The 576,716-nt window shown below is 45.6% G+C and overlaps 6 protein-coding genes across 21 annotated transcripts; 2 read left to right on the plus strand and 4 right to left on the minus strand.

Moving 5' to 3' along the window:
* Nucleotides 1-663: 663 nt before the first annotated feature.
* On the minus strand, nucleotides 664-40,005 carry BOK (BCL2 family apoptosis regulator BOK). 3 transcript variants are annotated; one of them, XM_084638363.1, is made up of 6 exons: nucleotides 39,726-40,005; nucleotides 38,986-39,053; nucleotides 38,195-38,579; nucleotides 28,504-28,632; nucleotides 14,269-14,432; nucleotides 664-1,792 (listed from the first exon to the last, which is right to left on the minus strand). In XM_084638363.1, the coding sequence occupies exons 3-6, from the start codon at nucleotides 38,415-38,417 to the stop codon at nucleotides 1,772-1,774; spliced, it is 537 nt and encodes a 178-aa protein (XP_084494489.1). In that variant the 5' UTR covers nucleotides 38,418-38,579; nucleotides 38,986-39,053; nucleotides 39,726-40,005; the 3' UTR covers nucleotides 664-1,771. The 3 variants fall into 3 exon arrangements, with proteins under 3 accessions (XP_084494489.1, XP_084494487.1, XP_084494488.1); XM_084638361.1 differs by having other exon boundaries at nucleotides 664-1,796; XM_084638362.1 differs by lacking the exon at nucleotides 38,986-39,053 and having other exon boundaries at nucleotides 664-1,796.
* A 52,295-nt stretch (nucleotides 40,006-92,300) lies between these two features.
* Nucleotides 92,301-122,013, plus strand: STK25 (serine/threonine kinase 25). 3 transcript variants are annotated; one of them, XM_084639630.1, is made up of 12 exons: nucleotides 92,301-92,470; nucleotides 93,106-93,230; nucleotides 103,273-103,503; nucleotides 105,389-105,445; nucleotides 108,099-108,207; nucleotides 109,302-109,459; nucleotides 109,761-109,946; nucleotides 110,198-110,343; nucleotides 112,140-112,251; nucleotides 112,852-112,923; nucleotides 116,368-116,504; nucleotides 119,993-122,013. In XM_084639630.1, exons 2-12 carry the CDS (start codon nucleotides 93,201-93,203, stop codon nucleotides 120,030-120,032), a joined length of 1,278 nt encoding a protein of 425 aa, XP_084495756.1. In that variant the 5' UTR covers nucleotides 92,301-92,470; nucleotides 93,106-93,200; the 3' UTR covers nucleotides 120,033-122,013. The 3 variants fall into 3 exon arrangements, with proteins under 3 accessions (XP_084495756.1, XP_084495758.1, XP_084495757.1); XM_084639632.1 differs by having other exon boundaries at nucleotides 93,150-93,230; XM_084639631.1 differs by having other exon boundaries at nucleotides 92,315-92,374.
* Nucleotides 122,014-128,750: 6,737 nt separating this feature from the next.
* Nucleotides 128,751-340,392, minus strand: FARP2 (FERM, ARH/RhoGEF and pleckstrin domain protein 2). 2 transcript variants are annotated; one of them, XM_084638831.1, is made up of 28 exons: nucleotides 340,149-340,392; nucleotides 333,316-333,543; nucleotides 271,952-272,056; nucleotides 269,694-269,736; nucleotides 263,905-263,983; nucleotides 251,706-251,803; nucleotides 249,795-249,909; nucleotides 237,302-237,449; nucleotides 224,251-224,346; nucleotides 203,416-203,579; nucleotides 203,132-203,200; nucleotides 202,030-202,087; nucleotides 201,150-201,405; nucleotides 176,262-176,440; nucleotides 166,507-166,596; nucleotides 157,924-158,057; nucleotides 156,683-156,764; nucleotides 151,682-151,919; nucleotides 146,730-146,860; nucleotides 145,842-145,910; nucleotides 145,324-145,446; nucleotides 143,827-143,847; nucleotides 143,465-143,547; nucleotides 140,363-140,481; nucleotides 138,233-138,396; nucleotides 135,192-135,299; nucleotides 134,154-134,305; nucleotides 128,751-130,894 (listed from the first exon to the last, which is right to left on the minus strand). In XM_084638831.1, exons 2-28 carry the CDS (start codon nucleotides 333,517-333,519, stop codon nucleotides 130,804-130,806), a joined length of 3,219 nt encoding a protein of 1,072 aa, XP_084494957.1. In that variant the 5' UTR covers nucleotides 333,520-333,543; nucleotides 340,149-340,392; the 3' UTR covers nucleotides 128,751-130,803. The 2 variants fall into 2 exon arrangements, with proteins under 2 accessions (XP_084494957.1, XP_084494958.1); XM_084638832.1 differs by lacking the exons at nucleotides 143,827-143,847; nucleotides 340,149-340,392 and adding an exon at nucleotides 339,933-340,082 and having other exon boundaries at nucleotides 128,752-130,894; nucleotides 145,324-145,413.
* Nucleotides 340,393-391,068: 50,676 nt separating this feature from the next.
* SEPTIN2 (septin 2) lies at nucleotides 391,069-446,118 on the minus strand. 9 transcript variants are annotated; one of them, XR_014712888.1, is made up of 14 exons: nucleotides 445,954-446,116; nucleotides 440,684-440,713; nucleotides 438,684-438,804; nucleotides 434,535-434,621; nucleotides 432,172-432,295; nucleotides 427,723-427,857; nucleotides 427,264-427,381; nucleotides 423,717-423,818; nucleotides 423,198-423,343; nucleotides 419,938-420,024; nucleotides 408,328-408,385; nucleotides 402,989-403,101; nucleotides 399,944-400,523; nucleotides 398,779-399,372 (listed from the first exon to the last, which is right to left on the minus strand). XR_014712888.1 is itself a non-coding variant. In XM_084638372.1 (13 exons), the coding sequence occupies exons 2-12, from the start codon at nucleotides 440,690-440,692 to the stop codon at nucleotides 402,997-402,999; spliced, it is 1,041 nt and encodes a 346-aa protein (XP_084494498.1). In that variant the 5' UTR covers nucleotides 440,693-440,713; nucleotides 445,954-446,118; the 3' UTR covers nucleotides 391,069-394,960; nucleotides 402,989-402,996. The 9 variants fall into 9 exon arrangements, 8 of the variants coding, with proteins under 8 accessions (XP_084494498.1, XP_084494494.1, XP_084494497.1 ...); XM_084638372.1 differs by lacking the exons at nucleotides 398,779-399,372; nucleotides 399,944-400,523 and adding an exon at nucleotides 391,069-394,960 and having other exon boundaries at nucleotides 434,535-434,570; nucleotides 445,954-446,118; XM_084638368.1 differs by lacking the exons at nucleotides 398,779-399,372; nucleotides 399,944-400,523 and adding an exon at nucleotides 391,069-394,960 and having other exon boundaries at nucleotides 445,954-446,115.
* A 116-nt stretch (nucleotides 446,119-446,234) lies between these two features.
* On the plus strand, nucleotides 446,235-537,658 carry HDLBP (high density lipoprotein binding protein). Of its 3 annotated transcripts, none has more exons than XM_084638364.1 (28): nucleotides 446,235-446,369; nucleotides 492,228-492,291; nucleotides 493,575-493,687; nucleotides 494,840-494,994; nucleotides 495,804-496,019; nucleotides 497,765-497,971; nucleotides 498,547-498,762; nucleotides 499,592-499,798; nucleotides 500,096-500,203; nucleotides 500,880-500,984; nucleotides 501,543-501,621; nucleotides 502,405-502,544; nucleotides 502,888-502,992; nucleotides 503,427-503,540; nucleotides 505,398-505,484; nucleotides 505,654-505,785; nucleotides 506,844-507,062; nucleotides 508,173-508,394; nucleotides 508,707-508,925; nucleotides 511,507-511,645; nucleotides 512,812-512,966; nucleotides 514,230-514,334; nucleotides 524,619-524,753; nucleotides 526,095-526,238; nucleotides 526,518-526,703; nucleotides 529,363-529,479; nucleotides 530,056-530,184; nucleotides 535,222-537,658. In XM_084638364.1, the coding sequence occupies exons 3-28, from the start codon at nucleotides 493,612-493,614 to the stop codon at nucleotides 535,306-535,308; spliced, it is 3,804 nt and encodes a 1,267-aa protein (XP_084494490.1). In that variant the 5' UTR covers nucleotides 446,235-446,369; nucleotides 492,228-492,291; nucleotides 493,575-493,611; the 3' UTR covers nucleotides 535,309-537,658. The 3 variants fall into 3 exon arrangements, with proteins under 3 accessions (XP_084494490.1, XP_084494491.1, XP_084494492.1); XM_084638365.1 differs by lacking the exon at nucleotides 446,235-446,369 and adding an exon at nucleotides 481,636-481,765; XM_084638366.1 differs by lacking the exon at nucleotides 446,235-446,369 and adding an exon at nucleotides 482,861-482,925.
* An 882-nt stretch (nucleotides 537,659-538,540) lies between these two features.
* On the minus strand, nucleotides 538,541-567,869 carry ANO7 (anoctamin 7). Its single transcript, XM_084638367.1, has 23 exons — nucleotides 567,599-567,869; nucleotides 566,892-566,967; nucleotides 566,108-566,280; nucleotides 564,829-564,936; nucleotides 564,292-564,428; nucleotides 561,636-561,693; nucleotides 557,320-557,430; nucleotides 556,800-556,965; nucleotides 553,894-553,984; nucleotides 553,074-553,170; nucleotides 549,516-549,659; nucleotides 549,292-549,429; nucleotides 548,971-549,069; nucleotides 548,768-548,870; nucleotides 547,331-547,442; nucleotides 544,890-544,944; nucleotides 543,820-543,917; nucleotides 542,996-543,147; nucleotides 541,563-541,768; nucleotides 540,689-540,831; nucleotides 539,813-539,903; nucleotides 539,335-539,454; nucleotides 538,541-538,814 (listed from the first exon to the last, which is right to left on the minus strand). The coding sequence occupies exons 1-23, from the start codon at nucleotides 567,710-567,712 to the stop codon at nucleotides 538,620-538,622; spliced, it is 2,787 nt and encodes a 928-aa protein (XP_084494493.1). The 5' UTR covers nucleotides 567,713-567,869; the 3' UTR covers nucleotides 538,541-538,619.
* Nucleotides 567,870-576,716: the final 8,847 nt, after the last annotated feature.

Genomic DNA, 576,716 nt, shown 5'->3' on the forward strand with positions numbered 1-576,716 from the left:
AAACCCTTTCCAGTGTAAACAAGGCTTATGCAGATTCAGTAGAAGGGGTGTGATGTGGGTTACTGTTTTTTTTTGTTTGTTTTTTTATTAATTATTATTAATGTGGAGGCAGCCAGAAGAAGGCTGTTTGCTTTCGTCAAGCCCAAAGCTCCATGAGCTTTCACACCTTCAGAAGGGAAAATGCTGTTTTTCCCCATATAAATATAGGGTAAAGATATCCACCTCCCCAATATTCATGCATGTTCCTACTCCAGAGAAACTGGTTTTCTGAGTAGGTCTAACCTTAGGAGCAAGGCAGCTGGCAGGATCTTGACCCAGGACTAATCTGTTGTCAGTGCAGCTCAGCTGAGGCTACTCAGCCATTATGCCTTTGGAGACAGAGATATTTTTTAAGATGTGTTAACTAATGTGAGTTGAACCAGGCAAGCTGTAGTTTTAACAGGTTAGCTGGCTGTGGGTAAACCACAGAGGGGAGCTCAGCATTTACTTCACCCAGCTAATGTATTAATATCCCAGTGCAGACAAGGCAAATTGTAGTTTTAACATGTTAAATACCCTTTTTCACCAGCAGTGACCTGACCTGTGTGTATGTCTCTCTCTCTCTACACCACTTTAGACTGTTCTTGTATTTGTTTAAAAAACACCACATTAGTTCACAGAAGCCAAACTCCATCTATTTTTATTATCTACCACAAGAGAAAATTGCAAGTCAGAATTTATAATTTGCTAAAGGAGAAACATTTGTCACACTCAATACAGTTTTTCCCACTCACATCATGCTGCTCACTTGTGACTTTTCTCCACATTCCCCCCACCCCACATTGTACTTACATGCTCTTGTTCTTTGGCTCCATCTGAATCTCCTTCTATAATGCTCAGACAAAGCTGTCATGTGAGAAGTGATGCTTTGCTCCCATCATTTTGTTCACCTGTGTAAATCACACTGATTGATTTCTAAACAGTCTCTGCCCCTGCTGTCCCCTTTACAATTACTTGTTACAATACAGTAAGTTGGTCAGTTAAAGCATGCTGTATCCCCCAGATTGAGTTGTTCTGGTAGTCCTTACACGCCCAAAGTCACAACTGGTTTGTAAATTACTTTAGCAGGGGCATCAGCTGAAGAGGGCAGCTCAGTCAATAATCCACCACTTCACAGCCTACAAAGGTATCCCCTCAACCACAATGTACCATGCACAAGGGCACAACGGTCAGGCTTGGGTACAAAGTTGAAGACTGCATTAGCCACTGATATACTGAGAAGAGCCTAACAAAGGGGACTTAAAGGGACAATCCATTTTTCAAGTGAGGGGCACATTTTTCCCTCTGATACCATCTCCATGTCCCCCTGGTACAGAAGTGCAACTGTGTGACATGACCAGAAAATAAATACATGTATGAATATCCATATCACACACTAGTAAGAGATTAGCCCATCAGTCTGCCCTGGGAAAAACAAGGGCTTCAAAGGATTACTCTGGATCCTCCTGTCACAGAGAAAAGGATGTTTACAGTTGGATAGCTGCTCCCTGCTGAAGGGAGAGGAGAGAAATGTTTCTGTTGATCCCAGCCTCTCTTCTCTTCCTCTTCTTCAGCATCAGACAGGTCTATGGTTATTGTTGCTTCTGGGTGTGGGAGGAGCTGGGGCTTGGGGCCACATTTGGTGACTGGAATCATCTCTCTGGTAACAGCACAAAGAAGATGGCCTTCAGGAAGTGACCAAAGCTACAAATGGCAGCCACAAGCCAATGGGAGCGAAGGCTGGGATCAGTATTCACCACACATTTTGTGATGTCTGCCTAAGGAGAAGGAAACAGATCATCAGAACACACAGAACCACACTCTCCCCTACCACCTCCAATGGCACATCCTGGCCTCGAAGACTGTCTCACACCATGCCTCCTGCTGGGTGAAGCTGGGACTGGCCCACCGCTGCCCCCAGCCAGCAATATTACACCATTTCCCCTGTGGTGCCTCCTTGCAGCAACGAGTGCTATGAGCACCATCTCTGGCATTGCCACCCCCTGTAAGCTGTTAAATGATGCCTGAAGGCACTAGCGAGCTCTGAAAGATTTATTCATATTATTCTGCACCATCTTCATTCACACTGTCTTCCAACTGGGTTGCTGAACATTCAGCTCATGTGACAGCAAAATAAACTCTCTCCCCTTTCAAAAAGGATACCCTGTTCACCTACCTTCCTGCCTCCTTAGTAACAACCAGATTCTGCCCAAAGATCGGGCTGTTTAATTTCAGCTCAGATTGCTTTTACTTTTTCTCTTGCCTTAACGTTTTATTTGGATCTCAGTTGGCCAAATCAACCCCCCCGGCTTAAGCTTTATTTGTTGACGTGTGCATTAGCACAGATGCCTCCTAGACATGTGGGCTGACCTCAAAACCAGCTGCCCAGAGTGATCCTTAAGTAGTTAGGGGAATGTAAGCTAGCCTGAAAGGGAGAGGGCAGGAGGAGGAACCAACCTAACAGCAAATTCGTGTTAGAAGGGATATCTTCCGGCACTGAAAAGGTGAGGGTGGAAAACCTTTAGAGGGCAGGAATGAACAGGACTGAGTTGCACAGAAAACTGCATCTTTGGAGAAAAAACCCAACTGTAGATTGTCCCAGCAATGCAAAATAGCTGGCTTTGTGAACTGAGTCAGAAGATCTGGATTCTCTTTCTGCTTCTGCCACAGATTTCCTGGTGACCTTTAGCAAATTAACATGTCCCAAGTGGTTGCAGACATGGCCACAGATTTTGGGATGCCCAATTTATGCCCAAGTCCAGTATTTTCTCATAATGCTACAGTCTTAGTCTTTGGGGGCTTCAGATGCTCAACACCTTTGAAAATGAGCCCCTATGTGCATCTCAACTTGGTCACCTAAAGCTAGTGGGAAGTTTGGGCCTTATTCTGTGCCTCTAGTTCCCCATCTGTAAAATGAGGCTAATGCTGACAGAGCTCATGGAAGTATTGTGAGTTTTAATTTATTACTGTTTGAAGAGCTGTCTGAGCCTCTTAGATGGAAGGCAGTGTAGAAAAGTAAAGTATTATGTTATAACCACACTCCTACCTTGCCCAGTAGCCTGGCCTCCCAGGTTTAGGATTACCTCAGTTTTTCATACGCCCTTCAGTCCATTCCTAGAGCATCCCAATTCTCTAACAGGGAGCTCTGGTGAGCAGGGGTTGATGTAGGGCTTGCACCGATTGAAGGCACTGCTTGTTGAGGCAGTGACATCAGTGGGAGCAGAGTTGACCCCTTCATGGGGAACTGTGATACGAACTATCCCAAACAATGTAAAGGTATATGCAAACCCCTACATTAATGTCATCTGTGCCTGATGTCATAAGAGTTAGGAAAATCAGAGCTAGTGTGCCAACAGTAACCTTGGTGCAGCATTGTGAGAAATCTACATTCCAAGATGGGGCTAATAGGCCATGCAAAGTGAGGTCTTACACTCAACATGATGGCATTTCTTTGTTTGTCTGGCTGTAAAGAGAGAGCTTTTGAATGCCCCATCTCATCAACTTCAAAATTGCATGGAATGGTCTTGGTATCAATGGGCAGAAGTCTATTGATTTTGGTGAAATTGAAGAACCAGGAAGGGGAAAGGGGGGGGGACACTTAGCGCTCCTGACATCTGATTAGCAGAGCACAACATCAGCCACCTATGTAACTGCTTAGAGATCTAAGAACCAGTTGATGGGAGCCATTAACACCTTCCAGTATAGCAATACCTACCCCCATCTCAGCTCTGTCCATCCCAATTGAATTTAAAATGGTGACACCATGAATGACTTCTCTCTGACAGAAAGAAAATAAATAAAAATGGGGCAGGGGGTGAGGAACACCAAGAGGCCTTGGAATGGGAGGAAGGAGGGAATAAGAGGGTATGGGGGTGTGAAGGTTTCAGTTGGTCCTCCGAGCCCCTAGGAGGCGATGGAGAGCTATGGTCCCACTGGCAGGCCTTAGTCACACCTTTTGGGTGCTGGGGAATTAGCGGGGAAGGTGTGCCAGCCGGAGTCTGCAGCGCGCCCCTCAGGCAGGGGAGCGCCGGTATGAGTCTGCAGCGCGCCCCTCAGGCAGGGGAGCGCCGGTATGAGTCTGCAGCGCGCCCCTCAGGCAGGGGAGCGCCAGTATGGGTTTGTGGCGCACAGTTCTGCTACCCAAGGCAGGTTGGCCGGGGTAGGGGAACGCAGGCCCACTCAACTCCACTGCGTTCCAGCCCAGGGCCCTGACAGTGGCGGGAGATGAAGGTCCCGCCAATGGGTCAGCGGGGGGCCATCCGTGCCCGCTGACCAAACACATCCACCCCACGGTGCAGTTCTGCCCCTGGGCTACTTCCTACCCTGTCTCTCAAGTGGGTCTCTCCGGTCCCTCCAGCTCGTCCGGGTATTCCGCTGCTGGCAGCTCCAGCTCCCACTCTGTGTCGGACTCACACTGGCCCGGGCTACAACCGGGCCCTTCCAGGTCCTCCGGGTACTCAGCGGCTGACAGTCCTGGTCGCCACAGGCCTTCCTCCCGGTCAGGTTCCTCCTGGCCCAGGGCCTCCCCTGTGTCGGCAGCAGGATCGCAAGGGAGCAGCCAGCAACCTGTGTCTGTCTCCCTCCTTGGTGCTCTCCTCACTGGGCAAAGGGCCCCGCCCTTTGTACTTCCTGTCCCACCCCTCCCCTTCCGGGGATTGGCGTAAGCTTGGTCTGGCCCTGCCCACTCAGGCTGAGAGGGTGGCTCTTTACCCTCTGGTTCAGAGGGAAGTCACCCTTACTCCCTATGTACCCTACCCTTCAAATCCAGCTCCCGATCTTCGGAGCTGGCATCCTCACCCTCTCAGAGGCGGGATAGGAAATCTGCATTGGCGTTGTCTGGTCCCGCCTGATGGTGAATCGTGAAGGCATAGGGCTGCAGAGCTAGATACCACCGCATTAGCCTGGCATTATTGTCCTTCATCTTATTAAGCCACTTCAGGGGTGCGTGGTCCGTAACCAGTATAAAGGGGGCCCCGAGGATGTAGTAGCGGAGAGCATCGACTGCACACTTAACGGCTAGGGCCTCTTTCTCCACAACGGAGTAGTTCCATTCTCTGGGGAACAGCTTCCAACTGAGGTAAACAATAGGGTGTTCCTCCCCATCCACCTCCTGTGAGAGGACTGCCCCAAGCCCTACACCTGAGGCATCAGTCTGAACGATAAAGTCACGATGAAAGTCAGGGCTGAAGAGTACTGGATCGCTACACAGCCGTTCTTTGATAGTTCAAAAGGCCGTCTCGCACTCGTTGGACCAATGCACCCGGCGGGGATTGTCCTTGGTCAGGAGCTCCGTTAGCGGGGCCCTAATGCTTGCGAATGTTTGGGGTACAAACCGCCAGTAATAACCAGCTAAGCCCAAGAATTGACGCACCTGCCTCTTCATGGTCGGCGCCGGACATTCCTGGAGTGCTTGGACTTTCCCGATGAGGGGGCGGACCTGTCCCTGGCCCAAGGTGTACCCCAGGTAAGTGGTTTCCTCCCGCCCGATTCGGCATTTTTTTGGATTGGCCATAAGCCCAGCTGTGCTTGGTTAAGATGCTCCTCCCAGTTATTGCCATAGATGACCACATCGTCCAGGTAGGCCACAGCGTACTTCGTGTGTGGTTGCAACACCCGGTCCATCAAACGCTGGAAGGTTGCTGGGGCCCCATGTAGGCCGAAAGGCATCCGGGTGAAATGGTATAACCCTGAAGGGGTGGCAAATGCGGTCTTCTCCTTGGACCTGAGATCCAAGGGGATCTGCCAGTACCCCTTGGTGAGATCTAAAGTGGTGATATAACAGGCCTCCCCGAGCCGGTCGAGGAGTTCATCGACGCGGGGCATTGGATAGGCATCAAATTTTGAAATAGCGTTTACCCTCCAGAAGTCAATGCAAAACCGCTGGCTCCCATCTGGCTTTTTTACGAGGATGACGGGGCTCCGCCACTCACTCTGGGAGCGCTCAATAACACCCAGATCCAACATCGCCTGGACTTCCTCCTCTACGGCCTCCCGCATTCGCCTAGGCAATGTGATCTCGGACCACCACCCCGGGTTCCATCTGGATCACATGGTAGGTGAGCGTAGTCCACCCGGGTTTCATGGTGAATGTCTTGGGGAATGCCCTTACTAAGCAGAGTGCCTGTTCTTGCTGCTCGACTGTGAGTGTCTCTACTAGCTGGGGCTCACCATTATCCAACTCCTCAGGCGGTTGGGGCCCCAGGTCCGGTTCAGGGGGATATGGGGCAACTAGGAGCCCTTCCCGGTCCTGCCAGGGTTTTAGGAGATTTACGTGATAAATCTGCTTTTCCTTACGGTAACCAGGTTGCCGAATTTTGTAGGTGACAGGCCCTACCTGGCAGAAGACCTCATACGGACCCGGCCAGAGGGCAAAAAGTTTTGATTCCTCCGAGGGAAGCAGGAGGAGTACTCGGTCCCCTGGCCCAAATGATCGAGCCTGGGCGCCCCGATTGTAGTGCTGCTCCTGGGCTCTTTGGGCTGTGTTTAAGTTCTCCCTGGCGAGCTCGCCCGCCCGCACCAGCTGCCCCTGCAGTTGTAAGCCGTATTGCAAGAGACCCTGTGTTGCAGACGGGTTGTGTTCCCAAGTCTCCTTCAAGAGGTCCAACACCCCGCGGGGTCGCCGCCCATAGAGGAGCTCAAACGGGGAGAACTTCGTGGATGCCTGGGGGACTTCTCAAATTGCCAGTAGTAAAGAAGGGAGCAGCTGGTCCCACTGGCAGAGGTCCTGGGTGGGGAAATGCCGCAACATTTCCTTCAGGGTCCGGTTAAACTGTTCGACCAATCCGTCAGTCTGGGGATGGTAGACCGAGGTCTGCAATTTGTTAATCCCCAATAGGGCACATACCTGACGGAACAGCTTAGATGTGAAATTGGTCCCTTGATCAGTGAGTATCTCCCGTGGGAGGCCCACCCTTGCAAAGATCTTCACGAGCTCCGCAGCGATAGTGCGGGCTGTGATACTTCTTAAGGGGACGGCCTCGCGGAAGTGGGTGGCGTAGTCCATCAGGACGAGGATGTATTGATGGCCCGCCTTATTTTTTGGAAAAGGCCCGACCAGGTCCATTGCTACCTGCTCAAATGGTACACCTACGACTGGTAAAGGGACCAGGGGGGCCTTCCGTACCCCTGCCGGAGCTGCATGTTGGCAGTCCGGGCACGACACACAGTAATCCTTCACCTCACGGTGGACACCGGGCCAGAAGACCCTGGCCAGGACCCTGGCCACAGTTTTTTCCTGCCCTAAATGGCCGGCAGCCGGGATGTCATGTGCAAGCTTCAGGACAGCCCGACGATGAATGCGGGGGACCACGAGTTGGGTCCGGACCTCTTGAGCCTGGGGGTCTCGGTCAAGGCGGTAGAGCCTCTCGTGGTTGAGTTCAAACCTGGGCCATTGGGTGGTGCGCCGCACCTCCATGACCTCACCACCTGGGCCAGCTGCTCATAGGCAAACCGGAGCGTAGGGTCCTCCCTTTGATCCCAGCTAAAGTCCACCAGGTCAGGAGGGGGACCAGCCATTTCCAGACCATCCTGTCTGGGGGTGAGACCTGGGTCAGCTCAGGGTCGGAGCTCGAGTCAGGTCCTGTCTTCCTCTCAGGCGGGGCTCCCTCGAACGTCTCTTTGGTGGGTAGGGATTGGAGCACCTCAGCGAAGTCTGGCCAGTCACGGCCCAGGATCACTGGATAGGCGAGGGATGACGCCACCACCACATTCATTAACTGAGTTGCTCCGTTCACCGTGATGGGGACCCGAACCGTGGGGTATGATTTTACTTCTCCGTGAATGCACTGAATCCGTACTTCCCCAATGGTCCGCTTGGTGTCCGAGAAGAGCGCCTGGCGGACAAGGGTCTGCCCACAGCTCGAATCAACTAGACCCACCACGGGGACCCCGGCGACTTCCATGGGAGCTGTCAGTTTGACCACGGAGGGCAGACGGGTCCGTCGCTCCCCGGTGCACACCAGGCCAAAGTTGCAGTCCATCGCAGGACAGCCCCGTTGCAGATGACCGTACTCGCCACATCGGAAACAAGGTCCTACCTCTGGGCGCGCCGGCCGCATGGGGGCACCAGTGGGGCTGCAGAGTTGGCTGGGGCCCAGTGGTCGGGTTAACGTCCAGGGCCAGAGAGTGGTGTGGACTCGGGACGTCGGGAAAACTCGGTCCTGCCGCCATCTGGTCGTTGGGTACGGTGGGGTGCGTTGGTTTGGGAGGTGGGCCCCCTCTTTTCAAGTTTCTGTGCATTGGGTCCAGGGTTTGGGGGGCGGGCGGCCGGTCCTATCGGGGCCTCTGCCTTGAGAAAGTCCTCCATAAGCGCGACGGCCGTGCTCAGACTTTGTGGCCGGTGCCGCAACACCCAAGCCCTCCCCTGGGGCGGGAGGATGTGCACGAATTGTTCGAGGATGACCTGTTCCGTCACCTCAGCTGCTGTTCGACGCTCAGGTTGGAGCCATCAGGTATCTGCGTCCTTCAGTTCCTGGGCCACGGCCCGGCGCCCGGTGGGTAGACCTTTTCCTGAAACCCAACTGAAACCTGTATGAGTCTGTAGCACGCCCCTCAGGCAGGGGAGCGCTGGCACGAGTCTGTAGCGCGCCCCTCAGGCAGGGGAGCGCTGGTAGGGAAGCGCCGGTATGAGTCTGTAGCGTGCCCCGCAGGCAGGGGAGCACTGGTAGGGAAGCACCGGTATGAGTCTGCAGCACGCCCCTCAGGCAGGGGAGCGCCGGTATGAGTCTGCAGCGCGCCCCTCAGGCAGGGGAGCGCCGGTATGGGTTTGTGGCGCACAGTTCTGCTACCCAAGGCAGGTTGGCCGGGGTAGGGGAACGCAGGCCCACTCAACTCCACTGCGTTCCAGCCCAGGGCTCTGACGGTGGCGGGAGGCGAAGGTCCTGCCGCTGGGTCAGCGGGGGGCCATCCGCGCCCGCTGACCAAACACATCCACCCCACGGAGCAGTTCTGTCCCTGGGCTACTTCCTACCCTGTCTCTCAAGCGGGTCTCTCTGGTCCCTCCAGCTCGTCCGGGTATTCCGCTGCTGGCAGCTCCAGCTCCCACTCTGTGTCGGACTCACACTGGCCCGGGCTACAGCCAGGCCCCTCCAGGTCCTCTGGGTACTCAGCGGCTGGCAGTCCTGGTCGCCACAGGCCTTCCTCCCGGTCAGGTTGCTCCTGGCCCAGGGCCTCCCCGGGGTCGGCAGCAGGATCGCGAGGGAGCAGCCAGCAGCCTGTGTCTCCCTCCCTCCCTGGTGCTCTCCTCACTGGGCAAAGGGCCCCGCCCTTTGTACTTCCTGTCCCACCCCTCCCCTTCCGGGGATTGGCGTAAGCTTGGTCTGGCCCCGCCCACTCAGGCTGAGAGGGTGGCTCTTTACCCTCTGGTTCGGAGGGAAGTCACCCTGACTCCCTACAGGGGGGAATACAGAACACCTGGCACAGGGGGAAAGCAGGGGGACACACACAGAGCCCCTGCAATGGGGACTGGGAGGGAAGTAGGGTGTCCTTGGTGTGTGCAATGAACAATGAAGTGTGTGCCCCCCACCTCCGTTGTTATATAATCCTTCTGGATGCAGCAATGCTATCTGTGTGTATCTATGGCTCTTCAACAAGGTGACATTTACACATCTGTCAGGAGCAGAAAGATCGTTGCAATTAATCTGAATTATTTAGATTACTAAGGGCCTGAATCTGCCACTCTAAGGCAACTGGAGAGATAAGGTGGATGAGGCAATGTCGTTTATCAGACCTACCTTGTCTCTCTAACATCCTGGGGCCAACACTACACTGCATACTCTAAGTACATATCAACTGAGGGCCCATTTCTGCCAGGGTTACTCTTGGAGTAAGTTACCAATCAGCACAACTAACTGAGAATACCATCTAGTCTACAAATCAGTGCATTGGTGGAAACATCATTGGTCTGTATCTCCAGTCAATGGATGGAACCATTGCCTCACTCACAGACCCCCTTGTTAATAACTCTTCCCATCAGGGACCCCTACATGTCTGAGGCCTGCTTGGCCTGAAAGAACTTGCTTTCCCAGTCCAAAGCACTGGAAAGCCAAACGTTTCAAAGTTGGAAGGTGCCTGCTTTTTTCCAAACATTATTTGGTTAACAGCACTTCAGCCAAGTGTTAAATTAACCAACGTTTACCTGATAAAGCATCGGAAATGAGAGTTTCAAAGCTGTTAATGAAATCATTATTTCAGTAGCGCTGGGCTCCGATAAGCCATTGTGACAGCACTTTGCTGGCTTACTGCTATTCAGCAAACATTGTTTAGCAACTTGCTCTTCTTTACTGCTCAGAGCTCTGGTATGAAACTCCAGAAAAACCTGAGAGTCTCTGGATTAAGATTAGAAGTGTGAGCAACAAGGGTGATGTCGTGGTGGGAGTCTGCTATAGACCACCAGACCAGGGGTATGAGGTGGACGAGCCTTTCTTCTGGCAATTAACGGAAGTTACTAGATCGCAGGCCCTGGTTCTCATGGGAGACTTCAATCACCCTGATATCTGCTGGGAAACCAATACAGTGGTGCACAGGCAATCCAGGAAGTTTTTGGAAAGTGTAGGGGACAATTTCCTGGTGCACGTGCTGGAGGAACCAACTAGGGGCAGAGATCTTCTTGACAAACCGGGAAGAATTAGTAGGGGAAGCAAAAGTGGATGGGAACCTGGGAGGCAGTGACCATGAGATGATCGAGTTCAGGATCCTGACACAAGGAAGAAAGGAGAGCAGCAGAATACGAACCCTGGACTTCAGAAAAGCAGAGTTTGACTCCCTCAGGGAACTGATGGACAGGATCCCCTGGGAGAATAACATGAGGGGGAAAGGAGTCCAGGAAAGCTTGTTGTATTTTAAAGAATCCTTACTGAGGTTACAGGGACAAACCATCCCGATGTGTAGAAAGAATAGTAAATATGGCAGGCGACCAGCTTGGCTTAACAGTGAAATCCTTGCTGATCTTAAACACAAAAAAGAAGCTGACAAGAAGTGGAAGATTGGACAAATGACCAGGGAAGAGTATAAAAATATTGCTCAGACATGCAGGAGTGAAATCAGGAAGGCCAAATCACACCTAGAGTTGCAGCTAGCAAGAGATGTTAAGAATAACAAGAAGGGTTTCTTCAGGTATGTTAGCAACAAGAAGAAAGTAAGGAAAGTGTGGGCCCCTTACTGAATGATGGAGGCAACCTAGTGACGGAGGACGTGGAAAAAGCTAATGTACTCAATGCTTTTTTTGCCTCTGTCTTCACAAACAAGATCAGCTCCCAGACTACTGCCCTGGGCAGCACAGCATGGGGAGGAGGTGACCAGCCCTCTGTGGAAAAAGAAGTGGTTCGGGACTATTTAGAAAAGCTGGACGAGCAGAAGTCCATGGAGACGGATGTGCTGCATCTGAGAGTGCTATAGGAGTTGGCGGATGTGATTGCAGAGCCATTGGCCATTATGTTTGAAAACTCATGCCAATCGGGGGAGGTCCCGGGTGAATGGAAAAAGGCTAATGTAGTGCCCATCTTTTAAAAAGGGAAGGAGGAGGATCCTGGGAACTACTGGCCAGTCAGCCTCACCTCAGTCCCTGGAAAAATCATGGAGCAGGTCCTCAAGGAATCAATTCTGAAGCACTTAGAGGAGAGGAAAGTGATCAGGAACAGTCAGCATGGATTCACCAAGGACAAGTCATGCCTGACTAATCTAACTGCCTTCTATGACGAGATAACTGGCTCTGTGGATGAGGGGAAAGCAGTGGATGTATTATTCCTTGACTTTAGCAAAGATTTGACACGGTCTCCCACAGTATTCTTGCCAGCAAGTTAAAGAAGTATGGGCTGGATGAATGGACTATAAGGTGGATAGAAAGCTGGCTAGATCGTGGGCTCAACGGGTAGTGATCAATGGCTCCATGTGTAGCTGGCAGCCGGTATCAAGCGGAGTGCCCCAAGGGTCGGTCCTGGGGCCGGTTTTGTTCAATATCTTCATTAATGATCTGGAGGATGGTGTGGATTGCACCCTCAGCAAGTTTGCAGATGACACTAAACTGGGAAGAGAGGTAAATGATTAGGGGACTGGAACACATGAGTTATGAGGAGAGGCTGAGGGAACTGGGATTGTTTAGACTGTGGAAGAGAAGAATGAGGGGGGATTTGATAGCTGCTTTCAACTATCTGAAAGGGGGTTCCAAAGAGGATGGATCTAGACTGTTCTCACTGGTAGCAGATGACAGAACAAGGAGTAATGGCCTCAAGTTGCAGTGGGGGAGGTTTAGGTTGGATATTAGGAAAAACTTTTTCACTAGAAGGGTGGTGAAGCACTGGAATGTGTTAGCTAGGGAGGTGGTGGAATCTCCTTCCTTTGAGGGTTTTTAAGATCAGGTTTGACAAAGCCCTGGAGGGATGATTTAGTTGGGGATTGGTCCTGCTTTGAGCAGGGGGTTGGACTAGATGACCTCCTGAGGTCCCTTCCAACCCTGATATTCTATGATTCTACTGTTACTAGTTTGTAGCAACTGGAATTTGTTATATTCCGTGGGGATTTTCATTGTGAAGAGACTCCTGCTGGAGGTGATTCCTGAGGCTGTGAACTCTTCCCATGTGGGATGACACCCTAAAGGGTTAATTACTGTTTTCCCCCAATGAAGGGGGAGCGTGGGAGCTGGCTGCCTGCTGCAGTCTTTCAGTCGAGGTCTCCATACGGGCTTTCCTGTACCAGCACAGAGTACAGTGGCCCCCCTTGGCAGCCCCATCCCTGGTGTGTGCGTGTGAAACAGGAGGCGGGTGCACAGGGGAAACTTGGATTCAGTGCCAAGACAAATGAAGGGCAGGGCAAGGCAGGCAGCAGATTAATGGCCCTCCTGGAACAGCCATTTCGTTTTGGCCAGTTTGTGAGCAGGGCTGGGACGTCGCCCACAGAAATGCCCAGGTCAAGGTGAAGAACACTCAGGGAAACAAGTGCAGCCTCAAAGAGAGGATTGGCAGCAGTCCACTGCTCAGAAGAAACCATTTTTGCACTTCGAAAGGGAAGTGTCACCTTCCTCCAGCCCAGGGTCAGCTACTCGCTGACAAGCGCATGTCAGAGACAGCCTGCAACCCGGAGTGCAGGCAGCAGTTACAATATATTGGTTTGGTGTGTCAGACTTGTAGCTCCTAGTTTTTAAAATAAGGGACCAGCAGCTAGTATAAATCAGCCTAGCTTCATCAAATTCAATGGAACTCCACTAATTGCACCATCCGGGGCTCTGACCCCTCATGTAGGGCTGCTAGGCTCAGGGAATTGAAAAGAAGCAGGGGTCTGTTCACATCGACTGCAGGTAGCTGGCACTGGTCTGACAACAGAGTTCCTATTCCACGGGAATTCCAACATTTCACAATTTGGTTTTGTTCTGATTCAGAATGAAACAAGTCAAAATTTCCCTCAGAATGGGGAACAAATGATCTCTCTGACAATGCTTTCCATCTGTAGGTCTCAAAGGCAGGAGAGTCCCCATTGTCCTCATCAGACAGGTGGGAAAACTGAGGCACAGCAGCAAACTGAGTTGTTCAAGGCCACAGAGCAGCTCAGTAGCAGAGCCAGGAACAGAACCCAGGTCTCCAGACTGCCATTCCAGGGCCCTATCAATGTTTATCACTAATAAGCACCACAAAGTGTGTACACAGTGGCATTTGCCTAATGAACCAGTCCACAGGTACACCAGGGAGAGTTACACATTTAGTTATACATGTAGCACCACAAAGCTGGGTCTGGGCTGGGGCATGAAGTGAGAGGTTTTTAATAGCTACATAAACAAGTTATGTTTACTTTCTAAACCTTCTCTTTTGGAACCGTGCAGGCAGCTTACAGATTAAATAATTTTCCTAGAAACTGAACGAAGGGGCCAGTAGCAGTTGTTCATGTTACAAGACTCCTGCAGTTTGCATGCTCTCACGACCACTAGCAGGTGGCACCAGAGAGGCTCAGGACTGGAAGAGAAAAGGTACTTGCAGGCAGGATGCAGTTAGGCTATCAGAGTGGCGCAGGAAGTAGAGGATTAGAATAGCCGGAGTTGTTTCAAGACAGGACTGAGATGTAGGAACAAAGCTGTGCTGAGGCCAGTACTGGTGTAAACAAGACTACTGGAGGTCAGAACTGAAGTAGGTTGGCAGAGCAGTGGCAGGGAAGCTTGCAAAAACCTAGCTATAGCTTAAGGGATCACTCTTGGTTTCACTAACACTAGGAACATCCTCATAATCATTCACAATTTAAAGCAAGCATGAGAAATTCAACACCTCTTACCCAGCCTCCTCTCCTCTTCAGCCACGTCACCAAGGTCTTGCGGACAAACTCTCCCAGGCAGTCCACAATGGCATGCACCATTGCTGGCTGGGCCTGTCTGACACAGTCCACAGCCAGCCCAGCAGCCACAGCATAGAGAGACACGACCTTGCCCCATGTTACACCTGCACGAAGATGGGATAACAGTCATTTTCACGCACATGTGAAGTTGGGAGTTGGGGCTGGCAAAAGGCATGCTGTTTAGAAGCCGAGATGAGTTTCTCTCTATGTTTGTGCAGCTTTCCTAGTTCAGGTGCAGTAGCACCTCTGCATCTTCCTGCGCTGGGGAGTGTAGACTACACTAAGGTGAATTGGGTGCAGCGACTGGGGAAGTGGTGCCCCACCTTCACTCTTGAAGCAGGGGGACTTTAACACATATCCATCCCTAGATGTGCTTTGATCTCACATCAGCCACAGTTCTACAGTTAAATGGCTACCAGCACACTTGACCCCTGTGCAGCAGAGTGCAGAAAGCTGACCAGACAGATCACCAAAGCAGTGACTGGTGCATTGTGGGACAGAAGTAGGAGGTGTAGCTATACCAGTGGGGCTATTACGCCATTGATTCTCACCCATACCCACACTGCACCAGTGGAGCCCGACATGAGAGGACCACATGGTGGTTAGTCATGCTCAATGAACGTCCTAGCCAAACAGCAGTGTGATCCTCTGTGCCCTGCTGGGAGCATGTGTGTGATGTTTCTGTTCTACTAGAAGGGTGGTGAAGCACTGGAATGGGTTACCTAAGGAGGTGGTAGAATCTCCATCCTTAGAGGTTTTTAAGGCCCAGCTTGACAAAGCCCTGGCTGGGATGATTTAGTTGGGGATTGGTCCTGCTTTGAGCCGGGGATTGGACTAGATGACCTCCTGAGGTCTCTTCCAATCCTAATATTCTATGATTCTCTGAAGTGTGTTACAGCACCCTAAGAGGCCCAGACCCTGGCTAGTACTCCACACCTCTCCAGTGCGGACTCAGCTTTACTGTTACATCACTAGACCAAGCCGCACAGTCAGGCAGTTGCAGCACAATGACAACTTGGCACACTGCAGAGGGAGGACTTCTTCACAGTGATTTATGGCCCAATATTCATCTGAAAGGGAGGCAAGGATGCAGGGCCTAGAGCATGTGCCAGAAGGCATGGATATCCTACGCACAATACCACATACTGGAAATTAAATGAACCCCCCCAAAGGTTTTGGTGCCATGCCTAGATCTAGTTCGAATGGCACTGTACGGCCCTAGGAACTGGCATGTGTGTGTTGGGGGAGTGGAATGTTGGTCAGTTATCTAATCTCCCTGACAGCAGAGCTTCCTGCAAGCTGACCTGCCAGAAGCAAGTGCCCCCTGGAAGTCATCCCAGCAGCATTCATCTTCCTGTTCTGTTAGCGCTACTGATAAGCACTCCACAACCATGAGCTCAGCACTGGGCACAGTCCAACCCAGTGTGCCTCCCATGTGCTTTGCCACTGGGCGGCAATGGACAGTTCCTCAATGCTGAAGAGCTACGGCCAGAGATCCCCTGCAGTGCTATTAAGGTGAACTATGACCCAGAAACTTGACCCTCTCCCAGCCATGCAAGAGAAGCAGCACAGCACAATAGCGTTGTCTCTCTAAACCTCAGAGCTGAATGAGAGGAACATTTTCCAATTACTCTAGTATTTTAGATAGCAATTGTTAACAAATAGGCGGTGAGACATTTTACAGTTCTAGAGTTCTGTGTAGCCTGATCAAGGCCTCTCCCAGCTGCAAGAAGAACCCATGTGAAGCACTGGTAGTGCAAAGCCATGCAGAGAAGCTGTTGCCTGAAGATGGTCTGAAGGAAAACACAGCCATACAAGAGAGGAGAGGAATTATCTTATTCAACATATTTCAGGAGTGAAAAGGAGACGAGCCAGGGACAAGAAATTGGATGTGCTCAGGGAAATGTCATTTCATAAGAAAGCAAATTATGAAACACACGTTGGCTGGTGCAGCATTTCTGCTGCAGAGAGGTCCACCTCTTGCCTTCAGAGTACTTCCAAAGCCATCAGCACCTGAGACGCTGGAGAGCAAGAGACAGATTCAGGAGTCTCTCTTGCTTTTTACATTGGAGCTCCTCTTCTCTCCTCTCCATTTACTCCACTCCATTGCACAGCACATGTGAATTTCAACAGAGGATAATTCTACTCAGTGACCAAAAGGGACCTACAAATGGATTCTGCAGAGTTGCCTTTCTTTAGTGAAATCTGATTAAAACAAACGGCTCTTTAAACTTCAAATGTAGGTAGACGGCGTGGAATTGGTTAAAATGAGTGAAACAAAAATCATCTATGCATGCTTCATCTGATAACAAGAGGCTGCTTGTTCCAGTCATGTCTTGTAGGAGGTCAAAAACCACAAAGTGCTCTTGAATAGAAGTCCTTGTGATAATAACCTAGCTGCAATTCAGAGTCCCCTTGCATTCCTCCTTCCCTCACCAATCCTGCATGTTTGGGAGCAGAAGGAAATATCAGTAATCCAAATTAATAGCCAATTCGATTGCATTTTTGTTCTCATCAGATTAGCCCAGGAGAGCCCCTGCTGCATGGCCCTCACTTGTGTATTTCAGCATCCCTGTGGTATTCTCAGTCAACATTTGGCTATTGTTCTCATCTGTGTTATTTGTCACCATGACAGCCACAAGGGTGAGCCAGGAAGAGGCTACAAAGACCACAGGAAAGGAAGAGCCATAGACAGTGGGTGCACGTAGGTGTTTATACCATTGAAGGAAATGCTACTCTTTTCAATACACTCTCTAGCCATCTAATGAGCCCTTCAGAATTCTTCAGTATCCCCCCCATTCATGACATCTTGGGTCAGAACCTCAGCTAGTGTATGCATAGTGTTGGCATAACTCCACTATACTGATTTCCGCACTGGGATCTGGCCCTTTTTGGTTCTGTGGGTAGTCACCCACAATTATGGGAACAAATTTACTGGTGCAGTTCCAAGCCTTTACTGATACCGACTCAGATTCTGCTTTCATTTACACCCACGTACATCTGCAGTAAATCCAGTGGCTGCAAGGGGTTTACCTGGGAGTAACTGAGATGAGAATTTAGGCCACCCCTAGAGGAAGATGCCTGTGGTTATGGTTAGTTTTATTTTAAACTATATCTTGTCAAGTCTTTCCCTCGATTTTAATAAGCTTCAGATCAGTGCCCATAAAAAGGGGATGACTTGACAGATCTAGAGCCAAATTTCTTATTTGTCCACAGACTAAATACGGAACAAAGCAGTGGCTGTACCAGCTTCCCTCCCTATGAACCTGCTGTGAAGGTGCGGTGAGGGGCTGGTATCTGTGGAAAGACAGTTTAGTCTCCAAATCTGTTCACTACTTGGGCGCTCTGCTACAATTGCAAGCAAGGTGGCCAGTCAGTACCAGCTGCAATGGGGTCTGTGATGTGGACTCTTATCCACGAGGACACGGACAGAGCCCAAACCCATTTCCATAGGCTGCAGAAGGATAACAACCTGTTGACTGGTCCAGAGGTTAGACCAGTGACTAATTTGAAAGTCTCTGCAGTCACACTAGCAGCCCCTTACTGGGAATAGCTGTACATGTTGTCTGAATCTTTAAGCCTCCTTTTCCCTGTTATTGAAAAGCTATCCATCACTGATGGATTTGCTGGGAGGAGAATTCCCCTGTTCCGGAAAAGCAGAGCTATTACTTAAAGGCGCACTCCAAAGCCATGCTGAATTCATCGTACAGCATGTCTGCACAACATAGCGTGCCCAGGCTACTGACATGTTACAGCCCAGCCCCCACCATCAACACACACACAGATGTATGTTCCACCAGCCAGGCCATGGGGACCTTGGGCCCTGCACACAGCCCTCCCAGAACACTGGACATCTGTACCAACAGGTGCCACAGAACAGCCACTCCCACCGTGGCCTGTGTCCTTGTTCCCTCGTCGTCCATCTGCAGTCTGAGGCTGACACTACAGACTTGTCATTGTGCCATCTCCTTGCCTTGCACCCCAGCCTTCTACCTGGCTCCTCTATTTGGCAGGATGCAGTGTTGGACTGCCAGATAAACAGGAAGGCTGGGGGCCTAGTCTCAGGTGAGAAAGAACTAAACCATCTAACTTTATACACGGGTCCTGGGGACCCAGTGCCTTCCCAGCTGAGGGACATTCATCACAGAAACCTACCTTTATAAATAGGTTTTCCCTGCCCTGAGGAATTCTCTGCTTCTTAGTTTGCTGAAGATATCCCAGACTGCAGCATGTTCTCACATCAAATACTAGTTTCAGATTATTTGTTTTGAATACCAACCTTTCATATCTGTGGTGTCAGAGGGATGTGTTCTGGGACAGCACCAGAAAAGCAGGAAGAGGCTGAGAATTTTTGCAGGCAGGGGGGAAAGAGTTGTTACAAAGGCACGTGAAAGTGTATTTGTGCTGAGTGCCTCCCCCATGCCTCCAACAGACAACCTGCAATGTAGGTTCAGCCCCTCACTCAGTTTGCCCCTGTCATGGTGAAGGCACAGCCAGGCCACATGGCACCTGTTCAGCCATCACTATATGCAATAGCAATGCTGGTGGTACAAATAGCTACAATACTTGCGCTGTGTACACCTTACTGATTCCAGTTAAGAATTCCTGCCGAAAGTGGGATGGGGGCTGACAGGGTTTGGCACCTTACCCCAACTGGCAAACCCTAAGCCATTCCAAGGATTAAGGACTAGATTGTGCCCACAGCAGCAAGGTGGGATATGGAGAAGTTCACTGCCCCAGCATGAGCTCCCAGGCAGCCCCATGCTGCAGAAGGGCACAATTACTCCAGGATTTCTAGTGTGGCAGAGGTCACAGAAGTACCTATTCCTGACTTTCACAGGATCCACTATCCAGTTCCCCTGCCATGGAACCACCTTTGCTGGCAGTTTGGAGGCACTGAGGGCAATACACTACCAGCTCCTCCCTTCTCACTATGCTACAGCCACTGTGACCTCATCAGGACCTGTCACACGTTTCTGAGTACAAGAGCTGGGTTTGCATCTGAGCACTGGTCAGGAGCAGAGAAGGTTCCAGTTCTGTCTCTGCTGCCTGCACACCCACACTGAGCCAGACACACTCTGGCCCCACGTCCTACAGAATGTTTGCAGCACCCATCCATGTTGAGGGGGGGTAACCATGCTGCTCATCTACAAGTCATGGAGCAGGTCCTCAAAGAATCAATCCTGAAGCACTTGCATGAGAGGAAAGTGATCAGGAACAGCCAGCATGGATTCACCAAGGGAAGGTCATGCCTGACTAATCTAATTGCCTTTTATGATGAGATTACTGGTTCTGTGGATGAAGGGAAAGCAGTGGATGTATTGTTTCTTGACTTTAGCAAAGCTTTTGACACGGTCTCCCACAGTATTCTTGTCAGCAAGTTAAGGAAGTATGGGCTGGATGAATGCACTATAAGGTGGGTAGAAAGCCGGCTAGATTGTCGGGCTCAACGGGTAGTGATCAATGGCTCCATGTCTAGTTGGCAGCCGGTATCAAGTGGAGTGCCCCAAGGGTCGGTCCTGGGGCCGGTTTTGTTCAATATCTTCATAAATGGTGTGGATTGCACTCTCAGCAAATTTGCGGATGATACTAAACTGGGAGGAGTGGTAGATACGCTGGAGGGGAGGGATAGGATACAGAAGGACCTAGACAAATTGGAGGATTGGGCCAAAAGAAATCTGATGCGGTTCAATAAGGATAAGTGCAGGGTTCTGCACTTAGGATGGAAGAATCCAATGCACCGCTACAGACTAGGGACCGAATGGCTAGGCAGCAGTTCTGCGGAAAAGGACCGAGGGGTGACAGTGGACGAGAAGCTGGATATGAGTCAGCAGTGTGCCCTTGTTGCCAAGAAGGCCAATGGCATTTTGGGATGTATAAGTAGGGGCATAGCGAGCAGATCGAGGGACGTGATCGTTCCCCTCTATTCGACATTGGTGAGGCCTCATCTGGAGTACTGTGTCCAGTTTTGGGCCCCACACTACAAGAAGGATGTGGATAAATTGGAGAGAGTCCAGCGAAGGGCAACAAAAATGATTAGGGGTCTAGAACACATGACTTATGAGGAGAGGCTGAGGGAGCTGGGATTGTTTAGCCTGCAGAAGAGAAGAATGAGGGGGGATTTGATAGCTGCTTTCAACTACCTGAAAGGGGGTTCCAAAGAGGATGGCTCTAGACTGTTCTCAATGGTAGCAGATGACAGAACGAGGAGTAATGGTCTCAAGTTGCAGTGGGGGAGGTTTAGATTGGATATTAGGAAAAACTTTTTCACTAAGAGGGTGGTGAAACACTGGAATGCGTTACCTAGGGAGGTGGTAGAATCTCCTTCCTTAGAGGTTTTTAAGGTCAGGCTTGACAAAGCCCTGGCTGGGATGATTTAACTGGGAATTGGTCCTGCTTCGAGCAGGGGGTTGGACTAGATGACCTTCAGGGGTCCCTTCCAACCCTGATATTCTATGATTCTATGATTCTAAGTGCAATCAAACAGATCGTCAGTAACCTCCAACTGCGGGAAACACAGGCAAGTTCAATTGTATCTTCAGCATGCCTTGGAGCTGAAGTCACAAGTGAATGGAAAACCTGTCCAGAAAGGAGAGCACTAGACCAAGGTGAGACTTGCACACATCTGCCCTTGGGAGTGGAACTAGAACTCCAAAAGGACACAGAAGACGTGAAAAGCTGCCTGGAATTAGTTTGTTTTGTTTTTTTAAGTAGCAGACTTGCAGCCAGTTGTGGAGCTGTAGGTATGTAAATACTGGCTAGCCAAGGGAAAATGAACTAATGAGAAAGGGTTGCTTTTGAGAGTTCTCCCGCTGCATACCATCTTCCCTGCTGCTGGAGAGAACTCGGGAGGCCATGTGACAACGGGGATCTGGTCAGTGTCGGAGCTCACTTCGCAGTGTTTCCTTTGCCTATTTAAATAAACCTCCTCACTTTAGTATCAAAGCAGGACTCCCAATTCAGATCTAAAAGCAATGTTTATCATAAGCCACATTTCAACAGCTGGGGGAATATGTACGGACACACCACAGTCCTCTCTGGTATTGCAGATAGAGGGAGATCAGTAAATAAATACACAAGGGAGTCTGATTGGAGGCTCAGTTTCATATGGCCTAAAACAAGAGACAGCAGAGAGAGAACCACTTCTTACTGCATTCCCACTAGAAGGGGTGAGCATTTACCCAACTGGCAGTTTGGGGGGCAACCTGAAGTCATACAGACTCTACAGGACAAGGGAATGGGACACATAGGCCCAAAGATTCCTAACCAAAACCCCACTGGAAACAAAGTGTCACAGAACAAGAATGACTCCCCTTTAGAGAGTAAAAGTTCTGTGTTCTAGGGGCCAGCAGCCCTACCTACCACACCAGTAGCGACCATCAAGTGTTTCAGTTAGGGGGAAAAAAACAGGTTTTTTAAATTTTTCCTTTCAGTTTCCCACGGAAAAAACCTTCCTTTTGGGATGTGTTTTGCTGGAAAATGTTGAAGGTAAACTAAAGATAACCCAGGTCCTGATGCAAAGCTCCCTGAAATCAAAGGAAAGTCTCCTACTGACTCCAAAAGGGCTTTGGGTCAAGCCCCAGATTCAGAGCTGAAGATATTGCAGAGCTGGATTAGGGCCACTGTAGCACCAGAGTGTGTTTGTGGGGGAGCACTAGCCCTGAGCCATAGTTTATACTGCTGTATCTGCATCTGTGGATATGGGTTACTTTAGCTAATTACCTACCCAAGGTGAGGGCTCACACCTACTTTAATCTGTGAGAATTCAGCCCCCAAAATAACTACAGTCAAGAGGTTATCAAAAGAAGGGGGCCCCCCTGGTGCACAACAGAGACTACACAGTGCTCTTTCTGTACTAATTACTTTTATTAACCAACCAGTGTCAATACACACCCTGCAATCTGGTAAAGAAAAGAAACAATACACAACGTCTAGCATTTGCATTACTCACACCAGTCCTGGCGGAGGAACCCAAAGTGTCAGTCATCATCCTCACCATGCGCCCCACCACTAAGATCAGCATGCTGGTTTCCCCCCAAGGCATGCAGGCCAGGACATAGCTTAAATCATGTGTTACGCTGACACCCACCAGGGTTCAGACATATTTATGAAGGTTTTAACCCTTTTTCCTTATTTGAGTTCCACACCCTGCTGCTTTTGGGATGTCCAATTCTTCATGGTTAGTTTCTCTTATACTAATTAACATGTATATTACCTTATCACCATAGTAACAGGAGGTTACCTTAAGGAAGTCTCTCACATTTTACCCCGACTGCCAGTGGTCATCTTGTGGTATCTACTGATCTCCTGTAGACATTATTGTCCAAACTCAGCAGTTCTTTCCAAAACCTCAGCACATCACAAATACAGAAACAAGCTCAGTAAGTTCTCTGTATAAGTCTGAAAGTTTGTCTCTCTCACCAATAGAAGTTGATCCAAGAAAAAAGGGTATTATCTCACCTGTCTTGTCTCTCTAATATTGATGATAGGCATTTTATTTATATTATACAAGCTTTGTTTTAGGGGCTGGGGCGGGGTGGGGGGGTTCGGTGCTGCACTAGGGGTTGAGGAAGAAATTGTAAGAATGGAGAAGGGAGGAGAAGGGGTAAAGAAAGAAAATCTGCCCAGCAGGAAGGTACAGAGAGTGGGCACCTGAGCATGTCTGTAGTCCCAGACCTGGACTGTTTTCTTAATAAACTGAACGCTAAGTAGCAGAGTTTGTATCTCAGTCTGTTTCCAGCACTGAGCCGTCAGTGATTGGCTCTGACAACTCAGACAGTATTTGAGATCTGTCTTCTTTTGAGAATCAAGGCCTCTTTCCTCTGCATTCCAAAAAATGGAATGTCTGGCGGCCACAGGCTTAATGCTTAATTTTGCTGGATTCAGCAAGTCTTGCAACTGTAGCTTGGATCCAGGAATGTTAGAACTAGCAGAATCTGCTCCTTCCCCCCAGCCAGAAATCTGTGTGAGTAGCAGAGGAGCACATAACTCACTCAACAAATATGGCTTCTTTTTCTGCTCATAGGCTGTCATCTTTGCGGCACTTAAGGCAAGGGTGGGGTAGAACCCTGGAGCACCTTCCTGAGCTGCCAGTGGCACTGGAAGCAGCCAGGGTAAAGGCGAGCCCAACGGTGGGCAGCTCCCCTGTGTAGCTGGCGCTTAATCGTGGGGGGTGCCTGGTAGCGCGGTGTGGCTGCACAAGTGCACAGCTTGGGGAAACCCTGGTGATGTGCCTTGTGGCTGCTCCCCAGGTGACTGGGCCTAGGTTTCATAGTTGGAGATTCCAGTATTGCCAGCCCCTGTTAAAAAATCATGATTAATTTCCCCCCACCCCCAAAAATCATGGAATTGTCTTAAAAAAGTCATGATAAAAACCTTCAATTTGGGGGCTTTTTTATTTGTCTTCAGGGTTTTGAGCCTTTGGGGCACAGCTGGGGCACATTTTCAAGCTTCTAGAAACTCATTTAAAAAGCTATCCAAGGTTCTCACCTAGTCACTGACTCCAGGAGCTGGGACCCAATATCACGAGATTCACAATAAGTCACAAGCGTTGGCAACGCTGGGACCCACAGCAATGACTCTCTCCTCTGTCACAGTCACACATATAGTTGTGTGCATGAAGTCCTAGCTACCAAAGGTGCAGTCAAGTTCTCTTCTGGCTTGTTTAATTTCCTGTGGGTCAGAGCTCTGGAACAGGAAAACTGAGACCCCCATTCCCCTGCTGTAGTAACTAGTGCCAAGCTAATAAAATAACCACTTCCCCTGCAAACACTTGAACGTGCATGCTCAACATAGTTTTCTGTGAGCCTCAGTGCAAGCAAACCTCAGCTGCCAAATGAGCACAAAGAGGCATGAGCACAGCCTGGGTGAATTTATTCTGCAGTCCACACCAATACTCAAACATTTTGTCATAGTTGCCCAGCTCCATAGTTGCCCAGCTCCACTAGTTTCCAAGCCAGCCGTGCTCCACCTCACTGTGCACAGGAAGTCTCTTCATTCCAAGCACACTGTGTAGTCTTAGGTTTCTGAGGCTAGCACTGCAATCCACCTCATCCATTTTTTTAAATCCCTGAGCAAAGGAGTAAATCTCTTGGTGAACAGTACAAGAGCTCTGCAGGTTATTCTGGATTCACCCTGATGGAATCTCTGGGAAAGAGATTCCCCTTTCTTATTTATTGCTGGTATTGTTTCGTGGGAGAAATCAGTCTGTGCACTGTATCAAGGTGTGCTTCAGATACAAAGTGCAGGTTCTCACACAGTGACTGTGGCCCCACTGGGATCTCCACTCAGCTGTGCATGTTTGGGGGTGAAGATTTCTGGAGTAGTGGAGGAAGCTTATTTGAGGGCATATTAGAAACCTGGGATCTTTACTTTTCCCCTTCCAAGGTTCCCCACAGCAGCACCAGCTCAAAGCCACTACTCAAGCATGAAGAAAGGAGCCTGGGGAGCAGAACCATCCACTCCAGCTCACACCTAGGTGCCCCCCATGCAAGTGTTTCACACAGTTCTGCTGATGGTTAATTGCATGCCAGCCCTGCTTTGTTTCAGTCTCCCCTGTTTTCATACACTGCTAGTATTTCCACCAGCCTCTTAGTTATTGCTAGGCTGCTCACAAAATGTGCAGGGCATTGCAGACCTCTCATGGTTATGCCAGGACTGTCTGGAAAGAGAGTAGACAGAAGGCTTTGTCAAGTCCATCTCCACACCAGCCAGGTATCACCAAAGCAGAACTGGGGTGGAGGAGGGGTGTTTTCAGTGGGGACAAAGGCTGCCTTGAAGGAGCACAGCACAGATTGTGCATACATTTCCGTCAACACCACATGGGCCGAGTCATTAACTAACTTGTATCTGACAAATCAAAAGTCTCCAGACACCGACTCATTCAGGAACAAGTCTAATGAAATGACAGAGCACCATGGAGTGTCTTAGGCTCCCATGTGGTGGAACAGTTCTGGCTGCTCCAAAAAGCAGAGGAAGCTAGATGGAAGCAGACTCCCTTGCAAGGAGGAAGTGCCGGCTATAGCTGGAAAAAGAGAAGCCAGGAGAAGGGGAGACACATGCAGTGGGTCAGTTCTGGGTCCTAACATGAGGAGCAAGGGCTGGAATGAGGGAGACTCCCTTGTAATGAGGCTTCTCCAGATGCCAGCAGTGGGGAGAGAAACCTGGAATCAGAGTAACTCCCTGGGGTGATGAGGCAATACGGGCTCCTCCCGGAAGGAGAGTGAGAGGCCCTAAGAACATAAGAACATAAGAATGGCCATACTGGGTCAGACCAAAGGTCCATCCAGCCCAGTATCCCGTCTACCGAAAATGGCCAATGCCAGGTGCCCCAGAGGGAGTGAACTTAACAGGTAATGATCAAGTGATCTCTCTCCTGCCATCCATCTCCACCCTCTGACAATCAGAGGCTAGGGACACCATTTCTTACCCATCCTGGCTAATAGCCATTAATGGACTTAACCGCCATGAATTTATCCAGTTCTCTTAAAGACCCTGTTATAGTCCTAGCCTTCAGCCTTCACAATCTCCTCAGGCAAGGAGTTCCAGAGGTTGACTGTGCACTGAGTGAAGAACTTCCTTTTATTTGTTTTAAACCTGCTGCCTATTAATTTCATTTGGTGGCCCCTAGTTCTTATATTATGGAAACAACTAAATAACTTTTCCTTATTCACTTTCTCCACACCACTCATGATTTTATATACCTCTATCATATCCCCCCTTAGTCTCCTCTTTTCCAAGCTGAAAAATCCTTTCCTCTTTAATCTCTCCTCATATGGGATCCATTCCAAACCCCTAATCATTTTAGTTACCCTTTTTTGAACCTTTTCTAATGCCAGTATATCTTTTTTGAGATGCGGGGACCACATCTGCACGCAGTATTCAAGATGTGGGCGTACCATGGATTTATATAAGGGCAATAAAATAGTCTCCGTCTTATTCTCTATCCTGTTCTAAATGATTCCTAACATCCCGTTTGCTTTTTTGACTGCTGCTGCACACTGCGTGGACGTCTTCAGGGAACTATCCACAATGACTCCAAAATCTTTTTCCTGATTAGTTGTCACTAAATTAGCCCCATCATATTGTATGTATAGTTGGGGTTATTTTTTCCAATGTGCATTACTTTACATTTATCCACATTAAATTTCATTTGCCATTTTGTTGCCCAGTCACTTAGTTTTGTGAGATCTTTTTGAAGTTCTTCACAGTCTGCTTTGGTCTTAACTATCTTGAGCAGTTTAGTATATCTGCAAACTTTGCCACCTCATTGTTTACCCCTTTCTCCAGATCATTTATGAATAAGTTGAATAGGATTGGTCCTAGGACTGACCCTTGGGGATCACCACTAGTTACCATTCTGAAAATTTACCATTTATTCCTACCTTTTGTTCCCTGTCTTTTAACCAGTTCTCAATCCATGAAAGGATCTTCCCTCTTATCCCATGACAACTTAATTTACGTAAGAGCCTTTGGTGAGGGACCTTGTCAAAGGCTTTCTGGAAATCTAAGTACACTATGTCCACTGGATCCCCCTTGTCCTCATGTTTGTTGACCCCCTCAAAGAACTGTAATAGATTAGTAAGACATGATCTCCCTTTACAGAAGCCATGTTGACTTTTGCGCAACAATTTATGTCTATGTGTCTGACAATTTTATTCTTTACTATTGTTTCAACTAATTTGCCTGGTACTGATGTTAGACTTACCGGTCTGTAATTGCCAGAATCACCTTTAGAGCCCATCTTAAATATTGGCATTACATTAGCTATCTTCCTGTCATTGGGTACAGTAGCTGATTTAAAGGACAGATTACAAACCATAGTTAATAGTCCTGCAATTTCACATTTGAGTTCTTTCAGAACTCTTGGGTGAATGTCATCTGGTCCCGGTGACTTGTTACTGTTAAGTTTCTCAATTAATTCCAAAACCTCCTCTAGTGACACTTCAATCTGTGACAATTCCTCAGATTTGTCACCTACAAAAGATGGCTCATGTTTGGGAATCTCCCTAACATCCTCAGCCGTGAAGACTGAAGCAAATAATTCATTTAGTTTCTCTGAGATGATTTTATCATCTTTAAGTGCTCCTTTTGTATCTCGATCGTCCAGGGGCCCCACTGGTTGTTTAGCAGGCTTCCTGCTTCTGATGTACTTAAAAACATTTTGTTATTACCTTTTGAGTTTTTGGCTAGCTGTTCTTCAAACTCCTTTTTGGCTTTTCTTATTACATTTTTACATTTAATTTGGCAGTGTTTATGCTCCTTTCTATTTACCTCACTAGGATATGACTTCCACTTTTTAAAAGATGCCTTTTTATCTCTCACTGCTTCTTTTACATGGTTGTTAAGCCACAGTGGCTCTTTTTTAGTTCTTTTACTGTGTTTTTTAATTTGGAGTATACATTTAAGTTGAGCCTCTATTATGGTGTCTTTGAAAAGTGTCCATGAAGCTTGCAGGGATTTCACTCTAGTCACTGTACCTTTTAATTTCTGTTTAACTAACCTCCTCATTTTTGCATAGTTCCCTGTTCTGAAATTAAATGCCACAGTGTTGGGCTGTTGAGGTGCTCTTCCCACCACAGGAATGTTAAATGTTATTATATTATGGTCACTATTTCCAAGCGGTCCTGTTATAGTTACGTCTTGGACCAGATCCTGCGCTCCACTCAGGACTAAATCAAGAGTTGCCTCTCCCCTTGTGGGTTCCTGTACCAGCTGCTCCAAGAAGCAGTCATTTAAAGTATCGAGAAATTTTGTCTCTGCATTTCGTCCTGAGGTGACATGTACCCAGTCAATATGGGGATAAGTGAAATCCGCCACTATTATTGAGTTCTTTATTTTGATAGCCTCTCTAATCTCCCTTAGTATTTCATCGTCACTATCACTGTCCTGGTCAGGTGGTTGATAATAGATCCCTGCTACTATATTCCTGGAATGAGAAAGCCCTTCCAGAATGAGAGAGTCCTCCCAGATAATGGGGCATTTCCCAGCCAGTGGTATGATAGGTAGAGACAGTCCAGAGGAGTTCTTTTCTAAATGAGTAGTGCAGTGTGTGCTACAAAAGAGCCCAGCTCCAGGCAGATATGCAACACAGCCCCCACCCTCTGGTCTAGCCCTGCACTCAAAGCCAGCACCATCCCTGCTCCTCCCCCTGCCAGCCCAGACAGACATCTGTACCTGCCGTGAAGATCTGGGCAGCTACTGCCAAGAAGGCATCAGTCACCACGGTCTCAGAATGCAGTGAGATGTTCAGCTGGCGGGCGATATTCCGGTAAACATTTGGTCGGATGTATTCCAGCTCATCCCCTGGAAACAAGGACTTGGAGTCAGCACATGCCAGCGCAGCCACACTGCATTCCGCTCATCCCCTTGAGGGAGACGACATCAACCCGGCCACCATGCCTCCAGAGAGGATATTCCTCCCCTTCAGCCCCCATTCTGCAGATGGGAACACCGAGTCAGGGCGCAGGGGTGAAAGAGGAAATCCATCCCCGCACTGGTACTGAGGTCAGGCCAGGGACCAGGGGGCGGCTGGTTGCATGCACACACATTTCTGGGGCCGCTTGGCCATTAGCACTGGTAGTACCTGTGAGCATATTGCCCCAGCCAGCCCCACTTCCTCCTGACCTCCACAAGCCTCTGCTGCCTCCTGCGCAGCAAAAGCTCCTGTAGGGGAGCACAACCAGAGGTGCCAGTGCTGCATGTGGCAGAGAGCTCCCCCCGCCCTATGCTGCTGGCATTCATGGGGGAAAGGCTCACCTCTGCTTCCCAGCTCCTTTGCAGAATTGCAGCCCAAGGGGTGTTCTCAAGGCCACAGAGGGAGCCAGTGTTGGGGTGGGATTTGAACTCAGGAACTCTATCCTAATCCTCTACTAAGCCACTGGAGCCCACCCTCCTTTTCTCTTGCCCTGGCAGATCTCATCACAGTGACTGTGGTTTCGTCTCATGGCAGGAGAAGGATCAACAGAAGCAAAAATATCTTGTTTTTTTATACTTGAGGTGCAAGTGCCTCCCTTTATTTTAGCTCTCCTGGGGCACACCCTGTTCTACACAACAAGAAAAGCCTTGGGAGGAAAGGGCCTTACTAGCCCTGGAAGCTGATGAAAACTGAGGCCTGGGGCTGTGAAACATTCAACGGGCAGAGCAAAGAGTGTCAGTTCAGCTATTTTACACTAACATGGGCAGAGAGGAAGATCTGGAGACCTGGGTGTTCTTCAGAGGGCTACATGGTTTGCCATCTGCCTGGCTGACTCTTAAACTTCAGAACACTCAGGCCTCCAGGTAGTTCTCCAGGATGGGAGCCTGAGGCATGTATCGGCATGAAGACCACCAAGAGAAAAGGAAGTCCTGTCTCCACCACAAATGTCAATGAACTATGTTGCAGGACCCTCGCAGAACATAAATGGTCCCCAAGCTGGTTTCTGTCATGTCTACACTGCAAGTGAAGGTCTCACTATAGCACAGGGGGTTATATCTGTGCTACCTTTAATCTAGCTAGCCTGGGTAACAACAGCAGTGCAGATGTGGTGGCACAGGCTTCAGCATGGGCTTAACAACCAGTGTACAAGTCCACTGGGGACCATATGTACTCTGGTTGCTAGCCCATGCTGCCATGTCTTCACTGCTACTGGTACCTATGCTAGGGCTCACTCAGGTGTGCCCACCCATGCTACAGTCGCATCTTCACTCGCAGCGTGGACATACCTTGGTAGTCTAGGTGGGAGTTACTCAACTTCCAGCATTGTGCAAAAAACTTTTGGGGTGGGTTGTGTGCACATGGCATGGGACAAACACTTAAAACATGTTCAGGTCCCATTTACACCACAAGGCAGAACCACGTCTCAGCTGTTTGTGACCAGATCCTCCTGTACATCTGGTTCTGTAGCATAGATGGGATCGAAAAGGCAGGATTTCCCCTGACCAAATTAAAGACTCTGGAAGCGTCATTATTAGCTACTAAACCTTACCCCATTTATACAACCTCTGACATCAGTTTTTAAATATTTAAGCAGGCAACCCCACAGCTTCACAGTATTCCATAAAGTGTTTCAACTCTTCTGAGGGTTCAATTGTTCCATGCAATCTGATTAACAAAGGAAACCCAGCAATGCATGGCTGAGGCTGATAAGAGGGAATGTTACATACGATATGGGAGAACTGTTCCTCCATCTCAGGGTTACACAGCCTTACCTCCGAACATGAGGAACAGAGGGATAGCCTCACCCTGAGCTAGCTGAAATATCTGTATGGTGGAGGAGGGGAATAGGATAAGCACTTGGCAGAGCACTATTATTCTTCATTATTGGTTTTATTACAGGAGGGCCCGTGGTGCTAGGTGCTGTACATGCACATAGCAAGAATCCCCGTCCTGAGGAGCTAAATAAATAGACCAGGAAAACAAAGGTACAGAGCGGGGAAGCAATTCCCCCAAGGTCACACAGCAAGTCAGGGGCAGAGCTGGGGACATTACCCTGGTCTTCTTACTCCCAAGCCAGCTCCTACCCACAAGGTCATGCTGCTTCTGAGAGCACATTACACTGGCGGCAGCCTTCTCTCTCCATGCTCAGCTGGGATCATGTGTAATGAATGTTGTGATCTCAGCAATCAGCTTGTCATCATTTCTCCCCCCTCCCCCCACAGCTGTGAAAGAGCACGAAGAGGAGAAATGGCAGCTTCGTCACATAGACCTGGACGGGCCCCTTCTGTGGCCTTGGCTCTATTAAGTGTGGGACCAGTTCAACGAAAGCTATTTTAAACTAGTGCCAGACAGTGTGGACACTCATCATCTGATTTAAATGTGATTTATATCACTTACTGAAGTAAGCAAAACCGATATAAACCAGGTTTAAATCAGATGATAAGTTTCCACACTGTTTTAACCAAATCACCACTTACGCTAGTTTAGTTGAACAGGTGCAACTTTGAATGACCTTGGCATGCCTAAGCTTTGTCTATATTTAGTCTCCGCTGCCATTCTTATTAAATAAATATAGATCCTGCCCCTGTACTAGACTGCCTAGGACCAGTGCCCAGGATAATGGAACTAGACCAAGAATGCCACGAAGTTCCCCTAAGTCATTGAACTGCTACCAGATGGATTGTGGCTTTCAACCTCTCCTGCTTTGCCCCTGTTCTCTGAGATTCTCAAAGTGCTTTATGGCATGGCCTAGAAAAGCCTTACTACAGTCCTACAGGGTAGGTATTATAGCCTTTTCACAGCTGGGTAAACCGAGGCAGGGAGGATAAGTGACTGACAGAGTCACAGAGGAAGCCATTGGCAAAGCTGGGTAAAGGACACAGAAGTCCCATCTCACTTTCCTCTGCTCTAACTTTTGAGTGGGGATTGATTTGAATTGGCAACCAAGAGATGAAAGATTTCGTATCCCCCATTACCAACTGCTGGGCTATCCTATCCCCCTTCAGCACAGATTTGTCAACGTTAGTAAGCAGGAGAAGTTGTTCCCCATGAAGTAAGGTTTCCTTAAAATGGCTATTTTCAAAGAAACACTGCCAAGGTCTAACATTTCACCCTGCTTGTCACGTCTCCTCTACTCCTAGGCAAAGGTGGCAACTGCTCCTTAGCTAGTTAAGTGTAACAAGAACTCAGTGAAAACACATTGTCTCCAGTCATAGCATTAGACACTGAAAGCTGCATATCTTGGTGCCTGAGATTTCTATTTAGTGGGGATTGTCTTGAACGCCCTCTCCCCTACCTGCCTCCAGGATGAGAGTACTTTCATGTCATAGGATACCCTGAGGAAACCTGACTTAGATTTGTCTCAGCCGCATGAACATCAAATCAGGAATAATTATTCGCTTCACTGGGCTTATTCCCAACACACATGGGCCTAACAGAGATTAGAATCTAGCCTTTATCCTTTTAAGATAAAAAAGTTTCCTGAATACAAGAGCGTATTTCACCCGAACTGCAAAGTCCATGCTAGCATTAGGCCAGGTTTACACAGCTAAATTTGTCAGCATAGCTACGTCAGTTGGGGTGTGAAAAAAAAAACCCTAGCTGACATATCTATGCCAACAAAACCCCCCCGTGTAGATGCAGCTGTGCCGAGAGAAGAGCGCTTCTTTCAGCTTAAAGAAAAGGAGTACTTGTGGCACCTTAGAGACTAACCAATTTATTTGAGCATGAGCTTTCGTGAGCTACAGCTCACTTCATCGGATGCTGTAGCTCACGAAAGCTCATGCTCAAATAAATTGGTTAGTCTCTAAGGTGCCACAAGTACTCCTTTTCTTTTTGCGAAGACAGACTAACATGGCTGTTACTCTGAAGTCTTTCAGCTTAGCTGATGTTGGGGGAGGTGGTGTTACCATGTTGCCAGAGCTCCTTCTGTTGGCATAGGCATGTACTGGCTTAGCTATGCCAACATAGGCTCTGTAGTGTAGAATTGGCCTTAGAGAGTGAGCGTACACCACTAATGTCACATGCCAGCAGGATGCAGTGGTGTCCAAACATTTCCCAGGTGCATGGAGCCCATGGGAGGTGTCAAGCCAACTTCAGCAACCCTTTCCCTGGCAGTGCAGCCAACAGCTGCCTCAAGGACACACAACCCCATTGTGGAGCAGAGGCGAGACTATGGATGTGTTATCTGCCCACCCTGTACTTAACAATGCTCACAGGGGGGGGGGGCAGGGGGGTGGAAATATCTGCCTCCGCCTGCCCTCACCCACAATACAGATCCCAGGACCCACAAAGCACCCTCTGTAGGGCCCAGAGAAGGACTGTGTGCTGTGGAGAGGCTGACCACAATCTGCCACAAGGTAAGGTCAGATCCACACATGGAAGGACCCTCTGTCTGTGGATCTAGGAATCTGATTGGGCTCTGAGTTACAAAACTGGTGCTGGGAATTGAGGACCTAAAGTTCCTCTTCTCTTGCTGAAGATCTACATCCCCCCTCTCATTCCAGGCTGGAGGCAATTCCCAACAAGTAAGGGCTTGTCTATGTGGGGAAACTGACCAGAATAGCTTATCCAGAATAGCTTCCGGTATGGACACTCTTATTCTGGAATAAAAATTACTTTATTCTGGAACAATTGGGAAGCACACTCATTCCAAAATTCTGTATTCTGGAATAGACTGTCCACTTGAGCAGCTGTTCTGGTCATTTGCCCCTGGGTCTGAAGTAAACATCAGCAGATCGAGGGACATGATCGTTCTCCTCTATTCGACACTGGTGAGGCCTCATCTGGAGTACTGTGTCCAGTTTTGGGCCCCACACTACAAGAAGGATGTGGAAAAATTGGAAAGAGTCCAGCGGACGGCAACAAAAATGATTAGGGGACTGGAACACGTGACTTATGAGGAGAGGCTGAGGGAACTGGGGATGTTTAGTCTACGGAAGAGAAGAATGAGGGGGGATTTGATAGTTGTTTTCAATTACCTGAAAGGGGGTTCCAAAGAGAATGGCTCTAGACTGTTCTCAGTGGTAGCAGATGACAGAACAAGGAGTAATGGTCTCAAGTTGCAGTGGGGGAGATTTAGGTTGGATATTAGGAAAAACTTTTTCACTAGGAGGGTGGTGAAACACTGGAATGCGTTACCTAGGGAGGTGGTGGAATCTCCTTCCTTAGAAGTTTTTAAGGTCAGGTTTGACAAATCCCTGGCTGGGATGATTTAATTGGGGATCGGTCCTGCTTTGAGCAGTGGGTTGGACTAGATGACCTCCTGAGGTCCCTTCCAACCCGGATATTCTATGATTCTATGATCATCCAGCAGGCTTGAGAAGAAAACTGTGAGAAAGCAGATGGGCACATCTACACAGCACTGAATACTGATGGAAGCCACAACAGATTGCAGAGGGGGAACCAGTAGGACAGAGAGAACTCTAAGGGATAAATTTTTCATTTTATGGCCTGTGCTGGTCCCCAAAAATCTTCCCTTTGCCAAGGAAGAACAGACACACCAACTAATGGTTGGCCAGCAGAACACAGGGGATTTACAGTGCATGGGGAGCTCAGAGTACTGCGCTGATTCTAGTTAAGCTCAGGAAGGCCAGTTTCTCAGCTGGTGTCAACTGAGGCGCGGCCAGGTGGCTCTGCATGCTGCCCTGTCCACAGGTGCCACCCCCGTAGCTCCCATTGGCCGCAGTTCCCGGCCAATGGGAGCTGTGGAGCTGGCACTTGGGGTGGGGACAGTGTGCAACTGATGCAATGCCACTGACATCAATGGCACCATGGTAGTTTACAGCAACTGGGGACCTTGCCCCCAAGGGCGGCCGAGGATTCACTGACAGTACTCCAGCGTGAGCACTGCTGGTCTTCCCTTCATCAACTAATGCCTGCGAGTCTGCTCGCACCAGGAGCCAGGCGGACATGCAGCTGGTGGTGGCAAGGCTGATACAATGATTGTGGTAGTTCCAGACATAGATGGACGGCTGGTTTGTAGGAGTTTTTTATAATAAAGCTGCACACTTATTTTTACTGTTTGTAACCAGTTAGTCCTATTAGCAGCCACAGTGTCTCACTGCTCTGTGCCACTGTTCCTCAGCTGTGAGCTCTGTAAGAGCATCAGTACAGAATTCCCTTTATCCACTGTATGTCCATGCCCACTCGCTGGCTCACCATGCTCACTTGCCAGCTTACCTTACCATCCATATGCATAAGCAAAAGAACTAGGAATGCTTTGTTCCTTCACATACACAGAGTGCTCACAGCAACTGTCACTGGGCAAGAACTGGTTTAGCTGGCTGTACCAGTTGATGCAGCAGTTTGGGGCTCAGGTTCCGGGCACATGCCTGGGAAACAGCAGTGGTTTAACACCTTTTGCTGCAGTTGACTATTTACGACAGGAAAAGGGAAGGAAGAGCAAAAGGCCATGTGGGCAGCAATGTTTCTGAACAAGTGATCAGGAAATGACCATATAGCTTAATATGAAGGATGATTTTCCCCTTGTATCCCCTATATGTGGTTCCATTCCAAGCAGGTTTGCTTAGAGAAGCCAAGTTCTTAGGACTATCAGCCAAATCCTTCCATCTGAATATAAGCACAGTGACAGAGTCAGGACAGTCGTCAAGGAGACGCCTTCAAATTCACTCTGCCATCTGCTCGCCCTCCAAAACACTTCTGCCACCCACATTTGACCCCACCTGAGCAGATGGGGGAGAAAGAGAGAAGACCAAAAAGGTGAAAGGGAATGGAAGGAAAAGGAAAGAAAAGACACAGATGGCAAAAGAGAGGAAAAACCAAAACAGGAGAGAAGAATATGTCTGAGGGAGAGAGAAACTTAGAGGGAAAAAATAAATGAAACAATAGAAAAGGATGAAAAATTCATCTGAGGGGAAAACCGCAGCCTCTAAAACAAAGACCAAAGAAAAGAGTCACCAGGATACAGAAAGGGGAAGGAGAAGTCAGAAGGGACAAGAGGGAGAGAAGCTGGGAGAGATACTGGACTAGATCCTCAGCACATGTAAATCAGCAAAGCACACTGCAAGCAGACAGATAGTGAAGTCAATGGAAGTAGACCAGCAGAGGGTCAGGTCCACAGGATTTATTTTACAGGAAGTTTGCTTCAGGCAGCATTTTGAATCCCTAGTTTAATGGTAGTGTTCTGGCCAAAAGTGAGCTGAAGATCATTTGGACAGGGAGGGCTACTAGACACTAAAGTACTCTCCAAACCATGGTGACAGGAGGAGACTAGGAGAGAACTGACTGACTTTAAGACAACAAAGGCTAAATATTAATAGGATGGGCAAAAAGTCATGCAGCATGGCCAGCTGTCGGTACCCCCAGCATGCCTGTACATCTAGTACAAGCTGATATAGGGCAGGATGCCACTGGTTGGCCCAATGAACCATGCTCCCCTTCTTATCACTCCTCTCTGCAAGAGAACATTCTGGCAATTAGGCCATGTCTACATTTACCAGAGACCCACGCTGCTGTGATCGATGCAGCAGGGGTTGATTTAGTGGGTCTGGTGAAGACCCACTAACTCGATGGCAGAGCGCTCTCTGTTGACTCCGTTATTCCACCGGAATGAAAAGAGTAAAGGAAGTAGGGTTGCCAAATTTCTACTCGCACAAAACTGAACACCTTTGCCCCACCCCTGTCCTGCCCCTCCTCTGAGGCCCCGCCCCCACTCACTTCATTCCCCCTCCCTTTGTTGCTCGCTCTCCCCACCCTCGTTTTCACGGGGCTGGAGCAGGGGGTTGGGATGCAGGAGGGTGTGAGGGCTCCAGCTGGGGGTGCAGGCTCTGGGGTGGAGCTGGGGATAAGAGGTTTGGAGTGCAGGACGGTGTTCTGGGCTGGGATCGAGAGGTTCGGAGGGCAGGAGGGGGATCAGGGCTGGGACGGGGGGTTGGGGTGTGGAAGGGGGTGTGAGGGCTGCGGCTGGTGATGCAGACTCTGGGGTGGGACTGGGAATGAAGGGTTTGGGCTGCGGGAGGGGGCTCTGGGCTGGGGCAGGGGGCTGGGGTGTGGGAGGGGGCTCCATCTCCAGCTGGGGATATGGGCTATGGGGTGGGGCTGGGTATGATGGGTTTGGGGTTCAGGAGGATGCTCTGGGCTGGGATTGACGGGTTAGGAGAGTGGAGGGGATCAGGGCTGGCACAGGGAGTTGGGGCATGGAAGGGGGTTGGGGTAGAGGCTCAGACAGCTCCCGGAAGCAGCGGCATGTCTCCTCTCTGGCTCTTAGGCAGAGGCGCAGCCAGGTGGCTCTGCATGCTGCCCTGTCTACAGGCACCACCCCCGTAGCTCCCATTGGCCACAGTTCCTGGCCAATGGGAGCTGTGGAGCTGGCACTTGGGGTGGGGACAGTGTGCAAAGCCCCCTGGCTGCCGACCAGACTTTTAACAGCCCAGTCAGTGGTGCTGACCGGAGCAGCCATGGTCCCTTTTCGACTGGTCATTCCACTTGAAAACTGGACACCTGGAAACCCTAAAGGGAAGTTGACAGGATAGTGTCTCCCGTCGACGCAGCGCGGTGTAGATAGGGTTGCCAGCTACATTCCCTGTAAGCTGTGCGGTCACATGGCCACACAGCAGCCTATTAAGTTCTGCGCAGGCACTCAGGGAACCCACCCTACCAGGACCTGCTGCAGCTGGGGGAGGGGTGCCCCTCCCCTGGCCCCAACCTAGCCCTGCCCCCAACCTCCGCGGGGAGAGAGAGCTGGGGGAAGTCCTTACTCCCCGCCGAAGCCATGGGGCAGCCTGCACCCCAAACACCTCATCCCTGGCCCCACCTGAGAGCCTCCACCCACAACCAGAGCCCTCACACCCCTGCACCCCAACCCTCTGCCCCAGCCCTGATCCTCCTCCCACACTCTGAACCCCTCGGCCCCACTGTCATCACATTAATTATGTTATGTGCACCAATATGGAGGTGATGTGTCACCTCCATATTGGTGTACATAACAAAATTCATTCCTCACATATGTGGGAAAAGTAGAGGGAACACTGGTTGCCAGGCATCCGGTTTTTGACCAGTACCACTGACCGGGCCATAAAAGTCTGGATGGCGGGCGCAGCAAGGCTAAGGCAGGCTCCCTGCCTGCCCTGGCTCTGCACAGCTCCCCGGAAGCAGCCGGCATGTCCCTGTGGACTCTAGGCACAGGGGTGAACAGGGAAGTTCCATGCACTGTCCCCACTCCCCGTGCCAGCTCCACAGCTCCCACTGGCTGGGAACCATGACCAATGGAAGCTGCGGGGGTGGCCACACCTGGCCACACCTCCAGCTAAGGGGCAGAACATGGCAGCCGCTTCCAGGAGCAGCACAGAGCCAGGGCAGGCAGGGAGTCCCAGCTGGAGTCCCAGGGAGTCCCAAGGAGTCCCTGCCTTTCACCCGTTCCTGGTCTAGTCAGAAGTGCCCTGAAGGGACCCACACAGGTCCCCTGATCGCAGCCACAGCATGGATGCTTACCTAGTCGCAGAAGCACGCTGGACACCTCAGCCAGTCTGCCGCCGGGCATGGGTGCACTGTGCTCTGGTTTGCTCCAGCCAATGCCAGCCCGAAGCAGCCGGGAATGTATGTAGTCTCTGCAGAGCACCTTGGCCTGGGATACCAGCTCCTTGTCAGTGGGAGACCGATCAAAAACCTCCATCACCTCCGCAGCAAAGACTGAGGAACGGCGTAGCACCTCCATCCCTGACAGCTGAATTCACCGACTCAAGGTGTGCCTATCTGAAGTCTGCCCTGAAGCCTTTGACAGGAATCTGTAGCTATCGTTTAAGGGAAATAATACACTGGGCTCGTGATTCGTCACAGTTTCCAGCAAGGTTCTTGAATTAACCTTCATTAGCTTTACCTGGTGGATAAGAGCATATGGAAATCCATCAGCTCACCCGGAAAGAAAAAGGAACATAGGGCCAAATCCCCCAGCAATCTAAATCATAGTGCCATGGAAGTCATTGCTGCTACACTGATCTACACCAGCTGAAGATCAGGTCCATTGAATCTTACAGCGAATAGGCCAAATCTTGCAGTTCTTAGGTGCCCACCGAGAGCAGTGTGGGAGTTTTGCATGGGTATGAACGGCAAGATTTGCACTAAGATATTTTCTCTTTTTCTCCTTTAAGATTCAGCAGTTCTGAAATTAAATTTCAAAGAGACTAAATAGTTAGAATCTGGAAACAATTTTCAGAATATGTAGACAAGACCAGCTTGCTTCAATTAAATAATCTAGGAAATCAAACCAGAGTCAGCTACAGTACCTCAAGCAGAAGCAGAGACACAAGAATTCCAGCACATCAGAATGTGGATGTTGAAGGAAGGACGTCACCTATACACATAAATACTGTGCTATAATAGTGTTTCAATTTTCAAATCTCCCACCATAAGGATCTCCCTTATCCTCAGAGACAAAAGGTTCGTGTTTACTGCAATCCTAAATTAGTTTTTGTTCCTGTGACTTCTTTAAACGATACACTCTACTGGCTTTTTCTCCCAACCCTTTCAACTGCAATTGTCTCAGCAAAGTGGAAAAGCAGACGTGCCAATACCTACAGTAATGACAGGTTTCAGAGTAGCAGCCGTGTTAGTCTGTATCTGCAAAAAGAAAAGGAGGACTTGTGGCACCTTAGAGACTAACACATTTATTTGAGCATAAGCTTTTGTGAGCTACAGCTTCATCAGATGAAGTGAGCTGTAGCTCACGAAAGCTTATGCTCAAATAAATTTGTTAGTCTCTAAGGTGCCACAAGTCCTCCTTTTCTTTTTACCTACAGTAAGAGACTTAAAATTCATTTAGAAGAACCTGAATGAAAGCTTTGGGTCTGACTTCAATGGAGCTGCAGGTGAGCAACACCCCTAAAAAAAAATCAGACCAAAGTTTTAGTCAGGTGCCTATAGATGGGTTTGAGACCCTCATTTTAGGAACCCATATTTGAAAGTTTTTACCATAAAGAAAACAATGCCAAATTCTTAAAAACTTCCCAGCAAAGGACATATTTACCTCTCATGTTGCATTTCCTTCCTTTCAGTGATCTTTTGTCGGTTTCAGCTGCTTCTAATATTTCTTTGGAAGAACTGGTTCAAACAATCTGTTTTAGGATTTGTAAAGATTATAATGATTCTCCGCTCCCATCCTCCGCTGGAGCTAGAGTGCAGCTGCTTGCTCAGTTCTTTATTCTCTCCCCATCTCTGCCAGCCTCCACATCCCGTCTGCACTCTAGTAGGATCCTACCACTTGTTCTGCTGCTTTTGAGAGCTGGGGGCAGACAGAGAAAGGAAAGCCTCTTGCTTTAGCCTTGTAAGGAAGATGAAATAACCAGGGGCGGGGTTATGCAAGCCGGCTAGCAAGAATCTCCCCTCCCATTTTTTCCTCAGTTAAGGAAGCTCTAGGCAGTTGTACTGCTAGGTTAAGAGGGACTTTTTTAAACAGGTGGCTGAGCTCCAGGGAGAGCATGCTCTGATGTACCACTGAGAACACTCCCAAGGAGAAGTATTATTCCCTGATTAAAGTGTATTCCTTGGACCGCTTTTGCAGAATCTGTGATAGTTATTTGCCCATAGAACCCAAAGTGCCAAATCATGGAATGCAGCACCTGGAGTGGGTGGCTGTGATGCTAGATTTTGAACAGGTTGTAAAGTTGAACTATAAGCAACACAGGTGCTCAACAACACTGAGGTGAAACAACAGACCAGATCAGTTGTAATTCCCAAAAGGTTATTAGTAGAGCTGGTCAAGAAATTCAAAAGTGTCCAAACCAGGTCTGTGTCTCAAACAATCCCTGAGCCCAGCCAGTCTCACTGCAAATTCAGTTTTGCTTAGTGGGAGGGAGGAAGAAACCCATGGAATTTCTTGACTAGCTCTTCACCAAAAGAGATTTATATCTCGATAATATCTAGTCCAAGACGTAACGTATTCCAGGATTCTGTGATCACAGAACCTGCCATCTGCCCACCATTTGTTGCAGAATGTGGTCCAGAATATAAGGCGTTTTTTAAAGTCATGTTTCTAGCCTTCATGGCATCAGTATAACTGAGGCAGTGTTGCCTTCTTGAATCTGCAGATAGCTTGAAACAGTAGTCCCAGTTTAAATTGTCCCCATTAACTCAATGGTGCTCTGAAACAAAGGTGAAGGTTTAGCATCGATATTATTTAGCTGATCATTCAACCAGAATGCCAGCTAATATAATTACTACACATTGCCTTCCACTTCCCTCAGATGCCAAAAGCCCCCCCCATAGCTGTCCTCTATCCATCTGTCCAAGCTTCTCACGCCCTCTTCAGTTTCTGCAATGCCATTGTGAGTTAAATACAACAGTCTGTGGCTCATCGAAAAGTGACGGTGTCAGAGCTGTGTAAAGTAATTGGAATTTCATATCAAGACGGAGACAGCTAATCTGAGTCTATTGAAGCAGCACCATAATTTCTAGTCTGCCACACAAGAACAGAGCACACCAATTCAGGGTCCTTGCAGTGGAATTTAAGACTAGTTTGCCACAGGATACACAGGGCCTTGAAATAGATAAACATAGCTAGATATAGGCCTAGTCCACACCAGAAAAAGTTTGCTGGTCATAATATAAAGTCAACCCACCTAGCATAGATGCATTTTATACTGGCAGAAAGTACTTTTCTCATTATAAACTCCGCCAGTTCGGTGAGCGAAATAAGCACTCTTACACCGGCATAAAAGTGTACACAAGTCCTCTGCTGCGATTGAAGTAACTGACATTGCTCTGTTGGCAAAAGTCCTAATGGACACCTGGCCTCAGCTTACAAGAGAAGATAACAATTCAAGTTGAAAATAGGTTCCTAATACACTTTACTGAGCTTGGCTATTTCAAGGGTGAAACACCACACTAGTGATGACACTTCACATACCACGTAAGTCCCTACACTGGTACAAAGGGTTGGGCCGAGGACACGTTACAAGTTTAAAATCCAACTTTCCTATCTTTAGACAATGTGTCTTGCAGCCTTAATAGTTAAAAGTCACTATTTACATTTTTGAATAAGATTTTTCATTCAGCAATGGAAGTCTCATTTAAGCTCATTGTAGCCATTATTGTAAGTCACAGAAATACCCTGACTTCTCTTTGATATTAGCCTGTTGTTCCCATTTTTACATACACAAACTTATAGAGCAATTCCAACAGAAACAATGCCCTTGCTGTGGAATGTATACTGGGTCAGGGAGAACGCAACAATAAAAGCCAGTTTTTACTGGGGGAAGTCAGGGTTCTAAGGTTCAGCTTTTGGAGCATGAGACTGGCATTGTGAACATTGCCGTTAGGCCAAGGACTGGTTCAGTCCTCTGCCTGCTACAGTTGTACATTTAGAGGACTGACAGTTGTTTGGCCAAACATTAATATTTTAGTTGGCCGAACATTAATATTTTAGTTTGATTGAGACCCCCATTAAACTAATTAACTTAGCTCCTTAGCTCCTCTGAGTTTGTTGGTTACCTAGGCATGTGTTTGTAAACATGCTCTCATTCTTGCAACTGCCTCCTCCTGCCTGATTCATTGAGTAATACTTCAGTCCAGTGTTTGTGAAATCATCACCCATCATTATGGAAGCAATTATGATGTCACAGACTCTGGACAGATACCACTAAGTTAATGGACTGGAGGAGGAGAGGAGGCAGCTCGCTTCACCTACAAGTATTTTGTTAATTGTTTGTGACAAGAAGACACGGTAAATGAAAGTGATGGTTTAATAGGGCTTTGGCAAAATATTCAGGTTTTCTGAACTTTTGCTTTCATTCTTCAAGGGCCTGATCAAAAGCCCACACAGAATTCTTATTTATTCTTTGTATTGCGATAGCACCTAGCACCCCAGTCATGGTCCCAGGACCCCATTGTGCTGCACTGTATAAATGCAGGACAAAGAGACTGTTCCTGCCCCCAAACAACTTACATCTAAAGTAAGGGCTCCTGCAGACTTCAGTGGTCTTCATGTTTTAGGGCTTGCTCATGCCCTAAACTGCAGCAAGTTTAGATCCCAAATTACTGCTATACGGAAATATTTGTAGCTACCCACTTCAGTCATATATAGTATAGACTGCCCTTTAGAACTACAGCTGGCATGGACTCACACAGGGTAACAAATTTTCCCTGTAGGAGAAAATTGCAATGCATGCCACTTCAGTAGACAGACACACACCTTTCACCATAGAAAGGGTGATGGAGGAGAAGAGATTGAAGACAGTACCACTGGATACATCCTGCAGAACAGAAATACATACAAGTCTGTGGCAAATTATAGCATGTTATTAGTGCTAATGCCAGGAGCCATAGAGTTATCAGTTCCGTTTATTCAAAGAACAGGTACAGCAATGGATAATTCCCACACTTCCCCACCATTGTATCTGCACCTTAATCTGGAGGGGCCTCTTGGGGAAGAGAGGATAATTTTCCATCTTTATTCAGGACCCAATCCATCAAGGTGCTGAGTCCATTCCCCAAGGTGCCGTGTATCATCAGCTTCCATAATTAATATTAACAACAAGGGGGAAGGAACACAAGCCAAAATAGGGAGAGAACAAGTTAAAAAATAGTTAGATAAGTTGGATGTAGTCAAGTCAGCAAGGTCTGATGAAATTCATCCTACTACATACTACTTATGAAACTAGCTGAAGCAATTTCTGAACCATGAGCAATAATCTTTGAGAATACGTGGAGGATGGGTGAGGACCCAGAGGACTGGAGAAGAGCAAAAATAGTACCTATCTTTAAAAAGAATAACAAAGAGGACCTGGGGAATTATAGACCAGTCAGCCTAACTTCAATACCTGGAAAGACACTGGAACAAATTATTAAACAATCAATTTGTAAGCACCTGGAAGATAATAGGGTGATAAGGAATAGCCAGCACGGATTTGTCAAGAACAAGTCATGCCAAGCCAACCTAATTTCCTTCTTTAAAAGGATTACTGGCCTAGTGGATGGGGGGGAGTAGTAGATGCGATATCTTGATTTTAGTAAGGCTTGACAGTTTCACAGACCCGAAGAAGAGCTTGAAAGCTTGTCTCTCTCACAGCTTCTTCAGCTCTCTCACAGCAACAGAAGTCAATCCAATAAAAAATATTACCTCACCCACCTTGTCTCTCTAATATCCTGGGACCAACATGGCTACAACATTGCACATAGTTTCACATAACATTCTCATGAGCAAAACAGGGAAATGCGGTCTAGATTAAATTAATATAAGGTGGGTGCACAGCTGGTTGAAAGACCACACTCAAAGAGTAGTTATTGATGGGTTTGCTGTCAAACTGGGAGGGCATATCTAGTAGGGTCCCATGGGGTCTCTCCTGGGTCCAGTACTATAAAGTATTTTCATTAATGACTTGGAGAATGGAGTGAAGATTGTCATCTGCAAAGTTTATACGTACACCAAGCTGGGAGGGGGTGGAAACACTTTGGACAGTATTAGAATTTAGGACGACCTTGACAAGTTAGAGAATTGGTCTGAAATAAATGAGATTACATTGAATAGAGACAAGTACTAAGTACTTCACTGGGGAAGGGAAAAAATCAAATGCCCAATTACAAAATGGGGGTAGTAAAAGATTTGGGGGTTATAGTGGATCACAAATTGAATATGAATCAACAATGTGATGTAGTTGAGAAAGGCCAATGTCATTCTGAGGTGTACTGTTAGGATTGTCATAGGTAAGACATGGGAGATAACTCTCCTGCTCTATTTGACACTAGTGAAGCCTCAGCTGGAGTACAGTGTCTAATTCTGGGCACCACATTTTAGGAGAGATGTAGATAAATTGGAGAGAGTCCAGAGGACAGCAACAAAAAATGATCAAAGGTTTAGAAAACCCAACTTGTGAGGAAAAGTTAAAAAAAATGAGCATAGAATCACAGAAATGTAGGACTGGAAGGGACCTTGATAGGTCATCTAGTCCAGGCCACTGCACAGAGGTAGGACTAAGTATTATCTAGATCAGGGGTTCCCAAACTTGGTTCATGGTTTGTTCAGGGTAAGCCCCTGGCAGGCCGCAAGATGCTTTGTTTACCTGAGCATCCGCAGGTACGGCTGCTCGCAGCTCCCACTGGCCGTGGTTTGCCGTTCCCACCAATAGGAGCTGCAGGAAGCGGTAGCCTGGCCCGTGTCACTTCCCGCAGATCCCATTGGCCAGGAATGGCAAACCGCAGCCTGCCATACCTGCAGACACTCAGCTAAACAAAGCATCTCGCAGCCTGCCAGGAGCTTTCCCTGAAGAAGCCATGAACCAAGCTTTGGAACCCCTGATCTAGACCATCCCTGACAGGGGTTTGTCTAACCTGTTCTTAAAACACCTCCAGTGATGGAGATTCCACAGATTCACTAGATAACTTGTGTCAGTGCTTGACTACCCTTACAATTAGGAAGCTTTTCCTAATCATAGAATATCAGAGTTGGAAGGGACCTCTGGAGGTCATCTAGTCCAACACCCTGCCCAGAGCAGGACCAATCCCCAACTAAATCATCCCAGCCAGGGCTTTATCAAGCCTGACCTTAAAAACTTCTAAGGAAGGGGATTCCACCACCTCCCTAGGTAACGCATTCCAGTCTTTCACCACCCTCCTAGTGAAAATTTTTTCCTAATATCCAACCTAAATCTCCCCCACTGCAACTTGAAACCATTACTCCTTGTCCTGTCATCTGCTATCACTGAGAATAGTCTAGATCCAACCTCTTTGGATCCACCTTTCAGGTAGTTGAAAGCAGCTATCAAATCCCCCCTCATTCTTCTCTTCCGTAGACTAAACAATCCCAGTTCCCTCAGCCTCTCCTCGTAAGTCATGTGTTCCAGACCCCTAATCATTTTTGTTGGCCTTTGTTGGACTCTCTCCAATTTCTCCACATCCTTCTTGTAGTGTGGGGCCAAAATTGGACACAGTACTCCAGATGAGGCCTCACCAATGTTGAATAGAGGGGAACGATCATGTCCCTCGATCTGCTGGCAATGCCCCTACTTATACACCCCAAAATGCCATTGGCCTTCTTGGCAACAAGGGCACACTGTTGACTCATATCCAGCTTCTTGTCCACTGTCACCCCTAGGTTCTTCTCTGCAGAACTGCTGCCTAGCCATTTGGACCCTAGTCTGTAGCGGTGCATGGGATTCTTCCGTCCTAAGTGCAGGACTCTGCACTTGTCCTTGTTGAACCTCATCAGATTTCTTTTGGCCCAATCCTCCAATTTGTCTAGGTTCCTCTGTATCCTATCCCTACCCTCCAGCGTATCTACCTCTCTTCCCAGTTTAGTGTCATCTGCAAACTTGCTGAGGATGCAATCCACACCATCCTCCAGATCATTAATGAAGATATTGAACAAAACCGGCTCCAGGACCGACCCTTGGGGCACTCCACTTGATACCGGCTGCCAGCTACACATGGAGCCATTGATCACTACCCGTTGAGCCCGACAATCTAGCCAACTTTCTATCCACCTGAGAGTCCATTCATCCAGCCCATACTTCTTTAACTTGCTGGCAAGAATACTGTGGGAGACAGTGTCAAAAGCTTTGCTAAAGTCAAGGAACAACATGTCCACTGCTTTCCCCTCATCCACAGAGCCAGTTATCTCGTCATAGAAGGCAAATAGATTAGTCAGGCTTGACTTGCCCTTGGTGAATCCATGCTGACTGTTCCTGATCACTTTCCTCTCCTCTAAGTGCTTCATAATTGATTCCTTGAGGACCTGTTCTATGATTTTTCCAGGGACTGAGGTGAGGCTGACTGGTCTGTAGTTCCCAGGATCCTCCTTCTTCCCTTTTTAAAAGATGGGCACTACATTAGCCTTTTTCCAGTCGTCCGGGACTTCCCCCGATCACTATGACTTTTCAAAGATAATGGCCAGTGGCTCTGCAATCACATCCGCCAACTCCTTTAGCACTCTCGGATGCAGCGCATCCGGTCCCATGGACTTGTGCTCATCCAGCTTTTCTAAAAATCCCAAACCACTTCTTTCTCCACAGAGGGCTGGTCACCTCCTCCCCATGCTGTGCTGCCCAGTGCACAGGAGCTGGGAGCTGACCTTGTTCGTGAAGACAGAGGCAAAAAAAGCATTGAGTACATTAGCTTTTTCCACATCCTCTGTCACTGCGTTGCCTCCCTCATTCAGTAAGGAGCCCACTCTTTCCTTGACTTTCTTCTTGTTACTAACATACCTGAAGAAACCCTTCTTGTTACTCTTAACATCTCTTGCTAGCTGCAACTCCAGGTGTGATTTGGCCTTCCTGATTTCACTCCTGCATGCCCGAGCAATATTTTTATACTCTTTCCTGGTCATTTGTCCAATCTTCCACTTCTTGTAAGCTTCTTTTTTGTGTTTAAGATCAGCAAGGATTTCACTGTTAAGCCAAGCTGGTCACCTGCCATATTTATGAGGATGGCGTAGACTGCACCCTCAGCAAGTTTGCAGGTGAATACAGAGGGACCTAGACAAATTGGAGGATTGGGCCAAAAGAAATCTGATGAGGTTCAACAAAGACAAGTGCAGACTCCTGCACTTAGGACGGAAGAATGCCATGCACTGCTACAGACTAGGGACCGAATGGCTAGGCAGCAGTTCTGCAGAAAAGGACCTAGGGGTTAAAGTGGACAAGAAGCTGGATATGAGTCAACAGTGTTGTTTCCTTTCCTTGTTGCCAAGAAGGCCAATGTCATTTTGGGATGTATAAGTAGGGGCACTGCCAGCAGATCGAGGGACGTGATTGTTCCCCTCTATTCGATATTGGTGAGGCCTCATCTGGAGTACTGTGTCCAGTTTTGGGCCCCACACTACAAGAAGGATGCGAAAAATTGGAAAACGTCCAGCGGAGGGCAACAAAAATTATTAGGGGACTGGAACACATGACTTATGAGGAGAGGCTGAGGGAACTGGGATTGTTTAGTCTGCGGAAGAGAAGAATGAGGGGGGATTTGATAGCTGCTTTCAGCTACCTGAAAGGGGGTTCCAAAGAGGATGGATCTAGGCTGTTCTTGGTGGTAGCAGATGACAGAATGAGAAGTAATGGTCTCAAATTGCAGTGGGGGAGGTTTAGGTTGGATATTAGGAAAAACTTTTTCACTAGGAGGGTGGTGAAGCATTGGAATGCGTTACCTAGGGAGGTGGTGGAATCTCCTTCCTTTGAGGTTTTTAAGGTCAGGCCTCTCAAATCATGGAATCATAGAATAGAATATCAGGGTTGGAAGCGACCTCAGGAGGTCATCTAGTTCAACCCTCTGCTCAAAGCAGGGCCAATCCCCAACTAAATCATACCAGTCATGACAAAGCCCTGGCTGGGATGATTTAGTTGGGGATTGGTCCTGCTTTGAGCAGGGGATTGGACTAGATGACCTCCTGAGTTCCCTTCCAACCCTGATATTCTACGATTCTATGATTGATTCTATGACTGTTACTTATCACCTTATTTCCTTCCAGGTGCTTACAGGTTTATTGTTTATTTGCTCCATTATCTTTCCAGGTACAGAAGTTAAGCTGATTGGTCTCTAATTCCCTGGGTTGTCTTTATTCCTCTTTTTATAGATAGGTACTATATTTGCTCTTTTTCAGTCCTCTCAGATCTCTCCCTTCCCCAAAAAGTTCTCAAAGATAATTGCTAATGGCTCAGAGATCTCTTCAGCCAGTTCCTTAAGCATGCTAGGATGTATTTCATCCAGCCCTGCCGACCTGAAGACATCTAACTTGTCTAAGTAATTCTTAATTTGCTCTTTTCCTATTTTAGCCTCAGCTGCTACCCCATTTACGTTTTTGGTGAAAACTGAAACAAAAGAGTCTTTTAACATACTTTGGCCAATGCTGCATTTTCTTTTATTGTCTTTCTCTCCTCACTGCGTAATGGGCCTAACCTGTTCTAGGTCTTCTTCTTGCTTTTCATATATTTGTAAAATGTTTTCTTGTTACCCTGTATGTCAGGTTTGGTCTTGAGAAAAGACAATCGAGGGGGGACCTGATACGTCTTGAAGTATGTGAAGGATTCTTATAAAGGGGACAGTAATCAATTGTTCTCCATGTCCACTGAACGTAGGAAAAGAAGTAATGAGCTTAATCTGCAGCAAGAGATTTAGGCCTGTGTCCCCACCCCCACCAGATCCTGCCCTGGACAGGTGGAGGGTCCACAGCTCCCCACAGCTGCCCGGCAGCTCTTACCATGGCCCAGCTGCAGCTCTTCGGCCCTCGAGGCCCCACCCCAAGGCCGGAAGCTGGAGCTGGGTCAGGGTAAGAGCCATGCAGCCAGATGTGGGGAGCCACGGACCCTCCACCTGCCCTGGGCAGGGGATTGGGGGAGCAGGAACACAGACCAGAGGCTGCTCTCGTGCCCCACCCCACACTGGGCAAGTGGAGGGGCCCGAGTTCCCTGACCTGGCTCCAGCTTCTGGTTTGGCCAGGGTGTGGGGCCTCAGGGGGAAAAGGAGAAGGAGGGGTGGGGCCATGGAGTGGGCAGACCCTCATGGCCCCTTCACTTTTAGGAAGAATCCGTTGCCCCTCGCTTGAACAGAGTAGGTTACTTGGTCCTGCCTCAGCTCACATGGCTGGCCTTGAACTCTTGAGGTCTCTTGAGCCCTATTATTCTATGGTTCTCCCAGTGAAATCCTGAATTCCTACCTCCCTGCTTGCCACTGAGGGCAAATAGGTTTGAATAAATGGGCAAATGTTCACTAGGAAGTGGACTGAGAGCACTTGCTCATTTTCCATAGGCCACTGACTAGCTGTCAGGTGGTAGTCATATTTTGTCACCACCGACCTCTAGACAGGGTCACATTCAAAACACAGGTAAACATGAAAAGGTTCTTATCAGCATAATGAACATAATTTGATAAACAGTCTTTAGGCTAACAGTAATTTAGTTGAGAGAGTGATTGACTGCATTTCTTTTTAAACATTTCCTGTAATTTGTTTTAAACACATATTTTACAGAGTAATGAAACATCCTACAAACCAGGCAGAGAGAAGAGATCTTCCTTTTCAAATATTTTTACTTTCCATAAATAATATACTGTGACAGTCTGTTCAGTTGAAACAGGCCTGCTCTAGCCATTTGAAATGCATAAAGAAAACATTTATATAGTAATGATACCTCAGAAAAGAAAAGGAGAACCAGGAATGGAAGAAATGGCTCCTGGAATGGTTACCATCCACACAGAGATAGAGCCATTGCGTTTTGCCTTTGTTCTCTTCTCGTGGTTGGTCCACCGAAGAGCTTTATGAATCTGTTCCTGCTTCCATCCAAGGGACTCAAGGATAAGCTATTCTGAATAATTCCATGTGTAGATGCTTATTCCAGAATAAGAGTACCTCTTTCTGGTTTAGTTTAAATCCACCTTCAAAGTGGATTTAAATTAAGCCAGAAGAAGGCACTCTTATTCTGGAATAAGCATCCCCATATGAAGTTATTCAGGAATGGCTATACTAAAATAATTCCATGTGTAGACAAGCCCTCAGTCCTTTAGCTCAAGTAGTATGCTTTTAGCCTGTAGGTCCCAGCTTCTAACACTGCTGTTGGCTCATGTGAGGTTGGTTATACCATCCAATATTTTAATAATTTGGAGCCAGATACTGCTACCCTGACTCAGTATTACCTTACCTTACTGAATATTACCTTACTTCTGATATTGTTTCATGGATTTCAGCGGAACTATTCACAGCAGAAAGTTCTACTCAGCTTGAGTAAGACTAGAAGAATGTGGCCCTTGTGACAATGGAGTCTTATTTTTTGCCTAAGAACACGGATGTTATAATTTGGGGTTTCTTCAGTGGTTCAATTAAGGAAGCAAGAAAGTTCACTAATGCAATGGGATCCACAGTTTATTTTCTTGTCAGAGCAGCAGCTGTACACACATCACAATGATGTATTTAGCTTTCCACAAATTCAACACTTCTAAAATAATCCTCTATCAGTTAAGATAGAAAAGAGCTCAGAAAGGAAGCTGTAGTAACTTTTATTGCCTTACCTGTGCAACGTTTGAATCCAGATACAGCAGAGAGAGGCAGAGCAAAGAGGACATTTCTTCCTGGCCAGACCAAGAAGCCAAAGCTTGATGAAATAAACATAAACAAGAGTAAGATTAGACCACATTTGCTGGGATTGCTCTTAAATTCAACATCTCCCCTAATCTTGGGTCTATGAACCCTCCAGCCAAGGTTTCCCTAACTGGAAAAAGAGAAGAAAATGCTGAGCAGTGGCTGGTCTGTGCGAGTCTGATGTTTGGGGTGAAGTGTTACAAACCCCCTCCCTACCCCAGAAAGGGACAGAGAGCTTTAAAGTGTTTTAATAAAAATGCTGTTAGCAGTCTCCCCACCAGACAGTGTTGGAGTTATGCCAGCATTCAACCCTGGTAAGGTCAAGAGTGGTCCTGAAACCTTCTGCAATGGGAAGTCAAGCTAAATAGGTCCCATCACAGGGTTACCTGCCTTTCTGGCATTAATTGTGAACTTGTGTCTGTCCCCCTTCTGAGCCACAGTCCCCTTCTGGTTTGGTCTAGCATGCCAGCCAAACCGTCAAGTCCCCTCCTTCCCGGGTAAACAGAGTCCACTGAGAAATCCAGACAAACAAAGACCCCAACCAGCCATTCTTTGCCTTGTGGGCCATGGTCCTGTCCCTAGGGTTCATGTGACCTTCAGACTTAACAGGTTGCAGGATCCAAGCTAGATGGCTCTCAGCTGGCTCCTGGCTGCTCTGGTCCAAACCTCTGCCAGTCTTAGGAGCAGCCTTACTCATATGCACTGGGGACTGGGTGAAGAGGGTCTTCCTCCCTCTGCTGGAAGCTCTGCCCATTGGCCCCAAAAGGAAGCAAATGCTCACCCTAAGCAAGGTGCAAACTGATGTACTCAGGGTCGCTTCCACCACCCACTTCTGCAGCCTGCCTAAGCCTCCTCAGCCCCAGCACAGGGACATTCCCACAGCCCCTTATGCCTACCCTTTAATGGGCCTACCCAAACCAGCCTTATCCCCCACTGCCATAGACTTGCCTCTCCCAGAGCTCCTGCTCTGTCTCCCACTTCAGTGCAGACCCATAGCCTAAGCCTTCCCAGGCTGTCTAGCACACCCCATCCCCCTTATAGGCTCTAACAGAAGGATCATTACCGTCACTGCAGGTCTTATCCCTTCCCAGTCTTCTGCTCACTGAGGAACAGGAAGCTCTTTTGTTTCCCTTTCCCAGCATACATGGCTTCCCAACCTCCAACCCTCCTGCTACCATCAGACTGATTCCAGCCCTGGCTCTCATGCCAGCCATTCAGTATCTTCCCAGAAGCTGCAAACCAAAGCCAAAGATGCAAGAGAACTGGCAGTGGCAACAGGAGATCCGACAATTCAAGCAAGTAAGCTAGGAAAACACCAGCAGTGTTCAAGCTAGACACTGTATGTCAGCTTTAAACTGCCATGGGGTGCATGAAACCCTGTCTCAGCTTGACCCCACTGGACAGTGAGAGAGGAAGGAGTCAGTGTTGTGGAAACTTACTGCCTTGCTGTATTTTCCTTACTTCTGGGTAATTCTGGATAAAGGAGCATTCATGCAACAGCCACTGATTTACAGATAGAGGAACAGTCCATGTGATTGAGCCTCACGTGCAGTGAACTCTAGCAGCTGCTATGGATTCTGACTAGGCCTCTCAGACACCTGAAGTGATCTAGTAGTTCCTCAGGAGCACTTCCCCATTGCAGACGTCTGCGAGGGCAGAAGGATACCTCAAACAGAGCTATTGTTCCGCATGAGAGCATGTTCAGATTGATTGGGAAATTCCAATAGGTATTTTTGCAGAAACGAAACTGTTATTGCAAGAGGCACAGTTGTGTATTTGGATTTAATTGGAGAACTGGGAATGCCTCTCCTGACCTATAGGAGAGGAATCCATCCCACACAGAGCACCAGCACAAGGCCTAGGCACTGCTGAAATGCCAAAAATAAAGCTTTAGTGGGACTTCAGCACAAGGCCTGGTCTAGGTGCCAACTTGCACATCCCCAGATTACTGGACATTCCAAATTGCCAGGAACAGCATGGGTCCATCCCCACCAGCGTGACCGCACACATACACGCAAAGTCACAGGGGCGGTGTAGGTATTCTCCAAAATGGCCTCCTGGACACGTGCAAGGATGCCACCAGGAACAGGCTGGCACTAGAGTTACCACCTGGTTGGTATTTGACTGGCCTGACTGGGTTTTTTGTGGGTTTGCCAGTTGCCAGAAAAATAATTTAATCTGCTGTTTTCCTTGCTTGGGTATAAAAATTTGCATTATTATCATAATACCCTGGGATATCTAATGTTAAAAGTTTCTGTGTCCAGCTAAAGATGCTGCAGAGTTCCCACTTTCACAGTTTAAGCAAAACCGTTGAAAATACAGCAGCTGTCTGCCCACCAACATGTAAGCACACCGCACGTGTGAGAGAGGGTTTGAGTCATGTGAGAGTGAGGAGACCTGTGATGTTACCAATCGTATCTATAGGTGTTCTCTCTCTAAATACACTAAGTGACTGTTGAGGGGGGTGTTGCGGAATTGCCTTGTGGTTGGGGATTCAGGTTGCGGCAGGCTTGTCTTTTGTGGGGCAGGGTTGCCAGTTTTTTTGCTTTTTAAAGGTGGTAACCCTACCTGGCACGTTCTTCAAAATGGGTCCCTCACACGTGCTAGGTCACAACAGCGGGGTGGTTTTCAAAATAGCGTCCCCAGCCCAGGAGCACTGGAACCTCAATGGGGTTGGGGACCCACAAGGCTCTGCCTCCCCCTGTGGCCCTGTCCCCTCCATGGCCCCACCCCCTGCTCCTCCTCTTCTGGGTGGGGACACAGGCCAGGGGCTGCTCATGGGCAGGTGGAGGGTCCGGGGCTCCCCACAGCGGCCCAGGCTCCCTGGATGGCTCTTACCACAGCCCAGCTTCCGGCCTGGCCAAGGGGCGGGATCTCAGGGGGAAGAGGAGGAGCAGGGGTGGGGCCAGGGAGAAGGGCTGGCTCTGCAGGTAAGGGTTGCACTTTGCAACAGGGGAGTTTATCACTTTATCAGCTCCCACGCCATGAAGTGCAGCCGCTGCCTGCACCATTCCATGCCTGCCCAAGACTTGTAGTTGAGGGGGAGAGCAACGCAGCCCCCTACCCCCCAAACTATGCCCATGTTAAAAAGTAGGGGAGCAATGGACTCCTGGCCCTCCCAGTTCTGGTGCCTCTGCCCTGATACCAGACAAAACTGCATCCAGTTTTGTCTCAGCACTAGACAGGGGCAAACCATTTAAAAACAGGACTGTCGATCTTAAAACTGGATGAAAGGCTGACCTAGACTGCTCTTCTTCAGAGCTGATTTTACCCCAGGTTGCCTTGCTGTCAATTAAAGATACACTGCAGAAACCAGAGGCCATTGCAATCACTATGCCCCTTCACATAAGGAATAAAAAAGCAGCATCTTAAAAAAACCTGATTAGTCTTGTGATGAGTCACAAAGATTCATTATCATTGTAAAGATGGGCTTGTGACTAAACCAGTGGACTGGAACTGGAGATCTGGGTTTGATTCCTGCTTCTTCCAAATTTACAGTCTGGCCCTGGGCAAGTCACTTAGCCATGCTATGCCTCAGCTGTATAACTCGGATAGAAGTTCCGACCCTTTAGCACCTATTTAGAATAAATTCATTACCTGAGAGGTGCTCAGATACTATGGTGATGCAGCCATATAAACAGAGGAGTTAACTAATAATATTTGCTGCCGGCCAGCAAAGAAAAACATACTTGTTTATTGATAATAGCAGAATACAGATGGTTTAGCCAGGTTCAGGTTTGTTGGAAGGATGGGAAGATAAAATTACCATAATTTCAATAAGACAAAAAGGTTCAACGCCCACATCAAAACCCTATTGAAAGTGTGGTGTACGCTCACGCTATTGTTCCAAGCCCTGTCGAGGAATAACTTGCTGTGCTCTGCCTGACATTAGGAGACAACATGGAAGCTTCCTCTTTGGAGACAGAGTCAATTGTGTTAGATAAACTATTACATGGTGATTCTCAGAGAGATCACACAGCACACAGAGCTTTGACCAGGAAACACCTCGGGTGAATAGCTCAGAACTCAAATAGACACATGAAAGCAGTTTCCTTTGTAAAATGGACACACAGTTATGTCAAGCAAGCTATAAAATAAAAACAGGACTATCCCCTTTAATGTATATATGAAAGCATTGTGTATCAGATTCAGATAGACAGGCTGGTAAGAACGTGTTTTTATTCCAGTTGAAGTCCCACAGCTTCGTCTTGGTCAGGAGTGCTGAGATTCTAATTCTCTCTAGGTTCTTATGCCATCCTCATCACTAGTATTTGAGGCCTGGTCTATACTAAAAAGTTAGGTCAACACAGGTACATTGCTCAGGGGTGTGAAAAATCCACACCCCGGAGTGGCATAATGAAGCCAACCTAACCCTCAGTGTAGACAGCGCTAGGTTGACAGAAGAATTGACAGAATAATTCTTCATCTACCTACCCTCTCAGGGAGGTGGATTTCCTACACAGGCAAGAGAACCCCTCCCATCAGTGTAGGTAGTGTCTATGTTGATGCGCTACAGCTGTGGCTGTAGTGTTTCAAGTAAAGACAAGCCCTGAGCGCCTTCCACTAGGGCATTAAGTAATGTGACTGACATCAGCCATCTGTTTGTTCGCTCATCCTCTCCCCAGGCAGAAAAGTATGTGCTGTGGAATGTCTTGTTTTGGATTCTTAAAATATATACACATTGCTACATATCTATTAGAGAAGGCAGGTCAAAGCAATGCTCCTTTCAGTTGGAGCAGAAAATGGGGAGGTTTGGGATGGTCCTTAGTTCCTGGGGATGTTAATGCTACAGTCTTGGACTGCCTCAGGAAAGCTCTGGATCCTGCACAGATGAGATGTACCCTTATTGCAGAAAGTTCCATGGGGCCAGAGGAGCAAAGTTGCCAACAACAGTCTTCATCCCAGAGCTTTAATTGATCTCTTAGGTTCCCTGGGCCGGGACCCTGGAGGCTGCAGTGTGGGATGGTATGTTAGCTGCCTTGCACATGAACACGTGGCTAGCCCCATTCAGGTCGATTGTCCTAGCTCCCAGCAGAAGGTGCCTTTGTGCACAAATATTTGAGCCGATACAGCTGTAGGGAAAGGCTTCCGCTGACATCAATAGGCTTCTGATCAGGTCCATCACTGAACAAGTAGCAGTCTCTAGCCTTTCCCCTCAGTAGGAAAGAGATTATGATATTGTGACAATATGGGGAGGTGAGAGCAGAGAAGCTCCTCCAACATACTGCTAAAAGCCATATGAAGAGTAAATTCAGTTCGTCTGCTCTTGGCTCTCTCTCCTTTCTATCCGCACAGCCAAGACTCCTAAGGTATATCTGTGACTGGTTCCAGAAGATGGTACCACATGGACATGGACAAAGTCAGTGATTTGATATTTTAGTTCATTTGGAGAATTAAATGACAAAGCAGCAAGACACTCCCTCTAGTAATCCTCTGCCCTCTTCCTGCAGCCCCTGAAAAAGGCCTCAGGAGGCTGCACTCCTATTAAACATTCTCCTCCCATGCATAAACTGACCTTATACCTGCCTAATTTGAAGGCTACTTAGATGAGCTTTTCCAGCTGAGATCAGGCTGAAGCTAACCTCTCCATTTGCCTTGCTTTTTTCTTCACTGGATAATTCTTACTAATTTGGCATCATTTTACCATTGAGTCCAGTGACTAGCTCCATCTGTGAATCCAATAGGTAACTGTGCCCTGGAGGGTAATTGCCATTGGTTCCAGCCTTCGTTTTGACCTTGGTTTCAGTAAACAGTTACACTTTTAATTGTCTGAAATATGTAGATCCTTTATCTCCCTGAGTAGCTCCACCCTTGGATTATGTGAGTGATTAGAATGGATTCCACCCTTGAACCTTTTTATCAGTAACGGGCTGTCCTCACTACAAGTGCACCTGTGTTTGTGTAAACTCTTTGGTATTCTCTCATCCAACTGCGCTATAGCCAAGATGGCTGAGCTGTGGCTGCCCAGCAGCTTGTCTCACAACACATCCACATGGCAAGACATAATAGTTTCATCTTTAAATTGCCAGAGAGCAGCATGTGCAGAGAGTGACAGGCCCAACCCTACCCATATCCACCTCAGAGGCAGATCTTCCCTTCATAAGGTGGTGGGTGAAGTTGTTCTCTTCTTTTAAGCTTCCTCCCCACGCAACATTCTTCCCTTCTTTCTGCTCCTGTTCCACAAAGTTAGTGATCTCACCATCTACCAGCCTCTCCCAAGCCTGCCTTTTGTTCTCATTCACCTTGACTGCAGAGTTCCTGCTTCTCACCTCAGCCCCCTGCAGTCAGTCCAAAGAGCTTCTTTTGCACTACTCTGCCTATGTAACCCCTCTTCAAATGTCTTTAGTGACTTCAAGCCTTTTGCATCAAACTCATGTTTCTCATCTTCATAGCCCTGCACTTCCCCTCTCTGCATCCTCTCCCATTTCCTGCCCTCCTCCTAAACACCCACTGTATGTCCTCCTCTCATATGTGCACTTTCCATGCCACCCCTTATCCTTGACCTCAATCCAGCAAATCACTTCAGTCCCAGTGAAGTCATGCTGTGCTTATCACATAGCTGAGGAAGTTTGAATCTGGATCAGAAGTTAGCAGTTTACACCAACCTCCAGAATGAGCCAAACCAAAAACCTTGGATCCTAAGAGCTCCTGAATACTGGGGGAGTTCAGATCTGTGGCTCAAGTCATCTGTTTCTAAGGAGACTGAGCACTCAGTGAATAACCTCTGAACTAGTGAGACTCAGACTGAGGCTTGAGAGCTGCAAGTGGCTCTTTAATCTCCTGCAGCTCTTTACAGCACATGATATTAAAACACTGTGTGATTTAACTATTAACTGATCTAAGTTATTGACCACTCAGGATGCTTATCCTATGTTATTAACCATATTCCTTTGTTATTTCATTGTTTAAAATAATAATACTTGGTCAGCCATTTTGCTGTGAGAATTATAGATATAAAAACTAATTTTTCCCATCATACTGTGTAAATATGAATCTATAGCTCTATAGTAAATGAACCAATGAATTCACGTGACTATGCCTCGTGGGTAATGCTAATGGCTAATTTGGCTCCTGAACCACTGAGGTCTGAGTATCAAAGTTCAGAACACTTTTTCCTTTGAAACCTCTTCTCTCTCCATTAAGTGTATGACTCAGCTTCCTGACGTGGGGGCAGTGAGATGAGAGGAAGGGATGTGACTGTTTATGCCTTTGTTCACCCCATCTGTGGGTCAGTGTAGCCACAAAGATGTCAGTCAAGTCACTCCTGTACAAGGACGATCAAAATCAGCACCACTGCAGGAAAGTTTGACATACATGGAGGACCTAACTGGGCAACCCAACTCACATGAGCGAGCACTTACTCCCACAAGTCGTCCCCAGTTGTCCAACACCAAGTCACACTTGGGAGTTTGTACTCATGCCAGGAATTCTATTGAAATCAACATGGCTCAGGCTGGGCATCTGGGGCCGATGCTACAGGAGAGAAAATCCTGGACAGTATCAATGCTGAAGGAGAACTCTGGGTGAAAGGACAGCTGTATACACCAAGGCATCCTATCACAGCTCTTCTGTGCTCTGAAGGGGATGCCCCTGGAATATTATGTTCAGTTCCAGTCAACCCATTACCACAACAAGAGAGAAACTGGATGAGCTAGAGAACAAAAGCCAGAGTGGCTGACTCAACCTTTCCTCCTCTCTGCGTGAGTAAGGGTATGTCTACACCTTAGTCCTAGCCCAGGCTCATACATGTGTTTGGCCCAAACAGCCCAACCATCCACACACAAAACCCTCATGCAGGGCTGGTCTTACCATGATGCAAACTGAGGCGGCCACCTCAGGTGCCAGACTGGGAGGGACGGAGGGCACTAGGACCAAGAGTGTAGAAAATTGTGTCTGCTGCTGGTGCATATGTATTCTCTCTGCTCTAGATGCACAGAGATGTTGGAGTGATTTAGTTGGGGATTGGTCCTGCTTTGAGCAGGGGGTTGGACTAGATGACCTCCTGAGTTCCCTTCCTACCCTGATGTTCTATGATTCTATGAGTGATGTGCTGGAGGAAGGAGGGCACAAGAGACATAACAGGCAGGCAGAAGAAAAGGTGAGAGGGAATAACAGAAAGCAGCAGGAGCTGCAGGGAGAGAGAGGAAGAGGAGCCTCTTATGTATCTCTCTAGCACCTCCAGGAGCCTGGGCTGATTAACACCAGCTTCTCAGAGGGCTTCCTGTTTCCTGCTGCTTCCCTGAACCCACTTGAGGAGAACAGGCAGTCAACTGAAGTAGTAGGAGCCAGTTAGGCCTTAAGACGCTGATATCTTCCCTTACTCAGGCCCTGCTACCAGCCTGCTTATTTGTCCCCTTCAATTGAGCGTTGAGAGCCACTATAGCTGGCACAGAACAGCAGACATGAGTGAAAGAAGAAAACGCTCCTCTGGGGCAGTATTCAGAAAAAGAAAGCAAGCAAAGGAAGTTTTTCTCTCTAAGCAGGAAGGAGCTCTCCTGAGATACATAGACACAAATGTTCACGGTGAGCCTTCTGGCCCCAGTGAGGATGTGAGTGGTGAGGAGATGCCTGATCTTCCAGTTAGTCAGAGTGCAGGTGACCTGGCAGCTACTGCAGCATCCATATCTCCATCTCAAATGGATGTAACCATGCACATTCCTGAAGAAAAGTGTAGATCAGAGAAGAGTGTGGTGGAGGCGCAAGAAACAGCTGCTGTTGAGTTTAGTTCCTTAAGTCTAGATGATGCAGGACTGTGGACCCACTTGAGCAGTAGCCTGAGGGACTTCCTTGTACTGCCTGGGCCACAGCAAGTGAAAAACTTCATGTTCCTCAAAGACAATGAAAATAGAATCATAGAATCATAGAATATCAGGGTTGGAAGGGACCCCAGAAGGTCATCTAGTCCAACCCCCCGCTCGAAGCAGGACCAATTCCCAGTTAAATCATCCCAGCCAGGGCTTTGTCAAGCCTGACCTTAAAAACCTCTAAGGAAGGAGATTCTACCACCTCCCTAGGTAACGCATTCCAGTGTTTCACCACCCTCTTAGTGAAAAAGTTTTTCCTAATATCCAATCTAAACCTCCCCCACTGCAACTTGAGACCATTACTCCTCGTTCTGTCATCTGCTACCATTGAGAACAGTCTAGAGCCATCCTCTTTGGAACCCCCTTTCAGGTAGTTGAAAGCAGCTATCAAATCCCCCCTCATTCTTGTCTTCTGCAGGCTAAACAATCCCAGCTCCCTCAGCCTCTCCTCGTAACTCATGTGTTCCAGTCCCCTAATCATTTTTGTTGCCCTTCGCTGGACTCTCTCCAATTTATCCACATCCTTCTTGAAGTGTGGGGCCCAAAACTGGACACAGTACTCCAGATGAGGCCTCACCAATGTCGAATAGAGGGGAACGATCATGTCCCTCGATCTGCTCGCTATGCCCCTACTTATACATCCCAAAATGCCATTGGCCTTTTTGGCAACAAGGGCACACTGCTGACTCATATCCAGCTTCTCGTCCACTGTCACCCCTAGGTCCTTTTCCGCAGAACTGCTGCCTAGCCATTCGGTCCCTAGTCTGTAGCTGTGCATTGGGTTCTTCCGTCCTAAGTGCAGGACCCTGCACTTATCCTTATTGAACCTCATCAGATTTCTTTTGGCCCAATCCTCCAATTTGTCTAGGTCCTTCTGTATCCTATCCCTTCCCTCCAGCGTATCTACCACTCCTCCCAGTTTAGTATCATCCGCAAATTTGCTGAGAGTGCAATCCACACCATCCTCCAGATCATTTATGAAGATATTGAACAAAACCGGCCCCAGGACCGACCCTTGGGGCACTCCACTTGACACCGGCTGCCAACTAGACATGGAGCCATTGATCACTAACTAAGTTTCCATCCAACACATTACTGGCGTGAAATCCCCAATGGTGACAAAGTGGAGAGGCCATGGCTTATGTACTCAAAAACCCAGAATGCTGCATACTGTTTTTGTTGCAAACTCTTCCAGTCTAATGTTCCAGCTACATTGGGTTCTATAGGAATAAAGGATTGGAAAAATCTGGCTAGAAAACTGGCATGCCATGACAAGGCAGCAAATCACTAGAGAGCATTCCATAGGTGGAAAGACCTTGAAATGAGACTCAGATTAAAGGCCACCATAGATGATCAGCATCAAGAGAAGATTTCATCAGAGTCTCTTTACTGGCAAAATGTTCTGAAAAGGCTCATTGCCATTGTGAGAATACTTGCTACCCAAAACCTAGCACTGCGTGGCACTTCAGATCAGCTGTATGTGCCAAACAATGGAAACTTCCTGAACATTGTGGAGCTGATGGCTGAGTTTGATGCTGTACTCCAGGAGCATCTAAGACGAGTCACCACCCAAGAAACGTACACACACCACTACCTTGGAAAAACAATTCAAAATGAGATCATACAGTTACTGCAACAAAAGCCAAACAGAAGACTATGGCAGATCTGAAGTCATCAAGATATTACTCTGTTATTCTGGACTGCATACCTGACATCAGCCATACGGAACAAATGACTTTAATGGTGTGTTTTGTAACAACAGAACCTAGTGAAAATTTCTCTGCAATGGTGACTGTCAGAGAGCATTTTCTAGAATTCATTGACATTGATGATACTACAGGAGCTGGTATGACAAATGTGCTTCTTAAAAAGCTGGAAGATACGGGAATTGCGATAGCTGACATGAGAGGTCAGGGCTACGATAATGGTGCCAACATGAGAAGGAAGAACAGAGGAGTGCAGACATGGATCCAAGAGTTAAACCCTGAAGCTTTTTGATCCCATGCAGTTCTCATTCATCGAACTTGGTGGTCAGTGATGCAGCATCAGCTTCTAGTGAGGCTGCTGAATTTTTTAATGTAATTCAAAACATCTATGTATTTTTCTCTGCATCAACTCATCGATGGCAAATTTTGAAGCAACATCTGGAAACATCCTTTCTGACACTGAAACCACTGAGTGCCACACAATGGGAAACTCGAGTGGAGGCGATAAAGCCTATCAAACACCAAATTGGGAAGATAGATGTTGCCATAGTTGCCATTATGGAGGATAATGCTATGACAGGAACTGTTTGTGGGAGAACAGTGGCAGAGGGAAATGGAATCACCAGAAACAGATGTAAGCAGTGTCAGGATGAGCTCCACCCTGACATCTGGTGGTGAGTTGTGGCTAGTTGTGGAAAAGAACTTCAGGGGCTGATCTCAATTGCATAGGCACACCCACCCCGCCTAGCATGAGCCTATAGCTGCCCAAATGGTCACTTTGGCTGCTGTGGGATCTCCAGTTTCTCTGTTATTGGGGCAGGAAGAATAAATTGTTATTATCCTGATTGTGTGAATCAAGGACAGTGGAACTGTACTTGGCCTTTTGTTATGAAGGAGGGACTCGCCATCAACTAAGTAGCACTCGCTAAGCAAGGGACATGGGTTCCACGACTTAGTGAATAGAGAGAGGCTGAGGACAGGTATTAATATCTGGTGGTATGGGCCCCCTGGTGAGGGCTTTACATGCTAATTGCACTTCCTCCTCTCTCCACTGTGGAATATCAGAGCTAATTTTGATTCCCTTGGGAGTCTAGTTGCAGACTGCTGAGCTGAATTCACTTTGGGCCAATGGTGCACCAGCACTGAGGCTCCCCTACTACAAGCTGAAATCACAAAAGAGCTGAAATCACTGAGTGTTGTGTTAAGTAGTGCGGGAGCCTGGAGATATATTGTGGAGAAGTTTGTGGGTAGGCTGGCAGAGCAGAGCGGCTCTTGGAGCACAGCGGTTCACGGGACGGCTGGAGTAGTTCATGGGGGCAGCTGGCAGAGCGGAGCAATTCGTGGGACAGCTGGTGGAGCGGAGCGGAATGGAGCCCCATGGAGAGGTTGGGGCAATCGGCTTTGGACCACATAAGGTGCCCCTTAAACCCCTCCCCTCCATCTCCACCCAGGTTGGGAGGGGAAACTCTGCAGATAAACTTTCGAACTCTGGTGCTGCACTGACCAGGGACAGAGACTTTTGGGACTTTGGGTGACTTTGGGTTGCTGGGCTCAAGAACCCAAGGGAAATGTCACGCCCCAATTTGCTTGGGGTGGGTTTTTTTTTTTGCTCAGGGGTTGTGTTATGAATCCTGTTGGTGGTGTTTCCCCACCATAATGCCACATTGTTTCTCTCTGTTATTAAAAGGCTTTTGCTACACTCAGACTCTATGCTTGCGAGAGGGGAAGTATTGCCTCTTGGAGGCGCCCAGCGGTGGTGGTATATATTTGTCCCAGGTCACTGGGTGGTGGCTCGAGCCGGTTTTGCATTGTGTTATTGGAATGAAACCCCTAGATACTGAACCCGGCCCTTGTTGCTGCCAACTCTGACGGACAGAAGGGTTACACATACATAACTTCAAATTTCTGTGTGGCTTAGTGTTGTGGCATGACATACCGTTTGACATAAATGATGTAAGCAAGAGACTCCAAGGTGTTGACCTTGATATATCTGGAGCAATGGAAAAACTGGACAAAGCAAAGTCATACCTACAGTCTTACCGGTCAGATGAGGGATTTCAAAACGTTCCGAAGAGTGCACAGAACTTGGCAGAGGAACTTCACACTTAAGCTATTTTCCCATCCATTCAAGAATACAAGAGTCACCAAAGAAGAAGACATTTTGATTACGAGGCACGGGATAATCCCATAAGAGATCCCAAACAACAATTCAAAGTTGAATTCTTTAACCAGGTGCTAGATTGTGCAATACAGTCACTTGAAGAACGTTTTGTGCAGCTCAGGGAACACAGCAGTATATTTGGGATGTTGTATGATATTCCAAAACTCCTCGCTATACCTGAAGAAGACCTACACCAGCAATGCAGCGCACTAGAGACAGTGTTGACACATGACGACATGTGCAATAATACCATGAGAGGAGCAGAACAGGAAAAAGGCAGAAATGAGACCTTTCAAAGTTTTGGCCCAAGTGAGGGGATATGGGGGCATCATTTGAGCTCCCCGCCTCAGGTGCCAAAATGTTGTGGGCCGGCCCTGCCCTCATGCATGTGCTTATGTGTGTTTTGAACCCCAAGATTGCTTGCATAGCTGGGGATAGGCGTTAGAGCCCAAGCTGTGCTTTAGCTCATGCTGGAACTCTCACCCTTTGCAGCGAGGAGGTAGGTCAGATCGCTCAGGTGCTAACAGGCCTTCATTGCCTTCCTGCAATCTCCTCTTTCCCCCTGCACCCAGGACAGAAGTTTTCCCTCAATTAACAGAATTGGCTGGAGAAGAATCCTAGCATGTCTCAGCACACAGAACCATGGGCTATGGCCCCAGACATACAGCCACATGCTGAAACAGTGAGAATAGCACAATGCTCTGCAGTGGGGCCACTCACACTCAGGCAAGGCTAACCCAAGTGTCAATCATCTGGTTTAACTGTCCAGTGTTGACACAATGTAAGGGGGAAGGGAGCATAGACATTTGAAGGATTACATAAACACCCAAGAGGGGGAGGAATTTAGTGTGGCACACTGGGACTATGGGATTAAAGCCTGAGACTAGCAGGGTGAATGTCAGGGAAAGCTCCAGAGAGTGAAGGGTGGGGGCGCTGTGGAATAGTTTCCCACAGGAAGTGATGGAAACCCCATCATTAAGGACTTTTCTTTTATACTGGTCAACACTCTGCAGAAAGTCTATTGGAGGGAGCAAGCCTGCATTGGTAGGGAGACTGAGTGGATGACCTCACTGGTCTTCTCCATCTCCAGATTCCACGATTCATATGAGGTAATCTAGTGAATCCTGCTCAGCTGGGGATCTGATTAGACACAGCTATGTATCCATACACAGCGCCCTGCTTTTGACATTGCCACACATTCCCTCTAGGAAGAGTTTCCTGGTGCAGGGCACTGCTGCTGATCCTGTTACATAACACTATCGCTTTCTAACAGACTGGCTGGAAAAGAGCTCCGGGACAGCATTAGCCATACACACTCCTGCCCTAGTACAACACAGCACAAAGCCTACACAACTCCCAGGCATTCAGCATGGGCTGCTTTGGCCCCTTCTGCCACAGTTTCCCAGTCGGGAATAGGCACCTGAAAGCAACTTGGCGAAGCTAGTGCACCTCATCCAGAGCAAATTGTAACATGGTGGGACCGCAGCTCATGAAAGAGCTTTCAGCTTAAGACTCCAGCACTGCTGGTCCAAGTTCAGGCTGGGAAATACGGAGCTCACAAGACAGCCAAGTACATGCTGTGTGAGCTCAGCAGTAGCAAAAGAGGACCAGTGGAGGTGCAGATATCATACTGACAGCCTAGATGCTTTGCCAGTGGGTGAGCGAGATGAAGGTCTGTTTGCTGTATTTTCAAAGAGAGAGAAACAGCCTCAGGAGAGTTACCCATTCCCCCCACCAAAGAGGGAGTGATGAGCCCAGGCAGCAGCAGCCACGGTGAGATTTGCAGTGACACACAGTCATCCCCAGCGGGACTGAGCGAGAGAGTTTTCCAACTTTTCCCAGCCTGCTGCTCTCTTGTGGCTGTCTGGGCAGCTGTGTTCCTCCCATAGCCTCCTGGAGTGAAGAGACAGGTAAAAGTGTTACTGACAGCAGGTCCTGAGCAGCCTTGACTCAAGTGATTACGTATTTTATCTAGCTGGGTCGATTTTACACCCAAGCACTTCCCTGAAACTCTAGGACACATTTAAAAGGTCATTGCTCATTTGTGCCTTGCTGCACATTTTAGTTAGGCCTTGATCTGGGATTGACTGCAAAGCAGCTGCTGGGGTGGGTACATTATGGTGCTGGCCACAGGGACTCAAGCAGATGGCTGGCACCTTTATTTTGGTAGGGTATTTGTCAGGGCATAACAGATGAATGAGCATAATGCACACCAGTGAGTGGGCTGTGCAGGAATGGCACAGACATGGAAGGGAGGGAGGGAAGCAGACCTCATTGCCCCACATTAGCTGAGATTCCAGACACAGGGCAGCTGACGGTAGCTCCTTCTTCCAAAGGAGCAGTGATGTCTGCAGAGGCTGGGGGAGGATCAGTTTCTAACACCCATTCCCATCTGCACAAGGAGGATGATTTCAGGCTGAGGCGAGCCAGTGCTTGCCAGAAGAAAGGAGTGTTTTTGTGCTGCTGGTTTAGTGGCCTTGACCCAACTTCCAGTAAGAGAATGGAGCTGGTAGGTTGTTACCCATGACCCCATGGCTCCCAAACTAGGAGCACAGCAGCATGTGGCCTAGGATCTAGGTGAGCTGGGTTCAGTTGCCTTGAGCAAGTCATAGTAGAACAAGGAGAAATGGTCTCAAGTTGCAGTGGGGGAGGTCTAGGTTGGATATTGGGAAACACTATTTCACTAGGAGGGTGGTGAAGCACTGGAATGGGTTACCTAGGGAGGTGGTGGAATCTCCATCCTTAGAGGTTTTTAAGGCCCTGTGGTGTTAAAGAGGTTTCCACTTTGAAAATAAAGTCCTGTTGAAGCTTGTTAGTGCTGGTGCCCTTATCTCAGATGGCAACTCTAGCCATGGCTGCCCTGAGACAGAGGGTGGCATGGGGGCGATGGTGCTGGTAGAGTGCAGCACTCTTGTCCCTCACATAGAAAGAGACTCGAGTAAGAGGATTTGATCTGCATAAGAGGCTTTTGTTCCATTCTGCTATTTCACCACCAAGGCACAGCGAACCAGGTTGTACAGCCAGGCTCGGGGGAGGAATGGTTCAGAAAGCACTGCGGTGTGGTAATGAAGCCCTAAATAGCTCCAGCTGACATAAGAGGCTTTGAAGTCTTCAGAGGGAAATCTCTATTTTTCATGCCCTTTTGCCCATTGATATTAACGTGCACTAAACGTGCAAATAGCCCATCTTTCAGAGCTCCCACGAACCCAGGGCTAAGTTAGAGTTCACAGGCTGCTTATGACCATTCCCTGTAAGATTCTGCTTCTCACTGCTGTCCCAGGACTCCATGGCCCTGACTACACTGGGAAAATTCAGCAAGTGTTTCCCAATGGCGAACGGGGGAAGTCCTGGATGACTGGAAAAAGGCTAATGTAGTGCCAATCTTTAAAAAAGGGAAGAAGGAGGATCCTGGGAACTACAGGCCAGTCAGCCTCACCTCAGTCCCTGGAAAAATCATGGAGCAGGTCCTCAAAGAATCAATCCTGAAGCACTTGCATGAGAGGAAAGTGATCAGGAACAGCCAGCATGGATTCACCAAGGGAAGGTCATGCCTGACTAATCTAATCGCCTTTTATGATGAGATTACTGGTTCTGTGGATGAAGGGAAAGCAGTGGATGTATTGTTTCTTGACTTTAGCAAAGCTTTTGACACGGTCTCCCATAGTATTCTTGTCACCAAGTTAAGGAAGTATGGGCTGGATGAATGCACTATAAGGTGGGTAGAAAGCTGGCTAGATTGTCGGGCTCAACGGGTAGTGATCAATGGCTCCATGTCTAGTTGGCAGCCGGTATCAAGTGGAGTGCCCCAAGGGTCGGTCCTGGGGCCGGTTTTGTTCCATATCTTCATAAATGATCTGGAGGATGGTGTGGATTGCACTCTCAGCAAATTTGCGGATGATACTAAACTGGGAGGAGTGGTAGATATGCTGGAGGGGAGGGATAGGATACAGAAGGACCTAGACAAATTGGAGGATTGGGCCAAAAGAAATCTGATGAGGTTCAATAAGGATAAGTGCAGGGTCCTGCACTTAGGACGGAAGAACCCAATGCACAGCTACAGACTAGGGACCGAATGGCTAGGCAGCAGTTCTGCGGAAAAGGACCTAGGGGTGACAGTGGACGAGAAGCTGGATATGAGTCAGCAGTGTGCCTTGTTGCCAAGAAGGCCAATGGCATTTTGGGATGTATAAGTAGGGGCATAGCGAACAGATCGAGGGACGTGATCGTTCCCCTCTATTCGATATTGGTGAGGCCTCATCTGGAGTACTGTGTCCAGTTTTGGGCCCCACACTTCAAGAAGGATGTGGATAAATTAGAGAGAGTCCAGCGAAGGGCAACAAAAATGATTAGGGGACTGGAACACACGAGTTATGAGGAGAGGCTGAGGGAGCTGGGATTGTTTAGTCTGCAGAAGAGAAGAATGAGGGGGGATTTGATAGCTGCTTTTAACTACCTGAAAAGGGGTTCCAAAGAGGATGGATCTAGACTGTTCTCAGTGGTAGCTGATAACAGAACGAGGAGTAATAGTCTCAAGTTGCAGTGGGGGAGGTTTAGGTTGGATATTAGGAAAAACTTTTTCACTAGTAGGGTGGAATGTGTTACCTAAGGAGGTGGTGGAATCTCCTTCTTTAGAGGTTTTCAAGATCAAGCTTGACAAAGCCCTGGCTGGGATGATTTAGTTGGGGATTGGTCCTGCTTTGAGCAGGGGGTTGGACTAGATGACCTTCTGGGGTCCCTTCCAACCCTGATATTCTATGATTCTAATGTTGCTACCATGGGCTGAGCTGCTTCTAAAGCCCTAGGGCAGGTGGGCTACCCACATTTTAAGCACTGTGTAGATTAGACCTAGTCTCAACAGGGTTGGGAGACAGCACATAGAACACCAGCTGCCTGTCCATCTGCACTAGGGTGTCTGATGTTGCCAACGCAGGTGGAGCTGAGCCAAAATGGGAACAGCTGGAAGCAGTGAAGTTTTGGTTTAGACAGAGGGCTAAGTTGGCAAGGGGAAACTGAGGCAACAGCCACATTAACAGTGGCCTACCTAGTTGGTGCAGTACAGACACCAACAGGACAGCACCTACAGCATGTACTGGCACTGCTAGAGAGATCAAGCTGTTACAGCTTTCTTTTTTAGTCATTTTAAGCTCACAGACCAAGGTTTGCTGTTGGAAATAATGTTGCAATCCAAGCACTAGTTGCAGCTGGGAGGTGAGGAGGAGATTTGAGTTGAGTGGGAGCCCCTGATTCAGCCACAATTCATTGTAGGGCTGTCCACACAGCAGCTGTCCAAGCTGCCACTTCAACAAGTGTCCAACAGGTTCTTGCCCCTACACCCAGTCAGCCATGCTGCCTGGGGGAAGGGGATACAAGGCCTACATCTTCCCCATACCAATATCAGCCTTGCACAGTCACATGTGTGCTCCTCAGGAGCAGTGTAGCTTTGTGCAGGGGCACAGAGAAGACACCTTGTGCTCTTGACCCAACTCGTGCACCGAGGCAGGGCCAGCCACAAGCTGATGTTCTTTTGTAGTTGCTTTACAGTCAGTTAAATTAGCAGTCACTTCAAATCACTTCCTCTCACCCAGCTTCTTGTTGCATTATGGGGTGCCTACAGCTTCCCCTAAGGGATCAGGACCCCTTGGTGCTAGGCAGTAGACACATGGAGAGAAAGAGAATTCTTTGGGCCAGGGACTTAAAGTCCCATCAAGGATTAACTTTTTCTATTAATGTTAACTGGTTGGGAAGCAGCAGAAATGTGCCGTGTCGCTGATTAAACGGACAGACTGGTGACTCCAGGGAACCCCCTGCCCTCTGGGGCTGAGCTCTGGGCTGTGGCCAGGAGTGCTGGAAGTCCACACAGGAGTGATGGGGCTGTTTTACCTTGTACAGAGCTCAGATGCAGACCTGCAGGGCTATCTGTACAGGAGACAAGTGCACCCACGTGAGCAATTTCCTAATATATGTAGGTGCAGTTTTCTCACACAGGGAAATTCCGATCCAGCCATATCACCATTTTCTTTTGCTGTTGCTTCTGTCTGTGGTACTTGCATGGCACCTGGTAGCGCAGGATCTATGTGCCTCCATTGTTATCATGCTTATCCTCACCACACACCCGAGGCAGGCAGTGTTGTTCTGCCCCCACTCCCACCGTACAGGTGGGGCCCAATGTCACATAGGAAATCTAGTGGAACAGGGAACGAAACCCACATCTGAATCACAGGCTAGAGCCCCAGTCACTAGATCAGCATTCCCACTTCTCACCATGGAGGAGCAGGTAGGACTGGGGAGATGACTGGCATGTACATTCCACTCTGAAAGCAAGAACATTCTGCTCTGCACCACGTGCTGCTGAAAGGCTAACTTGGCATTCCTGCTAGAGCACTCAATGGGTAGTTACCTGGATCTCTCAGAACTAGGGACAGCAGATGTGCACAATGAAATGTGCACAGGAAAGGGAGTCAGAATATAACAAGGTAGCCCAAATTTGGAAGAGGAGGCAGCAAGTGGAATAAGAGTCCCCAACAGCCCCGGGGGACCTATGATATCTTGTTGCCACCTTCAGGTTACAGAAGGCAACCATAATTTACATCTGCATCCAAGCAACTCTCTTCTTTACAGAGCACTGTTCATCCAGGAGGAGCACCTGACAAATTCTACGTCAGCTTGTGGAACTCATTGCCACAGCTCAGCACAGTTCAACAAAAGGACAGGACTATTTATAATCCTGGATATTCTAAAATGGATTAAAAATAGCCAGGAGTCTTGGAAGGGATCTAAACCCTCCTGCCTCAGAGCTGAAAGCAGCTACTGATGGGATTTCCTTGGAAGCAGTTTCACTAGACAGAGAAGGGAAATTAAGCTCCAAGGATTTGTTTTTAAGGCTTTTTCTTCAGGGCTTGTTTTGGCCAGAGTACAATCTACAAACCGAAGGCAAATTAAAGTGCTCCCTATGTTTCAATAATTCCCAGAAGATTTCCCTGCTTTAACTAGCCTGAAGCTGTGAGGATAGCCTTCCTTTAGGTTTTCCCTTGATTCAGCTTCCCCTTCCTTTTAACCTCCACCCCTAAGCAGCCATGAAACAGGCAGGGACCTGTTAACCCTTTACAGACTGCAACATCTTTACCTTTAATAGGCAGGCTATTCCATAACTGCACACTGCAAGGTTTCTTATTTCTTTCTCTGAATCATCTGGTTTTGGCCACTCTTGGCAATAGGAAACTGGACTCTGATCCCTGCTGTGATCCACTCTGGCAGTTCCTATATAAATGAATCCCCATGTTAAATGCAAAGTCCCCATATTAAATTCAAAAATAGCTGTATTAATGTAACAAAAACACATAGGCATGATGAGATATAAAGGGTTTTTTTGGTATGGCTACATTGCTCGCTGGTAAACCCATAGACTAACGTTTGAAGGGACCATTGTGACCATCTAGTCTGACCTCCTGCACATCGCAGGCCACAGAACCTTGTCCACCCACTCCTATAACAGACCCCTAACCTCTGGCTGAGTTATTGAAGTCCTCAAATCATGGCTTAAAGACTTCAAGTTACTGAGAATCCACCATTTGCACTAGTTTAAACCTGCAAGTGACCTGGGCCCCAGGCTGCAGAGGAAGGTGAAAAAGCCCCAGGGGCTCTGCCAATCTGACCTGGGGAGAAATTCCTTCCTGACCCCAAACATGGCGATCAGTTAGACCCTGAGCATGTGGGCAAGACTACCTGGGAAAGAATTCAAGGTAGTAACTCAGAGCTCTCCCCATCTAGTGTCCTGTCACCAGCCACTGGAGATATTTGCTGCTAGCAGTTGCAGGTCGGCAACATGCCCTTGTAGACAGTCCCATCTTACCATCCCCTCCATAAACTTATCAGGCTCAGCCTTGAAGCCAGTTAGGTTTTTTGCCCTCACTACTCCCCTTGGAAGGCTGTTCCAGAACTTCACTCCCCTGATGGTTAGAAACCTTCCTCTAATTTCAAGTCTAAACTTCTTGATGGCCAGTTTATAGCCATTTGTACTTGTGTCCACATTGACACTTAATTTAAAATAACCCCTTTCCCTCCCTGGTGTTTATCCCTCTGATGTGTTTATAGAGAGGAATCTTATCTCCCCTCAGCCTTCATTTGGTTAGGCTAAACAAGTCAAGCTCAAAAGAATACAGAAGCCCTGAGACTTATGCAGGCCACCTCTGACTCATTCCAATAAAACCTTTCCACCACTGCATCATGGATTCAGCATGTGCCACATATTTTACAGAAAAAAATTAAGACCTGCTTTAAATCAGCAGTTCTCAAACTGTGTTCCAGGGACCCCAAGGGGCCTTAGAGACTGCACGTGGCATCTGCAAAATGTCAACCATCAAGCTAAGGATAGACAGACTCCACAGTAAGAAGCAGGTACACCAGGGGTTCTCAAACTGGGAGTTGGGACCCCTCAGGGGATCACAAGGTTATTACATGGGGGTCACGAGCTGCCAGTATCCACCCCAAACCCCACTTTGCATCCAGCATTTATAATGGTGTTAAATATATTTAAAAGTGTTTTTAATTTATAAGTGTGTGGGGGGGGGGACCCTCGGAGCCTTGCTATTTGAAAAGGGTCACCAGTACAAAAGTTTGAGAATCACTGAGGTACACCCATTTGCAAGTGCTCTTCTACTCTTTTTCTTAAAGCATTACTAACAGTACATGTTTATATGAAGTACACATAAACTTCTTAATAAAGTTTGTCTATGATTAACAATTAACATTGCTTTTGCAAAGGGGACCAACAACAACAAAAAGTTTGAGAACCTCTGCCCTTGAGGCTAGTTCCCAGGCACCACCCTCCTGGGCAACAGCCCATTTCTTAAGGGTCAGGTAGGGAATAAAAGGTTTGAGGTCTGAGACTTGCTGTATTTAGTTTTATACCAGTGCTAATGCTAACAGGCCAAAGGAAGCAGGGACAGTGTCACAGTCTGCACCAGCAGGGCTGGAGACAAACCCTCCAGAGTAATAAGCAGCAGCTAATCACCTTGGAATGCAGCTAGTCCCGTTGGTGTTAGATGCTGTGCTTTAAGTATTTCATAGAGCTTATTTCCCCAGTCTCCACTCCACTCAGGCAGGAGAAGAGCCACTGGCATTACCCCATGTGGGAAGGGGTGGAGAGGAAGAAGCCCTGGCTCCTGGCCTGACTGGGAAATGAAAGAATTTGCTGCCCCTTCTTTTCATTGGGACTGAGGCTGCAGGAGGCTGCAGTTGCAGGAGACTCAGAGAGGATATGCTATGGGTGGAAAGAAGGAAGGGTATTTTGTGATCATAGATAAGTTCTGCTTAGCAATGTTCTGGGGGTAATAAAGATCCACTTCATGGAGGGATGATATTTTATTATAGAGCTAGGGAACAGAGAAATTTAGCAGTGGATACCCCAGGGTAGATTAATCGCTCCCCTAGCACAGCTACCTGTCTCCACGAGTGAGCAGTACTGGAAGAAGGTACCAGGAAACCCAGCAGGCCGGATTTGCAAGGGCTCAGCACCCAGGATTAGGGCCAGGTTCTCAAAAAGGCTCAACATCCTAAAGGCTAAGCTCTCTGGAAAACCCATCCCCAACTGGCATTACTGAGCCCTTCTGAAAATTCTGACCTAATGGACAATTTTGGAATAACCTGCTCAGAGGGGAGTCTCCTCCTAGCCTCTGGCTCCCAAACACAGCCCCCTGCTCACGCCCACACAAGAGCACATAATGCTAGCAGAGAAGTTATACAGTAAGTGCTAGTTGAATGCCCTCTTGTGGAGGTTCTTTAGAATGACATCCAATTTTATCCGATGAAGTGAGCTGTAGCTCACAAAAGCTTATGCTCAAATAAATTGGTTAGTCTTTAAGGTGCCACAAGTACTCCTTTTCTTTTTGCGAATACAGACTAACACGGCTGCTACTCTGAAACCCAATTTTATAAGAGTGGTAGAGCTAACATATACATTTGTAACACAGATAAATAAGTCCATTTTGTGAGGGATCTGGCAGTCAGGGGAGGCCCCTGGTAGTCAGGGGAAGCCCCTAGTGCTGCTGGAGACTTTCCAGGCTCCAAAAACAGAATGGGTCTTGACAGCCCAGTCAGAGTGACTAACTCAAGCAAAAGCCAATGAAACAACCCTAACTATAATAAGATTAAGGTTTATGGCCCTGATCCTGCAGACACTTTACACATGAGTAGCTCTAGGCATATGAGTAGTTCCACTGAGTTCAGTGGAGACACCCAAGTGTGTAAAGGAACTCATGTGCATCAGGGTGTGCAGGCTGAGGGCAATAAATGCCAACAAGCCCTTAGAGAAAAAGGGTATTCTAAACTCTTGCATTAGGTACCTAGACCAGCTAAAGGATTTTCTTTAGTGCCATCTTTGTAGTATCTAAGTACATCCCAGGTAAGTCAGCTCAGCAAGGTCCCTAGCAGACCCCTAAGCTCTGTCAAAGAGGAGGGACCAGCACCATGACCTAAGAGTCTGCATAGATCTAGTCTCCACTGGAAGTGTGTTTCACAGCCAGATACCCTCAGCTATGGCTGCTTTGTCCCTAGTTCTCACATGCTTCATCCAGCACTTAGCAATCTGCATTATCCCAGAGGAGCCCAGCTGTCTTGGGGAGGCAGTCAGGGATGGAGATGTGGTTACTGACATCAGCACCAAGGCCTTGAGCAAGTAATAAGTGTGATATGCTCATGGCAGCCTGTCCCATTGAAGTGGGCTATCGCAGGCTGCAAGAGAGAGAGCCTCAGCCCCACATCCACATTCAGCCTCACCCAGCCACAGTCAGAGACATTAACCCAGTTTGTATGGATCAATGCAGTCAGATCCTCATCAAAGGGGAAAGGGCAGAGTTTCCTACAGAGCTGTAGGAAGAAGGGATATATTGCTATTTATGCTGCTTGATCATCTAGGCTTAGTAGCAAGTCAAACAGGAGCTGGGGGCATCTCACCACTCACTGAATGAGGAAGGGGAAGGACAGCATCCTGGCCATGTTTTCAAGGTCTCCCTCTCTCTTCTTCCCAGCATCACTTTGGTCTGGCCTAGGTTGAGTTTTATACATTACTACAGAGGACCTCAAAGTGTGGGGCAAACCCCCGGGGGGGGGGGGAAGGGAGGACCATCTGTGGGGGCATGGCAGAGCCCAGGCCAACACCCACAGAGGCAGGGAGAAAGCACCACCCAGCCCCTCCCACCACCAGCCATGTCTCCTGCTCCTGGCCCTCATCCCCAGCCTCAGCACAGCTCCATTCCTGGCCCAGGGCCAAGACTAGGGGCAAGGTTGGGAGCACAGCCACACCTGGCCATAGCACCGGCTGCCGACTCTCACCTCCCACCACAGGCCAGTTGGGGCTCTACTCCCACCCCCAGTCTCAGCCCCTGGCTGTGGCCCCACTCCCAGCCCCACACCTATCTCCAGCTGCAGCCCCAGACTCCTTACCCTGTCCGTTCCCACCCTTGCCTAGCTCAGCTCCATGGGGATCAGGAGGCACAGACAGGGGCAAGGGGGGGGGCACCACCCTCAAAAGTTTGGGGACTGCTGCATTACTACCTTAAAGCACATTAGGAAACCTCTAGTGCACACCCGCAGGATCTACAGACCAATTAATTCACAACACATTAGAAAGTTTTAGCAATCATATCCCTTGTGATGGGGCAAGGCCAGATAGCTATAGAAAAGTAGTGGGAGATAGATATATTAGCTCCAGGCTAAACAAATCCCTGGTACCAGGTTAAGTGAAATGGAAGCTGCTCCAGGTCAATTAAGACACCTGGGGCCAATTAAGAACTTTCCAGAAGGCAGGGAGAAGGCTAGGTTGATTGGGACACCTGAAGCCAATCAGGGGCTGGCTGAAACTAGTTAAAAGCCTCCCAGCCAGTCAGGTGGGGGTGTGTGTGTCAGGAGCTGTGGAAGGAAGTTGTGCTGTTGGAGAGGCTGAGTAGTACACACCATATCAGGCTCAAGGAAGGAGGCCCTGAGGTAAGGGTGAAGTGGAGCTTGAGGAAGTGAGGGCTGCTGTGGGGGAAGTAGCCCAGGGAATTCTACGTGTCATGTTTCTAAAAGGTCAGCTACCATAGCTGATACTATTAGGGTCCCTGGGCTGGAGCAGAGGGTGGGCCCAGGCTCCCCCCCACCTTTGCCCCCCTGATTAATCACTGAGACTGGGAGGCAACAGAGATTGTGCAAGGAAGGATAACTTCTCCTCACCTCCCTTGCTGGCTTATGATGGAAAATGGCTCAGTAGACTGTGACCCTTTTTCCCTAGAGAAAGAAAGGTTACATGGAGGGTCACAGTGAGCCTCTGAGGCTAGCGAAATCCGCCAGGAAATGCGGGACCCACGGAGGCAAGGACAGAACTTTGTCATACCCTATAATCTGCATTACTGCTCTGTGCATTTAAGGACTTGGCTATGCATAACAATTTCCAGTGTTTACCTAATAAACACTAGTATTTATTGTGTATTGTGGTGTTTATCAGTATTTAGTGGCTAAAACCAAAAACACTACTTATAAGTCACATCATTCAGACCACCATAGCACCTCCTGGCATCAGATCATGGCATTGCAGGGGACTTCGCCTCTAGTGCCCCACTGGCCACTTCCTAGGTATACAATGACCTGTCTCTGACCCACTCTCCCATGGCCTGGGACTCCAGCCTGGTCATATAGAAGTTCAATCTCCTTGTGGGCCAACAAAAGAGCCAATTGTAAATCCAAATAAGCGTCTATGATCATTCAGGCTACATTGATCTCCTCTGCTTCTTAGCCCTTGCTGGAAGGCAGTAGTATAGGAGAAGCTCTGCAACTTCCCCCAACTGCCTCCAGGATCTCCCTACAGGCCCTGACTCAGTCCCCTCTATATCCTAACCTACTCCCCCATAGATTTCTTCCCAATTACCTTCCTCCAGCTTTTCCCACACAGCCTGCTCAAGTAGCCCTCTCACTAATTTCCCCTCCCCCCACAGCTGGGATCACTCATTATAATTCAGTCACTATCCCACTCAGCTGGTGGTCACAGGCAAGGCTGAGCCAGCTTGCCTTAAAGGGCCACTTGCCTTTGACATAGCAGGATCTCAGTCACTGGTGCTCAGTTGTCTGCTCTGCTCACATGTAGTTTAGGATAAACTATGTTCAGCTCTGCAGGTTTGACCCCAGTATCTGGACCAACACTGTGCTGAGCACAGTGTCCTTATCTACATGTGCAGCTAAACCAATTTTGGCCATGGCTCAGCTGCAGGGGCTGCTGACATCCATGGTGGGCAACAGGGAATGTTTGTAATGGGGATAAGCCCTAACACTCCGTCTCCAAGGGTCTGTCTTCACAGCAGTTAGCTTGGGTTTTTACTGAGGTGGTGCCCCTAGCCCCTCTCCCATCCACTCACAAAGCTCTTGCATCCCAGTTGGTTGGTGCTTTCTACCTGGGGCTAGCTGGCCTGCCTGGGGCTATAGGCTAAAGCCCAAGTGCTGTATTTTCAGAGACAGCTCAGATATTAAGTCCACTGCATGACCGACACTAGTATGAAGTCCAGGGCTCTTGCAACGTCTCTTGTTACTACACGTCGTGGGTGATAGGGGTGTGTGTGTAATGGTATATCCGAGTGGGCTCTGCTGCTGCTGCATCCTAGTTTGGCATCCTCTTTATGTGGGCCCAGATTTTGGTTCACTCCTAGATGCAGGAGAGCTTTTCATGCAGCAGGAACTCCAAACCATCTGTTAGGTTACTAGGTAGAACAAACTTCCTATGTGCCCCCCAGTGCCTCACTAGTCCCCTCCTGTCAAGGTTCCTCCCCCACTCTGAACTCTATGGTACAGATGTGGGGACCTGCATGAAAAAGCCTCCTAAGCTTATCTTTACCAGCTTAGGTCAAAACTTCCCCAAGGTACAAAATATTCCCCCCGTTGTCCTTGGACTGGCCGCTACCACCACCAAACTAATACTGGTTACTGGGGAAGAGCTGTTTGGACGCGTCCTTCCCCCCAAAATACTTCCCAAAACCTTGCACCCCCCCCTTTCCTGGGAAATGTTGGAATAAAAGCCTCACCAATTTGCATAGGTGACCACAGACCCAAACCCTTGGATCTGAGAACAATGAAAAGGCATTCAGTTTTCTTACAAGAAGACTTTTAATAAAAATAGAAGTAAATAGAAATAAAGAAATCCCCCCTGTAAAATCAGGATGGTAGATATCTTACAGGGTAATTAGATTCAAAAACATAGAGAACCCCTCTAGGCAAAACCTTAAGTTACAAAAAAGATACAGACAGAAATAGTTATTCTATTCAGCACAATTCTTTTCTCAGCCATTTAAAGAAATCATAATCTAACACATACCTAGCTAGATTACTTACTAAAAGTTCTAAGACTCCATTCCTGTTCTGTCCCTGGCAAGAGCAGCATACAGACAGACTCAGACCCTTTGTTTCTCTCCCTCCTCCCAGCTTTTGAAAGTATCTTGTCTCCTCATTGGTCATTTTGGTCAGCTGCCAGCGAGGTTACCTTTAGCTTCTTAACCCTTTATAGGTGAGAGGAGCTTTCCCCGGCCAGGAGGGATTTCAAAGGGGTTTACCCTTCCCTTTATATTTATGACACGCCCCCCAAATCTCAGCTAGGGTGAAACACTGGCTGGGATTTCTTCCTGGAGCTCTAGGAAAACGGAGTTAATAAGACACATGCATCTCTAAATATACTACCAAGTACATAAAGACTAACAATATTTTCCACATCTCAAGGACGATTGTAACCAGTTGATTCTGGGAAACTTTCACGGGAGAGTGCATCAGCCACTTTGTTAGAAGCTCCTGAGATGTGTTGGATGTCGAAATCAAAATCTTGGAAAGCTAAACTCCACCGAAGAAGTTTTTTGTTAGTTTCCTTGACGGTGTGAAGCCACTTCAGTGCAGCATGGTCGGTTTGCAGGTGGAAACGCCGTCCCCAAACATATGGGCGTAGCTTTTCCAGAGCATAGACAATGGCGTAACATTCTTTTTCAGTGACTGACCAGTTGCTTTCCCTCTCAGACAGTTTTTTGCTGAGAAACACTACAGGGTGGAATTCTTGATCAGGTCCTTTCTGCATTAAAACTGCTCCCACACCACGCTCGGCTGCATCTGTGGTTACTAGGAACGGTTTGTCAAAGTCTGGGGCCCTTAGTACAGGGTCAGACATGAGTGTTGCTTTAAGCTTGTTAAAGGCCTTCTGACACTTTCCGGTCCACTGAACAGCATTTGGCTGTTTCTTTTTGGTTAGGTCTGTCAGTGGGGCAGCGATTTGGCTGTAGTGCGGTACCAATCGTCTGTAATAACCGGCCAAGCCTAAGAAGGATTGAACCTGTTTCTTTGACTTTGGGACAGGCCACTTTTGGATAGCATCCACTTTGGCCTGTAGGGGGCTGATAGTTCCTTGACCCACCTGGTGTCCAAGGTAAGTCACTCTGTTTAGGCCTATTTGACACTTCTTAGCCTTAACAGTTAGTCCTGCCTCCCTTATGCGCTCAAGGACTTTTTGTAGATGTTCCAGGTGGTCTGCCCAGGAATCCGAAAATATGGCCACGTTGTCAAGGTAGGCGACTGCATATTCTCCTAATCCCGCTAGGAGACCATCTACAAGTCTTTGGAAAGTGGTGGGTGCATTTCGCAGCCCGAAAGGGAGTACATTAAATTCATACAGCCCGAGATGTGTGATGAAGGCTGACCTTTCCTTGGCAGATTCATCTAGCGGTACCTGCCAGTACCCCTTGGTTAAGTCCAAGGTAGAGATGAACTGGGCCCGTCCCAGTTTCTCTAATAGTTCATCTGTGCGTGGCATTGGATAGTTGTCTGGGCGAGTTACAGCATTTAGCTTACGGTAGTCCACGCAAAAACGTATTTCCCCATCTGGTTTGGGAACTAGAACCACTGGAGATGCCCATGCACTTTCAGAGGGGCGGATTACACCCATCTGTAACATATCCTGGATCTCCCGTTCTATAGCAGTTTTAGCTTGAGGAGACACCCGGTAAGGTTGGACCCTAATTGGGTGAGCATTACCTGTGTCAATGGAGTGGTATGCCCGTTCAGTCAGTCCTGGGGTGGCTGAGAACGTTGGCGCGTAGCTAGTGCACAGCTCCTGGATCTGCTGTCGCTGCATATGCCCAAGGGTCATGGAGAGGTTCACCTCTTCCACACCACCACCACATTTCCCTTCGTAGTAGACAACTTCAGGCCACTCAGCGTCGTCTCCTCCCTGGGCTGTAAACTGACAAACCTTTAATTCTCTGGAATAAAAGGGCTTTAGAGAATTAATATGGTACACCTTAGGCTTTCGGTTGGAGGTGGGGAATGCTATGAGATAATTAACAGCTCCCAGGCGCTCCTGGACCATGAATGGCCCTTCCCACGATGCTTCCATTTTATGGGCCTGGAGCGCCTTTAAGACCATGACCTGGTCCCCTACTTTGAAGGAACGCTCTCTGGCATGTTTATCATACCAGGCTTTTTGCTCTTTTTGAGCATCCTGTAAGTTTTCTTTAGCAAGGGCTAAAGAGGTTCGGAGGGTGTTTTGTAGGTTGGTTACAAAGTCCAGAATGTTAGTACCTGGAGAAGGTGTAAATCCCTCCCATTGCTGCTTCTCCAACTGCAATGGCCCCTTAACCTCACGGCCATATACAAGTTCAAATGCGGAAAACCCTAAACTGGGATGTGGTACAGCTCTGTAGGCAAAGAGCAACTGCTGCAACACTAGGTCCCAATCATTGGAGTGCGCATTTACGAATTTACGTATCATGGCCTCCAAAGTTCCATTAAACTTCTCCACCATGCCATTTGTTTGATGGTGGTAAGGAGTGGCAACCAAGTGATTTACCCCATGAGCTTCCCAAAGGTTTTTCATAGTTCCTGCCAGGAAATTAGTCCCTGCATCTGTGAGGATGTCAGAGGGCCAACCTACCCTGGCAAAAATGTCTGCTAGTGCCTGGCACACACTTTTAGCCCTGGTGTTGCTTAGAGCTACTGCTTCCGGCCATCGGATAGCAAAATCCATGAAAGTCAGTATGTACTGCTTTCCTCTGGGTGTCTTTTTTGGAAAAGGACCCAGAATATCCACAGCTACTCGCTGAAATGGAACTTCAATGATCGGGAGTGGTTGTAGAGGGGCTTTGACCTGGTCTTGGGGTTTTCCCACTCTTTGGCACACCTCACAAGACTGGACATAGGTAGAAACATCCTTGCCCATTCCCTCCCAGTGGAATGACCCCCCCCAAACGGTCTTTGGTCCTGTTCACCCCAGCATGGCCACTAGGGTGATCATGGGCTAAGCTCAAGAGCTTGGCCCGGTATTTAGTTGGAACTACCAACTGTCTCTGAGGATGCCAGTCTTCCTGGTGTCCCCCAGAAAGAGTTTCCTTGTATAAAAGTCCTCTTTCTACAACAAACCTGGATTGATTAGAAAAGCTGAGAGGCGGTGGGTTGCTCCGTGCCGCCGTCCAAGCTCTCTGGAGGCTTTCATCTGCTTCCTGTTCAGTCTGGAACTGTTCCCTTGATGCTGGAGACATCAGTTCCTCATTGGATTGGGGACATAGGCTTGGTCCCTCTGGAAGCAATATAGGGGATGGAGCTGTTTCTGTTGGCTGTGAACCGCTCTCCGCTGGTGCACTATGTTGGGATTCAGGCTCCGGCTGAGCCTCTTGTGTAGGGTTATCGGCTGCTGCCAGTTCAGGTTCAGTGGGGCCCTCTGGTGTTGAGGTTGCAAGCACTGGATTCAGTGCTGACACGGGGTCTGGTGTTGGTTGTTCGGCTGGTTCCGGTTCTGGGACTGGTTCCGTCTGGGTCTCTGGGACTGGATCCACTACTGCTGTTGCAGACATTGGCCTGGGGTCCGGGTCCATCACCTCTGACCGGGTCCTGATAGAAGTTTCCGGAACAGAGCTAGGCCTCACGGCTTGTTTAGCCTGGCTGCGGGTGACCGTTCCCACCCTCTTGGCCTGCTTCACATATTGGCCAAGTCGTCCCCCAACAGCATGGGGATGGGATAATCATCATAGACTGCAAAAGTCCACATTCCTGACCAGCCCTTATACTGGACAGGCAACTTGGCTGTAGGCAAATCGAAAGAGTTGGACTTGAAGGGTTGAATCGTCACTTTGATCTCTGGGTTGATTAAATTGGGGTCCACTAAGGAAGCATGGATAGCTGACACTTGTGCTCCAGTGTCCCTCCACGCGGTGACCTTCTTCCCGCCCACACTCACAGTTTCCCTCCGCTCCAAGGGTATCTGGGAGGTATCTGGGCCTGTGGACCTCTGGTGTGATTCCGGTGCAATGAACTGTAATCTGTTGGGGTTCTTGGGGCAGTTGGCCTTTACATGCCCCAGCTCGTTACACTTAAAACATCGTCCAGCTGACGGGTCACTGGGGCAAGGAGGGTTGCTGGAGAACGGGGTGGTGGGACGATAAGGGGTCTGGAGGGTTCTTTGGGAGGTAGGTGGGGCTTTGGGCGGCCCCCGGTAATAGGGTGTGGTCTGGGGTGGTCCCTTCTGGTCTCCGCTCCAACTCCGACCAGTTTTCTTCTTCTCTGCCACCTCCACCCATCTGGCTCCAATCTCTCCTGCCTCAATTACAGTTTTGGGTTTCCCATCTAGGATGTATCTTTCTATTTCCTCAGGAACACCCTCTAAGAATTGTTCCATTTGCATTAGGAAGGGCAAATTTACTGGAGATTCAACACTTGCTCCTGATATCCAGGCATCCCAATGTTTCACAATGTGGTAGGCATGTCGGGTAAATTACATGTCTGGTTTCCACCTTAGGGCTCTGAACCTTCAACGAGACTGCTCGGGTGTTATCCCCATTCTGACTCTCGCCTTGGATTTAAACAGTTCATACTTGTTCATGTGTTCTTTAGGCATTTCAGCTGCCACCTCAGCTAAGGGTCCACTGAGCTGCAGCCTCAGCTCTACCATGTATTGGTCAGTAGAGATGTTGTACCCAAGGCAGGCCCTTTCGAAGTTTTCTAGGAAGGCCTCAGGATCATCGCCTGCCTTGTAGGTGGGGAACTTTCTGGGATGGGAAGTGGTACTTGGAGAAGGATTACTAGGGTTTGTTGGGATATTCTGCTGAGCCTTTATCTTCATCTCCTCCACATACTTCCTCTCTTTTTCCTTCTCCTCCAGTTCTTTGTCCCTCGCTTCCATAGCTCTCCTGTGAGCAGCCGCTTGGTGTTGTTCTGCTTCTCTCGCTGCCTCCCTTTCTTGTTCCTTCTTCAGCCGCATGAGTTCTATCTGTCTTTCATGTTCCCTTTGTCTTTCCTCAGCCTGAAATTTGGATAATTCGAGCTGTAGTTGAGCCGCGGATTTTGCCATTCTAACCTCTCTGTTTTTAACTAACTTTACACCCGAGGTTTAGAAATAAACAAACAAAACTTGGCTGTAAAATTTTGCTGTGCTGGAATAGAATACCTATTCTCTGATAGTGATGGTCAGCCTACAGAAAAAGACAATTCCCTTGTCTCTGCTCTGGGCCCAAATTAAAGCAAAAAACCTCCAACTACTTGGAAACCTGCTTACCCAGCCCAAAGAAAAAGCAAATGGGTAGAACACACACCCCCTATTTACTTTTAGGAAGAAAAGAAAAAAAAACTCTGGGTTGGAAGACTGTGAATTTCCCTGCAGGAGTTAAGTACCCTGCCTCCAGGCAAAGAAAACCTGCAATTCACAAAGATAATCCCCTTTTGTCTCTGCTTGGCCACAGTTTCAGCTTTCCGTTTCAGCTGCTTTCTGGACTTCCTTTCCAAAGGGGAAAAAAAAATTTCCTTTTTAAAATCTGTATTTCTAGTTCAAAAAATCTCAACTGGATCTCAAAATGATTTCAGGTTAATCCCACCACTGTGCCACCATGTCAAGGTTCCTCCCCCACTCTGAACTCTATGGTACAGATGTGGGGACCTGCATGAAAAAACCTCCTAAGCTTATCTTTACCAGCTTAGGTCAAAACTTTCCCAAGGTACAAAATATTCCCCCCGTTGTCCTTGGACTGGCCGCTACCACCACCAAACTAATACTGGTTACTGGGGAAGAGCTGTTTGGACGCGTCCTTCCCCCCAAAATACTTCCCAAAACCTTGCACCCCTCTTCCTGGACAAGGTTTGGTAAAAAGCCTCACCAATTTGCCTAGGTGACTACAGACCCAGACCCTTGGATCTTAAGAACAATGAACAATCCTCCCAACACTTGCACCCCCACTTTCCTGGGAAAGGTTGGAATAAAAGCCTCACCAATTTGCATAGGTGACCACAGACCCAAACCCTTGGATCTGAGAACAATGAAAAGGCATTCAGTTTTCTTACAAGAAGACTTTTAATAAAAATAGAAGTAAATAGAAATAAAGAAATCCCCCCTGTAAAATCAGGATGGTAGATATCTTACAGGGTAATTAGATTCAAAAACATAGAGAACCCCTCTAGGCAAAACCTTAAGTTACAAAAAAGATACAGACAGAAATAGTTATTGTATTCAGCACAATTCTTTTCTCAGCCATTTAAAGAAATCATAATCTAACACATACCTAGCTAGATTACTTACTAAAAGTTCTAAGACTCCATTCCTGTTCTGTCCCTGGCAAGAGCAGCATACAGACAGACTCAGACCCTTTGTTTCTCTCCCTCCTCCCAGCTTTTGAAAGTATCTTGTCTCCTCATTGGTCATTTTGGTCAGCTGCCAGCGAGGTTACCTTTAGCTTCTTAACCCTTTATAGGTGAGAGGAGCTTTCCCCGGCCAGGAGGGATTTCAAAGGGGTTTACCCTTCCCTTTATATTTATGACACCTCCAATCTTTAATTTGCCTCTGAGTCACAAGGTGATGAAAAAGGGTCTCTGGCATAGGTGGATGGTTTTCTAGCACACGCCTGAAACTGTCATTCTCTTCTACTCAGGGACCTCCAACAAGTTCCCATCTTCCAATACGACCACAACCTGAAATACTGTTAAAAGCATCATTAGTAAGACTGCCTGTCCTATCCCCCACCCCTTCAAGTCCACAAAAGCCCATTAAAACTCAGTCAGTCAATCAATATAAAGGACTTGCCATTGTCTTGATGGGGAAGAACCCTGGAAAGCTGCAGTTCCAGAGCCAAGAGTCAGGAATCAGGGCCTGCAGCCCAGCCAGTCTCCGGCCAATCTATGGAGCAAAGTGGCCTATAGCAGGCTGCCTGATTGGCTCCACAGCCTGAACTGTGGGAAGAGTCAGCAGACCAGCTGAGTGTTTGACCATGGCTGGGATAGCTCCTGTGCATTCCCTGCCTTGCCTCATTTCTGGTAACCTGGCTCCCATTCTTGGCCTCTGACTCTTGGCTCTGTCACCTAACCTCTGACTCCAACTCTGATTCCTGCTCTGACCACTAGGCATGACCTGCCAAGTCACAATCACATGAGTCGGAAAAGGACAGGGAGAGAGGAGAATGCAGGCCAAGGTGATAATAGCTTCAGCTTTTACCTTGCTGTGAACTTTTATTCTCTCCTCCTCCCTCCCCACCTCCCAGGACAGAAAAGGAATGGGCTGTTTCATTACTTTTCAGAGCCATCTACCCCATGGGAGGTGAGGCATGCACCTAGGAGGGCACTGATGGTCATCCATGTGGTCCAGAATCTCCAGAGGAAAAGAAACAAGGCCAGGGACCATCTGGTGCAGGAGATGCAGAAGGACTTGTCCAGAGGGTGGGATCAGGTCCTGGGACTGCAAAAGAAGATGTTGGAATAAAACCAGAGAAACCAGGCTGTAGCATGGGCCATGTGGGAGACCTAGAAAATGATTGCCATGGACTACATTGACCACAACCAGGCAATAAAGGAGCAGGACCACTATCTCCAGAAGGAACTATTCAAGCAGCTGCTTTGAATGTATGGCCAGCAGAACATGACATCTAGCCCCTGCCATGATCCAACCTGTTCAATAACCTCCTCTCTACAATACCACATCCTGCAGCCAATAGACAATTCCAGGTGGGGAATAAGCCACTCAATGCAATTCACAAATGGACATGCATGTGGGGTATATGTACCCAATACACTGCATCCCTGGGGGAAGGAAAACAGGTGTGCTGATGCTGTGCAATTCCATTCCAGGGGATGCTACACTGACTAGCTTTATGTTGTGTTTTCTCTGCAATTACTTTCTTCAGTTTGTGGCAAATGGATTGTCTGTATTGCTGACTTTTCTTACATTATTTTGCTGTTCTGTCCCTCTGTCTGTAAGTACATGGGGAAACGAGAGAATTTCAAAGCAAAGATTTTAATAGTCTGAGGTTAATAATACATAAGTGAAAGCGGCAAAGAGTCCTGTGGCACCTTATAGACTAACAGACGTATTGGAGCATAAGCTTTCGTGGGTGAACACCCACTTCGTCAGATGCATGTAGTGGAAATTTCCAGACGCAGGTATAAATATGCAAGCAAGAATCAGGCTAGGGATAACTTGGTTAGTTCAATCAGGGAGGATGAGGCCCTCTTCTAGCAGTTGAGGTGTGAGCACCAAGGGAGGAGAAACTGCTTTTGTAGCTGGCAAGCCATTCACAGTCTTTGTTTAATCCTGAGCTGATGGTGTCGAATTTGCAAATGAACTGAAGCTCAGCAGTTTCTCTCTGAAGTCTGGTCCTGAAGTTTTTTTGCTGCAGGACAGCTACCTTTAAATCTGCTGTTGTGTGTCCAGGGAGGTTGAAGTGTTCTCCTACAGGTTTTTGTATATTGCCATTCCTAATATCTGATTTGTGTCCATTTATCCTTTTATGTAGGGACTGTCCAGCTTGGCCGATGTACATAGCAGAGGGGCATTGCTGGCACGTGATGGCGTATATTACATTGGTGGACGTGCAGGTGAGTGAACCGGGGATGGTGTGGCTGATCTGGTTAGGTCCTGTGATGATGTCGCTGGTGTAGATATGTGGGAAGAGTTGGCATCGAGGTTTGTTGCATGGATTGGTTCCTGAGTTAGAGTTACTATGGTGCGGTGTGTCATTGCTGGTGAGAATATGCTTCAGGTTGGCAGGTTCTCTGTGGGCGAGGACTGGCCTGCCTCCCAAGGCCTGTGAAAGTGAGGGATCGTTGTCCAGGATGGGTTGTAGATCACTCACTGATGCATTGGAGAGGTTTTAGCTGAGGACTATGTGCTGGCCAGTGGAGTTCTGTTGGTTTCTTTCTTGGGCTTGTCTCACAGCAGGAGGCTTCTGGATACACATCTGGCTCTGTTGATCTGTTTCCATATTTCCTTGTGCAGGTATCATAGTTTTGAGAATGCTTGGTGAAGATCTTGTAGGTGTTGGTCTCTGTCTGAGGGGTTGGAGCAAATGTGGTTGTATCTCAGCGCTTGGCTGTAGACAATGGATTGTGTGGTGTGTCCGAGATGGAAGCTGGAGGCATGAAGGTAGGCACAGCAGTCGGTGGGTTTTCAGTATAGGGTGGTGTTAATGTGACCATCACTTATTTGCACCCTGGTGTCTAGGAAGTGGACCTCCCATGTAGATTGGTCCAGGCTGAGGCTGATGGTGGGATGGAAGCTGTTGAAATTGTGGTGGAATTCTTCCAGGGTTTCCTTTCTATGGGTCCAGATGATGTCATCAATGTAGCGTAGGTAGAGAAGGGGCGTGAGTGGATGAGAGGTGAGGAAGTGTTATTCCAGGTCAGCCATAAAAATGTTGGCATATTGTGGGGCCATGCGGGTGCCCATAGCAGTACCACTGGTCTGGAGGTATATATTGTCACCAAATTTGAAATAATTATGCATGAGGATAAAGTCACAGAGCTCAGCAACCAGTTGTGCTGTGGCATCATCAGGGATACTGTTCCTGACAGCTTGTATTCCATCTGTGTGTGGGATGTTTGTGTAGAGAAGCCTACTTTTGCCATCTCCGACTGAAAGAATACTTTCAAGATAACACTGAACAGCACACTGGTACACAGATACCCTCCCACCAACAGCAAAAGAAAAAGAACTCCACATGGACGACTCCTGAGGGTCAAAACGACAGTCTGGACCTACACATAGAATGCTTCCGCCGATGTGGACAGGCAGAAATTATGGAAAAACAACATCACTTGCCTCATAACCTAAGTCGCGCAGAACGCAATGTCATCCACAGCCTCAGAAACAACCCTGACATTATAATCAAAGAGGCTGATAAAGGAGGTGCGGTTGTCGTCATGAACAGGTCTGACTACCAAAAGGAAGCTGCCAAAAAACTCTCCAATACCAAATTCTACAGGCCACTTTCCTCAGATCTCACTGAGGAATACACTAAGAAACTACACCATATACTCAGGACACTCCCTACACTAACACAGGAACAAATCAACATACCCTTAGAGCTCCGACCAGGGCTATTCTATCTACTACCCAAGATCCACAAACTTGGAAATCCTGGATGCCGCATCATCTTGGGCGTTGGCACTCTCACTGAAGGACTGTCCGGATATGTGGACTCTCTACTCAGACCCTATGCTACCAGCACTCCCAGCTATCTCTGTGACAACACTGATTCCTGATTTTCTGATTCCAGAAAACTGCAATGCACTTCCAGAAAACACCATCCTAGCCACCATGGATGTAGAGGCTCTCTACACAAACATCCCACACACAGATGGAATACAAGCTGTCAGGAACAGTATCCCTGATGATGCCACAGCACAACTGGTTGCTGAGCTCTGTGACTTTATCCTCATGCACAATTATTTCAAATTTGGTGACAATATATACCTCCAGACCAGTGGTACTGCTATGGGCACCCGCATGGCCCCACAATATGCCAACATTTTAACCTGGTGGCTGAACTTTGACTTAGTTATGGGTGAGGACAATTTCACATTTGGAGACAATGTATACCTTCAAATCAGTGGCACTGCATGGCCCCACAGTATGCCAACATTTTTATGGCTGACTTAGAACAACACTTCCTCAGCTCTCGTCCCCTAATGCCCCTACTCCTACTTGTGCTATATTTGTTAGGATATAGATATTCAGGCCTGTCTGTAAAGGCCTATACTCTAAGAATTTAGGTGTATTCTTATCACTTGGCTAGTGATAGAGGTATAAAAGAAAGAATCAAAATCACTGTCTGCTGGTGTAAGGGCCTTCTCTTACTGTGACAGTCTGAGGCCCTGTTCTTAGGCTAAGGCCTTTGGCTAAGCAGCAGAGGCAGCCATAAGCTGGGAAGCAAACAGTCACATCCTCACATTCCAAACTAGTCACATTGAAATAAGGTGCTATTGGGCTGTTAGGAATACAATCCTGTCCTGATAGTGCCTATCACCTCCAGAGAAAGGGAAGTGCCTAGAAAATGTAAAAGGAAACTTAGTTTGATAGCATCCTGTCTGGCAAGAACTCACTTATCAATAGCTGGGATGGGAAATCCTCACTTCTGTGTTGTCTTGTCATTGTAGTTCCCACTTTGCGGTTGTTTGTCTGTATAATCTCTGTCTGGTTCTGTGATTGTTCCTGTCTGCTGTATAATTAATTTTGCTGGGTGTAAACTAATTGAGGTGGTGGGATATAATTGGTTACATAATCATGTTACAATATGTTAGGATTGGTTAGTTAAATTTCAGGAAAATGATTGGTTAAGGTATAGCTAAGCAGAACTCAAGTTTTACTATATAATCTGTAGTCAATGAGGAAGTGAGTGGGTGGGGATGGGCATGGGGGAGATGGGAACAGGGAATGGGGGTAAGAAAATTGGAATCATGTTTGGCTAAGGGCAGGAATGGGAACAGGGACACAGGTGTAAGGCTTTGTGGTGTCAGAGCTGGGAAGGAGGATACTAAGGAAGGAAACTGGAATCATGCTTGCTGGAAGTTCACCCCAATAAACATCGAATTGTTTGCACCTTTGGACTTCGGGTATTGTTGCTCTCTGTTCATGCGAGAAGGACCAGGGAAGTAAGTGGGTGAAGGAATAAGCCCCCTAACAATATGGATGACATCTTCATCATCTGGACCCATGGAAAAGAAGCCCTTGAGGAATTCCACCATGATTTCAACAATTTCCATCCCACCATCAACCTCAGTCTGGACCAGTCCACACAAGAAATCCACTTCCTGGACACTACAGTGCTAATAAGCGATGGTCACATAAACACCACCCTATACCGGAAACCTACTGACCGCTATTCTTACCTACATGCCTCCAGCTTTCATCCAGACCACACCACACAGTCCATTGTCTACAGCCAAGCTCTACGATACAGCTGCATTTGCTCCAACCCCTCAGACAGAGACAAACACCTACAAGATCTCTGTCAAGCTTTCTTACAACTACAATACCCACCTGCTGAAGTGAAGAAACAGATTGACAGAGCCAGAAGAGTACCCAGAAGTCACCTACTACAGAACAGGCCTAACAAAGAAAATAACAGAACGCCACTAGCCGTCACCTTCAGCCCCCAACTAAAACCTCTCCAACGCATTATCAAGGATCTACAACCTATCCTGAAGGACAACCCCATCACTCTCTCAAATCTTGGGAGACAGGCCAGTCCTTGCCTACAGACAGCCACCCAACCTGAAGCAAATACTCACCAGCAACTACATACCACACAACAGAACCACTAACCCAGGAACCATCCTTGCAACAAAGCCCGTTGCCAACTGCACCCACATCTATTCAGGGGACACCATCACAGGGCCTAATAACATCAGCCACACTATCAGAGGCTCGTTCACCTGCACATCCACCAATGTGATATATGCCATCATGTGCAAGCAATGCCCCTCTGCCATGTACATTAGTCAAACTGGACAGTCTCTACGTGAAAGAATAAATGGACACATCAGATGTCAAGAATTATAACATTCATAAACCAGTCAGAGAACACTTCAATCTCTGGTCATGCGATTATAGACATGAAAGTTGCAATACTACAACAAAAAAACTTCAAATCCAGACTCCAGTGAGAAACTGCTGAATTGGAATTAATTTGCAAATTGGATACAATTAACTTAGGTTACCTTGCATAATGATTCAGCCACTCCCAGTATCTAATCAAGCCTATTTCCCCTTGTTTTTTCCTACCCCCTCCCCCTCCTCAGACGTTCTTGTTAAACCCTGGATTTGTGCTGGAAATGGCCCAACTTGATTATCATACACATTGTAAGGAGAGTGATCACTTTAGATAAGCTATTACCAGCAGGAGAGTGGGGTGGGGGAAGGTATTTTTTCATGCTTTGGGTGTATAAAAAGATCTTCTACACTTTCCACAGTATGCATCCGATGAAGTGAGCTGTAGCTCACGAAAGCTTATGCTCAAATAAATTGGTTAGTCTTGAAGGTGCCACAGGTACTCCTTTTCTTTTTGCGAATACAGACTAACTCAGCTGTTACTCTGAAACCTTAAAAAGTCAAGCTCTCTACCCCTAGGGAGTATAAGGGAGTGTGTGAAATGATATGGGGACCTAACAAAGGCCAGTGTGTGCAAATAAGCAGCATGGGTGTAAGCAATTGTTGAAGGTGCCAGATTTGACTTTTTAATAAGGCAAAGGACAGCAGTGAGTCTCTTCCATGGGAGAGATGGTGTTAACAGGAAGAGCAGCAGGTTGGGTAACATTCCCTCATGTTCTAACTGCATAGCTGTTCTTCCCAAACACATTCTTGTTTTGGGTCAATAGGCTTCCATGCTCCTCTCCTCCACAGTTTTCCTCTACACCTACTTTTTATTGCCTTTGATGACCACTAACTGTCCTCTTTCTAACCTCAGTCCAATTGTCCCTTTGGGACCTGTATTAATTTTTAGCCAGGAGGGGGAAAACATGAGGACAGGTAGATGGGATGTGGGGAGCAGGAAAGCTGAGAGGCCCACAGAAGATGCTAAACCAGAGGGTAGTGAACACAATTTTTCTTTCTACCTTGGATGGGATTTGTACTGAGGGACTTTGCTTTGTCCAGTACGCTTTTAGCGTAAGGAAAAGGTGCCTTGGTGTGAGGGGTTCTCCCCTCCTCCCCATAAGGGCCCTACAGAGGGTGTCAGGGGCAGGCGGAACCCCAGGGCCAGGGAATCAGGGGCGTGTGTTCACGCACCTCTCGGAAAGGGGTTTGGCCCATCAGAGCTTTGGATCTGGCCCGCGGGCTTGCCACCCCCATGGTGCCCAGGCCCCGCGCTGCTGATGGAAGCGGCCGGCACCACGTCCCTGTGGCCCCTGGGGGAGGGGGGTTAGAGAGCTCCGTGCACTGCCCTTGCCTCCAGGCACCGCCCCCCACAGCTCCCATTGGCCGGGAACGCAGGGGAGGGCAGCACACAGAGGGGCCACAGGGACGTGCTGCTGGCTGCTTCCAGGAGTGGTGCAGCACGGGGCCAAGGCAGGTCGGGAGCCTGTCTTAGCCCCGCTGCATACTGCTGCCACCCTGGTGCCCACACTCTGCACCCTAACCCCCACCACACCCCAACCTTCTGCCCTGAGCCCCCTGCTGTACCCTGCACCCCCTCCCGCACGCCACACCCCCTGACCTCCGCCCCTTCCTGCACAGCACACCCCCTCCCACATCCTGCACTCCCTCCTTCACCCCAGCCCCCTGCTCCAACCCTACATTCATGGCCCTGCATGCAATTTCCCCACTCAGATGTGGCCCTCGAGCCAAAACGTTTGCCTACGCCTGCTGTTAAACCAGCAAAGGTGTGAGAGCATTACTCAAGTCTGGGAAACAAGGCAGGCAGGCCGGCCGGCCTCCCCCCTGCTGGGGGCTGTAGTCCTCGCTTCCCCCAGAGGCCGTCGCACTCTCGCAGAGCAGGAGGGCTAACGAACTACAAGTCCCAGAAGCCTCCATTCTCTCCCGTCCCTCGCCCATCGCTCCCTTTTGCCTGCCGGGTATTATAGGCTGTAGCCTGACTCCGCCCTGGCGGGCGGCCGAGAGAGAACTGCACGTCCCAGGAGGCTGTGCGGCGTGCCTGCCCTTTCGGTGTTGTTGCGTCTCCCCCCGCCGCTGCTGCTGAGTTCGGTGTCCCGGGCAGGGTAGCTCCCATAGAAACCGGCTGCGCGCGGGACGAGAGCTCGCCATGGAGTCCCTGTGGGGGGGGTTCTGAGCGCGGGGCCTCGGGCCGCTGTCAGGTGGGGCTGTCGGCAGCCTGGGCTGGGGCAGCCCCGCCTGGCCGCAGGGAGCTGGGCACGGGCAAGGCGGGGCGGGCAGGCTGGGCACTGGAGGGGAGGGGCGTGAGGGGAGGGGCATCAGGGGAGGGTATGAGCGGGAGGGGGCAGGCTGGGCCAAGGGGTGTCGAGGCAGGCTGTGAGGGGAAGGGGGCACGCTGGGCCCTGGGGAGGGGTGTCAGGGCAGACTGTGAGGGGGAGGGGGCACGCTGGGCCCTGGGGAGGGGTGTCAGGGCAGGCTGGCCTGAGGGGACGGGTCAGGGCAGGCTGGGGAGATGGGTCCAGGCTATTAGGGGAAGGGGGGAAGGCTTGGCACTAGGGAGAGGGGGCCAGTGCAGGACTCTTGCAGAGCAGCATCGGAAGTGGAGGTGGTAGGGGGCGTTAAGGACATTGGCACTGTTCCTTCCTGTTTAAACCAAGTTTCTCATGTCTTTGAAACATCCAGGGCTGTTTTGCTGATAAGAGAAGGGGTTGGTGCTTTTGGGAATGGGTTGGGAAGATCACCCTGAAGTAGTAGATAAAGGAGGAGGTAGCATTTTGGGGAGCAAGCTAGACTCCAGGAGTTCTGAGTATAGCTGCTGTATTCTTGCCCATCACAGCTGTTTGGTGGCTGAAATAGCGCTGCTCCATCCCTGTGCTACAGGACCCCAGACACCCGGTTTTACAGAAGTGGATGTCTTAGCATCCTTGTGCCATGGCTCATCTGAGGGATTTTGCTAACGAGGTAGGTGATAAGAATTTGTTTGTGAAACATTATAAAAATCCTTAAAGCAAAATCTTTTAAGAACTGTACCGTTATTTACCAAACTGGGAATGTCCTGAGTGTGTTCTCAGCTGTGCTCTTCTTATCTAAGTGATTGCTGTCATGCTCCCTGATGATATCAGACTTTGACACTGCAAGAACATGGAGGCAGGAAGCATGAGACTGGCATAGATACAGTACCTCCCTAAATATAACTGTGTCCTCCTTAGGGAAGTAGCGAGTATTTTTCTCTCGCAGCATTTGAGGGGAAGCAGAATAAGAAATGGGACAGACCCACAAAGTCTGAGTTATAGAATGACTGCCTCCTAGTATAATAGACTATATGTACATCAGTAACATCCACAGTGGGCATCCTGTACTAAGTAGATGGAGCCTGTAACTTTGGAGATGGATGAGAGGCTGTTCTGTTTGACACTAAATTATACATACAAAATGATGGGTTCTAAATTAGCTGTCACCACTTAAAAAGATCTTGGAGTCATGGATAGTTCTCTGAAAACATTCAGTCAATGTACAGTGGCAGTCAAAAAAGCTAACCATATTAGGAACCATTAGGAAAGGGATTGATAATAAGACAAAGTATCATAATGCTACTATATAAATCTATGGTATGCCCACACCTTAAATACTGCATGCAGTTCTAGTAATCAAAAAACATATTAGAATTGGAAAAGGTACAGAGAGAGGCAACAAGAATGATTAAGGGTATGGAACAGCTTCCATATGAGGAGAGATTAAGAAGACTGGGACTGTTCAGCTTAGAAAAGAGATGACTAAGGGGGGATATGAGAGCGGTCTATAAAATAATGAATGATGTGGAGAAAGTTAATAAGGAAGTGTTATTTGCCCCCTTCACATAACACAAGAACCAGGAGTCATCCAATGAAATTAATATTTTAAAACAAACAAAAGGAAGTACTTCTTCACACAACACACTGTCAGCCTGTGGAACTCATTGCCAGGGGATATTGTAAAGGTCAAAAGTATAATTTGGTTAAAAAAATAATTAGATACAATCATGGAGGATGCATCTATCAGTGGGTTTTAGCCAAGATGGTGAGGGACACAACGCCATGATCTGGGTGTTCCTAAGCCTCTAACTGTCAGTATCTGGGAGTGGACAACGGGATGGATTACTTGAAATTGCCCTATTCTATTAATTCCCTCTGAAGGCACCTGGCACTGGCTACTGTTAGAGATAGGATAATGGGTTAGATAGATCGTTTTCTGATCCAGTTTGGCCATTCTCATGTGAAATGTGTCTTATATGTAAGCATGCAGCAGATGAATTGATGAGGCTGTTAGATGCAGGCGCTGTGAAGGTGAAGGCTCCTGCATCAATGTGTAGGGACAGGTAGGAAGCTTGCACTAGATGAAGGGGTAGTGGACTAAGGCTGAAGGAAGTTAATCAGAAGCAAGAAGAGTAATTTTGACTTGGATCACAAATAGCAAGAGAAACTGGTGGGGTTGTTTGGCTGGATTTAGTTGCTGCAAGATTGTATCTGTGAATACTGGATCCAAAGTTGCCAGTATAAATTATGCCTAATCTTTTCATTATTATAGTCTGCATCAGGGTTTCTCAGCCTTTTCCATACCATGACCCCATGTTCCAACAGAATCGTAGAAGTGTAGGACTGGAAAGGACCTTAATAGATCATCAAGTCCAGTCCCTTGCACTCAAGGCAGGACTATTGAATAACTAAACCATTACTGGTAGGTGTGTGTCTAACCTGTTCTTTAAAACCTCCAATGATAGAGATGCTATAATCTCTGTAGGCAATTTGTTCCAATGCTTAACAAATTAAAGAGTGTTCGGGACTCCCCTTCCACCTAGTCATCAAGAAAGCAACCCCCAGAGCTGCTCATAACCCCAGACTGTGAACCAATGCTCTACATAAGTAGGGGTCTGTAGAGGGTCAGCAAGAATTTGTTAAGTAAAGAATGTCCACCCATGTTCAGAGATTGGCTTGTTGATGTCAAGAGCTGACTGAAGACTAAGGATAGACTTGAGAGAGGCAGGGTGTTCCAGCAAATAGGGCACTGGGTTGGGACTCAGGTTCTATTCCCTGGTCTGTCTCGGACCTTCTATGTGATGCTGAGCAATTCAACTCCCATCTCTGTGCCTCTGTCCCCTTCTGTCCATTGTCTGTCCTGTCTACTTAGATTGTAATATCTTCAAGGGAGGGCACTCACTGAGTTTGTACAGGACCCCCACAATGGGCCCCATTCTCTGGTGGGGCCTCCAGGCCCTGTTGTAATGCAAGTAATAACTTGTGGCTGAAGCTCAGATCTGGGTTTACTCCCACTTCTGCTGCAGGCTTCCTATGTGACCTTGTAAAAGTCTTAAGAGATTGTGCCTCAGTAATACGTCACTATCTGATAGCTGTTATGAGAACTAGTGTCTGGAAAGCACTCGGATAGAAGGTTATAAAAATGCAAAGTATTTTTATAATAGGAATTGCCCTATTTAGCTGGACTGTAAAAATCAGTGAGACCCTCCCTCTGTGAATCAGCAGACAATGGAAAAACTGCACTAAAATGATACTGACAAGTGGCTTTTAAACATCTCCACATACAATACCTCTGGTCTGCTGCAAAAGCACTGATTTCCATTCGAGAATTGAAAGGTTAATATGTTACACAAGGTATTGCTGCACTCCCTTAAACTTGATTCCCTCCTCCAGCTGTGGCATAGAGAAACCCTGAATATTTGCCCTCGTGGTTAGAGAGTACCTGAGCCCAAGGACTGTACACAATTAAAATACACTGGTGTTAATCGCTGGGGAGCCTGGAGTTCTGCAACCACTCGCCCTCGTGCTGTAGGGTGTGGCATCAGCAGTGTTTATTTTCTAAATTGTTGTGGCATAGATGAGGAAGTCTTAACTCCTGGCTTAAATCTGTGATTCCCATTGTTTGCTAAATGGGAAGAGGGCCCAGGATAGAAACGTGGAAAGGGTAGAGATGCTGTGCCCCCCAATTCTTGTATATGCGTCTGCCCCAGATTGAGAACTCTGACTTCTCTCATTGTATATAAGCACCTTTGGGTTCCTTCACATCAGCCTGGAGCATGACTCCAGCAGGTGATGCTGTAGGCAGATCTGTTTAGAGGGCCAGTTGAACTGCAGCAAAGCAGGGCTTTGCCTGGTATTGAGGCTCTTGGTTGGATATGAAAAGTTTTGGTTTCTGTGTCTGCCAAATATGCTCATCTGTACTTAGAGCCTGTTCAAAGCGGGGACTTTCCCTTCTCCAGCCCACTCCCAGAGCTTAAAGGTGTCACATCTACAACTTTTCACCTCAGCAGCAAGACCCAATAGAGCTGCCAAGCCTGGGTTTCTCACAGTGAAAAGCTTGGGATTGCGGCCAAGTTGGCTCTTAAAATGCCGCTTTTCTTAATTCCTGACGTCTGCAGTGTTTTGCTTTGTTTAAAACATAGCTACTTCAGTCACGATGGAAAGTTCCCCCACAGCTGTCACAATAGAGTGCCTTTCTCCCCCACCCCTCAACTGGCACGATAAATTGTTCTTTGCCCTGAGCTGCCTTGATATAATTGTCCTCCTCTCCCTTGAGATCAGAGTGGAATGTTCTCTCCTATTTCAAGCAGTCAGGATGAAATGTTCTTTCTCTCCCCTTCCCCCCAACAGAGTCTCATAGAGCATTGTCTCCCTCCATCCCAGATTTCAACGTGGTTGGCAGCTGTGGGATGGATGCTAAGGAATTTATATTTGAGCTGTCTTTGCTCACTTCGATTGTGTTGCCTTGTGGTGAAGGATTCCAGGTGGGCTCTTGTAATGCACCATAGTTAAGTTAGCCTGACCTGTGTTTGGCTGCTGTCTTTGTGAAGCATGGGACAGTTCATTTCTTAGCATTGAGAACAGCATATAGACCGGTTGGCATTCAAATTGGTAATGCTGAGATTTTTCTCCACTCCGTCTCTCAGCACTGTGTGAGCACGTGCATGAAGCTTGCCTGCAAGCCAACTAGAGCATCTGTGCAAAGGCTCAGCAAGTTGTAATGTGGCATTTCAAATTGAGTTTTTCTCTCTCACTATTACTTGTTGCTGGTCATGAACCAGGATCCCATTGTGTTAGGTGCTGTACAGATATGGAACAGTATTACACAGGGGACATCTGAAGAGATATTTCATTAACCTGGTGTAATCTCGCTGAGTTTCACTTATGTTACTGTGCCACAGGCTGGACAGAATTCTGTTGTAGGCAATCTGAGCATGGACCCTTACTGTTCCTGTCATATATTGTGAGGTAGCAGTAGCTGCAAATCAGTAGAGCTTTCCTACTGGGTAGTATTAGCTTATATCGGAATTGATATGTCTGGACTATCAGTACTTGAGTTATGTTTGTGACGTTGCACTTCATAATGTTTTATGGAAATATGCTTATGAAGGTAAATATGATGTAACTGGAATATGCCGTATGCAAAAGGTCTCTAGTAAGGTATCATTACAAAGCTTATAATCTACTGAGTGTGTTCATCCTATTTGTATATATGTATCATTCTTGTATCTGAAGCTAGAAATAAAAAGTATAACTTTGAGGTACTATTGTAATTATGCAAAGTGTGGGCCACTGATGATGGTTTAGAATCTTCATGGCTTCCATTGACTAGTACAATTGATTGTAAATGGCTCTGTTTACTTGCAAGCCTTTCTGTGTTTGTGTAAGCCAACCCAGGAAGAATGGTGGAATCATCTTCAACGTGGTGCTTTTCCATTTAGAAGGAGGGGTGGGAATCTGTTAGAGGGCTTATTCCTTCACCCACTTACTTCCCTGGTCCTTCTCACATGAACAGAGAGCAACAATACCCGAAGTGCAAAGGTGCAAACAATTCGATGTTTATTGGGGTGAACTTCCAGCAAGCATGATTCCAGTTTCCTTCCTTAGTATCCTCCTTCTCAGCTCTGACACCACAGAGCCTTACACCTGTGTCCCTGTTCCCATTCCTACCCTTAGCCAAACATGATTCCAACTTCCTTACTCCCATTCCCTGTTCCCATCTCACACACCCACACCCCGTCACTTCCTCATTGACAGATTATATAGTAAAACTTGAGTTCTGCTTAGCTATACCTTAACCAATCATTTTCCTGAAATTTAACTAACCAATCCTAACATATTGTAACATGATTATGTAACCAATTATATCCCACCACCTCAATTAGTTTACACCCAGCAAAATTAATTATACAGCAGACAGGAACAATCACAGAACCAGACAGAGATTATACAGACAAACAACCGCAAAGTGGGAACTACAATGACAAGACAACACAGAAGTGAGGATTTCCCATCCCAGCTATTGATAAGTGAGTTCTTGCCAGACAGGATGCTATCAAACTAAGTTTCCTTTTACATTTTCTAGGCACTTCCCTTTCTCTGGAGGTGATAGGCACTATCAGGACAGGATTGTATTCCTAACAGCCCAATAGCACCTTATTTCAATGTGACTAGTTTGGAATGTGAGGATGTGACTGTTTGCTTCCCAGCTTATGGCTGCCTCTGCTGCTTAGCCAAAGGCCTTAGCCTAAGAACAGGGCCTCAGACTGTCACAGTAAGAGAAGGCCCTTACACCAGCAGACAGTGATTTTGATTCTTTCTTTTATACCTCTATCACTAGCCAAGTGATAAGAATACACCTAAATTCTTAGAGTATAGGCCTTTACAGACAGGCCTGCATATCTATATCCTAACAGAATCCAGAGAGATAAAAGATTCCCACCTTGTGCCAAAGCTATAAAAGGGGGTAGACGAGAACAAAGGATGGTCCCAGTCAGAGAGAACCCCTGTTTTTCACCTGAGATGTCTGCTGGAACTAACCAGGACTGTATCAGGGGAAAGGATTGGGCCCAGACTAGGAAGAGGTCTAGTCTGTGAAAGAAGCTTGTTGGAACATCTCTGAGGGTGAGATTTACCCGTATTCAGTTTCTTAATGTATTAGGCTTAGACTTGTGTGTTTTTGCTTTATTTTGCTTGGTGACTTACTTTATTCTCCAAAAAAAAAAAGTAAGGACTTGTGGCACCTTAGAGACTAACAAATTTATTTGAGCATAAGCTTTCGTGAGCTACAGCTCACTTCATCGGATGCATCCGATGAAGTGAGCTGTAGCTCACGAAAGCTTATGCTCAAATAAATTTGTTAGTCTCTAAGGTACCACAAATCCTCCTTTTCTTTTTGCGGATACAGACTAACACAGCTGCTACTCTGAAACCTGTCATTACTTTATTCTGTCTGTCATTACTTGAAACCTCTTAAATCCTACTTTTTTATACTTAAACAAAAGTGATTTTATCTCTCTGTGTTATAGAGGGCAAACAATTTATGAGTTTACCCTGTATGCGCTTTATACAGAGTAAAATAGATTTTATTTGGAGTTTGGATCCCATTGGGAACTGGGTGTCTGGGTGCTGGAGATAGGTGACCTGCTGAGCAGTTTTTGGTTAAAGTCTGCAGCTTTGGGGGCGTGGATCAGACCTGGGTCTGTGATGCAGTAGGCAAGCACATCTGGCTCAACAAGGCAGGGTTCTGAAGTCCCAAGCTGGCAGGGAAAACTAGCTCAGAGAGGTAATTCCAGCAAATCAGATGACAGTCCCAAGGGGATCTCTGTGACCGAACCCGTCACAATGTTATTCCTGTTTCTGTTCTGTATAGGTAGGGAGAAGGCATGAGTGACCTGTTCCTGCATTCAGTCTGCATGCCAAACTCTCCTGGTCTCCAGTGGGAGGTCAGTGTCCAGAGTAACTGCTGGATTTGTCCTTTGAATTTTCACTCATTGGCAGAGTAACTCACTAGGTCACGGCTTTGCTGCAGCTGAGGGACTTGTACTGACCTGTTCAGAAATACATGTGAGAAACTTTTCATCAGCTCCTGGTGGTCTCATTTGGTCGTCCTCTCCTCAAACAAAGAAGGCTTGAGGCAGGCATGTGCCACTCCCAGACCTGGGCAAAGGGTAGTCTGCTACAAGTATGAGTGGTTCTTGGGTCTGCACTAAAGCAGCTGGGAACTTTGGAGTTTCCCATTCTAGGTGCTGACTTTTGTGTAACTTGATGGGACACAATTCCTGCCTTTAGGAATTGTGCAGTCTCCCACACCTTTGGCCAATACAGCAATACTCTAAACTGTGTTATGTTTGTTACAGAAGCTTAGCCCCCTGCTGCCCACTTCAGTCTCTGTAGTGCTCATGAAACTCAAGACAAAACCAGAACTAAATATCGCCCGCCTGTTTTGTTAACAATGAGACTGGGATCTGGATCAGATCACTGAGCCCACAACATACCCTTGTCAGTCCCCAAACAACATTCTGCAATGGTTGCTCCAGTGTCACTTCATTAATGACTATTATTCATATGCATAAGGGCCAACCAAGAATGGGACCCATTGTCCTAGGCAGTAAACAACCAGTAGTAGATGGTCCCTGCCCTGATGAGCTAACAGCCAGCCAGACACAGGATGGGGATGGGGTAGAAAACACCGGCAGAGTGAGCAATGTGAGGGCAGCCAACTGCATATTAACTGCATGTCTTCCCCCTCCCACCCCCCCGCCTGTTTCAATCAGACTTGATGAACAGGAAGGTATTGGTCCTGGCTCTACATCAAACTCCCCAGTCCCCGTTCCCCCCTCCCCCTCCCCGTCCCTTTTATAGTGTTCTTTCTTTCAAGATGCAGTGTTCAATATGGATGTTGCCCTCTCCCTCCATGAATGCTGATCACTCTTCAGACAGGAGGGCCTGGGAGTGTCTGCACAGGGGGCCATGTGGATAGTACTTCCCTTTCTGAGCCAAGTATCCTTAATAGTGTGCTCCATCCCTACTGGTGCAAGGGTAAGCTGAATCCTGCAGGTGCAGTGGGTTGCAGACAGCACATCTGACCATTCATCAAGACTGTGGCCATGCTGTCCTATCACCCATGTTCTCTAGCTTAGATCATCTTCCTTGCTTGTATCTCTAGTTCGTTTCACCTCTACTGTTCAGTGCTGCACTTCTTCACCCCCCCCGACTCCATTTCCAACATATATTTGTTGAAAGTGCAGCACTGTTTGGGTGTTGCCATGGTTGCATGAGGATGTTTGGTATCTTAGATTAAAAAGCACATTAAAATCCTGTTCAGCTAGCTGAGTTTGCTGACTGCCCTTGTCTATTGCCCTGTGTGGAGATGTAATATTGTTGGGAAGGGTTGTTTATCTGCTGTGCCCGGTCCAAAGGCTTCTTAATATGCCCAATTGGTTTAATTATTAAACATCAACTGAGGCACTCATTGAGGACCAGCTGCAAGAACCCGGTGAGGAAATGGGAAAATGCAGCTGTCCTGACCTCAGATAAAATCTCAGTTGAATTCAAAGTTTAGCTAGGGAGTGGTCCCTCACTGAGGTGTTTGTAGGTTAGTATGTATCATGTGCTTGTTCTGAGAAGCCATGGGTGTGAAAACCCATACATCGTAATTGCTTGGTTATTTCCCACAAGTCACGCAGGATTTTCCAGAACCTAGACTTGCCTTTAAGAAAGCCCTTCTGATCACAAAGAGCCTTTTACCACTACAAAGCAATGCAATACCTCTGAGTCTGCAGTTGGGCCGAATGAAATGGCATCAAAGAGTGATGCAGACTTCCCAGCCACCCACATTCATAGTAATGAAGTATTAACTCTGAGGCCTAATTATGACCATGTAAATGCCAATATTACTCGGTGGGTCATCACATTAGAAGCATCCCAGTTAATGTGCTTATTTAGTGAGGCTGAATGTGCTTGTCACATCTGGACATGCCATTCATTTGAAAGGCTTGTCCAGAAGAAATACTCAGCAGCAGATCAGCTACTTTTTTGATGTATTCAGGTTTCTGGGATCCTTGCTGCTTTCCTTCAGAATGGAGTGGCGCTTACCTTGCCAACAGCAAAAGAATGGTGCACTCCACTGGGGTGGTGTAATCAGTAAGTCTGAGCAGCTGCCCTTGTGTTATTGTGAAATGTGATAGTAAAATGAAGGGGCAAAAGGGAGAGAAAACATCCCCCTCTTAATCTCCCTGCAAAAAACACTGCAGACTTGGGGTGGGAGGATATCCCACTGGATTTCTATTTGCCCTGGTCTTGGGATACCATTTGGCTCAGTTACAACATGCTCACTAAGCTGTAGGAACAGAAGGCTGGATCTGACACTCCAGAGTCTACATTTCTATACGCATACAGCAAACAATCTTTCATTGTTATTAAACACTTCTAGTCTAGTACTGCTTAGAGGTCAGTCAGGTCAGGGCCCCATTGTCCTAGGCACTGTACAGAGATCCTTTGCAATACACAGTCCCTCGCCCGAAGAGCTGACAGTTTTTTCAGAGACCCCTTTCTATGCACTTGGAGGGCTAAGGTAGCGGTCCCCAAACTTTTAGGGTCGCGTCCCCCCCTTGTCCATGCCCACCCAGGGACTGGGAGAGGGGGTGCTGCTTGTTGGGGGAGGGAGGGATCTGGACGGGGTAAGGGGGCAAGGCTGGGGCCACAGTGTGGGGCGCGGCCAAGACTGGGGGTGTGGCTGGGAGCAGAACCGGGGCTGGACCACAGTGAGGGCCAGCAGCTGGGGCCGCGGTCGGGTGTAGAGCTGCAGATGGGCTGCAGTCAGGGGCCGCGGATGGGGGTGGGGCAGGGGCAGAGAGGGGCTGGCTGGCGCTCCCTACCTGCCCCTGGGGCTGGCTGGGTCCCGTTACACCCCTCAGAACATTCCCCATGCCCCCTAGGGGGCATGCCCCACAGTTTTGGAACCACTGGTCTAAGATCGTTTTTCGTTTCTCCCAGGCATGGGGTGGTACCATGGTAAGTCTGTGTGCGGGAAGACCTCTTGTCATATATCTGGAGGTCTATTATGGACCTTGAGGATGCCTTATAAGATGAGCTCTCTCATAGAAGGGTAGTGGGGGTCAGTGTGGTGACAATAACCCTGTTTTAGAATAGAGAACCCTGTGGGTGGCTTATGGTTTGACCCTTTCACCTTGTCTCTGCCTTTCGGTTAGCACTCCAGGGTGGACCCAGAAGAACTGTTCACCAAGCTGGAGAGGATTGGTAAAGGCTCGTTCGGTGAGGTGTACAAAGGAATCGACAACCGCACCAAGGAGGTGGTTGCCATCAAGATCATTGACCTGGAGGAGGCGGAGGATGAAATTGAGGACATCCAACAGGAGATCACTGTGCTCAGTCAGTGTGACAGTCCCTACATAACCCGCTACTATGGGTCCTATCTGAAGGTAGTCAAAGCTTCTACAGGGGAGAGCCTCCCTCGTACTCTAGCTCAAATCTGTGGGTGGGGATGGTATCCTAGAACAGCAGGAAGCAGGCTGGGGTTTGTGACTAATAGCTGCAGGATGGATGTCCAGCAGGGGTGGGCTCCACTGTCAGCAAAGAACATCATATCTGCGGGAAGGGTGTAATGGCAATTTCCATTGTGTTTACCTGCCCTATTGTGGATCTTGGCTGTTGCAGAACACACTGTAATGATCTTCATATATACAATTCACCCAAAGAAGTGGGGGCTCTGCTAGAACGAGAGTGCTCCATCAAAGAGACAGGCCCCCAAACAGATTTCCTATAAAGGAGGTAGCTCCCACCCACCTTCACCTAGAGGATTCTCTTTCTGGCTTTAGAGTCCTCAGTGATGTTGCCTTTGCATCTCTGGGGACCCAAACTTTGTCTCCAAAAAGGAGAATCGCCACTTCCAATACAGCTTTGGAAGATATGTTGCCTGTACCCATAAACTGCTGTCTGGCTTTTCTCTCTGGTTTTCCCCTGGCATTGTGTATCCGTGTTTAGCAAGCAGAAGGTCTGAGACTTTGATTTGACAGTTCTGTGATAGTCTATGCTCCATCTTTTTTCCATCCGCATTCCCTTCCTTCTGGGAGTTGCTCCTTCAACAGGCACTTTCAGGAATGCTATGAGTTGTGCAGAACCGCCGAGGAAGGGAGCCAGGTTATTCTCAGGGTTTGGGGCCCTAACTTGGGTTTCTTGTAGAGGCTACCATGGCAGTTGCAGAAAGCACTACTTCTAGTAGAGCCCAGTCTGCCTCCACTCTTCTCTGCATGAATTCCCTGCATGGCAGTGTGAAGTGGCAGCCCAGCCCTTGTCTCAGCACACCTGCCAGTTACCTTGGCTTGTCTGAACAAAGGCTGTCAATCTCACTGAACCCTGCAAGTGGGATTGGGTGCTCAAATGGTTTGAGGCTGCCAGACTCATTCAGCTTCTCACTTAAACCAGTCTGTAATACTGTAAGGGATGAACAGCAAGGTATTGCTTTTACTGTTGACGTATATGACGGTAACATTTAGGAACCCCAGTCAAGGATCAGGGCCCTGTTGTGCTAGACACTGTACAGACATGACAGAGAAAACACTCCCTACCCCAGAGAGCTCCCACTCTAGGGGTTGCACAGAATACAACAGGTCAGTGAAACACAGGGTGCATGAGAACGGGGAGATTGAGGGAACAATGAAATAGACCAAGTGTAACACTTAGAAACAATGTTGGGTTGAGTAGGAGACTAGGTCTGCTGGGGGAACGATAATGGGGTCAGGAGCTTTTTATCTCAGCTGCCACTAGTGACTGGAAGTCACCACTATCTGGTGGCTGTTTGGAGACGTATCTAAGATGAGTTGATAGTCTAGTGAAAAAATGTGGATGCTGCTCAACCACCATCCCTGTTGGCAGCCTCTACTGAGGCCAAGGACTGAAAAACTACCCTCCCTTCCTTAGGGAGGTTGTTTCTAGGATCAGCTGGAGATACATTGATAGAGGCACATGGGGAAGATTGCATGGCTGCTGCCTGTCTCCAAGGTGCCAGACTGAGCACTAAATTCACTTAGAAAAAAATAAAGGTTGGAAGGGAAGTATGTGATGGGATTCCTCCCAGGGTCTAATTTCCGTGCAGCAGTACTGTGTCAATGAGGGATGAATGGAAGCTTGCCTGACTTGGTCCTAATCTGGCTGTGGAGGTTGAGTGCCTGTTTGGTCTATTGAGTGAAGAGCTGTGCACAAGTTTCATGGCTGGTGGGGTAGGGCCCGATTGAGGTTTGATTTTTGTTTTAATCTTAACACACTGCCCAGTGCTCACCCAAACATGTTTTCCTGCCTCTCTTGCAGAGTACCAAGCTGTGGATAATCATGGAGTACTTGGGTGGAGGCTCAGCACTGGATTTGGTAAGCAGCTTGGTCAGTCCTAATCTATTAACACATGGACACATGTGGCCCACAACCAGAGGCTGGAACCTTAGTTTGTGAAACAACCATAAAGTTGGTTTTTATTAGCCCTACTAAGTCTTATTCAGAGCCATTTGCCTAAGGAGTAGAAAATGCAGAGCAGGCATGCTGGCTACAAAGCCTGTTTTATGCCAGGATGGAGAAATCATTTGCTCTATGACCCTCTGGGAAGTCTGTACCCACCTATCTAAGCACCATTGTACAACACACCGTGCTGCTCTATTTCTGAGATAACCTGTCACCTACAATCAGTGTTGGCTTGTCCTGTTAGAATGACACTATATCCATGCTACACCAGATGCTAAAGCAGGGGTGGGCAAACTTTTTGGCCAGAAGGCCACATCGGGATGCGAAACTGTATGGAGGGCTGGGTAGGGAAGGCTGTGCCCTCCAGATAGCCTGGCCCCCACCCCCTATTTGTCCCCTCCCACTTCCCGCCCCCTGACTGCCCCCCTCAGAACCCCTGACCCATCCAACCCCCCCGCTCCGTGTCCCCTGACTGCCCCTTCCCAGCACCCTCTGCCCCAAACTGCTCCCCCTCCCCGACCCCACCACCTATCCAACCCCCCTGCTCCCTGTCTCCTGACAGGCCCCCCAGGACTCCCACTCCCTAACCAACCCTCCCTGTCCCTAGACTGCCCTGTCCCATATCCACACCCCTGCCCCCTGACCGGCCCCCAGGACTCCCACACCTTATCCAACCCCCGCCCCGTTCCCCATCCCCTGACCGCCCCCCCTCCCCAAACCTCCGCCCCATCCAACCGCCCCCTGCTCCCTGTCCCCTGACTGCCTCCCGGGACTCCCTACCCCTTATACAAACCACACTGCCGCCGTCACCCCCTTACCATGCTGCTCAGAGCAGCAGGAGCTGCCCGGAAGGAACCAGCCTTGCTGCCTGCATGACGAGCTGAGGCTGAGGGGGGGGGGGGGGACAGTGAGGGATGGGGGACAGTAGGGGAGGGCCGGGGGCTAGCCTCCCCGGCCAGGAGCTCAAGGGCCGGGCAGGACGGTCCCACGGGCCAGATGTGGCTGTTGGGCCATAGTTTGCCCCCTTCTGCGCTAAAGAATAGAGATGCAGAACACATGTGGGTCTCAACTTTGCTGTGTGACACCCCTGCACCTCCATTGATCTAATGCATGTATAAGTGGGACAATGGAAGGACTGGGATAACTCATTTTTCTTGCACATGTTGGTAACTCCTTTAGTGTGTCCTAACTAAAATGGGATGATTCAAACACTCCACAGGCAGTCCTCAGTCACACTTAACAGATGTTTGTATACCAGCTGTGATACACAATTGATTAAATAGAATGAATCTAAACTTTGGGGTGTTCCTGCCCTGCCTATCTGTGAAGAGTGGGTGGGGTGATGGAATTCCAGTGTCAAATCTTGTTCTTCTATATAAAAAGGCATGCCTGACCTATAGCGCCCCTATCTGGGCAAGTGTGGCTCAACCATACTCTGCCTTAGTTTCCTTTCTTGAACTCCTTAAAAACTCCATACAGGAATTCCATTAATACCCTGGTTTATTATCATAAACTGTGCCAATCAAAATAAAGTTCTCACAGACCCAATATCATCCTTCTCAGCCCTACCTAGGTGGAATCTTGTTCCCTGAAGTCTGCTCTCTGACTGTCTCTTCCAGAGCTTTTCAGGCTTCTCTCCTTACCTGCCTGGGTTGAGAGAGGGCAGTGGATAGCCCTGAAGTATTAAGACTCTACTGCAGCTTCCAGGAGCCTTCTAAGTCTTTGCATCTTCACTCTGTCTTCCCCCTAGCACATCCTGTTTGCCTCTTTATAAAAACCAGTTGCCTTCTCTTAAGCCCAATTGGGCAGCAGCAATTCAGACAGAGGTGTACTGGACCCTGCTCCCTCTTAAAGGGGACAGTCACACCGTGACACTCACCTTAGCAGAGAATTCTTTGAGTTCTCAGCCTTTCCAGTGCAATAACTGATGCCCTGAGCCTGCAATAAGAACAATGCTGTTGGACCCCACTGACTTCAGGGGGGCATTTGCACAGAGTTCATTGCAGGGTCAGGGCCTCAGTTACTACATTGGAAAGGCTGAGAACTCAGCTAGGGTGGGATTTTGTCATCCTACTTTGTCTCAGAAGCACCTCTCTTGCTGTTGAACCAGCTGAAATGCTGTGCACTTGCACGCATGCACCCAGAGACTTGGACAGATTGGATCTTTATATTTCTGTGTGTGTAATGTATTCCCAGCCTAAAGCAGATGAGTGTGGCAAACCTTGATTTTGATTCTTATATTTAATGGTGGGGGTATAAAACACAGAAGTAGACTTCCTGATTGGCATGTCTGCCAGTAGGTGTCTGACACTGCTATGGAGGAGATTTTGTGTTACAAACGGAGGTCAGGAAATGTGGAACCTGCTAGGAATCACTCTAGTGGTGTGTGAATATCTGTCATAAAAGTTGTGTAGGAAATTTCAGATCATCTCCCCTCCCTCCTCCAACTTATTTTTCCCTCTGTCATTCTCTCACCTCTTCACTTCTATTTAATGCCTATGTTCCTTCCTTTTTTCCCTCCAAACACTCTCATTCATTCCTCTCCCCACTTTTCTTCCATGTTTAGCTAAAGCCAGGACCCTTGGAAGAGACCTACATTGCCACTATCCTGCGAGAAATCCTCAAGGGCTTAGATTACCTGCACTCTGAGAGGAAGATTCACAGGGACATCAAAGGTCAGGCTTGGAGAACACAGCCTCTTTGTTCTTGAGTGATGATCCCACCAGCCCTTAGACAAACGTACAGAAGCAAACTGAGGGTACAACCAGAATTGCTTTGTAATCCACTACGTTTACTATCAGTACTTTGTTCCTGAGATCATAAACCTCATATTCTTGCAGATGAGGATGAGTTTCTGCCTATGTCTAGGACTTGGGGTGGGGTGGAGGGTCAGCAGCACCAGTCTGGCACCTGTGATTTGGGTGAGGACATGGAACAAGGGGAGATAGCAGAATTGCTCAACTGCCTGCTGACTGTTGTTGGTTAGAGTTGGAGCTTCTGTTTCTGTATGTAAGACCCTGAGTAGTCTGAGTGCTGATCATTATGGACACGACTTGTGTGTGGCTCTATTGTTGTGGCTGGAAACTTTTTCGGTATGTGTGACTGGAGCTGCCCCACCGAGAGCTCTGAAGCCTGCATGAGAAGAGCACAACTATGCTAGAAACAGAAGGGCTGCTGCCATTATTGCCTCCTGCTTCTCATCTTACAGCATCCAAGTATACTAGATGCCATGCGGTACTGAGACAAAGTTCCTGCCCCCAAAAGCTTAGCTGGACTACTTTCCTTCCATTGCATCATGCTTGAGATCAAACAGTCGTGGGGGCATGGGGCAGGAGGGATATGGTGACCTCAATAAGAGTATCTGACTGGGCAGAGAGGGTGAGAGCATTGAATATTCAAAGAACATAGTGGCTAGTGACTTGGGGCCCAACTTGAGATGGGCCTAATATTCAACCAGTGCTGAGCACTCACCCACTGAAAATCAGGCCCTTTCAGGGTGTTTCAAGATGGGTCTCCAGTGACTCTTCATGAGGCCCTGTGCTGTAGGGCCTCCTTCAGCCTCCAGGAATTCCTTCAAAACTAGTCATGGAGCTGCCAGATAAATGTTCCCCTTCTTCCCCTAAATGCATGAACCTGCTTCGAGTTGCTTGAGATACTGAATCTGGAAATCAAAGCTGGGAGTTCTGTCTCAAAAACCTGAGCCACTAGATTCCTTGTTGGTTACAGGAGTTTCAGGAACCATTTGACTTACTCTTGTTTGTGTGAACAGCTGCCAATGTGCTGCTATCGGAACAAGGGGATGTGAAACTGGCTGACTTTGGTGTGGCTGGACAGCTGACGGACACCCAGATCAAAAGAAATACATTTGTTGGGACTCCCTTCTGGATGGCCCCAGAGGTCATCAAACAGTCTGCCTATGACTTTAAGGTGAGTTGGTGGGGTAGATGAAGGGCTCTTACACTTTATTGCTGCATTACTTAGGTAATACTACATGCTTATGTTAACACTAGGATGAACATAAAGATTGGAGCCTTGTCTCAAGAGAGAGGTCTCATCATATGAGGGATTGGGGTCTGTTGGGGAAGCCTGTGACTAAATGCCCCATAGACCTCAGGTGAGGCTGGTCCCTTCAGTGAAGTGAATGTTGCATGCACCTTCTGCTAGCCGCCAAGTGCATAGCATAGCACTTCTCGCTCCTCTGACGTCACTCTTCTCACTCCTCTCTCAGGCAGATATCTGGTCCCTTGGAATCACAGCCATTGAACTCGCAAAGGGAGAGCCCCCGAATTCTGACCTGCATCCTATGCGGGTGCTCTTTCTGATCCCCAAAAACAACCCTCCAACACTGGAGGGACATCACAGCAAGCCCTTCAAAGAATTTGTGGAAGCCTGTCTCAACAAGGACCCTAGATTTGTAAGTATAATTTCCTTCCTCTTGCTGCAGATAGAATGGAATGTCTGGGACATAGAACTCCAGAGTCCAAAGGTGCCTAGAAATCCTCAGCAGAAGGACATGTTAGTGCTACAGTCTTGGAGAGAAATTAGCAGCAGGTTGCAAAATGAAAAAGCAGGCATGGCAGAAAGCTTTTGGGTGTTAGTCATGGCTCTTGCAGATCTTGGCTACTGTAATGTTTAGCATACTCTCTGTTTCCTGATTTGCCACAGAGGCCAACTGCTAAAGAGTTGCTAAAGCACAAGTTCATCACACGCTATACCAAGAAAACCTCATTCCTCATGGAGCTGATTGACCGATTCAAGCGCTGGAAGTCAGAGGGCCATGGAGAGGACTCCAGCTCTGGTGATTCTGACATGTGCGTATGCCACCTGCCCTGGTGCTCGCCTCAATACCCTGCTGTGGCCTATCCTCCCAAATCCTATTCACTACCACTTCAGAGCACAGAGACCCAATGAAGTGGGGAAGGGAGAGGGAGGATCCCTGAGCCAGGTTGGTGTGACTGTTCCCCATCTTCTTCGTGGTAGTGAGCATCTGATAGACTTTCAAGCCCTGGTTAGGGGAGCAACATATAGATATGTGAGTATATAGTATTGCAGTTCTCTTTGCATTTGGACCTCCTCATATGCTACTGTGGAGCCTTTGCTCAGTTTTGGATCAATGTAGGTGAGGAGCTAAAAGTATTGGCTGGAGAAAAGAAATGTTTTATGAGCTAAGTACTATAGGGCTTGGATCCAGGTCCCAAAATGTGTAAGGCTAGTAGGTTAACCCACTGTGCCACCTAGCCCATAGAGCACTCCTACTCTTTTACCTTCTTTATCTCTAACAGGCATTCAGCTAAACACATTACCTAACTTCAGAAGAGCCTTCATGGAGGATAGGTCCATCAGTGGTTGATGGGCAGGGATGGTGTCCCTAGCCTCTGTTTGCTAGAAGCTGGGAATGGGTGACAGGGCATGGATCACTTGGTGATTACCTTTTCTGCCCGTTCCCTCTGGGGCACCTGGCATTGGCGACTGTCGGAAGAAAGGATATTGGGTTAGATGGACCTTTTGGTCTGACCCAGTATGGCCGTTCTTATGTTCAGAGCATGTAGCTCTGAGACCATATTGCAGTAGCTCAGGGGTGGCCAACCTGTGGCTCCGGAGCCACGTTCAGCTCTTCAGAAGTTAATATGCGGCTCCTTGTATAGGTTCCGACTCCAGGGGTGGAGCTACAGGCACCAACTTTCTAATGTGCTGGGGGGTGCTCACTGCTCAACTCCTGACTCTGCCACAGGCCCTGCTCCCACTCCACCCCTTCCCCTCCCCTCAGCCTGCAGTGCCTTCGCTCCTCCCACTTAGAGCCTCCTGCATGCCACAAAACAGCTGATTGGGAGGTGCAGGCAGGGATGGGGAGGTGCTGATCGGCGGGGCTGCTGGTGGGTGGGAGGTGCTGGGAGCAGGGGGTGGGTGAAGGAGCTGATGGGGGGCTGCTGACGTATTACTGTAGCTCTCTGGCAATGTACGTTGGTAAATTCTGGCTCCTTCTCAGGCTGAGGTTGGCCACCCCTGCAGTAGCTGGATGGTCCTGCTACCTGTAGCTAAACTGATATAAGGAGGTTAAAATGCTTAACAGTGACAAGTGGATTTTTGTTTTTTGGGATGGGCAATTTCAGACCCTTTAAAGGGGCCTGACTCTTCTGAATTGGGTGATTAGAACTTAATGAAAATCAAACCCTATTAGTGCCTCAAATTGGGCATCTAGAATTGCTAGTTACTCCTGAATCTTTACTATAGGTCTCTGACAGACCAGATTTATGTCTTTGGTTCATGCAGGGATCTGGGAACTAGAAGAACTAAAATGGTAGTGAGCCTGGCTCTATGCAATGAGCAGTATGGACCAGAGAGTCTGATAATCTGAAGGTGTTTCAGTTTGGATCAAATCAGATTTTCTAGACTGACTTGAATTAAATTTCCCCAGTGCACCTAGAGTGGCAGCTGTTGTTCTGCCCCCTTGCAAAATGCCCAGAGCCCTGGGGTGAAAGGTAACTATGGCTGGCTGTAGTGCATCATCTGGGAGCATAAGGGCTCAGAAATGGAAGGGTTCATGTCCTCTGTGTGTGTGGTACATCGTGCAGGCTGTGTGTCGAACTCCTTCTCCTTCTGTTTCTAGTGATGGAGACGCAGAAGATGGAGACCAGGGTCCAATCTGGACGTTCCCACCAACTATTCGCCCCAGTTCCCTTAAACTGCACAAAGGAATAGCTCTCCATGGCTCCCAGAAGGTCAGTCTGCTGACCTTGTCATCAAAAAACAGGGTGATCAGGAAATGGGTTGAGCCTAGGAGCAGGGACAGCCACCTTTTCGGTGCACTTGTATGACATTCTTTGTTCTTAATTTTCTAATGTTGCCCCCAGCCTGGCACCTGAGCATGGTGTGGGCAGTATTATAGGGGTGCATATTCCATGCCCCCAGGATGCTGACAATTAAGGCTCATTCTCTGAGGATGGGTTGGGGAGCCCCCCTAAGGATGCCGGTAATGCTGCTGTAACAGCTACTAGAATGTGGAACAGTTTGGTGCTCACAAGTGCCTAGTGCATCACCTCTGCTGACACTGTAGCACCTCTTGTCCTGTCTCTCTCTCTGAGTAAATGGATGCTACTGATGATGGAGACTCCCCAGTAGGAGTCAGCACTAGCCTTTCTAGCCAACCAGTCTCATTCCTCCAGTTGTAAAGGAGAATAGCTAATGTTGATCTCTGGGAGGAGATGTGTTTCAGACACAAAGGAAATGGCAGATTGAAGCACCTTTGTGGGCTGGGATGCACCCTTCCATGGGTATGTCTGCTGCATGTATTCATCATCTCTCCGTGTTTTGCTTTCCAGTCTGCTGAGCCCATCAAGCGGCAGCCCCGATCACAGTGTCTCTCCACGCTTGTCCACCCAGTCTTTGGGGAGGTGAGAAGGCCGTTTTCTTTGTTTGCGATGCCTGCAGGTAAAGGGGAAGCAGCTGGGTAGTTGTTTGGGAGACATGTAAATGGGAGGGATCCTTGAGGGTGAAGAAGAGCAGGGCGCCTGGCGGGGCCAGGGGGTAGTGAAACATCTCTTAGTTTAGAAAAGCCAACTCTGTATGTACTGCTTAAAAGAGCTGTCCCTAATATACCTGTCCTGCCTAAACCTACCCTGGGCAGGAGTACAGTGCTGCCTACAGTTTCTTGCCCTTCTTTTTTCAGCTCTTCCCTCTTCTACGTGAGCCTCATGAGCCCAGGTTACAGAATGTCTGTCCTTCTCTGCATCATCCTCTCTGATTGCCTGGTAGCCTGGCCTTCCTCAAGTCCCTCTCCCAATACAGATTCCCTCACATGCCTAGTGCTAGGAGAATGCCTGATTTCAGCAGTCCCCTCACCTGTGTGAGGTTAAGACATGTCCTGCTTGGGCAGAGCAGGAATCAGGGTTTGCCAACACTGGGCAACTTTATTTATTTGTTACTCTGTTTAAATCCCCTGCCTAATGCCATCTGCACCCACTTTGTCTTCCCCTGTTACATGCTGCTGCCCACAGCAGGTCACCAAAACTGCATTTTTCCAGTGAGAGAAGTTAGATCTAGAACTGGCCTTCTGTGAGTTCTAGACCTTCCTTCCATCTGTCCCACATTTTATCCTGGTTCTTTAATAGCTGGGCCTGGCTGTGATTCGCAGAGGAATTGCTAAGGAATTAGCCATATGCAAGCGATGGAGTGGGGGGAGGTGCAGAGAACCTGAAGTAACTATAAAACATAAACTTGTCCTAATTGCTGCAATGTTGGTGCCTTTTAGAGCTTCTATTATGTGATTAACAGTATGCACGTAACTGGTGGGGGACAGGAGAGTCAAGGTCCTGTCTACATATCTCCTGTGCTTCTGTGGCCCTCATAATATCTTAGCACTGTGAAATCCCAGTGAGAGTCACACCCCTCAGCAAGTGCTTTCAGATTCAGGTGTCCGAAGGCAGGCATCTGAGAGAAAGTAACCTGATTTTCAGAGGTGCTGAGCATCAGCAATTCCCACTGGCTTCTGTAGGAGTGGATTCTTCAGGCACCCACACTTGAAAATAATATCCCCAAAGCCTCTAGGCCAGTGTCAAGTAGACTTGCCTCAAAAAGAAACCTGCCTGTCACAGCTTCCATCCCTATGTGACTGGGATAAAGCCTCAGGCCAGGGGCACTGGTAAGTGTGTGTGAATAGATTGTGCACATTTTCAAAACTAGTTTTATTTTTTACCCTGGTGGAAAAGCCCTCTAGAACCTAACAGGGATGAGCCAGTGTGATTCTGCAGACCTATAAAATTTAATGACCTACAGCCTTTCGAGGGTTTTTTTTTAACTAGCTTATAGGAAGTCCGCTATTAAATTTCATAGGTTTGCAGAATCACATTGGCTTCAACCCTGTTAAGTTCCAGAAGGCTCTTCCATTTGGCTTGCATTTTATAGGGTAACTTTTAGAACACACTTACAAAATGCACAAAATATTTAAAGCACTTTCCCTTCCTTACCTTGAAAAACCAAACCAGCTCTCATCACAGACCACTGAACAAAGTGGGTGATGTAATATCTTTATTGGACCAACTTCTGTTGGTGAAAGAAACAAGCTTTTGAGCTACACAGAGCTCTATATAGGTCTGACTGAACAGTTGGTCATTAGATGTTAGTGGCTTGTGGGTTTCTACCACTTGAGCTTAGCAAAGGAAAGGCCTCATATCCCACTGTCCTTCCCCTGAGACTCTGCACTTGAGTTCTTTCATCAAGTGGAGGTGAAAGTAGATCCTTAAGTGAGATTGTGAATGACTTTTCAGTCCAGCAGTTCTCAGTGCTGCTTGTCTGTCGTTCCCCAACCTTGGTTGCTGCACATAAATAAATAGTGAAGTACGTGGGTGGCTGTGACAGCTGAGGCTTTTTTTTGTGTGTGAAATGGCAGTTCACTCATTGAGGGAAGGCAGATGTGTATCTTGTTAAATGAAGTTAGTTTTCGTCCAGCAGGGGGACTGTGAGTATAGGGATGGTCCCAGCCTCAGATTAGCATTAAGATTTGCCTTGTCCTGGTTTCTGTCTTTGTGAGAGGGAACGTGAACTCAAAGAATTAGGTTGCTCCTACGATTACATGCAAGGAACTATGAGGACAAGTTAAAGCCACTTAATCAGCATAGTCGAGATGAAGGTAAAGAAGGTTTTTAACTGACCTAGATGGTGGTTAGTTGGCATAGATATTGCAGTGTCAAGAGGAGCTTCTTCTTTCAGCTTTGCTTTTTGTTTAGTGGAATATACTATAGGAAAGGCACAGAGTTCAAGCTGATCGTGCAGGGTACTCTTGCAGGCTGGACTTGAAGAAAGTTACCCAAATGAGGGGGGAAAGAGGCTATAGCAGACAAGCTATTCATGGCCTGGAAAATTTGTTATGTCATAAGCAGCGAATAGGTTGTCCAGTTCTGTCTTGATATAGCAATGGTGCTTGGCTTAGAGTTTCCTAATGCTGAATGTTCTGCTCTTTGTGTACTTTAAATAAATGACTGCACCATGCAACTTGCATGAGCTCATGAAAGATGGAACAAAGAGTTCTCATGTAAGATAAAATTCCCCCCTAAGCAGAGGCTAGGACAAGGCCTGTGCTCCACTCTTGAGCATTTAAATGGCACACAGGCCTTATGTCAATGTTCTGCATGGGGGAATCTCTCTCTTTCGGGATTATGTTAGATTGAGGGACCGGCTAGCACAAGGTCTGAGACTTGTCAGCAATCCACCTTCCAACTAGGTAATTAGTTCAAAACAAACCCAGGTTGTTATGGGGAGTGTTCTGTTGTGTCAATCCAGTATCTGTTCTTCACAAAATCCATCACCACACTTGGCACCGCTCTGAGTAGCCTCTGTAGAGATCAGTGAGTGAGTGAGCATGGATGATGAACTAAAGGTTCATCTGCTCTAAAGGTAGCCACACTGAGGCAGGTTGGCAGTGTGATGTAGAGAAGCTTGCATTGCTATGTGGTTCCTGGTCTTTGGACCTCAGGGCTGTCAGTCCAGTGCAGTATACAGCACACTTACTTTGTGTGGGGGAAAACTTGGCAAGGTGTTTTGCTTTGTTAAAGGCTTGGCTGTGACTGTCTCGCTATGTGAGGTGGGAAGCTAAGTAGCACGTGGAGGAATATGTTCAGAAAGTGTGTGAAAACTCGCTCTGCTTGGTCTGCCCTTATTCCTATGCAGAGAGGAGAAAACCCTGAGGTGTAAGGCTTGTAGGAACCTACATGTTAGTTGCCTGGGTCCCCCAACAAAACCACACTGAAAAGGAAGACTCCTTAATATTCATTCTAAGATGATCTGCTTGGTGAATGCTTTCAGATGTCACAGGCTGTTAACACAGTGTTTCTGGCTTGCAGCTCAAAGACAAGCACAAGCAGACTGGAGGGAATGTGGGAGCTATGGAGGAGCTGGAGAATGCCTTTAGCTTGGCTGAGGAATCCTGCCCAGGCATCTCTGACAAACTGATAGCACACATGGTGGAACGCGTACAGAGGTAAAAAAAAACTCTGACATGTGGGAAGGGGATTAGGGGCATGCATTGAAAATTCAGTGGCTTGGATGTGTTATGGTAACATCACAGGACTGGTATGGATTTGTCATTCAGTAGCCCAAACATCCAAGAAGCATGTGTGTTGACTGAAGGAAACCTTGAGGTGTCTAAGACACTACTTTGACTCATTCTCCATTATGATGTGTGGTAATGCTGAACATAGCTGTGTAGAGCATATGACTGGTGTCCTGAGCATCAAGTGATACTGCCACTAGCCACTTTCAGCTCTGATGCATGATGTGTCATGGGTTGTTACTAGCCCAGCTAGTGCGACTGTGTACCATATCATTCATTTATACTTCAGAGCATTCACCACATCCTCTCAAAATCGGTTTTCAAGAACTGTTGGAGCTCAAACACATGTGAGCCATGAAAGCTAACTGCAGCTTGCTTGGACTAACCAGTGGAGCTATGGATGCAGTGTGGTTGTAGTCATGTTGGTCTGAAGAGATTAGAGTTGAACTATGTCAGTTTCAGAGGAATGAAGGGAAGGGGATGCACCTTGTCTTGGATTTACATACACCATGGCAGCTGAAGGGGAATAAGACAAAACAAACAGTAACAAACAGTGGAAATGGAACATCTTCTGTATGTATTTGGATGTTCTGTTGTATTTGCAAGGATTTAAAACTGCATGTAGTATTTCATCTGTATTGCTGAGTATTTTTATCCTTTGATCTGCTTATACACAAAGAAATGTTTAATAACGCATCATTTCTTAAAACTCTGCTAGATTTTAAGCAGAACTCCTTAAGCAGATGAGGTGTAACTTCTTCATGTCATTTTGAAGCTATGATACTTTGGAGGCTCTGCTGTTGGCAAAAAACTGAGTGCTGATTTTGCTTCCATTAATATTCTGAGCCAAGAAACTAACCCCCTGCATCCTCCCAAATATGGACCCAACATATGCTTGGTTTCTTTGACTCTTTAGGTAAAGAATAACTATGGGGTTGTCTTCCTTCTTTTGATAGTCCTATAAACCTTTGAATGTATTCTTTGAAAAGTAAGCCTAGACAAAGTTTTTCTCCCTCCTGTTAGGGTGTAGATGCCATGCTGTCCCCCCACCCCAGGCTTGTTAGTTTTGTTTACCTCATATATAAATGTACTATCATTGCATCTGTCAGGCTGATCAGACAATTGAACACCCATTCCTTTGTCTAGGGCAAACTGGGCTTATGCATTGCTTGCAAAACACATTTGAAGAACATAATTCTAGCACATATTTATAACTTTGTACACAAGTCTAGTGAGTATGTCAGGCCTGACAGGAGTTGCTGACAGAATAATGAACCACCAGAGTGCCTGTGTGTCTCAACAGAAATGTAAAAGGAACTAAATAACAAGAATAGTTTTAAATATGACATGTTGCCTTTTTTGCTTTTGCCATTTCCTTTAATATATAGACATGGTTCTTTTCTGTGTTTTTTATTTGGGGATCTTAATATCAGTTTTTGAGGGCTGAGAAAGTAAAAGCTTAAGCTGTCGCTCGTGATCACACTGCTAGTTCCCTGTTTTTGCTGGCAGACTGAAATTGAAACTCAGTAATTCTAATTTAGAGAGAGAGAGAACCCTTGATGTCCTTTGCTGCTAAATCCTTTAAAGTTTATAAGTAAAGGTGAAGCAAAAAAGTTGAAGTATAGGGTTTCAGGTTCTTAAAACCTATTATTATATTGGGCAATATTGATAACTAACCTGACCTGCATAACACAAGCCACAAGCTTTAACACAAGCTTTCTTGTCAGCAAGTTAAGGAAGTATGGGCTGGATGAATGCACTACAAGGTGGGTAGAAAGCTGGCTAGATTGTCGGGCTCAACGGGTAGTGATCAATGGCTCCATATCTAGTTGGCAGCCGGTATCAAGTGGAGTGCCCCAGGGGTCGGTCCTGGGGCCGGTTTTGTTCAATATCTTCATAAATGATCTGGAGGATGGTGTGGATTGCACTCTCAGCAAATTTGCGGATGATACTAAACTGGGAGGAGCGGTAGATACGCTGGAGGGGAGGGATAGGATACAGAAAGACCTAGACAAATTGGAGGATTGGGCCAAAAGAAATCTGATGAGGTTCAATAAGGATAAGTGCAGGGTCCTGCACTTAGGACGGAAGAACCCAATGCACAGCTACAGACTAGGGACCGAATGGCTAGGCAGCAGTTCTGCGGAAAAGGACCTAGGGGTGACAGTGGACGAGAAGCTGGATATGAGTCAGCAGTGTGCCCTTGTTGCCAAGAAGGCCAATGGCATTTTGGGATGTATAAGTAGGGGCATTGCCAGCAGATCGAGGGACGTGATCGTTCCCCTCTATTCGACATTGGTGAGGCCTCATCTGGAGTACTGTGTCCAGTTTTGGGCCCCACACTTCAAGAAGGATGTGGATAAATTGGAGAGAGTCCAGCGAAGGGCAACAAAAATGATTAGGGGACTGGAACACATGACTTATGAGGAGAGGCTGAGGGAGCTGGGATTGTTTAGCCTGCAGAAGAGAAGAATGAGGGGGGATTTGATAGCTGCTTTCAACTACCTGAAAGGGGGTTCCAAAGAGGATGGCTCTAGACTGTTCTCAATGGTAGCAGATGACAGAACGAGGAGTAATGGTCTCAAGTTGCAGTGGGGGAGGTTTAGATTGGATATTAGGAAAAACTTTTTCACTAAGAGGGTGGTGAAACACTGGAATGCGTTACCTAGGGAGGTGGTAGAATCTCCTTCCTTAGAGGTTTTTAAGGTCAGGCTTGACAAAGCCCTGGCTGGGATGATTTAACTGGGAATTGGTCCTGCTTCGAGCAGGGGGTTGGACTAGATGACCTTCTGGGGTCCCTTCCAACCCTGATATTCTATGATTCTAAGCCATAGAATTTCACCCAGTGATGCCTGTAGCAAGCCCATTATACACCTGAGTCAGAGAATATCTTTTACAAAGCCACAATTTTTTCAGTCTATCTTAACTGCCAGACAAGCCAATGGGCTGCAGTACTACTATCTAGGATGAAGTCAAAGGCATTCTTTCTAGCAGCTGCCTAGGTGTGGTGGGATTGGGCTGTATATGAATCCAGAAATGTCATCACCTTTGAATACTGATTAATTTTCTAGAGTTCCTTCCTGGAGCTAAGTTGACACTCCCATCCCACTTAAGCATTACCCTTGCAGTTGGGTAATGTTCTGAGTTGCTTGCTTACTCAAACCACATGGCAGAAAATGCCCTCCTGTACTGTTATCTAATCATCACCTTTTTCAAGGGCTTTGCTTTTATTTTTTGCCTAGCTAGACAACTGCCATTGCTTTGCTAGTCTATCAAATGAAACTCAGGAGTATGCAGTGTGTCTCGTCCATCATAGTCTCTGGTGGGTGTGGGGGGTTGTAACCTCTTAATGTGTCATTCAAATGGGTGAGTACAGCCAATATCACCTATCTGTCCTTTTCCTGCCTTCTCCCCAGGTTTTCACATAGCCGGAACCACCTGACTTCAGCCCGCTGACCAGTACAGTCATTGCTGTTCTTTAATGGGGAGGGAGGATTTTCCCAACATCATAAGAACTACATCTCTAATCCAGACCACCATCATCTGCTGTTGGATGTAACATTGTGACTCCAGGACATTTCAGAGCCTTCATCTATACATGTTTCCATGACAACCAAGGGTGGGGGTCACAATGCAAGTACAATTTAGACATTTTGCAGAGCCCAAGGAGGGGTGGTCTAATTGTTTTTACACTGTTCTTAATGGAGTTTTTAATTGTTCTCTCTGTGGACGTATCCTTTTTATTTGATTCTGAGCTTGTTAAAAGGTAAAATCCTGGCTGGTGGAGCAAGAGGGAAGTTCTCCTGTACTCATATGTTTCAAAAGGGAAGTATGTTGGGTTCAGCCTTCTCCTCTCCCCCAAGGAAGTGTAGGTAAATGGTAATCCACAAGGAGTGCAGATGGCTCCAGGCTTTCCATACACTACAGCATTCTAGTGGAGTCAGAGCAGCACTCTAGCCCCACAAGGGTTTTTTTCAACTCCTTCAGACACTAGTGGAACAAAGGCTTTAACTAGTAGCAGTGAAAGTAAGTTTGCTGCTGTCCCTCTACTTTTCATTCAAGAGCAGCTGCGTTGTTTTGTCACTTTTACAGGATGGGTTTGCTGACTGCTCTGCCAGCGGTTCTGGGGATATCACTCTTTAACTTGCTTTACTTAAGCTACACCAGAGCAAAGTTTGCCTCACTTCCATAGAGCAGAAGGGACAAGGCAGCTGCATTTGGTTTAAAACTCTCTCAAATGGGGGTTAGGAGTTGCTTATGCTCCCTTCAGAGCCTCCTGCTGCTTCTCACGTGGCCAGCAGACATACCAGGTGCATTGGCTTGTGGCAGACTAAGCGCCATGACTCTCCTAAGGTGAGACAGACTAAACACTAAGATTAAAGTACATTAGAAGAGGGACCTTTGACATGCAAAGATGTTTAAAAGGTTAGTCTGAAATTCTTTACAATGATTCTCAATTGAAGAAAATTCAGCTTTTACTTTACCTATTAAAGGGCTGGTATCATTGCTCCTCGGTGGCTATATCCCAAATGCTGTGATTTGGATACCAAAGTCAATTTCTCCCCCTCTTTACTCTCATGAACCATTTCTTAAAACTCTGCTCTAAATGACTTGAAGCCCACAGTCTCAGCCAGAAGTACAGTCCAGATAATAAGCTGCATCTCTCATTGCTTTGAAATGTTGATAGATACTTTGGTCATTCAGGGTATTCCCATGGAGCAACTTCAACTAGTTTTGCTTTCTTGACAATGCTAGTTTAGCCAGGAATTTCAGTTCTCCATTTTATTTCATAGATTTGTATACAAGATACTCCAAGGATCTGGAAGGAAACCAGGCTTGTAAAGAGACAGGGTTGAAATTTTGAAAGCTGGGTACCTAAAGCTAAGCAGCTAAATCTATATTCACATAAGTGATGTGACTTCAGGTAGCTCCTACAGCTTCCCTAGAAGCCAGTGGGAGCTGCAGATGCTCAGCACCTCTAAAAAATTAGACCACTTAACAGGTAAATGTGGATTATGCTTCCTACCTGCTCCTCTGATGTATAAATACAGGCTCAATGTGTTAATGCTGCTTGTCTTGTAGAAAATAGCTGCTGTTGTCATCTCTTGCATAGAGCTCAGTTGTGGAGCAGAGTTTATTTTGTGTACAGAGGTAGCCATGGAGCCTGTATTTATGCACAATGACAAGTAAAGGGAACCCTCAACAAAGAGAGAGTCTCCTGCTGCTTTTAACTTTATGCTGTTCATGATGGTAGCATACTGTATTAATAAGGTACCTTGTATTATTCTTCACATGCACTGCAGTGTCATGAGTAAAGATGATTTTTAAGGAAACAATCCCCATAAATTCCTGCAATATTCAAAGCAACAGTGGTCTTAGTTTTTAAGAGAGCATTGAAAGGGATCTGCCACTTTCAATAAAGTAACAAATTAAAGTAGTGGTTATTGTAGCTTTCAATTACACAGAATGCAAAGCCTTGAAAGCTTCAGCAAACATCACAGACCTTTCATAAACCAAATGGACTTCTGCTGATGTATGAGTGTACCCTCCCTGCCCTCAGCACCGCTGAGCCAGAGCGGAGTTGAAAATTACAGGTCAAGCTCTCTCATGTGCCACCTTTTTAGGGAAGGAAATACTTGCTCTATTCCCTTGAAGTTGCTTCAGTGGTCTTTACATTGCAGGAATGTTGGCTCACAGCTGCAATGTAACATAAGATGACTTCAGCAGTGAAAAATGATGGTTTATGAGGGTGACTGTGTGGCAGAGAAAGCTGCCTGACCCTGATGTCTACCCTGCTTCTAAAGCAGCTGCCAGCTTAAGATCTTTCCCCATTCCTGCTCTAAAGATGCAACTCTTCTACCCAAACCCAGGAATGGCAATTCTGCATAAAAATGTAGTGGAAGAACATTTACTCTGTTCTCCTGTAGCGCACCACCGCCACGAGAATCTGCTGCACAAGCAGAATATAGCTGTACGGGGAGGAGGGATAGCATAAAACAGCTACAGCGAACCAGAAGGAAATGAGACAAAACAACAACTGATGCTAGAGCATCAAGGAGGCTATTCATCTGCTAGCCTATGCACTTTGGTGGGGTGGCCTGTCACCCAACAGGAAATTGGGAATCCCTGTAGTTGAGTGACTTGGGGGAAAAATACAGTCCTGGGATGAGAGATCAGGCCTCTGATGTAAAGTGAAAGTTCTATTGGATCTGGGGCACCTCAAGTATCCTTGCTTGGGGAGAAATATAATACAATGAAAGCTTTTTGCCATAGCTCTTTATACAGCAAAACAACAGTGCTAAGAACAAAAAGAAAAGGAGTACTTGTGGCACCTCAGAGACCAACCAATTTATTTGAGCATAAGCTTTCGTGAGCTACAGCTCACTTACTCACTGTAGTGCTCCAAAGAAACACTGAGCTGCTTGGAAGCATTCACTACAGTTTCTGCTGAATGTTTTCAGAGCTGCAGTTTTTAGGCTTAAGCCCCATATTGTAAACTACTATAGGATAGCTCTGCCTACACGGTTTTACTTAAGGGAGAAATGGTTGAGAGAGAACTATTTGCTCAAAGTCACACTCATGGTCATAGTTTCTGGCAAGTCAAAAATATCCATACTGGAACATGCAAACAATTATAGCTGGTTGGGATCAGGCTTCACACTGCTGCTGTGGTAGTGGATTAAGCGCTAAGTATTTCCTAATCTAGTCACAGTTTACTGAATTCTGAGCAAGAGAAAAGCAGAATCTGGTTCTCAGCTAGGGGACAGTGATTGGGTCAGTCCAACAACCAGTTTAAAAAACAGATGCAAAACCTTTTATTTAACTGGAAATAAAATAGGACAGCATGTTTAGTCCAATAACATCAACACCTTTGAATACTGTTACATTGTCTAGCATACTGGCTAGAGGAGAGGCTCGGTATGGGAGGTGACAATGAGATGAAGGTAGTTTCTGTGAAATAGGGTAGCCACTCTTTCTAAACTAGGCTTACAGCCAGCTAAAGTAGGAGGGTTGAAAGTGCACTCTCTCTCTCTGACACTTCCTCTACCTTGGATCCTGTTTGAAATCTTAGATGTTCACAGCTAAATGATGGGGTGTTTTTGCCTCACACAGCTGCATGTGGCACACTGAGAGTAGTTGTCCTCTTGGAGCTGAAGGTGGGGTGGCGCTGCACAAACAAACACATGCCTACAAGGTGGGCACCTGGTAATCCAGCATGTGCTGAAAAAACTTCAGCAGACATGCTGTTGCACTGGTCTGACCAACATGAAACAAACAGGAGACACACATGAAATTATCCAGAATGCTAGGAGGTGAAGAACATTTAAATCAGCTAAGGAAATTAACATCCTGCAAAATGAGGCTACAGAAGTAGGTATTCTTTCAAAGGGCAGCTAAAGAAATAGTTTCATTCTAACGCACAAGCAAATACAATAGGGACTAACAAATCAGGACTGAGTGTGTCGTGGTTTTCTGAACTGAAGCAGTTATACTATTCAGTTTTGAAGCGTTTATAGTGGAACAAGAGGACATTTGTGTTAAGCAGTCACTCAATCCAGTAAATGTTAGTAACATGTTTAAGAAGCTACAGGATTATAGCTCATGCTAATACCAGCTTGGATGTTTGCCAATAGATGAGAGCCAGACAGCATCCTGGTAGATAAGTACTTACTCCTTGAAGAAATCTTCCAGTGTACTCCTGTTCTCACTCTCACCATTACAGAGGGACTGCCCCTGCTCTGTGTAGAAGTATATAGAACACATTCTTTTCCTCACTCTCTTTCGAACTCTTCTGATGGGCTGTCACTGTTCTTCCATTGGCTTTTATGCCTGTTGCCTTCCTTTGCATAGCCGCCTCCTTATCAAGCAATCTAGGACAAAATTTCACCTCTGAAAGTTACAAAGGGCTGTGCCTGTCTACCTTCCCCCCGCCGTGTTTTGCTCTCATTAATGTAAGTTCTGTTTTGCAGTCCACATGCCTGGCCTTTAATTGCATACACACCGTTTATGATCTGTGCTTCCTCCAAGGAACAAATTCTGCTATCATTTTTTCCTTATTCACTTTAATGGCTTCTGCATTTTTCTTCCAGTGATGGGAGAACATTTCATCCACTTTCTGATCGCTTGGTACCAGGGTGGTGCTCCATGAGATCAGCAAGCCTCCAGTTCTAGGGAAGGCTGTGCCTCTCCAGCAGCCGAGACTAGAGCCTTTGCAGACTGCATGCGTGCAGGGCAGAAGTCAGCAAATATCAACTCTCAAAACCCTCCTGCCATAGATAAGGCTAGTCCAATGATTAGGCAGCTACCCTGGAAATCAGGAAGCAGATTCAACTCACTGCCCTGCCAGACTCCGTGTGTGACCTTGGCCGAGTCACTTAACCTCTCTGGCTCTCAGTTCCTTGTGTGTAAAATGGGCACAAGAGCACTGCTCTGCCAAACACAAGTGCTCTGAGCGTAAATACATTAGAGACTGTGAGACACTGAGATACTGTGGTAATGGGGACCATATAAGTAGCCAAGATCAATAAAGAATCCTTTAGGGTGTCATTTTTCTATGTAGAAAATTCATCAGACTTCCCCATTAGGTATTTAATTGATAACTTTTCCAGAGCTGGTGAAAGCTACTACCTACTGTTGAACTTAAGCGCTGTGCCCCACAATATGGGAGATATAAAAGCAAACGTGTGTCAAGTCTCCCTGAAAGGAGAACTGTACATGAAAACCCAGGAGGTTACACGAACTAATAACCCACATGTTGCTCTCATCTGGTTGGCTGGTCTGGCCTGCAATGGTTACTTTGATCTCCATTAAAAGCAGGCTTCCCACCTCACGACCTGAATGCCACCAGCAATGACTTTTTCCCCTTTATAATGAACTAGAACCATAACTTTTACACAACAGGCTCTTGGCATAGAAACTCACATCCTTGTAGAACCCCTGTACTCTCCAAAATACTAGCGTAGCTGTTGCCACCCACATCCCAGTCCCTGAGAGATCACATTTTTTGTAACTGACAACCAGGATAGGGGTGGAAAGTGGCTGATTCCAAATATTTTTTTAGGGCTGTCAAGCGATTAAAAAATTAATCGCGATTAATTGCTCTGTTAAAACCATTTTCAAATATATTGATTTCAATTACAACACAGAATACAAAGTGTACAGTGCTCAGTTTATATTTATTTTTATTACAAATATTTCCATTGTTAAAAACAAAATAGTATTTTTCAATTCTCCTAATACAAGTACTGTAGTGCACTCTCTGTGTCATGAAAGTTGAACTTACAAATGTAGAATTATGTACAAAAAAATAACTGCATTAAAAAAATAAAACAATGTAAAACTTTAGAGCCTACAAGTCCACTCAGTCCTACTTCTTGTTCAGTCAATTGCTCAGACTAACAAGTCTGTTTAGATTTGAAGGAGATAATGTTGCCCGCTTCTTGTTTACAGTGTCACCTGAAAGTGAGAACAGGTGTTTGCATGGCACTGTTGTAGCCAGTGTCACAAGATATTTACGTGCCAGATATGGTAAAGATTCACATGTCTCTTCATGCCCACCACTCCAGAGGTCGTGCGTTCATGCTGATGACAGGTTCTGCTCGATAATGATCTAAAGCAGCACGGACTGACGCATGTTCATTTTCATCATCTGAGTCAGATGCCACCAGCAGATGGCTGATTTTCTTTTTTGGTGGTTCAGGTTCTGTAGTTTCCACATCGGACTGATGCTCTTTTAAGACTTCTGAAAACATGCTCCACACCTCGTCCCTCTCAGATTTTGGAAGGCACTTGGGTCGAGTGCTGTAGCTACTTTTAGAAATCTCACATTGGTACCTTCTTGCGTTTTGTCAAATGGGCAGTTAACGTGTTCTTAAAATGAGTAACGTGCTGGGTCATCATCCGAGACTGCCACAACACGAAATATATGGTAGAATGCAGGTAAAACAGAGTAGCAGACATACAATTCTCCCCCAAAGAGTGCAGTCTTTAATGCATTATTTTTTTAACGAGCATCATCAGCATGAAAGCATGTCCTCTGGTATGGTGGCCAAAGCATGAAGCAGCAGATGAATGTTTAGCATACCTGGCACATAAATACCTAGCAATGACGGCTAAAACAGTACCATGCAAACACCTGTTCTCATTTTCAGGTGACATTGTAAATAAGAAGTAAGCAGCAGCATCTCCCGTAAATGTAAACAAACTTGTTTATCTTCATGATTGGATGAAGAAGAAGTAGGACTAAGTGGACATGTAGGCTCAAAATTTTACATTGTTTGGAGTGCAGTAATGTAACTCCCCCCAAAAAATCTACATTTGTAAGTTGCACTTTCACCATAAAGAGATTGCACTACAGTACTTGTATGAGGTGAATTGAAAAATGCTATTTCTTTTATCATTTTTACAATGCAAATATCAAAATAACAATATAAAGTAAGCACTATACACTTTGTATTCTGTGTTGTAAATTGAAATAAAATATTTGAAAACATAGAAAAACATCTAAAATATTTAATAAATTTCAATTGGTATTCTGTTGTTTAACACTGTGATTAAAACTGTGATTAATCGCAATTAAGTTTTTAATCACGATTAATTTTTTTTTAGTTAAATCGCATGAGTTAACTGATTAATCAACAGTCCTAGTTTTTTTCAAGAGCTTTTTCAAACAGTATCAGGTGAAAATCAATAATGCAATACTTGTCAATGCACATAACTTACTCTTCCAACCCTAATATTCTATGATTCTTCAGGGCTTTCCTCTTTTAATATACAAGGTAGATGGTAGTGCACTGGGTTGCTTAAGGCTAGAAAACTTTGAAGAGACTAAATCAGATATGGGCAACTTTCAGGTAGTAGAGGGCTAAAGAATCCTCTAACACACTTTTGTGGGCCAGGCGGTGTGATGCGGGGGTGGGACGCACCAGGGTGAACTAGAGAGCAAGCCCATCCTGTACTCATTCTGCAGCAGCAGCTCCTGTCTGCTGAGAACTGGACCCAACCCCCTGCTCTGATCTGTTGGCTTTCACCACAGCATCATGTGACAAATGTGTCTGTGCACACTCAGGGCCTTCGCCCCAGGATGTGCCACCCCTTCCTCTTCCTGGCTCTGGTGCTGCCAGATCAACTACCCCAAGCTGGGCTGTGGTGGGCCAAATAAAATGATCCACTGGGTCTAGTATGGCCTCTGGGCCACAGTTGCCAATCTTTGTACTAAATCAATGAGGCACTAAAAGGCCCAGTCAGCATGTATGCAATATATGATGTCACTGAGTCTTTTTGCTTGCAGAGTGGCAAACTCTGGTTCTTGAGAAAGCAAATCACTGCCAGTCATTGTACAGAGGTGTTGTGCAAGCTCTTTCTATACAGCTCTGCCAATGTAACATAATCCTCCCTGCTATTCCAGGTCTCTGTCTCTTCAGAGCAGGTGATCAGTAATACCAGATGATGTGAGAAAATGTCCACTTGGGGCAAGGCTGAGAAAGGCATCTAACTTACCAGTAACAGGGTTTTCAGACACATTGCCTCTGCACATCTACAGAAGTTGCATGCCACACTCACAAGCCATGGAATCATTTAAAGAAGTAAAAGCAATAGCAGATAATCAGGGCTATACAAAAAACAATTTTCAGAGTAACAGCCGTGTTAGTCTGTATTCGCAAAAAGAAAAGGAGTACTTGTGGCACCTTAGAGACTAACCAATTTATTTGAGCATGGTTTAAACCATTGCTGTAAAAGGCCCTTTGCTCCTAACAGTCTCTTTGCTCCTCTCTGTCTTAAAGTTTAAGCAAAAGACTATAGAGGAGAGTCAGTGTGGACATACTCAGAAAACTCCAATTACTGATAGGTAATCCTCTTTTCTCCTTCATGAAAATTGCTCTGCAGATCCCCACTGCAGGAGATTAACAAGCAGTTGAAATCCCAAGGAGGAAGGCTGGGGACTTCTCATTTAAAAAGAGAAGCTCCACTCTAAACTGGTTTCACTCATTCCTTTCAAACAGACCCTGGATGTTCATACCGTGCATTACTATTCTTGGGAAGAAGAGGCGAGCAGAGCATCATCCAGGAAAACAGATGAAGACATGAGAAGCTCAACCACCTGTTACAGAGTCCAAAGCCTCTTCCCTTAAGCTGCAGAGCTAAGGAAAAAGAGGGTTTAATCAGCTCTGAAGAGGAGAAAAATCACACATGTAATTCTTTGAAGATGCCATCACACAGGCTTCCTACTCTGGGTCCACGGAGATCACTGCAAAGCTCATGAATAATGTATTTCGCCTAGAACAGATGACTGTCCCACCAGTGTCTCTTTCTAAAGGACCTAACTACCCAGCTTGCATGCAGATGTCACATACCTTCCCAAGATAGGAAAGCTTTAGAGTGAACACAGGCACACTGATAGAGCTTAACACTGAGCAGCTGTTTATTTCCAACACCATGACATTTACACTCAGCTAGGTTACAGCTGAAATGGCTAAGAAACACACATTTATACATCTACATTTTAGTTAAAGACACTAATACATTTTAAAAAGTACATCTAACTTACAATGGACAACAGTTATTATGATGCACTGATCCAGTCCCTGCTTCTTTATGGGAGAAGGTGCCAAGTCAAGAAATCTTCTACCTAGAATCCTCTATCTGGGATCCTAGTCCTTTCCCATCCAGCATATATAAGACTTCGAACCAACACAACTCAGGAGTCTCTCTCTCTCAAGGGAAACAGTTGTACATGCAAGCCCCTGCACCTCCCATGTTCCACAGGTGTCTGCTTTCCTCTTGTTTCTGCCATCCTCGCAACACACAGCACTTTCTTATCAATCTCTAACACCTTATTGTTTCTTCCCTGACACAAATATTTTTCCACCTGAAATATAAATCAGCCCCTTTAAGCCATGTTACCTATCAACAGCATTTATTACTTTTAGCTTATAACAACTTTACCAGTCTTCATATCAGGGGCATCCATAATTTGCCCAACCAAGTGCTGCATTGCACAGCAGCCAAAGGAAACAGCAAATCTGCAGGAAGTGGGGCAGATTGAAACTATTTTTATCTTGAATATGGTGGCACAACCCACAGAGAGCAGGTGCCAGGGTATAATGCTCAACCTTGATGCAAGTGACTGTCACACTGTGTTAAAACTGAAGATGGATGGCACCTCCAGAGAGATAAGGGCTGGGATTTTCAAACACACCTAAGTAGCATAGGAACACAAGTATCAGTGACTTTCAATGGGGCTTATACTCCTACATCACTTAGGAACCTTTGAAAATACCACTCAAGAGCAGCAACAATATTGCATTGGAGGATGTTTTGGTTAGTACTTTGGCCATCCCTGCCTTAAATAATGCGTCACTAGCGGAGGGTGATTAAAGGGTTTGTAAGAGGAGCCCTCCCCTCCATGAGGGATGCAGAGGACTCTGGAGGTATAATAACTATGTCTGGTAGGCCCCTCTCAGCATGCAGCAGAGCAGGCTCTGAGCTCTAAGGAAACCGTGTGTGTTCTCTCATACAGGTCTCCTGCTCCAAGCTGTAAAATGTGACACCTATAAAACTAAAAGCTTCATGTTCTCCCCATTTCCCCACACCCCTACAAAAAAGTGAAGTTGTTGCCATGGCAATTTGCTGAAGAGCTCCATAATTCTACAGCAGCTGTATTTTCTGTTTGAAATTAAAGTGAATTCAGGCCTTCCGGCTGGGTACATCTGCAGATCCTCAGTTAGTCCAAGAAGTTTGTGGCCAGCAGGTTGAAGCTATAGCAGCTGACAGTCCAGAGGTTTAGCAACACTAAGGGTCAGAAGGGAACTCCTGGGAGCCAGAAAGCCTGATATCTGCAGTTATGGACCAAGAAACACAATTGACACACCCAATCATAATGAACATGGTCATCTGTCTCCATCAGGACATGCCATTGTATACCATACAGAACCCATAACTGGAACCTAATTCTCGGACACAGCAAACCATGGGATTCCCACAGAGTGGGAATTTTGCAGCCATTGTTAAGGTTCATTACCTCTCCAGTTAGCTTTGACTGTAGCAGACTTTACATCTTCTAGTCCAGTCTAACCTGATGTGACCCCAGTTCATCACTCCCCTTGTTCATCTAACTTCCACACCAGGTGGAAACAAGCATCTCATGTTACTGCTTTATCAACCCCTCACTCCTGGTTCCATCCCCCTCACTACAGATGTCGACAGCAGAGACCCAGCTCTGCCCCCTTCAGTTTGTGTGAATATCCTTTTCATCCATGGGAATCAACAGGCTTGATCTCCCTGGAGAATCTGTGGCTCTCTTAATCACTTCCATCCACCTGGCAAGAGAGAAAAACAGAACATTTATAACATTCAAGGCCACGTCCTTTGCTTAAAAAACATTTCTGGGTATGTCTTCACTTTGAGCTGGGGTGGGAGGGAGAGATTCCCAGCTTGAGGAGACCTGAGCTAGCATGTTGAATAGAGGGCATAGCCATGGTAGCATGAGTAGGGGAGGCACTACCCAACCCAAGTACATGCCCATCAGTTGCTAGATATGTACTCAGGTCAGCTAGCCCTTCCCATTGCTCCCCTGCCATGACTACATTCTATTTTTAGTGAGCTACCTCAATCAGAGCTAGTGCTGGATGTCTCCTCAAGCTGGGAATCACCCCCCGAATCAAAGTGCAGACACATACCCTTTAAAAACACTAAAGCTTGCAAACCCCTGTGAGGTAGGCAGTCTGAACACCACTTTACTGCCGAGGGGAAAAAGGGGTACAAAGAGAGGTGAAGGGACCTGATCAGCATCACACAGTGTATGTAATGTCCTTACATTAATGAACAAACTGAGAGTAACATGTTAAAATGGCTCAGAATCAGAACACTATTTGACAGGATCAAAGTAGCCAAAGTGACAATTATGTCTTGTATATAATACACAGTACCATATACACATGATCAGTTATGTTGCTTTCAGAATAGTCTGTTTTTAACCTTCTTTTGGAAAGTTAAAGTCCCACACAGGATGCTAACTAGCCTGTTGCAACCTAGAAAAATAAATTAAAAAGAGGGAGGTCAAGTAGTTGTGGACTTGAAGCAGGTATTACTTGGCTTGTCAACTGCATTGCATTAGAGGGAGTGTAATTCTCTTCAGGAGTCAGCAGTCTCCAGGAGTGAGGAAGTTTTATGTTTTCTTCCTTCAACATGGCAATTACCTTGATTATCAGACTCTTTCCCCAGTAGTTACATGGGAGGACAACCTGCAAACAGTCAGGTGATTTCTCATCACTAACACCATGGAAGTTTATTTTGAACCACTCCCTATTTCAATCAAACAGCCAACTTTATATTCAAGGTATGGAGTGCAGCTGGCACCAAATAATTTGCAGACATATTTGGCCCTTTGGATAATCATTCACAGACTTACACAAAGAGTTCCTAGAACAGTGGCTCTCAAACTTTCATACTGGTGACCCCTTTCACACAGTAAGCCTTTGAATGTGACCCCCTTTATAAATTAAAAACACTATTTTTATATTGAACATTATTATAAATGCTGGAGGTGAAGTGGGGTTTGGGAATGGAGGCTGACAGCTTGCGACCCCCCATGTAATAACCTCGCAAGCCCCTGAGGGGTCACGACCCCCAGTTTGAGAACCCCTGCCCTAGATCTAATTTAATTGCCTTTCTCCAGTTGAGACATTTCACTGACTCATGTTCTTAGGTAAATATCTAACACTTTCAAGCCCCTAAAATCTATTCTAAGTGTTTTAGGACCATGAAAAGGATTAATATCTTCCATGAACAAGTTACTAAACTAAACCAGATCTTTTGTTAGATCAGAAGAAACCTGGGAGGATACCTCTGGAGATAACCAACATTGGAATGGAGGCCACAAGGCAATACCTAAAATATCCACTAGAGATTGTATTAGAAAAACTCAGTATGAAAATTATACAGAAATTGTCTCTCTCCTGTTCCGTGGAGTAAACTGTACTGGGCTTGCACCCCACCTGAAGAGAAGACTGAACCCACCGTGGGTGATGGTGCCCAAGGGCAGTCCTGTTTGGGGAAGTTAGCACCATATACCTGGTTTTGTAGTCAGGCTCACTGGATTCTCCTGTATTTTTATTAGGAAAGCTCTCTTCATTTAAGAGGTTATCCTTGGCCACTGAGAACTATTTGAGACTGTTCTTCTTTACAGTATGGAAAGAAACTCTTATAAAATGGGTAAAAAATGTCCCACTCTCGCTATCATTCTGGAAATCAATACTTAGGAATCCTGTTACTGGGAGAAACATGGCAATAATGAGAAAAACTCTAAATCAATTATATGTGGCTTGGAGATTTTTCTTAAACTCACTTTCTGAAAAAGTCAAAAAGATAGGGACTCAGGGTTGGAACTATTCCATAACACTGTGACCCATACAATTTGGAACTTGCTGGCAAGAGTTTGATGCTCTCAAGTAGGGATGGGAAGACTTCTCTTTCCTTACAGGAGGCAGAAGGGAATATAGGGAGAACACAAAATAATATTGGCCCAAGAGATTTCCTGGTTTCTAGAAGTAACTCAGTTTTCTGGTTCAATTGACTGGTGTATAAGATTGCACGTAGTTCTCTTGCATACAGTATAATTTAAAAATGTAAGTTCTGAGTATGAATGTATTACAGTATAAACAACATTCAAAAAAATGTCACAGGACAAGACAGTTGCAAAGACAGCAATAGAATGCAGAACTCCTAACTCCCAGCCTTGTGTTCTAGCCTGTATACCATGCCCCCTCTCTCTTTGAAAAACAAAAAGATTTCTGCTGTACCTAAATAATAACCTCTCTCAATGAACTGTATGTCAAAGGCTGCCTGGGCCCAGTGTGGATATACTATGGGACATGGTGAGCAAGGTGATGGGTGCCCACACAGGGGGTATATACCTCCACACAAGCTACGTTACCCAGATTCATTGGGATTTCTAGTATGTCATAGTGGAGAAGGAAGTTGGATCTCCAACTAGGCAGAACCACCAGCCATAGGCGCCGACTCTGTGGGTGCTCCAGGACCCACCAGCAGCCAAGCTCCCATCCCTCCCAGCATTTCTTGCCTGCTGGTGGCCCGCCAATCAACTCCTCCCCCTCCTGCCTGCTGTGGATCAGCTGTTCCACGGCATGCAGTAGGTTCTGGGAGGGAGGGGGAGGAGCGAGGACGGGGCACGCTCGGGGGTGGAATTGGGCAGGAAGGGGCGGGAGTGGAGGCGGAGTGGGGGCGGGAAGAGGCAGGAGAGGGAGCTGGGGGAAAAGGGTGAAGGGGGGGTGGGCCCTGGGCACCCCCGGGGAAACTTGGAAGCTGGCACCTGTGCCACCAGCTATTCCCCTCGGAAGGGTGTAAAGGTCTGAAGCAGTGACCACAGAGGAGCTTTGCAGCCATCAGGGATGGTGAGGGAAAGGATTCTCTCTTTCTAGGAATGCAGTGGATCCCCATGGGGGTATGTGGATTGTGCAGAGCAACAACGATTGGAATCTAAAATCTCAATTCTGGACTACCCACTTGTGGTTAAAGCAAATATAGACTCTGAGATGGATGGAGGAAGCATAAAGTTACCTCTCAAAGGTATACTTGCTCTCGGCCCTGAAGAAATATACATGGGACTTGAACTGCAACTTGAAGACATAATCCTTCTGAATGCCATCTGCCTCCACTGGGGTGCTGACTGTGTAGCCAAGTAGTGGGAGACTGGCCAACGGATAATCATCCTGGAACATAGCCAAACAGTGCAGTTCTTGGTGAAAGCCAGCCTTTACCAGTCAGCACATGGACAGCAATCGCAGAACACATGTTTGATCTTTCATATTGTACAGTCAAGAATGGCTTTACTTTCTCTAAGCAGGAGGTGAGAAGAGAAGCTGCCTTTCCATCTATTTTGAGACCCGTATGTTGTAAATCATGATGAAACTTTCCCCAAGCTTGCTTAATTATTTTAATAAAATTACATGCCTCTATTCCCCTGCCACTCACTGTCTCCTGGATTTCCCCCACTGTCTCTCTCAAATCCAGAGGACTATTCCCACACCAAAACAAAGATTTTGTTCCCAATAACACTGTTTCCTTAAGGCAAGAAGCCCATATGAAATGAAAGAGGTTTATTGGGCTAATGAGCACTGAAGGTGCAGGTAGCATTGTGGAAACATTCACTACAGAAACATGCAGAAACCTCTCCACTGTCACAGGAATTCCTGAGGCCTATTTCAAATTGTTAGTTGTGCTGAACTTTAAAAGGAGTCAGGAGATTGGACTGGCATCTAAACACAAAGGAAAAAGAAAGGTGTAGGTGAAAGGTTCATTAATCAATTTGACCTCTCCTTTAGTCACTACTTCAAGAGACTCCCACCCGTCACACTTCCAAGTTCAGTGCCACTTACAAAACAGGATATCCTGATTAACGCTGCGAGAGAAAGGTCCGTAGCCTTATGTAGCCTGACTCCATTAATTGCTGCTTGCTATTTTTCTTGCTACATGCCTTTGGAGTTAGGCAATTCAGTACAGATGATAGATGGTTGCAAAATGCACCTAGAGGACAGTAAAGAGCTATACCTGTGTCTTCTGTCCAGTATCTCACCCCTTTCCACTACTATAGCATACCTGGTGAGTTTTGTAGAAGAACAAACAGAAGTTGGTGAAGACAACCCAGAGCTTTTGCCAGCCATTACTATTTTTGAATTTCCTCAGCAGGTACCCTGAAAGCTGATTCTAGCAATGAAGAAAAAGAAAACCAATATGAGATCACAGATCACTCTCCCCATGAACAAGATAAATGCTGCTGTTGGCACTATTCCATATCCTGACTGACGTTCCCCATTGTGGCTGCTTCTAGATAATGCAGAACAATTAACAGAGAGTCCTGTTCCTATGCTTTGAGAGGCTTCTGAGATGTTTCAGTTACTGATGGAATGCCTTAGCGCATTTTTGTATTGTCAATTTGACATCTACACAAAATGGTCTCCTTTCACATTGCAAAACAGTTAAATATGCATGGCATTTTCATCTCAACAGAAAATGGTTCAACTTGATTATGTGATTATTTACCAGTTGTTACTGTATGGGTTTTTAATTTTATTATACCAATGATTTACCATCCATAGCACCTCATTAAGAAGAGAATGATCTTGAGCTTCCCAAAAATCTAGCCCTACCATTGTCGTCATCTGCATCCTGTCTTCCTGAAACATGCTAAGAACTAATTGGCAACATCCACCAAGACCCTGCATTCAGTTTATTTGTGTGAGATCAAAAATAAAACATGAGAAGAAACAAGAAAAAGAGGATTCTTGATTGACACTGGAGTTCTGGACTAGGATATGACTACATAAAGCTGAGCTAGGAGTGGACAGCATGTTGCAAGGAAGCATTATTTAAGTTAATATACTAGTATACTGGAACCTGAGTAATAGAATAGTGGTACAATGAGAAGAGAAATAGATATGGCTAAAACTACAGGAAGAAATGACAGCATAGTAGTTTTATATCTAATGAAAAAGAAAAAAGAAAGCCCAAAGTTTAGGTTGGTGTAGCATAAACTGAAAGGATAACAGGGCTATTTTTGGAAGGTGAGGCAAAGATATCAATGGACTTCCACACCAATCACCAATCATTACAACTTCCATTCTGCATGCGTCAGGCATTCTCACACTTGCACAATGTTTAGGGTGCAGGTGAGAAGGGAAGAAGGTGAGAGGAACTAAAATTTTTTTCTGCTTTGGACTCAACTCAGTGTTTTAGAGGTGTTTTTACCTGAATCATGCATAAGTAATCAGACAGGGATAGGCTCTGGTTCCGATACCAGCAAACATGGGTGATTGTGTTGGGCCGACGGGTCTGGCCCAGCAAATAGCGAGGAGGAAGCTCTGGAGAAACAGCAAGAGAGCAGAAAACTGAGCAGAGAAAGAGAGAGAGAGAGAAAGTAGAGCTTTAGAAGAAGAAAAAGTGATGTAAGAAAAGCATCTGTTAAATAACAAAGGAATGTGAAAAAGTCATTGTATTAGAATCTGAAATACAGAGCAAAGCAAAATGGTGCTGGGAGAACTCATACTGCAATCCTAGAGTCAGTGATATAAAGCTCACAGCACTTCAGCTATAACAGTGATCTGGTGAAAAGAAAAGGAGTACTTGTGGCACCTTAGACACTAACCAATTTATTTGAGCATAAGCTTTCGTGAGCTACAGCTCACTTCATCAGATGCATACTGTGGAAAGTGTAGAAGATCTTTTTATACACACAAAGCGTGAAAAAATACCTTCCCCCACCCCACTCTCCTGCTGGTAATAGCTTATCTAAAGTGATCACTCTCCTTACAATGTGTATGATAATCAAGTTGGGCCATTTCCAGCACAAATCCAGGTTTCCCCCCCCCACACACACACACATACACAAACCCACTCTCCTGCTGGTAATAGCTTATCTAAAGTGACCACGCTTCTTACAATGTGTATGATAATCAAGGTGGGCCATTTCCAGCACAAATTGTTAAACCCTGGATTTGTGCTGGAAATGGCCCACCTTGATTATCATACACATTGTAAGGAGAGTGGTCACTTTAGATAAGCTATTACCAGAAGGAGAGTGGGTTTGTGTGTGTGTGGGGGGGGGGGGGGATGAGAAAACCTGGATTTGTGCTGGAAATGGCCCAACTTGATTATCATACACATTGTAAGGAGAGTGATCACTTTAGATAAGCTATTACCTGCAGGAGAGTGGGGTGGGGGGAGGTATTTTTCATGCTTTGTGTGTATAAAAAGATCTTCTACACTTTCCACAGTGTGCATCCAATGAAGTGAGCTGTAGCTCACGAAAGCTTATGCTCAAATAAATTGGTTAGTGTCTAAGGTGCCACAAGTACTCCTTTTCTTTTTGCGAATACAGACTAACACGGCTGTTACTCTGAAACCAGTGATCTGGTGGCACTCATAAATTTGCCAAAGGAACCAAGGCCAGCTTCCTTCAAATGGGATCCAGTTTGACTGCTGGCAAGATGACAGACAAAGGGTCTCCATGCCCATGTAAAAGGTTTATAAAACTTCCAGCAATGAGCTTATTAGTTTGCTATGTAAACCATGAAAATCTAGGTGCTCCGGTTTAATGCCCAGCTGCACTTCCTTCCATTAAACCTGAATGCTTTGAGAATAGAACTCTCAGGAAGATAGGAAGGTGGAAATATGCAAAGGTAACATTCTTGAAGAACTGCAGTTACTAAAGTAACCATGTTTTCTCCTTCAAGGCAACTACTACATATTCCTACTTGTGGGAATCTAGCAAGCAGTACAATCCTCCTGGAAGGTAGGCAGGGGAGGTCTAACTAAACAAGGATTGCAGAACTGCCTCCCAAAGGAAGCCTCACGTTAAAAATTCTGTCCTAGAAGTTTCCTAGTTTTCCTTTTACATTTTTTTTCTTCAAAACACTCTCTTGAATAAGAACACTGTGGTGGGGGTAGCAACATGTGTATATATACATATATACACACACAGACACACATGCATGTTCAAACATTTATTAACCTTTCACTCACTCACTCTCTGATGACCACAGAAATGATTGATAGCAACAGAAACATATACTGGAGGAAGATCAGGTGGTGAATGAGCTGAGACAGACATTGAGATGTGAGAGCTGTGTCCTATAGGGTACCTCAACGGCCACACTGTGGTCAGTCATGGAGACACTGGTGTTGCGATACCAGCACACGTGCATTGTAGTGTTGGCACGGTGGTGGCTCTGCCTGTCCAGGGAGCTACGAGAAGACTTTATGTCATCTTCAGATTCCTGCTCTAGAGAGACCTCATCAGAGGATCCTGGGGAAGGAGAATTCAGCGGCAGTTTTAAGAAAACTGTGATACACAGCCTGTGGCAGAACCTGGGATTCCTCGGAATGTCTGCAACTTTTTCTTGAATCTACCCAACACTAACAGACATCAGCATGAATTTGTTACACAGCTCCTGAAAGTCACACTGAACTGATCATTCTGGCTGTCACAATCCAACTGTGTTTGGGGGATCTGACTCACAGAAATCAAAAATGCAGCTTGTATTAAAACGCTGAGCATGTGTTTTACAATATCACATCCAGAGAAGAATCTGACTTGGAAAGAGCCCCTTCTCACTGTGCAACAGAGAAAATTCACTGAAAAAAGGAATGTCACATGCTTCATCACAGACCATGGTAAAAACAGCCTCTTGTAGACTGACAAGAATGTGTCAGGAACTTCTTGTCCATCACAGATACCAGGTTCTATGGACGGGAAAAAGCACTGTGTGATTAAACAGAGGAATATTCTCCAAAATAAGAGATAGTTAAGGCAGGGGCGGGCAAACTTTTTGGCCTGAGGGCCGCATTGGGTTTCTGAAATCGTATGGAGGGCCGGTTAGGGGAGGCTGTGCCTCCCAAACCAGCCAGGCATGGCCCGGCCCCCGCCCCCATCTGACCCCCCCTGCTTCTTGCCTCCTGATGGCCCCCCCAGGACTCCTGCCCCATCCAACCCCCACTGTTTCCTGACAGCCCCCTGGGAACCTCTGCCCCATCCGTCCCCCCTGCTCTCGGTCCCTTGACCGCCCCCAGACCTCCCACCCCTAACTGCCCCCCACAACCCCATCGAACCCCCCCTCCTTCCTGACTGCCCGCTGGGATCCCTGCCCCATCCAACCACCTTCTCCCTGACCACCCCTGGACTCCTTGCCCCTAACTGCCCCCCACCACCCCATTCAACCCCCTCCCCTCCTTCCTGACTGCCCCCCCAGGACCCCTGCCCCATCCACCCCCTGCTCCCTAACCCCTGACCGCCCCCCGCTGCCCCATCCAAACCCTCCCCTCCTTCCTGACTGCCCCCCCCGGGACTCCTGCCCCTCCCAGCCGCCGTTCCCCGCACTCTGACCGCCCCAACCCCTATCCACGCCCCTGACCACCCCCCAAACTCCCCTGCTCTCTAGCCAAACCCCCCCCCCCGCTCCCTGCCCCCTTACTACATTGCCTGGAGCACTGGCGCGGCTGCACCAGGACAGGCAGCGGTGCTGCGCAGCACAGAGCACCATAGAATCATAGAATATCAGGGTTAGAAGGGACCTCAGGAGGTCATCTAGTCCAACCCTCTGCTCAAAGCAGGACCAACACCAACTAAATCATCCCAGCCAGGGCTTTGTCAAGCCTGACTGTAAAAACTTCTAAGGAAGGAGATTCCACCACCTCTCTAGGTAATGCATTCCAGTGTTTTACCACCCTCCTAGTGAAAAAGTTTTTCCTAACATCCAACCTAAATCTCCCCCACTGCACTTGAGACCATTACTCCTTGTTCTGTCATCTGCTACCACTAAGAACAGTCTAGAGCCATCCTCTTTGGAAACCCCTTTCAGGTAGTTGAAAGGTCAGATCAGGCTGGGCTCTGCAGCTGCGCTGCCCAGAGAACTGCACTGCACAGTGGCGTGGCTGCGGGGGAGGAGGGACAGCCTCCTGTGCCAGGAGCTCAGGGGCCTGGCAGGACAGTCCTGCAGGCCGGATGTGGCCCTCGGGCCGTAGTTTGCCCACCTCTGGCTTAAGTGGATTATGGATCATGCATAACATATTATTGTTTTGCAGCACAAACTTCTATCTGCTGAGTCTCAAAATACCAGAAACTCATTCTAGCTAAGGGAGTCTACTATAAGGAAAAAGAGGAAAGAGCACTCCATTAGTATATACCACTTATCTTCCAAATTCTCAGACAGGAAGGATGCAGGGATCACAGCACCACTGGCATCATATTAATAACAAAGCAAAATGCTACTTACTGTTAGAACGATTATACATGGAGCTTTCCAAAAACGTGTCATATTTCTCACTAGATTTTTTGGCCATTTCAATTGCCATGTTAAGGTCTTCCATCCACTTCCCCATCTCCTGACGGGTACTGCAAAATAAAGAGTGCTGCTGGCTAAGCATCCTGATTTTGGACTGGGATTTAGTGCCAGATTTTTGAATGAAGATAAACTTTGATATCCCAGCATTCTGAGCTACCAAAATATGATGTTTGTTCACAGTTTATCATATAGCAACAGAAGCAGCTTTCCTGACAGGGATTTACGTTCCACAACTTCATGTGTGCAAAGTCATAGAAAATTTCACTCCTCCCCATCTGAAATCCATCGGGGCTTGTTACGAAAGTATAGAGAACAGTTGCAATGCTCACTGGCCCATCCTGTGCAATGGTAACTTAGTTAAGTTGATCTCCCCCGAACCTAATTCCCTCCAGACCTGAGCTATGACACTACTCTCAAGGGAGCTGATGTACCTACATTTTTAAAACAGAAGCCCTTTTAAAAAAAACAACATTTTCCAACCTATATCACACAGAATAGGAGACATTGGTGGTAACTATCATAGAATATCAGAGTTGGAAGGGACCTCAGGAGGTCATCTAGTCCAACCCCCTGCTCAAAGCAGGACCAATCCCCAACTAAATATAAGGAAAAGCTAGTAACCTCAGATAATTATGTATGGTAACTGCTGGCAAAAGCTGACTTTTTAGTTGGTGACCACTTACTAAGTGATTCCTTATGAAGCCTTCTGATGGGGATCTGGCCTTTTAAATGCAGAAAATCAAGTTTAGGGCTCACCAAACATCTAATTACAAATAATCCTGGTAAATATATTGCAGCATGCCATTAAAATGTAAGACACAGAATGGGAGGGTGGAGTAGGGAGAAGTTAAGAGTTTATGATTACCAAGCAGTTGAAGACACAAGTTTAAAAATCATACACAATCTATACTGAAAAGGTAAGAGAATGAATAGACAGCAGTGTCAACTGACAGTGGACCTGTAAGACTCAACTGCTGTATAATTTTAACAGCATGTTCTAGGGTTGTGTGCCCACACAAATCTTGAGATGAAATTATAAGGAATATCATCATTCTTTATATGGGCTTTATGACTAATCTACTTTTTGAGATAAGAAATATTTTCAGACTGAAGACCATATTAAAGGAAGGTATCTTAAACTGGGTAGGTAGAATGACACTGAAAATGATAATACTGAAGCATTTGAAGGATGGCACTCCTTTTAAAAAGTATATCTATTTTAGCTTTCATCTTCAGAGTAAAATAGAGAATGCAGGATGCTGAAGATTTATTCCAGAGCATATGGAAACCATTTATAGATTATATGGATGACACTGTGATTACTGGGTAAGAACTTCATAGGTCATATTTATATATGAATAGTGGCTACAGAGTAATTTTTTCCTTTTAGTATCAAGACAAAGCATTTGCTCTTTTTTAAGTTTTAGAAAAATCCTGTCAAACATTTCCAAGTTATGACAGGATGAAAAAAATTATATATTCTTCTGATTTTAAGCATATTTCTAAGCTTTTTTTGGCTCACAATTGACTAAAAAATGGCTGAACTTCAAAACTGACATTTTTAGGTAAGCTAGCACTCGAAAAGGGTTAGTTTAGTCCTTCTGCTAATATGCAAAATATAAAATAAGTGACTGGTAAGCCATTAAAAACTTGATTTCACAAATGTTTGGCAATAGCTTTTGCTAACATTAGGAGCTATGAAACTAGCTGAATAAAAAAAACTACAAAGAATATGTAACCTTTAGATTAAGGGCTCCAATTCTGCCTCACCCGTGCATGCATAACTTCAACTGAATCCCATGGGAATTTTAGATGCACAAGAACAACTAGGGTCTGTTTCTAGGAGACTGTAGAAATGCTAAATTAAATTTTACATCTGGAGTATAGAGAGATTACATCTTGAGTATAAAGAAAAACAATAAACCGGAGTGAGAGTAAACCAATAAACCAATCCAGATTTAAAAGAGTCTTTTTAACAACAAATATTACAAATTTTGTAGTGAAATACAATGAAATACAACCTTACTGTAACATTGAGGTAACAAATTTATAATGCTCCAAATCTGGAAATGGAAAAGTTTAGGTTCTCACTAATTTAGCCAAGCTCTTTGTACATCCTGTCCTTTCTACAGCATATATTTATCACCTTAGTGTAAAGTTTTGCCTTGCAAAATTGACATACAAACATATCAATCCCAACTGCAAAGCTCAGACTGAATTAACTGGAGACTTCCCTCAGTAATGACTGAATAAAGACTGCAAGATTTATCTGATAGGTCATGAAAATATTCTGTTTTCTAATCACTTACAAAAAAAGAAAATTACAGAGAACTGAATATTGTGCAGAAGAAAAGTTTACTTTTGTAAATCAGTTCTCTGGCTTATGTACCAGTCCTTCTAGATCACGTCTTTTACTATCTGCCTGAATGCTGTAATATGAGGGAAGGGTCTTGATTTATTGTTGTGTTGTCCAGCAGGGAGAGCGATAGCTGCTAACACTCAATTTTCTAAAAGAGGAAAGAGCTAAGTTGAAAAGAACTTTGTTTACTTTACAAGCCATCCTTGAACTCATCTCATTTCCTGGCTTGTGCAATGCCCAGGAATTCTGCACTTCTTAATCCCATTTTCATTTTCTACATTTTAACTGGGGTTAGGGTTTTCTTGGCTCTCTAAAATATGTTCATGTTTAGATTGCCAAATAGCATTACTTGTATCTTTCCCCCTTTTCCTGTTTTAAATCAATTGGTTAAAGGCTTTCACTGCAAGCTCAGCCAGCTCATCAGGAAACAATGCACTAGCAATGTCACTTCTGCTGCTGTCCCTTTAAGAACTCATGGTTTGGTTAGATCAAATACTCCTTTCTGTGACATGACATTAATAAAAGGTATGTAAATACTGAATGTTTTATATCTATTGTCAAAACCATGCTTTCCTGAGGGCCCATGAAGCACTCCCCTGGCCCCTGCAATCAGCAGCCAAATGTTTAATCCAAGGGTTCTTACCTGCTTGTGGCTGGGAAGAAGAACTACATACCTTGCTGCCACTACTATGGTTTTCTGAGCTGAATAGATTGTGAAGCAGTGTGGGACAGACCATTCATTCTCACTCTCTTCCACCTAACATGAAGAAAAATGGTTTCTCTCATCACTCACTGTGCAATGGTATGTACCCAAGTTGTTCTCTCTGGTTGGATAGGAACTAATTCACAACACCATGACTTCAGAGTTGCAACAAGTATGGAAGTCAGCTACTTCAGAAGCACCCAAAGTCTATTTTGGTTCTACACAGGAATCTATGTGTTATAATTCTAGTGCAACATCTGAAGGCTGTGTAAATGCCATAGCCAATGGGGTCGGAAAGGAGCAACTCCAACCAGGGTACATCTTATTACTCACCGGAGGATCCAGCACTATTAACTGTAAGTCAAACAGACAAAGAATAGCTCCATTAGAAGAAGAGGTAGAAGAACTGATATGGCTAGTTGTGAAAAACAACAGCACAGATCAGCATTCCCAGATCAGTCTCAAACAGTCATGCAAAAGTTAAGAGTTAAACAAGATTTCTCTTCAGATTGCTTTGCTAGTGAGGTGAAAAGAATGAACCCTTCATCCGCTGGTTTCACTCACAGACTAAAGCATGAAAAAGGTCCAGTCCACATAGAATCATAGAAGATTAGGGTTGGAAGAGACCTCAGGAGGTCATCTAGTCCAATCCGCTGCTCAAAGCAGGACCAACATCAACTAAATCACCCCAGCCAAGTCTTTGTCAAGCCGGACCTTAAAAACCTCTAAGGATGGAGGTTCCACCACCTCCCTAGGTAACCCATTCCAGTGCTTCACCACCCTCCTAGTGAAATACTGTTTCCTAATATCCAACCTAGACCTCCTCCACTGCAACTTGAGACCATTGCTTCTTGTTCTGTCATCTGCCACCACTGAGAACATCCTCCTAGCTCCATCCTCTTTGGAACCCCCCTCCAGGTAGTTGAAGGCTGCTATCAAATCCTCTCTCACTCTTCTCTTCTGCAGACTAAATAACCCCAGTTCCAGCAGCATCTCCTCATAAGTCATGTGCTCAGATCCCTAATAATTTTCGTTGCCCTCAGCCGGACTCTCTCCAATTTGTCCACATCCCTTCTGTAGTGGGGGGTGACCAAAATTGGACACAATACTCCAGGTGTGGCCTCACCAGTGCCAAATAGAGGGGAATAATTACTTCCCTCGATCTGCTGGCAACACTCCTTCTAATACAGCCCAATATGCTGTTGGCCTTCTTGGCAATGAAGGTACACTGCTGACTCTCTTCCAGCTTCTCGTCCACTGTAATCCCCAGGTCCTTTTCTCCAGAACTGCTGCTTAGCGAGTCGGTCCCCAGCCTATAGCAGTGCATGTGATTCTTCCTTCCTAAATGCAGGACTCTGCACTTGTCCTTGTTGAACCTCATCAGATTTCTTTTGGCCCAATCCTCCAATTTGTCTAGGTCACTCTGGACCCTATCCCTAACCTCCAGCGTATCTACCTCTCCCCCAGCTTACTGTCATCTGTGAACTTGCTGAGGGTGCCATTAATCCCATCATCCAGATCACTGATAAAGATGTTGAACAAAACTGGCCCCAGGACCGACCCCTGGGGCACTCCGCTTGATACCGGCTGCCAACTAGACATCGAGCCATTGATCACCCATTGATCACTACTCATACATCTCCATGGTCTTTGAGAACCCTGGCAGCGAGGCTGTTTTCAACAGCCTGGAAGCGCCTCACTCCCGACCAGCACATGAGACTTTAGTTCAGCATAACTGCATGAAGTGAATGTACCAAGAGGCCTCAGTGCACAGTGGCTTATTTATTTATTTAACCAATGCTGTGGTGCCCTTTGAAAGAAATTACTTACCAGCATGCCATGCAGAGGGAGGTATCCATGAATTTTGAACTGATTGGTACCCGTGACTCCTTTGCTTGTGTACAGCAGCATATCTGAGAACTGACAGAGGAAGGAGGAATATAACCTGTATGCCTAAAAAGATATTACCAGGTACTTTTTTCATACAGATGTTTCATTTAAGTTCACCATTGTTTGTAATACCTTTTAAAAGCATGAAAATAAAGTTTCTTTCTCTACTAATTTTGTCCATTTCCATTAAAAAATTTGCTTTGTTTCTCTAATGGAGCTTGATATTAACATGGCTTTTTAAATGTACTTAAATTAAATAAATGGGTGTAAATAAACAGTCAGAAAATGGACTGGATTACTGTTGTCCTCCATATACCATGAGAAGAGAATCAGTGAACTTTTGGTTAGCATGTTGAGCTCCATCACCTCTGTACTGGGACTCAATCCCTGAAAAACAGCTTGGTTTGTGGCTATGCCTTGAGGACACTTGATGTGTAGACAGCAAAGGAAGCACTCACCAGAAAGAACATCCTCTGCTGTAAACCTTTTTTAGTGAGCTTGTACAAGCAACCCTCCCGGATAAATTCCTGTGGGGAAAAAGAAAGTTACATCAAGCTTTGCCTTTCTCCAAGTGCACAGAGTTTTGAGGTCTCTTCCTTTTTCCAACTTTCTCCTTGTTGCCAACACCATTTGGAGTAAGTGATAAAAGGCTGGACTTCAGCATACTGGCTACTGAACTAATGCCCCATTAACCTTATAGAACACTAAACTGTCCATTAGTTCTCTGATGTGCCACACTACTAATATGTAAAAAGAAAAGGAGTACTTGTGGCACCTTAGAGACTAACAAATTTATTTGAGCATAAGCTTTCGTGAGCTACAGCTCACTTAATCGGATGCATTCAGAAGAATAATATACCTAGAATCTAAAAAATCCTCCCAAAGTCACGGATACTCAGGGTTAATGCTAACACTGTGGTCCCTACTCTGTTGATGTTCCTCTCATCAATGCTATATTCTCCATATTCTCTCAGGCCACTCTAAAGCAGAGGTAAATCAGAGACTGAACCAGTAGAGACCTAGCAGTGTGGTCATTGTTTGGTGACGTAATGTATTGCCTCTTATCCAAGGGCCAATCATAACAGCTCACCGAGTACCTGTTGTACTCAGAGTATTGCAATGGAATATCAACCTAAGTTGAACTATTTTTGTTTTTGTTCCTTACAGTACCATTACAGGGGGAAAATGTGACCTGATATACAGGCACATATCCTGTGAGAACCCTTACAGGCTTTAAGATAAACACATAGTTAAAGTCTGTGGCAGGTAAATAAGTAGGTCATATAAACGTTGTTCCTAAGTAATCAAATAAAGGCTTTAGAAGTTAAGCAAAGAAAGTTACCTACTCTGTCAGGTGCTATGAGGTTATCAATGCCAATCAAGTCATGTTGTAGCTCTGTCAGCTTCTGGAAATTCTCCAGGTGGATCAAGCTGTTTTGGAGCTGAGTTGTCATCTCTGTAACCTCCTTCAGTGCATCTGCAGGAAAAGCAACACCAACACAGATCAGGGCTCCGCAGACAAAGCCAGAGGTCCTAGCCATCAATCTACCATCAGTTATTTTGTAACACTCAGTTAAAAGGGCTCAAATTTATGTATGCATTTATTTTTAATCACATGGAGAATATCATGCAACTTCATGGTAATTACATGTTTCTGGAGATTACCAGGTAATTACAATTTGTAAATCCAAAAGTAATTACCATGTAACCAATACGTTACTTTGAAAGTTAGAAAATATTACACTATATGGTATGGCAACTTCTTTGCTACATTTATATATTTAACCAAGCAAGAGTTTCTGAATGAGTATTACATCTTGTCCTCCACAGTAGGAAGCAAGGACTCATTTTCCAACTTGGCTTAAAAATATTAAAGACTGTCAAAAGTGAAAAGGAAAAAAGCTTTGGGCAATGGCAGAGGAGAAAAGGATTTTTCTATTCAAATAGAACGGTATTCATTAAAGCTATCTTTTTCTTTCTGCTACTAACAGCTGTTAATATAATCTCCTATTCTGGGATGGTGCTTTTGAAGATGATGTTGCTTTAATACAGGGACAATGGTACCAGAGTATGGCATGAGACTGATAAAGCCCCAAACTAAAGCAATTTTAAAACACAAGTGAACACATGCTTTGACCTTAAACATTTTCCTTTCAGTTTTGTACTTTTCCATTTAGCATTTTCTATTAATTTTAAATGGTATTGAATTTACTAGACTGTATTAATTTCACAACTTGAATTTACAGCATTTTAAGCCAAAACATCTTTCTTTGTGGACTAATATTATCACTGTTAAATGACTGTAGAACAAGTAGAATGAGCAAACCATACTTTTTGTAGGTCCAACAAAAAAAAATTTTACACACACGCGTGCACGCTCTTTCTCACACTTTAATTTATTTTCTCTTCAATAGCAAATTTGCTAATCATTTTGTCTGTCCTGGGAAAGGACAGAGTTCAGTCTCCAGAGCTGTCAATCACATGCAATAATATCAGAAGTACTTTTTTCCCCCTCTCCCTTCCCTCTTCTAACTTGTCAAACTCAACATTGACTAACCAATACTTTCAGTTTACTTGTGTGAAAGGGGCATTTGAAAGCTATATATTTACTCAAAAGAGGGAAGAATTACCAGACATGCTATCAAAGAGAATAAATTAGCTGGTAATTTCTGTGTTTCAGGAAGGCACTTCTGGTAATCCTTTTGTGCCTGGAAAGTGACTGGGGTCAGTGTGTGAAACACATATTACCTAACAATATATTTATAATTAAGGGAAATTTAATTCAGGTGTGTTATCTTAATTTTCAATCACAGCATGCAGGCTCTTTCTCCCAAAAATGTCTTCAATGGAGACCATAAGGTCTGATTAGCAGTGTCCGGTAACCAGATATTGATTCCACAGTTTTCTTCTATTTATGCTAACCTCCTAAAACGTACATTATGTCTAACGGTCATATAATGCTCTTTGTCATACATGATTCTGTGATGCACACCAGGCTCCATTTATCAATGGGAATTTGAGGTCTTTTCCCTGCATTTTGAATAGCATTTGAGGAATAGTGCTGGTGACTAGCCAAGTTTCTTAGTTCAGTGTAGACAGCTCTCCAGACATTAAGCATGTGTCATTTTTTGTTTTTTTTGTGTGATGGCAAAAAGATGAAAAAAACAGTAAAACTCTGTGGACCTTTAGCCATGAAGCCAGATGGAAAAACACAGCACCTCCTGTCCCAGTGGAAGATAGGCAGTGTTTGTAGTTCAGATGCCCTCCTGGCAGGGGTAAAAGAAATAAGGAAACCCATTTTTATAGGCAAAGTGGCAAGATACTTCTTGGAATAGTTAAAATGACTTTTCATTCAATAAAGAAAAAACTAGGTTGGGAGACTTCAGTAATTTGGATGGCCTCAGAAATCCCATTATATATGGTTGCAGCACCAGTTTTCCGTTATTTGAGTGTCACATCATCCAGTGCAGATACTGCACTTTCAGGAAACTAGTGAACACTCCCAACTCCAGGCCAATGAGTTTGAATGGGAGAATTTGTGGGATGCTGTAATCCTCATGTCCCAGGTTCCACACACCATGTCTGTATCTTATTCACAACCTTGCATACTTCATGGAGATGAATTTCTGCCTTGCCATCATTAAAAAGAACACCAGTCTGATTCAAATATCCCTTGGCTTTGAGAACGAGCCTTTCATAATTTAGCTGTCAAACTTTGTACTGTGGTGAAACACTGATTTTTGAGACAGAAAGTTACATCAGAGAGGTATTAGAACTGGGTATCAGATGACCATGTCTACCAGAATCAAAGTCTACAAGCTTTCACAAGATGATTGATCGTTTCCTTTCCTTCAGGAACTTGGGGGTTGGACTGAAGACAATTCTTCACATGCAGAAAAAGTGGTGAATCCTATTACAATTCTGGCAGCTGCTCAACTGCATCCTGAACATGCTGCTGATGGGGATATAGCTATCTGCTCTCACTGATATCACTGTCTTGGGTTGGTAGATGAACAGTAGGCCAGGGAGGAGTGAGCTGGATGCCCTTTATACCAGCTTCTTTTCTGCTTGTGGTCCCTTTTGCTGATCTGCCGTGCTGCAATCAGCTGCTTCTGATGGGCAGCTCACCTGTGCTGGGCTGAAACAAAGGTACTTCAGACATGGTGTTGCAATGTACCCTGTAGTGGGAAGGTGAGCTTCTCAGAGAGAGTGGCCAAAAGCAGGGAACTGCCTGGAAACATGAGCTCAGTGGCCTGGGAGAAGGTTGCTTCTAATCACACCAGAAATAAGAATGAGCCACTCTGAAAAAGGGTTGCTTGAGTGCTATGCCAACAGGGCACCATTCAGAGAAAAGACACTCTCACCTCCACCAGCAGTAGCTGAACAAAGAGATTCCCTGCTCTTTAGGTGCTCAAATGGCACCTGTCAGTAGTATACAGGGAGATGGTGCAACTACTGGAGGAACCAACCAGGAGCCGTTCTCCTCTTGACCTGCTGCTTACGAACAGGGAAGAATTGGAAATAGAAGTGGGCGGCTACCTGGGCAGCAATGACCATGAGTTGGTTGAATTCAGGATCCACACAAAAGAAAGAAAGGAGATTAGCAAAATAGGGACCCTGAACTTCAGAAAAGCATAGCAAATATAGCTTTTTTTTTTTTTGGCCCCAGATCCCTAAATGGCCCCCTCAAGGATTGAACTCACAACCCTAGATTTAGCAGGCCAATGCTCAAACCACTGAGCTATCCCTCCCCATAAGTGTCCAGAGTGACCTAGACAAATTGGAGGATTGGGCCAAAAGAAATCTGATGAGGTTCAACGAAGACAGGTGCAGAGTCCTGCACTTAGGACGGAAGAATCCCTTGCACGGCTACAGGCTGGGGACCAACTGGCTAAGAAGCAGTTCTGCAGAAAAGGACGTGGGGATTATAGTGGATGAGAAGCTGGATATGAGTCAGCAGTGTGCTCTTGTTGCAAAGAAGGCTAACGGCATATTGGGCTGCATCAATAGGAGCATTGCCAGCAGACTGAGGGAAGTGATTATTTCCCTCTATTCGGCACTGGTGAGGCCACAACTGGAGTATTGCATCCAGTTTTGGGCCCCCCAGTACAGAAAGGATGTGGACAATTTGGAGAGAGTCCAGCGGAGAGCAATGAAAATGATCAGGGGGCTGGGGTACATGACTTATGAGAAGAGGCTGAGGGAACTGGGCTTGTTTAGTCTGCAGAAGAGAAGAGTGAGGGGGGATTTGATAGCAGCCTTCAACTACCTGAAGTGGGGTTTCAAAGAGGATGGAGCGTGGCTGTTCTCAGTGGTGGCAGATGACAGAACAAGAAGCAATGGTCTCAAGTTGCAGTGGAGGAGGTCTAGATTGGATATTAGGAAACAGTATTTCACTAGGAGGGTGGTGAAGCTCTGGAATGGGTTACCTAGGGAGGTCGTGGAATCTCCATCCTTGGAGGTTTTTAAGGCCCGGATTGACAAAACCCTGTCTGGGATGATTTAGTTGGTGTCGGTCCTGCTTTGAGCAGGAGGTTGGACTAGATGACCTCCTGAGGTCTCTTCCAACCCTAATCTTCTATGATTCTGTCTGTCTGTAACACAGAAGGGAAGCCAAATAAAAGTGCAAAAGGAGCTAGCACATCTGAGAACATGGTAGCCTCTGCAAGGGAAACTCACTGCTAGGCACTTGTCTGAGTGGTGCTGGTCACACTCAAACACTGGACAGGTAATCTAGAGTTCTTCAGTGGAAGCAGAAATATCGAAGAGGGAGGATGGACCAGATTGCCTGTTATTGACAGTTCTGAAGAATGTCTCCTAAGCTAAAGGGCAGAACCCAGACGGAACAATTACAAGACATATCTTCATAAGAAAAATACATATTTAGTCTGAGATTTTCAAGGCCATCTAAGGGATTAAATTTAATAGAAGATGTATCTAAATCTCATAGACTGCTTTGCAAATCTCAGTCAAGAGAGCTAGATACCTATACAGCTCCCATCTCCATAGCTATGTGAGCAACTGTCACATCCATAAAAATAGAAACACTCTCTTCCATCTCAGCCTGCAGGAGAAACAGGATAGCTTCTAGGTGTCAAGCTTGCTTGTGCATCCACATGACAGAGAGAAAGAGATGGTGAGTTCTGTGTATAATGAAATTTTTGAGGTAAGCTAGGTCAAGGAAAGGAGTTTCGCATTTAGTTCTGAGCTGCAATACTTCTGGATTCACTAAGAGATGCTGAAATACAAAGGATATAAAGGAGAGAACAGAATTCAGACTAGCTCACTGCTCACTCACTCCTGCAGTCGGCATAGTCCTGGTGTTCTACTGTGTAATGCTTGCAAAGTCTCCCCAGGATCAGCTTGTAGTGTATCAGCCTCTGGATGGGCTTGAGCAGGAAAGTGTTGAGTGGCAGATAGCAAACCTTCTGCAATTCAAACTCCTTATAAACCATTTCCAGTTTCTTTAAGCGCTTAGTTGCTTTCTCCAGTTCTGTCAGGACCTCATCATGTTTCTGCAAGTAGCTGGTAAACTCCTGTTGGATCACAAGAGACACAGGAATGACTAGAAACTTGGGAAAAACCCTTAACATGGTCTAGATTTGACCAATGGACACCAAGAAACACTAGCATCCCCTTGTCCCTCATCTTCAGTTTTATTTACAATACTGAAACATGAACAATATAAACAAAAACTGCATATGCCCTGACTGTTGGTAAAAATAAACATTCGCAATACTGTACCATATATCGTAATTGCTCTATTAAAAATCTCTAATAAATATATTCATATATGGCTAGCTGGCTTTTGTTCTCTGGACAGGGTCATTACTTATATTTTATAGGTGGTGTTGGTAGCACTGCCTATTATTAAGGTTGCCTGACACTTCCCACTACAAGACCCTGTTTTCAGTTGCTTTTAACTTTCCCAAACTTTAACTGTTTGGGCTGAAATTTTTCCTGCTGGAAGTCTGCCTCAGGCTGAATTTTTTTTTCTGGAAAATTTCAATCAAAACAGTTTAGCTATTTCTGATTCCCAGACAGAGTGGAGGAGAAAGGCACCTGACTCGAATGCAAAGGGGACAAGAGCCGGACTGGAGGGAGGGAAAGGAGTATATTGGTACAAGAAGACAGGTGAGACTGGTAGTGGTTGGGCAAGGAGATTGAGAGCGGGAGCTGGGGAACAGGATGAAGGGGAGGCTGGGAGACATTGTGGGAGAGACCAGGAGTGGGTAGGAGAACCAGGGAGGAAACCTGAAGCCAATATGGGGGAGGAACTCTGAGATTGGACAAGGAGCTGGGAAGCGAAGGTGAAACTAAGACTGGCTGTATAAAGGGACTGGGACTTGACAAAGCCCTGGCTGGGATGATTTAATTGGGGATCGGTCCTGCTTTGAGCAGGGGATTGGACTAGATGACCTCCTGAGGTCCCTTCCAACCCTGATATTCTATGATTCTATGACTTGAAACCAGATGGAGGTGGGGTGAGGGAAATGGGTATTGGGGGGCCAAGGAGACAGATCAAACAAGAAGCTGGGGAAGAACTGGGATAAGGAGACAGGAAGATGATGGGGGAGACTAAGATTGGACAAGGAGCCGAAGGAGGGATACTGGGACTGGGAACCAACCAATGGTGGTGATGGGGAGACATGGACATGACTGGAGGGCAGAGGTTGAGTGGGGAAGAGTGGAAAGAGATCAGATGAGGAGTTGGGAGGGGAGAACTGGCACTGCCTGGGCAAGGAAACTGGGACTGGGAGTTGGGGTGGGGGTGAGATTGGGACTCTGACAGTGAGCCCAAAAGGGAGAGACGTGGTGGGCAAGACAACTAGGTCCGTGATGAGAAGCCTAAGGTGAGGAAATTGGGATAAGGAACCAGGGGTGTGGAAGAGATCAGACCAAGGACAGGTTGGAGAGGTTGGGGCAGAAGGGGACCAGAAAGGACAGAGAACACTCCCCTCCCGAACTTGAAATAGAACCCAAGATTCCTGAATCTCAGCCTATACAATTTGCCTCCCTTGTGTATATTCATTATGATAAAGTCTTTAATTATCTGTTCACATACTGTTTTTTCCACAGGACACCTGCCTCATTTGGTGCACAGGCTGGGCCTGATCTGGGGATGCATTAGCACTGTATGGCCAAGGAGGCTGTTGTCTGTAGGATCCTTGCTTCATTTGTTGCAGAATTTGTATGGTATGTAGCAATGAGGCGTGGGATTGTAGGGGGAAAAAGGAGGGTCTCATGGCTAGGGCATTTGAATGCTGCCTTGGAGATTCTATCCCTGCCTCTGACACAGAGTTCCAATGTGATGCTGGGCAAGTCACTTAAACCAAACTTTTGATAGGTGATCACTGATGGCATGTTCTTCATTTTCTGGGTGTCTGACTTGAGACCCTGGGATGTGGGTTACAGAAGTGCTAACCACTCAGCTGCAACTGAAGTCAATGGGAGCAGTGCTTTGAACATATAGCATATAGTTTGTCTTTCTCGCAGAGGGTAGAATCAACTTCGTCTGTACGAAGTGCAAGTTGGTCTCCATATTGGAAGAGAAGGTTAAAGAACTAAAGACCCAAGTATCAACCCCGCGTTGCATCAGAGAAAATGAAGATTTTCTTGACAGAAGTCAGCATTTGGTACTGCAGGCACAGCATGCTGAAGAATCAGAGAGGGCAGTGCAGAACGTGGAAGAAAATTGGTGGCATGTGACCTCCAAAAGAAGAAAGAGGAGAACCCATGTACCCCCAACGCAGATGGAGGCTCTCTGCTCAGGTACTATGGCGGAGAATGGTTTGGAAGAGTCATCTGAGGGAAGAGATCAGAAGGAGACCCCATTGACCAGAAGGCATGGGATGCATTGTCCTAGAGATGGGGGTTCCATGACCACCACTCCCAAGAGGAGGAGAAGGGTGGTGGTGGTGGTCACGAAGTCCCTCCTAAGAGGGATGGAGTCATCCATCTGCCTCCTGTCCAGACCAGGAGACTTGAGTAGTGTGCTGCTTGTCTGGAGCTAGAATTCAGGATGTGACTGAGTGTCTGCCGAGACTGTTCAAGCCCTCAGACCACTACCCCTTCCTACTTCTCCACATGGGCACCAATGATACTGCCAAGAATGACCTTGAGCGGGTCACTGCAGACTATGTGGCTCTGGGAAGAAGGATAAAGGAGTCTGAGGCGCAAGTTGTGTTCTTGTCCATCCTCCCTGTTGAAGGAAAAGGCCCAGGTAGGGACTATGGAATTGTGGAGGTAAATGCGTGGTTACACAGGTGGTGTCAGAGAGAGGGCTTTGGATTCTTCAACCATGGGATGTTGTTCCAGGAAGGAGGATAGCTAGGAAGAGATGGGATGCACCTAACTAAAAGGGGGAAGAGCCTTCAACTACCTGAAGTGGGGTTCCAAAGAGAATGGAGCTAGGCTGTTCTTAGTGGTGGCAGATGACAGAACAGGAAGCAATGGTCTCAAGTTGCAGTGGGGGAGGTCTAGGTTGGATATTAGGAAACACTATTTCACTAGGAGGGTGCTGAAGCACTGGAATTGGTTACTTAGGGAGGTGGTGGAATCTCCATCCTTAGAGGTTTTTAAGGCCCGGCCTGACAAAGCCCTGGCTGGGATGATTTAGTTGGGGTTGGTCCTCCTTTGAGCAAGGGGTTGGACTAGATGGCCTCCTGAGGTCTCTTCCAACCTTAATTTTCTATGATTCTATATAAAGTGATATATGATGCCAATTATGCTGAAAAATTAGGTCCAAGGTATTTCAAATGGGACATTCCAAAATTAAGAGATATTTTTCATATTTATTTCTCTGTGACTCAGTTCCCAATTTCTAAAATGCATCTCACCTCCATCTCACAGGATGGCCTGGGGCCATATATTAAACAACAAGGATAAAAGGAAATACTGAATAATTGTTCATTAAGAGAGCCATCCTGTGCCCTGAATGAGGCAGGCATCCTGTGGAAAAAACAGTATGTGATCAGATAATTAATGACTATCATAATGCATATAACACAAGGGGGCTGAATTAGGGTTGCAGAGGCAGCCTTAATTCTGGTGTTTCCTAATTTTTGAGTATATGCCATACAAAACAGTAACATGAATCTGGAAAGAAAAAATTAAAAAGTTACAATACAGTTGCTATTGCTGCTTAGTAGTAGTTACAATTTACAATCTACGAAGAGTTTACATAATATTTAACAATCAAAGAGAAAGGAGCTAGTACTGGCAATGTGGACATGTGTAAAGGTTGCAAGCAAATGAAAAACCAGTTTAAGCAGAGTAAGCTTTGGGACTGACTGCAAGCCCGAGAGAGACTAGAACTCAGAGGGGTGGAGACAGGGTCGAGGATTCAGGAGTATGGAAGAGACTGGCAAAAGGATTTGTGCCCATTATAGTAAAGACTCCTCTCCAGAACCTGGAATGGAACCCAAAGTTAAGGTAGTTTAAAGACAGCGGGACTGACACCCCCCCCCCACACACACACCACAAAAATCAAACAAAACCAGATGTCCACTGAGACAGAGGATAAAAAATTCTGTAGAAATTAGTTACTATGGTAGAGACTGGTTGCATCAAAACCATGGTATTTTTAACCATCTCTTACAGTTCATGTTATAAAAACAAACTAAAGATAGATCAAAAAGGCAGATATGGATAACTCCAATGACTGAAGAACCCAGTATACTGTTACTTTTCCACAGTATATTGTGGATAAGAAAAATGAAAAGAACATGACTGAGGGACATCAAAATACCCCAATATGAAAACAGCAATTGCATCTATGGAATGACCAGAACAGGCAGAGGTGTCCTGGGAATTTTCTTTCTTAGGACTTGTCTACATGGGGAAATTGACCAGTATAGCTATAGTGGAATAATTATTTTGCTACAACTATGCTGGTATAACTGTGTGTGAACACTATTCCCAAATAAAAATTATTTCATTCCAGAATAATTACTCCAGAGTTTAAAAAAAAAAGAGCAGAGTTATACTGGCATCACTATGGTGGAATAATTGTTCCTTTATATCTATGCTATTTAATCTCCTCATGCAGACAAATGCTTAGTCTTCTAAGCAGCCAGCTCTTATCTGGTCTTAGATGTAGGTGGAATAAAATACAATGGCAGTGTTAGTTGCTGCAAATAGTCTCCTGTTAAATTTGGTTTTAAAGTAATTTACAAACCATAATCAATTAATTTACACATCACTGAGTTGGGTGAAAATGCTACAACTGGAACTACTACCCTGTCAATAAGTGATGCTGAACTTAAAATCTCAGAATGTCAAGAGTCAATTCTTCTACCTTCAGCATGCACATGTTCCTCAGCATGACATCTCCAATCCGTTGACAATCTCCTTTCACATAAGCGTTGGATCGTCCTTCCCTGAAATAAACACAAACAATGGAATGAGAAACTGTACTAAGATGAGGGCCCTGGATACACAATTTTTTGAGTGTACTAAAGATGACTTTTGGATAACAAAAGGAGACAAGACTAGTATTCTGCCTTGCCATCCATCTCCCCATGCTTCCTACTTCAGTTGAAATAATGGGGAACAGCAAATATGGCGGCCACAAAAAAGGACAACCAACCACAACCACACCTACCCCACAATCACATGAGGAAAGGATCAGAAATTAACTCCATGATGAGGTTAGTATAACTGTTCAGAGATTTGTAAAAATAGTCTTGACAGGGTACATCTGAGTTTGAGTTATTTTTGTTAGTTTTTGTACACTGTATTTGTTCACTTCTGCTCTTTCAGAACTAGGCTGCTGTAACCGAATACAATTATTTGGCTTATGCCCTCTATGGCATAATCTTCACAAGCTGAGGCACAACCACCAAGTCATGAAATCCATGGTCTACAAAGGGAAAATTTGGTTTGCTACTATAAAGAGGTAGAAAAATCACTAAATCAATTAAATTCCATGAACAGAACGTAGCACATTGGACCTATGATGGCTAGTTGGATTCCAGTATGCTATGTCTCGGGCTACAGAAAATAACACAAAGGTCATTGGTCCTGGAATCCCTTCTCTAAAATCAGAAAAGCTGTTCTGTGAGAAATAATAGCTTTGCTTATGCATTTTTTATTCATAGAAACATTTGTTTTCCAGTTACTTTAACCAGACAAAGTAAAATACCCCAAAAAACATGTACTATTATCCTTTTGACCTTGTGTTTCTTCTCTTTGCTAGGGCCAGGAAAATGGGGTCAAAATTTTGAAACAGGGAGCAATAGGTTCTGCTACAAAAAACTCAAATCTGTGCGTGCTGAGTACATAACTATACACAAAAAGTGTGGTCAGGCATGCCATTATATAATTTACATGTACAAATCTGAGGGATTGTGGGGACAATGCATGAAACTGTGGCCTTTTAAGAGTATTCCAGCTGTAGTTTTTTCCCTGCCATAATTTATATTTTTAAAAACACCTCTTCATTTATTCCTTTTACACAGTTTCAGAAGTGCCAAATTGTACAGATTTGAAGGATCATCTACAGCCTTTGCCTGAGCATACGGCTCTATTAATTCTTACCAGAGTGCTAGCCTTTGCTCCATTTCTTTCAGGAAACTTCGGTGAAACTCATAGATTGGATCTATGTTAGAGAAGAGCAGTGTCATCAGACCTTCAGGCATGGCGTTCTCCTTGATGACTGCACTGCGGAACCACTGCAGGAGAAAATATAAATAACGATCATTTGTCAAATGTTATTAACAGACAATCTGAATTTTAGCTCCTGAAGATACGAGGAGAGACAGAGCAGGAGGGAAGGGGAAACATCGAGGGAAGAGATCATCTAAAGAATATAAAGAAAGATGCAATTTCTCTCCTCGTCAAGCTTCAAAAACTTGAAGCAAGTCATTTGGCCCCAGCCATAGGCATATTCCATGTTCCAGTGGCAAGATGCAGATAGACCATTCTACAACCATAGTAAATTATGTGATTCTGGAACTTTCATAGAATCATAGAATATCAGGGTTGGAAGGGACCTCAAGAGGTCATCTAGTCCAACCCCCTGCTCAAAGCAGGACCAATCCCCAATTAAATCATCCCAGCCAGGGCTTTGTCAAGCCTGACCTTAAAAACTTCTAAGGAAGGAGATTCTACCACCTCCCTAGGTAACTTTCCCACAACCAGTGTTGTATAACTGCTTTTATTTCAGCACTAATGTAATGGTTCTTTTGTAAAGCTTGTAACAGTAAACTGAATTATTCAGCAGTTGGAGACATTTTGCTTTGTATTATATATTTTTTCTTAATATCTTTAGTTCTCAGTGTTTTCACAGGGAGGAAGGGAACATACCTTATGTCTTTGAGGAGCCAGGTATTTCAGTTATCTTATGTACAGTTTAGAATTTCTCAGGTGAAAGAAGAGGAAGTTACTCACATTGTGCAGTAATGATGGTTCTTTGAGATATGTCCCCCCTATGGGTGCTTCACTATAGGTGTGCATGCATCCCCACACTGCCGATCAGAGAATTTCAATAGCAGTCCGTCCCATCCACACATGTGCATTGCCTCACCCACCATGAGGCCAGCTAACATGCGCAGGCATTTCCCTCTCAGTACCTTCGCTACCACAGTGTTTATTAGCGAAACTCCAAAGTAGAGGGTAGGATGTGGAGCACCCATGGAGACAAACATCTCAAAGAACCATCGTTACTGCACAAAGTGAGTAACTTCTTCTTTGTCTTCGGGTAGTGTCCCTATGGATGCTCCACTGTAGGTGACTCCCAAACAGTTACCTTGTGCAGTAACTGAGTTTCTTCGAGATGTGTGTCCCTGTGGGTGCTCCACTTCAGATATCGATGTGTCTTGGCACCATCAACCGGAGACTTATGGTAGCAGTGTCCTCACAGTTTGTGCGTGCGCAGTAGGCATCATGTGGTGCCGTTGGTGCTGCGTCTAGCATGCTCACAACCCAAGCCCTCCATTTCCTTCTCTATTACAGAGTCCTAGCGACGAACTCCAAAGTAGAGGTGAGGAGGGTGGGTAATGGAGCACCCACGGGGACACACATTTTGAAGAACCTCAGTTACTGCACAAGGTGAGTAACCCTCTCTTCTTCTTTGAGTGCTGTGGGTGCTCCAATTCAGGTGACTGTAAAGCAGTGCCCCTCGGAAGGCAGGAGGAACTTCAGGTTCATTTGAGTCGTAGAGGTAAGTATGCTTAGGCCAGCTATGGCATCAGCCCTGGAATCTTGTGTGATTGCATAGGGCTCAGTGAATGTGTGGACAGAGGTCCAAGTGGCCACCCTACAAATCTCTAGTATTGGAACATTGTTTAGGAACGCTATAGAGGTTGAAACTGATCCTGTGGAATGCACTCTGATGTGGGTAGAAGAGTCCGCATTCCGAATATGACAGCAAATGTTGAATGCATGTAGAGATTCATTTAGACTAGTGAGTGGATATTGCACAGCCTTTCAAACACTTGGTAGTAGAAATGAAAAAAGTCTAGGAGATTTCTGGAAAGGTTTGGTCCTTTCCAGGTAAAACGCTAATGGCCCCCTGATGTCCAATGTATGCAAGACAGTCTCTGCTGGAGTCTCATGAGGCTTGGGATAGAACGTAGGAAGATGGATTGGTTGGTTCATATGAAAGGATGATGTTACCTTTGGTAGAAAATTTGGGTGCGGACGTAGCATGACCTTGTCTTTGAAGAATATTGTGTAAGGAGGATCGGCCATGAGAACCCCTATCTCACTCATCCTTCTGGCAGAAGCAATAGTGACCAAGTGTAGGAGGGAACAGGTGGCTCAAATGGTGTTCTGGTGAGTCCTTTCAATACCAGACTGAGGTCCCAGGCCGGAGTAGGTTGGCAAACCTCTGGGTAAATGTTCTGGAGACCCCTGAGGAAGCGTTTACGATGGGGTGAGCGAAGACTGAGGTCCCATCAATCTTATGATGGAATGCTCTAATGGCCGCAAGGTGGACTTCCATTGAGCTTGTTGCTAAACCCGAGCATTTCAGCTCCAGCAGGTACTCCAGCACTAATGGTAGCAGTGTTGTGGAGGCCGGTATGTGTTTTTCTTGACACCAGGAGGAGAATCTCTTCCATTTTGAAGGTAAGTATTACACGTGGTCGCTTTCCTGCTGTTTAGTAATACATGTTTGACTTGTTCCGAGCAGGCTAGTTCGCCATAATGGAACCATGCAGGAACCACATTTGTAGATGGAGTTTCTCCAGATTTGGGTGAAGAGTGCAACCGTTGTTCTGAGTCAGTGGGTCCATTTGGCAAGGGAGAGCTTGAGGGGCACATATCGCCATGTGCGCCATATCCCTACCATGCTTGCCTGGACTACACCAGGACTCTGAAGATGACCTTGGCCTTGTCTAGGCATATCTTGTGTACCACACATGATATTAGGGGAATCGGTGGGAACATGTACATGAGTTGTACATCCCATTTGATGAGGAAGGCGTCCCCCAGTGACTGTGGTCCCATTCCTGCTCTCGAGCAGAACATTGCACATTTGTGGTTTGTTGGCGATGCGAACAGGTCAATGAGGGGAATGCCCCACTGGCAGAATATGGATAGCAGGACTCCTTCGTTCATTTCCCATTTGTGGTCTCAAGAGAAGTATCTGCTGAGCGTGTCTACCTTCGTGCAGTGATGAGCTGCCAAAATCTTAACAACGGGTTCCCTCCTCACCCCATGAGGGGGTCGTTGCCCACCCCCACCCCCGAGGATCCCTGTCCCATCCACCCCCTTTCCCTGTCCCCTGACTGCCCCCAGAACCGGGCAGGAGGGTCTCGTGGGCCACCGTAGTGGGTGCCCACCCCTCCCCCAAGAGCCAGAGGCACCTGCCGGGGGGCAAGGTGTGGAGTCCCAGCGGCGTTTACCTGGGGCAGCTCCTAGGAAGCATCCGACAGGTCCCTCTGGCTCCTAGGGGCAGGGAAGCATATCTTGGGGGGAGCAGGGGGAGCGGCTGCTCCCCGACTGATCATATCAAAAGTGGCGTCTTAGGCGCTGACTCCCTGGGTGGTCCGGGGCTGGAGCACCCACGGGGAAAATTGGTGGGTGCAGAGCACCCACTGGCAGCTCCCCACCCCAAGCCTGGCCCCAGCTCACCTCACCTCTGCTCCGCCTCCTCCCCTGAACACACCGCCCCGCTCTGCTTCTCCATGCCCCTCTCCCCCGGCTTCCCGCAAATCAGCTGTTCTAAAAGGGCTTCTAAATTTAACGACCGGTTCTAGCGAACCGGTGCGAATCAGCTCCAGCTCACCACTGCCTTCGTGTTCTGACAGCCAGGAAGGTAGGATGTTGAAATGTTGTTATGTTATGTTGTGGTGTATGCACCAGTTCCACAGTTTCATGGTTTCGGTGCATAATGAATGAGATTGATGACCCCCTTGGCAACTGATGTAAAACATGCAGGCAATGTTGTCAGTCATTATGCGAATTGATTCGTTGTTTATGTGAGGCAGGAAGTGTCTGCTGGCACTGCGGACCATGCATAGCTCTAGTATTTTGATGTGTAGCTGAGACTCTGCAAAAGACCATTTGCCTGGAACCATGTGCTGATGCATGTGGGTGCCCCAGCCTATCAGCGAAGCATCCGTCATGATTACTATTGATGTGGGTTCCTGTTGGAACAGGATGTCCATGCATACATTTGCTGGTCTTGTCCACTAGTGTAAAGAGTCCAGGATACGGGGTGGTACTGTAAGTCGTTTGTGCAGTCTGTGCTTGCTGGGTATGTATACGGAGTTTGTCAGGGTTCCCCCCCACTCTGAAAGACCCCCCCTAAGCTAATATTCTACCATCTTAGGTTAAAACTTCCCCAAGGCACAAATTCCTTTCCTTGTCCTTGGATGGTATTGTTGCCACCACCAAATAATTTACACAAAAATTCAGGGCAGGGTCACTTGGAATCCCTATCCTCGCAAAATATCCCCCCAAGCCCTCTCACTCCCTTTCCTGGGGAGGCTTGAGAATAATATACAACCAATTGCCTGAGTAATGTGAGCACAGACCAGACCCTTTTCTTCAGGACACTAAAAATCAATCAGATTCTTAAAAGAAGAACTCTATTATAAAGAAAAAAGTAAAAGAATCACACCTGCAAAATCATAATGGAAGGGAACTTTACAGGGTAAGAAAAAGATTTAAAACACAGAGGATTCCCCTCTAGGCTCAGCTTCACAGTTACAAAAACAGGAATAAAACTACCTCTGTACATAGGAAAAATTCACAAGCTAAAACAAAAGATAACCTGATGCATTTCCTTGCCTTACTTACAATTTCTGTGATTTTAGATGGATTATTCCAGGTATATTTTCAGGATATGCTGTACCTGCTTGGCTTCTCTCTCCGTCCAGAGAGGGAACAACAAAGAGAACAAACAAACAAATCCTTCCCCCCCAGACTTGAAAGTATCTTCTTTCCTCATTGGTCCTTCTGGTTAGATGCCAACTAGGTTATTTGAACTGTTTAACCCCTTACAGGTAAGGCAATTCAGTACAGCTGCCAAGGAGGGATTTTATGCTACTCTTTCCTCTATATTTATGACAGAGTGTAACCAGCCCTGTAGGCAGGGCATATGTAGTCCTGCATGTTGTACCTCAAACACTGAGGCTGCCATGTGTCCTAGCAGTTGCAGGACAGTACGAACTGCTATTTGGGGGCTGACTCTTACCTCTGAGATAAGGTTTGTCAGAGTTGCAAATCTGTTCAGGGGCAGGGATGCCTTGGCTTCTATGGCATTGAGATGCACCCCAATGAAGTCCAATTGCTGAACAGGAATTAGATTGAATTTTCTTTCATTTATCTGTAGCCCTAGATCCCTGAAGAGTGCTACTGTCGTCTGGACTGTGCCCAGTGCTTCTTGTTGAGTTGGGCCTTTGAGAAGGCAATCATCCAGGTAAGGAAAGATCATAATTCCCTGTTTGTGTAGATGTGCCGCTACTACCGCTAGGGTTTTGGAGAAAACTCTTGGTGCAGTAGATAAGCCGAATGGTAGTACTATGTACTGGAAATGTTTGTGTCCTACTGAGAATCACAGAAATTTCCTGTGAGCAGGGTGTATGGCAATATTAAAATACGTATCTTGGAAGTCGAAGGCTGAAAATAAGTCTCCCTTTTGCAGTGCTGGAAGTATCGTGCCAATGTGATCATCTTGAACTTTTGAATGCGTACAAACTTGTTGAGCTTCCTGAGATCCAAGATAGGTCTCCTTGCCCCATTCTTATTCTGGGTCAAGGAGTACTGGGAGTAGAATCCCTTCCCCCATACTGTTAAGGTACTCATTCCACGGCACCTAGTTGTAGAAAATGATTGACTTCTTGCCAGAACAGGTGCTTGTGAGAAGGTTCCCTAAAGATGGTCGGGAGGTAAATGAGATGGTATAGCCAATCCTACGATCTCTAAAACACCCATTGGTCCATGGTTATTAATGCCCAGATGTGGTAGAATGGGTAAAGCTGGTGACCAAAGCATGGGGACAGATCTGGTATAAGCACTGCCTGGTGAGGGAGGTCATCCACACCCTCAACCAAAACTTCAAAATTGTTGTTTGAGTGGAACTGTTTGAGAAGTCAGTGGTTGAGATTGAGGTGTTCTCCGTCCCTGCAAACATAGGCATTGTCTTTGATTCTTGAATTGCCTCTGTTGCTGTCGGTTGAAAGAGGAATCCTTGTTCCATTTATAAGGCTGGCATCATCTTCTCTTCGCAGGCGGAGTGTAGATCCCCAAATTGCAAAGAGTGGCTCGAGAATCTTTCACTGAGTGGAGCACCTCGTCCATCTTGGCCAAAAATAGTTTCTCTCGGTCGAAAGGTAGGTCCTTGACCTTGGATTGGAGTCCTTTAGGTATGCCAGAGGATTGTAGCCAGGATACCCGGTGCATAACTACAACCGTGGCCATGGTTCTGGCTGCCCTGGCCATGATGTCCAAAGACACTTGGAGGGCTGTTTTAGCTATGAGTTGACCCTCATTTACAATGGCCTGAAATTGTGATTGTTCCTGCTTGGGGAGCTCCACTGAGAACAAGCTAAGTTTCCCATAATTATCATAATTTTATTTAGCCAGCAAGGCCAAATAGTTGGCGATTTGGAACTGTAATGTCGCTGAGGAGTAAATTTTTCGCCCGAAGATGTTGAGCCTTTTGTGGTTCTTTATCTTATGGGGTCGATCTAAACTGTTGTTGTTTGCCACACTGATTAGCGGCATCAACTACCAAGGAGTTGGGAGGTAGGAGCAAGAAGAGCAAGTCCACCCACATATCACTTTCTATCTGCCCTTTTGCATGTCGGAGAAATTGCGGCCAGTGTCTGCCAGACTGTTTCTGCGGGTTCCAAAATTGCTCTGCCCATCAATGATGCAATTTTGGAAGTAGATGAAGGTTGTAACATTTGTACCAACTTATGCTGGTTTGTCTGCACTTCCTCCAATGGGATGTCCTGGCTTTGGTCGACTTGCTTAAACTGTTCCTGAAACTGTTTGAAGTCATCTGCCAAGGTAGGCGGTGGTGGCATGATTACCTCATCCAGGCAGGAGGAAGAATTGTGAGCAGGAGATGTCGCTTCCTGATCAGTGCCTGTTTCTGTGTTAACCCCAACATCCTGATCCTCACTTGGCTGTGGGGTGGGAGACTTGGGATTAGACCTCAGCTTGCCTCTATGCGCCATGGATGGCCTGGAGTGGGGGCCCCAGTAAGTTGCCCAGGGTTCCCAATGTGTCCATTGCATTGGGAAGGCCATCAGTGGATACATCCACTGCAGTCCGTATCACGGTTGAACCGAATGGTTTTAAGAGTATTTGGGCCCCATCTGGCTCCAGGATGGTCAGTGGTCTTTCGGTGATGAGTGGTGCAGTGAGAAAGTGAATGGTTCCTGCACATCATCATCATCTTCACTGGACAAGTGTACTGCGTCATGAGCAGTATGGCGATCTCCTCTATAACTTACAGGAGAGCCCTCAGTACCGAATAGTGGGGACGGCGGTGCCTACGAGACAGTTAAGTCACTCTGTTGCAGTAGATTCTGTGATGATTCTGATATCGGTACCGTCAGGGCACTCTTATCGATGATGACACCGGTGCCATCAGTTGTTGTGTTGGTTTAGTTGGCACGGTCAGTGCCAACTTGGTTTTCTCAACCAGTGCCGACTGCGATGTTGGTGCTGTGGGGAGGAGGTGTGGGGGGCATGGTGCCTGAGGAGATGCTTGGTACCGAGTCTCTTATGGGTGAATTCGGTGCTGTGGAGGAGACACCTCGCTGTCTGTGCCTTGACTCTGTCTCCTTCGCTCGGGACTCGGTGGTGCCTGGAGCATCGTAGGTGCTCACTTGAGCATGTGTCAGTAGTGACCTGGCAGGAGACCACCTATGTTTCTGCGGTGCTCTCTGCATAGACGCCTGCACCCTCTTCCTCAGTCTTTTAGAAGGAGGTACGTCTCCTGTCCCTGCAGGGGGATGGGCGGGGGTGCCCGGAGAGGAGGTCTGTTGGTCTGTCTCTGGTTGGAGATTTCTCCATCAGTATCATTTTCAAGCAGAGATTTCAGTCACGCACGGTTCTCACTTTCTGATTACTGCAGAGGGTGCACTTTTGCAGGATATGCGCCTCCTGAAGACTTCAGACACACACACAGTGTCTGTCCAAAACAGGCACTGCTTCGCGGCAAGAGCCACATTGCTTAAAGCCTGGGGAGTCAGGCATCTTAACGGTTAACTGACTTCGGTGTGGGGAAACTATGGGGAGGGTAAGCTGGGAATATAAACGTTTTTTTTTGTTTTACTAAAACTATCACTAACTCTAATTACAACTATTAGAAAGACTAACTACTTAAACTGCTATTTTTAAAAGTTTGGCGAGAGTGATGAACAGTGCCCCTGAGCTCAGTCTTCAGCAGAGGATGGCTGAGAAGGAACTGGATGGCTCAGGTCATGCGCGCGCTAGACACGGCACCAATGGCACAGCAAGATGCCTACTGCGCACATGCGACCCACACGGACACTGCTACCATAAATCTCCAATGGACGGTGCCAGGATGCACCGACACCTGAAGTGGAGCACCCACAGGGACAGCACTCAAAGAAGAATTTCTATTTTTTCAAGTTAATGGTTAAAAACCTGGTCCAAGGAACAAGAACATTAAAGAAAGTTTAACACTCTTACTACTGTAATAACTTCTAGGTCTTTCACATATGTCCGTTCAGTAGCAAGAATCTCCTTTGCTATGAAATACACCTTGTCTGTTGGACATTGCTGAAAGAAAAGAAAACTACCAATTAGAATTAAACAAACATACATATATTACATTTCTTATGTTTAATCATGAACTCACTTTCAACCAGTTACTGTATCTCTCTGGGGAGAATTCAAGCAATGTTACTTTGGCAAAACTGTTACCTCCTGCTCCGAAAATGGAATGTTTCATTTCCAGAGTACTGGTAGCCAGATCAGTGTTGGATTTCTCAAACAAACAAATTTGTTGTAAAGTATTTTTTATTTGAGTCTAAAAGAAACCTCTAAACTAAATTAGATAACAATACCACTTACACTTAGATAGCGCTTTTCATTCCAAAATCTCAAAGCACTTTACAAAAGTGGGAAAGGTATTTTTTCAGCTTTGACAGATTTTAAACGATTCTGTAATAAATTTAAGTACGACTTGTGTTTCTAATACAACAGCATCAGTGTTTTGTCAGCTTCCGAATCACTCTGCTTTCATTTACTCAAAGGTGACACTAATTAGCAAAGCTCTTGACTCCTACTGATGTAAAGAAATTCTCAAATTCTTGTAATTTCTAATACCCTTACTCCAGTTCAGGAGTGCTTTCCTCCAGGAGTCATCCCATTAAACTTCAATGGGATCACTTGCGGAATAAGAAACTAGTCAACGTGAATAAGGCATCAGAATCTGGTCCTTTGGTAGCTTTACTTTAGACACCTATAATCATCTTGCATAATTTTACCTGACATTAACCTAAAGAGTCTTATTTTATCAATTTTCTATTCCCGTCAAAAAACAGTAAAACCTCAGTAGGGCTCCCTCTCATAAACAGTCTTTCCACAATACACCATAGTTTCTCTAACCTCTCTGAACAACAGAGATCTCATAGTTCCTTTAACTTTCTGACTCCCTTCTGTTGTACTTTTTTTCATTTCTAAAAATATTCTATTTATAAACAGGTTGAACAATACATCACATTTCAAATGTGGCCTTACTAATTCCTTATACATTGCTAGAATAATTTCTGCTAAGAGAAACAAGATGCCATTTTGTACAATCCAGTCATCTTCATTATTCCGCTCTTTAAATTACAAGTAAATATTGTGCTAGAGGTGTTCACATCTACTCATCACTGCCATAGTTACTGTGAGTGCTCAGTATATCACAGAACACAATTAGGGCTCTAAGTTTATAGGAGTAAATTTTAGGAAAAGTCATAGATTTGTCAAAGCAGGAAAAGTCAAAGTGACTATTGTGAGCTGAGATCCACTTAGGGACATGCAAACTATGCACAGGGTGCTCCTAGGAATGGTCGTGTGATGTCAGCAATGCATTCAGCGTAGGTGACAAAGGCAGTGACAAAAGGAGTACCAGATGGAACAGCCTGCCTTTGACCTCTGCACCAATGGTACTGCTGTGCTGTGAGCTTCTGCACAGCAGGTCCCTCGAGCCTGGCTGACCAGACAGCTCTGCTCCGCTTCTCTCAACGCTGGTCTCCCAGCAGCTGCCACTTACCTCATCTACAGGCTGCTGCAAGTCCCATCTTGGCCACCTACCTACCTACGGGAGGTTCTTTGGGCCTCCAGGCTCCTTTCTCTCTTTTCAGAGTAACAGCCGTGTTAGTCTGTATTCGCAAAAAGAAAAGGAGTACTTGTGGCACCTTAGAGACTAACCAATTTATTTGAGCATAAGCTTTCGTGAACTACAGCTCACTTCATGCATACTGTGGAAAATACAGAAGATGTTTTTATACACACAAACCATGAAAAAATGGGTGTTTATCACTACAAAAGGTTTTCTCTCCCCCCACCCCACCCTCCTGCTGGTAATAGCTTATGTAAAATGATCACTCTCCTTACAATGTGTATGATAATCAAGGTGGGCCATTTCCAGCACAAATACAGGTTTTCTCCCACCCCCTTTTGTGCTGGAAATGGCCCACCTTGATGATCATACACATTGTAAGGAAAATGATCACTTTAGATAAGCTATTACCAACAAGAGAGTGGGTTTGTGGGGGGTTGGGGTGGGGAGAAAACCTGGATTTGTACTGGAAATGGCCCACCTTGATTATCATACACATTGTAAGGAGAGTGATCACTTTACACAAGCTATTACCAGCAGGAGAGTGGGGTGGAGGGAGAGAAAACCTTTTGTAGTGATAAACATCCATTTTTTCATGGTTTGTGTGTATAAAAACATCTTCTGTATTTTCCACAGTATGCATCCGATGAAGTGAGCTGTAGCTCACGAAAGCTTATGTTCAAATAAATTGGTTAGTCTCTAAGGTGCCACAAGTACTCCTTTTCTTTTTTCTCTCCTTTGCAATTCTCCCCACCCCCCTCCACCCCCAGCCATACAAGGAGGGTTTTCAAGCCTGCTGTGGTCTCAATGGAAAGACAGAAGAACCTGGGGTAAGTGAGTAAGAAAGGAAAACTGAGCATGTGTGGGGAAGAGGGTGGTTTGGAAAGGAGAAGTGAAGGAAGAATAGAGATGGAGATGTCAGGGAAGGAGGAAAGATGTAGGGGGGTAGTGCAGGTGCCTTCCAAAATTATTATATGCCAGCACTAATTTGGAGGATGATAAATGAATGCAAGGAAGAGACATACTTGGAGAGCAACAACATTGTTAATACTGAAAGATATATTGTTCAGATGAGAAGGGGCAGGACAGGATAAGTAACTTATATGTAAAGGAAGGAAGCAGTGAAATAAGGAGATTGGTGAGACCACTCTGGATGAGGTAGAATTATTTTATTTTGAGATTAAATGCAATAAAGGAAATAAGTTGACAGAGGAGCTTGCTATAAGATGCTTCATCAGAAGGAGCAATAGAAAAGTCAGCAAAAATTAAAAAGCTTTGCAAAAGGAACATAATGGTATTAATGAGAGATTTCAATTATTTGAACACAAACTGGGACCCAAGAAGTGGAAGAAATAAATCAAACAGGCTTTTAGACAGGGTTATATATATATAAGAGATGCTATTTTTTTTAGGCTCTGCTTTGTGCTTAATCATACAGGGCAGGTAGAGAGGCCACTATCTGTCGAAGAGGTCAGTCAGTTGATTGATGCATGTACATACCACTCATAGGCTGGCCTATATATCACTATCTTTACCTGAGCAGCAGCCAAATCAGAATCCAACTGAGGAGGAAAGAAGTTCAGAGAGAGGAAAAAACAACATGCTAAATTTTTTCAGGGAGGAAATGGATGGGGAAGGAGATTGGGGATTCTGTCCCAGAAAATATTTTAAAAGTGAATAATCTTTGGAAGCACCTTATTAGCATGATAAATGTGACACTCATTCCCTTCTTTCCTTTTGTCTTAGGGCTTGTCTACACTACCAAATTAAGTCGACTTGATCTGATTTGACCTCAAGCCTCCGAATTAATTAAGTCAATTGGGCATGGTCACAACATGCTCATTGTCTCGATTGAGTGTGTCACTAGCAGTGCCTGCATCAGTGCACAAAGCAGTGCATCATGGGTAGCTATCCCAAAGTGTAATTTGCCACAGTGTGCTTTGGGAAGTTTGTGCAATGCCTCATGGGACCAAAACATTGTCGCAGGGGAGAATGGGAATATTGCATCAGTATCCCATAATGCACTGTCCTCCCTCCCTCGAATCAATGGCAAACAATCCAGTGGTTTTCGCATCTTAAAATTGCCGTGTGTATGCCATAACCCCAGAAGAATGGAACCTGCTCAGTTGTGCACTTTTGCTGTGAGCATCTCAAACACCTCGCGTCTTCTCCTGCATTATTTCCAGAGGCGAAGTAGGGTCTGCTGTGTGGAACATAGCAATGCCCTACAAGCAGCCCTGCTGCAAGCCATTGAAAAAAAAACAATTCACAGTTGCTGCTGGCAGTCACAGTGCAGCTGCACTCTGTTGAGCACTGTTTCTGGTCCTATGAAACAAGCACTGATTGGGGGGACCACATCGTTTTGCAGGTATGGGATGACAAACAGTGGCTGCAGAACTTTTGAATGCAGAAAGCCACCTTCCAGGAACTTTGTGAAGAGCTTTCCCCTGCCCTGCAGTTCAGCAACACAAAAATGAGAGCTCCTCTAACAGTGGAGAAGCAAGTGGTGATCGCTATTTGGAAGCTTGCAACACCAGACAGTTACCGGTCAGTGGGGAATCAATTTGGGGTAGGTAAATCAACTGTGTGAGCTGCTGTGCTCCAAATGTGCAGGGCCATTAATCAACTTCTGCTATGAAGGGTAGTGTGTCTGGGAAATGTGCAGGACATAGTGGATGGTTTTGCTGCAATGGGGTTCCTTAATTGCGTTGGGGCGATAGGTGACATGCATATCCCCATCTTGGCACCAGACCACTTTGCCAAAGAGTACATAAACCAAAAGGGATACTTCTCAATGGTGTTACAAGTGCTGGTAGATCACAGGGGGCGTTTCACCAGCATCAACGTAGGATGGTTGGGAAAGATTCATGACACGTGCATCTTTAGGAACTCAGGTCTGTTCAAAAAGCTGCAATCCGGGACTTTCTTTCCAGACCACAAACTGAACATTGATGATGTTGAGATGCCTATAGTTATCCTGGGGGACCCAGCCTATCCCTTGCTCCCATGGTTCATGAAGCCATACACTGGCTGTCTGGACAACAGTAAGGAACAGTTCACTATAGGCTCAGCAAGTGCAGAATGGTGGTTGAATGTGCCTTTGGTCATTTAAAAGGGCACTGAAGAAGTTTACTAACAATGTTGGATCTTAGTGAAGAGAACATCCCCATGGTTATAGCTGCCTGCTGTGTGCTCCATAGTATCTGTGGGGAGAAAAAGGGGGAAATTTTCCACAGGGGTGCGCAGTTGAGACAGATCGCAAGGCAGCCATTTTTAAGCAGCCAGACACCAAGTCGATAAGAAAAGCCCAGGTGCTATGTATCCGCAAGGCTTTGAAAGCCGTTTCAACAATGAGTCACAGTAATGTGAGCTTCTTGTCTACATTGTGCTTTCCCAAAGCTTCACTTGCCTTTTAAAGCCACCACCCCCACCCAAGCCTACAGCTTCCACTCAATAAAGAACATTTATTTCTCAAATCCATTTACTTTATTTAACAAACATAAGTAAAGAGGGAGAACAGAAAAAAAAGTTAGCCTTGGGGAAAGGGGTTGTAAAGTTGGAACGGGAGAAACATTTTCAGCTGTGTAACACAGCACTGCATTCTAGTCAACATCAAAGCTCTGTGAATGGGCACCTTCTGTTCCTTGTACCCACCCCCTGCGTTAAGTGAAAGGGATAATGGACTTTTCTCCCATGCCTCGTGGAACGCTTTGGGGAGGGTGATTCTGCACCAGGCGATGTTGACTGGCTGGCTGTCCACCAGGGTCTGCAGAGGGACTCTACCCTCCTGCTTCTGTTCCTGCAGTTCAAACAGATGCCTCAACATGTCTGATTGGTCCCTCATAATGTGAAGCATCTCATCTTGTGCCACACACTCATGCTCATGGGAAGCTTTTCTGCTCTCCATGTCCATGTCTAACTTCTCAGACAGTGAAATCCTCCAAGCTCTCAGCTCTGGGTCAGCTGTCCCAGAGGCGTTCGTTATCTCGGTGAACATGTCCTCCTGTGTTCTCTTTCTCCTCCTTCTAATCAGCTAAAGTCTGCTTTCAGGTGTTGATGACATGCTTAAGGATGCATTTCCAGCTGTCAGTCATGGGAAAAAAGAAAGGGACCATTTTACATGCATAAAATGTTTCCATAGCAAGGCCGTTTTCATAATCCCCCCCCCCCCCATTACACTAGGTGCAAGCCATAACAATCAGAATCTGTAACCATTCACTGCACCGTTTTGCTGTTCCAGCCATGGGGAGTAGCTCCCACCCCCAGGTCATGGGTGACCGCACTTTTAATGAAGTTTATGGAAGGCTCATGACAGGAACAGAGGTAGCTAGTCAAACAATTGCCCCTCCCCATAGCACCATGGGAAGCTGTTTATGAAGGGGCGGGGGGAAGGGTTGTGGGGGGAGAGAGACATTTTCACTCCCGAATTGCAGAATCTCACATGTGGGGCCCCAGTCCCCTATCAGCCACTTAAAAAACTTGCTGACCCATGCCGACCACAGTAAAGGCACATTAGTGGCCACGTGGTTTGGCAATCCGGAATGGGGTGGTGGGGGGTTGGTCTACATGCTCTTTTCCAGTAAAATCACTTTTAATGAGAAATTCCCCTGTTTCCTCTGGGTGACCCTATGTGATATCAGTCTCCTGAGGGTAACAGAGGTGGAAAGGAAGATGATGTTGCAAGTGTCCTGGAATAGACCTGGTCCTTATGTTGCTATGCTGTGTACTGCAATGATGCCAGCAGAATTAATTCAGGGGTTGCATGGGAAAGTGTCCTACCCCTGCAAAAAAATAAGACTTCCCTGCCCAAAAATGTTATGCAAAGAACTGTAGAGTACCTCCATGAAAGTTTCCGAGAGATATCAATGGAGGATTCCCAGACTATCCCAGTCCACATAAACAGTCTTTTCCGGGGACCACCCTCTGCATAGCGGGAGCGGCCTCTTGTAAGCAGAAAACCAAAGCAGCTTACTTTTTCTTCACAGTAAACATGCAATACCACCGAATGTGTGTGCCTGCTAAAGTTTAATTGGACTTTGATTATAACTGTGAACTCACCAGAGGTGCCTTCCCCGGCATCACAGTTGGTCACTGTGATATCCTGCGACCCACAGGGCTCCAGGGTTAAAAATATTTCATGGCTCTTAGGGAGAATGGATCCACCACGTGCCTGCTCCCATTCTCCTCCTCCTCCTCTTCCTCATCCACCATATTGTCCTCCCTGTCGTTCCTAGACACTCACATCTGTGAGGTGTCCACGTTGCTTGTGGGGGTACTGGTAGTGTCACCCCCGAGAATCTCATGCAGCTCATTATAGAACCGGCATGTGTGGGGTTCAGCACCAGAACAACTGTTCGCCTCCCGTGCCTTCTGGTACACTTGGCGAAGTTCTTTTATTTTCACAAGTCATTGCTATGTGTCCCTTGTCTAGCCCTTCTCTTCCATTCCATGAGCTATTTCTGCACAGATGTCAGCATTTCTTCTGCTGGATCGGAGCTCTGCCTGCACAGACTCTTCTCCCCACACAGCGATGAGATCCACCACCTCCTGTGCAGACCAGGCTGGAGCATGTTTGGGCGTGTAGTCACTATGATCACCTGTGCTCAAGCTGGCATGCTCCCAATGCTGATCAAACAGGAAATGGGAAATCAAAAATTTCCAGGGCTTTAGCAGAGGAGGGGCTGTTTCCTGTGTATCTGGCTGCAGTGCAGAAGAGTTGAGACTGATCTCCAGAGCAGTCACAGATGAGCACTCGCATTACACAACACTGTGTCTGCACTACCTCACTGTCAACCCATGAAAATTGAATTAAGTGCTATGCCTCTTGCAGAAGTGGATTACAGAAGTGGATATTAGAGGTGACTTAGGTCTGCATAAAGGACCCGGTAGTGTAGACACATACATTAACAGGGCTACATAAGGCGGCTTCCTACGACCTAACTCTATAGTATAGACCAGGCCTTAGATTTACAACGTCCACTCAGACCCACATTTCCTCCTGTAAACCAGGTAATTAAGGCTCTGACTATTGTTGTTGCCCTCCCTCATGCATGGACTGGCTCTCCTCATTATTGACAAGATCAAAGTTATTCAACTTTCTTCTGTCTCCTCTAACTCTATCATTATTTGTATTGTAGTAGCTCCAAACGTCGTGCTAGGTGCTGTATGAACATAAAACAAAAAGATGGTCTCTGCCCTGAAGAACTTAGAATCTGAGTTCTCTTCCTCAAATGTTCCTCATACACAATCCTCCACCTTTCTTCTCTCCCCTCCATCTTATAAGGGGCAGCTGTAGTAAGTGCCTGGCATTAGTTCTGAATATCTCATTCTGCTCATATCTGCTCCATTCTTTGTAACCTAATAGGTAGAGAGGGGTGCACCCATCCTAGATGGAACAAGGGCATATGGTGTGGAACCAGCATGCAGAGAACTCACACAGTGCCTGCAGCAGCAATGGCAGGATGATGATGATGTGTGGCTTCCTGGCCACCACAAACATTTCCAAGCTAAAATCTGGCGGGGGGGGGGGGGGGGAAGGGGGGAGTTGCTCCACTTTAGCATCTTTTTGAATTTATTTTCTAACCTTTACACGTCTCTGAATGCTCCCTTTGAAGAGCCTTTAACATTTCATTATTCTTTTAAAAATAAATATTTATAAGAAGGAAAAAGGTATTTATTACTCTAGATAGTGTACCAACCCTCACCTGATGCCCTTTACACTGCAGAGCAGGCATGGTAATGACATCTTTTAAATTGTCTGTCAGGTGCCAACTACAGCGCTATTTCTATTTTCCCTCTCAAATTCTATTGTTCTTTCCCCACCACTGAGCCTCTTTCCCTTTCCTGAAACCCAGTGCAAGTGCCAAAAAAGAGTTAACACTGCAGTTCTGCAAGCACATGGTGCCACATGAAAGCAATGAGAAACTAAGGGCTACTGAACATTTTCAGACTCAGGACAAGAGTTTTGTAATTTAGAGAAATGCTGGAGAAGACTTACCTGTACTTGTGCAATGATTTAATTTTAGTAAATGGAACTATGATTTTAAAATACAAGACAATTCTTAGCATATAAAAACTTAAGTGACACATTCATGCCCTGATATTTCTATAAAATTACAGCAGCACCTATCAGCACCAACACATTTATATTAGTATTCCCATTGTAAGTCTCCATCTTCCAGGTATTCATAAATAGCCTGTAAAAATTTACCATGAAACTTAAGATGAGTTTCATTTTAAGAAATTATTTTCAAGAGGAAACTGAAGCTTTAGAACTCTCAGAAGTTGACCATACTAAAATCAATTAGCAACAAAAATTCACCCCAAGGCTTAAAAACTTTTATAAATGAGTTTCAATACAAAGGGAATTGCTAAGATATTACACTTTTGAAAAATGAGGTACATGTGACAGAAATGGAAAAAGACTGAGTGCCACTATAATACACATACACACACACGTCACGATTGTTTTATTATTTCCTTTTATATATGATATGCCTGTCATAGAACTGAGCGCAGGTCAATATTTAAAAAAAGACATATAACAAAGTAATTATTAGCTGATACAGTGTCAAAAACAGTTCACTCACCAACCCTCAAAAATAACTGAAAGCTCCGCACTCTAACCTCACCTTCTGATAAAGCCTAAGTAGTTTTTGCTGTGTGCCCTGTAGGTGAACAGATTTTAGCTCTGTGGCGTTGTCCACCCTGGGAAATTAAATCGGATTAGAACAAATTTTTAACTAACATGACGTTAAACTTTCAGTGTAGACAAGGACATTCCAATCAGTTGACAATGTTAAATACAACAACACTGTGCATAGACAAGGATTATGCTGTGCTTAACAACACACACACGACTCCAATAACAGCAACGAGGAGGACTATCCTGTCATGAGGTTCTAATGCATGAGACTCTGGGATCCAAGGGTCAACATACTCCCACTGAATTTTCGATGTAGGAGCTTGCAAACACTAACACTAAGTTCGTATTAGCACAAAGAATATCGTTAATAGTAATGAAGAATATACAGAGAATTGCATCGGAATCCATGCTAAATTAGTACACGCTCCTCACTCATTGCTTAGGTTCTCTGTAGTGCCATTGCCTTACCTTGCGTTTTACTTCCTCTTCCTCTTCTACCCGGGCATTGCCAGCATCACTCAGGACAGGACTCAGAAGAGGAGATGAACCCTGGCCAGCTGGGTTCAAATTCACCTGAAATGTGGGGTTCAAGCTCTGTGGACTCTTCAATGTGAAGGAAGAGAGCTGGGGGTGATCCATTGAGAGGCCTAGAATTGAAGAAGGAAGGGAAGATGGATTGGGAAATGAGAAAACATATGTTATGACAATGCTTCATCTAAAAAAGCCCACTTGCCTACCAGCAACGTAGACATTATTAGCCAAAAACTGTAATTTTATATTACTTCAAAAATGCCAAAGAAATTAGCACACGAACATTTTCAAGCAGATTGAAATCTCTTGAAATAATTGAGTAATCTATACAATTGAGCTATTAGCTGGCAGATATAGTTTGAGTTATTGAACAGAAACTGGATAGGGACTAATAAAATGGCTCAATTCCCCCTTATTGTGTTAAATAGTGATCACTGTGGATTACTTTTACAGAAGAGTACATTTTTCTTTTTTAAAATTAGAATTCTCTTTAGCCCCAGAGAGAAGCGAGGACACATTATTGTAGTTGTATTCCTTCAGAAAACAATCAAATGTCTAGAAAGCAGGGAGCAAAGGGAGGTGGGGAAGGAAGGAATGGAAAAATCTTTCATGCATTCAGAATTTGTGGAAAATCTGATCTCAATATCTGTGTTTGTGGAAGTGGGAAATATGTTGCTAGACATACAGGGACCACATACTATATTTCCCTTTTGGTTCTCTAAATCTACAAAAGTTGTTCAATATTTGAGCTAAATGTTTTACTGGCTTCAACAAATGAAACGGATCTTGTAACTTTGCAGCATACAGAATTTTTAGCTACGTAGAAGAAAATCTTGCAGCATTCATCAGTAATTCAAAGGGTATGGATGGTACAAGGAGCAAATAACTAGACAAAGATGCTTTGCTCTAGATGATTTATTTTGTGGGGGCAAAAAATAAAGACAGGGACATGTGTTATTCAAATTATCATGACCACAATTTTTCAGACAAAGTAAAATGTTGTTTTCCTAAACCCTCCCCCTGATAAGGAGTGAAACTCTGTAGAACTAGACCTTTGAACCAGTACTAAGAACTCATCATAGAATCATAGGCCTGGAAGGGACCTCGAGAGGTCCTCTAGCCCAGTGCCCTGCACTCATGGCAGGACTAAGTATTATCTAGACCATTCCTGACAGGTGTTGGTCTAACCTGCTCTTAAAAATCTCCAATTATGGAGATTCCACAACCTCCCTGGGAAATTTATTTCAGTGCTTAACCACCCTGACAGTTAGGAAGTTTTTCCAACCTAACCCTCCATTGCTGCAATTTAAGCCCATTGCTTCTTGTCCTTTCCTCAGAGGTTAAGAACAACAATTCTGCTCCCTCCTCCTTGTAACAACCTTTTATGTACTTGAAAACTGTTATCATGTCCCCTCTGAGTCTTCTCTTTTCCAGATTAAACAAACCCAATATTTTCAATCTTCCCTCATAGGTCATGTTTTCTAGACCTTTATAATCATTTTTGTTTCTCTTCTCTGGACTTTCTCCAATTTGTCCACATCTTTCCTGAAATGCGGCACCCAGAACTGGACACAATACTCCAGTTAAAGATGTAATGCTTTCCACCCTCAAAATGCTCTACAAACACTAACCTATGCTTGCAACACCCCACTGTGGTATGTAGGTATTATTATTTTTGTTTGGGATGGAACAAATGGGAACAGATGTGAAACAGGGGCTAAGTAACTTGCCCAAGGCCACTTAGCAAATAAGTGACAGTTAAGGATTAGAACGCAGGAGGTCCTTTCTCCGATACCTGTGTTCCGTCCATTAGACCAAACTGCCTCAGAGCTACTACTGGAAGAATGGGCTATACAGCGAGTGCTCATTCCTCCGAAGACACAGCTCAATCGCTTTTCTGAAACTTGCTATAATTTACACAATATTCTCTACATAATAATCCATCTTTCCCATTATAAACCCCTATTTTCAAGGGATTACATGTTGTCAGTATAAAACAGATTCCAGGTTGACACCAGGTAATGCTCCTCTCCACACTAGTACTCCCACTTTAAAATCCACTTTGTGTAACCTCAGCACATACTGTGACCTTTCTTATTTCAATACTAGCTTTTCAGACAGATTCTCTTCCTGTAGTCAGATTACTACAATCAATTAAAAAAACCCCTACACTATATGCATTGCAAAAAATATCAGTCCACAGGAACAGAACTGTAAATGAGACACCCAATATCTTTTAACAAAAAATAAAAAGCAGAGATTAACTGATTGAAGGAGAGCCAGTTATAAGCTTTTTGATACACTTTTGGCAAGAGATGGTTGCTGTTTGACTCAGGAAGCAAAACCACTTAATTGCGTGGCTGCAGCATGACAATGATGAGGAAGCAAATGCATATTTTCACACTGACAAATGCAGGAAGCTAAACGCCATTGCACTCGGTCACCTGGAAGAGATTCAGATTATCAAGGCTATAAAGTTAACTATTAACACGCTTCAGCAAAATCATTATCAAGTGCCTATTGTTTCTGCCCCTGTGTATTTTCTCATTTCAATTGCTTTTAGTCTACCAGACCTACAACACAGGAAAGTAACAATAGGTAACATTTGTTTTTACATATGAAAATACTGCAGGGAAAGTAGTTTACTGGAAGTTTGCCTTTATATGTGAATGAAGGAAGTTAAAATGAGATGGAAAATAATTACCCTTTTTAACATTAAAAAAGTGCAGCAAAAGTGCCATAGAAATCATAAAGACTTCCTATGTACTCAGAAATTAGCACCAGGCTGCAACTGTTCCAACACTTCCTGATGGAAGCAATAATATTCAGAGACAAGGGGAGAACAAGGTATAATTTCCTGCAGCCTATTTCAAATGAGTTGTTCCAGTATTGACTCACGTTACCAGCTCAAAATTTGGGGAGAAACCCAGGAAATTAATCTAAATAGACATTTGTTCTTCTTTATCTGATTTCAAATACTATTTTTCTTGACGTTAAATTAAGATTATGAAATTCAAGGCATATTCAACTAATTAAGTCTGAAAATATATACATTCAAAAATATAGATACCAGGTGTTTTCTTTCAAGTAAGATTTTTAGAAAAGGGATAAACTAGGTCTAAATGCAATATATTTCTTAGGCTGTAAGCTCTTCTAGGCAGGGACCATTCTCCCCTGTGTCCTTATGCATTGGGGGTGTAGGGCAACAGTGTCTATCATGTTTGTGTCACTGGGATACAATGACTTATTCATGGAAGATGTTACAACAATTGCAGTTTTATAATATGTAGGATTATGCTACTGGAAAATTCTTTAAAGGGACAATAGCAACCTATTTAGGACCCCAATCTTCTCTTTTCTAGAAAGGATTGTAAAATCTCACACAACACCCTAATTTTTTAGGAACTTTTTTTATTTGAAATGTGACTTTAAGAGTTTGATACAAATGCACATACCACCTGTTACAGTCAGCAAAATGGGTTAAAATACATTACAAATGCAGATTTCAATTTCATTTCTCTCAGAAACCTATTACAAATTTAATATGAACTTTTACTAGAGCAGCAGTGAGGAAATCCTCTGGCAAGTCATGGAGTGGCTCTGTAGCCTCTTCTGGTGGAGAGAAGATAATGGAAGGATCCAAGTAGTAGTTCAGGAAGTGCCCATCATTTTCAGCAGCTGTTTAAGGTAGAATCCTGATAAATATTTATAAGTAGGTGGCAATAAGATCAAAATGTTTGTTTGGTTTCTGTTCTGGGCAGATGATGGATATGAAGGATTCCCACCCTAAAAAGGAGGCATCAGTATCAATGGATATTACAAGAGAATTACTTTACTTAAGAAAGGCAGATTTTGGTATCTAGTTGACAGAGCCTCTTTAATCTTCTTCATCAAGCCAGAACACAGGACAGTAAGAATGAGCAATTACTCACTGCAGTTTTTCTCTTAATATAAAGCAGGAATGGGGGATGCATTATGAAACTGGGATGCACATACAAGCATGCAAAAAACTCTCAATTTGCTCTTGCTCTAGATATAATGAATAAAATTATGCTCTCACATCCTGCGCAATCACACTGAAATCAATAAACTTTGCATGTATGTTTGACACAACAAGCTGTATGCTCTAAACCAAGAACTCAGTACCTTTAAAAATACTGCTACTTTAAAAATAGTGATACGTGTTTCAAACAAAGACGTATATGAATTGTCCTAAAGGGCTAGTATAGGTGTGTGTATATAAAATTATAGATATGGGTGGGAAATTTAAAGCCCTCAATATTGCCTGAACCTTACCGTTGTTTTCAATGGATGCAAAATTAGTCCGATGTGGATTGCTTTTGAAAATTTCTATCCTATAGCTGCTGTACAAATATTAGTAAAATGTTAATTATTGCATTGGTGTTTGCTCATAAGATCGCCTTTCACAAGGCCATAAGGAAGAGCGATGGCCTTTATCTAAGAAGCTAACATCCCAGACCAATATATAATCATAAAATCAAAACTTGTTCACCTACAGTTTTTTTAAATATATCCAAACATGCCAAAGATTTTGTTTGGACACAGCCATTACTGAAATACCTTAAACACGTTCTACATGTGGACTGGGAATCCATTTTCTAATAGTTGATTACCTTCATTGAAGAGGGATGTGAGCAGCCAAACTGAAGTTCGTGGGAAAAAAATACAGTTTAGGACTGTATACAACATTGGTCATTAGCAGGATTTGGTTGTTTGGGGTCTGCTCATTTAAAAAATACTTTGCTTTTAACTCAGTTGCTCTAATTACTATATCCAACCTTTAATGTTTTCTTCAAGGACACAGTTGATTCATAACCCTTTTCAACATAATTATCTTCTTAAAATGTATGTTTTTTCCCCATTAAAATGTGTTTAAAGTACTTTTCTGTTCTCTAAAATCCAGACTAGTTTGTTGAAGAATAAGGAGCTTATTAGCCACAGGGCTCCTCGTTAGCTTGGCCAAGTAGTGTGCTCAGAGTATCAGTAGTTATTACTTCCCTGAACTACTAGGAATTTATCCCCCTGTCCAGTTGAAACTTGGGAAGTGAGGGTAGGGAGGAGGATAGGAGGCAAAGATCTGGAAAGTTGTTACATGACATGAAGAACCACGTGCTCATTCAACCAGTAGTGCCAGGAAAAAAAGGGTGGGAGGCACGCCAGAGGGGCATGGTTCTAAGTCTGAGGAATCCATTTTGAAGCACTTGGAGGAGACGAAGGTGATCAGGAACAGTCAATGTGGATTCACCAAGGGCAAGTCATGCCTGACCAACCTGATTGTCTTCTATGATGAGATAACTGGCTCTATGGATATGGGGAAAGCAGTGATGTGATATATCTTGATTTTAGCACAGTATTCCAGCCAGCAAGTTAAAAAAGTATGGACTGGATGAATGGACTATAAGGTGGATAGGAAACTGGCTAGATTGTCAAGCTCAATGGGTAGTGATCAACGGCTAGATGTCTAATTGGCAGCCGGTATCAAGTGGAGTACCCCAGGGGTCAGTCCTGGGGCCGGTTTTGTTCAACATCTTTATCAATGATCTGGATGATGGGACTAATTGCACCCTCAGCAAGTTCACAGATGACACTAAACTGGGGGGAGAAGTAGATATGCTGGAGGGTAGGGATAGGGTCCAAAGTGACCTAGACGAATTGGAGGATTGGGCCAAAAGAAATCTGATGAGGTTCAACGAGGACAAACGCAGAGTCCTGCACTTGGGAAGGAAGAATCCCATGAACCGCTACAGGCTGAGGACTGACTGGCTGAGCAGCAGTTCTGGAGAAAAGGACCTGGAGATTACAGTGGACGAGAAGCTGGAGGAGAGTCAGCAGTGTGCCCTCATTGCCAACAAGGCATATTGGGCTGTATGACTAGAAGCATTGCCCGCAGATCGAGGGGCGTGATTATTTCCCTCTATTCGGCACTGGTGAGGCCACACCTGCAGTATTGCATCCTGTTTTGGTCCCCCACTACATAAGGGATGTGGACAAATTGGAGAGAGTCCAGCGGAAGGCAACAAAAATGATTAGGGGGCTGCGGCACATGACTTACGAGGAGAGGCTGAGGGAACTGGGGTTATTTAGTCTGCAGAAGAGAAGAGTGGGGTGGGATTTGATAGCCTTCAACTACCTGAACGGGGGTTCCAAAGAGGATGGAGCTTGGCTGCTCTCAGTGGTGGAAGATGACAGAACAAGGAGCAATGGTCTCAAGTTGCAGTGGGGGAGGTCTAGGTTGGATATTAGGAAACACTATTTCACTAGGAGGGTGGTAAAACTCTGGAATGGGTTACCTAGGGAGGTGGTGGAATCTCCATCCTTAGGTTTTTAAGGTCCGGCTTGACAAAGCCTTGGCTGGGATGATTCAGTTGGTGTTGGTCCTGCTTTGAGCAGGGAATTGGACTAGATGACCTCCTGAGGTCTCTTCCAACCCTAATATTCTATGATTCTTCGAGGCACAAATTTGTTAAATCAGCACAAAACTGCATCTGGCTCAGCATTAGGGACAACAGCACGAGACCACATCAGAGAGATATCACTATTGTAATGGTCAGGTTTAAAGACTAAAGTGAAACTGACAACGATGCACGACAGCCACTTTCTATACTCCCCAGTTTGTCTTCCTCTAGTGCTATCAACTAGATTGCCACCTTCATTTTTACTGTACTATCCATATTTCATAGTTTGAACTGGAAAACAATCAGGAGATAATACCTCTTAAAATCCCTTGAATTTAGAGCCAAGGACTGTGTTTATTGAGATGTAATAAATTGTTAAAAAACATTCACATACATAGTAAGCCACATAAAATTAATGTTATAGCTATGAAATAAACAAAATAAATCAAATTCACAGTATTTAGGAAGGAAAATATTATGTATGTCTTCCAATGCCTATACAATAGCGTGGAAAAGGAAGATGAACAGAAAGTATTTGAAAATACATACAATACATAAAAGGCTGTTTAAAGTGTGGTTCTTCTCTTAAAAGTGACTGCAAAAATAGCACCCTCAACAGATATGTTTTCTGTGTGCATTCAGAGCCATTCGTCACATTAGTGACAAAAATATATTTATATTCTTTTTTCCCTCTGGTCAGCTATGTAAAGCTTTTACAGCTTTAGGGGGGTGAGCTCAGTTCTATTTCTTTTCACACATCAGAGTTAAGAAAGTTCTAAAAAGAAAAGGAGTACTTGTGGCACCTTAGAGACTAACCAATTTATTTGAGCATGAGCTTTCGTGACCTACAGCTCACTTCATCGGATGCATACCGTGGAAACTGCAGTAGACGTTATATACACACAGAGACCATGAAACAATACCCCCTCCCACCTCACTGTCCTGCTGGTAATAGCTTATCTAAAGTGATCATCAAGTTGGGCCATTTCCAGCACAAATCTAGGTTTTCTCACCCTCCGCCCCTCCCCCCCCCCACACAAACTCACTCTCCTGCTGGTAATAGCCCATCCAAAGTGACCACTCTCTTCACAATGTGTATGATAATCAAGGTGGGCCATTTCCTGCACAAATCCAGGTTCTCTCACCCCCTCACCCCCCTCCAAAAACCACACACACAAACTCAATCTCCTGCTGGTAATAGCTTATCCAAAGTGACCACTCTCCCTACAATGTGCACCATTTCCAGCATAAATCCAGGTTCTCTCACCCCTCCACCCCCATACACACATAAACTCACTCTCCTGCTGGTAATAGCTCATCCAAAGTGACCACTCTCCCTACAATGTGCATGGTAATCAAGGTGGGTCATTTCCAGCACAGATCCAGGCTTTCTCACCCCCCGCCCCCCGGGAACACACACACATAAACTCACTCTCCTGCTGGCAATAGCTCATCCAAACTAACCACTCTCCAAGTTTAAATCCAAGTTTAACCAGAACGTCTCGGGTGGGGGGGGGCAGGAAAAAGCAAGGGGAAATAGGCTACCTTGCATAATGACTTAGCCACTCCCAGTCTCTATTTAAGCCTAAATTAATAGTATCCAATTTGCAAATGAATTCCAATTCAGCAGTTTCTCGCTGGAGTCTGGATTTGAAGTTTTTTTGTTGTAAGATAGTGACCTTCATGTCGGTGATTGCGTGACCAGAGAGATTGAAGTGTTCTCCGACTGGTTTATGAATAATTCTTGACATCTGATTTGTGTCCATTTATTCTTTTACGTAGAGACTGTCCAGTTTGACCAATGTAAATGGCAGAGGGGCATTGCTGGCACATGATGGCATATATCACATTGGTGGATGTGCAGGTGAACAAGCCTCTGATAGTGTGGCTGATGTTATTAGGCCCTGTGATGGTGTCCCCTGAATAGATATGTGGGCACAGTTGGCAACGGGTTAAACTTGGATTTAAACTTGGAGAGTGGTCAGTTTGGATGAGCTATTGCCAGCAGGAGAGTGAGTTTATGTGTGTGTGTGTGTGTGTGCCCCCAGGGAGGGGGGGTGAGAAAGCCTGGATCTGTGCTGGAAATGACCCACCTTGATTACCATGCACATTGTAGGGAGAGTGGTCACTTTGGATAAGCTATTACCAGCAGGAGATTGAGTTTGTGTGTGTGGTTTTTGGAGGGGGGTGAGGGGGTGAGAGAACCTGGATTTGTGCAGGAAATGGCCCACCTTGATTATTACACACATTGTGAAGAGAGTGGTCACTTTGGATGGGCTATTACCAGCAGGAGAGTGAGTGTGTGTGTGTGTGGGGGGGGGGGGGGGGGCGGAGGGTGAGAAAACCTGGATTTGTGCTGGAAATGGCCCAACCTGATGATCACTTTAGATAAGCTATTACCAGCAGGACAGTGGGGTGAGAGGGGGTATTGTTTCATGGTCTCTGTGTGTATATAATGTCTACTGCAGTTTCCACGGTATGCATCCAATGAAGTGAGCTGTAGCTCACGAAAGCTCATGCTCAAATAAATTGGTTAGTCTCTAAGGTGCCACAAGTACTCCTTTTCTTTTTGCAAAGACAGACTAACACGGCTGTTACTCTGAAACCTGTCATTATGCAAGGCACTGCATTTAGCCGTATGGAGTGGAAATCTATCAACTGCATGAAAAAACTTGTACAGATACAGACAGACATCATCTTCCTTTCCAAATGCAAACAGATGGACATCGTACCAAAAGGACTGAAGGTAAAAAATCCATTACAATCTACATACCACACAGACTATGCTGACAGCTTTTGCCACACGCTCTCAAAGAAACTGCGGAATCACCTGATCAACATCCTCCACAGCAAACAGGGAAAGATTAAGAATGAGCTCTCAAAAATGGATACTCTCATAAAAAACCAACCTTCCACACAAAGTTCCTCGTGGCTGGATTTTACTAAAACTAGACAAGCAATTTACAATGCACACTTTGCTTCTCTACAAAAGAAAAAGGACACTAAACTTTCTAAACTACTACATGCTACAAGGGGCCACAGCAATGGTTCCCTCAACCCACCCACCAATATTGTTAATCTATCCAACTATACTCTCAGCCCAGCAGAAGCAGCTGTCCTATCTCGGGGCCTCTCCTTCTGCCCCTCCACCCCCACGAACATGATACAGTTCTGTGGTGACCTAGAATCCCATTTTCGACGTCTCCGACTCAAGGAATATTTCCAAAATACCTCTGAACAACATACTAATCCACAGAGGCCTCCCTACCAACACTACAAAAAGAAGGATTCTAGGTGGACTCCTCCTGAAGGTCGAAACAGCAAACTGGACTTCTACATAGAGTGCTTCCGCCGACGTGCATGGGCTGAAATTGTGGAAAAGCAGCATCATTTGCCCCATAACCTCAGCCGTGTGGAACACAATGCCATCCACAGCCTCAGAAACAACTCTGACATCATAATCAAAAAGGCTGAAAAAGGAGGTGCTGTTGTCATCATGAATAGGTCGGAATATGAACAAGAGGCTGCTTGGCAGCTCTCCAACACCACTTTCTACAAGCCATTACCCTATGATCCCACTGAGAGTTACCAAAAGCAACTACAGCATTTGCTCAAGAAACTTCCTGAAAAAGCACAAGATCAAATCCGCACAGACACACCCCTGGAACCCCAACCTGGGATATTCTATCTACTACCCAAGATCCATAAACCTGGAAATCCTGGGCACCCCATCATCTCAGGCATTGGCACCCTGACAGCAGGATTGTCTGGCTATGTAGACTGCCTCCTCAGGCCCTACGCTACCAGCACTCCCAGCTACCTTCGAGACACCACTGACTTCCTGAGGAAACTTCAATCCATCGGCGATCTTCCTGATAACACCATCCTGGCCACTATGGATGTAGAAGCCCTCTACACCAACATTCCACACAAAGATGGACTACAAGCCGTCAAGAACACTATCCCCGATAATGTCACGGCTAACCTGGTGGCTGAACTTTGTGACTTTGTCCTTACCCATAACTATTTTACATTTGGGGACAATGTATACCTTCAGATCAGCGGCACTGCTATGGGTACCCGCATGGCCCCACAGTATGCCAACATTTTTATGGCTGATTTAGAACAACGCTTCCTCAGCTCTCGTCCCCTAAAGCCCCTACTCTACTTGCGCTACACTGATGACATCATCATCTGGACCCATGGAAAAGAAGCCCTTGAGGAATTCCACCATGATTTCAACAATTTCCATCCCACCATCAACCTCAGCCTGGTCCAGTCCACACAAGAGATCCACTTCCTGGACACTACAGTGCTAATAAACAATGGTCACATAAACACCACCCTATACCGGCAACCTACTGACCGCTATTCCTACCTACACCTTCCTGACCACACCACACGATCCATCGTCTACAGCCAAGCTCTGCGATACAACCGCATTTGCTCCAACCCCTCAGACAGAGACAAACACCTACAAGATCTCTATCAAGCTTTCTTACAACTACAATACCCACCTGCGGAAGTGAAGAAACAGATTGATAGAGCCAGAAGAGTTCCCAGAAGTCACCTACTACAGGACAGGCCTAACAAAGAAAATAACAGAAAGCCACTAGCCGTCACCTTCAGCCCCCAACTAAAACCCCTCCAACGAATTATTAAGGATCTACAACCTATCCTGAAGGATGACCCAACACTCTCACAAATCTTGGGAGACAGGCCAGTCCTTGCCTACAGACAGCCCCCCAACCTGAAGCAAATACTCACCAACAACCACATACCACACAACAGAACCACTAGCCCAGGAACCTATCCTTGCAACAAAGCCCGTTGCCAACTGTGCCCACATATCTATTCAGGGGACACCATCACAGGGCCTAATAACATCAGCCACACTATCAGAGGCTCGTTCACATGCACATCCACCAATGTGATATATGCCATCATGTGCCAGCAATGCCCCTCTGCCATTTACATTGGTCAAACTGGACAATCTCTACGTAAAAGAATAAATGGACACAAATCAGATGTCAAGAATTATAACATTCATAAACCAGTCGGAGAACACTTCAATCTCTCTGGTCACGCAATCACCGACATGAAGGTCACTATCTTACAACAAAAAAACTTCAAATCCAGACTCCAGCGAGAAACTGCTGAATTGGAATTCATTTGCAAATTGGATACTATTAATTTAGGCTTAAATAGAGACTGGGAGTGGCTAAGTCATTATGCAAGGTAGCCTATTTCCCCTTGCTTTTTCCTGACCCCCCCTCCCCCCCGAGACGTTCTGGTTAAACTTGGATTTAAACTTGGAGAGTGGTCAGTTTGGATGAGCTATTGCCAGCAGGAGAGTGAGTTTATGTGTGTGTGTGTTCCCCCGGGGGGGGAGGGGGAAAGCCTGGATCTGTGCTGGAAATGACCCACCTTGATTACCATGCACATTGTAGGGAGAGTGGTCACTTTGGATGAGCTATTACCAGCAGGAGAGTGAGTTTAAGTGTGTATGGGGGTAGGGGGTGAGAAAACCTGGATTTATGCTGGAAATGGCCCACCTTGATTATCATGCACATTGTGAAGAGAGTGGTCACTTTGGATGGGCTATTACCAGCAGGAGAGTGAGTTTGTGTGTCGGGGGGCGGAGGGTGAGAAAACCTGGATTTGTGCTGGAAATGGCCCAACTTGATGATCACTTTAGATAAGCTATTACCAGCAGGACAGTGGGGTGGGAGGGGGTATTGTTTCATGGTCTCTGTGTGTATATAATGTCTACTGCAGTTTCCACGGTATGCATCACGAAAGCTCATGCTCAAATAAATTGGTTAGTCTCTAAGGTGCCACAAGTACTCCTTTTCTTTTTGCAAAGACAGACTAACACGGCTGTTACTCTGAAAGAAATTTCTAGTTACTAGGGCCACATTCTGCCCTTGGTTACAAATGTGTATCCCCATTAAAAAGAATGAGGTTGTGCAGATCTGAGGGTAGAACCTGGGCTACAGAATTATTAAATCTGGCCTACAAATGATGCACAAGCCAAAAAGAACACAGCTTGGCTTCCAGAACTGCAAACTCAGGCTAGGATCTGACAGTTAAAAGTCTTTTGACATGCAAGCAGAGCTCATTTCATTCAGAGTCAGTGAGCCACAATGTAGCTGGAAAGCCTATGATGCCATTTTACAGTTATTTTTCAGAGTAGTTCTCCACTCAAAGATCCCAAACTAAAATTACAAAAATCACAAATAAATACATTTTAAAACCATATATCTGAATGTGGTTCTTGACACAGATATAAAAATAAATAATTTGGGATGTGTAGATTACATTCTGAAAACATTCTACACTTGAAGCGATTACTAACACCTAAAGTAATGTAATGAATGCAGTGAATTCAGGTTCTTTAATTGCTGAGGTGTTAATGAGGTCATTAGTTGCTGCAGAGGAAGCAACACAATTTGTTTTGGCAGACAATATACTCTTTCAATTTACCATTAAAAGGCAGTGCCCCACTGTGTCTAAGCCAGTGTTTCTCAACCCTTTTGACACCAGGGAATGGCTTGCTGCCTTCCTAAACTGTGTCAGGGAGATCTCAGGGACAGGCGCTGGTCCATGAATCAGTCATTGAGAAACACTGGTCTAAACAACCAGAGGACATATCTTGCACTATGCTTTCCCTTTAGGTATTCGTTGCTTATTTTTGCCGCTTTTCATTCCATTAATTGCATTTTTAATATTATTTTACATGTGAATTTCTTTTAAGTAATATAGCGTGTGGAATAAAGTTTCACTTTGCACTATTAGGACACGATCCAAACACCACTGAAAGACTCCCACTGACTTCAGATGGGCTTTGGACCAATCCTTGAATATCTGAATAGTAAAGTATTATTTGAATAGTGACACCACTGTGCTAAGAGCACATTTTAATGCACATTACACATCATCATGTAAGAACATAAGAACAGCCATACTGGGTCAGACCAAAGGTCCATCTAGCCCAGTATCCTGTATTCCAACAGTGGCCAATGCCAGGTACTCCAGAATGAACAAAACAGGTAATAAAGTGATCCATCTCCCGTCGCCCATTCCCAGCTTCTGGCAAACAGAGGCTAGGGACACCATCCCTGCCCATCCTGGCTAACAACCATTGATGGACCTATCCTCCATGAATTTATCTAGTTCTTTTTTGAGCCCTGTTATAGTCTTGGCCTTCCCAACATCTCTGGCAAAGAGTTCCACAGGCTGACTGTGCGCTGTGTGAAAAAATACTTCCTTTTGTTTGTTTTAAACCTGATGCCCATTAATTTCATTTGGTGGTACCTACTTCATGTGTTAGGAGGAGGAGGAAATGACACTTCCTTATTTACTTTCTCCAGGCCAGTCATTATTTTATAGACTTCTATCATATCCTCCCTGAGTCGTCTCTTTTCCAAGCTGAAAAATCCTAGTCGCTCCTCATACGGCAGCAATTCCATACCCCTAATAATTTTTTGTTACCCTTTTCTGAACCTTTTCCAAGTCCAATATATCTTTTTTGAGATGGGGCGACCACATCTGCACACAGTATTCAAGATGTGGGCATATCATGGATTTATATAGAGGCAATATGATATTTTCTATCTTATTATCTATCCCTTTCTTAATGATTCCCAACATTCTGTTTGCTTTTTTGACTGCCCCTGCACATTGAGTGGATGTTTTCAGAGAACTATCCACAATGACTACAAGATCTCTTTCTTGAGCGGTAACAGCTAATTTAGACAGCATCATTTTATATATATAGTTGGGTTTATGTTTTCTAATGTGTATTACTTTGCATTTATTAACACTGAATTTCATCTGCCATTTTGTTGCCCAGTTACCCAGTTTTGAGAGATCCCTTTGTTGCTCTTCGCAATCTTCCTGGGACTTAACTATCTTGAGTAGTTTTGTATCATCTGCAAATTTTGCCACCTCACTGTTTACCCCTTTTTCCAGATCATTTATGAATATGTTAAATAGGACTTGGCCCTGTACAGACCCCTTGGGTACATCACTATTTACCTCTGTCCATTCTGAAAACTGACCATTTATTCCTACCCTTTGTATCCTATCTTTTAACCAGTTACCAATCCATAAGAGAACCTTCCGTCTTATCCCATGACTGCTTACTTCACTTAATAGCCTTTGGTGAGGGACCTTGTCAAAGGCTTTCTGAAAATCTAAATATACTATATCCACTTGATCGCCCTTGTCCACATGCTTGTTGACAACCTCAAAGAATTCTAGTAGATTGGTGAGGCATGATTTCCCTTTACAAAAACCATGTTAACTATTCCCCAACAAATTATGTTCACCTGTGTGTCTGACTATTTTGTTCTTTACTATAGTTTCAACCAGTTTTTGTCACCTAAAAAGAATGGTTCAGGTTTGGGAATCTCACTCACATCCTCAACAGTGAAGACCAATGCAAAGAATTCATTTAGTTTCGCTGCAATGGCCTTATCATCCTTGAGTACTCCTTTAGCATCTTGATCATCCAGTGGCCCCACTGGTTGTTTAGCAGGCTTCCTGATTCTGACGTACTTAAAAAGTAATAGCAAAATTTTTTGAGTCTTTGCTTAGCTGTTCTTCAAATTCTTTTTGGGCCTTCCTAATTATATTTTTATACTTCATTTGCCAGAGTTTATGCTTCTTTCTATTTTCCTCATTAAGATTTAACTTTCACTTTTTAAAGGATGCCTTTTTGCTTCTCACTGCTTCTTTTACTTTGTTGTTTAGCCATGGTGGCTCTTTCTTGGTTCTCTTATTATGTTTTTTAATTTGCAGTATACATTTAAGTTGAGCTTCTATTATGGTGTCTTTAAAAAGTTTCCATGCAGCTTGCAGAGATTTTACTTTTGGTGCTGTACCTTTTAATTTCTGTTTAACTAACCTAATTTTTGTGTAGTTCCCCTTTCTGAAATTAAATGCTACAGTGTTGGGCCATTGTGGTGTTTTCCTGCCACATGGATATTAAATTTAATTATATTATATCAACTCCTCTTGAGGGTTCCAGGACTAGCTGCTCCAAGAAGCAGTAATTTAAGGTGTCAAGAAACTTTATTTCTGCATCCGCTGACATGTACCCAGTCAATATGGGGATAGTTGAAATCCCCCATTATTATTGAGTTTTTTATTTTAATAGCCTCTCTAATCTCCCTGAGCATTTCATGGTCACTATCACCATCCTGGTCAGGTGATCTGTAATATATCTGTAATATATCCCTACTGCTATATTCTTATTATTCAAGCATGGAATTACTATCCATAGAGATTCTATGGTACAGTTTGGTTCATTTAAGATTTTTACTTCATTTGATTCTACGTTTTCTTTCACATACAGTGCCACTCCCTCACCAGCATGACCTATTCTGTCCTTTCAATATATTTTGTATCCTGGTATTATTGTGTCCCATTGATTATCCTCATTCCACCAAGTTTCTGTGATGCCTATTATATCAATATCCTCATTTAATAGAGGCACTCTAGTCCACTTATCTTATTATTTAGACTTCTAACACTGGTATATAAGCACTTTAAAAACTTGTCACTTTTTAGCTGTCTGCCATTACATGATGTAATTGAATGGGACTTTTTTTCTTTTGACTATTTCTCATCAGATCCTACCTGTATTTTATCATCTTCCATCCTCGCCTCCTTATTAGGACATAGGGAATCTCCATTTATAGATTCTCCCCTAAGGCATGTTCGTACCATGTGCTCCTCTGTACCTGTCGGCTTTCTCCCAGCCCTTAGTTTAAAAACTGCTCTACGACCATTTTAATGTAACGTGTTCCTTTTCCTGGATATTTCAAAATACTGCTTTTAATTAAAACAAACAAACAAAGACCATAATCTGAACTTATTCTCTGCAAAACTGTTCTTTAAAATCATTTAAAAAACAGGTGGGCTATAGAGGCATAAAAAAAACCCTCAGCAATTTCTTTTGCCTCTACAATTTTTAATTCATAGATTTTCCACTCTTTTTTCACACACTATGGCTTTGACCCACTAAAGCACTTTTAAACACAACTATAACTTAATGGAACTACTCACACGTAAAAGTTTTGCTCCTGCTTAAGAACTTTACTGGAGCGGCCCAATTTGTTTTAAAAATTTTCACTCTTAATTTTAAAGGTTATGATCAGAATGTGAATTTACTGATTTTCATATTTCTAAAAATATACTTGAGTAACCAAAGCATCTTCAAAGATCATATTGCATTTGTCATAATATCTTCTCTTACTTTTCACTCCATGAAGTCGGTTTTAGCCCACAAAAACTTATTTGCAAATAAATTTGTTTGTCTCTAAGGTGCCACAAGGACTCTTCATTGTTTTTGCTGATACAGACTAACACAGCTACCACTCTGAAACCTGTCATAGTATCTTAGTATCATAGGTAGCATATATTAAAAACTTTTATAAAATGTTATATCAATATAGTATAATATTTACTTCAGCATGACAGTCTAAGGTGAGGCTGCCATCATGCAACTTGATCATGCAAGACTACTGTGTTTATATCCAGTTTGGGGCTTAACTTATGAACCTCTGAAACAGCTACATGTTGCAATGAAAATAGCAGCTCAAATTCAGATATTGTAACAACATAATAGGACTAATGTTCTAATATCTTTTTATGCTAGATCACACACTTTTGGCATGGAATCAGAGACATCTCCTTGACTACTAAGAAAACAATGCAACAGGTTTTTTTTTACATCTAAGCAGTTCAAGTATGGAAAGCAATTCTACTTTTCAGAAAGTTCTAAAACCAATAGTAAAAAAAAAAAAAAAAAAAAAAATCCAGTTCGCCTTAGTTATGTAACCAGATGCACTGATTTCAAAGGGACTACCTTGCATGAGTAAGGCAAGCAAGATTTAGCTGTATATTAAGTATGCTGTTCTGGAGGAGAACATGTAACACAGAAAATATGAGTACATGACCTACTTGTCGCCATGCATTATGCTACAATCACTGATGGTTAGTTATAAGGATATAGAGCAGATTGCCTAAGAGAGGCTGAACCAGAGCTAATAGGAGAATGTCTCTGACATAAATGGTGCTTTTAGGATGAAATCTGAATTTTTCTTCTCATCTGTACTCGTAATAAAGGGATTCAAACAAAACAGTAACTTGAGCACTATTTGCCTCGTCTACACTACCCTCCCAAATGCCTACAAAAAGAAAACTAAGCTGGGAAATCCGATAATAAAACTCCTGGGAGTCTTAGCCGAGGAGAACCAACATTTAATCTATTTGAAACACAAGTGTAAAGAAAAATAAAAGCTAAAAAGCCCATTTTGTCATTCATATCAAAGGTTTCCTCATTTTATTGTACACACAACTTAAAAAGTTCTGAATAAGTACAAATCTTTAGGTTTATAATCAGCAATTTCAACAGAAAACAAAGATGTAAAACTCCCCAAACAAATAATTCAACAACAATGTTTACTGTATAAAAAAAAAAGATCAAGTTCCAAAAGATCAATGTATTAAGAAATTCCAGTCCCCTTTGCATTGTTAGTTTCTGCAAAGATTAGCACCTATTAAACTGGGGATCACTTCAGGCTAAGGCACAAGTGGTTTTGTGAGCTGAACGTACAGTACACCTGCACATTCTGGTGATAGGTCTTTGGACTTTCTTACCAATGTTTAGAACTCTGCCACAAATAGTATTACTGACTGAAGTCAGAGCCCTACACATTGAAGCTATAGTAGAATATTGTGATTTCATAGAATTTACAGTAATGTCTTTCCATCCGATGAAGTGAGTTGTAGCTCACGAAAGCTCATGTTCAAATAAATTGGTTAGTCTCTAAGGTGCCACAAGTACTCCTTTTCTTTTTGTCTTTCCACAGGTTACACATCTTAGTTTTAGTTATTTGAGAAGCACTCCAGATTCAAAACCCACTAAGTTATTCTTCACTCAGTAGATTAATCTTCTAATAACCCACAGAGAGGTAAGTGAATTAAATGTACTTTGCAATATACATTTGGAGCTGTAAAAATCTCACAATATCCATATATTTGGTACGTATGTATACTCATACATATACACATAGCATTTGTGATGAGTTCAGTGTTAGAACAGCTACAGTGCAGATGACAACTATGAGAGTTTGCACTGAGAATTGTGCTATATACCTATTCAGTGCATTAATATCTAATAATTAAGGCTGAGCACCCTTTGCAAAATGACAATAATAGGAATGACTTACCAACAGGTTTGCAGCAAAACAACAACATAATAATTAACAGGATTTTTTTTTTGTTACTGTTTTCCCACAATCTTATCAAGACTTGCAAGAAACAAAATTAAACAAAAAACCACCACCACCTAATATCACAGGATAAGGGAGTTCAATACTTGTTTTATCCATTAACTCTGAGGTTACTGGGCTTTTAAGTGAAACTTGATAGAAAAATCAATATATTTCCTACTCCATATGAATGATAAAATATGAATAATTTCTGGGAAATAGACAAAATGTTACTTTAATGACTCATGATTATTTTAAAATTACGAAGTATATACCACAACACACTAATACGAATGTAGTAAACTTTACCAAGACTTAACTGGATGGCTGTTTGATCACAGAATGTTCTCTGACCTTTGTTTTGTAAATCAAATGAACTACAATAACTACACATACCAAGACTAAAATGTGCTCTTACAGTGCTTCACATTTGGTGAAAAACATATTCTTAAGTGATGAGTGGGTGTAAATATACATACAGAGAAATATAGGTACATATTATTTTATGGAGCTCTAAGCCCTGCAATGCATTTTTAAATAGCTTTCTGTTGAACTGTGAAATGCAGTCAAATACCTTATGTCTAGACCTAAATCCATTAGTAGGCTATAGCTACAGTGGTGAAGAATCACTATTGTTTATGTCTATTCTATAAATGCATTTGTTTATATACAAATACCTGATTAAACATTTAGCAGTTGTTAATGCAGGGTCCCATGCCATGTAGGGGAATTCAGAGGCAGAAGGGATGAATGGCCCCAAATCTCTCAGAGGAAGGAGAGCAGTGTTTCTATGGCATGCTCCCCCTTCACTTGCAAGTATGAGGACATGGACTGTGGGGTAGAATAGTATACTGGAGTATGTATAGGTGAATAGCTGCTTTTCGCATCATGGCTTGGCTATTGGCCCAGTAGAGGTGAAACCTGCGCAGTAGTTAATGACAGCTGACCAACATTACGTCCCTTCCATGCCTTCCATTCATGAGGTCAGAAATCATCCTTAGAAGTGATGCTGCCAGGAAGTACCATGGAAAGGCTGCTAGCCTTTGGCTTGCCACTGCCCAAATCCGAACAAATGAGTCTTGTGTCCAGGCTTCCCACCATTATTTTTCAAAATCTTCCCTGTTCAGGGGAACTTGGATAAGAGACTCCGCAAGGATCATCTTCTAAAGTTTCCCATGTAATTCCTTTCCCCCACCCCCACCCCAATCCATCTGTAACATGGTGCCCATAACTTATTTTCATACTCACGTTCTCCTTTCACTCCAAAAACCATAGTTCTCTATGTAAGTATCCAGCACCTTCTTTTAAAATTGAGTAGCACACTATTAACTTTCTTTAAACAACCATTTTTATGTTCAGATTAAAAATATTCAATATCAACAACTATTATTTAATAGAACTGAAGTTGTGAGAAACCGAAAACAAAACTGAAAGTCTGCTAGCGTGTTTAACATTTAGGATGTTATGCTTAGGTATTGAAATACACATTGCACCACATAACAAACTGTACTAGCAAGGTAAAACAGCCTTAGTGGAGAATTGAGAGCCTGCCTTCTCACCTTCTTCCTGGGCTGGTCCAACCAGAGACACATCCATGGGGAGAGGAGTAGGTGTGGCAGGATGCTGTGACTGCTGCCAGGGAAAAGAGCTAGCTAGCCACACTGGTTTATGCTAGAACTGACACCTAGACTGCTGAAAGGCACTGAACCCAATAATCTCTCTAGAAGAGGACTGTATCTTTGCACCACCCATGAGGATGCTTCTGAGAGTCTGTCTCTCCCCTGACAATAGATCAGCAAGATTAAGTGAATTTGAAGTCTGACCATCTGTAGGAAATGCTACAAAACATTCTTCTTTGACAAAGCCTGTCACAAGACACTAGAAGACTAACATCCCGCTTCTACCTGCCCCCAAAAACAACACACAAAACCTCTCACGATTAACTAAAATTAAATAGACAAACACACAACTCTACCCCAAGCCAAGTTTGTATACTCTAAAAAGGGAAAAGAACCAGAGATTATAAAATTCATTTGGGATTTTGTACTGCTAATTGATTTTACATGGAGGCATTCAGATTCTAGAATTATGGGTGGTATTATAAAAACCGTAAGAGAAACATCTCCATCTGCCCCCACCAATAGCACAGGGGTTTGAAGTCCCTCCATCAGTCTGCTAGCCAACACTTAAGTTTTGGTTACCTAGCCCCTTTATGGTATTTAGGTCAGCATTAGAAGAGTGTTTCCCCATTCTGTCTCCCACATCCCAGCTTCCTGGAGGAGAATGTAAAAGGAGAAATACCTGTTGCCCACTCTAGTGTGCTATTTTAGCAGCTGGATACTGCCTTTTAGCTCTGCTTGTGTGGTTTTGATCAGCATGTCCTTATCAGAGTATTCCCAACCCCGGTCTTTGGAAAAAAACTGGAGTCAGATGCTGTGGAAGAAAAAATGACTTACCTGCTGTTATGCGTCACTAAAAATACTATTTTAATGGATTCATATTTTTTGCCCCAAAAAATTGTCTATCTGTCTCATACTAGAAGCCAAAGAATCAAGAACTGGAATCCAGTCATTATGGTATCTTTCAAGAATGAAGCATGAGTTTAAATTAAAGCATTACCTTTTGTTTTTTTTAACAAATCCTGGGGTTTGTAAATGCCATTAAAAGATACACAGGATTGCAAAGTGCAGATAGTTTTAAACTTTTCTACCCCTACCTTTTAAAGACTAACTACATCTCAAGAAAAAAATATTAGTAAGCTTTCATATATCATTATAAAGAGCTTTTTCAAAGTGCTTCTGAGAATTTGGAGTGGAACTTTGTGGTTTTTTTTTAAAATACAGACTCAGTCAATCCTTAGGAAAGCCCTTGTGACACAAAGTCCTACATATAGACAAAAGGCAATTTTTAACCTTTAATATCTTGGAATTTTTCAAAAGAATCAGAAATTGTCCCTGCCTATATTACTATCCAAAGACTTGCCTCCCACTCTCCATCCCCTAAAAGAGAATTCTCCAATTAAAGCCTTTTTCAATGAAAAAATAAACTAATTATTGCATGACCAGCACCAGCTCGGTGAGATAGCCAAAGAACAAAAAGTTTGTCTCCTTCAGCTGCCTATTTACTGATGCCATATTCCACATTCCTGACATTTCCACAAATAGAAATCAGCTCAACAACAAGAGGCAAAATGATTAACATATAGAGGGGAGAGAGAGAGACAGACAGAGAGAGAGAACTGCGATTTAAAGAAACAGAACAGCCACAAACACTTGAAAAATGGCACAGTTAATACTTCACCATATGGTGGTATAGGTATGCTTTGATTTTCTAATGCCAGTCAGCAAATGCAAACTCCTGACACCTCCTAGTGCAACAATAGGGATTCCACTCAAACACAATCAGTGGAATGAGTACACATACTGAATGCTTTAAGGAACGATCATGTCTGTAGAAGGAATAATTAGAATAGACTACAAACAAGAAAAGAATAAGTGAATGAGGGACAATCACCCCATTAAGTTTTATTGCACATTGAAAGAACTTTCCTTGCAATGTTTCATTAGGATTCCCTAAGAGATTTTTAAGTGGCCTACCAAGTATGAAGGTTCCTTTGCAACACATCAGTCCCTTACACAGGAAACACCATATAAACATTAATGGAAAGCACATAATATGAATAAATTAATTATGCTAATTTATGCACCCTGTTTATTTTGGAGGGAATGCAATGAAGTGATATTGAACTGTTATCCCATTTAAGAAAGGCGGGTTCAGAATCTGGACTACAGGGAATATAAACCAAATTGCCTCAAGAGGCGATGCTTTTGACCCCAAACCTGCTACAGGGATATTTTTTATTTTAAACTTGTTTCTTGCACAAGGCCCTCAAAATTTTGCATCTCAGAATTCCAGCCCTACCAAGAATATTTATTAGGTGGACTGAGAGTAAGTTAGTTTGATAACCTTCACCATCACTAATTTAATGAATAAGTACAATAGATACAATCACTAAAATCTATATTTACACCTTTTCAATTATACTTTCACTATGAATCATTTCATATAAAGTCACCTGTCTAAAAATGCCTGTGAAGATTAAAACAGTGGCTGATGGTATTCACTTTTTTTTTTTTTAATTTTACACCAACTCTTTATTTCCCTGAAAGGAACCATCTTATTTCAATAGCGTTCTGCTGAATACAGTGCAGAGTTTAAATTAAAGACAGCTATTGCCTGTTTTATCTTTTAACATTTCTCCCAGACCAAGCAAGCTTTAATTACATTAAATTGCAGCCATTTTTCTGCAGTGTAATTGATTAAATTAAGACAAAGAAGATGAGAAAGTTCAATAAGGAGTTAAGTGCCTTTATAATCTATGTGTCTCCCTCCAAACAGCTGAAAAACAGCAAGGAACTTGTTCATTGCTGGACTGTTGTTGATCACAATGTGCCTTTAAGTTCAACAATCCTCTTCAGGGGTAGATCAGGTGATGCCCAACATGCATTTGCTCCTGTACACATGCTCCTCTTCTAAATTGCCATCTAAGAGTTTGATTCTTTGAGGTGTATGCCACATTTTTGTTGCATAAACTTGACATTTTAAGAATTATCTTCATGGTTGATTCACAGATTGTCCACCTTTGTCTCAAGAAACAGCACAGAGTCTTACTGCATTGCAGGACCACAACCTATGTATTGGATCTGGCCTGTTAACAACTGACCTACAAGCGGCAGCATCTCATACTGATGTCAGAGAAAGTGCACACCAGACTAAATCTGACATGACATAAACATGTTTCCGTGAAAGTAAGCTATAATAGGACTATAATTTTTCTTAATTCTGGTTGGCCCAACTGACAATACTAATCCTTTTGGAAGTTTCTTAAATTTAGCATTTTGCATAAATCACAGCTGGTTATAGACTTTGTGGATACACATATTTCAATAACAAAGCTGGGATACTTCAAGGGAAAATAAAGAGGAGGAGAGAAACAAAAATCAACTATATTATGCAAATTAAAATCCAGCCACTGAAATAAAAGTTTTCCACCTCAAAAATTATTTAAATTATACCTCTGAATTGAAACCTAGTTCCAAACAGCATAGGTGGATACCTCAAACATCAAACTATCAATCAATTATTGATGTGCGTTTTTCCTGTTTGGTCTTCTTGGGCAAGATTCTTTAAATTATTCTGAAAATCAAAAGTGAAGTTCTCACCAGTTGCTTGAACAAAGGGGTTGCTGAAGAAGTGGCTTATATCCACTGGAGCTGCACCTTCCGAATCCCAGGAATCTGTATCTGTACTGGTAGAGTCTTCTGTAGTGGTAAGTGGATAGCTTAGCTGCTCCAACTGGTCAATGATGTCAGTGAACTGAAAGGCTGAGCTGGATTCAGAGCGAACCGAGTAGGCTGGAAAGTTCACCATAGAACTAGCTTCAGAATGATTAGCAGAGCTATATGTGTGAAAGGATGATGTACCATTCAGTGGCAAATTATTGAGGGAACTGCTTTCAGAACGGTTGTTTATGAGTGAACTGGTTTCAGAAGGACTCAAAAGACTTTGCATTCTGCTTGCTTGTGCTTTAACCTCAAACAATTCCGATGTATCTGATGGTCTCTCATTGCCATTGAAATCACTTCCTTCTTCAAATTCAAATTCATCTTCCATGTTCATATCTACTGCTTCTGTGGAGTATCTGTCAGGGCTTGACTGAGAAGACACCATATTTTGCTGAAGCATATCCTTAGTTAGTTTAGTTGAATCTGATGCATGCCTAGATAAATCAGACCCTATTAGGTCTAAGCCACTGTACACATATGAAAATGCCTCAGATCCCCCAGCAAAAAAGGAGATTTCTGTTGGGTCATCATCAATAAATTCTTCTGAAACCTGCAGCTGGGAATTCGTCAATGTGAAAAGAGGGTCACCCCTACCACAATACTGATGCTTTTTATCAGTAATAAAAACACCTGTGGTACAGTCATCCTCATCATTGTCATTTTTACAGATAACCCTGCTCTCCTTGTTACCCTTCTCTATTTCTAGATCTAAACCACAACTATTCTCAACACCAGGACAAGTGAGGCTGCAGTTTCCTACAACATTACAAAACCCAACACCTTGGAATGACTGGAGTATGGGAGATCCAGGCTGCTGTGTCGCTTTCTTCTCAGTTTCTTCAGATGGTGTTGCAATACTCTTTTCTGTTGTTGAGCTCCTCGTGTACGGTGCTCTGGGGTCCAAGAAGGAACGATTCGTCTCTGTACAGATGGGCAGGTCAGTAGTGGTAGTGAATGATGTATAAACTGAATGGAAGGAGGCAGATACTGAGGCATGGGACTCAGGAGCACCTAAGCCCTCGGTAAATGAGACACTCTGAAGTGGAAAAAAAATAGAATAGGTAAAAAAGTGTTTTTATCATACACAGAAAAAATACTACCTCTGATATCTGATTCAGTAAGAGTGTGTACTAGAAAGATTTTCTACAAATACAGCTCATATAGAAAAAAAGACCAAAATCTCCAGAAAGATAAAAACTCACCTTTTACAACTTCTGATGATCAGTTATCAAATTATTCCCGTAATTTTTAAACCCTCTGCCAACAGAGCAAACAAGAAAATACCCACATGGGATTGGAGGGAATTCACAAAACATTTAGGGCCAAGTCCTGAAGTGCTTGCTTCAACACATGCTTGTATGACAGAGACATTTGATCTGAGACACATGAACAGGACTGAGTATCTCAAGGAATAAGTATGAAAATTACTTTTCAATTATGTGAAGTGTGAAAGATGAGCCATGTGAGTCAATTCAACCTATCTGAAGTACCCACTAAAATTAGTACCACAGGAAAAAAATTATGCACAGGCATGAAGATTAAACAGTGAAAGTGATTCTGGATCAACAAGACAACATAATCAACTTTCCCTATACTGCCAAACTGGAAAGCTGGCTATCAGTCTTACTGACCAGAATATTTAGAGTGGTGCAGGACTAACCTGTTTTGGCACATCTGTGTTCGAAGTGTGAGCAAACACTCTAGCTTTGCTGTGCCTCCTGAAAGACAGAGTATGCTGTAAGGAACTAAGAAATCAATCAGCCTTTCTTCTCCCCTACTCAACTTCACTCATTCTACCCACCCACACAAAAGAGTAAAAAGATGTTATATCCCCCATTCAGCGATGAGTAAATGAAGGTACAGCAAAGACATGAAATATTTGTGAATTACTACAAAACACAGAAGACAATTACAGAAAACAGAGACTCTAGATTCAGACCATTCATGTCTTCAAAGGAGAACGCAAAGGCAACTGCAAGGGCATGGGAGAATAGAAGAATGAGGCAGCATAAAGATGTCTGTTCTTTTTTTAAAAAATTTCTCTTCTCATCAAAGCACACAAATATCCATAAATTAATATGGTGTCAAAACAGAGAGCAAGTCAATTCATGTGCAACACTTATGCTAAGTACATTGTTGGTTAACTGTATACAATATATGGTATGTAATAGTACCCATTTTCCATGAAAAAAAAAAGCCCTTTTTATAAATTATACAAGCTGGTGATCTGAGCCCATGTAACGGTTTCAGAAAATCCCTGCTCAAGACAGGAAGCTGATCAGAAGTCCAAATCGTCAATATACATTTTTTATGGAATTTTCCACGGTTTTATCACTCAGATTAATGTCCCGTAGACCTTTTCTTATTTTGTGAAAACTGCCTTTGGAATGCATTTTCTAACTGCATTTCATGTAAACCATACACCCGCAAGAAAACCACATGGACTAAAAGGAAGGATGACATCTCCTTGAAACATTTCCTACTAGTAGTTAGAGTGTGTGTGCACACTTGAGAGAGAGAGAGAGATTCAAAAAATAAATCAAAGGCAGAATACAATTTCAAGTCCCTGCTCTGCCACAAACTTCCTGTGTGACTTTGGGCAAGTCACTTAGCCTCTCTGTGCCTCTGTTCCTTAGAATTGTATAATTAAAAAAAGAAATGTCTCAAAGCAGCAATTTCATTAAAAGTGAGATTTAGGATATCAACCTAGGGGCTCCAAGAGTCTCAAATTAATGTCACATTTTAAAAATCATGGGTTTTACCTTTCATAGGGAGTTTTCTTCATCCCACTGTCTTTAACATAATCCACCAGCTGTTTCTGTGTTCGTCCACTGTGAACCCATGCAAAGTACAAATATTATAAAAATCATCACAGAAGGAGTAGATAAAAATGTCCAGGTTTGGAACAAAGAATGGTTATGCATCAGGAACAGATTCTGAAACTTTTAACTTCAGTGAATTACTTTAAAGCACTTTTTCATCATGATTTAATTTCCTAACTATAAAAGGTTGTGCTATAAATATGCTGAGTTATGCTACGTCATACCTGTATCTGAATGAAGACCCTCTGCTGAAGAAGACTGCTTTAGCCTTTGGTTTTGGTTGATCAAACAACCTGAAGAAAGTGTGATATTCCACACAGATTTTCCAGAAGTTTTTACACTCATCCCTACTGCCAAACAGAAACTCCAGCGTATCCTGATATGGACCCTAGGAGCAAAACAGACACTCAAGTAACACACACAAGAACACTGAAGAAAGGCAAGAAAATAGCATGTACACTCCACCACAGATGGCACAGATACTGAATTGCAATGGGCTGCAATATTTTTGTTTCCATGTGGTCTGAGCCATGTCACATATAAAAATCTTTATTTTAGTAAGCCCTTGGGGCATTTGGTAAAGTTTTGAATGTAGTTTTAAAATGTGCAATCTGAAACATCCTAAAATGTTTTTATTCATGCTTTAGAAAAATGCAAAAGTGCTTTAAAATAAACTTGATAAAAACTTTTAAAATTATATTAAATATAGATCATATTAGTAAAAGTGGATTATTAAATTAGTAATGTGTCTGAAAGAAATAATGAAGATATTTAATCACAAGGCTTATTTTAAAATATGTTTTCTTAAAAGTGCTAATGGTTATCTTACTTCCTGGGGTTTGTTAGATTTCTTCTTTCATTTAACTGTTTGAACTTAAGAACTACTAATAGACTTGGCTGCACCTAAAAAAATCCAACAAAGATAAAAACAGATGTCTAGGTTTTGTAACTGATGATGCAAATTTGCGGGAAAGCAAATCCAAAGTAGAGGATATCTCACTGAAAAAACTCTTCCTACCAGCCCCCTTCCATTGAACACTGGGGGGGTGTGTGTGTGTCATACTTTTAAGAGTCTTAGCTTATCTCAATTGGCATAGTATCACATGAGGAGTTAAGTGGCTTCAGAGGTACCCACAGCCGCCAACTATATAGGGATAATGTACATTAAAACCAACATCATCAATTACACCTGGAAACAAGCCATAAGCTGGTGCAGATTGGATGGCACAGGTATGATGAACTCTCTCTGATAAGCACTACTTAGCAAGCAGGCATACCGCACCAAGCGGAGAGTGGACCAGATGATATGTCTGGGGCAAGAAAGCAGAAGGAGACTCCACTGGTTGGAAGGCATGAGATGCGATGTCCTGAGGTTGGGGGTTCCACGACCACCACTCCCAAGAGGAGAAGGCGGGTGGTGGTGGTCGGGGACTCTCTCCTCCGGGGGACTGAGTCATCTATCTGCTGCCCTGACCGGGAAAACCGAGAAGTCTGCTGCTTGCCAGGGGCTAAGATTCGTAATGTGATGGAGAGACTGCCGAGACTCATCAAGCCCTCGGATCGCTACCCCTTCCTGCTTCTCCACGTGGGCACCAATGATACTGCCAAGAATGACCTTGAGCGGATCACTGCGGACTATGTGGCTCTAGTAAGAAGGATAAAGGAGTTGGAGGCGCAAGTGGTGTTCTCGTCCATCCTCCCCGTGGAAGGAAAAGGCCTAGGTAGGGAGCGTCGAATCGTGGAAGTCAACGAATGGCTACGCAGGTGGTGTTGGAGAGAAGGCTTTGGTTTCTTTGACCATGGGATGGTGTTCCATGAAGGAGGAAAGCTGGGCAGAGACGGGCTCCATCTTACGAAGAGAGGGAAGAGCATCTTTGCCAGCAGGCTGGCTAACCTAGTGAGGAGGGCTTTAAACTAGGTTCACCGGGGGAAGGAGACCAAAGCCCTGAGGTAAGTGGGAAAGCGGGATACCGGGAGGAAGCACAGGCAGGAATGTCTGTGAGGGGAGGGCTCCTGCCTCATACTGGGAATGAGGGGCGATCAACAGGTTATCTCAAGTGCTTATATACAAATGCACAAAGCCTTGGAAACAAGCAGGGAGAACTGGAGGTCCTGGTGATGTCAAGGAACTATGACGTGATCGGAATAACAGAGACTTGGTGGGATAACTCACATGACTGGAGTACTGTCATGGATGGTTATAAACTGTTCAGGAAGGACAGGCAGGGCAGAAAAGGTGGGGGAGTAGCACTGTATGTAAGGGAGCAGTATGACTGCTCAGAGCTCCGGTACGAAACTGCAGAAAAACCTGAGTGTCTCTGGATTAAGTTTAGAAGTGTGTGCAACAAGAGTGATGTAGTGGTGGGAGTCTGCTATAGACCACCGGACCAGGGGGATGAGGTAGATGAGGCTTTCTTCCGGCAGCTCACGGAAGCTACTAGATCGCATGCCCTGATTCTCATGGGTGACTTTAATTTTCCTGATATCTGCTGGGAGAGCAATACAGAGGTGCATAGACAATCCAGGAAGTTTTTGGAAAGCGTAGGGGACAATTTCCTGGCGCAAGTGCTAGAGGAGCCAACTGGGGGGGGGGCCGCTTTTCTTGACCTGCTGCTCACAAACCGGGTAGAATTAGTGGGGGAAGCAAAAGTGGATGGGAATCTGGGAGGCAGTGACCATGAGTTGGTTGAGTTCAGAATCCTGACACAGGGAAGAAAGGTAAGCAGCAGGATACGGACCCTGGACTTCAGGAAAGCAGACTTCGACTCCCTCAGGGAACGGATGGCCAGGATCCCCTGGGGGACTAACTTGAAGGGGAAAGGAGTCCAGGAGAGCTGGCTGTATTTCAAGGAATCCCTGTTGAGGTTACAGGGACAAACCATCCCAATGAGTCGAAAGAATAGTAAATATCGCACGCGACCAGCTTGGCTTAATGGTGAAATCCTAGCGGATCTTAAACATAAAAAAGAAGCTTACAAGAAGTGGAAGGTTGGACATATGACCAGGGAAGAGTATAAAAATATTGCTCGGGCATGTAGGAATGATATCAGGAGGGCCAAATCGCACCTGGAGCTGCAGCTAGCCAGAGATGTCAAGAGTAACAAGAAGGGTTTCTTCAGGTATGTTGGCAACAAGAAGAAAGCCAAGGAATGTGTGGGCCCCTTACTGAATGAGGGAGGCAACCTAGTGACAGAGGATGTGGAAAAAGCTAATGTACTCAATGCTTTTTTTGCCTCTGTTTTCACTAACAAGGTCAGCTCCCAGACTGCTGCGCTGGGCATCACAAAATGGGGAAGAGATGGCCAGCCCTCTGTGGAGATAGAGGTGGTTAGGGACTATTTAGAAAAGCTGGACGTGCACAGGTCCATGGGGCCGGACGAGTTGCATCCGAGAGTGCTGAAGGAATTGGCGGCTGTGATTGCAGAGCCATTGGCCATTATCTTTGAAAACTCGTGGCGAACCGGGGAAGTCCCGGATGACTGGAAAAAGGCTAATGTAGTGCCAATCTTTAAAAAAGGGAAGAAGGAGGATCCTGGGAACTACAGGCCAGTCAGCCTCACCTCAGTCCCTGGAAAAATCATGCAGCAGGTCCTCAAAGAATCAATCCTGAAGCACTTGCATGAGAGGAAAGTGATCAGGAACAGCCAGCATGGATTCACCAAGGGAAGGTCATGCCTGACTAATCTAATCGCCTTTTATGATGAGATTACTGGTTCTGTGGATGAAGGGAAAGCAGTGGATGTATTGTTTCTTGACTTTAGCAAAACTTTTGACACGGTCTCCCACAGTATTCTTGTCAGCAAGTTAAGGAAGTATGGGCTGGATGAATGCACTATAAGGTGGGTAGAAAGCTGGCTAGATTGTCGGGCTCAACGGGTAGTGATCAATGGCTCCATGTCTAGTTGGCAGCCGGTATCAAGTGGAGTGCCCCAAGGGTCGGTCCTGGGGCTGGTTTTGTTCAATATCTTCATAAATGATCTGGAGGATGGTGTGGATTGCACTCTCAGCAAATTTGCGGATGATACTAAACTGGGAGGAGTGGTAGATACGCTGGAGGGGAGGGATAGGATACAGAAGGACCTAGACAAATTGGAGGATTGGGCCAAAAGAAATCTGATGAGGTTCAATAAGGATAAGTGCAGGGTCCTGCACTTAGGACGGAAGAACCCAATGCACAGCTATAGACTAGGGACCGAATGGCTAGGCAGCAGTTCTGCGGAAAAGGACCTAGGGGTGACAGTGGACGAGAAGCTGGATATGAGTCAGCAGTGTGCCCTTGTTGCCAAGAAGGCCAATGGCATTTTGAGATGTATAAGTAGGGGCATAGCGAGCAGATCGAGGGACGTGATCGTTCCCCTCTATTCGACATTGGTGAGGCCTCATCTGGAGTACTGTGTCCAGTTTTGGGCCCCACACTTCAAGAAGGATGTGGATAAATTGGAGAGAGTCCAGCGAAGGGCAACAAAAATGATTAGGGGACTGGAACACATGACTTATGAGGAGAGGCTGAGGGAGCTGGGATTGTTTAGCCTGCAGAAGAGAAGAATGAGGGGGGATTTGATAGCTGCTTTCAACTACCTGAAAAGGGGTTCCAAAGAGGATGGCTCTAGACTGTTCTCAATGGTAGCAGATGACAGAACGAGGAGTAATGGTCTCAAGTTGCAGTGGGGGAGGTTTAGATTGGATATTAGGAAAAACTTTTTCACTAAGAGGGTGGTGAAACACTGGAATGCGTTACCTAGGGAGGTGGTAGAATCTCCTTCCTTAGAGGTTTTTAAGGTCAGGCTTGACAAAGCCCTGGCTGGGATGATTTAACTGGGAATTGGTCCTGCTTCGAGCAGAGGGTTGGACTAGATGACCTTCTGGGGTCCCTTCCAACCCTGATATTCTATGATTCTATGATTCTAAGTGAAGTTTCTAAGTAATCTTAAAATATAGTCCCATGTACAGCATATTATAGTAATCTAATCTTGAAGTGACAAAGGCATGAATAATCATGAGTAAAGCTGTGAGCCTTTCATGGAGGTCACAGAAGTCACAGATTCCGTGACTTTCCAGGACCACCATGACCTCTGCAGCTGCAGCGGCTGATGCAGCTGACCCCAGGGCAGCCCGAGCAGCCCCTCCTCCAGCAGCGGCGGGGGCCCAGGCCACCCCCCTGCCCAGCAGCAGGCCCCGGGTTCCCCCCACCCTAGGAGCAGCAGTGTCCACTGGAGCGTCCCACTTCCCCAGCACCTAAGATTTAGTTAGGGGTATTTTTAGTAAAAGTCATGGACAGGTCACTGGCTGTGACATTTTGTTTATTGCCCGGGACCTGTCCATGACTTTTACTAAAAATATCCATGACTAAATAGTAGCCTTAACCATGAATTCATCTGTATTCAAAAGAAAAAAGAACAGGAGTACTTGTGGCACCTTAGAGACTAACAAATTTATTAGAGCATAATCTTTCGTGGGCTACAGCCCACTTCATCGGATGCATAGAATGGAACATACAGTAAGATATATATATATATATACACACACAGATAAGTTGGAAGTTACCATACAAACTGTGAGAATCTAATTAGTTAAGATGAGCTATTGTCAGCAGGAGAAAAAAAAACTTTTGCAGTAATAATCAAGATGGCCCATTTAGACAGTTGACAAGAAGGTGTAAGGATACTTAATTTAAGGAAATAGATTCAATATGTGTAATGACCCAGCCACTCCCAGTCTCTATTCAAACCCAACTTAATGGTATCTAGTTTGCATATTAATAGACCAATCCACACAAGCGGTCCATTTCCTGGACACTACTGTGCTAATAAGCGATGGTCACATAAACACCACCCTGTACCAGAAACCTACTGACCGCTATACTTACCTACATGCCTCCAGCTTCCATCCAGGACACACCACACGATCCACTGTCTACACACAAGCTCTAAGATACAACCGCATTTGCTCCAATCCCTCAGACAGAGACAAACGCCTACAAGATCTCTATCAAGTGTTCTTACAACTACAATACCCACCTGATGAAGTGAAAAAACAGAATGATAGAGCCAGAAGAGTATCCAGAAGTCACCTACTACAGGACAGGTCCAACAAAGAAAATAACAGAACGCCACTAGCTGTCACCTTCAGCCCCCAACTAAAACCTCTCCGGCACATCATCAAAGATTTACAACCTATCCTGAAAAATGATCCCTCACTCTCACAGATTTTGGGAGACAGACCAGTCCTCGCTTACAGACAGCCCCCCAACCTGAAGCAAATACTCACCAGCAACCACACACCACACAAAAAAAACACTAACCCAGAAACCTACCCTTGCAACAAAGCCCGATGCTAACTCTGTCCACATATTTATTCATGTGACACCATCATAGTACCTAATCACATTAGCCATGCCATCAGGGGCTCGTTCACCTGCCCATCTACCAATGTGATATATGCCATCATGTGCCAGCAATGCCCCTCTGCCATGTACATTGGCCAAACCGGACAGTCTCTACACAAAAGAATAAATGGACCCAAATCTGACATCAGAAATCATAACATTCAAAAACCGGTAGGAGAACACTTCAACCTCTCTGGCCACTCAGTAAAAGATTTAAAGGTGGCAATTTTGCATCAGAAAAACTTCAAAAACAGACACCACCAAGAAACTGCTGAGCTTGAATTAATATGCAAACTAGATACCATTAACTTGGCTTGAATAGAGACTGGGAGTGGCTGGGTCATTACACATTGACTCTATTTCCCTATGTTAAGTATCCTCACACCTTTTTGTCACCTGTCTAAACGGGCCATCTTGATTATCACTACAAAAGTTTTTTTCTCCTGCTGATAATAGCTCATCTTAACTAATTAGCCTTTCACAGTTTGTATGGTAACTTACAACTTATCTGTATGTGTGTGTGTGTGTGTATATATATATGTTCCATTCTATGCATCCGATGAAGTGGGCTGTAGCCCACAAAAGCTTATGCTCTAATAAATTTGTTAGTCTCTAAGGTGCCACAAGTACTCTTGTTCTTTTTGCAGATACAGACTAACATGGCTGCTACTCTGAAACCTGTCAAAAGGAAAGTGCCACAATCTCATGGCCAAGCACAGAAAACAAAATACGCACTCTTGGCCACTACTGCTATATGGACATTCAGAAACAGATGAAAATCTAATAAGCATCTTATGTTGTGAACCTGAGTCACATAAGGCAGACAAACTGCCTCAACTGGAAGTGCTAATGATATCGCCTCTGCCATATCTTCTATTTGTTTCCCTAGGTCTTTCAGGATCACTATATTTTTAACTGAACTGAGATGGTTATCTATCTGTAACTGGTTTCAGAGTAGCAGCCGTGTTAGTCTGTAACTGTAAAAAGAAAAGGAGTACTTGCGGCACCTTAGAGACTAACAAATTTATTTGAGCATAAGTTTTTGTGAGCTACAGCTCACTTCATTGGATGCATGTAGTGGAAAATACAGTGGGGAGATTTTATATACACAGAGAACATGAAACAATGGGACTGACCAGTCTGGCCAATGTACACGGCAGAGGGGCACTGCTGGCACATGATGGCATATATCACTTTGGTAGATGTGCAGGTGAACGAGCCTCTGATAGTGTGGCTGATGTGATCATAGGGCCTAATCACTACGTAAAAGAATAAATAGACACAAGTCAGACGTCAAGAATTATTACATTCAAAAACCAGTCGGAGAACACTTCAATCTCTTTGGTCACTCTACTACAGACCTAAAAGTGGCAATTCTTCAACAAAAAAACTTCAAAAACAGACTCCAACAAGAGACTGCTGAATTGGAATTAATTTGAAAACTGGATACAATTAACTTAGGCTTGAATAAAGACTGGGAGTGGATGTGTCATTACACAAAGTAAAACTATTTCCCCACTGTTCCTCACATGTTCTTGTCAACTGCTGGAAATGGCCCACCTTGATCATAACTACAAAAGGTTTCTCCCCCACCCCCACTCTCCTGCTAGTAATAGCTCTCCTTACCTGATCACTCTTGTTACAGTGTGTATGGTAACACCCATTGTTTCATGTTCTCTGTGTATATAAAATCACCTCACTGTACTTTCCACTACACGCATCCAATGAAGTAAGCTGTAGCTCACGAAAGCTTATGCTCAAATAAATGTGTTAGTCTCTAAGGTGCCACAAGTACTCCTTTTCTATCTGTAATTGTTGTTCTTCAAGATGCAATGCAGACGTGTATTCAATTTAGGCAGTGTGCGCTCAGCACACTGGAGCCAGAGAACTTTGCCTAGAAGTACCTGTAGGAGAGGCGCTCATGCCCTGCAGCCCAAGCCCCACACCAAGGGCAGCGCCACCCTGAACTCCCTCAGTGGCTCTGTACCAAACGTCAGAAGTACAGACTCTGACACAATGGGGTGGAGGGTGAGTTGTGGAATACACGTCTGCATCACATCTCAAAAAAGTTACAAGTAGGTTACAATTTTTTCTTCTTTGAGTAGATGCAGCCATGTTTTCTACTTAGGTGACTCACAAGTAGTACTCATAGGAGGAGAGAGGTTGCAGTCTATTTAAACAAGGACTACAGGATTGCCTTCCGAAAGTTTGCATCTGATCTGGATGCAGCAGTAATGGCATAGTGGTTTATGACAGTATGCACAGATGACCAAGTGGCAGCCCTGCAAACGTCCAATATAGGAATGTCACTTAGAAATGCCGTCAATGTTGCCTAGCCTGTTGTGGAATGAGTATGTACCCTTTGAGGCAGCATATACAGGAAGATCAACCTGGAGATCATCTCTGAACAGACTGCTTAATGCTTAATTTGGTCTGCATATGAAATAAACAAACAAGATAAGGAGCAGAAACGTTTGGTCCTACTGAGATTCAGTCCTATTTTCTCCTATTGAGAAAAAGCTAAACATTGGTTGATGTCCAGTGTGTGACGATGATGTTCCTCTGGGGGTGAATGCTGCTTAGGGAAGAACACTGGTAAATATAAATAAAGCTTGGTTCAGGTGAAACTGGGAAACAACTCTGGATAAACACATAAAGTAACGCTGCGGCCATACCCTATCTTTAGAAAATTGAGTGTAATGGGGATCCACCATCAAAGCCTACAACTCACCCACCCTCCTGGTGAATGTTATCAACACATGGAAAGCAATTTTCTGACACAGAAGGGAAAAAGAAGAAGTTACTAGAGGCTCGAATGGAGGCCCCAAAGGAGTAGCTAAGACAGTATTAAGGTCTCACAAAGAAATTTGCTCTTTAACCAACGTGTAGAGACAAGTGACTCCTTTCAAGAACCTCACTGCCATGGAGTTTGAAACCATCGACTTTTCCGTGGATGGACAGATGAGACCCTAAGTCATTGCCAGGTGGACTTTCAATGAACTAAGTGCAAGACCAGAAGACTGAAGGTGTAACAGGTACTACAAAATGCTATGGATACAAGACAACTTCAGACGAACTCCACAGGCTAATGACCAAATCCAGAACTGATTCCATTGTGACAAACAGATCACTTTGCTGGAGGGCTCCCTACTATTGAGCAAGACTTGCCAACACCATCTCCAAACATAATTCCTCCTCCTCATCTAACCATGCAGTATCCATGCTGTGAGATGCAGGAAACTGAGTGCTGAATGCAAAACCCAACCATGATGCTAAGTCAGGAGGTCGGAATGAAAAGAACAGATACAAGAAGGCAAATCATTAATATGAAGAGATCAGAGAACCAACAACATTGCCTCGGCCATGCTGAAGCAATGAGAATAAGCTTGGCATGGTCCAACTTCAGCTTGAGAATGACCTGCACAATGATCAGAATTGGAAGAAAAGCGTACAAAAGTGCCAATTCCCAGCTCAGGTGAAAAGCATCAGGGAAGGAGCCCAGACTGAGACCCCACCCCTGGGATTAAAAGAGCTGACATTTCTTGTCATCTCTAATGGCAAGCAGTTTGATTGGTGGGATGCCCAAACTTAAAAAAATGGAGTGCAGAATGCTGGGCTTCACGGACTATTTCTGATTCAAAGAGAAATTTCTCCTGAGGTGATCCACCAGGTGATTCTGGATCCCAGGTAAGAGAATCGGCCAGGAGGGTAAAGTTTTCCCCAATGCAAAACTGTCAAGAGCCTGATCGCCTACTGACACAGCACCCTGAAGATTGCCAGGTCCCTCCTGTCTGTTCACATAATATATCACGGTGGTATAGTCGGTAAGGATGTGTGCTGCCAAGTCCCTGATGTGATCTCAAAGGGCCTGACAGGCATTGTAGATGCCACAAAGTTCCAGAACATTTATATGCACAGAGGTTTCCTGTTCTGACCACAGGCTTTGAACTTTCAGCAACCCCAGATGTGCTCCTATTAAGCAGGCATTGATGACAAAAGTCCCGGTTGGTGGAGACCAAGCGAAGGGAACACCCTGGCACACATTGTCTTGAACTGTCCACTATCATAAGGAGTCCAGTACTGGCAGAGGAAGTCAGACCAGTCTGTCCAAGGGATGATAACTCGGTTGATTGACTGACCTCAGCCACATCTGAAGAGGACATAGGCTCAATCTGGAATGTTGGACTACCTGTGTGCATGAAGCCATATGGCCTAGCAATCTCAGACATACTCAGGCTGGGGGTGAGGGTTGAGACTGAAGCGCCAGACATGGGTGGCAAATTGCTTGTAATCACTTGGTTGGCAGAAACAGTCTCAAACATGTAGAGTCTATCAGGGCCCTAATAAACTTGACTCTTTGAGTTGGAATCAGTGTTGACTTTCCGCTGTTTAGGATGAGACCTAGATGACTGAGTAGGTATAGTGTGACATGAATGTGACAGAGGACTCCCTCTCTGGACTTGCCCTTCAATAACCCACCATCTAAATATGGAAAGATATGAATTCCCCTGTTCCTGAGGTACACTGCTACCACAATCATGCACTTGATATAAATCTGTGGAGTGGAAGACTGGCCAAAAAGTTGCACAATGTACTGGTAGTGCCAGCCAGCCGCAATAAATCTGAGGAACTTCCTGTGGCTTGGGAGGATCGCTACGTGGAAATAAGTATCCTGCAAGTCCAGAACATCAAACAGTCATGATTTAAGGCGGGGAGAATACACAGTTGCATCTACTCAAAGAAGAACAGCTTTTTATCTAAGCATCACATTCAAGTTTATACAGGAAATGTAATTAAATATAAAATAGAATGTAAGTATTTTAATACTATCACTACAGTGCATTGCTCACACAAGGATCTAAAAGGATACAGGTCGAGTGAGGTGTCTATGAAAAGGTTATGATTTGCTGGTTAGGGTTATGCAATCTGTAGCATGTATCATTTTTGTATGTGAATTTATAAGTATTGGCTCTATACTTGGATTTCAAATGTTTGCTCCTGGGGAAACGCCCACAAGATAACGCCCTGCACATCTTGGAGGGCCTATTCAAATTAAGTGGCTCATCAAGAAACACTTGGTTGACAATGGACCACCTACACTGAGTGGACTGTCATGTAAACATGCTCTCTGGAGTGTAGGTAATGGTTTCTTGCAATGACTGAGAGAATATGTGACTTGCCCATGTGACTCCAAACTCCATCTTGTTGCTGTAATTTTCCACAGTAGGAACAATGGGATGCCCTCCACATGGCAAATGTTATAAAAGGCCCTGGAAACACCTCTATTTGGTCTTCAATCCTGCTACTTACCTCTGGAGGAACTTTGCTACAAACTGAAGTTCTGAACAAAGGACTGAATGATCCATCCAAGCTGTGGATGTATTCTAGAGACTTGACCTAAGCCAGCAGTTTATTCCATCACTGAACCAAGAACTTCGCCATTACTGTATGTAACTGATTCCTTTAACCAATTTTAACTCTCACCTTTCTTTCTTTCTTTTTATAAATAAACCTTTAGATCTTAGATACTAAGGGATTGGCATCAGCGCGATTTTTGGATAAGATCTAAGATATATATTGATCTGGGTGTGTGACTGGTCCTTTGGGATCAGAAGAACCTATTATTTGATGAGACTGGTTATAAAGAACCATTCATCTCTGAATCCAGTGTTTTTGGTGGTGATATAAGAACTGGAATGCCTGAGGAAACTGCCTTTATGGTTTTTTGTTAGCCAGTGTGGTGAAACAGGAGTTTACTTTTGTGGCTGGTTTGGTATAGCTTATAAAAGAATAACCACCAGTTTTGGGTTGTGTTTGCCCTATTTCTCAGCAGTTCGTCCTGAATTTGGCATCCTCAGTTGTGACCCACTAAAGCATGGTTACAAGAAGGGAACAGGGTGCAAAGGGGTCAAAGCGGGCTTTCATGAGCCACGCGAGCACCAGATTCAGGTCTCATGGAGGGACTGAGTCCCAGACTTGGCGGTAGAGCCACTCCAGACCTTTTAAGAACCGGACCGTCAGGTTATGAGTGAAGACAGACCTGCCCTGGAATGGAGGGTGAAAGGCTGATATAGTGACCAAGTGGACCTTAACTGATGAAAGGAACAAACCCTGGAGCTTCAGGTTCATAAGGTAGTCCAAGATTAACTGCAGCAAGGGCTGCTCAGGCCTAACCTCTTGGGCCGAGGCCCAGCACGTGAATCGTTTCCATTTGGCAAGACAGATCACTCTAGTGGAGGGCTTTCTACTACCCAGTAGGACCTGCTGGATTCGGGCCGAGCACTCCTGCTCTTCAGTAGTTAACCACGGAGCAACCAAACTGTGAAGTGCAGCACTGCCAGATTCAGGTGCAGGAGCCGGCTGTGATTCTGCAACAGAAGATCTGGCAACTGCATCGGGGTTGTCACAGGCAGGTCCATCAGCTGAACCGGTGCTGGCGAGGCCAAGCCAGGGCTATCAGGATAACCTTGGCCTTGTTCTGCTTGATCTTAATGAGGACTCTGTGAAACAACAGCACCAGCAGGAAAGCGTACATCAGAGGCCCTCAACCATGGAAGTAAGAAGGCGTCTGGCAAGGAGCACCTGTCGAGCCCCTGAAACGAGCAGAACCTGTAACAGACGCTTCCTGTTCTGACACGTTGTGAACAAATCCACTGAGGGAGACCCCCACTTTCAGAAGTTCTAGTAGATCACATCAGGCTGGAGTGACCACTCGTAGCGAGACGAGAAAGTTCTGCTAAGGTGATCTGCCGATACTTTTCTGGTTCCTGGGAGGTGTGCTGCCACAAGATGAATGGCATGCTGCACACAAAAGTCCCAGAGCCAGAAGGCTTCCTGGCAGAGGGCTGACAACCTGGCTCTGCCTTGCTTGTTGATATGAAACATTGGGGCGATATTGTCCAGCAGGACTTGAACCACTTTGTCTTGTAACTGGGACTGAAAAGACTGGCAGGTCTTGTAACTGGGACCGAAAAGACTGCCCTGAGCTCCTGACATTTGGTATAGCTTGGTATAGTGGGGGGGAGGGATAGCTCAGTGGTTTGAGCGTTGGCCTGCTAAACCCAGGGTTGTGAGTTCAATCCTTGAGGGGGCCATTTAGGGATCTGGGGCAAAAATTGGGGATTGGTCCTGCTTTGAGCAGGGGGTTGGACTAGATGACCTCCTGAGGTCCCTTCCAACCCTGATATTCTATGATTCTATGATTTATGTGGAGGAAGCATCGACTTCTGACCAATGGCCCGGTGTACTGAGCTCACCCAAGTTGGCTCCCCAGCCCAGGTCCGAGGCATCAGACATCAGAGTTAGCGACTGGGGTGGGGCCATGAAGGGGACTCCCTGCAACACCAATTTGGGGTCCACCCACCACACCAGTGATGACTGGATGTGGTCGAGCATCTTGACTACCAGGTCCAGGTCATGGCTGCTGAGGATGTAGACCAACGTCAACTATGCCCGCAGCAGCCGGAGGTGAAGCTGGGCATGATGGACCATGTGAGTACAGGCAGCCATGTGGCATAGCAACCTTAGGCAAGTGCAGGCAGTGGTGAGCAGGTGCCCCTCACATGGGAGATTATATCCGACATGGCTCAGAAACGGGCCTCTGGAAGGAATGCCCTGGCCTGTGTGGAATCAAGGACTGCCCGATGAACTCTACCCATTGCACTGGTACAAGGGTCCATTACTTTTTGTTCACTAACAGGCCCAGGTGCCACACCAGATCGAGGCTGCTCTGCACTTAATCCTGCAATCTGCCCTTGATGAGCCAATTGTTGAGATAAGGACAGACCTGGACCCTCCGATGCCTCAGGTAAGCAGCTACTGGGGCCATATGTTTTGTAAAGACCCACAAGGCCGAGGAGAGGCCAAAGGGAAGCACCATGGACTGGAAATGGTGCTGGCCCACCATAAAACGAGGGAATTGTCTCTGTCCTTGGAAGATAGAGATATGGAAATAAGTATCTTTCAAGTAGAGAGACCAGTCTCCCAGATCCAGGGAGGGGATGAGGGAGTCCAAGGATACCATGCAAAACTTCAAATTCGTGAGATACTTGTTGAGCCGTCACAGGTCCAGAATGGGTCGTAGGCCCTTGTTTACTTTTGGGATCAGGAAATAGCAAGAGTAGAAACCTTTTCCCCCTCATTTCCTGAGGGACCTCCTCCACCACCCCCCAGTTGTAGGAGGTTGTCCACCTCCTCAATGAGGAATTGCTCATGAGAAGGGTCCCTGAAGAGGGATGGGGAAGAGGGGATAGCCGAAAACTGAAGGATGTAGCCCAGTGACACAATTTCTAGCACCCAACGGTCCAAGGTGACTCTCGACCAGGCCAAACAGTAGGGACGGAGATGGCTGAGGAAAAGATAAGGCGGGCGCCAGGAGGTGACTGGGGCATCGCTCTCGAGTGAACCCTCAATATGACCGTTTCTGGCCGCCATGGTGTTTCGCTGGGTCAGGTTGCACAGGTGAACGGGAGGAGGAAAGGCAGCAGCGACTAAACCCAGTGTCCCTTCTCCTCGCAGATCCCTGCTGAGGCTACCAAGGCCTTGGCGGCGGGGTCAGCCAGAATTGCTTCCTCGCTGACTGAGGCGTATCCAGCCCCAGGGAGCGGAGGGTGGCCCGAGCGTCCTTCAGACCACGCAGCCTCGAGTTCATCTGTTCCGAAAACAGCCCAACTTCATCCAACAGGAGATCTTTTATGGAGGATTGCAACTCCTGGAAAAAGCCGGCGGTCTGAAGACAGGAACTGCGCCTCATGACCACCACCAAGGCAACCACCCCAGCTGCCGAATCATCCGCATCCCAGGCAATCTGGAGGGAACACTCAGCCGCTGCTGTAACTCCTCAACAAGGGCCCCAAACTCTTGGGCCACCTCGTGGGGCAAGGAATCTTTAAACTTGTGGAGGGAGTCCCACAGGTTAAAATTATAACACCCAAAAGAACCTGGTGGTTCGCGACCCGGAATTGGAGACTGGCCATGGAATACATTTTCCTCCCAAAAAGGTCCAGTCTGTTGGCCTCCTTATTTTTGGGAGTGGAACTAGCATGTCCTTGCTTGTCCTTTTTGTTGGCCGTTGACACAACCAATGACCCCGGGAGCAGGTGGGTATATAACTATTCAAACCCCTTGGCAGGGACAAAATTTTTCTTGGACCTCTTGGAAGTGGGTGGGATGGAGAACAGGCTTTGACAGAGGGCTTTGGCAATGTTCAGGATCCCTTTGGGCACCAGGAGCGCAACACGTGCAGCGGTGGATGCAGAGAGCACATTGAACAAAGTGTCTGATTGCTCTGTCATCTCTTCCGCCTCTAGGCCTAAGTTAGCAGCCACCCGTTGGAGCAGGACTTGGTGCTCCTTAAAGTCGTCCAGTGGGCTCGCACGGGAGGGTTCCACCACCAACTTGTCTGGAGAGGACAATGATGACTGAACCACCAGGGGAGGGCCCGGGGCAACATCCCCTGCACAGGTAGGGGGTCGCGGGTGGGTACCTGTCACTCCATCTCAGTGCCTTCCAGCACTTCCTGCACCAAGCCTGGTGCCGCCAGTGTCTATTGGAATCTGTCTGACACGGCAACCGATGACTGGTGAGACAGGGGCATAGGTATAACTGGCATTCCCCAGGCATTCTAGTAAGGCTATTGCACTGCCCACTGGCCCTGCTGCCAGGTTGGTATCTCTGAGGCGGATGCAACGTCCGGAGCCCAGTCGCAATGGTACTGTCTCGGCAAGGGGCTGAACTCCCTCTCCATGCCATAGAAATCCTCCAGTGACCAGGGCGGGGCCATCAACACCTGAGACTAGCAGCTAACTGTCTCTATGTGTGGCCAGTGGCTCAAATAGTCAGACCAGTGCTGGGAGTAGAGGGAATGGTGCCTTGTTGGGGAGCATCCCTGAGGTCTCGGTGACACTGACCGTTGGCACGAAGATGACCAGAGCTGTCTGTACGGCGTCCGGTGCTTCCCTCTGGTGAGGCCCAGCACAAGGGCAGAGATCAGGAGCATGGTACCAGCAATCTGAAGCAGTGAACCGGTGACCTGGGCTGATGCAGAGACTAAGGGATGGCGACAAAGGGCTCTGCCTTGGCTCCAGAAACTGGTGGTGCTCACTCGCCTTCTGGGAGGCTTTAATGGCTGGCTTGCCCTCGTAGGGAGCCTTCACTGGCTCCAACACCGCACGTGGTGCCGGCTGGGGTGGAAGAGTCCTTTGTTCTCTGGGTGCCAGGAGCTGATAAGGTGTTGACTGAGCCATCAGTCTAGGTCCCCTCCTGCTCCCTGGAGTCAGTGGCGGATCCCTTAGTGGGGTAAGGACGTTGTCTCAGGGACGTGGCTCAAGCCTTGGCCTTTGCCCAATGCTCCTTGGTCCAACTTGCTCAGTGCCGGGTCCCTCTTTTTGATCTTTTTCTTGGCACCAGCAAAGGGGACCAGTGCCGGGGAAAGCCCGGTGCTAGGGGAGCACTACTCACCGAGGCCAAAGTGCTGGGTGTTGTGTCTAGCCAGGCTGACTCCGAGGCTGGATGAAGAGTGGCCTCCGTGAGGAGGGCCCTCAAGCGAATGTCATGTTCTTTCTATGTCCTGGGAGGAAAGTTCTTACAGATGTGATATTTTTCTTTAACGTGGGATTCCCTCAGGCACTTCAGACAGCTACCACACGGGACACTAACAGGCATAGACCTGTTGCAGTCAGAGCAGGGCTTAAAACCCAGAGACCAGGGCATGCCCTGCCTAGGGCAAAGTCCCCATCTGGACCTTAATTAACTACAGTACTTAACAGCTACTTACTAACTAATCTACAATATATCAAACTATTTACAGCTGAAACACGAGGTTTGAAGAGTAGGAAAAACCACTGACCACTTGCGAAGCAAGGGAGAGAGAGGTGCTCTGACCAACCACCATGGGCGGTAAGAAGGAACCGAGAGGGCATAGGGGCCAGCAGTGCCTGATATACTGACACATGAGCACAGCACTCAAGGGGGCACCACAGCTGACCCTACAGATACTGCTAAGGCAAAAGTCTCTGACAACTGTGCACATGGGTGTGCACAAACCTAGAATGGAATCGACATGAGCAAGCACTCAAAGAACCCTCAGGTGCAATTATATTCCTCAACACACCTACCATAAAATTATAGTAACTGGGCTCACAGACAGCACTGTTCTGTAACTACACACTCTAAAATACTATGAATTTACCAGAAAAAAATTGTGTCTATTGAAATCAAATATGCAAACAACTTTTTGACATAAGCTTCAATATTAAAATCATGAGATTTAAGTATAACTTTAATTCAATGGTAATTCTGTGTACTGCATAGACTCCATCTAAATGTGGTATTGATTTAATGACAGGGATTCCACGAACTTCCTTGGGAAACCTATTCCAGAGCTTAACTACCCATATAGTTAGACAGTTTTTCCTAATTCCTAACCTAAATCCCTCTTGTTGCAAATTAAGCCCACTACTTCTTGTCCTACCTTCAATGTACATGGCGAATAACTGATCACAGTCTTTAGCATATTTGAATACTCTTCTCAGGTCCCCCCTCCCACCTGGTCTTCTTTTCTCAAAACATGCCTTTTCTTAACCTCTCCTCAAAGATCAGGTTTTCTAAAACTTTTATCATTTTGGGTGCTTTCCTTTGGACTCTTCTCAGTTTGTTCACATCTTTCCTAGTGTGGTGCCCAGAATTGGACACCGTACTCCAGGTGAGGCCTCACCAGAGCCAAGTAGAGTGGAACAATGACCTCCCATGTCTTACATACAACACTCCTTTTAATACATTAATATGAGCCTTTTTTTTTTGCAACCACATCACATTGTTCATGCATATTCAATTTGTGATGCACTATAACCCCAGGTCCTTTTTAGCAGTACTACCACTTAGCCAGTTAGTCCCCATTTTGCTGTTGTGGCATTTGATTTTTCCTTCTTAAGTGAAGTACTTGCTAGATGCCATGACTACAGTACTTTGCCTTATCCTTATTGAATTTCATCTTGTTAAATTCAGACCAATTCTCCAATTTTTCAAGGTCAGTTTGAATTCTAATCCTGTCCCCCGAAGTGTTTGCATCTTCTCCCAGCATGGTGTCATCCACAAATTTTTTAAGTATACCATCCACCCCATTATCCAAGTAATTAGTAAAAATACTGAATATTACTAGACCCAGGGCTGACTCTCTGGGACCCCACCAAATACATCCTCTTAGTTTTACAGCCAACCATTGATAACTACTTTTTGAGTATGGTCTTTCAACCAGTTGTTCACCCACCTTACAGTAATTTATTTTAGCCATATTTCTTTAGTTTGTTCATGTGGGACTATGTCTAAATCTTTACTAAAATCAAGATAATACCACTCACTCCTATCCACTCCGCCAGTAACCCCATCAAAGAAGAAATTAAGTTGACTTGGCATGATTTATTTTTGACAAATCCATGCTGGCTATTCCTTATAACTATTATCCTTTATGTGCTTACAACATGATTGTTTAATAATTTGTTCCAGTATCTTTCTATGTTTCAAAGTTAGGCTGACTAGTCTATAATTTCCCAAGTTGTCTTTGTTCCCCTTTTTTAAGATAGGTACTATGTTGGCCTTTTTCCTGTCCTCGGAGACCACACCCTGAGTTCTCAAAAGGTAATTGCTAACAGTTCAAAATTGCTGTAGCTAGTTCCTTAAGTACCCTAGGATGAATTTCATTGGGCCCTGCCAACATACATCTAACTTATCTGAATATTGTTTAACCTTTCCCTATTTTGGCTTCCACTCCTTCCCCCTTGTCATTAATATTATTTTGAGTATCTGGTCACTATTAACCTTTTTAGTGAAGACTGAAGCAAAAGACGTATTAAACAACTCAGCCTTATTGATGCCATCAGTTATTAGCTCTCCTTCCCCACTAAGTAGAGGGCCTACACTTTCCTTAGTCTTTCCCTTGCTTCTAATGTGTTTAAAGAACCTCTTCTTATTCGTTTTTATGTTCCTTTCTAAGTATAACTCATTTTGTGCCTAAGTCTTTCTGATTTTGTCCCTGATTTTGTTCATGTTATTCTTTGGTGCTCCTCCTTAGCGATTTGTCCATGTTTTCACTTTTTATAGGTTTCCTTTTTGACCTTCAGGTCATTAAAGAGCTCCTGATAGAGCCATATTGGCCTCTTAGTAGTCTTCCTATCTTTCCTTTGCATCAGGATAGTTTGCAGTTGTAAGTTCAATATTGTCTCCTTAAGAAACTGCCAGCTATCCTGAACTCCTTTATCCCTTAGATTTTCTTCCCAGTTCTGAGTTTGTTAAAGTCTGCTTTTTTGAAGTCCATTGTCCTTATTCTGCTGCTCTCACTCCTTCCTTTTCTTAGGATCATGAAATCTATTATTTCATGACCATTTTCACCCATACTGTCTTCCACTTTCAGATTCACTACTAATTCCTTCGTGTTGATCAGAATCAAGTCTCAAATGACTGTTTCCCTGGTTACTTCCTCCACTTTCTAAAACACGAATTTGTCCCTAATACGTTCCAAGAATTTTTTGGAAATGTATTTTGTCATACTACTTTTCAAACAGATGTCTGGGTAGTTAAAGTCTCCCATTACTACCATGTCTCCAGTTTTGGATATTTCTGTTCATTCCCTTCCATGAAAAACCTACAGAAGAAAAAAGTTTACTGCAAAAATTTAGGGGGCTGTAAATTGGGGTAAACATGCCACATTCTCCCCTTTCATATGTGATTAGCAATGGCGTGCAGGTGCAGTCTGTAATCTGGCAACCATGTGGAGCCCAGGAATCTGAAGCAAATTCTGGCCCCAAACCCTACAGATCTCCAAACATCTGCTGCAGGAGTGCCTGCTCTTTTATGAACCTCTCATACCCTTAACTCCAGCAATGGGCGGCATGACTCACACAGCTGCCACAACTACATACTACATAACACTCAGAAGTACATTAAAGCCACAGAAAAAAACTAGCAGCAAGCTGAAACAAGCAGCATTAGCTCCCAAGTGGCAATTTGCCCCATAATTGAGCTCCAAAGTTCTGGGCTCATGGTGTATAGAGTGTCTGCTCAGAAATTCTGACCCCTTATGGCTGGCCATGCCTTCTTCAGTCTTGCATATTTGACAACACATGTCACTGTAAACAGGATTGGCCAGCACTTCACAGTTGGTGGTAGGCCTGCCTAACAGTCTCTCATCCTCATCACCCAATCCAAACAGACCTCTTTTGTAAACTTCTGTTTCTCTCCCCACCATGCAGCAAAGGGAGCACAAGGCCCCAAAACACTAGTTTTAGCTGTAGGCAAATTTACATCTGAAGCAAAAGTACTATAAGCAACACTCCTATTAAAAAGAAAATACACAGGAATTACATACTGAATAATTTACTCATAACTCTTGTTACTATTTGATATTTTAAAATACACTTGCTTATGTCTAATGAGGGCCAAGACAGATACAGGAAGTGGAAAACCTTAAAAGAGAAAAGTAGGGATATTAAGGAGGTGGGGGGAGACCTTTACTACAATAACTGAAGGATGAAGCCAAAAAGTATCCTTTACGATAAAATCCACTTGCTTTACAAAAGGATACATCCACTTGCTTTACAAAATTATAGACTTAAGCATTTCTACTAACATTTAGAAGACTTCTTTCAAACAGTGCCATGGCTATAGGTATGACTAGACTTACATGGACTTCTGGGTGGAGCTTGATAAGAAACCTTTTTCTCTTGAAGCTTAATTTACGGACTTTAGACCAGTTGAAGGTGTTGATTTTTGTGGTACCCTAAATGAAAAACAAAATTATTTATGGCTAGCAAGAAATGTTTACACTGTCAAGTTGTATCTTAAACAGCAACAAATGTCCCTCCTTGCCCCCACAATTCATTGTAGTCAAATCTATTTTCAATTTATTCCTTTGATCAGGCTTTAGCTGCTTTGCAATATCATTCATAGATTAATAGAAAACATAGTCTTCAAGCAGATATTGAAGGACAATATCAGGTACTTTGTGGTATATATAAGTTTTAGATAGGTATTTTTGTTTTTTTGTAAATTTTCTGTTATTCATTCTACCCAAGGGCAACTCTACGAAATCCAATTTAACTGTTCACCTGGGTTGAGTTTCTCAGGTGCTATCAATATCTTCAGAAGTAGAAGTTAGTCATCTTGTGCAGTAACGATGCTTCTTCGAGATGTGTCCCCCTATGGATGGTCCACCATAGGTGTGTCTACATCCCTGTGCTGCTGATCGGAGAACTTCAGTAGCAGTGTCCATTGGGCCCGCACATGCACGATCTCTCCTTGTACTGTGCCATGAGTCTAGCCAGTGCGCACAGGCTAATCGTCCTCAATGCCTTCTCAACCGCCGAGTCATAAATGAGAACTCCGAATTAAAAGGGAGGAGAGCAGGTTGTGGAGCACCCACAGAGGGACACATCTTGAAGAACCATCGTTACTGCACAAGGTGAGTAACTTCTTCTTCGAGTAGGATCTCGATGCGTACTCCACTTTAGGTGACTCCCAAGCAGTACCCCTTTTGGAGGGCTGGGACTTCGGAGTCAGGTCAGTTACAGATGACAGTACTGTGATGGCGAAGATGGCATCGGAGGTGGAGTCCCCAGTGATTGTTTAGCGTTCTGCAAAAGTGTGTACTGATGCCCATGTCCCCACTCTGCAGATCTCTGTGATGGGGCATCCTTGAAAAAAGCAACAGATGAGGAGATCAATCTTGTGGAACGTGTACAGATCGGTGGTCGGGGCAGGAGGTCATGTTAAGAATTTGGTAGCACTGTCTGATGCAATTCAAGACTCACTTAATCATAGAATATCAGGGTTGGAAGGGACCTCAGGAGGTCATCTAGTCCAATCCCCTGCTCAAAGCAGGACCAATCCCCAATTTTTGCCCGGATCCCTAAATGGCCCCCTCAAGCATTGAACTCACAACCCTGGGTTTAACAGGCCAATGCTCAAACCACTGAGCTATCCCTCCCCATCCTCCTCTCCAGTGTATCTACCACTCCTCCCAGTTTAGTGTCATCTGGAAACTTGCTGAGGGTGCAATTAATCCCATCCTCCAGATCATTAATGAAGATATTGAACCAAACCAGCCCCAGGATCAACCCTTGGGGCACTCCGCTTGACACTGACTGCCAACTAGACATGGAGCCATTGATCACTACCCTTTGAGCCTGACAATCTAGCAAGCTTTCTATCCACCTTAGAGTCCATTCATCCAGCCCATACTTCTTTAACGTGCTGGCAAGAATACTGTGGGAGACCATGTCACAAGCTTTGCTAAAGTCAAGGAATAACACATCCACTGCTTTCCCCTCATCCACAGAGCCAGTTATCTCATCATAGAAGGCAATTAGATTAGTCAGGCATGACTTGCCCTTGGTGAATCCGTGCTGACTGTTCCTCATCACTTTCCTCTCCTCTAAGTGCTTCAGAATTAATTCCTTGACAACCTGCTACACGATTTTTCCAGGGTCTGAGGTTAGGTTGACTGGCTTGTAATTCCCCAGATCCACCTTTTTCCCTTTTTTAAAGATGGGCACTACATTAGCCTTTTTCCAGTCGTCCGGGACCTCCCCCAATCGCCATGAATTTTCAAAGATAATGGCCAATGGCTTTGCAATCACATCCACCAACTCCGTTAGCACTCTCGGATGCAGTGCACCTGGCCCCATGGACTTGTGCTCATCCAGCTTTTCTAAATAATCCCGAACCACTTTGTTCCCCACAGAGGGCTAGTGACCTCCTCCCCATGCTGTGCTGCCCAGGGCAGTAGTCTGGGAGCTGACCTTGTTTGTGAAGACAGAGGCAAAAAAAGCATTGAGTACATTAGCTTTTTCCACATCCTCTGTCACTAGGTTGCCTCCCTCATTCAGTAAGGGGACCATACTTTCCTTGACTTTCTTCTTGTTGCTAACATACCTGAAGAAACCCTTCTTATTACTCTTGACATCTCTTGCTAGCTGCAACTCCAGGTGTGATTTGGCCTTCCTGATTTCACTCCTGCATGCCTGAGCAATATTTTTATACTCCTCCCTGGTCATTTGTCCAATCTTCCACTTCTTGTAAGCTTCTTTTTCGTGTTTAACATCAGCAAGGATTTCACTGTTAAGTCAAGCTGGCCACCTGCCATATTTACTATTCTTTCTACACATCGGAATGGTATGTTCCTGTGACCTCAATAAGGATTCTTTAAAATACAGCCAGCTCTCCTGGACTCCTTTCCCCCTCATGTTATTCTCCCAGGGGATCCTGACCATCAGTTCCCTGAGGGAGTCAAAGTCTGCTTTTCTGAAGTCCAGGGTCTGTATTCTGCTGCTCTCCTTTCTTCCCTGTGTCAGGATCCTGAACTCGACCATCTCATGGTCACTGCCTCCCAGGTTCCCATCCACTTTTGCTTCCCCTACTAATTCTTCCCAGTTTGTGAGCAGCAGGTTAAGAAGAGCTCTGCCCCTGGTTGGTTCCTCCAGCACTTGCACCAGGAAATTGTCCCCTACACTTTCCAAAAACAACTTGGATTGTTTGTGCATTGCTGTATTGGTCTCCCAGCAGATATCAGGGTGATTGAAGTCTCCCATGAGAACCAGGGCCTGCAATCTAGTAACTTCCATTAGTTGCCAGAAGAAAGCTTCGTCCACCTCATCCCCCTGGTCTGGTGCTCTATAGCAGACTCCCATCACAACATCACCTTTGTTGCTCACACTTCTAAGCTTAATCCAGAGACTCTCAGGTTTTTCTGTAGTTTCATACCGGAGCTCTGAGCAGTCATACTGTTCTCTTACATACAGTGCAACTCCCCCACCTTTTCTGCCCTGCCTGTCCTTCCTGAACAGTTTATATCCATCCATGACAGTACTCCAGTCATATGAGTTATCCCACCAAGCCTCTGTGATTCCAATCACATCATAATTCCTTGACTGTGCCAGGACTTCCAGTTCTCCCTGCTTGTTTCCCAGGCTTCTTGCATTTGTGTATAGGCACTTGAGATAACTTGCTGATTGTCTCGCTTTCTCAGTATGAGGCAGGAGCCCTCCCCTCTTGCACTCTGCTGCTTGTGCTTCCACCCGGTATCCCACTTCCCCATTTACCTCAGGGCTTTGGTCTCCTTCTCCCGGTGAACCTAGTTTAAAGCCCTCCTCACTGGGTTAGCCAGCCTGCTTGCGAAGATGCTCTTAAGACTTAAGAGAATCTTTGGGCTGATATTGCTGAGCCCTTGGATCCTTCCACCACAGAGGTGAAAAGTCTAGGGGACTTCCTGAAGGCCTTTGTCCTATCAAGGTAGAAGGCCATGGCTCTCCTGACATCTGGGGAATGTAGTATAACCTCCCTATTGTCTTGGTGAGGCTTGGCGTAGAAGATTGGAAAGTGAATTGATTGATTCATGTGAAACAGGGAGGTTACCTTAGGGATGCATTTTGGATGCAGCCTGGGTAAAACCTTGTCTGGAAAGAATATTGTTTAAGGGGGATGCGTCATCAGAGCTGCTATCTCTCCTATTCTTCTGGCTGAGGTAATTGTTATCAGGAAGGCCGTTTTCACTGATAGGTATCTAAGCAAACAGGTGGCCACTGGTTCAAAGCGGGGGCCTAATCAGCCCTTTCTTAACCAGGTTTAGCTCCGACATAAGCGTAGGGAATCGAGTTTGAGGGAAGAGATTTATGATACCCTTAAGGAATCTTTTTGTGGTTGGGTGTGACAGCACCAATAAAAGGCTGTAATAGCTGATAGATGGACCCTAAGAGAGCTTAGGAATAATCCTGACTTTTTAAGGGTCAGAGCATAGACTAAAATATGTGGAAGAGTTACTGAGGCTGGAGAGATTTGTTGGGACATGCATCAAATCTGAAACCTGGACCATTTCTGACAGTAAGTACGTTGTGTGGAGGGCTTTGTACTGTGTAAACAGAACCTCCTGTACCTCCTTTAAGCGTGAACTTTCTAGGTGCTGGAACCAAGCAGGAGCCTGTGAAAGGAGGTGCAGATAGGTCGGGAGAGAGATCAGCAGACACATCGCAAGCTGTGTCAGGTTGGTATCTCTTAAGTCCTGAAGCCGAGGGCAGTCAGTCATAGAATCTTAGAATATCAGGGTTGGAGGGACCTCAGAAGGTCATCTAATCCAACCCCCTGCTCAAAGCAGGACCAATCCCCAATTTTTGACCCAGATCCCTAAACGGCCCCCTCAAGGATTGAACTCACGACCCTGGGTTTAGCAGGCCAATGCTCAAACCACTGAGCTATCCCTCCCCTCTGACCTGCGAGCCTTACTGCTGTCAGCCTAAGAACAGTATGGTAGACTGCTAGCAAAGTGGTATCGCAACCATGATCATCCCCCTACATTCTCCAAAGAGGAACAGGGTGAGCATACCCCCCAACAGGGCCCTAGGTCAGCCCCTATGAATTGCAGGCGTTGCACTGGGGTAAGGTTTGATTTCTGGGTGTTGATCTGTAAAACCCAGTTGTGTGAACAAATGTATTGTAGTGTAAATGTCCTCTTCCAGAGATGGGGCTCTGAGGAGACAGATGTCCTGTTCTGAGTAAACCATTATGCCTTGCAAGCATAAGTGAACAGCTACCTCTGAGAGAACTTTGGAAAATATTCTTGGCGCTGATGACAGCCCAAAGGGGAGGACTCTGTACTGATAATGGTCGTGTCCCAGAGCGAACCTGAGAAATGGTCTGTGAGCTAGTAGGATCGAGATGTGAAAGTAGGCATCCTGGCAATCGAGGGACAAAAAGAATGGTTACTCACCTTCTCATAACTGTTGCTCTTTGAGATGTGTTGTTCATGTCCCTTCCTATCAGGTGCGAGCGCACGTGCACGATGGCCAGAAGATTTTTCCCTTAGCAGCATCCGTCGGATCAGTCTGCGCGCCCTCTGGAGTCGTGCCCTTATGGCGCCTAGTATATAGCCCTACTGACCCACCACCCCTTCAGTTTCATCTTGCCGGCTACTCTGCCAGAGGGGTAGAAGGGTGGGTATTGGAATGGACATGAACAACACATCTCGAAGAACAACAGTTACGAGAAGGTGAGTAACCACTTTTTCTTCTTCGAGTGCTGTTCATATTGATCCCAGTCAGGTGACTCCCAAGCAAAATTAGGAGGTGGAGTAGGAGCTGTCCACTGACTCTGGCCTGTCTAGTAATTGCGTAGTGTGTAGCGAAAGTGTGTATCGATGACCATGTCGCCGCCCTGCAAATTTCCTGGGTGGGGACTTGGGCCAGGAAAACTGTTGATGAAGCTTGTGCTCTTGTAGAGTGCACCGTTATTGGGGGCACTGGGATCCCTGTTAGATTATAGCACTCGGTAATGCAGGCCACAATCCATGATGAAATGCACTGTGTCGAAACAGGCTGGCCCTTCATTCTGTCTGCTACCGCGACAAAGAGCTGTACCTACTTCCTGAACGGTTTCGTCCTTTCTACTTAAAAAGCCAGTACTCTGCTGACGTCAAGGGTGTGGAGTCTCTGCTCCATGCTACTCGCATGAGGCTTGGGGTAGAACACCAGGAGGAAAATTTCCTGGTTGATGTGGAACTGCGATACCACCTTCGGGAGGAAGGCCAGATGCGTCTGAGCTGAATCTTGTCCTTAAAAAACACGGTGTAGGCAGGCTCGGACGTTAGAGCCCTAAGCTCAGACACCCTCCAGGCTGAAGTTATCGCCACCAGAAATGTGACCTTGTAGAAGAGGTAGAGCAGGAAGCATGCTGCTAGAGGCTCAAAGGTATGCCCCATGAGCCTAGAGAGGACCAAGTTAAGATCCCAAGCCTTTCAGGAAGCGACTAACCAGGGGGTTAGCAAAAACCAAGCAGCCCTGTACCCCCAGGGGGAAAGCCGAGATGGCAGCCAGGCGTACTCTTATAGAAGACAAAGAGGAGACCTTCCTGCTTTAGGTGGAAAAATTAATCCAAATTTGGGGCACTGAGGCTAGCACCGGGGGAAAGTCTCGCTGAGCTGACCAGGCTGAAAATCTCTTCCACTTGTCCAGGTATGTGGCCCTGTGGAGGGTGGAGGGTTTCCTACTGCCCAAGAGAACCTCTCTGACTTGTTCTGAACAGGAGAGCTTGGATGGATTCAGCCACGGAGCCTCCAGGCTGTGAGATGCAGCGACTGCAGCTTCGGGCACTGGAGCCGCCCATGATCCTGCGTGAGAAGGTCCGGGAAAAATGGCAGGGTAATCGGGGCTCCCACTGTTATGTCTAGGAGAGACGTGTACCAATGCTGGCGGGGCCAGGCTGGTGCTATGAGAATGACCTGAGCCCGGTCTCTGCAGATCTTGAGCAGGACCTTGTGGATGAGCGGTATGGGTGGGAAGGCGTATAGAAGGAGGAGGAACTCGTCCGCTGTAGAGCCCGGACTGAGATTCTTGAAGGTGCAGAACTGCTGACACTTCCTGGCGAAGAGGTCAATCAGGGGACAGCCCCACCTCTGGAAGAGCGAAGATGCTACGTCTGAGTGAGGGGACCACTCGTGGCTGTGAAAAGATGTGCTGAGGCTGTCTGCCAGCTCATTTTTGACCCCTGGAAGGTACGACGCCTGTCGATCAACTGAGTGCTCTATACAAAAGTCCCATAACCTGAGGGCTTCCTGGCACAGGGGAGAGGAGCGTGCACCCCTGTTTGTTGATGTAGAACATCGCGGTTGTATTGTCCATCATGACTGATACACATCGACCTGCTAGATACGGGCAGAATGACTGACATGCTAGGCATACGCCCTGAGCTCCCTGACATTGATACGAAGACAGAGATCTGTCTGTGACCAGAGGCCCCGAGTCCTGTGGTCCCTCAGAAGAGTCCGCCTCCCAAATCTGACGCATCCGTTACTACAGTCAGGGATGGTTGTGGGGCAGTGAAGGGGACTCCTGAGCACACCTGCTAAGCATCTGTCCACCACAGGAGCGAGTCGAGGATGGGGCAAGGCAGGATCATGATCCTGTCCAAGCTGTCCCTGGCAGGTCTGTACACTGACGCAAGTCATGACTGAAGCGGCCGAAGCCTGAGTCTGGCGTGCTGAACCATGTATGTACAGGCCGCCATGTGGCCGAGTAGTTTGAGACAATTTCTCACGGTGGTGGTGGGGAACTGCCTGAGTCCCTGGATCATGGCATCGAGAGCCTGGAATCTCGCCTGCGGGAGGAATACTCTGACTTGAGTTGAGTCCAGAACCGCTCCTATGAACTCTATCCTCTGGACCGGGGATAGAGTCGATTTTGCCTCGTTCAGTAGGAGGCCCAGATTCTCGAAGGTGGCTCTGATGAATGCCACCTGAGCCCTGGATCGGCCTTTGATCAGCCAGTCATCGAGGTATGGGAACACCTGTACCTGATGTTTCCGCAGAAAGGCGGCGATGACTGCCATGCACTTGGTGAAGACTCGAGGTGCCGCTGACAGGCCGAAAGGGAGGACCATAAATTGGTAATGGGAACCGATTGTTGTTTTGCGGTATTACTATGTGAAAATACGCGTCCTTCAAGTCGAGGGTGGCATACCAGTCTGCTGGATTCAATGAAGGGATAACGGAGGTCAAGGAGACCATGAGAAACCTGAGTTTCCTCATAAACTTGTTGAGGTCGTGCAGGTCCAGGATAGGCCTTAGACTGCCTTTGGCATTAGGAAATAGTGGGAATAGAAACCCTCGTCCCAGTGCTCCAGTGGAACCTCCTCCACAGCCCTTAGCGCTAGGAGCAATTGAACCTCCTGAATGAGAAGTTGCTTGTGAGAAGGGTCCCTGAAGAGGGATGGGGAAGGGGGGGAGGAAGGGAGGGAGGACACAGAACTGGATGGAGTATCCCCTCTCTACCATGCGAAGCACCCAGCGGTCCAAAGTTATACGGGACCACGAACTGTAGAAAGGGTAGGAAAAGATAAGGCAGGGTGAATCCAGTCTCTGGTCTGGTGTGCTGTCCTCGATCGCACCCTCAAAATGTCGGTTTAGGGCCAGATGGCGGTTTGGGCAGGCCTTGATTAGCGGAGGGATGTTGTCTTCTCCTACCACTCCGGTTCCTCCTCCTAGAGTTGTCCTGGTGATTCTGCTGTTGGAACCTTTGAGGAGGTTGTGGAGGAAATGTCTGTGCTATGTGGTGGTGGTATGCAAGCCCAAGGATCTGAGGGTGGCTCGGGAATCTTTTAGGCTGTGGAGTCGTTTGTCTGTCTTCTCTGAAAACAGAGTCTCACCCTCAAATGGGAGGTCCTGAATCGTTTGTTGGACTTCATAGGGTAACCCTGAGACTTGCAACCAACCCCCCACCATCGCATAGCCACTCCTGTCGCCATGACACTTGTGGCAGCGTCTGCAGCATCTAAGGCTGCCTGCAGTGAAGTGCGGAAGACTAATTTTCCTTCTTCCACCAAGGCGGTGAACTCTGACCGAGAGTCCAAAGGGATGAGTTCCATGAACTTAGCCATGGAAGCACAGGTGTTATAAGAGTACCTGCTCACAATGGCCTGCTGGTTAGCAATATGGAGTTGTAGACTGCCAGTGGAGTAGATTTTTCTACCCACGAGGTCCAGACGTTTAGCATCCCTATTCTTTGAGGAAGGATCTTGGAAACCTTGTCTCTCCAGCTGGTTAGTCGCATCGACAACCAATGAGTTTGGAGGTGGATGAGAGTAGAGATGCTCAAAGCCTCTGGAGGGGACGAAATACCGGCGCTCATTGCATTTGGCAGTGGGTGGCAGAGATGCCGGCATCTGCCATAGAGTTTTGGTGGTATCCACCACCATCTTTATAAGGGGTAAAGCTACCCGTGAGGGCCCCAAGGGTGCTAGGATGTCCACCACGGGATCCATGTCCTCAACCACCTCCTCGGCCTTGATGCCCAAGCCTTGGGCAGCCCTGCAGAGCAACTGCTGTAAAACTCTGTTCTCCTCTAACGCAGGGGCTATGGATGTCCCTGCCAACGCTTCATCCGGCAACGAGGAGGAGGAAGCGTGTGCCAGTGGTGGAAGCTCCCTACCGTCTGCCCCAGAGGGGTCACGTGATTCCTGGGGCAGCATCGGAGGAGGTGGTGCAGATAATGGTGCTGGGGCCGTAGGCGTCATAGCTAAAGTCAGTGTCAGCAGTAGTCTCACAGGAGGGAGCTGCATCGGCACACGCACAGGAGCTGCTGGGGTCGGGGGGCCCGGTACTGAGATCGGCACCTGGACCGTAGGTGCCTGTATCGAGGTCAACGTTGACAATGGTGCAGGAATGGGAGACAGGTGTGTCGATGTCGTGAAGGCCGGTGCCAAAGTCGAAGTCGAGCACAGTGCCGACGACAGTGCCGGAGGAAAAAGTGTTGGGAACGTAGGCACCGGGTGTGGATGCACAGCGGAAGGTGGTACATAAGTGGTGGAGGCAACTAAAGATGCCGCTGAGCGTAGACCCTGGGTTCCTCCCTGGCCCTAGTGATAAGCCCAGGGAGTCCAGAAGGGCCAATGAGGTGGGTTCTGCCACTGTGGAGGCCACACCTGATGCTCCCTTCTGTCTCTGCCTGACCTCACTCTATGGCTTCTGCTCCTACTTGGGAGCTATAGGAGTCGGGCTCTGACTCCGAGGTCTCAGACACTGAAGACCATGGAGGAGCCGATCCTTGGTGTTTCAAATGGCGAGAGCTCAGAGAGCAGGAAAGCTCTCTGTCGGAGTGTGCAGGTGCCGATGGACAAGGCGAAGGGGCGTGCCTCGATATCCCTTTCCCTTAGAATGCACCAAAGGACAGGGCTCTGTCGGCGTTGAGGGTTCCTCCCTGGTAGGTGAGAATGGTGCTGTCAGGTGGAGGAGATCTCTGGTGGCCTGGTACACTTCCGGCATGGACGGGAGCTGAAGCTGCTGTGTAGGTGCCGGAGATTGAGGTGGGGCCAGACTCGACTGCCTTACCTGGACAGGAGTCGACAAAGCCCCGGAAGGAGACGCTCGCCTCGGGTTGCACTTCTCAAGGCTTAGCCGGAGAATGGTCATCCGGCTTTTTCTTCTTTTGGGGCACCGGTGAATGGGAGCGGTGCCTACTATCAGAATGAATCATAGAATATCAGGATTGGAAGTGACCTCCGGAGGTCATATAGTCCAACCCCCTGCTCAAAGCAGGACCAACTCCCAATTTTTGCCCCAAATCCCTAAATGGCCCCCTCAAGGATTGAACTCACAACCCTGGGTTTAGCAGGCCAATGCTCAAACCACTGAGCTATCCCTCCCCCCACCGATGTGGCGGTGCCGAGCGTCCCTGGAGGAGTCCTTCCTTGGTGCCGAAGTTGCCGATGGCGCCGGGGCGTTCTGCGTCGAGGACGACGCCGTCGGGATCAGGTCTCTCGAGCCCGGGTCAGAGTGGGGGCGCAAGGCTGCCTCCATGACGATCACCTTCAGCTGCTGTTCCCATTCTTTAAGCATTCTCAGGCAGAACTCACAGCAGATCTTGCAACGATCTTTCTGATGAGTCTCCCCCAGGCACCAAAGACACGATGAGTGCGGATGACTCTGAGGCATGCACTTGGCTCAAGCCGCACAGTTCTTAAATCCTGGGGACCGTGGCATGCCACGGCGCTGGGGCCAGAGTGGTTGGTGGGAAACCCCCAACTACTATACTATGCTAAACTTTAAACTGGTACTACTAACAACTAACTAACTATATACACAGAATAACGAAGAAAACTTGCTGAGCAAGAGCCAAGGGAAGTTCCAGCCACTGTCACCGGCGGTAAGAACGAACTGAAGGGGTGGCAGGTCAGCAGGGCTATATATTAGACGCCATAAGGGCGCGATTCCAGGGGGTGCCGAGGCCAACCCGATGGATGCTGCTAAGGGAAAAATCTTCCGGCCATCATGCACGTGCGCGCACACACCTGATTGGAATTGACATGAACAAGCACTCGAAGAAGAATCCAGTCTCCCTTTTCCAATGTTGGAATGATTGTTGATAAGGTACCCTATCTTGAACTTCTGAGCCTTGACAAACTTGTTGAGAGCTCTGAGATCTAATATGGGTCTCCAACCTCCCTTTCTTTTGGATATTAGGAAGTAATGAGGGGAGAACCCCTTGCCTCTCAGATGCTATGAGACTGGTTCTATGACCCCTAACTGGAGGAAGCAATCTATCTCCAGTCGTAGTAACTCTTGTGAGAAGGGTCCCTGAATAGGGTCGGGGAAAGGGGTTGTGGAGGAGTTATGGAGGTGAAGTGACTGGAGTACCCAGATCGGATGATCTCTAAAACCCATCAGTCCGACGTTATGCATTCCCAGGCACTGCAGAACACTGCCGATCATGGGCCAAATGGGTATACAACCATAGGTGGTTGCATCAGTTGTAGCGAGTGGTCTCGTGGCGCCTCGACCTGCCCGTCAAAAGGGGTGTTTATATGCGGTTGGTTGGGATGCGGTTTACAGGCCAGACAGTTTGCGCTTCAGGAATTTCCCATTCTTCCTCTGTGGTTCGTAATGGCGCTGAGGTTAATACTGAGCCGCATATGGTCTCTGCTGAGATTGGGGACTAAAGTGCCTCTTTTCCTCCAGTGTACAGATTACCTGCAACCTCAGGATAGCCATGGAATCCTTTAGGATATGAAGGGAGGCGTTGGTCTTTTTGGTGAAGAGCTTCGTACCCTCAAAAGGGAGATCTTCCACTATAGACCGCACCTCTTTCGGGAATCCTGATAAGTGGAGCCATGATGCTCATTGCATCACCATCGCCATGGAGATGGACCTAGCTGCTGTGTTGGTGGCATTGAGGGCCGATTGTAGAGATGTTTTTGCTACTAATTTTCCCTCTTCTATGATGGCTTTAAAGGGGGGAGGGATAGCTCAGTGGTTTGAGCATTGGCCTGCTAAACCCAGGATTGTGAGTTCAATCCTTGAGGGGGCCATTTGGGATCTGGGGCAAAAATTGGGGATTGGTCCTGCTTTGAGCAGGGGGTTGGACTAGATGACCTCCTGAGGTCCCTTCCAACCCTGATATTCTATGATTCTATGATTGCCGGTGTCCCTTGAGCAGTTTGTCAGTAAAGTCATTGAGTTTGTAAATGCCCACACACTGTGTCTAGCCTGGTGGTGCGGCATGAGGAGAGACAATGCATGTGCGGGACCAATAGACACAGCTACCAAAGTTCTCTAATCAGCAGCACAGGGAAGTAGACACACCTACAGTGGAGCACCCATAGAATCATAGAATATCAGGGTTGGAAGGGACCTCAGGAGGTCATCTAGTCCAACCGTCTGCTCAAAGCATAGGGCCATATGAGCAAATGCTGAAGGAACTGGATATGTTTAATTTGGAAAAAGAGGAGATTAAGGGGGGACATGATAGCCGTCTTCAAATACTTGAAAAGCTGCCATAAAAAAGATGGAGAAAGGTTCTTCTCTCTTGCCACAGAGGGCAGCACAAGAGGCAATGGGTTCAAACTACAGCATAGCAGATTTAGATTAAATCTCAGGGAAAACTTCCTAACTGTAAGAACAGTAGGACAATGGGAACAGACTGCCAAGGGTGGTTGTAGCAGCTCCTTCACTGGAAGTTTTCAAAAGGAGGCTGGATAGCCATCTGTCCTGGATGGTTTAGAGACAACAAATCCTGCATCTTGGCAGAGGGTTAGACAGGTTGACCCTTGTGGTCCCTTCTGACCCTACAGTTCTTTGATTTAAGGTCAGCTATTAAAAAAAGTCAGAAAAGCTTTGTAGATTAAAGTTACTGACAGTTACTTAAGGAATTATAATCAAAAGGAAGATGTACTTATCTGGTGTCATTTCCCCAACCTACCTGGAATACTAGTATGCCCATGTGTGAAACAGCCAGGTTAATTTTCGACCCCTCACGGTCAGATGCAAGGTGAAATCTAAGGCCATACATCTCCAGTTTCCGAGCAATTTCAAGCACCTGGAAATCTGACTCAGCAGGAGTTTGGCCCCTCCAGTGAGGAACAAAAGCATAAAAATACAGAATATTAAAAACAACATGATATTATAATACTTCCAAAGGGTCCAAAGTAATTAATCTATATGTCCAGAACTAAGCAATAATTTTCTGCCTAATTTACATTGACAATTTCACTCCATAAAAGTATTACTGCTACCTTTGAAATATGACTAACAAAATATATCTGGGAGAAACTGATACAGAGAAGCAATTGAAAACTGGTATGAAGGTTATCTGATTCAAAACCCAGAAAGAGGTCAATAGATCACTGTCCAAACAGGAATCCTGTTCAGTTTTTATTTCCTGCTTAGGTATGCATCGATATACCCAGAAAACAAGGGGAAAGTTGAGAATATTGCAAAACAGCATGACAGAAACACAGCAAATGTTGCAACAACACAGGACAATCTAAAATGGGATTATAAAATCAGATTAGAATTATCCAGATAACATTGTATGAAATTAAGTATCCAGTACATTCGAAGCATATGCACTTCATTTTAAAAAAAATCTAGGAAAACTTAATATAATCAGGCCCTATGCATTCCATGATTCTATGGTCGTAGAATTTACCCACTGCCACAGAACTGTAATCCAAACCCCTAGGTCTCTCTTTTAAAAATATCACATTTATACCCCTTACAGTTGCTTACACAATGGTGAAAACCAATGGGGTTTGCAAACTTTCTGAGTTTGCAAAGAGCCTGAAATAATAGTTCAGAGAGGTGTGACTTGCCCTCAGGACTTGCCATCAGACTTCATGATGCCACAGTCACAGAATTCAGCACGTTTTTTGCTATGGAATTTGTCAGTTTCCTGCATCCATTCATCTGACATTCCCCCCGATCTTCCTGCACTGCCAAAACATGCCTGCACCTTCTCTTGTTTTCCATCTTTCCCCACCTGGGGAAATCAACTGGATTTCAGCATACCCTTCTATAGAGCACAGCAGCAGGGCAGCAGGAAAACAAGTCAAGTCTAGCTTGCTGACAGGGACTGGGTGGAACCTGAAGTGTAGACTGTCCAGCTGAGCTTCCCAGGATGAACACCACAATAGACAGACAATACCCCAGGAGCAGAGAAGATGAGATACTGAAGCTGGCTTCAAGATCACCATTTCCATGATACATACTGAGGTAAGGAGCTATTGAGCAAGGCTACCTGGACAACATTTTAACTGCTGAGACCCATAGATGTGGACTGCCCAGAAAACAGTGAAAAACACAAGCTTCAAAAGTAACCCTTGCTGAAAATAATGACTGCCAAATTTACATCAAATTAGTGTTTTCAACTGTAAGTCATAGTTGTTTGTGAGTTTGAGGGTGACAACCCTCATGGAGATGGGAATTGAGGATATTTCACAAAGCCAGAATAAAAAGAACATTGCCATGGAATTTAGGAGTTCTTGCCACACAATTTAGTCCCACAGTGCTGCAGAATACACAAAGGTCTGATTATAATAGGAGTTTGGTGTAACTGGCTGACAAAGGCAACCTCAAAATTTAGAGGTTCGGCAACATAACACTATACTAAAAGATCCCACAATGATTACTATAGCACTATTTCTGATCAAGTGCGGTCTTTGCCATATACATTAGTGCACTGAATATAAAAAAGGCAACAAATGGAATTTTTCATACAACAGTTTAATGGAAGGAAACTGGATGATTGAGGAAGGGTAGGGGGCTGGGAAAAAGTAAAGGAACTAAGCAATTTTTGCTTAGAACTGACTAGCCTCAACACAGGCTGGATTTATGTATGCCATGTTAAAACGCTCTTTCAGAATTTTTTTTTCCCAGGGAACAGCTCTCCCCCCATAATAGATATTTAATTCCTTTAGAATAGACCATACGCTATTTAGGGTATGATCTGTCTATTTTTGTGTACTATCCTATGCCAAGTGTAACATGAACATTAAATAAATGAATAGCATTAAATAAATGAATAATATTTTCCTGCAATACCCTTTCCTTATTCTAGCCTTTTTTCTTAAAGATGCCTACTCCTAACAGTTTATAGAGTTACCATTAAGACCAGATATCTTTTGTTCTATTTCTAAAAAGTAAAGTTTTTCTGTTGAACATGTTCAGATGAATTATTAATAATTAAAGTAGAATTTATGGAAATAGGGACCTCTTAACTGCATGTATGGACCATCTTTAAAATTAATACGAGTACAACCACAGAACCCATTCAGAATGCAATCCTTTTAAATATGAAAAAGTACTGCAGGTATAATGATTCTCTGACTTTTACAACTGGTTACATACTGGAAAATCATTGTGCTACACAGGTTCTGGGTGAGTATGAGGTGGTTAAAACATTCAGTCTATTTTCTACTTCTTTATTCTGTATTGACTTTGAAAAAATATCAATCTTCAAAATGGAAAATCATTAAAAGATTTTTTCCCAAATACAAAAATTTCAGGGGTAAAAGGAGTTCAATATTTTCAAAGATTTAGTCTATATTGTGTTTTTCATCAAATTTGGGTATGATGTAGCCAAATAAACTTTATATACAAAGTATAATTACAACAGTATGACTTTTGTGAGCAGATAAGGCCAAAGTTGCATCTCTGTGGGATAAGTGATAAAAGGTTGGAAATGTAAATTTTGGCCATAAATTCACAAGTTACCCAACTTCAAGCTTAGTGTGTACAACACAATGGGCCAAACTCATTCCTGGTGTAATGCCACAATCTCAGAAAGAGGATGTTAGGGCTTCATGTGGTAAAAAATAAAATTACAGAAATGAGGTTACAACATGGTGGCTGAAGAATTTGGAATAATGTATATCGAATAAAACTTCTAGGCACAAACTCAGGTGAGTAACTTGAGTACTATTTTATTACGTATAAAAACCGCCAGAGTTTAACTATTCAAATTTAACTAATAAAGTTAAGAGCACAATACTTGTCAGAAATAATAGAATTTTTAAAAAATTGCCTGCACCTACAAAAGAAGGAACTTTCTAAAGTGGTTTCAGAGTAGCAGCCGTGTTAGTCTGTATCCGCAAAAAGAAAAGGAGTACTTGTGGCACCTTAGAGACTAACAAATTTATTTGAGCATAAGCTTTCATGAGCTACAGCTCACTTCATCGGATGCATTCAGTGGAAAATACAGTGGGGAGATTTATATACACAGAGAACATGAAACAATGGGTGTTACCATACACACTGTAACAAGGGTGATCAGGTAAGGTGAGCTATTACCAGCACAGGAGACCGGGGGAGGGTGAGGGGGAGTTTTTGTAGTGATAATCAAGGTGGGCCATTTCCAGCAGTTGACAAGAACGTCTGAGGAACAGTGGGGGGGAATAAACATGGGGAAATAGTTTTACTTTGTGTAATGACACATCCCCTCCCAGTCTTTATTCAAGCCTAAGTTAATTGTATCCAGTTTGCAAATTAATTCCAATTCAGCTGTCTCCTGTTGGGAGTCTGTTTTTGAAGTTTTTTTGTTGAAGAATTGCCACTTTTAGGTCTGTAGTCAAGTGACCAAAGAGACTGAAGTGTTCTCCGACTGGTTTTTGAATGTTATAATTCTTGACGTCTGATCTGTGTCCATTTATTCTTTTACGTAGAGACTGTCCAGTGTGACCAATGTACATGGCAGAGGGGCATTGCTGGCACGTGATGGCATATATCACATTGGTAGATGTGCAGGTGAACGAGCCTCTGATAGTGTGGCTGATGTGATTAGGCCCTATGATGGTGTCCCCTGAATAGATATGTGGACACAGTTGGCAACGGGCTGTGTTGCAAGGATAGGTTCCTGGGTTAGTGTTTTTGTTGTGTGGTGTGCGGTTGCTATTTGCTTCAGGTTGGGGGGCTGTCTGTAAGCAAGGACTGGCCTGTCTCCCAAGATCCCAAGTGAGAGTGATGGGTTGTCCTTCAGGATAGGTTGTAGATCCTTGATGATGCGTTGGAGAGGTTTTGGTTGGGGGCTGAAGGTGATGGCTAGTGGCGTTCTGTTATTTTCTTTGTTGGGCCTGTCCTGTAGTAGGTAACTTCTGGGTACTCTTTTGGCTCTGTCAATCTGTTTCTTCACTTTATCAGGTGGGTATTGTAGTTGTAAGAACGCTTGATAGAGATCTTGTAGGTGTTTGTCTCTGACTGAGGGATTGGAGCAAATGCAAGATCCGAAGATGAACACTTTATATTCTAGTATACCTAAGGACCCCAAACAGGGATTACACTTCTCTTGTACTACGCATTATACATTATACAAACAACACAAGGACAGTTCCTGCCTCACACAGTTCACAATTTAGGATTTAAACAGCACTCAATAAGTAATGTGGTAAACCCAGGACAAACAGCTACAAAGTGGGGGGGGGGGAATCCACCCCAGAATGTTAAAAGGCCCCTCCCTATCCACTGAGGAGAGGTGACCACAGGTTAATAAGGTTCAGATGAAAAGTGGCTGCTAGAGAACCAGTTGGGTTCAGCTGACTCCAACTGCTTGAGCCCTTTTAAAACCCTCCCCTGTTAGGAAATGGGGGGGAGTGAGGAAAGCAGGGAAGCTGCCAGTAGGCTGGGTGCAGCAAGACACCGAACCTTTCCAGGAAGGGAGGCTGCATTCCCTCCCCAGAAGGGAAAGGAAAACAGACACAAGGGACTGATTGAGGAAAGGTATAGCCTGACCTTGTACCAGCTAGAAGGACTGTCTTGCCCAAAGCTGTGTCTCCAAGGCTAAAAAGAACTGAGCCTGCTGAGGTGAACAAGATACTTTGCCACATGCAATTTCTAAATATGCAATGCTTTTGCCTCTTCAAGCCATAAAATCTAAATTAATTGTAGGTTTTAAAAACTATATAAAGCAGAGGACACTTATCAGTATCTGGGTTTGACTTTGATCTTCCCCATTACTGTATGGATGTTGTGATAATAATAAATATTGTCTACATATGGATACAGCTGTAAAGAAACCTTGCATTGAGACCTTCTGTCCTGAAGGCAGTTCTTGTTGGAAATTACTTTTAATTGGCAGGTTGTCATCCATTGACTTGGGGAACCCTAAGTAGATTTATCTACTTAATGGATGAACAAAATTAGACCAGATTGTTTTCAGACCAGTCTGTGCAGATTAGTCTACAGCTAACGTCTGAGGATAATTACTTTTAAACTACTTCTCATTTGTAAATGTTTTCTGTGCAGTGTGAGCTGCTTGTCTTCATTCTGAGTTTTCCCCACTCTCCAAATGCAAACAGATGGACATCATACCAAAAGGACTGAAGGTAAAAAAATCCATTACAGTCTACATACCACACAGACTATGCTGACAGCTTGTGCCGCACATTCTCAAAGAAACTGCGGAACCACCTGATCAACATCCTCTACAGCACACAGGGAGAGATTAAGAATGAGCTCTCAAAACTGGATACCCTCATAAAAAAACAACCTTCCACACAAACTTCCTCATGGCTGGACTTTACAAAAACTAGACAAGCCATTTACAACACACACTTTGCTTCTCTACAAAAGAAAAAGGACACTAAACTATCTAAACTACTACATGCCACAAGGGGCCACAACAGTGGTTCCCTTAACCCACCCAGCAATATTGTTAATCTATCCAACTATACTCTTAGCCCAGCAGAAGAATCTGTCCTATCAGTGCCAGGCCTGCCCTAGAGCAAAATAGTGGACATTTGTGATTTGTCGCTGAGGCGAAAAGGTCAATTACTGGGTGACCCCATTTTTGGAATATTGTGTCGAGAACACTGTCGTGGATTTCCCACTCATGTTCCTGTGAGAAGTGCTTGCTGAGGTGGTCAGCTGCAGTGTTTGGGCACCCTGGTAGGAATGATGCTGCAATGTTTATATTGTTGCGGATGAGGAGTTCCATAAATTCATGGCTTCTACGCATAGCAAGTAAGACCTGGCTCCTCCTTGGCGATTGATGTAAAACATGCACGCCACATTGTCGGAGAGAATAGAGATTGAGGTTTCGCGTATGAGTGGGAGGAAGTGTCGGCATGCATTGTGTACCATGCGGAGTTCCAGGAGATTGATATGTAGTCGGGTTTCTGTCACAGACCACTTGCCTTGTACACTGTGGTTACCCAAGTGGGCACCCCAACCTATCAGGGAGGCATCTGTTGTAATAGTCACTGATGGGGGGTCTTGTTGAAAGGGAACCCTGGAGCATACATTCCCTGGCTGTGTCCACCATTGTAGGGAAAGGATAACCCTTGGAGGTAGTGTCACACGTCTGTTGAGAGAGAGTTTGCTGGGTGCATAGACTGTGCTCAACCAGTGCTGCAGATAGCGCATATGGAGTCTGGCATACTTTGCTACAAAAGTCGTAGCTGCCATATGTCTCAGAATCTGAAGGCATGTCCTCACTGAAGTTTGTGGGCTGATGGTCACCGTGTAAATAAGATGGGTCAATGTAGTGAATCTGTGGTTTGCCAACATTGCCTTGGCTTGTATGGAGTCTAGGTCAGCTCCAATAAACTCCAATCGCTGGGTTGGTTCCGGGGTGGATTTCTTTTAGTTTATCTGTAGACCTAGCTGGTGAAACAGGTCTATTGTGGTCTTCAGCATGCCTGCCGTTTCTTGTCAGTTGGCACCCCTGAGAAGGCAATCGTCCAAATAGGGGAAGATTATGATTCCTTTGCTTCATAAATGTGCTGCTACTACCGCAAGCGTTTTTGAGAATACGGGGGGAGCAGTGGACAGTCCGAAGGGAAGGACCTGTATTGGTAGTGGTTGGGTCCTACTGTGAACCTCAGGAACCGTCTGTGGGCAGGATGTATTGTAATACAGAAGTATGCATCTTGTAGGTCGAGGGCTGCAAACCAGTACCGCGCATCTAGCACTGGGATTATTGTGGCCAGAGTGACCATTTTGAACCTGTGGTTGAGTACGAACCTGTTGAGTTTTCAGAGATCTAAGATTGGTCTCCATCCCCCTCCTTTCTTCTCTGTCAGGAAATATTTGGAATAAAAACCCCTCCCTGGTTCTTCAGCACACAGCAGTAGGAGGTGGTCTACTTTCTGTTGCAGAAGGTGCTTGTGAGAGGGGCCCTGAAGAGGGACAGGGAAGGATGGAGGGTAGGGGAGATGGCTGTGAAAGGAATGGTGTCGCAAGACTGTATGATCTCCAAAACCCATGGATCTGTGGTTATTGCAGCCCAGGCATGGTAAAATGGACATAGGCAGTGACCAAAATTGTGGGATGGGGTATCTGTTGGCGCTACAGGTGTGGGGAGGTCGTGCATACCCTCAACCAAGACTTCAAAATTGTGGCTTAGCTGTAGATGGATGAGGCCTGGTTCTGTGGAGCTCGTCGTCTCTGAGCCCGTTGTTTGGATCTGTTCTGAGTGAAGTATCGTGGTTGTTGATGGTTAAACGAGGTGTCTCATGACTTCTGGTATGGTGTAAACTGAGGGCGTTTGTCAGGCAGTGGGTATATGCCTAGTGTATGCAGTGTCACATGGGTGGCCTTCATGGTATGGAGCACATCATCTGTTTGAGACGAGAAAAATTTCTCTCTATTGAAGGGGAGGTTCTCCACTTTTAGCTGTAGTTCTTTTGGAATTCCCGAAGCCTGCAACCATGCTGTTCTTCTCATAACCACAGCTGTTGCGGTTGTTCAGGCAGCTGTGTCCACTACATTTATTGAGGCTTGCAGCGCTGTGCGGGCTATTAACTGACCGTTGTTGATAATGGCGTTGAGTTGAGGACATTTATGCTCGGGGAGGTCCTCCATGAGCTCTTTTATTTTACTATAGTTAGAGTAGTTGTAATTTGCTAGTAGAGCAGAATCGTTGGCAACTCTAAGCAAAAGAGTGGGTGACGAGTAAACTTTCCGCCCAAAGAAGTCCATCTCTTGTGTTCTTTATCTTGCACTGAGGAGCAGATATGAGGCTGTTTCCTGTGCTGATTGGAAGCGTCTACTACTAGAGAACAGGCTTGAGGATGTGAAAACAAAAATTCCATGCCTTTGGCTGGAATGAAGTATTTTCTGTCAGCCCTTTTGTTGGTGGGTGGTGCCAATGCCAGTGTTTGCCATACTACTTTCACAGGCTCTATTATAGCCTCATCCATGGGGAGGGCAATCTTGGTCGATGATGCCGGTTGTAAGATTTTTAACAACTTATGTTGTTTCTCCTGCACTTCATGTAAGGCAATTTCTTGGCTGTTTGCTACTCTTCTGAAGAGTTCTTGGAACTGTTTGAAGTCATCTGGTGTCGTAGGGGTGGACGGTGTCACCACTTCGTCTGGTGCAGAAGATGAGTGTGGGGCAGGTGGTGAATCATCCAGGTCTGCCTGTGATAGTATCTCTTCCTCTTCTATCTCGTCTCAGGGGGGTCAGAGGTTTCTCTATGTGGTAATGATGGGTGTACTCTGGAACCTCTTGTTGCTGAGGAAGGGGGACCAGAATAGGGGTTCTGGTATGTGGGCCAAGGACCCCACTGTGGCCACTGCATGGGGTAAGGTGGTAACGAGTAAGATCAGTGCTGCGCATACCAGGGCTGTGAATGCTCGGAGGGATGAGGCTTAGGCTTCACAGCATTCCATGTAGGTCTCATCTGTGATGGAGATGAACGTTGAGAGGCGAAGCAGTTGTCCTGCACATCTCCTTCCTCACCACTTTGCATGGAGAGTGGTGCAAGAGATGAAGGATGGTACCGTGCTATGTAGCTCGGGGAGTGTTCGGTGCCAAGCAGTGGTGACTGCGGTGCTGAAGAAACTGCTATGTCAGCAGGACGCAGGAGTTGTGCTGGTCCCACCTTGCAGTTGCAATCGAGCATTGGAGCGCTGGATTCGGCTTGTTAGGCGGCAGCAAGTCTTGGGTCAGTGCCAGTGGCGGCAGCATTGATCTCAGTGCCACTGCCTGTGCCGCGCTCTGCACCGGGGTAGTCGGTGCCGTGGAGGAGACTAGACATCTCAACTCCAGTGTTGTGCATTGGGACTCAGCAAGGGTCCACTGAGGGACGGTGTCGAAGGAGCCCGGTGCCTCATAAGTGCTCACCCTGGATGAGTAGAGCACTGAGGGTAAAAACCTTGCTGGGGAAGCTCTCTTTTTCTGAGGGACCCTTGCTCGAGGGGTCGAGGCTCGCTTCCTGACAGTTTTGGAAGTCGGAGCCTTATCAGAGCTCAGGGATCTCGGTTTATGAGACTCCCCGGAGGACGTCTCTTGCAGAGGTTAAAGGGATTTCTCCAGCAGAAGCATTTTCAAGCAGAGATCCATGTCACGTCTTGCCTTTGTTATTAACTTGGTGCAATGTTTGCATTTCTGGGAGATATGAGTTTCTCCCAGACAGCGAATGCAGGATGTGTGGCCGTCAGAGACCGGCATCGTTTCACAGCAGGAGTCACACTTTTAAAATCCTGTTGAGCCTAGCATGACTGCAGTTAAGCCTCTCCCACCTCTCAAGAGATAAGGGTGGGAGTTAATTGTAATGGTAAACTGGAGAAACTGTTTCAAAATGGGGAGTTAAGGAAAGAAAAAGTCTTCTTCTTTCTTCTCTTTTCCTTTTCTTTTCCTGCTTTCAACTACCTAAAAGGGGGGTCCAAAGAGGATGGATCTAGACTGTTCTCAGTGGTAGCTGATGACAGAACAAGGAGTAATGGTCTCAAGTTGCAGTGGGGGAGGTTTAGTTTGGATATTAGGAAAAACTTTTTCACTAGGAGGGTGGTGAAACACTGGGATGTGTTACCTAGGGAGGTCGTGGAATCTCCTTCCTTAGATATTTTTAAGGTCAGGCTTGACAAAGACCTGGCTGGGATGATTTAGTTGGGGACTGGTCCTGCTTTGAGCAGGGGGTTGGACTAGATGACCTCCTGAGGTCCCTTCCAACCCTGATATTCTATGATTCTTTTTTTTTTTTTTTTTTTTTTATTAAAGAAAAACCTCTAAGAGGAACTAAGGAAACTATGTAACTATGTATGGACTCAGACTAACTAAACAATGTACTAAATATAGACTACAAAGAAGTTCCTACGTAACTTTTTTTTTCCCCAGAAAGTATCAGAGAGAGCAATACCACGGAGCTCCGTCTGCAGCCGAGGATGGTTGAGAAGGAACTGAGGGAACGGTCGGGGGAGCGCACACTACAGGACGTGCCAACGGCTACACGAGACAACTCCTGTGTGCGCCCTTCCCCCAACCGAGTACTGCTGTGAGAAATCTCCAATCTCTGGCGCAGGGACACACCGACACCTAGAGTGGAGCACCCACAGGGACACCACTCAAAGAAGAACGTTAATTCACTCATCTTGCATGTATATTGTGTTCTTGATTACTTATTAGGACCAGGTTTCAGAGTGGTAGCCGTGTTAGTCTGTATCAGCAAAAATGAACAAGGAGTCCTTGATGCACTACAAAAACTAATTTCCCTCTGCTGATACTCACACCTTCTTGTCAACTGTTTGAAATGGGCCACCTTGATTGCATTGGCCTCATTAGCCCTACAAAAATGATTTTCCCTCCCTTGGTATTCACCCCTTCTTGTCAACTGTTGAAAATAGGCCACTTCCACCTTAGTTGAATTGGCTTGTTAGCACTGCCCCCCTCACACACTTGGTTAGGCAACTCCCATCTTTTCATGTGCTGTGTATTTATACCTGCCTACTGTATTTTCCATTCCATGCACTTGATGAAGTGGGTTTTAGCCCACGAAAGTTTATGCCCAAATAAATGTGTTAGTCTCTAAGGTGCCACAAGGACTCTTTGTTGTTTTTATTAGGACCAGTGGTTCTCTAACTTTAATGTTAACGTTTAATATGTGTTTAAAATTCCGTGTACCATTTTGTGAGCGAACGCCGCTTATGAACCTCCTTTCATGCCCTATACCCTCATTTCCCACTGCTTGCTTCTCAAAGTACTTCATTTTGCAAACAAATAGACCACAGGTAAGATGTGCTGAATCAGAGTGTTAAATATATACTTTATTATATAGTATGTGCAATGTGAGTGAGTTATTTCTAGAGAACATTAATTTTTACAGTTCCTGACCATTCTGTGTTCACATTCATCTTAAACTTGTGGTAAAAATGTATTTGCAACTGGATTTGCTGTTTACTTCAAAAATACTTTTTAAAAGATCCCACAATATGTAGCACCAGATTTCTGTACTTTCTCAGTATAGTAGAACCTCAGAGTTATGAGCTCCAGAGATACAAACTGACCAGTTCATTTGGAACTGGAAGTACACAATCAGGCAGCAGCAGAGACCAAAAAAATCACAAATACAGTACAGTTATGTATTAAATGTAAACTACTAAAAAATAAAGGGAAAGCAGCATTTTTCTTCTGCATAGTAAAGTTTCAAAGCTGTATTAAGTAACTGTTCAGTTGTAAACTTTTGAAAGAACTATAATATTTTGTTCAGAGTTACGAACATTTAGAAGTTCTGAACAACCTCCATTCCCGAGGTTTTCGTACCTCTGAGGTTCTACTGTACTATTTTATGGTCACTTCTGTCCCACAGATTTCCAACTTTTCTATTCTCTTTATACTTTGCAGAGTATAAAATGTCCATACCATGGAATTTATTTATAATTACTGAATTATAAGCATCGCCCCATGTAACCAGTGGCAAGTGGAAATTATATGCTGGAACTGGAAATTCTGGGACAGTCTTACTCAAACTATAAAACATTTAAAGAAATTAAAATGTAAACGGAATTAGTTTAAAACCATTACTATTCAGACTATAAGGTCTTCAGCAAAGAAGGCCATCATGATAATGCATACACTAGTAAAACTGTATTGTAAAGTTATTGCACGTGAACAGCATGTTTTCATCCTCCTTATTTCCCCCTACATCCCACAAAGTTAAGAACATTATTAGATCTAATGAGAGTTCATTTGTCTAAGAAAAATGAATGGCAGTTAAAAGAAAAAATGCACCTTGTATGAGTGACCACTAATGAGGTTGCTGTAGTCTACTATATTTGGCAAAGTTTAGAGTATAAATTGATCCCATTATTGTGGTTTTGCTTCCACCTACCAACAGCATTTAGCTTACGCCATCTATATGAAGAAGCAAGCATATGTAAAACTGTAAATAGCCTGTACTTCAGTCTCCTAGGGAAAAGACATTCCCTGACAGTTTGGCACTATTTACACAACAATTAGACAAACTGTACTAGAACTTTTTAAACACATAAATAAGTAATTTTGGGCGTTAAAAACGGGGTTTTTTTTAGCTGTAGATGAGGCCTAACTCAGTGCTCCTGCATCTAGATTCTCTTACTGCCCCCATCACCATGATATTTGAACTCCATCAAACAATTATCATCTAATTTCCCTGCACTGTTTCACCAGTATGCTGTAATACTATAACATTTCCAAAGAGCCCACTAATAATCTGCACTTACAAGTGCTTCCTGTGAAACTCCAGTATCTTTCCTTGTAGTCTTTCCTGGTTTGGCAAGTATTGGTTTGTTTTAAGGTGATCACGATGCACAGATTCATCAAAATCCCCAATCTCAGCTACGATACAAAGTAATAGAACATGTCAGAATTTAAAGAAACAATACTTGAGTAAAGAAAATAAAGTTAATAATCTTCAATTCTAACTTTTCTATAAAATACCATTTACATAGTACTTTAACTTGTTTATTTGTTTTTATGACATTTATTGGCATTCCCACATTTACAAGTTTTCACATGGGGGGTTTCCCATAAGAGACAGGAACAAACTATCAATGAGTTAACTTTATCTCTAAAAAGTCGTATCAGACTAATTCCTTCCAGTACTGTGAATTCGGAAACCATGGTTGGGACTTAAGTATGGTCTACGTACAAAGCTGCAGGGCAGTTTAAATGCAACTTCGTGTTTAGCTTGCATCTGTAATTTACAGGTGCAAACTAAATGTATTTAAACAAGGTTTAAACTGATGAGTGTCCACATAGGGCTTTGCATCTTTTAATTAAATTAGTTTTAAACAGATTTAAGTTAAACCAGTGCAATTTCTGTGTAGACAAGCTCAGAGTAGTTTTGTAGAACCATGATAAACATATTTCAGTTTAAGCTTCAAAAAGGATTGTTATAAAAACATCAGAATTATTTTAAACATAGTTATGAAAAATACCATGAAAGTATCCTGTTTAAAATTAGGCTGACCTATAAAACCTAGAGGTTTTAACCATGAGCATCTTGTAAATATATTAAGCCCAAAATATTGATATTCCTTTGTCACCTTTGCTTTTCCAGCATCCTAAGATTCACTCCTGAAACAACCTGGCCGCAGATGTTGATACTTACTCAGCTGTTCCATGTTGATTTGAAGTTCTCTCAAAAACACAAGGTCGTGCTAGAAAATCCTTGGCAAGTTTTCATAGCACAAATCATTGGACATTATGTAAGATAAATTTGGCCTTCCAATAAATGGAGTCATATTTTATTATTGTGTCTGAAGAGGTGTTTCTTAAACATTTTTGGTTTGGGTGGGAAAGCAGAAAGGAAGAATGTATCCCCTTTGTCTTATATTTAAGATTTGTAAATACATATATCATTGCTTGTCTCCTTTAATCCTCAGGGCCAGATTTTCAATGCTATTTTGGCACCTAAATGCCTTTGAAAATCTGGGTTTAGGGCCCTCAGGACAAGCATCTTGAGGGTCCTAAACAGAAACCAAGTCCATTCAGCCTCCACCCTCACTCCCAAACAGGAGCCCACCACCTACTTTTCCAATTCTCCCTTCTAACTCTTCCTAGCAACACAGAAGGACGATATTCACACTATCAGGCCTGTTTTCTTGTGTTGCCAGATTCCTGCTCTAATTCCCTCCACTTCCTGCCTGCCCTCCACATGTTCGCTGCCTTGTAGCCTGAAGTTGATTTGGAAACTGGCATTGGGAGTAATTAAGGCAGATAAGAAGGGCAGGCCAGAAAATGAGCAAGGTTACTGGCAGTGGGAGGCAGAGCCAGGTGAGAGTTACAACAGATAAGAGTCTTGACTCAGCCCCACCTTCCAGCAGCCAAAACGATATTGCTTTTAAGCACAACACTCCAAAGTGGCCTCCTTCTCAACCCCATTAAAACTGGCCAATCCTCATTGTGTTAAACACATGGTGATTATCCAGTATGCAAAAGGTTAAAGATTAACCAGTTAAGTTTATCAATATTCGACTTGTGAAATAGAAAATACTTGTTTTAGGGGGTTTTTTTTGTTTTTGTTTTTTAATTATCAACGTGCAGGTAATGCTTTGTATATGCTGATATATGATCTGGTTCAGTTTAGCAGTGGCAATATCAGTTGATCCTGGGACAGCCAACATACTAACACTGCAGAAGATGAGAGATGATCAGAGCTGCTGTGTTGTCACTGCAGGTTAGTCGTTCCTCTGCCAAGTCTCTCTTGATTTGTAATGCAAACAGATACCTAAAAAGGAAAAGTTCAATCTTTTGATGAGCTAAAGAAAACAACTCAACACTACTTACATAATAAGCAGCTTCTACAAATATTCTTCAAAAAGTACATAAAACAGAACTCTTCATTTATCAATGACAATCACATAAAATTAAAAAAGAAGTAGATAACATAGCTACGTCAAATCCCTAACCAATCTGGCCACATAAAGCAATTTAATAGTGTGATGGAGTCAACTGACATAGAGGAACCAAAGAAAGGAAAAGCCTAGCTCTTTGAAAAGCTTGGCTTATCAGAAAGCAGGTTTTAGAAAGTTTGTTTCGACCTCAGGATTAGATCTCGGTCATGGTTCAGAGGGTTTCACCTACCCACACAGTGGGGGACGTGCATGGCTACTAATATTTTATTAGCAAAGTATGCAGAGAATGGGAGGAGTCTGGGGTCTTCTAAAACTTCTAACTCAGCCTGAGAAGATACAGCACTGGGGACAGATGATATTGGATTTGAGACTTTGGCTGGAGCTTACCTATTTAAAGAAACCATGGACTGTTCAGTGAGTAAAAACTTTAGGCAAGCCGATATACCAGTAGTTGTGGAGAAATGTGACTGAATGCAATGGGTGAGTCTGCTGATGTAATACTTGTGTTTTAAGAACTTGTCAGTTTGTCCCCCATCCCTGCCCTTATGTCGTAGGCAAACCATCTTGGCTCAACAGTGAGTACCTGGTGATAAGTGCATTTTTACCCCCAATCTCTGTTTTAAGAATTGATACTATCCCTTTGTAACCTCAGCCATCAAACCTACAAACTGACTTGCTATTCATTCTGTGGGAGTAACATCAGAGCCTTTAATTTAACTGCTCAGCCCATCCTTCAGACCACTGTTCAGATGGTTTGGGACTTTGTGTAGAAGCTTTACTTGAAATTGAAACAGACTCTCTCAACTTCCCACTTCAAAAAAAATTCTAAAATGAGCATACTATCAGTTTTCTTCTTGATCTATCACAAAACCTGCTAGGTACACATTACTCTTAATTTATAGTTGGGGAAAACACCCAACTATATATTTATATTAGAATAATTAAGGTTCTTTGATATAGTCAGTGTAGAGCCCATTGTAGGTGCACATGTATCTCCTGTGCACGAGATAACAGTCTTTTGAATAGCAGTTCTGTCAGGATTGAGCATGTGCCCTGTAGCTCCTCATGCTTCTATGCAAGGGCATAAAGGGTGTAATGGTCATCACACTTCCTCAGTTCCTGTGCAATTCAAAGTGCATGTTAGCTGAGATCACCAAAAGCAGGGATAAAGCAGGGGTGGGCAAACTACGGTCCATGGGCCACATCCGGCCCGTCAGGCCTTTTAATCTGACCCTCAAGCTCCTGCCAGGGAGTGGGGTTGGGGGCTTGCCCTGTTCCACATGTGCTGTGGCTCTGCGTGGCTCCCAGAACCAGCCGCATGTCCCCCCTTTGGGTCCTAAGCGTAGAGGCAGCCAGGGGGCTCTGCACACTACCCCTGCCCCAAGCACCAGCTCTGCAGCTCCCACTGGCCGGGAGCCATGGCCAATGGGAGCTTCAGGGGCGGCGTGCAGAGCTGTCTGGCCAGTGCCTCCACATAGGAGCCGGAGGGGGGACATGCCGCTGCTTCTGGAAGCTGCTCGAGGTAAGCATCACCAGGAGCCTGCATCCCTGACATCCTCCCATGTCCCAACTGCCAGCCTTGATCCCCCTCCCTCCCTCCAAACCCCTCAGTCCCAGCCCGGAACATCCTCCTGCTCCCCAAACCCTTCATCCCCAGCCCCACCCCAGAATCTGCACCCGCAGCTGGAGCCCTCACCGCCTCCCAACCCCCTGTCCCAGCCTGGAGCCCTCTCCCACACCTTGAACTCTTCATTTCTTACCCCACCCCAGAGCCCCTATCTCCAGCCAGAGCCCTCACCTCAACCCCCAATTTCGTGAGCATTCATGACCTGCCATATAATGTCCATAGCCAGATGTGGCCCCCAGGCCAAAAAGTTTGCCCACCCCTGGGATAGAGGGTGGGTTGCACAATTCACACTCACATCTCAAAGACGCAGTTACTGTAGGATAAGTAACAGTTCTTTATTCTTTGAGTATGTGTCAGTGTGGATCCTGTGACGCTGCACTCTATATGATTTTATGAAAGTATGCTGATGAGTGTGAATATAATGTAACTAAAATATGCTTCATGCAAAAGGTCTCTTGTAAGATTACAAAACTTATAATCTACTGAGTGTGGTCATCCTATTTGTATAAATGTATCACTCTTGTATCTGAAACTAGAAATATGAAATACAACTCTGAGGGCCTATTGTAATTATGCAAAGTGTGGGCCATTAATGGTGGTTTGGAATCTTGATGGCTCCCACCAGCCAGGACAATTGACTGTCGATGGCTCTGTTTGCAGATTTCAGAGTAACAGCCGTGTTAGTCTGTATTCGCAAAAAGAAAAGGAGTACTTGTGGCACCTTAGAGACTAACCAATTTATTTGAGCATGAGCTTTCGTGAGCTACAGCTCACTTCATCCGAAGTGAGCTGTCGCTCACGAAAGCTCATGCTCAAATAAATTGGTTAGTCTCTAAGGTGCCACAAGTACTCCTTTTCTGTTTGCAGACAGGCCTTCCTGTGAGTCAGGCTGGGAGGAATGAAGTCTTGGGGTCTCACAGGACATGAGATCACATCACCTGAACTGGAATCCATCTTTAACCTGGTGTTTTTCCATTGAGAAGGAGGGGTGGGAATCCAGAGGAACAAAGGATTCCCGTCTTATGCAAAAGATATATAAGTGGATGGAACAGACCAAGAAGCGGCAGCCATCATGAGAAATCCCCTAGCTACCACCTGAGCTGGAACAAGGGCTGTACCAGGGGAAAGGATTGTGCCCAGACTAGAAAGGTGTCTGGTCTGTGAAATAAACTTATTGAAACATCTCTAAGGGTGAGATTTTATCTGTATTCAGTTTTTATTACTGTACTTGACTTAGACTTGCGTGTTTTGTTTTATTTTGCTTAGTAATTCACTTTGCTCTGTCTGTTACTACTTGGAATCACTCAAATCCTACTTTCGGTATTTAATAAAATCACTTTTTACTTATTAATTAACCCAGAGTATGTATTAATACCTGGGGGGGCCACACAGCTGTGCATCTCTCTCTATCAGTGTTATAGAGGGCAAACAATTCATGAATTTACCCTGTATAAGCTTTATACACGGTAAAACGGATTTATTTAGGATTTGGACCCAATTGGTAGTTGGGCATCTGAGTGTTAAAGACAGGAACACTTCTATAAGCTGCTTTCAGTTAAGCCTACAGCAGTTAGGGGACATTGTTTAGACCTGGGTCTGGGTTTGCAGCAGGCTAGCGGGTCTGGCTCAAACCATGCAGGGCAGTGAAGTCCTAAGCTGACAGGGAAAGAAAGCAGAAGTAGTCTTGGCACATCAGGTGGCAGCTCCCAGGGGGTTTCTGTGATCCAACCCGTCACAGATCCTAGTGTAGGTGACCGGCCAGCAGTACATCTTCGGGATGTTCGGATGAGAAGTATCAGCTGCCTCTGTCAAACAGAGATTGTAGTACTGCTCTATTGAAGTTGGCATCTACCCTGTCAGCTAGGTACAGTGTAGAATGCTTGACAAGAATCGGGGGGAGGGGGGAGAATTACTCCATATCGCTGCCTTGCCACATTCAGAAACTGGCAAATTTCTGAAACAGGGGGAGGATGTCACTTGAGCTCTGATGGAGTAAGCCTTGATGTTCAGTAAGAGATGTACACCAGCCAATTGGTTACAGTAAGATACATTGTGTTATCCACTTAGATATTCGATGTGATGGCCTGGCCTTTGGACTGCCCAACTATAGCCAGAAATAACCCAGGAGACAGTCTGAACAGCTTGGTTTTGTTGATGAAGTAATATAAGGCTCTGGAAACATCCAGTGTATGCAACTTCTCTCCTGATATAGCATGGAGCTTCATGAAGAAGTTAATGCAAGTTACCTAATTTTTATTCCTGGGGGAATTCTGCATCACTGTACTTGTGCAGAATTCATGTCCCCCTCAGATTTCTTTGCTTCCCCACAGAAAAATGACTGCTCACAGGAAAGCAAAGGGAAACTGCAAGAGCCATCATGCGCCCCCCTCAGCAACACAGGCAGCTTGACTCAGTAGAGATGTAAATCACCACCGCGGGAGCGGAGGGCTGGGCAGTCATGTGTGAGAGAGAGAGACTGACTCTCTGCACTCGGCGTGGAGGGGCAGGGCTTCAGAGTGTTTCTGAGGAGGCAGGCATGGGACAGGCTCTGTCCCTTCAGGCAGAGAAGAATGTATCAGCCTGCCTGCTAAGTAAATTGCTCCCATTGTCTTTTTGAATTCCCCCAGGAGTATAAAACAGGTATAAAAGTTTTAAGGCTCCTTCACATTGCCAGAGGGGTGTAAAGGACAGTATGGCCTTATAAATGCTTCTGGGGTTTTCGTGATTTGAACTGGTCTAAATTTTTGGACTGAAAAAATGTCCTATCAAAATGTGCTCCATGAACGGTTTGCTACTGACCTTTCTGGAGATGATCAGTAGCCAGTGTAAATTGTGAGTTTGATTCCCCAGCCCTCATTCGCTATGATGTAACACTGAGCATATGGCTGCATATATTTGTTGACTAATAACTAGAAATAAAAAGTCAAACCTAGCTACATTACGATCAGGCAAGGGGGTTTGAGGATTTCCTCCAGTGCTCCCCACTCCCATTCTCCATCCATTGTATTGTAGTTTAAATAAATTACCGAAATAATGGAAACCAGAGTGATTATATTGCCTTATTTTGACAAATAAAACATGCAGAATTTTGCAGAATTTTAAAATATCGTGCACATAATTTTTAATTTTTTGGTGCAAAATTCCCCCAGGAGTAACTGATTAAAATAGAACTCAGACCACCTTGGGGATGAAGTTTCAGCACTGCCTTGTGCCTATGAAATGCCATGTAGGAAGGGTCACCCATAAGTGCTTGAAGCTCACTCTCTCTCCTGGCTGAAGTGATAGCAACTAGGAAGACAATCTTCAGTGAGATGAAGAAAGAAGCATTCTGAAAGGGGCTTGCAGGGAAGCGCCTTGAGTATCAACAGAACAACATGGAGGTCCCAGGCAGCAGCAAGTTCTCTGACTTCTGCTACCTCGGTAGCCAACTTTCTCAAAACGCAAAAATCAACAGAGAGATCCAGCACAGGATCCAGTGTGCAAGTGTTTCCTTTAGGAAATTACTCGGACACATTTTCACGGCCCGTGACCTAAGGCAGAACACCAAGATCCAGGTCAATAAGACAATTGTTATTCCTACACTCCTTTATGGATGCGAAACCTGGGTGACCTATCAACAGCACCTCAAGAGTCTGACTGATAGGTGTAATAGGAAGAAAGCCTGAGATATAAACCCTTGTATTAGAGGCCTGGTATGAGGCTTGAGCTAAAGTAGTGGGCAAGCTTTGCTGATATAAAGCGAAGTTAGCAAAAGTTAAGCTGTGAGCAAATGTCAGGCTCTGCTATTTGAAAGTTTACAGAATTTGGCAAGAACAGGGCTAATATTGCAGAAACATACATTTTTAAAAAGTGCTAGACACAGAGTACTTAAGCAAACACATTTCAGAAGAGTGGTACCAAAACATCCCTATATTAAGAATGGTACAAAAATATTTCCCAAGGATAACAGGAACATACTGACCGCTTTTAAAAGATACGGTCAGGGTGACAGTGTAATAGAGATGTTTTGACTGAACCAATATGTACAAGGAGATGGGTGATGACAAGGCACGTCAAGGGGCAGTAACTAACTATGTTAGAGGGGCAGTACATAACTTGTTTGTATTAGGTGTGACAAAAAGTTCTGACCTTGTCTCAGCGGGTCCTGCTCTTCTTGGTGGATTACGCTAGCCACAGAAGCTAACTGTGACCCCAAGGCCTTCGTGGCCTTCCTCTCTTTTTTTGTCTTCCTGGTCTTTCAGGGGGCTGAGAACAGATCCTGAGAAATCTCAGCAAACGTGAGGGGTTGACATTCCTCCGGCAACGAGTCGCTGCCCTCAGGGTCCCCACCTCCCTCCAGGCTCTCCGGGGAGCAAGGGGCAGGGGGGGGAAGTAAATTATCAAACCCTGGTTAGTCCCTCCTAAGGACTACAGGATATGGGAGTTTAGGAACTATGCCCACTGTCACCTCAATGGGGTTCCCCTGAACCTCTGTCTCCACATTTGGATGGTGGGGTAATGGCCCACAGCCCCATGCATGCACATCACTGCTACATGTTTGGCTTGTAGCAGCTGGCTACTTTTTACCAGCTTACCCAATATGAGGGTGATTGCACTCCCAGAGTCCACAAGCGCTGTAGTCTCTGCTCCGTTTATCCTCACCGGCCTGGTGGACTTATGCAGGGCTAAGGCGACCCCCACGAGGTGGATAAGGGAGCACGGGACCTCCCAATCCCCCAAAATTAAATTGTATAGGATCCTCGGTGCTGGGACACTGTGCTGCTATGTGACCCCATTCCCCACATGCATAACATCTATAATTGCTTCTAGTCACTCTCCTATCGCGTGAGTTGGGGGTTTAGTCCCAGGGATCTCCCCACTCAGGCCAATCCCTTCCTTCTGCGGTCCCCGCTGGTTTTCGCCCCCCCACCTTCCACCTAGGACTCCCCGGAGATTTGGCCACCCAACCTTCCAGGGTTGGGGTTGGGAGCTTGCTCCAAAAGGGGCCTTCCTTGGGCAGTCGGGTCAATTCTCTCACTGTCATCCGTCTTTTTAGCAGCATGATCATCTCATCATAGGTGGATGGATTATCTGGCCTACCCATTTGCGGAGATCTGGTGGCAGTCACCACATGTAATGGGCCATGAGCAGGGTCCCCAAAATCTCCTCTGGGCTACATGCCTCGGGCTGTAACCACATCCGTGCGAGATGTATGAGGTCGAATAGCTGGGACCTCAGGGGTTTGTTCTCCTGGTATTTCCACTCATGGAACCTCTGGACCCGTACCACTGCCATCATCCCTGATCATGATAGGATCTCTGCCTTCAGCCGGGAATAGTCAATGGCATCCGTGGGAGGCAGGTCAAAGTAGGCCTTCTGGGCCTCTCTGTACAAAAAAGGAGTGAGAATGCTGGTCCACTGCTCCTGGGGCCACGCCTCACGCTGAGCAGTCCTTTCAAATCAGAGGAGATATGCCTCTACTTCATCTTCCGACATCACCTTTGCAGACAACCAGTGGCCCTCAGGGTTCGCGTCCCATTGGACCCCCGGACCTGGGTGGTGAGGATTTTCAACTGGTCCGTTACCTCTCGCAAGAGGGCATGATCTTGGGTTGCCTGGCCCATTAATAATTGATTGGTTTCCTACTGTAGCCACATAGACTCCTGTTGTGCCATTGCCTGAAACCGTGTAGCCTCCTGTTGGACCACTGTGGCTTGCACCAGAGCTCACACCACCTCGTCCATTGTGGTACAAAACAAAACCCCAAAACCCCAGTGCGCTTTTTTTTTTTAAACCTCTCTCTTCCGCCATTCTCTGAAAGACTATCCCACTGGTAACACCAGTTGTGACAAAGCTCCGACCTGGTCTCAGTGGGTCCTGCACTTCCTGGAGGATTACGGTAGCTTCAGAGGCTCATTGTGACTTTCCACATAGCCCTTCTCTCTCTAGAGGCAAGGGTCACAGCCTACTGAGCCATTTTCATTGTAAGCCAGCAAGGGAGGTGAAGAGAAGCAACCCTCCATTGCACAGTCTCTGTTGTCTCACAGTCTCACTGAATTAATCGGGGAAGGGGGGAGCCTGGGCTCGCCCTTTACTCCAGGCTTCGGCCCAGGGACCTAATAGTAGCAGCTATTGGTAGCTGGCTTTTTGGAAACAGGATGAGTACAATTCCCCAGGCCACTTACCCACAGCAGCCCCCACTGCCTCAATATCTACTTAACCCTTACCTCAGGGCCTCCTTCCTTGTGCCTGATTCGGTTTCTACTGCTCAGTTTCTCCAGCAGCGCGGCTTCCTCCTACTGCTCCTGACACATGCGCCCACCTGACTAACTGGGAGGCTTTTAACTAGTTTCAGCCAGCCCCTGATTGGCTTCAGGTGTCCCAGTTAACCTAGCTATCTTCACTGCTTTTTGGAAGGATCTTAATTGGCCCCAGGTGTCTTAACTGACCTGGAGCAACTGCCAATTGCTTACCCTGGTAACAGGTATTTGTTTAGCCTGGGGCTAATATATCTGTCTCCCACTACTTTCCTTAGCCATCTGGCTTTGCCCCATCACATAGGGTATGAAGACGTATTTTTGAGAGAGTGTTTTGGTCCAGCCAAGGGAGGAATGGAAAGTCCTGCCACTCACTGAGCTGCGTTTATTGTTATGGGCATACATGTTTCAATATTTTTGTAGCGTTTTCCAGGTGCTATTACCATGCTTTGTTGACAGTAAACCTGGCCTGGTGTCTTCGTATCTTAACTGATTTTGTGGTTATTGGATGGTTTGCTCAAGGTTTGCTATACTGGCTGTTTGCGCAGAGCTGGGGCAGCACACAGGGAGAACACACACACACACAGATACACACACAGCCAAACATCTAATCATACTGGTGACCAATGACCGCTGATCTGGTAAGTAAGCGAGCTGTCCTTTGTAGAAATCACAATCTAACATGACAGAATACCATGAGCTAGGGAACCCCCTTATCCCCTCCATGCAAAGCTGAACATCTAACCACAGTAGGTAGGTCTTCAATAGATCTTTGAGGAACTTAGATACCATTGAGTAGGAGAAGACAGCACAACCATACATGTAGACAGCATGCACAGATCATTGCAAGGTGGACTGTAAAGGAGCTGAACAAAAGGGTGCAGTGTTTCAGATGAAGCAAGTATTCTGTGGCACTAATGCCTGCATGGTGTCCAGGACGTGTTCTGCTGCCTATACTCAGAACCTCTTCCATTTCTGTGGATGTATCGGGATCTCCTGATCTGTACCAGGACTTCCTGGTCTTGTCTAGAGCAATCCCTACCTGTGGTACTTAACTAGCCAATATCCTCATGCCTCACCTGAGGCAAAACTGTATCATTCAATACCATCCTTGGGGTCACGCTCTGAGGATAGGGGAGAAGAAATCTTACTCAGTGCTGCTGAAACAGCACTGAGGAGACCTCTGTACTGGTTCCAGTGACAGTCACTGATTCAATGCACAGTCTGTCTGGAGGCAACATCAGTGCTTCTATGAATGCATATCTCACGCTCTTGATAAGCTTGACCATTTGTGCTAGTAGTACGTCTCCTTTTCCAAGTGCACTCCCATCTTCGTGGAGGATCTGAAGGCTGTGTTTTTGAAGAAAGCGATGTTCTATGTCCTCCTTGCAGAATGATCCTGAATGGTGTTTGGAGTTACATTTTTGCTCCGTCCCACTTTGCCTCTGGGAGTCAGTCTTCTGTAAAAAGGGTATGGGGTGGCTGGTTCTATCTCTGCCAGTGCTGAGATTGACATTGTCGGTACTGGCTTCAACATGATCCTCTTCACACATTTCTTGTTTAACACCCTATTGCTGGGTATGATGTCTGCTTGATGGATTTGCTGGCTGACACAGACTCTTTTGCCCTCATTTTGGTGTCATTTCCTCTGGGTCTAAAGTCACCTGTATGGATTGCTCAAGATGACGTCATATGAGCCTAACATGCATGGATTTGCAGCCATAGGCACCCACTAAAATATTAGTTGGTGCTTAGCACCCACCGGCAGCCAGCTCCCCACCTCCGCTCCAGTGCCTCCCGTCCGCCTGCAGCCCGACGATCAACTCCTCCCCCTCCCTCCCAGCACCTCCCACCTGCCACAATCAGCTGTTCCACAGCATGCAGGAGGCACTGGGCGGGGGAGGGGGAGAGAGGATGGAACAGGGACAGGGCATGCTCGAGGGAGGGTGGAAGAGAAGCGGGAGTGGGAAGAAGAGGGGCAGGGGTGGGGGCTTGGGAGAAAGGGTGGGGTGGAGGCAGGGCCTGATGCAGAGCAGAAAGAGGCAAGATGGGGTGGAAGTTTGGGGGACGGGGTCGGGTGGGGGCAGGGCCTCAGGCGGAGTGGGAGATTGAGCAGCTCCAGGACCCGGAGGAAGCCGGTGCCTGTGCTTGCAGGTCCTCAAAGAAAATTACCAGCACACTGAACACCTGTCCAAGATGTGGCTCTCCCCCAGGCAGAAGATGCAATGACTTTGTCCATCAGTGAGGGGAATGAGGCAGTCACAAGACTGGCAGGGTTTGAACCCTAATGGTTTTGAGTCAGCCATAAGGCAAGAAGGTTGGCACAAAGCGCCTCATCCCACTGTGCGGGAAGAGAGACACCAGACTTTAAGTCCAACTTGAGGAAGGAGAAGAAAGAAAATGAAAATGAAATTTCTTCACCCAATTAGCAAAAAGGAATGAATTTGAAACTCTAATAAAGTAGTTGGTTTCATCTTGCTGCCACAGGTAATAGTGAACTGAGGGAGAGTCCCGGCCACTCCATCCTTTATGACCTTGCACAGGACTCCAAGGTATTACAGGGCACATGCATGACCCTGACAGACCCTGCTGTTCAAAAGATTCCAATATTGCATAAATATGCACCTACAGTGGGATCCATCCTAACACACATTAAAAGTGGAGCAGCATGGGAGAAGGTACCAAGATGCTTAATGAAAGTGGATGATGAAGAGTGGCATCATGGCCTTACTGCAGGTGGGACATGACATTTTGATAGTGACAGAGATGGTAGTGATAAATCTGGAAAGGCCTGGCAAGGGAGGACAAGTAGCTTATGTTCAGTGCAATAGAGAACGGAGAGTAAGTGGAGGGATGCAAAGAAATGGGTAAAAAGAAAAGGAGTACTTGTGGCACCTTAGAGACTAACAAATTTATTTGAGCATAAGCTTTCGTGAGCTACAGCTCACTTCATCGGATGCATTCAGAAATGGGTGACACAGTCAAAGCATTGGGCTAGGAAATGCTCTTTGAAGCAACGTTTTGAATAGATATGAGCAGGGCAAGATCACATTTGACAAGGCTAGAGAAAAGGATGTTACAGTAATCAAAACAGGACAAACTTTTAGCTGTGAGGATGAATAGAAAAGGCTGTGCCTTAGAGATGTTATGAAGAAAAAAAATCAACAACATTTAGACATAGCCTGGATTCAGGACCTTAGAGAGAGGTCCAAGTCTGATATGAAACCCAGGTTACAAGCCTGAGTCACCTAAGATTATGAGGACGACACAGATGTGGGACCTAGGTTTGTGCTGGCAGGACGAGAGGATGGAAAATCAAAGTGAAGAGAGGAAGAGGAGAAGGTAGAGGTGGTGAGAACTATAGAGAGGTGGGGGTAACCAGGAAGGAGAGATGGAGCCAGTTGGGGGAAGGAGGAAGACAGCTGCTATGATGCAGAACAAAGGTGTGGTGAGAGGCAGATGGACAAGATTACAACTATCCTAGGGAAGATCTGTTACAGGTAGATCTCTCCAATCACATTACCTGTTGGTGATGAAGGGACAGGACCAGAGTACATTTACAGATAGTAACTGCTTAAGATATCAATTATTTACTAACTTTTAAAAATCTGACATAAGTAACATGCTAAATATGATAAGCATATCAGCAGAAGCTGTTATAGATGTAATCTGCTACTAACCTGTTGGATTCTTACAATTTGATAATTAACCATTTATTAAAACATTTATCACTTAATCCTTCTAGAAACTATTTATAAATGTACGATATAAAGAGTGACTGTTTCCTCTATACAACTGCCTCCTTCAATGGTAACACATCACATGTTCGGTAGGCAGAAATTGTCCCAGCTGACCTGCACTGTTATCTATTCATGCAAACTTTCACCAGTTTTTACAGCCACAGGGATCATCTACCACCTGTATCATTAAGATAGGTATTTCTGTTAGAAATGTGACTTTCTAACAGAAATGCTCCCCAACCTTCCCTAAAAGATAATCTTTATTGTTATAACAGAGAAAATATCCTCTTAGGCGAGCTTATTTCTGTCTTCCCTTCATTTCCATATTTTTAACCACTAACGAACATTAATTACTTTGAAAGATATTTTACCTGGTATATTCCTCTTGCAGTTGACCAGGGTCAGGAGGGAAAAACTTTACAGCTAGATGAAGCATTGTATTCTTTGGTCCTATGAAAAAATATTAAACAGTTTTACAAACTTAAATATCTCTATAAAGAATAAGGGAAGGACTTATAACAATAGAATTTTAAATGAATGAGACAAAACAGGCAGTTTGAATTACAGAATGTTCTGTAATGACCTATGATATAAAAAAACTTAGCAATAGCAGTAATATTGTGTTAACTTTCAATTTAGCACTTCAGATCATTGAACTGTGTCATCTCTAATTAAGAGATGTTGTCACTAGATCTGAATATTACAATTGCTTACTGTACTGTTACTAAATACCAGCATTCTGATTATCAAAGAAAAGGCTTAATGTTCTTCAGCCAAGCGGAACACTAGCCAATCTTCATTTAAAAAGTATATTGTACGTTTATTAATAGATATATACTATCTTACAAGGAATTACAGTAATTCCACTGAGATAATAATGACAATTATTTAATCATTACTCTCATGCTTTATCACCAGAACACCATTTTCATATAATACAATGCAATTCAATCCATGTGTCATTTTACCACCCTGGGCTATCAATACCAAAAACTACATAATGTAATATTATAGGTGAGAATGTCATGGCACGAATTTAAGGAAATTTAAAATTATAGCCCACTCCCCGTGTCCAAATGGTCTAGTGTTCCTTGTTTTTGTTAATTTCATTTTATGCTGCCTCCAAATTTTCAGTTTTCAGTGACCTGCACAGAGGCCAGCAGGAAACCTGACAGGTTCTTAACCGAAGAAGGGGCCCAGGACCATTGCCACCACCCAGATGATTCACCCCCACAGGGCTTACACAGACAGACAAGGGACAGAAACTGGGATCCCTACCAGATGTACACATCCTTCCACTTTCAGCCCCCAAAAGGCTGGAGACAATCTACTTTAAATAAGCAGAGACCCACAGGGATAAAAGAAGGGCCTCTGGAACTCCCAAGTGGCAGCCGGTATCAAGTGGAGTGCCCCAAGGGTCGGTCCTGGGGCCGGTTTTATTCAATATCTTCATAAATGATCTGAAGGATGGTGTGGATTGCACTCTCAGCAAATTTGCGGATGATACTAAACTGGGAGGAGTGGTAGATACGCTGGAGGGGAGGGATAGGATACAGAAGGACCTAGACCAATTGGAAGATTGGGCCAAAAGGAATCTGATGAGGTTCAATAAGGATAAGTGCAGGGTCCTGCACTTAGGACGGAAGAACCCAATGCACAGCTACAGACTAGGGACCGAATGGCTAGGCAGCAGTTCTGCGGAAAAGGACCTAGGGGTGACAGTGGACGAGAAGCTGGATATGAGTCAGCAGTGTGCCCTTGTTGCCAAGAAGGCCAATGGCATTTTGGGATGTATAAGTAGGGGCATAGCGAGCAGATCGAGGGACGTGATCGTTCCCCTCTATTCGACATTGGTGAGGCCTCATCTGGAGTACTGTGTCCAGTTTTGGGCCCCACACTTCAAGAAGGATGTGGATAAATTGGAGAGAGTCCAGCGAAGGGCAACAAAAATGATTAGGGGACTGGAACACATGACTTATGAGGAGAGGCTGAGGGAGCTGGGATTGTTTAGCCTGCAGAAGAGAAGAATGAGGGGGGATTTGATAGCTGCTTTCAACTACCTGAAAGGGGGTTCCAAAGAGGATGGCTCTAGACTGTTCTCAATGGTAGCAGATGACAGAACGAGGAGTAATGGTCTCAAGTTGCAGTGGGGGAGGTTTAGATTGGATATTAGGAAAAACTTTTTCACTAAGAGGGTGGTGAAACACTGGAATGCGTTACCTAGGGAGGTGGTAGAATCTCCTTCCTTAGAGGTTTTTAAGGTCAGGCTTGACAAAGCCCTGGCTGGGATGATTTAACTGGGAATTAGTCCTGCTTTGAGCAGGGGGTTGGACTTGATGACCTTCTGGGGTCCCTTCCAACCCTGATATTCTATGATTCTATACATGCAATATAAGTTCTGTTAGAATTCTTCCATTCAAAATGTCCTTGTGCACAGCATGCCATAAGAATAGCTAAAATAAATTGTTCATGCAGACAAGTGACACTTTCAAAGTTCTCTGCATGAATGCACACACTGCAAGTTTTGTTTCTCAAGTCAATTTTTAAAGTAGGAGAGTGTGGAAAGGAGGTTCCAGAATTCAGCACTAACTTAAGAAAACCACTCTCTTGGGAGTTACCCAAAAACAGCTTTAAAAAACTGAAACTCCTTTTCCAGCAGTTGCAGGTTTAACATGGGACAAAAGACAATCACCACCACCACCAATGTCTTTTAGGGCCTAAAAATCTAGTTGACCTAAAAAAAGACTCAATTTAATATAGACTTTAGGTCAGCAGATAATGGCCTCAGCCATAGGTTAGCATGTCACCATGTTCTAGGCCATGGTCTGCAAAGACAGTATTTTGATGAAACTATTTACCAGGTAGCACCTGGCCATCAGTATGATTAGGTAGCAGATATTAGTATAAATCTAAGTTTCCCCAGTCTATTCTAGTATGGTACATGATGCACACAGAATGAACAGGCACTTGCTAGATGCATGACTGCACAGCTGATGCCTGTAAGTGTCTCTGTGATGCTGGCAAACCAGGTGCCAGCTCAAGCCAATGCCCTGGGCCTCACTGAACACTTACGAATGTATAGCTGGAAACCAGTCTTGCTTGCCCGTGCGTTAGCATTGTCAAAATAGATATTAGATGTCAAGTTGATAAGAATGTGTTTAGCCTTTTATAAAATGCCTGTAGGATGCTGCATGTATTGATCTCACTTATAATCTCTAAAGCCCATGGTATAGATTTATATTGAGTGTTTGCCTAGTAAACCTCTGTAATTGTGTAACTCAACAAACAGGAGGAGCAGCATTGATTAAGGTAAAGTGCTCAGCACACAACATGGTCCATTATTAGCAAATGACATGTATAGCATCAACGGACAGAGACCTTGTTGATTGTATTCCTAATTCTCTCCAGCAAGGAGAGACCTACACATGAACTCATCCCATCAGTTTGGAAACTGGAGTGGATAAAAATCCCTGATGAGGAGAAACAATCTCCTTCATGCTGTCTGGACACTGAAGGACAAAGATTCCTAAACATAAGCAAAGAAATCCCCATGCTGTTTGGCATGGGTTAGCCCTAAAACACATTTTGAATTGACAGATTACTACAACTGTGTCACCTTTTGAAACTCAGACAAACTCATTTCATAGAATCATAGCATATCAGGGTTGGAAGGGACCTCAGGAGGTCATCTAGTCCAACCCCCTGCTCAAAGCAGGACCAATCCCCAATTTTTGCCCCAGATCCCTAAATGACCCCTCAAGGATTGAACTCACAACCCTGGGTTTAGCAGGCCAATGCTCAAATCACTGATGATAAACTTTTAGCTAATTTATTACAGGATTGGCTACCAACATTTTCTTTAGTGTGAGATCTAAGGTACAAATTGATCTGAGGTAAGTGACTGGTCTCTTGGGATGGGAAGCAACCTGAATATTTTGTGATTTTTGGTGTAAGTGACCATTTATCATATATTCCAGTTTGCGGTGGCAAGACAGACTGAAATGTCCAAGGGAATTGTCTGTGACTCCGTTATAAGCCTATTGTAGTACTTTGAGAGTTCAAATTTGTTACTGGGTTGGTGAAATGTAATTATAGAACATACAACCAGGTTGGATTGTCTGCCCTGCTTTTTGACAATCTGCCCTGAGATTGGCACACTCGGTCGTAAGCCACTTCAGACAGCGTGACGGTCCCACCAATTTTTTGTCAACTGTTCTCCTTGGGAGAGAATTCCTTTCCCAAGAGAGAAACCATTTGAATACACAGGAGCTATCATCTGGCATGCATAAGGAGATGTTCCTTTAAAAGGGAAACTTGCCATTGGCAATTCTACAGAACAATGAACTTAGTCTCTTCAGGAGAACCTCTCTCTATAGCTAGTACTATGCCTATTTATTTATTTTTCTAAGGTTGAAGAGGATGAAAGTTGGAAACTTGCACCATGGCTTTAAGCTAAAAAAGTCAGTTCATCTCAATTTCTTGTTGGTCAGTTTATATTGAAGAATTTCTAAAGAAACCTAAAGGTTTCTTTCTAAAGGTCAGGCTTGACAAAGCCCTGGCTGGGATGATTTAACTGGGAATTGGTCCTGCTTTGAGCAGGGGGTTGGACTAGATGACCTTCTGGGGTCCCTTCCAACCCTGATATTCTATGATTCTATGATTCTATGAACCTCCAAATACTAACTTTCTACAGTGTTCTGGGGCCATTTGCCAAAGACCTCCTTCCTTAACGTAAGACTCCGCAGACTACTGTCAGCAACGGAAAAAAATAACTCCAAAAATTATTACAGAAAGCAAATGAGTATCCAATTTGATCCTGTTCTAGAAGCGGAATGTCTTTTACATGGTTGAAGAATTAGGCTGCACATGCTAGATTTCAAATGATATTGGCTCACATTTCCATCCTTTCTTTGGGCCTTTGATGAAAAATAAAGCAGAGAATGTCCGTGCTGCAACTCTCTCTTATTGGGCAAAGACTGGAAGCAATTTCACCACAGAGATTGTCCTCCTCCTACATAATGGGTGTAGTAAACCAGAACATTCCTGTTTCTTTCTACATCAAAACAACCTAAGCTAAACAAAGCTCCAACAAAGTGACTGATATTCTTCACCTAAAACTAACAGCATCTGATCCAATCTACCCAGATGTATATCATTGCAAAGTGACAGGTTCTCAGTAATTTGAAGTTCCACCCAGAATAAGGTTTACAAGTCCAAATATGAACCCTTTATTTCCTTCTTCCAAAAAATATTTTCCAAATATCCCCTAAATAACTAAATAGATAGCTGCCTTCTGAATTCATGTTGAACAGGGCCGTTAGTCATGGCTTATCACAACACAACTAAGGACTTTAGATTTCCCGCATTCCAGACATTAGCTGGTATCAGACTCAAGTTTGTGTATACACTTCACACTATCTGTAGAGATGGCGTGCCACATTTAGAGAAGGATATCTCAAAGATGTTAAGAATGTAATCCCCTACTGCAGAGTCCATAAGGAACAAGACCAAGATTGTGTGGTTTATGGCTACTACGTGTTACCACAATGGAAGCAATTGAGTGCTTTATCGTTTTGTGGTCTAACACAACACAAGATAGTCACATTTTATAAATTAACTGTATCAAAGAAAAGCATATATTGGGGTTTAGATACAAGGAAGGCTTATAAGGAGGAAAATAAGTTTTCCATTTGTTGGCTGTCTTAGAGCTTAATCATATATGAGATACTGAACACACTCAGCCTCCACTTAAGTGAATGGACGTGGGTATTCAAACCTCACAGAACGGAGACTTTATGGACAAATAGCAAGCAATTCACTGGACAAGATTTACGTCTCTGAGGACGCAGCAAGTTAGCTTTCTAGAAAAAAAAACATCTACATTTAATTCAAAATAGCCCACAAAGCATGCAGTAATTCAATAGGGTAGTAAAACTATGAATGCCATATATTCTAGAAATTTTTGATACTATTAGAGGGCTTGAAGCCATCTTGAAGGTTTGAGTTTGTAGATGTATGTTTAATCAACTATGTATGGTAATGACAAGCACAAAACCAGCAAACCTGACTATAAAAATCAAGTAACAACTATGAAAACAAACCAAATTAAATTCCTGAAAATTAAAGGAAAACTTTTTAAAAAAATTAAATATGTACTTACTTCGTACTTGTTTAATGACAGGTTTCATAGGTTCAAGCCAAATCTGGAAGTGAGACAAAAGTTAAAAATTAATATCCATACTCTAATGCTACATAAATGTTGTAAAAAGAAAAGGAGTACTTGTGGCACCTTAGAGACTAAATTTATTTGAGCATAAGCTTTCGTGAGCTACAGCTCACTTCATCGGATGCATTCAGTGGAAAATACAGTGGGGAGGTTTATATACACAGAGAACATGAAACAATGGGTTTCATACACACTGTAAGGAGAGTGATCACTTAAGATGAGTTAATACCAGCAGGAGAGCGGGGCGTGGGGGGGGACCTTTTGTAGTGATAATCAAGGTGGGCCATTTCCAGCAGTTCACAAGAACGTCTGAGGAACAGTGGAGGGGGGAATAAACATGGGGAAATAGTTTTACTTTGTGTAGCTCATGAAAGCTTATGCTCAAATAAATTTGTTAGTCTCTAAGGTGCCACAAGTACTCCTTTTCTTTTTGCGAATACAGACTAACATGGCTGCTACTCTGAAACCTGTCATAAATGTTGTAAAACATCAAAACCAAAAACCAACTGTAAGAAGTACTTACTAAATGAACATGTATTTATCCCTCCCTATTTCACTGAATAGCATAACAATTTTCTTCCACCAGTTAAACAAATATGCTTAGCCATGATTTAATCTTAAGGAGTAGGTCAGGGGTGGCCAACCTGTGGCTCCAGAGTCACATGCGGCTCTTCAGAAGTTTATATGCGGCTCCTTGCATAGGCATTGACTCCGGGACTGGAGCTACAAGTGCCAACTTTCCAATGTGTCGGGGAGTGCTCACTGCTCAACCCCTGGCTCTGCCACAGGCCTTTCCCCCACTCCACCCCTTCCCCGAGCCTGCCTTGCCCTCACTCCTCTCCCCCCACAAAGCCTTAAAACAGCTGATTGGGAGGGGCAGGGAGGGAGGGGGAGGTGCTGATTGGCAGGGCTGTCGGTGGGTAGTAGGCACTGGGAGCAGGGTGCGGGAGCTGATGGAGGGCTGCTGACTTATTACTGTGGCTCTTTGGCAATGTACATTGGTAAATTCTAGCTCCTTCTCAAGCTCAGGTTGGCCACCCCTGAAGTAGGTATATATCAACAACAAAGTTATATTGCAAAAAAAACCACTGTGATAAGTATAGTGCTAAGTTTCCTTCGTCAATGTATGGAAGGAGTCACACGAGAAAGGGAGCAAACTGTGCCACCAATGCTGAAAGGAGTGGGCCATGGAACCATGTTGAAACCACACCACTGCACACAAACATCAAAAAGTGTGTGGAATTTGGGCAACTCATACCTTTAGATTCTCAGCTTTACATGTATGATGGAGGCTAAGTGCCAGCCCTCCCCTTTCCCTTCTACATTTGGCCTGGCTCACTTAACTATGGTGATGCAAAGCTTGACTAAAAAGTGTGACTTCATAGTTTTCCACAAAATTATTCCTCTTTTATAGCGAAAGAAAGAATAATCCCTACATATGTGCACTCATATTTTTAAAAAGCTACCACCAATATAAACACTGAAAAAACAGCAGCAATGAAAGACATTAACTAGACCAAATTACGCCTGCGTAATGTTGTGTGGAGACTCTGTATTTTGAGCAACTTAATTTTCACAGAGGGAGGGTATTACATCTTTGAATTTTCAGACAAAAATTAATAAATTTTGAATATATGGGGGCAGCATAAATAGAACAAAAAACCTATAACATTCATCATAGTCTGGAATATATACTTTGAAGCTACAATACCGTGTAAAGATAATAAAGAAGAGTCTGTGTGTGGTCAATTCCTTCTCTTAAAACACAAAGTTGGTAAAGAAGCCATTCAAAAAGTTCCTATGCTTCTGATGTAAATTTTGAGAAAGGAAAGGACTGAGTTCAAACAATACAAGGAGAATACGGAATAAAAGAAAAAAGAGCAATTGGAATATCTGGGCTGATAGCCCACAAGATTTAATTAATGTGATCAAACACCTTTATTGAGTAGAAGCATCAGTAAATGGATAATTTATTTTTATTTTTATTTTGGGATGGAGGGGGAGTAAGATGAATCAGATTCTCTTCCTATGTATCTTTTTAAATTACATATTTTGTGAAGTAGTACATTGACCTGACTGATAGGTGAACCAGCTTTATAGCCACAAGTATACACAAACTTCTTCTGTCAGGTGGCAGCATTCATCCAAGCTGAATTCTTTTTATAATGAATTAATCAGGAACCATGACATACCCAATATGACTGGATGTTCTGGAACTCAATTCCAAAGTAGTCGGACTCAACCAAATTCAAATGCTTATAAACCTCTGTCAGCAACGTCTGGCCATAGCACTTTGACTGGAAGAGTAAAAATAAGAAGTATAACAAGATTAAGTATAATTCAAAGTTTATTACAAAGTGGAAACAAAATGTATTAACTTTTAAAAGCAGTGGAAAAAATGTTTCAAAACACTTTTGTATTACTGATCACTAATATTACTGTAGCATTTGAAAGCCCCAACCAGCATTAGTGTGTGTTTGTACAGAGCCTAACTCAGTTAAAATTACGAGTGGGTATTTCAATAAATTAGCACAGATCCTGAGTGCACCTGAAGGGGGAGTGGAGAGATAGTTTTAAACCAGAGCAGCAATATAAGTTATAACACCTTAGTGCTACTCTAATTTATAATTACTTGCAATTGCACAGAGTTGGCTATGCTGAATGAGAATTCACCCTCAACTAGGAAACCCTCAGCTGGCAACTTGAGGCAGCTTTAAGTCCCCCTTGTACTTCCAGAGCAATACAGTGGGACTTAGTGGGGCCAAAGATATGGCCTCTAATGTATATTTGAAAAGATTCACAGGATGCTGGTCCACGAATGAGCTGGAGGACCCACACACAAGTCCCTCACTGACAGAGCTAGAATATGTGCTCTGTGATGGAGAATCTCAGCTTTCACGTCTAGCTTTTTTTCTTGCAAGGACATCCAGGAAAAAACACAACATGATTGCTAAGGTCTTAAGGTATACACACCTGGGCTCCACTTCTGTGTCAGGAAGCTTCTGGAGCCTAAATATCTCCATCTCTCTCACACATGCTGTGTGTGTAAAATTAATTTGCGACACATCCCAAAGAATCAACTCGCTAACTTTCCCCACAATCTTTATACCAATTTTGCACAGAGACACAACCATCATGGATACAAATTGATTATGTTAAGTGGAGGAAACAGCAAAAAATTTCATAACCTACCCAAAATGCTAAAGTTGGACCTACTTATTCAAATTTTCAGCTGTCTCTCTGCTCCCACTATTGCATGACTAACAGCTGCTGCAAGGGGGAACGCCTTTCGTGAATTCCCCCATCAGTCAGTGTATCTAGATTGCATGGGGAATATTCCACATAGTGGATATAGGGATGAGGAAACTTACAGCTCCAGCAACACAAAAGGAAAAGAGATAAGGAAAGAGACAAGGCTAAGCTGAAGCCACATGGGGCAGAAGTTCTGTAGCCACCGAAAACCCATCTCTCTCGCTGAGCTAGGTCTATCATAAGCACCAACTAGGAGAGCTTACACACTCAAAAACCAAACGGAATCTATTCTCCAAGTTAAGAATCTAGCTCACTACCAGAGAGAACCTGACCCACATCCAACCAACCACCTCAAAACCAGATACTATGACTGCTTGCCTACCACCATTGCTGCCAGCAGAGGCCACAGTACAAAACACCTGTCACTATCAATGCTGATGGAAGGTAGCCAGGTAGAGGAGCCACCTAAAGGAACCTACTTGAGATGGAAGGACAAGGGATAAGCAAGGCAGGACAAGAAATACTTGTACCTTGGGGGGAGGGGAGAGAATTAGAGAATGATTAGTTTGGGGAGTGAGGAAATATGGAATACATACATTTTTATTTAACAAGATAAGGAGGAAGAGTATGGAACTAATGGATTTTTGGATGGGGCAGGAATATATTTCACCCTGGGAAATGCATGTATGAATGAATGAGGTGGAACATTTTTGAGGAAGCACTTTGTTCAAATTTTGGCAGCACATCGCTGTGCTATCACTGTATAAAACACTGCAATACAAACTAAATGAGAAATGGAAACTCAAACCACAGCCCCCACCCTCTATAAAAAGGTGTTTTCTAGAAAAAACAATTCTAGTTTTTCCCTTTCTGTTTATTAATATTTATGTTCAAGACTCAGTGATAATAATCAGTTTCTCCTTCAGTCTAGATTTCAGCAGGTAATTCTGGTACTGTGAAGGAGAACGTCCAATATGCCCTTGATAAAGTATTTTACCTTAGTCTTGGTAGTAAGATTTTCCAGTTGAGTACCCTAAAGGAATCTGTATTGCTCAAAAGAGATTGTGTATACTTGAATGAGTCAGATCTCTGGATGTTCATATGATTTTGGTTAAAAACAAACAAAGGAAGTATTTCTTCACACAACGTACAGTCAACCTGTGGAAACCTTTCCCAGAGGATGCTGTAAAGGCCAAGACTATAACAGGGTTCAAAAAAGAACTACATAAATTCATGGAGGATAGGTTCATCAATGGCTATTAGCCAGGAAGAGCAGGGATGATGTCCCTAGCTTCTGTTTGCCAGAAGCTGTGAATGAGCGGCAAGGAATGGATCACTTGATGATTACCTGTTCTGTTCATTCCCTCTGTGGCACCTGGCATTGGCCACTGTCGGAAGACAGGATACTGGGCTAGATGAACCTTTGGTCTGACCCAGTATGGCCGTTCTTATGTAATTAATATTTCTTATCAGAATGGAAAACTTCTTCAAAAACATATGTTTACTGCCATTTTAATACGTTGGTCAATTTTATTTATTCAGTGCACTCTGCATATAAACAACTTTTTCTAAGTAAATAATTTGAAGAATTGTTAAATTATCTTGTTTCTTATGCCTCTTCTCTCAATGTCTTCATCAGTAGGTTTAATAGGTAACAGGAAGCTAACTTCTATTTAAAAACTGCTAAATTCATATATAATTACAGTACTAATTATAGCAAGGTAAAATACAGAAGATTTTTGGTAAAGAATCATGTTGTTTGAATGTTTTCATTTTCAAGTTTGCCCTACTGTAGGAATCCCTCTCCAAAGCTTAGAAGGCACTATAATACTGAAATCTAGTCAATTTCAAAACAAAAAAGTAGAAAATGTTCAGGTACTAAACCTGCCTCCTGAGTTCTCCTGTCTTTTTTTAAAAACAAATTATTTTCTTTTTTCCTATTTCCCAAATACTTCTTTCTCTCTCCACACCTTGTGTGAAAGACACTCACAGGGGAAAACTGACCAACTTAACGACTCTACAGGGAAACAATAAAATTTGTAAATTATATAAAGTACTATCAAATTGTTAAAAATGAAAAACATGGAGAAAAATATTTCTCCCATCTTTTAATTACAGTAGCTCTGGAGTTACTAGCAACAGTACTAAGTAAAAATTCAGATAGCAATGTGATTGTTAAGTTGACTGCGTTCCCTTTAAATATAAAATGTATCAAACAATGTTGCATTTACAAACAGTAGGATTAAGTAATGTGTTGATGAAAATAAGTTAGAAAAGCTTGGGACCGAACAAAGTATTTCATTATTCTTTGTTTCAAGTCCTGTGGGAAAATTTTGCCTGGGAGAATTTGATTTAGTTTCTCAAGTTGTTTGTTGCATTTACCCATTTCCAGTTCATCTGCCAAGATACAACTCCACTGTTTGACAAGACTCCTAAGTCTTTTGATTTTGTAAATTTCAAAATTAGATTTCGTACTGTCAGTTTCATATCAGTTATGCCTGCATAAGAGCTGCACCAGGCAAGTTCTCTTAAACATGTTCTATAATGTGCTTAGAATTTTGATAGTGTAGGAAACTGTGTATATGAATGCATACTAGATTCTTTAAAGGTCACAAACATTTCAATAGGAATTCCTCATTATTGCACACATCAAGTTCTGAAATTGTCGCATTCCTTATGCTCTGCCAACAGTCTACTACAACTAACATTACAGAATTATTATAGAAGTTCATAAAGATTTCTGTAAAAGAAAAATAAAGTGGCAGGCAGATAAAAGGATATGGTGCTTCAGCTTTAGACACAATTACTTACTTTTAATAATAAAATTCATGTTCCGAAAGGAAATCGAATCAGCAACATATAGTAAAATTTGTATGAACTTGAATATTCAGTTCAGGCTTGAAGAGACACCCAAAAGTGTTCAAATACTGCAAATTTCTCATCATAGGCGCAATCCTGGTTTGACCTCAGTGGGAGTTACAGGTGTCTAGCCCTTCAGGATTTGGAATTACATGGGCCAAATACTGTCACGACTAAGCTTCTGCCATGGCAGTTGTATACATACATTGAGGGCAAAACCTGGCCCTATGAACTTCAGCTGTGGTGTTATAACAATGTTTCACAAAGGGGCTCTGTTGAGATTATCAAATCTATATTTCTGCAGAATTATTAGAGTTCTAGAAATAATTCTGATTAGACTTTAAAGTCATAAGGGCCCGATCACCTTTCCTGCAAAAATAATATATCTTAGAAAGTGGGCCATATGGGAGGAAGATTCCACAAGGCATTGGTCCATGAAGAACTGGGAAGGAGTTTAGTCCAGAAGCCATGGCAATCCATGCAGAGGGCCCTATGCCTTCACATTCCCTCCTGGCCCTGCACCACTCCAACCCCCCCCCCCCCCACTCCCGATTCTCTACTTGCTGCTGCCCCAAAAAACCTCCTTAAAGAGGGCCCCACAGAATAAAGGGTCTTTGGGAGAAAAATAATACATCCTTGGGCTACACTACCCTTTGAGCAAATTCCCCGTCACATTAACAGAAGGACAATCTATTTAGTTACACTTATCTCTACAGCCCTGCCTCCCTGACAATACAGATTACTGTCCAGGAATCTGGAGTCAAATGGGATCTCTTACAGGTTGAGATTGCAGAGGAAAGCATTGCTCCTGCAAAAATATTCAGTGGTAATAAATCCGGCACCAATTTTGTACCAAAACTGAAAGACCAATAAACTTTCTACCTCTTTTTTGTTTTGCTTACTAAATGGAATATGTAATGAATACAATCTGCAATTCTACATCCCAATGGAAGCACACTGGTACATTTTCCATTGCCGGGTAAATTAGTGAATGGATTGATTTTCATATTTGTATTTCCTTTATGAAGTGCCCAATCTGTAATCTCCAAAATGATTTTATTGTAAATCAGACAGCAAACTTGTGACAAAAAGGAATACTTTTGATTCAACACAACTGATAGCAGTGTTCATGGAAAAGAGATGTCTCACCAGCATTCTTCCAGGGCACAAGCTGAATTCAGAGAACGTACCTCTGAGTGATAAATTAGTATCAGTGATAGCTGGAAATGCATCTCATCCACTGGGTGTTGTGTGATTTAGCTGTCTAAGGGATAAGCAACAGAAAAGTAGTGTTACGTTCTTCCACCTCTTCTGGGGCCAGATTACAATTATTTTGGGCTGTGTACTTGTCAGACTCACATTATTACATCTATATTTTCACTTTCAAAAGTATTCTTTTCCCCACAATGAGTCTGAAAGAAAGCAACCTGTTTCTAACCAAAACAAAGTACAAACACAACACATTTAAACTTCCCTCCAAGAGATTAACCTCCATAGCCTTAACAAATTATTAGGGCTGTTGATTAATCGCAGTTAACTCACACGATTAACTCAAAAAAATTAATCGCGATTTATCACAGTTTTAAATCGCACTGTTAAACAACAGAATACCAATTAAAATGGAGAAAATCATCCAAAATATATAATGCATTTTTATATATATATATAGTATTCTGTGTTGTAATTAAAATCAAAGTGTATATTATTTTTATTATAAATATTTGGACTGTAAAAATGATAAACAAAAGAAATAATATTTTTCAATTCACCTCATACAAGTTTGTAGTGCAATCTCTTTGTCGTGAAATTACAACCTTTAAAAAGTAAATTTTGTGATCCATAACCACACTCAAAAACAAAACAATATAAAACTTCAGAGCCTACAAGTCCACTCAGTCCTACTCCTTGTTCAGCCAATTGCTAAAACAAGTTTGTTTACATTTACAGGGGATAAAGCTGCCCTCTTCTTATTTACAATGTCACTAGAAAGTGAGAACAGGCATTTGCATGGCATTTTTGTAGCCTGCACTGAAAGGTATTTACATGCCAGATATGCTAAACATTTGTATACTTCTCCATGCTTCGGTCACTATTCCAGAGGACATGCTGATAATGCTTGTTAAACAAAAATGCATTAATTAAATTTGTGACTGAACTCCTTGAGGAGAACTGTATGTCTCCTGCTGTGTTTTACCGTATTCTGCCATATATTTCATGTTCTAATAGTCTCAGATGATGACCCAGCAAGTGTTGTTCATCTTAAGAACACTTTCACTGCAGATTTGACAAAATACAAAGAAGGTACTGTGATGGGGAAAGGCCAGATGGCTATAGTAAAGTAATCCTGTTGGGATCCACAGCTAAAGAAACTCCCCCCAGCCTAAGGGGAGGATCCACAGGTCCAGGATTCCAAATAATTGCAGGGGACAACTAAGAAGATAACAGGAACAGGAGAGAGGTCACAGGGCTAAATGAAGGGAACCTAAGGGGGCCACTGAGCAGATAACCCCAGACAGTGCCCACTGCTCCTCGAAGGTGTCAAGGGAGCCAGCGGACGTCACCCAGAGGAACTCTGCCTGGATGCGTGAACGAACTGAAGAACGGAAATACGCCCCACAGTCACAGGAGACCCCATCGGCCAACCTCTCCCTGGTTTTGTAGATGGCCATTTTGGCCAGGGCTAGGAGGAGGCTGACAAGGAGGTCCCGCGACTTTGTGGGGCCTTGGATAGGGAGTGTGTAGTTGTCCGGAGGCTGGCCAGGAAGCCTGGGACCGGTGTGACAGACTTATGTTACCAATCTGCCTGAGGCGTTAGGTGATCAGGCTGAGGCTGCAGGATTGTTAGGGGAGGAGATGATGGAGCACACCAAGTAACTGAGTTTTAAAGCTTTATTGATAAAATAATAAAACAACAGCGGAGAGCGCTGGGAGTTCCCCCATGTCACTCAGAGGAAGGAAGAAAGCGATTCTGCCCCAAGCCCTAACCCACTTTCATACTCACACCCGCACTATCCGAGGCTGGCCAAGCCTGGGCGTAACGTAAGAAGAAGAGGGGGAGGGGTGGACAGGAGTTCTTGTCCCGGGCACGGGTCGTCCAGGGTCCGTTGCTGATCTCCGATTTGCCTCAGTTCCCAGGAGAGTTTTTAAGTCCCTGGGGTCTCATGGGTGCGTCTCCTTCCGGGATCTTTGTTCCCCAAGCGCTGTGTACCAGTTCAAACCGGCCGGCCATGGTTCCCTCAGCTTTCCCAAAACACACCAGCTTCAGGGCCGTGAGAGGCTTATTTTTCTCTCAGTGACCTTGTTGTCTCACTCCTTTTCACGGCCCCTGCAATTTTGTTCAGCAACTCTCCTTTCTCAGAGCTGGGGGGGGGTGGTGGACTCCCCACTTCTGTCTTGGCAGGTATCAGAGTGTGTGCAATGGCCTTGGGCTGGAGTCAGCTCCTTATCTTTGGGTTTAGCTGGAACATCAAGTTAACCCGTTCCTTTCTCCTTTCCCCCCATTCGGCCTTTCGCCACCTGTAAAGAAACCTTTCATTCTGCATTCATAACTTTAACCCTTTTCAAAATTCTTTCCAATACATACAACAGCATTAGCAATAATATGAGGCTGGTGTTTACCCAGGGGACCCAGCCATCTTGTGACACCGGGACCAGGATGTTGAGCTGGTGCCTGAGCATGGACAGGACTAGCTGATTGAGCACCAGTGCCCTCCCTCAGTGGGAGAGGCACCAGGAGTAGTCCAGTCCATTTCCGGAGCCACTCTGCCACCCTGCACTCTAAACCTTGTCGATTCTCTGGCGGAGATGGATGTATGGCAGAAAGGTAAATGCCAAGATAGAGCAGCGGACCCACGCTCCACCAGATGGCCTGAAGCGTGGGCGGGAGGGAGCTCACCTGCCACCCGTCCCTGACCACCATGCAAGAGCTCTTGACCCAGCTGACCCAGAAAGAGGCTGCCGAGTAGATGGCCTGGCAAGCCTCCACCCGCACCAAGTCGCCCGGGTCCTGGACCACAAGGAGCATGTCATTGGCGTACGCCGACAGGACCAGCCGCAGCTCCGGCTCTTCCAGCAACAACCCCGTCAGCCTCCGACAGAAGCGACAGAGGAAGGGCTCGATCACCAGAATGTACAGCTGGCCTGAGAGGGGGCACCCCTGCCGTACTCCCCACCCGAAGCTGACCGGCTCGGTCAGGGTCCAGTTGAGCCTGACCAGGCACTCCGCACTGGCATACCGCAACTGGAGAAAGGCCACAAACTGGGGTCCAAAGCCAAAATGCTCACAGAGTGCCCAGGAGATACCATGGTCCACCCCGTTGAACGCTCCTGATCAGGGACAGAAGGGCGAATGACAGACCATCCCTACACCCGAGCTCCAAGAGATCCTGGACCAAATAGAGATTATCAAAGATGGTACCGCCCCAGACGGTGTAGGTCTGGTCGAGGTGGACCACGTTTGCCAGCACGGACCCCAGCCATAGCGAGATGGCCTTCACTACAATTTTGTAGTCTGTGCTGAGGAGCAAGATGGGATGTCAATTCCGAAGGTCGCGGGGGGCCCCCTTCTTTGGGAGCAAGGCGAGCACGGCTCGCCTGCAAAACAGGGGAAGAACTCCGCTTGCCAAGGACTCAACACAGACTGTGACAAGGTCCGGGCCAAGGACATCCCAGAACACGCGGTAGAACTCCACGGTCAGCCCGTCCATCCCCGGGGATTTATTGGTGGGCATGCAACGGAGGGCTTCTGAGAACTCGGCCAGAGTGAGAGGCAGCTCTAGCCTGCCACAGTCACCCACGCTGACCGTTGGGAGTCCGTTCCAGAGCATTCTGCAAGCATCGGGATTGGTCAGATCCGGGGAGAAAAGGCCCATGTAGAAGGGGATGGAGTTGCAGTGGGGGAGATTTAGGTTGGATATTAGGAAAAACTTTTTTACTAGGAGGGTGGTGAAACACTAGAATGCGTTACTTAGGGAGGTGGCGGAATCTCCTTCCTTAGAAGTTTTTAAGGTCAGGCTTGACAAAGCCCTGGCTGGTATGATTTAATTGGGGATTGGTCCTGCTTTGAGCAGGGGGTTGGACTAGATGACCTCCTGAGGTCCCTTCCAAACCGGATATTCTATGATTCTATTCTATGATAAGGCCCTGGCCTTCCCACGCATCTCCTCTGGACCCATGAGGGGGGTGCCATTCTCTGCCAGGAGGCAGGTGACGTGCTTCTTGGCCCCCCTCCATTTCTCCAGGGCATAGAAGAAGTGGGAGCCGTGATCCATCTCCCAGAGGAGGCAGATGCAGGGTTGAACAAAGTCACCCCAGGCCCGATGGTCCTTGAGGGCCCGGAGCTCTTCCCGCTTCTTCCAGCACACTCTGCAGAGGAATGGATCCTCGGGGCTGGCGGACAGATGCCTCTCTAGCTCTAAGACCTCCCGTTCCAATTCCTCTATCACCGCATCCATCCGTCGGGTGTAGTTATGGCAGAAGAGCTGGGCGCGCACCTTCCCCATGTCCCACCATCACTGCACCAAGGGAAAGGCACGCCTCTGCCCTCGCCAGGCAAGCCAGAACTCCCAGAAGGATGCCACGAAGCCCACATCCTCCAACAAGCTGTTATTAAAGTGCAAATAGGCCGGCCCTGGCCTCTCCGCGCAGAGAGAGACCGTCACGGTCTCCAGATGGTGATCTGAGAATGGGGCCAGTTGGATGCTGGAGGAGTGGGCCCGAGAAAGGTGACAGCGTGATAAGTAAATGCGGTCCAACCCAGAGTGGCACGACCAATGGGCGTCCACCCAGACAAAGGTGAACATTGAGACTTTGTCCGTGTGGTGGTTGCGCCAGATGTCCACCAGGAAGTGACAGTCAACAATCCCCCCATCGCTGGAGAGCGAGCTGCACCTTGTTGCAGAACCCATGGACGTCTTCGAGAAACTCCCGCACCTCTTCTCGCGGGGGGGGGGGCAGGGTCACTGGCCCCCGATCACAGCCCCATGGCCTACGAAGACGGACAGGCAGGGGGTGGACCCCTGGCGTGGCACCCGATGTGCCAGCACCATAGGGCCCGCCTCAAGCCTCAGCATAATAGGGGGTGGTGGAGGGAAAATAGCAGCCACTAGGGGTCGGGATAGGAGAACACTTTTCCTGCTTTGAGCAGGGGGTTGGACTAGATGACTTTCTGGGGTCCCTTCCAACCCTGATATTCTATGATTCTAACACGAAGGCTGCTTCCTGGGGGTTGTCCTCTGGGAAGGGGAAGGAGACGGCCCAAGGGGCAGCAGCAGCATGAAGGGTGGTGGGGAGGGGGCCGGAGTCGGCACCAAGGGCAGGGGAGAGGTCAGGAATAGGGTCACGGAGAGGGGTGGAAGTGGGATCATGGGCCCCAGCAGCACCTTCAGACCACTGAGTGTCATCTCCTCCCTGGACTGTAAACTGACAAACCTTTAATTCTCTGGATCTATTAGAAGAGCTGAGAGGCGGTGGGTTGCTCTGTGCTGCCATCCAAGCTCTCTGGAGGCTTTCATCTGCTTCCTGTTTGGTCTGGAACTGTTCCCTTGATGCTGGAGACATCAGTTCCTCATTGGATTGTGGACCTGGGCTTGGTCCCTCTGGAAGTGATGCAGGTGATGAGGCTGTTTCCGTTGACTGTGACCCGCTCTCCGCTGGTGCACTATGTTGGGGTTCAGACTCCGGCTGAGCCTCTTGTGTAGGGTTATCTGCTGCTGCCACTGCAGGTTCAGTGGGGCCCTCTGGTGCTGGGGTTGCAAGCACTGGATTCAGTGCTGGCAATGGTTCTGGTGCTGGTTGTTCTGCCAGTTCCGGTTCTGGGACTGGATCCACTACTGCTGTTGCAGACGTTGGCATGGGGTCCAGTTCCATCACCTCTGACTGGGTCCTGGTAGAAGTCTCCGGAACAGAGCTAGGTGTGACAGCTTGCTTAGCCTGGCTGCAGGTGACCATTCCCACCCTCTTGACTAGCTTCACATGATTGGCCAAGTCTTCCCGCAACACCATGGGGATGGGATAGTCAACACAAACTTCAAAAGTCCATGTTCCTGACCAGCCCTTGTACTGGACTGGCAACTTGGCTGTAGGCAAGTCAAAAGAGTTTGACTTGAAGGGTTGAATCGTCACTTGGACCTCTGGGTTGATTAAGGAAGTGTGGATAGCCAACACTTGTGCTCCGGTTTCCCTCCAAACTGTAACCTTTGCGCCCACACTCACAGTTTCCCTCTGCTCTGAGGGTATCTGGGAGGCATCTGGGCCTGAGGACCTTTGGTGTGACCCTGGTGCAATGAACTGTAATCTGTTGGAGTTCTTGGAGCAGTTGGCCTTTACATGCCCCAGCTCATTACATTTAAAACATCGCCCAGCTGACTGGTCACTGGGGCGAGGTGGGTTCCTGGAGAACAGGGTGGTGAGACGATAAGGTGTCTGGGGTTTTTCTTGGGGTGCAGTCGGGGCTTTGGATTGCCCCCGGTAGTAGGGTGTTATCTGAGGGTGTCCCTTCTGATATCCGCTCAAACTGCGACCAGGGTTGTTTCTCTCTCCTCCCTCAACCCGTTTTGTTCCAGTTTGCCCCACCTCTCTGGTGGTCTGGGACTGCTCATATTGATAAGCATAAGAAGCAAGATTTTCTGCTGAGACCATTTTCTTGTCCCATAAACACTGTTTTATATCATCCTTTTATATCATCAAATCCCGCATTCCTCCAAAGCTAGTTACATCCCGTCCTTTGAGCCATTTATCAAACAGATCTGTCATCTGGTTAACATAAGCCACATTGCTTAGTCCAGGTCCTCTCTTAAGGGTTCAAAATTTTACTCTGTAAGTTTCAGGTGTAACTTAAAATTGTTTTAAAACCAAATCCTTGAATTTATCATAGTCAGAAACCTCATCAACAGGCATCTTATTGAATATGTCCAGAGCTCTTCCAGTCAATTTTGCGACCAATGTGGTCACCTTGTGAGCGTCAGGAATTTTATGGAGTGTGCACAGTCTCTCAAAGGTGAGAAAATATTCAGCAATATCACTGGATTCATCATACTGTGGACATAGTCGCTCCCATTTGTGGATTGTTGGGGAAGGATGGTTAGGGTTATTCAGTATATTCTGCTGGACCCTTGACTTCTCTATCTCCAGTGAATGCTTCCTCTCTTTTTCCCTCTCCTTCATTTCTTTTTCTTTTGCCTCTATAGCTCTCTGGTGGGCAACCTCCTGGGCTTTCTCTGCCTCTTTCACTGCCTCCATAGCTCTCTGGTGGGCAGCCTCCATTCCTTTTTCTTTTGCCTCCATAGCTCTCCTGTGAGCAGCCTCTTGGGCAGCCTCCTCTGTCTTTGCCCTGGCTTTTTCTGCCTCTTTCACTGCATCTATATCGAGTCATTTTAATTCGACCCATCTCTGGTGTTCCTGTTCTTTCTCTTCTGCTTCCAGTCTGGCTAAATACAGTTTCTGCTGGACTTTGCTTTCTGTCTTCTTAGCCCCTCTGTTTTTAACCTAGCTATACCCAAGAGTTAGAAAGAAAAAGAAAACCTGGCTTGTAAAATTTGGTATATTGTAACCCGATACCTTTGTCTCTGATAGCTGTTCCCAGCCTACAGAAAAATCCTTTTGTTAAAACCACTAACACCTCTGCCTCCAGGCAAAAGGGACAGAAAAAATTAACTGCTTTCAGTTAAAAAAAACCTCTTCAGGTCTGTGCTTTTGGTTCAAAATGATCTTTGGTTCACAATGATCTAGAGTTCAGAGTGTGGAAGGAATCTTGACAGGAGGAGTAGAGCCTGAGCCTTCCACTTGCCTCGCTTCCCCCTTACTAGAACCCAGCCCTCCATGGTACCACTGGTGGGCTGGCTAAGAGGGATCGGACTGGGGGGCAGGGGCGCTGGCATGGATACTCAAGGAGCTAACGGTGGGGTGGTACAAAGGAGGGAAGATTCCCCCTGGAGCAAGCCCCCTCCCATGCCTGGCAATAATCCCACTGCACTCTCCTCCATAGGCCCCGCCAGACTGCATGCAGCAGAGGCGGGGCTCTCCTGCTCATCTGGGCGTGCTGGGGGAGATGCCTCTAGGGCCCGAGCAGGAGCAGTGGTGGGCTGAGAAGGAGGAGAGGCAGCTCCGGGCACCAGGCAGCAGGGCGCTGGCGATGACAGGGTCAGCACCCTGCCAGGGCTCGGGAGTCCCAGACACTCCTCCATGCCAGGCCAAGGGGCAGTCCCTCTGGACATGTCCCATAGTCCGGCAGAGGTAGCACCAGGCTTCCCCTGTAGAATAATGAACCCAGTAATGGGCCCCCTGGTAGGGGACCAGAAAAGACCCCTTGAGCACCTCTCTGTCACGTGCCACCAGCAGCAGTTGAAGCTGCACCTGCCGGCAGAATGAGAGGACGTGACGGAGGTCGGGGTCTTTGCAGCCCAGCGGGAGAGGGCTGACAAAGGAGAGGGGTTTTCCCAGGACAGAGAGAGCAGGTAGGAGGGCAGCACTGGGGAAGGAGGGAGGGATGGAGATCAGGACCAGTCGGACGCCCAGGTCTTCCCCACCACAAAGCCCGTTTCTACCACCTCCGGGGAAGTGGCCTCCAACGCCACGAAGAAGACTACTTTCCCGTACATTTTGGAGGCCACCACAATGGCCGTGGGCCCCACCATGCTCGCCAGCGCCCACACGTAGGTCTCCATGTGGGGCAAGGCGGACACCAGGAGGCAACAGATGCCGTGCTTCCTGGTCAAGGTGGGGGAGGAACCCCGGCCACCAGAGATGAAAGCAGGGGCGGTGGCTGGGTGAGGTGGCGTAGCAGCAGGCGGGGGGTTCCACTTGGTGTCAGGGCGGGACGAGAAGGTGAGGAAATGCAACGTGTGGAGCACAAGCATCTACAGTTGGTCCCTGGGTGCGGTTCGGAAGCGAACCGGCTGCAGGGTGCACAGCCGGCTCAGAGTATGGGAGCGGGAAGCTGGGGGGGCTCGTGGAACAGGGGCCCGATAAAAAGATCCGGAGGGCCCGGGGTGAGGGGTGAGCGGGGAGTGCCCTCTCGCAGGGCCCGCCGTAGGAAGACGAGAGAAGGGGGCGACAAGGCAGTGACCACCTCCTGGAGTATGCACAGGGGGGTCGGAAGGGTGGAGACCCCCATGCGCCGACCGAGCGCACGGGGATCCACCAAGTCCACCCTGTCGTAGCCCAGGAAGTCTCCAACCTTACTGATTTCTGCAAGGACCAACCTCCGGCACACTGAGGGAGACTCCACCACCTGCACATGTAGATCGGGGTTGCGTAGCAGGGGCTCCACGAGGGCGTCCGCCCCCTCGGTGGCCACAATGGACCTGGTTGCTGAAAAGAGCTTCCAGCTCTGAAGGAGGTCCTGGTAGAAGACCGGCAGCTCTGAGAGGCCTCACGGAAGACCCCGCAGGTGAAGAAAAAAGAGATGCCAGTTGTATCGGAGCCCTCGGAGGTGGCAGAGGAAGGCGTGCGCCAGCACGCTCCACGCCGGACTACCTGCACCATAAAGGAATCTCTGCAGGGCCTGGAGGCGGAAGACATGGACCTGGCTACGCAGGCAGAACAGGCCCTGTCCTCCCTCCTCCAGGGGAAGACGCGGAACCCCTGCAGAGACCCAGTGCAGTCCTGGCCAGAAAAACTCCAGGGCTGTCCTTTGTAGCCTGGCCAGGATCCCCGGGGCCGGGCTCAGGGTGTTGAGCCAGTACCAGAGCATGGACAGGACTAGCTGGTTCAGCACCAGTGCCCTCCCTCACAGGGAGAGACACTGGAGCAATCCTGTCCTGCTCCGCAGCTGCTCACCCACCCTGGCCTCCAAAACCTGCCAGTTCTCCGGCAGAGAAGGATGCGTGGCGGAAAGGTAAACGCCAAGATAAAGCAGCGGACCCGTGCTCCACCGGATGGCTTGAAGCGCGGGTGGGAGGGAGCTTGCCTGCCACCCGTCCCCGACCACCAGGCCAGAGCTCTTGACCCAGTTGACCCGGGCAGAGGAGGCTGCCGAGTAAACAGTCTGGCATGCCTCCACCCGCACCAGGTGACCCAGGTCCTGGACCACGAGAAGCAGGTCATCAGCGTATGCCGACAGGACCAGCCGCAGCTCCGGCTCCCGAAGAACCAACCCCATCAACCTCCAGCGGGGGAGACAGAGGAAGGGCTCAATCGCCAGCACGTACAGCTGGCCTGAGAGGGGACACCCCTGCCGTACTCCCCGCCTGAAGCTGACCGGCTCCGTCAGGGTCCAGTTGAACCTGACCAGACACTCCACAGAGGTGTACAGCACCTGGAGAAAGCCCACAAACTGGGGCCCAAAGCCAAACGCCCGCAGAGTGCCCAGGAGATACCCGTGGTCCATCATGTTGAACGCCTTCCTCCTGGTCCAGGGACAGGAGGGCGAACGACAGACCATCCCTACAGGAGGTCCCAGACCAAGTACAAGTTATCAAAGATAGTCCGGTCCTGGACCATGCAGGTCTGGTCGGGATAGACCATGTCCGCCAGCCTGGACCCCAGCCACAGCAAGATGGCCTTCGCTATGACCTTGTAGTCCGTGCTGAGGAGTGAGATGGGACGCCAGTTCCATAAGTCGCAGAGGTCCCCCTTGTTCGGCAATAAGGCAAGCACGGCTCGCCTGCATGAAAGATGGAGGACCCCGCTTTTCAATGACTTGGCCCAGACAGTGACAAGGTCTGGGCCGACGACGTCCCAGAACACACGATAGAACTCCACAGTCAGCCCGTCCATGCCCGGAGATTTGTTGGTGGGCATGAGACAGAGGGCTTCCGAGAACTCAGGCAGAGAGAAAGAGGCAGCTCCAGCTGGTCTCAGTCGCCCACACTGACCATCAGGAGTTCGGTCCAGAGCACCCTACAGGCTTCGGTGTCGGTCGGATCAGGGGAGAAAAGGCTGACATAGAAGGCCCTGGCTCTTCCGCACATCTCCTCTGGAATCGTGAGGGGGGTGCCGTCCTCTGCCAGGAGGCTGGTGACATGTTTTTTGGCCCCCCTCTTTTTCTCCAGGGCATAGAAAAAGCGGGAGCCGCGATCCATCTCCCGAAGGAGGCAGATGCGGGATCAAACAAAGGCACCCCGCGCCCAATGGTCCTCCAGAGCCCAGAGCTCCTCCCGCTTCTCCCGGCATGCTGCGCAGAGGGGTGAATCCTCAGGGCCGGAGGCCAGATGCCTCTCTAGCTGCAACCTAGCTCTAACCTCCCTCTCCAACTGCCCTATCACGCATCCCTCTGCTGGCTGGCGTCCCGGGTGTAGTCTCGGCAGAAGAGCTGCATACGTACATTCCCCACATCCCACCGCAGCCGTACCAAGGGAAAGGCGCATCACTGCCCCCGCCAGACCAGCCAAAACTCCCGGAAGGACACCATGAAGCCCACATCCTCCAGCAAGCTGGTATTGAAATGCCAGTAGGCCGGACCCACCCTCTCCGAACTGAGAGAGGCCGTCATGGTCACCAAGTGGTGATCCATGAATGGGGCCAGCCCAGAGGCGTGTGCCCATGCCAGATGGAAACGTGAGAAATAATTTCGGTCCAACCAGGAGTGGCGTGACCAATTGTCCTCCACCCGGGCATAGGTGAAGGCAGTATCATCGTCCGGGTGGTGGTCGCGCCAGACATCCATCAGGAAGTCATAGTCCACAATCTCCCTGTGGATGCCTGCGGCGGCTGGGGAACTCTCGAGTCCCAAGCAGTCCCAGTCCTCAAGGGTGGTGTTGAAGTCCCTGCCCAGGACCTGGCACTGGTGAGGATCCAAAGTGCCAAGGAAGGCCGACACCTGCTGGTAAAAGCGCACCTGCAATGTCCTGCCTCCCAGTCCCTTTCCCCTACCCCAAAAGGGCCTTCACGGCCCGGAGGACACAATGGAAGTCCCCCCAGTGCTGGAGGGCAAGCTGCACCTTGCCCTTCGATCTATGGGCTGTCATTAGGAAACGGAGCAGCTCATCCCTCAGCACAGAGGGGGATGTTGCAGCCAAACCGCTGCCATCCTCCGGTGGGGCCCCTGAGAGCTCCTCACAGCCTGTGGAGACGGGCAAACAGGGGGCAGAGCCCCAATGCAACTGCGCCGGGCAGCCCGTCCCCATCCCCGGCAAGGGAGGGGGCGGCAGAGGGAATATTGCAGCCCCCATAGTGTCGGAAAAAGGAGAGATGAAAACTGCCCCCTGAGGGTTGTCCGTGGGTAGCGGAAACGAGACAACCTCGGGGGTGGCAATAGCACAGGAGGTGGAAGGTAGGGGGCGGGGCAGGCGGTGTTTTGGGGCCAGGAGCGGGATCAGGGGCAGGGGCAGGAGCAAGGGCGGGAGTGGGACATGGGGCAGGGACTAACGGGGGAGCATGGACTAAGGCTGGGGCAGGAGAGGGGCCAGGAGCAGGATTAGGGGCAGGGATAGGAGCGGGAGCAGGGACAGAGGTGAATTCATGGTCCCCAGCAGCTGAGTTGCAGCTCCTCTTGACCAGGGCTCAGGGCCAATGGGACGTGGGCAGGAGGGGGGCTTTTGCTGATGCTGGACATGGGAGTTGCCGTAAGTCCTTCACCCACAGCCATGGTGTTAGGCATGGTGGAGTCAACAGTGGGGCTCCCCTCTGGAGGGGAGGCTAGCCACTCTCTCCAGGTCGTAGAGGGTGCGCCCACAGGGTCAGGGCCCGGCCGCTCAGCATCGGCTGTCGCCCCATGGGGCTCGGTGGCGTCAGATGGAGTGCTAACCGCGGCCGGGCAGATAGGTAAGCCCAGGGGCACCCCAAGGAACAGAGTGGGGGTGACAGCTTGGGATGAGAGGCAGGGAGGAGCAGGGGGCAGCAGGACTAAGCTGCCGACTAGATCGAGGCCCACTGGCAGGGAGTCGTCCTCCCCTTGGGTGACCGGGGTCAGACCCAGGGCCTCGATCTCCTCAAAAATGGACGTAAAATCAGTCCTCGCGGCCCCAGAGTCCTCCCCACCAGTAACCGGGGCAATGAGCGCCCTGGCATCAACGGTGGCGGGGGGGCACAGGTGTCATATGGGCTGGGGGAACTCCTACACAGGCCTCCTCGGGGGGACTCGGCAAGGGGACCAGGATCGCCTCTGTCTGCTGCCATGGCTTCCATAGTCAGCGTCTCCTGCTGGGCTCCATCCGGGGGCGCAGCTGAAGATTTAGCAGCATCAGCCCCCCACACCTCCTCTCCCTCCTCGTTAGAGGGGAGGGAATCGAGCCCGCAATTTGTGGGCACCGCACTTCCCCAGGACGAGCACCCAGCCCTCTGAGGTGGAGAGCCGGTCAGCAGGTGGAGGGCAAGGGGACGAGGGCGATGGTTCTGGGGCTCAGTGCAGCGAGGGTAGGACAGCAGGGGGAAGGGAAACCTCCCCCTTGGGTGGGCCCTCTCCCTTGGCTGGTGGGGGTCTCGCCGCCCTCTCCTCCACAGGCCCCGCCAACCTACAGCTGATGGAAACGAGGCCTGCCCGCTCCTCTGAGCGTGACCGGGGGTGGGCGAGGGGCTGTCCCCGTGGCCCAAGCGGAGGCTACGGCAGGAGGAGGAGAGGCAGCGACGCCACCAGGGTCACCGGCAATGACTGGGCCGGTGCCCTCCCAGGTCTCGGGGGTCCCAGGCACCCCTCTATGCCGGGCCAGGGGGCAGTCCCTCCGAACATGCCCCGTTGCTCAGCAGAGGAAGCACCGGGCCTCCCCCATTGTATAATGGATCCAGTAGTGGGGCTCCTGGTAAAGCACCAGGAAGGACCCCTCGAGCGCCACCCCGTCACGCGCTGCCGGTGGCATTTGGAGTTGGACCTGCCAGCGGAAGGATAGGACATGACGGACGGCGGGGTCCTTACAGCCCAGCAGGAGAGGGCTGATGATTGAAATGGGTTTCCCCAGGGTGGAGAGGGCAGGTAACAGGGCAGCCTTGGGAAGGAAGGGTGGGACGGAGGTCAACACCACCTGTACACCCAGGTCCTCCAGGGATTCTAGGGGGATGAACACGCCCCCCACCACAGGCCCTTCTCAACAGCCTCCTGAGTGATGGTCTCCAACACCAGGAAGAATACGACCTTCCCATACATTTTGGAGGCTACCATGATGGCCGTGGGCTCCACCACCCGCGCCAACGCCCGCACATACGTTTCGACATGGGGCAAGGTGGGCGCCAGGAGGCAGTGGACACCGTGCCTCCTGGTCAGCGAGGGGAAGGGACCCCGGCTGCCAGAGATGGTATTGGAGGCGGGGGTCAGAGTGGTTGACACGGTGGCACGTGGCGGGATGGCAGTGGCCAACTGGGCATACGCTCTGGGGGCCTGAGATGGAGTGCCCCCAGAGCTGGTGGAAGGAAGGATGGGAGGGCAGCCCCGCCAGCAGGAAATTTTGTTTTCCGGGCGGGGCCCTTGCCCTTCTTGTTCCCCTGGCCCTTTCTGCTCATGGAAAGGGTGGGGCCATGGCAGTGGCAGAGTCCAGACCAGTGGTGGCCAAGAGATCAGCCGCAGGGGCAGGCAGGGACAGTGGCAAAGGGGGGGGCCACAGGGTCAGCAGGGGCGGAAGCAGGGGCAGGGTCCTCCTCCATGGTAGCAAAAGGAGGCCCCAATATGGGGGTGGAGAGATGGGCAACCAATCCTCTCCGCGAAGCAACACGTTGGGGAGGAGGGTCCAGTGGGAGGGGCAGGGGGATGGGGGAAGAGGGCTAACCACTCCTCCCTGCTAAGTTGTGTTCAGTGAAGGAGGGTACCAGGTTGGGGGGTTGGAAAGTACAGCAGGGGGCAGAGGAAGAAAGGGAAGAAGCAACCACTCCTCCCTGCTAGGCTATAGGCAGGGGAGAAGGGCGCCAGAGGTGGGGGGAGCACAGGAGCAAAAAGCGGGGGCATAGTTACAAGCATGGAGTAGGGATACTGGCTGCTCCTGCTGCACTGGGAAGGGCAGGGACTACAGTTTCATCGGGAAGGCTGTGAACAGTGCGGGGGAGGGGCAATTGAAGGGGAACACAAGCACTTATGGAGGGGGCACAGGCGCACAGGTAAGAGGGGCTGAGCTGGGGAGAGCAAGGGAACCAGGGGGGCCAGGCAAACCACAAAAGGGAACTTCAAGTGTAAGGGCGGGGCAGGCAACCAAACCAAAACCAAACGTTTGGGCCGGGGCAAGTAGCAAACACTGAAGGGTTGGGGCGGGGCAGGAAACTAACAGAAAGGGAAAATCCCAGAGGGTCAAAGCAAGTGGCAGGTGGGGCAGGCTGCAGGGAGGGGAGGAGCAAACTAATGCAGGGACGCTGGGGGGCACAGCAGGAAGGGGGCCCCACAAGCCAAAAGCAGCTGGTGGGAGGGTAAGTCCAAGGTGGGGAGGCAAGTGCACCCACATGCACCAGTGTAACTCAGTCCATGCTGCTCCCTGCTGCAAACAGTCCCAGATGGTAAATGGGGGGAACCAAACAGCTACATCGAGGGGCAAAAAACAGGTCCAGTTGGTAGGCAGGGTGGTGGAGGGGGCAGCAGTGGTGGTGGTAGGGGGAGAGCAGATGGGCGAGGGGGTGGGCTCCACGCCTCTCCCCCTGGCTCCCCACAGCAGCAATAGAAGTCACCACCACCTCAGGAGCAGAGACGTGGAAAGTCACTCAGTTTGTAAACAAACCCCCACCACAAAGTCCCTCAGCAGGAGTAGTCCTCCTCAAAGGCAGCCGTGGCTCCGATGCAGCAGCAGCAGCAGCAGCAAGCAACAGTCAGCCGGCCAAGCAGGAGGGACTCATAGGCGGTGGTGGTGTCATCGTCCACAGCAGCAGTAGCAACAGCTGGGGCTGGGGTCCCTCACTCCCCTCCTCTGGGGAGCAGGCCACCCTCAAGGGGCTGCAGCAGGAGCAGCAACAACCGGGGGGAGTCTAGCAGCTAGGTAGCAAAGAAGCTGGGGGGAGTTGTCTGGCCCAGCGAGGGGAGTAGCTGGAGAAGGAGCAGCAAGAGCCCAGGGCCTAGCAGCAGCAGCCGCCGCCTCCCACCTCCCACCTCCTTCCAGGCCAGAGGGCTATAGGAAAGTAGTGGGAGACAGAGAGATTAGCCACAGGCTAAACAAATCCCTATTACCAGGATAAGCAAGTGGCAGCTGCTCCAGGTCAATTTAAGACACCTGGGGCCAATTAAGATCTTTCCAGAAGGCAGGTAGGACAGCTAGGTTGATTGAGACACCTGAAGCCAATCAGGGGCTGACTGAAACTAGCTAAAAGCCTCCCAGTTAGTCAGGTGGGCATGCGTGTCAGGAGCTGTAGGAGAAAGCTGTACTGTCGGAGAGACTGAGCAGTACAAACCATATCAGGCACAAGGAAGGAGGCCCTGAGGTAAAGGTGAAGTGGACCTTGAGGAAGTGGGGGCTGCTGTGGGGAAGTGGCCTAGGGAATTGTATGCATCCTGTTTCTAAAAAGTCAGCTACCATAGCTGATACTATAAGAGTCCCTGGGCTGGAGTTCGGAGCAGAGGGCGGGCCTGGGCTCCTCCTTTACCCCCCAATTAACCATTGAGACTGGGAGACAACAGAGACACTGCAAGGGAGGGTAACTTCTCCTCACCTCCCTTGCTGGCTTATGATGAAAATGGCTCAGTAGGCTGTGACCCTTGCCTCTAGAGAGAGAAGGGCAATGAGGAGGGTCACAGTGAGCCTCTGAGGCTAGCAAAATCCACAAGGAAATGTGGGACCCACAGAGACAAGGACAGAGCTTTGTCACAGTACTAATGTGAGATTTCTAAAGACACCTACAGCACTCGACCCAAGGTTTAAGAATCTGAAGTGCCTGAGAGGGACAAGGTGTGGAGCATGCTTTCGGAAGTCTTAAAAGAGCAACACTCCAATGCAGAAACTATAGAACCCAAACCACCAATAAAGAAAAACAACCTTCTGCTGGTGGCATCATACTCAGATAATGAAAATGAACATGCGTCGGTCTGCATTGCTTTGGATCGTTATCAAGCAGAACCCATCACCAGCATGAACACACGTCCCCTGGAATGGTGGTTGAAGCATGAAGGGACATATGAATCTTTAGCGCATCTGACACGTAACTATCTTGCAATGCCAGCTACAACAGTGCCATCAGAACGCCTGTTCTCAATTTCAGGTGACACTGAAAACAAGAAGCGGGTAGAATTATCTCCTGCAAATGTAAACAAACTTGTTTGTCTGAACGATTGGCTGAAAAAGAAGTAGGACTGAGTGGACTTGCAGGGTCTAAAATTTTACATTGTTTTATTTTTGAATGCAGGTTTTTTTTGTACATAATTCTACATTTGTAAGTTCAACTTTCATGATAAAGAGATTGTACTACAGTACTTGTATTAGGTGAATTAAAAAATATTATTGGTTTTGTTTTTTACAGTGCAAATAATTGTAATCAAATAAATATAAATGAGCACTGTACACTTTGTATTCTGTGTTGTAACTGAAATCAATATATTTGAAAATGTAGAAAACATCCAAAAATATTTAAATAAATGGTATTCTATTATTGTTTAACAGTGTGATTAATCTCAATTAAATTTTTTAATTGCATGACAGCCCTACAAATTACGCTAGTGATGGCCACTTGTTGCCTGGGCAACTTGCCAGAAGCCTAAGGCGGCAACAGCAGCATAAGAGGGTTGTGGGAATGGACTGTGATGGAGCAGATAACCTTAAAATAAAATTCTTTTAATGATATGAGGAACCTTCTGGTAAAGCTAGTCTGTTAGACTCCTAGAAAATGCTGTTGTGAATCTGATCATACCTCAGAATAAAATAACTAATCCACTTTTTGATATTCAAATACCAATTATAACTAGCAGCCTTACTCAAATACTGAATACAAATAAGTAACTTGCGAGACTTTGATAGCCCTAGAATTTGGGAAAGGATACTGCTTCCTTTAATATACAGATACCAGAGATATGTGGCAGCCACTGCACCTGATGAAACTAGATAAAAAATGTTGCTACAATTTTGACCTTGTGAAGAATTGAACATTTTTGGTATATGTAATGAAAGACAAAGGATGAATGATGTTTCAACAACACGGGGGGAGGGATAGTTCAGTGGTTTGAGCCTTGGCCCGCTAAATCCAGAGTTGTGAATTCAATCCTTGAGGGGGCCATTTAGGGATCTGGGGCAAAAACTGGGGATTGGTCCTACTTTGAGCAGGGGGTTGGACTAGATGACCTCCTGAGGTCCCTTCCAACCCTTATATTCTATGATTCTAATTAATGGAAAAATTGGAGCTCAGTTATTTTCACCTATAACTCAAATACCTAGAGCATAATCCTGCTCCCACTGAAGTCAATGGCAAAATTTCCCTCGACTTCAATGGCATCAGGATTTGACCCTCTGTTGGCAAGCAAATTAAAGGAAAACCTAAGTCTCCGGGTCTACACTAAGAGTTTGTCAGATTTAGCAGTGTTAAATCGAATTAAACCTACATCCGTCCACACAACGAAGCTCAACATTTCCAACTGGGTATTTGAGACTCAGTTATGTCACAAATGTAAATACCAGGTGCGGTCCTTTTTCACCCCTGTTACTAGAACTATTGGGATGTAAATATTTTGTTTCAAATAACTTACGAACCAGATCATTGGATTAATTATCATCTCCCATGTTGTGTATACTTTGATCGCTACACCATCTCCCAAAGTAAGGACTGTAACTTGTATCCTTAACTTAGAAAAAAAGGTATATTGAAAAAATGGACTGATACAGAAGCCCCTGCATTCCACAGATAGATTTCTATGCTTGGACATATCAGACATCTTCCATACAATGCCTAAATAGACCTTCATATGACTCATCGGAGTTCTGAATGCAAACATAAAATAAATTCCACAACCTGTTTTGTATGCCCCTCCACCCAAATTCATCTCTAATTCTGATGACACATTATGGACCTTATTTAGGGTTGTCACCACCTCGCTTCAAGATGCTACTTTTTAATTACATATTTTCATATGCAGTTTGACAACAATTTAAGTATTTGAGAGTATTTTTGTGTTTTTCGTTAGACAATGAGAAAAAGTCTCTTATAGTAAGCATTTCACAACAAAAAACAGAATAAAAATGTTTAAAAGCAAGTGTTTCAGATACAATTACTTGTTTAATAAAAATTAATAGCACATAGTTTTGGTGATATTAAGATACACACTGTGTGCAATGAAATGATGCCAAAATGAGTGTCAATCACATTTTCAAATGGAAAAATTAATTTTCTTTGAAACAATTTCACTTGTAAGAAGCTGCTCCAGCTGAAGTTTTCACAGAACTTTATCCCAAAATAACAACTAACTAAAGCAGTTTTTCCTTGGGAGTATCCTAGACATCTAAGCTCAAGCTTCCACTACTGTACAGGCCAACGCTCTCCTCCAAACCTCAACACCAATACCCCTGTTCAAAAAAAATATATATATTCCAGAATTTATTAGTGCATCTGTTATTTACTTGGGTTTGTTTTACTACTAACTTTAATATTTAAATTCTATTTTATTTAAGATATTTATAGCACATATGTCCATGAAGTATGTTAGCACTTAAAACATTTACAATTTTAGAGCATTCTCCATTCAGAACATTAAGGCACATTCTGCTTTTCCATCTCTTCTCTCAGTTTGAGGATGCTTTGCATGTGTGTGAGAGCACATAGTTCTCCATTGTCTGTTAATGCAGGAAGGCTATATCAAACAAAGTTGTTATGGACACCACCACAAAAGGAAAAGATAGAAAACAAAGCAATATTAATGTAGTGCTGCACTGCGGGGAGCCCACGTGTTCCTGAGAACACTCGTTTCGTCTAAACTCTCAAAAAGTCAGACAAAGTTTATCTTGTCAGGAAAATATTGTACTGTCCACGCTCAATAAGTTATTTTCAAACTGTCCTAAATTTTATCAAGTTCTTACAAATCTAGCAAAGCACACATTAATCAGTTAAGTCTAAGAACACGTAAGGTTTGGCTTTTTAAGAACTAACCTTTTTAGAATCATGCGCTCAATGATTGAAAAAGACACCAAATAATTGTAAAGTGTAATATGATAAGAAAACTGTCCACCTGAAAACAGCACCTTTCCCCTCCACAGGTCAGATTCCTGTCATAGGTTCATATCATAAAGTAGGTCCTACCTGCTTAATCACAAAAGTAAATTCTGTCACCTCTTCCCCACCCCCAGCATTGCCTAGCAAAGCCACTACATCTATGGGAGTGAGAGTTTGAACCTACTCTAGCTCATGCATCATCAGATTTGGTAACCAAATTCCAATTACACAACTATATTGTGCCCCCAGTACAACTATGCAAACCAATAAGACAACAGATGTAAATAAGGACAGAATTTAGTCTACGGAATTTTTATTATTGGTGATAGCACATGAGCCAGAAAGAATATAACTTGGTTTTCAGATCTCAGGTAGAGTTTCTGGGCCTGCAAAGAGATAAAAAAAGCATCTTAAATGTTCACGATTGAGTCACTGGAAACAAATATGGAACCCCAAAATGCCACTTATATAGAGAAGAACAGTGTATTATTTGTATTATAGAGGCCTAGGGAATCACCAAGATCATGGCATCAGTCAACAGTGAATTTCATCAGCCCCATTCTACACATTCAGGGCTTGTCTTCACTACAGTAGTTATGTCAAGTTACTCCATTTGAGCTAACACATTTCAAAGGAGCAGCCACGCTGCAAAGCACAATTTCAGCCACACACAGGGATTAGATTAGCAACTAATGAGGTGCATTAACTTAAACTGTAATCTGTAGCTGAATCCCCAGGACACTACTAGCTCAAGTATCAGCAGCACTGGGGCATCAAGCTACACCTCCCGAAAGGCCAGCTACCTTGAGTTTAAAGCACCATTTAAGTCAAGATAGAGATCTCTGTGTGAGAGCAGGAATCATAGAATCATAGAATATCAGGATTGGAAGGGACCTCAGGAGGTCATCTAGTCCAACCCCCTGCTCAAAAGCAGGACCCATCCTCAACTAAATCATCCCAGCCAGGGCTTTGTCAAGCCTGACCTTAAAAACTTCTAAGGAAGGAGATTCCACCACCTCCCTAGGCAACGCATTCCAGTGTTTCACCACCCTCCTAGTGAAAAAGTTTTTCCTAATATCCAACCTAAACCTCCCCCACTGCAACTTGAGACCATTACTCCTTGTCCTGTCCTCTTCTACCACTGAGAATAGTCTAGAACCATCCTCTCTGGAACCACCTCTCAGGTAGTTGAAAGCAGCTATCAAATCCCCCCTCATTCTTCTCTTCCGCAGACTAAACAATCCCAGTTCCCTCAGCCTTTCCTCATAAGTCATGTGTTCCAGACCCCTAATCATTTTTGTTGCCCTTCGCTGGACTCTCTCCAATTTATCCACATCCTTCTTGTAGTGTGGGGCCCAAAACTGGACACAGTACTCCAGATGAGGCCTCACCAATGTCGAAGAGAGGGGGACGATCACGTCCCTCGATCTGCTCGCTATGCCCCTACTTATACATCCCAAAATGCCATTGGCCTTCTTGGCAACAAGGGTACACTGCTGACTCATATCCAGCTTCTCGTCCACTGTCACCCGTAGGTCCTTTTCCGCAGAACTGCTGCCTAGCCATTCGGTCCCTAGTCTGTAGCTGTGCATTGGGTTCTTCCGTCCTAAGTGCAGGACCCTGCACTTATCCTTATTGAACCTCATCAGATTTCTTTTGGCCCAATCCTCCAATTTGTCTAGGTCCCTCTGTATCCTATCCCTGCCTTCCAGCGTATCTACCACTCCTCCCAGTTTAGTATCATCCGCAAATTTGCTGAGAGTGCAATCCACACCATCCTCCAGATCATTTATGAAGATATTGAACAAAACCGGCCCCAGGACTGACCCTTGGGGCACTCCACTTGACACCGGCTGCTAACTAGACATGGAGCCATTGATCACTACCCGTTGAGCCCGACAATCTAGCCAACTTTCTACCCACCTTATAGTGCATTCATCCAGCCCATACTTCTTTAACTTGCTGACAAGAATCAGGAGTCTTATTAGGGGCAAGTTATACCTAAAGCAAATATTGCAGTAAAGACAAGTTCTCAGTTAGGATTCTCAAGTATCTTATAAAATTATTTAGTCTCAGCTAACCTAAACAATTGTGCAAGGGTATCATCAGCAGGTTTTGCCACTTTACTGCAAACATTCTAGCATGGAACTTTTGGGCACTCTTACTATTAATGTTTTGTTGTGTTGAAAGTAGGACTGACAAGCGATTAAAAAAATTAATCATGATTAATTGCACTGTTAAACAATAATAGAACACCATTTATTTAAATATTTTGGGATGTTTTCTAAATTTTCAAATATATTTATTTCAATTACAACACAATACAAAGTGTACAGTCCTCACTATTTTTTATTACAAATATTTGCAATGTAAAAAAATAGTATTTCAATTCACCTAATAAAAGTATTGTAGTGTAATCTCTTTATCATGAAAACTGAACTTACAAATGTGGAATTATGTTCAAAAAAATAACTGCACTCAAAAATAAAACTATGTAGAACTTTAGAGCCTACAAGTCCACTCAGTCCTACTTCTTGTTCAGCCAATCACTCAAACAAGTTTGTTTACATTTGTGGGAGACCATGCTGCCCGCTTCTTGTTTACAATGTCACCTGAAAGTGAGAACAGGCATTCGCATGGCATTGTTGTAGCCAGTGTCGCAAAATATTTACATGCCAGATGCGCTAAAGATTCATATGTTAGCATGTTCTCTGGAATGGTGGCCAAAGGATGAAGGGGAATATGAATTTTTAGCATATCTGGCACATAAATACCTTGCAACACTGTAAATAAGAAGTGGGCAGCATTATGTCCCATAAATGTAAACAAGCTTGTTTGTCTTAGCGATTGGCTGACCAAGAAACAGGACTAAGTAGACTTGTAGGCTCTAAAGTTTTACATTGTTTTGTTTTTGAGTGAAGTAATGTAACAAAGAGTTGTAAGTTGCACTTTCACTATAAAGAGATTGCACTACAGTACTTGTATGAGGTGAACTGAAAAATACTAGTATTTCTTTTATCATTTTACAGTGTAAATATTTGTAATGAAAAATAATAATATAAAGTGAGTACTGTATACTTTGTATTCTGTGTTGTAATTGAAATCAATATATTTGAAAATGTAGAAACATCCCAAAATATTTAATAATTTCAATTCTATTATTACTAGTGCGATTAAAACTGTGATTAATCGCAATTAATTTTTTTGAGTTAATCCCATGAGTTAACTGCAATTAATTGACAGCAACAGCTGAAAGACATCTTCACACTTTCTCCATTGTCTCCCTCTTATCATGGAAAAAAGTCTACAAATCAATAAAACTACCTCTATGTCCAGGGTCACCAGGGCTGGTGCTGAAGCCCGAGCCCCCCCGCTCAGGGCCAAAGCCCGAAGGCTTCAGTACTGGCTGGCAGGGTATGACATTGCACTCCATATGTTTTATGGAAATATGCTTATGAGTGTGAATATGATGTAACTGAAATATGCTTTACGCAAATGGTCTCTCGTAAGGTATCATAACAAAGGTTATAACCTACTCAATATACTCCTCCTATTTGTATGTACGTATCATTCTCGTATCTGAAGCTAGAAATATGAAGTATAACTCCAAGGTCCTATTCTAATTATGCGATGTGTGAACCATTAATGGTGGCTTAGAATCTTGACGGCTCCCATCGACTAGGACAACTGGTTGTAAATGGCTCTGTTTACTTACAAACCTTCCTGTGTACAGGTAGGCCAGCCCAGGAAGAATGGAGGCTGTGATCTCATAGGACATGTGATTAGGTCACCCGATACTGGAACCTATCTTAAACCTGGTGCTTTTCCATTTAGAAGGAGGGGTGGGGACCCAGAGACACAAAAGATTCCCACCTTGCGCCAAAGCTATAAAGGGGGTGGAACAGAACAAAGGGAACTGCCAGTCATAAGAACACCCCTGCTTTCCAACTAAGCTGTCGGCAGGAACTAACAAGGACAGGGGAAAGGAATGGGCCCAGACTAGGAAGGAGTCTTATTGGAACATCTCTGAGGGTGAGATTTTACCTGTAATCAGTTTCTTAATGTATTAGGCTTAGACTTGCATGTTTTTGCTTTATTTTGCTTGGTGACTTACTTTGTTCTGTCTGTTATTACTTGGAACCACTTAAAACTTACTTTTTATACTTAATAAAATCACTATTGTTTATTAACAAACCCAGAGATTAATACCTGGGGGAGCAAACAACTGTGCATCCCTCTCTATCAGTGTTATAGAGGGCAGACAATTCATGAGTTTACCTTGTATAAGCTTTATACAGGGTAAAACAGATTTATTTGGGGTTTGGATCCCATTGGAAGCTGGGTGTCTGGATGCTGGAGATACGTGACCTGCTGAGCAGTTTTTGGTTAAAGTCTGCCGCTTAGGGGGCATGGACCAGACCTGGGTCTGTGTTGCAGCAGGCTAGCATGTCTGGCTCAACTAGGTAGGGTTCTGGAGTCCCAAGCTGGCAAGGAAAACAGGCTCAGAGGTAAATTCAGCACGTCAGGTGGCAGTCCCAAGTGGGTCTCTGTGACCAAACCCGTCACACAGGGCTCAGGTTACAGGCCTCCTGCCTGGGGCAGAAGCCCCTGGGCTTTGCCCCCTTTTCCCCCACCCTGGGTGGTGGGGCTTGGGTGTTCCCCCTCCTGGCCCCCAGTCTGGCGTGGAGGGGCTTGGGCTTTGCCCCCCACCCCCTCCCAGGGGTCATGTGTGCAATGAAGTTTGAGAATCCCTGAATTAGAGCAATCACCAGGAAATGGATGAATGGTACTGTTAAAAGCTGAAGAACATTCTAGCTTCTTGGTCATTAGTGTGAGTTTGTTCCAGGTAAGCAGTGACTGAAAATCATTACCATTAGATGGCTGTTACGTGGCTTTATGTGAAGTGAGTTGGTAATCTCAGTCCATTTCCTAAAGTACCAATGTCCTCAAATACATGACAAACAGTACCTTAAAAGTGTCAGCCAATAGTCCAAGGATTGAATGTTAAATGGCCAACAGAACTAAGTGACTCACATTTCTGTAAGAGAGCCTTCCAAAAAAGGGAAAAAACTTCCAAAGTTCAGCAATGAAAAAATGTGGGGAAACCTTCATTGCCAGTGCTACTGTATCTGTTCTATGGCTAAAATAAAGAGCTCCTTAGCTTCCACTGCTGTGGTCTGGTACCTCTGACCTGACTACATTCAAGTTTAATTTTTCTTTAAATAATTTTTCTTTAAATAAAAAAGCAAAGCGAATCAGTTTTTCCATCAGTCATCTTTCCCAAGCATTCCTTTTTAACAACATTTATAATTGAATTGCCACTGTGGCAAACTTAAATTAGCATGCGTTACATAGAATATAAAATTATATGCCTGCTAAAATAAAATACGTATGCACAGCTGTATGCCAGGGCACTCCCATAACCACATTCAACTCTGTCAAAATAGAGAGGGAGCATAGTCTAGTTATTAAAGCAGAGAATTAGAAGCCAGGATTCTATTTTCATTTTCAGACCTGTGACTTCGGGGACACATCACATTTTTCCCACAGGCCTCATTTCTTCAGCTGTGAAACAGGACTAATACTATCTCTCTCACAGGGATAGAAGATACTCTGCATTTCTAGAGTACCTTCCATCTATAGATCTCAAAGTATGATATAACATTTTTCAAATGAAAAGTCACCAATCAAAACTTCTATTTGTTTCCTTACACAATTTAAAATGGACTGATTAAATACAAACCCTTTAGTAACATTTAAAAATCTACATTACTTCACTCAAAATTGTAGTAGCTCTAAAATTCTCAGCTGTAGATGTTTCTTACATCAATGGAAGGGGTTAGTCCATCAACAAAGTTAATCCCCTTTTCCAAGGCTTGTTTGGTAGATCAACAGAAGAATTCTTCTGTACCTATACCAAAGGTTAGGTAAACTTAACTACAATGCTCAGGGAGCAAAATTTTTCACAGTCCTGAGCAACACAGCTAACTCCTTTTAATTCTTAACTGTAGACCTGATCTAAGTCTTTTCTTTACAAGAAAGCTTAACTTCTCAAATCTGCTGTCTTGTGTAATTTGTTTCAGTCTGGCTACAAATTCAGTCTCTCATTTATCTCAATAGGTTTCACAGTAGTAGCCGTGTTAGTCTGTATCTGCAAAAAGAACAGTACTTGTGGCACCTTAGAGACTAACAAATTTATTAGAACATAAGCTTTCGTGGGCTACAGCCCACTTCATCGGATGCATAGAATGGAACATATATATATATACACATATATACAGAAGATATATATATATACACAGAGAAGATGGAAGTTGCCATACAAACTGTAAGAGGCTAATTAATTAAGATGAGCTATTATCAGCAGCAGAAAAAAAACTTTTGTAATGATAATCAAGATGGCCCATTTAGACAGTTGACAAGAAGGTGTGAGGATACTTAACATAGGGAAATAGAATCAATGTGTAATGACCCAGCCACTCCCAGTCTCTATTCAAACCCAAGTTAATGGTATCAAGCTTGCATATTAATTCAAGCTCAGCAGTTTCTCATTGAAGTCTGTTTTTGAAGCTTTTCTGTTGCAAAATTGCCACCCTTAAATCTTTTACTGAGTGGCCAGAGAGGTTGAAGTGTTCTCCTACTGGTGAATGTTATGATTCCTGATGTCAGATTTGTGTCCATTTATTCTTTTGTGTAGAGACTGTCCGGTCTGGCCAATGTACATGGCAGAGGGGCATTGCTGGCACACGATGGCATATATCACATTGGTAGATGTGCAGGTGAACGAGCCCCTGATGGCGTAGCTAATGTGATTAGGTCCTATGATGGTGTCACATGAATAAATATGTGGACAGAGTTAGCATCGGGCTTTGTTGCAAGAATAGATTCCTGGGTTAGTGTTTTTGTTGTGTGGTTGCTGGAGAGCATTTGCTTCAGGTTGGGGGGCTGTCTGTAAGCGAGGACTGGTCTGTCTCCCAAGATCTGTGAGAGTGAGGGATCATTTTTCAGGATAGGTTGTAAATCTTTGATGATACGCCAGAGAGGTTTTAGTTGGGGGCTGAAGGTGACAGCTAGTGGCGTTCTGTTATTTTCTTTGTTGGACCTGTCCTGTAATAGGTGACTTCTGTGGTCATCTTAATGAGGTTTTAGCATCAAACCTACTTGTGACCACTTAACTGCTTATAAGAGTTGAACCACTTCACTGCTGGAGGTATCAATTCTACACAGCAAATACATTTTTCCAGAGTGGCTAGGTATATTGGACCTTTTCCTAATTTCAGATACTCATTTGTTGACATGGGGAGGTTATAAAAGATGGGGGTTTTATGCAAAAGAGAAACTGGGATGAAATCGTACTGTACTTTTGGCTTCCGGTACATCTAAGTAAAGGAGACCATTATTTGACACTAAATGCTGAGTTTCAAAAGGACTCTAGCATTGCAGTATTTGGGCATCTAGAGATACCATACAGCAACTGTACTAATCTGTACTTGTGAAAATACAGAAGTCATACTGAATAAGGTGCAACCAGTCAACAATCTCTCCTCTGTGACCTAAAGAAGGTCAATACTCAACAGATCCACAGAGCTTGTTGAAGGTGGAGCAGGAACTCATTTAGAAAAATAACCTTTTGATTGGATTCAGAGTAACAGCCGTGTTAGTCTGTATTCGCAAAAAGAAAAGGAGGACTTGTGGCACCTTAGAGACTAACCAATTTATTTGAGCATAAGCTTTCATGAGCTACAGTTCACTTCATCGGATGCATACTGTGGAAAGTGTAGAAGATCTTTTTATATACACACAAAGCATGAAAAAATACCTCCCCCCACCCCACTCTCCTGCTGGCAATACCTTATCTAAAGTGATCACTCTCCTTACAATGTGAATGATAATCAAGTTGGGCCATTTCCAGCACAAATCCAGGGTTTAACAAGAACGTCTGGGGGGGAGGGGGGAAAGGGGGAATTAGGAAAAAACTAGGGGAAATACGTTACCTTGCATAATGACTTAGCCACTCCCAGTCTCTATTCAAGCCTAAGTTAATTGTATCCAATTTGCAAATGAATTCCAATTCAGCAGTCTCTCGCTGGAGTCTGGATTTGAAGTTTTTTTGTTGTAATATCGCAACTTTCATGTCTGTAATCGCGTGACCAGAGAGATTGAAGTGTTCTCCAACTGGTTTATGAATGTTATAATTCTTGACATCTGATTTGTGTCCATTTATTCTTTTACGTAGAGACTGTCCAGTTTGACCAATGTACATGGCAGAGGGGCCTTGCTGGCACATATCACATTGGTGGATGTGCAGGTGAACGAGCCTCTGATAGTGTGGCTGATGTTATTAGGCCCTGTGATGGTGTCCCCTGAATAGATATGTGGGCACAGTTGGCAACGGGCTTTGTTGCAAGGATAGGTTCCTGGGTTAGTGGTTCTGTTGTGTGGTATGTGGTTGCTGCTGAGTATTTGCTACAGGCTGGGGGGCTGTCTGTAGGTTAGGACTGGCCTGTCTCCCAGGATTTGTGAGTGTGTTCGGTCATCCTTCAGGATAGGTTGTAGATCCTTAATAATGCGTTGGAGAGGTTTTAGTTGGGGGCTGAAGGTGACGGCTAGTGGCTTTCTGTTATTTTCTTTGTTAGGCCTGTCCTGTAGTAGGTGACTTCTGGGAACTCTTCTGGCTCTATCAATCTGTTTCTTCACTTCCGCAGGTGGGTACTGTAGTTGTAAGAATGCTTGATAGAGATCTTGTAGGTGTTTGTCTCCGTCTGAGGGGTTGGAGCAAATGCGGTTGTATCGCAGAGCTTGGCTGTAGACGATGGATCGTGTGGTGTGGTCAGGAAGGTGTAGGTAGGAATAGCGGTCAGTAGGTTGCCGGTATAGGGTGGTGTTTATGTGACCATCGTTTATTAGCACTTTAGTGTCCAGGAAGTGGATCTCTTGTGTGGACTGGACCAAGCTGAGGTTGATGGTGGGATGGAAATTGTGAAATCATGGTGGAATTCCTCAAGGGCTTCTTTTCCATGGGTCCAGATGATGAAGATGTCATCAATATAGCGCAAGTAGAGTAGGGGCATTAGGGGATGAGAGCTGAGGAAGCGTTGTTCTAAGTCAGCCATAAAAATGTTGGCATACTGTGGGGCCATGCGGGTACCCATAGCAGTGCCGCTGATCTGAAGGTATACATTGTCCCCAAATGTAAAATAGTTATGGGTAAGGACAAAGTCACAAAGTTCAGCCACCAGGTTAGCCGTGACATTATTGGGGATAGTGTTCTTGACAGCTTGTACTCCATCTTTGTGTGGAATGTTGGTGTAGAGGGCTTCTACATCCATAGTGGCCAGGATGGTGTTTTCAGGAAGATCACCGATGGATTGTAGTTTCCTCAGGAAGTCAGTGGTGTCTCGAAGGTAGCTGGGAGTGCTGGTAGCATAGGGCCTGAGGAGGCAGTCTACATAGCCAGACAATCCTGCTGTCAGGGTGCCAATGCCTGAGATGACGGGGTGCCCAGGATTTCCAGGTTTATAGATCTTCAGTAGTAGATAGATTATCCCAGGTCGGGGTTCCAGGGGTGTCTGTGTGGATTTGATCTTGTGCTTTTTCAGGAAGTTTCTTGAGCAAATGCTGTAGTTTCTTTTGGTAACTCTCAGTGGGATCAGAGGGTAATGGCTTGTAGAAAGTGGTGTTGGAGAGCTGCCGAGCAGCCTCTTGTTCATATTCCGACCTATTCATGATGACAACAGCACCTCCTTTGTCAGCCTTTTTGATTATGATGTCAGAGTTGTTTCTGAGGCTGTGGATGGCATTGTGTTCCGCACGGCTGAGGTTATGGGGCAAATGATGCTGCTTTTCCACAATTTCAGCCCATGCACGTCGGCGGAAGCACTCTATGTAGAAGTCCAGTCTGCTGTTTCGACCTTCAGGAGGAGTCCACCTAGAATCCTTCTTTTTGTAGTGTTGGTAGGGAGGTCTCTGTGGATTAGTATGTTGTTCAGAGGTATGTTGGAAATATTCCTGGAGTCGGAGACATCGAAAATAGGATTCTAGGTCACCACAGAACTGTATCATGTTCGTGGGGGTGGAGGGGCAGAAGGAGAGGCCCTGAGATAGGACAGCTGCTTCTGCTGGGCTGAGAGTATAGTTGGATAGGTTAACAATATTGCTGGGTGGGTTGAGGGACCCATTGCTGTGGCCCCTTGTGGCATGCAGTAGTTTAGAAAGTTTAGTGTCCTTTTTCTTTTGTAGAGAAGCAAAGTGTGTGTTGTAAATGGCTTGTCTAGTTTTAGTAAAGTCCAGCCACGAGGAAGTTTGTGTGGAAGGTTGATTTTTTATGAGAGTATCCATTTTTGAGAGCTCATTCTTAATCTCTCCCTGTTTGCTGTAGAGGATGTTGATCAGGTGATTCCGCAGTTTCTTTGAGAGCGTGTGGCACAAGCTGTCAGCATAGTCTGTGTGGTATGTAGATTGTAATAGATTTTTTACCTTCAGTCCTTCTGGTACGATGTCCATCTGTTTGCATTTGGAAAGGAAGATGATGTCTGTCCGTTGCCAACTGTGCCCACATATCTATTCAGGGGACACCATCACAGGGCCTAAAAACATCAGCCACACTATCAGAGGCTCGTTCACCTGCACATCCACCAATGTGATATATGCCATCATGTGCCAGCAATGCCCCTCTGCCATGTACATTGGTCAAACTGGACAGTCTCTACGTAAAAGAATAAATGGACACAAATCAGATGTCAAGAATTATAACATTCATAAGCCAGTCGGAGAACACTTCAATCTCTCTGGTCACGCGATTACAGACATGAAAGTTGCAATTCTTCAGCAAAAAAACTTCAAATCCAGACTCCAGCGAGAAACTGTTGAATTGGAATTCATTTGCAAATTGGATACAATTAACTTAGGCTTGAATAGAGACTGGGAATGGCTAAGTCATTATGCAAGGTAACGTATTTCCCCTTGTTTTTTCCTAACCCCCGCCCCCAAACGTTCTTGTTAAACCCTGGATTTGTGCTGGAAATGGCCCACCTTGATTATCATACACATTGTAAGGAGAGTGATCACTTTAGATAAGCTATTGCCAGCAGGAGAGTGGGGTGGGGGGAGGTATTTTTTCATGCTTTGTGTGTATAAAAGATCTTCTACACTTTCCACAGTATGCATCCGATGAAGTGAGCTGTAGCTCACGAAAGCTTATGCTCAAATAAATTGGTTAGTCTCTAAGGTGCCACAAGTACTCCTAACCTTTTGATTGTTAAGCTCACTAAATTCATTACTTGAGCAAGTAAGAGGCAACTTTGTTCCACCACAGTTGGGAGGGAAAATTAGGCCTGTATAAAGACTGGGAGTGGATGGGTCACTACAAAAGCTAATTTCCTCCTGCTCATACTCACACCTTCTTGTTAACTGTTTGAAATGGGCCACCTTGATTACATTGGCCTCATTAGCACCACAAAAGTGATTTCCACTCCTTCTTGTCAACTGTTGAGAATAGCCCACTTCCACCTTAACTGAATTGGCTCGTTAGCACTGACCCCCAACTTGGTAAGGCAACTCCCATCTTTTCATATGCTGTGTATTTATACCTCCCTACTGTATGTTCCACTCCATGCATCTGAGGAAGTGGGTCTTAGCCCATGAAAGCTTATGCCCAAATAAATTTGTTAGTCTCTAAGGTGCCACAAGGACGCCTCGGTTTTTTTTTAATTGCAGTGCAGACTTACCCTTAGACTCATGGATGTGTTACCTTACAGGCTTGATAGTTTCAGCTATTTGAAATGTCAAATATTTCAACAGTCCAGCATTTGAATCGTCATCTAGGATGCATTCAAGCATGCAGCTGACAACAATGGAACAAACAAGTACCATGGATTGGTGAACTTGGATTTATTTTTAACAATGCATTTTCATTTCCCTCCCACCCCCTACCAAGAGATCAGCCTTTCCTGAAAAAACTACTTTGGAATCCCCCAAAGGGTTTAGGGAGGCATCATAGTGTAGTGAGAAGGGCACTGGACAGGCACAGGACAGCTGGTTCCATTCCTGGCTCTGCCACTGCCAGGCTATATGACTTTGGGCAAGTCATCTCTCCTCTCTGTGCCTGTTTCCTTTCCCATCCTATCTGTCTTGTCTACTTACACTAAAAGCTCTTCAGGGTCTTTTTGTGTTTGTACAATGGGGTCCTAATCTCACTTTTGAAGTCTCCAGGCATTTACATAACACAGATAATTTACATGTGCTATATGGTTCTTACTAACAGCATTTGTACATGCAGACTTTTACCACTGTACGTTCACAAAAATATGATGAATAAGGAAAGTTTACTGAACAACATAAGTTTTTCAATTACTATTGCCTGGGCCTCAATGCTAATATCCAGGTCTCCATCCACAAGTTTCACTTTTTGCTCTAAATCTAGAACATTAATAAAGACCATGGGTTATATTCTGTGCAACGTGTGCAGATACCCAAAGCCAGAATATGGGCCTGTGTAATGCATTCAAACATTAGCAACTGACGTTAGTGTTAGAATAAGGTCAATCTTAAATCAGTCTTTAGTTTTCAGATAAATTCTCCAGCAAGGTGGATAAAAATCAATTATTTTTTAAAGTATATTTTTAAAAGTCAGATTTTTATTTAAGGTGGATAAAAATCAATTATTTTTAAAGTATATTTTTAAAAGTCAGATTTTTATTTAAATCTGATTTTTGTGATTTAATTGGTCTTTTATATTTAAATTAGATAAAGGCTTATTTAAGATAAATCTTTAAATTTGAAATTTAAAATTTATGTTAAGGCCTAAACTTTTTATAATTTATTAACATTATTTAAATAAAATAAAATATTAAGTAGTAAATATGCCTTGCCAAATTTTAAAGAAAGTCAAACCACCGAACCAGTAGAAGTAAATAGTGAAGTAACCAGAGTGTCCCGAAATGTGAAACCAGCTTTTAACGGCAGTAGCCTGTCCTGTGGATGCAGAGAAAATATTTTCTTCATTTCTGTTTATTCAACTGGTTCAGCTCAATGACTGGTTCATACAAAGTTAAGAAGCCAACTGGAAGTTGAAAAAGCCAGAAATTTTGTTTTTCTCTTCAAAACTATGAATAAAAACTAGGTGTGAGGGGATGAGATCTACTCTTTCTAAAATCTTGAGGGACAAAGTAACCAAAAACAATCAGTTCAGTTCACTAATTACAGATAATACTTCCTTTGCTTAATAAATCCGTTAGTTTTAAATGCAAAACATGTTTTGATACTTTTCTTATTTCAGATTACATTTCATTTAATAAAAAAAACCCTAAAATGCTTGTTTGTGCACTTTTGAGTTTGAATTTCCATCCAAATAGAGCTTGACACAAACAAGGAAAAATTAATCTAAAAAATAAATGCATCATTCACCATTTTCTAACAAAATATAAAAATGAAGTATCTGAATAAATGTAAGCTATGTAATTACTTAAACATGTTTTAATGGTTACTAAACAATGAGAATCAACTTTTCTTTAGGAAAATAAAAAGAAAAAATGTAAAACAATTAAAATAAATTTAAATCAGTATTTCCTACTGTATTTAAAATCATAAAATAAATCAATTAAAATCATTTATTTAAATTAAAATCAATCCACCCTGATGTCAAATGCACAAAGATAAAGGCTTTTTCAAAATATCCAAAGCTAGAGTTTTAGATAAGAAAATCAGATGTTACTTATAAGATAATGTACTTCATGCACATAGCTGTTTAGTTTCCATGTTAGTTTTTATGTTGTTACCCTTCGACCCAAGAGGTAAGCTAACGTTTGAGGTCTTGCAGGTTATTTCCATTAGAAGGAGAAACTGAGGATAGAGTCAGGTGTTTCTTTGATGCAATACTGTTTATATATAAAGAATGCACACAATGTCCTGTTTCCTTGAACACAGTAACAATCAAACAACAGGAAATCAAACAAAAGGAAAAGCTTTTGACATGGTCTCCCACAGTATTCTTGTCAGCAAGTTAAGGAAGTATGGGCTGGATGAAAGCACTATAAGGTGGGTAGAAAGCTCGCTAGATTGTCAGGCTCAACGGGTAGTGATCAATGGCTCCAGGTCTAGTTGGCAGCCGGTATCAAGTGGAGTGCCCCAAGGGTCGGTCCTGGGGCCGGTTTTGTTCAATATCTTCATAAATGATCTGGAGGATGGTGTGGATTGCACTCTCAGCAAATTTGCGGATGATACTAAACTGGGAGGAGTGGTAGATACGCTGGAGGGGAGGGATAGGATACAGAAGGACCTAGACAAATTGCAGGATTGGGCCAAAAGAAATCTGATGAGGTTCAACAAGGATAAGTGCAGGGTCCTGCACTTAGGATGGAAGAATCCAATGCACCGCTACAGACTAGGGACCGAATGGCTAGGCAGCAGTTCTGCGGAAAAGGACCTAGGGGTGACAGTGGACGAGAAGCTGGATATGAGTCAGCAGTGTGCCCTTGTTGCCAAGAAGGCCAATGGCATTTTGGGATGTATAAGTAGGGGCATAGCGAGCAGATCGAGGGACGTGATCGTTCCCCTCTATTCGACATTGGTGAGGCCTCATCTGGAGTACTGTGTCCAGTTTTGGGCCCCACACTACAAGAAGGATGTGGATAAATTGGAGAGAGTCCAGCGAAGGGCAACAAAAATGATTAGCGGTCTAGAACACATGACTTATGAGGAGAGGCTGAGGGAGCTGGGATTGTTTAGCCTGCAGAAGAGAAGAATGAGGGGGGATTTGATAGCTGCTTTCAACTATCTGAAAGGGGGTTCCAAAGAGGATGGCTCTAGACTGTTCTCAATGGTAGCAGATGACAGAACGAGGAGTAATGGTCTCAAGTTGCAGTGGGGGAGGTTAGATTGGATATTAGGAAAAACTTTTTCACTAAGAGGGTGGTGAAACACTGGAATGCGTTACCTAGGGAGGTGGTAGAATCTCCTTCCTTAGAGGTTTTTAAGGTCAGGCTTGACAAAGCCCTGGCTGGGATGATTTAACTGGGAATTGGTCCTGCTTCGAGCAGGGGGTTGGACTAGATGACCTTCAGGGGTCCCTTCCAACCCTGATATTCTATGATTCTATGAAATAGCCTCCTTGCTCAATATTCCAAGCCTCTTTCCAGCCAGCACCTGACCCAAAAGCTTTCTCCAATGTGCTTCTATGTCTGATCTTGGCTTTCTGCTTCCTTCCGTCTGGTGCTCTAGTGTTTACGGCTGCGGCTGCCGTCTCTCACTCACAGCCAGCTCCACCAAAACAACGTGAGGCCCTCAACATTTGCATTCAGCCCCCAGTGTAACCCCTCTGCCCACACGAGTTCCTGACAGGCCTTGTATGTGGTCTGTGTTTTGGGAAGTGGCTCCTATTCCGAGGAATGGAAAACTTGTCTTATGAAAGGAGACTCAAGGAGCTTGGCTTGTTTAGCCTAACTAAAAGAAGGTTGAGGGGAGATATGATTGCTCTCTATAAATATATCAAAGGGATAAATACTGGAGAGGGAGAGGAATTATTTAAGCTCAGTACCAGTGTGTACACAAGAACAAATGGATATAAACTGGCCACCAGGAAGTTTAGACTTGAACTTAGACGAAGGTTTCTAACCATCAGAGGAGTGAAGTTTTGGAATAGCCTTCCAAGGGAAGCAGTGGGGGCAAAAGATCTATCTGGCTTTAAGATTAAACTTGATAAGTTTATGGAGGAGATATATGATGGAATAACATGATTTTGGTAATTAAATATTCATAGTAAATAGGCCCAATGGCCTGTGATGGGATATTAGATGGGGTGGGATCTGAGTTACCCAGGAAAGAATTTTCTGTAGTATCTGGCTGGTGAATCTTGCCCATATGCTCAGGGTCTAGCTGATCGCCATATTTGGGGTCAGGAAGGAATTTTCCTCCAGGGCAGATTGGAAGAGGCCCTGGAGGTTTTTCGCCTTCCTCTGTAGCATGGGGCACAGGTCACTTGCTGGAGGATTCTCTGCACCTTGAAGTCTTTAAACCACGATTTGAGGACTTCAATAGCTCAGACACAGGTGAGAGGTTTTTCGCAGGAGTGGATGGGTGAAATTCTGTGGCCTGCGTTGTGCAGGAGGTCAGACTAGATGATCATAATGGTCCCTTCTGACCTTAGTATCTATGAATCTATTGTTTTAACTATTTTACTTCAAAAGCAGCTTACCTGCATTTCTTACATTTCTCCTGAATGACGGGCAGCTATCACATGCAGAGAATCATAGAATCATAGAATATCAGGGTTGGAAGGGACCTCAGGAGGTCATCTAGTCCAACCCCCTGCTCAAAAGCAGGACCAATCCCCAATTAAATCATCCCAGCCAGAGCTTTGTCAAGCCTGACCTTAAAAACTTCTAAGGAAGGAGATTCCACCACCTCCCTAGGTAACGCATTCCAGTGTTTCACCACCCTCCTAGTGAAAAAGTTTTTCCTAATATCCAACCTAAACCTTCCCCACTGCAACTTGAGACCATTACTCCTTGTCCTGTCCTCTTCCACCACCGAGAATAGTCTAGAACCATCCTCTCTGGAATCACCTCTCAGGTAGTTGAAAGCAGCTATCAAATCCCCCCTCATTCTTCTCTTCTGCAGGCTAAACAATCCCAGTTCCCTCAGCCTTTCCTCATAAGTCATGTGTTCCAGACCCCTAATCATTTTTGTTGCCCTTCGCTGGACTCTTTCCAATTTATCCACATCCTTCTTGAAGTGTGGGGCCCAAAACTTGACACAGTACTCCAGATGAGGCCTCACCAATGTCAAATAGAGGGGGATGATCACGTCCCTCGATCTGCTCGCTATGCCCCTACTTATACATCCCAAAATGCCATTGGCCTTCTTGGCAACAAGGGCACACTGCTGACTCATATCCAGCTTCTCGTCCACTGTCACCCCTAGGTCCTTTTCCGCAGAACTGCTGCCTAGCCATTCATTCCCTAGTCTGTAGCTGTGCATTGGGTTATTCCGTCCTAAGTGCAGGACCCTGCACTTATCCTTACTGAACCTCATCAAATTTCTTTTGGCCCAATCCTCCAATTTGTCTAGGTCCCTCTGTATCCTATCCCTGCCCTCCAGCGTATCTACCACTCCTCCCAGTTTAGTATCATCCGCAAATTTGCTGAGAGTGCAATCCACACCATCCTCCAGATCATTTATGAAGATATTGAACAAAACCGGCCCCAGGACTGACCCCTGGGGCACTCCACTTGATACCGGCTGCCAACTAGACCTGGAGCCATTGATCACTACCCGTTGAGCCCGACAATCTAGCCAACTTTCTACCCACCTTATAGTGCATTCATCCAGCCCATACTTCTTTAACTTGCTGACAAGAATACTGTGCGAGACCGTGTCAAAAGCTTTGCTAAAGTCAAGAAACAATACATCCACTGCTTTCCCTTCATCCACAGAACCAGTAATCTCATCACAGAAGGCAATTAGATTAGTCAGGCATGACCTTCCCTTGGTGAATCCATGCTGACTGTTCCTGATCACTTTCCTCTCATGTAAGTGCTTCAGGATTGATTCTTTGAGGACCTGCTCCATGATTTTTCCAGGGACTGAAGTGAGGCTGACTGGCCTGTAGTTCCCAGGATCCTCCTTCTTCCCTTTTTTAAAGATTGGCACTACATTAGCCTTTTTCCAGTCATCCGGGACTTCCCCCGTTCACCACGAGTTTTCAAAGATAATGGCCAATGGCTCTGCAATCACAGCCGCCACACAATCACAGAGGTTTCACACAAGCCCCAGCTTAACACAAAATGACGGTCTTCAGCCTAATGCAGAAGAAATCTCATTTTCAAGACAGTACTAATCACATTTCCCTAATATACTGAGTTGTACAGATTAATACAATCAGAAGAGTAACCAGTGACAATTTACAGCAGCTATTTTTCTTTGCAAGTCTCTTATTTTAAAAGGGACTAAATTAGACTTTATGCTATCTAGCTGGACTGATATAAAAGAAACTAACTACTACAAAAACTACAACATTCCCACATAATATTATGTCAAAGGTCCACTATTATGGATATGTTTAGGTCCCAGGAATCTTAGACTGAACAGTGGCACTGATGGGAAAAATGAAAGTCAAGCCACCAAACACAAAATAACAGGTTTCAAAAAGTACAGCAGAATCATATAATATGTAGATTGGAAAGCTTGAATTACTTTCTTTTTAAACCCTATAATATCTTCAAATTTCAAATAGTGAATTACTAACTTTTTCTTCTGAGGTCAGACAAAAAAGTTCTATGGCCATTTATTTGCCATATTTAGGATAGTCAAGCAGGAGCAATGACAAACATCTGGCTATGATTCTTTCTTTGTTTATTTTTCCCTTGTCAAAAAGAAAAACATTGAGCTTACTAATATAGCATTTAGATTCTTTTAGTGTATAGTTTAATAGGATTCAGAAGCAGTCTGTCCTCCCACTTCCCACATATTTAAGCTGTTAATACTTTTACAACACAGAAAAATCCACTATGAAATGAAGTCCTAAATACATGAAGCAAGAGAGAGCAAGGGGGGGAGGGGGGAGGCGGGGAGAGAGCACAAAAGAAGCTTCATGTTTAAAGCTTTCTCTCTTTGCCAGAAAGACCAAAAGTTACACTGTTTCCTCCTATAGGAGGGCCTCTTCTTAGAAAGACTGAGGATTTGCCAGGCCTTCTCCCAAACTACACTCATTATATACAATACAGAGCATCTCTCAATAGTTATGTTCAAGTAAGCTTTTTGGGGTTCCCTTTACACATTTCCCATTGCAGCAAGTTTGCATTTTGATTCCTTGATAAGTATGTATTAGTATTTACATCTCTTTCTTCACAACTTCCCTGTAATAAATTATGGCAATTTTTGCTGATGCTTAAACTTCAATGCAGTTTTTATTGTTAGCATGTACTGATGTTAAAAATATCAATAACATCATATACTGGCTAGAGGCTGAAAATACTTCTTTAAAAACCAAGGAAATCACTGACTGGCGTACAACCTTCCAGATGACTGCCTGCCCTGTAAGCAGCCCCAAAGGTCCTAAGCCAGCTCCTGATTTTAAGGTCTAAGAATGTGGTGAGTTACAGACCACAGCAGACCACTGAATGTACTTTGAATATGACAATGAATATCTAAGTATACACAATTTCATTCCACGCCTTTTAAATTAAAGGTGCATGAAAACCATATAAAAACAAATATGCCTAAAATAAGCCTTTCAAATAAGGTGTTAAAGTACAAGTAGCTTTAATAAAGGGGAAAATTACGTGCTTTTAAACAAGTCAAACAAATTTAGTGAAACTAATTTGTGGAGACATCATCTGCTTTGTTCAATACTTCAAAATGCCATGCCAAGAAAAAATGGGGGAGGAGGGGGGGAATCTTCTTGCCAGCACTAAGTACTGTATCTTAGCATAGTTAAGATATCTAGCTAAAATAGAATAGCTATCAACAATAAAAGATACCAATGTATTCCACTGAGCTTGGAAATAATGCAATATCTGTTTTGATAAAGAAATGAAACCTTAACAGAACTGGAAACACAAACTAAAGGCAGTTTGAGCAATTTTAATTTCAAATCTTTTTCCAAACTCTCACGTCTTCTCTATGGTTTTTTAAACTGCACCTAATTTCAGGTGAGGCATTCAAAAGTTTGAAACTCTTCCACAGTTATAGATTAATACATTTAGTTTCTATGACAACACAAGGATATTAAACAAACATTATACAATGCAAATTAAATACATGCCAAATCATCCCTGCAAGAGACACTAAAGGAACAAAGCATGTATATACCAGTTAGGTCAGGGATGGAGCAGAGTCCAACAAGAATTATTCCTCCTCCTCCTCATTCTCCAGAGTCCATGATCAATCTCCACAGCTTTTGGAGCTGGAGCTACCAGCCCTAAGGATAGGGGTTGGAGCCAAGACAACCCCCTAAATGCCCTGGCAAACCCATGGAATCTCCATAGAAAGTTTCAACACAGATTAACACTCTCCTCTTTCAGCATTAACTCCCACTCTACACCTACCTCCCTTGGAGATGGTTTATAGATGTGGGCAGGAAACCAGTAACAGACAGCTCCTGAGTGAGCTGTTCTGCCTCAGGTGTGCCACTGCCCTAAAATCTGTGTGATTCTCCATAGATCTTAGGATAGCTATGTGATTAGAGAATCATGCTCCCTCTGTAACTTCTTTAATATCCTTCTGTTACCCTTCAAGGGATACTGGGAGCTTCAAAAAATTCACCAGACTGCGTATCAAGTAACTGCCCCCAGCTCAACATGGGAAGGGACGTTTTAGCTCTGTATTAATGCAACTTTGGAGTCTTAAAGTTTATGCAATGCCAAAAAAAAAAAAAAGCCATGAAGTTATAATGCATCACAAAAGAATGAGAAAAACATGAATCCAGCTCTACTACATTATTCTATTGTACAGTAGGCAACAGTAGTACTTTACTTCTGTTTTTTCCTTTAATGTCCAAAAGGGACACAGCCAAATCAAACAACATAGTAGATATGTTGAATATACTCTGGCCTTACAGTACTCAAAAATGAGAAAAAATAAAAAGTGTCTGCAATAAGCTCATAAAGCTTTAAGTTAATTATATGAAAACAAAGTCAGTGGCAGAAGTGCCAAAAAGTGAAAAAAAAAGCAGAAAAAATTATTTTCCCCAATGTATAACTGCATTGTTATGAGTCTATGGAACAAAAACACCTACAACACCAGCCAAACCCACAGCAAGGACCTAGAATAATCCCTGACTATAAAGAGCAGGGAAACATGACAAGATGCAAGTACTTCTTCCAGCATAAGGAGTGAAAATTTACAGAACTATAACTGGTTTCAGAGTAGCAGCCGTGTTAGTCTGTATTCGCAAAAAGAAAAGGAGTAAAATTTGTTAGTCTCTAAGGCGCCACAAGTACTCTTTTTTTTTTGAGAACTATAACTGTCGGGCAAACCCCCCCCCCCCCAAAAAAACCAATGAAATTTAATGAAGTGAATAAATATGTACTCCGCACTGATAAATACCTTCACTTAGTTGAGAAGCACACTATTTCCCTCTAATGAAGACATTTCTCATTCACTTACTAAAAGCATCATAACAAGGGAGAGGAGAATGAAACAACAAAGCCAATTCTCGCACAAAACATAATTTTGGGGCTGATATAAAATAGAATTGGTAGATCTACTTGGATATGTTGAATATTTTAAAAGCTCTGCCACAATTAAGTCTCGTGCATGGAAGAGGACTTCCTCTTGAGTTGGTCAGAGGTCTCAAATGGTATGGTTTTATTCTAACATTTTATAATATTACAGATAGAGTCATTGCACACAATAGGAGGAGTAACAAAGCCCAGAATTGGAATACAATATTTGAAGGGGAGAAGAGACTTCCTTTAAACTTGCAGGGTGGATTTGATTTAAATCATGATTTAAATCACTAGTCACGAAGACTCGATCTAATCATGGATTTCTACATAAAAGTACATTCTTGTTGATTGTTATAACCTTCATACATATTCTTCACAACTCAGAGATAGACGTCGGTTTAATTTTTAGAAGGTACACACTATATATTTAAGTTATCTATTTTGAAAACTTTTCGGATTAGCTTTACAGCTATATCAGAAAATGAATGATTGGGTTGGTTATTTCATTTACCAAAGGTCATTGAAGCAGATATTTATGAAATCATTGGGAGGTGAACTATCTCCAATTCAACAGGTTAAAAATTAATATTTGAAGGATTTTCTTGCCATGCTGTATTAGGAGGAGAACATCACCAGACAGACATTTAAATTGTTTTATTTAACTAAAACAACGTTTATATATTCTGGATTTTTTTCTTCAACAGCAAACATATAATATTTTAACAAAATAAGCATATGAATTTTTGAATATAAACATTCTAGTCTTTTTAAATCAGGTTTGTTTTTGTTAAAATTGTTTTTAAGTAAAATAGTTAAATGAAATTAAAAAAAAAATAAAATCGACTATGTCAGCCAGGTCAACATGAGAAACTTAAAATATTGAAAAGGAGGTCTTGTGGCACCTAGAGACTAACAAATTTATTTGAGCACAAGCTTTCGTGAGCTACAGCTCACTTCATCAGATGCATTCAGTGGAAAATACGGTGGGGAGATTTATATACACAGAAAACATGAAACAATGGGTGTTACCATACACACTGTAACGAGAGTGATCACTTAAGATGAGCTATTACCAGCAGGAGAGCGGGGGGGAGGGGGACAGAAACCTTTTGTAGTGATAATCAAGGTGGGCCATTTCCAGCAGTTGACAAGAACATCTGAGGAACAGCGGGGAGGGGGAATAAACATGGGGAAATAGTTTTACTGTGTAAGACCCATCCACTCCCAGTCTTTATTCAAGCCTAAGTTAATTGTATCCAGTTTGCAAATTAATTCCAATTCAGCAGTCTCTCGTTGGAGTGTGTTTTTGAAGTTTTTTTGTTGAAGAATTGCCACTTTTAGGTCTGTAATCGAGTGACCAAAGAGATTGAAGTGTTCTCCGACTGGTTTTTGAATGTTATAATTCTTGACATCTGATTTGTGTTCATTGATTCTTTTACGTAGAGACTGTCCAGTTTGGCCAATCTACATGGCAGAGGGGCACTGCTGGCACATGATGGCATATATCACATTGGTAGATGTGCAGGTGCACGAGCCAAAATATTGACAGGTTTCAGAGTAGCAGCTGTGTTAGCTGACAAGAAGGTGTGAGAATCTATTTCCCCATGTTAAGTATCCTCACACCGTCTTGTCAACTATCTAAATGGGCCAACTTGATTATCACTACAAAAGTTTTTTTCTCCTGCTGATAATAGCTCATTTTAATTAATTAGCCTCTTACTCCACCTTTTCATGTTGTGTGTGTGTGTGTGTATATATATATATTAGTGACAAACCTCTGTCCTTGTCTCTGTGGGTCCCACGTTTCCTGGAGGATTTCGCTAACCTCAGAGGCTCACTGTGACCCTCCATGTAACCCTTCTCTCTCTAGAGACAAGGGTCACAGTCTACTGAGCCATTTTCATCATAAGCCAGCAAGGGAGGTGAGGAGAAGCTATCCTCAGTGATTAATCGGGGGGGGAGGCAAAGTGGGGAGCCCGGACCCGCCCTCTACTCTGGGCTCCAGCCTAGGGACCCTAATAGCATCAGCTATGGTAGCTGACCTTTTAGAAACATGACATGTACAATTCTCTGGGCTACCTCCTCACTGCAGCCTCCACTTCCTCAAGCTCCACTTCACCCTTACCTCAGGGTCTCCTTCCTTGAGCCTGATATGGTGTGTACTGCTCAGTCTCTCCAACAGCGCAACTTCCTCCCACAGCTCCTGACATCTGCACCCACCTGACTAACTGGGAGGCTTTTAACTAGTTTCAGCCAGCCCGATTGGCTTCAAGTGTCCCAATCAACCTAGCATTCTCCCTGCCTTCTGGAAAGTTCTTAATTGGCCCCAGGTGTCTTAATTGACCTGGAGCAGATGCCATTTAACTTATCCTGGCACCAGGGATTTGTTTAGCCTGGAGCTAATATATCTATCTCCCACTATTTTTCTATAGCCATCTGGCCTTGCCCCGTCACATATCCCCCCCCGCTCAACACCATAGAGTTGGGCAACTTGGGACGCCAGGCAGTATGCTCATGACAGACCACCAGTGTTGCCATGGTGGCATCCAAACCTGTGCCGTATGCAGAACTGGAATGGTTGGAGGGATAAGAACCACCTGGTGACCCTTGCATTCTTTTCCTTATTCCGCTGCATCCACTGGAGGGGTGCTTGGTCCGTCACAAGAGTAAATCGCCAGCCTAAGAGGTAATAACACAGTGTCTCCATAGCTCATTTGACAGCAAGGCATTCTCTCTTGACTACTGCGTATTTCTGTTCTCTTGGGAGAAGCTTTCTGCTTAGGTAGAGGATTGGGTGTTCCTCTTCTCCCACCATTTGCGACAGAACCACCCCAACCCCACCTTGGAAGCATCTGTTTGTAAAATAAATTCCTTGTTAATGTCTGGGGCTATGAGTACGGGGTCATTACAGAGGGCCATCCAAAGGTCTGTGAATGCCCCCTCCGCTGCGTCGGTCCACTTTACCATGTCTGGACCTCGGGCCTTCACCAGATCCATTAGGGGACTTGCCCTAGTGGTGAAGTGGGGAATAAAATGTCGTTAGTAGCCTACCACGCCTAGGAACGCACGCACCTCCTTCTTTCGGGTCAGCCAGGGCCAGTTTTGAATTGCCTCTAGCTTATTCATTCGGGGCTTCACTATGCCCCTTCCCACAATATATCCCAGGTACCTAGCCTCTGCTAGCCTTATGGCGCATTTAGCGGGATTAGCAGTGGGGCCAGCCCGCCTTAAGGTACGCAGTACTGCCTGAACTTTCTCCAAGTGGGTTCCCCAGTCTGGCGTATAGATGATGACATCATCTAGGTATGCAGCTGCATAACTAGTATGGGGGCGCAGCAGCTTATCCATGAGGCGCTGGAATGTGGCCGGGGCCCCATGTAGGGGGAAGTGGGGGACGGTGTACTGGAATAGCCTGTCTGGGGTGGAGAACGCTGTCTTTTCTTTAGCTTCTTTGGTCAGCGGAATCTGCCAGTACCCTTTTGTCAGATCCAGTGTAGTCAAGGATCAGGCACTACCCAGTCAGTCAACCAGTTCGTCGATGCGTGGTATGGGGTATGCATCAAACTGGGATATTTCATTCAGTCAGCGAAAGTCATTACAGAATCTCGTGGTACTGTCAGGTTTAGGCACTAGAACAACTGGACTGGATCACTGACTGCAAGATTCTTCAATAAACCCTAATTCTAACATTTTCTTTACTTCGGCCTTGATTTCTTCTCTTTTGGCTGCTGGGATTCGGTAAGGTCTCAACGTTACCTTGGCTCCGGGGATCATGCGGATATGGTGATAGGTCTCAGTCATCTGCCCCAATTTTGTAGAGAACACATCTCGGTTGCGATTAATCATGTCGACTGCCTCGATCTTTTAGATCGGCGTCAAGTCGGATGATATCCTCACTTGCTCGTGTAAGTTATCCTCCTGGGGAAGGGTCTCCTGTGCGACTAAGCATGCCTCACGATCGTGCCAAGGTTTTAGAAGATTGATGTGGTAAATTTGCTCCGGTTTCCGTACTATATGTTCCATTCTATGCATCTGATGAAGTGGGCTGAAATCTTAAGCTCAAATAAATGAGTTAGTCTCTATGGTGCCACAAGTACTCCTGTTTTTTTAAAATACTGGCTTCTGCAGCTAACTCAGTTGTCTTCACCTTCATTTTCCTGTTTGTTCATAATCTGGAAAAGAAAAACAAGCTTTCCTGCTTTTTCAGATCCCAAACAATTTCTCAATTTGGAATGAATTAGTCCAAAGGAAGAAAAGATTCTTTCTACACTGGCAGAAGCAGCTACTGCTGTTAAAAGTGAGATTATCACTTCAACAGTCTCTGAATCCAGGTGCTTAAGTGACTTCCACCAGTTCGCTGGTGTGATTATATGTTTGCTGTTTTAAAGACATTTCTTGAATGGTTCACCTTTAGCTCTCAAGTTTATTATAGTTGGCATTATGGAGGGATGATTGCTGGGTGTCCAGGTCATAGCCAACTCCTCTTCTTCAGCAGTTAAGGTTTGACCCTGGTACCTAGTATTGAGAATATTTGCAAGAAAATGAGCTGGAGATAGTGCTTGTCCCATTTGTTTTTTAACGCTTGTAATTTAACTCTGTCATTGCATATTTCTCTTTGTAAAGATCTCACCCAGTTCCTTCCAAATTTCCAAATAAAACAGCTATTTCCCTGCATTTTGTTCAAGGCTACAGAAATAGGCTTCAGGGTACTCAGCATGTGTCCAACATTTCTCTTAAGCCCAATGTTGAGAACTTTTGACTGTGAAAGTGCCATCTATTTTTTTAGGATTTTGTTCACAAACTGTCATCAAATTAGGCCAGTTCTTGATATAGTGCTCAAAACAGTCCACTACTGAGTTCCAAGTACATCTTGTGGGAGAGTTAGCTTGGTTCCTCCCACTTTTTTCAGAGCAGCTGCTGCAAAGTGGTTGTTACAGAAGTATTTTGCAATTTCAACAACATTAGCCTTTATTTCTGGAACACTGAAGTCTTTGGCTAGGAGGTGCATCAAATGATCACTGCAACTGTATGTTATTAGTTTGGAACTCTCTTCTAAATAATTTCTTCTCATCTTGGATACATTTGCAGCATTGTCTGTGACCAAGCTGCATACTAGATAGTTGAATGTTTTTTCCCCAGTTTGTTATAGCTTTTACTGGTACTTCTTGTAAGTATTCTGCTGTGTGTGCATTTCCTGATGTATCAATTGTTTCTGTAAGGAAGACATTCCCTTCTTATGTTGTCACACAAGCACACACAACAGGATCATTGTGGACATTGCTCCACCCATCAAGACTCAGGTTAACATTTTTACCCTCTAGACCTTTTGCACACTGCTCAATTTCTCTTTTAAATCCAAAAAATCCTATTTTTTTCCCAAAAAAAGCATTGATTTTTATCCATCTTGTTAACTTGAGTCTAAGACCTAGACCAAGAGATGCAAATTTGCTATGATTAAAAAAAAAAAGTTACCAGTGAAGAAAACTGAAGTCATATTCTATGCAGAAATAAATTATGCATGATCTCCATCTAATTAAATTACATTTTCTGGGATGCTAATGTTAACTGACCCACTCCTAAACCAATCTGACAAGGTACTACAACAAAAATAAAATTGTAAAAAAAACTGCATTCCTGTAGCACTTAAAGTGCCAACAGCTGAGACGCTGTACAACCATGCAATAAGAGACAATTTCAGTCCCAAAGAGCTTATGATCTAAATAGATCAGACAAACAAGAGGAAAGAATATAGTTCTCTATTATTTGGATGGGTAAAATGAAGTGAAGTGAAGTTTCAGTGACTTCCCCAAGTTCACACAGCTAGTCTGTGGGAGAGCCAGGAACTGAACCCAGAACTTCTAAATCCCAGTCCAGTGGTTCAGCCACAAAACCATACCTCCCATATGCAGATAGTCTGTGCAGATTATTTCAGTTATCTGTGCAATTAAAAAAAAAATTATGCAACAATGATCAAGTGTGCTTTCCACAAATAAAGGAGACCCAATTGTTTCCCCTCACCCACTCTGAGGCCTGGTCTACACTGCGGGGAGGGCAGGAGGGAATCAATCTAAGTTACACAAGTTCAGCTACGTGAATAACATAGCTGAAGTTGATGTACTTAGATCTCCTTACCGCGGTGTCTTCACTGTGGTAGGTCAACTGCTGATGCTCCCCCATCGATTCTGTCTATGCTTCTCACTCCAGTGGAGTACCGGAGTCGAAGGGAGAGCGCTCAGCAGTCAATCTATTGCGTCTTCACTAGACGCGATAAATCGACCCACCGCCCCCACCCGCTGGATCGATCGCTCTGGAGGTAAGTGTAGACATGCCCTGAGATACACACTTGAAGGGGACCCTCTCCACATGACAATTACGTTCAGCTGCCTCCAAGTTAGCATTCCCCCATTCCGCCATTCAATTACTTTCCTCCAGCTCTACCTGCAGTTCTGAAGTCTCAGCTGGGAAGCTCTTCACAAAATTCAGAAAGCCCAAATATTCTGGGTTTAACTTCATTTAATTTAATTCAGCATGGATATATTTGACCTGGACAAACAAATCTTGGAAAGATTCAGATTAAAATCAATGTCTTATCTATTGTAATATCATAGAATATCAGGGTTGGAAGGGACCCCAGAAGGTCATCTAGTCCAACCCCCTGCTCAAAGCAGGACCAATTCCCAGTTAAATCATCCCAGCCAGGGCTTTGTCAAGCCTGACCTTAAAAACCTCTAAGGAAGGAGATTCTACCACCTCCCTAGGTAACGCATTCCAGTGTTTCACCACCCTCTTAGTGAAAAAGTTTTTCCTAATATCCAATCTAAACCTCCCCCACTGCAACTTGAGACCATTACTCCTCGTTCTGTCATCTGCTACCATTGAGAACAGTCTAGAGCCATCCTCTTTGGAACCCCCTTTCAGGTAGTTGAAAGCAGCTATCAAATCCCCCCTCATTCTTCTCTTCTGCAGGCTAAACAATCCCAGCTCCCTCAGCCTCTCCTCATAACTCATGTGTTCCAGTCCCCTAATCATTTTTGTTGCCCTTCGCTGGACTCTCTCCAATTTATCCACATCCTTCTTGAAGTGTGGGGCCCAAAACTGGACACAGTACTCCAGATGAGGCCTCACCAATGTCGAATAGAGGGGAACGATCACGTCCCTCGATCTGCTCGCTATGCCCCTACTTATACATCCCAAAATGCCATTGGCCTTCTTGGCAACAAGGGCACACTGCTGACTCATATCCAGCTTCTCGTCCACTGTCACCCCTAGGTCCTTTTCTGCAGAACTGCTGCCTAGCCATTCGGTCCCTAGTCTGTAGCTGTGCATTGGGTTCTTCCGTCCTAAGTGCAGGACCCTGCACTTATCCTTATTGAACCTCATCAGATTCCTTTTGGCCCAATCCTCCAATTTGTCTAGGTCCTTCTGTATCCTATCCCTCCCCTCCAGCGTATCTACCACTCCTCCCAGTTTAGTATCATCCGCAAATTTGCTGAGAGTGCAATCCACACCATCCTCCAGATCATTTATGAAGATATTGAATAAAACCGGCCCCAGGACCGACCCCTGGGGCACTCCACTTGATACCGGCTTCCAACTAGACATGGAGCCATTGATCACTACCCGTTGAGCCCGACAATTTAGCCAGCTTTCTACCCACCTTATAGTGCATTCATCCAGCCCATACTTCCTTAACTTGCTGACAAGAATACAAGAATCTGACCTAGGTCAAATCAAATTCTTATATGTACGCTATGTACTTCTGATGACCCATCATAAAAAATAAAGTACAATGTAACAAGACAAGCACAATATATCCAATCTAGCAGTACAGTAACTCCTCGCTTCTGTCCTTCGCTCCTCTCCTCTGTCCTTCATGCCCTTGGAGATTTTTTCAAATATTTCAGCATTTCGTCTTTTGGAACAGAGTTCTGATAGCACGGATTCATCTCCCCATACAGCGATCAGATCCAGTACCTCCCGTTCGGTCCATGCTGGAGCTCTTTTGTAATTCTGGGACTCCATGGTCATCTCTGCTGATCAGCTCTGCTTGGTCACGCCACGGTGGCCAAACAGGAAATGAAATTCAAAAGTTCCCGGGGCTTTTCCTGTCTACCTGGCCAGTGCATCTGAGTTGAGAGTGCTGTCCAGAGTAGTCACAATGGAGCACTGGGGGATAGCTCCTGGAGGCCAATATTGTCGAATTGCGTCCACACTAACCCAAATTCGACCTGGCAATGTTGATTTCAGCGCTAATCCCCTTGTTGGGGAGGAGTACAGAAATTGATTTTAAGAGCCCATTAAGTTGACAAAAATGGCTTCGTTGTGTGGATGGGTGCATGGTTAAATCGATCTAACACTGCTAAATTCGACCTAAACTCATAGTGTGGACCAGGGCTACGTAAAACGATGTTAAGCAAATCCTATTTCCCCATAAGAATTAATGTAAATAGGGGGGTTAGGTTCCAGGGAAATTTTTTTTGCCAGACAAAAGACTATGTATGTATGTGTGTGTGTGTTTTTTATATATATATATATATATAAACACACACACATACATACATATACACACACACACACAATAAGTTTTAAACAAACGATTTAATACTGTATACAGCAATGATGATTGTGAAGCTTGGTTGAGGTGGTGGAGTCAGAGGGTGGGATATTTCCCAGGGAATGCCTTACTGCTAAATGATGAACTAGCCCTCGGATGAGCCCTCAAGGGTTAACATTGTTGTTAATGTAGCCTCACACTCTACAAGGCAGCAAGAATGGAAGAAGGAGATACAGCATGGCAGAGAGAGACAGACACACACCGTGTGTGTGTGTGTGTGTGTGTGAGAAGAGATGGACGCATGTTGCCCCTTTAAGTACGCCAACCTCACTCTAAGTACACTGCCTTTTTAAGTAGATCAGCAAGTTGAGACAGCTGCTGCTGCCAGCAAGCTCCCTCCATCCTGAGTCCTGTCGTGTCCCGCCCCCTGCTCTGTGGAGAAGGGGTACAGGAGTCGGGGGAAGGGAGACACACTTGTGATAGATTTAAGTTACCAATCTGCCTGAGGCGTCAGGTGATCAGGCTGAGGCCACAGGATCTTTAGGGGAGTAACTAAGTTCTAAAGCTTTATTAATAAAATAACAGTGGTGAGTGCTAGGTGCTTCCCATGTCACTCAGAGGAAGGAAGAAAGCATTAGTGCCCGAGCCCGCACCCACTTTCATACTCACAGACGCACAACCCAGGGCTGGCCAGGGTCTAACGTGAGAAGAAGAGGGGGAAGGGTGGACAAGAGTTCTGTCCTGTGCAGAGGCCGTCCAGGGTCCGCTGTTGATCTCCGATTTACTTTGGCTCTTGAGAGGATTTTTAAGTCTTGGGTTCTTCTCGGGGCGTTTCATTCAGGGACTTCTGTCCCCCATGCTCTTTGTACCAGTCCAAACCGCCTTTCTGCAGTTTCCTCAGCTTTCCCAAAACACACCAGCTTCAGGGACACAAGATTGTTGTTTTCCCCAGTCGCTGACCTTCACAGTCTCACTTGTTTTCTCAGCCCCTGCAGTTCTGATCATTCAATTCTCCTTTCTCACGGCTGGTCGGGGTTGGAATCTAGGCTGTCTTTCTTGGCAGGTAGCAGAGAATCTGTTGTGTGCAGTGGCCTTGGGCAGGAGTCAGCTTCTTATCTTTGGACCTAGCTGGAGCATCGAGTTAACCCGATCCTTTCTCCCTTCCTCCCCCTTTGGCCTCTCGCAATCTGCAAAGGAATCTTTCACGCCACACTCACACCTTCAACCCTTCCCAAGATCCTTTCCAGTGCATATAAAAGCATTAGCAATATACAATGCTGGTGCTTACCCAGGGGACACTTATATTGTGAGACCCTGACATTAGCACCCCGCTTCCCCCTCCTCTGCACAGCAAGCAGGAGGCTCCCAGGAGCAGCTCCAAGGTAGAGGTCAGGAGCAGCACATGGCAGTGGGGGGAGGGATACCTGAACTGCCAGGCAATTGATAGCCTGCTGGGCGGCTGCTGCACAGGAAACTTAGGTTTCAGAGTAGCAGCCGTGTTAGTCTGTATTCGCAAAAAGAAAAGGAGGACTTGTGGCACCTTAGAGACTAACCAAACTTAGGGGAGCTGATGGGGGGCTGCCAGCTAGCTCTAATGGGCTACTCTTTCTGAAAGCAGTGGACAAAGCAGGCGACTGCCCAACAACGTTATAAGGGAGCACTGAACAACTTTAAACGAGCATGTTCTCTAACTGATCAGCAACGTAACAACATTAACCGGGACAACATTAAGTGAGGAGTTACTGTACTACACCATTAGATTTAGGAAAAGTACAAAGGTTATAAACAAAGTCATAAAATTAACATAAGTGCAGAAGCTCAAATACATAGAACATAACTTTTCAACATAACAAGAGACAATGTTTACACTGTTGTGTATTGTACTGCCTTGTCTCTTTATGCCAGCCATTATATTTTGTGCCATGTATATTCAACTACCTTAAATCAGATGAGGTAAAATGAAAGTTATTTGACATGCTCCTACCTCTCTGATCTCAAGTGGCTTTCCCATTATCCACCTCATTCATACTGAAGAGCTCAAATGTTATGGTTTCCAAGGCATTTTAAGTCTCTACAGCAACCCTTCAGGAATCTAAAAGCAGGTTAGCGAAAAGAGCCTAACTTCAGCTGAACTGGACATTTAAATTCAGATACAATAAAAAAGTGAGTGAACTGAACAAAGTAATAAGCTCAGGACTGAAATCAAGCACAACCCAGAGATAAGAGCACTCAAGCCTATATATCTATCAAGTTGCAGATACAAGCAGCTACATTTGTTTCAAAATCTGAGAAAAAATAAATTTAGTGATAAAATATAAATCCAGAAGATAACAAATGCCAGACATTTCTGGGTTTTTATTTGCCAAGCCTTTATTTCAAAAGCAAGGCCTTGTCCTAAGTGAATAATATCCATCAGTTTGGCACAGAAAGTGTTTTTTGGCATCTTGCCCTTCATTGCAGGACATCATTTTTCTGGCTTGTATTACTAGTACCCTTTTCCAATCTTGCACAACTGTGCCTGAATGCAACACATACCTGCAACAGCTAGAGGGTATGGTTTCTGAAACCCAAACTTATCCTCAATTTGGTGACAATTTGCCAGTACAAATGATGCTACCAGCTGAAGAAGCAAGAGGATCCAGTGGAATTTCTTTTCCTCAACTTAAATATATAAGTATTACATATAAAATTGCAGGGAGTATTTCTTCAGGAATGATGGACTTTTAATTGATAAGCAACAAGGCCTTCCAAATCCACAGAAAAATCTGAAAACTACTAAACAGTACAATTTTGCCTGCTTATACACCTGAACGTTGACCGGACTGCATTTATAATCTGTAAGGAATTAGGTGCGTAGAAATTTTATTTAAAGTAAATTAAATCATCTCCTTTGAGAGGAACTGAAATAAACTCAGATAAGATACTTTGTGAGAACCACTTAAGTTTGCAAAAGGGACGGTAATGCCAAACTCAAAACCAAAACCAAAAGTACAGAAATAAGGAATAAAGTCATACATACTCGCAAGTCCTTTAGCAAGTCAGCTCTACTAAGTCACCAGGTCAGACACAGACAACCTTAACTCTGCCTTGCGCAAAATGCCAAAACAGTTAGGCTCCACTCTATAATAAAGATATGCTTAAGAACTCAGAGTGAGCCATTCCTAGAAATTGTGGCCTGCTTTCCGTCTTATACTCCAAAAGGCTCACAAGCTCCTGTGTATGTAACTTCCAGTGACTGACTGAAAATCAACAACCCTTGTTCTCAGCTGTATTGGTCTCACAAACCTTCTATTCCCCCTTCACTCCTTAGAGAGCTGTAAGAAGTGAAGTCCAGACAGATGTACAAATAACTAGTTCACTTAAGACCTCTCTTTTTGCACATACAAGTTTGTGTGTCTATCAGCAACTGATATCAAACATCCACTTAGTCTGCTCTGATGTATTCTTCCTATCTTCCACACACACACCCTCCACTGTTAGGGAGTTTGAAGACAAGCTCATGGGTTATTGTTATGAGTTTTTGTCCTTTATGTGCAGTGTTCCTATTTAGTCCTCCATAACAGAGCTCTTGGCCCCAGATTATTCAAAAACTTTTCCTGCTACTTGAATCAACAAGCCATGAGTCATGCAGAAGCATTTTTATCTGAAGTAGTTAGCTAAAAATTCAGGATTCCACTCCCAGACTCAATAATTTCTAGAGCCCAATGAAATTCTTTTTATTTTATTTTTTTGTTTAATTTTTTGGGAATTTTGTTGTGTCCTGCCCCCAGAGGAGGGGAGGCCCTACAGAGCAAGACCACCCCACGCTCACCCTGCAGCAGCAGCTCCTGTCCTGCAGGGCTGGCCCCAGCCCCTGCTCTTGGCATTGCAACTTGGCCTGCAGGGTTGCAGTGCCAGCCACTCACTCAAATCTGGCCAGCCATCTCTCCACCCATCATCATGACAGGGGGCACCTGGGCCAAACCTGAACAGCACTGCAAGCCTGCACACCAAATCACAATGCCCAGAGCCAGGGACAGCCCCATGGTACAGGAGACACAGGCATCGTTTTAATAGCAGTTTTTCACTTTATTTTGTGTTATTTTGTATTTGTGAAAAACACAAACGGTTAGTAATTTCCACCTGTTTAATTCTATGAAAACTCCTCACATGCACAAAGAGAGAGTGGGCAAGAGTCACATGTTACTGGCGTCTGATCCTGGAGCAGCTGCTCAGAGGACTGTTCTTCCCCTGTTCTCAGGGCTGCTTTACAAAAGTAGCCACTCAGCTTGTCCTTATTCCCTGATCCATCTTCTCTAGCTAGCTGGTGCTAATGTCATTCCTTATTCATAGCCCTACACCACTCTGAGAAGCTGGAGAATGTCAAATACTTCTTCACAATCAGCAGTATGTGGCTGTTACTCCTCTCTCCAGATATCTGACAAATTAACTTTTAAAGAGAGGAAGGAAAGGGGAGCTTTGTACTCAACTAATACAGCAGCCCAATAGGATGTCTGCTATGCTGTGACACTATTCATATAGTCTACTCTGCTTTTAGTTATTATTTTTATTACCATACTGCCTAGGAGCCCCATTCACAGTCCAGGATTCCATTGTGCTGAGTGCTGTACAAACACTGAACAAAAAGAGAGTGCCCACCCCAAGGAGCTTACAATCTAAGCATAAGACAAGAGATAACAGATGGATACAGTCAGTGAGAAAATATTAATAAGCATGATAAGCAGTGGTCTCAACACACTAGCAGCCTAAACATTGTCAAGTTTTTTGTAGACATCACAGCAGAGAAGAGTTTTGAGGAGGCTAATGAGTTAGGCCCCGTCTACACTGGCAAGTTTCTGTGCAATAAAGCAGCTTTCTGAACTATAACTCCCGAGGCGTCCACACTGCCAAGCGCATCCTTCCAGATGGCCATGCCTGCTCCACTCACCAGACGATCCCCCGCTTGCAGCAATGCCGAGCTGCTGGACCTAATCAGCATTTGGGGAGAGGAAGCTGTGCAGTCCCAGCTGCGCTCCAGCCGTAGGAATTATGATAACTACAGACAGATTTCACAGTGCATGACAGAAAGGGGCCATGACCTGGACACATTTCAGTATAGGGTAAAAGTGAAGGAGCTGCAGAAGGCGCGGGAGGCAAACCGCCGTTCCAGTGCTGCGCCCACAAGCTGCCAGTTCTACAAAGAGCTGGATACAATACTCGGTGGCAACCCCACCTCCACTGCGAAGGCCCCTGTGGATACTTTGTTGGCTCACGTGCCAGCTGAGAGTGGACCAAGTCAGGAGGAGGAAATCTTGGATGAAGAGGGGGAGGGGAGGAAGAGGCAGAGGATGGCTCAGAGACCAGAGATGCATGCAGTCAGGAGCTCTTTTCTACCCCAGAGGAGCCTAGCCAGTCACAGCAGTCGGATCTTGGTGAAGCGCAAATAGGAGAGGAGACCCCTGGAAAGTGGATCTGATTTTGAGAATTGCTGAAGCAATCTGTTGGGGGCAGAAGGGTTGCAGAAATCAGGCTCGTCTCCCACAGCATGCCTATCCTGAGCGGCGGAACAGGCTGTTGATAGACTCACTCACTTCATGGGAATTTCCCTCAGAGATCTCCAGGAAACTCTCATGGAGATACTGGGTAATTCGCTCCCGCAGGTTCCTCGGCAGAGCTGCTTTTGTTTCTTGCCCCATTAAACATCCAGACAATCACGCAAATTAAAACTACCAATTTCTACATTTCTAAGTGAGGTCATTCTTCTTGCTTATTTTTAGTAAAACCGGCTGAAGTCTGCACAGCAATTTAAAGCTTTGTACATTTGCTCTAAAAGAGTCAGGATTTTACTAATGTAGAATAACCTGAAAGTTGAGTGTATCTTAACTGAAATAGAAAGGTGTTTTCTAACCCTATTATTTGTGAAATATTTTTAGTTTACTTTCTGGGTGGGTGGGGAAGGGGAGGAAGAGAGGAGGGAAGAAGAAGTAAAGAGGAGAAACAGATTACGTTCAGTTGTTCCTACAGCAACCCCACAATTTTTAATTTTTAAAGGTTGCCTCAATTACTCAGCACCCATAATACTGACCCAGCATCAAAGACCTAGATGCCAAGGCTAACCTTTCAGGGAGCACTGTCAGGTCACTGTGGAAAGGACACTCAAAATTGCCAAGCTGTGTGGTTTGATGTCACAAATTCATTTGAAGAAGGTGCAAAAAGTTGGACTTAAGAAAACAGATTTCAGGCTTTCCCCACCTCCAAGTCAAGAGAGCACTACGTCTTTAATCGGGAAATTAAAAATAATTTTGCAAGATCTCCAAGAGAGACATGAAAGTTTAAAACGAAGTGGTCACATCTGGATACCTGAAGCTCCAGCAATGCAAAAAAAAAAAAAAAAACCAACCAATAACATTCTTAAATTACTGTACATTCCTTCATATTAACAAACTCTCATACCAGTGTGACATCTTTATGATATTTGTTCAGTGAAACTGAAGTTATTTTAAATACATAATTCTGATACTAACATCTATGCTCCTTATAAGCTCCACACTTGCAGGTCTTAGATAAGCAAATTAGGTCTATTTACAAGTGAGCTGTTTGGGGACCTGCTCTATTATCTGAAGGAGGATCAGAGGCTTCTCTCTTCCCTTGCCTTGAGTCTTATATGAACCTCCACTCCAGAAGTTCCCTTGAAATTTTGTCAGTTTATACACCAGTATATACAGTAAATTCTACATTACCTGAAACTAAACTTATCTGAAATCAGACTGAACCTCTTTCTTACCTCAACATCAAGTACTTCCACAGTGTTGTCCAAAAGTTTTATTTTGATCGGTAGATCCCTCTCATGCATTTTGGCAGGTGTCATTGCCATTGCTGTAGAAAGGTTCTGCGCTGGCTCCAGCGTACTCACTCCAGTATTCTTCTGGACTCCCAAACGAGAACCAGGAGTCTGCAGTATTCTGTACGTTCCTTCTATCTCTCCCATTATTCAACAGCAATGTCCAAATACCTACAGGGGAATATAGAGACAAATGGCTAACAAAAAATAGATAGATATTTTTCATTAAATAACATTTCAAAATGAAGATTCCACAAACGGAAAGCATAATTCTACATTAAAAAATTATACATGGAGTCCTCATGTACTTATTTGTTCAACTACCAAAATAATCAAATTTCAATATTTAAAAAAATAAAATTGATCAAAATGAGTTTGAAAAAGCCAACTACTGGGGAAGTTAAAAAACAAAAACAGAGACAAAAAACAAGCAGTAACAAACCAAACAGTCAATCAGGAATTTGGACAGGAAACAGGAAAGTATGGGCAGAGAACATGGGAGCAAGCAGTGAGAAGAAACTTGAACAGGGAATGACTAGCACCAAGTCTATTACCTTTTTTAAAGTGACTGGATTTCAAACTGACATGTCCCTTTAAATTGAGACAGTGTCCCTTTAAATGAAATTAACGCTCTGATGTTTTCACTACTTCTATTCAGAACCTTGCAGGCAACTGTGAAATGTCAAGAATCAAGTCCGTTTCATTCTACTGCAATTATTGTTTATATTACAGCACCATTACTATATTAGGCACTATATAGATGTAGCATTAGACATGGTCCCTATTCTGAAGAGAAAGTTATTAGCAGCAGTAGCAAGTTAAGTTATTCTCAGAGGAAAAAGACCCAAACAAGGGAAATTGAGGAAGGAGTAGAGTAGTGGAGACATCTCATCTTGCAGCAAAAAACCTCTAACCTAACAGAACCCAGAAGGGTTTGAAGCAACTAATGATACAGAAAACTCTTAATTTCTGCCAGCGGTTAGAACTTCAAATTTACTATATGGCTACTAGCCAGAAGCCGATGCACACACAAAAAAAAGAAAAAAAACAAAAACAGAAAATCAAGTCCCAGGCAGGATGTAGGATCAGCACTGTGATAAAAATCCACTTCCCAGCAGCTGGTATCAGGGGAGCTGGACTTATCACATGGGTGCTGCTTCTGAACACTGATGGGGAAGTAGTCTCTCTTCTCCTACCCCCAAATTTATCATATCTATCTCTGGATTTGGATGTAAAGGTCTCTAGCTAACATGTATCTTGTACATTTTTCAAGTCCTAATGATAGTATCGAGGCACAAAATACAAATGTAATACATTTGTCATTACCCATGACTCCTCATTTCAGGTGCTCTGCAACACTCCTTAAATTTAATACATCAGACTCAGGTTCCTCCTGATGCATGGTGATACATTTCCACAGTCAAAGACCTTCCAAATGCCCAGCCCAGGCTTTAAAGAACTCATCCCTAAGTAAGCTCTCAGTCAGTTATAGGGCCCCTTCTAAGCACAGCAGTCTTTGGAGTCACTGATGGAGATATGGTCATCAAGACACCTACACTTTAGTCCATAAAGGACTCTATACATTAGAACTAAGACCCTGAATTGGATTCACAATCTAACACAGCTGCCCGTGAGGCATGCAAAGTGCCAGTATGACATAATCTGAGTTTCCCCAAGAAGTACCCCCCCAGTCTGGAAATGGGCCACAGCTTTTCTTGGCCCCAGTTCAGGTAGCATCCCCAACTAGTTATTATCAGGTAATTCACACTTAACTTTGGCCCTCATAACAATTTCAATAGGACCTAAAGATTACAAGCCATTTTAAGGATCAGAGGGCAGGTGCCTCGATAGGGGGTGAAGTTGCTACCCTGGCCAGCTCCTCAAAGAGTCCCCCTATCCCTCCCTTACCCACTCCATTCAAAGTTTACAAGGATAAACCATATGCTTACTTGTATCATGTAATGACAACCCATTGCCTCTGATGAGAAATATGTACAGCAGTATCATTCGCTAATCAGTAACCCTGGAGGTGGTAACATCTCAGAGCCACTCCCAATGAAGACACTGAAAAGGATGGTGAGGAATAAGAGCGGATGTGGCTGGCTCATGGGAATGAGTCCTGCTTTAGGGCTTTATTCCTGCAAGCCCCACTCCCCCCATCTGTATTATTTCTGCCAACAAAATGCATTTTAATACAGCCAACTGCAACATAATACACATCGGAACAAAGAACATGGGCTATGCCTGCAGAATAAGAGGGTCTTGGAAAGCAGTGAGTCAGAAAAGGACTTAGGAATCATGGATAAAAACTTCAGCGTGAGTTCTCAGTGCAATGCTGTGGCAAAAGGACTAATGCAATAACTAGATTTATATCAAGGGGAGTATCAATTAGAACTAGGGAAGTGAACTTGCCTACGTACAAAGCATTTGTAAGACCGCTACTAGAATCCTGTGTCCAATTCTGTGCCCACACTTCAAGAAGCATGTGGAAATACTGGAGAGAGTACAAAGAAGGGCCACAAAAATTATGATAGGACTGAAAACCAAACCTTATAATATGATGCTTAAGGAGCTCAGTTTATTCAGCTTATTGGAGAGACAGTTGAGATGTGACTTGATCACTGTGCACAGGTAATCACATGTGGAAAAGATATCTGATTGTGAGGGGCTTTTCAATCTGCTAGACCAGCGGTGGGTAAACTTTTTGGCCCAAGGGCTGCATCTGGGTGGGGAAATAGCATGCAGGGCCATGAATGTAGGGCTGGGGCAGGGGGTTGGGGAGCGGGAGGGAGTGCGGGTCGTGGGAGGGGGTGTGATGTGCAGGAAGGGGCTCAGGGCAAGGAGTTGGGGCAGAGGAGGGGTGCAAGGTGCAGCAGGGGGCTCAGGGCAGGGGCCTGGGGTGCAGAAGGGGTGCGAGGTGCAGCAGGCGGCTCAAGGCAGGGGGTTGGGGTGCAGGAGGGGTGCGGGTTGTGGAAGGGGGTTGGGGTGCAGGTTGCGGAAGAGGGTTGGTGTGCAGGCAGGGGGCTCAGGGCAGAGAGCTGGGGTGCAGGAGGGGTTTGGGGTGTGAGCTCCAGCCCGGTACTGCTTACCTGGAGCAGCTCCAGGGTGGCAGCAGTGTGCACCGGGGGCCAGGGCAGGCTCCCTGCCTGCCTGCCCTGACCCCGCGCCACTCCAGGAAGCGGCCGGCACCACATCCCTGCATCCCCTGGGGGAAGGGGGACAGAGGGCTCCGTGCACTAGGTACCTATCCCAAAGCTCCCATTGTCCGCGGTTCCCCGTTCCCAACCAATGGGAGCTTTGGGGGAGGTACCCACAGGCAAGGGCAGCACACGGAGCCTTCGATCTCCCCCTCCCCCAGGGACCGCAGGGTTGTGGTACCAGCCACTTCTCGGAGCGAGCCATAGTTTGCCCACCCCTGTCCTAGACAAAGGCATAACAAGAGCCACTGGCTGGAAACTGAAGTTATACACACTCAACCGTGATATAAAACAGTTTCCTAGCAGTGAGAGGGATTAAATATTGAAACACACACCTCACAAAGGGAGGTACTGGACTCATCATTGCTTGGAGCCTTTAAAACAAGATTAAATATCTTTCTAGAAGATGTGCTTTAATCCAGCTTCTGGGAAAAATTCTATCACCTGTTGGTGCAAGAGGTCAGGCTGGAGGGTTGTGGTGGTACCTTCTGGCCTTGGTGTCTATGAATCCCCCTGTTCATTCCCTCCTTTCATGAGCCACAGAGAGAACAGGTAGCTCTGCATCACTCTCAGCATGCATGTAACACTTGCAGCTCCACTTTAAGACAATGATTATAACCAAATTTCATACTGCTGGGTTTCAGTCAGTTGCCGCCAGGGGTCAAGAAGTAATTTTTTCCTCTGATGCACAATTGGCCAGATATAGTCTGGGATTTACTTATTTTATTTTTTTCACCTTCAACTGAGGCATCAGGCATTGGCCACTGCTGAACATGGGACACCAGAGAGGATGGACCATATTTGAGGTGGTATAAAGAATATTCTCTTAAATGCTTAACTGGTGTCTCTCTCTCACATGCTCACGGTTCAACTGATTTACAGATTTAAGGTTATGAAGGAGTTTTCTCTCTGGTCAGATTGGCAGGGACCTTGAGAAGTTTGTCACCTTCCTCCCCAGCATGGATCACTAGCTAGGATCATTGGGCCACATCCCATCTAATCAATTTCCTGACACTTGCAAGGGCTCCCACAACTGGCAGCATTTCCGTCTCTCCTGTTCTCTGCCTATGGCATACAACAATTCAGTCTTCTGAGGAGTGAAATTCTGACTCAGGACAGGAGTAACCAGGTGAAATTGAATGGCCTGTGACATACAGGAGGTCATACTAGATCATCTAATGGTCCCTTCTAGCCTTAAACTGCACGTAATCAATTAAACCTTTCCCTGTGGTTGCCATGAAGTTGCCTATGTTCCCCTCTATTTTACCTTTTTCTCCCTTTCCCTAATCTGTCCTCTCTACTGCTACCAACATTTAAAGTGGGGATTCTACTGTAACAATCAAATAAATGATCAGTTATTAGGAAAGACACAAATATTTAACTTTAAAAGTGATCATTTAAGTGTTAAACTCATAATAAATAACAAATTTGATATGTAGAAACATACTTTGCAGTAAGATAGTCAACAGCAGCAGTAAACTCTGAAATGCCATTTTCAATTAGATGTTTAGATAATGCTGTAAAGGCATTCAGATACCATAGTGATAAGCACAGTATAAGTACAATACTTGGAAAACCAAATTTAAAATTTTACTTGGAAACAGATTTCCAGCCTTACATAGTGAGAAGTACTTCTGATTTTTTTTAATTGCTGGACTCAAAATAAAACGTTACCTTCTTTTTTTTTTTTAAACCAAGGATTTAAAATCTGAAGCAGTTTTTAAAATAAGAAAAAACTTGCAATCTGCCTTTAATTTTTATATTTAATGCAGAATGTAATTTTTAATTTTGGGCCACTACATTATAAGACCATAACATTTTTTCTAGCTAAGAAATTTAAAGCTATTATAAAAACGTCACAACTGCAAAATAGTTTACATATACAAGCAAAAAAAAAAAAAAAAACCCTCTGTGCAGTGTGTTAAAGGAACCTGTGGTGAATTTTCAAGCATAATTCCTGAAAAACATGTTACAGGGTGCCTTGCATTTCCCAGCTGGTTCATTTGGAACACACAGAACATTTCCCACAAAGTCAGTATGAAAACGTCACTATGATTTTGATACACATGGGCAGGAACTTTTTGAAGAATGTTCCATATTTTGCAATTTATTTTAAAATATTGTTTGGCAAGAAAATAAGCTACTATAAATGACATCTTGATTCTCTGGCACATTCACATCTTGCTCTTTCAAACAGACTATCAATATTTCTTCACTTTCTGTCTTACAGTGCAGAATAATGTCATCATTGTGCACTTTAAACAACTGTGATCCTTCTCTCTATAGGAGCCTCCAGAAGTTCAGCGGTAGGCAAAGCGCTAAACCCTAAAAGCCAGTTAGAAGTGTTTAGAGTAGGGGATGTAAATATCTTTTAAAATGTTATAATTTTAACAGTTTAAATGGTTATTGTTTAATCAGATTAAATGGAGACCGGTTGGGACCACGCCTGGGGTGGCCAGCCAGGGGGTTAATGGTTAGGACAGGTTAACAGTAAGACTAATCCTTACTGGTTAGCCATTTAATATTTTACATCCCTAATTTAGAGTGTAATAAAAGAAGCTTCTGTAACAATGAAATGCACTCAACTTTTTTGTTATGTGGTGGGTTGGATTTTTTAGGTGGGGGGTAAGAAGGGGATGTTTTTAAGTTTCCAAAAGCTAGTCAGAGAGTAAGTGAACATTTCCACGGGACATATCCCCAAGGAGCTGGCACCAGCTAATGTTAACAGCCAACCCATGATCAGGGAAGATGGGCATACCCTTTCAGCAGCCAGACAGGGAAACTGATTTGCTGCCACTACCACCGGTACCGAGAACTTGTTTATGAACACGTCCCTGGCTCTCCCCGCCCCCACCCAGCTTGTGGGCCATAACTACAGGACAGAAAAGGAGCACCTTTCTCCACGCCCAGAAGGCAGTGGGCACCATCTGTTCCGGCACACCCTCGGCTTGCTGGCTCTGCCTGTCCCATGGGGGAAACGAAAAGGGGCACCGAGGGCAAGGAAAGGAGCTGCAGGGCCGGTTCCCGTGCGGCCCCCCAGGAGCGCAGGATAGGAGCTGTCACCGCATCCAGAGTCCCCAAGCGCTACTCGACCCCTCGGGCCCGGGACAGAGGCTCGCTCCCGGTCCCCGTAGCCCTATGAGCCCCACATCCCCTCTCGGCTGCGGAAGTAAGAGGTACCAGCTCACCCCACCCCGAGAACGGCCGAAGAGTGGGAGGAGCAGCCCGGCTATTAGGCAGAGACCCGCGTGGCCCTTGCTCAGGGCCGGAGCCCCGCCGGGGACGGGTCTCCAAACTCAGCCGTCCCAGCACTCCCAGACCCCCACTGTCTGCACAGCCCCCCGCAGCCTACCGCGCGCCTACCTCATACGTCACTGTTTCCAACCGTCCGCGCCGGCTCTCGCGCCCGCCCTGGATCCCGGCCCTTTCTCTCGCACACTGGCCCCTCAGGCGGCCATCACGAGCCCAACCGCAGTCCCAGCGGACCCAGCCCTGATTGGCCAGCACAAACCCCACGATCTGGTGGGACGGGGCGGAGCCACACCCGCGCTTCCCACAAGTTGGGAGGCTGTAGCTTACCAACTGGCTCCCTACAAGCCCACGTAGGCGGGGCCGAGCGGCTCCTAGCAGCTAGAGCGCAGTCCGGAGGCATCAGGAGGTGCGGGTTGAGGTCCAGACTCCGGCTGTCACCCTCCTTCTGTGACGGGAGGAATAGTTAAGAGTCTAGCTGTGTGGGGACAGTTACCCGGGTAGCTGAGCGAGCAATGAGATTAATGCCAGGCACGGTACCACGCCCACGAGGCGGCCCATTTCACTCCCAGTTTGTGTGGTGCTGCCCCCATACAAGCTACAGTAAGGGGCTGTCTAGCCATGGACCTGCTGCTGCGCCATGGAGCTGGGCCTTATGCACAGCTACAGAGACAAAGCAATGACGTTTAAACCTCAGTGCCCTTTAGGAGGAGTAGCTAGTGGCCAGGCAAGGTACTAACAAACTTCAACAGGACTTTATTTTTTAAAGTGGAAACCTCTTTTCCAAGCTGTTGTTGCACCCTCAGTAGCTCTCCCTCAGCCTCTTCAACTCCTCCCCTGTTTCCTGTCCTTTCAGACTCCTAACAGCCAGTGCTCCCCATTCTAATAATTACAAGCAATATGTAAACACCACACTACCACAGCCTGCCTTTCTTCTGGTTCCTTTTCCCTCTAGAAATAAATACAAGAATTTGTTAAAGTTAAAACAAAAGTTAATTATATGAACCCAAGCCTTATGTTTGGCTTCTATATGCCTGCTCTATCTGTTCAATCCCACTTTCTTAAGTGCAGTGATAGTTATACCACTGAAGCTGTTAAGATTTCACAGTCCACTTTAAAAAGACACTTTTATGCAACACCCATTGACATGTTTGTGTCTTTGTCAAATTACAAATATGCAACCTTAACCACCAAGCCTACAATCTGATCCACATGTACAGACCCTTCCATGCACACAGAGTAGGACTGAAGTTAATAGGGCTTTATGTGGACACTAGAGTCTGGCCCCATGAATAAGACTGCAGGTTCAGGGCCCTACATATCTCACACCCTAAGAACCAATATACTGCCACTCAAAAGGATGGAGGTATGGCATACCCACTGATACATAAGCAAGGAAGATATTCCTAATAATGAAAGAGGATCTAGAACTCCTATTCCAGTATCGGGGACTATTTTTTCTCCAAGGTGGCTCCGTTTAATTCATTTCCCTATCGCTTTCAAATATGCATAAACAGTGTGCACTTTTCCAGGGTGAGGGCTTAAAGCTGCCTTTAAAAATGTTTAGCCTTTCCTGCCAATATTAAAAGGCAGTTGGCTTGCTGGGAAGGTGGGGGGAAACAGTTCAAATGCAATGTAGATGAAGAGAAACCCACAGGAGACACAGGAGTTGAGGAATCCAAGAAACTGACAATCCTATTTGCAAAGATATACCATGGTCTGTGGTGTTATTCAAATATCCAATAGATCCTAGGTTCAGTCAGTAAACAAAAATCATGAAATACATGTTTTGCTTCAAACAAAACATAACATTAAAAGTTGTGTGTGTTATTCAGCTTTTTCATGCACAATTATATGCTTGTTTCAAAAGGTGAATACTGCAATTTGGGACATTGGTGCTGCAATGGAGCCTTGTTGATTTCAAAACTCCACCCACTGGGTGCCCCAGGAGGGGTCAGGGCCTTATTCCTTCATACAGTGGCCAGCAACAAAAACTTCACCCACCTAGAAATGCTACATAATAGCATTTTTTATATGATCGGGTGATCTCACCAGGTTCTACCCTTAAACAGGAAGTAAAGGTAATAGGAATAAGACAAAAAATTGGGGGTTAAAGACAAAGGAAATGCTGAGAATAACTTTGCATTGTCTCCCGGAGATCCACTGTAGTTCCCAGTTATAGAAATAGAAAACCCACACATGCAATGTAAACCATGCACCAAACAAAATAGACATCACAGCTCCTTTAGCCTGTAGAATCTTCACTGATCTCCCCATCATTGGTCCAATAAAAGGAAAACTACAAATTGTATTTGACAGTTCGTAAGCAGAAATCCCTGCACCACTGCCATCTCCCAGAAAATCTAGCACAAAACAAGAGATACACATCATTAATGCTTCCATACACAACTGGAATTGAACTGAGAAATCACCATCTTTGAGTGGCCCCTGTATATTCCTGCTCATGGAATGCAGCCACCAGGAGCATCTTACACAGTGGCAGTTTAACTAGTAGGGGGCCGCTGGAACATTCACACACTCCTTCCTTCCCTCCCCTCAGCGTTCATGAACTTTCTGAGAGTGAAGTACTCCAGTTGCCACGGTTCCTTCCTACTGTGTCTAGTTGACTGTTCAGGAACTGCTCCATTATGCTTCACCTGGATCCTTTTCTTCAGTGCCTTTTAGACTGGGAAAGTTTTACACTAAGAACAAAAACATTATCTAAATAGCTTAGTTTAGGTTTTTAGACATAGTTCGATACAATCATCTTTTGATTCCAGGAATATGGATCCAAAGATCAAGCAGCTAGAATTTAAGAGACAGACTCATCCCCTTTGGTTTTCCCAACTCCAATGCACACACAAGATGGTTGGCATGTTTTGGAAAAGTAAACTCCATCAAGTTGTTTGACATTTTCACTCAGAAGGCTTGTAAAGAGAGGCAGACCAGGTTACAAGTAATAGTGCTGAAGGAGGCACTGAGAGCTAAGCCAGATGGATTCAACATTCTTAAAGAAAACTGACTCCAAAGAAGGATCTGAAATTTGTGTATTGCATGCCAAAGAGACAACACTCCTCAACACATAGATGCTGGAACTAGGAGTGCTGGGGGTGCTGCTGTACCCCCGGGCTTGAAGTTGTTTCATAGCATCATAGAATATTAGGGTTGGAAGAGACCTCAGGAGGTCGTCTAGTCCAATCCCCTGCTCAAAGCAGGACCAACACCTACTAAATGATCCCAGCCAGGGTTTTGTCAAGCCGGGCCTTAAAATCCTCTAAGGATGGAGATTCCACCACCTCCCTAGGTAACCCATTCCAGTGCTTCACCACCCTCCTAGTGAAATAATGTTTCCTTATATCCAACCTAGACCTCCCCCACTGCAACTTAAGATCATTGTTTCTTGTTCTGTCATCTGCCACCACTGAGAACAGTCAAGCTCCATCCTCTTTGGAACCCCTGTTCAGGTAGTTGAAGGCTGCTATCAAATCTCCCCTAACTCTTCTCTTCTGTACACTAAATAACCCCTGTTCCCTCAGCCTCTCCTCGTAAGTCATGTGCCCCAGGCCCCTAATCATTTTCGTTGCCTTCCGCTGGACTCTCTCCAATTTGTCCACATCCCTGCTGTAGTGGGGGGACCAAAACTGGACGCAATATTCCAGGTGTGGCCTCACCAGTGCCGAATAGAGGGGAATAATCACTTCCCTCGATCTGCGGGCAATGCTCCTAGTAATACAGCCCAATATGCCATTGGCCTTCTTGGCAATGAGGGCACACTGCTGACTCATATCCAGCTTCTCATCCACTGTAATCCTCAGATCCTTTTCTCCAGAACTGCTGCTTAGCCAGTCGGTCCCCAGGCTGTAGCAGTGCTAGTAGCGTAGCTAGGGGGGAGCAGGGCAGCAGCCACTCCCCCACCAAGCACAAATGGCGCCTTTTTAATTTTTTGGCGCCTTTTTAATTTTTACTCACCCGGCCGGTGCTCCAGGTCTTCGGCAGCGGGTCAGGCGGTGCTCTGGGTCTTCAGTGGCTCTTTGGCGTCGGGTCCTTCACTCGCTCCAGTCTTCGGCAGCATTTCGGTGGCTGGGGGGTGGGGAAGTCCTTCAGTGCCACAGAAGACCGGAGCGAGTGAAGGACCCTACACTGAAGAGCCGCTGAAGACCCGGAGCACCGCCTGACCCTCAGCTGAAGACCCAGAGCACTGCCGGGTGAGTACAAGTGGGTGGCGCCTTTTTATCTCCGCTCCCCGTTTTCTCCACCTTGCTAGTGCATGGGATTCTTCCTTCCTAAGTGCAGGACTCTGCACTTGTCCTTGTTGAACTTCATCAGATTTCTTATGGCCCAATCCTCTAATTTGTCTAGGTCACTCTGGACCCTATCTGTACCTCTCCCCCCAGCTTAGTGTCATCTGCGAACTTGTTGAGGATGCAATTAATCCCATCATACAGATCCTTGATAAAGATATTGAACAAAACCAGCCCCAGGACCAGTACTCCGCTTGATACCAGCTGCCAACTAGACATCGAGCCATTGATCACTCCCCATTGAGCCTGACAATCTAGCCAGCTTTCTATCCACCTTATAGTCCATTTATCCAATCCATACTTTTTTAACTTGCTGGCAACAATACTGTGGGAGTCGGTATCAAAAGCTTTGCTAAAGTCGAGCTGTATCACATCCACTGCTTTCCCCATATCCACAGAGCCAGTTATCTCATCATAGAAGGCAATCAGGTTGGTCAGGCATGGCTTGCCCTTCGTGAATCCATGTTGACTGTTCCTGATCACCTTCCTCTCCTCCAAGTGCTTCAAAATGGATTCCTTGAGGACCTGCTCCATGATTTTTCCAGAGACTGAAGTGAGGCTGACCGGTCTGCAGTTCCCTGGGTTCTCTTTCTTCCCTTTTTTAAATATGGGCACTATATTTGCCTTTTTCCAATCATGCGGGACCTCCCCCGATCATCACGAATTTTCAAAGTAATGGTCAATGGCTCTGCAATCACATCAGCCAACTCCCTCAGCACCCTTGGATGCATTAGATCTGGACCCATGGACTTGTGCATGTCCAGCTTTTCTAAATAGTCCTTAACCTGTTCTTTCACCACTAGCGACTGCTCACCTCCTCCCCATACTGCGTTGCCCAGTGGAGCTGACCTTGTCTGTGAAGACGGAGGCAAAAAAAGCATTGAGTACTTCAGCTTTTATCACATCGTCTGTCACTAGGTAGCCTCCCACATTCAGTAAGGGTCCCCCACTTTCCCTGACCTTCTTGTTGTTGCTAACATACCTGTAGAAACCCTTCTTGTTACCCTTCACATCCCTTGCTAGCTGCAACTCCAGTTGTGCCTTGGCCTTCCTGATTACACCCCTGCATGCTCTAGCAATATTTTTATACTCCTCCCTAGTCATCTGTCCAAATTTCCACTTCTCGTAAGCTTCCTTTCTGAGTTTAAGCTCACTGAAGATTTCACTGTTAAGCCAAGCTGGTCGCCTGCCATATTTGCTATTTTTTCTGCACTTCGGGATGGTTTGTTCCTGCGCCCTCAATAAGGCTTCTTTAAAATGCAGCCAGCTCTCCTGGACTCCTTGCCCCCTCATATTAGCTTCCCAGAGGATCCTGCCCATCAGTTCCCTAAGGGAATCAAAGTCTGCTTTTCTTGCAAGAGAGGAAGAGGAATATAAAGCAAAATGATGGTGACAAACTCAAGTGCTCCCTCCTCTGCAAGCTGATAAGATGACGACTAAAGGAGGACTTCGAGAAGTACTGAAATTAAAGGCTCTTAAAGACATCTGAAGATTATAGAAACCTCAAAAAATGCAAACAGGGACTGATGCTGTACAGGTCAACAATAATGGCACTGAAGAACAAGGACAGTAAAGCAGTAATTGACAGAACAGGAACAGAAGTGGTTTGTAAAGATTTCTACACCGAACTGTTGACATCTCAAATAAATGTCCCACTACCAACACTTCAACAGACCAATGAGCACGTACTCCCAGTTCTCGGCCGCAAAGTTAGACATGCAATTTACCAAATGAAGGAAGGAAAAGCTCCAGGAAAAGATGGACTGACAACCAAAATGATAAGAGCTGGAGACCATGACCTCTGGAAAACCCTTGCTCAGAGGTTTAGCCATTACTTGGAAATGCAGAAGATACTATCCAGCTGGAAGGAGTTTACAAGCTATTGACCAAAATAATAACAAATGACTCTTACAGAGTGTGGATGAGCAGCAGCCGAGAGAACAGACAGGTTTTTGAAGGAATTTCAGCACATTGGACCATATCTTCACTATAAACCAGCTATTTGAGAGCCCAAGGGAATACAAATGCCCTTTATACATTGCCTTCATCAACAATGAAAAAGCGTTTGACAGAGTAGAGATCAATGCAGTGCTGAAAGCTGTTGTAGAGCAGGGTATCAACACAAATTACATCAAGCTACTAAAGGAAGCAAACTCTGTTCGACACTCCCCTTTGCATTCCAGTCAAAAAAGGAGTGAAGCAAGGAGACAGTTCACCAAAACTCTTCACAACCTGCCTCAAAATGGTAATGAGGCGGACGAACTGAAAGGGTGGAATCAGCGTCAATGGAGAGCAGTTAAACCACCTCATATTCATGAACAATATCGTGTTGATTGCTAAAAACACTATCAAACTACAGAAAATGCTGCAAGAACTTGACGCAAAAAGCAGCCAAGTAGGACTGAAAATGAACTGCTCTAAAATGAAATTTATGTGATCTGACGCCTTGCCAAAAGCCCAAATAATAGTCAAGGGAGAACAAATAAAAGAAGTTGAACAATACGTCTATTTGGGCCAAGAAATTAACATGAGCCACGATCAGGAAGGCGAACTCTCACAAAGAAAGAAAGCTGGTTTGTGCACATTCAATTCTATCAAGGATGTCCTCTAAGGAAAAAACAACAAGGCAACACATGCCAACTTCTTTAACTCAACAATACTGCCAGCAATGTTGTAGAGCAGCAAAACATGGGCTCTGACAAAGATAGAGGAGCAACAACTGTCTGTCACAGAGAGGGCAATGGAAAGAAGAATTCTGAGGATTTCAGTCCATGACTGAGTCCCCAATGAAGCAGAATGGAGTGTAGGATGTCATTGTTGAAAGCAGGTACAGTAAAATGCAATGGGCCGGGCATATAGCTAGGCTCACTGTCGCCAAGTGGTACCCAAGGGAACTAAAACGACCACTCGGCTGACTTCCAAAGAGATGGGAAGATTTTACTGCAAAAAGGCATGGCCGCACATGGAGAAGGAAGGCCGGGATAAGAGAAGAATGGAAGATGTGTTGTGATTGGTGCAAACTATATGAGGGCTGAAGGACCGATCGATCAAGATGTTATACACAATGACTCCAAGATCTCTGTCTTGAGTGGTAACAGCTAATTTAGATCCCATCATTTTGTATGTATAGTTGGGATTAGGTTTTCCCGATGTGCATTACTTTGCATTTATCAACATTTAATGTGATCTGCCATTTTGTTGTCCAGGCACCCAGTTTTGTGAGATCCCTTTGTAACTATGCAATCAGCATTGGACTTAACTCTCTCAAATAATTTTGTATTGTCTGCAAATTTTGCCACTTGTTCACTCTCTTTTCCAGATAAATAATGAATATGTTGCACAGCACAGGTCCAGTACAGGTTCTTAAGGGACCCTGCTATTTACCTCTCACCATTCTGAAAACTGATTCTTTATTCCTCCCCTTTGTTTCCTATATTTTAACCGGTTACTGATCCATGAGAGGACCTTCTCTCTTACCCCATGACTGCTTAGTTTGCTTCAGAGCCTTTGTGAGGGACCTTGTCAAAGGCTTTTTAAAAGGCCAAGTACACTATATTATGCACTGGATCATCCTTGTCCACATGCTCGTTGACTCCATCAGAGAATTCTCAGAGATTGGTGAGGCATGATTTCCATTTACAAAAGCCATGTTGACTTCTAGCATATGGTGTATACCTCTGTCTTATAATTTTGTTCTTACAGTTTCAACCAATTTGCCTAGTACTGAAGTTAAGTTTACTGGCCTGTAATTGCCAGCATCACCCCTGGAACCTTTTTCTAAAAGTTGGACTTACATTAGCTACCCTCCAGTCATCTGGTACAGAGGCTGATTTAAGCAATAGATTACATTCCACAGCTGTTAGTTCTGCAACTTCATACTTCAGTTCCTTGAGAACTCTCGGGAAAATACCATCGGGTCTTGGTAACTTATTATTGTTTAATTTATCAATTTGTTCCAAAACCCACCTATATTAACACCTCAATCTGGGACAGTTGCTCAGATTTGTCACCTAAAAAGCATGACTCAGGTGTGGGGATATCCCCCACATCCTCTGCAGTGAAGACTGATGCAAATAATTCATGTAGCTTCTCTACAACAGGAGTTGCAGCAGGAAAGATACTAAACTAGGAGGATGTGGATGATACTAAACTAGGAGGAGTGGTAGATACGCTGGAGGGCAGGGATAGGATACAGAGGGACCTAGACAAATTGGAGGATTGGGCCAAAAGAAATCTGATGAGGTTCAATAAGGATAAGTGCAGGGTCCTGCATTTAGGACGGAAGAACCCAATGTACCGCTACAGACTAGGGACCGAATGGCTAGGCAGCAGTTCTGCGGAAAAGGACCTGGGGTGACAGTGGACGAGAAGCTGGATATGAGTCAGCAGTGTGCCCTTGTTGCCAAGAATGCCAAGAATGGCATTTTGGGATGTATAAGTAGGGGCATAGTGAGCAGATCGAGGGACGTGATCATCCCCCTCTATTCGACATTGGTGAGGCCTCATCTGGAGTACTGTGTCCAGTTTTGGGCCCCACACTACAAGAAGGATGTGAATAAATTGGAGAGAGTCCAGCAAAGGGCAACAAAAATGATTAGGGGTCTGGAACACATGACTTATGAGGAGAGGCTGAGGGAACTGGGATTGTTTAGTCTGCAGAAGAGAAGAATGAGGGGGGATTTGATAGCTGCTTTCAACTACCTGAGAGGTTATTCCAGAGAGGATGGTTCTAGACTATTCTCAGTGGTAGAAGAGGACAGGATAAGGAGTAATGGTCTCAAGTTGCAGTGGGGAAGGTTTAGGTTGGATATTAGGAAAAACTTTTTCACTAGGAGGGTGGTGAAACACTGGAATGCGTTACCTAGGGAGGTGGTAGAATCTTCTTCCTTAGAAGTTTTTAAGGTCAAGCTTGACAAAGCCCTGGCTGGGATGATTTAATTGGGGATTGGTCCTGCTTTGAACAGGGGGTTGGACTAGATGACCTCCTGAGGTCCCTTCCAATCCTGATATTCTATGATTCTATGAAAGGAAGCTATGTAAGTGCCATACGGATATCCTCCTGCAGAACTGGCCCATTACAGAAAAGAATGCACAGTTGGAGATCCTGGAGGATCATGCTAGTCCACCAGGCAATAGCTTTGTCACAGTTGGAGCTGCGGGATTTGGGTTTTAGCTGGTGGGTCAAATCATCTTCTTAATCATCTGCCAAACTCCCTCGGGCTGGTGAGAATTGACTGGTTCACAAGTGGGATCTGGTAAATTATTAAAAAGAACTGAGGGGGCTGGAACACCATGCCTCTGTTTATAGTCTGTTCAGAACGCTGAAGGGAGATGTATGTGAGCACTCCAATGGGCTCTGCTTGTTACAGTTACACTATCTAAGGCCAGGTCCACACTAAAAATTTAAGTCAACCCTGCTACATCACTCAGGGATGTGAAAAATCAACACCCTGGAGCGATGTGGTTAAGCCACCTAACCCCTGCTGTAGACAGTGCTAGACTGACAGAAAAATTCTTTACTCAACCTAGCTACTGCCTCTTGGGGAGATGGATTAATTACAGTGATGGAAGAACCCCTCCTGTCATTGTAGTGGGTGTGTCTACACTGAAGTGCTACAGTGCAGCAGTTTAAGTGCATAGCCTCAGCTGCAGCCAGTTGGCACAACCCATGAGTGTAAATTTGTAGAGTCCATCTTGAAAAACTCCCTTAAAAGAAAAACACAACAACAATTAAAGAGATGAAACAATCATTAAAGAGCAAATTCCTTAGAAGCGTCAACACCCTGCTGCTTACACAAACTAGTGTAATTTCCTAAGCTCCAACTGTCTATGTTAGGGGGCTGGAGCACATGACTTACGAGGAGAAGCTGAGGGAACTGGGATTGTTTAGTCTGCAGAAGAGAAGAATGAGGGGGGATTTGATAGCTGCTTTCAACTACCTGAAAGGGGGTTCCAAAGAGGATGGAGCTAGGCTGTTCTCAGGAGTAGCAGATGACAGAACAAGGAGCAATGGTCTCAAGTTGCAGTGGGGGAGGTTTAGGTTGGATATTAGGAAAAACTTTTTCACTAGGAAGGTGGTGAAGCACTGGAATGGATTCCTAGGAAGGTAGAGGTTTTTAAGGTCAGGCTTGACAAAGCCCTGGCTGGGATGATTTAGTTGGGGATTGGTCCTGCTTTGAGCAGGGGGTTGGACTAGATGACCTCCTGAGGTCCCTTTCAACCCTGATATTCTATGATTCTATGATTGTAGTAATGAGATGGCACTAAACAAAAAATCTGCTTATTATTGTACCCACATATCCAATGCACAGGTTTCTCTGTTCTGCCTATAGTTAGCCATTTTGCTCACCACTGAAGCAGAAAACTTGGATCTCCCGAACACGTACTATAGGTTCATGATGGCACATGGAGTTTAGCTGGACACAGAGCTATTAAATTGAGATAAATTCACCTAATTATCAGCCTGTCTCTTTCCAAAACCACTTTTCTGATGTGGAAAGCAGGACTGGGGGATAATCAGGAGACACTTTACTTTACCTAAACCTAATACTAATTTCCCCAATACTAATTTTCCCCTACTGTTACTCACACCTTCTTGTCAATTGTCTGAAATGGGCCACTCTCATTTCCACTTCAAAAGTAATTTTTCCTCCCTTGGTATCCTGCTGTTAATTGAATTGTCTTGTTAGACTGACCTCACACTTGGTAAGGCATTTCCCATCCTTTCATGTATTTATACCTGCTCCTGTATTTTCCACTCTATGCATCTGATGAAGTGGGTTCTAGCTCACGAAAGCTTATGCCCAAATAAATTTGTTTGTCTCTAAGGTGCCACAAGGACTCCTCATTGTTTTTGCTGATACAGACTAACATGGCTACCACTCTGAAACTTTACAGATAGTTAATGTAAAAGCTGTGTTCGGTGTTATCCGGTCTTATCCTTCTCCTAACCACATCTTCTTCACTATTACCTTAGTTTCTGCAGCACACTGCCTCAATTTAAGTATTTTGCTCCCCATTCTCTCCCTGCCCCCTCCCCCCAAAAGTGTTTCTATGCACATTAGCAGGAGTTATTTTACAATACCCAGATACTTGCAGATCATTTCCTGGCCCTTGGATTTTAAAGCCAGCATATCTGTTTCAGTACAGCTGCCTTGAATGAGAGCTGTGGAGAAGTGCCACCATCTCTGCAACCACAGTAGAGGATGAAAAGTTTGATGCATTGAAGGAGTTTTATTTTGTGGCATTTCCCTCCCAAGCTAAACAGACCCAGCTCAATTCTCTTCAAAGAGACAAAAACAAAACAAAACCAAAAAACCCAACCAGTTGGAGTAAATAGGCACACACACTCACTATCAACTTGTTCACCACTTGAGTTATGCTTTTAAAAATGCACAGGTGCACTTATGCTGGGAAAACTTGGACCTGTAATTCCCTACTGGTGCAAGCTGTAGTGTAGATAGGATTCAGGCATTTTTAACACCCATGTAGTCTAAGTCTGGCACACTCTGTCTACAGTTGCACCAGTGAAGAAATGTAAGTGTGAGTTTTGCTAGTGCAGACAAGGCCTAATTAGTCAACTGGACAGCTGCAGTTATGCGATGAGACCATGATGAGCAGAGTAGTGTTTTAATACTAGCAAGACGCCGTTTATTTGCAAACGCCCTTCCTTTTAAGGTCTCCAGTCATGCATTAGGAAAAAGTCTTTAGCCACAGTCTGGACATAAAGCGAAAAACAAATGGGCTTTCTTTGATCAGACTAAAGCAAAAAACAACAACAGGGTTTTTTCATCCAGACGCACAGGTTGTGTCTCCGTAAGGCTTTTGGCAAACGGCACTGAACTCTAGTTAACAAAATAAAGCCACTAGCTAAGTCACTGCTCTGGGTTATAACATTCATCTAAGAGGCAGTACTTACTCACATTCCTTCCTGTGGTTTATTGAAAGCAGCCAGGTTATCAGGTGGCTCAATTCTACAGAAACCCTGCTAGCTTGCGGTTAACCATGTCTACCTAGGGTCCTCTGACTCAACTGTATTGCCCTTGTAGTTAAATATGGTACCTTGGTTTGATATTGCAACTGCACTATATACTTGAGTTTGTATAACAAAGTAGATGATTAAAAGTGTCTTTCTAGTATAATCATACTGTAGTTTAATATCAATTCAACAGCAACTCCCTCCTCCTAATATCTCACCAGAACAAATAAAAAATATTAATAAGTCACAGAAAACCAAAAGGCATATATAAATAGAAACAGAGCTGCAAATGATAATGAGTATTGTGCAATTAATACATCTCAAATTCTCTCTACTTCATAAAGTCCCTCACCATGCAAGGGAAACATACAGACAACTATTAAAACTGATTTACTACACACACAGAAGCACCCCACAAGAGGAAGATATGGCTTAAAATAGAAACAACCAATAACATTTAGGCCAATGATTTGTACAATCCATCCCCAGTTCCCCACCATCCATCTCAGTGTGTGCACTGCACATTGCTAATTTAGGGCTTGTCTACACATGGCCATCCAGGAAAATTAATCTGTATTTGTGTGAACACCTGAATGAGGATGTTCACACAGGAGGTTAGTGTGGTTGAATTTATTCACTTCAAATCCACTTTCCTGGATGTCCCTGTGTAGACAAGGCCTTAGGCAGAACACCCCAACTGTAATTCTCTAGCATTTTGGTCACGTGTCTGCTACAGCTCACAGTGTATTGCCATGTACACCTTCCATGACAACAGCACCCACGGTTGACTGTTCTACCCCAATCTGATGATCAATTGGCTAGGAATAATCCCCAGGATAGACATTTTCTGCAAGGCAACTACCATTCTTTTCCATGAGGAGAACTCTCTCCCTCATGGGCCAATGCTGCAGTGTCAGTTGTAGCCCACTACAGAGGTACAGAAATTCTCCTTCCTTATCTGGAAGTTTTGCAGTCATTGCCATGTGTCCCAAGTTTGGGGAACACATGCATATATTTGGCATCACCAGTCTGTGATCTTGGTCCTGACCCGAAAGCAGCATTCCATCTGGTGAATAACATCCTTCAAGTAGTGTGTGGATCTGTCTATTCCGGGGGCGGGGGCGGGGTGGGGGAGCGACTGTTGCATTGATAATTCTGTGAACTGCTGTGTTCTCTCTAACTCTTCACAAGTACACCCACTGGAATAGCCTCCACCAATTGGATGCAGCCACCTCAGAGTAGATGTGGCCTATTTGAATCCCTAGACATATGAGCTTCCTCAGGCAGCCATGTGTATGCCAAACAAAATCACCTAGAGAGCCAAGGGAAGTCAATCAAGTTTCAATTAGCACTGCACAATTAGTCACATTTTTTTTTATTTGCAGCCCTGTTGTACTCCAGATGGTGCAAAGCTTGTTTCTGTCTGTGAAAATATCAAAGGAAATTCTAAGTTGATCCTTACACTGGCCATAATAAGCAAAAGGCAAAGAGGAACTGTTTGGGGCAAACTGAGCTTTGATCCAAATGATCAGTATGAATGATGAGTAGTAAAAGCAAATTTTCCTGTATGAATTCTTTCATGACTTTTCCTTTCAAACACTAAATTTCAATAAAAGTGCTGACCCCATTAATGCCAAGTGAACCTAGATTGAGAAAAAAGAACGAGGAGTACTTGTGGCACCTTAGAGACTAACAAATTTATTTGGGCATTAGCTTTCGTGAGCTAAAACACACTTCATCAGATGCATGCAGTGGGAACTACAGTAGGAAGATACATATACACAGAGAACATGAAAAAATGGGTGTTGCCATACCAACTATAACGAGACTAATCAATAAGGTGGGCTTAATTGAGAAAGTTAAATAGTATTACCAAAACAATGTTAAAGGAAACTACTTTCAAAACTGACTGATCACATCCGCATTATCCACATGGGGATGGCGTCAGATATGCTAAATGTTAGCAAAAACCTGCTGGCTCCAACTAGGGAAATTCCTAAGCATTTTTCTACCGTCATGGATGGATATAAGCTGTTCAGGAAGGACAGGAAGGGAAGAAAAGGTGGAGGAGTTGCACTGTATGTAAGGGAGCAGTATGACTGCTCAGAGCTCAAGTATGAAGCTGCAGAAAAACCTGAGAGTCTCTGGATTAAGTTTAGAACTGTGAGCAGCAAGGGTGATGTCGTGGTGGGAGTCTACTATAGACCACCAGACGAGGGGGATGAGGTGGACGAGGCTTTCTTCCGGCAACTCGCAGAAGTTACTGGTTCTCATGAGAGACTTTAATCACCCTGATATCTGCTGGGAGAGCAATACAGCAGTGCACAGGCAATCCAGGAAGTTTTTGGAAAATGTAGGGAGGAGTGGTAGATACACTGGAGGATAGGGATAGGATACAGAGGGACCTAGACAAATTGGAGGATTCGGCCAAAAGAAATCTGATGAGGTTCAACAAGGACAAGTGCAGAGTCCTGCACTTAGGACGGAAGAATCCAATGCACCGCTACAGACTAGGGACCGAATGGCTCGGCAGCAGTTCTGCAGAAAAGGACCTAGGGGTGACAGTGGACGAGAAGTTGGATATGAGTCAACAGTGTGCCCTTGTTGCCAAGAAGGCCAATGGCATTTTGGGATGTATAAGTAGGGGCATTGCCAGCAGATCGAGGGACGTGATCGTTCCCCTCTATTCGACATTGGTGAGGCCTCATCTGGAGTACTGTGTCCAGTTTTGGGCCCCACACTACAAGAAGGATGTGGAAAAATTGGAAAGCGTCCAGCAGAGGGCAACAAAAATGATTAGGGGACTGGAACACATGACTTATGAGGAGAGGCTGAGGGAACTGGGATTGTTTAGTCTGCAGAAGAGAAGAATGAGGGGGGATTTGATAGCTGCTTTCAACTACCTGAAAGGGGGTTCCAAAGAGGAAGGCTCTAGACTGTTCTCAGTGGTAGCAGATGACAGAACAAGGAGTAATGGTCTAAAGTTGCAGTGGGGGAGATTTAGGTTGGATATTAGGAAACACTTTTTCACTAGGAGGGTGGTGAAACACTGGAATGTGTTACCTAGGGAGGTGGTGGAATCTCCTTCCCTAGAAGTTTTTTAAGGTCAGGCTTGACAAAGCCCTGGCTGGGATGATTTAGTCGGGGATCGGTCCTGCTTTGAGCAGGGGGTTGGACTAGATGACCTCCTGAGGTCCCTTCCAACCCTGATATTCTATGATTCTACCCTAGAGGAAGCTATCCTACAGACTGGGCACTGGTGTTTTTACCACCATGTTGTTTCAGTATCCTTACAGCACACTAATGCTGAACAAGGCTTTCAAAATATTCCCCTTTAGAACACTGCACCGGAGACTTCCCCCAGCAGGATCTGAACACAGCTCTAACACAGATTTAAAAAAAACATGGTGTAGATAAAAATTGCTCAACCCACTTTTAACATGTTACGGTTCACTTTTAATTAAAAGCTTAAAACCCATTGGCCTTGGGCTATGTGTCTGGCTTTAAACTTTCCTTACTCTGCCATTCTGTTAAACTGGTGCATGCACATACATGTGGGAAAAATTTCTGTAAGCATGCTGATAGAAACAACAGATACTATAGAAAGTGTTCTTTGATTTCATCACATACCTTAACTGAAACTACAGACTTGTCTATGAAAAGTCATCAGTGAAAGTCACACAATTAAAAGAAACAAATTAAATGCAACATGTGGTAGTATGTGCACACGCACACATGCAGACACTTGCTATACAACTTCTCCTTCTAGGTTGATCAGTTTACATGATCAAAATAGTTCCTACTGCCTGGAAAATTCAGCCTACAGCAGGCAGCAGTTCTGTCCCAACAATGCAAAATGAAAGACATACATACAATGAGGCATGCAAAAGCAAAGATGGTTACTGATCCATATGTACATCTTATTCTGAAGCCCAGTCGAGAATTGAGACTAGAAAAGCAGATTGTTCTACACATATCCTGTATGTAGAGGCATGAGTAAACTAGAGTCAGGTATCTGAAATACAGTAATATATTGGCCCCTAGTGGTAAGTGACCCTAATTACATGACAAAAAAGCATCAGCTCCAACATCTGCATTAGCCTTAGAATGAAACTATATTATTAGAACTGCAGTTGTATCTAAGAACCCCTCTAATGGACCAGGATCCCATTGCCCAAGGCACTGTACAAACACAACAATAACAAGAAGATCTGCTCCAGTGTATAGCTTAAATTTTATGACTGAAAAAGAAAGAGAAGGTGTTACGAGTTATACCTGAGAGGACACACACACAACTGCTGCGAATTATACCTGACAGGACACGCACACAACTGCTGTGAATTACACCTGGTAGGACACACACACAAATCTATGACAGTAAAGCAAGTGGCTGACTGAGGAATCAGTGTTAGAATGGCGCTCGGATCAGGGACAACTGGATGGGGGGCTATAACATAACCATTTATAGCCCGTAGATCCTGAACAAATCGATAGACTGGACGCCCATCTGTCCCAGTTTAGTCTTCCTTACTGGAAGAATGGGGGTATTACAGGGCGAACTGCAGGGGACTAAAACCCCCTGAGTCAAATAGCTGTCAATAAGAAGTGAGATGCCTTCTTCCGCCTTCCTCGGCAAGGGGTATTGTTTTACAGACGGAGGTGGTCCGCCCCTTGCTTCCAGACTCACTGGAATGGTTGATTTAAGAAGACCCACATCAGTAGGATTTGTGCTCCACAAAGTGTGGGGAACACTGGACAATTCAGAGGACACACCAGGAATAGGGGTAACCGATGCCATAAGAGAAGCAACCGCCAAGTCCGGAACAGACATGCGGAGCCCCTCGGGGGCGCAATACGTGTGCCCCCAGTTTGCCCAGCACATCCCACCCGAGGAAGTTCGCGGGACCCTCCGGCATTACAACAAACCTATGTGATAGCTTTAAAGAACCAAGCTCAATAGGGACAGGGTAGGATAAAGGAGCCAGGCAGGGATTGCCTTCTATACCCTGCACCCAAACCCTGGTATCGGACAGAGAGCCCGGAACAAAAGTTAAAGTGGAGAGGGTGGCCCTGGTATCTACTAAAAAAGGCACAAGCTGTTCCCCAACTTTCAAATAAATTTGCGACTGTAACCCCAAATCCCATTCCAACTCTCCCAAGGTTCCCAAAACCTCCGCCTCTAGTCACTGGGGGTCAACAAGGTTCTGGGGGGCGTTAGGGGGAAAAGAAGGATTAGCCTCTACCTGGCTCTTCCAAGGAGCTCCTCGGGGAAGCAGGGGACACTCCCTCCTCCAGTGCCCTGGTTGCTTATAATAACTACAATTTCCATCCCTCACTTTACCCCAACCTCCCCCTCCTCCTGTCCCCCGTCCATGCCCCCTTCCTCTCATCTCTCCGCGCCCTTGACAATGCTGGTTTCCCGAAGGAACCTGCAAGGCAGCAGCTAACATACTTACTTCCTCCTTCTTCTGTTTACATTTTTCCCATGCTTTCTCCTCGTCTCTGCCATTAAACATAAAGGTAGCCAGGTGGACTACCTCCTGGAGGAACATGCTTAGAAAAATATTTTTTTATATCTGATGCTGCCTGATCGACATAAAAGGAGACCATCATAGGACAGTTTTCCTCTGCCTCAGGGTTTATACCGCCCCCATATACACGAACTTGTTTGGACAACCGAGCCAAAAAGGAGGAGGGGTGCTCAGTAAGCTCTTGCTGACATTCGCGGATTTTAGACCAGTTAGCCGTTTTACTACCAGCTTTGCGTATAGCTTCTAAAAGGCCACTTCTACCCGCCTTTAAAAGGCCCATTTGAGTAGGCACATTAGGATTCCAATTGGGATCAGTCAGGGGCCAAGAAGCCCGGGTACTATCCTCCCCTGCCCAGCACTTATTAGCATCCAGAATGGAATATTTCATGTCAGGGGTAAAATGTGTGTCCAGGATTACCTGGACATCTCCCCATGTAGGATTAAATGTGGTAAATACAGACCGAATGGTTTGCAGAACCTTCTCTGGATCGTCACGCAGGCGAGGCCTCTGCTGTTGCCATGTTACTAAATTGCCTGGGCCAAAGAGGCGGTGAACATAGGGGAAGGCTAGCCATTCACTGCCGTCTGTACCATGAGTAACAAGGGGTTGCTGTATGAGGGGAGCTTGCAGAGTAACCAGCGGGTCAATGGTGGGCCCATACGAGTTGGGAGGTGGCAAGCAAGGAGGTGATAGACATAAGTCAGAAAGCCAAGGGTAAGCCGGGGGAGGGGCAGAAGCAGGCCGGGGAGGAGAAGAAACAGGCATAGCACAGAGCGGGGCTGAAGACCCCTGAGACAGATAGGAAAAGGAGGAGGAAAGAGGACGTCCTTTCACACGCGCATAAGCCCAGTTGTCCCATACATACCAATAATCCATCTGGGCTGGGGCTTTGTCCTCCAGCCTCCTCCTAAGCACTGTTCATTTATCCCCAGCAAAGGACCCATCCGGTGGCCATTCAATAGATGTTTGAGTTGTTAGTGCTGGCCACTCAACCTTACATAAAATTACAGCTTTCTTCCTACCTAACCCATGGGTACCAGAAACATTTCTCCAATTCTTGAGAACTTCAGCCAAAGGGGTCCCCTTACTTACACTCTGCCCAGAACCCATAATGGGCTACCAAAAGGACACCAAATGTGCCACCTTATCGCCTAAGCGACGGCTCACACACCCCCCTCCTCGGAGTTCTCAAAGGTGAACTCACCCTGTGCCGGCTGGAGCTGTCCGAGAGGAGGAGTGCAGTCTCGCTTGTCGGGATGAGCCTAGGGTCCCTTCGTGATCGCCAAAACTGTTACGAATTATACCTGATAGGACACGCACACAACTGCTGCAAATTACACCTGGTAGGACACGCACACAACCGCTACGAATTACACCTGGTAGGACACTCAAACAAATGCTACGAATTATACCTAATTACTGAATGGTGTTCCCTTCCACCACCCACTTCCTGATTGATTGCAGACTATATAGTAAAACTTGAGTTCTGCTTAGCTATACCTTAACCAATCATTTTACTGAAATTTAACTAACCAATCCTAACTTATTGTAACATGATTATGTAACCAATTATATCCCACCACCTTAATTAGTTTACCCCCAGCAAAATTAATTATACAGCAGACAGAAACAGTCACAGAACCAGACAGAGATTATACAGACAAACAATAGCAAAGTGGGAACTATAATGACAAAACAATACAGAAGTGAGGATTTCACATCCCAGCTATTGATAAGTGAGTTCTTGCCAGACAGGATGCTATCAAACTAAGTTTCCTTTTACATCTTCTAGGCACTTCCCTTTCTCTGGAGGTGATAGGCATTATCAGGACAGGATTGTATTCCTAACAGCACAATAGCACCTTATTTCAATGTGACTAGTTTGGAATGTGAGGATGTGATCGTTCGCTTCGCAGCTTATGGCTACCTCTGCTGCTTAGCCAAAGGCCTTAGCCTAAGCATAGGGCCTCAGACTGTCACAGTAAGAGAAGGCTCTTACACCGCAGACATTGATTTTGATTCTTCTTTTATACCTCTATAACTAGACAAGTGATAAGAATACACCTAAATTCTTAGAGTATAGGCCATTACAGACAGGTCTGAATATATATATCCTAACATGCATCTTGTAAGTCAAGGGCTGAGAACCAGTCCCCCTGTTCCAGTGCTGGGATTATTGTGCCCAATGTGACCATCTTGAATTTTTGGGAGTATATGCATTTGTTGAGTCTTCGTAGGTCTAGTATCGGTCGCCATCCACCACTTTTCTTCTGGGTTAGGAAATGGAAGGAATTCTATTCCCACCCTCTGTATGGTGTTGGTATAGAATCATAGAATAACAGAGTTGGAAGGGACCTCTGGAGGTCATCTAGTCCAACCCCCTGCCCAGAGCAGGACCAATCCCCAACTAAATCATCCCAGCCAGGGCTTTATCAAGCCTGACCTTAAAAACTTCTAAGGAAGGGGATTCCACCACCTCCCTAGGTAACGCATTCCAGTGTTTCACCACCCTCCTAGTGAAAAAGATTTTCCTAATATCCAACCTAAATCTCCCCCACTGCAACTTGAGACCATTACTCCTTGTCCTGTCATCTGCTATCACTGAGAATAGTCTAGATCCATCCTCTTTGGATCCACCTGTCAGGTAGTTAAAAGCAGCTATCAAATCCCCCCTCATTCTTCTCTTCCGTAGACTAAACAATCCCAGTTCCCTCAGGTACTGGTTCTGTGGCACCTAGCCGAAGAAGATGATAAACGCTGAGTCGTAGTAGGTGCTTGTTAGAAGGGTCCCTGCAGAGGGACAGGGAAGGGGGTAGGGTAGGTGGACAGGAAGTAAAAGGGATGGAGTAGCCCAAATACATTATCTCCAGAATCCAGTGGTCTTGCGTGATTTGCTGCCATTGTGGAAATGACGTAGGCGGTGGCCAAATGGGCAGGTAAATGCTGGTGTTAGGGGGTGGTCACTCAGACCCTCACCCAATCCTTCAAAATTGTGGTTTGTTTCCAATTGATGGTTGGGATGCCGACTGGTGTGATTTGTTCTGTCTGCGCATGGGTGGTCTATTGCAGTTTCTTGCCGCTTCATACAGTCTGGATTGCGGGCGGTTGTATTGTGGTGCCCTGAGTCTCCAGTATGGCTGATACCTCTTTCTTTTGGGGAGTGCAGTGTATATGCCCAGGGTATGCAGGGTAGCTCGCGAGTCCTTCATTGTGTACAGGACCTTGTCTGGTTTTGCTAAAAATAGTATCTTCTTGTTGAAGGGCAGGTCCTCTACCTTAATTGGAGCTCCTATGTGATGCCAGACGATGATAGCCATGAAGCTCTGTGCATAGAAGCTGTAGTACAGGCTGCCATATCAGCCTGTCCAGGGAAGCCTGTAGGGCCATTCTGGCAACCAGCTGTCCCTTGACCAGGACCAATTTGAATTGGGCTCTCCTGTCCTCTGCTATATCTATGGTAAATTTGAAAAGTTTGCCATTGTTATCAAAATCATACTTGTCAAGGAGGGCGCTGTAGTTGGCTATTCTGAATTGTAGTGTGGATGATGTATATACCTTGCAGCCTAGGAGGTCTAAATGCTTGTGGTCCTTATCTTGTGGCATGGGTTGGTGTTGAGGTTGTTTTGCCCTGTGGGTTGCTGCCTCTACCACCAGGGAATTGGGTTGTGGGTGGGCAAAGAGGTAGTCCATGCCCTTGGCCGGGATGTAACATTTGTGATCCGCCCTCTTTCATGTTGGTGGAGCTCTAGCCGGGGTCTGCCATATGTTTTCAGCAAGTTCTAGGATGGCATCATTTATAGGAAGCGCAATTTTTTATGCCAAAGAGTGTTGCAAAAATTTTAAGAGCTTGTGTTAATTCTCTTGAACCTCCTCTAATGGAATGTCCTGACTGATTGTTATTCGTTTGAACAGCTCCTGAAACTGTTTGAAGTAGTCCGCCGGAGTGGGTGAAGGTGGCATGACAGCTTCATCTGGAGACTAGGAGGAGTTGTGTTCTGGGGACACTGTCTCAGATATGGCCTCTTCTTCAGGCTCCTCTGATGGGTCCTCTGTGTCCATGGATGTAAGCTGCACAGGGGATACTGGTTGGCACCGAAGTTGTGCCCTGGGTGGTGAGGAAATGCAGGCATGGTGAGCCTTATAAGGTGGCCATTGCATTGGATATGGCATGTGGAGGCCCATCCATGGTGGGCCATACCATGGCCATTGCGCTTGTTCTTTGTATTGGAAAGCCCCAGTGGTGTGTTTTTGTGGGGGTGTAGGAGAATCTGGCGGTGAGAACACTTGCGCCTCTTGGTTTTGGTCATCATTATCGCTATTGGTGAATACTGAATATGCCATAGGTGAAGTTGGTTGGGTTAAAATAGAACCCCCGGTTCCGAGTACAGGTGATTCTGGCACCAGTGCTACAGAAATGTCTTTCTGCGTTAAGAATTGTTTTGGCACTGGTGGGTTGTGATTGGATTCTGATGGTTTAGGTATCTTGTATTTCGCTTTAGTAGGTGCCGGTGGCCCCATTGCTGTGCTGTCTGCCGGTGCCGGGAGGTTTGTCGGTGCCAGTACCGACGGTTGTATCAGCACTGGAGGCGGCTGTGTGTCCAGTACCGATTCCAACGCGGGTGTCAGTGCTGTCAGCACTGAGGAGACACAGGTCGTTTCATGTCTCGCCTCCTTCGTCTTATGGGCAGTGCGCCTGGTGCCGGAGGAGCTGGGAGAGTCCTACATGCTGACTGCTGAGGCTGTCAGCACCACTGATAGTGACCTCGCAGGGGACCGCTTCTTTCTAGTCAGTTCCCTGTGTGGGGAGGTCAAGGCTTGCTTCCTCTTCTCCTAAGAGGGTGGAGCCGTGCTCTTGGTCGGTTCCCACCAGGAGGGAGAGCACTTGGGAGAAAGTTTAGATACATCCTTCTCTGGTCTGGGCTGGAGAGATTTCTCCATAAGGTTCATTTTCAGGTGCAGGTCTTGGTCCCGTCAGGCCTTCACCTTTAAGTTTTTTAAGTGGGCGCATTTGGCTGGAATGTGCGTCTCTCCGAGGCAGCGTACTCAGAGTGAGTGTCCGTTGGACTGCAGCACTGCCTCATTGAAGGAGCTGCATTTTTTAAAACCAGGAGAGCTTGGCAAGTTAAAGTAAAAGAGTGAGAGGTCACAGTGGACCAAAAATACGTATCAAGGTTTTTGCTCCATGGGAGCAGAGAGCTTGAAGAAAAACGGGGAAAAAAGTTTGGTTGGTTGGTTTTTTTAACTATTAACTAACTTATCTAAAGGGAAGGGTAAAACTAGTTAATCTTATCTAATTTTTCTGTTAATAGGGGAAGAAACTAACTGCCCCGAGCTCCATCTTCAGCCGAGGACAGCTGAGAAGGAACTGAGGGGGTCGGGCCGTGCACGCACTGCACAGACTCAAACAATGGTGCGAGACAACAGCTGTGCACATGCAGCCCAACCAGGCACTGCTACCAAAGATCTATGATCAACGGCACCAGGATGCATCGTCACCTGGAGTGGAGCACCAACAGGAACAGCACTTGAAGAACTGGCAAACATTGAGATTATCCACTGAGCATGGCCTACACGAGAGAAATGAACACACATTTGGGAGTCGGGAAGTCCTGAGTTTTAATCCTGGTTCTGACAAAGACTTGCTTCAATTTCCCATCTGCAAAGTGGGTCTAACACTTAGCTCCCTCAAAGGGGAGGTTGCATGATCTACATTGAACATGTAAAGAACATCGTACATATAGGTGGTTAAAATAACTAATTTTCAAAATTGTACAAAAGAAAAGGGACACATTTGCTCAAGAATAGTCACCAATTTTTTCTGTTTTGACCTTCTCTAATTGTATGTATTAGTTACTTTGAAATGGATAGTGGGATTATATAATTTTTCTCTGACTGAAATTGTCATTATACATGACAAGTATGCACAAATATATACAAAGATATTTAAGGACTCTGCCACAATATGTAATATGCCAAAAGAACTTGAGAAAAAGAGGGAAAGGATCAATGTTATTCAGTATATGCAAGATACTTTTAAAATGAGAATTTTAATTGTTGAATTCCAGAGGAATGTTTCCAATTATTTGGGTTGGAGAACATAACTTCCTTCAGATGTGTAAATCAAGGAAATGGAATATATCCAGCAGTCTTTATAGAGTTGTGGTATCAACTCTTGCGGTACAGTTTTTATATTTGGAAGCAGGTAAATTAGTGGCTGTGAGCTAGTTTTATTTTTTATTTATAAAGGTTGTTTTTTACTAGCTTACCTGTTTCAATTTGACGTCTTACCAAACTGCGTAGTAGTCAGAAAACCAGACTCAGCTCTCTGTAACACTTGTTTACATCTGGATGTACAGAACCTATCACTAAAGGCAGATTTTGCAACAGTTATCCAGGCTTGATCCTATGCAACTGATAGCACATTTTAAAAGTGGAGACATTTAACTGAAGATGACAGAGGAGATCCTAATTCTGCTCAGCAATAGTGATATGTACTGGACATAGCATTTTACTGCCTGCACTTCCCTTAGTGTATTTTAATAAAGGCAAAGGGACAGTGAGGAATATTCCCATTCTAGGTTTTAATGGATTTTTTGCATTAGCTCCCAGGGTGTGTCTACTCACTCATATCTCAGATACAGAGATTAGCTCACTGTGAAAGATTGGGGTTGCTTGCTCATACTGCTGTGGGAGTTTTCCCAGGAATTTTTGGCTATAACTTATAAAATTAGGTAATTTTTCAACTGGTGATCTAGCAGGTTTTTCAGCAAAAGGTGAGACAAGAGGGACTGCATACCACCATCAGCAAGATATTTTTGCTGGACATGTCAATCCAGAGCCCTTTTCCTTCTGCCACCAATTTCCTCAGTGTGACCACTGTGGTTGAGAACTACTTTGTATCTGGCAGGTTGGGCTTTATTAGGGTGTGGCCATACTTCAGCCTACATAACTGTGTTGCATCACTGCAGTTGATGTGCACAGAGTTAGGCTTGTCACGGAAGGACGGCAAGACTGTAGGGTTTCCTTTAGCATAAACACGTAGGTTGTGTCTATTCTGTGAAGCTATACTGAGTTCCAGACAACTCTGGAGTTAGCCAGTTTCTGCTGAGCTAACAACTCCCCACAGTCCTTGCTTGCCAAGGGGTCTATAATCTTTCCCACAATGATCAACGCCCAACACTTCCTGGTTTAAGGAACCTATTCCATCTTCCAGGTTGTCAAGATGAAGTGTCTGCAGGGCTACCTCTGTTAGCCTAGAGGAAGTTGGTGAAACACGCAGTGTTCTCCCCATAAGAGATAGATGACACCTCACTTGACTTGCCAGATGTACAGCAATCACCTTCATGTGGGAGGAAATGAACTTAGTGATTGGCATGCTTCAAGCAATGAAACTCAGCTGACAAACTGTCTGCATGAGAGCATATTGGCAAGCTAAGTATGAACTTCCCAGCATGCCTGTCACATTAGACATCCAAAATTGCTATGAACCAGATACAGGCAATCATACTACAACTGGACTGCACTTGCTCTGAGAAAGGCTAACAATACGGTGTTGTCTCTAGTCCTCCCTTCTCCGTCCCCTTCCCCCTGTGTCAATTTACATTGGTGCTGTGCCAGGGTAGACATCAAATACTGGCATAATAGCTTTACTGGTGCAATTAGCTTTTCCACCACAGTGCACCAACTAACCCTTACGTATCCCCTCCTGCAAATTTCTGGACTTTGCTGGCCCAACATCACCTGTTATTGGGCTCCACAAACTTTAGATCCTATTTGCATGCACCTGTCACCAGTAACCACTCCTTTTAGATCAACGCGACAGCCGATTTTGGGGCATGTCTCAGAAGAAGCCATCATACAACTAAGCTGAAAGCTGGCACAAGGCAGATGACAAGGCACTTGTTCATATTCGGGGTGATTAAGAGATATGGCCCCCTACTGAGCTTATGGTTTGGAATACCTTGGTTTACAACTGCAGACCTAACAGTTCTGCCCAGCAGAGTATCATTTCAGGACATTGTCCAAAAAAAAGAAGGTGCAATCCAAGAAAGATAGGATGCCATCAGCTGCTCCAGAACTGGGAGAAAAACCTGCCTCATTGGTATTGAGCCGAACAACATTCTAGCACTTCAGCCATCTGTGAAGCTTGAGGCCCCATCTACACTGGCAAGTTTGTGCACAGTAAAGCAGCTTTAAGTGCTGTAACTCCAAGGTGCACACACTGCCAAGCCACTTACTGCACAGAAACTGCGCAGATGCAGCATTCTAAAAAAACCACCTTGAGGGGAGGCATAGAGCTTTCTGCGCCATGGCTACAGTGCTGCGGTGCCAGTGTAGATGCCATGGTGATTACAGCGCTGCGATTGCCCTCCGGGAGGTGTCCCACAATGCCTGTTCTCACTCTCTGGCCATCGGTTTGAACTCTACTGCCCTGCCCTCAGGTGACCAACCGTCAGCCCCACCCTATACATTCCTTTGCAAATTTGAAAGTCCCCTTCCTGTTTGCTCAGTGATGCATGCAGTGGTCTCAGCGCATCTTTGATCATAGAATCAAAGAATATCAGGGTTGGAAGGGACCTCAGGAGGTCATCTAGTCCAACCCCCTGCTCAAAGCAGGACCAATCCCCAACTAAATCATCCCAGCCAGGGCTTTGTCAAGCCTGACCTTAAAAACCTCTAAGGAAGGAGATTCCACCACCTCCCTAGGTAATGCATTCCAGTGCTTCACCACCCTCTTAGTGAAAAAGATTTTCCCAATATCCAACCTAAACCTTCCCCACTGCAACTTGAGACCATTACTCCTTGTTCTGTCATCTGCTACTACTGAGAACAGTCTAGATCCATCCTCTTTGGAACCCCCTTTCAGGTAGTTGAAAGCAGCTATCAAATCCCCCCTCATTCTTCTCTTCACAAGATTAAACAATCCCAGTTCCCTCAGCCTCTCCTTATAAGTCATGTGTTCCAGTCTCCTAATCATTTTTGTTGCCCTCCGCTGGAAGCTTTCCAATTTTTTCATATCCTTCTTGTAGTGTGGGGCCCAAAACTGGATACAGTACTCCAGATGAGGCCTCACCAATGCCAAATAGAGGGGAATGATCACGTCCCTCAATCTCCTGGCAATGCCCCTACTTATACAGCCCAAAATGCCATTGGCCTTCTTGGCAAAGTGGCCATGCCTGCTCCACGCACCAGGCGATCCCCCACTTGCAACAATGCAGAGCTGCTGGACCTCATCAGTATTTGGGGAGAGGAGGCAGTGCAGTCACAGCTGCACTCCAACCGTCAGAATTATTATATCTATGGACAGATTTCTAGATTCATGATAGAAAAGGGCCATGATAAGGACACATTGCAGTGCAGGGTCAAAGTGAAGGAGTTGTGGAATGCCTACCACAAGGTGCGGGAGGCAAACCGCTGCTCTGGTGCTGTGCCCACGAGCTGCCTGTTCTACAAAGAGCTGGACGCGATATTCAGTGGTGACCCCACCTCCACTCTGAAGTCCCCTGTGGATACTTCGTTGGCTTCGTTGCCAGTCGAGAGTGGACCAAGTCAGGAGGAGGCAATCTTGGATGAAGAGGGGGAGGGGGACCCAGAGGCAGAGGATGACTTGGAGGCCAGAGATGTATGCAGTCGGGAGCTCTTTTCTACCCCAGAGGAGCCTAGCCAGTCACAGCAGTCGGAACTTGGCAAAGTGCAAACAGGAGAGGAGGCCCCTGGTAAGTGGATCTGATTTTGGGAATTGCTGAAGAGAGTTGTTGGGGGCAGGAAGGTTGCAGAAAGCAGGCTTGTCTCCCCCTCATGCCTAGTTTGAGCAGCATAACAGGCTGTCGATACACTCCCTCACATCATGTGAATCTCCCCCAGATATCTTCAGGAAACTCTCGTGGAGATACTGGGCAATCCACTCCCGCAGGTTCCTCAGCAGAGCTGCTTTGTTTCTTGCCCTATTAACGGTAACTTTCCCATGCCACTGTGCTGTCACGAGGGGGGCAGATGGGACCATAGCTGCACAGAGGCTAGCCACATAGGGGCCAGGGCGGAAGCTGCAGGCTTGGAGAAGACCATCCCTTGATTCCCTGCTCACCTTCAGCAGCAAGATATCTTCCATTATGATCACGTCTTGTGGAAAGTGTGGGACAGAAATGATTATCAGGCCCCCCCTACAGTGCTGGCTCTCCCCAAGTGCCCATGAGCCACGTACTCAGTGTACAGCAGGGTCCGGGAACAATAATTGACCCTGCCCCTGGGGCTACTCACCATTTTGGGGATTTTGTGGCTTATGTGTGTTTGCCTGGGGTCAGCCAGTTAGTGTCAGGTGTATGAGTACTGGCTGTGTTTTAAAGCACAGAAACAGTGTTGTCTGTGTTGCAAACAATACTGCTTCTGTAAAATGTTGCATTTAAACTTCAGAGATGACCTTGGGAACACAGCCTCCCTCTTTGTTACTGGCGGCAGAACGGTTGCAAAGAATTAGAAAGCATCCAGAAGAACTAAGGAGGACTTTATGCATGAGGTTACGATGCACTCCGTCGCTGAGAAAAAGGAAGTGAAAGAGTGGCGGGACAGCGAGAAGAGGGAATGAAAGGAGAACGCGGCACACCAGAAAGAAGCCACGGAGCGGCTCTTAACAGTTATGGAGGGCCAAGCAGACACACTCCAGGAGATACTAGCTCTTCAAACTGAGCAGCTCCGTGCCCACCCTCCCCTGCAGCCGCTATTGCAAAACTCTTTCCCAGGTGCGCCCCCCCACACCGCCAACACACTCTTATCAACCTTCTGGCTCCACTCTCTACCTACAGCATTCCATTCCTCCCTCCTCAGAGTCCAGTAGTGTGGACTCCCAATATCCACTGCACTCAACATCCATCCATCTGCAGTTTGGCCCTGCTGAAGTACAGCACCCACTCAGCCTGTTGTTGAACTGCTCCTTGCTGCTGTCAAGTTGCCCCGTGTATGGCTTCATGAGCCATGGCATTAAGGGGTAGGCAGGTCTCCCAGGATCACAATGGGCATTTCGACTTCCCCTATGGTGATCTTTTGGTCCGGGAAGAAAGTCCCTGCTTGCAGCTTCTTGAACAGGCCAATGTTCCGAAAGATGCATGTGTCATGCACCTTTCCGGACCAGCCTGCGTTTATGTCTGTGAAATGCCCATGGTGATCCACAAGCACCTGGAGAACCACTGAGAAATACCCCTTGCGATTAAATTAGTCGGTGGCTAGATGGTCTGGTGCCAGAATTGGAATGCGCCTGCCATCTATCGCCCCTCCGCAGTTAGGGAAGCCCATTTGTGCAAAGCCATCCAGAATGTCATGCACGTTGCCCAGAGTCAGTCTTTTGGAGCAGGATGCGATTAATGGCCCTGCACACTTCCATCGACACAAGTCCAACAGTCGACTCCTTGACTCCAAACTGGTTAGTGACTGATCAGAGGCAGTCTGGAATAGTCAGCTTTCACAGTGCAATCAGCGACAGGGCAGCTCTCATTCTTGTGTCCTTGTGCCGCAGGGTTGGTGGGAGCTCATCACACAGTCCCATGAATGTAGCTTTCCTCATGCAAACGTTCTGCAGCCACTGCTCGTCACCCCAGATGTGCATCACGATGTGATCCCACCACTCAGTGCTTGTTTCCTGAGCCCAGAAGTGGCGTTCCACTGTGGTCAGCACCTCTGTGAGAGCTACAAGCAATCTCGTGTCACAGCTACTATGTGTGGCGAGATCAATGTTGCACTCCTCTTGCCTTTGTAGTTTAAGGAATAACTCCACTGTCACTCATGATGTATTGGTCAGTCTGAACAGCATTCTTGTCAACAGCTCGGGATCCATTCCTGTAGCCAGAAAGAGGCAGGGCACGCAGTACACAAACCATTGAAATATGGTGCCAAACGCAGACGGAAGCACAGGGATTGTTGGGATGCAAAACAATGCATCACAGGGCATTGGGACAGAACCCAGGATGCCCTGTGACCCCTTCCGCCTTCCCACAAGTCTTAGTGGCAGAAGAGAAAAAGGTGCTCTGTGGAATAACTGCCCAGAGTGCACCACTCCAAATAGCGCCACAAGTGCTGCAAGCGTGAACACACTATTGCGCAGGCAGCTGGCAGTGAGAACACACAACAGCGGTTTTCCTTCTGTGCTCTCTGAGCAGCGCTGTAACTGCCGGCTCTGTATCTTTGCCAGTGTAGATGTGTTAGTTTTGGAGTTAGTTTCGGACAATACTAAGTCATCCTGCCATTTGCTCAAAAACAATCACATAAGAACATAAGAACGGCCATACTAGGTCAGACCAAAGGTCCATTCAGCCCAGTATCCTGTCTACCGACAGTGGCCAATGCCAGGTGCCCCAGAGGGAGTGAACCTAACAGGTAATCATCAAGTGATCTCTCTCCTGCCATCCATCTCCACCCTCTGACAAACAGAGGCTTGGGACACCATTCCTTACCCATTGTGGCTGATAGCCATTAATGGACTTAACCTTCATGAATTTATCCAGTTCTCTTTTAAACCCTGTTATAGTCCTAGCCTTCACAACCTCTTCAGGCAAGGAGTTCCACAGGTTGACTGTGCACTGAGTGAAGAAGAACTTCCTTTTATTTGTTTTAAACCCGCTACCCATTAATTTCATTCGGTGGTCCCTAGTTCTTATATTATGGGAACAAATAAATAACTTTTCCTTATTCACTTTCTCCACACCACTCATGATTTTATATATCTCTATCATATCCCCCCTTAGTCTCCTCTTTTCCAAGCTGAAAAGCCTCTTTAATCTCTCCTCATATGGGACCCGTTCCAAAACCCTAATCATTTTAGCTGCCCTTTTCTGAAGGGCAGTATATCTTTTTTGAGATGAGGGTACCACATCTGTATGCAGTATTCAAGATGTGGGTGTACCATAGATTGAAATAAGGGCAATAAGATATTCTCCGTCTTATTCTCTATCTCTTTTTAAATGATTCCTAACATCCCGTTTGCTCTTTTGACTGCCCCTGCACACTGCATGGACAACTTCAGAGAACTATCCACAATGACTCCAAGATCTTTCTCCTGATTAGTTGTAGCTAAATTAGCCCCCATCATATTGTATGTATAGTTGGGGTTATTTTTTGCAATGTGCATTACTTTACATTTATCCACATTAAATTTCATTTGCAATTTGGTTGCCCAATTACTTAGTTTTGTGAGATCTTTTTGAAGTTCTTCACAGTCTGCTTTGGTCTTAACAATCTTGAGCAGTTTAGTATCATTTGCAAACTTTGCCACCTCACTGTTTACCCCTTTCTCCAGATCATTTATGAATAAGTTGAATAGGATTGGTCCTAGGACTGACCCTTGGGGAACACCACTAGTTACCCCTCTCCATTCTGAAAATTTACCATTTATTCCTACCCTTTGTTCCCTGTCTTTTAACCAGTTCTCAGCCCATGAAAGGATCTTCCCTCTTATCCCATGACAATTTAATTTACATAAGAGCCTTTGGTGAGGGACCTTGTCAAAGACTTTCTGGAAATCTAAATACACTATGTCCACTGGACCCCCTTGTCCACATGTTTGTTGACCCCCTTAAAGAACTCTAATGGATTAGTAAGACATGATCTCCCTTTACAGAAACCATGTTGACTTCTGTGCTACAATTTATGATCTTAGAATCTTAGAATATCAGGGTTGGAAGGGACCTCAGGAGGTCATCTAGTCCAACCCCCTGCTCAAAGCAGGACCAATCCCCAACTAAATCATCCAACTAAATCATCTTCTATGTGTCTGACAATTTTATTCTTTACTATTGTTTCAACTAATTTGCCCGGTACTGACATTAGACTTACCGGTTTGTAATTGCCAGGATCACCTTTAGAGCCCTTCTTAAATATTTGTGTAACATTAGCTATCTTCCAGTCATTGCATACAGGCAAGGGGGTGGTGCTGGTGGAAATACAGCTATTTCGGAGACCCCTACTGCCAGCCATCAGGTATGGGGCAACAAACTAACCTTCCCACAGTCCTCAGGGTAATCTGAGAAAATCTCCATTAAAACCCAAGATCTAGCGTGGCACTTAATTTAAGAGGGAATATTCATTTCCCCATGCCACTGCAGAAACTCACTAGGCCTAAGCAGTTCCAGAGTGGATCCTGTGTCATCTGTGTGAGATCATCACCATTCACTCTAATAGAAACCCTCAGCAGAGAGGTGTTAACCCTCAGTAAAGGGGTTCTGTCCAGACTCCTGCACTAAGTAACCCAATGTCAGTACCTTTGTACTTCTCTATACAGTTCCCCCCCTCCCCACACCTATGCACGTCTATCAAGGGGACAACAGTAAATCAAATGTAAGGGAGTCCATGGTCCTTACCGTGCTGAATTCCAAGATGGAATGACTTCCATAAAGAACTGAAAAAGTTGCTTGGGTCCTAGTGTTGGATATGTGCTGGTGGCTAATGTATCAGTAGGCCTCTTTTCCTCTTTCTCCTCCTTTCAGACCACCGCCATCACCAAGGACAAATCTAGATTCTAGAAAGATGGCCCAACACAGAATAGATCAGCCTAGCCTCCAACCCCCATGAAGGGCAGACCACTGGCCTAAACTGCATGCAAAGAATGAGAGAATCTTGGCCTTCAGAGTAACACTGAAAGGGATTTATGAGATGGAGTTCAAGAAACAAGAATTTGAGGACAGTGTCACTTTGCTTTTGAGCACCAAGACAAGTGCAGAGATGAGCCCAGAAAAGCCATGGAGTGCCACCATGGCATGGAAACAAGGCTTCAGAAGCAAGAGCTCTGTAGAGCCAAAAACAAGAGACACAATATGCCCGTGTGGACAGCTATGGGCTAGGTATACAGAAGAGAAGACACCTGTAACATATGACTAGAGAGCTGTGTTGTGTCGGATAGAACTGCACCCTTGCCATTGGCACTAGGGCAATCCCACTGGTTCAGTTAGCAATGCAGTAGCTCTCTAGAGTAGATGTGCTGCCTGGTCTTGTTACATTAGCAAGCTTCATCACCAGTGGAGGAAGTGGTGGAAACTAATGTAGACAGGATTCAGATGTCACCAGTGTTTACTAATCTTTGTGGAAAATCTGGTGGTAAAATATTGGAGCCTCTTCTATACCACAGCTTCCAGGATTGGTGCCACAGGTGCAGAATTGTGTGGTTTGTTAAAGAAGAGGCAGACTACAGGGACTGGATCAAACAACTTCATTCCTTACTCCTTGTCATAAATATAAAGAGACAGGTAACCACCTTTCTGTATACAGTGCTATAAAATCCCTCCTGGCCAGAGGCAAAGTCCTTTTACCTGTAAAGAGTTAAGAAACTTAGGTAACCTGGCTGGCACCTGACCCAAAATGGCCAATGAGGGATCAAGATACTTTCAAATCTGGATGGGGGGAAAAGGCTTTTGTCTGTCTGTGTGATACCTTTGCTGGGAACAGATCAAGGATGCAAGCCCTCCAACTCCTGCAAAGTTAGTAAGTAATCTAGCTAGAAAATGCATTAGGTTTTCTTTGTTTTGGCTTGTGAAATTTGCTGTGCTGAAGGAAATGTGTATTCCTGTTTTTGTGTCTTTTTGCAACTTAAGGTTTTGCCTAGAAGGATTCTCTATGTTTTGAATCTGACTGCCTGTAAGATTATCTTCCATTCTGATTTTACAGAGTTGTTCTCTTATCTTTTTTTTTTTTTTTTTTTAGTTCTTCTAATAAAGTTCTGTTTTTTAAGAATCTAATTGGGTTTTCTGGGTGTTAAAAATCCAAGGCTGGTCTGTGCTCATCTTGTTTATTCTCAAACCTCCCCAGGTGCCAGCCCCTTCATTGCCGGCGCTCCTGGCTGCCCGGCGCCCAGAGCCGCCCTCCTCCTTCCCAGCTTGGGCCCTAGGGGTACCTCCCTCAGTGTGCCCAGATGAGTGGAAGAGTCCCGCCTCTGCTGCATGCACTCTGGCGGGGCCTGTGGAGGAGGGTGCAGTGAGGGTACCAGCAGGCATGGGAGAGGGCCTACCCCAGGGGGAATCTTTCCTCCCTTGTACCATCCCACCGCTACCTCCCCGTACCATCGCCCTTGCCCTTGACCCAACCCCTGCTAGCCAGCCCAAAGATGACGCCATGGAGGGCTGGGTCCAAGTGGAGGGGAAGCGGGGCAAGCGGAAGGCTCGAGCTCCGCTCTTCCCATCTGATGAGGAGGCCCCCTGAAAGACCAGGAAGGGGGCCACCGACACCAAGCCTTCTGCCTTGCCCCAGCCAGCTGGGGATGACATGGCAGCAATGGAGGGTAGCACTGCCCCTCCTCTGGAGTCCCTCCTCAAGGGGGCCACTGATGTATCCCCTTCCCACCTAAGGCCCCCGCAAGATCCGAGGCAAGCGTCGCTTCAGGTGCCAGCGAAGAGGTCCCCAGGGTGGTGGGTGGTGATTTCCCCTCCATCTTCGAGGAGATTGAGGCCCTGGGTCTGACCCCAGTCACCCAGGGGGAGGATGATCCTCTGCCAACGGGCCTCAATCTGGGCGACCTCACCCTAGCCCCCCTCTTCCCATGCTCCCTCCCCCAACCGCTGCTTCTGCTCCCGCCTCTGAGGAACCCCTGGACTCTTCCACCAGCCCGGCCGCAAATGGCACCTTGCTAACGGTCACCAAGCCTATTGAGGTGATGGCCAGTGCCACACAGCCGGGACCTGAGTCACCAGGGGCATCCCTTGCTGCTGCAGGGTAGCCGACCTCCTTCCTGGGCGGGGGCCCCACTGCTGATTCTCCACCTAAGGATACCGTGGCCACAACACCTGTCTTGGAGCGTGAGCCCGGTATTGTCGAAGACCCCCTTCCCACTCCTCTCGGCTGGGCTTAGGGGTCTGTGGTGCCAACCCCCAGTGGCTTGGCTGCTGAGGCCCACGATCCCACTTCCGCCCCTCTCCCCGACCCTGCTCTGCCCCTGATGCTGACCCCGCCACCCTCTCCTCCACCTCCCGTGCTGCTATTGCCGCCCCGGGGCCATCTCCTTCCCCTTCCCGGAGGACGACCCCCAGGGAGCAGCCTTCGTGTTCCCCTGTCCTGACTCCCTAGGGGCTGCTATTTTCCCTCCGCCGCCCCCTATTGAACCGAGGCCTGAGGCGGGCCCTGTGGCACCAGTCCATCGAGCGCCCCGCCAGGGGTCCGCCCGCTGCTTGCCCGTCCTGGCAGGCCACGGGGCTGTGACAGGGGCCCCAACGGAGGATGGCCGGGGGCCAGTGACCCCGCCCCCCCATCTGCTGCAAGAAGAGATGCATGAGTTTCTCGAAGACGTCCATGGGTCCCGCAACAAGGTGCAGCTCGCTCTCCAGTGATAGGGGGATTTCCATCAAATCCTCCGGGCCGTGAGGACCCTCTTGGAGGAGGGTAAAGGGACTGGGAGGCAGGCCGCTTCAGCCTACCAGCAGATCTGCAGCTTCCGTGACTCATAGAAAGAATTCATTTAGAATCATAGAATAACAGAGTTAGAAGGGACCTCTGGAGGCCATCTAGTCCAACCCCCTGCCCAGAGCAGGACCAATCCCAACTAAATCATCCCAACCAGGGCTTTCTCAAGCCTGACCTTAAAAACTTCTAAGGAAGGGGATTCCACCACCTCCCTAGGTAACGCATTCCAGTGTTTCACCACCCTCCTAGTGAAAAAGTTTTTCCTAATATCCAATCTAAACCTCCCCCACTGCAACTTGAGACCATTACTGCTTGTCCTGTCCTCTTCTACCACTGAGAATAGTCTAGATCCATCCTCTTTGGATCCACCTGTCAGGTAGTTAAAAGCAGCTATCAAATCCCCCCTCATTCTTCTTTTCCGTAGAGTAACAATCCCAGTTCCCTCAGCCTCTCCTCATAACTCATGTGTTCCAGTCCCCTAATCATTTTTGTTGCCCTTCGCTGGACTCTCTCCAATTTATCCACATCCTTCTTGTAGTGTGGGGCCCAAAACTGGACACAGTACTCCAGATGAGGCCTCACCAATGTCGAATAGAGGGGAACAATCACGTCCCTCGATCTGCTGGCAATGCCCCTACTTATACACCCCAAAATGCCATTGGCCTTCTTGGCAACAAGGGCACACTGTTGACTCATATCCAGTTTCTCGTCCACTGTCACCCCTAGGTCCTTCTCTGCAGAACTGCTGCCTAGCCCTTCGGTCCCTAGTCTGTAGCGGTGCATTGGATTCTTCCGTCCTAAGTGCAGAATTTTGCACTTGTCCTTGTTGAACCTCATCAGATTTCTTTTGGCCCAATCCTCCAATTTGTCTAGGTCCCTCTGTATCCTATCCCTACCCTCCAGCGTATCTACCACTCCTCCCAGTTTAGTATCATCCGCAAACTTGCTGAGGGTGCAATCCACACCATCCTCCAGATCATTAATGAAGATATTGAACAAAACCGGCCCCAGGACTGACCCTTGGGGCACTCCGCTAGCTACCAGCTGCCAACTAGACATGGAGCCATTGATCACTACCCGTTGAGCCCGACAATCTAGCCAACTTTCTACCCACCTTGTAGTGCATCCATCCAGCCCATACTTCTTTAACTTGCTGACCAGAAAAGCTTTGCTAAAGTCGAGGAATAACACATCCACTGCTTTCCCTTCATCCACAGAACCAGTTATCTCATCATAGAAGGCAGTTAGCTTAGTCAGGCATGACTTTCCCTTGGTGAATCCATGCTGACTGTTCCTGATCACTTTCCTCTCGTCTAAGTGCTTCAGAATTGATTCCTTGAGGACATGTTCCATGATTTTGCTGGGGACTGAGGTGAGGCTAACCGGCCTGTAGTTCCCAGGATCATCCTTCTTCCCTTTTTTAAAGATTGGCACTACATTAGCCTTTTTCCAATCTTCCGGGACTTCCCCCAATCGCCACGAGTTTTCAAAGATAATGGCCAATGGCTCTGCAATCACATCCGCCAGTTCCTTTAGCACTCTCGGATGCAACGCATCCAGCCCCATGGACTTGTACACGTCCAGTTTTTCTAAATAGTCCCGAACCACTTCTTCCTTCACAGAGGGCTGGCCACCTCCTCCCCATGCTGTGCTGCCCAGGGCAGTAGTCTGGGAGCTGACCTTGTTCGTGAAGACAGAGGCAAAAAAAGCATTGAGTACATTAGCTTTTTCCACATCCTCTGTCACTAGGTTGCCTCCCTCATTTAGTAAGGGACCCACACTTTCCTTGGCTTTCTTCTTATTGCCAACATACCTGAAGAAACCCTTCTTGTTACTCTTAACATCCCTCGCTAGCTGCAACTCCAGGTGTTATTTAGCCTTCCTGATTCCATTCCTACATGCCCGAGCAATATTTATATACTCATCCCTGGTCATTTGTCCAATCTTCCACTTCTTGTAAGCCTCTTTTTTGTGTTTAAGATCAGCAAGGATTTCACTGTTAAGCCAAGTTGGTCACCTGCCTTATTTACTATTCTTTCTACACATCGGGATGGTTTGTCCCTGTAACCTCAATAAGGATTCTTTAAAATACAGCCAGCTCTCCTGGACTCCTTTCCCCCTCATATTATTCTCCCAGGGGATCTTGCCCATCAGTTCCCTGAGGGAGTCAAAGTCTGCTTTTCTGAAGTCCAGGGTCCGTATTCTGCTGCTTTCCTTTCTTCCTTGTGTCAGGATCCTGAACTCAACCATCTCATGGTCACTGCCTCCCAGGTTCCCATCCACTTTTGTTTCCCCTACTAATTCTTCCCGGTTTGTGAGCAGCAGGTCAAGAAGAGCTCTGCCCCTAGTTGGTTCCTCCAGCACTTGCACCAGGAAATTGTCCCCTACACTTTCGAAAAACTTCCTGGATTGTCTGTGGACCGCTGTATTGCTCTCCCAGCAGATATCAGGATGATTGAAGTCACCCATGAGAACCAGGGCGTGCGATCTAGTAGCTTCTGCGAGTTGCCGGAAGAAAGCCTCATCCACCTCATCCCCCTACTCCGGTGGTCTATAGCAGACTCCCACCACGATATTACCCTTGTTGCTCAGGCTTCTAAACTTAATCCAGACACTCTCAGGTTTTTCTGCAGTTTCATACTTGAGCTCTGAGCAGTCATACTGCTCTCTTACATACAGTGCAACTCCCCCACCTTTTCTGGCCTCCCTGTCCTTCCTGAACAGTTTATACCCATCCATGACAGTACTCCAGTCATGCGAGTTATCCCACCAAGTCTCCATTATTCCAATCTCATCATAATTCCCTGACTTTGCCAGGACCTCCAGTTCTCCCTGCTTGTTTCCCAGGCTTTGTGCGTTTGTATATAGGCACTTGAGATAACCCGCTGATCACCCCCTTGTTCTCAGTATGAGGCAGGAGCCCTCCCCTCTCACACGATCCTGCTTGTGCTTCCTCCCAGTATCCCGCTTCCCCACTTACCTCAGGGCTTTGGTCTCCTTCCTCCGGTGAACCTAGTTTAAAGCCCTCCTCACGAGGTTAGCCAGCCTGCTTGTGAAGATGCTCTTCCCTCTCTTCGTTAAGTGGAGCCCGTCTCTGCCTAGCACTCCTCCTTCTTGGAACACCATCCCATGGTCGAAGAATCCAAAGCCTTCTCTCCAACAGCACCTGCGTAGCCATTCATTGACTTCCACGATTCGACAATCCCTACCCCGGCCTTTTCCTTCCACGGGGAGGATGGATGAGAACACCACTTGCGCCTCATACTCCTTTATCCTGCTTCCCAGAGCCACATAGTCTGCAGTGATCCGCTCAAGGTCATTCTTGGCAGTATCATTGGTGCCCATGTGGAAAAGCAGGAAGGGGTAGCGGTCCGAGGGCTTGATGAGTCTCGGCAGACTCTCAGTCACATCGCGAATCTTAGCACCTGGCAAGCAGCAGACTTCTCTGTTTTCCCGGTCAGGGCGGCAGATAGATGACTCAGTCCCCCTGAGGAGAGAGTCCCCGACCACCACCACCCGCCTCCTTCTCTTGGGAGTGGTGGTCGTGGAATCCCCAACCTTAGGACTGTGCATTTCATGCCTTTCAACTGGTGGAGTCTCCTTCTGCTCCCTTCCCCCAGACATATCATCTGGGCCACTCCCCACAATGGTACCTGTGGAGAGAACATGAAAACGGTTACTTACCTGTATCCTCGTTGCTGGTACATGGACGTTCCCCCTTCTTCTTCTGGAGGTCACATGTTGCCAGATTATAGAACAGACCCTTTCTTTAGGACACTAAAATCAATCAGGTTCTTAAAAGAAGAACTTTATTATAAAGAAAATGGTAAAAGAAGCACCGCTGTAAAATCAGGATGGAAGGTAATTTTACAGGGTAATAAAAAGATTTAAAACACAGAGGATTCCCCTCTAGGCTCAACTTCAAAGTTACAAAAACAGGAATAAACCTCCCTCTTAGCATTGGGAAAACTCACAAGCTAAAACAAAAGATAATCTAGCACATCTTCTTGCCTTTACTTACAATTTTTGTTAACCTAGATGCTTATTTCAGATAGGGTTTTAGGACATGTTTTTTTCCTGCCCTGGTCCCTCTCTGTCCAAGAGAGAACAACAAAGAGAGCACAACCTCCCACCACAGATTTGAAAGTATCTTCTTCCATTATTGGTCCTTTTGGTCAGGTGCCAACCAGGTTATTTGAGCTTCTTAACCCCTTACAGGTCAAGGAGGGATTTTATGCTACCCTCAGCTATACGTTTATGACATCACTCAAGAAAGAGATCTTGGAGTCATTGTGGATAGTTCTCTGAGAAACTTTCGGCAGTCAAAAAAGTAAGTAGAATGCTGGGAATAATTAAGAAATGGATAGATAACAGGACAGAAAATATCATGTTGCCTCTATATAAATCCATGGTATGCCCACATCTTGAATAGTGTGTGGCATATGTGATTGCCCCATCTCAAAGAACATATATTGGAATTGGAAAAGGTTCAAAAAAGGGCAACAAAAATTATTAGGGGTATGGAACAGCTTCTGTATGTGGAGAAATTAATAAGACTGGGATTTTTCAGCTTGAAAAAGAGATGGCTAAGGGGAGATATGATTGAGGACTATAAAATCATGACTGGTGTAGAGAAAGTAGATAAGGAAGTGTTGTTTACTACTTCTCATAACACAAGAACTAGGGGTCACCAAATGAAATTAATGTTCTGTTAATTCCCTTTGGGTCACCTGGCACTGGACATTGTTGGAAGACAGGATACTGGGCTAAATGGACCTTTGGTCTGACCCAATAGGGCCATTCTTATGTAAAGTAAGCAGAGAAGATGGGTGATGGGGAAGAGGCAAAATAGCTTTGGAGCATGAAATCCATTTTAGAATATGCCTTTTCAGATGTCACTTTTCTTCTTGGAGGGTGCCAGAGAATAGAATGCTTTTTTTCTTTTCTTTAAAGTATTAAGAGTTACAGAATGAAACCCATTTTGGTAGTTGTTGATCCCATAGACATCATATGGGGGAGGTACTGTAATTTGTGGAACTAATAACTAAAACTTTCAGGGGTTCTCAGGACAAACTTTTTGATGGCCTCATTGCGGCCATCAACTCTTGCTGGTGGCCGCTCTCATACTTTTTCCTAAAATACTTAATTAGCTTCAGGAAAAACAAATAAATATGCACATATATGTGTCCAAATCATTGTAATTTATTTATTGCTAGATAGTAAGTCTGTTGTGAAAAGTGATTAACAGGCATACAAGTATCACTTTTCACAACAGACTTACTAAGCCCTGTCAAGCCTGGGGACAAATTAAGCCCTGAAGGGGGGGGGGGGTCTAGGGAGGCAGAGAGGGCCAGAGGCAATGGATGGGGGGAAGCAGTGGGGGACTGGAACCTGAAGCCCTGTGGCCAGAGCCTGCTGCCTCCTGCCCAAAGCCTGAACCCCACCACCCCTGGGAAGTTGGGGAACTCACCAACTGCCTGGTCCTCCAGCATTGTGCCCCAAGTGTCCATGCGGGGAGCAGGGCGCAACCACTGCTGGCGGTCCCAAGGCAGTGCATCCAGGAGCAACAGGGAGGGGCTGCTATTCCCCCCCCCCCCCCATAACAGCCCAGGAGGTGTGGCTGCAAGAAAAGCCTGTGGTGAGCAACACAGACTTAAAGATCCGTTTCCAGTATATAGGAAGGTGAGATGGGAAAGCAATGAAGGACAGGTCAGATTTCCTTGCCTGATGAGTGGACATGTCTTCCCTTTTCAGAGCTTTTAATGGAAAGAGTATGAGAGAGTCTAAATGTCCCGATTTTCCAGTATTACATCCTTTGCATCAAGATGAAACATGGCAGACAGACTGTATTTCACTCACTACAAGCCAGGTCCTGGAGGAATGTGAAAGGAGAGCTGCTCCAGGCCCCAAGGTAACACATTTTTAATTTACTATTAACAATGTAGCTGCAACAACCCTTTCTCCATTGCTATGGAGGTGGATTTGCCAGTATTGAGTGCTACTTAAAATACTTTGTGCCTTTGTAGCATATTTTACTATGAGCAGATAATGCACTCTAGCCTTAACTTCAAGGCCATTCTGTGCAGTTGCACTAAGAGTGACACTGTGCAGGACTGATTCACAAAGTGACACCCACCCTCAGTGTTGTTTCTCGTACTAAAATTGCTTGTTTCAAGTATTCCCACCTGGTATGGCTAATGCAGTGGGTCACAACCTTTTCTGAGCAATGGTTGCTTTTTCCAGTTGGGCCCTAATGAAAGGAGGAATGTTGCATTGAGATCACTAGTGAGATGACAGCCAGCTCAAGTATCATTGGTGAATACTAGTACATGTCCCAGTGTCTGGGAACCACTGATACAGCTGTTAGAGAGGTGCCATGGTCTATTAAATCAGACACTGGACTGGAAGTCAGGACACCTGAGTTCTATTTCTCCTGTCACTTGCCTTTGTGATCTTGACAAGTTTCTACATCTTTGTGCCTCTTTCCTCTCCCACCCTTTGTCTTGTCTGAGCTCTTTGGGGCAGAGGCTTGTCTCACTGTTTGTACAGAGCCTAGCACAGAGGGGGGCTGGATGTTGGTAGTATCTAAAAGCTCTAACTGTAATAATGGAGGTTGCTTGCAGATATTTCTGGTCACTGAGACTTGTTAGCTCTCAGCGGAACAACAGCCATGAGCAAAAAGGGTGGCAATGAAGTTGCTGGGAGCTAAAAGTAATTGGGCAAAGCTGACTTATTCAGAGCCAGTTTCTAAAAAGTAGGCAAAGACCTTGTAAACAGAGGTGGGCTAGAGACATAGGGTCTCAAAAAAATTTTATACCGCTCCCTGGTGGAGCAGCAACTCTAATGAATTAGAGAATTTTAGACACTAACATGCATTCAGGTCATATTTTATCATTCCAAATACTCAGTAATTCCTATAAATAACTGGCTCCTAGACACAGTCTATAACACCATGAGGAATTTTACACTAATGCATTTCTATGGGCAGCAGATCAAACCTCTCATCCACCTGTTAGAGCAAGATGGTTACTTTTTGCTCTTCAAATATGCTTAACCCATGAGAAGTTGTGTAAAGTGCTGGCTGAATCACACCCCTCATCCCAGATGTACTAGATGCTGGCTTTATATGTAATGTGACAGGGTCAGCCAAGAGGTCTACAGGAGAGTGATCCTATTGGGATCCAGGAAGTGGGCAGGCGGAAGCCCGCCCACTACTAAAGGACCTCCCACTAGCCTAAAGGGGGGATCTACAGGTCCGGGATACCAAGCGAGTATGGGGGACAGCTAAGGATAAAACAGGGACAGGTGAGGTCAGAGGGCTAAACGAAGGGAACCTGATGGGGACACCAAGCAGAGAACCCCAGACAGTACCCACTACTCCTCAAAAGGTATCAAGGGAGCCAGCGGACACCGCCCAGAGGAACTCTGCCCGGATGCATGAGCAGATGAAGGATCTGAAATAGGCCCCACAGTCACAGGAGACCTCGTCAGCCAACTTCCTCTCCCTGGTTTTGTAGATGGCCATTTTAGCCAGGGCTAGAAGGAGGTTGACAAGGAGGTCCCGTGACTTCGTGGGGCCACAGATAGGGAGTGCATAGATGAGAAGGTGAGGAGAAAAGTGCAACCAAAAACATAACATGATGTTCAAGAGGAGCCGGAATAGGGGCTGCAACCTGGCGCACTCCAGGTAAACGTGCGCCAGGGTCTCCCTCATGCCGCAGAAGGGGCAGGTGTCCGAGACAGGGGTGAACCATGCCAAGTACACGCCCATGCTCATGGCTCCATGAAGGAGCCGCCAGCTGATGTCCCCGGTGGGCCTTGGGATCAGGGTGGAACATAGGCTGGCCCACCGGGGCTTCTCACCCTCCAGAGGTGGCAGGAGGTCCCGCTACTTTGTGTCAGGGTGGGACGCGAGGGTGAGGACGTGAAGAGTGTGGAGCACAAGTGTGTACAGATGTTTTCTTGGCATGGTGTGGAACCGAACTGGCTACAAGCCATGCAGCCAGCTCACAGTAAAGGGGTGGGATGGCTGGGTAGGTCCATGGGGCAGGGGTCTGATAAAAAGGTCCGGAGGGCCTGGGGTGGACAGTGGGCGGGGTGTGCCCTCTTGCAGGACCTGGTCGAGGAAACCCCGAGCAGCGCACCTCCTGAAGTGTGCTGGGGAGTACGAGGTCTGGAGAGCCGCATGCACTGAGTGAGCGTCGGGGATCCAGCCAGTCTCCCCGGTCGTAGTCCAGGAGGTCTCCAGCTCTGGTGACTTCTGCCAGGACCAACCTCTGGCACACTGAGGGGGACTTCAGCACCTGCACACGGAGCTGGGGGTTGTGTAGCAGGGGCTCCGCGAGGAGATCCGCCCCCTCAGTGACCGCCATGGATCTGGTCACTGAGAGCAGTTTCCAGGTCTGGAGGAGGTCCTGGTAGAACAGTGGTTCTCAAACTGGGGGGTCATGACCCCTCAGAGGGTCACAGGTTATAACATGGGGGGGTCACGAGCTGTCAGCCTCCACCCCCAAACCCCACTTTGCCTCCAGCATTTATAGTAGTGTTAAATATTTAAAAAGTGTTTTTAATTTATAAGAGGGGGTCACACTCAGGCTGGCAACCTGGAGAGGTCTCATGGAAGACCTCTTGGATGGAGAAAAAGGAGCTGCCAGTTGTATTGGAACCCGCGGAAGCGGTGCAGGAAGATGTGCGCCAGTACACTCCACGCTGGACTACCCACACCATAAAGGAGCCTCTACAGGGCCTGGAGGTGGAAGACGTGGACCTGAGTGCGCAGGCACTTCAGGCCCTGTCCTCCCTCCTCCAGGGGCAAGTGGAGGACCCCTGCAGAGACCCAGTGCAGCCCTGGCCAGAAGAACTCCAGAATCGATGTCTGGAGGTTGGCCAGTAAGCACGGGGCCGGGACCAGGGTGTTGAGCTGGTGCCAGCGCATGGACAGGACTAGCTGATTGAGCACCAGTGCCCTCCCTCAGAAGGAGAGGCACTGGAGCAGTCCTGTCCATTTCTGGAGCCGCTCTGCCACCCTGCCCTCTAAACCTTGCCAGTTCTTTGGCGGAGATGGATGAGTGGCAGAAAGGTAAACGCCAAGATTGAGCAGCGGACCCGTGGTCCACTGGATGGCTTGAAGCGCGGGTGGGAAGGAGCTCGCCTGCCACTCGTCTCCGACCAGTAGGCAAGAGCTCTTGACCCAGGCAAAGGAGGTTGCCGAGTAGATGGCCCGGCAAGCCCCCACCAGCACCAAGTCGCCCAGGTCCTGGACCTCGAGGAGCACGTCGTCGGCATACGCTGACAGGACCAGCCGCAGCTCTGGCTCTTGCAGCACCAACCCCATCAGCCTCTGGCAGAGGAGACAGAGGAAGGGCTCGATCACCAGAGCATACAGCTGGCCTGAGAGGGGACACTCCTGCCATACTCCCCACCCGAAGCTGACTGGCTCAGTCAGGGTCCAGTTGAGCCCTACCAGGCACTCCACAGAGGCGTACAGCACCTGGAGAAAGCCCATAAACTGGGGTCCGAAGCCAAAAGCTTGCAGAGTGCCCAGGAGATACCCGTGGTCCACCCTGTTGAACGCCTTCTCCTGATCCAGGGACAGAAGGGCAAACAATAGACCATCCCTACACCCAAGCTCCAAGAGATCCCAGACCAAATAGAGATTATAAAAGAAGGTACGGCCTGGGACGGTGTAGGTCTGCTTGGGGTGGACCACATCCACCAACACAGACCCCAGCCGCAGTGAGATGACCTTCACTACGACTTTGTAGTCCGTGCTGAGGAGCGAGATGGGACTACAAAGTCAATTCCAAAGGTTACGGGGGTCCTCCTTCTTCGGAAGCAAGGTGAGCATGGCTTGCCTGCATGACAGGGGGAGGGCCCCGTTCTCCAAGGATTTGGCCTAGACTGTGACAAGGTCTGGGCCGAGAACATCCCAGAACACATGGTAGAACTCCACGATCAGCCTGTCCATCCCCAGGGATTTATCGGTGGGCATGCGGCGAAGGGCTTCCGAGAATTCGGCCAGAGTGAGAGGCAGCTCTAGCTGGTCTCAGTCGCCTGCGCTGACCGTCAGGAGTCCGTCCCAGAGCACTCTGCAAGCATCAGGATTGGTCGGATCCGGGGAGAAAAGGCCTGCACAGAAGGTCCTGGGCCTCCCACACATCTCTGCCAGATCCATGACAGGGGTGCTGTCCTCTGCGAGGAGGCAAGTGACGTGCTTCTTGGCTCCCACTCTGTTTCTCCAGGGCATAGAAGAAGTGGGAGCTGCGATCCATCTCCTGAAGGAGGCAGATTCAAGATCGAACAAAGGTGCCCTGGGCCCAATGGTCCTTGAGGGCCTGGAGCTCCTCCCACTTCTCCTGGCATGCTCCACAGAGGGATGGATCCACGGAGCTGGCAGACAGATGCCTCTCCAGCTCTAAGACCTCCCATTCCAACTGCTCTATCGCTGCATCCCTCCGTCGGCTGGTGCCCTGGGCGTAGTCGCAGCAGAAGAGCTGGGCACGCACCTTCCCCACATCCCACCACTGCCACGCTGAGGAAAAGGTGCGTCTCTGCCCTCACCAGGCCATCCAGAACTACCGGAAGGACGCCACGAAGCTCTCATCCTCCAACAAGCTGTTATTAAAGTGCTGGCCCCTGCCTCTCCCCGCAGAGAGAGGCTGTCACAGGTGATCCGAGAACAGGGCTTGCCGGATGCTGGAGGAGCGGGCCCGTGAAAGGTGACAGCATGATAAGTAAATGCGGTCCAACCGGGAGTAGTGCGACCAATGGGCCTCCACCCAGACAAAGGTGAACATCGAGACGTCATCCGGGTGGTGGTTGCGCCAGACGTCCACTAGGGAGTGATGGTTGACAATCTCCCAGAAGACGTCCGCGGCGGCCGGGCACTGCTCGGTCCCCGAGCAGTCCTGCTCATCGAGGGTGGTGTTAAAGTCCCCACCCAGGACCAGGCACTCGTGAGGATCCAAGGAGCCGAGGAAGGCAGATGCCTGCTGATAAAAGCGCAGCTGCTCCGGGCCCGATGTTGGGGTGTAAATGTTGACAAGATTTACCACTAGCCCCTCCACGTGGACCCGGAGGTGCAGCAGGTGGTCCGGCACAGCCTCAGCAACCCCCACCACCTCGGGCCGTAGGTCTGGGGAGAACAGGGTCGCCACGCCAGCCGTATGAACTGTGAGGTGGCTAAAATAGACCCTGTCCCCCCACTACAGCCACCAGCTAGCTTCAGTGGCCAGATCTGTATGGGTCCCCTGCAGGAAAACCACAGAGTGCCCCCCCTCCCGAAGGAAGGAGAGCACCTGGCACCTGCAGAAACTCATCCTACAGCCCCAGGCATTTAAAGTTGCAAAGATGATGTGTGCCATGGGGAGGGCTGGGTGGGATCCTTGCCGGCAGGGACACAGCAAACTGTGACCTCCAGCAAACAGGGATGGAGGCAAAAAATTCATTTAGTTTCTCCGCAATGGCCTTATCGTCCTTGAGTGCTCCTTTAGCACCTCGATCATTCAGTGGCCCTACTAGTTGTTTAGCAGACTTCCCGCTTCTGATGTACTTAAATTTGCTATTACTTTTGAGTGTTTGGCTAACTGTTCCTCAAATTATTTTTTGGCCTTCCTAATTGTATTTTTACACTTCACTTGCCAGTGTTTATGCTCCTTTCTATTTTCCTTACTAGGATTTAACTTCCACTTTTTAAAGGACGCCTTTTTGCCTCTCACTGCTTCTTTTACTTTGCTATTTAGCCACTGTGGCTCTTTTTTGGTTCTCTTACTATGTTTTTTAATTTGGAGTATATAGTTAAGTTGAGCCTCTATTATGGTGTCTTTAAAAAGTTTCCACACAGCTTGCAGAGATTTCACTGTTGGCATTGTACCCTTTAATTTCTGTTTAACTAATCTCATTTTTGTGTAGTTCCCCTTTCTGAAATTAAATGCTAGAGTGTTGGGCTGCTGTCGAGTTTTTCCTAACACAGGGATATTAAATTTAATCATATTCTGGTCACTATTACCAAGTGGTCCAGCTATATTCACCACCTGGACCAGATCCTGTACTCCATTTAGGATTAAATCAAGAATTGCCTCTTCTCTGGAGGGTTCCAGGACCAGCTGCTCCAAGAAGCAGTCATTAAGGTGTTGAGAAACTTTATCTCTGCCTCCCGTCCTGAGGTGACATGTACCCAGGCAATATGGGGATAATTGAAATCCCCCATCATTATTATTGAGTTTTTTATTTTAATAGCCTCGCTAATCTCCCTGAGCATTTCACAGTCATGATCACCATCCTGGTCAGGTGGTCGATAACATATCCCTACCGCTATATTCTTATTATTAGAACATGAAATTACTATCCATAGAGATTCTGTGATACAGTTTGATTCATTTACGATTTTTACTTAATTTGATTCTACGTTTTCTTTCAGATATAGTGCCACTCCCTCACCAGCATGACCTGTTCTGTCCTTCTGATATATTTTGTATCGTGGTATTACTGTATCCCATTGCTTATCCTCATTCCACCAAGTTTCCGTGATGCCTATTATATTAATATCCTCATTTAATACAAGGTACTGTAGTTCACCCATTTTATTTAGATTTCTCGCATTCGTATATAAGCACTTTAAAAACTTGTCTCCTTTTAACTGTCCGCCGTTACACAATGTAATTGAATGAGTCTTTTTTTTATATGACTGTTTCTGATCAAACCCTGCCTGTATTTTATCATTTTCCATCCTCTCATCCTCATTAGGACATAGAGATTCTCTATTAATAGATCCTCCCCTAAAGGATGTCCGAACCACTTGCTCCTCCAAACCTGTCAGCTTTCCCCCAGCCCTTAGTTTAAAAACTGCTCTGCAACCTTTTTAATTTTAAGCGCCAGCAATCTGGTTTCATTTTGGTTTAGGTGGAGCCCATCCTTCCTGTATAGGCTCCCGCTTTCTCAAGTTTCCCCAGTTCCTAATAAATCTAAACCCCTCCTCCCTACACCATCATCTCATCCATGCATTGAGACTCTGCTGTTTTGCCTGTCTAACAGGCCCTGCGTGTGGAACTGGGAGCATCTCAGAGAATGCTACCATGGAGGTCCTGGACTTCAATCTCTTACCTAGCAGCCTAAATTTGGCCTCCAGGACCTCTCTCCTATCCTTCCCTATGTCATTGGTACCTACAGTACCACAAGCAGCGGCTGCTCCCCAGCACTATGCATAAGTCTATCTAGATGTCTCGAGAGATCTGTAACCTTCACACCAGGCAGACAAGTCACCATGAGGTTCTCTGGGTCATTGCAAACCCAGCTATCTATGTTTCTAATGATAGAACTTACTAAAGATAGTTCAGACCCAGGCAGACTGCAAAGAGCTACAAAAGGATCTCTCAAAACTGGGCGACTGGGCAACAAAATGGCAGATGAAATTTAATGTTGATAAATGCAAAGTAATGCACATTGGAAAGCATAATCCCAACTATACATATAAAATGATGGGGTCTAAATTAGCTGTTACCACCCAAGAAAGAGATCTTGGAGTCACTGTGGACAGTTCACTGAAAAACTTTTCAGCAGTCAAAAATGCAAACAGAATGCTTGGAGTGATTAAGAAAGAGGTAGATAATAGGACAGAAAATATCATGTTGCCTCTATATAAACCCATGGTACGCCCACATCTTGAATAGTGTGTGCATATCTGATCGCCCCATCTCAAAAAACATATATTGGAATTAGGGGTATGGAACTGCTTCGGTATGAGGAGAGATTAATAAGACTGGGACTTTTCAGCTCGGAAAAGAGACGGCTAAGGGGAGATATGATTGAGGTCTATAAAATCATGACTGGTGTAGCGAATGTAGATAAAGAAGTGTTGTTTACTACTTCTCAGAACACAAGAACTAGAGGGTCACCAAATGAAATTAATAGGCAGCATGTTTAAAACAAATAAAAGGAAGTATTTCTTCACATAATGCAGTCAGCCTGTGGAACTTCTTGCCAGAGGATGTTGTGAAGGCCAAGATCATAACAGAGTTCAAAAAAGAACTACATCAGTTTATGAAAGATAGGTCCATCAATGGCTATTAGCCAGGATGAACAGGGATGGTGTCCCTAGCCTCTGTTTGCCAGAAGCTGGGAATGAGCAACAGAGGATGGATCACTGGATAATCACCTGCAAATAAAGAAACAGAAAAAACTTGTGCACCCTGGAACACTTCCCATCCCTGGTTAGCAGGCAGCACTAGCAGCTAAAAAGGGGCAGAGCTAGAGTGCAGCAGAAATCTGCTCCACTGTGTAGTACTGTTGTAGCTGTGTTGGTGCCAGGATGAGAGAGATACAGTGCGGAAGATATCTTATTCTTCTGTTTGTGAAAGAGAAGCTTTTGAGCTACACAGATCATCTTCTGGTCTGGGAAGAGTACCCTGTCATTGATGAGGCTGCGTTTTAGTCACAGGTATTTTTAGTAAAAAGTCATGGGCAGGTCATGGGGAATAAAGAAAAATTCATGGCCCGTGACCGGTCCATGTCTTTTACTACACACTCTTGACTGAAACTTGGTTGCTCGGGGGGTAGGGAGGGAAAGTGGCAGCTCAGGGGTACCGTGTGTGCTCTGGGGGAGGAGAGGTACAGCCTGGGGGCACTGTGGGTGCTGAGGGGGGCAGCCCAAGTACACAGCTGCTGCTGGTGGGGAAGGGGAGCAGGCAGTGGTGTGTGGCCCAGGACTCCTGCTCATGCAGGGCACAGAAGGAGGGCTGGCAGGCTCCCTAACCTGCTCCTGGAAGTGGTTGGCCTGCCCCTGCAGGCCCTAGGTGGAGGCATGGCCAAGGGACTCTGCGCTGCCTCCCTATCTAGGAGCCAGACATGCTGGCCGCTTCCAGGGAGCCCCCCAAGGTAAGCACTACCCATCCCATCCCCCAACCCGCTGCCTCAGCCCTGAGAACCCCCACCCGCCCAAACTCCTGCCGCTGCTGGCTGGAGGATGCATTTCTTGAGCAAATGCAACTTGTGTTGGTAAAAGAGAAACTTTTCAGCTACACAGAGCTCTTCTCTTAGAATGTGTTAACTACTTATGCTAAGCAATCTGTTCCACCTTGTATTTAGCTGTAACACATAAGTACCTTTCCCAGACCTGAAGAAGAGCTCTGTGTAGCTCAAAAGCTTGCCCCCCTCACCAACAGAAGCTGGTCCAATAGAAGATATCACCTCACCCCCCTTGTTCCATTGTGCAGTAGACATTTAGCTTCACACAGTGCTTCCCCTTCCAAGTGGGAATTTGAGCTCTTTCAGACCAAGCGTGAGTGAGAATGTTATTCAGTTCCAAAAATCAAGAATCACTCACATGAAATATTCTGCCACTAGCTCAATAACTTTTCAATCAGGTAGTTCGCTTCAGTGCTTTTGATTTGCACAATCACTACATACAGAGAAGCAGTCCACTGGTAGCCAGGCCCCAAAATAATATACACATTCCTAGGTGAGAGTCAACAGCCCCAGGGCACCTTGCTGTAACTCACTCTGCCTGAATGTAAGTGGGCTGCTGCATTCTGCACTAAGACAGCCGTGTTAGTCTGTATTCGCAAAAAGAAAAGGAGGACTTGTGGCACCTTAGAGACTAACCAATTTATTAGAGCATAAGCTTTCGTGAGCTACAGCTCACTTCCTCAGAATCTGAGGAAGTGAGCTGTAGCTCACGAAAGCTTATGCTCTAATAAATTGGTTAGTCTCTAAGGTGCCACAAGTCCTCCTTTTCATTCTGCACTAAGTTATCACTAAGTTATCAATAGGGGCCACAGGAAGTTGTAAGAGGTTGCTGGAAGGACAAGAGCATCACTTAATACTTACAGTTCTACAAACTCAGGATTACCTGCATGAAGAGTATACTGTCAGTGCTGTGCAGGTTTTATTTAATTCCCATATTTTTGTGCAGCTCCATCAATATATCACCCTTCACTTACATGAGTCCAACAAACTGGACTGTGAAGAAGAAATTAGAACACCAACCCCATCATGCTACTTAATGATTCCTGGTTAGACTATACAAGGAATTCAATAAAGACCCACTGTATATTTTGATATTTTTATTAATATAGTCTTGGCTAATGATAATACAGAATCTGAATACAGAAATTTAAGATGTTTGTATACAAAGAAATAACCCTTTTAATAGCCAAATATAAAGCACTGCAAGTGTACCAGTACTCTGACTCCTGAAATAACTGTAAAACTACTTCTAGTAAAGAAAATAAAACCATTGTGGCCAGCTCAGTGGGCCAGTGATAATGCTTGACTCCAAAGTCTCAATTCCTCCAGTCTGGGTTAGCTTCAGGTAAAAAAAAAAAAAAAAAAGAGGTTTGAGAAAGAATGGCTTATTTTTTATGTTTCCCATCAAGTCATTACGTAAGTGAATGGCAGTTGCAATCAGGAGCATCAAAAGCCAAGTGCAGAAGAGAAGAGCTCCTCAGAGCTGTCGGGCACACAGGACTTTTCCACCAAAGGAGTGTATGTGTGGAAGCAATTAGCAACCATATAAATTCCATTCATTAAGATAGCAAATCGCAAGAATTTACACTTCCGTTGGAAAAAAGTGAGAACATTTCCTCACTAGAATCAGTAATTTCAAACTCACTCAATAACTAACCATAATGCTCTACTAAAGCTAGCTGTTCAATGAATGCATATTACCCCCCAAACCCCAAGATCTCTCATAAGTAAGGCTAAGATTTTGTTACGGTTATTTTTAGTAAAAGTCAGACAAGTCAGAGGCAATAAAAAGTTCAGAGCCCATGACCTGTCTGTGACTTTACTAAAAATAACGGGGGTCAGGGTTAAGTTGCGGGGGAGGAATGGAGTCAGGAGAGGGGGTAGACAGACAGGAAGAACCACGGCAGGTGAAAGCTCTGGTTCCAGTGGCTGCAATGGGGGCACAGCACGGGGGGCATGCAGCCCCCGCTCCAGAGCTGGCCACAGCTGTGGGACAGAGGTGCACAGCCCTGGCTGCAGCCCTGGGAAGCTGTGAGGGGGGCACACGGCCCCCACTGCAGCTGCCGGGCAAGGGCACACAGCCCCAGCTGCAGAATGGTCCCAACTGCAGCTGCAGCAGAAGCCATGGGGCAGGGGTGCAGCGGCAGGGGGCACAGTCATGGCGGGGCACACAGACCCCACTCCGGAGTTGGTCACAGCTGTGGGACAGCGGTGCGCAGCTGCAGCCTCTGCCAACCTATGGCCACAGTGCAGGGAGAGGGACGGCTCACGGTCCTGGAACGCCACAAGGGGGGTGCACGGCTCCCTCTGCAGCCCCCAACATAGGGCTGGGGCACACGGCCCCAGCTGTAGAATGGTCCCTGCTGCAGCCCCTGGCCGAAGCCACAGGGCTGGGATGCAGCGGGGGAGAGCAGCCACGAGGAGTGCACAGCTCTTGCTCCAGAGCTGGCCGCAACTCCTGGACAGGGGCTAACAGCCTGGCTCCAGCCCCCCACACCCTCCAAGCCACAGGGCAGGGGCTGCAGGGTACTGGTTCCAGCCATCCAGCCCCAGTTGCAGAGCAGGGGCACAGTCCTGCCTCCATCCCTGGCTTCAGCTGCTGAAGTCACAGAGATCTGGTTAAGTCACGGAATTTGTGACTGCCGTGACCTCCATGACTAAATTGTAGTTTTACTCAGACAATTCCACAGGTAGAGCTCAACCTGTGCTATCTGCACTAACTGCATAGTATATTTTTATTCCAAAACAGAAGTTGGCTTAAGTAAGGACTACAGGAAGGGAGCGGTTCCTCAACAAAGGTTATCCACAGGGTTAAATATGTACTTGTCACTTGTGAAATATTATACACACATATTATATATATAAAATAAAAAAAGCTTTCATAGATTTTTTCCTAATACTGGTTATAAATACTATTGCAGTTTAGATGACAGTACTAACTGCAGATGAAATTCACTGAAATGTTATGCAACAGGTTTTCCTTGCAAAATGGACAGCACTTCAAAATGTGCTATGTCCAATGTATGTAACATGACAGTAAGAATTCTATTGTAACTGAGACCATTTGAGAACCCTAAAAGAGCACAGAGGTGCTCAGCTGCACTATTTGAACAAAAAACACCTGGGGGGGGGGGTATTTTAAAGTAGTTATTCTAATGACTTCACTGAAGGTTAATATTATTTCTGATCCTTTTATGGTCACTTCTTCAGTAAACCAGTCTGCTCAATATATTGAAAGATTTAATTAACATGGCTTGACATTTTTCTCTGGCAATACTGAAATGCCTTATTACTATCTTTTCTCTATGGAAAAGGCAAAATTTAAACATTTACATTTCTTTCCCTACTAATTTTGTATTCATCCATTTAGCAAGAAAGGACTCATTACTCCTGTGTTTCTGACAAAGCACAAATCAGTAAGGCTGCTACTTAGATGAGTAGGAAGATGAGCAGCTCTATGAAATGACAGCTGCTCTAGAGGCAGCACAGGAGTTCAACACAGAGGCTATTGTGGTGGGTTTTGCTTTGGATAGTAAAAAGATACTCAGAATATAAAGCAATTTATAAACTGTAGCAATTTTAAGGTAGATCAAAATCTGATCTGCTCAGTAGCAGGACTCCTTTAAATTAGTAATTTAGTGACCATTAAAGCAACAATTTGTGGAATTTAACTGCAGGATTAGGTTATGTTATTCCACATCTCTGATATCAATGTAGAAGAGGATGAACAAGGGCACTGCTGTGCAGGAGATCAGAAAGATCTCAGCATTTTGTGATGGTGCCACTTGTATTATCTCTTTGGCACTGGTGGGTTGTAAACACCACTGGTAACTAATTTTGCAGTAGCACATCATGTTATGAAATCTGACTGTTGGCTCTGGAGGGGTAAGTAGACAAGAGGAGTCATTCAGCAAGCAGTATCACTATGTCAGCAACTGGGCCTGTGCTGTAATGGCTATATCATACCCTGCCATAAGCAAAAAACATAACATAACTAGATTGAAAGGTGTAGTACAAGCCTAACTCAGGCAAAAAGTATCCCTTACTACCACCTTAATATCTAATGAAAGTAGCTTGAAAGTTCTTCCCCTATTACATTAGGAAAACTATTTTTTGGAAAGCATCTGAAATGAAGGCAGATTTCTCTTTTCCAACCCCGCCTTGTGTACCAATATCAGCATTATTCTGGTTTACTTTTGCTGCAGAGGCACCACTGGAACACACTACTACTTTGTGCTGCCCTACAGCAAATTGCTTTTAAGAAGTTCCCTTCAATAAACTGGAGGATTTTAATTAATGAAACAGAATCCAGAAGATATTTCCCTCAAGATAAAACGTAAATGCAATAAACATTTGCTCCCTAAACTACAGTGTCCCCTTTGACAAGGAATTCGCTCTTATCTCCTCTCTCCTAGTTAAGACAAAGCATACCTCTTTTATAATTAGACACTTGTGATGCCAAGGCAATGGCTATTCAGCACTGGACAAGAAATGAGGAATGGCCAAGAGTCTCACAGGTACACATTTAAACAATGTAAGAAATAGGAAAGAGAATAACTTAACTTGGCATTGGACTCCCTAAGTAGTCAAATATTACACCACTGGACAACCTATAGCAACGGTCACGTCTTTCTAGGTGTAATAAGTAGTATGAATAATGGTGCTACTGAGCTATGCAAATAGATTGACCACTGCTAAGTCAGGTTAGGAAAGGCTCAGTATCATCCATTTTGCATTCCTAATATACTGGATTACATAAAATGAGCTCAATAAAATACTAAATTACTAAACTAAAACTTATCACAATCTCTATATAATGAATAAAATACTGACTGAATACAATCTGTTACAAAGTACATATTACAAATGTTACCATGCATTTGTACATAACATACTAACATGACCTCCAAGTCATAGGCAAAGTGAAAGACATCCTTCCCAGTGAGAGACACCATTGCATCCCAACACTGGAATGTTTCCTCTTAATCTGCATATGAAGTCATCTGCAAAGAAGGCAGAAATATGGAAAGTTAACTGTTAGCTGTTTTGTAACTACACCTTGTATTTAAGAAACTGAACTGTGGTGTGTGTATCCATTACTCAGTGCTAACAGTCAAAGATCATCTTCGATATTCCACATGTGGATCTATTAAGGTGCAGTCTACATGATGTCTAAGATTCCTTCCATCAGCCTCACCAGAACACACTTTGCCAGACACACCAACCACCCCCTCTGAATTCTGGAGCATGAGACACTGCCTGTGGGGATAAGGCAAGTTTGTTTTTTCTAATGGTTCATAATGGGGATAAGGCAAGTTTGTTTTTTCTAATGGTTCATAAACACAACAAAGACTAGCATTAAGATTTAAAACCTTAGATCCAGGCAATGTTGGAAAAATGGATTTCCTTTATGCCTAACAATGTTGGAACATCACTATTTAAATGCATTGTGTGACATCCAATGGGGGAAGTTTGATAATGTGACAGACTTTCTATCTCAAAACTGAGGACATAACCTTTTCGTCCCTACTCCCCCAAATCCCTACAGTTCCTAAAGCAGTGTCTCAAATGGTGACCCAGGGAGAATTTTCTGGGTGTAGGCAGAGAGCAGGTTAGTCACATAGTGCTGGATCTGTTTCCAGGTGCTAAACTGAATTCAAAGCATACTAAACATTTCCCAAGTAAGCACTTGCTGTGGTCACCAAAGGGCTCTTATATGATCACCACTGGGAAGGGAGGTAGACCATGTGATTGAAAGGGGAGGAGGATGCATGGTCTACACTATGAAAGTCTGAAGACCCCTTCTCTATGGCATTCTGGAACACTATACAAATTGTTACACACCAACACAAGACAGAGTAGTGACTCCCAAATTCAGAAGAAGATACACTGAAAATAACTGAACATAAAAAAAAAGTGTTAACACAAAGCTAAGGTTGCATACCTAAGAACCCATAACTAAGGAAATGTGAAATTTAAGGCTGAATGTATAACCTTAACCTTGCTCACTTGCACAAAGCCTAATCATGTGATATTTCTGAAATGCCATTTTTTGCTTTGTATTTATATAGGGTGTGTGCAGTTAAACTGGGAAATAGTAATAGAGCCAGTAGAAATGTTTGTGTACATTTAACAGAATATGTGCAAAAAGTGTGAGATGTGCACAGTAAAACATACTATGAATTAGGGATGTAAATATTTAATAAGTTAACCATTTAAACGATTACAATTATATTGTTTAACTAATTAAAGTGAAAAGGGACCTGGGCCACTCTGGCTGGTGGTTAATGGTTAGGCTGGGTTAACCGGTAAGACTAATGCTTACTGTTTAATGTTTTACATCCCTACTATGAATGTTCTCTAGAGGTTTCTCAAACATTTGAAGTAAGGCCCATACCCTGAGATATTATCTTGTAGACCACCTTCCCTTCTGTTCATGATCATGCAGAACACCTCAGAGAACAGAGCACCATTTTTTCATCCCCCCCCCACGAGAAGAATACACCCATGACAGCCAACCAAATAACCGAGCAGAATGGGAACCAGGACACTGCCTCAGTGTTTTAACACCCTTTCTGAAGGGGACAAAAACCTCTATTCTGGTGCATCTCTAGATTAAATAATTTCTAAAGGGAAAGGGATGATAGATTTGATCACTTCAAGTCCCAGATTCAAGAGCTCTATATCTGTTCTAGATACAGACAACTGCTTTCAGGATAAAAGAGCCCTGAGGCAGCCAAACTTCTGTGACACAACATGTCACCCACCATGCCTCCCTTTCTCAAGGGAGCAGCTACCACCCTCATCAGCATCATGAAGATAAAGCTGATGTCCATATGATTGAGAGGGCCCAGTACTACAGATGGAGAGCCTCCAAACAATCCCCATTCAATTTTCAGATGCTAATTAGCAATAGACCTGTGCAATCAAGTATCATGAATTGTCAAAATCAGATGCTGTCCTGAATCAACTACTAGAATTAACCACATCCATTTTAATATTCATGGATTTGGATATTCATACTACCCCCATCACTGAGACTGCATTAAAGCAAGGACATGAAGTTTTGTTCCCTCATCTCCATTTTTCAGTCAAATAATTGTTTTTAATGTTATTGTAGAATGGATACCTCAAAGTGAGCTGTAACATTTTCCTCCAACCTATGCTGGCAGCAAGTTACATAGCCATGGGGCACTTGCCAAGAAAGTGTGGTCTCCTGCACTCATGAGTCTCAATCTTGAGGCTGGTAATTCAACTTTCCAGTAGAAAGAGGTTTTGAGTTCTATCCTTGAGGGGGCCATTCTGTTTTTCGCAAAGCCACCCCCTTTGTTGATTTTAATTCCCTGTAAGTCATGTCGTCAGTCACCCCTCCCTCCGTCAGGGCAATGGCAGACAATCGTTCCGCGCCTTTTTTCTGTGCAGACACCATAGCACGGCAAGCATGGAGCCCGTTCAGATCACTCTGGCAATTAGGAGCACATTAAACACCACATGCATTATCCAGCAGTATATGCGGCACCAGAACCTGGCAAAGCAAAACTGGGCGAGTAGGCGATGTCAGCGTGGTGACGAGAGTGATGAGGACATGGACACAGACTTCTCTCAAAGCACGGGCCCTGGCAATGTGGGCATCATGGTGCTAATGGGGCAGGTTCATGTGGTGGAACGCCGATTCTGGGCTTGGGAAACAAGCACAGACTGGTGGGACCACATAGTGTTGCGGGTCTGGGACGATTCCCAGTGGCTGCGAAACTTTTGCATGCATAAGGGCACTTTCATGGAACTTTGTGACTTGCCTTCCCCTGCCCTGAGGCGCAAGAATACCAAGATGAGAGCAGCCCTCACAGTTCAGAAGCAAGTGGCAACAGCCCTGTGGAAGCTTGCAATGCCAGACAGCTACCAGTCAGTCGGAAATCAATTTGGAGTGGGCAAATCTACTGTGATGCAAGTAGCCAACGCAATCAAAGATCTGCTGATAAAGGGTAGTGACCCTGGGAAATGTGCAGGTCATAGTGCATGGCTTTGCTGCAATGGGGTTCCCTAACTGTGGTGGGGCCTTAGACGGAACCCATATCCCTATCTTGGGACCGGAGCAATAAGCCGGCAAGTACATAAACCGCAAGGGGTACTTTTCAACAGTGCTGCAAGCACTGGTGGATCACAAGGGATGTTTCACCAACATCAACGTGGGATGGCCGGGAAAGGTACATGACGCTCGCATCTTCAGGAACTCTGGTCTGTTTCAAAAGCTGCAGGAAGGGACTTTCTTCCCAGACCAGAAAATAACCATTGGGGATGTTGAAATGCCTATAGTTATCCTTGGGGACCCAGCCTACCCCTTAATGCCACGGCTCATACACAGGAGCTGTTCAACCACAGGCTGAGCAAGTGCAGAATGGTGGTAGAATGTGCATTTGGATGTTTAAAGGCGCACTGGCGCAGTTTACTGACTTGGTTAGACCTCAGCGAAACCAATATTCCCACTATTATTACCACTTGCTGTGCGCTCCACAATATCTGTGAGAGTAAGGGGGAGATGTTTATGGCGGGGTGGGAGGTTGAGGCTAATCGCCTTGCTGCTGGTTATGCACAGCCAGACACCAGGGCGGTTAGAAGAGCACAGGAGGGTGCGGTGCGCATCAGAGAAGTTTTGAAAACCAGTTTCATGACTGGCCAGGCTACAGTGTGAAAGTTCTGTTTGTTTCTCCTTGATGAAAACCCTCGCCCCTTGGTTCACTGTACTTCCCTGTAAGCTAACCATCCTCCCCTCCTCCCTTCGATCACCACTTGCAGAGGCAATAAAGTCACTGTTGCTTCACATTCATGCATTCTTTATTAATTCATCACACGAATAGGGGGATAACTGCCAAGGTAGCCCAGGAGGGGTGGGGGAGGAGGGAAGGACAAGGCCACACAGCACTTTAAAAGTTTAAAACTTATTGAATGCCAGCCTTCTGTTGCTTGGGCAATCCTCTGGGGTGGAGTGGCTGGGTGGCCGGAGGCCCCCCCACCGCATTCTTGGGTGTCTGGGTGAGGAGGCTATGGAACTTGGGGAGGAGGGCGGTTGGTTACACAGGGGCTGTAGCGGCGGTCTGTGCTCCTGCTGCCTTTCCTACAGCTCAACCATATACTGGAGCATATTAGTTTGATCCTCCAGCAGCCTCACCATTGAATCCTGCCTCCTCTCATCAGATTGCTGCCACCTTTCAGCTTCAGCCCGCTACCTCTCCTTCTGGTCATTTTGTGCTTTCCTGCACTCTGACATAGTCTGCCTCCACGCATTCCTCTGTGCTCTGTCGGTGTGGGAGGACAGCATGAGCTCAGAACATTTCATCGTGAGTGTGTTTTTTCCGCCTTCTAATCTTCGCTAGCCTCTGGGAAGGAGAAGATCCTGTGATTCTTGAAACACATGCAGCTGGTGGAGAAAAAAAGGGACAGTGGTATTTAAAAAGACATTTTATAGAACAATGGGTACACTCTTTCACGGTAAACCTTGCTGTTAATATTACATACATAGCACATGTGCTTTCGTTCCAAGGTCGCATTTTGCCTCCCCCAAGCGCGTGGCTAGCCCCTACACCCTCCCCATGGCTAACAGCGGGGAACATTTCTGTTCAGCCACAGGCAAACAGCCCAGCAGGAACAGGCACGTCTGAATGCCCCTTTAAGAAAAGGACCCTATTTCAACCCGGTGACCATGAATGATATCACTCTCCTGAGGATAACAGAGAGAAAGAATGGATGTTGTTCGAATGCCAGCAAACATACACTGCAATGCTTCGTTTTACAATGATTCCTGAGTACATGCTACTGGCCTGGAGTGGTAAAGTGTCCTACCATGGTGGACGGAATAAGGCTGCCCTCCCCAGAAACCTTTTGCAAAGGCTTTGGGAGTACATCCAGGAGAGCCGCGAATGCCAGGGCACATTAATAATTAAACATGCTTGCTTTTAAACCACGTGTACTATTTTAAAAGGTACACTCACCAGAGGTCCCTTCTCTGCCTGGCGGCTCCAGGAGGCAGCCTTGGGTGGGTTCGGGGGGTACTGGCTCCAGGTCCAGGGTGAAAAACAGTTCCTGGCTGCTGGGAAAACTGGTTTCTCCACTTGCTTGCTGTGAGCTATCTTCCTCGTCCCCAAAACTTGCTTCTGTTTTGCCTCCATCTCCATTGAAGGAGTCAAACAACATGGCTGGGGTAGTGGTGGCTGAACCCCCTAAAATGGCATGCAGCTCATCATAGAAGCAGCACGTTTTGGGCTCTGACCCGGAGTGGCTGTTTGCCTCTCTGGTTTTCTGGTAGGCTTGCCTCAGCTCCTTAAGTTTCACGCGGCACTGCTTCAGGTCCCTGTTATGGCCTCTGTCCTTCATGCCTTGGGAGATTTTGACAAATGTTTTGGCGTTTTGAAAATTGGAACGGAGTTCTGATAGCACGGATTCCTCTCCCCATACAGCGATCAGATTCCGTACCTCCCGTTCGGTCCATGCTGGAGGTCTTTTGCGATTCTGGGACTCCATCATGGTTACCTCTGCTGATGAGCTCTGCATGGTCACCTTCAGCTTGCCACTCTGGCCAAACAGGAAATTGAAATTCAAAAGTTTGCGGGCCTTTTCCCGTCTACCTGGCAAGTGCATCTGAGTTGAGAGTGCTGTCCAGAGTGGTCACAATGAAGCACTCTGGGATAGCTCCTGGAGGCCAATACCGTCTAATTGTGTCCACAGGACCCCAAATTCGACCCAGCAAGGCCGATTTCAGTGCTAATCCCCTTGTCAGGGGTGGAGTAAGGAAATTGATTTTAAGAGCCCTCTAAGTCGAAAAAAGGGCTTCATCGTGTGGACAGGTACAGGGTTAAATCGATTTAACGCTGCTAAATTCGACCTCAACTCCTAGTGTAGACCAGGGCCAAAAGACAGAAGGTACAAAGGACTGGAGACTTGAAGGATGTGGCAAGAAAAATGGGACTTTAGACCAAATATATGGTTGTAAAATGATAATCTTGGACAAGTTTCAGAGTAACAGCTGTGTTAGTCTGTATTTGCAAAAAGAAAAGGAGTGGCACCTTAGAGACTAACCAATTTATTTGAGCATAAGCTTTCGTGAGCTACAGCTCACTTCATCGGATACATACTGTGGAAAGTGTAGAAGATCTTTTTATATACACACAAAGCATGAAAAAAAATACCTCCTCCCACCCCACTCTCCTGCTGGTAATAGTTTATCTAAAGTGATCACTCTCCTTACAATGTGTATGATAATCAAGGTGGGTCATTTCCAGCACAAATCCAGGGTTTAACAGGAACGTCGGTGGGGGGGGGGGGTAGGAAAAAACAAGGGGAAATAGGTTACCTTGCATAATGACTTAGCCACTCCCAGTCTCTATTCAAGCCTAAGTTAATTGTATCAAATTTGCAAATGAATTCCAATTCAACAGTTTCTCGCTGGAGTCTGGATTTGAAGTTTTTTTGTTGTAATATCACAACTTTCATGTCTGTAATCGCATGACCAGAGAGATTGAAGTGTTCTTCAACTGGTTTATGAATGTTATAATTCTTGACATCTGATTTGTGTCCATTTATTCTTTTACGTAGAGACTGTCCAGTTTGACCAATGTACATGGCAGAGGAGCATTGCTGGCACATAATGGCATATATCACATTGGTGGATGTGCAGGTGAACGAGCCTCTGATAGCGTGGCTGATGTTATTAGGCCCTGTGATGGTGTCCCTTGAATAGATATGTGGACACAGTTGGCAACGGGCTTTGTTGCAAGGATAGGTTCCTGGGTTAGTGGTTCTGTTGTGTGGTATGTGGTTGCTGGTGAGACAAGCTTACTTAACAATTGATAAACAAGTTAGATGGTAATTAATGCTCCTAGGCATTTAAAACAACAGTTAGGTGAGGGAGGAAATAGAAGTCATGATTAGAGAGGGGAAATGCCTCTACATGGAATTTTTTCAGCTTGCAACAACTGAGAAAGATCAGATCTGAGGCCATTGTAAGGCCTATTGTTTTATATGGATGTGAGAGACACAGGCACTTACTAAGAAGGAAGAAAGACAGCTTATAAATACCTTCAAAAATACATGGTTGAGATGAAGTTTTTGGCTAGTAAGGCCAAAAGAAGATATAACAGGGAATTGCAGGAGGTCTATGGAGAAGCAAGTATAATAGTAGTGAAACCCTGAGGACTCCAATGGGCAGGACATGTAATTAGGATGACGGAAGACAGACCAACTAAGCATCTCTTGTAAGGACATAGTTGTGGTGTCTGACCAAAGAGAAGATGGAGGAAAAAAATTTAAGTGCTCTTAATGTGAATTACCATCAATGGGAAAAAAATATGGACTTGACAGAAAGATGTCGGGAAGAACAGCCTGGCCAAGGATTTCAATGGTCTACACAGTCAGGGAGGAGGAGGAGATGTGTATTAAATAATTATTTATCCATAAAAATTCTTACTTGTCCTAAGAAAGCAGAAGAATGGGTTAGACAAAGTAGACAAAGTTTGAATGAATATTTTCAGATAGCTATTTAAAATACATACTAAAATGCATTGCTTTAAGTTCACTGTCACCATTCTTTAATTGTCTTTAGTAATTGTCAGAACTGAACTAAGCCAGATTGTCAGAACTGTTCGCCAGATGGAAGCTATCCCCACTATTAGAACAGGAGCACATGACCGTGTTCTCAAGACAAAGCTCAAAACAGAAATTAAGAACTGAATACAGTTCTCTACGTTTTTCTGGAAATTGAAAGTTACATTTGAAAAAATGAAATCAAGTTTTCATAATACCTTTTTCAATCAGAGCATCAATACTCAATTAAGTAAGTTTAAATATGCTTATTCGGTCTTCAAGGTACTGAGTCACTTCACTTTAAAAAACACTTGTGTGAATATTTAAAAATGTAACATGAAATGGACTGAACCTCTTAAACAATCTCAGGTCAACTGATTGACTTTCCAATGCCTTGAAACATCTACTATGGACAATTTATTTTTCTTATTGCAATTATAATCAAATGAAGGTCTTACCAAAGAATTTAAACATGGTGTCCAGGAACTGCACTGCTGTCTCCCTCACCACCTTGCATCTGCATTTGCATCTGAGCCTGCATCCTTGCAATCATCTCTTGCATGCGACGAAGCTGAAAAAGACAAATAGTACAGAAAAAGCCCTTTAGCCCTCTCTCCTAAGCAAGTGGTTCTTCACTGCCACAACGGATTGGTTCCTATTCAATGACAACTAATTTTGATCTTCACTAATACTTTTTTGATGGTTAGTTGTAACATTAAAAAAATATTGCTTTTCTTCACTCACAAAAATATGTAAGTAATTTACTGATCAAAACAACAGGCATCACTTTTGATATTTGGCACCAGTTTCCAAAGTGTGTCTCAGCAGAAGCTTCTACTTCCTCTATTTCCTTTTGGTGTTATTTTCTTAGTTACAGCAATACATTAAAATGGATTGTGTGTGGTGGTGTTGAAGAGCTGAATTAAACTACAGTATTTACAGTCACTGAAGTTATTAGTAAAGCCCCAGTCTGCAAGCTGACTTATGTCCCCTCCACCCATTCCTTGATCCTTGACAGAAAGAGGCAATACATGAAGCATTCCAGCTAGTGAAATAATTCAGACAACTTCTTCTGTGGCAGACAGGGATTGCTGCCAGGAACCCAGTAGTGCTGGTAATCCATCTATCCAGACAAACATATAGGATATTAAAACTAAGAAAAACTTAGATTGGGGTTCTACAAATACAATTCAATAATCCTAAAATGTTTGAGTCTTTAAATGCACAAGTCAGGAAACAACTGTTGAGATTAACCCAACCATATTGCATATATGTAGTCGTCTTAAATTCTATTTAGGCTATTGAATGATGCTCTTGATAGATTTAAAATAATGGAGCCAATATTGCTCTAGGAACTTTGGTTTTATTATGCCCTTGCTTTTGTGCATTTAAGTTTTCACCCTTATTGCTGCATTAATACGTTTCTGCAATTTATTTTTTTTAATGAAGTTAGCATAATGACCCCAACAACCTTACTCCATCCCAGCCACTCCCCACATTGACAAGCCTGCCACCCCTATGTTAACTACAGTCCTCCTCAAGAGATCATCCCCACTCCAGTGACAAGAGCACCAGTAGAAGGCAGGGGGTTCAGAAGGGGTCTTGTCCTTGTTAAAAGGACACAGAGAAGGGTTTCTGCAATTGTGGGGAGCAAGATGTTTTTCCTGCTGTGAAGGACTACAAGCTCATCTCTAGAACCATAGAATATCAGGGTTGGAAGGGACCTCAGGAGGTCATCTAGTCCAGGGGTCGGCAACCTTTCAAAAGTGGTGTGCCGAGTCTTCATTTATTCACCTTAATTTGAGGTTTTGCGTGCCAGTAATACATTTTAACTTTTTTAGAAGGTCTCTCTATAAGTCTATATATTATATAACTAAACTATTGTAAATAAAGTAAACAAGGTTTTCAAAAGAAGCTTCATTTAAAATTAAATTAAAATGCTGATCTTATGCTGCTGGCCCGCTCAGCCCGCTGTCAGCCTGGGATTCCGTTCACCTAGGCCAGCAGCAGGCTGAATGGGGCCTGCGGCCGGGACCCCGGCTGGCAAGGGGCCAGCAGCCAGAACCCCAGACTGGCAGCCAGTCTGGGGTTCCATCCGCTGGCTCCTGTCAGTCAGGATCCTAGCTGCTGGCCCCACTCAGCCTGCTGCCGGTTTGGGATCCTGGCCCTGCCCACAGAGGGGGTACCTACATTCTCCCTGGTTCTAGCCCATTCTCCTCCTTTCTCTCTGCACTGAGCTGAGGGTGGGAGTGCACTGACCATAGGGCTGGGAGTGAAGGAGCAGGCTGGGGGCTGGGGTGTAGGGTCTGGCCAGGAGCTAGAATGAGGGAGGGGACTCAGGGTTGGGGCAGGAGGTTTGGGTGTGGAGTGCTTACCAGGGCAGCTCCCATTTGGTGTGAGGGGCACAGGTGGGAATGTGTGTGTGCGGGTGTGTGTGCAGGAGCACCCATTTGGTGCTCAGGGTGGGGGTGGGAATGTCAGGGGCCCAGGGGTCAGAGCAGGAGGCTAGGGTGTGTGGGGGGTGCTGGAGTCAGAGCTGGGTGTGTGTCAGGGGGTGTAGGGATCAGGGTAGAGGGCTGGGTGTGCTTCCAGCCCCCTGCCCAGAGCAGATCACGGCAGGGTGCTGGAGGGGATATGCCCTGATTCCACCACCCCTTCCCCAAGGCCCTGTCTCCACCTCTTTTCTGCCTCTTCCCTGGAGCAGAGAGTGCTCTGCGACTCCGCTTCTCCCCCTCCCTCGCAAGGGCCATCAGTTGATTGGCAGCAGGGAGGGAGAGGCAGGAACACAGCACACTAGGAAAGAGGCTGGGGAGGGGGAAGCTTGCCTGCCCTGCAGCAGCAGCCAGCAGGACCAAGCTTCTTCACCCTGCCCCCGTGGGGGGGGGGGGGGGAAAGAGGGGGGCGCACAGAGAAGAGCAGGCCAGGGTGGGCAGGATTTTTAATGGCACGCTGTTGCCTGCTTGGATCCTGGCCTGGGTTCGGCAGCCGGCTGAGTGGGGCTGGTGGCTGGGACCCAGCAGGCAGCAGCGTGTCATTAAAAAAAAAAAAAAAAAAAAAAAAAAAAAAAAAAAGGCTCATGTGCCGTCTTTGGCATACGTGCCATAGGTTGCCGACCCCTGATCTAGTCCAACCCCCTGCTCAAAGTAGGGCCTAATCCCCAACTAAATCATCCCAGCCAGGACTTTGTCAAGCCTGACGTAAAAACCTCAAAGGAAGGAGATTCCACCACCTCCCTAGGTAACCCATTCCAGAGCTTTACCACCCTTCTAGTGAAAAGGTTTTTCCTAATATCCAACCTAAACCTCCCCCACTGCAACTTGAGACCATTATTCCTTGTTCTATCATCTGGTACCACTGAGAACAGTCTAGATCAGGGATAGGCAAACTTTTTGGCCAGAGGGCCACATCAGGGCGCAAAACTGTATGGAGGGCTGGGTAGTGAAGGCTGTGCCCCCCCAAACAGCCTGGCCCCTGCCCCCCCTCCCACTTCCTGCCCCTCTCAGAACCTCTGACCCATACACCCCCTCTCTCCCGCTCCTTGTCCCCTGACCACCACCTCCCACCCCTAACTGCCCCCCCCCGGGACCCCACCCCCATTCAACACCCCCTACTCCCTGTCACCTGACTGCCCCCGCCATCCACACCCCCACCCTCTGACAGGCCCCCAGGGACCCAGCATGTTATCCAACCCTCCCCCCCACCCCCAGATTGCCCTGACCCCATCCACACCCCTGCCTCCTGACTCCCACACACTATCAACCCCCTTTTCCCTGCCCCAGAAGCTACACCCCATCCAACCACCCCCTGCTCTGTTCCCTGACTGCCCCCGGGACCCCCTGCCCCTTATCCAACCTCCCCCTGCCACCACCCCCTTACCAGGCCGCTCAGAGCAACAGGAGTCTGCAGCCCCGTTGCCTGGACAGAGCAAGCCGCACTGCCCGCGTGGCAGTGTCACTACAGGGGAGGAGGAACAGTGAGGGAGGTGCCGGGGGCTAGCCTCCCTGGCCAGGAGCTCAAGGGCCAGCCAGGATGGTCTCGCGGGCCAGACGTGGCCCGCAGGCCGGAGTTTGCCTGCCTCTGGCCTAGTTCCATCCTCTTAGGAACCCCCTTTCAGGTAGTTGAAAGCAGCTATCAAATCCCCCCTCATTCTTCTCTTCTGCAGACTAAACAATCCCAGTTCCCTCAGCCTCTCCTCATAAATCATGTGCTCCAGTCCCCTAATCATTTTTGTTGCCCTCCGCTGGACTCTTCCCAATTTTTTCACATCCTTCTTGTAGTGTTGGGCCCAAAACTGGACACAGTACTCCAGACGAGGCCTCACCAATGTTGAACAGAGGGGAATGATCACGTCCCTCAATCTGCTGGCAATGCTCCTACTTATACATCCCAAAATGCTGTTAGCCTTCTTGGCAATGAGGGCACACTGTTTACTCATATTGAACTTCTTGTCCACCCCTAGGTCCTTTTCTGCAGAACTGCTGCCTAGCCCCTCGGTCCCTAGTCTGTAGCAGTGCATGGGATTCTTCTTTCCTAAGTGCAGGACTCTGCACTTGAACGTCATCAGATTAGTGGGGGGGAGTTAGTAATGAAAGGAAGTTATTTGACTGATTATCAGAGTGCATGTTCAAATGCAAATTCTAATTGCAGTATGCAATCTCCTTTTGCTTGTAATGCTGTTCACACTTGTCAACGCTGAGTAACAACTATATGCTAAGTGTGAAATTAAACTTTTTGTGAAATTAAACTCACATGGAAAGGTGCCCTATTAAAGTGCTGAAATTCTATAATTACAAGACAAGCTTCTCCCCACTGCCCTGATATGTGGATAATCCTGGCTTAGCAGAACTGTATCAGAGGCAAGAAGATAATTCAGTGTCAACTGTCCATTCAATAACCTGGTGCCTCAGAATGCTCTGAAGGTGCAGACTAATGTCAGTTGTAGCAGGGATTTTGTAATATGGTCACATATGCTCACTATAAATTGGAGTGAGCCCAGGCTCATTTCACAAAGGACTTAAAACAACCAGCAGATGGCAAACTACTTTCTGATCCAAAACAGATATGAGCCAGCAGCCAGGAGATTAAAGGTTCCCAAGGTACAGTCACTACCAGCAGGAGTGAGTTTGTGTGTGTGGTTTTTGGAGGGAGGTGAGGGGGTGAGAGAACCTGGATTTGTGCAGGAAATGGTCCACCTTGATTATCATACACATTGTGAAGAGAGTTGTCACTTTGGATGGGCTATTACCAGCAGGAGAGTGAGTGTGTGTGGGGGGGGGGCGGAGGGTGAGAAAACCTGGATTTGTGCTGGAAATGGCCCAACTTGATGATCACTTTAGATAAGTTATTACCAGTGGGGTGGGAGGAGGTATTGTTTCATGATCTCTGTGTGTATATAATGTCTGCTGCAGTTTCCACGGTATGCATCCGATGAAGTGAGCTGTAGCTCATGAAAGCTCATGCTCAAATAAACTGGTTAGTCTCTAAGGTGCCACAAGTACTCCTTTTCTTTTCATTACCTTGAGCTATCCAGTCCCCTCCAAGTTGGAATTTTGAAAAAAAAAATAAGCTTTGGAATTACCAGAGCAAGCAAGCAGTTGTGACCATTCTTAAGAGAGAAAGTTTTCATACTCCTGTCACTCACTACTGAAATTGTTTTAACTGTTAAACAAAAACAAAACCTAAAAAAACTTCTGCACTGAGACCACAATGAAATATTTAGCCCCAAAGAAAATAATTAAGGAATGAAAAGTGGGCATTTTTGCAATACACAGCTTGTCTATAAGGAAAGCAGTCTTACTTCAGCTTCTTTTTCCAGCAAAATCTGATCTTTATTCACTTCCTCATCTTCAACTTTCCTAAGATTAAAACAAAGAGGCATAAACATTCATCAACGTGTGTGCCTTCTGGTTCATTTACTTAAAGTGGCAGTTTTATATCTGTCCATAGGTAAGGCTAAGATTATGTCACTAAGGTCTTGGAAGTCATGGATTTCATGACTTCCAGAGACCCCTATGACATTTTCTGCTTCAGCTTCAGGCTACCAGGGAAGCCCTCCCCTCCTTCCACAGCAGGGCTTGGGCTCTCATCCCACATTAGTCTCATTTTGTCAGTTAAAAAAAAAAAAAAAAAAAACCAAAAAAGTCAAGGTCTTCCGTGAATTTTTGTTTATTGTCTGTGACCAGTCCCTGACTTTTACTAAAAATAACTGACAAAAATCTTAATCTTATGACTACGCAACCGAGAGTCTCATTCTGAACCAGACTTGCAGTCTTCTCTCTCACATGCAGTTTCTTTAAATACACACAGGATTTAGGCACTTTCCTCACATCAACTGAAAAACATTTTTCATAAGAATGAACCTTTTTCAGAGCAAGTACACCGCTTTTCCCCCCATCCACCTCCCAAAAATAGAAAAAGAAAAACGAACAAAGGAGCTTAACACAGGCACAAGTGAGGAATGCAGAAGGTTACTTGCTGTGAATTAAGACAGCTGTCATCCTTGATCTATATGCAAGACTCAGTACTATTTTTGAACAGTGTTTAAGTGCAGTAATTGATACAATAAAGATAAAGTTGTGTCCATGCAGGTATTTGATTACCACAACAGAGGTATACTAATATCAAACAAAATTTGTTCACCAGCACCTAAATACAATTTACTAGAGATGCTACAAGTACTCCAGTGTTCTCCTCTGTCCTTCACAAGTTCAACCACCTTATTTTCTAAAACCATGTCAGAGTAGCACAGGTAGACCCATCTCAGAAGAGGTGCTAAGGTTCATATATTGACATGACTGAAGCAAAGCAGAAGTTTAAGATGAACAAACTATGAGCATGAGTTCAGAAGGGACATGTTAAAATAACTGGGCATCAGTTTTGGGTTTTCCTAGAGGCCCACTAGGATCTGTGTCAGGAATTTGGCTGCCCCTGCAGCTAGAACTGTTTCCTATAAGATCAGAGACATGAAATAGAACTAGCATATGCCACAGGTTTGATCAACCATATGAAAAGCCATACATTACTATCAAGATTTAAGACCAAGCAAAATGTCTTCTCAAAGTACCAAGTGCAAACCTAGAGCTTTTTCAGAAGAAAGATCCTTCACAATTCCTCATGGCTTCTAAATACCTTGCCATTTAATTCAGAGCTGAATTTCATGTAGCATATCACTGCCATTCCAATAACCTGGGAATTTTATTTGCATTTACCATTGACTCAGTGGGACCAACACCTTAATTCCTTTACTCTGCTATATATTCCATACATAATTCAACTTGCTCAATAAGTGGGTGCATTTAGCAATGTATCTGGTAAGACCTGTTACAAAACACGTGCACGCCTGATTAAGTGACTTAAATATGATATAAACCCTAGATATTTTATATGGTGCTCATTGATACACATATCTGAAAGCCTCCCAAAATGAGGGCAGAGCAGCATTCTTCCCTTTCTCCACCTATGGGGCAGTTTGAGAGACACAACAGAATACAGGTTTTTTAAAAGTGCGTATACATCTGTTTGGAGATCTTACTGGGAAAAAGCAAGCTCCAAGCAAATCAGTCTAAGATCAGTTTTGCAGTCATGTGTAGAGGGGTAAGCGGAAGTGGTACAAAGAGCAATATATATTGTTAACACAGCATCAAATGCTAACAACCACTAAAAAGTACAGGAGTACTTGTGGCACCTTAGAGACTAACCAATTTATTTGAGCATAAGCTTTCGTGAGCTACAGCTCACTTCATCGGATGCATACCGTGGAAACTGCAGCAGACTTTATATATACACAGAGAATATGAAACAATACCTCCTCCCACCCCACTGTCCTGCTGGTAATAGCTTATCTAAAGTGATCATCAGGTGGGCCATTTCCAGCACAAATCCAGGTTCTCTCACCCTCCACCCCCCCACACAAATTCACTCTCCTGCTGGTGATAGCCCATCCAAAGTGACAACTCTTTACACAATGTGCATGGCAATCAAGTTGGGCTATTTCCTGCACAAATCCAGGTTCTCTCACATCCCCCCCACCCCCATACACACACAAACTCACTCTCCTGCTGGTAATAGCTCATCCAAACTGACCACTCTCCAAGTTTAAATCCAAGTTAAACCAGAACATCTGGGGGGGGGGGGGTAGGAAAAAACAAGAGGACACAGGCTACCTTGCATAATGACTTAGCCACTCCCAGTCTCTATTTAAGCCTAAATTAATAGTATCCAATTTGCAAATGAATTCCAATTCAGCAGTTTCTCGCTGGAGTCTGGATTTGAAGTTTTTTTGTTTTAAGATAGCAACCTTCATGTCTGTGATTGCGTGACCAGAGAGATTGAAGTGTTCTCCGACTGGTTTATGAATCTTATAATTCTTGACATCTGATTTGTGTCCATTTATTCTTTTACGTAGAGACTGTCCAGTTTGACCAATGTACATGGCAGAGGGGCATTGCTGGCACATGATGGCATATATCACATTGGTGGATGTGCAGGTGAACGAGCCTCTGACAGTGTGGCTGATGTTATTAGGCCCTGTGATGGTGTCCCCTGAATAGATATGTGGACACAGTTGGCAAGGGGCTTTGTTGCAAGGATAAGTTCCTGGGTTAGTGGTTCTGTTGTGTGGTATGTGGTTGTTGGTGAGTATTTGCTTCAGGTTGCAGGGCTGTCTGTAGGCAAGGACTGGCCTGTCTCCCAAGATTTGTGAGAGTGCTGGGTCATCCTTTAGGATAGGTTGTAGATCCTTAATAATGCGTTGGAGGGGTTTTAGTTGGGGGCTGAAGGTGACGGCTAGTGGCGTTCTGTTATTTTCTTTGTTAGGCCTGTCCTGTAGTAGGTAACTTCTGGGAACTCTTCTGGCTCTATCAATCTGTTTCTTTACTTCTGCAGGTGGGTATTGTAGTTGTAAGAAAGCTTGACAGAGATCTTGTAGGTGTTTGTCTCTGTCTGAGGGGTTGGAGCAAATGCGGTTGTATCGCAGAGCTTGGCTGTAGACGATGGATCGTGTGGTCAGGGTGAAAGCTGGAGGCATGCAGGTAGGAATAGCGGTCAGTAGGTTTCCGGTATAGGGTGGTGTTTATGTGACCATTGTTTATTAGCACTGTAGTGTCCAGGAAGTGGATCTCTTGTGTGGACTAGACCAGGCTGAGGTTGGTGGTGGGATGGAAATTGTTGAAATCATGGTGGAATTCCTCAAGGGCTTCTTTTCCATGGGTCCAGATGATGAAGATGTCATCAATATAGCACAAGTAGAGTAGGGGCTTTAGGGGACGAGAGCTGAGGAAGCGTTGTTCTAAATCAGCCATAAAAATGTTGGCATACTGTGGGGCCATGCGGGTACCCATAGCAGTGCCGCTGATCTGAAGGTATACATTGTCCCCAAATGTGAAATAGTTGTGGGTAAGGACAAAGTCACAAAGTTCAGCCACCAGGTTAGCCGTGACATTATTGGGGATAGTGTTCTTGACGGCTTGTAGTCCATCTTTGTGTGGAATGTTGGTGTAGAGGGCTTCTACATCCATAGTGGCCAGGATGGTGTTATCAGGAAGATCACCGATGGATTGAAGTTTCCTCAGGAAGTCAGTGGTGTCTCGAAGGTAGCTGGGAGTGCTGGTAGCGTAGGGCCTGAGGAGGGAGTCTACATAGCCAGACAATCCTGCTGTCAGGGTGCCAATGCCTGAGATGATGGGGCACCCAGGATTTCCAGGTTTATGGATCTTGGGTAGTAGATAGAATATCCCAGGTCGGGGTTCCAGGGGTGTGTCTGTGCGGATTTGATCTTGTGCTTTTTCAGGAAGCTTCTTGAGCAAATGCTGTAGTTGCTTTTGGTAACTCTAAGTGGGATGATAGGGTAATGGCTTGTAGAAACTCGTGTTGGAGAGCTGCCGAGCAGCCTCTTGTTCATATTCCGACCTATTCATGATGACAACAGCACCTCCTTTGTCAGCCTTTTTGATTATGATGTCAGAGTTGTTTCTGAGGCTGTGAATGGCATTGCGTTCCGCATGGCTGAGGTTATGGGGCAAGTGATGCTGCTTTTCCACAATTTCAGCCCGTGCACGTCGGCGGAAGCACTCTATGTAGAAGTCCAGTCTGCTGTTTCGACCTTCAGGAGGAGTCCACCTAGAATCCCTCTTTCTGTAGTGTTGGTAGAGAGACCTCTGTGGATTTGTATGCTGTTCAGAGGTATTTTGGAAATATTCCTTGAGTCGGAGACGTCGAAAATAGGATTCTAGGTCACCACAGAACTGTATCATGTTCGTGGATGTAGAAGCCCTCTACACCAACATTCCACACAAAGATGGACTACAAGCCGTCAAGAACACTATCCCCAATAATGTCACGGCTAACCTGGTGGCTGAACTTTGTGACTTTGTCCTTACCCACAACTATTTCACATTCGGGGACAATTTATACCTTCAGATCAGCGGCACTGCTATGGGTACCCGCATGGCCCCACAGTATGCCAACATTTTTATGGCTGATTTAGAACAACGCTTCCTCAGCTCTCGTCCCCTAAAGCCCCTACTCTACTTGCGCTATATTGATGACATCTTCATCATCTGGACCCATGGAAAAGAAGCCCTTGAGGAATTCCACCATGATTTCAACAATTTCCATCCCACCACCAACCTCAGCCTGGTCTAGTCCACACAAGAGATCCACTTCCTGGACACTACAGTGCTAATAAACAATGGTCACATAAACACCACCCTATACCGGAAACCTACTGACCGCTATTCCTACCTGCATGCCTCCAGCTTTCACCCTGACCACACCACACGATCCATCGTCTACAGCCAAGCTCTGCGATACAACTGCATTTGCTCCAACCCCTCAGACAGAGACAAACACCTACAAGATCTCTGTCAAGCTTTCTTACAACTACAATACCCACCTGCAGAAGTAAAGAAACAGATTGATAGAGCCAGAAGAGTTCCCAGAAGTTACCTACTACAGGACAGGCCTAACAAAGAAAATAACAGAACGCCACTAGCCGTCACCTTCAGCCCCCAACTAAAACCCCTCCAACGCATTATTAAGGATCTACAACCTATCCTAAAGGATAACCCAGCACTCTCACAAATCTTGGGAGACAGGCCAGTCCTTGCCTACAGACAGCCCTGCAACCTGAAGCAAATACTCACCAACAACCACATACCACACAACAGAACCACTAACCCAGGAACTTATCCTTGCAACAAAGCCCCTTGCCAACTGTGTCCACATATCTATTCAGGGGACACCATCACAGGGCCTAATAACATCAGCCACACTATCAGAGGCTCGTTCACCTGCACATCCACCAATGTGATATATGCCATCATGTGCCAGCAATGCCCCTCTGCCATGTACATTGGTCAAACTGGACAGTCTCTACGTAAAAGAATAAATGGTCACAAATCAGATGTCAAGAATTATAACATTCATAAACCAGTCGGAGAACACTTCAATTTCTCTGGTCACGCAATCACAGACATGAAGGTTGCTATCTTAAAACAAAAAAACTTCAAATCCAGACTCCAGCGAGAAACTGCTGAATTGGAATTCATTTGCAAATTGGATACTATTAATTTAGGCTTAAATAGAGACTGGGAGTGGCTAAGTCATTATGCAAGGTAGCCTGTGTCCTCTTGTTTTTTCCTACCCCCCCCCCCCCAGATGTTCTGGTTTCACTTGGATTTAAACTTGGAGAGTGGTCAGTTTGGATGAGCTATTACCAGCAGGAGAGTGAGTTTGTGTGTGTATGGGGGTGGGGGGGATGTGAGAGAACCTGGATTTGTGCAGGAAATAGCCCAACTTGATTGCCATGCACATTGTGTAAAGAGTTGTCACTTTGGATGGGCTATCACCAGCAGGAGAGTGAATTTGTGTGGGGGGGTGGAGGGTGAGAAAACCTGGATTTGTGCTGGAAATGGCCCACCTGATGATCACTTTAGATAAGCTATTACCAGCAGGACAGTGGGGTGGGAGGAGGTATTGTTTCATATTCTCTGTGTATATATAAAGTCTGCTGCAGTTTCCACGGTATGCATCCGATGAAGTGAGCTGCAGCTCACAAAAGCTTATGCTCAAATAAATTGGTTAGTCTCTAAGGTGCCACAAGTACTCCTGTACTTTTTGCGAATACAGACTAATACGGCTGTTACTCTGAAACTAAAAAGTACGCTTATCACCTATGTAGGCTACAGAAGAGTGATGATGCTGTCAACAATCAGCCTGGCTTCAGGAGCCAATAGCACTTGCAAAGAAGGTTTAAATTTTAACTACTGTGTAAGTAATCCAATGCAAGTTACAAGGGCCACTTCAACTTGAAATTTAGCCAATGTCAAGGTGTTAGAAGTAGTTTCAAGTACTACACATGCCTAAGTTTCCCTGCCGTTTTTTTCCTCCACTCCCCTCTGCAGCGTGAAAGACCCATACAAATTTAAAAATGTTTATTAAAGCGAATGTTAACAAAATTATATAGCACACAGGTTAAGAAAAGAATGTCTGTACATCTCGGTATAATGCTTAGATTATCCACAATACATAGTTTGTTTTAAAAAAGTCATAAGATACATATAGTGCATAATCTGCAATAACCCAAATTAAGGTGAATAAATTTAACAATACAGTTTAGATTTAGAATCCGAATACTCTGGTACATCACTCATGAAAAGTGTTTGAGAGTTGGTTGCAGAAAGCAAATATAGGAATGAGTGTAGACTGAACCTCAGAAATTGAGCATTTAGGGTAGATTGTCCATTTGGAAAATACAACCCATGAGAAAAGTATTTCAGTTACTTTCCCCACTGTACTTCTCATTGGCACTCCAGCTCATCCCTTCTGGTATTGCCGATGTCTGGTGATGTGTTCTATGCAGATGTCCCTCAACCACCTGATGGCATCTGACACCATGAGTTGCCACATCAGCAGAGTGTAGCACTGACCAATTCCACATTCTCTCACTTGCTCATTACTGGGGTCCCATATGCCCAGGGCTCTGACGATCAGCATGTCTGTCTGAATCTGGTAATCCTTAGCTCTCAAGGCGTCGCCCAGAGGGGCTAATTTCTCCATCTTTTGAGTTCTGGTGTTGCGGAAGGCTGGGGTCCTGCTCTCCAAGGGCACTGAGATGTCCACCATGATGATCTTCTTCCAGTCCTCACTGGTGATGACTACGTCAGGTCGCAGTTGGCTGTCGGTTCCGGGGATAGTGGAGTTCACGGCAACCTTCTCTACGGGTGGTGGGATGGCTCTGACCAGGCGATCTTGTATGGTGGTGTGTCGCAGCTGCCAGGCTCTGGAATGGGGCTTTCAGCTACACAGGACATGGGGTAGCGTCTCATTGGCATAGCTGCACTTCCTGCATTGCTCGTCCCGATTCCCATGAAGGATGGCTCCATTCAATGGGATGCAGTTGAGCCAGGCCCCGTGGATGAACCTCCAGTCGGCAAATTGGATGAAGCTGCCCCCGGGGAGGAAGTGGTTGCTGGCTTCCCACTTGCATGTCACCTCGAATGCCTTGCCCTGGTCCGCCTTCCATTCAGGTTTTCCATGTATTGCCAGCAGATGGCATCCTTCGAGAGCTAGAACCATGCTGGAGAGGACCCTGGAGCGATGCTAGTGTGGCACAAGGACTCCCAGCTCCTGGTATTCCTCACACCTCATCCAGCGGCAGCTGATACACTTCTCTAGCTGTTGCGTAGTGTTGCGGGCATGAGTCCAGAGCGAAGTATGCATATCTAACCATACATTAAGTTTCAGAGTAGCAGCCATGTTAGTCTGTATTCGCAAAAAGAAAAGGAGGACTTGTGGCACCTTAGAGACCAACACATTTATTTGAGCATAAGCTTTCGTGAGCTACAGCTCACTTCATTCGGAATGCATCCGATGAAGTGAGCTGTAGCTCACGAAAGCTTATGCTCAAATAAATGTGTTGGTCTCTAAGGTGCCACAAGTATGCCATACATTAAGTGTTTACTTTATGCACCTGACAACAAACTGATGTTTACTAAAAAGGTAGTAATTTGACACCCAACACTTCATAATACTCAAAGTAAGATACAACCCCTAAACTTATAACTAGATAGGAGACAAAAAACATCTTTAGTGTAATCTAAACAACAAAACATATTGACTATCCTCATCAATCTGTCAGAGTATCTTGGTGTACACTACCTATTTCCTGTTTTCAAGATTATGAGGCAGAAAGCTCAGCAGTTTTAACTCTACTTTTAATCTCCATGAGATTCTGAGCAACACACAATCCCAGTTAGACCAGTTCTATATTAAAGCTATATATAGACATCAAGCTCTTGAAACACTTGCTAGATAACAGGAATCCAGTTCAACCAAAATCCCTTTAAAGACTAGAGAGGGGTTCCAATTTCAAAAAACAAGGTGGCTGAAAACAGATTAATAGCTTGCTGGTTTGCCTGGAGAAAGAACTGAACTACTATCATAGAGGGGTTGGAACCCATTTCTATTCTGACCCATTAGGTTCTCTCTCCAGTCTTAACAGCAGGGAAAATCCACTGCTGGTTGTGAAAGATTGTCAGCCCTGTTAGTGTGTGATCATGTAACCCTCTAGTGGCTGAAATGTACAAAAGCAGTTTTCAACTTTTTTAAGCCAAGACATACCTGATTAATTTCTACCTGAAACTCAGATCTCCCCCAACTCAAAACAAACATGAATTTTTAATCAAAATGAGAGCAGTCCCTGTCCCCTTCACTCCTGCTGTGAAGGATCTAGCTCTGTTTCTCTAACCCTCTAACCTGCCAGAGAAAAGGGAACTAGCATATTTAAAGTAGGCATCATCTGGCAACTACTCCGCAATATAGGAAAACCATGCAGTTTGCAGGAGGTAAGATGAAGTGCTTGTAGTGGAACCTCAGGTTTACCTGGTGTTTTTAAAGAAAAGAAAACACCTGCCCACACAGTAGAATCTGGTGAGAACATTAAATTCCTTTTCAAAGTAGACTGCCAAGACTGATTTCTAACCCTGGAGGCACTTTCAAGAATATAATCTCTTTTGCCTCCATCTCACAGTATTACCACCACCCTATCCCCTTTCTTTGAGAATGGTAGGGAGAATTTAAAAGAACATAAGGGAAAGAGGGAGAGAACAGAACTCCTTCTCATTTTCCCATTCCTCCCTCTCAGGAAACTACCATGGAAACCCTTTCAGAATGGAGGGCCAAACAGCTGTTGGAGGAAAAGAAAGCTGTGGTGCTAAAAACTATTGGGAATTCCTCACAGGTAAGGCGTTACAAGTTCTTGATTAGCAAACCAGCATACTAAAGGTAATCACTCCTTATTAAAGGCTTAATCCAGCAAGGTTGAGGGAGCTGTAGAGCCTACCTGCCAGTGGGCAATGGGTGCTTGTGAGGAAGCCTAAGAGTTTATTAGTGGCTGCTGCCACAGCTTCATTTCACATCCACTGGCTCTACCTGCACCCAACTGAGTCCTGAGGACAGTAAACTAGTTAGAATTCAATTTTTAGTAGTGGGAAGTGTGGTTTGCATATACCCAGTGTAACATGCATTCTGAACAGAGAACAACGGATAGAACCTAAAGCTTTAGATCAGCTACAGCTGTTTCTGATCCTTCAGAGTAGTAAAGTGCTACTCTGAAAAGGGATTTTGTACAAAGACAGACCATGGCATTCCATAGGTATCTTTACAATGACTCCGGGATCAACTATTTTCAGTTTACAAGAATCTCTTTCCCCATCCCAGTGAATGCTAGCCTTGCCTCAGAGACAAATTCAGTTCTTTCCTTCTCAAAGACCATGTGATAAATGAAGGGGAGGGGGGTGTAAGCTCCCTTTTATGGGCACCCAGCCAGCCAGCTAGCTATAAAGTCCCTCTTGGTGGCTGGTCTCTGCTTGCTTTACCTGTAAAGGGTTGTTAAAGTCCCACAGGTAAAGGAAAAGGAGTGGGCACCTGACCAAAAGAGCCAATGGGAAGGCTAGAACTTTTTAAAATGGGAAAAAACTTCCCCTTTCTGTCTGTTATTTTTTTCTCCGGGAAAGAGGGGAACAGGGAGCAGTTATGCTATGAGAAGCTTTAGGCCAGGTATGATCATAAATCATCAGATCATACCTAGTACTTATTTGGAACTCCCAAATGTGCAAGTAGATCAGAAATGTTTAGAAAGACGCAATTTGCTTTATTTCTGTTTATTTCTTATGGCTAATTGAATCCTCTGTACTAACCCCAGATGCTTTTGTTTGCTTGTAACCTTTAAGCTGAACCCCCAAGAAAGCTATTATGGGTGCTTAATTTTTGGAATTGCTCTTTAAAATCTAGCAAAAGCCTAGGTTCCAAATGTATTTTCTTTCTTTTTGGTTTTAATAAAATTTACCTTTTTTAAAAAACAGGATTGGATTTTTGGTGTCTTAAGAGGTTGGTGCATATGTTGTTTAATTAGCTGGTGGCAACAGCTAATTTCTTTTGTTTTCTTTCTCAGCTCTTCCCCAGAAGGCTGGGGGGAGGGGATGGAGAAGGGTGAAAGGGCTTGAGGGTACCCCACAGGAAGGAATTCCCAGGTACGTCTTCTTGGGGTTCCAAAAGGGGTTTTGCATTTGGTTAGTGGCAGTGTTTACCAAGCCAAAGTCAGAGAAAAGCTGTAACCTTGGGAGTTTAATACAAGCCTGGAGTGGCAAGTATTAATTTTTAAAATTTCTGCACTCGAAGTGCCAGAGTGGGGAAAACCTGCCTTGACAGACCATCACCATAGAAAGTTCTGCAGGCCAAACTAGTGACACCTGCACACCAATGCCTTCAAAAGAGTTGCACAAACAAGACTGTCCAGTTTTTAGTTAGATGGTACTAATCAATTCTAGTGATGCACAAGGATACTATCTGGTTCTTAGATACTATATCAGCAGTCAAACTTTAAGAGAGTAGAATCTCTCAATTTTGTTGGCTATGCAACATTAATAGGCATAAAACCTGCACAAAATTATTTTAGTCAATGAAATCAGCAAATAGGATTCTGAATACACAGGAAGCAGATCTGGTGAGTAAGGGGTTATTTCTGCCATCACTTTTCCTGGAAGAAAAAATTTAAGAGGCAGCTAGCTAGGTCAAATAGCTGGTGACAGGACAATGGTAGGGGATGGACAGGGTGTGTTACATAACGAGTGGGGGGGTGGGGGAAGAAGAGGGACAAATCCCAATGAAACCAGAAGCAAAAGTATAACTCAATTGTCTATCCAGATTTACTAACAATTCATTTCCTCTATTCATGTTTAAATCTAAGGTGTTAGAGACTGATCCATCAGCTTCCAGTTTTTGATTACAGCTCCTGAACATCCTATGGTACATCAGATCCTGCTACTGAAAGGTCAGCATGACAAGGGGGAAGGACAGACAGAAAGGTAGACTCAGAGGAGACAATGGTAGACTGTAACCATGTACTGACAACCTGCCGCCTCTTTTAAGTCTCTCAGAGCGGAAGTTCTCATAGTGAAGGTCCTGGGTCACCTCCTGAAGATCCTGCATATGGGTACTGGAAGGAGCAAAAAAAAGTTGATAGTGAAACCGTGCCCTGTGCCGAATCATAACTTGCTGAGGCACTTTCTTGATGCGTGACTCAAATATAGTATGAATAAGGATAGTCTGGTCATTTGAACCCAACATGCAAAAATACAAGCGCATTTTTTTACAACCCTCATGTCACTGAACCTCTACACGTCCCCTCCTCACCTCATGACATTAACATTCATTTTTTACAATGTTTATTTCTCTTGAACAGTAGTAGGTCACAACAACCAGCAGTCCAAGTACTGAAAGTAAGGTGAGAGAGCGCACTAGTATAGAGAACATGAAGGTTTCTTGCCATTTGTAAAGAGAAGAGCAACAGCAGCAAGTGTTACCTTCTCACCCCAGACATGGGGGTAAGGAGGTACAACAGCTATCCTTCAGTGTGGAAGAATGAGGAAAGACCGCTCCCAAAAGAATTACTTCCTCTTCCTTGGGAAGGCTCAGGTGGCAAGGTCCATCCAGGGCCCTGTGAAAGGGATACTACTGCCTTGAATATTAGACAGGGCAGTATCATCCCTGACTATTAGACAGGGCAAGTCTCCCAGGCCCCTGTGACCTATATGGAATATGTGGAACACTTTGTGATATTGATACCAATATTATAAAATTGCTATCAATCTGACCAGATATGCTGTGTAAAGTAGCTGCAAAAATGTTATAATTTGCCCAGTATGATAATCTTGTTTATATGTTTGAATCACCCTTGTATTGTGAGTTGTAGATATGCATGGTATATCTGCATTTCAAAACTTGTGCAGTGTTTCTGAGTGACACCCCCAGACAGAATGACCTCAGCACTAAGCCTGCTTGTTGGCCCATCAAGAGTCATCAGCTGTACAATGAACCCATTGGGGGGAGGAATAGCTCAGTGGTTTGAGCATTGGCCTGCTAAACCCAGGGTTGTGAGCTCAATCCTTGAGGGGGCCATTTAGGGATCTGGGGCAAAAATCAGGGATTGGTCCTGCTTTAAGCAGGGGTTGGACTAGATGACCTCCTGAGGTCCCTTCCAACCCCGATATTCTATGAAAGGCGCCAGGGGATATACCTTATGAGTCAGCAAGGCATCGGGGGGTGGGGGGGTGGGGAATCAGAAGCACACTTTGTGACTGGTTGGTGAGTTTAACTTCAGTGTAAACCACAGTTCTGGGAATATCTGCTCTCTCTTTTGCAGCTTGCCAGGATCTTGGCATTTTCAGTGAGGGCTATCCCCAGGCACACCAGGTCACATTCCCACTGCTCTTTCCCACCTCAGCTCCTCCAGTGAGAAAGATAACGGCGAGCATTTCTTGTCTTATGCAATCCACTACGTATGTTCTCCCTCTTCTGAAGGAAGGTAAGTATACATTAAAAAGTTAGGTCAACATCACTACTTCTATCAGGGGTGTGAAAAATCCACAGCCTTGAGCGATATAGTTATACTGACCTAACCCCCCATGTAGACAGTGCTAAGTCGACAGAGTAATTCTTTCATCAACCTAGCTACCACCTCTCGGCGAGGTGGGTTACCCACACTGATGGGCGAACCCCTCCTGGTGATATAGTGAGTGTCTACTCTGAAGCACTACAGCAGCACGGCTGTAGCACTGCAGCGTTTCTAGTGAAGACAGCCGTATGCTCCCCTTCTGTGAAACTGTCAGTTGACACTTAAATAACAAAAACAACGTTCATTAGTTACACACAAAGGTATTGATACTTTTTCATCTTTAATTCCACCTTCTGGAAATGAGGTTTAGTGATACCATCAGGATTTTGGTTCTCTATCTTCAGAGCAGGGTGGCTTACAACTCCCTATCACTGCTACCAGAATAGTTCAGTATGTGACTCCATTTGCCTGGCTGCAGTTTGATCACAGGCTGACCTTAAGTTCTATCCCTCACAGAAGCTCTAACCCAAGCACATTGCTTCAAAAAGCTTCAGTACACTGATGTATACTTCAGTAATACTGTTTATTCCCTTCAAAATTTAAAATGTTTGTAAGAAAGTTGCTAAAGTCTCTCAGCTTTGATGAAAGACTAATTTAACCCATGATGGTTAGGTCAGACTGCTGGACATGAAAGGTCTGAGAAAAGAAAATTTTATTGTCACCTAAGAATTTCCTTTGCACAGCCTGAAGTCTGTATAGTTAGGGGCTCTTAGAATCATAGAATATCAGGGTTGGAAGGGACCTCAGGAGGTCATCTAGTCCAACCCCCTGCTCAAAGCAGGACCAATCCCCAGTTAAATCATCCCAGCCAGGGCTTTGTCAAGCCTGACCTTAAAAATGAATATCTTAATAATGAATATCCTTTTGAGGGAGGAATAACTACATATTAGCGTATTAAAAAAGTTTAGAGACCTTTCCTACCAAAGGGCTATATATCTACATAGAACAAGAAGTCTATTTTGTAGGGTTTTGAGAACGTATGTACTGAAGGCCCAGTTGTTGCCTTGAAGTTTCTTTGTATGTATGTAGTGTTGTTGTAGTCGTGTTGGTCCCAGGATATTACGGAGACAAGACAGGTGAGGTAATAACTTTTACTGGACCAATTATTACCTCACCCACCTTCTCTCTCTAGTTTCCTTTTAAGATGGGATAGACAGGCCAAACTAAGAACTCACTTACATGGTCAAGTGTATGGCAACATAATGGGCTACCCCATTAGCTTTCTTAAGTCTTCTCTACATGAGGAAAATGACACACCCAAGGTGTGAATTTAAACCAGTATAAACTCCAGTGTGGACACTTCTTTCAGTGTCAACTTAAGGTGACTGGGAACAGGTTTAACTTTCAACCAAAAACACTTATCAAAATAAGTGTCCGCACAGGGTTTTGAACCAGTTTAAACTTAAATTGACTTTTTAACAGATCTAGCAGGCCCTAGACTCTGAAATGCAAACCTTAAAACCAGGCTCAGCTTTTGATGGTGGTAGGTCCCCCAAATAGGACTGCTGAGCAACAAGGCACGAGAAAATGCTATTAACTTTTTGTAGGTTTTAGTTCTGTGCAGATATTTTGATTGCACTTTTAATATGTAGGGAGTGCTGCTCAATCTTGAGGTTCTTGAGACTTTGACAAAAGGATGACAGTACTACCTCTTGTATCCTAAGAAAGAGGTTTGAACACAAGATTAAGTTTTGATAGAAGTGTAATAGTCTTACATTAGCATGGTTCTCAGCTTCAGGAAGTCGTTGTGTTCTGGGTTCTCCACTTCAACTACACCCCATGGATAGAGACGACCTCTAACTTTTTTACCTTTGGCTTCAATCAACTGATTGGATCCCACTACACAAAATGGGATACTGACCTGAAAAAAAAAAATCAAGAGTCACCAAGAATGAACTAGAACCAAACTAGAACCAGTAATCAGTTTCACTAGAAATTGCAGAAAAAAAAGCAATAAGCTTTGTGTAGTACTTTTCGTCTATAATTCTCAAAATAATTTACAATGAATGGCAAGCATCATTATCCCCATTTTTCAGATGTGGAAACTTGGGCACAGAGTTAAAGTGACTTACCTGAGGTCAGACAGCAGGTCAGTGGCAAAGCCTGGAACAGAATCCAGGTCTTGTTTTAAAATTATATATTCACCTTGGAAAGTCTGGTAAAACAGGATATACCACTTCTAGCTCAAGAGCTGTATCCATCACAACTATGTCTAATCTAAAAACTATTCCTACCTTCAGGAGCCTGGTCTGTTCTTTAAAATCTTCATCCTCATCTGATTCTGCATCGGGCAGGTGATAAATCTTGATGCCATGTTGTTCAATTTCATCCAGAATCTGAAAGAGTACATCAGGAATGAAGGTAATATACACAAGTCAATCCTTTAACTTTCAAGGTAAACTAATTGCGCAAGAACCATGTCCAAAGAAAGTCTAGATTTTTAGAAGTCTTAATTACTTGCCTAATTTTTGTGTGTTTTAAAATAAAGGCCATAATTGGAGAGACTTACTGTAAACTGACTTTTAGTTATCCTGAGTTGTTCTAAACACTGACAAAAATTACTTAATCCTATCATAACATACAAATCTTTCTCTCAAATTTGAGACAAATGACAATTCTGTTCCTTCCAACTCCACCATGTTAGCGTTTTGGAAAATTCCTGTCACTTTCTTGGAGAATTCAGATTTACATTGTAGAGAGATACACATAAATTTACCCCAAAAATGATAGCACTGATTAATGTAGCAATTGTTCATAGTGAGGCATAAGCCTTTGCAATTAACTCACTATTGTGTTTTATCACTGCTACAATGTCATTTTGAGATTATGAAGTGAGTATAAAAATAGTAATCTCTAAAGTTTGTTTATAAAATTTGTTTAAAACTAATGCAAGTGCAATATCCCCTTCCACATTTAATATCCCTCTCTCAAGCTATGTCTACACTAGCAATTGAACGACAAATTTTTTTTTCAGAACAGCCGTGTTAGTTTGTATTCGCAAAAAGAAAAGGAGTACTTGTGGCACCTTAGAGACTAACCAATTTATTTGAGCATGAGCTGTAGCTCACGAAAGCTCATGCTCAAATAAATTGGTTAGTCTCTAAGGTGCCACAAGTACTCCTTTTCTTTTTGCAAATTTTTTTTTGTTTTTCAGGTGTTTAAACCCACCCTTGCAAAGGACAAAAGTTTTGCCGTGGCAAGTGCCAGTGTGAACAGCGTGTTGTCGGCAGGAGCACTCTCCTAGCCCTGCCAACAATGCGAACGCCGCTCGTTTGGGGGGAAGGGTAGAAGTTTTTTGTTGGCAGGACAGCCAATGAACAGCGGCTACACTGCGCGACTTAACAGCACGGCTGTGGTGATACTGCTATGTTGCTAAGAGCTGTGTAGTGTAGACATAGCCTTAGGCTAGCTGTAGCCAGCATATCCTAAGTGTTAACTTTTGCTTTAGAAGAAAACTTTTCACCTTCCATGACTGCATAGCAAAATGTATATAAATATTATATATATAAAAAAACAAATCACATTTGTTTTATGGTATGGAGACTGCCACCTTCATGATGAGTTGTGCTGGAGAGAATTTTCCATAGGGAGAAGTCACTAACTGAATAGTAATTTGTGAGCAAATGTATTTTAGTTTTTATATCAATTTTTACACTTTCTGGGCAGATGGGGTCAAGAATTACAGAGTAAAAATATGCTTGGAGTTCTCAACCTCACTCTACTAAGACATGAGCCACACTATGAGAAAAGAAAAGGAGTACTTGTGGCACCTTAGAAACTAACCAATTTATCTGAGCATAAGCTTTCGTGAGCTACAGCTCACTTCATTGGATGCATCCGATGAAGTGAGCTGTAGCTCACGAAAGCTTATGCTCAGATAAATTGGTTAGTCTCTAAGGTGCCACAAGTACTCCTTTTCTTTTTGCGAATACAGACTAACACGGCTGCTACTCTGAAACCTGTCACTATGAGAGTGTCTCATTGACACTCCTCTCCCACTGGTGATAGAATCTCTGTGGCAACTACAGCAATTACTGACTTTCTTAATGTTGTCTTGCCATATAATATATTTTTAGTGGTCAGTATGATGTAGCAGCAGGAAACCAGGGAGAGTCAGCATGATGCAAGAACTAGCTTTGGGTGGGCTACTGGTGGTTCATGGATCACAATTTGGAAGCCACTGATATAAACAGACAAACACTCCCTCCAAGACAGTGAGCAGACTTATTCTCTTCTGGGCTGGAGTGGAGAAAAGATTTCTCTCCTTTTTAGCTCAGAAGATTCACTGAAAATTGAAGAGCTGAATGATGGAACCACTCCATCCACGAGGGGAGGGAAGAAAAAAAGACACGTTGTATATGAAGGAGTAAGGTAACGGACCTAACTCCTGGATTCAATCTGGCACTAAACAGATGAAATTCAAAACAGTCATGTGTAGCCACATTTAAACAACATACATTTCAATTTACCTATAAATAGTGTAGAGTGAAAATGCTTTCTCACCACAGTCAACAATAGTCCAAACATGATGGAGACTGTTTACAAGGAAAATTGTAGCATCCATGAATTAAGTTCTACCATGTTTATTGTTAAAGACTATATATATATATATATATATATATATATATATATATATATATATATATATTTTAAAAGTCAAATAAAAGTAAAGAGGGGAAAAAACCCAGTATGATTCTGAATTTCGGGGGGGGGGGGGGGGAAGCAGGGGGAAATCAGAGATTTACTTCAAAACAACTCAACTTGGAACGGCTTATTGCTCCCAGTTACATTTTCAAAGCAAAGTAAAACATAAGAAACTTAGGGGAAAGCTTTGCAGAGATATGGGGCCACGAGTTTAAAGACTGGCCTTCTATGCTGATTTCTTCCCCTCCCTCAATTAAGAGCTGATTTTTGCAAAATTCTAGCAGTACCTGTATTTCAAAGCCAAGTGTAATTAACTCACTGACCAGACTTCAGGAAACAAGTTGAAAGGATTTACAGAATGAGTGGAAGTTTTCAATTTAAGAGTGGTTGTTGGGTCACCAGGGCCTCTTTAACAAGTTAATTACACTTTGCATTGTAAAACTCAAACAGGTATAATCACCTATTGCTTGATTTAAAAATTAAAGAGTAAAACATAAAAGCTCTTCAAGGCTATAAGGATCTGACACTGTGTCTAAGAAGGGGTGGAATAAACTGGTACCAAGCAGTGGGTGTAGGGGGTGTCAACACATAAAGAAAGCAATAACATATCTTAGGGGTATGATTTTTATACTTAAAACACATTTAAACAGTTAAGTATTTAAATGATAATGGAGTCACCTACTTTAAATAAGCTTGTTTGCTAGTGCTAATGTTTATGTTCTTATGTTAATCCATTGCTTCCATCAGTCAGCCCCAACATTTCAAAATTCATTTTATAATTTAAAACTAGTGTGCATAGCCAATCTGACCCAAAGTGAAAGAAACAGGTCCAATCCTTCTTAGGCTTGGCCGGATATTACAGCCGATTTGTACCGCAATACAGCCAAATCGCCGCTCCCACTGACAGATGACCATTGCTGAATTTAAAAAAAGAATAATACCCCCAGTCAAATCAAGAATCAGAATCCTCAGGATGCCAAAGACTGTCTGTGTTTTCTGGCAAATTTTAAACCACAGTACACCATGCCTGTACAGTGTCATGTGGGAGAACAGCACTTTTCTTGGCTGAAGTCTCCCTGCTCACCTACACTAGGGTTACTAGTAGCCAACATTAACACAAACAAAATTAGAACTTACCCTTTTCTTCAGCCTTTCCCGTTCCTTCAGAGTAAGTGTATCAGCTTTTGCAATTACAGGTACAATATTCACTTTGTTGTGTATGGCCTTCATAAACTCAACATCCAAGGGTTTAAGACTAAAAATAACGTTGAAATTTAAAAGAGTGTCAGGTATTTAAATGCCTAACTTATTTTTACACTAAAATGAACACACGCACAATCTTATAAAGATGAGGTTTTTTCTAACAATTATTAAAAAGTTTCCATTTTCAACAATTCTAGATTGTCATCCTAAACGTCCCCTACTTCTCCCCAAAAGGGTAAATTCACCACCTCTAATAGTGATATGTAACGGTTTCTATATGATCTGTCTTGTTTTTCAAAACTTAGTGAGCAAAAACTCTTAGAGTAAAAATTGTCCAAAAAAAAAAAAAAGTAAAATAAAATAAAATATAAAATAAAGTGCATTGATACTTACCCATGACCAAATGGTGAAACAAAGTAGAAGCAACAGTGTACCCGGTTATCTACAATATGCCGCCTGTTCAAGCCACTCTCATCATGCAGATACCGCTCAAACTGCTCATCAGTATAAGAAATTATGGTCTTAAAACTGTAAGAAACATGTGGATTAATACAGCTATGCTGACCATTTAGATGCTCACACTCCATATTCTGAAGGGGGGTTTTATAGTATTTTTTCAAAGAAAAAATAAACCACCAAATTATCTCTTAACCAGCCAACCTAATATCTACCCCCCAATATCAAGCAAGTACTGGGGCCGTGAAAATAAGATAAGCTAACAAGATTGGAGACCACAATAGTATACACTCTTGGACATTAGGCAAGTCAAACTCCTGCTTTAATGATTATATATATAGAAAATGCACAAGGGTAGTGAAAAAATCAGTACTATATTTATTCCTCTAGTGACTTTCTCCTGAGATTTCCTCTTGGGTTAATATTAAACAGATGTTCAAGATACTCTTGACTTAAACGTTCCAACTCAGTTTGGGGAAAAAAAAATAAGTCAGCTTTGGTGGTGTAGTAGCAGGCCTGTTGAACTGCGATGCAACAGATCTGAGAAAATGCATCCAATTGCTTATCACATCTATGTCATAAGCAATCAGTTTATTTGATCATAAATATCAGTTCTGTAAAACCATGTGGTGGCTATACAGTCTAAAATGTTGGCATACATAACTATAAACATAAGTACTTATGGAGAGTAATTACTAGTGCCCATGAAGGGGCTTTGAGAAATTCCAGTTATATTTATGGACTGACATTTACTTAAATTTTCGTAAGAAATAGAGCTCAGCTTTAAGTCACTTATACAAGATTTAAGACTACATCTGTTCCACAACAGATCTGCACTAGCATTTATGCCTGCTTTTAACATGGATATGATATATGCTCAGAGGTAGGAAAGCAGTACTGGAGCTGCTATTATTGTCTGCCCCCTTGCATATACATTATATTGCCTGTCCAAACGGTCTCTGCTCTTGCAAGAGAACCTATAGACCCAACCAAACTTCCTTCTAATTCCATATCTGAGGGGTGGACTAGCTACATCAGCCTTTGTCCACTTCATTCACTTAACAGCAGCAAGAAACAACACTTCTGCAAGTCTTACCTCTACATACAGTGTCTTATGGTCATCTTTCCACTGTAAGTCAAAGAACCCTAATCTACCTGAGGCACACTCCAGAGTATGTATTGGCTGCAGTAAACCATATTTGAATCTTCTTGATTTCACCCATAAGATATTTGACCAGCAATAGATCAGTTAAAGTTGTATGTAGAAATCTGACAATTTAATTTAAAACTCAAAAATAAATATTTTTATTTCTTGTTTATCTTTACCTTTAACTGTATCTTAAAAATGTTTGCCAGGGAATTGCTTATCATTTCTCTCCAGTACCTTTTAGAGAGGACTTTTTGTTTATTTTTGAAAGTCTGAATGTGAGGCGATTACACTTAGCATATGAAACTTGGGAGGCAAGAGGCTTGACCGAGGGCCTGTCTACACTTACTGGGGGATCCATGAGTGGTGGTCAATGCATTGGTGGTCGATTTAGCGGTTCTAGTGAAGACCCACTAAATTGACCGCAGATCACTCTCCGGTCAACTTCTATACGGATAGAGCAGAGTAGGGGGAGTAGACAGCACAGCGTCTCCCATCGATGTTGCATAGCGTGGAACCCACAGTAAGATCTAAGCTATGTTGATTTGAGTTATGTTATTTATGTAACTCAAATTGCATAGCTTAGATTGACTTTTCCCTTTAGTGTAGACAAGGCCTGAGTTAAGACAAATCAAGATGTGGGCTTTTTCTTTTGTATCTCCAGCACATCTGCAGACATGGTAGTTCATCACTTTCTGTAAGAGAGAGGAATTTGAACATTTTGTACCAAAAAAAAAGATGGTATGAACCATTTTCTAATTAAATTCTGCTGAACTGCTTGCTGCCATCTATGATCCAAGTCCCACTTCCCATCTTAGTCATTTTCAATTAGAAAGAGTACATAATGGGCTGCACTATAGCTCACTTAAAGCCTTGCAAATTCCCTGTTCACCTTAAAAAGCATGAAAACAAAATTGGAATTAGATGACAAAGCTCAGAACAGAGAATAAAAGGAATTTCACCCTATTTATGAAGGATTGTGTGGGGAACGTCAATTAATTTCCTATATTTTGTTGCTGGGTTATTTGATCTAAAGTAAGTGACAGGTCTATTTATTAGTGCATCTTTAAGACTGTCATGGGCATGCAGAGATCATGGATGGGCACTCTTACAATAGTTTAATAAATCTGAATAAGTTAATTCCTTTAACAGGTCCTTGAAAGTCACCAGCAGTCACCCTAGTTACTCACCAGCTTTTATTTTGTAATTAAGTTATATAAGTTACTCTGTAAAATGCAGATTTTTCCTAAAGAAGCAAGGCAAGATTTTCTTCCAGTATTGTAGTTTTATAAAAACTTCAATATTCTTGCTAAAATCTCATCATGCATATAAATTTTATAAAGAGTTATAACCCCCCACACAACAAAAAGTAGTGCTGATTTAATTCACTCCAATATACCGCATGCCCAGAACTTTAAAGGCAAGTATAACATCATGAGTCAAGTATCAGGGGGTAGCCGTGTTAGTCTGTATCCACAGAAAACAACAAGGAGTCTAGTGGCAACTAAAGACTAACAGATTTATTTGGGCATAAGCTTTCAAGGGTAAAAAAACACTTCTCCATATACCTGAAGTGGTTTTTTACCCACAAACGCTTATGCCCAAATAAATCTGTTTGTCTTTAAGGTGCCACCGGACTCCTTGTTATCATGACTCAAGCAAATGCTAAGGTATCATATCTGGCAAGAGTTCATGATTATCAAGGACTGTGCAAAACACTGGGCACTACAGAAGAGTAATTTTATCAGAGTGCTAAAATACTCTTTATCCTATTGGTCTGGAACATACACGATCGATTTGTAAAAATAAGGATTTTTAAAAACACACCCAAATGAGATCCCTTCAAAGCAATAAAGCAAGCCTGTCTTTCCGCTAAGTCATGTTTCAGATTCAACACTTCAAATACATAAATTAGTAGAAAGATACAATAACTGAATTATAAAAGTATTTATGTTACAACAAACTGCCTTTTATGTTTTAATATAGTACCTAAATGTGCCATTACTGGTACGTTAACTGCCACGTGGTTTAGATGGAACTACTATAGGGAAGGGGTGCATAACTGGTTGAAAAAAAACTACACTCAGTATCAATGACTCATTGCCAGACTGGGAGGATGTATCTAGTGGGTACACTGCATGGGTTACCCCCAGTGAAAAGTTCTGGGCTGCGGTACTATTCAATATTTTCATTAATGACTTGGATAATGGAATGGAGAGCATGCTTATAAAATTTGTGGAGGACACCAAGCTGGGAGGGGTACAAATCCTTTGGAGGACAGGATTAGAATTCTGAACAACCTTGACAAACTGGAGAGCTGGTCTGAAATCAACAAGTTGAAAGTCAATAAAGACAAGTGCAAACTACTACACTAAAAGGAAAAATCAAATAAAAAACAACTGGCTAGACAATAGTTCTGTACAAAATAACTTGGGGGTGAGAGTGGATCACAAATTGAATATAAGCCGACAAGGTGACACAGTTGCAAAAAAAAAAAAAAAAACAAACCTACTATTCCGGGTGGGGGTTGTTAACAGGAGTGCAGTATGTCAGAAACAGGAGGTAATTGTCCTGTTCTACTCACACTAGTGAAGTCTCAGTTGGAGTACTGTGTTCTGTTCTGGGCACAACACTTTAAGGTAGATATGGACAAATTGGAGAGAGTAGAGAAGAGCAACAAAAACGACAAAAGGTTTAGAAAACCTAGGAGGAAAAGTTAAAAACCTGGCATGTTTAGCCTCGGGGGGGGGGGGGGGGGGAAGAAAAAATGAGGGGGGGCTGATAATCTTCAGATATATTAAGGGGAGTTATAAAGGACACTGATCAATTGCTGTCCATGTTCACTGAAGGTAGGACAAGTAGTAATGGGCTTAACCTGAAGCTCGGGAGATTTAGTTTACATTTTAAGGAAAACTTTAACACAAAATATAGTTAAGTACTGGAATCGGTTACCAAGGGAAGATTGTGGAATCCCCAGCAACGGAGGTTTTTAAGTTAGACACACACTTATCAGAGATAGTCTAGGTATACTTGGTCCTGCCCCAACACAGGGGAATGGGCATGGATGACCTCCAAAGATCTCTTCCAACCCTACATTTCTGTGATTGTGCTAGGCGCACAATGTACCTGCACTTCAGCGATTTAGTCCTGAGAAAAGAGTATGAGAATGAACTTCAAAGAATCCAAAGGGAGACGTAAATCCTCTTTTCTATAGGTCAATAAACCCTTTATATACATACCAGTCTCGGCAATTGATGGCATCACCATAACCTGGTGTATCTACAACTGTCAAACGGAGCTTAACACCCCTTTCCTCGATTTCAACTGTTGAAGCTTCAATCTGCACAGTCCTTTCAATTTTTTCTATAAAACAGCAAACTTGATCTTAAAAAGAAATCTCATAAATTTAGTTAATTCTAAGGCTAGATCAAGAATATCCAGCAAGTGGAACCATTTAAGAGGCTCTCTCTACTAATAACCTTATTCTTGGGGTCACATGACATCAGAAGCAGACACAAAATTTTCCATAGAAGCGTTTTTTCAAGACATCTGAGGATGTGTACTGTTTCTTTAAATCTGTAGCAGAAAGCCAGGCAGGATGAGTTTAGATAGAATGAGAAACAGACAGTAGCTTTCGGAGTACTTTTATTTTTATAGGGAAGGTTCTTTTCCATTGTTGGAAGAAAATGACAGACATGCCACATGACATGCTTAGCTAATGAAAATGAGTCACTCAACAAGAAAGCAGTGGAACTGCAATGCAAAAAGAACACCCCCCACCCAAAAAAAAAAAAAAAAAAAGAGAAGATTCCCAGAAGAGGGAAACAAAAAATATCCATTAACAGCTTCAAATTCCTTTGGCAGAAATGTGGCAGGTGTGTGACAAATGAGAATGCAGGACAGATAAATTATGCACACTCAGTGGAAGCATGTGCAGAAAAAAATAAAGAAAATTAGCAGTGTGTCTATCAAGGCAAGAAGCCAAGTGATGCCTATACTTAGAATTTCTCTAAGGGAGGTTTCAGAGTGATAGCCATGTTAGTCTGCATCAGCAAAAACGAGGAGTCCTTGTGGCGCCTTAGAGACTAACAAATTTATTTGGGCATATGCTTTCGTGGGCTAAACCTCACTTCATCAGATGCATGGAGTGGAAAATACAATAGGGAGGTATACATACACAGCGTATGAAAAGATGGGAGTTGCCTTACCAAGTGTGTGTGGGGGTTAGTGCTAATGAGCCAATTCAAGTAAGGTGGAAGTGGGCTATTCTCAACAGTTGACAAGAAGGGGTGGAAATCACTTTTGTAGTGCTAAGGGAGGTATTATGAGAATTTTCTGCATCTTTGTTCAAGTTGACTTTATTTTCAAAAAGACTTCTGTCCTCCCTTCTTCCTGTGCCATGAAGGCATTTTTTCCCAAAAAGAACTAAGCAGACTCTTTGGTACTATTCATCATCATTCCTCACTTGACCACATGGGCTCATTAACAGATGCAAAGGGCTCATGTTTCCTGGGGTGAAGTGTACTGCCTCCCTAGCACGCATAAAGTAGATAATAAGCAAGTAGGGCTCTCCAGCCAATGCAGTTTGAATACTGTTTGCAGTATTCCAGTCACAAATGCCTATCGCAGCTACACTAGCACAAATATGCAACCATATTTGGAAGAGACGACTAAGGGTGGATATGATTGAGGTCTATAAAATCATGACTGGCGTGGAGAAAGTGTTATTTACTCCTTCTCATAACATGAGAGCTAAGGGTCACCAAATAAAAATAGGCAGCAGGTTTAAAACAAACAAAAGGAAGTATTTCTTCACACAATGCAGTCAACCTGTGGAACTCTGCCAGAGGATATTGCGAAAGCCAAGACCAGGGGTGGCCAACCTGTGGCTCCGGAGCGGCTCTTCAGAAGTTAATATATGGCTCTTTGTATAGGCACTGACTCTGGGGCTGAAACTACAGGTGCCAACTTTCCAATGTGACAGGGCGGGCTCTCACTGCTCAACCCCTGGCTCTGCCATAGGCCCTGTCCCCACTCCAACCCTTCCTGAGCCCACCCCTGAGCCTGTCGTGCCCTCACTCCTCCCCCAGAGCCTCCTGCACGCCACGAAACAGCTGATCGGGAGGTGCGAGGAGGGAGGGGGAGGCGCTGATCGGCAGGGTGGTCAGTGGGTGGTAGACACTGGGAGCAGGGTGGGGAACTGAAGGGGGGTTGCTGACGTATTGCTGTGGCTCTTTGGCCATGTACATTGGTAAATTCTAGCTCCTTCTCAGGCTCAGGTTGGCCACTCTTGGCCAAGACTACAACAGGGTTCAAAAAAGAACTAGATAAATTCATGGAGAATAGGTCCGTCAATGGCTATAAGCCAGGATGGGGAGGGATGGTGTCCCTAGCCTCTGTTTGCCAGAAGCTGGAAATGCGTGATAGGGAATGGATCACTTGATGATTACCTGTTCCGTTCATTCCCTCTGGGGCACCAGTCATTGGCCTCTGTCGGAAGACAGGATACTGGGCTAGATGGACCTTTGGTCTGACCCAGTAGGGCCATTCTTATGTTATGTTCATTCACACTGAAGAGACATTAGGAAATAAAAATGTTTACCGGCTGCTCCTGGGATTATCCTTTCTGGGTAGAGATCTGTCAAGAACAGGCTGTTTATTAGAGTAGATTTTCCCAATCCAGATTCACCTATGATTCATTTTGAAAATATGCTGATCATAAATACGTTCTACATAATTAACCTTTCAGAAATGATATATAACATCTGATTATAGATATTTTTCTTAAGTTAAATGTAACCAAGTCTTTCAAATTGTGGATTAAACTGACATGGAGTGGTAATGATATAGTCAGGCCACTATTATGCGCTTAAAGCAGGAGTTCATTTTATATATTCCAAATTTTTAGCACATAAGCTCTAAGTAAAGCTTGATATTTGAAGACTTACATGTAAATCTGTTAGAGCTCTAATTTTTTAATTGACCTTAAATTCACAGTCTGAGTCTTATGATTTTTCAGTCTCCTGTAGCTTTTAAACTAAAAGTTGTAGTGAAATTTTTGCATATAGTAAGAGTTTGAAGTACATCTGGGATTATTTAATAACTGTCACTGATTGAAAAAAAATGTTACTGGTATACATCACAATCAAATCTTTGTGCTGTGGTTAGCCAATGGAAAACAATTATATCTGCTACTTATATTGTCTGATATGGTATGCAGAAGTCTTTTGAAACTGTTACAGAGTGGTGTACAACACTACCTTTTGGCATATGCACCGAATAATGTTTCCTGTAATTGAAGGCTAACACAATGTGTGATTAATAGGTTTGCTAGTTCAGGGCATTTATGTTGCATCAGACAAAAAGGATCTTCAACAACGGAATGGCTACATAGTTGAAGACCAGGATCTTTGACACTTTAGCCATTTGCTTTGATGAAGACCCTGACCTCTGTCAAACTGCTCAGCTTCTGATGTAGCCAAACTGTTTCAAAGGGGGAGGTGGTGGGGAGGATCTTTGACAATGTATCCAACTGATTTGTCAAAGATCCTGTTCTTCATTAAACTGATCAACAGAACTGAACAAAAAAATAAAAATAAAAATGAAAAAAGAGCGAAAGATGGGCCTGTCAATCCCCCTGGGCTATATGACCAATGACACTGATCAAACACAAATGTGATGACTGAATATGAAGACCAAAATGAAAATTAAAAACCTATAACAAAATGAAAAACCCAACCAGCTAAATAGTTGGTCAAATGTTTTAGAAAAATGGCCATTTTTCAAACTGAAAAATTACAACCAGTTCCTACAATCAGCTGATTCAGGAATGGAGCTTGCTGGCTGAACAGTTTCATGCAACAAGAAAGCCATGATTTTTATTGATGGAGTTTACTACTGCTTGAAACTGGGCTAAGCTCCACACCAAAACAAGCCACAGTTTTCCTTATCTACTTTAAAAGTTTGAATAAGTGCAGCTACACTGGCAACTGACCACCGATTAATGAATTTGGGGCTAATCCCAAACCTAGACAAGGCAGTAGTTTAGTGCTGGAAACCTTAAATTGGTCAATTAACACAAGCTTCCTTTTGGTTTAACATGGCCAAGCAGCCAGAATATAAATGTCAACTTGCATTTTCATGCATCAGCCAATTTGTCTACACTTGGATAAGTTGGACAAGCAATAATGGAAGCTGTCATTGAAATAGGGAGAATTATGGTCAGAACCATATCAGCATACACAGCTTTTAAGAAAATTTATCCCATCCCATCCCAGTTTCCTGGGAATGAAGACATTTGACTTTAAAGAATAAGATTATAGGTCAAAAGAATAAAGACATTAAATATGATTCACAACAGAAGAAAAAGTTAAACCCCCTCTTTGTTTACCTATACATATCTGGACAGAAGATAGACACATTCAGGCCAAATTACTGAAATAATCAGAATTTTGAGTAATTTATTTTTAACTCACATCTACTGCCCCTCTAGGTTAGCAAAGTATCATCCAAACTCTCCTAATACAATGCATTTCAATGAAGTTGTTTTCCCTAATTTTTCTCCTCAAATATCTTTATTTATACCTTAAAACTATTGGCAGATAGGTAACATACAGTAAGCATTGCTATCCCACACAGAAACTTTCAAATAAGTGTCTTCTCCTTTACTAATGTTGTCTCTTTTCCATACATGAATTTGTTTTTGAATGGAGCAGACACTGGGTTGTTTTGTTTAATAATTTATACTTGGCTCTATGCCAAAGCCACTTTACATAGTTGTATTTTCAGCTGATGTCACAGAGTGCTGGGAATTAAATTTAGCTGCAGCAGAGAAAGTGTGTTTATAGTTCTCTTAATTGTTTAAATGTTTTGGATTACAGAATAGTAGACTTCAAAAAAGGTTAAAAATAAATAATTTGAGAATTGGGGGTTTCTTAGCAGATAAAGTTTTAGAAAGTAAACTGACATTTTATATAAAAGCTGTTTAAATGTATCCTGTAAAGATTTTATCCAAAACAAAGCCAGCAGAGCTGATGAAAACCCAAACTAGCAAGGAACAGACATTCAATACAGTATAACTGATTTAAAATTTTTTTGAATTCTCACTCTAGGTAATGCAAGCAGGCTCTCATGAATTATTCTAATAAAATGTGAAAAGCAAAGCTTTCCTAGCATTCAACTGTAAGCTACAAAAACAGGACAGACGTAATGCTGTGGCTGCTCTGTTGGCAGAAAACAAGGAAATAATTATGGATTCGAGGTGGTCTTTTATAAGTCTTGGGCTCTAGAATGATTACAACTCAGGTGGTACATAAACAACCACTAACGGTTCTACCACCAAATAGTTCCATGACTCACAAGCCAACTCCTGCAGTGAGGTACATCTGACAGAAGCAAATAATGAAAGGGAGTTTTTATTACTAGTAACGACGTGTGAAAGATATAACACAGCTTTGTTTTCAGATCTGGGATTGGGCTGCTGGGTTGGGTTGTTTTTTTGTTTTTGTTTTTAAAAACCACAATTTTACTGGTAGTCTGGAATAGATGGATAGAACCCTGAAATGTCACTTTTCAGTAAACATATTATAAGGTTGAGAACTAGTATGCTCAAAATCCAGAAATTCAAAAAAGTTATGGTTTCCACAGTAACATGGATACGTAAGTGTAATGTGTCTGAGTTAACCTTACATAATGACAGGTTTCAGAGTAGCAGCCGTGTTAGTCTGTATCTGCAAAAAGAAAAGAAGTACTTGTAGCACCTTAGAGACTAACAAATTTATTTGAGCATAAGCTTGCTCAAATAAATTTGTTAGTCTCTAAGGTGCTACAAGTACTTCTTTTCTTTTTGAGTTAACCTTGACTTGGGAGCCTGGTGGGGAGTGAAGAGACAAGTCTGAGGACTGCTGAATTGCAGAGCCAAATGAGGTGGTCAGTTTGGTATGAAAGGGTTTCTTTTGACCTCTTCTGCTATTCCTTATGCAACACTAAAGTTATCTATCTCATTTTAATGGCCTGTCAAGTTCCCATTTAAATGTACATTAAAAAAAATTGTACAGTTAATCATTTTATGCCTACAGACATTTTTTCCAAGTGAAATTGTATCAGCTCCCATACACTGCTGGGCATGCATAATACAATTACGATTACAACAAATAATGGAAAACTAAATGTGCAAGGATGGAATTTTAAACATTTAAAACTTGAAAATTGCTACACCAATTTTCTTCATGCTTAGTCACTACTACTCACTGACTGGCCACATGTTGAGTTTCAAAGTTCACCCATTTTTGCATTATCTGAGCACAATAAATGGTTCAAATAGGGATATGTGAGGGGGAAAAAAAAAAAAAAAGGTTGTCCCAACTCAAAACAGCAAAATAAGACTTTTCCTCAAACTTTTTTTTTAAACCCATTTAAGCACAGAAAGTTTAAGTCCCAAAGGACAAAACAGGAGGAAGTAATGAGTACAAAAGGTGTGAGAAGACCTTCTTAATCTTACCTACAGAATTAGCTACCACACACAATGTTTGGATGTATTACTACTTATGTGGAACAGCTAGCTCATTAACACGTTGAAGTATACTTGAGTTTAATTATCATCTTTAAACTATACAACTATACAGGACTGAACCACTGGATACTATATAAAGTATATGAAGACTTTCTTCACGCAAGAAGTTACATTGCATTCAGCCTAATCCCCAGTTTTCTAAATTCTAATTAGAAGAATTTATTAAAAATATTCTCTTACCAACCACCATGAGAGTGAACTCAAAGCCCTTTTTCACAGACTTCCGATGAACCTGGTTGGGAAGGTTTGCAAATCCAACATAGCCAGGAGTTTCTGGATTGGTAAATTGGGCAGGCGGTTGCTAAATAAAATAATCAGAAGATTATATATGCTATAGGCTGAAATAACTGAGGACAGTTCTGAAGCTTGTAATTACAAATTAGAGGCAGAGCGGGAAAATATTTGAAGTCTTCAGTCTTTATTGCTCACACTGTTCTCTACAGAATAGGCACTCAAGTTTGAGTCACCGTAAGTTAAAACAGAGGGAGCTGGCAGGAGTGTTTTCTGTAAAAGGCCCTCACCTTTGGAACTTACACCCCAACCTTTGGTCTGAAAGAACCCAAACCTGTTGGTGTGTATCACACATTGCAAGGCCTACTTTTGCCACTCAGGCTTTAGGGAATGGAAAGGATTCATGATTTGGTTTTGGTTGTGACTTCACTGCTGATTTTATTTGCATTGTTTTTCTAAATAACTGTCAAAAGGTGCCTGAAGTAAATATAGGAATCCTTTTTTGTATATTATATTGTTATAAGTGTAGATACATAAATGACTGGCTGCACATGCACAATGTAAACCTAAAAAACATTTACATATCAAAGTTTTCACTGACAAATTAGATAGCAACAGCTTTATTATATCTGTTTCATTTCCAGATTAAAATAAATGGCATGTTTTTCCTCCAAGAGTTTAAATGAAACTGAAAATTCATGGGATGCGTTTCTCACTACTACTACTACATGTTGTGCAGAAACCCACTACAGCTATATTCACACTACCATAATGGTTAAACAATTTAGAAGACAATTTTACAACACAGAATAGATTAACTGTGCTAAGTGAAAGTTTTCACAACTAGTGTAGTTTATTCCAACTATCCTTCCAAGAATTATAGTAAATTATATTCAATATTACCCTCAGCAGACTATGCTTGTGTAGTAATCATACTAACTACTTTTAAAAATGTGTGGTGTTTAACGCCAATTTAAAAGTGGTTGTGTGGATGGGACTTATGCACATGCTAAATCAAATTGCAACTCTACATTTCTAGTCAGTTCTGACACATACAAATAAAAAAAATTAAAAGCTACCTGTTATCTGATGATAATCTATTTGAAATCTTATAATAAAGCAAGAGGATTGACTTAATACAGGTGTCCCTTCTAGCTCAAAGTAATCTGTGATCAGTTCATTAAAATCAGAAGGAAAACTAGAGGGTGCTCTGGAAAGGACTCAACTTTCATTTTCAATTTACAATGTATAAACACATCCAACATTAAAGAATAGCAGAAAAAGTTTTCAGACATATTGGTTATTCTCCCCAAACATACTACTCAAACACTTTACACAATTTATGTCAGTGACAATAGGTTAATATGGGCCATTCCGATTTCTACTTTTGACACAAAATGGGTGGAACAAGAAATCTGAATTTTATATGCTGATTGTTACATTTATATGATCTTTTCGTTTAAATTCTCTATTGTTGCTTTTATAATCTTGCTTAAAGGATCTGTCCATCCCCCAGCTTGCTTTTGGGGCAAAAGCCAATTAAACTGGTGCTCATCCTTTTCCTGAATGTTCATTGCTGACTGCAAAACTGGGTACACAGTGGCAGAAGAGAAGTTCAAATACAAAATAGTACAGTTGGGGTAAAGGGTTTGCTCAAGTGAGGGACATTACTTCAGCGGAAAAAAGCTACATGGTTTCCCTTTATAACCTCAATAGGGAAACAACTTTCATAAACAGTGTTTTGCATAATTTCATCTGTTACCAAACTGTTCAAAGTTTATTTTCATTCATCTCTAAATTTGAAATATTCTATACACTTGACTGTGGATCCCACACTCTAAAAACTTTATATTCATTGCACATGAAGGAACGGTTGCACTATCTAAAAACCTTAATAAAAAACTATGATTTTATGTTGTAATTAATGAAAATACAAATGCTGTTCTTACCTTGGCCATCCTTATGGAAGGTCAGCCACTCTGTGAACAAAATGTTTTTTAGTTTGTTACAAACAGGATAATATGAAGACCAAAACACCTACTAAAACCACCACTGTGCAATCAAATTTTAATGGTCTCTTGACAGTGAGCAAGACAGAGACCATTCTAAACTACTTGCACGTATTACCCAGCTTCTGGACCACCTCAAATGATTTCCTGTCAAATACCATTTTTATCTTTACCTTTGTTATGAAAATCTCACTCCATATTCAAAGATTAACACTGAATGCCTAACTCCAATTTTATTTAATTCATTGGAATCAAAGTTAAGCCAACACTGTGTGCTTCAGAAAATTCCACTCAAACTATACGAGAAGAAAAAAAATCTTTTGCATCTGGAAAAATTATAAAGCTTACACCTTTTACAAAAACCAACTGAAGTAAAATCTAAAGAAGAGCTTTATGTAGCTCAAAAGCTTGCATCGTATACCAACAGAAGTTGGACTAGTAAAAGATATGACCTCACCTACCTTGTTTCTCTAAAAGAAACTATTAGAGTTTACAGGAAATTGCCTTTTCAGAATTCAGATAAAATTTTCAGAATTCAGACAAATACAGCTTTCTCTCCTCCCCCACACTTTTAAGTGTCCTGTAAATAATCATTAAAGGAAGAGGTTCAACAACTCTTTGGGGGAGAGGGACAGCTTAGTGGTTTGAGCATTAGCCTGCTAAACCCAGGGCTGTGAGTTCAATCCTTGAGGGGGCCATTTAGGGATCTGGGGCAAAAATTGGGGATTGGCCCTGCTTTGAGCAGGGGGTTGGACTAGATGACCTCCTAAGGTCCCTTCCAACCCTGATGTTCTATGAACTTTGAAATGTGATAGGGTAAGCAAAATTAGAAAAATCATCATCTCCTCCTCTCTAAATCACAATGTCTACAACAAGAAAAGGAGTACTTGTGGCACCTTAGAGACTAACAAATTTATCTGAGCATAAGCTTTCGTGAGTTACAGCTCACTTCATCACATCCGATGAAGTGAGCTATATGCGATGAAGTGAGCTGTAACTCATGAAAGCTTATGCTCAAATAAATTGGTTAGTCTCTAAGGTGCCACAAGTACTCCTTTTCTTTTTGTGAATACAGACTAACACGGCTGCTACTCTGAAAAATGTCTACAACCTAATCCTACCATTTAAAATGCTGCTAAAATCTTTTTGCCTCATAGCTCTGCCAGCTCCTCCCCCCAGTTTCTCCTTTAGCTCCCCCTTCATCTACCATGTCAAAAACTAACTTCTTGTCCTTACTCACAAAAAGTCTCCATAATTTATAGCCCCACTCTACCAGACTGACTCCCACCTTCACTATCACTGATGCCAAATTTGATCACCCAATTTTCTGCTCGTTCTCCAAGCACTTGCATTCCTTCCCCCATGCCACTCTTTAAGGGGGGGGGGGGAAGGCTTCCAATTAAAAACCATAAACCACCACCTAATCCTCCTTCAAGTCCCCCAAAACTCATCTCTTCCATAATATATATCTTAAACTGAAACCTGACAATGGCTAGACAGGTAGAGAACTGTGATGATTGCTACTGACTGCCTACAATATGTCATCTTAACCAAGATATAAAACCAGAGGCCTTGACCCTTTGTGGTTACTAAATGTTCAATAGTAATTTTCACAAGAACAAGCGGTGTTTACCAAAATAGAATATTTACTAGGGAGTTTAGTTATTACCAGGGACTTCAGGAAGCAGATGTATCCAAATTTGCTATCTGCGTAGCAAGAAGAGTGCAAATTTACCTGCCACAGTTAACTGTGCCTTCAGGACTGAATTACTGTTACACATTGTGTGTGTGCGCGCATGTGTGAAGGAAACAGCCTGAGTGGCTTCAGTGTATGTCTACACCATGCACCTTATAACAGTGCGGATGTGCTGCTACAGCTGCGCCTTGTAAGGCACACAACGTAGTCGCTCTTTGTCGATGGGAGAAAGCTCTCCTGACAATAAAATAAAACACTAATGCGGGGCGGTATCTTAGTCAACAGGAGAGTGGCTTCCACGGATGAAGCACTGTCCACACCATGGGCATGGAAATCGTAGGCTGTGGGAAGCTGTGCCTCCCCAAACAGCCTAGCATGGCCCCACCCACACCCTGCCTCCAGGCCAGGTCCCTTCCTGCAGTTCCCCCCAGCCCTTTGCCCTGGCTGCTGCCATTGCGGTGGCACACCAGGGCTGGGGGCTGCTGTCGCTGCGCTGACTGGGGCTACAGTGGAGGTGCAGACGAGGAGGGTGAGGGGCAGAGCTTCGGGCACAAGCAGAGGAGCTGAGGTCTAGGCTTCCACAATGCCCGGGTCACCAGCTGCCTATCGTGCACACCAGAACTTTGTCGTTAAAACTTTTGTTATTCAGGAGGGATGGGGGTTTCCACACCTCTGAGCAACAGAAGTTTTAACAATGAAAGTACAGGGCAGACAAAGCCTAAGAAATAAAAGCTAGTGCAATATATGACATTGTGTTTGTTAGGTGGAGTTCCATGCTATAATTATGTAACATCAGTGCTCCGTGATCTATGGACAATGATCAACGGTCAACAATCAGTTTCCAAGTGGAATTCAAGGAGCTGGTTTAAACCGATCGAGTCCTAAATTGTTTGATATTAGTCAAGAGATTTCGACTCCTTAAGCTACACTGCTGTGGCTAGGATCAGAGGCAGTGCTCAGATGACAAACTCTCAGAAAGAAAAAGGGAGTTACTAGCAGGGTGTTCTCAACTTTAGAAAATCTTCTCCCTGTTGGTCCAAGGACCACACTGGTTTTCCAGGCACACTGCAAGGGCCATCTTTCCACCCACGAAGTGTGGGGGCGCGCAGGTTGTGGGTTGGAGGAATTTTATTATGGCTGCTTGGTGGAAAGGGGTATTTACATTTGCTGATACATATCTGTACATTTATTGCTAAAGATAAGAGTCCTGGAGATATTCATTGTGAAATTGAGATTACAAACAGGTGCTTATTTTATAAATCTAAACAAAAAATATGGAGAGTTACCATTATATCAAACTGCACAAAAGGTAAATTAAAAGACCTCTACCTAGTAGTAACTTTCTCTTTAAATTCTGTGCAAGTAGGTCCAAGGGTACTGAATTACTTAAGACAATGAATTACCTTCCATATGGATCTTCAAGAACTTCAAATATTAACTGATCAAATCTCAACATCCTTGAGTTAAGTTTCATTATCTCCATTGTACAGAGAAGGAAACTGAGGCAGAAAGAGGACCGTGTCCTTCACTCAGGATCACACTGCAAGTCCATGTCAGCGGTGGGATTTAAAACAAAAGCACCTTGAATTTTCTGTTATAGTTATAGGATCACACTATTTTGTATTGGATACGCTGTACTGTCTGGTCCAATCTAGGCTTCTCTAGCATAACCATTTATTCATTTAGGGTTCCTGTTGGCCACTGGTTCTCAACCAGGGGTACACATACCCCTGGGGGTACGCAAGGGTCTTCCAAGGAGCATATCAACTCACCTAGATGTTTGCTTAGTTTTACAACAGGCTACATAAAAAGCACTAGTGAAGTTAGTACAAACTAAAATTTCCTAGAATGACTTGTTTATACTGCTCTATATACTATACACTGAAATACAAGTACAACATTTATATTCCAATTGTTTTTTATACTTTCTCATATTTACCATACAAGTAAGCAATTTTTCAGTAATAGTGTGCTGGGACACTTTTGTATTTTTAATGTCTGATTTCTTCTGAAAGGGGTACAGTAGTCTGGAAAGGTTGGAAGCCACTGCTGTAGGCAACCAACATAGAAAGCTTTCACAACAGGGAATACTGCATGGAAGATGTTTTAATACTGTGATTAAGTTCTCTCATGCAGGCAGCAATACAATTCATAAGCAGTTTCCAATTTGAGAGCATCCTAGATCTTCCCTTACAGCTGTTCTAAAACCCTACGGAAGACATTATACATGTGTCTTGCATGATCAAAGAGGAGGTTTGAGCAGACTTTGAACTAGGTTAACGATAGATTGCTATTAAATCACATCTAAGCCACTGTTAGATCTCATTTCAAATGCAGATGAAGATAAGTAACTTGCTTCTCTGACACTTTAGATGCTGTCTGTAAAAACTTCACACGTGGCATAGAAAGCTCTAACCTTATAGTTGCTCCATCTTCTTCTACTTGGTGTAATGAGCATTTAGGCTGCAAGGCTCTTTGCTACCTCTTTAACCCTGCTCTTTGGTCAGCTCTAATTTCCACCCTTATAGTCATCAGTCCCCAGCTGTAGCTCCCTAGCTTCTTTCCTTTGCTCCATCCCTGGCACTAAGTCCTAGTCCCACCTGGTTCACAACCCTCACTTCCACAGCCCAGTAAATTCCACCCCTAACAGCCTGTGAACCTGCCCTGCGTTGCCACTGGACCTGAACTTTCCTCTACAGCTAGAGTTTCACCAGGTCTGTTAGTTCTACAGACCAAGAAGAACTAAAGTAATTTACATTTTAAAGGCTAAGCAGTTAATGCTTACATTTAATTGTAAACACGTAAACTTGTGTGTGTGAAGCTGTACACTGTAACTTTGCTGACAGTGATCCATTCAAACAGTGAAAATTCACAGTGGCGTAATTGAAACACGTTCTGTTTCCAAACTACCTTTTGCAGGAGTAAGTTTAGGTAGCTACAGCTACGGCTAGAAAGCCACAAGGCTTCTCCAAAGCTGCGAGGGGTGTTAAGTGCATAGTATTTGAAAAGCACGTTAGCCTTCAATTTTGAAACGCTAAGAGAAAAAACCCCACCTCCCCCAACCGTACAGCCATCTCTCCTCCCGCTCGCCCACCGGGGAGGACGGTATCAAGCAAAGGCGAAGTCGGCCTGCCGGCTACCTTCTGACCGCAGAAGGGACGAGGGAGTCCTCCGGCGGTCCCCGGCATTGCATCTCTGAAGCCCTGAGAGACATCGGGCTGGGGCTACCGGACAGCTAGGAAGTGCGGCGCCCGGGGATTCTCACCCCCCTCCAGCATCGCCAGGCAGCGGCCCGAAAGCAGGACGCGGAACCAGCACCACGGGACACTGTGGGGCCTAACCCCGCGGAAGCTGCAAGCCGCGAATGGGGGAAGAAGGGGGGCGGGGGAGGGGCGAGGAAACTCGCCCGTCTGGCTCCGGAGCCCAGACTCCTCGCCCTGGACCGCCCGCCCCTGAGCGGCCCTAGAGCCCCCCTTCCCCCTGGGGAGCCGGGAGCCGCCGCCGCGCCCCTCACCTGGCAGCCTGGGCTGTACAGAGCGACCGCGGAACCAAGCTCTTCCAACAGTTCCTCAGGCTCGCGCCCTCGCTACGAGTCTCTCTCCACTCAGGCTCGCTAACTACAGTCGCGCGCGCCTCCGCAGACCCCGCCCTAAAGTCGGAGTCGGGGACTCACAACGAAGGGACGCAAACTCGAGCGGCAGCCTCAGAATAAATGCGCGCCTGCGCGCCTCAAGAGCCCTAAAAGCGCATGAGCTTAACTGACTGTGCGGACGCACACGCTATTCCTGTGGCGATTTGACAGGACAAGGGTGTGTGGGGGTGGGGCCACCCTTATGCTGGCAGGTTACGCACATCTCTCTCCTTTACCAAGATGGCGGCTGGCCTCTCGGCCTCGTACCCAGCATAAGCTTCGCCGTAGGCCTATTAGAGGTAATTCCGATCTCCGCTCACACTCGGTATAGCAGCGCGATAAAATGGGGGGTCAGGGACGCATCAGGTAAGAGGGGCTGGACAGCTGAACACGATCCCCCACCCTAGGGGGCTGGGACGACTCTGTTGCCTCCAACAAGCTGACGGCAGCAGAGAGACGGGCTTAGAGCCCGCAATATCTAGCCAGCACTCATCTTCGCTCGATGGTTTGTTCCTTTTCTATTGGTGCTGGTGGGCCACGTGCCAGTGGTACTCCCCCTCATCCCCCGTTACCATAGAGCGCGGCGGAGGGAGAGGCAGCCGCCTTCCGGTGGGGGCTATGGGAGTGGCCACGTCCACTGCACAAGAGAGGGCCGTATGCAGCCATTGTCCGGTCCCCCCCACCCCTCCCAGTTGTGGGTGCAGAGTGGTTGCTGTCTCACCCCTGCCCCCCACTTTTAACTGGGTGGTTGCTTCACCCTCCCCCCGTAGATCAGTGGCAGGGGGTCGGATGCAATGTTGCCAACCGCAAGTATTTAAAATACATAAGTGTGCCCTGCTTCCCCCACACTGCCAAATTAATGAGATTGTAAATGCATATGGGGTGATTTTTATTTGCCATCTGGTTTGTGCAGCATTGGAGGCAGATTTTTATGCTGTTCTACAAAAACCATGAGCTAAAACAAAATTTTAAAAAGTGGATATTCTGATGCATTCCCATACTCTAGGGCTTAAGGCTATATCTATAGAGGGAGATTAGGCACTAAGTGGGGTGAGGAGACAGTGTTCCCTCATTTAACTTGGTGGCTCTGCTCCCAGCTCCATTGGGCCTGCCTTTGCATTCCCTTGGAAAATTATTACACTGGGGCTTGGAGTTTAACTTCTCCCGTCCCCTGCAGCAAAGGCAGCCTTAGAGATTCTCTAAATTCTCTACTCCCTAGCACCTAGCTGCAGCATAAGCTTCCCCCATGATGTCCTGCCCCTGTCCCTCTCCCTCTCTAGCCTTGAGGGAATCAGACCTGGAAAGGGTAGTTCAATCTCCTTTCCGCTGAAACAGGAAACAAAGAAACTTGTGCTAGTGGCTTTAGTCATGTCAACACCTGTCCCTTGGGAACAGGGGCAAAACCCTCCAACTCATTGCATTTATTATTTAGTGCTTGGGTATGTGTCCACAGATATGCATAGCACTGTAGCCAGAGGTTAAAGACACGTTCTAAGCCCCCAGAGGTTTATACTATGAGCGACTCAACATGCTTGATTGATGCTGTACATGTTAGGGGTTGCTTCTTGTGGGTTTTATTACTTATGTTTTAGTAAGTTGGGTGAAGATCTTATTCCACTAAACTTCTGATTTGGGATTAGAGTTGTCATTTCCATTACTATTGTCTTGAGGCACATCTGCCATCTGCTCCACAACCTCCCACCCTCAGACAAAAGCCCTGTGACCAACACAGATCATTTAGCACCTTCCACCACATGCTTATCTAATCCAGAATCTATTCACATAAAACAATTTAAATACCATTTTACATCTTTGTTAAAAGAAGGCTATTCAAAGAGAAATAGAGCTCAGGTACAGGTTTGCTGATCTGGAAAATGAAGAAGGGCCACAGCAGGCAGTAACAGAAAGTGGGAGGGCAAGGAAGAAGAGAAGGACAACTAGTCCTAGAAGAAGAGGGGAAGCGTCAATGAAGATAGGCGGAGTTGGGAGCCACTGGAGGATAGAGACTAACTCATAGAAGATTGCAAGAGAGAACAAAGACCAGAGGACTTGCAGCCAGAAAGAACAGGAGGCGGGCCAGAGAATTGCACCAATACCCGGATGAAGTGGGTCTACATCATTGGTGACCCCCTACTAAGAAGGACAGACCTGGCACCAGAGCTGATCCAGAGAACAGAAAGGTGTGCTGTCTGCAGGGAGCTAAGATGTGGGATGTGGACCTGAGGCTGGAGAATATACTAATAGGAGCAGGAAATAATTCACTCATTGACCTTTGCATGGGAACACATGATACTGCTAGATTCTCAGTAGAACGCATCAGTGGAGACAGTGCCAGGCTGGGGAAGATTCTTAAAGAAGTGAAGACTTAAGTGATCTTCAGTGGGATTCTACCTGTCCTTAGAGGAGGAGAACAAAGGTGAGACAAGATTATGATGATCAACAGATGGCTCGGGCAGTGGAGGACTTTGGGATGTTCAACCACTGGGAGGATTCATGGACACAGGACTGTTCTCATCGGATTGACTCCACCTGAGTAGTGAGGGAAATAGACTTTGATGGAGGTTGGCACAGCTGATCAAAAGAGCTTTAAACTAGGAATCTGGGAGATGGTTGGGAGATATACTCATGTAATCTCCATGCCTAATTTGAATATTGACCGGGAGGAAAAAATCAAGAAAGAGAGAATATTGCAATGGAGAAACTAACAGCAGTGGGTAGGAGAATGGACATTAAGAGGAAAGATAGTGCCATTACCATTGAAGCCAGACTGCAATACTGGCAATAGAATGACTGTATCTAAGCAGGTGAAGAATTTGGTTGAAGCCAAGCAGGAACAACTAAGATGTCTGTACATCAATGCAAGGAGCCTGGGTAACAAAATGGAGGAACAAGAACTACTGGTGCAGGAAGATGAAACCAGATATTATAGGGATAACAGAAACATGGTGGAATAGTAGCCATGACTGGAGTACAGGTATTGAAGGGTATATGCTATTCAGGAAAAACAGAAGTAAAGGTGATGGAGTAGCATTGTATGTTAATGATGAGGTAGACTGTAAAGAAATTTAGAAGTGATGGGAATGGATAACACGGTCTGTTTGAGACCAAATTACTTTGGGGAAGAAAGCTACCAGAGGCTCCCCTGTGATAGTGCTTGGGGTATGCTACAGACCCCCATGATCCAATCTAGATATGGATAGAGACCTCTTTAATATTTTTAATACAATAAAAACCTTCTGGAAATTGTGTGATTATGAGAGGCTTTAACTTCCCAGATATAGATTGGAGGGCAAGTGCTACTAATAATAATAAGGCCCACATTTTCCTGGATGTGATCGTAGGCGCTGGCTTCCTCTGGGCCTAGGGGTGCTCAAGCTCCCACCTGCTTCCTTCCCCCAAGCCCCCACCCTGTTTCGCCTCTTTCTGACCCCACCCCATCCCTTCTCCCAAGTCCCTGCCCCCACCCTACCTCTTCCCACCCAGTTCTGCCCCCTCCCCTGAGTGCACCTTGTCCCTACTCCTCCCAGAGCCTCCTGCACACCATGAAACAGCTGATTGCAGTGTGTGGTAGGTAGGTGGTAGGTGTGCTGGTAGGGAGGGGGAGGAGTTGATTGGTGGGGTCACCGGTGGGCGGGAGGCGCTGGGGGAAGGGAGGAGCTGGCTGCCAGTGTGTGTTAAGCACCTGCTAATCAGCATCTATGGCGGTGATAACTGACCGATTTCTTCACCAAATAGTTGCTGAATCTACAGGAGGTGATGCCATTTTAGATTTGGTATTGGTGAGTAGTGAGGATGTCATAGAAGAATTGGTTGTAGGGGACAACCATGGTTAAAGTGGTCATGAACTAATTCAGTTTAAACTAAATGGAAAGATAAACAAAAATAGATCTACAACTAGGGTCCTTGATTTCAAAAGGGCAAACTTAAAAAGATTAAGGGAATTAGTTAGGAAAGTGGACTGGGCTCAAGAACTCAAGGATCTGAATGTGGAGGAGGCTTGGAATTACTTTTAAGTCAAATTTCAGAGTAGCAGCCGTGTTAGTCTGTATTCGCAAAAAGAAAAGGAATACTAAATTTGTTAGTCTCTAAGGTGCCACAAGTACTCTTTTTTTTTTTTTTTTTTTAAGTCAAAGTTGCAAAGGCTATCTGAAGCCTGCATCCCAGGTGGTGGAAAAAATGTATAGGTAAATGTTGCAGACCAAGCTGGAAGAGCAAGCATCTCAAACAGGTGATTAAGAGAGCCTACAAAGAATGGAAGATGGGATGGATCAACAAGGAAAGCTATCTCTTGGAGGTCAGAAAGCGAAGGGGAAAAGTGAACTTTCAAAAGCCAAACAGAATTGGACCTTGCAAGGGAAATTAAAACCAATAGTAAAAGGAAGTGGAACCGCTAAGCATTGAGGATAATTTAGGGATGGCCCAACACCTAAACAAATACCTTTATTAAAAATGGAGGCAAAGTAATGAGAAGCTTTGCGGTACTGGCAGGCTGGCTAGTGGAAATGAGGATACGGAAGTAGAAATTATCACATGCAAGGTGGAAGTCAAACTTAAAACAGCTCAATGGAACTAAATCGGGGGGCCCATTTAATATCCACCCAAGAATATTAAAGGAACTGGTACATGAAACTGCAAGCCCAATAGCAAGGATTTTTAACAAATCTGTAAACTTTGGGTCGTACCTTGTGATTGGAGGCTTATCTAATACCTATTTTTAAGAGAGGGGAAAAAGTGATCAGGGAAATTACAGGCCTATTAGTTTAATCTCAGTTGTATGTAAGTGTAACTCATGCCTGTTTGGTGCGGCACTTTATCCCGCTTTAGTGACACCTAGACCACCTAGAGATTGATGTGTCTTCTACAGTCTTGGTTAAGAGGCATGTGGCTTTTAGCTCATGCAGCAGAGGCTCATACACAAGCTTCAGAAGTCCCAGGTTCAATCCTGGCTGCCGATGACGGGGGTGCCTTATGTAAAGTCTAAGAACAAATTTTGAAATAGAAAGTACTCACGGACATAAAGGTAGACAGTTATTGGGATAAAAATACAATATGGTTTCACAAAAAGTAGATCATGCCATACTAACCTGATCTTCTCCTTTGAGAAGATAACTGATTATTTTAGACAAAGGAAATGCTGTAGATCTAATCTACTTGGATTTCACTAAGGTATTTGACATAGTTCCACATGAGAAAATTATTATTTAAATTGGAGAAGATGGGGATTAATATGAGAATTTTAAGGTAGATAAGGAACTGGTTAAAGGGGACACTACAGTGGGTCATGCTGAAAGGTGAACTGTCAGGCTGGAGGGAGATTACTAGTGGAGTTCCTCAGAGATCAGTCTTGGGACCAATCTTATTTAACACTTTTATTAATGACCTTGACACACAAAGTGGGAGTGCGCTAATAACATTTGTGGGTGACACAAAGTTGGTGAGGTATTGCCAATACAGAGGAGGATCAGAATACAATACTAGAAGATCTGGATGACCTTGAAAACTGGAGTAATAGAAATAAGATGCAATTTAATAGTACAAAGTCATGCACTTAAGGACTAACAAGAAGAATTTTTGCTTTAAATTGGGGACTTATCCCATTGGAAGCCACAGAGGAGAAAGACCTGGGTGTATTGGTTAATCAAAGGATGACTATGAGCTGCCAATCTGATGCGGCCATGAAAAAGGCTAATGGGTATGTCCAGTAGAGATAGGGAAGTGTTATTACCATTATACAAGGCACTGGTGAGACTTATCTAGAATACTGTGTGCAATTCTGGTCTCCCATGTTAAAGAAAGATTAATTCAACTGGAACAGTTGCAGAGAAGTGCTACTAGGATGATCAGAGGAATGGAAAACCTACCTTACGAGAGGAAACTCGAGGAACTTGACTTAATTAGCCTAACCAAATGAAGGCTGGGGATGATATGATTGCTCTCTATAAACACATCAGAGGGTTAAATACCAGGCAGGGAGAGGAGTTAAGTTAAACACCAATGTGGACACAAGAACAAAGGGTTATAAAATGACCATCAACAAATTTAGGCTTGAAATTGGACAAAAGTTTTTAACCATCAGAGGAGCTGGAACAGCCTTTCAAGGGGAGTGGTGGGAGTAAAAACCTAACTGGCTTCAAAACTGATTTTGATAAGTTTACGGGGGGGATGATATGATGAGACTGCCTACAATGGCATGTAGCTGATCTGTGACTGCTAGTAGCAAATATCTCTAGTGGCCAGTGATGGGACACTAGAATGGGAGGGTTCTGACTTACTACAGAAAATTCTTTCTCTGATGTCTGATTGTTGGGCCTTGCCGAAATGCTCAGGGTCCAACTGACCATCATATTTGGAGTCAGGAAGGAATTTCTCCCCAAGTCAGATTGGCAGACACCCTGGGGGGTTTTCACTTTCCTCTGCAGTGTGGGGCACCGGTAACTTGCAGGTTTAAACTAGTGTAAATGGTGGATTCTCTGTTACTTGAAGTCTTTAAATCATGATTTTAAGACCTCAGTAACTCATCTAGAGGTTAGGAATCTAGGAGTGGGTGAGCGAGGTTTTGTGGCCTGCAGGTCAGACTAGATGATCATAATGGCCTTAAAGTCTATGAACTAAGTTAAAACATGGCTTGTGAGTGACATTTCAGAGGTAGGAGTAAAACCCTATTGAACAGCTAAGTGTGCAAGACTATCCTTTATAGAAGCAGGTGGTCTAATGAACAGGGTATTGGACTGGGAGTCAAGAGTCATGGACCCTATTCCTGGCTCTCTCACTGAGCTGCAGTGTGACTGTGACGTTGCATTCTATATGATTTATGGAAATATGCTATCCTGAGTGTGAATATAATGTAACTGGAATATGCTTTATGCAAAAGGTCTCTTGTAAGGTACCATTACAAATCTTGCATAATGACAGGTTTCAGAGTAGCAGCTGTGTTGTTCTGTATCTGCAAAAAGAAAAGGAGTACTTGTGGCACCTTAGAGACTAACAAATTATTTTGAGCATAAGCTTTCATGAGCTGCAGCTCACTTCATTGGATGCATACAGTAGAAAATCCAGTGGGGAGATTTTATATACACAGAGAACATGAAACAATGGGTGTTACCATACACACTTCAGAGTAACAGCTTTGTTAGTCTGTATTCGCAAAAAGAAAAGGAATACTTGTGGCACCTTAGAGACTAACCAATTTATTTAAGCATGAGCTTTCGTGAGCTACAGCTCACTTGAATCCAAATGGATTTATTTGGGGTTTGGATCCCATTGGGAGCTGAGTGTCTGGGTGCTGGAGATAGGAAACCTGCTGAGCAGTTTTTGGTTAAAGCCTGCAGCTTTGGGGGCATGGTTCAGAACGTGGGTCTGTGTTGCAACGGAGTAGCATGTCTGGCTCAACAAGACAAGGTTCTGGAGTCCCAAGCTGCCAGGGAAAACGGGCTAAGAGGTAGTTTCAGCATGTCAGGTGACAGTCTCAAGGGGGTCTCTGTGACTGAATCTGTCAGTTATGTTGGGCAAGTCACCCATCTTCTCCCACTCTTTATCTGCGTTGTCTAGATTGTAAGCTCTTTGGAAGAGAGTGTCTATAACTATGTGTATAAACAGTCTCTAACACAATAGAGCTCAAGATCATAGCTAGGTGACCAGGTGTCTGGTTTTCGACTAGAACACCAGGTTGAAAAGGGACCCTGGCAGCTCCAGTCAGCATCACTGACTGGGCTGTTAAAAGTCAGGTCAGCAGTGCTGTGGAGCTAAGACAGGCTAGCCCCTACCTGTCCTGGCACTGCGCTGTGCCCTGGAAGCGGCCAGAAGGTCCGACTCTTAGGTGGGGGGGCCGTGGGGCTCCGCACGCTACCCCCACCCCCACCCCAAGCACTGGCTCTGCACTCTCATTGGCCGGGAACTGCAGCCAATGGGAGCTGGGGGGTGGTGCCAGCGGGCAAGAGCAACGGGGCACAGAGCCTCCTGCCGCACCTCCGGCTAGGAGTCGAACCTGCCGGCCGCTTCCAGGGCGCAGCACAGTCCACGGTGCCAGGACATGCAGGAAGCCTGCTTTAGCCTTGCCCCTGCATCGCTGATCGGGAGCTGCCACAGGTAAGCCTATGCCCCAACCCCCCCAAACCCTGAGCCCCCTCCTGCACCCCAAACCCTTCATCCCTGGCTCCACCCCAAAGCCTGCACCCCCAGATGGAGCCCTCACCCCTGTACACCCCAACCTTGAGCCCAGAACCCCCTCGCACACCCTTAACCCCTCTGCCCTACCCCACAGTCTGGAGCCCCCTCCTGCACTCCAAGCCCCTCATCCCTGGCCCCACCCCAGAGCCTACACCCCCAGCCAGAGACCTCACCCCCCTGCAACCCAACCCCCTGCCTCAACCCACAGCCCCCTCCCGCACCCCCAGCTGAAGCCTTCACCCCCTCCCACACCCTTACCCCAGCCTGGAGCCCCCTCCTGCACCCTGAACCCCTCATTTTTGGCCCCAACCCAGAGCCCTCATCCCCAGTTAGAGCCTGCACCCTCTCCTGGATCTCAACCCCCTGCCGCACCCAGTGAAAGTGAGCGAGGGTGGGAGAGAGTGAGCCACCGAGGGAGGAGGAATGAAGTAAGTGGGGAGCAGGGCCTCAAGGAAGAGGCGGGGGGCATGGCCTCGGGGAAGAGGCAGGACTAAGGTGTTCAGTTTTGTGGGGATTAGAAAGTTGGCAACCCTAATCATAGCTGAGGCTTCTAGCCCCCATTGTAATATTAACCATGAGAGGGAGAGGGAATTCCTCCTTGATCCCAACATCTGATAAGTATATGCCCAAAGCATCAGAAATGGTAATTGTAGTAGTAGCAATTCAGCTAGTAGAACTGCAGATATTCTTCTTAGTCACATATCTAGTGAGGTACTCATTATGCTATTTAATAGAGACACTATGGTAGGGTTTAGAAGAGGAAGTGGGTGAACTTGGGTTCTATCTCTTACTCTGCTACTGATGTGGAGTACTTGTGGCACCTTAGAGACTAACCAACTCCTTTTCTTTTTGCGAATACAGACTAACACGGCTGTTACTCTGAAATCTGCTACTGATGTATACTGTGATCTAAAGTTGTACTGTACCAGCATAACTAAAGTGGTAAGCCACCTCCCACCCAGTGTGGATGTAGTTGTACCAGTATAGTTTATTTCCCTTATGGTATGGGAATGTGGTAAACTGGTATAAGGCATCTTTATATCAGTAGTTATTTTGGAAGAAAAAAGTCACAGCACTAACAAAAACAGTTATACTGGTACAAAAACTGCTTAGATCAGGCCTTGGTTTATGCATATGCAAGCTGTGAATATGGATACTGAAGTCCAGGGAAAGCACCATGTCAAGAAGTACAGGCCTTTTAGGACCCCCTGTAGAGGACCCCATGGTCATGATACATCCCACCTAGTAGCAGCCCTATAAGAGAGCCCCAGCAATCTTAACAGTGGCCTGGGGCATTAACTTAAATCCCAGCAAAGTTTTTAGTCATCTGAGGAAGACACATCTAGCCAGGAAGTAGTGAGCCTAGTTTGGATAAGAACTATTTATCCAATAGTCTGTCACAGACAGCATACAGACCCAGGACTAGAGCTGTGAAATAGTTAGATGAGTGTTGTTATTTATATTAAAATACCTTACCAAGTCCCCAAAAAAGATAGGAAAGTAGAATTCAGTTGTAGGATGTATGCTGTAAAGGTAGCATCTCTGTTCGTCCTCCTAACTGTTCTTACCCTGAAATAATAGAGTAGGTATTTTAAGGTAACATGTTAGTGGAACTTTCTTTAATGTTGGGAGACACTGTTTATTACTGGCTGTGAGACTCCATTTTGAGTCAGATACAGGGGACTGACTGGCCAGAATTTATAAAGGGCAGAGTTAAGGGATTTATCAAATTGATCTCCAGTATTGAAAAGCAGTGCATTTTACTTTGGGAACTTTGTCGGATTAAACTTTAGAGGTTCATAACTCAGAGGTTTATTTTAGCTTACAAGTATAGCCTAAAAACTTTCTCTACCCTGGGAATTTAACATAGCTTCTATGCTTGCTCTAGCTTTAGAGAGCTCTCTCCAGTTCAGCTCTCTATCCTAGTTTTAGAAGCTTAGTGTGGGTTAGGAATTCATCCTGGACTGGGACCTACAGTGGGAAGACTTCCGTTAAGGGTTTGATTTATCAGCCTCTTTGCCTTAAAGCAAAAAGAAAAGGAGTACTTGTGGCACCTTAGAGACTAACCAATTTATTTGAGCATAAGCTTTCGTGAGCTACAGCTCACTTCATCAGATGCATGCCGTGGAAACTGCAGCAGACTTTATATATACACAGAGAATATGAAAAAATACCTCCTCCCACCCCATTGTCCAGCTGGTAATAGCTTATCTAAAGTGATCATCAGGTGGGCCATTTCCAGCACAAATCCAGGTTTTCTCACCCTCCACAAATTCACTCTCCTGCTGGTGATAGCCCATCCAAAGTGACAACTCTTTACACAATGTGCATGATAATAAAGTTGGGCCATTTCCTGCACAAATCCAGGTTCTCTCACCCCCTCACCCCCCTCCCAAAAACCACACACACAAACTCACTCTCCTGCTGGTAATAGCTCATCCAAACTGACCACTCTCCAAGTTTAAATCCAAGTTAAACCAGAACATCTGGGGGGGGGGGGTAGGAAAAAACAAGAGGAAATAGGCTACCTTGCATAATGACTTAGCCACTCCCAGTCTCTATTTAAGCCTAAATTAATAGTATCCAATTTGCAAATGAATTCCAATTCAGCAGTTTCTCGCTGGAGTCTGGATTTGAAGTTTTTTTGTTTTAAGATAGCAACCATCATGTCTGTGATTGAGTGACCAGAGAGATTGAAGTGTTCTCCGACTGGTTTATGAATGTTATAATTCTTGACATCTGATTTGTGTCCATTTATTCTTTTACGTAGAGACTGTCCAGTTTGACCAATGTACATGGCAGAGGGGCATTGCTGGCACATGATGGCATATATCACATTGGTGGATGTGCAGGTATACGAGCCTCTGATAGTGTGGCTGATGTTATTAGGCCCTGTGATGGTGTCCCCTGAATAGATATGTGGACACAGTTGGCAACGGGCTTTGTTGCAAGGATCAGTTCCTGGGTTAGTGGTTCTGTTGTGTGGTATGTGGTTGTTGGTGAGTATTTGCTTCAGGTTGCGGGGCTGTCTGTAGACAAGGACTGGCCTGTCTCCCAAGATTTGTGAGAGTGTTGGGTCATCCTTTAGGATAGGTTGTAGATCCTTAATAATGCGTTGGATGGGTTTTAGTTGGGGGCTGAAGGTGACGGCTAGTGGCGTTCTGTTATTTTCTTTGTTAGGCCTGTCCTGTAGTAGGTAACTTCTGGGAACTCTTCTGGCTCTATCAATCTGTTTCTTTACTTCTGCAGGTGAGTATTGTAGTTGTAAGAAAGCTTGACAGAGATCTTGTAGGTGTTTGTCTCTGTCTGAGGGGTTGGAGCAAATGCGGTTGTATCGCAGAGCTTGGCTGTAGACGATGGATCGTGTGGTGTGGTCAGGGTGAAAGCTGGAGGCATGCAGGTAGGAATAGCGGTCAGTAGGTTTCCGGTATAGGGTGGTGTTTATGTGACCATTGTTTATTAGCACTGTAGTGTCCAGGAAGTGGATCTCTTGTGTGGACTGGACCAGGCTGAGGTTGGTGGTGGGATGGAAATTGTTGAAATCATGGTGGAATTCCTCAAGGGCTTCTTTTCCATGGGTCCAGATGATGAAGATGTCATCAATATAGCGCAAGTAGAGTAGGGGCTTTAGGGGACGAGAGCTGAGGAAGCGTTGTTCTAAATCAGCCATAAAAATGTTGGCATACTGTGGGGCCATGCGGGTACCCATAGCAGTGCCGCTGATCTGAAGGTATACATTGTCCCCAAATGTGAAATAGTTATGGGTAAGGACAAAGTCACAAAGTTCAGCCACCAGGTTAGCTGTGACATTATCGGGGATAGTGTTCCTGACGGCTTGTAGTCCATCTTTGTGTGGAATGTTGGTGTAGAGGGCTTCTACATCCATAGTGGCCAGGATGGTGTTATCAGGAAGATCACCGATGGATTGAAGTTTCCTCAGGAAGTCAGTGGTGTCTCGAAGGTAGCTGGGAGTGCTGGTAGCGTAGGGCCTGAGGAGGGAGTCTACATAGCCAGACAATCCTGCTGTCAGGGTGCCAATGCCTGAGATGATGGGGCGCCCAGGATTTTCAGGTTTATGGATGTTGGGTAGTAGATAGAATATCCCAGGTCAGGGGTTCTCAAACTGGGGATTGGGACCCTTCAGGGGGTCGCAAGGGTATTGGGGGTTCGTGAGCTATCAGTCTCCACCCCAAACGCCGCTTTGCCTCCAGCATTTATAATGGTGTTAAAAATTAAAAACACTTTTTTATATATTTAAGGGGGGGGTCGCACTTAGAGACTTCCTATGTGAAAGGGGTCACCAGTACAAATGTTTGAGAACTACTGCCTTAAAGGAAGGCTTGTTTCTTTTGAAGTTGCTTTTGTAAGTTAAACTAATATGTTTCCCAAAGGATCTTAAATTAAAACTCCCTTACTCTATTTTTTTTTCCTGTTTCCTTTCACTGCACTTATGAGTCAGTGCCCCACAGCTCGCATATTGTGACTCTAGTGAGACAGCACTTAAAGAGCTGTGTTTCAGGTGAAAGAAATCTATTGCTATCTATAAATGGGAGACAGTACTAGAGAAATAAAATCTTCCCTACTTAGATCATTTCTATGCTTTTGGAAAGTTCTGGATTGTTGGAGGATTTGTGTGTGTTTAAGGATTTAAGTTGCATGAAGACAATGTGGCCAGTCTGTGATAGGTTTTGTTTTGTGTTTGTCTACAATAAGAATTTTTGCTTTCCATTAAACCTGAAGAGGCTGCTCTTTTTACTTAACACAGGAACCCAGGCCTTCTGTGAAGTTTCTCTCCAGCAACACAGATTCTGGAATTGCCTTAAGCAGCATAATAGAAATGCCAACATCCTTCCTCGTACCTGAAGGTAGCAGGGTGTTGAGTTTCTTATCAGACACTCATTTCTGGACATTGCTGGTGGGAACCCTCTTGTCTTTGGCTAGTAAATTCAGTCTTCTGACTTTTAGTACATGTCAGGTAAATTTTCAAGATGTGAAGATAGCTACTGTTCATCCATTGATCAAAAACATGTGGAAGTGCAAAATAGTATTAATGTAGTAATGCCTTGCAGCAGTGAGTTCACAGGTAGACTTTTGATTTAAATATGTCACAATTTATTGTGTGCTCATTTGATTATTGGGAAATATAAGTAGTTTAGTTCCTGCGACAAGATACATGAGGGAAGAGGAAGATCAATGTGTCTCTTTTAAAAACTTCAACTTCTTAAAAAACAAAATGGTCCTAATCTTTAGTCTCTCCCGTTCCTCTTGTCTAATTACTGTTGTAATTATCATTTTCCTAGCAATGCTCTTACCAAAGAGACACTTAACTAGGCTCATGTAATTGGCCTTCCAGCAACTGTTGGATTAGGGAAGAAGTCCCTGTGCAGAAGCAGAGTCTAGAACTATTGTTACTGTGCTGTACCCTGCAGGGGTACCAGCACAGCTCAGAAAGGCACACAAACAGACAGTGATGGAGGGACTAGGCCAGGAATTCTCACAACAAATTTTTTTATTGCTTCAGAGCGCGGCCACCAACTCTTGCTGGTGGCCACTCTGACAGTTTTTCCTAAAATACTTAATTAACGTTAGGGAAAAACAAACAAATATGCACATATACATGTCCAAATCATTGTAATTTATTTATGTAGGGTTGTGGGGTGTTTTGTTTTGTTTTGCAAACTCAATAATAACAATAAAATACAGTTGTTTCTATTCTTTACTGGACCTAAACAGAATAGAAACAAAAAATAAGATGCTTTGCATGTTCTTGTCTTGTGTTTATTTTCTTTTGCTTTTTTGGTATTTTTTTTTTTTAGACTTGCTAGCTAGTAAGCCTGCTGCTGTGAAAAGTGATATTTATATGTTTGTTAATAGCATTTTTCACAGAATCAGACTTGCTGGCTAACTGGGAAGCAGTGAAAAGTGATATTAACAAACATACAAATATCACTTTTTCACAGCAGAATTACTCAGCCCCAGCAAGCTGGGGAACAAATTAAGCCCCAGATTGGGAGGTGGATAGGGAGGCAGCGGGGCCAGGGGCAATGGATGGGACTCCAGCCCCAACTCCGCCCCCCCGTCCCTATTGGACTACTTCTCCAAATCCCTGCCCTGGCCCTGCCTCTTCTCCACCTCCTCCCCTTAGTGTGCCATGTTCCTGCTCCTCCCCCTCCCTCCCACAGGTTGTTACGCTGCAAAACAGCTGTTTCGCGGTGGCAAGTGCTGGGAGGAGAAGCAGGGAAGGTGCACTCAGGAGAGGAGGCGGAGATAAGGTGGGGTGTGGGGCAATTTTTCCCCATGGGTGCTCCAGCCCCGGAGCACCCACAGAGTCGGCACCTATGCTCACAGTTGGAGCTTGCCACCCACCACCCCAGGGCTGAAGCCGAAAGCCCGAGCCTTACTGCCCCCAGGAAGGTGGGGAACTCACACCGGCTGCCTGCTCCTCCGGTGTTTCTGGCTCCAGATGGGGCCAGGACCCAACCACTTCTGGTGGCCCTGGAGGAAGGGCCACTGCTCTCCCCCCTCCAGTCACCACCCAGGAGGCTGTGGCTGCAAGAAAAGCCTCTGGTGGCCGCATGCGGCCATGGTGGCCACATTTGAGAAACACTGGACTAGGTCTTGTGTTCTAATAGCAGCAGCATGTAGGGCTGACATTGGTCTCGCGCTCCGCATACATAGACACTGATTACATTGCTGAGGCAGCGTGCTTTGCCTCTGGTGGAAGCATGTGATTTGTCACTCTTTATTCAACAGCAAAGGCTGATGAAAGGAGCCATGTCCAGCTTAGAGGGTTACTGAATGTAGAAAGAGAAAGATGCTGGGAGATCTCCAAAAATAGGAAACACTAGAAGAAATCCAAGGGAAAGATGTTTATAGGTTAATTTCAGGGGAGAGATTGTTCTGGGGAGGAGGATTTTGGCTACTAGTTCAGTAGCTGAAAGAAATCAAACTTAGAATCATAGAATATCAGGGTTGGAAGGGACCTCAGGAGGTCATCTAGTCCAACCCCCTGCTCAAAGCAGGGCCAATCCCCAATTTTTGCCCATGACCCCTAAATGGCCCCATTAAGGATTGAACTCACAACCCTGGGTTTAACAGGCCAATGCTCAAACCACTGAGCTATCCCTCCCCCCTTGTGTAAATACACCTACTTGATTGTTTCATACTGAGGTAATGTGGAGGGGACATCTCTTGATAGAGAGTGCTGCTGGATTACTGTAAAGTAAAACAGATTTGTCATCTGTGCGTGAAAAGTGGAAATAGGGCCAGATTTTTGCCCTCTGTTGTAAGAAGTCCAATGTCTGGACTTGTTTTCCAGTGATGCTCTGCTCTCCCTTAGAGGGAAGAATGTTATAAGTCTTGCAGGTGGTGGTCAGAATGAAGCATACATACACAGAAGCAATATGTATACCACATGTCCACATCTTTCAGCACTTAATATCAGTGAATGCAAAATTCACAGAAATTAGGCTTGTTTATACACGAGCTAAATTCTGCTGTTACATAGTAGCTATGTATCTAGCAAGGTATTTCCTCAGTAACTAAACACTACACCTTAACAAGAAAGAGTTGAAATCATGTCAGTTCTTTGGTCATTATTGTCTTGGAGGGAGACTTGCTATAAACCAACCTCAGATTCTTCTTGAAGTAGTAGACTTATAGCCCTGGCTGGGATGATTTAGTTGGGGATTGGTCCTGCTTTGAGCAGGGGGTTGGACTAGATGACCTCCTGAGGTCCCTTCCAACCCTGATATTCTATGAATTGTTTCTCTGCAACTCTCTTTTTACCCAGTAATAGTACCTTCACACTCAAAATTGACACAGGTATCTCAAACGCATGTCAGTAATCAAACACTTAAAGGAAAGATGATGCTTGGCTCCATCTTGAATATTCACATAGTAAACGATATTTGTGAAGTAGAAATAGCTTATTTTTATAGAACTAATGTGACCAGTGGCATGATTTCATCAAACACACATAGCAGCTTTCAGCAAATGGCAGAGTAGGTTTGGTGTGTGGGTAAATAGCTTGCATGAGCGAGGCCTATGCTAATATCAGTCTCTCCACATCTTTTCTAACAGAATTTGCAGTGGTTTGTATGAAACTTCTAATTAAAAGCCTGTGTCTGACAGGTGCTGAGCATTCACAACATCCATTAGCTCGAGCTGGTTCAAGCACTTCCAGGCCACCTGCAATTCCCCACAATTGAGGCCCCTCCTACATAACCATCCATGCACTCCCATGTGCTTAGAATTAAACCTGTATATTCTATGCATCTTCTACAATGAATTAAAGACAAGCCTGATTTTAGGCTCTAGGTAGAAGAGAGGCTATGTGGCAAGGATGCAGCAGCATGGCAAGGACAGGCTGTGGGGGCATGAGGAGAGGAGGGTGAGAGAATGCAGCAGGTAACATAAGGTTGCAGGGAAGGGATGGAGTCAGATGAAGGAATTGGCCTAACAGAGGCAGCAGTGAGGCAGCAGCTGCAGAGGTGGGATCAGAGAAAGCCCTAACTGGGGCAGCAGAGCACACCTGGACAGAGGAAGGTGCCAGGAACTACTTAAATGCATTTGTCAGTGTTCCTCTTTGCCCCAGCGGCAGTCCTGTATGGAGCGCAAAGGAGAAGAGAGAGAGAGAGTCTGTCCGTCCGTCCCCCTCCCTCCCCGGGGGATTGCAGGCTGGACACCCTTTTTGAGCCAGCCCTGCTATCCTCAAAGGGAATTGGGGGTGCTCTGAACCTATTCAGATCCGGCCCTAATTGTTTCAGTTGCTCACTTATGTACAGATTTGTATTTATCTCTGTTTGTAAGAGACAGAGTTGGACTCAAACTTGTTTAACAACTATTGAACGAAAAGCCACAGAGAAAGGGGATATCACTGGCCTGGCAGAGTGAAAATATCATGTTTAAATTTAAGGTACAAATTACATTAGGCCTATTGTTACATATGCTTATAGGCTCACAACTAAGAGTTCAGCAGTTACTATGTAGAGGCATGTGTTTGAGGGGATCTCCGAGTCTGAGGAGGGACTGGTGCATTGCTTAAAAGTAGAGCTGGCCAAACAGTAAAAAAAAAAAAACACCTGATTCATAAATATTTTCTGATTAAAGTGTTGAGTGCAGTGGGCTGTCATTGACTGGGCTGTGTGACAAAGCCCTGGCTGGAATGATTTAGTTGGGGATTGGTCCTGCTCTGAGCAGGGGGTTGGACTAGATGACCTCCTGAGGTTCCTTCCAACCCTGATATTCTGTGACAAGGATGAGGACAGCTACCGAGTATTTAATTTAAAAAAAATGATTGTCTGTTGTCTGAAAACCCACAATGCATAGTGCAGTAAAAGTTTCAGTTATCCACCAGGGAGCAGAAACAATACAGCAGGGGTCTCAAACTCCCGGCCCGTGGGGCATCTGCGGCCCGAGAACCTCCCCACTGCGGCCTGTGGAGTAGAGACTGGAGGAGAGACACAGTGGGGACATGCTGGCCGCAATGTCCGTTGTAGGCGCCGCCCCCCGTAGCTCCCATTGGCTGGGGGGGAGGGACAGAGATATCATCGTTAGTTGCCCGGCAGAGTCAGCCATGGAGGCAGCATCATTTTTTTTCCATAATGAATATAAACAAGTCAAAATACCGAACACAGCTATCTGATGCACACCTTGCTGCAATCCTGAAGGTTTCAACTGCAGTCACAGAGGCCAAACATCAACAAATTGATGTCAGGCAAACACTAAAAACTCTTTGGCAGGTGAAGAATTGTATAAAGTTGTATGACAGCTTTATTATTTCTAAGAAATTCAAAATAAAAAATACAGTGTAAATGTTTTCTTTTCTGAACACCATCTTCAGTGACATTATTGGCCCGCTGGGAGGATTTGAGGACTGGCACTTGCCCTAAGGCAAATTGAGTTTGAGACCCCTGCAATACAGAGTGCTGTGCGGGTGACCGGAAATAATGACTAGTCAAAGTGAACAGTTAGTAACACAAGCTGAAAAATTATTTATAAATTCCAAATTGTATGGTGAATACATACATTTGAAGAAGATGAGGAACGAGTCACTAACCTCAATCCATAACAAATGTTATTGATAACAAATAGTGTGACTAGCTGTACTCAAAGCTTTCTCTCTTCCACCACAGCTAGCTTAGAGGGGCCTTGCAGCTTTGGGAGAGAGAGTCAGTCTGGTTTCTTTACTGCCAGTTTAGATTGCCATAACAGGGTGGATTAGATTTAAATCAAATTTGATTTAAGTCACTAGTCAGGAAGACTCAATTTAATCATGGATTTCTACATAAAAGTGCATTCTTGTTGGTTGTTATAACCTTAATTCATATTCTTCACAATTCAGAGATAGACATAGGTTTCATTTTTAGAAGGTACACACTATACATTTTTAAAGTGATTTATTTTGAAAACTTTTCAGATTAGTTTTACAGCTGTATCAGAAAATGAATGATTGTTTGGTTATTTCATTTCCCAAAGGTAACTGAAGCAGATATTTATGAAGTCATTGGGAGGTGAACTATCTCCAATTCAACAGGTTAATCATTAATATTTGGAGGATTTTCTTGCCGTGCTGTATTAGGAGGAGAACATCATCAGACAGACATTTAAATTGTTTTATTTAACTAAAACAACGACGTTTTGTATTGTGGATTTTTTCTTCAACAGCAAAACTAAGCATCTCTGATGGTATCTTGTAGAATGAGCACTGAGTCCCACTGGGTAGATAGAAAGATTAACCTAAATAATCTATACAGAAGCCTGTGGTACTCCATAAGATTGGGTCCCTATTAGAATTCATTTACAAAACTTTTCTTAAACATTCCATGAATATATTGTCTCATACTATAGAATTAGAATTTATAATCCCTATTCCATGATGAGATATCGTTGAGCTACAATGTATCTTAATTAAAACTATCTTTAGATAGGTTTTTTTCCTCAAAAAGCATTTTATCAAAAAAATCCCATTCACATTTTAAAAAATCTTTTTTTTTTTTAAATCATTGATTTTTATCCACCCTGTACCATTATATAACTGCATCTAACACATGGAGAAACCCTTTTTTGGATTGGTAGAGATTAGGAATTAGTGTTTGTCTGTGGATATAGTGAGCCCCCTCGTGCATGTGTAATGTCGACAGACCCCGGTCGTCAGGATCGAACCTGGAACCTCTGGAGCTTACTACGTGAGCTAAAAGCCAACTGCTTGTTAGCTAAGGCTGTAGAGCAAACTCCTTTTTCTCTCTCTTGCTCTTTGTGTCTCAGTGCCACTGAATGGGACAGAACACCACATCCAGGAGACTGTTGTTTATTATTATTTGTATTACTATTGCACCGAGGAGCCCTATATATGGAGCAGGACAACATTGTGCTTATAATTGCCTTCTGATGTTTGAGCTTTTACAGTTCATACTTTCAAGCTTTTCTCTATAACCAAGACAGCCAGAAACTTAACAACACAAGCAGCTGAGGTTCTCATGTAATCACATGACTCCAGGAGCTGGGGCTTTAAGGAAAACATCAATTATTTTTGAGACTTGCAACAAAATCTGAAGAAGTGGCAAAACTGGATACAATATTATTAAGGCTGCCAATTAATCACAGTTAACTCACAGGATTAACTCAAAAAATTAATCGTGATTAATTGCACTTATAATAATAGAATACCAATTGAAATGTATTAAATATTTGTGGATGTTTTTCTACATATTCAATATTGATTTCAATTACAACACAGAATACAAAGTGCATAGTGCTCACTTTATATTATTATTTTTTATTAAAAATATATGCATGGTAAAATTGATAAACAAAAGAAATAGTATTTTTCAGTTCACCCCATACAAGTACTGAAATGCAATCTCTTTATTGTGAAAGTGTAATTTACAAATGCAGATTTTTTTTTTTTGGTTACATAACTGCACTCAAAAACAAAACAGTGTAAAACTTTAGAGCCTACAAGTCCACTCAGTCCTACGTCTTATTCTGCCAATTGCTAAGACAAACAAGTTTGTTTACATTGATGGGAGATACTGCTGCCTGCTTCTTATTTACAATTGTCACGTTCCCCTCTGGTGTTATCTGGACCGGTGATCTGCTAGGCCCCTCCAATCCTTGACTCTGGGAGCCAGCCTTACCCCGCTCTGCTGTGAGGATCCCCACTCCTGGGCTGTTCATGAACAGCCTCTGGCATGTAAGCTGCTCCCAGCTACTTGCAAGCGAATGACATTAGCCAATATCTCCAGTCCCAGACACAACCCTGGGAACCTCCATCTTGCAGTGTTCAGTTATGCCTGCTGGTCGCTGCAAGTTTATATAATTTCATCAATGTAACAAAGAAATTGATATGTACCAGGCTTGTTCTCCCCAGGGGAGTCTCTGACACACTGCAAACAACATGCACTGCTTCAGGTAGAATAAACAAACAGATTTATTAACTATAAAGGTAGATTTAAATGATTATAAGTCAAAGCATAACAAATCAGATTTGGTCAAATGAAATAAAAGCAAAACGCATTCTAAGCTGATCTTAACACTTTCAATGTCCTTACAAACCTAGATGCTTCTCACCACAGGCTGGCTTTTCAGTCAGCTCTCCCCTTTGATCAGCATTTCAGTTGCTTGGTGGTGGTGGTGTCTGTAGATGTAGGTGGAAGAGAGGGAGCATGGCAAAATGTCTCTCCCTTTTATCATATCCTTTCTTTCCTCTTGGCTTTGCCCCACTCCTCCCCTTCAGAGTCAGGTGAGCATTACCTCATCACAGTCCCAAACTGCCCAAAGGAAGGGGGTGACTCCCTGAAGGCTCTAACAGATTATTTTTGTTGCTGCCTAAGCCAGTGTCCATTGTTCCTGTGAGGCTGGGCTGGGTTTGTCCCATCCATGCCCTGACAAGGTGTGAACTGCCTCTTTGTTCTTCAAGAGTTTTTGCATGGGCTTGCTTTAAGCCATGAGGATACATTTTTAGCCTCATAATTATATACATGAAATTATAACCTTACTATAACATTACTGTAACAATTACTATAACATCACTATAATAACCATGCTCAGTGCATTATGAGTCTTCCGAAGACACCCAACATGACAAACTTTGCATTGGATACCACACAATCATTTTATAAAGATGAACATGGGGGTGTGGGGCATCCCCCCAAGGCACAGAGCGTCACAACAATGTCACCTGAAAGTGAGAACAGATGTTCACATGACACTTTTGTAGCTGGCGTTGTAAGGTGTTTACAAGCCAGATATGCTAAACATTCATATGCCCCTTCCATGCTTCAGCCACCATTCCAGAGGATATGCTTCCATGCTGATGATGCTCATTAAAAAATGTGTCAATTAAATTTGTGATTGTACTCCTTGGGGGGAGAATTGTATGTCTCCTGCTCCGTTTTACCCGCATTCTGCATATATTTCATGTCATAGCAGTCTCGGATGATGACCCAGCACATGTTCGTTTTAAGAACACTTTCACAGTAGATTTGACAAAACGCAAAGAAGTACCGATGTGAGATTTCTCAAAATAGCTACAGCACTCGACCCAAGGTTTAAGACTCTGAAGTGCTGTCCAAAATCCGAGAGGGACAAGATGTGGAGCATGCTTTTAGAAGTCTTAAAAGAGCAACACTCTGATGTGGAAACTACAGAACCTGAAACACAAAAAAAGAAAATCAACCTTCTGCTGATGGAAAAGGAGTACTTGTGGCACCTTAGAGACTAACCAATTTATTAGAGCATAAGCTTTCGTGAGCTACAGCTCACTTCATCAGATGCATATCGTGGAAACTGCAGCAGACTTTATATATACATAGAGAATATGAACCAACACCTCCTCCCACCCCACTGTCCTGCTGGTAATAGCTTATCTAAAGTGATCATCAGGTGGGCCATTTCCAGCACAAATCCAGGTTTTCTCACCCTCCACCCCCCCCCACAAATTCACTCTCCTGCTGGTGATAGCCCATCCAAAGTGACAACTCTTTACACAATGTGCATGACAATCAAGTTGGGCTATTTCCTGCACAAATCCAGGTTTTCTCACATCCCCCCACCCCCATACACACACAAACTCACTCTCCTGCTGGTAATAGCTCATCCAAACTGACCACTCTCCAAGTTTAAATCCAAGTTGCAATAAAGCCCGTTGCCAATTGTGCCCACATATCTATTCAGGGGACACCATCACAGGGCCTAATAACATCAGCCACACTATCAGAGGCTCGTTCACCTGCACATCCACCAATGTGATATATGCCATCATGTGCCAGCAATGCCCCTCTGCCATGTACATTGGTCAAACTGGACAGTCTCTACGTAAAAGAATAAATGGACACAAATCAGATGTCAAGAATTATAACATTCATAAACCAGTCGGAGAACACTTCAATCTCTCTGGTCACGCAATCACAGACATGAAGGTCGCTATCTTAAAACAAAAAAACTTCAAATCCAGACTCCAGCGAGAAACTGCTGAATTGGAATTCATTTGCAAATTGGATACTATTAATTTAGGCTTAAATAGAGACTTGGAGTGGCTAAGTCATTATGCAAGGTAGCCTGTTTCCTCTTGTTTTTTCCTACCCCCCCCCCCCCAGATGTTCTGGTTTAACTTGGATTTAAACTTGAAAAGTGGTCAGTTTGGATGAGCTATTACCAGCAGGAGAGTGAGTTTGTGTGTGTATGGGGGTGGGGGGGATGTGAGAAAACCTGGATTTGTGCAGGAAATAGCCCAACTTGATTGTCATGCACATTGTGTAAAGAGTTGTCACTTTGGATGGGCTATCACCAGCAGGAGAGTGAATTTGTGTGGGGGGTGGAGGGTGAGAAAACCTGGATTTGTACTGGAAATGGCCCACCTGATGATCACTTTAGATAAGCTATTACCAGCAGGACAGTGGGGTGGGAGGAGGTATTGGTTCATATTCTCTCTGTATATATAAAGTCTGCTGCAGTTTCCACGATATGCATCTGATGAAGTGAGCTGCAGCTCACGAAAGCTTATGTTCTAATAAATTGGTTAGTCTCTAAGGTGCCACAAGTACTCCTTTTCTTTTTGCGAATACAGACTAACACGGCTGTTACTCTGAAACCTGTCCTTCTGCTGATGGTATCTGACTCAAATGATGAAAATGAACATGCGTCAGTCAGTCCGCACTGCTTTGGATCGTTATCAAGCAGAACCCATCATCAGCATATAAGCATGTCCTCTGGAATGGTGGTTGAACCATGAGCTTCAGTTCATTTGCAAATTTGACACCATCAGCTCAGGATTAAACAAAGACTGTGAATGGCTAGCCAACTACAAAAGCAGTTTCTCTTCCCTTGGTGTTCACACCTCAACTGCTAGAAGAGGGCCTCATCCTCCCTGACTGAACTAACCTTGTTATCCCTAGCCTGATTCTTGCTTGCATATTTATACCTGCCTCTGGAAATTTCCACTACATGCATCCGATGAAGAGGGTATTCACCCATGAAAGCTTATGCTCCAATACGTCTGTTAGTCTATAAGGTGCCACAGGACTCTTTGCCTCTCTCTAATCACAATTTCCACATTTAAATCCTCAATACCTATCTAATCACTCCTTTGTAGTGGGTTGCTTTCTACTGTTCCTTCCACTGTGGAGTTAACTCTTTGTCCTTGCTCCCTTCTCCTTGTCCATCTGGGATGTCTTTCTGTAATCTCTTGACATTTTTCTTTACTCTTTCACAGTTTATTGCAGTGGTTGCTCATAATTACTTACCTAAATCAAGTCAGTGGGGGAGGGAGTGTTATGGTCTTTTAAAAATGCTGTAAACTGGTCCTTTTAGATCAGTCTGCTCTGTAAAGCATCAGCAAGGGGTGCTTGTACATTATGTGTATCAGACAGCACAGTGGGAGACCCCAAGCTAAGATATGGACCCTGTTTTTCACTCCCCAGATCTGTGCTAGGAGATAGCCTCCAGAAGAAAAGGCACAGGCTGTGAGACCCTAGTATTCTCATGCTACATGATATTTACTGCACCTTCTGGCAACAGCATACAAAAAAGTGCCACATGTTCATTCTAAATTGCAATTGCTAGAGGAGGGGAAATTGGGAAACAAGAAACACTGCAAGGTTGAATGGACAAGGAATGTCAGTCTACCAGCCAATGCAGAATGAGATACAAATCCCATTTGGAAGTATCACTTGATTGCCTGTTCTGTTCATTCCCTCTGGGGCACCTGGCATCGGCCTCTATCGGAAGACAGGATACTGGGCTAGATGTACCTTTGGTCTGACCCAGTATGGCCGCTCTTATATTCTTAATGAATAAACTATCCCAGAAACTGAGAAAGTGGAAATAAGTGGTGGATGTTGAGCAGAAAGATCATGTTTTGTTCTGTGATATCAGTCCAATATTAATTTCTTGGGGAACTGTTGCTTAAAAATGCAAGCCACCATTTACGCTTTGCAACACACTTTTCTGCTAATTATTGTCTGGAGATGGTTTTTCTGCAGTGTTGGCTTAACAGAAAGAAGAACAATAGCGCAGCTCCATTACGAAGGGTCTCTTTGCAAGATGAACAGCTAAAACAGTATTTTTTAAAGGGCAAAATGTAATCTGCAGAAAACAGCAAAAATAATGGGAAGTTTAATAGCATAAACTTCAATTTTCTTGAATTTCTGTGACTTTCTTCCCCTTCCTGCTACCCTATGCCATTACTTCTATCCAGTTGAAACTTAAATCTAGACTTCATGTGACTCATTTTCTGAAAGCTTCTTCTCCCATTCTTGACTCAATCAGCTCTTAACTTAAAGTGAAGCAATATAACTTTCCACAAACGAATGCTTCCTTTCTTTGTCCCTTATGTTTGACAAACATTTCCCCTTAATACAGACCAGAATCCTGGAGTTTTCCTTAGGCATGGCAATCTTTTTCCATATCTCCCTGATTCATAAGTCTGCCTATTAACATCTCTGGAATATTGCTAGAAAACGCTACTTGAGAGTCATCCCTGTGCTGAAATCCTTACTTGTATTTAATTACACCCCATTTTAACTCTAGCAGTTTCTGCTTTGGTCTTCCCAAATCCTTGGTTAATACAAAACAGCAGCCAGATTGCTCTCTTGCATTAAATAGCAGGACTATCTCACACAAGCGCCTGCTGCTTTCTCTTGCTTTGTAAATCCATTTAGAATGGGCTTGGTTTTGCAAGCTCTCCGCTTTCTCTCTCTCTCTAGCCACATATAATAACTGTTCTTCTATGGTATCTTCCATCCAAAGAACAGAGTGCTGTACAACCTGCAATTAAATCACAATCTGTGAGGTAGATAATCCTTGTCTTCTCCTTTTTATAGCTGGTGAAACTGAGACACAGATGTTGAGCCTTTCCCAAGCCAACACAGCAAGACATGGCAGTGTTGGAAATGGAGTTCATGTTTCCTGACTTTGCCTTCTGCATTAACCACTTGTCATAGTCTCACAGGACCCATGCACTCTCAGCTCTGTACATTCCCTGGGAGGAACCCCCTTCAGTGTGTGACAGCACTTGTTGGGAGTCACTTTCTCTCTTGGGGGTTAAGCCCTGAGCTCCACCGCCTCCTGGAACCTCACCTCTCTGAGCCTTCAGCACACCTGTCTGTCTCCATGACTCTCCTCAGGGAGTCTATTTGCTCTGGGCCCCCAGGACCTCCACATTCAGAGGGAGCAATGCAACCCCGATCTCTAGATTGCCAGCGTAAAACAGAAGGGTTTACTGTACGTCTGGACACAGCACAAAAAGTTCTCAGGGCCCTCAAGCCTAGGAAGTCCCAGCACTGTCCATCTGGGTCTGTCCAGCATCCAAGTGGCTCAGGCTGCCCTTTGCCTTAGTCCAGAAGCCACGTCCTTCCAGTCGATCATCCTATATATATCACCTTCCCAACAGCCCCTCCTCCATCCTTTATCTTCAGTCCTGGGCAAACAGATCACCCGTCCAGGGCCCTCTCTTCCATCCTTTGTTCCCACTGGCCAGAACCAGCTGGTCAGATCATTGGGGCCCTCTCTCCTCAGCCCTTTGTCCTCCCACTGGCCAGAACTGACTAGCTCCCAAGATGGGGTGGGACTCTAGGTCACACTGGTTACCAAATTCCACAGTGTCCTGGCTGTTGTCCAGGGTCCAGACTGCTATGTGTAGTCACACCTGGCCCTTTGCAACAACGAACACCCTCTCCCACCACCTCGTTAAACACATAGGGGAAAGAGGCACACGCCATATTAATGCAGAACACTAAAAAAATCCCCCACTTAGTCAGACCACTACACAGTGCTTCCTCTCACTTTACCATAGGTAAATCATGACCACCTACTCTCCAATCTGCTGCAGTTTCTCTTTCTGCAGGGGGGGGGGTTGCTCTTATCTATCCTGCTCACTTTAGAACTCTTTCTAAACCAATACGTTACTTTCATTTTTCAAACCTATTTTGCTTGGCCTTTTCTGTGGAGCATTCAGTGATACTATAAGAAGTACACTGCATTGCTTATAGGCTGATAGATACATCATTTTAGTGTCAACGTGCCCAGAAAGTAAAGTAATCAATAAACAGACTTCTGACAGAGAAGCCCAGTCAGGTTAAACAGTCTCATAAATTCACCCTGATCTCAGACTCTTTGGTCAGCTTTCTTACTATGGCAAGGGAACTTCTTTATAAAGCTACTTGGTTAGGATTAGGCTATTCATTCATACTAGGTATGGATGCTTTTCTTTTCAACAGGAGCACCATTTAGGGATACAAACCTGCCCCTTCACTCAAGTGTAGACAGTGGACAACTGAAGACAGTGGGGTTGCGTAGGTGTAACCTATGGCAGAATTTGGCCAATGGAATCTTTATTACTGGTGATGATGTATGAATCAAAAGGAACACAGCTTCACTTCTAGATCTCCGTGAGAACTTCTTTCCTATCTAGTTGTAAATGATGCAAATTTGGTCTGGAAGTCATTGACATAGGAAGCATAGAATGCTGTTATGCCACTCTGAGTCACTTTTTACAGCAAACTACTTTTTTCTCTCTCTTCTTCCTCTCCCCCCCCCCCCCCCCCAGTGATCTTCATTATTACAACCTTATCAAAGGTTTTCTTCAGGGATAAACAATATTTATATCTGAGTGTATACTATGAAAACATGCCAAATTATTGGCTCCATGGAGTAACTTGCTTTGCTTATGGGAGAGTTTCCATATGCTCTGACTTGTGTAAGGCTTTCATTCTGAGTTTTCCTTCCACCTTCTTTTAAAACAGTAGTCTGCCTAAAAGAAATAAACAAGTACTTTCTAACGCAGCCTTAGTACTGCCAAAATCGAGATCAGCAGAGCTGGTAAAGCTGGAACTCCTTCAATATAAACGAGAGGGAACTTGCAAGGTGCTCTTTATGACTAGTCCTCTGTTTTGGAACTCACTTCCCTCCTTGGTCTGCTGGGCCCAGATCCTCAAAGGTATTTAGGATCCTAACATCCATTGAAATCAATTGAAGTTAGGAGCCTAAATACCTTTGAGAAACTGTGCTGTAGAGCCTAGATTTGTTAACCTTTTGAGCATGCTGCAAAGCCCATCTTTTTTTCTCTTCTCTAATGCAACTGAGGTAGATCTATTTCTGGGCAGTTCTCTTGCATTATTTTGTGATTTCAGTGTGTGGGATAAGCACGCAGAGCACAAGATGGGTACTTACTCGTTACATTTTAGAAATCTTAAGATATAATGAATCATACATTCATATTCAACACTTTTTTATTTTTTAGCTCATTTGGGTTGAGTTCAAAACAAGACCTGCAGTTCCTGGCTGCAAAATAGAGTATGCATCCCTTGCAACACCAGAAAACAATTGAAAAGACCCTGGAAAGATCATAGAATATCAGGGTTGGAAGGGACCTCAGGAGGTCATCTAGTCCAACCACCTGCTCAAGGCAGGACCAATCCCCAACTAAACCATCCTAGCCAGGACTTTCTCAAGCCTGACCTTAAGAACCTCAAAAGAAGGAGATTCCTCCACATCCTTAGGTAACCCATTCCAGTGCTTCACCACCCTCCTAGTGAAAAAGTTTTTCCTAATATCCAACCTAAACCTCCCCCACTGCAACTTGAGAACATTACTCCTTGTTCTGTCATCTGCTACCACCTGAGAACAGTCTAGGTCCATCCTCTTTGGAACCCCCTTTCAGGTAGTTGAAAGCAGCTATCAGATCCCGCCTCATTCTTCTCTTCTGCAGACTAAATAATTCCAGTTCCCTCAGCCTCTCCTCATAAGTCATGTGCTCCAGCCCCCTAATCATTTTTGTTGCCCTCCGCAACAAAATCCCAGGTTGTCCGAGGGTGAATGCGCCATGAAAGACCAGCATCTTTGCACCAGAAGTTGAGGGGCCACAAGTTTTTCCCTGCCTAGAAATCTCTGTTCCTAAGGAGAGCAGGACTCAGAGAGGCTTCTTTCTCCCCAGTTCTCCATTCTCAGAATGTCGTGACATGTCCTGTTTTTAGGGCCTGACCCAATGTCCCTGAGGGTTTCTGTTTTGTGGCAATTTCTGTGCATTCCTTCAGCTTGGCCGTAAGCAGGAACTGCCTGCAGCTGAGCCAGGGAAACTGATGATAGTTTGCTGGAGCATATGTTCTTATCAAGAACTGGTCCACTTGTCACGTTAACATCTTTCCCATGATGCCTGGTTGTCGGCTCTTCTTCTCACTAATCCTCAAGCCAGTCTCCCTCTCTTTACACAGCCAAATCCACAGGGTACCAGGAAAAGGAGAGGTTGGGCATTGCTTGTCATGATGAGCCGAGCACCCTCTTCTCCCCTGATGCCTCAGCTCTCCTTGCTAGGCCTTACCAAACCCACCCTATACATGCCTTCATGACAGATGGCCTGTTTTCTTGTTTTCAATGTGTGGTCACCCTGACAGGGAATGATGAGAAGAGCAGGCTCTAAACAACCCTTCAAGAACTCTGTGGAGGGAAGGGAAGTGACCATGACAGGTTGCTCCCACTGGTGTGGTTGCAGTGGGAGGACAGGGAACCAGGTCACAACAGGCCTCAGAGCATCCCTGAAGCTTTTTCTCTTTATCCTCCCACAGGAAATCTCTATACCACTTGGCTGTGTGTGTGTGAGGAATCGGTGATGACAGGCTGTCTCCCTCTATGGAAGCTTTTATACTTATGAGGAGAACAGCCTGTGACAGGTTTTCTCCCCAACAGAAATCTGCACTCCAGAAGTGGAGGCAGTGATAGACCCTTCCAGAACCTCCTCTGCCACAAAGCCTGGTGGCACATGCTGTGTGTCGCTGTTCTGTAGCTGGAGCCATATGGTAAAAAAGCCAAGCTACTTGAGGATTCCCGAAGGATACAGTTGTTGAGGGGATGTTGGAAGGAGATCCACAAACCTGTAATGTCTGAGAGCCTGTAACTTCATGTGAATAACTACAATGTGATAGGTGTATGTGGACCCCCATCACTGATATGATGCAGTATATCCCTAAGGAATGCCCTATTAAGCCAGACAATGAGATGGAGATTTGGGGAAAGGAAGATAAATCCCAGTAGGGGTTTCCAGACTGGGATTTCATCTGGCAGTGCCTCTCTGCGCTGAGGGTAACCTGGGCAACGCTAGGCTTCCTACCTGCACAAGAGCTAATTGGGTGTAGCTGAAGCTAGTTGCACTCAGAGCCTTAAAAAGGGCTTGTCTCTTCACAGAGAAAATGGATGGAAATAAGGCTCTGATGCTCAAAGGTATTTAGGCCCATAACTCCCATTTAAATCAGTGGAAGCTAGGAGCCTAAAAAGTTGAGGATGTGGGTCCAGCTTCCTGGAAACCAGGCCAGGGAGACACTAGAACTGCCTTGTTTAATATTAGTGTAGTGTTTAGATGCTGCTTAGTTGTATGAAGGGAATAGGGCCAGAGATTTTACATATGGTTGATTTTTGGTTGCACCTTAAACTATAACTGAATCTGAAATGGTGAGGAGGGTTTCTCTGTTTTGCCTGGGACTTGTGCTGTGTCAGGCCAGCTGCATGGACCTTGCCTCTGCCACATACAACAGCAGAAGTGAAAATGTGCTCGTGGGAGGACCAGTGGATATATACTGTGTGCTGACGCATATGAAAGTTTATTGCTTTTAGCTTCCAGGGGATGACCTAGATGCCCTAATGCAGGGGTTCTCAAACTGGGGGTCGGGACCCCTCAGGGGGTCACGAGGTTATTACATGGGAGCGCAAGCTGTCACCCTCCACCCCAAACCCTGCTTTGCCTCCAGCATTTATATTAGTATTAAATATACAACGACCAGCTTGGCTTAATGGTGAAATCCTAGCGGATCTTAAACATAAAAAAGAAGCTTACAAGAAGTGGAAGGTTGGACATATGACCAGGGAAGAGTATAAAAATATTGCTCGGGCATGTAGGAATGAAATCAGGAGGGCAAAATCGCACCTGGAGCTGCAGCTAGCAAGAGATGTCAAGAGTAACAAGAAGGGTTTCTTCAGGTATGTTGGCAACAAGAAGAAACTCAAGGAAAGTGTGGGCCCCTTACTGAATGAGGGAGGCAACCTAGTGACAGAGGATGTGGAAAAAGCTAATGTACTCAATACTTTTTTTGCCTCTGTCTTCACGAACAAGGTCAGCTCCCAGACTGCTGCGCTGCGCAACACAGCATGGGGAGTAGGTGGCCAGCCCTCTGTGGAGAAAGAGGTGGTTAGGGACTATTTAGGAAAGCTGGACGTGCACAAGTCCATGGGGCCGGACGAGTTGCATCCGAGAGTGCTAAAGGAATTGGCGGCTGTGATTGCAGAGCCATTGGCCATTATCTTTGAAAACTCGTGGCGAACGGGGGAAGTCCCAGATGACTGGAAAAAGGCTAATGTAGTGCCAATCTTTAAAAAAGGGAAGAAGGAGGATCCTGGGAACTACAGACCAGTCAGCCTCACCTCAATCCCTGGAAAAATCATGGAGCAGGTCCTCAAGGAATCAATCCTGAAGCACTTACACGAGAGGAAAGTGATCAGGAACAGTCAGCATGGATTCACCAAGGGAAGGTCATGCCTGACTAATCTAATCGCCTTCTATGATGAGATTACTGGTTTTGTGGATGAAGGGAAAGCAGTGGATGTATTGTTTCTTGACTTTAGCAAAGCTTTTGACACGGTCTCACACAGTATTCTTGTCAGCAAGTTAAAGAAGTATGGGCTGGATGAATGCACTATAAGGTGGGTAGAAAGTTGGCTAGATTGTCCGGCTCAATGGGTAGTGATCAATGGCTCCATGTCTGGATGGCAGCCGGTATCAAGTGGAGTGCCCCAAGGGTCGGTCCTGGGGCCGGTTTTGTTCAATATCTTCATAAATGATCTGGAGGATGGTGTGGATTGCACTCTCAGCAAATTTGCGGATGATACTAAACTAGGAGGAGTGGTAGATATGGTGGCAGGTAGGGATAGGCTACAGAGGGACCTAGACAAATTGGAGGATTGGGCCAAAAGAAATCTGATGAGGTTCAATAAGGATAAGTGCAGGGTCCTGCACTTAGGATGGAAGAATCCAATGCACCGCTACAGACTAGGGACCCAATGGCTAGGCAGCAGTTCTGCGGAAAAGGACCTAGGGGTGACAGAGAACAAGCTGGATATGAGTCAGCAGTATGCCCTTGTTGCCAAGAAGGCCAATGGCATTTGGGGATGTATAAGTAGGGGCATAGCCAGCAGATTGAGGGACGTGATCGTTCCCCTCTATTCGACATTGGTGAGGCCTCATCTGGAGTACTGTGTCCAGTTTTGGGCCCCACACTACAAGAAGGCTGTGGATAAATTGGAGAGAGTCCAGCGAAGGGCAACAAAAATGATTAGGGGTCTGGAACACATGAGTTATGAGGAGAGGCTGAGGGAACTGGGATTGTTTAGTCTGCAGAAGAGAAGAATGAGGGGGGATTTGATAGCTGCTTTCAACTACCTGAGAGGTGGTTCCAGAGAGGATGGTTCTAGACTATTCTCAGTGGTAGAAGAGGACAGGACAAGGAGTAATGGTCTCAAGTTGCAGTGTGGGAGGTTTAGGTTGGATATTAGGAAAAACTTTTTCACTAGGAGGGTGGTGAAACACTGGAATGCGTTACCTAGGGAGGTGGTACAATCTCCTTCCTTAGAAGTTTTTAAGGTCAGGCTTGACCAAAGCCCTGGCTGGGATGATTTAATTGCGGATTGGTCCTGCTTTGAGCAGGGGGTTGGACTAGATGACCCCCTAGGCATCATAAGTATAAGATGCCCCTACTTATACATCCCAAAATGCCATTGGCCTTCTTGGCAACAAGGGCATACTGCTGACTCATATCCAGCTTGTTCACTGTCACCCCTAGGTCCTTTTCCGCAGAACTGCTGCCTAGCCTTTGGGTCCCTAGTCTGTAGCGGTGCATTGGATTCTTCCATCCTAAGTGCAGGACCCTGCACTTATCCTTATTGAACCTCATCAGATTTCTTTTGGCCCAATCCTCCAATTTGTCTAGGTCCCTCTGTAGCCTATCCCTACCTGCCACCGTATCTACCACTCCTCCTAGTTTAGTATCATCCGCAAATTTGCTGAGAGTGCAATCCACACCATCCTCCAGATCATTTATGAAGATATTGAACAAAACCGGCCCCAGGACCGACCCTTGGGGCACTCCACTTGATACCGGCTGCCATCCAGACATGGAGCCATTGATCACTACCCATTGAGCCGGACAATCTAGCCAACTTTCTACCCACCTTATAGTGCATTCATCCAGCCCATACTTCTTTAACTTGCTGACAAGAATACTGTGCGAGACCGTGTCAAAAGCTTTGCTAAAATCAAGGAACAACACGTCCACTGCTTTCCCTTCATCCACAGAGCCAGTTATCTCGTCATAGAAGGCAATTAGATTAGTCAGGCAAGACTTGCCCTTGGTGAATCCATGCTGACTGTTCCTGATCACTTTCCTCTCGTGTAAGTGCTTCAGGATTGATTCCTTGAGGACCTGCTCCATGATTTTTCCAGGGACTGAGGTGAGGCTGACTGGTCTGTAGTTCCCAGGATCCTCCTTCTTCCCTTTTTTAAAGATTGGCACTACATTAGCCTTTTTCCAGTCGTCCAGGACTTCCCCGGATTGCCATGTTTTCAAAGATAATGGCCAATGGCTCTGCAATCACAGCCGCCAATTCCTTTAGCACTCTCGGATGCAACTCGTCCGGCCCCATGGACTTGTGCACGTCCAGCTTTCCTAAACAGTCCCTAACCACTTCTTTCTCCACAGGGGGCTGGCCACCTACTCCCCATGCTGTGTTGCACAGCGCAGCAGTCTGGGAGCTGACCTTGTTCGTGAAGACAGAGGCAAAAAAAGCATTGAGTACATTAGCTTTTTCCACATCTTCTGTCACTAGGTTGCCTCCCTTATTCAGTAAGGGGCCCACACTTTTCTTGACTTTCTTCTTGTTGCCAACATACCTGAAGAAACCCTTCTTGTTACTCTTAACATCTCTTGCTAGCTACAGCTCCAGGTGCGATTTGGCCCTACATGCCCGAGCAACATTTTTATACTCTTCCCTGGTCATTTGTCCAATCTTCCACTTCTTGTAAGCTTCTTTTTTATGTTTAAGATCCGCAAGGATTTCACTGTTAAGCCAAGCTGGTCGCCTGCCATATTTACTAGTCTTTTGACACATTGGGATGGTTTGTCCCTGTAACCTCAATAGGGATTCTTTGAAATACAGCCAGCTCTCCTGGACTCCTTTCCCCCTCATGTTATTCCCCCAGGGGATCCTACCCATCTGTTCCCTGAGTGAGTCGAAGTCTGCTTTCCTAAAGTTCAGGGTCCGTATTCTGCTGCTTACCTTTCTTCCCTGTGTCAGGATCCTGAACTCGACCAACTCCCAGGTTCCCATCCACTTTTGTTTCCCCTACTATTTCTTCCCGGTTTGTGAGCAGCAGGTCAAGAAAAGCTCTCCCCCTAGTTGGCTCCTCCAGCACTTACACCAGGAAATTGTCCCCTACATTTTCCAAAAACTTCCTGGATTGTCTGTGCACAGCTGTAGTGCTCTCCCAGCAGATATCAGGGTGATTGAAGTCGCACGTCCTGGTTCTCATGGGCGATCTAGTAGCTTCTGCGAGTTGCTGGAAGAAAGCCTCATCCACCTCATCCCCCTGGTCCAGTGGTCTATAGCAGACTCCCACCACTACATCACTCTTGTTGCTCACACTTCTAAACTTAATCTAGAGACACTCAGGTTTTTCTACAGTTTCATACCGGAGCTCTGAGCAGTCATACTGCTCCCTTACATACAGTGCTACTCCTCCACCTTTTCTGCCCTGCCTGTCCTTCCGGAACAGTTTATAACCATCCATGACAGTACTCCAGTTATGTGAATTATCCCACCAAGTCTCTGTTATTCCAATCACGTCATAATTCCTTGCCTTCACCAGGACCTCCAGTTCTCCCTGCTTGTTTCCAAGGCTTTGTGCATTTGTATATAGGCACTTGAGATAACCTGCTGATCGCCCCTCATTCTCGTTATGAGTTCTCCCCTCACAGACGTTCCTGCCTGTGCTTCCTCCAGGTATCCTGTTTGCCCACTTACCTCAGGCCTTTGGTCTCCTTCCCCCGGTGAACCTAGTTTTAAGCCCTCCTCACTAGGTTAATCTCTGTACCAAGCAAATGTATTTTTATATCCTTGTTTAGATTAATGTTCAGATATTTTACAGAAGTATGCTTTAAAGACAGGTGTGACTGAGTAGAGGCTAGCTATTTAGAGTGTAGGGTGAGAGTGTTCAAAGCAGCAAAAGATAACGTTGTGTAAAGTGCTATATGTAAAAGGTGAGCCATAGGAAACATAGGTACTAAAATAGTATGTAGACCTTATATTAGCACTTTGGGTCTTTGCTTTTCAAAACACACTCCACACATTAGTGAATTAACACTAAGGGCTTGCCTAAACAGGGAAAGCAGCAGAACTATAGTGGTATAATTTACCAGTACAGCTCTAGAACTGTAACTACTCCCTGGGACACTGGTCCAGAAATCAAAGTGACTTTTTCCCTGAAGCTGATGTACCTGTACTTTCCAAAACGACAGGTCAACCCTGACGTTTGACTGGACTGTCAGAATGTGGGGAAGTGGAATTCTGGGGGGGACACTCCTGGCTCTCAGCTAATTGGGGGTCACACCCGCTGAGCTCACCTCTTCCTACTTTGCAGATGGGGAGGGAGGTAGAGGAAGGTTATCATGCTGATCTTCAGGGCAGCTGAGGACCTACCGCCTCCCTCAAGGGGGCGGGCGGGCTGAGAGCCAAGGTCCGGCAGCGGGGACCAGCTCTTCCTTCCCCCTGAGGCCTGGTTGCCCCTCTGGACCCGACCGGGCAGCGCCCTGCCGGCGGCGCTGCGGTTGCAGGGCCAGGCCTGCCCTGGAAGGGAAGGGGCATGGCTCTGACGTGCGTGGCTGGGATTGGCAGTCGCCCGCCCTATATAGCAACCGGGGAAGGTGCCTCGCAGCTTTCCCAGGAGCGTTTCGGGGCTTCTCCAGCAGAGAGAGCTAGCAGGGCACCGGCCGGAGTAAGTTGCATGCCGGGCCGGGACCGGGACTCGGGGCACCCCCAGCCCCGTCACCCCTCACCCGCTGCAGCCGAGGCGCCGGGCTGGGCCCACGGCACCAAGTTGGCTGGAAAGGGTGGCGCGGGCAGCGGAGCTGAGCTGCCGACGTGGAAGCTGAGACGCGGCAGCGGCAAAGGGAGCTGTCTGTCCCGCTTCCCCCGCGCGGGTCGCGCCCCCTCCCTGCCCACAGCCCCGCGCCGCCGTTTAGAGCTGCGCTCCAGTAGCCCCACGGGAGCCGCCACGGGGAGGGGGAGGGGGCAAGACCTACGTGTCACTACTGCGCATGGGCCCGGGCTCGGCCGGCGCTGCCGCCGCCGAACTTTGCACGAACTTTTTGCCCGGCCTTGTCCCGAACGGGCTCGGGGCCGAGGACCCCCGCGGGGAGCGGGTCTCTCTACTGCGCTTGCCTCCCGCGCCGGGCAGGACGCTCTGCGCTGGCACAGACCGGGCTCGGGCTCGCTGCCTGCCCGCGGAGGGCATCTTCTGGCTGGGCCCCTACCGCCCGCGGTGTTAGCTGGGCGCCCACCTGCTGTTCGTGTGTTAGCTGGGTCTGCGCCTTGCACGTGGGGCTGTTCCCAGACCTGCTACTCGCGGCGCCTGGCTCCATTTTCACCGTTTTCTTTTTTCTTCTCTTTTGCTCGAGGGGGGAGGGGTGCATCGGTGAATTAACGTGGGATTTTGATGATGACGCTGGCAGTGGCCACAAGAGAGCAGCCCAGCACCCTCCCCTCCACCTCGGTTTCAGGGCTGCGTGATAATTCCCTTCTTAAATCAGCCCAGCCAACATCCCTCCCACCCCCAAAACAGCTCAACAAACCTTTAATAAGAAGGACGAAGTATAACTTCATTGTGGTGTTGCTACTAACTTTCTGTGTCGCTTTGACTGGTTTACTTTTTAAGATTGTTGCAAGCTAGTCATATTTTTGGAGCTGGGATTGTGAAATTTCTGGCATTGTTCTTATCTGATATTTGTAAGAAGCGTACAAAATTCAGTTCTCACTATCAGGATCTTTGCAGACTTACTTTGGTCTTTTAGACCTCTTTGCTGGAAACCACTCCATAGTTCGTTAATCTGTACAGCACAAATAAGGTTTTAGTGTGCACCAAGAAAGTCCCATAAGGTGAGTTAATGGGTTTCTGGGTAGGTATATTTGAGTAAGACTGGGTTTAATTACCTACCTTGATCTTATTTGTCTATATGTATTTGGAGAGGATGAAATAATGACTGTAAATAAAAGCAAGGCATAAGGAATTGTGGGATGCTCGTTACAAAATCAATGTTCTGCTTTTAATTGAGAATGAGGGTGGCTGACTCATAGACCCAATCTTATCATTTGAAATTACTTTATCCGGAGTGTTTTGGGGGGACTGGATGAGGATGGCTTTACAGAAATGTTTTTTTTGGGGGGGGAATAAAATGTGGTTTCTGGGATGTGGCTGTCTAGGGGGAGGGAAGATTTAGCCTTTGTCTAGACTAGGATTTAAGGTAGTGCTAACATGTCCAGTAATCTAGTATAGAGAAAGCACACTGCTTTTAATAAAAGAAAAAAAGGAGTACTTGTGGCACCTTAGAGACTAACAAATTTATTTGAGCATAAGCTTTCGTGAGCTACATTTTCTTTTTGTGTTTTTCTAACACGGCTGCTACTCTGAAAACTGCTTTTAATGTGTGCTCTGTGTGTTAGGCTCCCACCTATGGTTTAACTTGCACTTTATAGTAGTATAACAAATGTTAAAGTATATCGTGTCTTGTCTGACTCCTAGAATGTCAGTCACTAGTTATGCCTCTTATCCTAGCCTAGACAAGAGCCAGAGTTCATGGATGGGATATATATCAGTGGTTCTCAAACTTTTGTACTGGTGATCCCTTTCGCATAGCAAGCCTCTGAGTGCGACCCCCTTATACATTAAAAAATCTTTTTTTATATATTTAACATTATAAATGCTGGATGCAAAGTGGGGTTTGGGGTGTAGGCTGACAACTTGCGACCGCCCATTTAATAACCTTGTGACCCCGTGAGGGGTCCTGACCCCCAGTTTGAGAACCCCATATCTATATGAAAGGAGTGTTCCCCTGAATGGCAATGTGTAGGTGAGACTGAGTGGTGGTCAGGCATGGCAGAGAGATTCTGGTTAGGTTTTATTAATGAGAAGGTTTTCTGGATGACTCTCCTTTTTATGAAGAAAAGAGGTATTTGAACCACTGCCCTCCACCTACCACCAGAAGCTGACTAGAGGAGCTTTACACCCCGTTAGACCTGGTGTACTGAAATCTTTAATTGTAACAAAATGGCCTGCCTTGGGATCTTGTCCAATGCCAGATCAGACTTGCAAAATGCTATTTGCCCAGGGTAACTTTTTTTTTTTAGGGGGAAGGAAAATGAGTAAGTAAAGCTTTTTCATGAGTTTCATAGTGAAGAGCAGGTGAGGTGCTTTAGCTGGTGATTTCTTTGTGACAATTTTGCAAGGCTGATTTAAATAATAGATATTAATGTATGACTAGGCTTTCAGTAATTTGGTTCATATAACTGCAAGTTCAGGGTTCTGGTATTTGTGTCTCTTCTCTTGCCCCCTCCTCTTCTTTCCCCCATCCCCCTCTCCCAAGTGACTTTAGTTTTAGAGTCTCAGGTGATTCATTGCAACCACTTCGTTTAAAAGGTTATTTCTATGTACGTATCACTGTTAGAATGAATATCAGAGTAACTTACTAGCTTTTCCCTTTAATGTTATCCTGTTACTCCTAGTTACCTTCCCTAAAGAATTCCTGTCCTTCCTTGGTGTGTATGTCAAATACTTGTAGAAGATCATGTCATCTCTTAGCCATACTATAAATGTTACATGCCTCACAAATTAATCCCTACAGCCTCCTAATCATTTGGGTTGCTCTTCTGTAGTGAGACTCCAATTCTTCAGTAACTTCCTAGTAATCTCAGTACACAGAACTGGACACACTATTCCTGATGTGGTGCCCTCCCATAGAGAGGGATTGTTACCTTTTTCCCCTCCATTACATGATTACTCTTCATCTGCAGTTCAAAACTGACTTAGCCTTTTTTCTTTGTTGATGTATCACATTGCAAACTCATATAATTTGATCTCTATCAACTCCACATCTTTTTTTCAGTATTACCATGTCCCTGGTTCCTCTCCAAACAGTGAATATCTGTTTGACTATTCACTACCCCCATCAATCTTTAGTCTCACTATTATTTTGTGCCATATTTATACTTCTCTAGGGCTTGTGATCTAACTGTCCTTAGGGACTGGGCATCTTGGATGTATGTATTTATAAACTTGTTTAGTGATCAAGGAGAAATGGATTAAACTTCATCGGAGTTGGGAATAGTACAGTAGCTTTTCAGAGCACTTAAACACTGGTTAGACTAACACACAAATGACACGGCTGTTACTCTGAAACCTGACACAAATGAAGTTTGTTAATCAGTTTATAATTGACCATACTGAAGAGGACAAGATTATTGTAAGGGGCATTATCTGGTGTTTAACTACTGTTAGTCTTCCTGGGTGGCCTGTATAAAACTCAAGCTTTTGTGAATAAAGTAGTCTTGTAGATCGTTAACTAGGGAGAGATTTGTGATAGGTTTACTGGCCCTTTAAGGTTGCACCTCCCCCTCATCTCTTTCCCCTCCCCCTCTCTGAAGCTATGAATGGTCACTGGTACAGGCAGTGCTGAGGTGGCATTTGTGAAAATTACTTTCTGCTCTACGCTGACACAGCTTGCTTTGCAGGGCACTCCTAAAGTCTTTCTAAATTTCAGAATGGTTTGGAAGTCTGCCTGCATCCCCTCACAGGTGTGCACATGTACAGATTTCAGATAAGTCATTTTTTAAAAATAGGTAATTAGCCTTTCTTCTCTTTACTTTAGCATAAGGCTTCACTTAAGCAAAACATCCAGTCCCATTTGGAATCTGTTATGAATGTCTTTGTTAGAATATGCTTGCATTATAACAAATTGTCTGAATTACTCTTGATCTATGTGTGATTGGGATAGATTGCTTTTCATCTGTCAAGTAACAATTTATTAGAAACGCTGGTAAGAGGAAACTACAAAAAAAGTAAATCTTGTCACTTTGAAGGCAGCTGAAGCTTGAGTCAGTTTAACAGCTTCAGCCTTAGGAGAAGTGACATGTAAACCAGTCATACAGGGGTAGTCAATTATTTTTTGTCAAGGGTCCAAATTTCTTGGTCAAGGTATAATCCAGGTCCAGTCTCCAGAGAAAATAATGAGTAAATAAAAAAAAATTCAAGGTCCATTCCAAAACATCTGGCTGTCCAGATTTGGCCCACCCTCCACCTATTGACTACCCCTGTCTTAAGCTGACTAACATGCAGGCAAGATCAAAGGTGTATTTGAAATGTAAGGTTTCATGGTAAGAAATGGGAATGATTCCAAAGTTAGATTGGGGGTGGGGATGAGATCAAGGATACTCTGTCGCATGAAGAACAGACAAATTTCCCCCAGATCAGATATTGCATTAATGAAACGCTGGTGTAAGTTTAACCGACATGCCTGATGGGACAGTATATTCTGTCCCACCTTTAACATCAAAAAGGGCACAGGCTATATGGGATCTGTGAGGCAGCATAAGACACCTGCAGTCAGAGAGACTCTTGAGGCTGCGTGACCAAGTGGGGCTAGAGTGATGGCACTCAGGCTGAAAATGGGAGGGCAGGAGTGAGGGCATGGGGAGAGAAGGCGCACTTCCAAAAATAGAGAGACAGCTTGCATTCACTGCAACTAACCTGTCTGTACCGCATAACCTGTCTACCATGTCACACTGCAAGACCAAACTGTTGTATTTTAATCTCCTCTTGTCAGCATAGCTTGTTTTTAATTAGACCAGTTGGATCTTAGATTGTCTTTGGGGGACTTTCACAGACCATCCTGGAAAGGTGAATTAATTTTCAACCTCGGAAGGAAGCCTACACTGCTCTGTCCGGGCTATCAGGGTATGTCTACACAGTAATTAAACACCCATGGCTGGCCCTGGCAGCTGATTTAGGCTTGGGCTGTGGGGCTGTAAAATTCTGGTGTAGATACTTGGGCTGGAGCCTGAGTTTGGGACAGCCTTGCGGGGTCCCAAAGCTCAGGCTCCAGCCCAAACCTGGATGTCTGCACCACAGTTTTACAGCCCTGCAGCCTAAGCGCCCAATGAGCTGTGAGTATTTAATTACTGTGTAGACATACCCTACGTCAGAAGGGTGCAGAACTAGGGACTCCACTCTCATAGTGGGTGTTGCTGTCAGGGCTGTGGTCTGACAGATGTATGGGAAACAACTACTGACCATGGACAAGAATTGAGTTTTAAGGTGGCTAGTTATAAAATAGGAGCTGTCAGGGAGTAGAAATGTGTCATAATGTTCTTAACTAATCAGTCTCTAGGCTGGTTATATTTAGGAGTGCATCTAGCTTAAAGCACTTTTTTCAGCATGTTTTGTAAAGTACGTACAAGAAATATCCATTTTCGGAGTAGGGACTTCATCTGTAATCAGGTCCATGAATGGAGTTGCACCTTGGGGCAAATGACTGGACACGAGAGCTTTGCAGGGTGGAAATCTTTTTGTTTTCTGTGCATTTGATTATACGTTGATTATATATGTGATGTAATTTAATTTGATTACCCAAATACAAACCATTTTAATTAAAAATAGATTAAAATGGCACATGATTTGCTACTGCTGTCCAAAAATGCTGATCCTATTGAAAATCTAAATCGTGGCTTGCCATGTAGTCTCATATGTATTTGTTCTTGCATACACACATTTCCCATGTAGGGAAGAGTCTGCCTCTTGTTTATAAATCCTTTTTCAGAACAAAATTTTAATAAAAGCTTCTGAGAGTACCATGTTGATCCCCTTTGCCTAGGAACTGCAGTTCATCCAGTGGGCATCTGAAATTTCCAGTGGCACTAAGCCATTTAAAACATGAGTGCATGGCTTATTGGGTGAAAAGAAAGTATGTCCATACTTCCCCAAAAGGTGGGGCATGCCCTTTGGTTTAATAAGTGGCCCATTATCTGAATGTACGGACTTGAGGGCCACTTCAGTTCTGGCCTGGCATGACCCTCTGAGGCCTGCAATGTATCTCATGGCTTGGGTAATTGTGGAGACTAACAATGTCCACTCAGTCTGCTGTACCAATAATAAAGCAGTAATTCACACTGCTAAACCTCAGAGATTCCTGTTCCTAAATACATTGCTCTGGTGTTGACTGCAAGGAGAATCACTGCAGCTGGTGTGGACTCAGTGAAGCCAGCAGCTGTGCTCCAAAGTCCTTGTCAGACGGGCACTAAATTAGGTCACAGTGCACCAACACCTTGTCCTGAACCATAACCACTGAGGAGCAGAGTATGTGCAAAGTAAACCCGCTCCTGGTTAGCAGGAAATTGTTTTCTTCTGGGAAATCTGAATCCTTTCCAGACACCAAAGCACTGCAGTCTTCAACATGAATGGATTCAGGTTCTAGGCAGTACAGAAATCTGTGACTTCTGTGTAGACCGGGACTGGTATGATAGATAGATCATAGAATATCGGAGTTGGAAGGGATCTCAGGGTGTCATCTAGTCCAACCCCCTGCTCAAAGCAGGACCAGTCCCCAATGTTTGCCCCAGATCCCTAAATGGCCCCCTCAAGGATTGAACTCATAGCCCTGGGTTTAGCAGGCCAATGCTCAAACCACTGAGCTATCCCTGTCCCCACCCCTCTGCTTTATGGCTGGGATAGTAATATTCCTTCTGTAGCCTTACTGCTATGCACAGGTCATGGTTGGGAAGACCTCTTCAGCCATACTCGTGTCCATCATGTCAATACCTCTGGCTGAAACTCTGGTCCTTAGGACAAATATCTTATTGTACTTATATAGATCCATGGTATGCACACATCTTGAATACTGCATACATATGTGGTCTGCTCATCTCAAAAAATATATACTGGCATTAGAAAAGGTTCAGAGAAGGGCAACTAAAATGATTAGGGGTTTGGAACAGGTCCCATATGCGGAGAGATTAGAGGCTAGGACTTTTCAGCTTGGAAAAGAGATGACAGAGGGGGGATTTGATAGAGGTGTATAAAATCATGAGTGGTGTGGAGAAAGTGAACAAGGAAAAGTTATGTATTGTTCCCATATAAGAACTAGGGGCCACCAAATGAAATTAATGGGTAGCAGGTTTAAAACAAGTAAAAGGAAGTTCTTCTTCACTCAGCGCACAGTCAACCTGTGGAACTCCTTACCTGAGGAGGTTGTGAAGGCTAGGACTATAACAGGGTTTAAAAGAGAATTGGATACATTCATGGAGATTAAGTCCATTAATGGCTATTAGCCAGGATGGGTAAGGAATGGTGTCCCTAGCCTCTGTTGGTCAGAGGGTGGAGATGGATGGTAGGAGAGAGATCACTTGATCATTATCTGTTAAGTTCGCTTCCTCTGGGGCACCTGGCCTTGGCCCCTGTCGGCAGACAGGTTACTGGGCTGGATGGACCTTTAGTCTGACCCAGTATGGCCATTCTTATGTTAAGGGTGTGACCTAGTTAACACACTTTTTCTTTGACTGTACCATCATGGCTTAACCTGCTTGGGGCTGTAAACCTTGATGTTATCACACTGACTCTCTCATTCTTACCATTGACTAGACTAGAGTGTGTCATAGAATATCAGGGTTGAAAGGAACCTCAGGAGGTCATCTAGTCCAACCTCCTGCTCAAAGTAGGACCAATCCCCAACTAAATCATCCCAGCCAGGGCTTTGTCTCTTAGGTTAGAGTATTAGCCAGACATACAAATATATTGGCATATTCCTTCCAGAACATGTTGTTGGCAGTGCTCTAACTTAACAGAATGGCTAGCTTCACTTTCCATCAGCTTTTTCCCCTTGAATTACCCACTGGCTACAATAACTATAATCAAAGTAACTTTAATGCTCTTCGAATGCTTGTTCATGTCAATTCCAGTCAGGTGTGTGTGTGTGCATGTGCACAGTAGCAGGAAGATTTTTCCCCTAGCCACATCTGTGGGGTCAGCCTGGACGCCCCCTGGAATCACGCCTTCATGGCGCCCTATAAACTGCCCTGCTGACCCACCACCCCCTCAATTCCTTCTTACTGCCAGTGATGGTAGCTGAAACTTCCCCTTGCTCTTTCTTTGGGTAGCAGCTTAGCAGTACTTCAATTTTTGCTATAGACAGTTAGTGGTGGTTACCCCCGTCTCTTATTTGTCACTGGGACATGCCGCGATCCCCAGCCTTCAAGACTTGCCAGGACTGCCAAAAAGTGACCCCCACACCTCCTGTTTACAGTGTCTGGGTGAGGGTCACCAAAAAGACCGCTGCAAGATCTGTCGGGAATTCTGACTGAAAACTCTTAACCAGAGGGAGCAGTGGCTTAAAAGCCTCCTCATGGAGGCAGCTCTCCAACCTCAATCAGACCCAGGCACCAGAGATCCCGCTCCTAGTACATCTTTCTCCTGGTGTTCTACCCTAAGCCGCATTCTAGTGGCAGAGAGAAGCGACTTCACTCATTGGATGTCCTCAGGGCGCTAGCCTTCTACATGGAGAGAATGAAGCTGTTCAGAAAGTCAGTCCAGGTATTCGTGGCAGTGGCAGACAGAACGAAAGGTCAGTTGATATTGTCACAACGCATCTTGTCATGGATAGCGTCCTGTATTTGTGAGTTCTACAACCTGGCAGGGGTTCCTGCCCTTCCAATCACTGCACATTCCACCAGGGTGCAGGGTTCATCAACAGTGTTCCTGGCTCACATTCCCACTCAAGAAATCTGCAGAGTAGTGACGTGGTCCTCCATCCATACTTTTGCCACACACTATGCGATTACACAGCAGGCCAGAGAAAATGCGGCCTTCGGATGAGCAGTGCTCCATTCAGTGGATAACTCTGACCCCACCTCCTGAACTTGGGCTTGTGAGTCACCTGATTTGGAATTGACATGAACAAGCGCTTGAAGAAAAAAAGCCAGTTACTTGCCTTCTCGTAACTGTTGTTAGAGATGTGATGTTCATGTCCATTTCAATACCCACCCTCCTCCCTCTCTGTCGGAGCAGCTGGTAAGAAGGAGGTGGAGGTGGTGGGTTGGCAGGGCCCTTTATTGGGCACCGTGAAGGTGTGACTCCAGGGGGCGCCCAGGCCAATCCGAGAAATGCAGATAGGGGAAGAATCTTCCAGCTACTGTGCACATGCACGTGCACACACTTGATCAGAATTGACATGAACAACACATCTTGAAGAACAATAGTTATGAGAAGTAACTGTTTTTTGTAAAACCAAAAACTAAGGGAACCATTGTGTCTAGGCCTGACCCCAAAGCTAACTGAAGACAGTGGAAAGACTCCCAAAGATCTTCACAATGTAAGGGCCTGATCCAAAACTTATTGATCTTCTTGCTACTCTTGTCCTTTCCTCCTCCCCTTCTCTGCCTCCCTACCCCCCGGTCAATCACCATCACTTATTGTGTCATATCTCATTTAGGTTGTGACCTCTTAGCAGCAAAGACTGAGTCTTGACTTTTCTAAGACTTCTAGCGTGCTTTGAGGCAGTCAAAGAAATGATAGATGTACTGGGTTATTGAGAAGGTAGGGAAAGGATTTAGGAGATGAGCGTCATTTGTGGATCACTTAGTGAAAGCCTCTTCAAAGGAAAACTGCAGTACTTGGATTTAAAAAGTGGCATTGTGCCTCCAACTGATGATTAGATGTTCGCTTTTGGGGTTGCCTGTATGCTAACTTCAAAATCTCTTTAGTTCTAGGGGAGGCTCTCTCGACAAGGTGGGTATACCTGGCAGGGGCATTTAGAATATGTTTAAAGACTCAAGTTTAGTGTCTGGTGTGTTCTAGCCAGCACCTGTCTGCATGCAGTGGGGTGTGTCTGTGTGTGTGTGTCTCTCTCTCGTTCTGAGGAAGAGTCTGTGCATTGATTCACCCGGGCTTCACTAAGCTACATTCCTAACTTCTGACTACTGTCAATTTTATTGGCCGTTTTTCAGGTTGTTTCCTCCAACTAGATGGATTGCTGTTGATGCTATGGTTTTCAGCCCTGAAACTTCCAATTCATAACCTACATCTGTTACTAATCTGCTGTATTCCAGCCTTACACTATATAGGCTTTTGTAGGCAGGGTAACCAAACAAAATTTCCTGTGGGATTTAGCTTTGTCCTTGTGATTCCCTATGGTTGTGGTTAAACAATATGGAAGTAATGCAGCAATGTGTGAGTCAGTGTTTGAGCTTCCTTGATGATGGGCAAGTTTGAGATGGCACAGAGCCTTACTTAGTTTGAAACAAAAAATACAGTAAAGGCAACACTTTTGAAATCCTACAGGATTGGAGGGGGGGTGTGTGTGTCATATTTTCTTTTGTCTTGGAGCAGAGTTAATAACTACTTTTTTCTTTCTATAAAGCAAAAGCTGGCAGGCTGACGGGCAGCTTACAGGACGGACTTTCTGGCTACTGACCATTTAGCTGGTAAGTTACTGATTGTATATATCAGACTTTCCTGTTCCTGGGCCACTTGCTCAGCAAAGAGAAATTACCAGTGTTCTGCAGTGACCATCTGCCCACAGCTGTGTCTTCTCATTAAGCCTTTTAATGCTTGCATGATGGACCTGTACCTTAGAGAGCATCTTTCTGTAGCTTTATTCCATCCAGAGTCAATGTATGGTCATTGAATTTAAAAACAACAAAAAATACCCACCTCAACAATAAATGTTGATAGGATGATTAGAGGGTGCTAGTCTACTTGTGTTCCCCTCTTCTGTAGGCATAGGCTGTGGACATCCCACCCTCTGAACTCTGAGCACTGAGTTTAGAATGTGGAATGTTGGGCTGTGTTAAGGTCAAGAAGTTCTGTTACTGGATTGAATGAAAAGCTTGAGACTGGGAGCTGCCATAGACCGCTTTGCTCCTTTAAAGCAACTGTTTTTCAGGGCTCTTTGTCAGGAGAGGGACTTAATTCCAATCTCGCTCATGAAGTGACTTTCACACAGCTTGTGAGGGTGTTGGTCATAGTGATTCTGGCTTGCCAAGCTAGAGGTGAGGTGAAGCTGTAGTTGACCAGGTAAGGGCATGAGGTGTGCCAAGGATGAATCTGAGAGAGAAGCTGGCTAAATGCTTAAAATCTAGATTTGTTGCTTATGTTTGTTCTGTGATAGTATTCCAAGCATAGAAAGCAGTGGGGAGAGGACAAGATTCTACATAGTAGAAACTAGAGGCAGGGGCTTCCTCAGTATCTGTACTGTCCTTTGATCACTGCAGAATCAAATCCATTGATAAATAGGAAAAAAATTCTTAGAAGTGGATTTTTCATTTCCTTGTCATGCAGAAGTGTGGTTTCTAATGAATAGAGCCCTGCAAATCTGCAGATATTCACTTTATATCCGCGGACCATGTTTGCAGATTGGTTGCAGATACAAATTTTGTATCCATGCGGGGCTCTACTAATGAACTCTTGTGTATGTATGATATGACACTTACCATCAATTTGTCCCTAGATGACATATGTACAAACGAGAAATGGTTTTCCCTTGATACTGACAAGCATCTCTTAAAGTCCCTGCTTCCTTCCTGGGCATGGTATGGGGGAGGTGTTTTCACTTTTATGGAAGCTCGCAGGTAAACACAGTGGCCCCTTCACTCCAAATGAAGTTCTTAATTAGTCTCTTAAATTCTGCCCATGGGGGAAGTCCACTTCTCCCTGGTTTTGATTATGGTGATGCTGGTGATAAGCAGTGCACCCTTCTCTCTCCCAGTGGCATACCCGGATTGTGTGTAGGTGGGAAATTGACAATGAGCTCTGTGGCAGTTTTGACCCAGGAGAGCTTCGCTGAACACCGCAGCGGCCTGGCTCAGCAGGAGGTGAAAGGTAAGATAGTCACAAAGTTCCTATGAAATCCCACTTAATATCTGCTGCACAGATGGGGTCCCTCTTACTGCCTACAAGTGGTTCAGAAGTGCTAGGCTATTTGTGGGCAGCCAAAGAAGAGGTCTCCTTATTCATAATGTGGTTGGTCCATCAGATCATGGTTACCCATCTAGAGTAGAATGGTAGTATTTCATATCTGTTTTGCCCAGGTGTAAATGACCTGAGAGAATCAGGCCCTCAGCCTCTAGAAGGAATCCTGCTTTTAAGCAGATTGTGACAGTGGTACACCCTGTTCTACAGCGTGTATCTGGGAGAGCAACACACAGTGATGTGAGAGCACTTGCTCTCTTAGTAGCCGGGTCAAGCACAGTGGGTGGTTTCCTACCATGCTCATGCAGATTGTCCTGGCCGCAGCTATGCGGGAGAAGCTACTGATGGACTCTGTCTTCCATCCTTCCAACACAGTGGGCCAACTCTAACTTCAGAAGCGTTTGTACCTACTTCACAACAGGTCTTGTCTTGGTCCAGTATACCTAGAGCTCTTGCTAGTTCCCTAATGGATCATACCTGAGCTCTTCTCTTCTCTTCTCCTCCTCCCCATCCCCCAACCACCACCTTGCCCAATATCCAGGATTTTGCTGGACTTTCTCTGCTCTGTGTTTGCTCCAACCCTCCATCTCCATCAGTCTCTTCACCTCAGCTTGACTCCACACCTGTCCCTCCTACCTTCTTCTCCCTTGCCCTGTCTGCCTCATCCTCTTTACTTTTCTTTACATATAGCTGATCCCCCTCTTAACTAAACCCACCCTAAATAAATGCATATTGTGGCACTAATGTGCAGTTTGCTGCTATCACTTTGTTCACTCTGCTGGTGTGTTTTGCTCTTTTCCCCCACCCTGTGTCTGTCATGTCTATTTAGATTGAAATCTCTTTGGAGCAGGGACTTGTTTACGTCTCTGTACAGTACCTACCACAATGGAGCCCTGTTCTGGGTTGGTCCTTGGGCACTGCCATAATAAACCTAATTATTAATGATGATTCCCAATAGTGCACAGCCTGCTTCTTTCAACCCTACTTAAATAGATCTCTGCAATGGGCATGAATGGGAGAATTGCTGGCAATTAAAACTTTGTATTGTTTGCCTCACTGCAGTTGCAGCTTTAAACTCTGAAGAGGAAAATGACCCTCCAACTTATAAGGATGCCTTTCCTCCACTCCCTGAGAAAGCAGCATGTTTGGAAACCGCCCAGGAACCAGCTGGTGCCTGGAGCAAAATTCGACCGATCAAGGCTTCTGTCATCACTCAGGTTGGTGGAAGCCAAACTTCTCATCTCTTCCCTCCTGCCACAACAGTGTGTCTCCTCCCCATTCTAAAAATAATACAGATGAGCATCCCTTAAGAACTCATTAGGTAGTATGCTGAGGGAGGGTGGAGAGTGGCTTTCTCCTTTCCAGTGACCCAGGGTACAGGGAGAGGAAGTACTGCAGGTGAAAGTGATATGCCAAGAGGGTTAAACCAAAGGGCGCTGCTTGCAGAGAGGAGTATGCCCAGCATTGCTGATAGAGAGTTCAGTGGGAAAGGAGTTATCTAAAAGAGTCTTATTCTTGTCCATACATCCTCATTTGATAAATAGTATTGGTATTCCTGAGAATGGACAAGAATATCCTGAGTTCTAATAGCTAATACTAAAATTTTGAAAGGATATAAAAGCTTATGCTTCAGGGCTTACGCTCATCTCTAACTGGAGTCAGGGAGCTAGAATGAGACCTTTCCGGGAACAGACTATCTCACATCTGCCTGCTGTGGGGTTCTTGTCCAGCATTACGTGCTTTCAGAGGAAAGTGCAAGAGGGGGACCTCAACTCTGATTCAGTAGGGCAGTTACTATTGTCTGGTATGCAGAGGATTCCTGTGACATAAATAAAGCATCTTATTAAAACTGCCCAGAATTGATGGCTCAGCCTACTGCATGAGTATCTTAATTATTGTGAAGGGTGAAGATCTACTATAGTAACCCAACTTGTAGCCTAAGTGGTAGGGCTTGCCCATACAACTCAACAGCCTGTCACGCTGAATAATCTGCACTCTCTCCTCACCTGTTGTATGGATTGAGCAGGTGTTTCATGTACCACTGGAGGAAAGGAAATACAAGGACATGAACCAGTTCGGAGAAGGAGAGCAGGCCAAGATCTGCCTGGACATCATGCAGAAGACTGGAGCTCATCTGGAGCTCTCTCTCGCAAAGGACCAGGGCCTTTCAATCATGGTCTCTGGCAAGCTGGAAGCAGTCATGAAAGCTCGGAAGGAGATTGTTGCTCGGCTTCAGACACAGGTGAGTGTATCTAACTGTTCTCTTCTACTTGTCTTTGCTCCTCTCCCAAGATGCCCTGCTGCTTGGAGGCCTTTGGGTGTGGGTGCTCATGAACTGAAGGGTTGTAATTAGATGACTAATCTAGTTTTGCCTTGCCTCTTTCAAAATGCACAAATGATGAATCGCGATGGAGACCAGGCTTGAAATAGGGTTCAAAGCTAATTACAGGCCATGGTGTAAACTCCTCCCCAGCTAGATCCCTGCAACATCTGCTGTACAAACAAGACACTGCACCTGGAGAGAATGCAGACCCCTCACAAGAAGCTGGTATTGTCTGGGAGACGGTTAACTGTTAGCATAGTATATACATACAGATAAATCAGGGAGGTGAAGGAGAGGCATTACTAGATAGGCTGCAGTGAGTTACAGAAAGTAATACAATCAGGGGTTTCTGATGACACCGCTTACAAGTGGGGCTTGAGTTACCAGAACCCCATAGATGCAATTGTTTCCTCCTCTCACTGCTGCATATTTTTATAATCTGTCTGAGGACAAGAGTATTATCAAGGCTTTCTTTCTATTTTTTAACATGTCTCAGCTCATTTTTGACTTGCCATTAAGGTTTCTCAAATGCATTTCCAGTTGAGGCAGTTGCCAGTGATAACACTAACATACACACCACAACAGTACCTTTCCACCCACACATCGCACCCAACCAGATGGCAAACAATGATACAAGGCCTAGAATAGGGTGCATCTGGGAGTGCTGTAGAAGAGCACTTTTTGCTTGACTATAGTACATTTGGGGACATTGGGTTAAGGTTTCCTATCGCACTTGCCCAGAGTCTTTGTCCACCCCTTCCTCATCCCTGGTTTCAAAAAAAAAAAAAAAGTAGCAGGCAGTAGAGTTGAAGCCCAAGTTGTGTCTGTGGGCTACCCCACTAAGGATTTTTGTGTTTTCCTTGACTTTCGAGGGTGTGTGTGTAACTTCTAAAGTCTTAATATATATGAACTGGCATCAAGAGATCACATAGGGTTATAAGCCACCAAGATAGCAAAAAGGGTAAAACTGAAGTGATGGGATATACAAGAAAAGGAAATATTCCAAAGCACATACCTAACCCTTAATGGCAGATTCAGAGAATAGGTTCTGAAAAAGTAGCCTCTACAGTCCTGGGATGACTCCAGGAACAGGGCCTTTCACTAGTAGAGCACATGTTCAAACATATCACTTGAGTAATGAGCAAAGATTACCATCTAATAGCTGTCTGCGCTCTCTGAAATAAGTATGGTCTTGATCGAGTCCCTAGTGACAAGTGCCCACATGCTAAGGTCTTGACAACCTTAGCAGCAGAGGCCAAAAGTCTGACTCAACACTCACCCTCAAGGCATTCTCTTTAAACTGTAGCTGCAGTACAAAGTTGCTTGCTCTGCTACTGCCCATGGTGTATCTTGGGGACTTTGCCATCAGCAACTAGGGGACTTTGGTCTCCAGAGCTTCCTTCTCGTATCTCTTACAAGATCTAAATTAACTCAAAATACTGCTATTTGGGTGAGGAAAGCAATTAATCTTTCATTTTTGTTTATAATACAGGCTCCACAGAGGGAAATCATCAGTATCTTATTTCTGAGACAGAATATAGCCACTGGCTAAGGGGACTTGTCTTGTTCTGTATCACCATCCTGAGAGGAACTAACTTGGGTCATCTGTTTCTGACCATGACAGATGAGTGTACTCATTCTAGTGTTTGGTTCCTTTGTTGTAGGCCTCAGCGACAGTTGCTATTCCCAAGGAGCATCATCGCTTTGTCATTGGCAAGAATGGAGAGAAGCTGCAGGACCTGGAGCTCAAAACTGCAACCAAAATCCAGATCCCCCGCCCAGATGACCCCAGCAACCAGATCAAGATCACCGGCACTAAGGAAGGAATAGAGAAGGCTCGACATGAGATCCTGCTGATCTCCGCCGAGCAGGTATCTGAGTGGCACCTTCATTTTCCCTGCCTCCTGGGAACAGGTAGATGCATGCTGTCGCACAAGATGGTGCAGCCTCATTGTACAAAAGGATCATAGTTCAGTGGAAAGACATTGTATTCAGTGGTCAAAGTGCAGGTCTAGGAGTTAGGAGCCCTGGCGTCAAGCCCTGAGTGCCACTGGCTTTGTTCCTCCACCTTTCTGTTTCCATAAAGATGGATAGGGAGTATTACCATTTTAAAATGGTATGATATCCTTGGGTGAAAAAGGCTATAGGTGCCAGGTGAAAGGAGGAGGGGTTTCATGAATGGGAATGGGGTCATGATATGGGTATTAAGGCTCTTACTGCCCATATTTGTGCCAATTACAGTAGCTGAAGATTTAAGGGGTGGATTTTTAAAAGGAATATGAACACAAGGGATACTTGTATCCGGGGGTATAGGGCACTCTTGTAGAGCAGTAAGAAGTCATACTTAAGAATTCTGTTCTCCAGAGTGGGGACTTTCCAGCACACTTTACCTCGAACATAGCCATGGAGCTCTGTGATTAATCTGTCTTGTTTTGCCTTTGTGAAGGATAAGCGTGCAGTGGAGAGACTGGATGTGGATAAAGTGTACCACCCCTTCATTGCTGGCCCTTTTAACAAGCTGGTGAGCGAGATCATGCAGGAGACAGGGACGCGCATCAACATTCCACCACCCAGCATCAACAAGACGGAGATAGTCTTCACAGGTGAAAAGGAGCAGCTGGCCCAAGCTGTAGCGCGTATTAAGAAGATCTACGAGGAGAAGGTATGGGTGCTCTAGAGAGAATCTCTTGCATTCATAGCTACCTCTTCCTCCCTATGTATGTTACCCACCATATGTTCCTCATGTTGACCTGTTGTCCTTCCCAGTAAAAGTTACGTTTGTTGGATCTGGTTAGCAGTGTTGCCCATCCACTGTTGGAGAAAAGTGGGTCTTGTGGTGGTGTGAGGTATTGAATGTTCAGCTCCTAAAACTTCTGTGGTCAGCCTGCCACAAGGAGTTGCATCTGATTTAAATTTTAAAAAAACAAAACCCAAAACTGAGGGAAGGAGGAATTTCAGGACAAATGGGGCTTGGAGACTAGCTGGCTTGTACTCTGCAGCTATCGTAACATGTCTTTCCTGTTAACTTTCCATTAGCTGCTATTGACATTCCAGCTATGAATTGCAGGACTGCTCTCCCATGGCAGATTCTGAATACTGTACCTTCGCTGAAATCCCTAGCGTATAACTCATGTACTTATTGCAGTTTGGGTATCACCTTGAAGACACAATTGGGAATCAGGGTAGGTATGATATACATGTGTGCATGCAAGTATGGTTGTCCTTGCCTCAGGGAGTTTAGTCTAATAGCAGATGGCATGCTTTACTTCAAAATCCTTATACACACCAGATTTGATCATAGATCCCGGCAAGACCCAAACATTTATTTTAATTTTTTTTTTTAAATTGTCCTGGATTACCCTACAACTGGTTCATTAATTCTTTGCCCAGAAAGGAAGGGTAAGGAAGAGTTTTACTGTGTCTGGTGGCTTCCCCCCTTTTCTTTCCCTGCCACTTGTGATTGATTGCCCTCACGCCTCTTCCCCACACAGAAAAAAAAGACTACGACCATCGCAGTGGAGGTGAAAAAGTCCCAGCACAAATATGTCATCGGCCCCAAGGGGAATTCCCTACAGGAGATCCTGGAGAAAACTGGAGTCTCAGTTGAGATCCCACCCACTGATAGCAGCTCTGAGACGGTGATACTGCGTGGCGAGCCTGAAAAACTTGGGCAGGCATTGACTGAAGTCTATGCCAAGGTAATGCATAAATAACATGTCAACTTAAGTTGCCAAGCCATGATTTTTAGATTGGGGGGGGGCCATAAGCAACTTTCTGCACTGCTCTGGCTTAAAAAGCATAGATTTGAATGGATCCCAGAGCATTTGGAGGCCATGAGCATCTCCATTATGCTCTTGTATATGGATAGCTAACTTGAGAACTCTGTACTAACAAGGCTGGTGCTGAGATGCAAGCTGCAATAGCCCTTGTATGGTGGGTATGTTGTGATGGGCCTTCATAGTCACTTTGTGTTCATAGTCTTTCCTCTTCCATAGGCTAACAGCTTCACCGTCTCCTCAGTCTCTGCCCCCTCTTGGCTTCACCGTTTCATCATTGGCAAGAAGGGACAAAATCTGGCCAAAATTACTCAGCAGATGCCAAAGGTATAGACAGTTCATGGCAGCCTCACCCACTCCACTTGACTCCTCTGCCTTCCCTTAACAAGAGATGGTCTCTGTCCTTTCTCTCCAAACCTCTCTAAAAGGTCTAGATTTCTGGTAAATACTAGACAAATGTCTCTACAAATGGATGAGAATGGAGAAGAGAGCATACTACTTTACAAGATGCTCTTGCAGTTGGGATCAGTAATATCACTTTTCCCTTCAGAATATCTCCTTTTTATATAGGTTCAAATAACCAGTAAGACAGGTTGAACCCTTCATATGGAAGTTTGTACGATTCTTATTAAACAACTACAAGATGTAGTAATTGCATCACTATATGGTGCTGTCATCCAAGGGCTTCAAAGGGTGAGTAAGCTGATTTTTGTCCATCTGTAAAATGGAGATCATAGGTGGAGCGAATGCCCAAAGTCACTGTGGGAGTCAGGAGTAGAACTCGGGGCACCTGCTCTAGACATTCAACCAAGTGGCCTTTGATATAGGTGGCTGTCCCTTCATAAAAATAAGCAAAGGATAACCTGCAACTTGTGTACTCCCGAAGTGGGAGGGAAACGAACCAGCTTTCAGCAGCAAAGATGGATGGCTTTGTCATGGCCAGCAGCATTGATCTGGGTTGCGTGTCTTGAAGCTCTTACGGTATTCCTTGTCTTGTTTAAAGGTTCACATCGAGTTCACTGAAGGGGAGGATAAAATCACCCTTGAGGGACCCACAGAGGACGTGAATGTGGCTCAGGAACAGATTGAGGTCATGGTCAAGGATCTGGTGAGTTGGCTTGTTGTGGCTTCAGTTGGGTAAGACTCCGAGCTGTGGTAAAAGTAAGAAGAATGCGGAGGTGGCAGTAACAAGAAACAAGAGCTAGCTTGCATAGCCTCTTATATATATATAATGCCCCCAGATGGGGGACAGGGATGTGACAAAAAGCAAGCAGTCTAGAGACTTTGTGCAGTGAGTTGAAATTAAAGCATTCATCATGAAGCGTCCTCTCTCTCTCTCTCTGCCCCTCAGTAATTTGCCTTAAGACTTGCTAAGAGATGGAGTGGTGTTGATCAATACCAGAAGAGTCTTCCGGGTGGTGATAGCTGCACAAGAGAAGGTTTTCACTTTAGGATTGGTGAGATTGCGTGGGGGCTTAGTGTTTCACACACTGGGCGCTACTAGTACAGACCAGAGTAACTTAATGGCACTGTTCAACTCAGCAGCAGTAGGAGTGTTTTTGTGGTTAGTTGTCAAAGGCCTAGCATTGATATTCAATTATTATGGACAACAGATGCAAGAACTTGTGCTCTGCAGTCTGCCTAACGCTGCACTGCTCTTCTGCAGATCAACCGGATGGATTATGTGGAGATCAGTGTTGACCACAAGTTCCACCGACACCTCATTGGAAAGAATGGAGCCAATAGTGAGTGAGATGCCTTTTTATGGGCAATTGAATATGCTCTTACAGCCGTATTTTGTCCATCTCCTTAATCTTCATTAGACAATGGCTGAAATTCCACGGGCCGTGTTAATATTACTTGGTGTCTTTACACTGATCAGCAGCTTCTCAAAAGGGCTATTCGCTCAAGGAACATTAGATGAGGAGCAAGCTGTAAGGCTTATTTTAACTCTTTGAAGTTATCCTGGAGGATTAGATGGATGTGAAACCTTCATCCAAGATGAGGAGCTTCCCTCCAGATCAGGGTGGAGAGTTAAACCTTTCCTCTTGAGTTAACTCATAGAAAAAAAACTATATTAATGAGCTGGGAAGATGGTCCTGGAGGGTAGACTGAGTTCATGCCCATTTGTGCCTGCAGAAGGAACATCTGATTCAAGTTGTTGTTGTTCCAGGAATAAAAGTGGCAGATACTGCATTCCTTATATCTGTGGGCACTGTGCTTTCTGTCCTTGTAGGTTCTTGCTGGATGTTTTCTATTGTGCAATAGACAGTCCTGCTTTTGCTGAGCTCACAGGTGGAAAAGCTTTACCTCACCACCTCTTTTTAAAAATCCCTGTCTTCTCCTTCCACCCCCTGTACTTGACTAACTCCTTTTCAAGTGGCTGAAGCCTCTTTGGAGAGGCTGGCCTAGGGTTCAGGTAATCCCTGTATAAGAGAGCTGCTATAATGATACCACCTAGCTTTCAGTCCTGCATTGGTAGGTGTGACAGAATGAACAAGTGTTTCAGCAAAATCCTTCTCTTGCAGTTAACAGGATCAAGGACCAGTATAAGGTGTCTGTGCGTATCCCTCCGGACAATGAGAAGAGCAACCTGATCAGAATTGAAGGAGACCCTCAAGGTGTCCACCAGGCCAAGAAAGAGCTGCTGGAACTCGCTTCACGTATGGTGAGCAATAAAGCACTACACAACTGACTTTGACTAACAGAGACCCCTATTGGCAATGTGTCTGTACCATTTTTTATGTCTACTTCTGGAATTAGAGCAAAGGTGACCTTTCCCCACAACCAGCACTTGTGTACCATACTTTACTCTTGCTGGAAGCAGAGTAAATTTAATGTCTGTCTATGGGTGTTTGAGTCCACTTTTCAGCTTTAGGGAAAGGGAACTCTGGTCTGGCATAGAAGATGAGTTCTGAAAGACATGACTGCCTGATCAATTGCCATGTAGCAAAATGGAGTAAATAAAGGGCATGGAACTCATCTTGATGAAAACATGATTGTCATCTCAGGAAAACGAACGCACCAAGGACCTAATTATTGAGCAGAGATTCCATCGAACCATCATTGGGCAGAAGGGCGAGCGCATCCGGGAAATCCGAGATAAATTCCCAGAGGTAAGGCTTCTCCTAGCAAGCTGCAATTTGCAATCTGTGTGTGAATGTCCCTCCTTTTTGAGGTGCTCTTATATTGGGGTGCTGACTAAAATCTGTGTATCTGGCTGAATGAATAAATTGTGGGGGGTCCCCCACCGGCCTGTGGGTCATCATGGGGTTAGAACCTGGGACCTTTGGCACCAAAAGCACAGGCCTCTACCACTTGAGCTAAAGGCACAACTGTTAGCTTGTAGTGGATAAGAGCCTATGACTCCCGTGTACCAACCATTAGAGGGGACCCTTAGCAAGAATGTTCTTTAACACAAAGACCCTTTCTACTGAAGGGTTACTGATTCTTGGGACAGAGGAACTGTGCTGTGCTATGGATCTTCTATCCTGCCAATCATACCTTTGTATGTTATGTGATTCTGCCATTAAGTGACCATCTCTTGCAGGTTATCATCAACTTCCCAGACCCAGCACACAAGAGCGACATTGTCCAACTTAGAGGACCCAAGAATGAGGTGGAAAAATGCACAAAGTACATGCAGAAGATGGTGGCAGACCTGGTATGAGAGCTTCTTGTGTTATCTTCCCCACCTCTCAGTCTTTAGTTTTGGGACAGAGGATAACTGTGTGCTGACATCACACTTAAGCTTTGTCTGAAACCTTAGAATGTACAGCAGGTGGGTGAGACACCTGCATTGTGCTGATATTTAGTAATGAAGGGACAGCTCTTCTTACAGTGGCTCTAGGGTAACTGAGTGAGAAGGGGATCCACCTCCCAAACCCATAGCTTCAGTCTGTTTTGACAGGTTTCAGAGTAACAGCCGTGTTAGTCTGTATTCGCAAAAAGAAAAGGAGTACTTGTGGCACCTTAGAGACTAACCAATTTATTTGAGCATGAGCTTTCGTGAGCTACAGCTCACTTCATCGGATGCATACCGTGGAAACTGCAGCAGACATTATATACACACAGAGATCATGAAACAATACCTCCTCCCACCCCACTGTCCTGCTGGTAATAGCTTATCTAAAGTGATCATCAGGTTGGGCCATTTCCAGCACAAATCCAGGTTTTCTCACCCTCCACCCCCCCCATACACAAACTCACTCTCCTGCTGGTAATAGCCCATCCAAAGTGACCACTCTCTTCACAATGTGTGTGATGATCAAGGTTGGCCATTGCCTGCATAAATCCAGGTTCTCTCACCCCCCTCCAAAAACCACACACACAAACTCACTCTCCTGCTGGTAATAGCTTATCCAAAGTGACCACTCTCCCTACAATGTGCATGGTAATCAAGGTGGGCCATGTCCAGCACAAATCCAGGCTTTCTCACCCGCCCCGCCCCCTTTTCCCGGGGACGGACGCTCACTCGCCTGCTGGCAATAGCTCATCCAAACTGACCATTCTATAAGTTTAAATCCAAGTTTAACCAGAACGTCGGGGGGGGGATGGTAGGAAAAAACAAGGGGAAATAGGCTACCTTGCATAATGACTTAGCCACTCCCAGTCTCTATTTAAGCCTAAATTAATAGTATCCAATTTGCAAATGAATTCCAATTCAGCAGTTTCTCGCTGGAGTCTGGATTTGAAGTTTTTTTGTTTTCATGTCTGTGATTACCTTCATGTCTGTGATTGCGTGACCAGAGAGATTGAAGTGTTCTCCGACTGGTTTATGAATGTTATAATTCTTGACATCTGATTTGTGTCCATTTATTCTTTTACGTAGAGACTGTCCAGTTTGGTCAATGTACATGGCAGAGGGGCATTGCTGGCACATGATGGCATATATCACATTGGTGGATGTGCAGGTGAACGAGCCTCTGATAGTGTGGCTGATGTTATTAGGCCCTGTGATGGTGTCCCCTGAATAGAGAACCTGAATTTGTGCAGGAAATGGCCCACCTTGATTATCATACACATTGTGAAGAGAGTTGTCACTTTGGATGGGCTATTACCAGCAGGAGAGTGAGTTTGTGTGTGGGGGGGTGGAGGGTGAGAGAACCTGGATTTGTGCTGGAAATGGCCCAACTTGATGATCACTTTAGATAAGCTATTACCAGCAGGACAGTGGGGTGGGAGGAGGTATTGTTTCATGATCTCTGTGTGTATATAATGTCTGCTGCAGTTTCCACGGTATGCATCCGATGAAGTGAGCTGTAGCTCACGAAAGCTCATGCTCAAATAAATTGGTTAGTCTCTAAGGTGCCACAAGTACTCCTAGTCTGTTTTGAGTGAATTTACTTTTCTGACCTTCTCTCATAAGCAGTCAGGCACCTTCTAGGCAGAATGGTAAACAAAGAGGCTCTTTTCCAGGTGTTTTAAGAAATCCTAACAGAAATAGAAAGGGTGAGGCATGACCAAGCCTGTTGTGACTTCATCTCGTCAGCGAACTAATTCTCTTCTTTCTCTTTGTAAGGTTGAAAACAGCTTTTCTATTTCTGTTCCCATCTTCAAACAATTCCACAAGAACATCATTGGGAAAGGAGGTGCTAACATCAAAAAGGTGAGGTTGCTACTGGCCCTCAAATGTTCTACAAAGTTCCTTTGTACTCTCTGCTTTCAGGTACCTTCCAGTCATCAATCCCACCTGCTCAGTGGTGAAGTAAAACTTAACCTTCCAGAGCTTCCTCTTGCATGCTCCACCTCAAACATGTATTTGTTTCTTATTGCAGATCCGTGAGGAAAGCAACACCAAGATTGATCTCCCAGCAGAGAACAGCAACTCAGAGACAATCATCATCACTGGCAAGAGAGCAAACTGTGAAGCCGCTCGCCACCGAATTCTATCCATCCAAAAAGAGCTGGTAACAGGAACTGGTTAATTTAAGGTGTTATAAATGGAGTACAGAGGCCTAACAAAACATAGGTGACTTGACAAAATTCACAAAAACAAAGCAAACAAATTATACAGGAGATAGTTAAACTTAAAGAATACAGTCTCTTATGTGTTGAGTTCATAGCTTGAAGATTAGCATGCTTAAGATCAAAGAGCCCAGCTTCTCAGCAAAAGATACTTATGGTCCTTTCCGAAGAGGTTCTTGTCTTAGGCCTAATTGTCTTGGCAGTCTCTTTAGGCAGGCCTCCGTATCCAGCTTGCTAGGTTGCAAATTCTGAGAGCTGATACTAAAAATGCCATATTAAAGACAGCTGAACTCAAGGAAACTTTGAAAGAATTTTTTTTTTTGGTTCAAATTCTGAATGTTAACAGTACTAGCAACTGAACTGCTTAATAAAACGTTTAATACAGAGGTTGCTTTAATTTGAGACCAATCTCCCCAGATAATTGAAGACCACCGAATTGGACTGAGTCCTCAAAACATAGCAAGCTTCTTCAGGTCACCAAAGTAGGCAAAGAAATCTACTTGCCTAATCCTGAGAACATTTAGGAAAGACAAGTCCAGGATACAATTTCCAGTGGCATGTAGTGCAGCCACTTGTCTCCATGTGGAGGTTTTCATGAATCCAGCCAATACTACTGACCAGAATCTTATTGAATCTGCATTATTCACTTCTCTTCTGAAAGAATCCTCATCTACTGAAACTTTTTTCTTTGTGCCCAAACGGTAACAGTGCTGGGGGGGGGGGAATACTTTCCCCAGTGCCCATTATTGTTCTGGGAGTCTGGCATGTGCTGGCACATCCAGCTGCTGCTTGGCAGATATTGCAGATCCTCTGCTCAGATTTGCTTCTTAATAAGTGGTTGTGTGGTCATCTCCCAGTACTAAAATCCCAATAATCTCAGTATTCTGATATCTCCAGAAGAGGAACAGACTGCATGGGTCTGCTTCCCCCTCACCCAAACAATTCCCTCCCAACAGCTTGCCATACAATCCAACCTTAATGCCCTGGCTTCTTCCCCTAGGCTGACATCACAGAGGTGGAGGTCTCCATCCCCTCCAAGCTCCACAACTCCCTCATTGGTGCCAAAGGTCGCTTCATTCGCTCAATCATGGAGGAGTGTGGTGGGGTCCACATCCACTTTCCCACAGAGGGCTCTGGCAGCGATACAGTCACCATCAGGGGCCCTGCTCAGGATGTGGAGAAGGCCAAGAAACAGCTGCTGCATTTGGCAGAGGAGAAGGTGAGCCCTGCAACTAGGTAGAAAGATCAGATCCAACCACAGTCTCTTCCCTCTTAATGTGTGATCGATCCCACACTGTGTGCCTTACCACAGAGAGGTGCTGGGTGGGGTGGACAGTGTAAGGGGGGGACCCTGTCTTTTGGGTCATTATACTCCTATTGTAAACACAGTTGGAACATTGGTACCACTGCTCCTAGGACAAGAGACCCTGATCCTAGTGGCGTTCGAGTTAGTAAAAGAACTAGCTACTCTGCCAACAAAGTGACTTAACCCCTTTGTTTGTTTGATCTGCTCTTTGCTTAAATGCCTCTTTGGGTCCAGATGAAGGAGCAGAAATGTCCTCCTCTCGCCCCCCCTTACCCCCCTGCCTTACTTGGAATTGAAGCACACTGGTGTGTGACTGGAGTTGGTTTTACTCCGAGAGGCAACTTTCCTTCACTCCTCCCTCCTGTCTGGCCTTAGCCCGTGCCTACAAATTCCAAATGAGTGGCATTCTTTTTTTCACATCCCTTGATATAATTATGGATGTAATTAAGGTCTCAAGTGACAGGAGTTACTCTAAGATGCATAACTGGCCACTTTATTTATTAACAAAAACTTTCTTGGAAATGGCTGCCTGGTGAAAGTGCTGTGTACTCTCATGTTATGGGCCAGATTCACAGCTGCAGTAAGCCTGCGTAGCTGGCAGGTAGCATGACACTGGCTTATCCGCTATGGGTCTGGCCCATGTGAATGAGCAGTTCTCTGGCTCACTTGGTCCTTCTCCTGTCTGCTCTCAGCACCATTTAATCCTGATGCATTCTTACTGGATTGTGTTGTGACATATCAGAAGTAAGGTGACATCCTCCCAAATGCAAGTTCTCATGGTGCGAATATTCTGATGCCTGGAGAATGTGAAGTAACATCTTCTGATTTCAGATACCAGAATTCTTCTAGTTTGCTTTTACTTTGGAAGATTGGATTTCTAGGCTGTGACACTAGTCACGCTTAGCCAAATGTGCATGTGCACAAACTTATTCCAGAAGTTTCTCCATATATTCTAATGGTGAAATTGTGTTTGCAAGTACTCATTTGTGCTTTGTTCTCTGTGCGGGGGCTGACCTCTATTAGCAAACTAAGAGTTACACAGTGGACCTTCGTGCCAAGCCAGAGTACCACAAGTTCCTGATTGGCAAAGGTGGTGGCAATATCCGCAAGGTGCGTGATAACACAGGGGCTCGCATCATCTTCCCAACCTCTGAAGACAAAGACCAAGAGCTGATTACCATCATGGGGACCGAGGGGGCTGTCAAGGAGGCTCAGAAGGAGTTGGAGGCACTCATCCAGAACCTGGTGAGGGAGGCTTCCTCCATTCACTTGTCTTTCTACCCACACTTCCCATGTGTGCATCTCTGCAGCGTAGGTGGTAGCAGGTGCTAACCTGTCAGTTGGGAGGAATTGCTTGGCCCTGGATAAGGGTAACATGTCTATTTGGGAGGCCCTGGTAGGAACTCAAGAATTAAGATATGTGTGTTTACACTGCACACAACCCACTTCTCTAATGATAGAGGAGTGGTCCCACATTGTGAGCTATGGAAGGGATTTTCTAATCCAGAAGTAGAGTGTAATGAAGAAACACCACTGTGTAATGTCTCCTCTCTGCAGGATAACGTGGTTGAGGACTCCATGGTGGTGGACCCCAAGCACCACCGACACTTTGTAATCCGGAGAGGGCAGGTTCTCCGTGAGATTGCTGATGAGTATGGTGGTGTGATGGTCAGTTTCCCCCGCTCTGGCACCCAGAGTGACAAGGTCACCCTCAAGGGGGCCAAGGACTGCGTGGAGGCTGCCAAGAAGCGCATCCTGGAGATCATTGAGGACCTGGTGTGTGTCCCAGCAGGCTTGTTTTAAGAAGCAACCGTTCTGTTTCTTACACATGTCACAAGTACCTTCCTCCCTCCCTCCCCCCCACCCCCCCCCCAAAAAAATCCCCTGCTCCATGTCATGTGGAGGGTCCTGTTTTTGCCCAGTCTCTGACCTGAGGAACACTGTGGCAGGTCACATGGGCCCCAGGTATTGGCACTCCGAGCCTGGGTCAAAACCTAGGAATATCCAGGGTAACCCCCTATTTAGATCCTAGCCTAGGAAAGATGTCTAGCCTCCCCAGCGGCCTGGCTGGGAGGAGATATACATCCCCTTTTGGCCTTCCTTAGCCAGCTGTTGGGGGTGGCAGTTTCTTCTTGGCCAAGACTCTGCTGTGTTTCCTGTGCATTTCAGTTCCTTAATGCTTAGGAGTCCTCCTCTGCTCAAGGTCCCATCCTCCCCTCTCGTTGTAGGAGCAGAAGGGTGGTGGTTAGGGGTCTCTAATTCTCTTCTAGGTATCTTTCTGGCATGCTCTGTTCAGCCCTTTGCTGTCTTCTGGGGGAGGTGAGGAGCTGTACTTTCAACACTGTCTTATTAAAGGGTAGCTTTCGCTTGCTCCCGACTCTGGCACATACTGATCTGGGAGATGATGCACAGAGCACTTCAGGCATTGGGTACTAACTTTGGGGTTCCTGGCTCAAGAATTGGAGCCAATCCTCCCAAGGCTGGCTCTTACAACTCACCAGCTGTTAAGTGTCTGTGCTCTTGTCCTTGCCTCCATGACAGGCTGTTCTCCACCCTCCCTCCCCCTGAAGAGCCTCTCGAGGGAGAGGTATGGGAATGGAGTTCTGGTCTGTGGCCATTAGTCAGGTGTGGGGTAGCATTTGGAGGACAGGCTGCCTTTTGTTTCTTGGGCGCGGAGGTATGAGGGATTCTGGAAATGTGTTGGACAGAATAATTGTTGCTCTGTCCCAACTAGGGCTGTCGATTAATCGTAGTTAACTCTCACAATTAACTCAAAAAAATTAATCCTGATTAATCACACTTAAACAAGAGATTACCAATTGAAATTTATTAAATATTTTGGATGTTTTTCTACATTTTCATATATATATCTTGTATTCTGTGTTGTAATTGAAATCAAAGTGTATATTTTGATTACAAATATTTGCACTGTAAAAAGATAAACAAGAAATAGTATTTTTCAGTTCACTTCCTACAAGTAAGGTAGTGCAATCTTTGTCCTGAAAGTGCAATTTACAAATGTAGATTTTTGTGTGTGTGTTACATAACTGCGCTCAAAAACAAAACAATGTAAAACTTCAGAGGCTACAGGTCCATTCAGTTCTACTTCTTGTTCAGCCAATCACTAAGACAAACAAGTTTGTTTACATTTACAGGAGATAATGCTGCCCTCTTCTTATTTACAATGTCACCAGAAAGAGAGAACAGGCATTAATTAAATTTGTGACTGAACTCCTTGGGGGAGAATTGTATGTCCCCTGCTCTGTTTTACCCTCATTCTGGCATATATTTCATGTTATAGCAGTCTCAGTGATGACCCTGCACATGGTTTTCATTTTAAGAACACTTTCCACTGCTGATTTGACAAAATGCAAAGAAGGCACCAATGTGAGATTTGTAAAGATGGCTACAGCACTCGATCCAAGATTTAAGAATCTGAAGTGCCTTCCAAAATCTGAGCAGGACGAGGTAGAGAGCATGCTTTCAGAAGTCTTAAAAGAGCAATGCTCCAGTGCGAAAACTACAGAACCCAAACCACCAAAAAAAGAAAATCAACCTTCTGGCATCTGACTTGGATAATGAACACGTGTTGGTCCACACTGCTTTGGATGGTTTTTGAGCAGAACCCGTCATCAACATGGACGCATGCCCCTGGAATTGTAGCTGAAGCATGTGCATCTGGCACATAAATAACTTGCGACGCCGGTTACAACAGGGCCGTGAGAGTGCCTGTTCTTGCTTTCAGGTAACATTGTAAACAAGAGGGGGGCAGCATTATCTCCTGAAAATGTAAACAAACTTGTTTGGGTGAGTGATTGGCTGAACAAGAAGAAGGACTGAGTGGACTTGCAAGGTCTAAAATTTTATTCTGCATTCAAAAATTTTAAAAAGTATTTTTGTACATAATTCTATATTTGTAAGTTCAACTTTCATGATAGAGATTGCATTACAGTATTTGTATTAGGGGAATTGAAAAACACAATTTCTTGTCTTTTTACAGTGCAAACACTTGTAATCAAAAATAAATATGAAGTGAGCACTGTACACTTTGTATACTGTTGTGTTGAAATCAATATATTTTAAAATGTAGAAAACATCCAAAAATATTTAAATAAAATGTATTCTATTGTTTAACAGCGCATTTAATTGCAATTTAAATTTTTTTTTAAATTGCTTGACAGCCCTTGTCCCAACCTTTTGCCTCCACCCTGCTCCCTTCCTGCCTATGACACACATGGCTATATGAACTTACTATGGTGACAAATCTTTGAGAATCACATTTTGATCAAATAGGAGGGAGTATGTGACAACAGGTGTCACCTGAATAATTCACCTGCTTTCTCTGTCAAACATGCAGGAAGCTCAGGTGACAATAGAGTGCACCATCCCCCAGAAGTTTCACCGCTCCATCATGGGCCCCAAAGGTTCCCGAATTCAGCAGATCACCCGCGACTATGGTGTTCAGATCAAATTCCCCGACAGGGAGGAGAACCCAGGTATGATGCTTTGAGAACTCTACTGCACTGGAAGTGTTGGTGGGGTGCTCTGAGCTACTCAGATCACTGGGGGTTGTGCTGCTGCTTCGGAGGGAACCCCAGCCAAGTTCACAAGTCATGCAGTTTAAGTCTCTCCCTGCAGAGAGGCAATGTGGCTGGGCAGGAGGCAGCCTTGCAAGTGGACACTTCTGCTTTGAGCTGTGCAGTCCTTAACCCTCCTCCAAGCCTAATACTAAAACAGGCAACTATGACCGTGTCTCGTACTCAATATGGACTAGAACTGCTGTCCTTTTGCTTCTGCCTCCTTAGGCTCCTTTAAGAACCAGGCCAAACTGCAATGGCAGGAGAGAGCTATTGTTTGGTCTACACCAAACAGCAGTAGAGGTTCTATAAACTTCAGGTCTTTTACCTTTAAAGTCTTTTGGAGAGGGAGAACTTTTAAACAAACCAGCTCTCCTTACCGCTCTTCCCCTCCCACAAGTGAAAGGAGAATGGCTTGTTTGCTCCACTACATATTGCCAAGTTTGGTCTCAAGTATACCACACACAGCAAGGCTCATTGGTTCCTGGCTGCCTTATGTTTAACCACACCTGTTAAATAAGGTGTGGGGGAGGGCCTTCTACCACTAGGAGGTGGTGAACCGACCATGAAACTAGACCACAGTCCTGACTGATGTAGAATATATTGCTTTTAATATGAAATATTCTGGGTCTGTGCACTTCATAACAGCTGAAAGAAAAGCTACTGGGAATGTGGGTTCTCAGACAGCAATGGTGGACTATGTGTAATGCTTATTACAATAATCTGCTGCTGAGTAAGGAGAGAGTGCCATACAGAAGGGGCAATAAAAGGAACTCTTTTTTTTGGGCTGGAGAGAGGCTGTGTTCCTATGTAAAGAGCAGGGCATAATGGTGGACACTCTACAATCCAGGATGGAGCCAAGGCAGAGTTAGTACTGATGGTAGGTAACCTCTCATACTACTGAAATGCTATTAAAATCTCACTTTCTTTATGGTGAATGTCCGTTGTCCTCCCTGTGTGCCTTGGGGTCCTGCTGGGCAAGGTGGAGGGTGTGTACTGATCTCTGTGGGAGTAATACCACTTATGGAAACTAAGTTCTGTATTCACTGATAAGATTCTTATTCTGTTTGTTTCCATGCTCTCAGCCCCTGCCACAGAACCAGCCATGCAGGAGAATGGAGAGGAGAGTGGGGAAGGAAAAGAAGCTAAGGAGGCTGACCCCACTTCCCCAAAGAAGTGTGACATTATCATCATCTCTGGCCGCAGAGAGAAATGTGAGGCAGCCAAAGAGGCGCTGCAGGTATGTGGTGCTGCTGGCTCTCAGCAGACTCTCAAAGCTCTTGTATTCTGCTTGTGCCCTGCAGCAGGAGGCTCTATTTGAATACTTTGGGCTCTGGTGCCAGGTGGCCTTGCTCAAGTTGGTGTCCTCCTGGGGCTAATGTGGCATAGGTAGATTATGTAGCCTAAAGGAAAGGGATTCCCTTTATTGCACCTAAACTTTCTGCCCTTTAATGACTTGCAGGGTGGGTGTGAATTGACCTGGCTCAGTTGGTGTTAAAGGCTCTAAGCAGTAGTGGGAGTTGCTTATGCATAAGACTTTTTTATGACTTGTCCTTTCAACCCTGCCCCGTAATACAAGAGCAATCGTTGTTTTCTATATTGTTCCTCAATAAAGTCCCTTCGAACCTTTTCCAGGCTGACTAGTTCCAGCCTTGACAAGTTCTCATCAGAGCTAAGGCCATGTCTCAACTACAAAATTAAGTCAACCTAACTTAGGTTGGCATACAGCTGCCACAGTAATTACATGTCTACACTTTGCTTAACCATGTCTACACTTGGCTGGTGAGGACGCACACCGCTGACACAAGAAGTGCTTGTATCAATTGTACTGTCAGTGCAGGGCATTGTGGGACTGCTCCTGAAAGCCAGTAACAGTTGACAAAAGCACCACAGGGTCTACACTGACACTGCGTTGACCAAACTACGTTGACTTTGACTCTGACGCTCATGGAGCTGGAGTTAAGTTGGCATAGCGGGGAAATTATACTTAAATTTTGCTCCCACCAATGTAGACGCTTCCACAGTTAGGTTGACATAAGCTGCCTTGAGTCATCCTAACTCTAATGGAGACCAGACCTAAGTGTTTCCATCCTTAATCTAATGACTTTCTTTCTGGGCCTTTTCAGCCTTCACTATATTTTAAGGTGAGGCTATGAAAATGGAGCACTGTACTCCAGAGGAGGCACCATTGTTAATTCTGAGTATGTTCTTTAGTATCCAATGCATTCTCATAGCTTTCGCTGCTGCTGTTAGGCTTTCTTCTTGACCTCCCCATGAAGACTACATGGTCTCTTTCCTAATCAATGGTTTAATGATCTTTTGATCAAATGTATTCCACTCTGGGGGATTCAGGAAGTGCCAGATCTCTCTCCCTTTTAGGACAGATGTAGCTAATCTAAATCACAGCAGGGCTGTCATTCAAAAGGCTTTGAGAGAAATCTGACCCTTGACTCTGCAAAGTGTTTCTGCTGGGTAAACTCTGTGCTCTTCCTCCCCCGTGCAGGCTCTGGTTCCTGTCACCACTGAGGTGGAAGTGCCCTTTGACCTTCACCGTTACATCATTGGTCAGAAAGGAAGTGGAATCCGCAAAATGATGGATGAGTTTGAAGTAAGCTGGGTTTTGTCTCCCTCCCATCCCTGGATCCCAGAGATCCTGTTGCTGTGAATGTTGCCTTTTGGGAGTGCCAGGAACATGGCCAAATCCATGGCCCCAGCAGTCACTAGTGTGCCACTGGTATGGCAGGTACTGGACAAAATGTTTCATAAATTCATAGACTTTAAGGTCAGAAGGGACCATTATGATCATCTAGTCTGACTTCCTGCACAACACAGTCCACAGAATCTCACCCACCCACTCCTGTAACAAACCTCTCACCTATGTCTGAGTTACTGAAGTCCTCAAATCATGGTTTAAAGACTTCGAGGTGCAGAGAATCCTCCAGCAAGTGACCCTGTGACCCACGCTGCAGAGGAAGGTGAAAAATCCCCGGGGCCTCTGCCAATCTGCCCTGGAGGTAAATTCCTTCCCGACCCCAAATATGATGATCAGCTAAACCCTGAGCATGTGGGCAAGACTCACCAGCCAGACACCCAGAAAAGAATTCTCTGTAGTAGCTCAGATCTCACCCCATCTAACATCTCATCACAGGCCATTGGGCATATCTACCGCTAATAGTTGAAGATCAATTAATTGCCAAAATTAGGCTATTCCATCATATCATGCCTTCCATAAACTTATCAAGCTTAGTCTTGAAGCCACATGTCTTTTGTCCCCACTGCTTCCCTTGGAAGGCTGTTCTGGAACTTCAGTCCTCTGATGGTTAGAAACCTTCGTCTAATTTCAGGTCTAAACTTTCTGATGGTATGTTTATGTCCATTTGTTCTTGTGTCCACATTGATACTGAGCTTAAATAATTCTCCCTCCGTGGTATTTAATCCTCTGATCTATTTATAGAGAGCAATTATAGAAACCTCTCCCCTCTGCCTTCTTTTGGTTAGACCATTTGTTTGATTCAGCCACTAGGAAGCTGCAGTAAGAACATGAGTCTTGTATTTGATCCCTCCTCCCCTTCCCCCAGGAGTGGGAGGAATGGGCTATGCACTGAAGTTCTGAACTGAATCATTACCAAATGTCACCATCTTTCTCTTTCAAAGTTTGTCACAGAAAGTAGTTTAGGATATAGAGGTGAATGGTGATTGGGATAAAATACAACATGGATTAACAAAAGGCAGATCCTGCCAGACCAACCTGATCTCCTTCTTTGAGAGGATAACTGATCTATTAGACCAGGGGTTCTCAAACTGGGGGTTGTGACCCCTCAGGGGGTTGCAAGGTTATTACGTGGGGGGGGGGGGTCTGAAGCCATCAGCCTACCCCCCCCAAACCCAGCTTCTCCTCCAGCATTTATAATTAAATATAAAAAATGTTTTTAATTTATAAGGCTGGGACTCAGAGGCTTGCTGTGTGAAAGTGGTCACTAATGCAAAAGTTTGCATTTCCATTGTCTAATACAGTGATTCTCAATCTATCTAATCTACTTGGATTTCAGTATTGTATTTGATACAGTCCACATGAGACATTATTAGTTAAATTGGAGAACATGGGGATTAATAGGAGACTTGAAAGGTGGATAAGGAATTGGTAAAAGGGGTGACTACAACAGGTCATACTGAAAGGTGAATGGTCAGGCTGGAGGGAGATTACTAGTGGAGTTTCTCAGGGATCAGTCTTGGGACCAATCTTATGTAACACTTTTATGACTGACCTTGGTGCAAAAAGTGGGAGTGTGCTAATAAAATTTGTGAGTGACACACAGTTGGGAGGGATTGCCAGTATGGAGAAGGACCAGAATATCATACAAGAGGATCTGGATGACCTTGTAAACTGGAGTAATGTAAATCGGATGAATTTAATAGTGCAGAGTGCAAGATCATGCATTTAGGGATTAACAACAAGAATTTTTGCTATAACCTGGGGACATATCAAGCAGGGAGAACTGGAGGTCCTGGTGATGTCAAGGAACTATGACGTGATTGGAATAACAGAGACTTGGTGGGATAACTCACATGACTGGAGTACTGTCATGGATGGTTATAAACTGTTCAGGAAGGACAGGCAGGGCAGAAAAGGTGGGGGAGTAGCACTGTATGTAAGGGAGCAGTATGACTGCTCAGAGCTCCGGTACGGAACTGCAGAAAAACCTGAGTGTCTCTGGATTAAGTTTAGAAGTGTGTACAACAAGAGTGATGTAGTGGTGGCAGTCTGCTATAGACCACCAGACCAGGGGGATGAGGTAGATGAGGCTTTCTTCCGGCAGCTCACGGAAGCTACTAGATCGCATGCCCGGATTCTCATGGGTGACTTTAATTTTCCTGATATCTGCTGGGAGAGCAATACAGTGGTGCATAGACAATCCAGGAAGTTTTTGGAAAGCGTAGGGGACAATTTCCTGGCGCAAGTGCTAGAGGAGCCAACTAGGGGGGGCGCTTTTCTTGACCTGCTGCTCACAAACTGGGTAGAATTAGTGGGGGAAGCAAAAGTGGATGGGAATCTGGGAGGCAGTGACCATGAGTTGGTTGAGTTCAGGATCCTGACGCAGGGAAGAAAGGTAAGCAGCAGGATACGGACCCTGGACTTCAGGAAAGCCGACTTTGACTCCCTCAGGGAACGGATGGCCAGGATCCCCTGGGGGACTAACTTGAAGGGGAAAGGAGTCCAGGAGAGCTGGCTGTATTTCAAGGAATCCCTGTTGAGGTTACAGGGACAAACCATCCCGATGAGTCGAAAGAATAGTAAATATGGCAGGCGACCAGCTTGGCTTAATGGTGAAATCCTAGCAGATCTTAAACATAAAAAAGAAGCTCACAAGAAGTGGAAGGTTGGACATATGACCAGGGAAGAGTATAAAAATATTGCTCGGGCATGTAGGAATGATATCAGGAGGGCCAAATCGCACCTGGAGCTGCAGCTAGCAAGAGATGTCAAGAGTAACAAGAAGGGTTTCTTCAGGTATGTTGGCAACAAGAAGAAAGCCAAGGAAAGTGTGGGCCCCTTACTGAATGAGGGAGGCAACCTAGTGACAGAGGATGTGGAAAAAGCTAATGTACTCAATGCTTTTTTTGCCTCTGTTTTCACTAACAAGGTCAGCTCCCAGACTGCTGCGCTGGGCATCACAAAATGGGGAAGAGATGGCCAGCCCTCTGTGGAGATAGAGGTGGTTAGGGACTATTTAGAAAAGCTGGACGTGCACAAGTCCATGGGGCCGGACGAGTTGCATCCGAGAGTGCTGAAGGAATTGGCGGCTGTGATTGCAGAGCCATTGGCCATTATCTTTGAAAACTCGTGGCAAACGGGGGAAGTCCCGGATGACTGGAAAAAGGCTAATGTAGTGCCAATCTTTAAAAAAGGGAAGAAGGAGGATCCTGGGAACTACAGGCCAGTCAGCCTCACCTCAGTCCCTGGAAAAATCATGGAGCAGGTCCTCAAGGAATCAATCCTGAAGCACTTGCATGAGAGGAAAGTGATCAGGTACAGCCAGCATGGATTCACCAAGGGAAGGTCATGCCTGACTAATCTAATCGCCTTTTATGATGAGATTACTGGTTCTGTGGATGAAGGGAAAGCAGTGGCTGTATTGTTTCTTGACTTCAGTAAAGCTTTTGACACGGTCTCCCACAGTATTCTTGTCAGCAAGTTAAGGAAGTATGGGCTGGATGAATGCACTATAAGGTGGGTAGAAAGCTGGCTAGATTGTCGGGCTCAATGGGTAGTGATCAATGGCTCCATGTCTAGTTGGCAGCCGGTATCAAGTGGAGTGCCCCAAGGGTCGGTCCTGGGGCCGGTTTTATTCAATATCTTCATAAATGATCTGGAGGATGGTGTGGATTGCACTCTCAGCAAATTTGCGGATGATACTAAACTGGGAGGAGTGGTAGATACGCTGGAGGGGAGGGATAGGATACAGAAGGACCTAGACAAATTGGAGGATTGGGCCAAAAGAAATCTGAGGTTCAATAAGGATAAGTGCAGGGTCCTGCACTTAGGATGGAAGAACCAATGCACCGCTACAGACTAGGGACCGAATGGCTAGGCAGCAGTTCTGCGGAAAAGGACCTAGGGGTGACAGTGGACGAGAAGCTGGATATGAGTCAGCAGTGTGCCCTTGTTGCCAAGAAGGCCAATGGCATTTTGGGATGTATAAGTAGGGGCATAGCGAGCAGATCGAGGGACGTGATCGTTCCCCTCTATTCGACATTGGTGAGGCCTCATCTGGAGTACTGTGTCCAGTTTTGGGCCCCACACTACAAGAAGGATGTGGAGAAATTGGAGAGAGTCTAGCGAAGGGCAACAAAAATGATTAGGGGTCTAGAACACATGAGTTATGAGGAGAGGCTGAGGGAGCTGGGATTGTTTAGCCTGCAGAAGAGAAGAATGAGGGGGGATTTGATAGCTGCTTTCAACTACCTGAAAGGGGGTTCCAAAGAGGATGGCTCTAGACTGTTCTCAATGGTAGCAGATGACAGAACGAGGAGTAATGGTCTCAAGTTGCAGTGGGGGAGGTTTAGATTGGATATTAGGAAAAACTTTTTCACTAAGAGGGTGGTGAAACACTGGAATGCGTTACCTAGGGAGGTGGTAGAATCTCCTTCCTTAGAAGTTTTTAAGGTCAGGCTTGACAAAGCCCTGGCTGGGATGATTTAACTGGGAATTGGTCCTGCTTCGAGCAGGGGGTTGGACTAGATGACCTCCTGAGGTCCCTTCCAACCCTGATATTCTATGATTCTGTATCAGTTGTAAGTGATGGGAGGAGAAAGACCTGGGTGTATTGGTTGATCAAAGGATGACTATGAGCTGTCAATGTGATGCAGCTATGGAAAAAAGCTAATACAGTTCTACGGTGCATCAGGTGAAGTATTTCCAGTAGAGACAGGGAAGTGTCGTTACCATTATACAAGTACTGGTGAGACCTCACCTGGAATACTGTGTGCAGTTCTGGTCTCCCATGTTTAAGAAAGATGAATTCAAACTGGAACAGGTGCAGAGAAGAACTAGGATGATCTGAGGAATGGAAAACCTATCTTATGAGAGGAGACTCAAAGAGCGTGGCTTGTTTAGTGTAACCAAATAAAGGCTGAGGGGAGATATGATTGGATTCATAGGCCACGTCAGAGGGATAAATACCAGGGAGGAAGAGGAGTTACTTAAGTGCCAGTTTGGACACACCAACAAATGGCTATAAACTAGCCATCGACAAGCTTAGGCTCAAAATTTAGGCGGAGGTTTCTAACCATCAGAGGAGTGAGGTTCTGGAACAGCCTTCCAAAGGGAGCAGTGGGGGCAAAATATTGAACTGACTTCAAGACCTGAGCTTGATAAGTTTGTGGAGGGGATGGTGATAGGTAGGGCCCTACCAAATTCAGTCGTGAAAAATTAGTCCTGGACTGTGAAATCTAATTTCTCTCCCCCCACCCCACCCCACCCCCCAGATTTCACGGGGGAGACCAGCATTTCTCAAATTGGTGATCCTGATCCCAAAGGGAGTTGCAGGGAGGGGGTCACAAGGTTATTTTAAGGGGGTTGCAGTATTGCCACCCTTACTGCTGCCTTCAGAGCCGGGTGGCCAGAGAGTGGCGGCTGCTGACTGCCGGCCCAGCTCTGCAGACAGCAGTGCAGAAGTAAGGGTGGCAATACCACACTATGCCATCCTTCTGCACTGCGCTGCTGGTGGTGGCTCTGCCTTCAGAGCTGGGCTCCCGGCCTGCAACCGCTGCTCTCCAGCTGCCGAGCTCTGAAGGCAGTGCCGTCACCAGAAGCAGTGCTGAAGTAAGGGTAACAGTATCGCAATCCCCACACAATAACCTTGTGATGCCCCCAACTCCTTTTTAGGTCAGGACCCTACAATTACACCATGAAATTTATTATTTTTAAAATCCTGTGACTGAAATTGACCAAAATGGACCATGAATTTGTTAGGGCCCTAGTGATGGGATTTCCTACAATAGCATATGGCCTATCAAAGACTGCTAGTAGCAAAAATTCCGTGGCCAGAAACAGGACACTAGGTGGGGAGGGCTCTGAGTTACTACAGATAATGCTTTCTCAGGTGTCTGCCTGGTGGGTCTTGCCCACATGCTTAGTCTAACTGATCGCTGTGTTTGGGGTCCAGATGGAATTTTCCACCAGGTCAGATTGGCAGAGACCCTGGGTTTTTTTGCCTTCCTCTGCAGCCTGGGGCATGGGTCACTTGCAGGTTTAAACTAGTGTAAATGGTGGATTCTCTAACTCGAAGTCTTTAAACCATGATTTGAGAACTTCAGTAACTCAGCCAGAGGCAGGGTGGATAAAAATCAATGATTTAAAAAAAAAAAAATCAAATCTGATTTTTAATTTAAATCTGATTTTTTGATGATGCTTTTTGAGGAAAAAACTTATCTAAAGATAGATACGTTATAGCTCAAAGATATCTCCTCATAGAGTAGGGATTATAAATTTTAATTCTATAGTATAAGACAACATATTCATGTAGTGTTTAAGAAACGTTTTGTAAATGATTTCCAATAGTTCATGAATTAGGGACCCAATCTTATGGGATTTCAGGCACTTCTATATAGATTTAGGTTAATCTTTCTATCTACCCAGTGGGACTCAGTGCTCAGTCCAGAAGATACCATCAGAGATGCTTAGTTTTGCAGTTCTCAAACTCTGGATTTGTCTCTCCAGAGATAACATGCTTGTTTTTAAATTAATAAACTATACAGAGAGGTGAGAAATAACAGACCTCAACCCTATTGTCCCTTTGCGAATTTGTGTACACAGAGTCAATCCCTTACCTCTCTAAAAGTGCAAAGTTTCAAAAAGTTCAATGAATAGAAGACTGTTGGGGGCAGAATAGATCTGGACAAGGAGAAGAAATCTGGAGATAAATGTGAGAAGGGAGGGATAGGCAGTAGAATCAAAAGCATATTACAGAAGTCTTGAGGTCTTTCTGAGCGTAGCCTTCATTGATTTGAGATCTACCACACCATTCACTCACTATAAAGGAAAACCTATAATGGCAGCAGGCCATAAATGAGATCCAGTTTGGGAGTATTTTAATGAAGTTCCTCTACCTGTGGGTAAGAGCAGCATGCGTGCAAAATGGAAAGAGTGCAACAAAGAAATGCAAGGCCTGGTTGCCCAAATGAAACAACATCATGAGAAGTGTTCCTTCTCAGGAGGAAGCTGCATTGAAGATGATGAAAGGAACATGTCTGAACATGCAGAATCTTCAGGTTGGTCAACTTTTTTATTTCATACTTGTTAAGGACTGCCTGTCTTCCTTCTGGACTATTCTTGAATTCTCATGTTGGAGCAAAAAATATAGTTACTCTATGGTACTATCATTTTAGATGCGGTTGTGATAAAAAATAAATAGCTGAAATAGGCAGATCTTCCGTTTACAATTTCACCTTAAAGTAGTACTGAGTGTCAATGAATGCGATCAGTAATACTAAATGAGCAGTATGGTGATAATAATAATTAACTGCATTGACTTATTTTGTTTAGGAGAATCCGTCCTCAACATACAGGATTCTGAAGACTATCCACCTTCAAGGTCACCATCGTTTTCTATAGTTTCAGGTTATCTGCCAGTGATAGTGTTTGTCACATCATGTATGTCATGTAGCCACAGTAGATCACCTATAGCAAAAAGAAAAGAAAAAAATCATCATCCAGAAACAACCATAGATAAGTTTGTGATAAGAACCAGCAGATTACAGAAAGGTAATTGATGAAAAAATTGCCCGGTTTGTTTCTGCAACAAAGTCTCTCTTCTGAATGATTGAGAACCCACACTTCGTTAACATGGTTCAGTCATTAAGACCAGGATACAGTCCACCCAACAGAGCAAATGTCACAGGCAAATTGCTGGATAAAGTGTATGAAAGGAAACTGAGCAGTGTGCAAAAGGTCTAGAGGGTAAAATTGTTAACCTGAGTCTTGATGGGTGGAGCAATGTCCACAATGATCCTGTTGTATGTGCTTGTGTGAAAACAGAAGAAGGGAATGTCGTCCTTACAGAAATAATTGATACATCAGGAAATGGACACACAGCAGAATACTTACAGGAAGAAACAGTAAAAGCTATAACAAACTGGGGGGAAAAAAAATGCAAATGTCTAGTATGTAGCTTGGTCACAGACAATGCTGCAAGTGTATCAAGATGAGAAATTATTTAGAAGAGGGTGAAGAGAGTCCCAAGCTAATAACGTAGGGTTGCAGTGCTCATTTGATGCATCTCCTAGCCAAAGACTTCAGTGTTCCAGAAATAAAGGCTAATGTTGTTGAAATTGCAAAATACATCCGTAACACCACTTTGCAGCAGCTGCTCTGAAAAAAGTGTGAGGAACCAAGCTAACTCTCCAACAAGACGTGCGATGGAACTCAGTGGTGGACTGTTTTGAGCACTGTATCAAGCACTGGCCTAATCTGATGACAGTTTATGAACAAAATCATGAAAAAATAGATGGCACTGTCACAGCCAAAGTTCTCAACGTTGGGCTTAAGAGAAATGTTGTACACATGCTGAGTACCCTGAAGCTTATTTTTGTAGCCTTGAACAAAATGCAGGGAAATAGCTGTTTTATTGCTGATGCTGTTGAAATCTGGAAGGAACTGAGAGATCTTTACAAAGAGAAATATGCAATGACAGAGTTAAATTACAAGCATTAAAAAAACAAATAAGACAAGCACTATCTCCAGCTCATTTTCTTGCCGATATTCTCAATACTCGGTACCAGGGTCAAACCTTAACTGCTGAAGAAGAGGAGTTGGCTATGACCTGGACACCCAGCAATCATCCCTCCATAATGCCAACTATAATAAACTTCAGAGTTAAGGGTGACCCGTTCAAGAAATGTCTTTAAAACAGCAAACATATAATCACACCAGCGAACTGGTGGAAGTCACTTAAGCAACTGGATTCAGAGACTGTTGAAGTGATGATCTCACTTTTAACAGCAGTAGCTGCTTCTGCTAGTGTAGAAAGAACCTTTTCTTCCTTTGGACTAATTCATTCCAAATTGAGAAATTTGTTTGGGATCTGAAAAAGCAGGAAAGCTTGTTTTTCTTTTCCAGATTATGAACAAACAAGAAAATGAAGGTGAAGATGACTGAGTTAGCTGCAGAAGCCAATATTTTAAGTTTCTCATGCTGAGCTTGCTGACGTAGTCTATTTTACTTTTTGTTTAAAAAAAAAAAATTTTAATAAAGACAAAGCTGATTTTAAAAAACTTGAACATTTAACTAAATTCAAAAAAATCGTATACTTGTTTTGTTAAAATATTTGCTGTTGAAGGAAAAATCCAGAATACGTAATGTTTTAGTTAAATAAAACAATTTAAATGACTGTCTGGTGGTTTTTCTCATCCTAATACAGCATTGCAAGAAAATCCTCCAAATATTGATAGTCGTTGGGAGGAGAACTTCATAAATATCCGCTTCAGTTACCTTTTGGTAACTTTTGAAGTAACCAACCAATCATTCATTTTCTGATATAGCTGTAAAACTAATCTGAAAAGTTTTCAAAATAAATAATTTTAAAAATGTATAGTGTGAACCTTCTAAAAATGAAACCTACATCTGAGTTGTGAAGAATATGAATTAAGGTTATAACCAACAAGAATGCACTTTTTGTATAGAAATCCATGATTAATTTCTGTCTTGGTGACTAAAAGCGGCAGAGTCCTGTGGCACCTTATAGATTAACAGACGTATTGGAGCATAAGCTTTCATGGGTGAATACCCATTTCATCAGATGCATGTCACATGTCTTGGTGACTAGTGATTTTAAATCAAATCCACCCTGATTACAGGAGTGGGTGGGTGAGGTTCTGTGGCCTGCAATGTGCAGGAGGTCAGACTAGATCACAGTGGTCCCTTCTGGCCTTAAAGTCCATGAGATGCAGTTAGAATCCACCTGGAATAGTGGCACTAGTGTTTGATTTCTGCAGCCTCCTGGCTGATGCCCTGGAGGCAGGTTATTCCACATCTGCCTATTGCAGGGCTCTTCTGAAGCAACTGGTACTAGCCACTGTCAGACAGGATACTGGACTAGGTGGACCTATGTCTTGACCAAGACTGGCCATTCCTGTGTGTACTGGTAGCAACAGGGCCCTGTTGCTCAAACCTTTCCCTTTCCTAAACCTCTCTAGTTTGGTGCAAGAGCTACCACATACTAGCTGCACAGTCAAGAACTAGTCACACAGTGATGAACTGAAGTTTTGCTTTGGTGTGGTGGTGGTGGTGGCCGTGGCAGTGATGCTGCAACCTCAGGCTCTTCCCTCAGCAGTGAAGTGGCATGTGAACTGGCTGTCTATTAGCCCAAAGTGAAAACAGGTGTTTGTCATTTAGGTGAACATCCAAGTCCCTGCCCCTGAACTTCGGTCTGATGTCATCAGTATCACTGGGCTCGCTGCAAACTTGGACCGCGCAAAGGCCGGACTGCTGGAGAGAGTGAAGGAACTGCAGGCTGAGCAAGAAGATCGGGTAAGCCCTAGTGGCACGGCCTGCTTCCTTGTCCCTCTTGCTCCTAGGAGAACTAGCCCCCTCCGCCCCCAGCCCAAGTGTTGTCTCTAGCTTTGTGTAAAAGGGGTCAGTGATACTGGAGGATGTATAGAGGCAGAACGCACCCTTGTAAATAGTGTGTGTTTGGCCTGATATCTGAGCTCTTAGAGTAGGCACATGGGATCACCCTTTCAGACCCCCCTCTGCTGCCTCTGACAGCTGGACACTGCCCTCTGAACCTGGGCAGTAATGTGAAAATGATCAGTGGCCTCCAGAACAACATTCACCTAGCTGGCAGCAAAGTGGAAGCACCGATGGATTGGGCTCTGCAGCACTATTGGAGGCAGCTTCCTTGGCCTAAGATAAGGAATTTAGAGTTACAATGGCTTGTTTGCTTCTGCCTCAAGTGAACTTGAAGGCTGAGTTACAAGCTCCCGTAACCCAAGTTGCTGCACTGTAACTATGGCAGTTACAGCCACATTAGCTACTAACCTGATGGTAAGAGTCCACTCCACTTTGTGTTACTCCAAATGTAACTTTAATTAAAAAGAGCAAGTGGATTCTAAAAAGCCCATCTGCACAGTGTGAGCTGATGAAAAGGTAGTGATCGGTCTGTCCAGTTTTTTATCCCCAATAGGCGAGGCATTTGGAATGGGGCAATCTTTCTGCAGTGACACAATGCATACAGTAACTGGTTTGGCCAGTGGCTTGTGTTCCATCACTCCTCCATCTGACCTGGAAGTGGAATCTGCTGTGTAGACAATGGGTGAAATCTTGGCTGATTTTTGAAGTCATCTGGGGAGTTCTGCTATCAACTTCAGTGAAACCAGGATTTCACCCAACAGCTTTTAATCCTCGCTCTGTGAGGAATGCTTCCGAGTCCCATTCTCTATCCTCTTCACGTGAAGTGTGGTAGTTTGGTCATCCTCCCTGGCTCCTCTGCTCTGTTGGGTTTCCTCTCTACAGTCCCCAGCACAGAACAACGAGGCACTGTCATGAGCAGGGAGCTATGAGTAAATGAGCAGAGGTTCAACAGAAGCACAGGCCAGTGGCAGATGTGCACACAAGTACTTTGGCTCTGCAGTCATGTGCACATGTTCAGGTAGTGCCACCCAGAGCAGCCACTGTGGGACAACCTAGGGCATGTCACAGGGAGAGCAGAAAACTCCCCCAGAATCTGCCTAAATGTGTGGTGTCCCCTTACAGGCAGGATACTTGAAAGATGGAGGTAGAAGTTTGACATAGACAGGAATAGATGCAATTGGTCAAACCTTGGTGTATACTCTGCTATAGCGCTTGAGAGGGTCTCCCTTCTCGTTACAGGCCTTGCGAAGCTTCAAGCTCACTGTCAGTGTTGACCCCAAATACCACCCTAAAATTATTGGAAGAAAGGGGGCAGTGATCACCCAGATCCGCACAGAGCATGAGGTCAACATCCAGTTCCCGGATAAGGATGATGATAACCAGGTGAGGACTGGAGGGGGATAAAGCCTTCTGGGGCATAATAGAGGCTCTGGACTCTGAATAGAGCATGCGTGACATTTCCAGCAGCTGCTCACTGCAAAATGCTGATCAAAGAAAAACAACCCCGAGCCTGCCCAGGCAGGCCAGTCTAACACTGCACTTGGTTTCCAGCCCAGAGTCTCCTGTAGTGTTGCCTTCCAGTCAGACCTCTCCCTTAGAGGTCCAGGATGGGTTTGCTCCCAGCAACTCCATTCTAACTTCCTCCCCCACCTGCTTTCCTAGTCCCAGGATCAGATCACCATAACTGGCTATGAGAAGAACACAGAGGCAGCCCGAGACGCCATCATGAAGATTGTGGGCGAGCTGGAGCAGATGGTCTCTGAGGATGTGACGCTTGACCATCGTGTTCATGCCCGCATCATTGGAGCACGGGGCAAAGCCATCCGCAAAATCATGGATGAGTTCAAGGTGGGCATGGAGAGTACGCTGGATCCATTGCAGGGGCTGCTGTACAATGGCTGGGGTAGCTTGAACTACTTCAAACCCAGGACTTTGGTGCTCTTAATGCCCATGCTTTCTGCCCTCTGCAAAACCCTGACCTGGGCTGCAAAGGCTGGAGGGATGATGGTGCTGCTGTGTTACAGGGCATCTCTCTGAGGGCTTGACTGTGACTGAGCTGGAGATGGCTGCACGTAGGAGTTAGGTGATGGGAGGCAAGGCAAGGCCCCAGCCTGTCTAGCTGTACAGGCCTTGCTCTCTTCCTGTGCTTACTGTAGTCTGAGTCAGGGCTGCATGCCAGGGCATAGATGGACCTATGGCTCCTTCATACACCCCAAGCAGCAAAGTTGATTGGACACCACAATTAGGAATGGGTTAAAGCAGCCTGCTCTCCTCCCTTCCCTCTCTCTCTTCTTCTTCTTCTTCCCCCCCCGCCTCCCCTGGAGCAAAATGGTATCTCTGGAAATGGTGACCCAGGGTGCCTGAGTTCCCGTTGGTTTCTGGAGCTCTTCCCAGGGTGGGGCACACGACTCCAGTGTTCCATACGTAGGCCGAGAGAGAACTCCATTGAACCCTTAGGCTGTGTCTGCACTGCAGTTGAACACCTGAGGCTGGCCTGTCAGCTGCCTGGGGCTACAGAGCTGTTTAACTGCAGGGTAGATGCTCAGGTTGGTGGGCCCTGGCTCCAGCCTGAGCCAAGCAGCTACCTTGCAATTGCATAGTCCTGCAGCCTGAACCCTCGTCGGCTGACGTGGGACAGATGCAGGTGGTCAGTTGCAGTGTAGATGTATCCTGAGTGTCTGTGGCCTGTGTGGATTTAATCTGGCAGACCTGCTTCTGTGTGTTCCCTCTGTGCTGTTCCCAGGGCTAAGCCACAACTGTTCAACTGCCTCTGTCAGTGGCACCTGTCCATCACAATCATAATGGTCTGATCATTTCACACTTTCAGACCTGAGCTGAATGGCTCTTCCGAGTGAGAGGGAACAGCTTTTATCTGCTGCCCTGTCACTGATTATGGAGCCAGGAGTGGCAGAAGCTTCCTAAAAGTGTGGGTGGCCTCCCCACTGGTGCCCGAATGGGGGCCTGTCCCTTCCCCTGAGGCTCTGCCCCCTGCTTTCACTCCTCTTTCTCCCCCACCACGCTCGCCCTTATGGCTTTTTAAAAGTGATGGGACCATGGCCTCCTGGTTCCCCCTGCTTGGAGCCTGTGGGGAACCAGTGCTATCATCTAGGCAACTCTTTGAGGGGAGTTTGACATTCCCCAGTGGTCTCGCAGAGCTGAGTACCCAGGACCCTGGAAATCTGGCAGCTTTAGATAAAAATCCAAAGAGTCCCATACGCTCTGTATTGAATTTGCTGTTGGATTCAGTGTTTGTGGTGCCCTTACATCTTCTGACACTTTCAGTGGATTCAGATTTTCCTGTTGAAAACACAGCTGCTTTATGGAAGCTGTTTGTGACTGAGGGGAGCCGAGTAGGGGGCAGCTTGGGTTCTTGGGTCCCTCTGAGTGTGTGGGAGACACTTCTGTTCTAGACGGCTTCACTGTAATACTGGATTACCTTCCAGCAGTGTCCAAAGCAACAGGCCATGCACCTGTCTCAGGCTGGATTAGGATTGTTTGGGCTCTTGGAAGAAAGGCTTTAGCAAGGTTTGTCTCTTGAAATGATCAGCAGTGAAATAATGAACATCACTGACGCTGCATTTGTCTTTTAGCTTTGCCGTGAACAGCCCACTGATAGCCCTGGGGGGAGCTCAGACCTCTGAGTCTGTGTCAGGCTGCAGACCTACACTTCCCTTCTGTCTCTTGAAAATTGGGAAGGCTGGAAAGCTGCTCTTTGAAGAGGAAATTGTGGCATCTCAAGTACCACTCTGTCCATGGGGCTCTAGTGTCCAAAACAAGCTGAGAGCTGCTGGAGAATCCTAGAAGCTCACTAGAACCCGCTGGTTTTTGCCAGCAGTCTAGTGTTGTGAGGCGGCACTAGCAGTAGTTTGACAGAGGTGGAGATAGCTGAGGACGCAGTGGTTAGACCTCCCACCACCATAGTGGCTGGTAAAGCATGGCAGGCTGTAATGGCAGTGGGAGCGATCACCTGCACGCTGGCTGCCACAGTTCTAAGCGCTCTGCAGAAGTGGGGACTCTGCCCCGGGCAGGTGCTTGTGGTAGAGCAGCTCAGCCCTACTGGGCTCTGGGCTGCACAACACTATGAAGCTGCAGGATGGCCTGACAAAGCCCTGGCTGGGATGATTTAACTGGGAATTGGTCCTGCTTCGAGCAGGGGGTTGGACTAGATGACCTTCTGGGGTCCCTTCCAACCCTGATATTCTATGATGCTGAGCAAACGGCAGCAGTGGCTGGAGAAGGGTCAGAGCCCCCCGCTCCCAAGCTGATCAGTCTCCATTCTGCTGGGAATGAGGCTTCCTATTATGTATGGGTTCCAGCTCAGCACTTCCTTGTACTGGAAACCAAACACTCCCCACCAGGGCTTGGTATGGTCCAGTGCAAATGAACCCTCTGACTGTGAGCACCTGTGGGGTCATCACTGCAGCCTAGCCATGGACCTCCAGAATGATGAGCCACCTGAGAGGGGCTGGTGCACATCTAAAACCCTCTGCTGTGCCTTGCATTCCAGGTGGATATCCGCTTCCCCCAGAGTGGTGCATCTGACCCCAACTGTGTGACTGTGACTGGGCTCCCTGATAATGTGGAGGAAGCAATCGATCATATCCTGAACCTGGAGGAGGAATATGTGAGTAGTGGAGGAGGAAGGGAAGTGAAGGCCAGAAGAATGGCTCTGGTCTGTGGCATAAACAGCCCAGTTAATTAACTTCCTTCGTAGTGGAGACTATGGGCCTAAAAACTGTAAGTCCCTGCTGTGTGTGCAGGGAGCTCAGCTCGCTATTACGGGCATACTGCTGCATGATAATCACTGAATGTCCAGATCTCTCTGGCTCCTGCCACTTGGGAGAGGAATCTAGTGTTTTCCTCCTCCTATCCGTCTCTCACACTGTGCTCATGGCAATTTCAGCTGTTCTGTGCAGCTGTCCCTAGAAATTAGAACCCCGAGTAGGTGTTGGATTGTGAAGCAGTGTCAAGGCAGTCTATGTGGCCACTGCCATGTGCAACTGAAGTGAGGGGGGTAAATGAATGAATAGAGCAGCCAATAAAATGGGTGTCGTCTGCCTCTCTGAGGGGTGCAGCATGCTAGTCTTAAGCTGCTACTGGCAGCAATTGCTGTTTGATGCTGTGGGGCAGGGGAGACTTCATTGACTAAGTAGGGAACACAAGGTACATCACCATACAAAGAGAACTCCTCTCCCTGCAGCTAGCTGATGTGGTGGACAATGAGGCAATGCAGGTGTACATGAAACCCTCCGCACATGAGGAGTCCAAGGCCCCATCCAAGGGATTTGTGGTGAGAGATGCCCCCTGGGCAGCTGGCAGCAATGAGAAGGTGAGTGCTGCTTCTGCTATTGCACCTCCAGAGGTTCCTCTTCCCAGAGACTGTTCCTGTGCCATGGACTCTGCATGGCCAAGATATGAACCGGAGGGTCATCTCACTGTTCATTGGGGATCAATGCCTGTTCTTCTTTTAGTGCTTTCTCATGTCTATTCCATGCTAGGTGTGTGCACGCCCATGTGCACAGATGTTGGAATTTTTTGTCTTCGTGGTATCCGGAGGGCCAGCTGTGGCACGCTCTGGAGTGCCGCACTCGTGTGCTGGTATATGAGGAGTCGCCGGCCTTATGTCCTCAGTTCCTTCTTACTGCCCCTGGTGGTTGGTCGGAGCAACTTCTCCTTGCCTCGCAAGTGGACAAGTTTTTTCTCCAGCACCTATTGTTTGTTTTCTTTGTATATAGTTGTTTACAGTAGTTAGTAATTAGATGTTAAGGGTTAGTCTCAGTAGGGACTTTGCCCCAGGGTGGGGCATGCCCCGTCCCCGGGTTTCAAGCCTTGTTCAACCTGCAATAGGCCTGTGCCTGTTAGCAACCCTCCCCGCCACTGCCTGAAGTGCTTGGGAGAGTCGCACATAAAGGACAGGTATCAAATTTGCAAGGACTTTCGACCCAAACTCAAAAGGAGCGGGACATTCGTCTAAGGGCCCTTCTTATGGAGGCTGCACTTCATCCAGTGTCAGAGCCTTCATGCTGCAACTCTACACTTAGCTCCTTGGGGTTGGTGAAGAGTGTTCTGCCCAGCACTGAGCTCTGCCGGTGTCCAAGAAGCACCTGAAAAAGCAAGGCTCCCTGGCACCAAACAAGGAGAGACAGGCCTGACTGCCCTCTCTGGAGCTTCAAGGGGTTACCTCTCAGGCTGGATCCCCCAGGGATCCCACTCCTGGGAGCAGTAGGGACCCTGGCACCTGGTTGTACCTTCGATGTCTGAGGCCCTCCAGGCAGCTAGGGACCAGAGAGCCCTTCCAGCGCATTGGAGGTGGCTAAGGCTCCCCGTTCTAAGGGCAAGCCAGCCATAAGACCACCTCAGAGGGCAGTTGAATGCCATCCCTCCCCGGAGCAGAGGCAGTATTCCATGACCAAGATCCCTGACTCCGCAACCTAAGTCTCTGGTCAGACGGCTCAGGTCGCCGTCACTGCGGTCCTGGTCTCCAACAGCACAGGTGACCTTCAGTGAGGCATCAGTCTCTGTACACCCAGCACTGATCGTCCTTTCACCAGCCAATGTCCTGGCGCAGGTCTCCGCTGGTACGGGACATCTCACCTTTCCAGCACTGGTCTCCACACCCCGGCACCAGTCCTCTGAGAGACACTGATCATCTTACTTGAGGGACCACTCCCTGGCGCCTATGGTCAGCTGCCAGACACACGCATCTACAGTCCTGCCTTGGTCACTGGAAAGGGACTCGTCTAGGTCAGAGTGGGACTTTAGCCCCTTGCCATGGCAGCAGCAAATCTTGTGGGCACCGGAGGCTCTCTCTGCTTCCACACTGCCGGGATGGTTGTAGGGTCAGTGGCCAGACCAATGGCCCAATTGGAATGCGTGGGGCATGCTGGTGATGCTAATGCCTCTCTCACACCATTCTTCCCTTGCTGCTTTGGAGAAGCAACCCCCTGCAATGACTGTACCAGACTCAGTGCACGGCCCAGACTCCGATGTTGGGGTAGAAGAGCAAGTGCCTACTCCAAGGGAGCCCTCCCCTATGGGGGACAATGCCCCAGGTCCTCCCCCAGTGGTGCAATCATCATCCTCGTCAGCCGAAGCAGTAGCAGGGCCCTCACACGTCAGTCCCTGTGAGGACTTTAACGAGCACCAAGCCCTGCTTAGAAGGGTGACCTCAAACTTGGGCTTGGAAGTGGAGGAACTGGCGGAGCAGTCAGGCAACTTGTTCAACATTCTAACAGTGGCAGCCCCATCATGAACCACACTGCTGATACATGAGGAGATTTTGAAGATAGCCAAGGCCCTGTGGCAAATCCCATCTCTTATCCTGCCCACCTGGGCAGAAAAGAAATATTTGTCCCTGCTAATGCATTCAAATATTTGTATACCCATCCACCCCCAGGGTCGCTAATCATATCTGCGGCCAATGAAAGGGACAGGCAAGGGCAAGTGAGTGCCACATAGGTCCAGCTTCCTGGCGTGTCTGTTTCCTTTCTGGAAGAAAAGTTTATTCTACAGCCAGCTTTCAGTTCAGAGTATCGAACCACCAGTCTTTGTTGGGGAGATACAACTGTAACTTGTGGGACTCCGTGCCTCAGAAGGTTGCTACCATCCTGGAGGAAGGTACCACGGTGGCGAGGGGCTCTCTCCAGATGGCCTGGGGCAGCCAATTCGGTGGCCAGGGTCTTTGTCTTGGCTGTAGTTATGAGGCGCAGTTCCTGGCTTCAATCCTTGGGTCTGTGTTAGCAGAGGCAGTCCTCCATCCAGGACCTTCCCTTCAAAGGCAATGGGCTCTTTTCAGAGCAAACGGATGTGAAGCTACATGGATTTGAGGATTCTCGAGCCACTCTGCTCACTAGGCTTGTTTTCTTGCCGTTTGTGGCGTATGCAATTCCTGCTACCTCCTAGACCTTGGCCTCTCTGGCAAGGCTTCTTTAGGAGGAAGAGAGAGAGGTTCAATCATGGTCACCCCTCCACCTCCTGTTTGCCTACTCAGCGTGGTCCAGCGAAACACCGGGGTGGCCAGAAGCACTCATTTTGAGGTGCACTCAAGGACGGCACTGCAGTCAGTTCTCAGGATCCACCTTCCTACTCCTTCAACCATCTGCATCGCTTCCAGTCAGCATAGTCGCAAGTAACTTCAAACCATTGGGTGCTCAGTATAATACCTCTGGGCTACACTCTGCAATTCTCCTGGTGGCAATAACGTTAGCCTGTAGGGTCTCTGAGATTAGGGCACTTACCTGAGAACTGCCCTATATGGTATTCTACGAGGTCCAACTGCGGCAGCACCAAGCTTTCAAGCCCACAGTAGTTTCACAGTTTCATACTAGTCAAGACATATACTTACCATCTTCTTTCCAAAAACCTCATAAATCAGATGAGGACCATAGATCACCCTCCTGATGTCCAGAGAGTGTACTAGCCTTTTACATAGAAAGGACTAAGCCATTCTGTAAGTCGATGCAACTATTTGTTGTGGAGGCAGACAGGATGAAGGGCATTCCTGTGGTCACCCAGAGTGTCGTCATGGGTCACTGCCTGTATATTTATTTTTGCTATGAACAGGTGAAAGTGCCACCACTGGCAATTGTGATCACCCATTCAACCAGGGCGCAAGCTGCAGCAGCCTTCATGGCCCGGTGCTGATCCAAAATATCAGCAGGGTCGCTACCTGATCGTCTGTCCACACATTCACATTCCATTACGCGCTTACCCAGAAAGCCCAGGACGATGCTGGCTTTGGTAGAGTGGTGTTGCAAGCCACACAGCCGGGAACTCCAAGCCCACCTCCTGGGATACTGTTTGTGAGTCCCCTAGAATGGAATTGACATGAGCAAGCATTTGAAGAAAAAACTGTTACCTTCCTTTTGTAACTGTTCTTTGAGATGCGTTGCTTATGTCCGTTCCACTACCTGCCTACCCCTCTGTCGGAGTTGCCCAGCAAGAAGGAACTGAGGGCACAGGGCTAGCGGCGCCTGATACGTTGCCACATGAGCGTGGCACTCCAGAGGGCACCACAGCTGACCCTGCGGCTATCACTAAAGCAAAAAATTCTGACAACTCTGCACGTGGGTGCGCACACACCTAGAATGGAATGGACATGAGCAACACATCTCAAAGAACAACAGTTATGAAAGGTAGGTAACTTGTTTCAGAATTATGTTCTTCCCTTTTTTTTAGTGGATTTCTAGGCCTTTCCTGACAATTGGGAGGTGTCAAGAATCTCTCTCATCACCTGGAGAGCTTGCCGACAGTATGTGCTAGGCCCCTAGATGTTAGTATGTTGGGTTTCTAAATTGCCCAGCTTTCCTCTGCTGCTGTCACTCTCCCCTCTGCTAGGAACACCAGAATCCTCCTGTAGAGGCTCTGAAAGGAGCTGCTAGCCTGGCGAATCTCTCCTCCACAGCCCCTGGAGCGGAGATTGCCTGCCAAAGCGGCTGTGGTTGGCACTTTGTTATTGTGGAACTCAAGGTTAGGGTGACCATTTCTGACCATTATCTGAAAGGCAGGGGATAAGCTACTAAGCCAAACACCTTCTTCTTGGCCACTTGGTCCTCCCAGGGTGCACTGAGGACTTGGCAGGTCTCAGTTCTAAAGCTTGCCTGAGCCATAAAAATTAAGGGGTGTCAAGAACCTCTGACCCAGCTAGTGTCTCTCCTGCCACTGTACAGAAAAGCCTTGCCTGTTAGCAGGAATACTTCAATACTACTGCATATTACAGCAATGAGGAGGATAGCATTTGAGTATTAAGGTAGATCTGGCACCACTGAGGAAACAGTGGGCAAACTATACTTGGTGTCAGTCTCCCCAAGACGTAGACGTCCTTCCGACCTTCCTGCAGAATCTGCTTCCCTGATACTCTGAATTGATTTGGTTAATTCAGATCATGATCCTTTTGTGACCCATCTTAATGAATTACCTGCTGTTTTCTTGGGTCCTACTAAAACCCTGTTGCTGTATTGTCCATGTCCTCTGTACCTTTCAAGAACTTTGATATCCTAAAAAGAAAAGGAGTACTTGTGGCACCTTAGAGACTAACCAATTTATTTGAGCATAAGCTTTCGTGAGCTACAGCTCACTTCATCGGCTGTAGCTCACGAAAGCTTATGCTCAAATAAATTGGTTAGTCTCTAAGGTGCCACAAGTCCTCCTTTTTCTTTTTGCGAATACAGCCTAACACAGCTGCTACTCTGAAACCTTTGATATCCTAGAACATTCTTCCATATGTGGCCTCACTCATGACATCTTCATGTTGTGTTTGCACATGTGATATTTCTTGAATGCTTCAGTTGTCTCTGAGCTTCTTGAGTGTTGTATAGAACTGCAGCTAGCCTATATAACTTGGACCATTCTCTCTCCTTTGCTCTAGGCCCCTGATATGAGCAGTTCGGAAGATTTCCCCAGCTTTGGGGCTCAAGTGGCCCCTAAGACTCTTCCCTGGGGCCCTAAACGATAATGACCTGGAAGCAGAAACATCTCCTCCAGCCAGCTGACCTGACACTAACCTGCCACAAATACTTCCTGTTTGAATTCTGACCCAGCGGCTGGACCACAAGTAAATTGCCCTGCGAGGTCTCCTAATGCTGTGTGGAGTGCTAGAACCCATTCTACTTGTCTGTTGTAACTGGGTTTAGGACCTACTATAAATGGATAGTTCCTTCCACCCCCCCAACTCAGACACAGCTTTTTGTTTGAAGTGTCATAAGTGACTTTCATCTGCTAAGCTTCACAACTGCCAAAGTGGTGACAGTGATCAGATACCTTGAGCATGTCTTGCTAGGCACTCCAGTCTTCATTAGGAGACCTCCTTTACTGTGGCTAGGAATCAACTTCCTGTCTCATGACCTCAGGAAATAAATTTCCTTGACTTTCTAAAAAGCCAAAACGTTTGCCCTTTTTCCTTTGTGTTTATCCCGGGCCTTATTTTACTGTCGTAGAGTGCAATCAGCTTTTCCTTTGAACTGCCAAAAATCCATCTAACAGTGATAGTGGATGTGTGAAGTGAGCTAAAAGTCTAAAGATCAGAAACTGCTTAAAGAACAATACAATAATCTGTAGAAGCAATGACAGTGGAAGGGACCAGCAGTGACACAAGGGATCCCCTGGTCAAGTAGAAAAGCCTTGAGTGATATATGGCACTGAGCATGTCCATGTGTAGCATTGAGACTCTAGAGTCTCATGCACACTTGATGAGTCTTCCAACATGTGAGAGTAAAAATATGGCTACTTCCCAGTGTTCCCCCTTCACCCCTAGTTTGTTCTTCCCAACAGCAGCAGAGCTGGTCGGAGCCAGGACATGACAGTATTATGGGGTGCAACAGAATTTGGGTCAGCCCAATTTGCTATGGTAACATGGCCCAGGAGCCAGCTGATGGGAACTGCAATGCTGAAGCTACATAATTTCCCCCTCCCTCTGACAGCATTTAGACACAAGGGGTAGGGAATTTGTCACTATTTACTATTGCCTTCTTTCTACCTCAAAAACCAGTCTGTGGGTGGCCTCCAAGTCTAGCAGTAGTGCTGATGCTCTAACCTGCTCATCTCACTGTGGAGGCCAGAGCTGAATTATCTGCACCAGGTGCAGGGAGAGTGGAAGAGCATCAATCAGCACATGTAGCTGTTAGAAACACACACATGAAAGTAAGAGCAAGGTTAGGGTAATGCATGCTCTCTTCCCCTACCGTCCCCCCCTCTTTCAGAGCTGTAGGACTCTGAGCCAGAAGGTGGGTTTGGTTTCAAGAGAGGCAGGTTGCATGTCCACTCTGAATACTTTAGAGCAGCTTGACTTTCTGTAGCTCAGAGGCAAAGAGCATCAGGAGAATTAAGGCCCAGGGCTTGCCACGGTATGTGGTAAATCCCATGCTCTGTACTGTAGCATCTTGGCCCCTGAGCTGCTGAACCCTAAGCACTGCCACAGCTTGCTTGAAGGAGGCTTCAAGTGAGCTGCTTACTCAGCCACAGAGAGAAATTGTGTTGGTGGGGTGGGGAAGTAGGGTGTCCTCCTTCCATACCTCCATTTCCTGTCTGTTTTAGCTCCTGTGCAAGCAAGTCCCCAATCTCTCCCCAATAATGCTGACTGGGGCAAGGGTCATTACATTGGAAGGCTTGCCCCAGTCCTCTTGCTGTTCCCAATGCTGCACCTGTGTCAAGTGAGGCTTAGAAATGCTGACTTTCTTTTTTCCCCCCCAAACTCCTCTGGAAGAGGACCCTAGCCCAGAAGTCAGATACCAAAATGTCCTGTTGCTCACAGTGAAGTGGAGAATTGCTGTCAACTGAAAAAAGCCAGGTCCCAGGGCTATGCAAAGGCAGTGGTGAATAACTTGACCACTCTTTGGCCCCATGGTAGATGTCTAAAGGGGTGGCTCACCGAACATGGGTAGTATTCCCTCCTTTCCAGCAAAAGGGGCTCTGAAAAGGGCTAAATAACCCAGATGGGGAAGGGGTACAGGTACATCTTGAGGTCATCAAGCCTGCCACCCTCTTCCTTCCCTACCCAAAAAAAACAACAAAAAACCCCATCAGTTGCCTAGCTTGGCTTGAGTTAAATTCAGGGTCCCCTATATGCTAGAGGTCATGAAGTGATTGTACCTAGTACTGTCTCCTGCTGCCCCTCAGTCTGTAGCAGATGCTCTGGTATGTGCTCCGTTTCCTTTATTTTCAATGTCTTCCATAGTGTATGTTTCCATGGCAATGATCCCTTGGCCTTAACTTTGGAATTTGGAGACTATATGCAAACATGTAAAAAGGCTCATGAGTATGGATGACACTGGAATTTTATAAATTCTAAAATAAAAACCTGAAACAGCTTGGAGTGTTGTATTTCTCTGCCCATGCTCAAAGAGATTGCTTTTCCATGTACATCAGGGCAGGGGCTAGCATAACCTTTGACAGTTCTTTACGACTTTAAGCTGTCATCTTAAAGCGTCAGTTGTTCCCTGTCTGGATTTACTACCTAATAACTAGGCTGAGTGGTCCTACCGGAGTGCAGGCCCCAGGGAGGAAAAGGTATTAACCAGGCCAGCACTAGTGTAAGTAGGTTCCCTCAAAGCCCCCTCTCCATGCCTACTAGTGTAAAGAACCCCAGCTAGTACCCAGGCTCTCCCCCTCTCTCTTCTGTAAGGGAATAGAGTGCATAACTCCAAGCTTCCTCTCTCTAATAACAGGAAGAGGAAGCAAGGCTTGCTCCTGTCTGACAACATGCTGTGGTTGTTAGACTTCCCTTAAGTCCCTGCTGCAGCTGTGTAAGAGCCAGGCCTGGTGAATTGCTGCTTCCTACTTCACTGGAGCAGTGGGCCTTGCTTCATTTCAGCCTGAAGCACTGCTTCTCCTACACACTGACCTCATGCCAGCTGGGGGACATACAGCCCACCTGTCCTCTACCATAGCTCAGAGCAAGAAGGAATTTCTTCAGACGACATTCCATAAATTATTTCTTCCCACCCCAGTCAGGCAGCTCCAGGCTTTTGCCAGGTGTCTAACTTTAACCTGCAGGGCTCTAAGAACTTAGCTGGTATTCAAGTATGCCTGTCACTGTACTGTTAATTGGAGTGCTTCATTTTATCCACTCTGAAATTTCACTAAAATAATTCATTCCTCTGCAAGGTTTCTTACACACAGACACCCAGCTCAGGATCAGAGTCAAGTTGCGTTCATCTCTTCCAAAAGAGAGAGTGCTAGAAATCACGTGCTCCACGGCTGAACTCAGTTTTATTCGCACCCACATGGAAGCAGTCACCATGTGTGTTCTAAAACAGATTCAACAGCAATTCATGGGGGTTCTGCTTCAGGATCAAACTGCTGCTGAGGATGAGCTTCAGGACTAGCAGCTAATGCGTGTGTAGATGTCATCATCCGCAGTTGGGTAGGCTCCTGGTTTTCATGCACCCCATCTAGCTCCCAGTCTTTAGGTGCTGTTTGCGTAGTGCTGGAGGTGGCTCTGACTTCCTTTCTCTCAAAGAGGGCCTACCTCAGCAATGGATCAAAAGGAGAAAGGACAATTAGTATCCACAGCATTAGAGAGTTAGAAAGCTATCCTACAGACAGTGACCAAACTGCTTTGGCATCAGTTATGTTTAAGGGAGGAAGGCATGAGTTACGTAACCAATGAAGCCTGGAATTTTAAGACCTAGGGGGCAGAACTGACCGATAAGCCTGTCTAGAAACTACAGCCACAATGAAACTTAGAGCAACAGAAATGAGTGAAGAGATTATCAATGACCATGGAGAAAGGTGTTATGAACAGGGAGCCCCCCAGCTGCTAATGAACATCTGAAGACCAAAAGGCATAGGGTGTTACTTTAGTGCATTTCATCTGGACATCTTCCAGGCATGGGCAGTGGGATGCCCACAGAAACTCAGGACTCCAACGTAAATAAAAAGATTTCAGGGTCTGTTCAAAAGCATCTGACAGTCCAGATGTGGCCCACAGATCATCTACTGACTACCCCGATGTAGAATAAAGACCACTGCCCCTGAGATTTACCTTGTTCTCAGCCAGTGCCTGCTTGGCCAGATAACGTTCACGCTTCACCTTGATCTGCAGTGACTCAGGAATGTCGGGCACCATCAGGTCTATCACACGAGCAATAAAGAAAACCACATGCTGAAAACAAGAGGAAAAGAGCAATGTGTCCAATCAGACAGCTGATTCTTTCTGAAGCAAGACCAGATGAGTAAGGAACAGCATGGAGGTGCCTGACCCATGCAGGGTGGAGTTCTCAGCCAAGCAACAGGAGCACTGCAGAGAACGAGACAGGCACTGAAAGGACTTGAACCAAGAAGTATCCCCCAGAGAGCACACTCTCTTCAACCCCACAAGGGCAATGTCTATGCTGAGCCGGACAGTACATGCCCTGGGGACAGGTGTAGAAAGAAAGAAAGAACTTAAAATGAGAAATTGGACAGCAAAGGGAAAAAACCTTGGCCGGAGGAACTGGTTGAGGAAAACGAGAGGGAGATACCTCAAACACTATAATAAAGCCCAGGCGGATTGCTAGTAGGTTCCAATAGGTTAGCGAGTACCTGCCGCTCTCATCCCTGTATGCACGGTACCTGGGGAAGAGAAGATGACATTACACCTAGAGGGGGTCACAGCTGGGAAAGAGGAGCCCTCCAGCCCTCTTGATTGCATGTCAACATCCTCAGGGCAACCACTGGTAATTTCACTCCCCCGACTTTGCCTTCTGTAACTTCCTCCACATATGTAATCACTCTTAAGAATTAATAACTGATGGCATTTATGTGGCCCATGAACCATCAGGGTAAGGCATGACTAATGCTGGCTCTCCAGCAGGGAGTATGTGCCCATTCCTCCAGGACTGGCAAGCAGCAGCAAGGTAAATCAGAGTAGAAGTAGCTCAATTAAAAAACACATTTAAGTTCCTTCAAGACTGATTTACGAGAAGAGCACAAACAGGTGAGCCCCCCGTACATAAAGGAGGACCTGAGTGGCACTCCCCTAGAGAAGCTAATGCTGCACTTCCTAACTCAGGTGTAAACTGGGTGTGTCTATGAAATGGTGTATCTTTTGTCCCCTAATAAATTGAACTAGCCTTTAGGTCTCCCTTCCCTCTCCCACCCCCAGCTGGATGGGGCAGTATGCTCAATAATTGGTGAGAAATACTTTAGCACAGGTCTCACACAGGATTAAGTGGAAACAAAGCATGTGCCTTCCTGAGCCCATCTTTCACTCCCAAACATAGCTGCGGCCCCACAGAGGAGACTGTCCTGAAGAGAAAACAAACACTAGGAAAAAAATCAGAGGTTGCAATTCAAATGGAGAATGGGAAGGAGCTTTGTCCTGAGGCCCCCCCAGGCAGCTGAGCTGGGACTCCTACCTGCACGTGACATTGTGCTGCGAGGCAAAGTGCTTTGGAGCATACGCCAGGGTGAAGTTAACATAGCCCTGCAGGTCACTGGCGCGGGTGTACTGATAATACAGACGGGGCAAGAAGTCTGAAGTGAAGGCAATCAGGAAAGCCTGAAACGAGGAAAACACTAGTGCTACAGCCAGGTTCCTACCACATTACAGATGTCCACATACCTGCTTGAGCCTCAGGCTAAACGTTGTTACTCTGAAGCCTTGTGTGACTCTTGAGTTTGCTGGACCGCCTCTCCCAGACACCAACTCCCCACTCAAACTCTGACCCTGCACTTCCTACTGAGGCAAGTCCCCAGTGAAAGTTTGGATTGAGACTTGCCATCCCTGCAGGGTTTCTGCTCACTAGCAATTATAGCTGCAAGCATTTATTCTTCAAATGCAGACACACCCTTCAATACTGCACAGCTCTCACTGGTCATTGAAAACCAGGCCTGTCATGCTTGGGAATTAAGCCACAGAGATGAGGAGCCTGTCAGAGCAGGCTGTGTCAGGCAACGCTGCTCCAATAGGGGTTACTGAGCCAGAGGCCCGAGCTGCAGCAGCCCTTGAATCTGAGTGTGGTTCTGTCACATACGACAGCTCTGTGTCCAGTTACTATATCATGTCTACAGATTTGCATTTGCCAAGTAGAATTTCAGTAACATTTTCTTTAGTTCTGGCTTTCAGTCCCCTGTCCCTGATACCGACCTGCACAGTGGCTACCTTCAATCTGTAAACAAGAGACCACGATGCTACATGATTATATTAACCAAGTGTCAGCAACGTGGCTGGCTGCGTCTGAATGCTGGGAGCTGGCTTCTCCCTCTCCCTCACTGCCCAGCACAACTCACGTTACTGATGACAGCCAAGTGGGTGATGACCTCCAGGATATAAAACCAGATGCCAATGCCCTGGGCCCGCTCGGCCACAGGACGACGGTACTCGCAGACAAACTTCTGTGCATCAAGGCGGATCTCCACCCAGTTGTTGAGCAAGGCGAAAAGGGGCGCCAGAGGACAAGCTGCCACAAATATGGTGATGAATCCAAACTGCAGGACTGTTGTGCAGAAGGAAAGAATCATCAGAGCTCACATTCACAGTGGGCAAGGGGAGCAGAGGATGGCTTCTGTGAGCTGTGTTCAGCAGTGATCGTGGCCTTTCTGGTCCCCCTTCCCCTCCCCACCATCTCTGGTTTCCAAAGGATGAGAACAGGGAGTACCCGGGGAATATGTTGCAATCCAAAGATCTTTGTGGGCCCCTGTTTGTTTCTGGAGATGTACTGTCTCTGCTTTCCATCTGTAATAGGCTGCCAGCATCACCTGACAGACCCTGGTAGGCCACGAGGCACGCTTTACTAGTATAGGGATGCCTGTATTGTGTACCGGCCAGGCACTCCTGGCATGAATGCAGCTAGACCTGGGGGTACCAGGTTAGTGAAACCTCCACCCATGAGCCAAACAAGCTAGACTGGTAAAAGCACTGCTGTGCTGGTATAGCTATGTCTGCGTGGCCTTCTGCTGGCACAGCTCTGTCAGCCATCACCCCTGGGCACCTGGCTGACACACCTGGGCTGGCAGCATCCATAGTGCAGCCATGGCCGAGCAAAGGGTTTGGAGAGCTAGCGCTGACTCACTGCTGTGACTGGCTCCATAAGGAAGCTGAGAGGAGCCTTCAGGCAGAGGAAGCTGGGATGTGGAACAGATTGGGCTGGAGCCCTGGGTAACCAAGCCTGAGATGGAGGCTTCCTGTGGGATATTCTGTATATCAAGCCAGACCCAGCAGGGCTGTTTGGCCAGGGTGAGACGGGGCAATAGAACCTGCTGTATAACCCAATTTCTGCTGGGGAAAGAGGAGAAATTCTCTGCCTGGACTGCAATTTCCCTTCCAGGAGGCAGAGTTGTGTCTCTGGAGTCAGTTTCACAAGGCTACTACCTCTAATGGAGGGTTTCCTTAGACCTTTGACTGCAATCCCAGAGCTCAGAATATTCAACACCAAGACTAGGCAGTTGAGTTCACTCTTTCTCTAGGGCTTCACTCAAGTGAACGTGCTAGAGAAAGTGCTGCTTCCCAAACCATCACCACTAGCAGGCACCAGAGGGCACATCAGCGGGATAAGTGATTGATGCACACGCCATCAACACTATTGACTGCAAAAGTTTCCTCCCTTGAGGAAGTCTCTGACCTCCAGCCTCTTCTGGTGTGGTCAGTGATCAAGTGACCCTACCTGGCCAGGACACTTTGCTAGTGGTCTCCCAAGGTGGCAGACTCAGCCTTTGGTCCCTACCCATTTCCAGGTACTCGTCAAACAGCCCCTCACAGACCAGGAGCTCGTAGTTGCTCTCCCAGGGTGCCTGCTGCACCAGGCCCAATTGGTCCACCTTGCTTTTCCTCTTTTGGGAGTGAAGCTTGTACTTTTGCCACCAGCCTTTCAGCTTCCTGGGGGAGCAGAGAAAGAAGTGGTCACGGGAAGGGCATTCCTGGCCTGGTTTGCTTCCCGCAACGCCTCCTCTGCAGGAGCTCATGCCGGAGAATCTGTGGGCAGACAGAGTTTGCGGGCAGGAGGCAGGGCAGTGGCAGTGAGAAGCCAGAGGCTCCATAGTGCACACGGCTAATTTGCCATGAGACCTGTTGCAAAGCAACTTTGTTCTGCTTTGACTTGTCCATGTCAGCTGTGGGTCCCCCATCCTCAGTGACCATCTGTCACCCCAAAGCCTACCAGCAGTCACAACCTGTGACTTTCCCCTCTTCCTTCACTAGTGGGAGGAGAGGGCTGTGGTGACAGGCCCTGGCACATCTGGGCACTGGCCCTGTCTGAGCTGGGGCCCATAGTTCAAACCATAGCCGTCAGACCACTTGGGATAGGTGATGCAGCCACCTGCCAAGCACAAGCCAAGCAGATGGGGGACACACATACAGGTGCCTTCACACTGACTGAGCCCTCCCCTCGTTCCAAATCTATCACAGTGCCCCTGCATGGAGACATCCCCACCTGCTGCCCCATAGATCCTTGTTATAGAGCTTGGGCAGCAGCTCCCTTTGATGCAATGGTCTGCCAGAAGTCAGACCAACTCTCCCCTCCCCCTGCCCGGTAGCGCACTCAGTGCTTACGGGATGACGATTTCTTGCACATTGTTAATGACTTGCTTTCCCACCATGATGACCAGCAGCTCCTGGGCGAGTTCAATGAGACAGCCGCCAGCCCCGCACTGAGTGGGAAGGACAGAGGCACATCAGCTTTGCTGCACGTTCCCCTCAAACTCAGAAGAATGAGGCGGGGGTGGGGAGGTCCTCTAGGTTCCACCTCCCACAGGAAAGGCTACTCCTGAGCCACACACGCTGCCCTAACACACCCAGCACCATCGCCGCATCCTGGAGTCAGTGGAGCCTGGGGAGGAGGCAGCCTGCAGCACCAAGCCCCCGGCTGCCATTCCCAACCCTCAGGGTAGCACCAGGGGCCAACTTCTGGGAAGGGTGGGCCAGGAATGAGGGGCCCCAGTTGCTGCCACTAGTCTTTGAGCAGATGGGCAGCGGGGGGCCCCTGAGGTGGCTGGGGCAGGGATGGAGTCTGACCACCCCCACTTCTCTTTGGTCCTGGGGGGATGGGCAGCCAGAGACAGGGATTCCCCAAGCATGCCACTGCTCCTCTCTGTGCTATGCCCACATCCTGCCTGGGCCCTCCGCACTCTCAGAGGAGTCTGTATGTGGTTCCTATCAAAGGCCTCGGAGGCAGCGAGCAAGCTTGAGGTGGGGGGGGAGCACGGGGCAGGCCGGGAGCCCACTACACTGGCACTGAAGCTGGCCATGGCCTCCCTCCTCCTCTGGCCAGGGCTGTCCTGAGAGCTGTGGAGCCTTTCCCTGTGCACAGAGCTGGGCAGCGGCTGGGGCGTTTCCTGCCACCCCAGCAAAGGGTCCCCATTCTGTTTGGCAGGTTACCTCACACAGTCCCTCACCTGAGACTCCCACCTCCTTTTAAGCCCGTGCTCTGGTGTCCCTAAACGTCCAACTGCCAGACACTGCTACTGGATGACGGGGGATGGACACTCGCTAATTGCCCTGTTCTGTTCACTCCCTCTGAAGCACCTGGCACTGGCCAGTGTCAGGCCCTAGACCAGAGGGACCATTGGTCTGACCCAGCATGGCCCTTCCTGTGTTCTCAACCTTTATCAGCGGATACTCACATCCTCGTTGCGAATCCCAAGCAAGGTCTTGTAGTTTCCTGGATAGCCTACAAATCTGGGAAATCCAGGATGGCAAGAGATAGCAATAAATCCACAGCTGAACCCCTTGCTCCCTCTCCCATCAATCTCTTATACCTCCTGAGGCTACTCGGGATGTGGTGCTGTCGTGCACCGTGCCCTGCTCCCACACCCCAGTCACCCTTGTCCATTGGGAGGCTGAGGATGCTGCTCAGCCAGTCCTGCTGGATTGAATGGGACAAGGTCAGATCTACTTCATCATCATCTCCCTCTGCCCACATCTGAAGCCAGCGCTGATGATACCTTGTGGATGTGCACAGAGGCCAGCCCAGCCTGCCAGGAACATCCCGCGATGGAAGCATGTATATCAGAAATTTCTCCCTCCCCCAGTGCCCTGTTCTTCCCAACAGAGGGGAAAGGAGGGACACAGTGCAAGGGTGCCTGACTGACTGAAAGGAGATCAAAGGGCACCCGCGGACCTGCCCCTCATGTTAATTTCATCTTGTCCACATGTGAAAGGTATTTGAAGCAAAACATTGCTGGCTGCAGTTACCCCCAACACTCTCCTGCTTACCCCTCTACTTCAGATCCCCTGTTTCTATCAGTTCTGGGGAGCAGCATAGTCCTGGATCAGGCCCAAGCTGGGACTCCAGCCCTGCATGCCATCCCCAGCTTTGTCACTGCCATGCTGGGAGATCTGGGCAGGTCATGTCACTCGCCTGTGCCTGTTCCCTCTCCCACCCACTGTCTGTTTCAGTTTTATGCTCCTCAGGTCTGGGTCTCACTGCACATGCAGTGCTCAGCAACACAATGGGGCCATGATCTTAGCGGGGGGTCTTTATATAAAATAGTGGCGGTTGGGGCCTTGCAACAGGGTCTGCCAGCTGCTGATACAGCAGACCTTCCCCATGCAACACAGCGAGAGTCTGTCTTCCTTTCAGAATCCAAGCTCTGCACACAAGCACCCTCATCACCACCAGGGAGCAGAAGTCCCGAGTAGCCCAAGAAGTCTCAGCTCTACGCTTTGGAGGGGCTTCCCCACGGGCATGTACTTCCCAAACTGAGCTGCCCTGTTCCCACAGAGACCCCTCTGATACAGGACCCCCAGCCCCTCAACAGTCTGAACAACTGGCTGTGTGCCCCATGGGATCATACACTGAAAAGGCCATGTTTCAGAGTAGCAGCCGTGTATAGCTCACCTTAACTGATCGCTCTCATTATAGTGTGTATGATAGCACCCATTGTTTCATGTTCTCTGTGTATATCTATCTATATCTATTTTCCTACTGTATTTCCCACTGCATGCATCCGATGAAGTAGATTTTAGCCCATGAAAGCTTATGCTCAAATAAATGTGTTAGTCTCTAAGGGCCACAAGTACTCCTGTTCTTTTTGGAAAAGCCATATAGCTCTCTGACATGCTCACTGCATGCCTGGATGGATACAGGGCTGTTTTAGAGCTACACAGGCACAAAGGGGATTTCTAGTTGCTCCTTCCCACATTAGAATAGTGCCGGGAACCCCCACGTTCCCTCGCATGCCGCTCATTGCCTTTAGATGGCAGCAGTGCTGCAGCTTCCCTGTCTCTCTCTTGCAGTGGTTCTCAAATTTTTCTTTTCCCCACATACCACTTGAAAATTGCTGAGGGTCTTGATGGACCGTTTAATGATCTTTCCAAATGTTGTTTGTACCATTAGCTAACTATTGTAAAGCGCTTTAGATAAAAGTGCTATGTTAAAAAAACAATAATAATTAACTTTTTTTGTTCTACAAATAAAAGCACACAACTAATATCAGTAGTCTTACCTTTCTAATGTGAAGAATGTGCCCTCTCTCTCCCACCATGGCAGCCCTGGAGCTGGGACTGGGAAGGGGTCTCTACCCCACCACAGAGCTGAGGCTGGGAAGGAGGAGGGGTCTCTCCCTGGCAGCCGCAGCCCTGGAGCTGGGGAAAGTTGCCTTTTTCTCTGGCTGCCGCAGCCCTGCATGTCCCAAATTCCCCCCACCCCCTCTCTTCTCACCCCACTGCCTGCTCCTACCTACCTCCATTCCCCCCAAGGCCACCACCTCACCTTACATGTGTGTCTTCTCCAGGGTCCAAGCACCTAATTAGTGGAGCCATGCCTGCGCAGCAGTCCTTCATTCTCTCTTGTGCAGCCGCACACACCAGAGGGAACTATCCATAGACCCCCACTTGAATGGAGCTCATGGATCACTGATGGTCCGCGGACCACTGTTTGAGAACCACTGCTCTAGGGCTATCCACTGGAACTGCACATCACCAGGTCCCAAAGCCGCTTACCTCTCGGCCAGCCGCAGGAACTCCAGCCACCAGTTGAGATGGGATTACATTTGGAGGAGGGGGCCAGAGCTGGGGGATGGGTGGGGGAGGTGAGAGCTGCCCTCCCCTGGAGATGCTTTACCTGCCCTTGAAGAACGCAATGTAGATGGGAGAAGAGTAGAAATTGACAAACTGGAAGACAAACACTTTGAAGGTGAAAGCATCTTCGTACTTCGTCTGAGTCCGGTGCATCTCTGTGGCAGAGCAACACACACAGACAGCATCAGCTCTGCCCTGCGGCACCATTCAAGGAGACTACCAGCACTTACTCCTGTCACCCAGTAACCATGGCAACAGCATCCGTAACAGAAGAAGCTGGATGACTGTGTGCTGTTTAGGAGGCTTTTTTGTTTGATCTTTAAGATGTCTGTATTTTTAAAACTCCCAACAACTGCATGGTCACCTAGGATTTCACAGGTGTTATATTACATGGTATGACCATGCAGAACGTCATGGCGACAACCAGGATAGAACCCAGTTCCCCTTATGCACAAGCCCACAGCCCTGCTTCTTGACCCTATGGAGAATCTCAATTAGCAGTTAGCAGTAAAGGGCCTATGACACACACTTGTACAGTTCTGATTCTGTTCAGCAGAGGGCAATAATGTTGTACTGTACATATAAACTAGCTACTAGCAAATTCATTAAAATTATTTTTCTTTTTAAAAAGGCTAATAAAGATCTTATCCTTTAATATTATTTCTAGAGCTGGTCAAAAAAATTGGTATATATTTCTGCAAAAAAATTAACGAAAACATTTTCATTCCATGCAAGTTAGAAATTTTTGGCAGAAAATATACAGCAACTGTCACTAAATTTCGGTTTATTGATTAAATGAAAACCCAAGCTAAAAAAAAAAAAAGAAAATTTCAATCAAAATGAAAATGTTAATCAAAAAGATTGTTAAAACAATTCAGCCCTCTCTAATTATTTCCAGCATCCCTCTACACACAATGCTTTCCCCAGGCATCCACCAGCATTAGCCCTGGACCTGCAGAAAGCCATTGGACACCTGACTGCAGGACTCCTGCATTGCAACTTTTGATGTTTTGCCGTATGAGACAAATTCCTTCCTTGTGTCACACTATCTAGCTTGCAGGACCTAAGACAGCGCCCAGGAAAACTGCGAAAGGTGGCAACCTTGTGACGCTACACCAAACACCTGCACTCATTCCCTGCCTTGGTACCTCTCTACTTTGATCTGAGCCCTTCCTCAGTTCCTGATCTGTCGGGATCCTTGTCTTTCCGCCTTTTCCCTTCTGCACCTAAATCCAATTTCTTTTAGCAGCCCCTGCTTAATTGCGTAAGAATCCAGCTGAAGACAATGGATCAGATTCTCCCCTCCTGTGTGAGTGGGTGTGACTCCCTCTCAAATCGGATGGCAGTGTTTCACACTCACTTTGTGCAGGTGAATGTGACTGCAATGTACAAGTAGCAAAGGAATGGGGAGCCAGGTTTGTCAGGAACTGTCCCAGGGAACCACAGTTGAAGTCTGTGCAATTTCCCTTCCACCACTTACCCCACTTGGTAAGGAAATGGGCCAGTGCAATGTAAATTTTAGAAAGGATGAGGATGAAGATTAGATTCACCACTGAGCCTGTGAGGCTGGCAATACGAGACGCCTAGAAAAGAGGAGAGCAGAGGGAATGAACCAGAACATCCCACGGGGCTTGCGCAAGCCAATAAAACCCCAGGGCAGAGCTGGCTGCATCTACCTCTTACCGATGCCACAAAGAGGAAGTTCCCGGATCTTGACACAAGGATGCTGATGATTGCCCGGTACAGGATAATGGAGATCAGGAACATCACAACCACAGCAATCTGCAAACACAACCCAGTGGCCATCAACTTGCTATCAGGAACTAGTGTGTTTGGGGGAGCTGGGCTTGCTCTGATCTCTGGGGGCACTGGCAGCTATGGGAGAGTCATGCAGGCAGTAAGAGGCAATCAGCATGCAGAGAGGATGCAGTCATGCCAGGAGCTGCAGACCCCATGGAAGACCTTCAAAGCCAGGCACAGGGCAGAGACCTACAGTGCCCTTACCATCATGATGATGATCATCAGTCCAGCCATGACCCGTTTTACGCGGTTCCGCTTGGGAAAATATGGCTCCTCTGCTCCAGTAATTGGGTTCTCCATTGTCATGGGAGCCATGGCAGTGAACTGGGGTCGCGGCCGCTCCTAGGACAGTGGGAAAAATCATTGCCTTGATTTGGCTTTGTAAGGACTTGGGAGTTCAGCTGTGTGACAGAGGGTCAGGCCTGTACCTCAATGTCCTCGAAGTCGGAACAGTCCCACCGGTGTGCCAGGGTGGCGTTCATCCGCTTCCAGTACTCCAGGAATGTCACCGCCCACAGGGCCATGAAAATGCTGAAGAAGATGGTCCCACCGTGGTCGAAGAGGCGACCAGCCTATGGAGCAAAGCAGGGAGAGTGAAAGAAATGCTCAGGGAACCTGCAGGAGGAAAGGGCTGCTAGGTTGGATCCTGAGAGCAGCAGAGTGCTAACTTCCTGGGTGTGTGAAGGGGGTGAGGGCAGGAGAGAGAGAATGAGTTTCTCTCTGGGACAGACAGGTTCCCCAGGGGAAGCATAGGGGTTTCGGTAAGAGAAAGCAGCACTGGAACTGATCTACAAGAATCAGAGTGCTGGACCAGTCTGAGTCCTTGGACCCACACCGGAGCACTCCTGAGGCAGCAGGGAGTCACTGATCAGTGGCAACACAGTGCACAGCTGATTTGCCCACCTGTTGCCAGTACCAGACCCAGGCTGCTCCGAAATGCAAGTCGTGGTGTGCAGGAACAGAGACATAGGGACAGGGCAGACAGGGATTGGGATTCCTGTGTATCTGATCAACCAGAGCTGCCTGTGCTGTGCTGAGAAGGTGACAGCAGGGTGTGGCTTTGGGATGTGCTGGGAGCAGTTCACAGCTTGGGGCCCTTTACAGGCTTCATCCCCAGGCTCAGAGCAGGACCCCTCCCACTCTGAGCATTCATCTCTCCCTGCACAGGGAGGGGGCCTCAGCTCCAGACAGGCACAAAGGGAGAGAGTCTTTCCTTATTCTCTCTGGATTTGCTTGAATCTCCCTGGAAAGAGGTTGGAGCCACACGGAGAGGTCACCCTCGCTGTCTGAGGAACCTTACCTCAGCGCTATGAAACTCTCCTGCTGGCAAGAGAAAGAGTGTTGGGCCAGATCCCCAGGTGGTGTAAATCAGCCCTAGCTCCACTTGGAGCCAATAGGCCAGATCCCCAGCTGGTGTAAATCAGCCCTAGCTCCACTGGAGCCAATGGGCCAGATCCTCACCTGGTGCAAGACTGGACCAAAACTGAAGTCAATGGAGCCGTGCCAATTTACATCAGCTGGGGGAACTGGTCCATTATGTAGTTTACAGAGGGAGGAGCCAATCAGATTAGCCCAACAACCATAATCCCTTAAGCGTAGGATCTTGCGACTACCCAGCACAGCAGAGGCTTCCTGTGCAGAGCAGATCTACGTCCTGAGGCAAGAAATGTCCATGCGGTAGTGTGAATCTGCATAGCCAGTTCAAGCTTCACAAAGCCTCTTCCGTGCTCTGCAGTGCTTTCCACACACACTGGAGCAGCACCTGAGGAGGAGCTGTCCCTGAGATCTGTCTCTGCTGCTCCACTCCATGTGCAAGCAGCAAAGTGAAACAGACCCTTTTCTCATCTCTGCAGCATGACCTGCTCCAGCACCAGAAAGGAGAGACCTTGTACACACAGAGAGAGGAGACGTGGGAGGGAATCAGACAGGGAATGCAGGGGAGGGATAGCATAGAATCATAGAATAGAATCATAGAATATCATGGTTGGAAGGGACCCCAGAAGGTCATCTAGTCCAACCCTCTGCTCAAAGCAGGACCAATCCCCAATTAAATCGTCCCAGCCAGGGCTTTGTCAAGCCTGACCTTAAACTTCTAAGGAAGGAGATTATACCACCTCCCTAGGTAACGCATTCCAGTGTTTCACCACCCTCCTAATGAAAAAGTTTTTCTTAATATCCAACCTAAACCTCCCCCACTGTAACTTGAGACCATTACTCCTTTTCCTGTCCTCTTCTACCACTGAGAATAGTCTAGAACCATCCTCTCTGGAACCACCTCTCAGGTAGTTGAAAGCAGCTATCAAATCCCCCCTCATTCTTCTCTTCTGCAGACTAAACAATTTCGGTTCTTTCAGCCTCCCCTCATAAGTCATGTGCTCCAGCCCCCTAATTATTTTTGTTGCCCTTCGCTGGACTCTCTCCAATTTCTCCACATCTTTCTTGTAGTGTGGGGCCCAAAACTGGACACAGTACTCCAGATGAGGCCTCACCAATGTCGAATAGAGGGGGACGATCACGTCCCTCGATCTGCTCGCTATGCCCCTACTTATACATCCCAAAATGCCATTGGCCTTCTTGGCAACAAGGGCACACTGCTGACTCATATCCAGCTTCTCGTCCACTGTCACCCCTAAGTCCTTTTCCGCAGAACTGCTGCCTCGCCATTCGGTCTCTAGTCTGTAGCTGTGCATTGGGTTCTTCCGTCCTAAGTGCAGGACCCTGCACTTATCCATATTGAACCTCATCAGATTTCTTTTGGCCCAATCCTCCAATTTGTCTAGGTCCCTCTCTATCCTATCCCTGCCCTCCAGCGTATCTACCACTCCTCCCAGTTTAGTATCATCCGCAAATTTGCTGAGAGTGCAACCCACACCATCCTCCAGATCATTTATGAAGATATTGAACAAAACCGGCCCCAGGACCGACCCCTGGGGCACTCCACTTGACACCGGCTGCCAACTAGACATGGAGCCATTGATCACTACCCATTGAGCCCGACAATCTAGCCAACTTTCTATCCACCTTATAGTCCATTCATCCAGCCCATACTTCTTTAACTTGCTGACAAGAATACTGTGGGAGACCATGTCAAAAGCTTTGCTAAAGTCAAGGAACAATACATCCACTGCTTTCCCTTCATCCACAGAACCAGTAATCTCATCATAGAAGGCAATTAGATTAGTCAAGCATGACTTGCCCTTGGTGAATCCATTCTGACTGTTCCTGATCACTTTCCTCTCATGTAAGTGCTTCAGGATTGATTCTTTGAGGACCTGCTCCATGATTTTTCCGGGAACTGAGGTGAGACTGACTGGCCTGTAGTTCCCAGGATCCTCCTTCCTCCCTTTTTTAAAGATTGGCACTACATTAGCCTTTTTCCAGTCATCCGGGACTTCCCCAGTTCGCCACGAGTTTTCAAAGATAATGGCCAATGGCTCTGCAATCACAGCCGCCAATTCCTTTAGCAGGGGGAAGCCAAGGAAGAGGCAGCGGACCTGGGGAGGAACAGACCAGGGAGGGGATGCAAGGGAGAAGAGAAGGTGAAAGGGGGAGGAGGAGCTGGAGAGGGATGGTTTGGGGATGTGGGATGCCAGCGAATGTGCACGGCTGGGAGGAGGGAGACTAGAAAGAGGGGAAAGGGTCCAACACTGCTGATGGGAGGGGGTGAGAAGTCCTGGGGGAGGCGAGTCCTGGTGCTCTCTCCTCTCACACAGAAGCATGCCCCCTGAGGTGTCTCCTCTAGTGTCATTAAGATGAAAAGGCAGAGAGCAAATCCCAGGGCATTGTGCTTGTGCAAACAGCCTGGTTATCGCCCCTCCCAGTGCATAAACACAGCACCTCCCAGCTCAGCCAGGCCCTGGCGCAGGAGTGAGAGCTGTGCACACCTGGGCACTCTAGCAAGCACCATCTACAGGGCAGACTGCAGGATATTCTCTCTTCCTGGCCCTCCCCTCTGGAAATTAACCACTGGGAGCCACAAACCTCACCTTGAACATACTGCAGATGCTGGAGAGCTGCCAGTGTGGGCACTCCTTGCACAGCGGGCACATCTGGTACTGATCCTCACTGTCACAGATCTCCTGCCTGGGGTAGCGGGGAGGCAGACAAAGAAAGAAATCAGGACCATGGTACATTCTTTGCTGAAGGCCACCCTTTCACACCTTTTGAGGCCTCATTCTTTCCAGTGATGAGGGACTAGCCAGGATGCCATGAGAGCCCATAAACACTGCTCCTTAAACCAGCCAGAGGGTTCTGGGGGAGCAAAGCTGCTGAGCACTTTTCTCCTGCAGGTCCCCAGGTGAGTGTGCGGCACTCAGGATCAAAGCTGGGATGTTCACATGGCAGCATAGAGCACGGGCCCTTTTCTGCCTCTCCTTGGCCTGGACAGAAACACCTCATGGAGCTTCCCCCCAACAGTTTCCACTAGTTAAAGTTTAGCCATTGCCCTGCCATGTTGGAACCTGGGCCAGACAGCAAACCCATGGTGCTGGGAGGAGCGGGTGGCCACATGCTGTGAAGACCAGGGTGACACTTCCCTGTAGGGTGTTAAGGGGACTTTGACCCCCTCGAAGTTGGGTTGTTCACCAGGAGTTTTGCTCAGAAGCCTGTGAGAAGCCAGGTTTGCTTGACAGTGAGCATGCTAGTTGAGGGTGCTGTGGCCTAGTGGACTGACCTCAGGGGAGGCAGCCAGGAATTGCTGACTTCCAGCCACCCTGGGGCTTCCCCCACATCCTCCAGGCTGCAGACAGCCAGTGGGAAAGGGAAGGAGAAGGTAGGGACAGAAAGGGGAGAAAGGCTGGCACTTACACAGGTATGTCGTTCAGCATCAGAAATATGCCTGTGATGAAAACCAGTGACCCCACAACTGCAGCAGGCAAGAGCCAACCAGTGTAGAAACCTAAAGAGAGGGAGGAGAGAAGGCCAGCCCCTCAGAGTGGGAGTCTCATTGCAAACACAGGACCTGTAGCCAACCTGCACCCTCATTGCAGCAGAAGAGCCCAATTCAGAGCCCCACATTCCAAGTGAAAACAACTGCGGAGCGAGGCATTGCATCCCAGCAGCTGAAGGAGAGTCCCCTGCCAGCCATTGTAAAGGAGGGTTCCTACCATGTTCTGCACCACATGTTCCCAGAGGTCATTTGCGGTCATTATCCTATCTACATGCGGATGAAAGGGGAGGTTAAGGGTTATCCCACCCTGGCATTGACTTCAAGAGCCTCCTGCTGGCTGTGTTGTCACCCTGAGACGTGACCTCCAGAGAGGCTGGGTTTGATAAGGGCCACAGGGCAGGACTTTCAAAGCCATTCAGTGCTGGCTCAGTTCTGCTCCCATGGAGCAGAGCTTACCCAGTGCCGAGTGGCAGTGGGAACCCCACCTTTGTGTTTAACGCACAGGGACAATGATCCATGTTAATCAAGTCTGGAGGCAGGGTGGAGTCTGTTATGCTAGCCAGCGATTACGTTCTTTGGCCATACGCCCAGCCCCCCAAGAGGCCCAGATTCCCTTTCTTGGCAGGAGAGGATGGACTACACTCTCCTTTTCTCATGTTGTGAGCGCCATGTTTCTGGCTGAGAATGGCTGAAACCCTTGATCTGGTTCAGGTGTTATCACCATGGCCTCTAAATGCCAACTAGCTGCATGTAGCGCACACACAAACGAAGGATGCCTCAACTTTTTTTCTCCCCCTTCTAGACCTATTTTTAATTAATTTTGTCTATTTCTCTCTCCTTTTTCTTCTTGTATTCCTTCCCTCCCTTCCTATTGCACCTTCTCCCTCCTCTCCTCAGTGACAAAACATAAGAACGGCCATACTGGGTCAGACCAAAAGTCCATCCAGCCCAGTATCCTGTCTACTGACAGGGGCCAATGCCAGGTGCCCCAGAGGAAGCGAACCTAACAGATAATGATTAAGTGATCTCTCTCCTGCCATCCATCTCCATCCTCTGACAAACAGAGGCTAGGGACACCATTCCTTGCCCATCCTGGCTAATAGCCATTAATGAACTTAACCGCCATGAATTTATCCAGTTCTCTTTTAAACCCTGTTATAGTCCTAGCCTTCATAACCTAAACAGTTATGTAAATATACACAGAGAAACTGGAGACCAGTTCATATTGCAAATATACAGGATCCTAAAGCTAAGGTTATCTGTTTGGCTTGGCATTCCCCTCTAGCTCTCTCCTAAACTGACAGATTGTGTTTGCAACAGAATGGGATACTTTATTAAATATTCTGATTGCAAAACATGAATTGTGCATTTGCAATAACAGCCTCCGATTTTTAAATAATAAATTAAGAGAAGGGGGGGAAATTTTCAACCCCCCTCTCCCCCCCAATAACAGCCAAAAAAAATCATTACATTTTATGGCTATCTAGAGTAAACCAAAGTAACATTAACATAACGACAGGCAGTGGAAATGGATGGTGTTCCTGGGGGAAGCCTCAGAGAAAAGCGGGGGCTTGCATGTAGATCTAGGCTCCAGCTACGAGCTCCTCTGATCAGGAGTGCCACCGCTGGGATCCCATCATGGAGAACATCTGTCCCATCTTCTCTTGATGGGCTGTGGTCAAGAGATGAGTGTCCTGGTCTATGGAGGGTTTTGTAGTTAGGACTAGGACTTGAAACTCAGCCCCACCACAGACAGGGACCAGCAAAGCATCCATTGCTCCTGCTTGATCAGTCAGCCACGTCCATTTCATGGACTCTTTCATAGAATATCAGAGTTGGAAGGGACCTCAGGAGATCTAGTCCAACCCCCTGCTCAAAGCAGGACCAATCCCCAGTTTTTGCCCCAGATCCCTGAATGGCCCCCTCAAGGATTGAACTCACAACCCTGGGTTTTGCAGGCCAATGCTCAAACCGCTGAGCTATCCCTTCTCCATCAAATGCATCCCACAGCTTGGACACGACAGGAAGGGCTTCTGGCCATGGGAGCTTTCAGGCTGCTGCTCTGTGCAAGAGGGACAGCTTTCCTTGCCTGGGATACGGCAGACAATCCCAGTACAAGGTAAACACACACACCCTAAGCTAACTTCTCTCTAACAAGCCACAGTAGGAAAGGGGCAAAAAGGATGATTAGGGAAAAATGGCAATCTGAGAAGAATCCTCCCTACTCCTCTGGCAATGACACCCATGCACCTGATGTAAAGGGTGCTCCTTACTACAGTACAGCCTGTCCTTGGTCTGCACTGGTGAAGCAAATCACTCTGCTTACTCAAGCAATTGATATTCTCTGCGCCGATCCCAGCATTCCCTTCAGCAGAACACAAGGAGGCCGACGCTCCAGGGAAGCATTAGCCCTTTCTGGAGAAGGTACTAGGTTAGGGCAGAGCTGGGTGCCACAGGAGGTGGTTGAAGAAGCAGTAAGGAGCAGGACAGAATAATGCATACTGGTGCTGGTGGTGCCCTTCCACTGCTGGCTAGAACCCATCCCCTTTGTGCAGCATGGCTGCAGGAGGCATTATTCTTCACCAAGCGTGATTTCTAAGAGATTGGACGGTCTCATCTCCTGATCAGTGAGGCTGCAGTTCCTTTTCCAGTGGGCATGAGGTACACACAGCTATTGCAGCTCAGGAATTGGTCGGAGACAGAGGTGCAGGCTCAAGGCTAAAGAGAATGGGGCAGAAGATCCAGGGCTGCATATTGACAGGTCTGGTTGGGGCCAGGGATGAAGGTAAGTTGTTGGGAGGGCTCTGAAGAGCATTGTACTCACCCAGCCAGGCAAAGTAGAGTGCGATCTTCTCTCCGAAGTACCTGCGGATGTGATCCAGTGGCTGGTATCTGTTCCATTTCCGCCACCTTGCCCAGTACTGGAAGAGGACCTGGCGCTCGGTCAGGTTCTCAGGGGCCAGCCTGTCAGCAGGTACCGCAAAGGGACCCTGCAGGGGAGAAGCAGGGAGGTTCCGACTTAGGCTGGTGAAAGCATTACAGCCGCCCATGCAGAGCAGAGCACCTGGCTGGACTGGGGAGAGGGGCTTAACAAAAGCCCCCTGCCTCTCCAGCTCCCCACAGCCAAGCTCCCCCACCCCCAGTTACCTCTGCATTCTTTCAGAAAGGCTGAATAAGGAGCTTTTTGAACAGTCTGGCCCCCTCCTGGGCAGAGGCCATGCAAGTGCTCTGTCTTGGCCAGAACTCCCTGCTGCCCCTGAGCTGGAGATCAGGACATGACCAAAGTCCAGTCTGGCTGAGGTAACAGGGAACTGGTGCTGGAAAGAGACCGTCTCCTGACCTACCTCATGCAGGGGGAATGCAGCTGCAAAGACATCCTCGCTCAGCAGCCGATCCACCCCAACCTCCCCCTGCTTCAAGTGGCCATATGGCGTCGTGGCCAGGATCTCGTACAGCTGGGGGAAGCAAAGAGGTGGTAACTAGCCACTGTCACACTGTCAAAAGATACAGCGAGAACCCCGTGATCTCTCTCTAAGCACCGACACCATGCTCCGCACTGCGCTACGGAGACCCGTGCCTCAAAGGTTCTCAGTCAGCAACCACCGTTCAACCCTTTCGAGGGGGAAAAGGAGAATTTGGGTGGAAAGAGACTCAACAAGTTCAAATAAATTCAGGTACAGGAAGTTGATTTTTGCCACCAATTTCAAGCCTGACTCTCATAGGCATTGTAACATTCCCTTCCCTGGACATGGAAAACGGAGAGAGAAGGGTTGGTTTTTAGTCAGCCTCTTTAAACTTTGCGTGTATTAAAATCTATTTAACTCCAATTGCCAGTGAACACTTGGAAGAAAAATTGTCTGGTACAAGTGCTGGAGGAACTGACTAGGGGCCGTGCTCCTCTTGACCTGCTGCTTACAAATAGGGAAGAATTGGTAGGGGAAGTAGAAGTGGGTGGCAACTTGGACAGCAGTGACCATGAGATGGTTGAGTTCAGGATTCTGAAAAAAGGAAGAAAGGAGAGTGGCAAAATACGGACCCTGAACTTCAGAAAAACAGACTCCCTTAGGGAACTGATGGGCAGGATCCCCTGGGATGCTAATATGAGGGGGCAAGGAATCCAGGAGAGCTGGCTGCATTTTAAAAAAGCCTTATTGAGGGCGCAGCAACAAACGCTGGATGAATGGACTATAAGGTGGATAGAAAGTTGGCTAGATTGTCGGGCTCAACGGATAGTGATCAATGGCTCCATGTCTAGTTGGCAGCCGGTATCAAGTGGAGTGCCCCAAGGGTCAGTCTTGGGGCCGGTGTTGTTCAATATCTTCATAAATGATCTGGAGGATGGTGTGGATTACACCCTCATCAAGTTTGCAGATGACACTAAACTGGGAGGAGAGGTAGATATGCTGGAGGACAGGGATAGGATACAGAGGGACCTAGACAAATTAGAGGATTGGGCCAAAAGAAATCTGATGAGGTTCAACAAGGACAAGTGCAGAGTCCTGCACTTAGGACAGAAGAATCCCATGCACCGCTACAGACTAGGGACCGAATGGCTCGGCAGCAGAAAAGGACCTAGGGGTTACAGTGGACGAGAAGCTGGATATGAGTCAACAGTGTGCCCTTGTTGCCAAGAAGGCCAATGGCATTTTGGGATGTATATGTAGGGGCATTGCCAGCAGATCGAGGGACGTGATCGTCCCCCTCTATTCGACATTGGTGAGGCCTCATCTGGAGTACTGTGTCCAGTTTTGGGCCCCACACTACAAGAAGGATGTGGAAACATTGGAAAGAGTCCAGCAGAGGGCAACAAAAATGATTAGGGGACTGGAACACATGACTTATGAGGAGAGGCTGAGGGAACTGGGATTGTTTAGTCTGCAGAAATGAAGAATGAGGGGGGATTTGATAGCTGCTTTCAACTACCTGAAAGGGGGTTCCAAAGAGGATGGATCTAGACTGTTCTCAGTGGTAGCTGATGACAGAACAAGGAGTAATGGTCTCAAGTTGCAGTGGGGGAGGTTTAGGTTGGATATTAGGAAAAACTTTTTCACTAGGACGGTGGTGAAACACTGGAATGTGTTACCTAGGGAGGTGGTGGAATCTCCTTCCTTAGATATTTTTAAGGTCAGGCTTGACGAAGCCCTGGCTGGGATGATTTAGTTGGGGATTGGTCCTGCTTTGAGCAGAGGGTTGGATTAGATGACCTCCTGAGGTCCCTTCCAACCCTGATATTCTATGATTCTAGGATTCTATGAAACCATCCCGAAGTACAGAAAGAATAGCAAATATGGCAGGCGACCAGGTTGGCTTAACAATGAAATCTTTGGTCAGCTTAAACTCAAAAAGGAAGCTTACAAAAAGTGGAGATTTGGACAGATATCTAGGGAGGAGTATAAAAATATTGCTAGAGCATGCAGGGTTGTAATCAGGAAGGCCAAGGCACAACTGGAGTTACATCTAGCAAAGTAATGTGAAGGGTAACAAGAAGGGTTTCTTCAGGTATGTTAGCAACAAGAAGGTGGTCAGGGAAAGTGTGCAACCCTTACAGAATGGGGGAGGCAACAGTGACAGATGATATGGAAAAAGCTGAAGTACTCAATGCTTTTTTGCCTCGGTCTTCACAGACAAGGGCAGCTCCCAGACTGCTGCACTGGGTAACACCATATGGGGAGTAGGTGAGCAGCCCTCAGTGGTGAAAGAACAGGTTAAGGACTATTTAGAAAAGCTGGACATGCACAAGTCCATGCAATGCATCCAAGGGTGCTGAGGGAGTTGGCTGATGTGATTGCAGAGCCATTAGCCACTGTTTTTGAAAATTCGTGGTGATCAGGGGAGGTCCTGGATGATTGGAAAAATGCAAATATAGTGCCCATATTTAAAAAAAGAGAACCCAGGGAACTACAGCCTCACTTCGGTCCCTGGCAAAATCATGGAGCAGGTCCTTAAGTAATCCATTTTGAAGTACTTGGAGAGGAAGGTGATCAGGAACAGGCAACATGGATTCACCAAGGGCAAGTCATGCCTGACCAACCTGATTACCTTCTATGATGAGATGACTGGCTCTGTGGATATGGGGAAAGCGGTGGATGTGATATATCTTGACTTTAGCAAAGCTTTTATATACGGTCTCCCACAGTATTCTTGCCAGCAAGTTAAAAAAGTATGGATTGGATGAATGGACTACAAGGTGGATAGAAAGCTGGCTAGATTGTCGGGCTCAACGGGTAGCAATCAACGGCTCGATGTCTAGTTGGCAGCCGGTATCAAGCGGAGCGCCCCAGGGGTCGGTTCTGGGGCCGGTTTTGTTCAACATCTTTATTAATGATCAGGATGATGGGATTAATTGCACCCTCAGCAAATTCGCAGATGACACTAAGCAGGGGTGGAGAGGTAGATATGCTGGAGGGTAGGGATAGGGTCCAGAGTGACCTAGACAAATTGGAGGACTGGGCCAAAAGAAATCTGATGAGGTTCAACAAGGACAAGTGCAGAGTTCTGCACTTAGGAAGGAAGAATCCCATGCACTGCTACAGGCTGGGGACCGAATGGCTAAGCAGCAGTTCTGAAGAAAAGGAGCTGGGGACTACAGTGGACGAGAAGCTGGATATGAGTCAGCAGCGTGCCCTAGTTGCCAAGAAGACCAATGGCATATTGGGCTGTATTAGTAGGAGCCTTGCCCGCAGATTGAGGGAAGTGATTATTCCCCTCTATTTGGCACTGGTGAGGCCACACCTGGAGTATTGCGTCCAGTTTTGGTCCCCCCACTACAGAAGGGATGTGGCAGGACACAACCAGCATGTTCAGTGACTGAGAGACTTGCAGGAGCTGAGAGAGGCAGGATGGTCCAGTAGTTAGGGCAGTAGTCTAGGACTTGTGAGACCTGGTCCTGTTCCACCACAGACTGTGTGTGTGAACTTGGGCAAGTCACCTAGTCTTTCTGTGCCTCAGTTCCCCACCTGTAAATGGCGATAATAGCTCTGCCCTGCCTCATAAGCTTTAAAGGTTGTGAGGTGCTCAGATACAATGAAAGAGGGAGACCCTCTAAGTCCCTAAAATAGATAGCTGATTCCCCACTACCTTGCGCAGTGCAGCCATTCACACTTGTGCAAGGTGGGCATACCATGCTACCACCTGGGCAGCAGAGCAGAGACATCTGATTTGGTAACATTTTACACCCACTTTGCACACGAGTAAGTGACCGTCTTTCTTTAGACTGATCAGGATCTGGGATGTGCCTAGTGCCCAAACAGCCAGGGTCACAAGCCTACTCGTTACTCAAGCTACCCCCTAAACTGAGCCTTCCCTCTGCTTAAATGTCAACCTCCCTAGAGGCCACCATACTTGCCCCCAACCTAAGCCCATGCCTCCCTGGAAGGCCTGCACCGTCCAGATTCAAGTGGGGCCTTCTCCATGACACCCACCTCTCCTCCTAGCCCAAACCCAAGCCTCGCCAGCGTCCCAAACTTGCTGCACCCAAAGCCTTCCCCCTGCGTGGCCCTTTCTGCCCAGGCCAGAACACTCGAGCCCTTCCCAGCTGGGCTGACACAAAAGCAATGAATTAGCATGTAAAGAACCAGAAGCCAAGAAGGAAGGGCACATCTCAGCCCCAGGCCCTGCGGGACCTCTCCCTCCCCAGGAGACCCCTGGACTGGCTACTCACTATCCTGTGCCGCTGCGTGCTGCTGAAGAAGGTGTCTTGCTCATTGCTCCCTAGGAACCTGCAATCACATACACCAGAACCATGATGGGAACATGCCCCCAAAAGTGCAACCCACAGGACGAGCCATCCTGTTTCCTCTCCCCAAGCCCAGGGCCATCCACTTCCCCACCCCATTTTGCCACAGGTAAAGCCCTGCACCTCACCCATCCAACCGAGGACAGCACCTCCCTGCCCCTGCCAGCCCAGCTGCAAAGAGAAGGCACTTGCAGGGGCAGTTCCAACAGCAGGTCACCTCCTTGGCTTCACCCATCAGCTCAGAGGGGCAGCCTATAGAGTCACTCTCCCGGGGTAGTCCCCTCACAGCAGCCTTGCTTTGCTGATCGTCAACCTACCCACCTCATCCGACCCTGTGTGCAGACATGGCTCCTCCTCCCTATAGGTACCCTGTGCCCCGCCAAGTGGTGGTATTTAATTCTTATCCCTTTATTGCTCCGATAGCTTCGGCAGTGCACTAGGGGTCTCAGGGACACTGACACCAATGTGCTTCCTGCCCTGAAGAGTTTATGATCTAGGCAAACAACGTGCACAGGCAGCTGCCTGGATGAGCACTCCAGCAGGTGGTGTAACAGGCTTCCCTGTGGGTGCTCTGCAGGCCTGTTAGACAGGGAGTGGGAGAAGAGGTCTCCTCTCAGAGCCACTTATAGATTCATAGATATTTAGGTCAGAAGGGACCATTATGATCATCTAGTCTGACCTCCTGCACAACGCAGGCCACAGAATCTCACCCATCCACTCCTGCGAAAAACCTCACACCTATATCTGTGCTATTGAAGTCCTCAAATCGTAGTTTAAAGACTTCAAGGAGCAGAGAATCCTCCAGCAAGTGACCCGTGCCCCGTGCTACAGAGGAAGGCGAAAAACCTCCAGGGCCTCTTCCAATCTGCTCTGGAGGAAAATTCCTTCCCGACCCCCAATATGGTGATCAGCTAAACCCTGAGCATATGGGCAAGATTCATCAGCCAGATACTACAGAAAATTCTTTCGTGGGTAACTCGGATCCCACCCCATCTAATATCCCATCACAGGCCATTGGGCCTATTTACCATGAATATTTAATTACCAAAACCATGTTATCCCATCATACCATCTCCTCCATAAACTTATCGAGTTTAATCTTAAAGCCAGATAGGTCTTTTGCCCCCACTGCTTCCCTTGGAAGGCTATTCCAAAACTTCACTCCTCTGATGGTTAAAAACCTTTGTCTAATTTCTAGTCTAAATTTCCTGGTGGCCAGTTTATATCCATTTGTTCTTCTGTCCACATTGGTACTGAGCTTAAATGATTCCTCTCCCTCTCCGGTATTTATCCGTCTGATATATTTATAGAGAGCAATCATATCTCCCCTCAACCTTCTTTTAGTTAGGCTAAACAAGTGAAGCTCCTTGAGTCTCCTTTCATAAGCCAAGTTCTCCATTCCTTGGATCATCCTAGGAGCCCTTCTCTGTACCTGTTCCAGTTTGAATTCATCCTTCTTAAACATGGGAGACCAGAACTGCACACAGTATTCCAGGTGAGGTCTCACCAGTGCCTTGTATAACGGTACGAAAACCTCCTTATCCCTACTGGAAATACCTCTCCTGATGCATCCCAAGACTGCATTAGCTTTTTTCATGGCCATATCACATTGGCGGCTCATAACCATCCTATGATCAACCAATACTCCAAGGTCCTTTTCCTCCTCCGTTACTTCTAATTGATGCGTCCCTAGCTTATAACTAAAATTCTTGTTATTAATCCCTGAATGCATGACCTTACACTTTTCACTATTAAATTTCATCCTATTACTATTACTCCAGTTTACAAGGTCATCCAGATCCTCCTGTAGGATATCCCTGTCCTTCTCTAAATTGGCAATACCTCCCAGCTTTGTATCATCTGCAAACTTTATTAGCACACTCCCACTTTTTGTGCTGAGGTCAGTAATAAAAAGATTAAATAAGATTCGTCCCAAAACCGATCCTTGAGGAACTCCACTGGTAACCTCCCTCCAGCCTGACAGTTCACCTTTCAGTAGGACCCGTTGTAGTCTCCCCTTTAACCAATTCCTTATCCACCTTTCAATTTTCTTATTGATCCCCATCTTATCCAATTTAACTAATAATTCCCCAGGTGGTACGGTATCAAACGCCTTACTGAAATCTAGCTAAATTAGATCCACTGCATTTCCTTTGTCTAAAAAATCTGTTACTTTCTCAAAGAAGGAGGAGATCAGGTTGGTTTGGCACGATCTACCTTTTGTAAAACCATGTTGTATTTTGTCCCATTTACCATTGACTTCAATGTCCTTAACTACCTTCTCCTTCAAAATTTTTTCCAAGACCATGCATACTACAGATGTCAAACTAACAGGCCTATAATTACCCGGATCATCTTTTTTCCCTTTCTTAAAGATAGGAACTATGTTAGCAATTCTCCAATCATACGGGTACAACCCCTGAGTTTACAGATTCATTAAAATTCACTTGGGTAACTGTCTGTCCGACAGCCCTTGCCCTCAGGGAGACAGCAGGAAGCTCATTCCAGATGGGAAAGAGGAAAGGTGATCAGCACAAGGAAGCAGGAGTGAATGCGTTCTACAGGCCCCCCGGGCTCTTACCATGTTAACTTGTTCACCTTGAAGTGACAAGTGTAGTAGTCCAGGGGCATGTTTGGAACCTCCTCACTCAGCAGGCTGGGGACACCCAGCCTCTTCACCACTCTGTCAGACCAGTTTGAAGCCTGATTCGGCAGGGCCTGGGCACAAGCAAGAGGAAAAGGCTCAGGAGGAGGACAACAGCAGCAGCATGGTGCCGAGTCAGCATCCGGGGACAGAGGAGGGTGGAGGAAGAGACGAGTGCCCCAGCTGCATGCACAATGACACGAGAGGCTGGGAGCACTGGCATGTGAAAGAGGGTGAGTGGGGAAGCACTGAAGGGATAAGGAAGCTCCTCCCGGGCGACCTCCGGCGCCTGCCCCCCCCAGCGCATACACCAATCAGACAGCGCGGAGATACCTCCCCCACAACTCCCCCCCCCCACTGTGACACATGGGAGCAGTGGGATGGCTTCACCCTGGCAACTAGGAGTTCCTCATTTCCTGCAGGGGTGAACTGGGCCCTAGAGGGAAGAGGAACGAGTCTCGGAAAGACCCTCACCTGCAGGGGGAGCCTCAGCCGGAGATCCTCTGCGTAATAACACAGCACGCTCCAGGGAGCGTTCAGCAGCACATAGTGCACCACCTTCTTCTCATCCTGGACCGCATGCTGGGAGAGGAGAGGGAAAGATGGCATTAGCCACCTGTTGTACTCAGGCCTGGCGTTTATAGGCTGGATCCTCCGCTGCGGTGAATCAACAAGGCTCCCTTGAAATTGAGGCTGCTATGTTGATTCATAGCAGCAAGCAGCCAGCCATGCAGAGCTCACCCTGGCTGTGCCATTCCTAAGCATCTACAGAGGGGGATGTCTACACTGCAAAGAAAAACCCACGGCAGAGCTCAGGCTCACATGATGAGGCTAAAAATAGTGTAGATGTTCCCCCCGCAGCTCTGCCTCGTTCCCAGTAGGCTGAAATGCCCACTGCCGCCCTGGCCCACTGACTGGGGAGGGGGCCATTTTGGAACTGGGTAAAGTTCTGGCCCCAGGCTCCATCCACTCTGTGGTACTCTGGCAGTGAAAAGGGGTGGGAGATCTGCCTCAAGAGGCACCACCTGTTATCCCTAATGACAGATAAATGGTGTGGCAGGTGCGGGCAGGCTAGGCTATGCTGGGGGCTCTATGGGCCCCTGACCAGGTTCAGGATAAGGAAGTGGGAAGGTGGTTTACAGACATTAGTCATTTGTGTCACTTAATGCTCTGCTGGAAGGTGTGCAGATACCATGGTGATGGTATCTAACATTACACAATAGAAAGGTACCTTTGCCCTCCTCCTGTGCCAATCACAGCTCAGCTGGCCCAGGGGACCATGCCTATAACATGGACCCTTAGCTCTAACATGCTGCATCATACACAGGGCCCTGTTTCTACATGAACTAGGTTTCCTCTGCAGGGTAAGTGATGCAGAGTAGACTGACCATGTGTCCTGGCTCCAGTGGGGGAAGAAGGCTCAATTTATCACCACATGCTGGCAGGCTGCCTGTGTTGCTGACAGATGGCTGCATTTCCAGCCTCCTCCTCAGACTGCCCAGCTAGCTGGCCCTTTGCTTTCCTTTCCCCTCTGAGAGAAGCCAGGACCAAGCCAAGGTGGACAATGAGTTCCCCTTTCTGGAGGGGGTGACCCCGACGCATCCAGATGTAGATTACTGGGCTGAGGGGGAAAGACCAGGACCCAGTGAACAAAGCAACTCTTCCCCCCAGGACAGAGGGCCCTGCAGAGCTAGGCTAGTGCGCTGGTACACAGGGACGATGCCTGCCTGGGCACCAGAAAGGACCCAGCTACCTTTTCTATACAGATTCCAGCAGCCTGGAGCTTGTTCAGAAACTTCTTCCGCCAAGTCCTGCGGACATCGACAGCTCTTCCCCACCGGGGTACCTTGCTCTCAGCACTGGTTCCTTCACTCTGTCCCTCCTGCTCCTGAGTCTTAGGGTCTGCTTCCCATACCAGGACGAAGTCTGGGACAAGAAGAGACAGCTTGTGTCCACATCACAGAAAATGGACACTGCAAGGCACATGGGGGCAAAGCTCTTCAAAACCACCCAGCTCATGCACATCTATTGCTTCATCTGCTTCTCCATCCACTCCTGCCCAGTGCCCAGCTGATTCTTGTCACAGGGCTAAATCTTGGTGGAGTAAGACGAGCAGCCTGCAGAAACGGGCATGTGCAGAGAGGAGCAGGCTGGGGATTATAAACCTAAGAGCCCTGCCGTTTATGGAATGAGTCTACCACATGTGGCTACAGGAAGAGGTACTTTCTTACTGCAGCCACAAGGACCAGGGGTCCTGAGACAAACCAGGACAGTCAAGCTAGACAGGGGCCTAGTGGACTCCAGATATGCCTAACAGAACTACTTCAACCAGCAGAACCCATTCAGTTCTGCCCTGTCCGTGGGGACTGGCGGGCACATCCCAACCCAAGGGTGTGCGCGGTGTTGAGAGCAGGGCTAAGGACTTCACCCCTTATTTACAGGTTTCCTTCTATAAAATAAGTAAATAAATAGAAAGGCCACCAACCTCAAAACCACCTCCCCCAACATCACCATTTCTCCCTGCACTGTGCCCTCACCTATCCTGGTGCGTCCATCACTGAAGACATTTGCAGTGCTCTGAGGAACATGGGTCACTTGACTTGGTTTGCTCAGCTAGAAAAAAAGCATTAACTCATAAGAGGCTTGGGCTTGCATCCGCATCAGCCCTGCAGAATGCTGACAGGAACTAGCAAAAGGAAGGGAAGGTGCTGCTGGCGTCATGCAGTCCCCACCAGGATTCCAGGAGCAAGTGTGACCCCACCGGGGTGCTAGCTAGGACTTATCTAAACTCTCATCTGTAAAGAAGGCAATGGGCTACAGGGCTGCCCTCTTACAGTGGGCATATGCCACTACCACGGTAATACGAAATAAGTCATGTGCATACAGTGGGAACTGCTGTTTGCAAACCAGTCTCAGTGCATTTAGTGACTGCCAGGAGACAGGGCCCACAAACAATGGCCAGCCAGCCTCACCCAGTTTGGAAGTGGGTGGCTCTCTATGCAAGCTTGTCCATTGCTTGGAGCAGCTGATCTCCCTGAGCACCCTCTCCTTCATCTTTCCTTTGGATGCAGGCACCCCTGGTGTTGCTCCACACCCCCCGCCCCCTTCAACAGGAACAGGAGCTGTGCTCCCCAGATAGCTCCCTAGTCATCCCCCATGTGGCAGGAGGTGATGGGCGCAGACTGACCCGCCCTTTCCCCTCACTGCTCTAAATATCCACCCACAGTAGATTTTATATGCCTACCTCTGAGATTTCAATAGGATCCTGGCTCAGACTCCCGTAATAAGGCCCTTTGGCATTTTGGTCTTCACCCATCAGGTTGGCATGATCATCTGCTTTGATCTTTTTTCGCTGCATCTTGATCCTTCATGCCACCAGCACCTTCTGCTGTTTAGGAACAAATCAGCAAGATGTGAGTGCAGCATGGACGGGCCAAAGCTCCCTCTCATAGGAGGCAGCAGACCAGGCCTTACAATGTTTGGGGTCCCAACTTGCCGGGAGAGATCAAGACACGGGCTGCCTCACTTTCTGGTCCTGATGGTAGAGGTACAGGAGTGCTCTAGTGGTGAGCTGCTTCTTTCCTCTCCTGTTCTGCTGTGGTACATTATAAATGTCTTTTGTTACCTTGCTTGACAGTTATTCACTATGTATAAGACTTACCTGATGCATTTTGTTTTAAATAAATGTAGGAGTTTTATTAAAAGATATCAAGGGACATCTATGAGAGCAGGATTGCTAGCAGCGAGAATTTAGGTTGAGACCCTGGACAAACGAATTATTACCTTTTGTATCAGAGTGGTTTAAGTGAACACATTCATGCATTACAAGGATATGTGAGCTTTCTTCAATTGTTTATCAAGAAGCCATTCAGGAGAGGCTGGGAAAGGTTTTAGGAAGAAGCTCTGCAGTGAAGCAAAAAGAGAGATGAAGTAGCTTTAGGGACAATTTAGGGACTAGATGACCTTCTGGGGTCCCTTCCAACCCTGATATTCTATGATTCTATGAATTAAGTGCCTCGTTCCATGTCTGGGTGAGGTGGGGTGGGACATTCTGTAACACTTTCCATGGCATGTGACAATAGTAGTCGTATTATAGTTTGGCTCAGAGGTCATCTTCAGAGATATTTAACAAGTTAGGGGACCTCTATTTGATCTTAAGTTTAAAGATTTCTTTTGTAAAGTGTTAAATCATTTATTATAAAATATATTTGTTATTAGTGCTTTTAAAGAATCTGATATAGAATTTACGTTTTAGTAGATATAACTTTGTTATTTAAGAAAATGAGATTAGCATCCCAACACTAAATATTATCCCTATTTTACACAAGGGAAACTGAGGCACAGAGCAATGGCGTGACTTGATCAAGAATACACAGTAAGTTTGTGGCAGAACTGGAAATAGAACCAAGGTCTTCCGACACCAAGTTCAGTACCTAAGCCACAACACGCAGAGTGCTGCTTTGGGACCCCACATCACAGGATGATACATAGCTACCTTTCTTGGTCATATCAACTTCACAAAGAAACTTGCCCAGAGAGAATACAAAGGGGCTTGTTTTTCATTGCACATTAAATGAACTGTGCAGTAAGTGCAAAGAGTCCCAAACTCAGAAGGTAATTAGAGGTGGGAGATCTGGGAATCTCTTGTATGAAGTGCGCATTTCAGGCTGGGCATGACACAGACAGGACATAAGCAGCCTCAGCTGTGTCTCAGGAGCATCACTTTAGCCCCAGGGCTCTGAATCCCGTTGTAACCACTGGTGCCTTCTATAGTAGGTTATTAGGTGTTACAAATGATTGGCTCAAATGCCTTGAGTTTGCAATGCCTAATGCCCCCACACATGCCTTTTATGAGCTCTCTCAGGTGTTCTACAAGCAATGGATCTGCCATTTGGGTCTAACGCCTGTGGAGAGGTCTCTAGCTGAGGGCCAGCTGAACTGCTGCAATCTTCAACCATTTCCATCCAAATGTGTGATACACTCCCCCCTACCCGCAACCGCTTCCCCAAGCATCACAGCTGTGGCACTTCAGATGCTGCTCATAACCCCGACCCACAATGCAGTGCTTCACATATGGAAGTTAGCCAAACCTTCCTCCACACGCAGCACTGCCAGGCACCGTAGGGTATTTGCGCCAGGAGTCCCAGAATGCAGATTGGGTCTGAATGCACCAAAAGGTTCTGTGAAAACCAGCCTGGGCAAGATAAAATGTAGTGAAGAAAAAATGATGCAACAATCCACATCATGCAAGTAATGCTGCTGCTGCAACAGTTTTCTTGCTTGCTGTCTAGAGGAAGAAACATGCTAAATATGTCCGAAGAATCCCTCTACCCTGAGAGGCTCCTTGAAAGCAAGTCGGTCACAGACAGACACCTCCCCTATTCATCTAGTAGGGGACTATTTTTGTTTAATGTGAAAAACTTTACCTTCCTGTTGTGGCCCATTATGGGTCTGGGTTCCAGGCAGCCTCTGATGAGCATCTCAGCCAAGATAGTGATTAATGATTTAGGGATGTCCAGTTTGAGATCTGGTTTGCAGGTGGGTGCCCAGCCCTTTCTGGAAATCAAGCCCCTCTAATGCATCTCATATTGAGCGCCCCCAAATTGCTAGTCACTTTTCTGAAAACCTTGGTCTTGTCCATGCTGGGAAAAAGCCCCATGTCAGAAGGCTTACTAACAAACCCCATGTTAAATATGACTTGGCACAGAGGCAGTCATATTTAAAAACATGTTAACTGACTGTAGTTAGCTCAATCATGTAGACATGGTCAAATATATGAAAGAGAAGCAGAAGGCAATCAAAAGCTATTGGATTTTACCTCAACCAGGTGCTCCAACCCAGAGGTTCCTTATGGTTTACATTGCCATTTTAATGTTTTTTTTTCACCCCAAATCATAGTGAGCCAAGAATGAGCAACTAGGAGATTAGAAAGCAATAAAAAAAGTTTCTTAGGCTCATATACAATGGACCAATATAATGTACCAGTCTGAGCTTATGTGAGAAACACTAAACTAAAATAGCCACAGTAAGCTAATGGCTCTCTGCCTTTACCTGAGCAGGAATTGGGGTGCAGGTAAACAGCAGGATAGCCCAGGAAATTATTTCTGCCTCCTTCCTCTGTTGGGCCCCAGATTCTCAGCTGTGCAGTAGATGGAAGCTGAGATCAGACACACACTGGTAACTCTCCAGCAGAAAAGCTTCCTTTTAATGAAAAGAACCTGGTGGAAGGCTCTTGGGAAGAGTGATTGGAGTCCGCAAATAAAGACAAGTTCCAATCACAACCAGAAGCTGGACAAAAAACAAACAAAACCCGAGAAGTGCTGATTTAAGGCTTAGCTTGGCAAAGCCTCCTCAGGAAAATGCATCCCTTGTTCCATTCCAGTGCCCAAATCCCGTAGGCACCTTTGAACATGATAGCCTAAGTCTTCAAACCATGGGCCAAATTCAGCCCTGGCTTACACCCCTCGCAGCTCTCAGAAGGCAAATGAAACTGTCAGTGCAGAATATGGACCCAATATGAGTACTGCTATATTTTAATCAGCATTGAAGGTTTTTGGATTGGGGAAGAGAGGAAGTCAGCAAGGGTGTAAAATCCTATGAGTAAAGGAGATGGACCTCTGGTAAAATATATGAAGATTTTCAGGAAATATTTTCCTCTGGCAATTTGCAACTGCCTACAGTTTAGGGGCAAAATGTTCCCTTGAAAGTTCCTACTTGCAGTCAGCTCTACATTCAGCCGCTCCTCAACCATGCTGGCTGTGTGTGAAGCCAAGGTGTACGTATGTCTTTTATGAGTTGATTAAATTAGTAGTAATGGAATGACACATTCCCAGTATAGTTCACTATGCTATAGTTATTTCAGAGCAGTCTCACAGTAACCCCTGCCCAAGCAGTAAAACTAACAGTTAATCCGCACAACTGTGAGGTATTAACCCCATGTTAAGCTCCCCAGCTCTAAGAAAGAGTTGCAGGGATTGGCCACACAGCAAACCAGTAACAGAGCCAAATCAGCACTCCCAAGTTCCTAGTGCCCAGTACCATGCACATTCTTTTAGCCTCTCTGTTGCAGCATACACTGATCCCTCCAAGAAGCAGGATTCCTGCCCCAGCCTTAGAGAGAGAGGCAGTCAGCAAGAACAGGAACAGCCTCTGTGCTTTCATGAAGTCCTGTCCTTCTACTGTACCTGATACTGGGGGTTACTGCAGCTGGACAGCCCTCCTAGACAGTGTGCAGACTCCAGCCGTTAGCTCCATGCTGACTGTTTGCACTGAAGTAATCCTGCTGCATTCCAAGTGCAAGCAAGACCATAAAGGGTCCTTCTAGGTTATTGTCCAAAGCTCCGCTCTCCCTCCGCCTCCCCTGGAATTTCTAGAGACAGGGAAGTGGTCTCACTTCATCTCCACTTGGTTGCTTTTAAACATCGGTTTATGGCAGCTTTCTGTCTTGGGAAACACCAGCCAGTGAGTGTGCGTGCGTGCGTAAGACCAAGAAATGGAGATAAAGCAGTGGAGGCAGCAGGTTTATAATCACTTTCCTGCTTATTGCCTCTAGCAGGACCTGCCTTTGTTTGCGATGGGGGTGTGGATTTGCATGTCCCTGCACAAATTAGCATAGCCATATTTTAATAAAGCTTTGATGAGAAAAATTTAAAGAGCCAATACCAGAAGGAAATGCGGAACAACCCTAGTATTTCTGCCCTCAAGCTGATCTGGCTGTGTGTGTCTTGGCCAGGTTAAAGATTTCAAGTCACTGGAAGTGTTGTGCTTCTCTAGCCTGCATGAGTGTCAAGAGCATCACTGTGCAGCACCACCGTGAGCCTCAGCTTCTTGGGTGCTACCGCAATACATGTAGTAATAAAAATAGTGGGAAAGGGCTATATTAGGAAGACACAATTTATTCATTATTATTAATTCTATTTTATGAGAGGATGGGACAAAAAAGGCTGATATCATCCCAAATCAACTTCTCCTCAGGTCTTTACTGAAATGTGACAACTACGATAAAAGCAGCCAGCATGGAAGCACTGAGAAAGATCATAGTTTGCAGGTGTGGGAGTTACTAGACAGCTGAGATTCCCAGTTGCCAAAGAATAGAGCATATGAGGCAAACCCTGTGAAATGCAAGAATCCAGGAGCAGCCCAGCTGAGTGATAGATTCCCCCATTCACACTGAGACAACTTCCACTGGCAAGAACAGAGATCAGCACCCCAAGAAGGGAGTTAGACATGAAGGGTTTAGGCCAGTTCTACGGTGTACTATCAGCACCTCAATACACCCATGTGAGGCAGGGCAGTGTTCTTATCCTCATTTTACAGATAGGGACTGAGTCACAGAGAGACTAAGTGGCTTGTCCAGACTCAAAACAGTAAATCTGACAGAGCTGGGATTAAATGCAGCTCGAGTCCCAGTCCAGTGTCTTAACCACAAGCCCAGCCTTCCACCCTTCTCAGTGCAATCAGAACCTTACCTCCTCCTGCTGTCCTACTGGCAAGTTCTGATGTCATCTGTGATATCATAATGCGGGGGAAGATGAAACACATCATTAGGGGAACTAATTGACACTGAAATCATCAAAGCACAATTTGAACTAGTCTCTCACAAATCAGAGTGGGGAAGCTTTTGCAAGTCCAAGCCTGCTCTTGGTAAAATCAACTGGTGTCACCTCAATCACCTTTAACTGAAGCAGTATTATGTCCATAGATCCAGATTGCCTTCTTCTGCAGAAAAAGAACACAGGAGGGTCCAGGAAAACTTGAGGAACTTGATTTTGGAGCATTTTCACCAGATCACTTTACTAGGGAAGGAGGATTTGCGTCTCACTAGGAAACAAGCAGGGGATGCAGTCTCCAGAACGTACAGTTCCCCTGAGATCTGCGTGGACCTTGGGGGGGGGGCTAGGGGAGGTTAAAGCCATCCGTGCAAGGCCCCTGTGACAAGTTCTGGCTGTCCCTTATTGACTCCCTGGCAGCACGGCACAGACAGAATTACATCCTCAGGGATTCCTAAGTCTGCTGTTGCCTTGGTGCACCTCACCACCACCCCAGAATGAATTCCCACTGCATTAAGGGGCTCTACTTAAAAGTTAAAATGGCCTTTGAAATGAACACAGCAAGTCTAGATACAGTGTATGACAGGGGAATAGTCTTCAGGCAATCAGAGAATCATCATATCCATTTATGGCTATGCCAACAGATCTCACGACTTGTCAAGGATATCACCTTGTCTATTTTCAGATTGTGAAATACCACAAGCTTCAGCACTTTATTCATAACTATGCAGTACCACAGGTGTGTATAGTGACTTACAGAGGAGTGAAAAAGCCAGGTCCTCACCTTCACTGGACACAGCCCAAAGAGCAGGGGAACAGGTGGCTTATGGGAAGGGATGAGGATGGTAAAATTAAGATATGCTTTTTGGAGTCTACATGGCTTGTTAGAGCCTCTTATAATTTGTAATATAAGCTAGTATAATTTGAGATAGGAGTGGAAGGTTAGTTTCAGAAGGCTACATGGAAGGAGAGAGTTTTGAAGAGGGGAATTATCTCCATTTGTTGATATTCTCAGGTGGATGGTACTGGAGGAGTGAGACATATGCTTGCAGTGAGTTCTTAACAAAGATGGAGACAATGCATGTTGATTGATGGGGAGCGGTGTGGAATGACATAATGGGGCATCTAGCTGCTGGGAATAGGAGTTGAACATCTTCATTCTGTTCACATGTGAAAATGAACCTAGTACTCTCACCCTTGTCCTCATGTAGGCATATCATAAAGCTGCCCTGCAGTTTCCGGCCTGACTTAGGACTGGACAATGGTGGGCGAACCTCAAGTCCTGTCCTCTCCTGCAACAGACCACAGCAGTGTCTGTGAACAGTTTGCATAGCATTGCAATGCTACAAGCCCCTCATCAATTAAAAATCCCAAATCTCCAAGAGGAGTTTAAAGCTTATCTTGAAGCGATGTTATGGCTCAAGAATGCTAAGCACTAAATCTCTTTCCGCTCAAAGCAGATAGGGCATAAACAGGAGCATCCTCATGTTGCTCCACGAATGTACTTCACCATTCATCCTGGAAAGGTGCGCTCAGTCTCCACAGCCATTCACAGCTGGCCACTGAGACCATTAGAAGGTGCCAATGAATACCACTTACAATCATGAAATTGGATGGCTATGCGGGTCTGCTAAAGGGACAGAGAACCATGCATCTCATTTCACGGGTTCAAATCCTCTTCAAGTTAGTATTAGCCAGTTATTACTGTAAATGTTAAACAAATACAATGTTACGTTTTCATACACGCAACTTCATACTTTCTCTCACTTTTTCCAAACAAGCACTTTCCTGTGGCTCCTCATACATGGGAAGAGCTTCCCATAAATCTCTGCAAAGTTACCTCATTATCCCCCTTTCATATCTCACCTTAAAACTCTCCTCTGCCGTGATGCCTACCAAAATAAAATAAAATAAAATAAAATAAAATAAAATAAAATAAAAAAAAATGAATGGTGTGCTGTGACCAGCATTGTCTCACTGTCCACTTGTGCTCCCTCAACTATCTGTCTCCACCTGTTGCTTCTTGGCTTAGATCACAAGCTGTACAAGGCACGCACTTTTTTGTTCTGTGTTTGTACAGCCCAGTGGGGCTACTGCAATACAAATAATAGTTGTTCAGTTGCTTTTGGGATGGGAGCTACTGGTCTCAGCCCATATCGCAATGGGTTCTGTTAAAGAGAGCCATCACCACAATCAGCATACTTGTTTGCAGCCTCAGCAGAGGAAAATCACAGGAGTGACTGTGCACAATGAATTATTTCCCCTTCTGGGCTTAGAACAACTGGGGCTTTGATATTAAAAATACTTACCATTCTTACTGGTTTTCTTTATCAATGCTGTGTGCATGAAGCCCACAAGAGAAATGCATTACAAATACTGAAGGGATTGGTTAGATAAAAGCATTGTTAAAGATACATCCACACAGTCAGAATTCAGTCACAAGTATATTGCAGAACAGGTCATTCCCATGTATAATGCATTTCTCACAGCCTGTGCCTTGCACCGATTAGCACAAATTATATTTCCACACTGACCTGCCTCAGGCTGTGTCTACTTCACTGAATTTTACTGGAGAGAGAAGTTATATAAATATTTTTTACATGTATTGCACAATACATTAATATATGGTAACTAACAGGTTTCACAGTAAGACTTGAAGAAGTTAAATTTACTAAATCAATGTCCAATGCAATAGGGTAAACATAGGTGTATGTGAATGACAAAGCCACGTCTCTGTATTTAATAGGAACCAGGATGTGATTCATGATGCTTTCTGAGTGCAAATATTGACAGATGCAGAATGTCACCAAATTCTTACCTTGCTGATCAAGAAACTGAAAGCAGCTTGGAGCAAGTAGTACAGAGCTCACTGTCTGACTCACATATTCAGTTAACTCTTCACTCACCTGGGGTATGACTGTACTTCTGCTTTGGATTTTTAACTCACGGGCCCTGTTTAAAAATAAACCCCACCAAAACCAGAAAATCCAGTTTCTGGTTAAGTGAAAACCAGTTTGGGTCAAATTGTGCCCCCCAGGGACACTCATGCAGCCCTATTGGCTTCAGTGACCATTTAAAAGCTTGTGCATAAGATCAGTGGGGTTGCAGAGTTGAAAATGAGGCGCAAGTCGGCTCTGGTTTGGTAAGTTCTCGCTACTGGTGACAACTACCCAAGAGACTGAAAACATCAAACACTCCTCTGGATGGGTAAAGGAACCTGTGATGAAATACCTGGTTGTTTGCAAGATGCTCAGATACCATGATGGTGAGAGATGTACAAGTGTCTAGATAGCAAAAAAAGACAGTAATAAATAATACCTGGCTCTTCTATAACTCTTTCCTTCCGTAGCTCTCCAGTGGTTTACAAAGGTCAGATCATTATCCAGCTGGAGAAGCTGAACAGAGAGGCAAAAGCAACGAGGAGTCTGGTGGCACCTTAAAGACTTAACAGATTTATTTGGGCATAAGCTTTCGTGGGTAAAAATCCCACTTCTTCAGATGCATTGAGTGAAAATTAGATACAGGCATAAATATATACTAGCACAGGAAGAGGAGGGAGAACCTTACAAGCGGAGAACCAGTGTTGACAAGGCCAGAGAGAGGCAAGAGGCTTGCCTGAAGTCACCCAATAGGCCAGTGCAGAGGCACTATTATTTTTTTAGAGGATACAAATAGATTGCAACAATGCAGTCAGAACCAAGGCCATTGTGTGGGGTACTGCACAAACACAGTAAGAGAGAGTCCCTGCCCCAACAAACTCATTTATCTAGATTAGTGGTTCTCAACATTTTCCATCCTGGGACCTCCCCCACC

The sequence above is a fragment of the Lepidochelys olivacea genome (assembly GCF_965140295.1).
Source record: "Lepidochelys olivacea isolate rLepOli2 genome assembly, chromosome: 9".
Lineage (NCBI taxonomy): Eukaryota > Metazoa > Chordata > Testudines > Cheloniidae > Lepidochelys > Lepidochelys olivacea.

Coding starts and splice junctions, on each gene's coding strand:
- BOK (XM_084638362.1), bottom strand. CDS start 38,417: ATGGAGGTGCTACGCCGTTCCTCAGTCTTTGCTGCGGAGGTGATGGAG. Junction 28,633..38,194: donor CAGCGTGCTTCTGCGACTAG/GTAAGCATCCAT, acceptor CCTTGTTTCCAG/GGGATGAGCTGGAATACATC. Junction 1,797..14,268: donor TGAAGAGGAGAGGAGGCTGG/GTAAGAGGTGTT, acceptor CCTTCTCCTTAG/GCAGACATCACAAAATGTGT.
- STK25 (XM_084639630.1), top strand. CDS start 93,201: ATGGCTCATCTGAGGGATTTTGCTAACGAG. Junction 103,504..105,388: donor ACTATGGGTCCTATCTGAAG/GTAGTCAAAGCT, acceptor CCTCTCTTGCAG/AGTACCAAGCTGTGGATAAT. Junction 109,460..109,760: donor AGTCTGCCTATGACTTTAAG/GTGAGTTGGTGG, acceptor CTCCTCTCTCAG/GCAGATATCTGGTCCCTTGG.
- FARP2 (XM_084638831.1), bottom strand. CDS start 333,519: ATGGGAGAGATAGAAGGAACGTACAGAATACTGCAGACTCCTGGTTCT. Junction 249,910..251,705: donor CATCTCTCATCTTCTGCAGT/GTTAGTATGTTG, acceptor TTTGTATCGTAG/CTGAGATTGGGGATTTTGAT. Junction 143,848..145,323: donor TCCCTCTGCATGGCATGCTG/GTAAGTAATTTC, acceptor TTTGACTTACAG/TTAATAGTGCTGGATCCTCC.
- SEPTIN2 (XM_084638368.1), bottom strand. Junction 434,622..438,683: donor GTTCACTCTCATGGTGGTTG/GTAAGAGAATAT, acceptor AATGAATCATAG/GTGAATCTGGATTGGGAAAA. Junction 408,386..419,937: donor CTTAAAAGAGGCGGCAGGTT/GTCAGTACATGG, acceptor TTTTAATCTTAG/GAAAGTTGAAGATGAGGAAG.
- HDLBP (XM_084638364.1), top strand. CDS start 493,612: ATGAGCTCTGTGGCAGTTTTGACCCAGGAGAGCTTCGCTGAACACCGC. Junction 493,688..494,839: donor GGCTCAGCAGGAGGTGAAAG/GTAAGATAGTCA, acceptor GCCTCACTGCAG/TTGCAGCTTTAAACTCTGAA. Junction 498,763..499,591: donor AGAAGATCTACGAGGAGAAG/GTATGGGTGCTC, acceptor TTCCCCACACAG/AAAAAAAAGACTACGACCAT.
- ANO7 (XM_084638367.1), bottom strand. CDS start 567,712: ATGCAGCGAAAAAAGATCAAAGCAGATGATCATGCCAACCTGATGGGT. Junction 540,832..541,562: donor ACTTGGCTGTCATCAGTAAC/GTGAGTTGTGCT, acceptor TCCTCGTTTCAG/GCTTTCCTGATTGCCTTCAC. Junction 538,815..539,334: donor AGGCACTGGCTGAGAACAAG/GTAAATCTCAGG, acceptor TTGCTGAGGTAG/GCCCTCTTTGAGAGAAAGGA.